Source organism: Eretmochelys imbricata, chromosome 2 (genome assembly GCF_965152235.1).
Source record: "Eretmochelys imbricata isolate rEreImb1 chromosome 2, rEreImb1.hap1, whole genome shotgun sequence".
Classification (NCBI taxonomy): Eukaryota; Metazoa; Chordata; order Testudines; family Cheloniidae; genus Eretmochelys; species Eretmochelys imbricata.
The window spans coordinates 11,650,288-12,227,003 of NC_135573.1; the positions used below are offsets into that span (position 1 = coordinate 11,650,288).

A 576,716-nucleotide genomic window follows, 5' to 3' on the forward strand; every position below is an offset into this window, starting at 1 on the left:
TAAACCCCCCAAACCAGAGGTTCTTGAATGGTTTTTTGTAATCGTTATATGTACTTGTGTGGCAGCAGAGGGGGCAAAGAAGGGGGGTGCGATCAAATAAGTTTGAGAACCACTGCCCCAAACTGATTGCGTGTTCTATAATTAGACTTCACCAACCTAGTAACAAGTGTGAACTCCGAAGCACCATAACAGTCTTACCCTGAAGTCATAGACAGTCCCCTTGGGCATTCCAGTCTATCTTGCCACCCAGGCAAGCTGGACTCTGTGTCACTTTACAACAAAAATCACAACAATATTCAAATTACTCCCAGTGTCAAAGGACCAGTCTCTTACCCCAGGTCAGTTGTACTCCGATCTCAAACGAAAGACAAAGATGCAGTAATCTGTCAGCACAGAATGTCTTTTCAGGGCTATCCCATCTCAAGCGGCATGGGGATCTCTGTGCATGTGTTCAGCAATCTTTGCCGTCCAGAGTCCAGACAGCAGAAAGATCCCAGTTGCTCCTTGTCAGGGATTTTTCTCCCCTCACCCCAGAATCCAGGCTGATGGGATGAGTTCTTGCACAGGCCTCCCCTTCCCGGAGGGAGTGACGAACGCAATCAAAAAAGTCTGTGTCCTTGGATGTTACATAATGCCTTGCCTTCCATGATCCATCTTGTGTGCAGGACGAGCACTTTACCTGTATGAATGCTTCTTTTCCTGTTTGGTGAGTTACACAGTTGCAGAGGTTTACAATGCAAACACTCAGTATAACTTCATACCATGGGATACACATATGATAAGCAGGATTACTACATGCAGCATCCTACAAGCATTCCATAAAGTCTACAAATCAAAAACATTCTTATAACACTAATATCTATTTTAACTATACTAATCCACAGGTGAGCCAGACTAGTTTCCAACCATGCATTTGTCAGGCCCAGAGCCTTGGCATGACCTGGCACCTGCTCTGCCAGTGTTACCTGCCCACACTCCAGTCCTCTTTCATTTTCCAAACCAGGGTGAATATTCCTTCTTGTGCTTATTTGCCCAGGAATGCTAGATCATGTTTTATGAGAGTTGAAATCCTTTAAAAATTAGATGCCTCTTTAGTTAGTGAATGATTAATTAGAGCGTTAGCTGCTCTCTTTGGTCTCGCTTGGTGATTAAATACAAAAGTAATGACCAGTAACTCTGGGATTATTACTTAAATATTGTGTGAAATTTGAGGACAGGGACGGGTGCCCATGGGGAATGACATGAATGATTACTGAAGGATCACCTTAATGAATCATAGAATATCAGGGTTGGAAGGGACCTCAGGAGGTCATCTAGTCCATCCCCCTGCTCAAAGCAGGACCAATCCCCAACTAAATCATGAAGACGAGACAGAATCAGTCATGAAGATGACAAAGGGGCTGTTAGTGGGAGGAAGAGTCAGAATGGAGACTACATCAGAGGATGCACAAATTAACTCCAGCTGATACGGATGATGGTTTGAGCTGTAAGACCTTTGTCATCATAAGCATGGGAGTCGATTTCAAAAGAAGAATTAGTCAATGGTCCACTGTAGCTGGAATCCTTTTATCCACATACCCACTCAAGACCAGCTTTAATAGTTCATCCTTGTTAAGGCAATACATGCCTTCTACCTGATTCATGGCAAAACGACCTGGAAACCCACATAGATATTTTACCAGTAATCTGGCCAAAATATAACCAATCTAGCAACATTACAACAATACAATAAGCAAACTGTCTCCTGAGACTGATTCTGTGCTGAGGGCCAGAATCCTGCAATCCTTACTGAGTCAAAACTTCCAGCCAAGTCAGTGAAGTCTGGTGGCTCCTGTCTGACACTTTGAAGGAGACTTCTCCGATCTTCAGCCTTCAGAGCTTCCCTGGGGGTGAGAGGAGCAGATCCTTGGCTGGTGGAAATCTGTGAAGTCAGTGAAGCTGAATCGATTTGCGTCAGCTATGGATGGGGACAACTCGAACATCGCATGCTACGTGAGTCTAGGTCATAGGGAAATTATGTCACAGGCAACAATCAGGCCTTACTGGTATGACATTGCTGCATAGAGATTTAAGGCTAGCAGAAATGAGTGGAGGTCGGTGCTTTCATTACCAATCTTAAACCACGTCAACACTCAGTGTATTAGGAGTTTAAATGGAACGTCAATAACTTAAACAAGTTTAAAACCTGAGGGCATCTCGTCTTCAGCGGTGACCTTTTAAGGCATCATCAAGTGAGACTGAGTTTGGACCCTTCTCGGGGAAATGCAGGTGCTTTCGGTCCTGGTCACTGGGGAGGCTGCCCTTTCCGAGACTCTTTTCCCGTCCCCCAAGCGGACCCCTTCCAAGTGACAGGCCTCTGCCTTCACTTCATTTTGGGGTGGGATCCTGCAATCCAGCCACTCTTCGGCTGGCTCTCCAGGTTCTAGCCCTTGGTTGCCAACTCTATTACCTAGCAGGCCTAAAGGGCTTGGCACCTGCAAGCGTTTCCCTTCAGGAGCCGGTGCACAGTAATGGTCTGCAGTGACACAGAAGCAGCTTCTTCAAAACAAAGTACGGTTTGTAGTGCCCAGAGGTGCACAGCACTCCGAGTATGGATTTCAGATAACAAAGAGACCTACCTGCATAGTCCTACCCACACGCGGCATTCCCCTCTAGCCCTTGGACCTGCTGCCGCTGCATTCTCCTGGGCACCCAGTTTTCAGCTTGCTTGGAGTAGCCTCCTCATTCTGTTAGCCTCTGGGTGTCAGCCTGCAGCAGCTGACAATTTTCCCCCCTTCCCCCGCTCTCTAGAGGGCCTGTCTTTTAACAGATCAGCGTCTTTGATCCCCCTCTTCTCAGCCTTCGCAAACAGCCCCATCACTAGGGATGGAGCTGAGGAGTTCCTCCTTACGGCTACCTACATGGCTACTGTGTTTGAGGGGCTTCTCCTTCTTTAGCCCGTTGTTTCCTGGCGGGTTTCTTGAACAACCCCCTTTTGATCTAACCCTACACATCCATGCGGGGTAGTACCACTGAGGGGCATATGACATTTATAAAAAACAATACAAATATTTACCGGTTCTCCACACTCTAACTGAGACTGTAAGCTCTCTGGGGCCAGACTCTTTTTTCTATGTTTGTCCAGAACCTAGTGACTACGGTGATACAAATAAGTATATAATAATACAGTGCTGCAGGAAGTAATTGGGGTTCACGATATGGTAAGCGGCACTCTTCTCTCTGAGTCACTGCTGAACTCATACTACTTCTTAGGTCTTATATAGCACTTTTCTTCTGTAGATCTCAAAGCACTTTTACATTCTCCCCATTTTACAGGTGGGGGAAACTGAGGCACAGAATGGGGTTGTGACTAGTGGCTTAGCACTGCTGCAGGATGCTGTGCTGCTGGAGATGCTGTCTTTTTAGGATGAACACGTTATAGTGAGGCTATGTTTATAGACCCAGGACACCCTTTGCAACCATCATCAAGCCAGCCAGTGCAGGCATAGTCTCCTGCGAACCGGCTGTTTTAAAAAATGTGTCTGATTTGGTGCTTTCAAAAGGCAAAATGTTTGCTCTGTAGAGGAATCTTTATTAGCCAGCTTGAAATGTCATGCTTGGCAAAGATGGCTTGGCAAAGTAATTAGTTAACATTTGTAAAGTACCTTGAAGATTTAAAAGGCTCTCTAGGTTCTAAGTATTATTAATTTTTATTATCATAAATTTATTATTATCATCCAGAAAAGGAAGACGTTCTCCAATGAAGGCAAGGAGACCACTCCTTCACAATTTCCTTCTTCAGCTAAAATACTGAGACCTCATCTTCAGTTCAGGTGTGATATGCTCAGTGTATCATATGTATGTTATCTTTATTTATTAGTCATTTCTGGTAGCAACCACTATGTGCTAAGTGCTTTCTCGACAGACAAGAAGGGATGGTCCCGATACTAAGGACAGACAGACAAGTAGGGGGGGGTATGGGAGACATTTTTTCCTCTCATTTACTGGGACATGTCTCCACAGTGAGCGAGGGCATGTCTATGCTTCGAGCTGGGGGAGTGCTTCTCAGCTTGAGGCGAGCTGGTGTGTGAATCTACAGCTCACCAGCCTGCAGCGTTTGAAATGGGAACACAGCAAAGTGCGCCATGGAACTTTTAATGCGCAGTAGCAGGGTTCACGCGGCTAGTTAGTGTGCAGCTGGTGAGAGCACTGTAGAGTCGCACCCTGCCTTGGTGCATCGTGTAGATAAGTCCTAAGTCCTTTGTATACAAATCTGCTCCCTTCACTATAGGCAGCACAGCAGATGTGGACCTTCGAGAGGGTCTGCATGTGAATAAGTTCAGGAAGGTCACATCCTGCATAGGGGACAGTGCGGAAGTACGTAGGGGCAGTGTGGATGGAGAGATGACAGACAGGTGGGAGAGGGTGGGAACATTGACTGAGCAGAGAGGGAGGAGGCAATGTACAACTTGGCAAGGGAGGAGAGCAGGGATGGGTTGAGTGAGGAAGAGGTTTACGGGGTGACAGAAAGCTGGAATTTGATGTGATAGTGGATGGGGAGTCAGTGGGTATATGCACAACTACTGGGAAGGAGAGAAAGTCCTGTGGTTAAAGCCTGGTTCAGTGCAACACAGATTCTATTCCTAGGTCTGCTGACTCGCCATGAAATCTCTGGCGAGCCACTGAACTTCTGTAGGCATCATTTCCCCGCACCTGTACAAAGGGGAGAATAGACATTTGTCTAGCTCACCTTGGGTTGGGAGTCCAAGTTCATTAATGTCCGTATGGTGCTTTGACAGCACGGGCTGGGAGATGCTACAGAAGTGCCAAATATTACTGTCATGGATAAGTGTGTGTGGGTGTTTGCGTGTGTTTAATTTGTTAGAGTAAGAAACTAAACAAACTTCCATCTCAGGCCAAGGCAGAAGAGAGGAGAGAACAGGGGAGCCATGACAAGTCCAGCACAGTAAGACTGAAGACTGCAGCACATTACACTGGGTTCCTATGCTCCCAAAGGGGCATTTTGACAGCCAGAGATTGCTTGGGGTTAGGGATGCCTGGGCCATCCCCCAGTGATGCCCACTATGCTGTGGGCTGGAAGTGGGAGGTGATGTAGGAGCTGCATGGTAGATGTTACTGGGGAAGAGGGAGCATGGCTGGGTTTTAATCTGGTTTTCGCTGGGGGAGAGGCACAAAGGGGAATTATCCCATGAGAGGATCAGGGCCTTCCTGTCTTGGAAATGTTTCCACTGGCTTTAATTATAGGTTCACTTAGGGCTTCAGAGCTTTAAAAGAGACTGAGAAAGATCATGGGAGTCCAGGGTTTGTGAGGAGATGGTGCCCACTGTATCTTTCACAAGCTCTCTGGGATCTGGTATTTTCCACCAGGATTGTGGTTCTTCAGCCACATGCTGAGTCCAGCATCATCCTCTTGCCTGACACAAGCTATGCTATCATATAATCCCAGAGAGTCGGTCCCCATCCCAGAATGTCTGTCCGTCTTTGCAAGGAATACCCCAGTAGCATTCCAGCCCTCTTTGCAATGGATGAGACATCAGCACCATATGGAGCACCGGCCATATCCAGCAGGCAGAGCAGGGAGGATTCCCTCTGATCAGGGCTGGGTTCCCCATACTGCCAATGTGCTTCTGGGCAGAGCAGAGAAGCTGTACTTATTTAGATTTATATAGGCATTCAGAGGAGGCACCTATCCAATGCTCTGAGTGCCTTTGCCATATAGTAAAAATACAGATCAGGTGGAAGGGAGCTGACTCTGGGGTGGAAGCAGCACGATCGGCCATCCCAGGCTGCAGGCTGGATGGGGAGCAGAAGGAACAACAAGACTCAAAACACGTCTTACGGAAAAGTAAAAATCAAAATCAATAGCAGCCACTCCTATTCCCACCACCAATATCTCCCCCAGCAGACATCACCTTCCATTATTCACTCTCCCTCCCGAGCTCCTCAGTGAATCCGTGGCTTCTGTCTGACTCCTAACAGGACCCTCCAAGGTTTTCAGACTTGGGGGATTGGGTTCACTTGATGCCAGAGAGTGGAGCCAATTCCTAACAGCACTCACTCCGTGCATCCACGCCGCAGTTAAATAATCTAGCCATACTTCTGCTCCTGCCACGTGGAGATTTACAGCAGAATCCGGGTAAATGGAGGAGAGGGCTATTATCATCAAGCAGCAACCACACAACCACTCTGGGTGGGTTATCACGAGACAGCGAGGCCTGTTCAATTCACCCCGCCACCCGGAGCAGCCAGCTCCTCGGGAAGTACGTAAAAAGCAGGTGCATACCTCTGTGGCTGGAGCAGAGATGGAAGGGGCAGTTACTGCATTTCCAGCACTGAAAGTCAGTCACCCCTGCGAAATTTAATGAAACAAACACAATGAGCAAGCAGAGGTTATAAAAGGAAGAGGAAACTTTAAGCAAAGAGATAAAAGAGGTTACCAAAGAGCAGTGGGGAAGCAGGAGGATGCTGCCTACCTAGCCCTTGGAGATGCTATAACTGAGGTTAAAAAGGTACTCCTAGATTACGAAGCTCAGGCCCAAACAGAAATGGCAGAGGTATGAGGAATTGGGTTATCCCTGAAGGGTTAGAGCTCTGGGCATATCTGGTGCACTGTGGGGAAAAGAGAAAACGTACACAGCTGACAGTTTATTGTTGAAGTATTTAATGAGGTTCATAAACATGAGAGGACCCCGGGGACTGAAAGGGTTCAAGTTCTCTGGCTGTTTGCCCAGCACACAAGCCCCTGTGAGCCATTATAGGAAGGCTTATGACTCAATGCCCAGTCCTGCTTCCACTGAAATCAATGGGCAACATCCTTAAGCTGGTGTAAATCGGAGTAGCTCAGTGTCTATTGGCTGTAGTGGGGAGCTGAGGATCTGCCCCGGTGGCTAAACCTCCCGTCCAATCAGTGAAGCAGGACTGAGTCCAAGGGTGGTGTTTTAAATCAGGCCAGAAACTACTTCTAGAAGCTATTCTCTCCCCAGCAGCCCTGGTGACTCCCATGGGTAAGGATCAGCCCCTGGGTGATTTAAAAAGCTGGGTAAATATAATTTGGATTAGCCTGGAGGAACTGGGGGTTAGCTGAATCAAAATTAATTTCATACCCAATTACAGAGCAGAATCAATCCCTTTGGCAAACTGCCAACCACCACCAACATTAATAATAATAATGAAGAAAAATATTATATTGAGAGGTAAATGCAATAATATTTTAGTAACTTTTTATAGATATTAGGGGCTGATCATGGGTGGTTCTGAGTGCTCAGCTCCCATTGACTTCAGTGAGCCAAGGAGCTCAGCACACTACAGGAAGCACTCAGCACCTTACAGTATTGGACCCTCAATAGGGACGACGCAATTGGTTAATTGGTAGCTGAGCAGATACACTTAGTGCTTTATTAGCAATTGCATCAGTATGAGTTAAAATACTCCAAGCCATGAAGCTGGCATTCTCAAAGTGACCTGCGGGGCCAAGGACCCAACTCGTGCCGGCAATGGGGCACCTGGAGGTTCCCAGACATAATACTTATTGCTGCTGTCACAAATAATTAACGTCATTTAAAGGGTCTTGTGGGCTCTGTGCATAAACCCATTCAATCAATATATTTAAGGGTATTGATCAGTGAGGAGTATTGGAAATAGAGCTGACCAGAATGGTTTGTTTTTCTAAGTGGAGCAGCAAGGGGAGTTAAGAGAAGACTCCCAAGTGGCTGATCAGACTCATGTGCAGATGTCGGGAGCTGTCAAGGTTCCTTCCCCACTCAGAACTCTAGGGTACAGCTATGGGGACCCGCATGAAAGACCCCCTAAGCTTATTTCTACCAGCTTAGATTAAAACTTCCCCAAGGCACAAAGTCTTTGCCCTTGGATTAGGTAAAGCCACCACCAAGTGTTTTAGACAAAGAACAGGGAAAGGACCACTTGGAGTTCCTATTTCCCCCAAATATCCCCCAAGCCCTTACACCCCCTTTCCTGGGGAGGCTTGAGAATAAACAAGATGGGCACAAACCCCTCGGCTTTTTAAGGCCCAAAAAACCCAATCAAATTCTTAAAAATCAGAACTTTATTAGAAGAACAAAAAAAGGATAAGAGAACAACTCAGTAAGACCAGAAAGGAAGATAGTCTTACAGGGAGTCAGATTCAAAACATAGAGAATCCCTCTAGGCAAAACCTTAAGATACAAAAAGACACAAAAACAGGGATACACATTTCCTCCAGCACAGCAAATTTGCAAGCCAAAAACCTAACGCATTTTCTACCTAAATTACTTACTAACTTCAGAGGAGTTGCAGAGCTTGCAACCTTGATCTGTTCCCCGCAAAGGCCTCACACAGACAGACAAAAACCTTCCCTCCCCAAGATACAAAGTATCTTGTCCCCTCATTGGTCATTTTGGGTCAGGTGCCAGTGAGGTTACCTTAGCTTCTTAACCCTTTACAGGTGAAAGGATTTTGCCTCTGGCCAGGAGGGATTTTATAGCACTGTATACAGAAAGGTGGTTACCCTTCCCTTTATATTTATGACAGGAGCTGAGTTCTTTGTTTCTGTAGTAGTGCCCAGAAACCGTAATCAGACCCATGGTGCTGGGCACAGACCGGAAGAGGAGCACTGGTTCCAGCTACAGGGTTCCTTGTGGTTGACGTGATATTGGACCCTGCAGGGCTCTGAGCAATGCAGGGTGTGTTCCAAGCAAATTAGGGCTCAAGCCTGCAGTATGCAGGTCACTGTGGCCCTATCCAGAAAGGCCCTGAAGCACTACAGGCCAGATTTTGAAAGGTACCTAGGCACCTAACAAGATTTTCAAAAGCACGTAAGGTGCCTAAAACACACTGGAGTGTGAGGCACTAATTGCTTTTGAAAATCCCAGCAGACACCTAGATACCCTTAAAAATCTGGCCCCAGGTGCTTAACTTGAAGCAAGTGAGTAGTCCCAGCTGGCGTCAGTGGGACGCCTCATGTGTCTTAAAATTAATCACATGGGGTAAATTTTCAAAAGCAGCTATGTCCCATTTTCAAAAGTGGTTTAGGCACTCAGGAGCCTGAGTCTCATTCAATGTCAAGGGGATTTAGGCTGCTCAGTGCCTCAGTCATATTTGAGTGCGGGACTATTCTATTCGATATAGGTTCTTATACCACGCTCGTCACCAACGTACCCGAACACCTTCCAGCAGTGCACTAAGCAACGGCTGTCACGTGTGTGTTCTCTCCCCCCTGCCCGGGGAGACAAGCACACACAGTGGAGTGTCTGGTTTGGACATGTTGCTATATGTTTGTTAGAAAAGGCAGGTCAAAGAAATGCACCTTGCATTGGGAATGGGAGGTGGTGAGGTTTGTGATGGTCCTTGGTTCCTGGGTAGCGTTCATTCCATAGCCCCCAAGAGCTGTCTCGTGACAGATGAGCTTTACCTTTATTGGAGAAAGCTCCTGGGAGCAGCGTTGTTGATCAGTTTTCATCCCAAAGCTTTATGCTCTTCAGTCACCTGCTTTTTGAAAAAGTTGGCTGCAGTGCTGAATCGGGTCGAGAGTGCTCAATGCATTGCAGGGTCGGACACAAAGGGTACGTCTACACTGCATCCGGGAGCGTGCCTCCCAGTCCAGGTAGACAGACTCACACTAGCTTTGCTCCAGCTAGCCACCCGAGTCTAAGCCCCTGAGTCCAAGCTTCGGTAGCTAGTCCAAGTCACCACTCATGCCACAACATCCACACTGCTAATTTTAGTGGACTAGCTCAAGCAAAGCTGGCACAAGTCTGTCGACCCAGGCTGGGAGGTTCACTCCCAGCTGCAGGGTAGACCTGCTGTTAATGCCAAAGTATCTCTTCCATGTGAAAACCTACAGGAGGAGGAAATAATCCAACACCAACACAACTGTGTGATAAAGGTGTTACAGCTGCTGTCTGGAGGTACGGCTGTAGTTTGTGTGACTACCCAAGCTAACTTTGACCAAGTGGGCTTGCATAACAATAGCCAAGAATCCACAGCAGTGCAGGCTGCGCAAGTCTGCCCAGACCCTGGTAATACTCAAGTGGCTAACCCCTGCTTTTGTGGCTTCACTGCTATAAGGACACAAACTAGCCACATGAAAGCTAGCCTAGGTAGGTCTCTGTGTGCAGCGTAAACATATCCTCAGGTACAGATGGATTTCTCATGAAAGTGGGAGGGGACAGGGCAACTTAACCAATGAACCCCCTGAGAAACAGGATGCTCTGGTGCCTTGTGTGCTAACCTGGGACTCAGGAAACCTGAGTTCAAGTCCCTGCTCTGCCAAACGCTTCCTTCACTTAATCTCTGTGCTTCAGTTCCCTTCTGTAATAGCACTTCTGTATCTCACAGGAGTGTTGTGATGGCATATGCATGGCCTGAAAGCATCTTTGTGACCATCTGGTCTGCACACCTGTATAACACAGGCCATAAACTCCCCCCCCCGCCCCCCAACTAATTCCTGGAGCGTCTCCTTTTAGAAAAATATCCTGTCTTGATTTTAAAATGGTCAGTGATGGAGAATCCACCACCACCTGTGGTAAATTGTTCCAGTGGTTAATTATCTTCACTTTAAAAAGTTTACACGTTATTCTCAGTCTGAATTTGTCTAGCTTCAAGTTCCAGCCATTGGATTGGGTTATACCTTCCTCTGCAAGATGGAAGAGCCTATTATTAAATATTTGTGGAATCACTCAGCTAGTCAGCTAAGTATATAAATGAATAACCGCTACAAGGAAAAACACAAAATGGAGAATAGCAAAATATAAGCAACTCTTTCCCCATCATCACATTTAAATAAGAAAAGAGCTGCTGATCCAGATTCATTAAGACAATTTGACTAAAAGCAAATTACATCCGAAGCATCTAATTAAAACAAAATAAATTAGTTTGCCCTCCCAATTTCCCCTTTCTAAAACTAACACTGCCAGGGCTTCCCTGCATTGGAAAGTTAACAATAGCATTAACCCACTGCATAATACTTCAGAGTTAGAGGGAAACAGGTTGCTGCTTTCTGCTCTTGAAGCTGAGCTTCTCCCAACCCACCAGGTCACTTGTCCTTTTGTAAAGCAGATGCCCTGGCTACTTACTCTCAATGGAGTATACGGGTCCAGCTATAGGGAGTCATCTGCCAAACTACCACACCCAATAGTGACACAACCCCTTACTGCTTTGGGTCACTCCCAAAGCATCACAACATCTATGGGGTTTCACCACAGTGTTTTGTTGCATGTCTGGTGGTTGCTCCCTTGCTGTCCTCTTCCTGCACACTGGTGCAATCGCTCCGTACTGCAGGGGCTTCCCTGGCCTCAGAACAGCCACTCCCCATGCTTGCATCTGCTCTGACTCCTCTCTGAAAGTGAATTGCAAATTGTAAAATTTGCAGTCTGGGCCTGGCCGGTTACATACTGTGCGCTAACCATTCTCCAAGCAGCAACAGTATCATGTGACGTATGTCATCAAGGAACACAGAGCAAATGAAGATCAGCTGACATCAGTGGAGTAGGATCAGACCCACTGTGAATGTTCACAATGAACTCGCCACAAATGCAATCTGCAGGCTAAGAACGGGATTCCTTCTTTCACCACTAACTGTAAAAGTAGCTCCTGCTTGCACCTTTAAAGGCTTGGAGGATAAAGACATGTCTCTCTCCACACAAAGCTTTTCCTTGTTCTGCTATATATGACCCTCTCTCATTTTCTTTCTCTCTTGGCGCATCTATCCAGCAGAATTTTTAAAATGATGAAGATGAGATTCTAGGAAAGCTACGTTGTATTGTGAATAAGATTTAAATAAAAAAGAACAACCGTTAAATTTATGAAAGGGGACTGGGGTTTTAAAATACCATCAAGCTGTAGAACTGGCAATCTGTTTTACAGCCCAGCCAAGTTCCTATAAGCAGTTTTATAACTGTTTCTGCTTGATTGATTTGCCTCTAAGAGAAGGTTAATAAAACCCCAGAAAAGTAGAGTGGAAATTTCAGCAATAAAAGAGGTACCAAATCCTTCATCTCGCCTCTCAACATGGTGACATTTTCTATTAAAGTCGCCAGGGCTGACCTGATTCATTAGCACTAGCCCAGCAGTGGTTGTGATGTCACCAGTAATTCTGCTGGGAGGAAGGCAATAATAAAATCTTTCTGGACATGTGTAGTTCTTATAGAGTGTGAGGGCCAAATACTGGCAATGCGCCTCAGGGCCTTTACTAGACCAGCAGCGTACACCCAAATGCGCTGTCAGATGCATTCAGCTCAACACCAGCCCTGTGCCTATGGGCCAGCTCGGCATGTCGCAGGGTTCCTGCAACTGGTGCGTTCTTTAAGAGCAACATGATTGCTGCTACTGAACCCACCTTATTCTGGACAGCAGCTTCTGGAATTTAGAACCGACTCTTTTCCTGCAAACCATCTCTGTTGTGATCATGGTGCACTTTCCAGAAGGCAAACTGTACTATCTGAGTTTTTATACCATGCTCATCACCATGGTTTGTGAGCACCTACGGGTATATGCTGTTGTATTGGTTTTATTAGGAAAGCATCTAGCGGCTTCAAATAAGAACCGGGCACTATTGTGTTAGGTGCTGTACAGGCTCATATTGAGAGATGATGGCTAGCCCAAAAATCTAACAGTTTGAATGTCTATGAAAAGCAACTGGTGGGAGAAAGGAAGTGGTATTATCCCATTTTGCAGATGGGAAACTGAGGCATGGGGCTGTTAAGTGACTTGAACAAGGACACACAGAAAGCCAGCAGCAAAGCCAAGAATTGAAGCCAGATTTCCTGAGTCCCAGTCCAGTGCCTTAACCACAAGGCTGTCCTTTCAACATGCTTTCAATACTTGTCTCACTTTCCCAGCAAGTGGCTTGTCTATTAGAAGGTTACAGCCTACTACTGCTGCCAGTAAATGGAGCTTCTCTTTTAGCCCAAGCGGCAGAGATCTCTGCTTTGGCACAGAAGGTCCCAGGCTTAAACCCTGCTGATGACCTGGGATAGGAATTGTAAACACAACTGCTACCACAATCTTATTCACCATGGAAGGATGTCACATGTACATCCACATGGCATGCACTGCTGCTCCTCTGCTGCGTTTACACCCTTTGCAGCCCTACACAGTTCACACACAGTTTTGGATTACTCTAGGCTCAACTACACTTAAATCAATCTCGAAACAAATGCATTTTTAACATTTGATTTCTTTTAAAGTATAAAAATAAAATGATTGCAGGTGAGATATAAAAGAGGTAAGTGCTGTGTGCTACACAGCAGGCCAAGAAGTTTAATGGAAGAAAACCTTATTTAGCACTGGGCAGAAATTGTGTGTCTACCATGTTTAAGCCTCAGAATTAACACCTAGCTCTGCTGTTGCTCTCTGACAGGATAAATGGCATGCAGAGCAGTTAAGTGACTTCCCATGTCTTAGCCCTGGTCTACACTATGAGTTTAGGTTTAGCAGCATTAGATCGATTTAACCCTGCACCCATCCACATGACCAAGCCTGTTTTGTCGACTTAAAGGGCTCTTAACATCGATTTCTGTACTCCTCCCCGGTGAGGGGAGTAGTGCTAAAATCGACCTCGCTGGGTCGAATTTGGGGTAGTGTGGATGCAATTCAATGGTATTGGCCTCTGGGAGCTATCCCAGAGTGCTCCATTGTGACCACTCTGGACAGCACTCTCAACTCAGATGCACTGGCCAGGTAGACAGGAAAAGCCCTGGGAACTTTTGAATTTCATTTCCTGTTTGGCCAGGGTGGCAAGCTGATCAGCACAGGTGACCATGGAGTCCCGGAATCGCAAAAGAGCTCCAGCATGGACTGAATGGGAGGTACTGGATCTGATTGCTGTATGGGGAGAAGAATCCATGCAGGCAGAACTCCGTTCCAAAGACGAAATGCCAATATATTTGCCGAAATCTCCAAGGGCATGATGGACAGAGGCTACAACAGGGACACACAGCAGTGCCGCGTGAAAGTTAAGGAGCTGAGGCAAGCCTACCAAAAAACAAAGGATGCAAACGGTTGCTCTGAGTCAGAGCCCCATACATGCTGCTTCTATGATGAGCTGCATGCTATTCTAGGGGGAGCCCCTACCACTTCCCCACCACTGTCCTTGGACACCTGCAAGGGGGGAGTCTCACACAACAGGGATGAGGATTTTGTGGATGAGGAAGATGAAGAGGAGGAGGATAGCGCACAACAGGCAAGCAGAGAAACTGTTCTCCCCCACAGCCAGGAACTGTTCATCACCCTGGAGCCAATACCCTCCCAACCCTCCCAAGGCGGGCTCCCGGACCATGAAGCTGGAGAAGGCACTTCTGATGAGTGTACCTTTGTAAATATAATACAGGGTTTAAAAGCAAGCGTGTTTAATGATTAATGTGCCCTGAAGACTTGGGATGCATTCGCAGCCAGTACAGCTACTGGAAAAGTCTGTTAACGTGTCTGGGGATGGAGCAGAAATCCTGCAGGGACATCTCCATGAAACTCTCTTGGAGGTACTCTCTGTGTTAGCCTCAGGAGAGTGATATCACTCATGGTCACCTGGTTGAAATACGGGAAATTTGTTTAAGGGGACAATCAGAGGTGCCCATTCCTGCTGGGCTGTTTGCCTTTGGCTGAAAAGAAATCATCCCTGCTGTTAGCCACGCGGTGGGGGGAGGCCTGTTCATGCTGAGCTGTTCATGTTTGATTGACAGTGATCTTCCCTAATACTAGCTACACCATGGGTCGGGGGTGGTGGTGAAGCAATCATCCCAGAGAATTGGGTCTGGGGCGGGGGTTTGGGTTGTGCTGCACATTCACCCTAAAACCACAGCCCCTCCTTTTAAATGGCCAACCCAATGGGCTCTGCTTGGTATGGGAAAGGAGGGCGCTGCTGTTTGAAACCGTTCCCACATGTTATGAAGGTTGAAGAAGCTGAAACCCTTTGCCTTACCATGGCTGCCTGCAAGCTGAATTCTCTAGCTCAGCCGAGCATGTGTGATGTCTCACACCAAACCGGCAGGCACTCAATATAAAAGGTAAAATGTGACCTTGTACCAAAAGCACATGTGCTATGTAATGTGAATTGCTTGATTCAGTGTGAAATAGTCCTTCCTTTGTTCTCTAAAATGTATCTTTTTAAATACTACTCTCCCTTTTCTTCCTCCTGCAGCAGAAAATGTTTCTACACTCCCCCTATCATCTCCGTCTCAGAGGCTAGCACAGATTAGAGGGTGAAAAAAATGCACTCGCAATGAAATGTTCTCAGAGCTCATGCAGTCCTCCTGCACTGAAAGTGCTCAGCAGAATGCGTGGAGGTAAACAATGGCAGAGTCCAGGAAAGCATTAAATGAAGGCGATGAGAGGAGGGAGGAGTGCGATGAAAGGAGGCAGGAGTGTGATGAAAGGAGGCAGGATGCAATGCTGAGTCTAGTGGGGGAGCAGACTGACATGCTCAGGCATCTGGTGGAGCTGCAGGAAAGGCAGCAGGAGCACAGACTGCCGCTGCAGCCCCTGTATAACTGCCTGCCCTCCTTCCCAAGTTCCATATCCTCCTCACCCAGACACCCAAGAACGCGGGGGGGAGGGGGTAGGAGGCTACCGGCACCCAGCCACTCCACCCCAGAGGATTGCCTAAGCAACAGAAGGCTGGCATTCAATAAGTTTTGAACTGTAGTGTGGCCTTGTCCTTCCTGCCTCCCCTCATCCACCACCCCGCCTGGTGTTTCCCTCCTCACCCACCCCTCCTGGACTACCTTGCGAGTTTTCCCCCTATTTGTGTGATGAATTAATAAAGAATGCATGATTTTGAAACAATAATTACTTTATTGCCTCTGAAAGGAGTGATCGAAGGGAGGAGGTCAGTTGGCTTAGAGTCAACCGAGGGGGCGGGTTTTCATCAAGGAGAAACAAACAGATCTGTCATACTGTAGCCTGGCCAGTCATGAAACTGGTTTTCAAAGCTGGGTGCCCAGCTGTGCTCTTCTAATCGCCCTGGTGTCTGGCTGTGTATAATTGGCCTCCAGGTTATTTGCCTCAGCCTCCCACCCCACCATAAACGTCTCCCCCTTTCTTTCACAGATATTGTGGAACACACAGCAAGCAGTAATAACAATAGGAATACTGGTTTCGCTGAGGTCTAACCTAGTCAGGAAAGACAGGTTTCAGAGTAACAGCCGTGTAAGTCTGTATTTGCAAAAAGAAAAGGAGTACTTGTGGCACCTTAGAGACTAACCAATTTATTTGAGCATAAGCTTTCGTGAGCTACAGCTCACTTCATCAGATGCAAGCTTATGCTCAAATAAATTGGTTAGTCTCTAAGGTGCCACAAGTACTCCTTTTCTTTTTGCAAATACAGACTTACACGGCTGTTACTCTGAAACCTGTCATTATGTAAGGCACTGCATTTAGCCATATGGAGTGGAAATCTATCAGCTGCATGAAAAAACTTGTACTGATACAGACAGACATCATCTTCCTTTCCAAATGCAAACAGATGGACATTGTACCAAAAGGACTGAAGGTAAGCCACAGTATGCATCCGATGAAGTGAGCTGTAGCTCACGAAAGCTTATGCTCAAATAAATTGGTTAGTCTCTAAGGTGCCACAAGTACTCCTTTTCTTTCTTCTTACAATGTGTATGATAATCAAGGTGAGCCATTTCCAGCACAAATCCAGGGTTTAACAAGAACATCTGAGGAAGCGGGGGGGGGGGGGCGGGAACAAGGGGAAATAGGTTACCTTGCATAATGACTTAGCCACTCCCAGTCTCTATTCAAGCCTAAGTTAATTGTATCCAATTTGCAAATGAATTCCAATTCAACAGTTTCTCACTGGAGTCTGGATTTGAAGTTTTTTTGTTGTAATATAGCAACTTTCATGTCTGTAATTGCGTGACCAGAGAGATTGAAGTGTTCTCCGACTGGTTTATGAATGTTATAATTCTTGACATCTGATTTGTGTCCATTTATTCTTTTACATAGAGACTGTCCAGTTTGACCAATGTACATGGCAGAGGGGCATTGCTGGCACATGATGGCATATATCACATTGGTGGATGTGCAGGTGAACGAGCCTCTGATAGTGGGGCTGATGTTATTAGGCCCTGTGATGGTGTCCCCTGAATAGATATGTGGGCACAGTTGGCAACGGGCTTTGTTGCAAGGATAGGTTCCTGGGTTAGTGGTTCTGTTGTGTGGTATGTGGTTGTTGGTGAGTATTTGCTTCAGGTTGGGGGGCTGTCTGTAGGCAAGGACTGGCCTGTCTCCCAAGATTTATGAGAGTGTTGGGTCATCCTTCAGGATAGGTTGTAGATCCTTAATAATGCGTTGGAGGGGTTTTAGTTGGGGGCTGAAGGTGATGGCTAATGGCGTTCTGTTATTTTCTTTGTTAGGCCTGTCTTGTAGTAGGTGACTTCTGGGAACTCTTCTGGCTCTATCAATCTGTTTCTTCACTTCCGCAGGTGGGTATTGTAGTTGTAAGAATGCTTGATGATCTTGTCGGTGTTTGTCTCTGTCTGAGGGGTTGGAGCAAATGCGGTTGTATCGCAGAGCATGGCTGTAGACGATGGATCGTGTGGTGTGGTCAGGGTGAAAGCTGGAGGCATGCAGGTAGGAATAGCGGTCAGTAGGTTTCCGGTATAGGGTGGTGTTTATGTGACCATCACTTATTAGCACTGTAGTGTCTAGGAAGTGGATCTTTTGTGTGGACTGGTTGAGGCTGAGGTTGATGGTGGGATGGAAATTGTTGAAATCATGGTGGAATTCCTCAAGGGCTTCTTTTCCATGGGTCCAGATGATGAAGATGTCATCAATATAGCGCAAGTAGAGTAGGGGCATTCGGGGACGAGAGCTGAGGAAGCGTTGTTCTAAGTCAGCCATAAAAATGTTGGCATACTGTGGGGCCATGCGGGTACCCATAGCAGTGCCGCTGATTTGAAGGTATACATTGTCCTCAAATGTGAAATAGTTATGGGTGAGGACAAAGTCACAAAGTTCAGCCACCAGGTTAGCCATGACATTATCGGGGATAGTGTTCTTGACGGCTTGTAGTCCATCTTTGTGTGAAATGTTGGTGTAGAGGTCTTCTACATCCATAGTGGCCAGGATGGTGTTATCAGGAAGATCACCGATGGATTGTAGTTTCCTCAGGAAGTCAGTGGTGTCTCGAAGGTAGCTGGGAGTGCTGGTAGCGTAGGGCCTTAGGAGGGAGTCTACATAGCCAGACAATCCTGCTGTCAGGGTGCCAATGCCTGAGATGATGGGGCGCCCAGGATTTCCAGTTTTATGGATCTTGGGTAGTAGATAGAATATCCCAGGTCGAGGTTCCAGGGGTGTGTCTGTGCGGATTTGATCTTGTGCTTTTTCAGGGAGTTTCTTGTGCAAATGCTGTAGTTTCTTTTGGTATGGGATCAGAGGGTAATGACTTGTAGAAAGTGGTGTTGGAGAGCTGCCAAGCAGCCTCTTGTTCATATTCTGACCTATTCATGATGACGACAGCACCTCCCTTGTCAGCCTTTTTGATTATGATGTCAGAGTTGTTTCTGAGGCTGTGGATGGCGTTGTGTTCTGCACGGCTGAGGTTGTGGGGCAAGTGATGCTGCTTTTCCACAATTTCAGCCCATGCATGTCGGTGGAAGCACTCTATGTAGAAGTCCAGTCTGCTGTCTCGACCTTCAGGAGGAGTCCACCTAGAATCCTTCTTTTTGTAGTGTTGGTAGGGAGGTCTCTGTGGATTAGTATGTTGTTCAGAGGTGTGTTGGAAATATTCCTTGAGTCGGAGACGTCGAAAATAGGATTCTAGGTCACCACAGAACTGTATCATGTTCGTGGGGGTGGAGGGACAGAAGGAGAGGCCCCGAGATAGGACAGCTGCTTCTGCTGGGCTAAGAGTATAGTTGGATAGGTTAACAATATTGCTGGGTGGGTTGAGAGAACCATTGCTGTGGCCCCTTGTGGCATGTAGTAGTTTAGAAAGTTTAGTGTCCTTTTTCTTTTGTAGAGAGGCAAAGTGTGTGTTGTAAATGGCTTGTCTAGTTTTAGTAAAGTCCAGCCACGAGGAAGTTTGTGTGGAAGGTTGGTTTTTTAAGAGAGTATCCATTTTTGAGAGCTCATTCTTTATCTTTCCCTGTTTGCTGTAGAGGATGTTGATCAGGTGGTTCCGCAGTTTCTTTGAGAGCGTGTGGCACAAGCCGTCAGCATAGTCTGTGTGGTATGTAGATTGTAAAGGATTTTTTACCTTCAGTCCTTTTGGTACGATGTCCATCTGTTTGCGTTTGGAAACTGCACCAGCGACCCTTTAAATGTCCAAATGCACATTCTACCACCACTCTGCATTTGCTCAGCCTATAGTTGAACTGCTCCTTACTACTGTCCAGGGTGCCTGTGTATGGCTTCATGAGCCATGGCATTAAGGCGTAGGCTGGGTTCCCAGGGATAACTATAGGCATTTTAATATCCCCAATGGTAATTTTCTGGTCTGGGAAGTAAGTTCCTTCCTGCAGCTGCTCAAACAGACCAGAGTTCCTGAAGATGTGAGCATCATGCACCTTTCCTGGCCATCCCACATTGATGCTGCTGAAACGTCCCTTGTGATCCACCAGTGCTTGCAGCACCATTGAAAAGTACCCCTTGCGGTTTACGTACTGGATGCCAAGGTGGTCCGGTCCCAAGATAGGGATATGCATTCCGTCTGTCGCCTCACCACAGTTAGGGAACCCCATTGCATCAAAGCCATCCACTATGACCTGCACATTTCCCAGTCACTACCCTTGATAGCAGCAGCTCAGTGATCGTGTTGGATACTTGGATCACAGCAGCCCCCACAGTAGATCTACCCACTCCAAATTGATTCCTGACTGACCAGTAGCTGTCTGGTGTTGCAAGCTTCCAGAGGGCTATTGCCACTCGCTTGTGAACTGTGAGGGCTGCTTTCATCTTGGTATTCTTGCACTTCAGGGCAGGGGAAAGCAAGTCACAGAGTTCCATGAAAGTGCCCTTACACATGTGAAAGTTCCAGAGCCACTGGGAATCATCCCAGACCTGCAACACTATGTGGTCCCACAAGTCTGTGCTTGTTTCCCGGGCCCAGAATCGGCATTCCATGGCATGAACCTGCCCCATTACCACCATGATGTCCAAATTGCCAGGGCCCGTGCTTTGAGAGAAGTGTGTCCATGTGCTCATCACTATCATGATCACGCTGTCGTTGCCTTCTTGCCTGCTTTTGCAGGTTCTGCACATGCTGCAGGATAATGCGCTCCATGCTTGCCATGCTATGGTGTCTGCAGGAGAGCAGGAGAGCAGAGTTGCAGCAGAAGCGGTGGATTACGACGCATGCCACGAGAATAGATATTTATACAAAATGACGAGAGGACCTGCGAGGTGATTCATGGCACCAGGAGAGCAGAGTTGCAGTAGAAGCTGTGGATGACGATGACGGTTAGCAGTCCTACTGCACCGTCTGCTGACAGCAGTATGGCCTCTGCACAGAAAAATGGCACGAAACAATTGTCTGCTGTTGCTTTTACGGAGGGAGGGGTGACTGACACATGTACCCAAAACCACCTGTGACAATGTTTTTGCCCCATCAGGGACTGGGAGCTCAACCCAGAATTCCAATGGGCAGCGGAGACTGCAGGAACTGTGGGATAGTTACCCACAGTGCAACACTCCGAAAGTCAACGCTAGCCACGGTAGTGAGGACGCACTCCGACGACTTAATGCGCTAAGTGTGGACATATGCAATCGACTGTATAAAATCGATTTCTAAAAATCGACTTCTATAAGATCGACCTAATTTCGTAGTGTAGACATACCTTTAGAGAGAGCCAGTGGCAAACCCAGAAATAGAACCCAAGGGTCTTGGCTCCCACTTCTATGATCAAGCTACTAAGTGGGAGACCAGTTTCCCCTGCCGTGGGACATCCAAACCACAAGGATGTTGTTTGTAAAATGGAAGGAAAGTTTGCCTTTTAAGAAAAAAAGCTCTAAAGCCAGTCAAAAATAGGATCTGATCAATCATTTTGCATGGAATAATCAAACCAACAGATGAACCAAACCAAAATGAGGAGCTGAAAGCAAGATAACATTTTTGTGTGCGATACACAGCATGCCTGTCACTATTATGCCAGATCACCAGTCACTACTGACGAGAGATTTTTCTTCCTGATTCTGAAATAGCAAAGAGCTTGCCTGTGCCAAAACCAAATTAACATGCAATGCTGAATAGTGCAATTAAAGCCAAGTCATCAGCCGTGCAATAGGAGCTGCAATGCCTGAGTCTGAAGGTTGAGGTGGGGTAAAGATACCAGACTAGACAAAACCCAGCCCTAGATTTAGAATGGTAATTGTTCCTTAACACTGAAAAGGTGTCACAAGTGAAGTGAGATCCCTCAACTACCCAGCCATCAGTGTGATGAAAGCAGAGGTCTTGGAGACAGGGTTATCTATTAAACAGCAGTGTGGGGTGGGTTTTTGTTCAGACGTCATCCCTGCAAGGCTGTAGATATTTCTCTTCACCTGTTGGGATGGGGAAACTGAGGCTCAGATCTCATGGTACCTGCCCAAGGCCACAAAGTGAGTCAGTGTCAGAGCTGGGGGAATCAGCACTCAAGAGATCCTGACTCTCAGTCCTGTGCTCAGACCACACTTTGATTATTAATATGACTGTAGCACCTGAATGAGATCACAGGTCCATTGTGCTAGGTGCTGTCCATATTTATAATAAGAGACAGTCCCTGCCTTGCAAATCTAAATAAATCTAACTAGAGAAGACAAAGGGTAGGAGAAAGGAACTATCACCTTCTCCATTTCACACAACAGGAATCCAGGCACAGAAAGAATAAGTGATTTGCTAAAAGTCAGGATTTGAACCCAGATCTCATGAATCTCAGAGCAGTCCCCCCAAAACAAGCTCATGCTTCCAGTTTCATCCCCTGAAATTCATTGCTTGGCGTTTTATTTGCAGCTTTGGCTGGTAATTATTTCCCAATTCTTCCTCTTTTTTTTTAATCCCCTTTCATTTTTTTTCAGTGGTGACTGTCATATTTTTATGGGATTTTTAATGACTTATCTGGCATGACATTAATCACTGAAGATTTAAAGTGACTTGAAATTAGATACTATTGGGGGTAGCCATGTTAGTCTGTATGCACAAAAACAACAACAAGAAGTCCGGTGGCACCTTAAAAACTAACAGATTTATGTGGGCATAAGCTTTCATAGATTCATAGATGTTTAGGTCAGAAAGGACCATTATGATCATCTAGTCTGACCTCCTGCACAACGCAGGCCACAGAATTTCACCCACCACTCCTTTCGTGGGTAAAAACCCACTTCTTCAGATGCATGGAGTGAAAATTACAGATGCAGACATAAATATAGACACATGAAGAGAAGGGAGTTACCTCACAAGTGGAGAACCTGTGTTGACAGGGCCAATTCAATCAGGGTGGATGTAGTCCACTCCCAACAATAGATGAGGAGTATCAATTCCAGGAGAGGCAAAGCTGCTTCTGTAATGAGCCAGCCACTCGCAGTCGCTATTCAAACCCAAATTAATGGTGTTAAATTTGCAAATGAATTTTAGTTCTTCTGTTTCTCTTTGAAGTCTGTTTCTGAAGTTTTTTTATTCAAGTATAGCTACTTTCAAATCTGTTATAGAATGTCCAGGAAGATTGAAGCGTTCTCCTACAGGCTTTTGTATGTTACCATTCCTCATGTCCAATTTGTGTCCATGTATTCTTTTACTTAGGGACTGTCCAGTTTGGCCAATGTACATGGCAGAGGGGCATTGCTGGCACATGATGGCATATATCATATTAGCAGACATGCAGGTGAATGAACCCCTGATGGTGTGGCTGATGTGGTTGGGTCCTCTGATGGTGTCGCTAGAGTAGATATGGGGACAGAGTAGGCAATGAGGTTTGCTACAGGGATTGGTTCCTGGGTTAGTGGTTCTGTTGTGTGGTGTGTGGTTGCTGGTGAGTATTTGCTTCAGGTTGGGGGGCAGTCTGTAAGCGAGGACTGGCCTGTCTCCCAAGGTCTGGGAGAGTGAGGGATCGTTTCCCAGGATCGGTTGTAGATAGTTGATAATGTGCTGGAGAGCTTTTAGCTGGGGGTTGTACGTGATGGTCAGTGGTGTTCTGTTATTTTCCTTGTGGGTCCTGTCCTGTAGTAAGTGATTTCTGGGTACCTGTCTCGCTCTGTCAATCTGTTTCCTCACTTCTCCATGTGGGTATTATAGTTTTAAGAATGCTTGATAAAGATCTTGTAGGTGTTTGTCTCTGTCTGAGGAATTGGAGCAAATTTGGTTGTATTTGAGGCTTAGCTGTAGACAATGAATCGTGCGGTGTCTCCTGGATGAAAGCTGGAGGCAGGTAGGTAAATATAGAGGCCAGTAGGTTTCCGGTATAGGGTGGTGTTTATGTGACCATCACTTATTTGCACCGTAGTGTCCAGGAAGTGGATCTCTTGTGTGGACTGGTCCAGACTCAGGTTGATGGTGGGGTGGAAATTGTTGAAATCCAGGTGGAATTTTTCAAGGGCCTCCTTCCCGTGGGTCCATATGAACTCTGATTCTCCAATTGTGAGGTAACTCCCTTCTCTTCATGTGTCATGAAGGGGGGGGAGGCAAAGGGGGGAAGATTCCTTCAACTTCTTTCCTCCATGCTAATTGTGGATTTATTACTGCTTCGTTTGCTTACAGCTGAATGAAACAAAAACCTTCATTCCAATTTTATGATGCTGCTAATTGGATTGAGTAGGTCATAATGACTTTATTGTATATACATAAATTAATACTTTAAGGCAAATGAATGTAAAACAAAAATGCCTGCAGAATTTAAACACAGAGGGACCAAGGAGCTTCCTATGCCTGTTCTGAAGTGCAGCGTACACATATTCTTAAATGATCATGGCCCAATTCCGCATTCAGGTACACACACAGAAATCCAGTTACAAGTGGTCCTACTGGAACCGAATTAAGGATGGGGTTTTCCAAAGTGCCTAAGGGAATTAGGTGTCTATCATCCATTAAATCCCAATGGGATTTGGACACTTACCTTTACACACCCTGGAAAATTGGAGTTTCAGGCCAATTAGTATATGCTGTAGCGAAGTTGGCACTGCAGCTGCCCAATCTAAAATTGTTAAACAAGGGACTTCAGGCTTTAGTTAAATCCAATCCACCATCTTTCACTAGCTCTCAACTCAGGGTCTGTTTTCTTTAAATTACCATGTAAACCAGATGATGTTGCCTAGCCCCATTCATCACTTAATGTACTAGTTTGCAAGGTGTATTTGATACAATTCCTACCCAAACAAAAACAGCATCTGAAGTACAAGCATCTCTCTCTTTTCCTCACCTCAATATTAATTATCCTCTATTCTCTCTCAGACTTTGTCGACATTAGGACATTTCTTACCTATTTTTCAGCAACAGTTCAACTGCACCAATGCTAAAAACAACAATGTAACCCAGGTGCATGTGTTACCACTGTGTCATCTAATTCTTAACTAAGTAATATGTATTGTCTATCAGATCAGATTAATTTTATACTTAACTAGGGCTGGTGCCTGACTAAAGCAAACACAAACCCCTCATAAATGAGACCTGCTGCATGAGATCTTTGAACCTTATATATAAAAGTGTGGAACAGGTACAGAAACCATCAATGATGAGCGTGATGCAGCTATGTCACGGACACAATGGACCAAATTCTGCTCAGACATAACCTTGTTTTAATCCAGACTAGCTGTCAGTGGAGTTATTCTGGATCAGCACCAATGTAAATGAAAACAAAGTTGGCATTCTCTTTATGCATAATGGGAGGCATTGTCTTAACTTAAACCAAGTAGGCATTCTAGATCAGTAGCTATTTCATTCTGGCCTCGTGAGACATTGAGCTCCTTTTTAAAATGATGATATAGCTTATTTGTCAAAAAAGGAATATACTGCCTGAATATAAATTGAAACATCACGTTAAGTACATTACAAACAGATTAGCTTCATTGAATTTGCAGTAGTAACTTGCTACTGAACTGCTAGGAGAGAAAGTCTGTTGGTGACACTTTCTATTACTCTGGCACTGCAATCCAAATAAGATGTAATATAGTTCGTTGACTTTTTATGTCATTACCTGTACGTTCATAATAAAGCATGAGTTATGACACAGCTGTGGCTATGTACAGTAGTTAAATAGCTGCTTTTATCAGTTTTAATAACCTGCAGCATAGAAAGATGCTGCCTGGATGTTTCTGTAAATCAGTATTTTAACTCAATGTTCTCTATTATATTAATTATCTGCAAGCCAGACGTGATTTCTTACCAGTCTTTCCCCACCTCAGGTGCACACACACACATGATGTAGTTATTGTAGGGTTGCTCATCATGCCTGTTAGGCTGCTGCCGCTATTTTTTTTTTAAAGCACCAGGACATTTATTTAAAAACAAGCATGCACCCCTGCGAGTCCAGATCTAAAAGGTAACTGGGTTCTGCAGCTGACTTCCTATGTGACTTGGGCAAGTCATTTATTCTCTGTGTATCAGTTCCCCCTCTGAAAAAGAGCAAGTGTAATATCGTCTTTTTCCCACCTGTTTGGCTTGTACAGCTCTTTGGGGCAGACCATATATATGCAGATACAGAGGAACCCCAGTCTCAGTGGGAGCTTCTAGGCACTACCATAAACCGTATAGTAATAATAAAAATTGTAGTTTACATTTTTGGCATCTACCAACCTTGGCATGACCCTAAAATTTCAATTACTTGGTTCACTTTTGGAAAAATCCTCTGACACATTGATGCGCCACCATCTGGAGACCAGGAGTCTGGAAGCGGGTTCTGAGCATTACACGCTCCCATGAGAATCTGTTCATTGTGTCTGCCAAGCCAGCAAGCTGTCTGTAGTTTCTACCTGATGCCATGAGCCAACTCTTGATAATTACATACATCAAACGTATCATACTCTTATTTCTGTTAGGGTGTGGTCCAGGCTGGTGGTCTGAGCACAGCCTGGGAGTTAGGCTCTCCTGGATCTTCATTGCAGTTCTCACATTGACTCCCTCTGTAGCTCTAGGTAAGTGACTTGCCCTCTCTTCTTCAGTTTTGGGGATAATGATACTCACCTACCTCATTAGAGGCGTGGAGAGATTCGCATTTGTAAAGTGCTTGGAAGATGAAAAGCACCAAGTTTTATTTCATCTGTTAAGCTTTTCACAAGCCCAGAAAGCTAAATCTCCCTCCAATATTTGCTACACTATAAACATTAGGAAATGCTGTTGGAGGCGGGGGGGGTCAAGTCTCTGTAGAAAAACCACAAGAATCTGAGGATTTAGAGCACACCTTTCAGATAAGGATCTCAAAGCACTTTAGAGCCAGTATTTAATTCTCACAGCCACCCTGCTTGGGAGGTAACAGTTATTATACTCATCTGGACTGAGACACGGAGGTAGATTTATTTTAGGTCAGTGCTCAAGCTTACCAAGGTTGGGCCTGGTCAACATTCTCAGGGCGGGAAGAGCAAGGCCCACTCAAGGTGTTGCAGTTGATTCGGCAGGAGGAACACTTCCCTCCAAGTCAGAACTGAACCAGGAATATGGTCGTGAAACTTGCTTTGCTGTTGGATATGTCAACTGTCAGAGAAGATGGCACAGTCAAGGCTTGACGAGTGGTTGTCATTAAAGAGCCCACGGTGCTTCTTGTAAGAACTGGAGAGTAAGGGGTATTAAACCTGACCTAATCTAATCTGGTAATTTACCATCCAATTTCTGCCAACCTAAATTTCCTTGTGGTTTCTGGTGGAAACAGTGTTCTCCCTAGTTTCCTGTCCTAAGCATGTACAATGTTGCTGTGAGCTGTAAAACAACTGCAATGTTCCATCCCAGAAGTGGATGAACATTGGGGATGGGGGCATGATTCTATTAGATGTAAAGTATGTCTTGTAGCAGGAGCATGTAGATGACAGATTATGACATGAAGCACCTCTGTATTCACACCCCTACACACTGTTATAATAATCTTTGTACAAAATATGCCTCATGAGGCATTATTTGAAAATAAACTCACTGATCATTAATATTCTTGAGTGATGCATGTACATGCTGGGTATTAAGAGTTATGAACATATGCTGGAATTATAACTAAAATGCGTTCAAGCCAGGCATGTCAGCGGGAGTTGTTAAACAGGTCCATACTAAACAAAGGAACGTGTGTTTGCCTCAATTTACATGTACGTAGTAAACAGACCGAACAAGGGGTGGAGGAAAACCTCACACTAACACAGTGTTGCCAACTGTCTAATCGCACAAACCCAAACACCCTTGCCCCGCCCCCTCTCCCCCTTCCCTGAGGCCCTGCCCCACTCACTCCATCTCCCCTCCCTCCACTGCTCGCTCTCCCCCACCCTCACTCACTTTCAGGGAGCTGGGGCAGAGGGTTGGGATGCGGGAGGGAGTGCAGGCCCTGGGAGGGAGTCTGGGTGTGGGAGGGGGCTCAGGGCTGGGGCCGGGGGTTGGGGTGTGGGAGGGAGTGCAGGCCCTGGGAGGGAGTCTGGGTGTGGGAGGGGGCTCAGGGCTGGGGCCGGGGGTTGGGGTGTGGGAGGGAGTGCAGGCCCTGGGAGGGAGTCTGGGTGTGGGAGGGGCTCAGGGCTGGGGCAGAGGGTTGGGATGCGGGAGGGAGTGCAGGCCCTGGGAGGGAGTCTGGGTGTGGGAGGGGGCTCAGGGCTGGGGCCGGGGGTTGGGGTGTGGGAGGGAGTGCAGGCCCTGGGAGGGAGTCTGGGTGTGGGAGGGGCTCAGGGCTGGGGCCGGGGGTTGGGGTGTGGGAGGGAGTGTAGGCCCTGGGAGGGAGTCTGGGTGTGGGAGGGGGCTCAGGGCTGGGGCCGGGGGTTGGGGTGCAGGAAGGGGTTTTGGGGGTGTTGGAGGGAGTGAGGCTTGCGGGCTCCGGCTGGGCAGTGCTTACCTTGGAGCTGCAGAGTCGGTGCTTGGGGCGGGGGCAGCGCTCAAAGACACCCCCTCAGGGACCACAGGGACGTGCCAGCTGCTTCCGGGAGCAGCGCAGAGCCAGGGCAGGCAGGGACCCCGCCCAGAGCGTGGCAGGCAGCTGGGAGTCCTGCACCTATGCCCATCAGGAGAGAGAAGCTTGGTCTGGGGTTTACTTTTCAAATAATCCATCATAAAGGTTTACTGAGCTATAAAAATTGGGGGTGGGGGGGGCCGTGTGAACCTCAAGTGATAAGCAACTGAATCAACTAATTGCATACAATGTCACCGTATTATAAAAGGGCAGAGAGAGAGATCTTTTCTGAAAGCGAATGACGCACTGGAGATTAACATCGTTGTGAAATGTATGCACGAACACTACGTTTGGAATTATGGATACTCACTGATACTGTGTTTTAAAGTGTGTGGCTGAACAAAGGAACAGTTCCCGCCCAGACAGAAGGGGGGCAGCTATTTAAGGGTGTAAATGGGAGTAAATCCACTGAAACGACACCACTTTCAGTGAGATCAGAACCGGGCCCCTACTGTACACTTGCTCTGCCAGCCCAGCATGCATTGGCCCAACGCTGCGGTGAAAACCTCCTGGACAGTCCTGTTGAATTCCATGGAATTGTGACAGCACTGGCATCTTATTCTCAGTGCAGGATCAGGGTCTTTGATACCTCCCTGGTGACCATTTCTAATGCCACCCTGCTGCTGGGAGCACCCTCTCTGAGCGGGTCCCCCAGGCTACCTTCCAATCCTCCTTCCAATCCTTCCTTAAGGCCCTCGGTTTTTTCAATCAGGCTTTCAACACTGACCTCCACTCCACAACTCCTGCCTTGCTTTGGATCCTCCCTGCCCCCAGCTTGGACTCTGAAGGATGGGAGAACTGAAGTTCCTGTTTCGTCCCATCTTTTATAAAAGGGAAGAGCAGAGCAGAACGGTCTCAGAAAGCACCAGACTGCTGAAGTTACAAGGGAGAGTCCTAAAATGCACTCAGAATAGCCTATTACTCTCTCCTCTCCTCGTTGTTTGGATTATTATTCTGTAGCTGTGCAATGTTTATGTCTGTGCTTTTTGTGACTGAGACATTGGAGAAAATGCCCCTGCAGCTGCGTATTTATCATTGCAAAGCATCTCGTGCACTTTGCATGCTATTGCAGCAAGCTGTCTAGCTAACTCTGCGACCTTAACACTGGGTCTTTGGTGGATGGGGCCTTCAGAATGTGTAAGATCAAATAATGTCATCTATCATTTAGATTATGCAGTGTTTTCAGCAGGAAGTTGGCATCCAGCAGCGATTATCCACCTTCAGGGTAGTACGCCACTAAGCACTCTCATTCTGATCATCAATGGAATCTACATTTTCATTAGCACAAGCCTGTAATATATACTGATATAATATATACTTACTCATGAACATCCAGAGGGGGCTATAGCAAAGTCCACTGGTCAGCAGTGAAAAGTAGCTGCTAGTTTCAGGAGGAGTGTAAGATTAAAAAAGTCAAGAGCAACTGGGATTCAGGAAATCTGGATTCAGTTCCTGACTCTGAAACAGACTCCTTATATGACTTTGGCCAAGTCACCTAATCTCTCAGTGCCACAGTCCCCCACCAATAAAATAAAGATGCTAAAGTGTCCTTTTGCCCACCCTTTATCTGTCATGTCTATTTAGATTTGAAGCTCTTCCGGGTAGGTATAGGTAGCTTTTCAGGTATAGCTCAGCCTGTGTAATGAAAAGGGCCTGCTGTTCACATAGAAAATATTAGGTGTTACCTTGTAGGTATGCTCATTGCAGACACCCCCATCTATCTCCTGGAGAAGGCCCACAGTGGCTAAGGACAGTATAAAGCGTGAACACACCTTTTAGCAGACTAGAGCTCCATTGAGTCTTAGGTTTTTCGTTTAGCCCAATGGTGCAGGAGATGGTTCCTACAGCACACAACATGCATTCATTTCCAGCTTTTCAAATATAATGCTGGCAAACCCACTCCGGGCATGACGGGTGCAAGATGCCAGAGGTGCTTGTTACTTGTTCCCACTTAGCGCAGCGTAGGTACCGACAGGAGGCATGAGCTTTCTTGGAGTGGTGTGCTGGGGGCCAGGCGGTACTCAGGGAGGAAGGCAAAGCATGGTTGAGAAGTAGTTAAACCAAAATGAGCTTTCCTGGCTCATGGGGGTAGAATGCATTGCTGTTCAGGAGCCACAAAGGCCAAAGAAGCCCTTGCAATAACAAGTTCGAAAAGCTCTCTGGTTTGTCTCTCCAGCCTGGACATGCAAGAGGCAAACCACTGCCCTTGCAATTCATGAGCTTCATGCTGTATTGAGCCTGGTCTACTGGATTTGTGGGCTAGACGGCAATGGGTGAGGAGACAGTGACAAGAAATATCTGCTTGATTCACCCCTCTTAGGGCACAGAAGGGCAGATTGCACCCATTGTACTAGCTTGGACAGTTGTGTCCGGAGGAGAATTCACCCTCAGGGAAGGGCTGGTGGTGTTTCCTGGCACTGTCCTCCTCTCCCTTTCTTTCTAGCATAAGAATGTGTAGCCTGGCAAGGGGACTGGAGACAGCTCTCATCTGCCACCACTTTCCACATTCAGTTCCTCTTCCTTTTCATTGTTTCCAACTTGCCTGCTTCTGGCTGCCCAGTGTTTGACTGGAGTGGGAATCCACAAGGGAGAAGAGGGCATTTCTAGAGCAAGCTCCTCCCATGTGTGCGGGGTTGTGCTAATGAGAGCTGGATCCCGACAGGTACAGCTTTGGCATGGAAGTCAGACTGGAGAAGGGAGGAGTTGGAGAGATCAAGCTTGATTAAAGCAATTTCTTGTTGTATGCCTACTCTGTGTGTAGATAGTGAAGTTCATCATTTTGTGTGTTCCCTCTATTCATGCTCATTTGTAGTCCGTAACCAAATCTTACAATGAAGTGCCTGGTGCACCCAATGGATACTGGACCATTCTCCAGGCAGTGTGAGTGGGACAGAGGAGTATTTGATCTGGGCCATCCCTAACAGCCACTGAAGTTATAAAGTGGGACGTGATGCTAGAAAGTGGGACGTGAATGGAAACCATTGTTAACACCCGTTCGGCTAAGGTTCGGTAGGAGCCTGAGAGGTGTTGAAGCAAGACGATGGAAGTTGAGGAGGATGAGGCCCTTTATAAATTATTGGTGATTTCTTTATTGTACAAAAGCAGCTGATGAGCTTAAATCTCCCTCATTCTCTTTCCCTCGTCACTGTTTGGATTTTGCTGCCACTTTTGCTACATTTCTATTTTATAATTTGGTCTCATAGTTTTTCTTCTTTCTGAAAACGTAAATCCTAACATTTGTGTACTTCTCTAATGCTTCACCAAGCAGACGTTCTTAGGAGAGCCCTACAAAATCCCCATGGAGCTGGTAGGCTCAGTAGTGCTCTCTCGGGTTGCGTTCTTTGAAGGCTCATATTCCCTTCGTGCCTTTCCCTAGTCCACTTGGTACAAGCCCCAGCAATCCTTATACTGCAGGTAAATGAATGGCTCTGAGAACTAGCAATAGTACATGGCAACATTCGCTTCTGGCCAACTACTTAAAATCAGGTCGGTAGCAACTGATAGTTTCCATCTGATAGTGGTTCAATAGACTACGGAGTTGGTTGTTTTTGGATAACCCCATGACAAAACCGCCATGACAACTACCTCCAATTAGCAGTTACTTGTATGATAGTCTGTTCTGAATTGGAATGAACCTGGAACAATCACTACCCTGTCACTCCTAGAGGGGATTCCCATAGGTGTGGATTCAGGTGTAATGGCATGGCAGGGTGTTGGGATGGCGTTCCTGGGGATGACTGGCCAATAGTTGTCCATTGTTGTACATGTGCTGTGGTAGGGAGTAGACAGAGCTGTCCAAGGGAATTAGACACATCTTCCATCTGCTTTGAAAATCTCACCTGCCAGTCTCTGGGGCACCTTTCACCTCTACTCCAATGAGCATTTTAAAACAAGACATGCATATTCCAAACATTTAGGGTGGGATTTAGGAATCAAAGGAGACTTACTGGGACATATGCTCCTAAGTCACCTAGGTGCTTTTGAAAATCCCACCATAGATGCACCAAGATCCCCCCCCCGAGGTTTTTAACTAGTATGTAATGTAAACTCACAAGCTGCGTTATCCCATCGTTGGTTCTCATTAAACAGAACAATTGCTTAAAAAATCTACGTAGACACATATTTCCCTCTTTTTGGTATTGAAATATCCCGGTCTAGGCTAGTCTTTTCCAAATTATGAGTCAATCTCTCCTCTCGGTTTACTCCAGGGCTGCCCAGCTGAGGCACAACAAACAACAAAGACGAAACACATTGGGGGTGGCGAGGCACAGAATTCTGAATGACCAAATAAATGGATGGCCCATCTTCACTGGGGCTCAAGGGCTTGTCCTGTGCTGTATTAGCTGTGGAAAGGATCCTGGCAAAGCAGTGAGAAAGTCTTATAGCCGAGAGGTGACTCTCTCCATTAAAGAAACACCTCCCATAATGCTGCTTCGAGTTCAGATCTTTATGTCGGCAGCTGCATGCGGGAAATGTTCTTTTCCAGCCTGGGACAGTCATATTTCTTGTTTCACTGGTTTTGGAATAGAGGCACTAGGCTGCTGAGTCTCTTCCATCTACATCTCTCACTGCCTGATTGCATCCACTCTGCTGGGAAATTGGCCCAGTGTCTGCCCTCTGTTCCAAGCCTGGTTCAGATCCTCATTCCAGGGGAGTTGAAGGTACTCAGCACCCCAAGATGGTTCAAATGGTCTGTGGTAACATTGTAAAAGTGTGAGCATGGACTTGCTAATACTCAGGGCCGGCCCACAACATTTTGGCACCTGAGGCAGGGAGATCAAATGGTGCCCTCATGCCCTCTCGCTTGGGCCAAAACTTTGAAACTCCAGGTCCTAGTGATGCCCCTTCCCCACCGTCTGGCACCTGAGGCAGCTGCCTCAGTTTGCCTCATGGTAAGGCCAGCCCTGCTAATACTGGCAATTCTCTCCCATGTGTTCAGTCTTTCATGGAGGCTAACCAGAGTCAGCTGGGTTGATCCGGTATACAATCACCATCCACAGGATAGGGAAGGAAAAGGAGAACTGAGAATGTTAGAAACCACAATTATTTAGGAGTTGGCCTCAGAACTGGGTGGTAGTGTGGTTCTGTGGATTGGGCCCTAGACTACGAGCCCAGAGATCTGGGCTATGCCATTACCTTGCTGTTGTGTCCTTGAGCAAGTCACTGCTTCGCTCTGTGCCTCAGTTTCCCCTTCCACCCTATGTCTTGTCTATTTTGATTCTAAACTCTTTAGGCAGGGATTGTCCCTTCTGTGCTCTGCATGTATCTGATAACACAATGGGACCAGTTTCACTGGGGCCTCTAGGTGCTACTCAGATACAAAGAATCAGAAAGAATTGCTGGAAGCAAATGTAGTGATCTTACATGAGCTAACATATGCACGTGCAAATGCTGTGTTTATCCATACAACAGACTCTGGTGTGTGCAGACTGGGTGACCGCGGGCCTGACCATAGGTTCTGGGTAATCCTACTCACCATTGTATCTGACTCAGTTTGCAAGCACACTAACCTATTCACAAAACCAAATGTGAGCTTTTCAGGAGCACTTTTATAGGCCAGTTGAAACGTGGACGCATACTTGTCCTACATTAGCACCTGGGCAACGATTATATGCAATTATCTGGAATCTGGAGTCAGAGGCCTAATTTCAGAAGCATTGAGGCTGTGAATCCTGTCATCACCAGCATTGTAAACAGATCCAATCTGGCATGCTTCTCATTGAAAAGGCGGCTTTTACCTTCAGTTACCACTCAGAGCTAAACGAAATTTCACAGTTCCCCTGTATGCTCAGGCTCAAGACCGTCTCACACAGCACTCTGTATAGTAACTGATGAGAAATGCTGATGTTTAAGGGTGATGGCTGAGAGCCCTCTATTCATTCACAAGGCTGAGCCCAGGCTCCAGGCTGTAAAAGGGAGGCTCAAGATGTCCTCCCCCACTTCCAAAATCAACCAAACAAAAAGCCCTCCATGAGTGTAAGAAAGTTCCAAGATGGAGGGTTCTCAGAGTAAAGAGCTCTCTGTACAAGAGCAGAGAGGGAAAGCACAGTCCTAGAACCTGCCCCCAGAGATCCCCACAATCATCCACTTATCTCTGCTGGGGTCTCATATTTACATAGTGATGAAGAGCCTGAGAAGACAAGCCAGCACCTGGAGTAATTAGGAGCCTGATGACCGTCTTTCCCTGCTTAGCATCACCCCGGCCCTCCTTCCTCCAAATGGAATTAACTCATTTCTCCTGTTGTCTGGGAGTATTTCCCGTTACTCCTGAGCCCATGTTTGCCCACTCCCTGGAGCAGAGCTGAGCCATCCCAGAAGGATTACCTGTGCCATTCCTGCTGTGACTGACAAAAGCTTTAGTGCATTAGTGCCGGCTCAGGCAGCGGGAGCGGGGGGAAATAAGCAGGCTGAGGAGCTTTGGGGGCATCAGAGGCATTGCAGGGCTGGCAGACAGAAGGGAGTGAACACAGCTACCAATGCAAATGCTGTTGCTGGTTTCAATATGTGTGATGGGGGAGTGAGTTGAAGCAGGATGGGTGCCAGCCTCTTCCCACCAATGATGCGTCGCTTTCTAACTAGGCTGATGTAAAATCCTTCCTGTAGAATGTGCCCTGGTTCCAGGACCCAGCCTTAAAGTGACAGTGACAAGGAGACACCTGCCTTTGCTTTCTCTGGAGCCGCAATGGGGATTACTGTCAGAGCGGTACCTGTTAGGATCTCCACTTAGGGCCAAATCCTGAGAGGGGACTGACTTCTCTGGGAGCTGTGGGCGCCAAGCGCTGGCTGGGATTTGGCCCTCTGTGAGCAAGGAGAGCTGCCACTGGTCATTAGTTGCTCTGTGCTCCTGTGGTTATTACTGATATGGCACTGATAAGTCAAATCAGTGTTCCCCTTCCGCAGGGCACATTCCACCCACAATATCATACAATACCATACCTGCTGGCTCATTACTGGGCACCTGCTAACCCGCAATGCAACATTCAGCCAGCAGAGAATGCCATAAGGAGGCACAGTCTGAGGGGAGAGGGGAACCAGGTGCGGGAGGGTGCTAGCAGCTACGGGAGAGAAGGAGTAGCAGGTTGGAAGCAGCATCCTGGGATCTAGGGCTGCATGAACCGAGATTTAGAGCTTAGGAACTGGGATCTTGTTCCCTTTTGCATGGGTGGGTTGGGCGGCCCCTAGGGGTTGGGCTGGGAACTGTTGTTTTGCTCTTTATGTTGTAATTTGAAGCAATGGTACTGCGGGTATCTGCACCTCTTCTTCCTGGAGGCCCAGGTGAAGGCGCCCTCTCTGTTACTTATCACCTACGAGTGTTCCTGGGAACCCCCGACGGTGCAGCCTATTGAGCCTAGTGCTCCGAGTGCCTATAGCACTGTGTCACTTTGTAGCTGGCACTCCGTGACACCGGCTGTGGGGTGGGTTACAGTATAAATGGCCGGATTTTCAGAAGTCCTGAGGACCCACAGCCCCAGTGAGAACTGCTGGGTGCTGAGCACCTATGAAACTCAGACCACTTTTATGTAGGTGCCAAAACAGGGCTGTAGGAGACAAATTTTAAAAATTGTGACCCGTGTGACTAGAGGTTGTTCCAGTACCAAATGGAAAGAGAGACAAGATAGAGGGAAAGTAACAGAGGCAGAAAAGAGAGGGAACCAAGAAGGGAAGGGAGATAGAGAATGAGGGGAGAGAAAAGAAACCAGGAGAGAATAAAAGGAAGAAAAAAATAAAGGGGGCAGGAGAGAAAAACAGCCTGGGAGCAGAGGGAGTATTCAGGGAAATCAGAAGAAAACACCATTTTCACACTTGTCTTTTTGACATTCAGAATCCACCTGGACCAATTTTCCTAAGTGCCTGTATAAACACTGACCCTAATCCTCCCATTACTTATCCCTGAAAGCCCTCGTTGATCCCCAGTGAAGAGAGGCGCTCTGCCGCAGCACACACTGCAACGGCAGCTCCAACACAGCGAAGTGCATAAATCTCGCTGGCAGCCGGAGACGCAGCTGGGAATGATAAAACAAAGAGCAAAACAGGAACTGCCAGGCCGGCTGGTGAGTATAGGAGCGGCTGGGGTCTTGCTGATGAGTTGGGATTCTTGCCTTAGCGAGATGATGAAATTTCGCCTTTAAAAATGTTGCCTTGAAAGAAGCTGAGAGCAAGACAGGAGGCCCTGGCTGATAAGAGTGATCAGGGCAGAAGGGCCTTCAAAATTAATCCTACCGTACTTGGTAAATGGGGCATTGAACCAGCACTTGCATTACCATCGGAAGGATGATGTAAAGATTTGAAAGTGCAGCATATGCAGTAAAAACAGATTAAAACCTTCCCCAAAAAGCATTGGTTTAAAAGGGAGTTTACCCTGGTGGCTGGAGCAGGAAGAACCTCTGGGAGGAAGTGTCTCCAGTGGCTTAAAAGATGTTCGGGTTGGGCTTTGGTGGTATCCAGGATGTGACAGAGTGCTCTTGTGCTGGCAAAAGGTGCTGGCTTGACAGGCCTGAAGTCCTCTAGCTATCCTGAAAAGGATGGTGATATAGCAGCAAGTGTAGGATTTGCCTGTGCATTCCTCCACCAATGTCCTCACTTAGCGGGACCAACTCTCAGCATACAAAAGTAAATTGATCTCCATGGCCGTTCAGCCTTTGGCATCTGCCAGGAAGGGTGCCAGTTAGTGCCAATCCTTATGGGGAAAGTCTACAGAATTTAACAGGAAATGATCTTGAATTTGTGAACGATGCAATGAGAATTCTCTAATAAACTCATTGTACGTTTTTGGTACCATTTCTTTAGAATCCCACTGGTTTCATTCCTAGTCAGTTCTGTAGGACTTCTCCATAACAGAAACATGCTAGTAACTTTTTCTGATGTGGATATCTGTCCCCTGAGAACCAGCAGCTGTACTTAACCTCCCAGAGGAGAAAACCACCATCACTACCAAAATGGGCCAGGTTAGTGACTTAGATGCAAATAGCTCTGCTGCTATCCCATCCCCCAGACTTTGATTACTGAGAAAAGTCTTAATGGGGACTTTCAGCCTGACTCTTCCTACTGTACTTTAGGAGACCTCAGGGCTAAGAGGACTGCACTGGATGGTTTAATGCGGGGAGGGGGCAGCTGGAGAACGATTGCATCATTTTTCAGCATTTGAAAGAGAAATCAGGAGGAAAAAAGCCAAAAGAAAAGGGCACAGAGAGGGCAGTAGAAGCCAAGAATGCAACGGAATCTGGAGTTCCCTAGCTGCAGTTCCACTGGGCATCAGCTTGGCTCTTCAGAGACCAGTTATGCCTCTTTGGGAAAACCTGTGTTTACTATTTAGGTTTTGTTGGGTCCAGTCACATGGCTTTTTCGCTATGTTGATAGAAAAAGATTAGAATAACACCTTGAAAATGCAGGGAGTTGCATAAGTGCCTGGATTCCCAAGCTGGCACTTTCCCTATATTAGCCAGATGGCCAAATATTGTGCCCCCGTGTGCTGTGAATCGCACGCATCATGCTCTGCCTCAGCAACGATAATAGAGCCGTGCGGATTTCTCATGGTGTGGTGCCGTAGCCAGGGTGCTCTGTACCCTGCTGTGCAGCACAGACTTAATCACAGCCTGGCAAAGCAGCGCCTGATTCTGCACAGTGTGGGGCGGTAGCGTGTGAAGTGTGGCAAGGGCGAGGGGTGACTGTACAGCACTCTGTCCCACAGCAAAGGGCAGCAGTAGTTGCATGGCACACGCAGGGGCAGAATGGTGAGGGCAGGGTGTGTAGTGTTCTACACAATATACCCTTCCAGGGAGAGCCCAGGACCCCTGCTGTATCTCAGTGGCTACCCGGCAGCACATACGTAGTGTACGTGCATAGCATGGCACAGCAGTGACTGCATGAATTATGTAGGGTGACCAGATGTCCCGATTTTATAGGGACAGTCCCAATATTTGGGTTTTTTTTCTTATATAGGCTCCTATTACCCCCCACCTCCTGTCCCGATTTTTCACACTTGCTATCTGGTCACCCTAGAATCATGGTAGCTTTGGAAGCATGCTGCTGGTTTCTCACAAGTTTCTGGGTGTGGCAAAAGACCCTAAAAAACAGTAGTACAGTCTGAAGAGGTGGAGGGTTGATTTTAGCCTGCAGATGGCACTTATATCGATGTCTGTTCACTCTCATTTGAATACCAGAAGGATCTGTACCATGATTGGAGGCCTTGCTAGTTGGCATCTAGATTTGAATACTGCAGCTCAGCTGCTCTTCTTAACCAGCCATCAGAAGTAGAGTCTAGTGGCCTAAAATAACCTAATAAATATTCAGAGACAATAGCTTCATCCCTGCTACTCAAGGTGCTGCTTGTCACATTGAAGTGACCATAGGTCCTCTTGAATGATGCTAGCAGCCTCGCCTGACCCCTTTGCCGTTCCTCCTTCTCCAGTGAAGGAGCTGTTCAAAGTGATCTTTAGTGAAGTGGAACATGATCTTTAGTGAAGGCAACAAGAACCAGCATGTGGCATCAACTGTGCCCATCTAATCACTGCCTCATTTGCCTGAGAGTTGCAGAAACCAAGCCTGATCTGTCAGATAGGGTAGGAAAATGAATAATAGTTGAGATTCGTGTATTAAGCCCATAAGGGAGGTTGGATTATTAAAAGCATCAAAATGGATAAAACTCTCTCGCTCTGGTACATGGCTTCTTGCGATGGAGGGTGCAACTGGGGAGATGGGGCAGGGCGATGGCGAAGAAGATGGGATATGGAGCTAGGACCCATTTCTGCCCCTAACTCAGAGCGTGATGTTGGAAGAGTCGCTTAGGCTGTGATGCAGCAAGGTCAGCGGGACTCTTACCTGCTTATAGGTACAGATGTGCTTCAGTCCCTTGCTGGATCAGAGCCACAGTCACTCTGTGCCTCTGTTTCCCCATCTGTAACAAACCCAACATGAATGGTGGGCAGTACTGTACTTCCACTTGGTATAGGCATCTGCTGTTGAGGAGATGGTCTCACAAACAGAGAACAGGCAGTCACATTGTCCTCCTCCTAGCACAGTCAAACCTATCTGGCACTTATTCGCATGGACCTACACTATCTTGGCTACCCAACCAATTGGGTTGCTCAATGATAGGTATGTTGATGGTACCTACAGCAGCCAGAGAGGATCTGATATTTCACCTCCTCCCCATTTTCAACTCATGATTCAAGAATATGAGACAGAAGCAAATCAGAGTCCTTTCTTTGCCCTCTAACCACCAGCTAAGACAAGTCCCATGGAATAGCTTTAACTTCCTTTACATAAGCATATTACGCTCTGATAGACTTTGCCATGCAGTGTACTCTGATGGCATGAAACAGCAGCACAGGAAATTGGAATGGGTAACATTGTCAGGGGAGAATTAATGAATGTTTCTTGGGACCTGGGTCTATCGGACGGAGATGACCTGATGCACCTTTCAGTCACTGAGAAACCAAAAGTCTGTCCAGGTCAGCTGGGAGGGGAAGAAATTGCCTCCATCACTGGTGGAGTGTGGAAGCTCGGAGGAAAATCTGTCTGGAAACAGAGTGGGAGAAGCAGCGATTTTCAGGTGCTAGGAAGTAAGGTCATTGGATGCTGAGAGCCAGATAGGTCTCTGTGTGATCTTTCTGAGGGGGAGCAAATTTCTGGTAAATCACTGACACTGAATATTATGTTGTTTGACTGGAATGAAAGGAATGGCATTGCATAGACCCGAGAGCCAACCCTGCAAGTGCACACGTGAGTACTTTACTCACATGGGGTGAAATTCACTCCTGTGCTGAGGGTCAGGACAAGGCCCTGGCTCCACTTAAGCCCCATTTTAAGGTCTTACCTGGGACTTAAGAGCTGCATAGGCCTTGTGTTTGCCCTCTGCCACTCACGAGTAGGCTGTCTCAAGTGTACTGGACTATTCACGTCATTGCATGCATGGAGTTACTCACATGTGTAAGTATTTGCCAGACTGGAACCTTAGTTCAACGACTTCTTTCTCCAGGCATGCACACAGCACACCCAGTAAATGGGGGTTGTAAGTGAATGATGAAGACAGACCTCCCATAAAGTCTAAGCAAAACATTATATTGGCCACAGATGGAGTCTCATGATGGGCAAAACCCTGAGGTCCTCTCTTCTCCCCAAAAGCTTGGGGACAGAGGAGAACTCTCTTGAAACTATTTGCAGATAGTGCCCAAGATTTTCACAGGTGCCTAGCAATTTGGGATTAATTTTTTTGGGTTCTGAGCTTGAGCCATCTGAAAGAGCCCTGATTTTCAGGGAGTGCTAAACACCCATCCTCTGAAAACCAGTCCACTTTAAGTTGTCCCCAGTTGGGTACCAAAATATTGAAGAACCCAAAATCACTGGTGGCTTTTGAAAAGCTTGGCTGTGATTCCTGGAGGGAGATGGGCAGTAGCCAGAGGAACCTCGGAGAGAAGAGTCTTTCACCTGGGTAAAGCTCTGAAAGGGATTTTGGCACCCCGAAGCACATGGCTCTGGATGAGGCTACAAGCGTCATAAGAGTGTAGGGTCAGGACCCTGTGTATAATGTGATTAGCTGGGCCTCAGCACCAGCCTTCTCCTTCAAGGCACCACAGAGTTGTGCGCTAAACGCTAAGCAGCTGGAAATGAGCAGGACCCAGCCTGGCTGTATCTGCCAGGAAGAGGAGGAACAAAAGCAGGAGCAGAATTTGGCCCCAACTGTTTCACAGTAAAAATATCTTAATCCTTGTCTACATAGGAGACATTGACTGGCATCTCCATTCTTCTGCTAGACCTAGTCTCGTATAATTTAGCTAATCCAGCACAGAAAGTGATTTTTATTTTGGAATAGTGTGTTCACATAAGGAGCTATTCCAGGTTAGCTATGTTGGTCCCTTTAGCTGTGTGGAAAAGCCCTTAGAAACACACGTTACCTACTAAATCCACAGGGAAAAACCTATGGGTTAAATGCAGGATGAAATTGTGCCTTGTGCTGAGGCCTCGCAGAAGCCGATCCACCATTTGAGTCCCACTTCAGCCCCATTTAGAGAGGGTTAAGTGGGGCATAGGGGTTTTGCTGGCACCTGCATGGTCATGGATTTCACCCAAATGGCCTGATCACAGTCACTGATGCTCACAAGCTACAGTGGGAGTGGGTCTGGCACTGCATGTGGTTGGGGGCTAGACATTTATTGTGTGTGTGTTTTCATTTGCTGATTGGTGTCCTACCTGGATTGCTTAGGAATTCAGTTTGGTTTAGGTTGTTTCTTCCCAGCTGTGTTTTCTCTTGGATGTTTGTGCAGTTTAATAGAGGTACAGATATTGGTGATGTCACCTTTTAAACAGATGCTCATTTGATTAGTCAGGCAGCAGGCTTTGCACCCGTGGTCACTGTTTTTTAGCTGCATGTCACGGAGCATTTGGTGAGCCCTTGGGGTTATTTTTGCACTGGTCTGTTATTCTTTATCAGACTAGGGCACCATTTCTATGAGCCCTGGAGCTCTCAGCAGAGTCCAGGTTACACTTGTCAAATGTAACCTGATGCAGTGGCAACTTAGGGATCAATGTGCCACCTGGGAGCAGATGGGACACCCCGCACCTTTCCATCCCTAGTTTGCCCACCCCAGCATGCCCCTTTTGTGCAGGGTAGGAGGGAGCAGGGTCCCTCTGTGCCATGTGGAATTATCAGCTGCCTGCCTAGGGGAGGTTACTTGCCACTATGCACTGCCTCAGCAAAGCAGGCAGAGTGGGGGCTAAGATTCTGGCAATATCTGCAATATGGGGCTATGTTTAAGGGTTTACTGTAGCTGAGCACATCTTTACTTAATCTTATTTGTCTGACATCAGTGAGAATGGAGCAGCAGGGGGATGCTGTTATACGCTCTCACTGGTCTTTTTAATCATTGGTGGTTTCTTCTGTTTGGGTTAGATTTACTATTGATAGAGTCTGGTTGTTTTAACAGTACAGTAGCTACTGTCAGAGGCTTATTCTGTTCAAATCCAGAGTGTTTCCACTTAGTCACTCTATCCAATCGCTACTTGATGTAACTGCCAAAAAGCTGAATTCAGTAGGTGCTATGTGAGTAACTCTCTCACTGTGTGGTTTGGCCCTGTCTATATATTAAATCGGTTTCATACATAAACAGTTATTACTTTCACATGTATTATATTTTCATGCCATGGATTAATGTATTCTGCCTTCCATTTGGAAGATCTTATGTCATTTTCCAGACTGCATGCACAGGAATCCAGCTATCATCTGAAATGCAGCCACTTCTTGAGTGGAACACAACGGCTGCATAACAGTTCACAACAATGCTAAACAGCTTAGGACAGGACATGAAGAAAAATACTGCTTTGAATTGAAACTACAGGTAGGAATTTAGGTAGGAAGAGGATGGATAGTTCCCTTGATCGGAATAGAGCCAGGACATCATGTTTAACAGATATCCCTATTCTTGCAAAAACATGCTGTAAGATCTTCAGTAAGTGTAAAGCATACTGATGTTCAGTGACTTCCCAAGGCCATGCTGCAAGTCAGTGGCAGGGGAACTGAATTTCCTAACTACCAGCCACATGTTCTGTCAGCTACATCAAGCTCCCTCCCCACAAAGAGGGAAGGGGACAGGGTGGGAGAGATGGTGAGCTTGGGAAAGGAGAGACATCAAACTCTATCATCATCCAGGCCATTCGTGGATAAGTGGATGGGTTTTTTCCTGCCTCCTTGGGTCTTAAGCCCTTAAGAATTCAACAAGAAAGTGGTATGTTTTAAGGGAGAAGTCAGAAAGTTACAGACTCCCAGGTGTGTTTAAATAACTTCTGGCAAAGAAGCTGTATTGGTTCTCCCACTGCTCTCAAAGTGTCAGCAGATTTCCTGTGCTAAGAGTTACTTCTGCTTTAACATCAACACTGCAATAACATTGTCTCATTGCTTGCAGCCGAACAGGAACACGTGAAAAACATATTAACAGAGTGACAGTTTTCAGTGAGCAGTAGCTTCAGAACACGTCCGGAGGGATGGAAAATTATTGGAGCTAAGTGAATGCTCAAGGCTCAACACCACCCTTTAAAAGGAACTGGGTCTGAGTCGCAGGGTAGACTTTGGCTGGTCACCTGGAATAAAGCAGATTGAAATCAGGGAGGCCGACTTCCTGAGGGTTTCTCCAGTGCCCCCTTCAAGGCTCCTGTGCTAACCACCGCCAACCTGGTGCAGGGAGCATTTCTGGGAGAAAGGAAGCCAGCCAGGATGCTGCTATATTCAGTAGATCCCCTGATTGCTAGAACTGTTCCTTGGGACTGCGTGCAATCTAGTGAAAGCGATGTGATGCCAGTGACCACACCACTTCTCAGAGGCCCCAGAGAACGTAAATGTAACTTATTGCCACCTCCACTACATCCCTGTGCTAAGCATAGCTCAGCTAACCAGAGAGTCTGGCCCAAGAGATTACTTTTTCTGCCTCTGTGGAGCTATCTGCTTGGGAGCAGCAACCTTTTGTTCCAATTCCTGAAAATCCTCAATCTCTCCTCAAATTCAGCACTCTCTTTGCAGACAGGGTATGAGAAAACTTGGGCATGATTGCTGGGATCTATTTGAGGCTACGGAGCGAGTTTAAAACAGGAAGACGGAAGGAGTACTGTAGACTGAGCGGCTATCACTGATCTGAGAGCACTGGGTTCTCTTATCTTTGCGAGGGTGAAGAACAAATTAATTTCTAGATGGGAATTTCCACTGTAGCAAGCAGCTACATCTGGCTGGCTTTATAGTGCCAGGTCCTAAACGGAGAAAAACTGGAAATTCTATAGAAGGAAGCTTGATCTTATTAGTCTCTGTAAGTTCTATTTGTGTCACTATCATTTGGGGAATGAATTTTTGTGTGTGTGATGAAGCAGCTGGTAAAAAGAACAGGAGTACCTGTGGCACCTTAGAGACTAACAAATGTATTTGAGCATAAAGCTTTATGCTCAAATAAATTTGTTAGTCTCTAAGGTGCCACAAGTACTCCTGTTCTTTTTGCGGATACAGACTACCATGGCTGCTACTCTGAAGCAGCTGGTAGTTAGAAGGCAAGTCTGCATTTCATTCTTCTGCTTCTACAGATTACGTGTGGCTGTGGGAAACTCTTGCCCACGCTAAGATATACTCTGCAGCATTAGGGTTGGGTTTGAACTTTGCAGTTTGGTCCTTTCTGCATGTGCAGACCTTTACTCCTGCACGGAGTACCACTGAAGTGAAAGGGAACTGCAGGGGCTCCGCACTTCTGAACAAGAAGTCTGTATCTAAAGCTGTGTGCTTAAAGCTAGGCTCCTAAATTTTTATTTGGGGCACATAAATACATGGGCTGATTTTCAAAAGTGCTGAGCTCCCAGCAGCTCTCATTGAAAATCATGTCACTATTTTAGATGCTTAAGTGTGGATTTAGGAGGCTAAACGTAGGCACCCTTGGTCTAAATATGGAATTGGGTCCGTAGTTACATGCTGAAGCTTGAAAACGTTAGCTTACTTGACTTACCCAAGGTCATACAGGGATCAATATAATGCACAGGATTGGGACACGAGAATGTCTGGTACTTAGAGCCATGGTCTCTCTACTAAACAACATCGTGGATGGATAAAGTAACTGGAAAAAGCCTGCCAAGAGTTAAATAACAAAACAGTTACCTTGTTGTGTAACTCTAAGCAGTCATACAGGAGCTTTTGGATGATAGAATCACCATTTTGGTATTCTTGGCAGACCACGTGACTTGCGAAGCATGTGAGTGGGGCAAGGTGCACGGTGTTTCTTATAAATGAAAACCAAGTGAGAAGTGGCAGTGTCTCTCTGAGGCATGTGATGGGGACCTAGCAAAGCAATTAGAACAATGGGGAGGAGAGGAATGATAACGATATTGGAGCCCCTTTCATTCAACGACCTCAATAGCTTTACAAACACCAATTAATTAAGCCCACACTACACCATTCTGAGTTAACTATCGTGAATCCAGATCCTATAATATCACCTGTAAAATGTATTCCGTAACGTATAAAAATTGATTCTAGAATGCAATTGCAGTGTGCACTAAGTGTATCATAACATTTGTGATGCCCTGGTCCCTAGCCAAGTAGGAAGCCACATAAAAAGGGGATAACGATACCCACCTTTGTAAAGTGTCCCATAAACACTCAGTATTATTGGCAAAGATTTCCAAAAGCAACTAGTGATCTTGGGGGCCTCCATGTTTTGATCTCCAACTTGGGAAACTTTGAAAGGGCCTGATTTTCAGAACATCCATATGCTGAAAAATCTGGCCTCATTAACGTGTCTAAATTTGGGCACCCAATATCTGTCTGTCTTCAGTACTGATCTGGCCCCCATCACCATGCTATCTGGACATCTTGCTATCTTCAATGTATTTGTCCTTACAACACCCCTGTGAAAGAGAAGTGCTTTCAGCCCAACTTTACAGAAGGGGAACTGAGGCACCGTGAGGCTAAGTGACTAGGGCACAGTCACATGGGAAATCTGTGGTGGAGTAGCCACTTGAACCCAGGTCCTTCAAGTCATCAGCTAGTGACACCCCCCCACACACACACATTGGGCCATCCTGTCTAAGCACTTTTGAAAATCCTGCTTGCTGTTATTATTATTTAGAAATTGTTTTAACAGACCCACAAGGGAACTTCAGGAAACATCCGCTCATACTTCTCTAGAGCAACATGGGGGGTCTTCTCTTTCAGCATTGGCCAGGGTATACTCATGGTATCTTTCTCAAGGCAAAGACTCCACAGGCCTGGTTCTGAACCTGCTGCACCAGGGTCACTCGGATAACTCCACTGAGGCCAACAGTTCCTTCTGACTTATGCTGGTGTGAGATCAGAGCCTCACTCCCTTTGCACTGTAGAAGGAGTTGTGTAATGTTGTGTAGTATATTCTTTTAGGTCAGGAGTTCTCAAATTTCATTGCACCGCGTTCATAGTAACAAAAATTACTATATGACCCCAGAAGGGGGTCCAAAACTTGAGCCTGCCCAAGCCCCACTGCCCCAGGTGGGGCGGCCAAAGCCCAAACCCCAGCACTCCGGGCGCAGTGTCTGGGTGGGAGAGGCAAAGCCGAAAGTCAAGGGATTCAGCCTCAGGCAGGAGGCCTGTAACCTGAGCCTGCTGCCCAGGGTTGAAGCCTTCAGACTTTGGCTTCAGCTTCAGGCTTCAGCCCTGGGCCCCAGCAAGTCTAAGCCATTCCTGGTGACCCCATTAAAATGGGGTTGCAACCCACTTTGGGGTCCCAACCCACAGTTTGAGAACCGCTGCTTTAGGTGTATTTATGTCCTCAGGTAGGCCTGGCATTTTCCCCATCCCTGTGCTTTTGTGGTCAATTGGTTCTGAACAGGATTATACAGTGTCCTTCCAGCTCTGCTTATCCAGCATCCACTGGGCCCCCAAAACATCATCATGTAAAATGGTTTGAGGTGATGAGTGCCGCTGTGCTGATGGAAGTTTCTGCTGTTCTGATATTTCCCCTAGGATAACTGGCAGGGCTGGTGAATGTAGTGGGATGCTTGGCATTGCTTGCTCCTGTTCTGGGAGTTATTTGGGAGCACTGGCCATATTTATGTTGCATTATCTTCATTCAGAGTGATCAGAGTCACTCACTGTACCTGCATAATTTGCAGTGTGCTCAAGCAACTGCTTTAACCTTTAAAATAAATCATTCCTCTCTCCTGTCCGACATGACAGCCTTTTGCGTGACAGCCCATTGAATGGCTCTCCATGTGCCTCAGGGGCTTAGGGACCGGCACTTCTGGATTTCACAGATCACATGGCGAATCAGGGCATCTTGAAGATGGCTCTGAGTTAATTAAGGATTTAACCTCAGGGCTCTTTGGTCTCTTGGCCCTGCTTTCAACCAGATAAGATGAGGGATTTGATCTGTGAACTTGCGTGCTTCAGTATCCCTGTCACCCTCTTTGAACCGCAAGCTCAACCGTTCCATGCGATGATGGGAAGTAAAGTGACTGAGTTGTGTAACAGCCAACTGCTTATTGCTGCAGATTATCCTGCAGAAATGGGATTTAATACTTTGTTTTATTAAGGAAGGGGTTAGGGTTGTTGATTTTTTTTTTTTTTACAACAGATTATAAATTTGCTCCTAGCCAGCAGAGTGAGTGAACTGCACAAGCACGACTAAGACAAATATAATTCAGTGCTTTTTAAAGGAAGCCCATCGAACGTGATGTACCTAACGTTCCTATGTACATTATAATGCCAGGATCAGGTTAGCCCTTCCTGAGGTCAAACCCAAGAAAGGGAGGAAATCTCCATGAGGATTCACATATGGAGGTACGTAGTGGGGTGGTCTGCCCTCCTCCCTCACATGACAGGGGGGTCTGGCTCCCAAAACAGACAGATTCCCCAAGATTTGCATGGTTTCATGACCCCCTACTGCCCACCCCACTCCTTGGCAATGCAGAACCTTTGGCAGGGACAGGTGCCCCCAAGACCCAGGGTAGGTCTACATTTAAAATGTGGCAGTGATGCAGATTCCACTACACTGATAGGAGTGCTTTTCCCGTACTCCACCTCCCCAAGAGGCAGTAACTATGGTCACGGGAGAAGCTCTCCCGTTGACCAAGCTCTGTCCACGCCGGGGGTTAGGTCAGTATAACTACGTCACTCGGAGGGGGGTGGGGGTGGATGGATTTTTTTTAGTACCTCTCTGGCCAAGGTCCTGTTGGGTGCTGTGGGGGGCCAATGTGTATCCCACTGGCAATGCACTCGGCCTATCATTCCTGCCCCACAATCCCCAGGCAACTGGGGCGGAGGAGGTAGTGCTTTGAAGATGCCGGATTCCATCCCTTTGAGCGGGATGGGGAGGCAAACATGCAGGCAGGGCACCCTGCCCCCCCCCCCATAGCACAGGTCTGAGAGGACCCATTCCTGGCCTACTTGGGCAAGCCCCACAGCTTGTGTGTGGGATCCTAAAAAGCATCTAGTTCCCTGAGGCTCTTTGGAAAATCCCACCCTCTGTATGCGAACTAGCTGTTTAGGCAGAACCTTGCAATGCAGGTAAAGCGATCACCACAGGCATACACGTCTCTGGTACCTGCGCTGGGTAACAAGATCTCCTATGGGGCCTAGATAAAATAGAGGTTAATTATAAAGCATTTGGTGTTTAAAAGCCAGCCTTGCATAGCTCCCCTTCTACTACCGCGCACATCTTTACAGAAGCCACCTTCAATTTAAAGCCATGGAGGAAAGTAGTGAAATTACACAGATGGTTGCCTCTTCTAAACAAAAACATATGTTCTTTTTGGTAAAACACTCTTCTTGTACAGCCCCTTTGATCCTAGGAGCAGGAAGTAATTGCTCTGTACACGGGACTCTCGTTTACTCAAAGGGGAGGTCTGTGCATGGAGCAGCTATCTGTACAAGATTGGGCCTGTTAATTAATTAAGCCTCCGGTTGTATTATACACATTAGAGATGGGTATTCTGAGAGGCTATTAAGTAACATGTGCAGGGTCATGGAGGGTGCAATTGATCTGTGAGCAATGAGCTCAGGCAGGGCTTTAGTGGATTTAGGTGGTGTACAGAATCTGCCCAAGGGAGAATTTCCCCTCTTCCTCCCCCGACTCCAGCCCGTGAGTACAGTAGGGGCTGCTCTAACCCCTCAACCCTACTTCTCTCAAACTAATATAAAAGCAGAGGCAAGGGGAAATAATTTACAGGCTCAGCGGACATTTTATGTGCCATACAAAATGCAGTTTAGTAGCCACTACTTTATTGGCCGCACTTTATATTTGTTTAATGGGAGGACTCTTCTAATTTATAGCCCCTTATAGCACAGCTTGGTTCAGGTTGGGTTTGGTTCCGCTGATTATTTTGAAAGGTTTTGAAGCCATGTGTTGTGTTCGGTTCCTGGAGACACTGAGGTGGAGCGCTCTAGCCATCGTTTATTAAATGATGATCCCACCCGCACATGGCAACTCGGCAAAGAAATGAGCTTTCAAATGATCCTGTGTGTTGTGGGGCATTGATATGTGGCATCTACCCCTGGCTGGGAAATCCAGCTCAGCTCTTCAATCCCTAGGTTTTAACGGTACCTCAAACACTTTTCAACCAAGGTGTTTTTTTAGAATGATCACTGTTGGGTCCCATATCTATTACCCTCCTCACAGCTCATTTGTATTTGAGTGCCCCCTCCCCCATTTGATTTGTGTGTTTGAATTTTAGATGGGAGTTTCACTGATATTTTCATTGTATTGATCTGCTTTTACGGAGAAGTACGCAACCCTAGGTGCTTCGGTGGGAGAAGGATGGGAGATAAAGGGATGTCAGTTAATTAAACAATGTTCTTTTTATTTATCCTAATTAATTCACACTGTTGCCAAGATACTCTAAGTAAATTCCCATGGTTGATGGTGACCTGGAAATAGATGGTGGACAGGCATGAGATATGCACAGTCGGATTTGGTGAGATGAGCTTAGAGAGAATGTGGAATATAATAGCCCATGCTCTTCTGCAATACTACCCTCCAGCCAGCAGAGGGAGAACAAATTAATGTGTTTTATAAATCATTTGTATTACAGTAGGGCCTATAGGCCCCAACTGATGTCAGGGCCTGATTGCGCTAGGTGCTGTACAATCACATAAGAGAGGGAGTTTACAATCTCAATGGAGAACATGGACAAAGGGTAGGAGGGGAAGAGACGCACAGAAAAATGGACTTGCTCAAGGTCACACAGCAGGAGCATTAATTAGCAGCTCCACTGCACACAGCTGGGGGTATGGAACCCAACATTTGTCAAATGCAAAGGGACAAAATTGAGTAAGCAAATGAACCATTATTTCCCAGCTTCTCAGAGCTGAGTACGATGGAAACAAAAGCACACCTGTGGTAAGTCTACTCTGCAGGCCTGGGAGTGATTCGCAGCTCTTTCAGACATACCTGCGCTAGCTTTAATCTAGCTAAAAAACTGGGCAATAGCAGGTACTCTATAGTCTAAGGATATGTGTACACTGCATCTGGGGGTGTGACTTGCAGCTAGCATAGATTTACCCACATTAGCAATACCATAGGTAGCTCACTAAATACAACAGTGAGGATTTTGTTTCCTATCCAAAAGTTAGGCAACAAAAGGTAGGGATAAATGGTGAGTTTTCAGAATGGAGAGAGGTAAATAGTGGTGTCTGGGGTCTGTACTGGGACCAGTCCTATTCAACATATTTGTAAATGATCTGGAAAAAGGGGTAAACAGCGAGGTGTCAAAATTTGAAGATGATACAAAGCTACTTGAGATAGCCAAGTCCAAAGCAGACTGCAAAGAACTACAGAGGGGTCTCACAAAACAGGGTGACTGGGCAACAAAATGGCAGATGAAATTCAATGTTGATAAATGCAAAGTAATGCACATTGGAAAACATAATCCCAAGTATACATACACAATGATGGGGTCTAAATTAGCTGTTACCACTCAAGAAAGAGATCTTAGAGTGATTGTAGATAGTTCTCTGAACTCAATGTGTAGTGGCAGTCAAAAAAACCTAACAGAATGTTGGGAATCATTAAGAAAGGGATAGATAATAAGACAGAAAATATCATATTGCCTCTATATAAATCCATGGTACGCCCACATCTTGAATATTGCATGCAGATGTGGTTGCCCCATGTCAACAAAGATATATTAGAATTGGAAAGTGGCAGAAAAGGGCAACAAAAATGATTAGGGGTGTGGAACAGCTTCCATATGAGGAAGATTAAAGAGATTGGGACTTTTCAGCTTGGAAAAGAGACAAATAAGGGTGGATTGACAGGTCTATAAAATCATGACTGGTGTGGAGAAAGTAAATAGGGAAGTGTTATTTACTCCTTCTCATAACACAAGAACTAGGAGTCACCAAATGAAATTAATAGGCAGCAGGTTTAAAACAAACAAAAGAAAGTATTTCATCACACAACGCACAGTCAACCTGTGAAACTCTTTGCCAGAGGATGTTGTGAAAGCCAAGACTATAACAGGGTTCAAAAAAGAACTGGGTGAATTCATGGAGGATAGGTCCATCAATGGCTATTAGTCAGGATGGGCAGGGATGGTGTCCCTAGCCTCTGTTTGCCAGAAGCTGGGAATGAATGACAGGGGATGGATCACTTGATGATTCCCTGTTCTGTTCACTCCCTTTGATGCACCTGGCATTGGCCACTGTCAGAAGACAGGAAGCTGGGCTAGATGGACCTTTGGTCTGACCCAGTGTGGCCGTTCTTATGGGGATGTAGCAGCACGGGCTTCAGAACAGGCTGCACAAACCCACCTGCACCCCCTGGGAAACTTACTCACTTGTGCAGCCCACACTGAAGCCCACACCACTGTGTCCTCACTTCTCTTGTTAGTGATCTAGCTGTGGTACAGCTAGCGTGGGTACGGCACCTCAAGCTGCAAATAACATCCCCAGCAGAAGTGTAGATGCACACTTAACAGAGCATACCTGCTAGGAACTCTTTCTTACATCACAAAGATCACCATCACAATTATTATGTACTGTCGATCAGTGGATGTGCTAAGTGTGCTCCAGACAGATATGAAAGCATAGTCCCTACCCTGAGAAGCTGACATTGAAGACAGAGACAGAAGAACATAAAAAGGGGGAGAAGAAATAGGCAGAGAGGTTGTTATGTGTTATTGATTTCATTTTTTTCGGCGTCAGCATAAATGAGATGCATTCTTCACAGACAGCACGGTAGAAATGAGTTCAAAGGGAGGAGCTGTCTGGGGCACTGCCCATGTGCTCAGCATGGGCATTCCAAGTGTAGGGGCAGGGTGGAGGAAAGCACAGAGATAGTTCATTGAGCAGCTGAGAGATGGTGGCCATGCCTGGCTGCACTGGCAGGCTTGTAGTTAGGCTCAGTAGAAGTACTGAAGGCATATGGAGACTGACATACCTTCTCCTATGTAGACTGACAAGACATAAGGCACTGAGGGGTGAGGGAAGCTCACACTGCTGCTGGATGTTCTGTGGTTAAGGGGGTTTGGTCTTCAGGGACATCCATCCAGCACTTTCCACAAGCTCTCAAATTTTAATTTAAAAGCGCTAAAGGTAACAACAAATAGAATCCACAACCATGACTTGTTTGCACATTTATTGTTCTTGCAGGCTGGTCCAGTGGCACAACAGCTGAGGTCCAAGCTCAGCTGTACAGTTAGTGAAGTTACTGTCATGAACCTGTGGCCTGAGAAAAACCCTGTCCTACTCTTGCCAGGTGGAAAGAACAGGAGTGAGCTCCGAGCCCCTAGTTTTCATCCTCCTCCTCCCAGCACTGTAGAAATGAAGTCAAGCAAAGGGGAGACAAAACTCCGGGCTGAGATGCTAACAAAAGAGGGGTCTATTTCTCCAAGCCTACTTCATGCAGGTGACGTGAGCAGCCTGGAGAACCTACCCCTGAAAAGGCCGGTGAAGTTGGCCCCTCTGGAGATGCCCCTGGAAGTTAAAGAAGCCCAACTCCAGAAGATTATGAGTATCCAGGCAGAAGCTCAGCTGGCTGCTCAGAAGCTGGTGGGCGCCAGTTCCATTAACAGTGAGCCCCATGTGAAAAGGGTCAAAAATCTGGCCCAGATGGAACTGGAGAACTTGCATAAGATAAAGCTGAGTGAGAGGGCAACTTTAGAGTACAGGGATGGGCCCCTTTCGTCTAAAGGCACCAAGCCTTTGTGCGAGGTCCAAATTATCTTGTCCACAGAGGCAAGCTCCCAGCTGGATAAAAAATCAGCTACCGAAGATGCCCCCGTGACATTCGGTATGCCATTAATCCCCGAAGCTAAGAGCAACACCCTCCAAGCACCTGGCCTGCATGAGGACACACATGTTCCTGATGGTCACAGCCCCAACCCCGACACTGCCCGGCGCCACTTTAGACTGAGGCAGATGAAAGAGCAACAGGAAGAGCTCAGCAAAGCCAAGCCCTTAAAGGCCACGAGACTGAGCGCAGAGGAGGTGAAACAGCAAACTGCAGGTCAACGAACACAAAAAACCCTCAGCGATGCAAGCAAGCTCCTCGAGAACATGGCCAAAAAGCACTGGGGGCGGGGAGCTGGCCAATACGAGACAGACGAAGTTCTCACTGTGAGGAGACCGTCTACACGAAGGATGGCACTAGGGGACATCATTCAGGTGGAAGAAGATTGAACGTCAGGCCCAACTTCTTCCCTGATGCTGCTCCATACTAAGCCCAACTCTGCAAAGCACCAGAACATTAGACACAGGCACACCTGCCCAATAAAGGACATTAGAGCCCGATCTTTCAATAGTCCACCTGCCAAGCTGCTAATGCTACCATCTTATAGAGCAACAATAAGAAATAAAAGTAAAGTTTCATTGGTCTCTGATTCTTCCTCATTGTGCTACAGCGAGCACTGACAACCTAGATCCAGAATTCTTCATGTCTCTTACAATTAACTGTTCGCCCCTGAATTCTTCTAACCTTCTCCTCTTTGCATCGTCTTCATTTCTGATCGCCTGGCAAAAGGACGAATTGGTTAGCCAAGTATTTGCACAGGGCTTGTCATCCCCTAGTTTCAAAGTGCCTTGCAAACAGTGTATAGCTGATCTGACATGCAGCCATTGGTTCGCAGTAACCTCGAGAATAAACTATAATCCATTCCACAGTGAGACTATTGGTGATGGGGATAATGAATTTAATGCAGAAAGGAGGAGAGGAAGCCAGTGGAGGGGTCTGAGGAAGGTAATGATGTGGGTGGATCAGCACAGAGTGGAAGTTGATTTTAGCCTCAAAGCTTTGAATATACTGGGGTGAGGAAGACAAGTGAGTAGTGACTGGGAAATTACTGTTCTATAAGCATCACCAGGAAGTTGAAAAATTGCCCCACATCCTGCAGAACACTCGGCAGTGCCACACTTCCTGTTGGCTCTCCCAGAGACAGGGACCAGTTGCAGAGACCAAGACAAAGCACAGAGCAAGGCTAGGCGACACCAGCAGCACTACTTAAATAAAAAGAAAAGGAGTACTTGTGGCACCTTAGAGACTAACCCATTGATTTGAGCATGCGCTTTCATGAGCTACAGCTCGCTTCATCGGATGCATACTGTGGAAAGTGTAGAAGATCTTTTTATACACACAAAGCATGAAAAAATACCTCCCCCCACCCCACTCTCCTGCTGGTAATAGCTTATCTAAAGTGATCACTCTCCTTACAATGTGTATCCACCATGATTTCAACAATTTCCATCCCACCATCAACCTCAGCCTGGTCCAGTCCACACAAGAGATCCACTTCCTGGACACTACAGTGCTAATAAACGATGGTCACATAAACACCACCCTATACCAGAAACCTACTGACCACTATTCCTACCTACATGCCTCCAGCTTTCACCCAGACCACACCACACGATCCATCGTCTACACCCAAGCTGTGCGATACAACCGCATTTGCTCCAACCCCTCAGACAGAGACAAACACCTACCAGATCTCTATCAAGCATTCTTACAACTGCAATACCCACCTGCTGAAGTGAAGAAACAGATTGATAGAGCCAGAAGAGTTCCCAGAAGTCACCTACTACAGGACAGGCCTAACAAAGAAAATAACAGAATGCCACTAGCCGTCACCTTCAGCCCCCAGCTAAAACCCCTCCAACGCATTATTAAGGATCTACAACTTATCCTGAAAGGCGACCCAACACTCTCACAAATCTTGGGAGACAGGCCAGTCCTTGCCTACAGACAGCCCCCCAACCTGAAGCAAATACTCACCAGCAACCACATACCACACAACAGAACCACTAACCCAGGAACCTATCCTTGCAACAAAGCCCGTTGCCAGCTGTGCACACATATCTATTCAGGGGAGACCATCACAGGGCCTAATAACATCAGCCACACTATCAGCGGCTCGTTCACCTGCACTGTCACCAATGCGATATATGCCATCATGTGCCAGCAATGCCCTTCTGCCATTTACATTGGTCAAACTGGACAGTCTCTACGTACAAGACTAAATGGACACAAATCAGATGTCAAGAATTATAACATTCATAAACCAGTCGGAGAACACTTCAATCTCTCTGGTCACGCAATTACAGACATGAAAGTTGCTATATTACAACAAAAAAACTTCAAATCCAGACTCCAGTGAGAAACTGTTGAATTGGAATTCATTTGCAAATTGGATACAATTAACTTAGGCTTGAATAGAGACTGGGAGTGGCTAAGTCATTATGCAAGGTAACCTATTTTCCCTTGTTTTTTCCTAACCCCCACCCCCCCAGACGTTCTTGTTAAACCCTGGATTTGTGCTGGAAATGGCCCACCTTGATTATCATACACATTGTAAGGAGAGTGGTCACTTTAGATAAGCTGTTACCAGCAGGAGAGTGGGGTGGGAGGAGGTATTTTTTCATGCTTTGTATGTATAAAAAGATCTTCTACACTTTCCACAGTATGCATCCGATGAAGTGAGCTGTAGCTCACGAAAGCTTATGCTCAAATAAATTGGTTAGTCTCTAAGGTGCCACAAGTACTCCTTTTCTTTTTGCGAATACAGACTAACACGGCTGTTATTCTGAAACTACTTAAATAAGTTACCTTAAAACCTGCCTCTATCATCATCACCACCATCTCTACAGATAAACTCATCATGGTAATGGACGAGCGAGAGCCCCCAGCTACACATTCCAGAGGATGGAAATATAATCAGGTTAGGTGTAATTGCAAGGAATTCTAGCATTAAGTACAAAAACAGACACCAGTGGATGATGAGTCCCCCGTTACAATTACTTTGTCTAACTGCAACGAGTGAATTAGAAATGAAGGTGTAGACTGCAGGTGAAATCAGTGGGAATTAACTGCCGATTCTCTCCCTTCTCATAGGCTCATAGATATTAAGGTCAGAAGGGACCATTATGATCTAGTCTGACCTCCTGCACAATGCAGGCCACAGAATCTCTCCCACCCACTCCTGCAATAAACCTCTCACCTATGTCTGAGCTATTGAAGTCCTCAAATCATGGTTTAAAGACTTCAAGGTGCAGAGAATCCTCCAGCAAGTGCCCCATGCCCCATGCTACAGAGAAAGGCGAAAAACCCCCAGGGCCTCTTCCAGTCTGCCCTGGAGGGAAATTCCTTCCCAGCCCCAAATATGGCGATCAACTGAACCCTGAGCATGTGGGCAAGGTTCACCAGCCAGATACCCAGGAAAGAATTCTCTGTAGTCTGTCAGATCTCACTCAATCTAACATCCCATCACAGGCCATTGGGCCTATTTATCATGAATAGTTAAAGATTAATTAATTGCCAAAATCATGTTATCCCATCATACCATCTCCTCCATAAACTTATCGAGTTTAATCTTGAAGCCAGATAGGTCTTTTGCCCCCACTGCTTCCCTTGGAAGGCTGTTCCAGAACTTCACTCCTCTGATAATTAGAAACCTTCGTCTAATTTCAAGTCTAAACTTCCTGATGGCCAGTTTATATCCATTTGTTCTTGTGTCCACATTGATACTGAGCTTAAATAATTCCTCTCCCTCCCTGGTATTTATCCCTCTGATATATTTATAGAGAGCAATCATATCTCCCCTCAACCTTCTTCTGGTTAGGCTGAACAAGCCAAGCTCCTTGAGTCTCCTTTCATAAGACAGGTTTTCCATTCCTTGGATCATACCTGTTCCAGTTTGAATTCATCCTTCTTAAACATGGGAGACCAGAACTGCACACAGTATTCCTGATGAGGTCTCACCAGTGCCTTGTATAACAGTACTAACACCTCCTTATCTCTACTGGAAATACCTCGCCTGATGCATCCCAAGACCGCATTAGCTTTTTTCACGGCCATATCATATTGGCGGCTCATAGTCATCCTGTAGTCAACCAATACTCCAAGCTCCTTCTCCTCCTCCGTTACTTCTCTGGGAACCACTTTGAAAATATACTCTTCAGTGTCTTTTTGTCCTGGGAGAGTCAACAGGAAGTATGGCACTGCCTTGTAAAATTTGCAGATGGTACAAAAATAGGTGGAGGATAAAGAGTGCTGGGGACCGGTCAGTTACCAAGTCAGTTATATTGGCTGACCTAGATCACTTGAAAAAGTGGACTCATTTGAACAACATGCTTTAATACACCAAATTTCAAGGTCACACATCTAGAAACAAAGAATGTAAGTCGATGTATTGAGGTGACGACTCACTGGCACGGCGCCTCCTGCTGGTCATCCTGGGAATCAGCTCTTCCAGCCTGGAGCACCCCCTACAGGCCAGTGTCTCACCTGCCACAGGCCCCCGTGTCCCTCCTAGACCCCGGTGCCCTGCTACATCAGGGCTCTGCCCCCAGCAGTAACCCACAATCTGGGTCTCCCCACCCAGAGGAACCCCCAACCCTCTATCCCCACCTTGCCTCAGTGGCTACTGCCAGTCACCATCTAGCCCCCACTCACTGGGGCAGACTTCAGTCTGTAAGCCACTCATCATTGGCAAGGGGGCGTTGGACCACCTGCCTCTCTCTATTCCTAGGCTACACCTCTGCAGCCCCAATACCTTTCCTGGCCTTTAGCAAGGCCTGCAGCCTGAGGGTTTTTTCAGGCTGGAGCTCCCGAGCTCCTCTCGCCTTCCCCCGACCCTGCTCCACCCTATGTACCCTGCGCAGCTTCCAGGCAGCCAATCCTTCTCTCTCAAAAGCTAGAAAGAGACTCTTACCTGCTCCTGACTCACTGGCCTTTTATAGGGCCAGCTGCCGCCTGATTGGGGCGTGGCCCCAGCTGTGGCTGCCTTTCCAATCAGCCTAGCCTTTTCTCTCCACCCCAGCCCTCTCGAAGGGCTGCTTTTTAACCCCTTCTGAGCCAGAGCGGGGTGACTACCCCGCTACAGTCCACTTAGAAGAGAAGGGACTGTATCCTGGAATGCAGTGGCACTGAGAAGGGCTTAGAGGTCATTGTCAATAACTGCTTGAACATGAGTTGCCGGAGCAGTGCTGTAGCTAAGAAGGTGAACGCAATCCCCAGCTGCATAAGTGGGCGTATCAATTAGGAGTAGGGAGATAGTATTGTCTCTGTTACACCAGAAGTGAGACTATGACTGGAATACTGCATCCAGTTCTGGTGTCCACATTTCATTGCTGACAAACTGAAAAGGTTAGAAAAGAGCTTCAAGAATGATTCAAGATCAGAGAAATATTCCTTATACGTGAAAGAGAAGAAGCTCAATCTATTAATTTATCCAAAAGAAGGTTAAGAGGTGACTTGATCACGGTCTGTAAGTGCCTACGTGGGAAAGAGATTTTTGCTAGGTGATGGCTCTTTAATCTAGCAGAAAGCGACATAATGAGATCCAATGGCTGAAAGCTGAAGTTAGATACATTCAGAGTAGAAATACAGAGCAAATGTTTAACCATGAGGGTAGTTAACTATCGGAACAACTTATCCAGGGGTGTGTTTCTCCCTCACTGGAAGTACTTAAATCAAGAGTGGATACCTTTCTAAAAGATCTACTGTAGCTCAAACAGACGCTTTGGTCTTGATGCAGCGTTTACCAGGTAAGATTCCTTGGCCTGGTTTATGCAAGAAGTGAGACTAGATGAGCATAGTGGTCACTTCTGACTTTAAAATCTATGAATTCCTCTTTTATTTCTTCCAGTCTTTTAAACCTATTCACTGTGGAAATGTGAAGTCGTCCACTTGACTCCTAAGCAAGCAAGGTTACCTAAATAAAATTTCCAGAATTTTAAAATAACATGCACAGAATTTTTATTGTTTTGGCACAGAATTCCCTCAGGAGTAATAACGTGACCAACAGGCAGCCTGGTAAACCTATGCAACTCAATTTAGAAAGCAAATGCAACTTCAAAAGATTTCCTTTTTGAAAAAATAGCCATAAAGCAAAATTAGAGAAAGGGAAGGGAGAACCTGAGCTTGCAACGGTGTACATAATATACAAGGGGCCAAACCCTGCTCTCATTTACATGCTGTAAATCCAATCTAACCCCACTTCTTGGGATTCCCTTCAAGACCTTTTCCACTCAGCTTCTCCAGAACACCTTGTCCAGTTCTGGGAAAACACTTCATCTAGTTCTCTGGGATACAAAGCATTCAGTTGGACTTCGTCACTCAGATTCCTTTATTTGGCATACAGCAAAGCTATGCTGAGCTGATCAAACTCAAGCGTAGGGGGTGGGTATCAGGTGCACCATACATCCAATGTTACACAAACAACACCTTTTTTATATACATTTACACAATACATTGCACTTGGTATTCATTCAATCACACATTTTTGGATGGGTTGTTTACTTTGCAGGAACCAGTTCCTGTACAGCAGACTCTATCTGTGTGCTGTTCATGTGGAACCTGGTCTTTACCTTCCAGGTTTATCTTGTCCATAGTCCCTAGCATTAGGGTGTTGCTGCTTATCTTAGTTAGCACAGACATCCTGACTCCAGCATACCAGTTGTCAAGCCTCTATTTACAACTTGACCTTCCATTCACCTTCCCAATTATGCCCAGTAAAAAATTAGGCAAATTACTCATGTCAAGACAGACCTACACCACTGAAGTCAGTTGAGTTGCTTTGTATTTACATCATGGTGACTGGTATCAGAATTTGACTTGAGTCATGTATTTGGATAGCACTGGGGGGTGGATAGTGGGGAAGGTGATCAGTGGGACTATCTCCACCCATAAATACTAATTCCATGGGATTAACTTTAATGAGATAAAAATTCCAACCACTAAATAATGAGGGGAAATCCCCGAAGGCCGAGATCAAGTTCTTAAGTTGCAGAGGACAAAAAATTACTGTGTAAAAATGGTGCCTTAAAGATTCCTGTCCCAGCATCTGGTTGCCATGGTGTCCAATCTGTGGCATCTGACGACATCACACCCTCTGTTACCCGGGGCTCCTTCAACCCAAAGCTCTTGGTAATTTTTACTCTGTGCGAGGTGGTATCAGGAAATAAATCAAGGGAGACACGGCTGTCTGACGGATAGATGGCTGGCACAAACAGGACAACACAAGAGTGCTTTCACTTAAAGTTAAACTTTACTTAGTCTCAAGCACTTACACACATCCCGCAACAGGTTAGTAAAACACCCCCAACCCTCGATAATTACCAAAGCTGAGTGTGACTCTCGAGTGGCACAGCGGCAGCCCTTCTGCCAGTGGGGAACACAAGATGCATCCAGAGGGAGAGTCCAGTCCTGAAGAGTCCCACCACCTCAAACCTTTCCCCCCTATTTACACATGTCCCTTAAAGAAAACTTGTTAAGCAAGCAGTTCCAATGGTCAAGCAAGAGGCTCCTTCTGATTACTGATTAACCAGGTGTGGGTTTTTCCAGAGTTTGCAGCCTTGAGGCCCCCCAATAGACATTCCTGGGGCACATCCTGCTCTTCTAAAATGCATGTATCAGCCACTTCAACACAATTCTTATCAGTAAGGATGCAAAGTCAAGCTGCCCTTTCTGTGGCACCCAGAAACCCCCGTCCCCTCCTGCCTTGGTTAAACTGAGACTGCTGAATGGCCAATTTACAGCCTGCTGACTTGGCTGCTTTTAGCAATAAGCCATAGTGGTTTCAGGCACTTTACTGGTTTGCCAAAGTCTCCCCGTACACCTCTGAATTCAACAGGTTATTACTATTACTGATTATTTGTATTGCAACAGAAAGCTGAACCCCACTGTGCTAGGCCCTATACATGCATAACCAAAAGATGGTCCCTTTCCCAAAGAGCTTACAAGCTAAGTATAAAACAAAAAACAACAGGTGGTTACAATGAACAGGTGTGGAGAGCACAAGGTAACGTGAGACCTGGATTGTGATCAGTGTGATAGGCAGTAGTTGAAGCTCAGCAGCTGAGTACCGCATGTGAGGCTGGCAGAGTTTCTAATTAAATGCATAGCCCATAAATCCTACATTACCTCTTCTGAGAGCTTTACACTCCACATGCACCAGCAGAGAGCAGCACCTCCCCGGGGTGGGCTAGTCCCGGAAGGCACAAAGGACTTCCCTGGCAGCCAGAACTGTGCGTGGAGCAGCCCCTCTGGATCCAGACCCAGTGGCAAGATGCGGTGGATGAAAGAGGGAGAGACTCCAAGAGCACCAGGCCTCAAGTACCGCCCTGGCCACATAGGGCTGGGGCTGCCTCTGAGGAATTCCTCCAGAGACTTTGATATTGGGTGTTTGTTGACGGGTTCTGATTGGCTGCCTTCTCCCCAGCCCCCCAACCCCCACAGCCTAAGATCTGGGAAACGGGCAGTTTCAGGGGAGGAGGACAGTTGGAGGACAAGATGTGGTGAAGAAATTCAAGTTAGTTACTGGGAATGGGGATCTGGGGAGAAATGGAAACCTAGACTAAGAGGAGGGGAATCCTTATCATTATGTTATGTCCTTTACAGTAGCATCTAAGGACGCAGTCTGGGATCAGAGCACCACTGTGCTTGCATTATACAAACAAACAATGGCAGTCCCTGCCCCAGAGAGTTTGCAGTTGAGAGGTATGACCAGATACAATGGTGAATAAACCAACAAATGGGGTGAAGGATGAAAGCAGAGACCACAGAACTAATAGGTGTGGAGAACTTTTTGTCCACCTGATCCCTGAGCATCCTTCTCTCCTTCCCCTCCCTTCATATGTCTTGTCTTTCCAGATGATACAGTCTTCAGGGCTGGGGTTTTTTAAAGACATCTAAAGGAGTTTTGAAAATCCCAGCCAGGGTCTTTAGTTTCCCATGTGCCTGGTGCCCAGCACAAGTGGGCATTGACTGGGGTCTGTGGGCACTTCTACTAATTAGAATCATAGGACTGAAAGGGACCTCAAGAGGTTATCTAGTCCAGTCCCCTGCACTCATGGCAGGACTAAGTATTATCTAGACCAGGGATTGGCAACCTTTGGCACGCGACCCGTCAAGGAAATCCTCTGGCAGTCCGCGACGGTTTGTTTACCTGCAGCGTCCACAGGTTCAGCCGACTGTAGCTCCCACTGGCCACAGTTCGTCATTCCAGGCCAATGGGGGCTGCGGGAAGTGGTGGCCAGCATATCCCACAGCCCACACTGCTTCCGTCAGCCCCCATTGGCCTGGAATGGTGAACCACGGCCAGTGGGAGCTGCAATTGGCTGAACATGTGGACGCAGCAGGTAAACAAACCGGCCCGGCCCGCCTGCAGATTTCCCTGACGGGCAGCATGCTAAAGGTTGCCGATCCCTGATTTAGACCATTCCTGACAGGTGTTTGTCTAACCTGCTCTTTAAAATCTCCAATGATGGAGATTCCACCACCTTCCTGGGCAATTTATTCCAGTGCTTAACCACCCTGACAGCTAGGAAGTTTTTCCTAATGTCCAACCTAAACCGCCCTTGCTTCAATTTAAGCCCTTGCTTCTTGTCCTATCCTCAGAGGTTAAGAACAACAATTATTCTTCCTCCTCCTTGTAACAACATTTTATGTACTTGAAAACTGTTATCATGCCCCCCCCTCAGTCTTCTCATCTCCAGATTAAACAAACCCAATTTTTTCAATCTTCCCTCATAGGTCATGTTTTCTAGACCTTTAATCATTTTTGTTGCTCTTCTCTGGACTTTCTCCAATTTGTCCACATCTTTCCTGAAATGCAGCACCCAGAACTGGACACAATACTCCAGTTAACTAGTGAATATCTGAAAGCATATCCATTAGAACTAATTCATACACCTATTTCACATGGGACAGAGGGGTAAAGGGCTGGTATTCTAACACAAGACTTCTGGTTTTCATGGTGGAGATACAAGGGATGAGATATTGGCTCCAATCTCTATAGCCCATTCAGCCCAGACACACTAGACATGTGGAAGAGAGGACCGGAAAGGTCAAATAAGCTTGTGATCAGCAACTGTAACACATGGTCATGGAGGGAGGCAGGTTCTTAAGAGACCAGGGCTAGTCCCATGGAGGCTTTGACTATTAGGACCTAGACCATGAAATTTGATAGTGTTTATCAATGGGGAGCCACCTCAGAGAGCAGAGTAGTAGGACCATGAATTTGTGGCGTGACCTGTATTCAGGCCCCTAAGTGCTGATGCAAGCACCTAAAATGGGATGTATTCACCTGCTACTCAAAATGTGACTTTCAAGTCCGTTAAGGCTGCCTTGGCTCAATCACCAATACTGGCAGCAGGTCAGAAGAAAAGCACACTGGGCCATCTCCTCTGCAGAACTCACTCCTCCCTCAACCTTGTCTTCAGAACTGATGCATCTCTCTCCTCCTCCTCAGGCTGAAAGGTGGGACATGAGGTGAGAGAGAGGCCTAGAACAAGACACATTTGTTCTTTCTAGTACAACAGTGTCCCAAATATCTGTGCAAATCCCTAGGGAGACACAGTCTCTGCTCGGACTGTATGGCCCTTCACACAGATAATAGAAAAACAACAGTCTAGAAAAGTGCCCCAGCTGATGTTAGCTACATTTCTCGTAAGTTACATTCCCCATCCCTCCCTGCCTTCCTTTCTCCCCTTTGCCTAGGAGCCTCAGCCAATCTGTCCTGCCATTCTTGCCCAGGCATCCAGCCTGTGCACTTCATGCCATAGACTCACAAACCTGGGGAAAAAAACCAATCAAAACCCAGTGCTTGAACAATGTCCATATTAATAAAAGAAACAACTAGTGGAGAGCAGGGAGCGGAGTGTGATTAATTGTCACTAACTCTGTAATGAACTGATTGGGTTTTCATGGATCTTTCCCCCTTACATTTCATGAAACCTTTTTTTTAATTTAAAAATTCCCCAGCACTATTGTTAGCCTCAGCACAACAGACCTGTGCTAGTCCTTAATAAGCAGCAAGTGATTCTGGCCAGGCTAGATTCACTCGCCAAAAAGGGAAACAATTCTGTATTTGTTTAGTATTTATTAGCATCTTGCTGGTGCACAGAAACCAGGACCCAGTTGTGTTAGGTGCGGTACAGACATATAACAGAACTATCGTCTCTGCCCCAAAGAGCCTGCAATCTACGTGTAAGGCTAAAGAGAAAACAGAGCACAAGGAAACAATGAGACAATACTGGTGAGAATGAAAAACCCTGGTCACAGCACCCCAGCTGCTGTCTAGTTTTTTGTGGGCATCACAGGAGAGAAGAGTTTTAGGGAGGGATCTGAAGGTGGGCAGTGCGGTAGCTTTGTGAATCTTTCTGGGGAGCCCCTCCCATGCATAAGGGGCAGTATGGGAGGAAGCACAAAATACTTGCTGGGAACGCTTTTAAACGAATGATTAAGACTAGCATCCCAGGCAGAATGAAGGCAGGAGTCAACATCTCTGTAGCATGTGCGATGGCAGGTAGGCGGGACAGGTTGTGAAAGGCCTTGCAAGCAAAGATGAGGAGTTTGTGTCTGATGCAGAGGAGCGTCCCTTTACATTTCTTTTCCATATCCAAATTTTCCCCAGTCAGCTTTTCTGATTCCAAGCGACTGTCAGCAGCAGGAACTACAAGTGGGAGTGTCCCAGGTTTGCGTAGGCTGGAAGCAAACTCTGGTCTCAAGCTTAGAAACACTTCGAAGGCCTAGGATGCACTCACAGGGATAATTCACATGGTAAATCAGCCCGTTTGCCCTATTGTCAAGCTGTCATACCTAGTTGATGCTGCACCAGGATTCTGCCAGTGATTATTGAACAAGCCATAATTATTCCAGGCCCATTAGCTAATGGGAGACACCCCTCACCCAAGTGAAGACACTAATCCTCTTCACCTTGAAACAGCTTATCCAGCCCCTTGCTTCTCAGGTACGGCCTAACACACAGTTGCTAAGAATAGGCCAAAAGAAAAAAGCAGTCAGCAGAGCGTGCAGGTTACAAAAGGCAGAGCTGAGCTCCATTACCCACCTTGCCTGGTGATAGGCGGTGGTTCCAGACAAGCGCAGTATAGGGCCAGATACTCAGCTGGGATAAATCAGAGAAGCTTCACTGAGGCCAGCAGAGCTATGATGCTGTACATCAATGTAAATCAATGGGAGTCAGGTGCCTAAATAGAACTGAGGATCTGGGCCAAAGCCCCTCAGGAAAATGAAAAGGGAAATTGCCGGTCACCCATTAACTCTTCTGCACATCTGGAAAAAATCATGATTGTGTTTCTTGGTTCTGGGAGTTTATTTACAGGTAGGGATGTTTGTAAAAAGAGGGGTGTTCTTTGTGTGACAGTGACAGATCCCGCAGACCCCCTCCCCCACCTCAGCCTCATGAAGTGACTGACCCAGTTAAGAGACAGCCTGGGAAATTTTAAAACGAGTTAAAATGCTGTACTGAATAAAAGACTAAAGATGATGTCCACTGCACCTCACCTGCTTTAAAGGTAAAGGATGGTCTGATTACTTTTCCAGACTCTCAGGAAAGCTCCGTGTAGCTCGACAGCTTTTCTCTTTCACCAACAGAAGTTGATCCAATAAAATATATTAGCTCACCCACCGTGTCTGTGTTCATTTCACTGGGAGTTAGGCACTTAAATACCTTTGAGGACCTGGACCGACGTGACTTTTGAAAATTGAACTCAGGCTCCCAAGTCACTGAGGTGCTTCTGAAAATTTTGCCTCTGATCTTTATTTGGCACGCTCTATATTAAAAGATCAGAGCTTAGAATTCCACACCTGCTAACAGATAGGAATATTCCAGAATAAACTCACCCTAACACACAGGCACTGGTTGATTGTGTCCCTGTTAAGCACGATGGATTTTGTCTGACTGTTCTGACATTATTGATCTTACAGCATCACCTAGAGGCCCCAGCTGAGTGCAGGGCTCCATCGTGCTTGGCACTGCAGGTGCATGTAGTAGGGGACAGTGCTGCTGAAGCGCGTACCATTGAAATAGATAGGCACTCAAAGGACAAGAGGTAAACCGAGGCACAGAAAAAGGAAGTGACTTGCTCAAGGTCCTAGAGCAGCAGATCATGAATAGAACCCAGGCATCCTGTCTCCTAGCCCAGTGCCCCGTCCACTAAATCGCATTGCCTTCCTCAGACAATGAATCTATGTGCAGCTTTTAGTGCTGTCTTGCCACTGAGTACAGGCGCGTCCTCTGCCTTCTCAGCATGTGACAATTGTTTAACTGGCTGTTTTAAGGGATCTTTCAACAGCTTTCCCCCTTCTTCAAAGGGGGTATTTGGGGTCGTGGTGAGGGAAAGCAGGGGTGCTGGAACAATTGTTACAGTGGGTGTGCTGATGATGGAAATCATGCATTGGGGTTTGTTATTACTACTTCAAGCCAGGGGGTGTGGCAGCACCCCGAGCTCCAGCACCACAGGGGGAAAGGATGGACTTATCAAACATCGGCAAAGATGTTGACTAAATTCCTATAGCCAAGGTGTGGCCCAGCCTTCCTTGATGGGACTGTTACAGTAGCAGTCCAGCAGATGGCTCACTTCTGTCATGAATAAAACTGGCCTATGAACCGCGCATTCTGCTGGATCTGTACAGGAGCCGACTGGAGGCATATTACACGCACACACACACAGAGTTTATAAAGCATCTTTCACACCCCTCAAGGTTCATTATCAAAATTAAAAACTCAAACAGCCTCACACAAAGCACTGGAAATAAATGAAATAGGAAATAAAGAGTATGAGGGGGGAAAACTCCACAATCTTTAAAAAAAAGAGAGAGAGAGAGAGAGAGAGAGAGCAGGGGTAAGGTGAGAAGGACAGAGAGTAATTTCCAGTATCAGTCTCTTAAAAGGAAAGTGCAAGGAATCCTGCAGTGGTCAAATATCCGGCCATAGGGAAAGTGGTCAAATACCTGGCCATAGGAAAGTCCGGCCATAGGGAAAGTGGCTTCCTAATCCCTTTCAGTTCAGTTTGACCTTGAAGCATGATGGTTTATGTCTCTTTAAAAAATGGTTTAATCCTGTCCAATTAACTACAGATGTTCTCATGATCTATGTTCACAGAATCATAGAAATATAGGGCTGAAGAGGTCATCTCGTCCATCCCCCTGCATTGAGTAGACTATCCCTGACAGGTGTCTAACCTGTTCTTAAAAACCTCCGGTGATGGAGACTCCACAATCTCTCTTGGAAGCCTGTTTCAGTGCTTTGTTATCCTTATAGTTAGAAAGTTTTTTCCTAATATCTAACCTAAATCTCTCTTGCTGCACATTAAGCTGATTATTTCCTGTCCTACCTTCAGTGGACATGGAGAATAATGGGCCGCTGTTCTCTTTATTACAGACCTTAACATATCTGAAGACTGTTATCAGGTCCTCCCTCAGTCTTCTTTTCTCAAGACTAAACATGCCTAGTTTTTTTAACTCTCTCCAATTTGTCCACATATTTCTTAAAGTGTGGTGCCCAGAATGGGACACAGGACTCCAGCTGAGGCCTCACCATCGCCAAATAGACCAGGACAATTACCTCCCGTGTCTGACATGCCACGCTCCTCTTAATACACTCGGAATGACATGAGCATTTTTACAGCTGCATCGCATTGTTGACTCCGATTCAATCCACAATCACTCTTGTGATCCCCTATAACCTCCAGATCTTTTTCGGCAGTACTACCACCTATCTCTCTATTCCCCATTTTGTAGTTGTGCATTTTCCTTCCTCTGTAAGACGTTGCACTTGTCTTTATTAAATGTATTCAATTCTCCAGTTTGTCAAGGTCATTTTGATTTCTAATCTTGTCCTCCAAAGCACTGGCAGCCCCTGCTAGTTTGCAGTCAACTGCAGATTATATAGGCATGTGCTCCACTCCATTATCCAAGTCATTAGTGAAAATATTGAATAGTACAGGACCCAGGACTGACCCCACTAGATATGTTCCCCTCAGTTTGACAGTGAGCTGTTGATATTACTCTTTGAGTATATGTCTAAGCCTATAAACTCTTGGGCTCAGGGCTAGTTTGTGTTAGGTGGTCTGCCCTGTGTCTGTCAGCATAACAGTTCTAACACAGAATAAGAGCTTGTGTGTATGGGTAATTGGACTGGAACAGCTACAGCAAAGCAAGCTATTCTGCTATAGCTATGCTGGAATAACTTCCTGTGTGGACACTCTGTGCCAGAATAAAAATGACTTTAAATGAGTAATTATTCCAGAATAAAGTCACTGTTATTCCAGCCTACGGGGAGTTATTCCAGCATAGCAAGAGAGGAATAGTTTATTCCATTCTAGCTATGCCAGTCAGTTTCCTCATATAGACCAGCCATTGGCATCAGCCTTCATCCCTTGGTGGATGATAATTTCCTGCATGATAAAACTTTACTTGGGGATTAGGCAGATCTGCATGAGTACTTTGAAACATGGCACCTATTAAAAAGAAATTAGAGTCCAGTTCATCAGCGGTGTAACTCCATAGACATCAGCGGATTGTAGTTCCTTTGTTTTGGGACAGGGTTACTTTGGCAAATGGACGGGAAGAGGAGAGGTGGAGAGGCCAAGACAAGTAAGTCCTTTCCGTCCCACGTGTCATGACAATATCTGTATTGGAACAGATGGGGGAAAGCAGCGAGGAATGTGTTGTACATATGGACTGGTGGTATTCATGGAAGTAGGCTCATCAGTGCATGCAAAGCCTCTGTAATTGAAATGGCACTGCAGCTTCCTGATAAGGGTGAGTCAGAGAGCAAACTACCCATGGCAGGGCTTACACTGGTTATTTTGCTGTGTTAGTGAACGGAATCGTGTACCAGGAAGGCTGAAGCAGAGGACTCGTCTTCTTGGGTTGGTCCACCCATGTGCGACTAAAGAATGCAATTTGTGCCCTCCTGGGACCATGCAGAGGGGCACTTGTCCCTTGAGACAGGTGGGATGTTTGCAACTACTGCCCTTCTGGGGTGGGGGACACTGCCTAGGGAGGGCAGCTTTAACCTCCAGCTGTGCCCCCCTAAGTTCTCCAGTAGCACGTACAAGCAGCATGTTCTCCAGGCATCCCCTTCACACTTCCGCCCCAGCCCATGCTGCCCACATCAGGATTACTCCCCCTAGGTATGCCATTAACCCAGAGGTTAAGTCAGGCCAGCCACTGCCACCCTCGCCCCATTCAGAGCCCCAGCACTTTTTCATAGAATCATAGAATACCAGGGTTGGAAGGGACCTCAGAAGGTCATCTAGTCCAATCCCCTGCTCAAAGCAGGACGAACTCCAAATAAATCATCCCAGCCAGGGCTTTGTCAAGCCTGACCTTAAAAACCTCTAAGGAAGGAGATTTCACCACCTCCCTAGGCAACTCATTGCAGTGCTTCACCACCCTCCTTGTGAAAACGTTTTTCCTAATATCCAACCTAAACCTCCCGCACTGCAACTTGAGACCATTACTCCTTGTTCTGTCTTACTCCTTTGTTTCTAGGCCTTCAGACACGTGTCCACACCAGACAGTTGTCTCCAAGATCACTTGAATTAAGATTCGTAAGGGAGGTTTATGTGAAACGCCGTATTGAATCCTCTACTAAACTCAATGGTAAAGTCCCTTCTCACCACCGTAGTGGTGGAACGGGGCCTTAAAACTGCACTAAAGAGGCTGATGAGGATTCTTCCAGTTTATCTGGCTTTATGATAGCCTACCATACCCCTCCTTCAGGAGGGTGTGTGTGTCAGTGTGGAGAGGGGGGCACGGTGGGGGCCAGGTGGGGCATGGCCAGAATGCTCTAGCTGGCACCAGAGCAGAGCTGTGACGGCTCAGCATTGGGGAAGGTGTAACGGTGATATACAGTCACCGTACCCTCTCCCCTTCGTGGCTACTCTGACTGTAACTGATTACTGCGGCCAACACCTGCCACATTTCCTTCATCTGATAAGGGCCCGAGCCTGCAAATGCTCACTGCAGAGGCCAGGTCTTTCCACCATGCATTTCATGGGATGTGCCATGTTTCATAATAAGCACTTGCAGGGTCGGGGCCTTGTTGTATAATTCTGTGAGTAAATCAATCCAGGAGAGCTGGTCAAAAATTGACACTTTTTTCCCAAACACCTCATCATTTCAAAAGAAAAGAACATTTCTACAAGAAAATTTCTGGGGGGAAAGGGCCATTTTTGGAGGAGAAACTTGTTTTTGGCCGCGCAGCAATGATGTTTTTTGCTGTCCTTGTTTGTTATGTACACACCTCAACTGCTTATTGCTTAATATATTAATAATAATATTAATGTTTTCTCCTAGACTTGCTGGTTGCTCCTGATGCCCAAACACTTCAGCTGAGAGTCCAATCAAAATGTCCCTCAGCTATTATGATGAGAAGGTTATACAAGGTTTATTCCCAGCTCCTGTGAAACTAAGAGGCCTTGTGCCATCCTGGAAGCCATTACTCTCTTATTCTCCTGCAGTTTCATTTTTTAACCTTCTCCAGGTGCTCCTAGGTATGTCCTTACTGTGAGTATGTTTTATCCCGCAGTGACCTTCAGTGGGGCTGGCTACAGGACAGCTGCCATCCCTGCTGTGTGCAGAAAGGCTGCCTCTGAGTTATTATGTTCCTGTCTTTTGCCTTGCCCTGTGTTGATGGGTAGGAGGAGAGAAGCAGTCTTTGAAGTAAACTCAGAGCTGTAACTCATGCCCGTTATCTGCGCACACACAGGTATGAAGGCTTGTCATGAGAGCATGTCGCTGAGCAGTTCTCACATTGTACTTCCTGCTGTCCGCTCTGAATCTGTTCCCGTTTGCATTTCAAGCCAGCACCTTCTCCCCGTAGCCCTTAGCTTTGTGGCTGACTACCGGAAAGGTCCCAATGCCACTTGACAATGCACCTTTAGTCCTGTTAGCAAGTGCATGGTTTGGAGCAGAAAAAGCCCATTATTGGCTGGGACAATGTGGGAGTGCTTTAGCTGTGCACTGGGATAATGAGTACTTTTATCTCTCCGTATGGCCTCAGGAGAGAGAAGGGTTTATTTAGTACACATTTCCTTTTGTCAGCAAGCACACAAGCATCTGAATGTGGCCAAAACCCACCCCTGTACTCCTAGGACCATCGCTTTCTCATGGTGTCTCTCAGCCACAAGGGCAGGAATGTGAAGGTTTCCTTCTAGGTCATCTACTGGTGCACATGGAGTTGCTTGCTGCAAGATGTGGTAAAGAACAGCATTATTAGCACCTTGCTCCTCTTCTCTTCCATAAGCCCTCCCAGAATGGGCTGTATTTCTGGTCTCACGCAATTGACTTTCCTCCAAAGCCCAGATGTCCCACAGCACGCTGCTGTTAGAGATGCGAAGAGCAGCACAGCACAGCTCCTTCCCCAGTCAGCCCAAAGGGCAGAAGCTCTTAATTCACCTGATAGAAATGAAGTCCCTGAGGATCCTGGGTTGACCTCATCTCTGCTCTTACAGCCCTTACGTCAGACCAGAGCTGTGCAGAGACTCAGAAAAGATGCAAAACCTCCCAGCGAGAGCAACATGGCAAACAGAACCAGCTTCTAGACTTATAAGGGGTGCCATTTTCATGGACAGGCAACCACACTTTCTTTGAACCTTGGAGACGGCTGCCAGATATGTAGGCCCTGGCGACACTCCAGGTACAATCATACCAGGGAATTTACTTTGCGTATGGCTGCCCCCAACTCAGTTACAAACTTTGCTCCACTTTGCAGAATAGTTTCTGGCCTTCCTCACACATAGATTGCTGCCCCCCCTTGGTCTGTTCAAAATGCCGCCGCTAAACCGATCTTCCTGATCCATCACTCTGACCATGCCACCCCCTTCCAATCCCTTCATTGGCTCCTCACTTTCCACCATGTGACATTCAAGCTTCTCAGACCTGCTTTCAGGGGCCTTCCCAACTCTGCCCTCCCCACATATCAGTTCTTGTCTCAGCATATTGCGTCTCCTGCTCCTTCCATCCAGCAATGATGCCAGCCTGGAACACCTTCTCTCTGTGCCTTCCTGCTCCCTGTCTCCTTATACAGAGGACCCTCCTTAAACCAGTCCTTTAAGCCATTGCCCTTTCCCCCCTTTCCTATCTCCCCTGAGATCCCCTACCCCACCCCTGGTAGGGTAGTTGAGTAACTAATCTCTTTCTCCACAGAGGAATCAAAACAGAACATCATAAAAGAACCCCAACCCTCTCAAAGCAGAGATCCTTACTTCACCTCTGTCTTTCCTCAGTCATCCTCCCTATCAATAACAAACCATGCAACCTTCCTTCTGCCTCCCTCACGGTTTTGCTTTCATTCTTTCCCTGGATTTCTCTTTTGTCATGTCACACAATGGTATATCCACGAGATCACATACACATTTTTCAAATTACGAACAAATCCTTGGATCCAAATGTTGTTTTTGATGTCCGGGGCCTTTTTTCATTTTCCCACATTGTTTTGCAAACAGACATTGACTGAGTGAGTATGCTTGGCATGGGCGCTGCAACATTGTTTTTTCTGTAAGCCGGTGTTTAACTGAAAGCAAAATTATACACGCCTAGTAAATATACCACATATGCGTTGCTTGTATCCATGCTTCTTTAGTCGTAAATAATGTCCCATCTCAAACACATGCTGCTAAAACCTTTCTACCACACCACTTATGCTCTCTACAGTTTACATACACATTCTCTTACATCTGATTTGCTGTTTTCATGCCGATTGCAGGTTCAGTTGCTGTAGTAAACCCTATAGCAGATATGATGTGACACTGCAGTTCTGCATTTAAATGAGGTTTCTTTCAGTCACATGAACAAACACTCAATACAAAGGATAATGTTATAAATCAGTGCAAACTTGAGAAGAGGCCGTTCCAATGGGATTAATTTTGGAATAAGGTACTATGAACAAGGATGGCAGAATTGGGTCCATAATGATTTGGCCGGGACATCAGAGTAGATGCCCTCTGCTCTTACAAAATTTGCTGTGAGGTCTTTAGTTTTCACAAGTGGATGAAACCTTACTCTTACATCTCATTCAAAACATGGTTCTTATTGTGTTTCTCAGTTATGTCAGTATCCTTAACCTTAGCACAGTATTCTCATCTTGAAGTTTCTTGCTATACAAAGATGTTTTCAATCAAAATGACCTTGAGTTTACATAAATAGAAGGACAAACTGAAGACCATATGCAAAAAATAAGATCACCTGGAGAGAGCACACAGTGTGCATCTTGTCTGACAATCTGGCTAAACTCTGAGAACAAAATGGCTGCAGAATTCTGTACAAGGTGAGTGCCTAGACATTTAAAGGTGAAATCTAAATGTAAGGTGCACAAAAAAGCATGACAAATTTTAGCTACGTTCAGCACACCATCCTATTCCATGGAGTGTATGTAATGATGTTCCAGCCCAGCAAGTTATGACATTTTTTAAAAAGAGTAAGAATCTGGAATTTCAGCCGCTTTGCTGTTTTTGTACAGTCAGGCGGCCAGACCATAGAAGTGAGATGCCGCTCTGTCCTGGTAGAGCTGGACAACTCCCAGTTAGATTTTGTAAGCAGCAACCTAAAGATATGAAGCCAGATCCTCAGTTGCTGTAAACCAGCCTAGCTCCATTGAAATCAGGGCAGCTCTTCTGATTTATATACCAGCTGATGATGTGGCCCAGAATATGAGAGGACACAGGTGAGTTTGAAATGCACTACAGCCAGATCCTTCAAACTTGGCATCATGATGAATAAAGTGGAAGAAATGCTGTTAAATGAGTGATACTATTTCCAGCAAATGCCACGGCACAATGCACAGTCTAGCTGAGTCAGTAAGTTGAAGACCTAAACAGAAACCCCAGTATTGAACCGTATCAGTAGCACTAAAATAGCAGCCTGTTCTCAAATGTGCATTGATGTATTACTTGATGCAGTAGCTCAGCACCACACAAGTTAGTTCTTGCAATTGGGGGAAAAATCATTTAATTATAGAACTGCATTGTCACATAATACCAGATATCGCATGTACAGAAACCTTTTATTTATATTACTAGTGCCTAACTCAGTTGTGCATTGCTTTTAGAGCCTCTGATGGAGATTGCCATGTGATAACTTGCAATTACCTTGTACCTTTGACTGTCTCACCTGCACTCTGCCCATTACTGCATCTCTAGCAGGAGTCCTGCTAACATTTGAAACCACTGAGCAGCTTCAGCCACCAATTCTTTTTTAAATCAAGCTGTCGCAAAAATATCTTCTCCTTTTCTCCAAAGTAGAATTTTCTGCTTAAAATTATGCAAAGGAGAAGGATGGGGCAATATTTAACCCTGCAGCAGTGACAAATTTCTGGTGCAATATCCCACAACTTTTCAAACACTGGATTAGATTGTTTATAATGCTGATCTGCATATGTAGGGTCAAAACTTGGATATAATGGAGAGAGGTGCCTTAGAAAAACCATTGATCAGATGATACAGGATGAGATAATTTATTAGGGAAAAAAGACATGCTTAGAATGCAGCTATGTCCTCTGCAGTGCCTGGGAGGTGACTTCAGTGCTTTATAATTATGTTTACAATTGATTTTTATTTAATGAGATTTGGGAATAGCTGGAGATATGAATGCAGGTTTAAAATAGAAGAACTCTGTAGGATGCAGGTAGCTAAATAAAGAACAACCTGTCTCAAGAGCCCGCAGTACATTGTAAAATGCTTAGCATACATCAGTTTTTTAGAGAATATGCTGTTTTGAAAGCAATGGGGCTTATAGAAATATTTGATTTTCATTCAGATTTATAAATGAAAATGGGTGTATGATATTTTGATTTCAACACTGGATTTAGCAACTTCATTTCTAAACCATGAGTGATTTGTGAATCAGGGGAGGGTACTGGCAAATCCTACCATTTATTAATGAAAACCAGCCAATCAACACTAGGGTGAAAAGATTATGATTTACGGATGTTTACATTCCTCTTGGCAGTTTCCTTTTCATTTCTGTACATCGTAATGAATACAGCTGCTCAAAAATTTTCCAACTGAGTAGTGTGGAGCTGTCATTCTAAGACACACCCCTTTTTCTAGGAGCATTGGAATTGCCAGGCTGGATCAGACCTGAGGTCCGTCTAATCCAGTATCCAGTCTCTCACAGTGGTCAGAAGGAGATGTTTCAGAGAAAAGTGTAAGAACCCCACAGCAGGCAGATGTAGGATAATTGGCCACCCACATTAGGTCTCATCCTGACCTCTAATAACTGGAGATTGGCTTAAGTTCTGAAGCCTTAAATTTAATATCCCTCCCACTTCTTTGGGAGCATTAACTATCATAACTTTGAATATTTTTGTAATCTATATAAATAACTGGTTCCTTTTTTAAACTTGTAAATTCCTGCCCTCAGCAACTTCCTGTGGCCATGAGTTCCACCACCTAATTAAATGTTGTGTGAAAAGGTATTTTCTTTGATCAGTTTTGAATTCCTCACCTTTTAATTGAACGAAATGTCCCCTTAGTCTTGTGTTACGAGACAGAGAACAGATGCTCCCAATCGACCTTCTCTAAACCATTTGATATTTTAATATAATAAACGATTTATATCATTTGCTTTGTTCTATTTTCCTACCTTTTCTTTCAGGTAAAATTTGTGTTGCCTTTGTAGAGAACAAAACCCTGAGGTGGCTTCTTTTTGCTGGAAAAAACCTTGTACATGCTAAGTTCAGGAAGTGATTAGAACAGAATGATTAGAATAACCAATCAGAGCAGAGAAGCATTGCATAATCACAGTACAGTTATTGAGAAATAACTGTCCAGTGATTTTGTAACTATCTGCATTCAGATTGACTAATAGTTGTCGATCAAGTAAAGCACTGAGTTTTGCATACTGTATAGTTATTGAGAAGTAACTGTACAGCGATTATGAAAATTGGAGACCTGCAATCAGAGTGCAAGGAATTGCAAAAGTGGGGCAAACCTTTACAGTTATGCATCAGTAACTATATAGTATCTCTGAACTCCAATGGTCTGAGATTAAACCATTTGATTATAAATACCTAAAAAGAGAGAAACTTCAAGTTACCATTTAAATATTCTTAAATCACGTTCAGTTCCCCTAAAGATCTTATATATGTATGAACTTTATACAGAGAGATTTTGACACAGGAAAGATTCATTTTGTGTTGCAAACCACATGGCTCCAAAGTGAGGAATAACTAGCAACACACTGAACTATTAGGCTTGCCAGAAGAGAACCTGTGATAAACTGTTGCTTAAATGCATACAGCTGTGAAAAGTAGATGAGGGAATAGATATTTATGTGAACAATTTGTATTAGAATACAATATGTTAGAGTATATAGGAAGGACATCACTGAGTGTAATACTCAAGTTTAATGCACCACTTGACCTATTCAATTATGATTGATGAAGCTAGAGCAACAGTTGCTGAAGAGAAAAGCTCCCTTTTCTGTTACAAAGCTAACAAATGCTTCAAAAGAAAGTTGAAGTGCTAGAAAGAGAGAAACCCCAGCACTTTCTGCTGGTCCCTTGAAGTTAGGCAAAGTTAAAGTTTAATTAATTGATTGTAAAGCAAATCAGACTGAAGAAGACAAGTGCTATGCTAAGTGTTAGTATTCATATTATTTTATGTTGTTCTGTTATGGGCTTATGTCTGCTGCTTAGGTCTAGAAGTGATTAATCTACTCAGCCTTCTGCTTTTTGTAATATATGACTTTGGACGCTACACAGTACATGAACGGTGACTGAGGGCAGACTGGGAAAAACACCTGCTCAAAATCTGTTGTAAAAGTATATCCTCTGCTTCCGCAGAGAGTACCAGCAACAACTGTGCAACCATTCCACTAGCTGGCCGCAGGATAAGTACACCACTGAAACCTCAGCAAGTACCTTAACTTTCTGCACTGGCTCATAGATGTACTCCCTCCTACCCCCACAAGCTGAAGTGTCAGCCCAGAGTTTTAACTCATGTCTGAAAATTACTATCAACACCGCAAAGAATTTGTAAAAAGCCAAGCTTATTATGAATATTAAATTTAAGCCCCAGTTCAGCAAGGCACAAAAGCACATGCTCGCTGATTAAATGCTTTGCTGAATTGGGACCTTACTCACTGCACTAATGATCCCTGCAGGAGAAGGGATGGGGAATAGCTGTAAAAGATGATGTTCTCCATTAGCAGAGCTTGTTTTCATCCCCATAGGGAATCCAGGTGATAATGAATATATTTTGCCCTTGCTGTGGACTAATAGGTCTTTTTTATCCTAAGCTGTTTATCGTCACATATGGTGGCCCTGAAGCAGTCCAAAAAATGTGTGAGTGCCTTAAGTCAGGAATAACATGTACCTCATCAGTAGTAACACCCTAGATTGAGGGACACAATGAGAGAGGACAAGGTCTGTCACAGGAAGAGTGTTATAAACAAAATGCTAGAGCAGAAGCCTTCCCTGCCCTCTCTAACCCTGATTTCCTTTCCTTAGTTTCATCTGAACTAAGAGTGTCCAGCTAGGTTTTTTCAGCTGATTTGAATAAAATGGTTTAAAACCACACCTCACACTAAACCAGCATAGCTTGGTGAGTTTGCAAAGCCACGATCTCTGCTTTCTAATCTCCGTAGGTGTTAAAAAGAATCAGATGTTCTTAGCTAACTTGTTAGGGGGTTGTGAGAATTAATGACGGATTGATTGTGCCTTTAGGCATTGCCCTAAGGAAGGATTAGTCAGTGTACAGGTGCACTACCCCAGAGGGGGTACTGGCAGGTATTGTGCACAGAGATGACCCCCAGAGCACTCCTGATGCAGTGGAATGGGTGAGTATAATTTGTGGGTGCTGTATTTTGAGTGGCTTTGCCTGTTCTTCGCCCACTTGATCCCTGGAGGTGGAGGTGGGGGAGTATCTGGCACCCATCCCCTGTGCTTCCAAAACCAACTAGAGCTCAGGTCTGAGTAGCCATAACACAGAAAGAAAAGGAGTACTTGTGGCACCTTAGAGACTAACCAATTTATTTGAGCATGAGCTTTCGTGAGCTACAGCTCACTTCATCAGATGCATACCGTGGAAACTGCAGCAGACATTATCTATACACAGAGACCATGAAACAATACCTCCTCCCAATTTGTGCTGGAAATGGCCCAACTTGATGATCACTTTAGACAAGTTATTACCAGCAGGAGAGTGGGGTGGGAGGAGGTATTGTTTCATGGTCTCTGTGTATATATAATGTCTTCTGCAGTTTCCACAATATGCATCTGATGAAGTGAGCTGTAGCTCACGAAAGCTCATGCTCAAATAAATTGGTTAGTCTCTAAGGTGCCACAAGTACTCCTTTTCTTTTTGCGAATACAGACTAACACGGCTGTTACTCTGAAACTTAACACAGAAGGAAGTGTTACATACTTCCCTTTGTGGCTGTGTTAGGACTAGTTATGATCAAGCCTAATATTACTGTCACTTGAACATACACTGACAGGCATGTGATGGTAGGTTACTGTGTGGGGAAAAATAGCACACATTTCTTTTCAGTGCCCTACCTACTAAGGGCCATTGCCACATATATCTTAAGTGGACACATTTAGGTGGCCTTTGGAGTAAAATGTAGGTTTTATTTTTAAAAAAGTCAATAAAACCAAAGGAAATGTTTGCCAGATCTTTTTTTATAAGAAACAATTCCAACAAAAACAGCTATTAAAACAAACCTAATAAATAGTCCCTGATTGGTTTGTAACACAAACATTGCAGCATTTCACCAGTGCATGAGACCCACAGCCAGAAAGTGGCTGGAAACAAAAGTGAAACTGGACAGTTTATTTTCATTGTTGAAGTTTGTGTGGATGTGGTGTTTAGATGTTGCTTGTAATTATTAGAACTGGGAGCCCTGGCTGTTGGGAGTCTGAAAGGACAGGAAGGAGGGGGAGGAGTTGAGAGGCTGGGAGAAAGCTACAGAGAGTGCAGCAGCAGCTTGGTGAAGAGGTTTCTACTTTGAAAATAAAGTCCTGTTGAAGCTTGTTAGTACCTTGCCTGGTTGATACGCCAGGTTGCCTGGTGGATTGCAAAATAAAGGATTTTAGAAATAAATAATTCGAATAAACCGAAGTGGGGTTAGTAACCTGAAGGAAGCATGGCTCTGAACCTGAGAGCGTCCCTTTAAAAAGAAACCAGACATGACTTAGATGGATTTTTGCCATCCACAACTGTGTTGACTTTAAGGGAGCTAGGCCAGCTGAAGAGCTATTCCATTAAGACAGAAGTAACTTAGTATGCACGTAGGCCCTGATCCTGCACCGTAGAAGTCAATGGGAGTTTTGCTGTTGTTTCAATGGGAGCAGGATGAAGCCCAGTGGATTCGGTGGACTAGACTGTGACCGGTAAGCACCTACTCATGTGAGCAGCCCCTTTCAACTTAATGGGACTGCTGTGCTCGTGCTCACCTATTGACAGTCTGCTCGCTGTGGGCCAGATTTTGTCACCTTTCCCTTCACCAAGTGGCATCATATTTGAGAGCAGGCCAATGAAAATCAACGGGACCCCTTCCAGAGAAGGTGCCACTGAACAGGAGCGAGGGGACAGAATGGGTGAGTCAGAAGTCAGCACTGTAAAACTGGCCCTGTCCTCATCGCTATTGTCAGAGCGCCGCACGAGCAGCAGACATTTCCTGGGTGTCTGAGTGTGGCCGTTAGGTCTGTCCAGGAATGAAGAGCAGAGGCATGTGGCGGTGGGTGCAGGATGGACAGACGGCTCCAGCAAACAGGCCAGGGCTGAAATTCTACCAAAAATATCCCTGCCAAGGGCTTTTTATTTAGACACTGAGCTCAGGGAGGGTGGGAAAGAGGAGGCCAGCTGTTCTCAAAGCCCAAATGGGCATTTCTTTCCCAAAGCCACTAGGGATGTGCCCCCCACTCTTTGGCCCCCCTCGTCATCTTCCTGCAAGGGGAAAGGGGTGCTGGTTCTTCGATGTCCCCCAAGGGACATTCCAGCTGCTCCCAGGCTGATCTTTCCCTTCGCTTCTCCCTCTCCCCCTGCAGACAGTTATTTCAGATGCGGCCATAAAGAGACCAAAATACTTGGCAAAGTTAGGCTATAATTGGCCCAGGAGCTGTCAGCCTCTTGCTTTTTTTCCTCTCTCCTGGGCTGCTTTAAAAGTCTCTGAAACTCAATCCCCAGAGCCGCCTCCTCAACCCCTTTCCTTAAACCAGCCCCACTCCTCCTCCTGCTCCCCCTTTGCCCGCTCCTAAACCTGCCCCTGGCCCCCTCCTCCTGCTGCTCCCCCTTCCCTAAACCTACCCCAACCCCCTCCTTCTGCTCTGCCCCTGCTCCCCTCCCCTCCCCTAAACCTGCCCCAGTCCCTTCTTCCTCCCCTAAACCTGCCCCTACCCTCTCCTCCTGCTCTGCTCCTGCTCCCCTCCCTGAAACCTGCCCCTAGCCCCCTCTTCCTGCTGCTTCTCCTCCCATTCCCCCTGCCCTAAACCTGCCTCTAGCCCCTTCCTCTTGCTGCTTCTCCTCCCCGTAACCTGCCCCTAACACCTTCTCCTCTCAGCCATCTGACCCTACCCCCTGCTCCCAGGTCTCTCTCTTTGCCTCCAGCCCTTAACCCCCTCCTCATATTCCTCCCCCTCCCTATCTCCCTTTTGCCCCCTGCTTTAAATCAGTCCCAGCTCCATCTCCCCTTTTAACCCCAAACCAACCCATCACCCTTTTCTGTCAGCCTCCTCCTGCTCTGCAGCTCCACTCCTCTGTCTCCACACCCTGTCCCCTCCTCTCTCTCTCCCCTCAGCACACCCCATTATAAACCCTCTCCCCTCCTCCCTCGTGCACACACTCAAATCAGCCCCTCACCCCTTCTCTCAGCCCCTCCCTCCCCAAACCAGACCCTAGTCACCTTCCTCTCTGCTTCCTCCACCCCATCCTCCTTAAACCACTCTCTGTCCCCCTCTCCTCCTGAAGCTTCATCCCCTCCCCTCCTATCCAAGAGAGCTCCCTTCCTTTCACCACACCCCCTACCCCTCTTCCCTCCCTCAACCCCTCCCACGCCCCCCCTTTCCCAGATCCCAGTTCATTACACTTTCCAGCTCTCTCCCTCAGAGACTAGTCTAACCTCGAGCATTGTCCCTACTCAGGGCTGCTTCTCTTGTAGTCAGATCATCTCTCCCTGGAGTTGGACTCCTTCATATTCCCTCAGTCCCTTCTAGCTATATTTACTTGTCTTTTTTCTCTGCGTGTTTGTGTCATTTTTCTCCATTTCTGTGTCGGCTGCTGGGATGTAGGCTATAGAGAGTGGGATTTTTCCTCCCCTGCAGGACCCTGCTGAGTTTTGGTGGTGCTTTTTTTTTTCCCCCTTCCAACCTGGGGAACAAGTGCCAGTCTCCACTTTGGCTGACAACTCTGAAAAGTACTTTTCAGCCGAGTGTTGAATGTGGCTCGGGAATTGGGCGACAGTTGGCAGCGTTTCTGGTGCTTTTTTGCTACAGGTAAGAGGAATTTTTGTAATCCTAACAGCCATGCACTATAAATACCTGAAGACAACACTGGTTTATTCGTTTGGATCCATTTTTATTTTGCGCACTGTGGGCGAAACTAGTGCAGAAGTTTTTGTAGACATGTAGCAACAGGATCTGGAGTTAATGATACACGAAAAACCGAGAGGAATTGGATTAAATTGTACATAACCCACGTTTTTTATTTTAGTCTGCAAAATTTTAACTGCGCCTGCACGCTGTGCTGATGTTTCTGTGAACTTATTACAATACTGAACTTGTGAGAGCCAGGTGCTATGTAACTCCTAGATTCCTGGCTGATTGTCACAAGATAGATGCAGAGACTTAGAAACTGGTAATGTCACCATTACGAAAAGTCAAAGGTTTAAAGCTGACATGAGCTTTTCGGATCTCACAGAAGCATTCCTTTATAGCCATCATTTTTCAAGTTGATTCTGCAGGTCACACTCAGATCAGTATTTTGATTTATCTAGCCCTTTCCTGTACATATATTTTCTACAAAACCACGTGGGACCTTATTTAGTTCTGGGTAACCTTTCCTCCACCTCATATTTATTACAAAGCCACTTTGACCCAATTTCTAACTGTAGATTTTTTCCCCTCTAAACATAGAGCTCTTGCCTAATTCAGCAGTTCTTTTTACATTTTTTATAGCATTTTATATATCTGATGTTCTTAGAGCGGTGGTTGACTCTTTGACAGCTGACACTCTGCATCCCTGAGTGTGTACTTAGTGCGGTGTGTGTGCATGTGATTCTGACCTTAAAATAACACATTCCATCTGCTCTACATGGACATTGAGGGGCAGCTTCTGAGAAGCCGGCACCTGCAAAATCTGTGCGTGCAGCTGTAAGCTTAATTGATCCATGATCACCGCCCTTGCATGTGCACCTCTGATCGTTTGCCATCGCAAATAGAAGCTATGCATCTGACTAGCCATTTTTGAGTGTAAATGCCAGATTTGACCATGTAGTCATGATAACGGCATGCATGAATTAGACATGCAAATGTACACACCATGCATGTGGGTGCACCCTCCCCCCCCCCCCCGCCCCCCCGGCCCCAAACCCATACATCTGGTCTTGAAGATCCTATGACACCTTTTATTTTTTTGGAAGAAGAGGAGTTTTTCCTCAGTATTGTTTGCCAAGATTTCAACTCCTGTCACTGTCATTCATGTTTTCCAGTTTACTGTTGCCTTATACATATGTGGAGGATGCAGTTTAGTGGTGGTGTGTGCCTGGTTTGCAGAGGGCTTAGGGATCTTTTGGGTGAAGTGTATCGTATTCATGACAATATTTGCTATTGTGCACATCGTTATTAGGATTGACAACTTGTTACTATTTAAAAACTGGACGCGCCAGCAGGAGTGTCGGAACGTCCCCTGCCCTGCCTCGCCTCTCCCCCTGAGGCCCCTCCTCTATTCACTCCTCTTCTCTCCTGCCCCTGTTGCTCACTGTTTTTCCCCGCTCCTCCCCACCTCCATCTGCCCAGATCAGGAGTGACTCACCTGGACACCTGGGGCTGGGAGCTGCAGCCGCCCATCTCAGGTAGGAGGCAGCCCTGGCTGAGTAGAAGCTGGTGCGGGGGATGATCCAGCATCTCCCCCACCCACAATAACCAGACTTTGGGTGTCCGGTCAGTAGATCTGAGTGGACACTCTCAGGTCCCCTTTTCCACTGGACTTTCCAGTCAAAAATCAGGCACCTGACCACCCTAATCGTTACAAAATGCACAGAGTATTATTACAGAGCAATGGTTGGGAGCACGTGTTGCAGACTCATGGGACTACTTGTACGCATAAGTAGAGCTCGGCATGAGTAAAGGCAATTAGAAAGACGTTTACTGCCTTGAGGATGATGAACTGGGATATTTACTCTCAGAATATCTTCAAATATGCTGCTGTTATCATTGGGCTCGACTGTTCCAGTAGATATGGCTCATGCTATGGGGCAGTGTGGAGTTTCTGTACTGGGATTCCGCCCAGTGGAAACCAAGGCATAGAGACGTTCAGAGCCACATTCTGATCTTCATTACACCAGCGAAAGCCTGGAGAGTCTCCATTGACTTGCATAAGAACGGTCATATTGGGTCAGACCAATGATCCGTCAAGCCCAGTATCCTGTTCCTGACAGTGGCCAGCGCCAGGGGCACTGTGTGACCAGACTTCAGTGGAATTGCTCTGGATTTAACTGAGGCTAGAATCTGGTACTGCAGGACTTGCCTAAAGTCACTCAGCAGATCAATGGGCAGAGTCAGGATTGGAAGCCAGGCCTTCTGATTTCAGTCCCCAAGCTCTAACTAGTAGACAGTGATACCTCAGTTGATCAGTTTGGGCCCAAGTCTTGCTCACTTGATCAGTGGAGGTAATCTCCTTGATTTGAATGAGACCATTCGCATGAGTGAGATGAGGAAGCTTTGGCTAGGGGCCAGTTCTTCCACCCTTTACTGATATGGCACAACCCATGGAGTAAAATACTACTCAGTATTAGAATTAGGTCTGGGGGCTGGCTGCAGGCTCTTCCTGGAGAAATAAAAATCTTTGGGTGGATTTTCTGAGCTCTAAGACCCATGTGTATGAGAGAGAATCTGTATGTGCATACACTGAATCCTTGCCTGACTCCCGTTGCTGACATTGCAAATATTTTATGGCAAACATTTCTCTTACATGCCAGAGCTAGCTCTTGATGGAGACTACGATACTTCAAAAGATATTCCTTTGCCTCCAATGCACGCTAGAACTCTCATTAAAATATGTTTCTTGCAAAATGCTTTGTAATTATGTCTGCTTCAAAGAAAATGTCAATTTGTCATTTTATGGCTTTTTCTTTTGAGACCGATTTTTTTTTTAAATCATCATTGAATGCTTGCAGTTTTCACTCTTAAACTTTCCCCCTTCCCATCGTTGGTGGCAGAGCTTTACAGAAAACCCCACCTATTAGACTGACGGTGCCCCCAAAGCACCACTTGGTATCTGTTTCTTGTTTGTCCCTGTACTATGCCACCTCAACTATCTGAAGCAGGGTAAAATCCCCCAACCTCTCTTGATTACACTGAAAAGTCCCTTGATTGTCCAAAATTGTTCCGTGTTCCTATTACTTTTGAACAGTCATAGGTCCTTGATCCTTCCCACCTTCCATGTGTGGAACTCCCACTGAAGTTAAGACATCAGAGTTTCCCAGTAAAGGTTGTACTTTAATACATTGCCCCCATCCCAGACCTGGTTACATGTCCCGCAGTCCTCATTTAGGCCAAGCTGCGACTAAGCAATGAGTAGGACTGTATCATTTGGTCCTTGCTATATAGCAGCGTGGTAAGGGAACCAAAATGTGCAGAAATCATTGAATTGTGGCTGAGTACTTGTGAAAAGGTGTTTGAAATTCCTACAGCACATTTGGAAGTAGCAGAGGAGTGGTACTGGAGCAAGGACACCAGTAGCGAGCTCATAATAATCCTGAAACAGGCTCCCTCTTGACTTTAACTTGCTCTCTCCTTTACTACACAGAGACTGCATCTGATGTATCTTTAACGGGCCCATTCCCGCTCCCACTGAAATTAATAGGGGAGTTTGCAATTTACTTCAATGGAAATAGCATCTTGCATCACACTCCAAAAGTTTGCATATGCAAACCTGATCAAAGATGTTTATGTCCCAGCTCACTTAGCTGAGCCATGATATTTTCCATTTGGAAGGGCTCATTTTTTCCCCCATTTTTGCTTTGGGTAGGTTTTCAGCCGTTAAGGTTCCCTTCAAGCTTTGGGTTTGAACAAACCCCCAAACTCAGAACACATCTTGGCCAGCGCCACTCAGTCTTACCTGGCTTTCGATCAAAACGAGCATCTTTTGTATCTTTTTGTCCCCTGAAGTTGTAAGTTCGGACCAGATCTTTTGAAAACTGGCCCAGGTTTCAGGTTGGTAACGTACCAAAAAAACCCCAGACAAATATCATCCACTTTCAGGTTTCATTGCAAAAGCTCCACAAGTTGTTACGTATTTATTTATTTGAAGTTCAGTCATTAATAATCACGAATGATAACTTGTATCAAGGGGCATCAGCAGCCAATTGCAGGTGGCTGTAACTTTACATGCTATCAGTTGAGGGATGATCTGTGCCTGAGTACTGGAATTGAAGGAAGGACTGGAAATCAAGAGACCTTAACTCTAAACCTAGCTCTGACACAGAGGTGCTGCTAACCTTGGACAAGTCACTTATCCTCTGTGTACTCTCCGGTTCCCCATCTCCAAAGCAGGGATAATGGAATTTACCTACTTTACTGGACCTGATTTTCAGGAAGTGCTGAATATCTTCCCTCTGAAATCTTGATTCCCTCTTGCTGTGGATCTTGGAATCAGCCGTTGGCTGGGAAAGCCCTGGCAATATGGCTTTATTGGAGTTGTTTTACCAGGGGGAGCAGGGCTCCAGAGACCCACAGCTGGTATGGACACACAGGGAATCTTTGGGAAGGCCCTGAGCCCACGCAGACTAGGGGATCGGTAGGATTTGGAGCACAGACCCTCCCTTGTGTCCCAAATGCTCTGTAATGGAAGAGAATACAATGGAAACTCCATGACAGTAGCCAAGCAAGGCTTCCTCCGCTCTCCATGGGTGTTACTATGTGGGGGAACGCTCAGGCCAGTATTAATGTGTTTACTCCATTTATGAAGGAAATTGGACAGACAGCATAGACTAGTGGTGAGAAAAGGGGGTTCTCAACCTTTTCTATGCCACAAATCCTCTTTTTCCACATCAGGTCCCCATCCCTTCTAGTTGGGGTCTAGCTGGGAAACCCCTTCCCAGGTAGCCATATGAGACGGGTAGGGTGGCCATGACCCGGGTGTCATAACCCCTCCTTTTCCCCTGTTGAGACCCCCCTGAGTTAGAGCATGGGTCTGGGAGCTAGGTCCTGCTGAGTTCTAGTGACAACTCTGCTACGGATTTAGGTCCTGACTCAGCAGTGATTTAAGAATGAGCTTAAGTCCTATTAAAGATAGCAAAGCACTTAAGCATGTGCACTGAATAGGAGTGATTTGCTGAATCAGGGCCTTAATGTATGGCTGTGGGAAAGGCACTTAATTTCTTTGCTTGTTTCCTAATCAGTAACACGGGGATTATAATATTTACTTTCCAACTTCCCAGGGTGCTATGAGGACTAGCTAGCTAATGTTTGCACAGCACTCTAAAAATGTCAAGCGATACAAGTACTATTTATTATTACCTTGGCTGGTGAGGGAGTGGTATCATAGACCAGAGCTCTAATTTGGAGTGGAATAAAAAATAACTCCCCATGGTAATAAGCAACTATGGCCAGACAGGTTACACAACAGATACAGAACTTCCTGGCAGAATCAGGAAAGGTAACTTAAGGCAGTATTGCATGTAGGAAAATAATGTTTCCTTGTGTTTCTAGAAACAATGTGATAACTATAGAATTGACCCTTTGCCTACTGAAGTCAATGGGAGCTTTGCCATTCATTTTAGTGGGTGCAGAAATAGACCCTTGATGAACACAGGGATTGCCATCACCGGGTCTTTCATGGCCAAGTATCCTCCCTCTCTGTATACAATGGCCAAGGCCCGATGCCTTGGAAGAATGAATCTCTGCATTCCACTAATGCACCTATCCATTTGTGCTACACTGTGTCTGATGCAGGGAGGAGAATTACTGCCTGATCCTTGCCCATCAGTTAGTTTGAAATTGCTTCTGAAATACATCTTAAATGGTTCTAGGGTGATGGTTTCCAATCTCTTCCATCCCAGAACTCCCCTTTCACCCAGCCAGGAGCTAGCTAGAACCCCTGCCATTTAGCAATACAGGAAAGGCGGGCTGGTCCTCACCCCTGATATCTGTTCTGAGTCCCAGTTTGAGAACCCGTGTTCTATAGCAACAGCAACCCAGCCCCTTCCTGGGAATCCTATTTAAAGCTCGGAATGGGCTGAGTTGGACAAAGCTGGCCATAAACCATACAAACCACTGGGGTGGGTCAGTGGCTGGCAAGGGGTCAATTATAATTTACACAAGCTCTCTGTGCCCTGAAATGGGGTTAGGAATGAATGAAAATCTGTCCTTGGCAAGTGAGAGACATAATGCTTTGAGAGCACTTTCAGGCCGGGTTACCATGTTGGATGGATTTCCCCAACACAATAATGTTTGTTTTGTTAGTGCTAATATCTCAGAGTTTATCTGTATATGCAAACATTGGGATAACCTGGGAGAACAATCTGTTTACTCTGGCATCGATATGGTTCATTACAAATATATCCTTGGCTTGCTCTAGTGGTGAAGTATTGCCTGAGTTTGGTTTAAGTGCCTGAATTTGATTGTTGTAATGCACTGAATGTTCGCTCTTAATGATTTTAGTATGAGGTGTCAAAACAACAATATTATTCTGTAACTTGGCATGCCAGTCTAGGGAACTTTTAGCTCTATTGACATTTAGCACATTTTTGGACTCATGCTTTTTTTAATCTATCTTCAGCCAAAACTTTATTGTTCTGTTTTTATTGTTCCTTACTCAGGTTTGCAGTTGCTATTTGCTTTAAGCCTGTCAAATTACAGAGCCGCTGATAGGAATTAAGGTATTTCCTCCCAAAACAGCAAGGATTACGCTGATTGAGATAAAAAGAAAGCAGTTGGCATGTCAGTGGAAATTCCCTTCTCCACAGAGGGAAGTTTATCCCTGGGGATGCCTTAGAAATTCCTGTTGCTTCTCAGTTCTGACTAACGCTGCTATTTAACCCCTGTTTTGGAGAAAAGCGTTTATAATTGTGAATGTCGCAATTGTATCAAGTGATGAAGCCACACAGTGTGTGTCCTGACAGTTACCACAGCATGAGAAACAAAAAAAAATCCACCCCACCTCTCATCTCAAAGTGCTTAATGTAGCCAGGAATCACATCACTCCTTTATGAGGTGGTGTGCAGCATCTGTTTAATACTTCACAGCCGTAAGACCCAATGGTTCCGGGTAGCAAATGAAACAGAATCTCTCTGAATCAAATGAAACGGCAAGGGAAGACTTTAAGTAGGCACAGTTTTTTTCAACCCACATTACGGCTTGACAGTGGCGTCGACACTCTTGCCTTAGGAAAATATACCATGAGAGCTTTGAGCCCCATAGATCTAGACAACGCCTTCGGCCACATACTGCCTCCTAACTGCAGATTAGGGCATTGTTTCAGTCACAATTCAGAGAAGAGGGCCACGTAGGAATGATCAGTGACACTTCCTGAAGCACCTGGAGTTTCCCTGGCCGTGTCCCATTCTAGCACTAATCAAGCTCCACGCTGCTGAACTTGTAAGATCCGCAGGACAGGACCACATCCTGGGATGGTATGGGTGCAAAAAAGGGCCTTCGTGACCTACTCTGTCAGAGATATTGCCAGGCATGGTATATTCTTAGCTTCATCTTATCGCAGCAAAAAGAAAAACATACCCCCTTTAACAGATGGATTGAGGACATTTGTTTGAGCCTCATAACTCACCTAGTACGGTACTTGAGTTGTTTTAGACTAATTTTCTGCTCACCCCCTCCCCATCTTGCTGCTTAATTGTAGTGCCACCTGACGTGTATTTCTGAGAGCTGTTTTTATGTTTTCTGCGGGCTCTTCTTAATTACATGGGTAAGTACTTTTCTATGATTGATTCTTGAAATTAAAACAGCTTCACCACTGGGCCTTCTTATTCTTCTGCATTTCCCTCCCTTGGGTTCCTTATGGAGTCTGATGCTTTACTTTGTCACTTCAGTTATTTGCTCTTTTCAAAGTTCTTTTTCCTTCTATATCCTTTTCAGTTGATTGCTTTATCTGTCTTTTTTGACTGCCGCCTCCCACACTCCTCCTTGACAGTAGGTTCCTCTGGTGGGTTTTTTTCCCCCTCCTTTATTTATTATTTGTGTTGCGATAGCATCTAAAGGCCTGCACCCCATTGCACTAGGCGCCGTACAAATATAAAACAAAGAGGCCCTGCCCCAAAAAGCTTGCAGTGTAAGTATCAGACTAGAGACACAGGGTGGGGGGTAAAACAGTCACCTTGTGCTCCCCGCATCTAACAATGAGTCGATTCCAATCCACATGATAAGCAGTGTTGACAGCTTACCAGCTGTCTAACCGTTTCACTTCCATCCCTAGCTTTTGCTCTCAGTTGCTCAGTGGCCATCTAGAGGCCGCTTTTTAGGTGATAATAATCAAGTAGGTGTCCCCCTCCCCCCCCCCCCCCCCGGCTAGCATAGGAGTCCACAGGAAGAACTCAGAGTCTTTCTGGGCTTTCAGGAGATTGTCTTCTCTAGAGGAGGAGTTTGGCGGGGAGTCCCAGTTTTGTGGGTCTGGAGGATCCACAGGGAAGGGCACCACAGATATGCAGAGGCAGGAGCCATCCTGCATTGATAGACGCTGGTCCCTCTCCATAGCTGTGCTAACCTCTCCTCCTCTCTAGCAACATGGCTCTATTAGGACCCATGTTGTCCTTGGTCCAGTCCCTTTGAAGCTGCCCAGTAGCAGCTGCTGAGGGGATCTCCAGAGGAGTTAATGGTGCTGCAGGAAGTAGCATTAACTCTCTCTCAGAGATGAGTGCTGCGTAGAGGACAGTATCAGGGAGATCAGGTGGTCCTTCATCCACCTTGCCTTGCTTTGGCCCACTCTTTAAGGCCTGTGGAGGGAAGATGTCGTGGAGCACCAGCAGTGGGGTTTAACACGGCTTGTGGGAGTTCTGCTTTATTGTATTGCAATAGCAGCTACAGGCCTGGGCCCCATTGTGTGTGTGTGTGTGTTGTCCTGTCAGCACAGCATTAGAAACACAAAAAATCCAGGTGGATGACTAGACCAGTAATAGCGACTTATATGTACACAGAACCTTTCATCCCGAAAGGTCACAAAGTGCTTTACAAACTTTGAAATGAACTACAGAATTTACTCCACTAAGAGCTGAAACACCGTCACTCTGTGGTGGAACACAGCAGCTGTTTAACAGCACGTAGCAACTCCACACAAGCAGTTAGGAGAGAAAGTGAAGAATCTTGTATCCACTGAAACTGCCTGTCAATTTGGGTAGGCAGGATGGTCCAAATTCATCCAAGGTGTAAGCCTGCCCACTGAAGTCAAGAACGTTTCACTAGGAATGAAATTGGCCCAGTGAAATTATAGTTGGAATTTGGCTGGTGCTTTTAGTGAAAAACAAATGAATCTGAATTTCCATTCCCACTATCACCCTGTTTGAGATGAAATAACATTTAATCGTGATCCGCCCCCCCCCCCAATTGTTCTGTAGAGTGTGGATTTGCTGCTGTCAGTCATGAGTTGTTTATAAGAAATGGTCTTTGGCTCTTTGAACTCTTTAATTTAAATAGAAGCATACTGAGTATTCTTTCCTTGCTCCAAGTTATTAGGAATCTCACCATTTCATAGGTATGGCCTTCTTCGTTGTTAACTGGCTCTCATTGTTTAACCACCTTGTGGCTGAGCAGTTGATAAACAGTGTGAATCAATTCACTGTTCTTCTGCACGTCGTAGTATTGGATGTTAGGTGGGGGACTTTTCATCCTTTCCATTCTTATGTGGAGAATTTAAGGAGGAAGAAGTCTAATAATCCCTTTTGAATGCCTTATGTATGTGTACCCATGAACTTTGTGAAATACTCTCCATTGATTGGAAACTCTTCAGAGACAGGGGTCACGTCTGTCACGGTGAGAGAGGAAGCTTGCCTTTTGGTTAAGGAACAGGACTGGGACTCAGGAGGCCTGGGTTTATTTCCTGGTTTTACCACAGATTCTCAAAGTGACTTCAAGCATGTCACCTAATCTCTCTGTGCCTCATTTTCCCATCTGTGCAACGGGAGTGTCATAGAATGGGCTGTCCCTTTAAGGACAGGCTGGATACCGACCCTTCCTGATGTACGTTGTGGCCCTTTAAGGACCTGATCCTAGTTCAATGCAGAACAGGGGAATGCTGGGAGATGTCTCCTGAAGGGTCTTGAGTATATGATCAGAGGTCTATAAGAGGCGAGCTGTGTGCTCATTCACAGGAAGAAGCTGAAAGGAGCAGGGTGGCTGTGGTGGTAGTTTCATGGGACTGATCCAGGGAGAGATCAGAACTGGAATGTGGCTTTTCTCTCAGACAAGTCCAGGGAAGCCCCTTGGCCTAACACAGCTGTAAGAAAGACCAGGGTTGAAACAAAATCTGGAGTGTAATTCTCCACAGTTCTCTGTTCCCAGGTTGGAGGACCTGGGAACAGAGCTTGTGAGGGACTTAGCTTGGAAGGGCCCAGAGAGGCTGGTGTAGGCCTAGCTTGACATAAGTAACTTTCCTTAGTTCATAGTGGGCACAATTGGGAAGGTGAGTGTTAGGTTAAGTTGTAAACAGGGGCTTGACAACCAGTATGCTGGAGTCATGTCTGTACTAATGAAGATAAGCAGCAACACCCTGATACTAGGGACTGTGGACAAGTTGAACCTGCAAAAAGAAAAGGAGTACTTGTGGCACCTTAGAGACTAACCAATTTATTTGAGCACAAGCTTTCATGAGCTACAGCTCACTTCATCGGATGAATGCAGTGGATGAAGTGAGCTATAGCTCACAAAAGCTTATGCTCAAATAAATTGGTTAGTCTCTAAGGTGCCACTAGTACTCCTTTTCTTTTTTGCGGATACAGACTAACACGGCTGCTACTCTGAAACCTGTCAAGTGAAACCTGGAAGGTAAAGACCAGGTTCCATGTGAACAGCACATGGATAGTGCCTGCTGTGCTGGGATTGGTTCCTGCAAAGTAATCAAGCCAATCCAAAAATGTGTGATTTAATGTATAGCAAATGCAATGTAACATGTAAATGTATCTAAAGGAAGAAATTGTCTGTGTAACTCTGGATGTGTGGTACACCTTATACCCACTCCCTATGCTTGAATCTGATCAACTCAGCTTAGCTTTGCTGTACGCCAGATAAAGGAACCTGGGTGACAAAATCCAGAACTGAACTGAGTGTTTTGGATCCCAGACAACCGGATGAAGTGTTCTCCCAGAACTGGGCAAGGTGTTCTGGATAAGCTGAGTGGAAAAGGTCTCGGAGGGAGTCCCAACAGCTGGACTACAAAAGAGCCCTGGGGAGGACTGTTGTACTGAGGAAACGGGAGTGATTTTTTTTGGAAAAGAGCTGGATAAACAGAAACGTAGGACTGTCAGGGGGCCTGAAGTAGAGGATGTGGTGTCCCTTCTCAGAGGAGGAATTGCTCAGAAGGACAGTTGGACCAAAGGAAAGGCTACAGGATCCCAGGAGGGTTGAAACTGACTTTTGTTTTACTCTAGAAAAGCTGGGTTTTGAGGCTCTTGACCAGAGGGTCAAAAGTACCCTACAAGCCCCTGGAAGACCATTGGATGTAGGGAAAATGAGGCAGGAGACCCACCTCCATGCCAGAGAGCGGCAAGCTGCTGCTACCACAGATGTATTCTTGTCCTGCAGCAGCTCATGTGTGTTCTGCAATTCTGACCTATCGGTCAGAGAAGTTTTTGCTCACTTGATTGACTTGCTGTCTGACTGGCTTAGCTGTCCTGAGATGGTGTCCAACCTGACTTGCAGTCTGGTAACTTTCTCAGCTTTTTCCCTTCAAAGTCTTTCTTCCTTCATGAATTCAACCCTCAGCTAGTGCAACTGGGCCTCAAATTCCTTCCATTTGTGCATGGAGTCCCTCCTGCTCTGTCGAAGTATCTCCACCTCAATGGCCAGCTCAGCATGTGCACTCTCCGATGCCTGCTTGGCCTTCTCAAGTTTTGCTCCCTCTGCTCTGCCAGCTCCTCCACCGCACAGACACTCTCACTTTCAGGATCTTCCTCATTGTCCAGTTCCTGCAGGTAAATGCTCACCTGGCCAGCAGTTTGCACACCTGTCTGAAAATGTCATCATGGCTCTTGTTGCCAGGGTTAACTGGCCCTCCAGGTCCCACAAAGACATACATCTCCCAGTATTGCCTTGTTCTGTGCTGACTGGATGGCTGGAACTTGGTGTAGTGAGGGACTCTATCCAGCCCTGCCTTTAAAGGGACAGCCCAATAATACTTCCTTTCTCCTACCCTTTGCCTGTGTTGGCTATCAGGTGCAAACTGCCCTTTGTGTCATGGAGAGTTTCCAGTTTGCATGGACTGAGCCAAGAACAGAATCCAGAGCTCCTCAGTCCCAGGCCAGAATGACTGAGGAGGAAGCAGCAGTACCAACTGTCTCCTTTGAGTTATTCTGATGTCTCTTCCTGATCTGTGATGGCAGGATATCTCTTGCACTGGCTCGGTATGTCCACTTGTCTCCCTAGGGCACACTGCTGGGATTACATGGCCTCCCATGCTAACAACTGCCAGACAACATTCCCTTCTTCCGGAACATCTTACAACTGCTGACTACCAGGTTTGTTCTGGTGTTTTAAAAAAAATAGTTAAGCAGCCCCCCTTCAGTCCTAGGGGCTGTGTAAACTTGTCTGGTACTGGCAGATGGTGCTTTAGTTCACCGTTTATCACAAAGGACAAGTTTGTAGCTGTTTTTGTCAAGTCTTAATAAATCATGAAGGAATCAGTATGGGTTTCTGCTTTATGGCAACAAATGACCTTGGTATGTACCATCAGAGGGAAAATAATACATTACAGGCTGAAACATTCAAGTTTGTGGGCCTAGAGTTAGGCCCCTGGAGGGGAAATTTTCAAACTTAGCTTTCAGTGGGGGTTGGGCACCAGACTCTCATTTGTGCCTCTGAAAATCCACCTCCTCCATCCATAATTAGTCATCCAAATAATTGGTTTGATACTCAAAGAGGAGTGAGCATGCACGGCTTCCATTGACTTGAAGGAGATGGTGCCCACCACCTCTGAAAATCAGGATTCATATTTAGGTGCTTACACGAGGATCAAAGTTTAAACATTTTTGAGTCCCTGTCCATTGTAGTGTGTTTGAAAACCATACAATATTTTGGGGTAGTTTTGTTTGCTATCTCCATTTTTACAGATGGAGAAACTTGGCTACACAGAAATCAGTTGACTTCCTTAAGGTTACAGAGGAAATCTGCGTGGCTGAGTGAAACACTGCTCCCAGATTTGCTGACTCGCGGCTTTGTGCTTCAAACACAAAGCTATCCTTCTTCTGATGCTATGTGAGGCTTGCGCTGAGCCTTTGAGTTTCAGGGAAAAGCTTCACACCTTGTTGAATTTAAATGTACCCGTTCTTGGAATGGGTGAGTACACCAATGAAAAGGTTTCTTGGAAATGTGGCTTAATGGCAGTGGAGGAGAAGGGAAAACATGGACAGGAACATTCACACATTTTCTGGGTGTAAACTGTTCTATGTTATATAGGGAGCTACCTTTGTATTAGAACAAGGCCCATTTACAGTAGGCTTCAGTACCAGTAGGACAAATGTCAACTATCTCTACTGTATGCTCTAGGTATGTACTGTGACTCTATGGTTTTAACAGGGTCAGCCTCCCTCTAACCTCATATCTGTGGCTCATTGAGCACCAAAACTGTTCTTAGTGCTCTACGGGACAAAGAGGAAGGCAGGGCTCCAAATAATGTTGAGCAGTATTATGGCCTTCTAACTGAGCGCCAGATTCTGCTGCCACCCTTACTCATGTTGACCGGTCCCTTCATCTGCAAGTAGTCCCATTGCGATATCTTGCAGATGAAGGGACTACTCACTCAACATGCCTAAGGGTGGAAGAATCAGCTGTTAACTTGTGAAATACCGCGCTCCTCGGCTGTAGTAATTGTTTTGGGTCCCTTCCAAATTACAGGAGGGATTTTTTTTTTTTCTTTTTCACAAGCACTTTGTCTTGGCCTAACTCTGCTCCCATTGTAGTAAATGAAACTAAATGAGTTTTACCTCTGACTTCAGTGGGAGCAGTTAACCCAGTGCTAAGAGCTTTTGAAAGTCCCATCTTAAACCCTTTATACACTTATTCTGGGGAATTAAAAAGCCATGCATTCATTCAGAAAAGATGAGCCAGAATATTGCTGGTAATGAATATTATTGCTGATGCATGGGTCAAGATGTGATCCAGGTCATTGAACAGAAGCTGTTGTCTTCTGAATGCTGATCAGAGACTTATGTGAAATGAGTCTTGGTGGGTCTCTAATGAATAGGTGCCCATTGCTCAAACCACCCCCTTCAACCAGAGCTCATTAACATACTTTCTAATGCTCTCTGGAGATCAAAGGCAAGATAGTGCCTTTGGGCAATGCCCTGAACAATTTGTGTAGTGTAAACTGCACTGCCCCAAGGACAGCTGGAGAGGCACTTCTGTTAATCACAATTCCTCCTGTGTTCCTCTCTTGGTTTGTATGTAGGTGGTGGTAGGGAAACTATTGGAGGCCTTGAAAGGGTGCTGTTTACTTCCCTGTGCTCCTGCTCTTGGACAACTGAGTGGAGGAGGATAGAGACAAATCTCTGCCTCTCCTGCCCATTTGCTTGCAGGCCTGTATTCAGTGGTCATAGGCTGGGCTTTGCACTAGAGCTGGACCCAAGGTTCAGGCAGGTCTGCTTGGCTGAGTGGGGTTTTTGACCAGGGGAGCCAACTCTCCCCTCATTCCCCTGCTTGGCTGAGTAAAGCAAGCGCACAGTCAGGCCCTACATGTGTATGGGGACTAAACTATTCTTTCCACCTTAAGGTGTCCTCTCCTCACCGGGCGGCACCACATCAGTGGGGTATTGTGGGGAAGCTTGCCGAGTTGCTGCATGCCTTTGGTTAAAGAGAAGACTTCAGTTTAGTTACATGAATCTGGCACCAACAAATTCATGGTGAAGTCTTCAGAGACTTTCTTGAGAACTCTTCATCTTCAGGTGCAGGAGGACAGGTCTAGTTCAGCTCCAAGGGCCTGCACTGCTTTACTCCAGTTCTGCATTGGTGACACTCCATCGATGTCTTTGATATACATGGTACAGATTTGGAGCAGCACAGTGGAGTGGGATCAAGCCCCAAGATACTATTCTACCGTAGATTTCCTTTACGGCTAAGTAGTTGAGTTCCGCCATTTGGAATTTGATGAAACTTAAATATGTTGAACTAGAGTACTTTGCCTGTCCTTGCATGATCCTTTCAATAACTCCTGTTTGTCTGAAGGTATTTCATTGTCTCTGCTACTTCAATTCTTGAATGGTTGCCAGTGAAATAAAGTCTCGTTTGTGTAATTCTTTGGCTGAGTGTTATAAAGTTGAGACTTTTATACACTGTAACGTAGGGAATAATCTGATGCCTCTAGAACACAGTTAGGAGCAAGATGACAACTTGTGAATATTTTCCAGATATAGTAATGGTTTAATATATGTAATGTTGAACAGCAACACCATGGAATGGAATGGAACAATTTATCAACACTCTGCACAGAAAACCTTAAATATGGCAGCATTGTGGTGATGTCCTAGCTAAGATATACTAATGTTGAGCTTTATTTGCTATCATTTAAAACCTCTTTCCTTTTAATGCCTTCAGTTTATAGGAACTTCATCTGAAAACATGTAGATGTATATTCAGAGGTGGCTCATCAGACGCATTTGAATGCTTAGTGAAAACAATGGATTAGCCTTTATAAAAGTCTCCCGGAGCAAAGATTCTAGAGACAACGTCTGTGTGGTGGTTTAAAAGTTTGCCTGGAATGGCTACGGTCTATTTAAATAGCGAAGAATGCCTGAGTGAAGTTATGCAAATCATTCCAAATGAGTAAATGAATCAATCTTAAACAGAGGAGGTAACTGATGTTTAACACTACTACAGCAATTATAGGTAGGATGGAGTTCACTGTTATTAGCAGTAGCAAAGGAAAGACTATGCTGAAATACATGTGAAAACTGGAATGTACTCTGCCAAACCTCTGTTCTCCTGTGGACTTCAGAAATAGAAGAGCTAGATAAGGAAGAGATTTATAGCCCTTGAAAGAGCTTTTTTAGAATTCTTGACTTGAGATTTGCTCTTATATTTTTGCTTCATGTGAGCACAACCATCATGTGACCAACCTTCCATGGAGGGGAGAGACAATGGGAGAAGTTTGTGCTAGACAATCAGGAAGTGCTTAGCATGTCATATTTTCAGACTAGTTTAGTGTCTGTCTGTGCTGTTCCTAGAGACAGGAGCTTTGGAAGGATGAGTTAAACTCTCAACCCTTTCTCCTGCTCAAGCTACTGTGGTTCAAAAATATAAGTATAGGGAACCAGAAACCCCATTATTTAAGCTGAGAAGGCTGTGCCAGCACTAGAGAACCTATAGGTCTTAGCAGTTTTTAGCATCAAGCCAAGCCATTGCACTATAGGCCACCCATTCTAGAGATAAGACCATCCCAATGAAAGCTAAGGTTGAAACAAGATATGCTAGGTCTAGGGGCAGCTCCAGCTTTTCCCCATCCCAAGATGTTTTCAAAGTATGAAGTGGAGTAAAGCGGTAGGCAACGTGAGTAAAGGTGGCAGAATTGGATTATTTTTCATGCCTCTAGACAAACTTTTGCTGTGTGAGCGATAATGATTTTCAGGCTCTCTAAATAAGAATTGGTCCTATTGTGATCCCTTGATTTTTTTGGGACTTTATATAGCTTTAGTTGTAACAACATTAATTTTCCTTAGACGTTAAAGACTTGCGTGAAGGATGCAAGTCATTATGCTGCTGTGGCATATTCAAAGTGGATGTGAAAGACCCCAGCAATCCGCATGCAGCACATGCCATGTGGAAATGAAACGGCATAAACGGAAAGGACAAGTCTATTGCACATGAAGGACTAAAAACCTCCACTAAACTAGGGATACATAAATAATGAAGAAAAATGTACTTTCGTAAGGATCTTTTTAAAATGTTTTCCAGTGAAAGTACAGTGAATGCCAATTGCTATGGAGACCAGCAGTGCTTTGTAAGGAACTTCTCTGGAGGTACTTACTGTGCATTTGTGTACAAATGAATGAACTGCTCTTCTCAGTCTGAGAACTCATCATCACCTGGTGTTTGAATTCTCTTACGAACCGCTGCTCGGAAGGCAGAAGCAATGTTTTGAGTGGACTGATGAAGTAACTGAAGGATAGGTGACTTGCTACCCTTAAATGAAAGTTTCTTGTTCTTGGGGCAGGTGCTAATGGGGTCTCTGCTTGATATTCCTATTAGAAACGCACTTTTAATGAGCTGTAACTGAGAAAAGTGACGCAATAATAGAATTGGGGGTTCCATGTTTGTCTTTTGGTAAATTAAGAGGCCTTTTCCTCCTAAATCCTAGCCCTGCCACTCACTCTGGGCTCTGAAAGCCATGCTGTGCTGCAGATCAAGGCATAACAAGATCCAGAGACTGAAAGCTGAAGTTAAATAAATTCAGGCTAGAGCTGAGGTGCGAATTTGACAGGGTAAACTAACCACTGGAATACCTTATTAGGGATGTGGTGAAGTCTTCATCCCTTGAAGTCTTCAAACCAAGACTGGATGCCTTTTGGGGTGGAGGGAGTAGTGCTCTATCTTAACTGCAAGATCTGGGCTTGATGCAGGAGTTACTAAATGAAATACTTTGACCTGTACTAGACAGGAGGTGGGACTATATCATAATGGTCCTTACTGCCCTTAACATCTGTGAATTGGAGTTCTTTCCTTCTCATGCACGACCACTAGCAATAATAATTCCACAGGCCAATGTAGGCTTTCCGTTACACCTGTGCAACCCACTTGCTCTTCCATGGGTATACACTGGAAGAACCTGACAAGAACTTTGTCAAACAATTCTGCTGCACTAGAAGGAATAGAATGCAGCTCAAACTCCTTGCTCCTTTGGCTCTGCAGGGATAAAAACATAAGAACTACCATACTGTGTTAGGGTAAAGGTCCATCTAGCCCAGCATCCTGTCTTCTGACAGTGGCCAATGCCAGGTGCCCCAGAGGGAGTGAACGGAACAGATAATCATCAAGTGGTCCATTCCTCTTAGCACAAATCCCTGTCGCTCATTCCCACCCTCTGGCAAACAGAGGCTAGGGACACCATCCTGGCTAATAGCCATTGATGGACCTATCCTTCATGAATTTATCTAGTTCTTTTTTTAACCCTGTTATAGTCTTGGCCTTCACAACATCCTCTGGCAAACAGTTCCACAGGTGGACTGTGTGTTGTGTGGAAAAAATACTTCCTTTTGTTTGTTTTTAAATGTGCTGCCTATTAATTTCATTTGGTCGCCCCTAGTTATTGTGTTATGAGAAGGAGTAAATAACACTTCCTTATTTATTTTCTCATTTTATAGACCTCTATCATATCCCCTTTAGTAATCTCTTTTTTCAAACTGAAAAGTCCCAGTCTTATTAATCTCTCCTCGTACGGCAGCCATTCCATAACCCTAATCATTTTTGTTGCCTTTTTCTGAACCGTTTCCAATTCTAATATATCTTTTTTGAGATGGGGCGACCATATCTGCACGCAGTATTCAAGATGTGGGCATACTATGGATTTATATAGAGGCAGTATGATCTATTGTGTCTTATTATCTATCCCTTTTTTATGATTCCCAACATAGTTGGCTTTTTGGACTGCCACTGGACATTGAGTGGATGTTTTCAGAGAACTATCCACAATGACTCCAAGATCTCTTTCTGGAGTGGTAACAGCTAATTTAGACCCCATCGTTTCATATGTATAGCTGGGATTAGGTTTTCCAATGTGCATTATTTTGCATTTATCAACATTGAATTTCATCTGCCATTTTGTTGCCCAGTCACTTAGCCTTTATTATATTCTGCTATAATGCAAGAAACCTACAAGCCTGTGTCCTGTAAGACATTAGTTTAAGCATAAGTGTAATCAAGTACAGTAGGCCAGTGACCTTTGGCATAGATAAATTGCCTGTCCATGAGATTTTGGGGAACTGAAAATAGCTTGTTTAATGACAGGAGTTGACATGTAATGTTAAAAGGCAACCACAGTAACATGGAAATGATAACCGCAAATCTGTCTGAGAAAGAGGTGATGGTTATGATAATGAGTTAAATGCCATTAATATGTTAATCTATAGGATAAGTGCACCCCAATATTATGAGGGTGAGGAAGTTAGGTTTGGACACGGAGGAAGGCTGACCGCTAGCATGAATATTCATTCTGGTGCTCAGGCTCTATAACAGGGCAAACCACCATGTTGAAGGATGGTTAGCTTTCCATCCTTTAACCTTTCAGCTCTATGGTTATCTACCATCAATTGTGGGCATTGAGGAACCTGGACCATCAGACTCCTCTGGCATGCCAGGGAGTCCTTTGTCGCTTACCACCAGGTCCTTGAGGAAAGGTGTAAGTATGCAAATCTAAGAGCATATGCAAAGAACGATACCACAGATATCCTAAATACTGTACTATTCCTATCTGTTCATGTGGTTTGGTGCTTTTCTGGCTTTATTACTGACTCCAAGAAAAATCTCTGAGGCTTTGCTTTGCTCTCAGTGAGTGTCTTTGCCATATACCCTGAGGTTCCTTACGAGATATTGAACTCATTAGTTTTAGTTCTGTGTAGCCTGATTCTGGGACAAGAGCCTTCTTACCCTCAGCTCATTAATCAAATCCATTGGCAATTAATACAAGTATTAACCATTAGAAGGAGCTGGCAACAGACCGTAGCTGTGCCTACACTGGATTATTTGTTCATGTCTGGCTCTGGGTGTCTAACTCTATTCTCCTCACTCTAACCTCTGCCCCTCAAGTGTTGAACTTGGCCAGTGCTGCTTCTGTCAATGTTCTGACCAGCTAATGCGTATTGTCCCTGGCTTGTGAGGGAGTGGGGGCAGTTTCGTGTCTGACATCTAGCATCAAACACTGCAATGTCTTGAAAGTGGGCCTGTCCTCCGAGACTGTCTCAACGTCCTCTCTAAAGCCCAGAAGGGAAATGGTGACATATGATGTTTACAAATTCTAAAAGAGGCAGATGCTGTTGACCTACATGTGTTGACTTCTAGATCTCTTCTCCAGGCTCAACAGTTCCTTCCCAAAGCCCTCTTTTTATTAAAGCCTCTCCCAGCTGAGGCATCTTCTCCTTCTCCTTGCTGGCATTTCCTGCCAGGACTTCTGCCTGGTTGTGGCACAGAGCTCCTCCCAGGTCCTACCTCCTCTTCTGCCTGGCTGTGGACAGAGCTCCATTGTGCCTCCCTCTTCTGGGACATGCCGCTTCCATCACATGACCTTGGCATCTGAATCAGCGCCAGGTCAGAGGCTTGAAACAGGGCACTGGGACATATGTATGTGGCCAAAGCCCAGTACTCCTGTTAGTGGGAGACACAGCTATGCTTTGCCAGTGTGTTAATCTTGTATCATGCTTGGAATGAATCAGGGCTCCAAGTTTTTGGGTACTTACCTGTACTGAAACCCCTTCTCCACTATGTTCAGCCACCACTACTGCTAATCCCAGTATCTGGCTCTTAAAAACCAAAATTCAGTGGGATGAGTGGACAGCTGCAAGCATCAGGCATGTTTTCTCTTCAGGCCAGCGCAGTGCTGTGGGATTCTGCAAGGAGCAATTAAAAGAATTTACAAGGCATGATGGAATGAGAGTATTAAAATGACCAGGGCTCATTGTCATCCCTCCCTTTGTTTGCACAGCTCCTTATAGTCCTTCAATTGTTTAATGATGCTCTCTCATGCTGGGACCTTTTTTTGTCTACAGATGCCACTGCTTCTAAGCACTGTATCATGAATGAAAAGAAGGAGGGGGATTGGGGGGGGAAGAGAAAGGAGCTGACAAAAAATATAGCAGGATGGTTCAGATTCCTTCCAGTGAATGTCAGGACTGTTGATTTGTCTCTATCTCTCCACCTGCCAGAGGCACACGGGGCTGGAGCAGGACGTGATGGATAGAATGAGTCTCTGTTGACCCTGCCCTCGCTGGTGAGCTATGGGGGTCCAGGCTTCCCACTGCTGTCAGTGGGAACACGTCAGCCATTAATACCCTTTGTCGAGGACTGTGTGGTGTAAGAGTTCAAAGTGGGCTCCAGGCTTTAGGAAAAGGAAACTGAGATCTCTCTCTCTCTCTCTCTCTCTCTCTCTAGCTTCCTGAGGCGTCTCTGTGCAGTGCTGCTTTCTGGAGAGCACTTCCTTTGGTCTCTCTCCATCCTTCTGTGGGAGAGGCCCAGGAGTCCTGCTTTAGTCTGCAACACTGAGAGCAATTATTGTAAAAATGAGTGAGGTTTGCAGGCTCCTGCCTGGCTACATCATCATCTTCATTTGCTGCTTCCAGACACCTTTTTTTTTTTTTTTTTTTTTATTTTAACTGGACTCCTTTTATCTTTTCTCTACCACTGCCTCTGTTTTTCTTCTTATTCACTGCTTTGAAGGCAGCAAGAGAGAAAGGCACAGGCTCTGCTTTGCTACAGGGCCCTGGCTGCCAATATTAGCTGTTCGTGAAGCTGTAACTCTAGGTTGCATTCCCAATTTCAGGGGAGTGAGCAAGTTCCCCCCCCCCGCCTCAGCCTGCTAGTGACATTACAAGAGTTTTGGATGAACAGAGGAACTTTGTTGACTCTGTATGTGTTCCCCACACCACACTTCCTCTTTCTGTTTACTGATGGAGTGAGCTGACTAAACCCCTTGTGGCAACAGGTGGCTTTCATTTACAGTGTCTGCTGTGGGATAGATTGTGCCTTTATCCATAGCCCTGAGTAAGGGATACCTGTGCGGTTTTAACATCAACAGATCCTGGTTGCCCGTGGGCGGGATTGAACCAGGGACCTCCGGAGCTTAGTGCATGAGCCTCTACTGCATGAGCTAAAAGCCTGCTGGCTGTTAGCTAAGGCTGTAGAGCAGACTCATTTCACTCACACTCACTCACTCACTGTCTGCGTGCACCACTAGATGGGACAGAACACCACACCCAGGAGGTGTGTGGGTTACACTGTGCTACTCCAGGAAGCATCCTCAAGTCACAATTCCCTTGCTGACTCCCTTTGCTCTGGAGAGGGAGTCAGTTGGTGCTGGTCTGTACCAGAGTCTAATTACAACCCCTTGACACTGGCTCAGCTGTGCTGGCCAGTGTGCCGGGGGATATACCTCTAAGCCTCCACCAGCTGAATGTCTCTCTGCTCCAGAGTGGGAGTAAGCAGACATGCTTATCCTCCTATGCCTGGATCCAAGGTCCTGGTAGCCCAAGCAGACTTGTGAGGGGTGGATGGGTCTGGCATCCGTTTGTGGGGGCATAATCCAAATCACAGTCTAGCCTTATAAACCATCCTGAACTAAAAGAGCAGTTAGGAACTCAGTAATGGATCCCTTAATCAGACTGGTGAGTGATTATACTGGTGCAAAGAGTCCTACAGAAACTCTTGCTCGCATTGGGGAGGAGATACTCAGGCAAGGGGACACACTGGAGTCTGGGATCCACCACCTGTCCCTTTTATTTGGAAAACAGGCAGCCTATTTCAAAACAGTATTTAGGCTGTAACCCCATCCATATCCCACTCCCAGACTCTGGCTATGTTCACCTTCTATATAAAGGCATGACATATGGGCCCTTTTATTGACATACTCCTGTACTGTACTAGAAGAGAAAAGATTAGGTTTCCTTGGAGGAGCTGGAATAACTTCCCTGTGGATATAAAAAGCATGAAATGGGCCCTGTGGGGGTAGGCTTTGCCATAATGAACTGCTTATAGTCAATAAGCCTTTTCCTAGTAGCTTACCTGGACTGGAACACCTCAGGCCCTGCTTGGCAGAAAACAGGGGTCTTGTAGCTTTCCCCACGCCGGTTCTGCATGTCTCCAGGAATCAGCTCCAGTGAAGCAGAACAGCGGGCTCTCAACTAAAGAATTTGTTTTCCTTGGCCACATGTCTCCTTCCCCAATATACTGTAACAAATCCATCCGCTGCACACGTACAAAACAGATGTTAATACCTGAGACATATTGTATCACGGACAGAGCCCAGTATAGGTTACTCGAAAATCATTAGTCCCTACCATCTGAGCTATCAGAGTTCTGTTTAGACTTCACTTAGGGCCTGATTCTGGTCTCACTTACATGACTGTTAATCAGGACTGAATCCACTGCAGTAAGCAAAGGGTATCAAACTAGTGTAAGATCTGAATTCAGGCCTTTCCCCTGAGGAGGCCAGCTGGCAAGGCCCCCTGGCAGTCTATTAGCCAAAACTTTCCAGTGGCCTGGCACCAAATACAAATGTGATCTGTCACTTTTGAGACCTGTAAATGCGTTTAACTTTGGCCCAGAGAAAACAGACAAGTATGTTGGTGGGTGTAGCAGGGGAATTGCTGTTTCGGAGATGTTGTCATGCTCCTATACATTTTTTAAAAAGAGGTGTGTGTGTGTGTGTGTGTGTGGAAGGGCGATTTGGACAGAGTTTTTTGGCTATTAACTATTTAATGATTTTATGCAGTAACGCCTAGCGGGCTCAAGCACGGACAGGCCCCAATGTGCAAAGGGCTTCAGAAAACATGTAAATTTCAGCCCCTGCCCCAGAGAGTTTACAATCTACAAGACTTAACAAGTGAATGAGACACAAAAAGGGGTTCAGGTGTAGGAGAGGATAGGGTAAAAGTTTTAGCACAGACTAGTGTTCTGTGTGGCTCTCAGCCGAGCAGTAGCTGTAATCCGTTCATAAGGTGAATACTGTGTAAGAATAAAATAAAAAATCTTGAGCTATTTTCCCATTGTGAATCATTGAGCACATATGCTCGGGGCATTCCATCTAGGTTTTAGCCTGTAGACTGTGTGTGTCTGCAGCAGGCAAAAATACCTTGTAAAGTCCACAACTGGTACTTAGTAGAGTATTTTAGAACTGCTACAATTTGGCAGGAGACCAGTAATAGCTCGTTTTAGACAGTCTGCCGTGGACACATCTACAAAAGAGATCCTTCTGACAGATACGTGGTCTCAGCATTAGGCCAGGGAGCAGGGAATTGCTGAATTCTGAATCTGACCATTTCTATCAGTTTGATCTGTGGGTGGGTGTAGATCTATTACGTGCACAAAAGTACAGTAGCAGAATATTATTAAAGTTGCAAAGTGAAGCATTCAAAAGTTAGAAAAGGCCAAAATAAAGGTTGCCTGTGTACGTTCATTTGGCCTTTTTGCTTCATATAGCACATGCACGTCCTTAATTACAACGTTATATGCTATTTTCACCCCCCACCGAAGTCCTGCCTCATTCAGTGCACAGGAAGGACAGTGCTCCCTTTAACCATCAGTTATTCAATATTTTGTTTTATTGTCCTGGTTCAATGTGTGGCCTTGGCCTTATTCATTTACTGTAAACTATTCAAAACCTGCCCTGAAGACAGAATTATGAATTTCCTCATGGATTTTTTTATGGTGCTCATCCGAATACTTCAAATCCCTGTGAGGCGAGGGTGTGGCATTATCCCCATTTTACAGCTGGGAGACTGAAGCACAGAGACATTAAGGTCAAAAGTATCCATTAATTTTAGGTGCCCAATCTGAGACACCTAAGACCTTATTTTTCAAAGGGCTAGGCATTATATAGCCCTTTTAAGCACAGCACCCACTGACATCTGCCACAGCTGTAAGTACTCAGCACTTCTGCAGATCAGCCCCAGGGTAGCAAGTTGGGTACCCAGGAAATGAGGAACTTACAATTAGTGACCGCTTGTGAGAAGTTGGTTTCAGTGACTTGCCCAGCATCACATAGGAACTCTTTGCCAGAGGCAGAGAGAGAATCATATTCTCCAGGGCAGCATTCAACTGCATTGACCAGGAGACTGTCCTTTCTCTTCCTGCAGTCTTCTGCCTCATTTCCTACGCACCTTCCAACTTCTGCAACTAATGAGGCAGGGGTCAAACAAACAGCCTTCATTGCACAGCCCTCATTCATCCCCAGAGCAGGTCCAGCTGGTCACACACACACAAGCTGTGAGGGGATGGAGCATTCACAGCCTGGTCAGCACTAGGAGGAATTAAAGGCTCTTGTGCTGAATGAGGATGGAATCTTTGGCGATTTCAGCTGTTAAAATCTAGCAAGTGTCAACTGAGCATATGCAATGTGATTTTCCAGAAACTTATCATTTGGGCAGATTTTCTCAGGGATGGCAAATCTCAGGTCGCTGCTCCAAAGCAGGAAAGTACCACAGCTATTCAAAGAAAAGGTCACCAGAATTTCTTAACGTGGGCAAAACAACATATTTTTTCCTAGATCCTCAAACAGCTGGACTGTTTTGGCTGAAATTTCTGACCCCACACACACCCCCACAAAAAATCCCAGACTGAGGCAGATACATGGCATGGAAAATGTCAGTCTAAATGGTTAAAGTTTGGCAAAGTTATAAATCTCTGAAAACAGGATCTAATAATGTGAAGTGTCAGACAACTTTAATAATAGGCCGTGTTGCCAACCCCACCAGTAAAATGTATATGTAAAAGGGTGAGGAGGGGTATTGAATGGTACTTCACAAGGGATTAATTAGATTACTAGATATTGTTATTATTATTTTATTATTAAACTCATGTGGGTGTCCTGAAGTTGTGTAACAAAGACCCACCACAGGTGAGTTTTTTGTAAATGCATCATACACACAGAATGTAATGATAATAAAATACAAGAAGAGAGCTAATAGCAGGGGTGTGTAATCTGATGAGACAGTGGCTTTGTCCATCTTGGCTAACACTTACATTCCCAGGTTTAGATGGACTGTACCCCAGATTAATTCCATGCCCTCTTTAACACATCTGCAGTAGCCATAGCACTTCACACCACTGTCTGTGTCTGTCAGCATCCAGTTCACGTATCGCCCTCCACACCATTCTTACAACTCCAAGGATCAGTGGCTTTCTGGCTGTGGGACTCTGAAATCTATCAATGCTTCTTCTAATCCATCTGGATTAGACCTGATTAAACTGGGATTTAGGCTCTTGAATCACTTAGGCCCTTCTGAAAATTTTATCCAAGGTCTTGTAGAGAGACAAGGTCTTGTAGAGAGAGGCCTGAGCATATCCCTGGGGGCCTTTAGACAGCAAAGATGGACATTTTCAGGATCGTGAAGTGACTGGGATACTGGTGTTGTTGTTTGCGGATGTAAGTGAAATGCTGGTGCTCCTTTGTATATTAGAATTAGCCGGGAGTAAGTAGTTCTTCTTACTATTGTTTATATTACCGTAGCACCCAGAGGCCCCAGGCGTGATCAGGGCACCGTTATGCTAGGGGATACCTGCTTCCTGCTCTAAAGGCTTTATAATCTAATTTGAGACAGGAAACAACCATTAAATATAATAAACGAGAAAGGGAGGACGGACTGGAGAAAGTGTTCAGATAGGGCAGTGGTGAACTCATTGATAGTTCTGAGTCGTTTGAAGGTCACTCCCCTCCCCATTTCTCCTTTATAAATAAATTTATAATAAATCTCTCATTTATAAATAAATGAAGTCAGTGTCTGTGGCTGTCACTCGTGCCAGCCCTCACTGCTTGGCTGACTTCTTGTAGGCATCACAGCAGGAGTTTGGTCTTGAGGATGCATTTGGAAGGGATCAGTCATTATGGGCCCATCTTTACTCTAGTACAGACTTTCTGAAGTTCTGCAATGCATGGAGCTTCTCATACAACCCACACCAAAGTCCATAGGAGTCTTTTCATTGACTATTGTGGGCTACGGATCAGGCCTGTAATGCCTTAGATATGCCTTAGATGCTATCAGAAGAATCTTTTAGAAAGCTTCAAACAAAGGTATGTGGAAATGCAGACTGATAAAAATTCTCTCCTCCACCTCTCTTTTATTGGTCCACTTCCTGCTCATCAGCAATAATTTAGATAATTAAATTGCCTAGTTGAGTAGTCTGAAGACACACACACAGCAAGCCGGCTATACTGAGATGCAGAATTTATTAACGTGCTGTATTATTTTTCTGAAGTGCTATATAATTAGACACCATGCTTCTACCTCAGGCTAACCTCTTCTTTAGAGCTGATGGATACTGAAGACATTCATCAGGGTGACAATGAAAAGTCATGTAATGAATGCAGAGTACTTGGGACATTAAATTTACATGGCCCGTTGTCACATTTAGTGGCCCAGGAGTAACGGGATGAAATTAAGCAATGAATAAAAAACTGGACTCAGCAGGAAGAGGAATGTTCCGATTTATGTGATCTGTTCTATTGTCCCATTCCAGCAAACGTGCAAGGATCTTGCCTGAGTGATACAACTGTGTCCATAACTAGGCACGTTCCTTACATTTCACACTGAATAATTGATCTTTGCAGCATCAGTGTGTGAGCTGTGTATGTTTGCCGCTATCAGGTGGAAATAGTCTTCAGAGAAGCAGTGGAAATCCCATCACTCAAATAATTGAAACTGGTCAAAGTACTAGAAAATATCTGGTAGGGAATAATGGAATAGATGGCCTAATAGGTCTTTTTCCATCTCTAACTTCTGCACTGTATCTGATATTTCTTAAAGTTTGCCGTAAAAGCAGAAGTCTGAAGGCCCCGAATTAAACTGTTTTGAATTTAAGTACCTTCTACTCCAGGGATCAGCAACCTTTGGCACGCGGCATGCCAGGGTAAGCCCCCTGGTGGGCCAGGCTGGTTTATTTACCTGCCGCATCCACAGGTTAGGCTGATCGCATTGAACGAATTCAGAGAATCACATGGCAGATGCTGTCATCTCTCTCACCTCTGGAACATGAGAGACAACCCACAGTGTGACTACAGACACAGAGATGGATGAAGCTTCTGTGGGGCCCTGGGCCAGAGCAAGTGGGGGGCCCCTCCCCACCCCTTCCACCTGCAGTGCCCCCCTCTGCTGGGGAAATGGGTTGGGGTGCAGGGGCTTACTCTGCCCAGCACTCCAGCAGGAGAGCCAGGCAGGCGGAGCAGGACAAGCCCCCATGTCCTGACCCTACTTCCTGGCAGGATCACTGGGCAGGTGGAGTGGGCCAAGACCCCGCACTCCCACCCCGCTCCCTAGCAGGAGCTCTGGGCAGGCGGGTGGAGCGGGTTGGGGTGTGAGGGCACCCACTTTTCTGGGGGCCCTGGGCATGGGCCCCATTAGGCCAGTGGCTAATCGGCCACTGTATAGACACCAATCAAACTATGGACTATATTGTAAATCAGTGCCCAGTTCTATCGTTTACCAATAGCATCTAAGACTTGCACTAATAAACTTCTGGAGCTACCTACCCACTGGCTCACTAATGTGGACATGGTTATTTGAACGTTGCTAATCATTTTTCTTTGCCATACAGAAGAGGAGGAAGAAGACGCTCGTGCTCCTGGATCTCTCCAAAACGAAAACTTTCCCATCTCTGTCATGCACCTCTTTATCCCTCTGTCTAGGAAGGGCCTGAGAGAGAAGAAAAAAAAAAGATTTTCCACTGTAACCTCAGAGTTGGCAAATTCTGACTTTAGTAAACTAAAATGGGAATGACTTCCACAGTAGAAGACCCCTCACTGAAAATACCTTGCCTCCAGCTTTGCTATATTAGTATATGTGGAAGTGTAACTTTATTGAGATAAGTAATCCTATTGACTTCAGTGTGACAGACCACTCAAGATAAAGTATCACACCTGGGTAAAAGTTTGCAGAATCAGGACCTCAGTTAATTCCTCCATATATAAAACAGACAATAGGACATATTTTTGCACAACTAACCCTCTCTACTCAAATGAGGCCCAGGTTTAGAACAAAAAGGGTTTGGAGCTATGTAAGTATATTGAATAGTCACAGCACCTGCCTAGATTTGGAGCAGGTGTTCAGGTTCAGGTTCACTATTTTCCCCCTTGACATAAAAATTTATTTTGAAATATCTTTTAAGATTCATGAAGTGGCACTTAATTCTTCAAATGTTTAGCAGGGAGGAATCCCCAGATCCCATCCCCCATTTTTGTCTTTAATTTACATAAAACAGAATGCTCCAGCCTGGTCATGTATGATTTTTGGCAGGTATGATGGTCCTCTGGGAGTGAAAGACTCTTACATGCTACATGAGGCACATGACTTACGAGGAGAGGCTGAGGGAACTGGGGTTATTTAGTCTGAAGAAAAGAAGAATGAGGGGGGATTTGATAGCAGCCTTCAACTACCTGAAGGGGGGTTCCAAAGTGGATGGAGCTTGGCTGTTCTCACTGATGGCAGATAACAGAACGAGGAGTAATGGTCTCAAGTTACAGTGGGGGAGGTCTAGGTTGGATATTTAGGAAAAACTATTTCACTAGGAGGGTGGTGAAGCATTGGGAAGGGGTTACCTAGGGAGGAGGTGGAATCTCCATCCTTAGAGGTTTTTAAGGCCCAGCTTGACAAAGCCCTGGCTGGGATGATTTAGTTGGGGTTGGTCCTGCTTTGTGCAGGGGGTTGGACTAGATGACCTGCTCAGGTCCCTTCCAACCCTGATATTCTATGATTCTATGAATATCAGAGTTTTCAAATAAGTTAAAAACTCGGGCTGAAAACTCTCATAGCCATTTTCAATATCATTGGCTCTGATTGGAATTTCAGTCGTGGGGGTTATCTAAAAGTACATTCTGACTACAAGTGTACAAGCTATTTCAATTCAGTTATCACTATGCGCCCTTCTCTAGTGCCAGAGTTTCTGAGCCTCGTGCCATAGTGACACCTGCTGGAAAAATTTGGAACACCAGCACCTATCTGGCCTCAAGGCTGCAACCCACCAAGTTAACTCTTGCATCAATAACATTCACCAGCATAAAGAAAAGGAGTACTTGTGGCACCTTAGAGACTAACCAATTTATTTGAGCAAAAGCTTTCGTGAGCTACAGCTCAGTTCATCGGATGAAGTGAGCTGTAGCTCACGAAAGCTTATGCTCAAATAAATTGGTTAGTCTCTAAGGTGCCACAAATACTCCTTTTCTTTTTGTGAATACAGACTAACATGGCTGCTGCTCTGAAACCATTCACCAGCATGTTTGATTTGGGATCCTTCAGATTCCAGTGGCCAGTTAACCCAAGCAGGTTCTTGAGCATTTACATTTCAGGTGTCTGCTGAGAATGAGCAATTCTATTTTATTGCATTTATTTTCTGATACACTGTCACCTCCAAAATGTTATTTCTAATGAACGTAGGAGGATGTGTGAGAAGCATTGCTTCTCCATGCCCATATGTGATATCCGCTATGGGATATACAGCACCCAATTCTTCCTGCCGTTACACAGCTGTAATGAGAGTTTTATCTGTACAAATGGGCTCTTAGATTTTGCTTCCCCAGCCCATATTATGTCTTCATTTACTTTAGAGGAACATTGATCTATCTTGACAAAGTTTAGACCTGCCAATATTATTTTTAAGTATAGCCTTGGCACCTCTACAATTATTCTGATATGTGTTTTCCATCAAAACAAATGGTTCAAAGAGGAAAATAAATAGCCCAGTACTCAGGATCAATGCTACAATAATAAACCAGCATGCACAGCCCATCACTTCCGTGTCGCAATCTCGCAACAGGCAATCCATGTGCATGTAAGTGATGGAGGAAACACAAATTCAGTGAGGCAACAAGCCTGAGGAGTCTCTGTACACTGATGAGGAAAACGTGGTTTTAGAAGCTTTGAGAGTATCTTTTAAAATGTTTCCTTAGACTGGAAGCAGTTCAGAGTGGTGCTGTCTGCCTGTATTTGGATAGACAACATCAACTGCACTGTGAGCCGTACTGTAAAACAAATAATTATAAGGAGCACAGTTAAAGATTCACCAAATGTGTTTTTGATTAAAAAAACATGGAGCTGGCCCAGTATTAAAAAAACTTTAGCAAATCTTTACCGAATCCGGTTGAATTTCTAGTTTGTATCAAAACCAGGTGAGTTTTCAGTGGTTTCCTCTAAACTAAATCAAAATAAGCCCACTCTTAAACCAAATTAAGATTGTCCCCTACAGTAGTTTTCACTGATTTAATCTAATTGGTGTAAAATAACACTTCTGGACCTGGTCTATACTGACATAGCAATGTCAGTTAGGGGTGTGAAAAATCCACACCCCTGATCGATGTAGCTATGCTGACCTGAGCCCCAGTGTAGACACAGCTATGTTGATGGAAGAATCCTTCTGTTGACATAGCTACCATTGCTCAGGGAGTTGGTATTCCTAGGAAAAAACCCTTCCATTAGTTTAGGCTCCGTCTACGCTCTGGGGTTTTGCTGTCATAGCTACGGTGACATAGCTATGCCAGTATAGTCTCCATAGTGTAGACATACCCTAAGTTAAACTGGTGCAACCATCTCATGTAGATAAGGCCAAAGGTACCTGATGGTGAGGCATTCATATATGAATAGTACTCAATATTATTAGCACACAGCAGTTCTGACTTCTAAGAACTCAAAGTGGTCACTGGTAAGATAGCAACGGGCTGTGTATGATATGCAGTAAACATTATCTCTGACCTGAGTTGTGTGCTTCCTAAGGTGGATACATGAGAGGCTCAAGTCAGGAGTGGTTTCCAGTCTGCTGCATTGATTGTGCTGTTGCTGATGGGCTCATTTAAACTAAAATAATCTAGTAATCTCTCCTTTTCAGACAACTCGGGCTGCTCTGCATTGGCAGGACCCTGAGAAAAGACCTTAGCTTTTGAAAAGTAGGTGAACTCCTTGCCTCTTTGTCTTGGTACAGCCCATGCCTATTCAAGTAAAACGAGAGCCAGAGGAGACGACCCTAAATGTGCAGTTCCCAGAGCTTGTATTGTTGCTTTTGTTTCCTCCAGTCTTGTGCTTCTGTTAGTTAATAAACTCTCTCCAATTTCCTCTTCTTTTTTTTTCTAGGCAAGGGATGGATTCATAGACCGTTTCTCACCACGGCGAAGAGGTGAGCGCGTCTGAGAAGAAGGGAGCTATGCCCCTTACGGGAAGATATCGAGTGCCTTACGTCTTGATTCTTCTTGCACTCCTCTGGGGTGGAGAGAGAATTCAGGCACAAAGAGCAGGTATGTGCTGATGCTCCTGGGACAACCGAGTATTGAAAAGCTACCTAGATTTTTACTTTGCTTGGGGCATTACTCTTGTAGAAGAAGCTAGCAATGTACCCACCCTTACAAATATAGTAAGCAGACCTCACGGAGACGGGGTAGCTTAGTGCTGAAAAAATCTGGACTTAATTAGAATCCTGTAACCACTACAAGACCAGGACGTAGCAGGGTTAGTTCAGACTTTCAGTCTTGCAGGCTAGCCTGAGTTGCATGCAGTTTACACTGTACAGGCGTGATCCAAACCCCATTGAAGTCAGTATCAGTGTTTCCATTGCCTTCAATGGGCTTTGAATCAGATCTTCAGGGTCTTTTAGACGACACTTTAAAAACTCAGATATCCTGGCCTTTTTCACAAGAGACAGGGCCCTCTGGTGTCCTTAGCTAATTTTATTCTAAAATGAGAGGAAACTGTAGCCACCCCTCTGAAACTCAGTAGCAGCTGCTCTCAGTATAGGAGCTACAGATGTAGTTTGTGCAACACTTTGGGGTGAAAGATGCTATATAAATGTAAACTTTTATCATTAAATGAGCAAATAATTAGTAAAAAAAAAAAAAAAAAAGAACAAACGGTCTCTTTTTCTGTTTGCAAACAGGTCATGATGGTGTCAAACTTACTGGTTTGTTGAGCAAAGCATTTCAGTTCAGTATTAATTCTGGGCCTGTAGTTTCTCTGTGAGCTGTTTTGCTTGGAGATAGGTCACATGGAAAGATTCTGTTTGCTGACTGGATGGCCCCTAACCCTTAGAATCATGTTTCCATTGACCATGTTTCCTGGTAATAATCCCCACCATTTCTTTCTGCCAGTAAACAATTTTGTTATAATATTCTGAGAAACAAGGAAAAGATTCTCTATACAGTGGAAAGGAATATGTTTAAAGATCTGGACCAGTATTCACCGAAAACCTTTTTGCAGCATTTGCTTTGCTCTGTCAAGTATATAAACAAAGAATCACTGACCCATCAAGGATTAGCCCTGTTAAACATAGGATTTTCCTGTATTAATTCCTGAATACACCTCAGTAGCTTTACCTCAACAACCTTGTTTTGTGGACAGTCACCCCTGAATGGAGAAGGGATTCCTTCTCTCTGCTCTGTATGGTTTTAAATTACACTTACTGAGATGTGCTAAAAGAAGCAACCTGCATAGACATTGCTGAATATGTTTAAACCTTTTGTGTTCTTCAGTTAGCTCTGCTTAACCCCTTTTTGTCCAGACAGAATAGATTAATGATGCTGGACTTTTCCCGTAGCCTTTAGAGCTGAGGACCAGTTTGGTTGAATTTTACAGTTAAATGACACATAATGTCTATCTATTATGCAGGGAACGGAACAGAACAAAACTCGGCATTCTAACTGAGATATATGCACATAGCTTAATTGGTGTCTCATAGCATAAAACCCACATGTTCCAGCCAGCATGCGCCCTCAAGTCATTTTGTGAGAGGTATATTATGTTTGTCCGCTCACATAACGATTGATTGATTGGCTGTACAGTGTTCCAGGCATGCCTACATAGACTTTGCCTATTGAATGGCTGGGTGTATCAGCTGAACACTGTTGGCAGGGTGGTCATTCATATGGCTCCAGAAATGTGCACGGTGCTTTTACAGAAATGATGTTCCATAAAATGTTCATGGTCAACAGCACCAGAATAGGTTCAGTGGCGTTCATCTGCAAAGGGGTTAACACTTGTGATGGGTGATTCTCACAAATGCTTGTTCATATAAGCACAGGAAATATGGAATCCTGTGACCTGTGTAAACACTCTACCCTCTATCATGCAATCCTGGGAGCTATCTTATTTCCCCTCAAACACCGGTCTTCCTGCCCTTCAATAGGATCCTACCACAAGTCATCTTCATCGGTCCGGGCAACCTCCCAGTAGAGTTTGCTTCTCTGGGACAGCTGAGTGGCATATCTCTCTTCCCCCGCCTCCCCCCTTAGCAGTCCTCCAAAGCTCCCATCACCAATGCAGGAGCACAGAGTGTGTTGCCCAGCTGACCCCTGAAGATGACTGGCTGCTCCCAGAGCTAATTTGTAATCTACGATGATCAGAGCAGGGAATAGAGAGGACTTCTGGAACCCCTGCATGACCACCAGACTGAACTCAAGGAGGGTTTCAGATGCTTTTCATTTTGTTTCAACCACGTCACTCTTCCTTAGGTGACGCACACTAATAAGAGTTGTCAAGGCTGATTCCTCACTCTGGCACTTAGAGTACAGAAGGTGGGGGCCCGCAAGGACTCTAAAAATAAATACTGGCCACTCCAGGCTCGTATTAAACTCCCAAGGTTACAGCTTTTCTCTGACCTTGGATTGGTAGATGCTACCACCAACCAAGTGCAGAACCCCTTTGAGAGCTCAGGAAGGCACACTTGGGAATTCCTTCCTGTGAGGTACCCTCAAGCCCTTTCATGCCCCCTCCCTGAAAGAGCTGAGAAGGGGGGGGGAGAGGAAATCAGTTGTTGCCACCAGCTAATTAAACAACATGTGCACAAACTTCTTAAGACACAAAAATCCAATTCTGTTCTTAAAAAAGGTAAATTTTATAAATTAAAAAAAAGAAAAGACATCTGGGAACTCAGGCTATTGCTAGATTTTTAAAAGAGCAATTACAAGGATTAAGCATAAAGAATACCTTTCTTGAGGTTCAGCTTAAAGGTTACGAGCAAAACAAAAGCACCTGGGGTTAGCACAGAGGAATCCACAAGCCATAAAGAAATAAAAGGGATAAACCTAATAGTGTCTTCCTAGACATTTCCTGATCTACTTACATATCTGGGGTTTTAAATGAGTAGTTTCTAGGTATGATACTGTTGATTTTTTCATACCTGGCCCAAGCTTCTTACAGCATAGCTCTGCCCTGTCCGCCTCTCCCCAGGAGAACAACAACTGACCAACAAAAGGGGAGTCGTTTTTCAATTTTAAAAAGTTCTAGTCTTCCCATTGGCTCTTTTGGTCAGGTGCCCACTCACTTCCCTTTTATCTATTTAACCCTTTACAGGTAGAGCAAGTAGAGAACAGCTACTAAGAGGGATTTTATAACTACTGGCTGGCTGGGTATCCATGAAAGGGAGCTATACCCCCCTCCTGCTTCATATATCACAAGAGTTATGGGAAGGTTTTCTAGCAGGTGCTGGGTTGGCTCTGCTGCATGCATAGTAGCTGCGTGCAGGGCTAGACTATAGTGTCAGTTGGTCTGAAGACAGCTGATACAGCAGCATCTGTGGATCAGCAGGATATAGGAAAACCCTGGCCCCTTAGCTCTGACTCTGCAGCAGGGGGAGAGGTGGCATCGAAGCGGCCATGCCAGCTCTACGGCCCCTACATCCCTCTATTCTGAGGTGTTTTTCCCCATGGCGGGTTATTCTGGTGCTATGGGCCCATTTTGGTGGCAGTGGGTGGCACAAAGCAGTTGCACCTCCCTGGAGGATCTGGGGCCATGACGTTCTCGTTACATTAAAATAAATGACATTTGTATAGCAGCTTTCGTCCTGAAGGATCACTTAGCCCTTTATGAGCTCAGACATACATAGGATTTCATTAATTCATCACTGATAGGGACAGTTCCTACCGAGTGGCACATTCTGATTATACCTTGTGTCGTCTGTCCTTCCCCACCTACTGGCCTTTTTGTGGTTATGTAGCCTATTGGCTTGCTAATGCTCTGGCAAAGCAGGAAAAAGTCCTCAGGCAAAGCAGGAAAAAGTGATAAGCTCTCCTTGAAGGTGGCTGCGAAATATACTACCAGTCTCGCTTCCTGGTGCAAGAAAATGGCAATTAAAACCTGTTGGCCTTTTGGATTACACAGACTTCAGATTATGAATATTTCAACTGAAGACAAGAGGCTGGTTGTGGGGGTAGGGAAACGTTTCCTTTGCAAAGGAACTGTGCTTTGTTGTCAAGGAAGCCATGCTACTAGTCAAGGAATCGTCCCTTAGTCAACATACACTGGCAAACAGAATAAGAATAAAAATAATCTTGTTATAAACTTGTCTCCCCGAGATATTGTGAGGAGGAAAATAGTAGCTTGTAGCTAAGCATAAATAAATTAACACTATCATTTGAGAGGGAACATGGAAGCTTCACTGTTCAAGGTCAAGGTTGGCACTGGCATGGTCAACACAGATCTCTTGATCCGACAATATTTTTCAATGCACTGCATTAGAAGTGGGAATGGAAAAGGGACTGCTAACATTTTTAAAAGAGAAGAGCAGCCTCATATTAATGCAGACAGTGTAGGCAAAAGGATTGTGTGGAGACAGAGCAAGCAAAGAAGGAAAGGAGAGGGTTTGAATTCAAAGTAACAGAGGTGTCCAGATCTACTATAGATCTCCCAAAATTGATGAGGGGGAAATCACAGGGAAGAAAGACTGAAAACTTGTGCTCCCTCTGTGGGACAAAGCGATAGATGCCTCCAGCACAGAGGCAGTACACTGAATAGACATGACTAGAGAGGTTGAGGTATGTGTGATGATCCTCTTTCAGCTTCTCTTAGCAGAATCTTCCATTGCCCCTGCAGGTTGCAAGAATGTCCACTATGACCTTGTCTTCATCTTGGATACCTCTTCCAGTGTGGGTAAAGAAGATTTTGAGAAGGTCCGCCAGTGGGTGTCTAATCTGGTGGAGACCTTTGAGATCGGACTGGACAAAACCCGAGTAGGAGTGGTACGTTACAGTGACAGGCCAGCCACAGAGTTTGACTTGGGAAGGTACCAAACTCGTGAGGCAATCAAAGAAGCTGCAAGGAACATTAAGTATTATGGGGGTAACACAAATACTGGCGATGCCCTCCGGTATATCAACACCTATAGCTTTTCCAAAGAGGCAGGTGGGAGGCCTAGTGACCCAACCAGTCAGAAAGTGGCTATCCTTTTGACTGATGGAAGGAGCCAGGATTATGTCATGGATGCAGCCACTGCGGCACGTAAGGCTGGAATAAGGATCTTTGCTGTGGGAGTGGGTGAGGCCTTAAAGGAGGAATTGGATGAAATTGCTTCGGAGCCTAAATCTGCCCATGTGTTCCACGTCTCTGATTACAATGCCATTGATAAAATACGAGGGAAACTGAGACGACGGCTCTGTGAAAGTAAGTAGAGACATTGTTACTTTAATACACAGAGAATTGTAATAGAGTAATCGTGTGTCTGTGAAAGTCCTATACATATGTTCCCTCATTCTTGTTTGTTTGTAACTTTGGGTCCTAATTCTCTTTCTCTCCCTCCATATTCATCCATTGATCCATTCATCCAATAGTGTCCTGAATTTTTCACTTTTTAAGAAGCCACTTTACTGCTGGTGGCAATCATCGTCTGTTTAATTCTGGGTTGTATGGGCCAAAACAACATTAACCAAGGGTCAACTTCCAGTGGGATCAAATCAGAGAGAAATAATGTATATATATTTCTGGAAATTGAAATTATATATAAAAATTTGTCTGTTTCTCTCATGTAGTGGCTCATTGGAAACTGTTTGTTTGATCTCTTACACTCTGTATCCAATGTATTCTTACATAGAATTGAAGTTTTATCTCATCTGAATTTGGTTGCAGCATCCTATGCAGCCTATGTATATGGGTGGGGTCTGGTTCCTTGCTGTGTTGTCATTAGACAGTATAGTGGAGTAGAGTTAATCCGTCACTAGGCAGCAGCCCTGGAAATAACCATTCTGAAGCCAAATGAGATTTAACCTGAGTAAACACTTTTTGTGAGGGGTGCCCCAACGGCGGCATTGCTGTGCCTGCTATACTTTGCTATGAATGGTATCCCAGCTCTTTAGCTGGAAAAGCAGGCACCAGCCATCCATGGCCCCCATGTAAGGGCTCCCAGCTACTGGATCCACATATACCCGGTTGGCTTTGTGTTCAAGGTATTTAAGGTTGCTATGTGTCCTGGAAATGAAACTCACAATACTGCCCTGCATCATGTGGTCTGAGTTTGCAGGACAGCTGATGAGTCTCTGTGGGGCGCTGTGACATGGTGGATGGTGATGTCATAGAATCATAGAATATCAGGGCTGGAGGGGACCTCAGGAGGTCATCTAGTCCAACCCCCTGCTCAAAGCAGAACCAATCCCCAATTTTTGCCCCAGATCCCTAGATGGCCCCCCTAAGGATTGAACTCACAACCCTGAGTTTAGCAGGCCAATGCTCAAATCACTGAGCTATCCCTCCCTTCTCCCCATGACATTGTGTGCTGATAACACAGCATTGTCGTGGACTGACTCAAACATGGCATAACGTGTTGTGACATTAATTCCTTGTTTGACTTCAGTTTATAAATGTTCATGTGCACCGGCACTAATCTCACCCTCGAATGGAGTTAGGCTGGATGTCTCCTAGATGTAGTGCAGATCAAAGGTGTTGGTTCTCCTTACACCAAAATAAACCTCTGACAGTCTTATTCCTTCAGGGTTCCAAAGAGATGGGAACAATTATCCCCTGCCGTGCTGTATGTAACACTGGATATGCCCAGACAAATTTGCTGCAGCTATACATTTTGATGTACCCAGAGTGGCTTGATGTTGCATTGAAATATGTGCCAATTCCTGTAGAAAAGTTTCTTAAAACAAATGCTTGCAGTGCATATTACCATTTGGTCTGTCTCATCTGATCAAGGAATCATCTGCCCATTTTACCAGGTGGAATGTTATCATTTGATGGCATTCTGATTGCAGATTAGGTCCACAGTACATGTATGTAACACCTGCTTATTTAAAGCCCAGGGAATTATGAAAGGCATATAGCTTTTCATCCTGAGGGCTGTGACTGACACTACTCAGAACTATCTGCTTTCATCTGCAGGCATGACTTGGATGGGGAGAAAGGAAGCATCCTGAAATGTGGATGAAGAGTAGGGGTTTAGGGTTATTAAACATGGGGAACTTCTTGGGGAAGGGATAGATTACTAAATTAGTGGGTTGATTTCTATATAAAACCAATGGGATCCAGACTGCTGGTAATGACAGTTAGGAAGGTTGAAGTGGGGGCTTTGTTAAAACTATGAACTAATGGGAAACATGCAACTGTTAGGGCAGGACACCGGTTGGACAATCAGATCTGCAAAAGACATCAAATGACAAAGTGAAATTAAGACTTCAGGGGTGTGGGATAGAACAGTGACTACCGATTGGGCTGAGGGAAGGATAGTCCGGGTGAAAGGAGCAATACCCGAATTATGCAGCAAAGTTTCAGCAAACACAGGTCCATGCAAACCGGCTCAGCTTGCTACGATGATGTATTGCCTCTTGCTGTGGCTGAACTGTTCTTGCTATTTTTTAACGAATGAAATATTTAGGGTCAGATTAGAGCTAAACCAAAAAAAAAAAAAATCTCCCAGTGGGCAGAGCAATTTGACATTGATAAAACTGGCGAGAGAGGATGTTGAGGTATCACCAAAGGAGGCAGCAAGACAGAGATCAGATAGCTTTCTTAGGGTGAATAATGTAGGGGAAAACTGGTGTTTACAGGGGAAGGGTGTCGGGTCAGAACACATGCGTGGAATGAAAGGGAATGGTGGAGCTGTAATTTCTGCACTGTATTGGCCAACAAAGATGCTTCCAGCCCTAACTCTTAGTATACTATATAAATGTGAGGATCAGCGCAGTGGTGTAAATCTTGAGGTTTGGGGCAGCAGCTGCTCCAGAATAACGTGTCACTTGTCTCTGGTCGCACTGGATTTGCATTTTGAACTTTCATTAATCCTTGCTATAGTAGACTATGAATTTATCATTGTGAGTGAGTCACTGAGCGCATTGATAATACTTCAGGCTTGATCTGACACTATGGAAATAAACAGTGCACACTTGAAAATAATGCATGTGCTCAGCAGACCGTGGGTCAGTGGCTGATATTTTTACCAAACTCTTCCATTTACATTCTGGACTAGAGCCAGCTGACCAACCTAGGCGACAGCTTTGCCTGATGGTAGGAGGAGAGGTATTACTGTACAGATTCCCGGGTTGTTCCATGGGTCTTCATGCTTTCAAAATAGCGTTTACCTGCATATGATTTAGTGACGAGAGCAGGCAGATGTGGAGAATATGAAGATATATTGGCAACATATTGCCCTTGATAGGTGAGTGGCAGGGGGAGTGGAATGCTTTGCAGAGGGAGAATGTAGCTCCCATTGGAAAATCTGGGCTATGTTTGAAGTTGGATTCAAGAAGATTATTGCATGTGTAACCCACACACCTTGTGGGTGTGGTGTTCTGTCCCATCTAGTGGCACCGAGACATCTTAGAGAGAGATTAATGTGTGTCCTCTACAGCCTTCGCTAAGAGCCCCTTAGCTTATGCAATAGAGGCTCATGCATTTAGCTCCAGAGATCCCAGGTTCGATCCCACCCGCCGACAACCTGGGTCTGTCGGGGTTGCCCATGGACAGAGGCTGACTGAGGTTGGGAAATGCTGTTGCTTGACCCTGTAAATGCTCTCAAATGAGATTTAGGACTGCAGCGGGTGGACCATGGAAATGCCCAGACCATGGGGGCTTCTTTCCTAAAGTAGCCAGCACTAGCTACAGCCAAGGGCGCAGAGGGTTGGTGAAGGCCTTCCCCTTTAAGAATCACTCCTAGGCCTCAGGAGAACTTTCTTGCCTTTCAAAAGTTCTTTGCCGTCTGGGGGCACATGTGGTCCAGTTAACACCCATTTTCCTCAAGTACCTGTACCTTTGAAATAGGCATGCTGGTTGCTCGGTTAACTGCTGCTTGCTATGATGTAAACGGCAGTAGTGCAACCTCAGTTGCTCTCATCTCGCTTGCCCTCAGATGCTTGGCTGTGTCTGACTGGAAACAGCCTGCTGAGCCAGCAATTGAGGGGCAGCAAGCTGTATCCTGGTGTGCAGCATAGTTACGGATGCTCCTTCCTTTCCTCCAAGCAGTGTGTCGTGGATTTTGCAACAGGGCAAATTCTCTTCTGCTGGAAAACCTCAACATTGGAAGATTTTCCCCTTCCCTGGGAAGCTACTCACACTGCAATGAAATGGTCAGCTGTGATCCTTCTGAAGTCTTGGGACAGTCAGGATCCGACTGCTGTGAGCCCCGTTTCTCTTCCTTGGTGTTCAAGGAGTAAAGGGGTTGATTCTAATGTTGTTGTTTACACAGTGTAGATGTGGAAGCAACTCCATGGAACGTGTTAGTGACACCTAATCTATCCTGGTGTAAGTGAGGGCAGAATAAAGTTTTGAGCTCTGGCCAGATTTCTGGGATCTTTACAAGGAACACTTTAAAGGCAGCATTCCAACCTACTAGAAAGTGAGTGATTAAATCTCTTGCATTCTCCTTGCCCTTCTATTGGTTTAGTACCCTTATTTATTTTTAAATAGTCACATACAAATAACAGCAACATAAAACACTGACAAATCGCACAAAGTCTTAAAAGAAAAAATGAAGCCCTCAGCTATTACACCACTTCACTCTCAGCACTGCTTCAGCAAGCTCATGTTCTTCTCATTGCAACCAGGGAGCATCTCCTTCTATTCTGTGATTTCTGTCTCACAGCTCATGTAAGAAACCTCGCTAAACAATGTCTAAATTACAAGAAGAGGCAGAAAGAAGATTATACTGATGCCAGATAAAATCAGTCCTAGACACTGGAGAGGAGCATTTGAGATCATCAGAAAATGGATGGGTCTCAGATGCAGGAGAAATTACGTCTTATGAAAAAGCAACGTGCAGCTTAGAGAACAGAAAGGCGAGAAATATGGTGAATGTGAGAGCCACTTCTAAACTGCATAAGACTGAAACAGAGAAATAGAAACCAACAACGCTGGAGGATCTTGTCATGCGCTGGAAGTCATTAGTGGCTTGTTTTTCAAAAGCAGTGCGCACCTGCCACTCTCCTTGATTTTATTGGAGCTGTGGGTGCTCAGCTCTTCTGAATATTAAGCCGTAGGGGCCTGATGCAAAACTCACTAAAATCAATGGGAGTCTTTTCACTGACTCCAATGGGCTTTAGATCAGGCCCTAAAGAAAAGCCACTTATCCGTTGGGTTATATTCTCTTTTTTAGTGTTTACTTGGTAAAGGACAGATGAGGAACAGTCTGCAGTATACGTGTGGCAGGATGAGGATCTGAGCAGCTGGGCTAACACTCAGCAGGAATGCAAGTGAAGCACAGAAAAAACTCTCTGGGGTTTGAGGTTTATTTATAGGCTTTTCTGGTGCAAACAAAATAGATTAGCAGAGAATCTCCCCATGTTCCCTTCAGGCAGCTGAAGAGCCTTTAAATTCCAAAACAATATGTATAGGGCAGATCTTGTGTTTTCTAGCGCTTCATGTGATCTCCTGAGGTCCCTTCCAACCCTGAGATTCTATGATTCTATGTCCTGGCTTCTAAGCAAGCAGCTGGCTCCACGCAGAAAGGAACCCACCCCCTTTTTAACACTCTGGGCCTACTTCTTTTTTTTGCCTTGCCCCCTGGCATAGAGACTTAGACAAAGTGCAAATCCCAATGGTATCGTCCTTCACCCACTATGCACAGGCACATAAGAACGGCCCTACTGGGTCAGACCAAGGGTCCATCGAGCCCCGTATCCTGTCTGCCAACAGTGGCCAGTGCCAGGTGCCCCAGAGGGAATGAACAGAACAGGTAAGCATCAAGTGATCCATCCCCTAGACTGTAGGGAGCCCTTCCTGGTGCACTAAGGGTATGTCTACATGGGAGTAAAAGACAGTTGCAGCTGGCCCAGGTCAGCTGACTTGGGCTCAAGCTGCGGGGCTAAACATTGCTGTGTAAGAGGTCCCAGAGCCTGGGCTCCAGCCTGAGCCTAAATGTCTACACTACAGTTAAACAGCCCCGTAGTCCAAGTCAGCTGACCTGGGCCAGCCGCAGGTGTTTAATTGCAGTGTGGACATACCCTAAAGGACCTGTATGTCTCCTCATTGAGAAGTTGAATAAAGATTTAAGCTACAAAAATAAGCGTTGCAAAATCTGACAAGGCTGGTTCAGTTTCTTTATAGCAGATATGGAGCAAGGCAGCTTCTCCTGGAAGAAGTGAAAAGGAAAAATTAGTCCCCCCCCACCCCCGTTCCACACTGTCCATTCAAATAAAAGAACTGTGAAGTGGTACATGAGAACTGAAGAAGGGAAGGATCAAGATCCTCACTCACTCCTGACTGATCACCCTTCCTCAGTGCTTTGAGGGGAAATAAACCCTCCTGTGGTCCCTGCCAATATATACTAGGGAAAATATCCTTCAGAATCTGGTGACCAGTTGAATCGTATTAAATATGCAAGAGGCTGACTATGTTTAAGTATCCAATTGCCTTTTTATCCTGAGATAACATTGGTGTTGAAGTAGAGGTCATTTATTATCTTGAATCTCAGTAGCATCAATTCATACGGTACCTCTTGAGATAGCAAATTCCTCAGTTTCAGTATCATGTAAGAAGTGGGCTTAGTAATGTCTGGTGTATGCTTTGCCAATGCACCTCAGTCACGAACTGCTTGTACCACTACACTGTAGCGTTGGCCTCTTCCTCGTACAGACTGGCAGTTGAATGGTGCTTTTAGGATTCCAACCAGCATCTAGCAAGGATGATGCTGAGACCTTGAAGTCTGAATCATGGCTGGCTCTAGGCCTTGTCATCCTATGCTAACTGGGAAATGGCATTGAGGTCAGCCTTTCTTTTTATGTTCTCATACCATGCCCAGCGTCTGCGTACCTGAGCACCTATTCACGCAGGGCTTGAATTGAAGTCAACGGTAATCTCTTTAGAGCAGGCCTACAATGAACAGTGACACTATGCTTTACTGTCTCTGACCACATGTTCTGCCTGCATGCTGATACTGATGCTAGCCCTAAAAACAGCATTTAACTCTAGGCCTTTAAAGGCGACGTGTTAGTATATTAACCCAACAAGCCATCTCATCCATCTTATTCTGCAGCAGAGGCTTTAAACTGGTGAGTCGTGACCCTTGCCACGGTGTTAACGAACAGTTGTCTCTGCAAGGTCTCTTGAAGCCTGTCCCCATCAGCTGAAATAGTACTGGTTTTGCAAATAGTTTCATAAACACAATTTAACCATGGAACCACTCTCCAAACTGGGTTAGTAACTCTGCCCTATTTGTATGGTTCCTATAGGGAGAGAAAATCTTGTTAAATGGATACGATATTCAAGACTGCCTGCCTGCTAGGACCGGAACATGGTTTGGAAACCAGCTTGCTTCAGAACCGTTTATTGTTGTGCTGTGAGGATGCAAACCTTGCTACCATTTCTGTGTTTTATTCAGAAGAGGATGAAGTTCTCCCCTGTGCAGGGCCCGTGTTAGGTCTATGCCCTTCCTGAGGCCACCTCTACACTTTGGGTGCTACAGCAGCACAGCTACAGCCCGGCAGCTATGCCATTGCAATCTTGCAGTGTAGAAGCAGACTGGAGTGACGAAAGGAGGTTTCCCTTTGCTGTCGGCACACCGCTTCCCCGAGCAACAATTGACAGGTTGATAGAAGCATTCTTCCATTGATGTAGCTGTGTCTGCACTGGGGGGTTAAGTCGGCATAGCTGCATCGCTCCGGGGTGTGGATATTTCACCCCCCTGAGCACCATAGTGATGTCAACCTCAGTTTTTAAGATCTAAGTCCCTTTTAAACTGTTTTTGAAGCCTTAGGTGGGACTTAGGTGGTGCATAAGCCTTAAACTGGCCCTCTGCACAGAGGAGAATTTCATCCAAGAGTCGTCATGTTGCTTAACTTTGACTTCCACCAATAACCATCTCATTTTTGACCAGGTACTAAAATTCAGTGATACAGAAATCTAGGTGTAATGCAGGCAGACCAGGTGCCAGCTCATGCCAGAGCCCCAGGCCAATTCACTTGTATATTAGTATAGATCAAAGTAATTGTTTAAATATATGAGTGTATTTGGTGTTTAAATTCATGAAAACTAGTGGGATGTTACTTGCGTTGTTTTCATCTATCTGTATCCCGTTATGATGTAGTAGGATACGTTTACATTGGCTATATCCCTGTAACTAAATAACCCATCAAACGAGCCATCAAACCAGAAAGAAGCCATAGAATCATAGAATATCAGGGTTGGAAGGGACCTCAGGAGGTCATCTAGTCCAACCCCCTGCTCAAAAGCAGGACCAATCCCCAATTAAATCAAATTAAATCCTTGTGGAATGAAAATGAAGAACTTTAACAGAAAAGTGCTAATTTTGAAGCAGTGGTCTTTGTGTGTGATGAGCGGAGGTCAAAGATTCAAAATGTATTCATCACTTTCCATCATTAAAGAAAAAGCCCACATGGGTAGTGACTCTGTCAGCTTGTTTTCTGTGGGAAGAAGCTATAAGTATGGATTCAAAGAAAGATCTTGGATCTCTGGACTGTTTGGACTCTTACAGGGAAGGGTACCAGATGCAGAGTGGAGATCTCCGGAGACAATTGGGATACCCTGAAAAGACTTTTGGGAAACCTGCAGTTTTACATCACTGCCACCATTTGGAATTACAAACGTTGACTCACCTGTGCATATATTTTACCCGCTTTTAACCTTTCAATAACTCTAATTTCCTTTTTTTAGCTAATAAATCTTTAGTTAGTTTACTATAGAATTGGCTACCAGCGTTGTTTTTAGTGTAAGATCTAGAGTAGCACTTGATCTGGGGCAAGGGACTGGTCTGTTGGGACTGGAAGCAACATAAATGTGATGTACAAATAGCCATTTTATCACAAAGTCCAGTTTGTCTGGGTGGCAAGATAGACTGGAGAGTATAAGAGAACTGTCTGACTCCAGTGTGAGACTGCTATAGCGATTCAGGTCATCAGATTTGTCACTGGCTTGGTGAAATCTATAGAACATACCAGTACTTTGGGGCATCTGCCCTGTTTTCTGACAGTCTGCCATGAGGTAGGCACAGATAGACCATTTCCCACTTCACAACAACAAGATATTTCACCCTGTGGCAAGTTTGTAAGGATATTAAAGAGCTTTTCTGGAGATATATTCAGACCTTCTTTTGTTCTCGAATGTACTGTACAGACATCATAATTAAAGTACATCACATGCATTGGTCTGCTAAGAATATTCCTTCCTCAGTGTAGAGCACAGCTTGATTTATAAGGATGGGTTATTTTTGTTACTAAATTGTAGGGTTAGTGTTTCAATCTCACCAGGGATTTTATGAGTTACACCCAAAGGCCAAATTCTCTTCTTTTCCAACTGGTGATCTATCTGGAATTTAGAGCAAAAGTATCGGAAAGATGTTGAACATCTAGACAGACTTTATTTTGATAGATCATTAATTGATTGCTTTGGAATGCAAAATGTGGAACTGTAACAATCTCCATTGTAAGGGTATCATTAGGGCATTAATACGAAAGATGAAGGAGAATAGGTATGAGTTCTGCAGAAAGTGCAGAGAACTTGCCACTGTGGGATTCATAGGACCCAAAGATAGATGCTGGTCAGAAATATTGAGAGGATCTTTCTCCGATGATAACCTGCCCTGATGCACCATTCTTTGTCACTTTATGTCCTATACTGTTGCACTGTGTTCTTGTACGATGTCAGACAGGTGCAGACTCTCCAGAGATGGCTGCATTTCAGAAGTGGATCCTGTCATACATATGGTGGAAACTTTTTTTCCCTTGATTTACACCCTGAGTAACAGGTTTCAGAGTTAAATTTATTTAACTTAGTCTATATCTGTAAAAAAAAAGAACAGTACTTGTGGCACCTTAGAGACTAACAAATTTATTAGAACATAAGCTTTCGTGAGCTACAGCTCACTTCATCGGATGCATACAGTGGAAAATATAGTGGGGAGATTTTATATACACAGAGAACATGAAACAATGGGTGTTACCATACACACTGTAAGGAGAGTGATCAGGTAAGGTGAGCTATTACTAGCAGGAGAGCGAGGGGGACGGACCTTTTGTAGTGATAATCAAGGTGGGCCATTTCCAGCAGTTGACAAGAACAGTAGAAGGGGAAATAAACAAGGGGAAATAGTTTTACTGTGTGTAATGACACATCCATTCAGTCAAGTTGTACGGGGAGACTTTGGCAAACCAGTAAAGTGCCTGAAACCACTATGGCTTATTGCTACAAACAGCCAAGTCAGCAGGCTGTAAATTAGCCAAGTCAGCAGGCTTAGCTTAACCAAGGCAGGAGGGGACGGGGGTTTTTGGGTGCCACAGAGAGGGCAGCTTGACCCTGGGTCCTTCCTGATAAGAATTGTGTTGAAGTTGCTGATACATGCATCTTAGAAGAGCAGGATGTGCCCCAGGAATGTCTATTGGGGCCTCAGGGCCGCAAACTCTGGAAAAACCCACACCTGCTTAATCGATAATCAGAAGGAACCTCTCACTTGACCATTGAAACTGCTTACTTACCAAGTTTGCTTTAAGGGACATGTTTCAGAGTAACAGCCGTGTTAGTCTGTATTTGCAAAAAGAAAAGGAGTACTTGTGGCACCTTAGAGACTAACCAATTTATTTGAGCATGAGCTTTCGTGAGCTACAGCTCACGAAAGCTCATGCTCAAATAAATTGGTTAGTCTCTAAGGTGCCACAAGTACTCCTTTTCTTTTTAAGGGACATGTCATTCTATTACTAATGTATAAATAAGGGGAAAAAGTTTGAGGTAGGGGGACTCTTCAGGACCAGACTCTCCCTCTGGATGCATCTTGTGTTCCCCACTGGCAGACGGGCTGCCGCTGTGCCACTCGAGAGCCACACTCAGCTTTGGTAATTATCAAGGGTTGGGGGTGTTTTACTAACCTGTTGCAGACGTGTATATAATTGCTTGAGACGAAGTAAAGTTTAGCTTTAAGCGAAAGCACTCTTGTGTTGTCCTGTTTGTGCCAGCCATCTATCGGCCCCACGGCTGTGTCTCCCCTGATTTATTTCCTGACACCACCTCGCATAGAGTAAAAGTTACCAAGAGCTTTGGGTTGAAAGAACCCCGGGTAACAAAGTGTGAGCTAGGCCATGACTTGATCCGCACACTAAGAAAGTCTTTGAGATTTTTAACGATGTACAGTAAGGCTATGTCTTCATGGCCAAAAAAGGCGGGGGGTTGCCATGAGATAGTGAATGCGTGTAAAATCTTAGTTCACAAAAAGTGCAGGCACTTGCTACCATGATGTAGCTAGACAAGATCAACACTATAAACCCCACCTGGATTTGCCCTTACCTAGTGACATCACAGTAACGAGCTTTGTCTCCACTAGGATTTTACAGTGAGATAAAGGTCTCTTTTCTCACTGTGAAAACACACTTTCTGGCAATGACAATATAGCCTACGTGTAAGCGATTTCAATACTATAATGCAGGCAGCATGGTGCAGTGGACTAAGCCGTGAACTAGAATCCAGGACAGCCTAAATTCTAGTGTTGATTTGCCGTGTCGCCTTGGGGAAAAATCACTTTAATCTCTGTGAGTCGGCTCTGGGTGTTTAAACTGGTGTGGGATCAGAATCAGGTTCTTAGGATTAAAAGAAAAAGGAGGACTTGTGGCACCTTAGAGACTAACCAATTTATTTGAGCATAAGCTTTCATGAGCTACAGCTCACTTCATCGGATGCTGTAGCTCACAAAAGCTTATGCTCAAATAAATTGGTTAGTCTCTAAGGTGCCACAAGTCCTCTTCTTTTTGCGAATACAGACTAACACGGCTGCTACTCTGAAACCTGTTCTTAGGATTGACTCAGACCAGATCTTCCCTCTACTATAAAACACTTGTCAGTCTGTAAATAAAGCCATACTTAGTTTTCACAGGTACTCAATGCCGTAGTTTTATTTACAGTGACAGCTATGGATATCAGCCTGAGTGATTACACGGTACTTTTCCATAACAAAGGCTTACGCACTCTGCATGTATCTATGCTGCACTCATCTCCCAGCTTTTCAAGTTCATCATCTTTGCAGTCGGGGGCGAGGATACCCATTTAGAGGTCTATTGTCAGGTGTACAATATGTTTTGAGCATACGCTTCCACTATTTAACTATTCCTAAATCATGCTGCAGACAAGTCTTCACCTGTGGAAGGAGTGGGTTATACTCCCTTTATCTTCATCTTCCTTCTAAACATCGTGATAAATTGGCTCTTGAAAACGATGCCGGGTGTTACCACCTGCTGCAGTCTGTTGACTCAGTACAGCATAGAAACAATGCTCTAAAGATGAGCCAGCAGCTGAAGTACACTTAAGGGTAGCAGCGAAGGAGACAGAGCTGTTTTAATCAACATTGCTGAAAGACACTTTTGCTGGGAGTTGCCGTTTCTGCCGAGGTGTATAGAATAGAACCTGTATGTGAACAATAGGACAGGCTCAAATTCATTTTTTTTTCCATTATCTTTCAATTTACCTTTTTTTGTCTGTAATGAAGCAATGCTCACAAAACAGATTTAGCTCTGCACTGGGATCAAACTCAGGAGGGTCTTCAGCTCAGACCACAGCTCTGTATCGCTGGCTCTAAAGGAGAAGCTCTGTTAACTTTAATTAGCTTTTTATAAGTGCAGCCTGAGATTCACACTAGGGCTGTGCTTCAAAGCCCAGGGAGGTAAAAAAGAAGGACTCCTATTGACTGCAGGGGCCTGGACTGTAACAGAAATGGGCTTTGATTCAGCAAAGCATTTAAGCACGCTCTTGGCTTTTAAGCCCGTACTAGAGATCATCTCTGTTCATGGACATGCCTAAGTCTCATTAACTTGGGGTAAAGTTTCCAAAGTGCCTCAGGGAATGTCTGCATTGCAACTGGGCCTGCAGGCGCAGCCCTATGGGAGGTAACTTTGATAAAAATAGAAGCATAGCAGCAGTGGGCCAGGCGAGTCATCCCAGGATGTACCAAGAGACCTGGGTGGGACTGTACTTGGGTAACTATCTGTGTTAGTCTCTAAGGTGCCACAAGTACTCCTTTTCTTTTTGCTACGCTGATGTTTGCCATGAGCTTGCTCAGGTGTGCCTGCCATGCGGCAGCCATGCCTTCCAACTACTGTTTGTAGACACTGGCGATGTCGGGGCTCTTGAAAATCTTACCTTCTTTGTTTAAGTGCTGTGTTGAATAAGGTCCGTGAGGCACAAAGGAGAGGACTTGGACCAGGCCTCAAGCTCTTTAGGATGATCCAGATTGGCCTTTGAGTTGACGAGTATTCTTGTCAGCAAGTTAAGGAAGTATGGGCTGGATGAATGCACTATAAGGTGGGTAGAAAGCTGGCTTGATTGTCGGGCTCAACGGGTAGTGATCAATGGCTCCATGTCTAGTTGGCAGCCGGTGTCAAGTGGAGTGCCCCAGGGGTCGGTCCTGGGGCCAGTTTTGTTCAATATCTTCATAAATGATCTGGAGGATGGTGTGGATTGCACTCTCAGCAAATTTGCGGACGATACTAAACTGGGAGGAATGGTAGATACGCTGGAGGGGAGGGATAGGATACAGAAGGACCTAGACAAATTGGAGGATTGGGCCAAAAGAAATCTGATGAGGTTCAATAAGGATAAGTGCAGGGTCCTGCACTTAGGACGGAAGAATCCAATGCACCGCTACAGACTAGGGACCGAATGGCTAGGCAGCAGTTCTGCGGAAAAGGACCTAGGGGTGAGAGTGGACGAGAAGCTGGATATGAGTCAGCAGTGTGCCCTTGTTGCCAAGAAGGCCAATGGCATTTTGGGATGTATAAGTAGGGGCATAGCGAGCAGATCGAGGGACGTGATCGTCCCCCTCTATTCGACATTGGTGAGGCCTCATCTGGAGTACTGTGTCCAGTTTTGGGCCCCACACTACAAGAAGGATGTGGAGAAATTGGAGAGAGTCCAGCGAAGGGCAACAAAAATGATTAGGGGTCTAGAACACATGACTTATGAGGAGAGGCTGAGGGAGCTGGGATTGTTTAGCCTGCAGAAGAGAAGAATGAGGGGGGATTTGATAGCTGCTTTCAACTACCTGAAAGGGGGTTCCAAAGAGGATGGCTCTAGACTGTTCTCAATGTTAGCAGATGACAGAACGAGGAGTAATGGTCTCAAGTTGCAGTGGGGGAGGTTTAGATTGGATATTAGGAAAAACTTTTTCACTAAGAGGGTGGTGAAACACTGGAATGCGTTGCCTAGGGAGGTGGTGGAATCTCCTTCCTTGGAAGTTTTTAAGGTCAGGCTTGACAAAGCCCTGGCTGGGATGATTTAACTGGGAATTGGTCCTGCTTCGAGCAGGGGGTTGGACTAGATGACCTTCAGGGGTCCCTTCCAACCCTGATATTCTATGATTCTATGAGTCTTGAAACTCCGTCCGAGCTCCCACCTTAACCTCAGTTGCCTTCGCGCAACACCCCTAAAATAAATGAAATGAAAATAGCCCGGCGGGTGCCACCACAAATAGGTTTTAAACCAACTTGAAGTTGCCAATCACCCTATTTAAAACTCACTATTTTGTTCTTTTCAGTGTTTTAATGTTACATGTCCTAGTGGTAAAACTTCCGTTATATGTGTACGTATTTATGTTCTTAGACTCATTCAGCAAAATCAATAAAATATCCAATTCTCCCTCAACTCCTAGGCCTGATCCCTGTGGGATAATGAAATACCAATGTTACACAGTAAATTTTAAGAACAGAACTGTACTTGAGGGAGAATTGGATATTCGGAATCAGATCTGTCTTAGATTATAAATAGTCTTGGAATGATTAGATTTTTATCAGTAAAAGTTGGTAAACATCGATTCCACCCATATACACACACAACCTGATGAAAAAATATTTCTATCAATAATTGACATTTGCAAGTAGAAAAAGAAAAATGCTGCTTGAGAACTTAGTAAATATCCTTAAATTAAATGGTGTATATGTTACATGTGATATTAATTTGTGTTTTAATTATTATAATGCTTTAACTTTTTGAATCTCAACCTCTGTCTGACCACCATAATTTCCCACAACTGTGAAAATTTAAAATCAATAAAAAAAATCACATAATGCTTAAAAACAAACATTGATGTTTTCCAGCAATTGGCAGAAATCTGCCAATCCTATTATAGACTCTATTCTTAGGCCCTGATTCAGAAAGCACATGTTTAATTGGACTTAGGCATACAGTTAAAGTTAAGCACATGGTGCTTTCTTGATTTGGTGTCTTAGATTGTAAGACCAAAGTTTTCAAAAATGGGGGTCTAAATTTAGTCTAAGTTCATATTCAGATATGTAAGTAAGTGGCCCAGTTTTCAAACTTGCGAAGCACCCGGCACCTCCAGAACAGGTATAGGAGACTTGCTGGTATGCTCACCACGTTTGAATTAAAAAAAAAAAAAAAAAAAATCAGGCCATTTATTTGGGAGTCTAAAATATGGACTTGGGAACCAATTTTAGGCCTCCATTCTTGAAATTCTTGGCCTCGTGCTCCTTAAGGCAAGAACTGTCTTCCAATATGTTTGGATAGCATCCACCCCCTTGAGGGCCCTGTCAGGGGGTTGAAGTCTGAATCTGGCAGTACGATGCAGTGGTGAGAGTTAGTGGCCATGTCACCTAGTGGGTGGGGGAAGGGGAACGCAGGCCCACCCTGCTCCACTGGGTTCCAACTCAGGGCCCTGTGAATAGCAGCTCAAATATGTGGCCTGGGGTGGGTGCCCTTACAACTGTTACATGGGCTACTTCCGACCCCAGCTTTGGTTCCTCCGTCACTAGTTAGTTCCTGGTTTCCCCCTGGAGTTCTCTAAGTGCACTCTAGAGGGTCTTCCTCTGTCAGTCGGGGCCTCTGTGGAGTGAGTGGTCTGAGGCGGCTTGACAGTAGGGCCTGGAAGACCCAGGGGGAGGCTCCTCCAGCTGGCCCGGGACACCAACCCAGCAAAATAGTAGCTGTGACACACCCGAGGAAGTAGGCCATGATTGGCGACCAGAAGTTGAGGACCATGTCTTGGCCCATAAGCCCCCACATTTTTGGGTCTGGGTTGGTTTCTGCTCCACTGCTGGAGGAGCTCCCCAAACCATTTCCAGTCCCTTCCTAATATTACTGGGTAAGCCAAGGTGGCTGCTAGGCCTATTCTGCAAGACCGCGTGGCGTCCTACCATCAGCTACACTTTTGTTGCCGCAGGGTAGGGTTGCACATCCCCGTGAATGCACTGGAGGTGGGATACTATATCAAACGTGCCCATGGGATGGTTTGACTACACCCAGAGTCTACCAGGCCTGTCGCGTCAGCTCCGTTGACCTGTACCAGCAACGGCATCTTGGCCGCACCCCGCCTGCAAGCTCTGGTGCCTGCTGTCCATGTCTGTTTGTAGCTGCAATCCATAAAGGGGCACTCCTGCCTAAAATGCCCTTCCTGTCCACACTAAAGGCAGCTCCTCTTTGGGGTCATGGTCCAGTGCTGTGGGGCTTTCTGGTGGGTCCTACCCCCTTCCTCAGCAATCTGGTCCCTTCTCCACTCCACCTCTATGTCTGGGTCCCATCTCTAGGTGAGAAGGACTGGAAGAGGGGGAGCCAGTTTAGTCTCCCTCTGAGTATGACCCTTGCTAGAGGTCGGCACCATGGTTCCAGGGGCCCCCATCCTATGTGTCAGTGAAGCTGGACTGTCGGTGACCACTTAATTCTCCATCAAGGAGAATGGGCCCATTTTCATGAGTGTGATGGGCAACCTGGTGGGGACAACATCCCCTGAGGGTCTGGAGGGGAATTAGATGCCCCCTTGGGTGGAAATGTGTCTCCACCTGCTACACCAGGTGTTCTTATTGCACCCGATGCTGCCACTAGTTCCCGGAGTAGCTGTTGCTACAAATGGCCTTGCTGTTTCTCTGGGCTGTGTGCTGTTGCTGGCTCTCCGCTATCAATTTCAGTAATGCTTCTGTGTCCACGCCTTCTCTGAATAGTATAGGGCCAAGAACCAATCCTTGTGGGACACCTTTAGAAACACACTCTGAGTGATGATTCCCTATTTACAATTATATTTTGAGAGCTATTAGCTAGCCTGTTTTTAATTCATTTAATTGCGTGCCATGTTAAATGTTATGTTCTAGTTTCTTAAATAAAATGCCACATGGTACCACATCAAATGCCTTGCAGAAGTCTGACAGTATTACTATTATCCTTAAAACTTCTCATCTGATCAAAAACAGATATCCAGTTAGCTTGACAAAAATCTATTTTTCCATAAACCCACATTGACTGGCATTAATTACATTACCCTCCTTTAATTCTTTGGCAACTGAGTCTTGTATCAGCTGTTCCATAATTTTATTTTTATAGGCTGACAGGCCTATAATTACCTCAGTTGTCCTGGGTACCACTAAGGCATTTATCAACCTGCACCTGGGATTGGACAGTCAAGCTGAATTCTTTCTTTCTCGTGCAATCATCACTATTAATACATTTTCCACAGGCCAAACGATGCCCTCAATTACACATGTGCAATCCTGAGGTTTCAAAATAATGCCTGGGGAACCCCATTCATTGTCTTCCAAATATGCCCTCAACTACACCCGTACAACACATTTTATTGAAGGGAGATTGCACAGGGAGTGATGGCAGAATTCGGCATCACAACTGGAACTCAGTTAATCATTCTACAGATGCTGAGTGAGAAGATCAGAATGCATCTCATGTGGCCGGAGCGACTTCAGTACTAACAGAAGTAAAAATGTATCAGATTATTTAAATTAGATCTGGAAATTATCAAAAGTCAATTAAAAGGGAGTAACGCCAGACTCTCTCTTCAGAGTAGAATGGCTCTTTTGATGCAGGTTTTTGCAAAAGCCTCTGGTGTCAGCCTGGCTCTACTCCCATTAAACCGAATGGGTGTTTTACTATCGACTTTGGTATGAGCAGTGTCAGGCCAGCGCAGACCATTTTGGAAAACACCCTCACTGCCCATGCAGAGCCATACAGATGGCTTAGGTCACAAGAGGAAATGAGTCTGGCAGTCTCGCTCTCATTGGTAGTGGAGCAATGTCCGTGGAACACGGCTACTGGGTAATTTGGCACAATTCTGCACAGCTGGCCGCCTGCTCATAGGAAGGCATGGAATGGCAGTGCAAAAGGTGTTGCAGGTCAGGAATGAGGGTCTTTGTTGGGACACCTGCATAGCATCTCCCAATAGGAGTATGTATTCGCTGCAGTAGTGATTGGCACCTGGGTCTGACTGGGGACCTGGTATAGCCTCGCCTGGGTGTGAGAGGCCCCACTGCAAAATGCTACCTGAATTACTGTGTCCTCACCGGAGTTGAGCTTCCTCAGGTGTGATGCTAGGACTTCTGAGGGCACATCTTGTGTTTCTCTGCGCTGCGGTAAGCTGAAGTGTTCTATGATTCTTTCCCAGGGAATTAGGGGGAGCTTTCTTGTCTGAAAGTGAACCTGAGCTCTAACCCACACCTGGGCCAGCTAGCCCAGTTGACAGCACCACTTAATTAGGGTGAGTTGTTCATGTGTGTGGGTGGAAGAGGTGTTGGAGGTAGGAGCCTGGGCCAACTACGGTGAAGACATACCTAACCTGCCTGGTTCTACCCAGTGCTGTTATCTGCCTACTTTTGCAAGTAACAGATTTGCACAGCAATGTAACAACCATCTCACAGTAAAGACAGAGTGACGCATGTCCACCCCAGGGCCAGACTCTAGTTAGCCAGAACCATGCAAATAATTTATAGTAGTAATTAGAATGGAGGCATCTCTGTTTTCTCGTGCGGTCGTAACAAGCTGTTGGCTTTTGTTTGCAATTAATTAAATAGTTGTCAATTGAAATGGTGGCAAAAATCGCTCTGCCTGTTATGCATCTAATCAGAAGCCTTTCCCCTCGGAATAGTGCTTCACAGTCTAACTCGCTTCCAGCTACCTGTAAACAGCATGATACTATCAGCCAGCCAGCCTCCTAAAAACTGGCTCTTGTGGAGATGCTTGTAAAACAAGATGTACTGAGGTTAGTGGGTAAGCTGAGATTTTTCAGAGACTCTTCAAGCTGCTCTGTCAGATCACATGATCCATCTAGCCCAGCAGATGTGGGTGTCTGATGCGTCACAAAAAAGGCAAAGCCTCCTGCAAAATGCATTGGGCCAATTGTACATTAGTATCATCACAGGATGCGTAGGGAAGTCTTGGTGACATCAGTTGCTGATTCCCCTGAGCTATGTAAAGGATCCTGGACTGAAACAGCAAGTCAGGATTCATGAGCTTTAGCAGAGCTGCATGAGGACCAATTTAAAATTGCTCTGCCTTTGCAGAACTGCATATCTAACAATGTGTCCTTTGGCCATGCTCATTTTCCTGATAGCAAGTGTAACTGCAGATGCTTTGCTTATTTATACACATCAAACTCTCCTTTGGCTCTTGGTATGCTCGTGACCTCATTAATACCCTGTGGTAGTAAGTTCCACAGGTTAATATATTTTAAAGGTATTTCTATCCATTTCACATTTTGTTTGCTTAATACATTGGCAGTCACCACAATCTTAATTATGTAAATGGGCATATAGGAGTCGTCTTAATCCAAGGATTGCTCAAAATCATGAATCTTTATCAACTATAATTAGTAGCTTGTCCCACCCTGGGGTTTCCCTTTATATTGCAATTTTAATGCTTTATGTAGCTTATTATTTAGTTAAAAATACTGTTGGGGTACATACCAGTAACATCTGAACACGATCTATAACCCCTAAATAAGTGGAAGGCTTACTGTACCCTTTCACCACATTCAGTTCTGCAACCTAGTCTTTTAGCTTATTATGTCTCAAGTAATTTGGTTTGGATAGATTTCTTTTGCCAGTTCAGGTGGCCTGTGATAATGGAGATTGTTAGGTTTTTTTCCTTCCATTTTCTGCCCCCCTTGGTGCCATTTTTCGTGGGCATATGACTTCATTATAAAATCTTGCACCAAGCTGAAGCTTCCAAAACCAGCTCTTAGTCTCCCAGGAACAAAACACTTTTCCTTAATAGAATTCTATGGCAGTTGCTGTGGCAACTTGGAAGTTATTAATGCTCTCAATTCAGACTATTACTGAAGGAATAGCAGGGATTTGGATGGTTTATTGGAGCATGGATGAATGACTTAGGATCTGATTCTGTCATCGGTACTCATGCTAATAAGTTCCTTACTACTAATTTAATTTGTGGAGTAAGATACTTCTCTGTGTGAGTAAGAGTATACCGTGAAGCCTCTAAAAACAGGTATGTTAAATCAAAATGGCAAAGGCAAATATTACACCCTGATTCTTCATTGCTTTGCATAGTTTATTTATACCTGTGTAAATGGGTGTGACGCTCAAAGATGAAGTGACTTTCTTAGCATCACACAACAGGCCAGTAGCACACGTGGGACAAGAACCCAGGCCCTGTCCCTGGATCACACTGTTGTGGCAGCTGTGTAATGGCAGCGGAAGTGCAAGCTTCCCTTGGTAGCCTGCCAGTGGACCTCAAGTCTGATTTGAGGGGGCAATTTCTGCTGCCAGTGGGCTATTCAGTTTCCATGCATGGTCTTCTCCCTTGACAACACCAGTAGGGTGGCTGGTGGAGGTGACCATTTTTTTGTGCTGCACTCACCAGATGAGTCCACCTAGGGGGCCATTAAAGCACAGGCCTGCTTTTGGCTCTGGTACAACTCCCTGCCCCCTGGGGAACTCTGGGAGGCTTTGCACCCAATGCCTCCTGGAGCTCCCAGATGCACAGGGAGAATGCATCATGCTGCACCACCTCTTAGGAGGGTACAGCTTGCTCTCCTCCTCTGTGGTGGAGGCCAAAGCCGAGAGATGGTGGAGTTACGGCCTCTGCTTCCTCCCGGCTCCCGTGTTGTAGCTCACACTCCAGACTTCATGAGCAGGGAGTCATCCGGGAGTTACGGGGAACCCAGGAACTAGGACAGGGCTGGCACCTAGGTATATGTGAGAATGCAAGAGCAGCAAAGGCGCCTTGTCCCTTCCCCCATACACATCTTCATTGTTGGGCTCGGTCTAGCCCTTAACGGGCACTCCAAGTTTTGTGCTGCACAAACTACACCGGCGTTGCCGTTCACTTCCCTACCACCCCAGATCGGCCAGGTTAAGGGCCCACTGCTTCCAGTGTCGTACGGCATGTACCAGGTTAAGCTAATTCAGGCAGGAGCAGTGCAGGTTGTAATTGGGCACAGAGGGCCCTTTCATCTTCTGTGTCCTTGTTCTTCCCAAATAGTGTCTCCACCTCCTGCCGCCCCACAAACCGTACTAGAAGTGTGTTTTCCCCACCACTTCACTCCCAGGAGAGGTTATCCTTGGGAGACCGAAGGGTTTATGCCAGTAAACTCTTGGTGAGGTTTTTGCCTGGCTTATTATGAACTTGCAAATAACATGCTGTTGTAGTAGGGACAATTATGCCAAGTAGATCGCAGGCAGGCAGAATACTGACTGGTTACAGCTTCAATTTGCTTAATCCTGGGGAACCAGCCTCTGTTACTGCATGATATGAAATGGGGCAGGACAGTGATACCAAGCAAGTAGAGGAGCTAAGCAAGAAGTGGATAAAAACCCATGGTCTGATCATCCAAGTGTGGTTAGGTGGCATATCTTAACTATGTATTTATGTCATATTCCAGGCCTCCAGTTTACTCCAAAGGCTCCTGATGCGAGTTTAGTCTGTTTGGCAGAAAAAGGCCCATTCAGTGAAAACTCGGTCCCTTTCTTCCTCCCATACTAAACCCAGCTCCCTTTATAGCCGCAGCTAGGGGGATCTTTTTTTAAACTGCTTGTGAATCCCGCTCTGTCTCTATAGTAAAGCTACTGAAACCTAGGGAATGAAGCCACAGTGGTCACCAACCCTGCTATTCATGTTGGGTGGGTCTGTGGTCCTCTAGGGGAGTGAAGCATCCTGATTTCAGAATAGCAAGGGAGGTGGTTTTTAGTAGACCACTAGAAGTTCAGTTTTTCATTTTCAGGGCAAAAGTGTGCTTGTGTCTGTACGTATAAATAACATGTGTATGTATAAATTAATTTAAGCTCTTTTATTCTAAAGGCTCTATAAAATTTTCCTGGTCCTGGCAGGGAACATAGAAAAGTAGCTGAGTTATGAAAAGATATTCCTGTGCCAGGGTGTAAATCCACTGCCTGTTTTTGGGCTAAACCCTGGGGAGGTTATTCTGATGGCAGAATGACACTCGTAGTGAGATTCCCAACATCAAGATTATGCTGGGAGGGACACTCAAGTTTATACCTGCCTGTAACGGGTCGTGCTCACCACCATGGCTCCTCCTGCTGGTTGCTCCAGGAATTAGCTCTGTCCATCAGCAGGGCGCCCTCCTCTTGTGGTGTCTCACTCTCAGTCACTGCTTCTCCACTGTCTCCGCTGTCTGCGGGGACCCGTGTCACTTCCGGATTGCGGCATCCTCTTCAGGGCACGGCCCTCCAGCTGTGCCCCAACTCTCTTGTCTCCCCCTTCTGGGGGAACCAGCAGTCCTTCACCCAGCCTTTCACCACAGTGGCAAACTGTAGCCCCTCACTCAGGGGCAAACTGCAGTCCATTGGCTGGCCACTTCCCTCAGCGGCCAGTGAGGCAAAGCGGGAGGGGGCAGGGGGGAGAGCAGGCCTACCCACTACTCTGGGCCCCGATCCAGGGACCCTATAACTGGCAGCCGCTCATTGACTCTCCTTCCCGTCTGCCGCTAGCTGCTTTCCCTGGGTCACTTCTCCATAGCCCCAGCGCCTACTCGGCCCCTGTATCAAGGCCATAGTCTGGAAGCCAGCCAGGCTGGAGCTCTGCTTGCTACCCTGACCCTGACCAGTACTTCTCTCTACACATAGCCAGTTCTTCTCCCTCAATCTCCAGGGAGAGACTGGGCTCCCCTCTGCCCTGCAGCCCTTCTTATAGGACCCAGCCTGGCCCTGATTGGCTGCTTCTAAGCCTTCCTCTGATTAGCTGGGTTCTGCGCAGCTGCTCCAAGGGATGCTGTTAACCTTTTGCCAGCCAGTAAGGGGCAGCTGCCCAATCACACTGTCACACACTGAGGCAGAGGACTCCTCAGCTGCAGCAAACCGAGATCAGACTATACTTCAGCCCCAAGCGGGTGCCAAGATTTGTGCTTCCAAATTCTTGTACACCCCAAATTTTTGGGTGGCCCAGGAGCGTTGCTTGCACCTATTGGGCAGATGTTAACTTGCCAACATAAATTTGGAGGCTGGACAAAAGTGACAAAAAATGTTGCCTCTTACGGCCATGTCTATACGTACAGCGCTGCTGCGGTTCAGCTGTACCGCACAAGTGTTTGGGTACGAGACTCTCCTAGGAAAACTCCAGGTGCTACAAGGGATGTGTTAAGACTGTCCTGAGTGTGAAGCCATGTAAATGGTTTCCCCTAGGTGTTGCCTGGCTCCCCTCCTTTGGGTCACATGTGAGGGGTTTGTCAATGGCATTCTTGATCAGTAATTAAACCAGGGATGAATATGGCCTAACATGTAAAACTGCTATCATGCTTCTGATCGGGGATGAGTTTGGCCTTCCATTAGAGAGACTCCTCATCTCAGAAGAACAGCACTCCCAGTCCCCCTTTGCACCCCCTGCCCTGCTTCATCCCCCACCCCACTCGGTAGGTTTACATGTGGAGTCAGACTAAAGATTGTGAATTTTATTAATTTTCAGAGAAACATAATTGCCATAACAAACATTGGTTATGGAAATATACTGTTTTTTAAAATGAGATTTCTCTTGTTATGCTGAATTACATTCCATAGGAGCTTTTTACTCACAAAATGAAGATTCTCATCCAGCTATTTCAAATTATTCTGGCCTTGAAACAATATTGCCCAGATAAGACTCCACAGGAATATTAGGGGAATAGAGCCACCATTAGCCCATGCAGTTGTTAAATCCAAGCTTTATGGTCAGGTGACCTTTTCTTCAGGTGACTATTTAATTTGGAGATACCGTTAACTTTGAGCTGGCCTATTAAATATATGCTATGTGAAATGCCAGCCTTGTTAATGACCAGAGGCCCTAAACCACCTGAAATATAAACAAACAAGGCAAATGCGTTAAGTAATATAACCCATTAGCACCCATAAAGCCATATGACAAATATGCAGGTGTCAAAATAGCAATCTAATCTGCTATGTTAAAGTTTCATACACTTCATGGAATTCTGTAATAGACAGAAACCACTCTTCTGCCAAACCAACCCTAAGCACATACACAGTGTCATATGTTCATCTTATTGTCCCCTCGAGCACAGCTAAAGCTGGAAGTGGATGGCTGGAAAAAATCACATAGGAAATAAGTAAGGCTACAATTTAGTCAGGGGTATTTTTAATAAAAGTCACGGACCGGTTATGGGCATGAATTTTGGTTTATTGCCCGTGATCTGTCCATGACTTTAGTCAAGGGTATTTTTAGTATAGGTCATGGATAGGTTACGCGCAATAAAAATTTGTGCCCATGACCTGTCCATGACTTATAGTATAAATACCCTGACTAAATCTTGGGGTGCCTGCTGCTGTGAGGGGCATCAGCTGCAGAGGGTACCCTGGGGTCGCTGCTGTGAGGAGAGGGCACTGCTGGGGCAGGGGACTGGGGCCAGCGGCACCAGCTGCTGGAGGCCACCGGAGCTGGGGGCCCCGGGAACCGCTACCAGGAGCCGCCGGAGCAGCAGCTGCTACAGCTGCCCTGGAGACTGCTGCTCGGGCGGTCCCCGGGGCCAGCTGCATGGGCTGGTGCAGTGGCTGGTGCAAGTGTCCCTGGGCTGTTCCAGTAGGGCTGGCGTGGCTGACTGCAGGGCCACCCGAGTGGCTGGCTGCAAAGCCACTCCAGCAGCAGCTGGTGTGGCTGTTCCCCGAGCCAGCTGCTTGGGCGGTCTTGCGGTCAGCCACACCGGCTGCTGAAGAAGTCACGGAGGTTGCGGAACATCACAATCCGTGACTTCCACGACCTCCATGACAAACACGGAGCCCTAGAAATAAGTCTTCAAGTGTAACGTTTAGCACAGTTAACCATAGAAATAGATTACCAAGGGATGTGGTGGATTCCACGTTACTTGGAGTCTTTACATTGTGGGTGGATGTCTTTCTAAGAGAGATGCTGTCACTCTGCCACAAACTACTGGGCTTGACAGTGTTCACTTAGGCAGAAGGGAAGAATCACTGTCTCTTCTGCAGGAATCGCTGAGTACAGTTCTGTGGCTGGTGTCACCCAGGAGCTCAGACTACGTGGGCATAGTGGTTCCTTCTGGCCTTAAAAATCCATGACTCTGTGAAGCTCGAAAGGAGGCTGGATAGCCATGTCCTGGATGACTTAGACGCAACAAATCCAGCATCTTGGCAGAGGGTTAGACTAGATGACCCTTGTGGTCTCTTCTAACCCTATCGTTCTGTGATCCTATGAATGAAGCGCCTGCTTTGTCTGAGCTTCATCGGCACTCACTGCTTCTTCCTTCTCTTCAGAGGAGGCTGTAGGGAGGTTATTCTGACATCAGAGTGACCCTGGCCATGAGACTCAAAGCACCAAGGCTTTTGTTGGAGGGATGCTCAAGCCTATGCAAGTAACTCCGTCTTTCTGATAAGTGAGGAGGAGGGCACTGGGACACAGCAAATTGATCCCCAGAGCGGGTGGAGGATGGAGAGAAGGAAAAAATGGCAAACATGCTGCTGATTAGAAGGAAAACCATGCTCTAATGGAGAGGATTAAAGACAAATTGAAGATTTTGTTTGTACATAAGGCAGCTGAGTGATTTTCTTGTGCTGTGGTCTGGAAAGCTGCCAAAGTCCCCAGTCAGGTAGGGGCAGGGAAAACACAGATGCAAAGTTAACACTTCACATAAAAAGAGAGTGCCCTACCGGCTCCCTCAGGAATTTGATCCAGATGATCCGTGGACTTGAGTTCACTGTCTCAGATCTGTTAAAAGAAAAGGAGGACTTGTGGCACCTTAGAGACTAACCAATTTATTTGAGCATAAGCTTTCGTGAGCTACAGCTCACTTCATCGGATGCATAAAGTCGAAAATACAGTGAGGAGATTTATATACACACAGACCATGAAAAATGGGTGTTTATCATACACATTGTAAAGAGAGTGATCACTTAAGATGAGCTATTACCAGCAGGAGAGTGGGGTGGGAGGAGAGAAAACCTTTTGAAGTGATAATCAAGGTGGGCCATTTCCAGCACATTTCCAGGAGTTAACAAGAACCCCTCTCCCCCCACCCCACTCTCCTGCTGGTAGTAGCTCATCTTAAGTGATCACTCTCCTTACAATGTGTATGATAAACACCCATTTTTTCATGGTCTTTGTGTATTTAAATCTCCGCACTGTATTTTCCACTTTATGCATCCGATGAAGTGAGCTGTAGTTCACGAAAGCTTATGCTCAAATAAATTGGTTAGTCTCTAAGGTGCCACAAGTCCTCCTTTTCTTTTTGCGAATACAGACTAACACGGCTGCTACTCTGAGATCCGTTAAAGGATCTCCGAGCAAGGTACGGTATAGCATGCATGCATATTACAGTCTAGAACTCAGATACCATAGTGCTTGGCACTCTAGTTAGATAAAGAGCCCAGTGCCTCTCTGAGGAAGGGTCAGGGCCATCTCTCTCCATGTGACCCACCCCTGCCATGAAGGGGGAGTGAGAGAGCCATGCAGGAAGAACTAGTTTTAGAACTGATTGTTATAAGGGAGGTCTGTGCTGCTGTTCTGAGGACATTGTAAGTTCGATCTCCTTTTATGAGGTGATAATAGTGGTTAGGGTGACCAGCTAAACTGCAAGGAAATAAGAGACAACTGTCTGAATAGTATGGGCCAAACCTTATTTTTAAAGGACCCATCCTGCATTATCTTAATCCTAGTACCAAACCACAGACATTCTATCTGATCAAATGCCTCTTAGTAGCCCCTTGTAGGCCAGGGTCATTAGGCACCAAAAAGGGATGTGTCCCTTAAAATACAAGGAGGGTGGTAGGGGATAGGATAGTGTTGCCCTCTCTGGTGTTGCAAAAACCTCAGCTGTACTTTGGAGATCCCAGAGCTGTTGCTTTGAATTGGGGTGACAGTTTGGGTGAATTCTGGCTCCCCCTCGGTGGGTGCACAAGTTGAGAAGAGAGCACAGAAAGCCCTCTTCTTCCAGGACCTGTGCAGTGGGCTGACACAACCCCAGTGTAAATGCTCCCCGAGTGCAGACTTTATTGGGGTTCATGGGAGCTTTAGCAGTGCCAGGCACTCTGATGGGGAAGGGGCTGCCTGGGTGGGTCAGCAGCACACACTGCATCTTGTTTCTGTGTGTAGCTCCTGTATGTGCTCCGCCAACTCATCCAGGAGGCTTTCGGCTTGCATCTCTCCTCCTCAAGCGGGATGCCTCCAGCATCTGTGGCTGGTACTTTGCTCCTCTCCACTTCACTCTAGCGGTGGCTATTCACCCCACAACCTAGCCACTGTCTTGTTCTATGCCGAGGTGTTTTAAGATAGCGAACATTAGGTGTCTGTCACAATCACAGTCAGGCACGTCCGTGGGGAAGGGACCATGACGTAACCTGAGTCTCGTCCACATTCATCCCCACAACCACCAGAATGTGCGAGCAGCATCAGGTCCAGTTTTGGTGGGGGAGTAGGAAATGAGTAGCCCACACAAATGGTAATCTGACCAATGGAAAGCGTTGTTGCCTGGTCACTGGTTCATATCAGACTCAGGACGTTAATGGCAAAGTATTTAGTGTCTGGAGGCTTAGGTGAAAACAGCTTCGTGAGAATCAGTCTTCTTCCTATTCTGGATCCTAGTGGAGGGGGCTCCACATTGCACAGTACAACTTGACAAAATTCGGTCCTCAGTTACACTGTCGTTAATCCCCCTTTAGTCAGTGAGTAACTGTAGCATTTGGCCTACTACCACACTTAGCACCCATTGGCATCTTTCTTGTCGGTCTCAGCAGAAAAGCCCAAGACCTTTTTTGTATTCCAAGTTGAAGAAATACCATCTAGTTTGCCCTGTGTTTGCACACATTCCCCTGACCAATGTGTTTCTCTTTTATCTGGGTTCCCGCACCCCTTTTAGAAAATCCTGTTGCAGGACAAAATAATTCCTGCTGGGCTGCTGGAGGAGTAAACAAGCCTGGTGCAAAAGAAGGCTACGTATACACTGCGCTATAGGGTCTTTATGGAATTCATCTAGGCCCCTATTTCCCAGGACATGTTTTTGTGATAGCTGCTTTCCATGTAAATAGCTTAACTTTTGTGAGGTACAGCACAAACCTGTGTGTGAGTGATGCCTGTGTTCCCTGGTAAGGGTCGCTTCTCCCTTGTGGCAAAGGTTGGTACTTTCTCTTTGTTGTTCAGAGCCCTCAAGTAAGACAGGGGCTAGGGCAAGCCCGGGTTTATTACCAGCGCTCACTGGAGCAGAGAACAGTGAGGTCAGGTCTGTGTGGAAAGCAGACCCCCTGGTTGTCTCAAACATCTCATGCCCTAGATCATAGAGAGGAAACAAATGGGGCAGACGGGGAGGGCGGGGAGAGAAGAAAGAAACAGACAAAGCTCTTTGGGCACTGGTGCTGGGCTGGGAGACTGACTAAATCTGTCATATCCACTCCAGGGGAGACGAGATGGTGGAGGTCTCCAGGGGACCCAGGGCAGTGTGTGGAAATGTTAGTGGTACCAGCAGAATCCTGGTGGTGGGGACTTTGTTTGCTGACAGGATTTGCTGGGCTGAGGGGTCCTGTTTTCACTGCATTGAAATAAAATTTGGCAAAGAGCCAGCTGATCCACACGGATTTATTTATTTTTTTTATTGTATTTGTCTTACAAGGTTCTCGATACAGGCTAATTTTCTGGGAATTCTCTCTCTCTCTCTCTCTCTCATACATATTATTTGCCTTAATTTTCAGAAGCAGCTCTCTCTTTTGTGCCTGCCTATTTGCAATCACAAATAACGGGAGGGACACTTTAGAGTACATAGACACCCAACTGCCTGACGGAAGCCTGCCTGTCGGTAAAACATCTAATTTATCTCAGTCCCACTTCCAGTTATCTGGGGGTAAAAGGACTGGGGAAGGTTTGAGTCACTGTAGTAAACGATGAGGTTATTGGCATCGCACGATGGCTTCTTGAGTAAAGGCCTTGGCACCATTTGCATCTGCAGGGGGGATCAGAGATCTGTGTTTCTTCTTGTGACATGTCTCCCTTCACCCTATCAGGGATCTCAGCCTCTCTCTCTCTCTCTGATGCCTCCTTCCTAGCTGTGTCACCATCAGCTTAACTTTAACGTGGGCGGGGGGGAGATGTTCCGTCCCCTTTTCCTCCAGCGATAGAAACACTCATTGTCTCAGAGGGATACCTCAGGGGGTTGGCTCTTCTTACACTTCTGCTAATAGATTTGGAATTTGTGAAGACCTAGAAGCAAGCGTGTCTCAGTGTGGAAGAGACTAAAAGGGTAAAAGCAGATCTGAGCTGCTAGTATTTAAAGAAGTGGCTCCCACAAACATGCCTCACTAATAAAAACCTGGGGTTAAATCCTGGTCCTATTGAATCCGGTGGCAAAACTCCCATAGACTTCAGTGTGGCTGGAATTTCACCCAAATGTTCTCGAGTGGTTGTGTGCGCACTTCCGGGAGGAAGGGAGTAGGACAGGGGCCATCTATTTGTTCCCAATTAAACAAAAACCACCTTCTCATAACCAAGAAGAGAATAAGCACCCTGGGCAAACAAACATATTGTTTTAAGTGCCACATGCAGAAAACATTGGTTCTTTGTCCCTAAGAAGCATCCTATACAGAGAGTATGGCACAGGGTCAAGGTTGTGCCAGTTGAAAGTGGGTGAGGTGAGGTGAGGTGAATGTCTCGGAGGAGGTTCGGTGGGGGTATTGCCCACCAAGAATTTAAAATGCATGCCCTTCATGCAGTCTGGTTGCTATTCTAAATATTACCAGAGTTCATTGCTGACCTGTCTATCCGGAGGAACTTGCAGTGTCTCCTTCTGGAGATCAGTTTAACTACAGACTCCCATTTCTGCCATTTCTGCTGAATTCAATGAGTGAGGCCACTTAGCAACACATCTTTCCTGTTTTGCGTCACTGGAAGCTTTTATTCAATCACTTTTCTTTTCAAACCATGGGAGAAGTATGCAGCACAAACAAGCTCTGGCAGTCATCCTTCAATACCAGTCATATGGGTGTTGAGCAGGAATGCTTGCTTGGGGCTTTGATTTGATTTATATTTAAACATCGATTGCAAACTTATCCACAACAGGTAACAGATAAAATTATGAATCTCTTACTGAACCCAAATCTCTACTTCTCTACATCCATGGCTTGAGGATTTTCCATTGCAAAGGAAAGAGAAACTACTGAATGAAATGTGTTTTCTCAATATTACCCTCTCCTGTTGATCAAGGTTGACCAGCTAGCAATGTGTCTCTTACTCAATATCCTTTTCAAGACGCCTCTCCAGCTCAGGCTTGGAAAGTTGCATGTTCTGGAAATGATGTCTCCAGGGTAAATACATCCTTGAAAAGCAAATAAAGAAGACTACAAGAACAGTTCACTCCAAAGGAGAAGATTAGAGACAGAACCAAAACAGCATCTATAGCTCCATCCACACCAGGAATCGTCAACCTTTGGCATGCGGCCCATCAGGGAAATCCACTGGCGGTCCGGGATGGTTTGTTTATCTGCAGCATCTGCAGGTTCGGCCGATTGCAGCTCCCACTGGCCGCGTTTCACCGTTCCAGCCCAATGGGGGCTATGGGAAGCGGTGGCCCGCACATCCAGGCCAATGGGGGTTGCAGGAAGCAGTGTGGGCTGAGGGATGTGCTGGCCACGGCTTCCCACAGCCCCCATTGGCCTGGAACGGCAAACTGCAGCGGGTGGGAGCTGCGATCGGCCGAACCTGCGAATGCTGCAGGTAAACAAACCGTCCTGGCCCTCCAACAGATTTTCCTAACGGGCTGTGTGTCAAAGGTTGACGATCCCTGATCTACACCATTGGGGATAAAACCATGTTACTAGATCCACTTAATAGTTCATTCTAACACCATTTGTCTGATTGTCATGGAGAAGCTATATTTTTAATATATATAATATATATTTTAAAAACCCTATCTTTTCTATATATAGTATGTTACCCCTTTCCTCCCCATTCATTATTATTTAAGCATTGATTGTGTGTTCAGTGCTTACAAGACACAAGTAAAGATGACCCCTGCCCTGAGAAGTTCACAGTGTAAAAGACAGGTAAAGAGAAGGAAATATGCTCCAGGAAACCCAGAGGGACAATTTAAACCTAGATTTCATTATGATTCAGTCCCTCTCTGACTAGTTAAGCAATCAGATCAGTTCCTGGGTCAATAAATAAAAGAAGCCTCCATTAACAAAAGAAAAAAAAACAGAGCAAACCCATGGAAAACTAAGGGAAGGGGTAAAATGTAAACATCTTACTAGCATGTTATCTTACAGCGTGAGTTTTAGTACCAACATCTAATCATTTCTGTGCCTATTCAAACTCAGTGACCTAGGGTCATGGCAGCAGGGTCCAACGAGCGTTCAGGGACCGTACTGGCTGATGTAGCAACTTGTCAGCTAGGAAGGTGAAGTCTCGAATAAGCTCTCCTGTAGCAGCATGCACATTTTTTCCCCGAACGGCTTTGCCAAGCCTACACCTGGATGGCAAATTGAAACCGTATGAGTAGGAACCATTTAAAAACAGGGCTCCGTGAGCCTAGTTTTACTTTTGTGGACCTGTCAGCCCAGTCTACCTCAGAAGAACTACTGCATCAGCAACCATGGTCTAGCTTGGTTTACTTGCGCCTGGACAGACAAGGCCGTGTTACAGGTTTAACATGCTGTGTTGTATCCCTCTCAAGGACAGGTGTGTCATGCTCTTCATTTATAGCACAGTTTGGTCCCGAATGCACAAGTATGATCATATCTTGGTATAACAACACGGTGAGGCAGTCCTGTGTTTTAAGAAAGCAGCTTGGTATGGTAACCTTTCTAGTGTAGGTAGACTTTCAAACAGGGGTGCCAGAACAGGGGGACAAGGGGCCAGGCCTCCCTCCCACCTTTAAACATGAGGGGGCTATGCCCTCCCACTTTTTACCAGCCGGAGGGGGGAATGAGGCAGAGAGGAAAGACCAGGGGGTGCAGTCTTGAGGGGAAGAGACTGTGCAAATGCGGGGCCTCGGGGGGGAATGGGTGGTGCGAGGACGGGGGCTCAGGGAGAAGAGGCGGGGCTTCAAAGGGTGCGGCACAGGGGGCAGGTCCACGGTTCAGGCACTTGTGTAAAGTATCTCCAAAGTGACAATGTTTAACTGTTGATAGAAGCTTGTGAACTCTTGCTTTTTGTACCTTGTTCTCTTCAAGAATTTTCATGTTTTATGGTGTTGGTTCTTAACCCCCCCCCACAAAGAACCGTCTTGTCTAAAGCATCACTGTGCACCTCTTATTGCCTCTAACACATGGGACTGAATGAACTGTGATTGTCATGGGACAGGGACGGGGAGAAGGACAGAGTCTGTTTGAGAAATGTTTGCTCTTGGTCAGAAGGACATAGCTTAGCTGGTGGCTCCTTTGATTTATAACCCCCCAACTCATTTGTGTTCTAACGCATTTCCTGCAACAGCAGAGCACAGGGGAAATGTTGAGCACAAAAGCTCCTTCTACTAGGTTTTTTTCTCTCCTGTTGTTACTAAACCCAAAAGCCGGGATTTTCAAAAGCGCCTAAGGGAGATTGGTGCCCAAATCTCACGTTTTCATGGATGTTTAGTTAGTTAAAATTTCAATACCTGCCCCCCCCCTATTTTTTAACTTAAACATTCCCCTGCAGTACATTAAATAATAGAAAACCCAAATGCAGCTTTGTGTTTGTCAAGGCTGATTCTCCACTCTGGCACTTCGAGTGCAGAAGGTGGGGGCCCGCAAGGATTCTAAAAATAAAGACTGGCCACTCCAGGCTTGTATTAAACTCCCAAGGTTACAGCTTTTCTCTGACCTTGGCTTGGTAAATGCTGCCACTGCCCAAATGCAAACCCCTTGGACCCAGGAAGGGGAGTTGGGAATTCCTTCCTGTGGGTACCCTCAAGCCCTTTCACCCCCACATCTGGGGGCAGAGCTGAGAAAGGAAAACAAAGAAATCAGCTGTTGCGACCAGCTAACGAAAAAACATGTTCACAAACCTAAGACACAAAAATCCAAATCCTGTTCTTAAAAAAGGTGAATTTTATTAAAAACAAAAAGAAAGAAAATACATCTGAAAACTCTGGCTATTGCTAGATTTTTAAAAGAGTAATTCCAAAAATTAAGCACCCAAAATAATTTTCTGAGGGTTCAGCTTAAAGGTTACAAGCAACAAAAGCATCTGGGGTTAGCACAGAGGAATCCACAAGCCATAAGAAATAAACAAATAAACCTAATTGCCTCTTTCTACACGTTTTCTGATCTATTTACATATCTGGGTTTCCAAATAAGCAGTTTCTTGGTATGAATTTGATGATTTTCGTACCTGGCCCCAAGCTTCTCAAAGCATAACTTTGCCTTGTTCCCCTCTTCCCTGGAGAACAACAACAGGCCAACAAAGGTGGGGTCTTGTTTCAATTTTTAAAAAGTTTTAGCCCTCCCATTGGCTCTTATTGGTCAGGTGTCCACTCCCTTTCTTTTACTTGGGGACTTTTTAGCCCTTTACAGGTAAAGCAAGTAGAGAACAACTACCAAGAGCGATTTTATAGCTAACTGGCTGGCTGGATGTCCATAAAAGTGAGCTAACCCCCTTCATTTATCACAGTGTTACCTCATCGAACCAGAAAGTGACCAAATTAAAAACAGGTGATTTTCTCCTTTGAAAATCTGAGCCAAAAGAGTTGGGGAGTTGGTTTTGGACAAACTGGTTTGGATAAAATATGAACTGAACCGAATCTTCCTTCAGAACTCATAATTGAAACTCAGTTGAATCCTTTTGATGATGATTTCTAATTCAGTAAAATGCAGCCTCTCTCTGAGCAACCAAATACAAAATTGCTCATGATGTCCATTCCCAGCCTGCCCCATCACCTAGAATAAAGCTGAAAGCCTGTCCCACAATCGCCCATTCAGGGACAGAGCCACTGGGCTTGATTCCACCATCCTTACTCAGAGCCAGTACTACCGTACTCTGTGAAGAGTCCCATTGGGTAAAGATGGCAGAATCCAGCCCATAGAGAGTAAACCAAGACCCTACGGTCAACAAATGGATTCTGTTGGACTGTTTCTTTCAGAGTAGAGTGCCCTGCACTGGGAATAGGTTTAAATCTAGGAGCTGTCTCAGAAAGCGTTGTGATGCCTTGGAGAGGGCAAATCTCAGTTAGTCAGTTCGCATAGAATATCAGAGGTGGAAGGGACCTCAGGAGGTTACCTAGTCCAACCACCTGCTCAAAGCAGGACCAATCCAAACTAAATCATCCCAGCCAGGGCTTTGTCAAGCCGGGCCTTAAAACCTCTAAGGATGGAGATTTCACCACCTCCCTGGGTAACCCATTCCAGTGCTTCACCACCCTCCTAGTGAAATAGTGTTTCCTAATATCCAACCTAAACCTCCCCCATTGCAACTTGAGACCATTTACTACAGAGGGATTGGTAGATCACAGTCAACACCTTGCACATCACCGAGGAATGAGTGGGAAACCTCTAGTGTGACAGGTGTAACAGATTCCCTACTAGAACCAGTTGGAAACATTTTAGTAAAACGTTTTTTGACAGAAAATGCTATTTTTTTTGTCAGAAATCAAGCCATTTTTTTAAATGTTTACATTTTGATGAAAATTCTTGGGGGGGGAGTATATTAAAATGAAAATATTTTCATTTTGGGAAAAATATAATTTTGTTTTGGATTTGTAACTATTTTTGAATTTCAGTTTTGGATCTGGTTTTATGGGTTTTTATTTTTATGTTATGTTTACATTGTTTCATGGCACATCAGTACTACCACATGTAAACGACATTATGGTCTGTTACTAGGGACATGATATAATTGTTTTATCTTCTTTTTAAAATCATCAGGAGCAGATGCCACTTAGCGCTGACTGATCTAGAAGGATTGTTTCAAAGTGTTTCCTGTTTGTGTTGTAATTAAACAGCTTGACACAAACAAGAGACGCTTTCAGCAGAGTACTTCTGGCAGAGTTGTGTATTAAAAAAACGGATCGAGTGAGCCATATTGTTAGGTGGGTGCTGTGCACGTGTTCTCTCCTGGTCAGAGCTGCTAAAATTCCTCAGGTTCAACCCCCAAAAGGAAAGTCCCATTTAATACCCATGTTCTGGTGTGTTAATCTACCATAATTATCAGTTTGCCCTGTAAAGAAAACATCACCACAATTTGTCTTTATTTCAAAGAGACAAGGTCATAATAAAAGGCCTAAAAACAAAAACATTACCTTGACTCAGAGCTTAACTGCATGGCAAAATGTATCAACACTGCTGTGCTGGAATAATTAAACTGCTACAGTTTGACCAATACTTTAAAGGTATGTGGACACCCTTATTCAAAATAACAGCGGCCTTATTTCAGCTTTTTTATGTAAACTAAACCAATAAAGGCTGCTGTTACTCTGAATAAGAATGTCCAAACAGGTTTAATGTTGGCAGTATAATTATGCTGATATAGTAATGATGATAAATTTCCCCCTGTAGAGGAGCCCTCTAGCTCTGTTTTCCCCTTTTAGAGCTATCTGAGCACAAATAGAATTCCTATTCATCAGCTGGAAGCTAAACTGCTTTGTTTCACCTGTTTCTAATTTCGTCACTTTCTTGTTGTATGGAATAACAACGTTATGTTAAAAGAAAAGGAGTACTTGTGGCACCTTAGAGACTAACCAATTTATTTGAGCATAAGCTTTCGTGAGCTACAGCTCACTTCAATAAATTGGTTAGTCTCTAAGGTGCCACAAGTACTCCTTTTCTTTTTGCGGATACAGACTAACACGGCTGCTACTCTGAAACAATACATATACTGTGATCTTCATTAGTGTTTAAGGGCGTTGTCATGGTGCCTAGTGTGGGTCACAGCTGAGAATGCTCAAACCCAGGGCAGACTGTCAGAAAATAGGGCAGTCACTCCAAATGGTGGTATAGTCCATCATTAGATTTCACCAAACCAGTAATAAAAGGGTACTCCCAGATCACTATACTAGTTTACCACAGAGTACAGACTGTCCCCTTCGCATTCTAGCCCCTATTACCACTCAGGCAAACTGAACTTTACGGTGTAAGGCTATTAAAACTAAACACACCACACATTAGGTTCTTCCAAAAGAGCAGTCACTCACCCCAGGTCACTGGAGTCATCAGGATTTCACCAAAAATATTAACTTGGGCTTGAACAGAGACTGGGAATGGCTGGGTCATTACACAAATTGAATCCATTTCCCCATGTTAAGTATCCTTACATCTTCTTGCCAACTGTCTGAAACGGGCCATCTTGATTATCACTACAAAAGTTTTTTTTCTCCTGTTGATAATAGCTCATCTTAATTAATTGGCCTCTTAGAGTTGTTATGGCAACTTCCACCTTTTCATGTTCTCTGTATGTATATATATCTTCTTACTATATGTTCCATTCTATGCATCTGATGAAGTGGGCTGTAGCCCACAAAAGCTTATGCTCAAAATAAATTTGTTAGTCTCTAAGGTGCCACAAGTACGCCTGTTCTTTTTACCAAAAACAATGCTATTAGCCAATCTTTAGTAAACTAACTAAACATTTATTAATCAAGAAAATGAGTTATTAAAAATGTTAAAAGCAGATAATACGTTACTGTTGAATCAGAATATGAATCCAACTGCTAGCCAAAATATCCCATGTCTGCTAATTCTCCATAAGTTTCTCAGAGTCCTTCCATAAACCTTACAGAGTGTACCAGAATGATTTTTTTTTGTGTGGGAGGGGAATCTCAATCCAATGGCTCAAATGCACCCTGTTTTGAGTTCAACAGATCAGAGATGGCAGGATTGTTCCCAATGCTGCCACTTATAGCTGCAAACAGCTCAGTGGGTGTCACTGGCACAGCATGGGTTTTCCCATGACAAAGATAGGTAATGGGCAAACTGTTTGAGAATCTCTGTTAAACCAGTGACCCTTGCTTTGAAGTTAACCTTCTACTTCCCATTCATACACAAATAATCCAGTCAGATTGATTTACATAAGGTAATTGCTGGCCATTCATTATAACAGGGATAGATAATTGAAAACAATACAGGTAATATAATTAGTTTCATGCAGTATATACATCTTTGATCTTAAGGTTGATTGAATACAGGATACAGACAGAAGAAAACAATATCATCTACATTTTCCTTGATCTCTTAGCAACACAAATGAATAAGCTGGTGTCCTCTAGCCCATTTAACATCCCTTTGATATTCACACAAATTGAATTGGTCTGATTACCTTGCAGTGCCTCTTGACATGCCTTTATGCGCGACCTGGCCTGTTAACTTTAACCTGCGATTGGTTTGTTAGCATCAAAGGAGAATCAAGCACAGATATTTCATCCCAGTGTTTGGTTTTTTTTAAGACCAACCCTGGGTGGTACATTATGGTGACCAAATAGCAAGTGTGAGAAATCAGGACACTTTTTTCAGTGGGGTATAGTTGTGTATTTAAGACAAAGCCCCTAATACTGGGATGGTCCCAATATCATTGGGACATCTGGCCACCCTGTGGTACATACATACAGATGATGTGGCTTCACTGGGAATGCTGTACTGTGTGGGCTGTCCCAAGCTAAACAGCGGTGATTCAGTAGTAGGCTTGTTCCCACAGAACCATCAGCTAAGCAGTGTCACAGCCCTTTGGATGAGATATAAAGCTGGGGCTGACTACATGTGGTCGTGAAAAGTTGCGTAGCACTTCTAACAAGCTGAGGTGTGAAGATTAGTCCTAAACAACCTTCAGGGTTAGGTTTCACCTGAACCAGACTTTGCATTGCTTTGGGTGGCTGAACAAATATTTCACACTACTCACTGAATTAGTGTGTCATAGTAGTTAATAGACTTAGTGGTCTGGCCATCAGCTCAGGGTCACTTCCGCTGCTCTTCAATAAAATAGTCTTCAAGAGGACATGTAAGCTTCTCAGGGCAGAGACTCTTTGTTCTGGGTTTGTACCATGCATAGCACTCCGGGATCATGCTCTGTGACTGGGGTACCTAGGCATACAAAGTGATTATATGGTTTCAATATGAAACCAGGTGAAATTCACCAATATTGACTGAGTGTACTGGTTCTGTGGCTGTCCCTCCCCATCAGGCTTGGCGGGAGGTCACTCTCTCTCACTATGTCATACAGTAAGGGGTGGGGGTGAATTAGCAGGCTAGGGGTCTCTGACTCTCTGGGCAGGGCAAAGCAGCACACAATCTATGGCCCGGCCTCCTGGCTGAGGCAGGCAACCATCTACAGCCCTGACCCCAGGGCCGGCCTAGATCAAATGGCACCCAAGGCAAGGAACAACTTTGGGGCCACCCCTCCATTTGTTAAAAAGGTACTCAAAATGGTTTTTTATTGCATTTGTAGCCCATTTAATGACTTTGATGCATGATTTGCATGCCTGATTTATCCCTGTCATAAAGACAATTTTGCACATTAGGATTTGTAAGTCTGTATTTATTCATGCCGTATATATGGCAGGGAGAGGGACGTTTCCTCTAAGTTTATAGAATCTCTTTAATTTTAAGAATAACTGAAATGTACTAACATGAAGAAAATGAACTGTGCACCAACATTGGGTGGATCAGTATTAAACAGTGTTACAGTTGGTGACAGCCTTAGAATGTTAACCCTAGTCCTTTAATTCAAAAGGTCGCTTTTCTCGCCTTTGCCCTCATGCACTGAAGATCAGCATCAGAAAGATCCAAAGACAGGCCCAATGGCATTTTCAAGCGATAAAATAGCAAGCTATGTCAGTCTTTCATTGGCCATCGTCTTTCGAAGATATGTTTTAATGAGCCTGGGCGCCGAAGAGCTGTGCTCACCACTCGCGACTGTGACCCGCAGGGTGAGCAGAATCCTCAAAGCTATTCAGACATTAGGAAAAGTGGAGAGTGCTTCCCATGTTGCAAAATGTGACGGATTTTGTCCCATTCAGCATAGAGGTCTTTATCATTGACATCCGAATATTCCCCATGTTTCAGCATCCGGTGAAGGTCCGTACAATTGTTCAAGAATGTTTTCCTGTCCGCCAGCAGCTAACAAAGGTCATAAAAACCCCACCGATCTATTTGTGGTGTTTCATTTGTCCAAATCTTTCTTCAATGGACACTTGAGTAGTGTTAATGTGTGATCAAAAAATTTCCTCCTGAATTTTTCTTCCAAGATTTCCATCACCTCATCTCTGCCCTGGTAACCGGACTGTCTCTTCTTCTGATGAATATGAGTCTTGAAGACAGGCTCGACTCCTAAGTTTTCCACCATTTCTTTGCCAATAGTGATTGGCATCTTCAAATCCACTGTCTCTGTAGGCCACAATGCAATCAAGGAAGCTTTTTATCAAAGTAGTAGTGCTCATGATGTCCATATGGAATACCTGAAACATTTTACTTCAAACAGTCTATTTTCCCTCTTGTCACTATCAACCAAAACAGCACCCCGAGCCCAGCACCTGCCCCCCCAAGCACTGCATCGCAGGCAGTCCCCTGGGACGCCTGCCCCTAAATCCAGTCCTGCCTGAATCTCTGGGCAGGATAGCGCAATGAGCTTTCTTTGGCTACAGTGTTGGAGCTAGAGCAGACAGCAAACACAATCGGAGGCCCTGTCACACTGTGCTGGGCAGAGCGGGGAGCAGAATCTCGCCCAGCCTCTTGGCTTGGGCAGACCACAAACAAACAAAGCACAGGCCTTCAGGCCTAGGGTGAGTAGGCTGCCACCCCAGAGCTGGGGTCAGAAGCAGGGGAGGTAGTGGGACCCAGGCCCACCATACTCAACCAGGTCACAGCCCAGGACCCTAAGATTGGTGGAGGGTCTTGCCACTGGGTGAGGGGGAATCCCACCAAAACACACTGACTCGCACTCTGGCCACACAATCAGACTAATGTTTGGTTTCCCTGAGCGACTTCCTACCCCTACCTAGGACTCCATTGCTCACGGAGTCTCTCGGGGTACTCATCTGGCAGCAGTCCCAGCAGCTCCTCGGGGTACTTGTCTGGCAGCATCTCTCCCTCAGAGTCCTCCTCCAGGGATGGGGGTTGGCACAGCTTGGTTGCTGGTTCAGGGGCTGGCAGTAAGGCAACGGCATCTGACTCCTTCCCTAAATGAGCTACAGGCTCCACCTCTTAAACTTCCTGTTCCACCCCTCCACTTCCAACTCAAGGCCTGCCTGGCTCCATCCACTAGGGGCAGGAGAGTGTTTCCTCCCCATCAGTTTTTTGAAATTCAGAGCAAAAGTCCAGGAGTGCAAACCCCATATGTATCCAAAGAGAAGGCTTACATGCAAACCAGAACTGATGAGTTTAGCTGAACTCTAGGATTAGGAACTAGAACCTTTTGGGGACACTGCCAGCTTGGCCCGATATACTGCACAGAACTAAAGAAACATTCACAGAGTCCCCTTTCTCATAGTACATGGGGTATATCCACAGGGTGTGGATTCTTCAGGGGCTCGCCCTGCTTTGGCTGTCAAAAGATTTGGTCAAGAACACAGAGGGGATGTTTCCAGGATACAGTGAAATCTGCCAGGCCAGACTGATGTTGAATTGCATGCTTTATGATATATAATCCACAGCTTCTGGAGTTATGTGATTGAGACACTCTCCACTCCATTTACTGGTTTGTTCATTTTTTAAACAAATGAAACTCTCTAGCCCTTATGGCTGTGGAGAAAAGCTTGAAAACATGAACTCTAAAGGTTCAAAAGTCAGAAGACACAAATAGACACCAACATGTATTTTCTAAAATTTCATGATTTTGGGAGGCACAGTTCATAATTTTTGAATGCTTGGAGAGGGCAATACTGCAGCATTTGATGTTCAGCACATTCGATACTGATTCCTTGGAGGCTTTTGCCATCTACCCAAGAGGATATGTTGAATTGGCCACCTGTAGCCTCACTTCCACCCACCCACCCCTCCAACACATTCTTTTATGCGATGTAATTTTTTGTGGCATCACCACCCGTGCTCTCCGCGTGGGCTGAATTTGGACTCCAGTGGCCTTGCACGCACGGCTGAAGCCTTTGGCTCCCGGAGCTGCAGATCTGCCTGGATCTACTTTCAAAGGCAACACATACATGACAAGTCTTTCTGTGAAATTTGTACCCAGATCAGCTACAGTGTGGCCCAGAGTCCTCAGGAGAAGGCAGCTGCACAGTCTCACTCCGCCTGGCTTTGTCACGGTAGCCTGTGGATGCTGGATGGCTGACCTATCCAGCTGAGAATAAATCAATCAAGCCCTTCCAAGTAGAGTGATGTGCCTCAGCTATGCACACAGGTGAGCTGCCGGGGAAGGGTACAGTGTTGTGGCTGCCACCCGCTGGGCCGTGTGCCCAGAGCCAGTGCACTGGGTCATCCAGTGACTATTTCACAGCAGCATGAAGCCACTTAGATGTTGAGTTGGCCGCTCAGGCAACGATTAGCCACTCAGAGAAACCTTGTAGTTCTGAGATTGAACACACTTAACCAGTTACCATCTTCCTTCAATTCTCCAGGGAGAGAAAACCTTCCAGACAGAGGCTTCAGACCCAGCACAGCAATCCCTGGCTGAAAGAGCTCTGCTTCTAATTGCCTTTCTTTAAACCTGCTCTGTTTGCCTCCGAGCTTCCTGCACACAAGCAGTGTGTTCGTATAGAGGCAGACACAAGCAAATTAGCCTGGAAGCACAGAGGCCTTGTGCTGCATTCCCTGCCCCGGTCGTGCTATTTATTCCTGTGGGTTCATGTGCAAATTAATTCTGGACACTGCTCCCTTAAACTGGGCTAATTACACCAACCCTCTCAACAATTCTCAGCAACCGAAAGGGGTTCTAGCTTGTGTGTCGGGATGGGTGGGTACAATATAAAATAAATATGCTCTGGTAGGAGAAGGGAGTGGATCTCTGCCAAGATGGCTTTGGCATTCAGAAGGTTCATTGGTGGGTTTTAATGAAGAAAGGAAGCATGGGCTAGTGGTTAAAGCAGAGGACCGAGTCAGGAGATGTGGGGTGCTGTTTCGTGTTGTGTGTCTGATCTGAGATTGTACTGCTTGGACTGTGAGTCTTCCAGCAAGGGAGAGACCCTGCTGCAAGACAAATGGACCACAAAGCAGGCAGAAAGCAAAATAAATACTGAGGGACTGTTGTAAGACGAGGAGAGAGAAACTTTAATGAACAACTTAACATTTTGGGGGGGGGGGAGCAGCCCAACTATATAGCACTCAGCTCGCTTCTGCTGGGAAGACATTTTTTTTTCCTGTATATGTGTGGGTGGGGGAGTGAATTAAATCACTGTCGGGGGCGTGGGAGACAGAGCAGGGTTTATCGTCTAGAAGAAGCTCCTTACTTACACATACACACAATATTTCCTGGTACTGTGGATCATCCTTTTCCTCTTTCCCTTTTGAATTCAATGCAGTTGTAAGATGATAACTTACAATCATACCATTTATATAACACCTTTAACCCAGGTGGATGCTAAAGCGCTTTATGATCTTTACCTCTGGACAATGTACCTGTCAGACACCAGGATATTGGTCTTCATGCCTAGGGGTTGGAGCAGGAGTCAGACCTATTGTTCGGAGCCCAGGGTCAGAAGTCATGATTTAGAGCAGAGGGCCAGAGCCAGGTAACTTGGAGTAAGGCGACGGCAAGGCTGGCCCAAGGCTGAGCTGAGTCTAAGACCTGCTATACCCTACAGACAGCACAGCGATAAGAAAAAATCCACCCCCCAAGCAACATAGCTATACCAGCCTAACCCTCAGTGTAGACAGTGCTACGTTAGTCTCCCATTGACATAACTACTGCCCCTCGGGGAGGTGGATTAACTCTGCCTAGAGGAGAGCTCTCTGTCAGCGTAGAGTGTCTTCACTAAAGCGCTGATGCACTGTTGTAAGCATAGACCAGCCCTCAGGGCAGGAACAAGCAAGAGCTACCCCAGCCATGAGTGAATGCTTTGAGCAGCCAGCCAATTGCTGCTGCTGGTGCCCGGCTTAAGAGCTGGTCTGCAGACTCTTCCCACCCATCAGGGAGCCCACTACAGGCCAGCTGTGCTCCTTACGTTGCCTGGAGACTGTGCCATAGGCCCAGACCCCTGACATAAGAATCACTTTGCACTTTGCTCAGTTGTAATACAGAGGCTCTGGCTGCACCTACCCACTTCCAGTCACAGTTCCTGGTAATGGTGCTGACAACGTTGTCCCTTCTACTGGCAGCGGAGGGGAGGACAGTACAATTCCTCCCGGAGCTCACAGGCGCTTGTGGGGTGCATTCTCGCTGCACCATCCCCTAGGATAATGTAGGGTGCTGCCCTCTGGGCTTGGGCAGATTTGCTGCCTGGAGGGATGGACAGGATACAACACAAGGACAGGGTCCAGGGTCTACCTCCTCACTGCCTCTTCTCACCCTTTGGAGGGTGGGTGGTGTTCCTGGGAGTGCAAGTGATTGTGTTTGTCAACTGCATGGGGTGTACAAGGGGGGAGATTTATTGTGCCCCCTGCACACCTTCTGTGACCGGGGTCCTAGTGGGGAGCCAGCTGTGGTCACTCAATTAGGGTGAACTGCAAAGAATGGGGCAGAGAATCCCCATAAAGCTGGTGGATATTCCAATTCTTAGATTTATCAAGCCAACATAAACACAGCTTCTTTATTACCTTACTGGTTACTCAGAAGTCCAAACAACACAGTTCCCTTAAAGCGATCCAGCCTCAGGCCTCCATCCAGGTACCCACGTCAAATATGATGAAAATCTCTGTACATTTTATCTCATCATATAAAAGAACAGGTTCTACCAATCCCAAAGGATCGGACACCTTTCAGGTTAATGGATGGTTCAGATCTTACCCAAATACACACTACAGCCAATTCTTAGTAACTAAAATCTAAAGGTTTATTTATAAAAAGAAAGGAGAGAGCTAAAATTGGTTAAAGGAATCAATTACACACAGTAATGGCAAAGTTCTTGGTTCAGGCTTGTAGCAGTGATGGAATAAACTGCTGGCTTAAGTCCAGTCTCTGGAGTACATCCACAGCTGGGATGGGTCGTTCAGTCCATTGTTCAGAGCTTCAGTTTGTATTAAAGTTCCTCCAGAGGTAAGAAGCAGGATTGAAGACCAAATGGAGAAGATGCCGCTGCCTTTTATAGTCTCTTGCCATGTGGCCAGTGCTTCCTTTGTTCCAAACACAAGCTGCCCAGCACATGGCTTGGAAGCCTTAGAGTTCTCCTGCATGCCTTGCTGAGTCACAAGGTGTATCTGCCTTCTCTCAGTGGGTCAGTTGTATGGGCCATCAAGCAGGCTAGGCAGTGCTGATGCCAAACTTTCCAGGGGTGTCACCCAGAAGCATAGCACAAGTTTGAAATACAGAGACACATATCTATAACTCATAATACAAAGGTGATGCAAACATATAAACAAGACTATCATATCTGGCAAATTGTGACATTTCTGCAGATACCTTACATGGCATATCTGGCTGATTACTTTGTGGGCGTTACCCCAGCAGCAAACATTTGAAATCCAGGTATAGAGCCAACACTTACAACTTTAAATACAAAAATGATACATGCATACAGATAGCATAATCTTAACCAGCGAATCACAACCTTTTCATAGACGTCTTACTCGACAACCTTTATACAATGTTTGCTGCAAATATATAACAGTGGTTGCAACAATGATCTATGGGGTCATATTTTAATCAGACAATGTCACACCTTCCTATGCTATTTTATCCAGCTTTTTACCAGACCCATCACCTCAGTATCTGAGCACCATATTCCACACCACTGGAGGGGAAGCAGGGAGATCCCATCTGGGCTATCATTGTTAGCCGTGGTTCTTTTTCCTGCTGGAGTTGGATTCGGATTGTGCACATTGCTCAGTAGCACTACACAGAGAGATTTCAGAAAGAAATGAGAACTGCCTCATCTACTAAAGCTGCAGGGAGGGAATGATCTCAGTGCTACAATACTCTGTCATATCTCCTTCTCCTAGGAATTGTACCGCTCTTGTTTGAAGCAATTGCTGTATTGTTACTCTGTCAGTGCCACCACTATAATTAAAGTGAAAGGTATAAGTGTCTTTTCTATTAATTTGTTTTCAAAGAGGTATTTCACTTGAAGTATCAGCTCATTCTGCGAGGGAACATTGTAGAAAATTAACTTTGCAGGAAATAGATTGTTTGTATATGTGTAATATACAGGGAGAGCAGGGAGGTGGTGGCTTAAGAAGCCTTTTAAAAAGAGGAATAAAAAAAAAGTTTATTTTAGACTGATTATTCAAAATTTAAGGAGAGAAGGTGATAAAGGTAGCACTGCCTACTGAAGACAGTGTGCAGCATCAGCCAGCCAGAGATTTAAACAGGACATGAAATATCAGGCATTGCTGCCCAGCAGCCTCTCTGAATGATCAAGGAGCAGTGCTGATGCGGCCAGGAGAGTTCCTCTGAGAGCCTGGCAGCGTTCCGGACCTCATGAAACCTGTGAAGTTGGGGTTTTTTTAAGTTTTCATTCTCATAAAACTCTTCCCTCTTAATGTACATCTGTGGTTTACAAGGGAACATTAAATAAACAAACAATTTTAACTACCAGCGAGTGAAACCTTGTGCTATGCCAACAATAAACGTACTTATTTGAAACTAATACTTGCTTTGCTTCCAGAACTAACAGGAAATAAAATAAAAACAGGTAGTAGTATCCAGAGCTCATGTTTTGATATATCACAAAACAAACAAAAAACAGTCTTGCCTCTCAAGCATCTTGAGTTTTGATGGAAATCCAGGAGAAACAATTAATGAGTAAGGTCTAAATTTGTCACACTGAGTTTTCCCATCCCTAGGCAAGAGTGGTGGTGGCGGCTGAGATAAAGGAGAGGTAGATCACTGCGGAAGGAAGAACTAAATCTGGGGAAAATGACCAACTGGCCACCATATTTGGGATCGAGAAGAAATATACTCCCAGGTCAGATTGGCAGAGACCCCTGGGCGGTTTGCATCTTCCTCTGCAGCATGGGGCAAGGGTTTCACTTGCAGGTTTAAAGTTGATCTGAAGACATTAAGAAACGGAGAATCCGTCAGTTCCTCTGGTAGATTGTTCCAAAGATTGATCAATCACACTTGCTGTTAAAAATGTGTCCCTTATTTGTAATTTGAATTTGGCTGGCTTCAGTTTCCAGCTATTGGTTCTTGCTTTGCCTTTTGCTGCTAGATTAAAGAGCCCTTGAGCCCCCAGCATTTTATCCCCCTAAAGGAACTGAATGCCCTTCTGGAAGATATATTTTTTTTAGCCAAACAAAAGTTACGTTTTAGTCAAAACACAAGTTATTGAGCTCAATACTGGGGTAACTGGGGGAAATTTAATGGCCTCTCTCCATACAGGAGGTCAAATGATCCCTTTTGGCTTTAAACTGTATGAATCTGAAAAGCCCAGGGAGAGTGCTGCAGAGCAGATGATTTTAGGAAACTGGTTTCCCTTGTAGATTGGCAGCAGGGGTTGGCTGGTTTTGAAACAAGATGCATCTAGACAGGTTTCAGAGTAACAGCCGTGTTAGTCTGTATTCGCAAAAAGAAAAGGAGTACTTGTGGCACCTTAGAGACTAACCAATTTATTTGAGCATGAGCTTTCGTGAGCTACAGCTCACTTCATCGAATGCACACAGTATGCATCCGATGAAGTGAGCTGTAGCTCACGAAAGCTCATGCTCAAATAAATTGGTTAGTCTCTAAGGTGCCACAAGTACTCCTTTTCAAGATGCATCTATTCTTCTGTTCTACAGACTGTTTGGACATTTAAGAGCTAGTTGAAGTTTAGCTTTGGCAACCTAGGAAGGAGGCAGTTTGTTTCAGTACAGATTTTATTTCTTTCTGGCACTTGTCATGCGTATTAGACACTCAACTCTGCAGAGCATTTCCGAGGAGCTGTATAAAGGATTGAGACGTTCATACAAGGTTTGATTTAGTGAAAACACTGTTGCAAGTGGATTTCTTGTTTGTTGATGAAAATGATCACATTTGCCTCAGATCTTGGATAAAGGCTGCAGAATAACAGCTGTTGTCCTGCCTTTCCTCTAATTCCACCTCTGGAAATAGCACTTAAACTTGAATGCCAGCTGGCACGGATTGATGTGCTGCCAGATTGGCGCTCAGTTCTTTTGGACACAAGTGGCCAGGCTGTTAACTTGCAGGCTTAGTTTTTTATAGCTAGGGACTCAGTCAGTATAATAGCTTGTCCATTCCCAGTAATTTAAAGCAGGCTAAACTGTGCGAAAGTACTCACTGCTTTTGTGCCAGCCTGAGTTGTTTTACAGCTGAGAAGTGAAAACTAAACTTTTTTTCTTTGTTGAACATTTGAGCTCTTATCTTGGGTGGAGACAGGTGGGACATGCTGTCATGTACTTCCATACCAAGTGTATTCATCATAAGATCCTTTAATGCTCTGCCAGGTATGGCTAAAGTTAACTTAAATAAGGTATATTGTGCACAGTGCCACCTAGTGGCCGAACCGTGTAATGCAGTTTAGCATTCCATTTCATTTCCCCCTTTCAGTCCTACATTCCTGTCTTTGAAGGTTAGTACAAAGCAGTATGAAAGTGCCGTACTGGTTTTCTAATTACATGACCACGTGCATAACAACTTGGTCATCTGGCTGATCTTTAGTTGTCATGACTGGCTTTGATCAGTGTGGAATCTTTGAGTTATCTTCTTGTTCTGCTCTGTTGATTGTTCTTTTTGAAGGACAAACTGCAGATGCTGACAGATTCTGTTGAACTCTCCACAGTTGGTCTTGATTAAATGTGATCAGAGCACTGCATTTCTTTTGTTCATGATAGCTGAAGTTGTCCATCCTTTTTCTCCATCTGATTGGACATGAACATGGTCATCAGGTTCTATTCTCAACGGTTCTATGAGTGTTGGGTGTTGTAAAAGTGCTTATAAGCTGCTTTAGACTTTTTATCCAATTTGATGTCTGGCCACTTTGGAGACCGAACTACTGTTTCAACTTTGGAAAAGATTCTGAATTGTCTTCCCATCAGGAGTTGTGCTAGACTAGATCCAGTAGCTGCTATTGGCGTTGAGCTGTAACTCAGAAGAGTAAGGAGTGGCTTTTCCGTTTGTAGGATTTCTTTGGTTGTCAGTAAAGCTCTTTCAGCTTCTCCATTTGCTTGTGGGTAATGTAGGCTGCTATAATATGATCAAAGTCTTATTTTATTTGGAATGACTTAAATTCTGCTGCAGTGAATGGGTGATCCATTGTCCATTCCTAGTTGTTCTGGAATACTGAAGTGAGCAAAATTGCACTTTAGTTTCTTGATAACACTGGAACATGTTATGTCTTTCAAGTACATTATTTCGACATACCTGGGAAAACAGACCACTGTGACCAGGTAATGATGTCTTCTGAATTTGCATAAATCTGCACCTAGTCTCTTCCAAAATCTCTCTGATAAGGGTGTTTGTTCACTGTATGGTTCAGCATTCTCTCTTAAGTTGAGTTGTCTTAAAAAATCCACCATCAAATCCTCCATTGAGTTCTTACACCTTTCTCACTAGGCCCATCATGGTTGCCACACTGCAGCTGAGACTGTTGTTGGTCTGTGGTCCTTTGATCACATACACTCTGAAAGCCATAGCTTTTGTCTTTATATGTTTTTTTCTGCCCGTTCAGTTCAGAATATCTTCAGGGCTAGTCAGGTGACTTCAGCATTGGGAGTGGTTAAAGATAATTATATGTCCCTTCTAAGATGACTGTGACATCAGCTCCAGAGTGAATTTTAAAGTCAATAATCTTTTCATGAATATTCAGTTTAACTCTGCAAACAGGCTCTTTATCATCACAAGTGGTAGATCTCAGAAACAATGGCTCTTGATTGTCTGTAATATGAGCCAACTTCCTGACTGCTTTATTGTTGCAGACAGCAGCAAAATGTTCATATTTCAAGCATTTATTATACCATGTGTCTCTTGCTGGACATGCATCATCTACTGGGATATGACTTTTTCCATACCTTGTGCATGTAGCCTGGAATTTGTCCTTCTTACCCTGGGATTCTCTCTTCTTGCCTCGGGGGCTTATGATAATGACATTTAATTGTCATGCTGATTTTCTTTAATGCCTCTAAACTAGTTTCTTGTTTTTCAAGTTTGGCCAGTTGCTCTTGGTTTTGCTGTCTCACCAGCTCAGACTGCTTTGCTATTTGAAAAGCTGTGTGCAGAGTTAGATCTCTTTTCCATTGGAACTGTTGTGCAAGATTTTTATCTGTTACCCCAATAACCAGCCTGTCTCTGATGTTTTCATTTTTTGCATTCCCCAAATCAGTTTTCAGCCAATGTATGCATAGGTCTTATAAAACGTTCAACATTTTCTCCTGGTCCTTGAATTCTCTGGTGAAAAAATGCTGTCATAAACCACATTTCTCTGAGGTATAAAGTATGCATCAGATATAGCCAGAACCCTTTCATAGTCATCTTTGTGACTGTCTCCAGTAAAGTCATAGAGTTTAAAAATATGCTGTGCTTGTTTCCCCATAGCATAAATTAAAGATACCTGCATATCTCCAGTTTATTTGTGGAGCTTGGTAGCAATGTGAAATCTTGCAACATATTGTTTGCAATCTGTCCATTCTGAAGGTTTGTCAATGCTGAAGTTCTCTGAGGCATTGAAGAGTGGCATGTCGATGAGATACTGCCTTCTATGTTATAGAAGCCTACGGAAGAGCTCCTAAGAAGGAAGTCAGCACAGGAAGCAGCCTGGAGTGAAGAATGAAGCTGCTGTTTATGGTGGGAGTTGATAACACTTCACAGTTTAAGACCTTAGGGATGGGACCCATGTGAGAGGTTGGGCATTGGCTTCTCTGTGCCTCAGTGGTGCCACCTTGAGGTAGAATTCTGAGACCCTTGCAACCAGATGGTGGAGGAATATTTATGGCCCCTGAGAGAAAGAGGCAAATGCTAGCTACAACTGGGGAGAAAAGACACAGGGCTGTGGCCTGGAAAGGACTAAGGACTTGGTCGTGCCCTGCAGCAAGTAGTGAAGGTTTGGGCTGGTAGTGTTTTCCTTAAGAGTCTTATTTACCCTGCCGGGGGAGGGCTTTTGAGTTTGAAGGAAAGGGAAAGGAGGCAGGTGTCAGATTTCCTGGCTAGTCTTAACCTGCTTTAGTCACAGCCTGTTGTTTTGGTAACCATCAGTACACGAAGCCCTGCAGGATGTCATTTTGTACTGACAGGTTTCAGAGTAACAGCCGTGTTAGTCTGTATTCGCAAAAAGAAAAGGAGTATTTGTGGCACCTTAGAGACTAACCAATTATTGGTTAGTCTCTAAGGTGCCACAAGTACTCCTTTTCATATTGTACTGAGAATCAGATATACACACAACTAAGAGAGAGAGAGAGAGAAGTGCTGATGAGTATTGTTCCCAAAAGGGAATTTCATGTTGGAAGGTCAGGGAGTCTTGAGTCCAGCAAGTGAAATGTACTGCAGTTTGAGGGAGCACCTTTGCCTATAGGAGAAAAGCCCAGTCCCTTGGGAGGAAGATGACAGTCTTAAGAATAGAATAATTGACCAGTGGATATTAGTTCTGGCCTGTTTGGCTGGAACAGTTATGCACACAATAAAAAGGCTAAGCTTCTATCAAGTAATTTTTTTGCAACAAACAGTTCACCTAACTCTGCTTGCAACCTTCCCAGTTAATTAAAGGCCACAGCATCTCGGAACTATACTGCAAAGAGCACTGTAAACTACAGGAGAGTCTGATATGTTTCCATGGGGATGACCTCTCCTCTGCCTCTCTCTTTCACCTTCTATTTTTCTTCCCTCTTTATTCGTTCGAATCAAGTACAACCGTGGCCCCTTCAGAGGTTGTTCTGAGAGATAAGTCAAGTCAAACGCATGTTATGAAGGGGAGTATTAACTTCACCTCGGCTGGAATCAGAAACCAAACCCAGGAACTTTGCCTCAGAGGAAACCATGATAATTACAAAGTAACTCATTTTTAAACGGTAATAATTACAAAGTACCACACTCCTGGGTTCTGGCAGCCTAAGGGCATCGTTGCAGGTGGGGCACGGTACTGAAACTAGCATTAGCTGCGCACGTGTTCATCCATTAAAGTGCCATTCTACTGTGGAAATAGGACTGCATGGTTCCATGCTGGGGGTGTCTCGTGGATTCTGTATCATATGTGGTCCATTTGTAAGTCAGGAGGTGTCTTACGTTTGGTATGCTTTCCCCAGCTCTCCCTGCCTTCTTCTCCCATCCCAGGAAGAAATAGTTTCTGTCCCTCTGAGCAAGGAAAGGGGGTTTCCACTTCCATTTTCTTTTTAAGAATCAGGCTAAAAATAAACTTTAGGAAGCAGATCTTTAGCTGCTATAAATCCAGTTAGCTCCATTGACAGCTGGGGGTCTGGCCCTATTTCTGTGTATTGGTACAGGCTAAATTTTATTGTTTTTATAGTAGAGGCTAGAGACCTCAAGATCAGGCCCAGATTGTGCTAGGTGCTGTACATACACGGGGTCTGTGCCCCGTGGAGCTTACGATCTCTGTAGACAAGACTGACAAAGTCTACACTTTGTAGTCCATGTCTACACTACCAAGTTTGTTGACCAAAGTAATGTTGACATCCAAAAGTCTACATCATAAAAATCGGAATTTCATGTTCACACTTGCTCCCTCTGTCAGCAGATCACATCCACATTGGGGCACCATCATCGACAGCATGAGCAATGCACTACAGGCAGTGATGAGTTGCCAAAATCTTAATAACTGGTTCCCTCCTCACCCCATGAGGGGGTCGTGGCCCCCCCCCGCCCCCTGTGACCTCTGCTCCATCCACCCCCCTTCCCTGTCCCCTGACTGCCCCCAGAACTGGGCAGGAGGGTCTTGTGGGCCACTATAGTGGGTGCCCACCCTGCCCCACCCCTAAGAGCCAGAGGGACCTGCTGGGGGCCGAGGTGGGGAGTCCTGGCGGTGCTTACCTGGGGCGGCTCCCAGGAAGCATCCGGCAGGTCCCTCTGTCTCCTAGGGGTGGGGGAGCGTAGCTGGGGGGGAGCAGGGGGAGCGGCTGCTCCCCCCATTGATCACATCAAAAGTGGCACCTTAGACACAGACTCTGTGGGTGCTCCGGGGCTGGAGCACCCACAGGGAAAATTTGGTGGGTGCAGAGCCCCCACCGGCAGCTCCCCGCCCAGCGCCCGGCCCCAGCTCACCTCCGCTCCACCTCCGCATCCGCCCCTGAACGCGCCGCCCCGCTCTGCTTCTCCACCCCCCCCTCCGGTTTCCCGCGAATCAGCTGTTTGTGCGGGAAGCCAGGGGAGGCTGAGAAGCAGGTGGCGGCTTGGCGCTCAGGCCCAGGGAGGCGGAGGCAGAGGTGGAGGTGAGCTGGGGCGGGGGGCATGAGGAGGGCCGCCTGCACCGCAGCAGGAAACTGGGGGGGCGCGCAGGGGAACCGCTCCCCGCCCCGGGAAATGTGGGGGTGGGGGCGGAGAAGCAGAGCGGGGCGGAGCGTTCAGGGGAGGAGGCAGAGCGGAGGTGAGGTGAGCTGGGGCCGGACGGGGAGCTGCCGGTGGGGGCTCTGCATCCACCAAATTTTCCCTGTGGGTGTTCCAGCTCCAGGGCACCCATGGAGTCGGCGCCTAAGTCACCACTTTTGGCTGGTTGTTAAATTTAGAAGCCCTTTTAAAACCGGTTGTCCCTCGCGGAACAACCGATTCTAAAAGGGCTTCTAAATTTAACAACCGGCTCCAGCTCACCACTGACTGCGGGTACCTGTCCCACAGTCCAGCTCGACACCGACTGTGGGAAGGTGGAACAGCTTGAGGCGCATCTTGGGACCATGCTAAATGTCCTGTGATGTGTTGCTTTCTGTCCCAGCATTCCATGGGCTTCCAGCTTTCTTTCGCAGCATTTTTGCAACAGCCCTTTTTTGCGGTGCACCCCCACATCTTTGTGAGAAGGAATGGATCCCACAGTGCTCTCCTATGCTCTGCTAAATGTCATGACGACATCGCGGATGGCAGTGCAGTTAATCGTGAAGTTTCTAACAGAGTGCACTGAATGCATCCAATGAAGTGAGCTGTAGCTCACGAAAGCTTAAGTTCAAATAAATTTGTTAGTCTCTAAGGTGCTACAAGTCCTCCTTTTCTTTCTTCTAACAGAGGAAGACTCACAGGTGCCCAGCATTCTGCGTGGTATGGATAGGAGCAACTTTAGATTGCTTTTGGCATTCACAGAGCAGTTGCATAGGGTAGACCATCGCTTTTGGGCTTGGGAAACAAGCACTGAATGGTGGGATCATATCACCATGCAGGTGTGGGATGAAGAGCAGTGGGTACAGAACTTTTGGATGTGGAAAGCCACCTTCCTGGAACTGTTCGTGGTGCTTGCCCCAGACCGGCGGTGCAAGGACAGCATAATGAGAGCTGCCCTCTCAGTAGAGAAGTGTGTGGCAATTGCTGTGTGTAAATTGGCAACTCCAGACTGCTACCGATCGGTCACAAATCAATTTGGAGTGGGGAAGTCGACTGTTGGGGCTTCGTTAATGCAAGTCGGCAGGGCAATAAATCACAATCCTGTTACGAAGAACCGTGACTCTGGGAAATGTGCATGAAATAGTGGACGGCTTTGCAGAGATGGGTTTCCCTAACTGTGGAGGGGCGATAGATGGCACACACATTCCAATTTTGGCATCGGACCTTCTTGCAATGGAGTACATTATTAGGAAGGGGTACTTCTCCATGGTGTACCAGGCACTTGTGGATCACTGGGGGCGTTTCACTGACATCACCATGGGGTGGTCCAGGAAGGAATATGACGCACGCATCTTCAGGAACACCAGCCTGTGCACAAAGCTGCAAGCGGGGACTTTCTTTCCAAACCAGAAGATTACAATGGGGGATGTTGAAATGCCCATAGTGATCTTGGGAGACCCGGCATACCCCTTACAGCCATGGCTCACGAAACCTTACACGGGACACCTGGACAGCAGTAAGGAGCGGTTCCATAACAGGCTGAGTAGGTGCCAGATGACAGTTGAATATTCCTTTGGCAGATTAAAGATGCATTGGCAATACCTTTATGGCAGGTTAGACTTTAATGAGGATAATATTCCCATGGTCATAGCTGTGTGCTGTACATTGCATGTTCTCCATGAAGCTAAGGGAGAAAGGTTTGCTCAGGGATGGAGTGCTGAGGCAGACCGCTTGGCCGCTGATTTTGAGCAGCCTGGGCTATCAGAAGGGCCTAGAGGGGGGCAATTTGAATCAGGGAGGCTTTGAGGTAGCACTTTGACAATCAGCCCCAGTAATGTAGATCTCTGTCAAAGGTGCTTTAATGTTACAGTTCTCCTAGTAGGCAATGGTGACATTTCAGGCCTTATATTTTAGTAAGGAAATTATTAACGTGCCCACGCATGTATTGGTAGCACCATGCTCACCTGGGAAGATGCTTTGAGATCTCTCGACGCTGAGCTAGCAGGAAATGGAATTTCAAAAATTTCCAGGGCTTCTAAGTGGGAGGGGTGGATGATTGTTTACCTGGCTGCAGGGCAGTAGAGTTCAAACTGCTGGCCACAGTGGTCAGGATGGGCATTGTGGGACACTTCCTGGAGGTCAATTAAAGTGATGAAATCAAGCGTGGTGTCTGCATTGGCACTTTGTCGATAAAAACTTAGAGGAAAAAGACGTAAGTCTCTCATTGGGGTGGATGTATTTTGTCGCCAAAACTGGGCGTTTTTCCCAACAAAACTCGCATTGCAGTGTGTACACATTCACTGTCTGGCCCTCAAAAGGCAGTTTATGGCATCAAAACTCGGTAGTGTAGACAAGGTCTATGTAGAAGGATGTCTCCTGTTGTTTGTTTCACCTGTTTGAGGTTCCTTTGTCTCCCCTTTCTGCTTGATGGTTCTGTTTACTGCTTAAATGCAAATTAAAGTAAGCACACATTCCTTTGTTTAGGTCAGACCTGTTTGCCAACATCTGTTTGTGTGGGACTGTGGGGTTTGGAGCATGTGTTAATAACACCATATAGGGGACTCTTATAACTTCACATACAATGTTACCACACATATTTTACCTGGGCAATACTGACCAGCAAACTATGAGTTTTCAAATTATACCTTACAAGGCATACTTTGTACAAAGATTATTACAATAGTGTGTAGGCTCTGAATATGGGGGTGTATTCTGTCACAGCTGACTAGCACTTCGGGACAACTGAAGACCACCTCCCCCATAAATCTGTGTCAGGTTTTACTCCAAGACAAGTCCATGCTGGAAGAAGGCTTTTTAGAAGTTTAGGTGCGTACCTGGATATCTCTATAGTGGAGACATGTTCAGTACAGCCAATAAACTCATTGATACTCGTGTCTTGAGGCTGGCAGCTTCAATTCAAAAAGCCTAGATGATAAGGCCTTCAGTGCCACTTTGTTCAGAGCTAGTAGCTCATTAGTTAAAAAACTAAGGATAGTTACAGGAGAATATATCTCTCCTGATGAAAGACAGCAGTGTAATTAAAGGACTGGGGTTGATTGCATAAGAAGGCAATTAATAAAAGATACAGTGGCCAAATTCTGCTCCCATTTACAGTGGTGTAATCCACTGAAGTAAACTAAATTACCACAGATTTACACTGATGTAACTGGGATCAGACTCTGGCCCCTAAACATGTGTTGTTTAGCTAAATTATGATGAAAGGGTAAAGAGGAATTTTAAGCCAACTGCAAATAGTTGAAAGGTACAAACAGCAAACTCTAATCTGTTACACAGGTGCAACTCTCACTGAAGTTGCTGACAGGTGGATCTGTGGAAATGAAGGCAGGACTGGGCTTCAAGGGGATAAGGAATTATTAAGGTAATAGTAGGGGTGTGTCTCACTAGGAAAGAAGCAACAAAATTGAGCAATGTAAAATTTTGTCTTGATATATGGAACAACGTCCCGGCTTGTAGAATAGTCTGTCAAGGGAAGTACTGTAGTAGAAATGCCATAATTTGGTTCATTTTAAAACTGCTCTGGATAACAGCACATTTTCTAGTATTTTGGTTTTGTGGGGTTTTTTTCTGCTATTTATCAGCATAATTGGGAATGTAAGGAGTCCTTGTGAGATTTCTGGAATTTGCTCTTACAGCTTGGGTTGGAAATGCCACAAGAACAGCCTGTTTTGGAGTTTGGGGGCCTTTTGCTTCTATCCAGAGCCCAAAAGTGCCTGAAACTTTTTTTAAAAAGTGAACTGAAGATTTTGGAACAAAAAAACCAAACCAAAACAGAATGGGTCAAGCTATGATGAAAGGTTCAGGGAGTCCTCTTACCTAGATCAGTCCATCCATCCCTCTTCCCATTAATTGTGTTCCTCTTGTTCCAGAGCAGGATTAATGGAGAAGAACACGTACTGAATAAAAAAGCATTCCAGAAGAGGAACACACAAAGAAGTGTGATTGTCAGTAGCAAATCTACAGTCTTACAATTCTGATCTTGGAGCAGTGCTGCAGTCCCAAGACAGACTTACCGATAAGATGATTATGCTTTGTGGTGATGTTCATTGTACATTAATGATTGCTAAGAGATATCATAGTAGTATGAGGGATTGTTTTCAGTACCTGTTCTAGAGTGTACATTTTGTCCATTTCATAATGGGTTTGGCTTCCTTTAGGGAACAAGTGTACAGTAACCTCTGCCACTGAAATCAATGATGGTGATCATGTTTTTTGTTTGTATCACTCCTAAACTGAGTATACCTTTTTAATGGTCAAACAAAGAAAGACAGGTCCCTTCCTTAACAATTAAATCATTGAAACGGTGCATCGTGTAATGCAGCAGTGGTTAATAATCAGCAAAAGGTGCAGGGAAAGATATATGAGGATGGCATTACAACAGTGGAAGGCCAGGGGATGTGTTTATAGTTGTGCATACATCTGGTGCAGATGAAGCAATAGTATCTGTGTTAAATTCCCACCTGGCTGAACATTAAAGTGTGGAATGAAAAATAGTAGCATGGTTTCTAATGCCCAGTCTGGTGTGCTCATTTTTCATATTCTCGTTAAACAGACTCCTTGAGCTATATGTCCCATTGTTTAGAAGAGTGAAATTAGCTATTGATCTAGGAAAACAAAATATAAATAAAAAGTTACTTTAGATCTATGATAGGAAAGAGGTAGATAGGCAGGTACCTAGATGGATGGACCCAAAGATCAAGTTGACACCAATTTGGAGCTTGAAAAATGCTGGACACCGGTTGGGTATTGACGTGATTTTTACCAAATGCTATTTGGCACTGGGCTTACCTGGGAGTGGTGTTCCAAGTCTTCATTTTGCTCAGCAGTGCTTTGTGGATGAGCAAAATAAAGGAGCATTGGGAAGTAGTTAAAGCCCAAATTTTTGGAGGTGAGGTAGCCAGTGGATATGGTACTGGACTGAGGTTCAGGAGACCTGGGTTCTGGATCTGGTTCTGCCACTGACCTGCTCGATGACCTTGGGCTCGATGACCTTGCTCACGAAAGCTTATGCTCAAATGAATTTGTTAGTCTCTAAGGTGCCACAAGTACTCCTTTTCTTTTAACCATAATAAAGGTTTTACTGACTGGAAGGTGGTTCGAATTTTGGCATCTGTATTTCACATCCCGAGGGGAGTATTTCAGTGGGATAGATAGATACTGCTTATATTTATATAATTTTCCATTGAGTGACCAAGCTTTCATTTATAGTCATTGCTTTTTTATTCTTGTTCTTTGTAGATGTGCTGTGTCCAAATGTCCACGTGGAAGGAGATCGATTTAAACACACCAATGGAGAGACTGATGAAATCCCAGGTAATCCCAGAGACTTCCCTTCTGCAGTGCCTCTGAGAATTTTAATAACATAATAGTGTAGGTCCTATTGAAATGTTCTGACTTTGTCATGGTTTCCTTGCCTCTTGGCATTTCCTTAATGTAACATATATCCAGTGACATATATTTGAAGCAGCAATGCTGGAAGAGACCTATTAGTTGACTCATTTGCTATGGAGTGAGTATAGTTGATTTAGGGCTAGTGACATTACAGCTTTTCTGGGAGTTCTGGTATGTCTTTTCAGCCAGCTGTGGGACTGATTCTGTCACATGTGAGCGTAATTTGTACCCCTTTTATAGCTTATTTGTGGTGTCATGAACTCCTGTAGCTGAAAACTGGCCCATCAGGAGAATTCCTGGAATGTTTCTGTCTGAACCAAGAAGTCTGGTCACAGCTATGGAGGCCACTAGCATGGCCTGAAGTTGGGAGGTGATATGGGGAGAAGGGTACAGGATTTGACAGCCCTGGTAGTCGTTGATGCTCATTTCACCTGAGGATTCCTGTTAGAGAGGTGTCAGCTCTGTCTGTGCTATTTTCAGGCTGCTTGTATCCATAATGGTGGGGTTTCATCTAGCCCTCTGTCAACACAGGGTGACAGCATCCTTCCTGTTCTGTGGACTCCTGTAGAAGGAATTCCCCATTCATCTGTTCTGACATGTATTTTAAATTTGGCAAGGCTCTATTCTGTCACCCGTGCTGGAATTGTCTCTGCAAGTACCCCCACTGATATTAAATTAGACTGTTCACAGTGTAAGCTGCTGCTCATAATAAGCCAGAGGATTAGCACCCATCCCCTATGTAGTATCAGCTGGGTAATCCTTCCCAACACATAGGTGTTGTAAATGGCAGCACATGTCCTCCAGTTTGTATCTGACTGGTACGGTGGGTCACTTGTTTAATAAAACCCACCCTTCCCTTTTATGACTTTTTAGTGTTGAGCATTGAAAAAGTGAAACATCCTTTTGTCAATCACTTTGGGTCCGTTGGAGTAGTTCCCAGGTAAAATGAAGTTAGTTTTCAATGTTAACTTTCATTTTACTCATCTCTCTCTGACTGACAATAAATCAGTATTCCGCATTTCCACTTCACAGATGACAGATGACTTAGTTCTTCCAGCCGTATTGATAGCACAGGACAGTCATTTACTAGGCCAACATTTATCTCTTAAATCTAAAGTTAAAAGGTTGTCAATACTGTATAGTGACTTCACAACCAGATTGTTAAAGTCACGGATTACAGCAACTTCTAGCTTTTTTCTTAATACAAGGTAATTCTTAGAAGTAACTAGATAGCTTTTCATACTCTGAAGCAACAAGGATTCTTTGCTCTTACTGTGATTCAAGGGATGGGACAGTATTGGACTAATAATGTTCCAGCACTGTGCTCGGGGTCACTGTGCTGTTGGAGGTAGATGAGATGTAAGCAGGATGGATAAAAATCAGTGAATTAAAAAATCAAATCTGGTTTTTATTTAAATACATTTTTCCTTTTAAAAAGAAACCTATTTAAAACTAAATTCTGAAATTCTGACACCATAAGTTAAGGCCTAAACTTATTATAATGTATTAAAATAATTTAAATTAAGTAAAAAAAAACATATTCAAGCAGCATATGTTTGCTGCCAAGTTTTAAAGAAAGTCAGATCAGTGAACTGGAGGAAGTCACTGGCTAAGCACCTGGAACCAGAGATTGTTGAAATGCTAAACCAGCTTTTGACAGAAGGGGTCATAGGTGTTGGAACTAGGGGTGCTGGGGGTACTGCCGCACCCCTTGGCTTGAAGTGGTTTTCATTATATCCAGGGTTTACAATTTGGTTCAATGGCTCTCAGCAGCCCCACTATAAAAATTGTTCCAGCACCCCTGGCAGCGGTCTCTTCAGTAGGTGCAGACTGAATATTTTCTTTATTTCAGTTTATTCAACTAGTCCAGTGAAAATACTAGTTCATTTGAAGTTGAGAAACAAATTGGAATGGAAAAGGCAGCAAAATTTGTTTTCCTCTTCCAATCTATGAATAAAACTGAATGTGAGAGGAGATCTACTAGTTCTAAAATCGTGAAGGACATGATGACAATAATCAGATCAGTTCACTAACTGCAGGTAATACTTTCTTTGTTTAATTAATAAATAAACGCAGAACATGTTTTGATAAACTTTTTTCACTTTTGTATCCAACACATTTAAGGTAGTTTTATTTAACTAATACAAACAAATTGAAAATGCTTTTTGTGCATTTTAATTGAATTCCAATTTCCATCCAAAGGCAGCTTGACCCAGATCATGACTAAAAAGATAATCATCTTCTAGTAAATAAGAAATACATTTATCATTTTCTGACATAATAAAAAATGTAAAAATTAACAATCTGAATAAATGTATGTTAAACTATATAACTGCTTAAATAATGTGTGTCCTTCTAGTTACCAGAAAGTAACAATTTGTACCTACCAATGAAACTCAACCTTTCTTTAGGAATATAACGAAAAATTACAAATGCAAAACAAGATTAAAATCTATTTAAATCAAAGTGTCCTGCTTGTGGATTTAAATCAGTCCACCTGGGACATCAGACGAACCTGGTGTCCATATTGGTCATTAAGGATCCCCTAGCAATTTTTTGCAAGATTAGAACGCAAGCTTTAGTGTCTTGCACAAACATCCATGTGAAAAACGACGTCCTGCCTTCCAAAACTATCATGGCAGATTCAGCGGCTGTGGTATTCTTTATTTCCTGTTCTGAACTAGTGTATGGTGTTGCTCTAGGATGCTAAAGAGCTGCTATGTTGTATCCTGTGGGCGGTTGTGTTTCAGTGGGGTACAATGCACCAGATCTCTCACACGTATGAGAGAATGCCAGCTGTAGCATCTCTGCAGAATTCAACTGGGGCAGAATGGCCTAGGGAAAGAGCCTGTTTCTTTGGTAACCAGGGTCCCAAATTGTTTAGGGCTTTGAGGTTAACATTCCATCTGGAAAATTCTTGGGAGCCAGTGGTGATCCTGGTGTAACGTGTGTAAGAAAGCTGCATTCTGAACTAACTTCAGCTTCTGAAGGGTCCCAAAGTGCAGCCCCATACAGAGAGCATTGCAGCAAATCTAACTCTGAGGTGACAAAGGCCCTGTATAACCGTGTTAAAGCGCGACACCTCTGCCTTCCCTTCTGTCTCTGTTTTGTGCATAAGGGGGGTGGGAGTAATGGAATTAAGGAGGAGGAGGGTGGAAACAAATGTGTGTGGGCAATTTTTTTATCATCTTATTATTACACAGTGCACTCTTAGAAAGGACAACACATACAGCTGTTGCACAGAACACCATCAACGGCAGGCCTGAAAAGTAGATCCATGACAATGCATTATGCAGTGACCTCACCACTTTAATGAATTTAAGTGTCTGTGATCCAATAAATTGAGGGGAAGCAGAGTTTTGTCTGAGCACAGGAACAGCAGGTTGTGAAATCCCAACAGGTGAACCTACCCCCAATGGTGGTGGAGTGGGGAACTTGGAAAATAGATCAGGCCAGTTAAGTTTAAAGGATGATAAATTTTTTGCAATAGCATTCAGTGAAGACTGCAGTATAAACAAACAGGATAGGGGGAGGGAAGGTAACCAACAAAGGAAAGTAGTGAGAGACACTTGAGGTGGTAGGCCTCAGCTGTTTAACAGAGCACAGTAACAGCTCATAATACTTGACGATTACTTTACTTTAGTCCAGGAAGTAAAGAATACCAGATGCAATAGAAAATGCAAAGGGAATGTAGGAAAGAGGAATGGGCTCAGATCAGGACACTCGGAAGAACACCTGTTACAGTAAATGTCAAGGGATTTAATGACAGGTTTCAGAGTAGCAGCCGTGTTAGTCTGTATCTGCAAAAAGAAAAGGAGGACTTGTGGTACCTTAGAGGCTATTTATTTGAGCATAAGCTTTCGTGAGCTACAGCTCACTTCATCGGAATGCATCTGATGAAGTGAGCTGTAGCTCACGAAAGCTTATGCTCAAATAAATTTGTTAGTCTCTAAGGTGCCACAAGTCCTCCTTTTCTTTTTAAGGGATTTAATAGCACTTAGTATTTTTTAGGCAACGTATAAACATGAAATAATCCGCACACCATCCCTATGTGGTAGATAAGTAGTAGTCTTATTTTACAGATAGGGAAACTAAGATGAGAGGGCTTATGTGGCTTGTCCGAAGTTGTTAGAGTCAAAAGTGAAATTCTGGAATTCCTAGCTGTCATACTCAGTCCATCTAAATATTGCCTAGCCCTAACCCTGTTTCCTTTGGGCACCTGACAGAATCACAGCCTAGGGTGGCATAGCTCCCTGCCATACACAACAACTTGGTGATGATGTGATGTAATTGATGACATGGCTCTGGCACATTATGATGCATCATCATCATATCACAACGAACTGGCACATGCAACAGATATTACCAAATGAAGTTTTACCAAACTTGGGTCTGGACCATTAAATATATTCTGAGCTAGGCCTGCAGGAGATCGGATCAGCCCAATGAAATCTGAAAGTGAAAGCTGAAGCTAGACACATTCAGACTGGAAATAAGGTACATATTTTTAACAGTGGGGATAATTAACAATTGGAGCAATTTGCCAAGGTTTGTGGTAGCTTTTAAAATCAAGATTGGATTTTTTTATAAACAGATATGATCTAAGTAGCCTTACAGATGTATGGGCGAATTGATTACTGATTATTCTCTTGGACCAGGGGTTCTCAACCTTTTTATTTCTGAGCCCCCCCTTGCCCCCCCTCAACGTGCTATAAAAACTCCACAGTCCACCTGTGCCACAACAACTGTTTTTCTGCATATAAAACCCAGGGCCGGCATTAGTGGGTAGCAAGCAGGGCAGTTGCCTGTGGCCCCACGCCACAGGAGCCCCGCAAAGCGAAGTTGCTTGGACTTCAGCCCCACCATGGTGGGGATTGAGCTTTGGCTTTCTGCCCTGATCCCCAGACAGTTTAGCACTGGCTATGCTTCGTGGACCCCTGAAACCTGCTCGCAGCCCCCAGGGGCCACAGACCCTTGGGTGAGAACCAATGTCTTAGACTGTATTGGTTAAAGATTTAGTTTCCTGAGGGCTACAACATCAGGAATATAATTAGATTTAAGAGACCCTAAGAGCAAATGAGAAACAATTCCAGGTGATTACATTTTCCTTTATTAACAAATTCACTAAGCAGATAAACAGAATCCAACAAATACTAAAAATACAACAGCAGATGGGGTGAGAGCATGAGGTGTTTAAGCCTATGACCGATATCACTCACATCATCTGCTGGGAGACCCCTCTCTCTTCCTTCCAGAGTGTCAGTCATTATTCTCCTCCTCATCATCATCACCCATGGTTGTCATCCTGGCATGTCCCTGGGCATTTCTTCCCCCAGCATGCAGGCCGGGCAACACCTTTTATTCAGAGAAACACTTATGCCTATTAAGACTCATATATATGCATAAAGGTGTCAACCCCTTTCTCCTTACCTGCACTTCCACACCCCATACATTTTGGGGTGCTCCACTTTTCATAGGTTGTGCCCCTTATTCTCATTAGCATCTACATACACATGTCCCCACGGTAATCTGCGTTGACAGCAGAATTTCTCCTGATGTTATGATTGAGTGCCTTGCAGTCTAGAGAGGTATATTGGGGCATATTTTCCCAAACATCACCCATTGGCATATTCTTTACAGTAATCTTGTAACTTTACTGCTGCAAGGTCATTCCTGGGTCACCTACTTATGTCCCCCTCTTTAGGCCCAAAGACTAACATGGCTAAGATGAAATCTTACAGACTTCAGCCTGCAAACTTTGCATTATAGCCTTACTTTGCTTATATAATTCATACACGCTCATCACTTATACAATCTCTCTGGTCACTCAATTTCTGATCTCAAAGTGACTATCCTTCAACAAAAAAACTTCGAAAACAGACTCCAACTGCTGAATTGGAATTAATTTGCAAATTGGATACAATTAACTTAGGCTTGAATAGAGACTGGGAATGGTTGATTCATTATAAAAAGTAACCTATTTCTCCTTGTTTATTCCTTCCCACCCCCCCCACCCCGTTCCTTAGACGTTCTTGTTAAACCCTGGATTTGTGCTGGAAATGGTCCACCTTGATTATCATACACATTGTAAGGAGAGTGATCACTTTACATAAGCTATTACCAGCAGGAGAGTGGGGTGGGGGGAGAGAAAACCTTTTGTAGTGATAAACACCCATTTTTTCATAGTCTGTGTGTATAAAAACATCTTCTGTATTTTCCACAGTATGCATCAGATGAAGTGAGCTGTAGCTCATGAAAGCTTATGCTCAAATAAATTGGTTAGTCTCTAAGGTGCCACAAGTACTCCTTTTCTTTTTGCGAATACAGACTAACACGGCTGTTACTCTGAAACTTATAAAAGCTTGTCAACCTTATACTCATCTGACCCTATCCTGCTTACACCTATCCATCATACATTAATTAATTACACTTATCCACAACAATAAATGCTCAATTAAATTCTTAAAAGAGATAGTTGGCTGCATTTAGTTCACACAGGAATTCTTTTGGTAAAGTTCTGTGATCTGTGTTCTATAAGAGGTCATCAGAGGAGCTCTGCAAAGCAATGAAGCAAATGATGAACAATAAAGCACCAGGTCCTGATGGGATATCAGCTGAAGTACGCAAAGTGGGGGGAGAAACACTAACAAGCTTCATTTCCTGCTCCTCAAAATCTTGCACACAGAGAAATCCCCGCTGACTTACGTAACGCTAACATTGTCACCATTTTCAAAAAGGGAGACAGGGCCGACTTGGCAACTATTGAGGCATTGCCCTCCTCTCCATCTCTTGGAAGATTCTTGCTAGAAACCTACTGAATCACCTGCTCCCTGTTGCAGAGGAATTACTTCCAGAGCCCCAGTGCGGCTTCAGACCATCATGAGACACCACTGACATGATTTTCGCAGCCAGGGAAAAATATGAAGAACAACACTTGGAGCTGTATACGGCCTTTATCGATCTGACCAAAGCCTTCGACTCTGTCAACCATGAGACTCTGTGGAAAATCATGTCAAAGTTTGGCTGCCCAAGCAAATGTATCACCATTGTAAGACTCCTCCATGACCAGATGACTGCCTCCATCCTCTGCAGTGGCTCTGCCTCTGAGCCCTCTGTCATCTGAACTGGCGTAAAACAAGGTTGTGTACCAGCACCCACCCTTTTCTCCATTTTCTTAGCAGCTATGAAAATGTTAACCCAAGACTGCCTCCACAGGGCACTGGCATCCAATATTGGACTGACGGCAACCTCTTCAACCTTTCTCGTCTCCGTGCCTGAACTAAAGTAATATCGGCAAAAATAACCGAACTCCAGTACGCAGATGATTCTGCTGTAGTTGCACACTCAAAGGAGAATCCACAAACAGCCCTTAGTTGCTTTTCTGAAGATTACAAAAGCCTAGGGCTAACTCTGAACATCGGTAAAACAAAAGTTCTTCACCAGCCAGCTCCCAGTCAATCATCAGACCCTGCAAGGAAGATCTACATCAACAAAGAAGAGCTGGAAAATGTAGAACACTTGGCCTATCTTGGCAGCGATCTCTCACAGAGGGCAGACATAGACATTGAGATTCAGCACAGAATTCACTGTGCCAGCCTTGCCTTTGGCAGACTGTCTTGCCGGGTGTTCAACAATCACGACATCAGAACACACACTAGACTTTTATTTTATAAAGCGGTGGTAATCCCAACTCTCCTCTATGGCTGTGAGACTTGGGTGACCGATAGAAAACACCTGAAAAATCTGGAACACCAACACCAGCACTTTCTTCAGAAGATCCTCAACATAAAGTGGGAGGATCGTTGCACTAATGTCAGTGTCCTCCCAGAGGCCAACGTGTTCAGTGTTGAGACCCTGATTATCCAGCACCAGCTGAGGTGGAGCGGGCACTATGTACGCCCGCCTGATGGGCGTACAGCAATTGTTTTGGTAAGCATACAGCTCACCAAAGGAGAAAGGAAACAGGAAGGCCAAAAGAAACGCTTTAAAGACATCCTCAAGATACACATCAAGAGATGTGGCATCGACACCACGCACTGGGAGATAGTAGCCCAGGATAGGGATAACTGGCGAAGACTTGTCAGAGAAGGAAGGTCCACTTTTGAGGAAAATTGCCTTGTCCTGGCCTCAGAAAAATGCCAGAAAAGAAAGGACAGATGACTATCATGCCGCAATCGTGGCCCAACCATGACTTCCAACGTCACCTGCAATGTCTACTAAGGAGGCTGCGGCTCAAGGATCAGACTCCTCAGTTACCAAAGGACCCATGAAAAATAAAACCTGTGAAAGAGATCGTCCTTGACCTTGAGGGATCGCCGCTAATGCTGCCAATGACAAGAGGTCAGGCTAGATGATCAGAATGGCACCTTTTGGCCTAGGAATCTAGGAATCTAAGACGTCTGGACAGTCTACGGAAAAAAAAAATTGGGTTAAATAACAGACCCAAGAATTAGCCACATTTTGGAGGAAACAGTCCTGAATTAAGTGATCATGTGCTGGCCAGCAAGGGAAATCTGCAAGGGAAGACAAGATACATGCATCTCAATACCAAAGATCTCAATGGAATTTTAAGACTGAATTAACCCCAATTCCTGTGTAAATGAAAGCACGCTGTGCTGTAGGGGCATTGCCAAGGAACATCCAGGCTGTCTGCTTTCTGGGTTGTACTCTAGTACTGACCACAGTAGCCTAATTGGAGACTCACTTCCCCACAACTGAAATCTCTGGGCACAAACAAGCCAAACACCACTGTATTGTAATCTCCATGTATTTATAACTCAGTAAAGGCTGTTTGGGCATTGTGCCGCAGAAGCAATACAAGACTGTAAAACCCAGTAGCCTGCAATTATAGACAGAGATGGCTGTGACTGACTGTCAGCGCTTCTCTGGTGTCCAGTGGTCAGCAGCATAGGGTTTGAATTCCAAAGATGCCAGTGACTCACCAGCTAATTATAATATTACTTAAACTATTTATATTTGACATTGAAACATGCCGTGGCAGCAAGGAAGAGGAGCATGCATACCATGGCTCCTTGAGGAGAAAAGCCACCGCCAGCTGATGCAAAGTTGACTGCAGTGCAAAGTTGCTCATCTCATTGTTCAGGGGGTCCTGGTGTGACATCAGTTTTTACCTTCCCTGTGCACTCCGCATTGGAAATTGCCAATATCCTAGTCATCTTAGGCAATCCCCTGGGGAGGCAAGTGGGATACACTAGAATAGCAACAGAGGTCTGTAACAGATCCCTGGCTGCATAGAGTCGATGCACAAACACAATGGTTGGCAGCTACACCGCACACATGTGGCAAGGATATAGCTAGCAATTTGTATAGGCACTGTCCAGTTTGTTTCCCCTTCCCTCTCCCCACCCACTGTTATACCTATAATAGGTCATGGTAGACGGTCTGTCGCACCAGATGTGATCGCTAACCACTTATTTACTAACCCTTAGCTGATCTGAATATTATAGCGCAACACTTTGAATGTGAAGAGCTTTGAACTGATAGGATGGATCTCCACCAGATTTGCCAACATTTGGGGACCTTTTAATATCCTCTCATCTCCTGAAAACCATGCGAGGTAGGGAAATAACGGTCACATTTTACAGATGAGGCAACTGAGGCACATATGCGACATCCCCACAATCGCACAGTGACGCAGGGTGTGTCTGGACTACCGTCATTGGGTGTAATGGCAGCTTGAGCCGACACACCTGAGCGAGCTTTAAATTAGCTAGCTCAGGCCCCGCAACGGTGAAGCTGCAGCACCGCCAACATCAGTGCAGGCTGTGCAGAGGTACCCAGAACGCTGGGCAATTACCATGGCTTCACCGCTCTAGATAAAAGCTGGCTTGCATATGTCATTTCTGAGATGGAGTCGCACCCAGGGACTGGAGTCTAGACATACCCTACGTGCAACTTCCAGGTTCTTACCTTCCCTTCCCCCCATCCCTCGGGTCCAGTTGTGCAAACTTTACTTACATCGATGACTTCAATGGGACTACTCACCTGAGTGAGGGCTTATCAATGTGGGTAAAGCCTATCTAACTGGACCCTTAGCATGCGTCCGTATCATATACAGATAGGCATCAGGAAAGCAAAACTCAAAGACTCTCATAAACAAGGGGAATTAGTATTGCAGTTACTGATGTACTTGCCACATTTGAATTTTAATTGCCCAGGAAGGAACCCCAGTATGTTTAATAATAGTAGCTCAGAGTACATGAACGGAGGTCCTCTGGTAGTGGGAACTGAATCCCAGCTCTGCATGGACTCCAATTCTTTATTCAGACACAAGGAATGCATGAATTATCCAGGGATACTCACACTACATCAGTAGTCAGGTCTGTGTGGATAGTAAAAAAAATCAAAAAACTTTCCTGGAAACCAACTGTATTTGCACACTAACAAACCAAACACATCCATGTCTTCACCTGGCCTTGTCTGGCTGCTGGGCCCATGCAATGAAAAGTGAAAGCAGGTATTCCCAGAGATAAATTAGGTTGGCCAGTGTGAATGGTTTTCATGTGATCTGCTTCATTATATTGTTAAATGACAGGATTACTGCTAACGTAATCCTGATGTGTCCATCATCCTGGTATCTCAGAACCAACAAAACTGTAAAGCAAACATTCTAGTTCAAAAGAGTGTGTTCGCCACCCTTTCTCATATTAGCTTTATCCAAAGCCTATTGAAGTTATTCGGAGTCTTTCCACTAACCTCAGGAGGTTTTGGATCTGATCTGTTATGAAACATAGTACTCCTGGAGCTCTCCATGTAGCAGTGTTTCTCTACACTGCCAGCAATCAGATCCTATGAAGCTAGGCCCCAAAATGGAGCTTTTCTCAAACACCCTCAATAGTCACTTATTGAAAACAAACAATAAAAATACAAAATAAGTCATGCAAGAAAACACTAGAGACTGTGGCTATCGGTGCAGAATTCTTTGATTCCGCACCTTTGTGTTGTCTACCTGCACAGAACTCCACCCAATCTGCTACTCTTCTCTGGCTATATGCATGGGGCTCCCTGTCTCCATTACTCTGCCTGCATGCCCGCCACACCAAAAGGCGAGGTTTTTTCCCAAACTGTCACATTAATATTGCCACACGTGTGTGTGGTATAGCGCCATCTATCCAACTTCCAAGGGAATTCACACCACCACAGATCTAATGGAATCCAAACTAGTTTTTAAACTATAGGAACTAATTAAAATTGGCATCTACTATAAATAGTTCTGGTAAGTTCAACTGGCACAAGCCTGTCTGGCCTACAAGAACATCAAAGGAATAACTAACTCTTGTTTAATCTTGTTTCACTGAAGCAGGAAAGAAGCAGAAAGGAGGTTAGTGGCATCAAGCCAAATGTCCATCATTCAGAAAATGCAGAGTGCCCTCAACGTAGAAAAGTCTTTTGTACGAGGGAAGGAGTTGAATGTCAAAACCAACTTTGAATGTGGCTCAATATACCACTAGCAACTGGCTGAAAACTGAGGGGTAAATGGATAAGAGAGAATGAATAGGTTGAAAGAGATAAATAGAACAATACAATATAGAATGGAGTGTTATGAACATGGGATCAGGTGATGAACTATGGTGCCTTGGAAACAATTTTGTGGTCTTATTTATTTCTTGTTGTTACAGAAAGCTGGCTATTCTATTAAAGCCGTCCTTTCCTCTATATTGTATGATTCTGTGTCTCCATCTCTTCTCCATTACCTGTTTGCTCATGGCTTTGAATCCTCCATTTCTTATACTGTCTCTTCAGTCTCAGCTTCTCACTGTTTTTGCTTTCTCCTTATTTGTCCAGGACCGTTCTCTCCACTTTTATCTGCTGGTGCTACAGATGTGCCTCTCCCTCTCTTTTGCTGATGCTTCAGGCAGATGTTCTAGAAGAACAGGCTTCAATGAATGAGCATCTCCAGTTTAGAGAGAAGGAGATAATCAGGTCATTTTCTGGGCATACATTAGCGATAGGCCTCAACCAAAATTCCTGATTCTCACATTCCCAAATTTGCTGAAGCTGGAATTCAGATCAAAATCCAGACTTTCTAGCTGTAGTTTGGAGGTTGTTCTGCAATGGTAGGACCCCCTAACGTTTCCTATGTGATACAGCAGAAGAACCAGAAAATGCAGTTGACCATAAAGAAAAGGGAAACTGACCCATCCAAATGTACCTTCCAAATGGAAGAAATGGTGCAAAGTAAATCATCAGTGTGAATGGTGGCTCCTGGTGGTACAGATGAAGAATGTTTTAATATTGTTACAAACCTATGGCCATCTAAGTTCCTGCCTCCTTATACCATAGGTGGGGGAGGGGGGCCTTGTACAAAGTATTGGGACTACAGGACAGTAGCCTGCCTGATCCTTATTTCTTACAGTAGGGTGGGATTTTAAAAAGCGCTCAGCATGAGCGTGACTCTCCCACACTGAAGTCATTGGTAAAACTCCTTATGGCTTCAGCTGAAATAGAGTTAGGTCAGCTCGAAGAGCACATGAAAACCATCTGTAGTATATATGGAAGCAAGGGCAAGAGGCAATCAGTTAATAGCAAGAGGCTCTGTTAAACGAATCCTAGTCTATAGTGTACTCCCAAGGCACTTAAATCTTCAGGCTTTTAAGGAATTTAAATGTTAAAAAACTCCTTACAAGTTACTTTTAAATATCAGCAAATTGTTTTAAAAATGATTTATGCAAATTAGCCTTTTAAATGTTTTGCATGAAATGCCCCCCTCCCCCCCCCCACACACATACTCAAAAGATGGCAACCCTAAATGGAGCCTACACTGTTTTGGGAGACAGAGAAGCTGCTGTTGGCTAAAGATCCTGACTCAAACTGCTTAGTGGATTTCTGAAAGTGGAATTAATGATCTCTGTGAAGCTTACGCTGCTGCTGTTTGCTGTCTTTGCTGAAGAGTTGAAATACTCGTGAATAATATAACTTGTGTATGCTGGGTTTTTGTCAGTCCTCTGAATTTGACAAATACTCTAGATATACAAGTTGCTTTTGACTGCCAGAAAGACATGGGGAAACTGAGGTACTGATCGGATAAGCAAATTGTCCATGCTCAACGTAACAGGTCACTTTCTGAACTGGAACAGAATTTAGGGGTTCCTAGTTCCATGCTCAGTCCCCTGGAACACAGTGCCTGAATATAAACTTTTATTAAAAAAATCCCTCCAAATAACTGAAGAAATCTATATTTGCTAATACTTGCATCTTCCTTGGTAGATTAATAGAGGTTCATCAACAGAGAAACATTGCAGTTGAGCAGTTCTAATCCTTCACACTCTGCAAATGAAGGAAGATAGTGACTCTGGGCCATGATTTAGGGAACTGCAGGGCTACATTTGATCCTCAGACCACAGACTGGGCACCTCCGTTGTAAAAGGAAGTGCTCTTGAATATTACAATTAGGACAAAGTGAATGGTGCCCAGTGCCACAGTTTGGCTACTTTCTTCCTGCAATAGCTGAGTAAGACTGTGCTGTCTGCATCCGGAGTAATGGGCTGTTTCCTGTAAAGAGTTATTACTGCAAATAAAGAGACATCGGGCTGATTTGATCAGTAGAGCAGCGCCTAAGAAATTACTTTCCTAGTCAAGTTTGTCATTGTGAAACAGAGCCTTTCTTTCAGGTCATTGTTCTAATGTTATTGGTCTGACCAGGGTACACTGCTTTTCATGAGACTTAATCAGGTTAGATGTTTTCAGTAGCCTCATGTTTTAGTGGCCATAATGAAGTAGGCTCCTGATGATCAAAGAGTATTCTCAATCTCATTAGCTGCCACATTTATAGCATTGCTGATTAAATGGCTCAGAGTCAGAAGCCATCCAGCTAACCACATCTGTGCTGATGGTGGCAAGCCACATTTTAAATCAAACACAGGCAAATTCATCTTCCCTGCTCAAGTCTACCACACTTAATGGTGAACCAGTAGTGTATCCATGCACTATGCTATCCAATGATGGAGTGCGCTTGCCTGTTCTACTCATGAAAAAGGTCAGAAAGCTAAGAGATGTGTCTAAGATCTGTATAATTCTCTTCCAGGACTAGGTTTGTGCCTACTAAGAACAGCCCTATGCTGCATGACTCATTGCTTTCCAGAGGAAGCTCAAGGAAGCCAGGAGACACTTGCTGGCTCTCAAGGGAAGTTTCATACTTCTCCATCCCTTAGCAGTGTACTCAGCACTATGGAGTCAGTTAATCATGGTGCTTTGTAGGGCAGACCAGAGAGTTGTAGCTTGAGCAGAGGTCTGAACCTACAGCCCCAAGTAGTCTCCTCTCTGTCTCTGCACTGGATCTAGCATCAGGAAAGGGATGGATTCTTTCCAGAGTGCTTCCAGACACACAAAGTAAACAATCTGGGGAAGAAATAGAGAAAATATATATTTTTCTTCTTCAGTTAAAAATGATCATAGGTGTTACATGTACATGCAAAATTTTTATTTGAAAATGTGATGGTGTCTCTTTAAGGGGGGTTTATGTAGCAAATGGATGGGTTAGTTAAAAATAAACCCCTTAATACTTGCTATTCCGATCTTAAACTTACCAGTTTATTAGTTGAAAACCATGATGGGAAACCACACAGCGCAGCCTCCTTAAAAAAATCTTCATTATTTTTGAAAGTTATACCCCACAGGATCTTTGCTAATATGCTTTGAAGCATCATAAAAATATAATTTCAAGTACGGTCGTCGTGGAAAATGAACAAAGTATTTTTTACTAAGCGAGATTGATTCTGTTTCACTGTTTGTTCATTTACTCGTCAATTCTCCAAAATAAACGTAATTTGCAATGCACCAATCTTTAATGTGAATTTGTGAGATTCTGCTGTAATTTACCTGCATGCTGTACAATAACAAATTATCATAGTTAACTTTTATTTGCAAAGTAGCTTTAACAAGCTTGCTTATCTGTTTCATTATATTGTTTTATGAGTGTAAGCAGTTCTGATCCTGCTCTCTTTTAGGGATTTCAGCAAGATGAAGTGATTGATTATGACACTTCCTTTGCATCGACTGTAACAGTTTGAAAGCCATAAACAGTCCCTTAAGATAAGGATGTTTGCTTGAGTTGTCAGGGAAAGATTAAAGCATGTTTGGCATCTGAGGCTAATGATGGAAATACTTAGAGGAAGTTTTCATCACCATAACGTGTACCTACATAGCAGAGCTTTTCCTACATAGTTTGAAAAGTCTGGTAGCTGATGCTGAATTGGAATTGTGTAGCAGCTTTGGCAGTGATCCAACTTGCCCCTTCACAAATTAGCTTTTGTGGACAGCTAACAAGCTTCCTTACCAATCAATGCAAGCCATTTCTCACAGACAACACTCGTGCTCCTTCTTCACGTCAGTATGTTTGGTGTAAATGAAAAATATGTGCTGCAGGGTGAAATGAGCTATCAGCGAGTTTGTATGGACAGGTCATGCTGGTTCTATGTTATAGCCAGTAGGGAGCTTTCAAGTCCCTGGTCATCTCTATTTGCTAGAATTTATAGAAGCAATCATGGCTGATGACAGTATGTTAGAAGGTCTGTCAATGGAGTTATCACCCAAGTGATAATGGGATGAAGCCCTAAGGCCCTGGGAGTATCTTAGCTGCCTTATTTAACCTCCTGATTGTCCAGTAGCAGAGCGGACAGAAGGGAAGGCTACTGAGAGCCAGGAAAACTCATGCAAGATGAAAGGATCAGCCACCTTGAAAAGGTGCCCCTCTCCCCAGCAACAGACAACATACTTTAGGTTTATATTTTGCTGTCTTCTGCTACCTATAGCTCTGTCCTGGGCCTGGACTGCACATAGTTTTTGTTCCAATTTAACTACATTGGTTTAAAAACTGATGTAGTTAAATAGGTAGAAACACCTAGTGTAAATTTATCATCATAAGCTGTTCCAATATAAAAGGAGTACTTGTGGCACCTTAGAGACTAACCAATTTATTTGAGCATAAGCTTTCATGAGCTACAGCTCACTTCATCGGATGTGCATCCGATGAAGTGAGCTGTAGCTTATGAAAGCTTATGCTCAAATAAATTAGTTAGTCTCTAAGGTGCCACAAGTCCTCCTTTTCTTTTTGCGAATACAGACTAACACGGCTGTTACTCTGAAACCTGTTCCAATATAAGCACCTCTAAATTGGTATAACTGCATCCATACAAAGGGTTGCATCAATTTATCTGGGTGGGATTGGTTCTAAACTGGTATAACTAAATTGGTACAGAAATCGTGTGGAGACAAGCCCTTGGACTAATTGCTCTTCAATAAAAGGAGAGCTGGCTGTACCTTATTGAAGGCACAGGAACAAACCATCCCAAAGTGCAGAGAGAATAGCAAATACGGCAGGCGACCAGCTTGGCTTAACAGTGAAATCTTTGGTGAGCTTAAACTCAAAAAGGAAGCTTACAAGAAGTGGAAATTTGGACAGGTGACTAGGGAGGAGTACAAAAATATTGCTGGAGCATGCAGGGGTGTACTCAGGAAGGCCAAGGCACAACTGGAGTTGCAGCTAGCAAGGGATGTGAAGGGTAACAAGAAGGGTTTCTACATGTATGTTAGCAACAAGAAGATCAGGGAACGTGTGAGACCCTTACTGAATGGAGGAGGTTGGATTTTAGGAAACATTATTTCACTAGGAGGTTGGTGAAGCACTGGAATGGGTTACCTAGGGAGGTGGTGAAATCTCCATCCTTAGAGGTTTTTAAGGCCCAAAGCCCTGGCTGCGATAATTTAGTTGGTGTTGGTCCTATTTTGAGCAGGGGACTGGACTAGATGACCTCCTGAGGTCTCTTCCAACCCTAATATTCTATGATTCTATGAAAAGGCTGTCCTAGATTTTATCTGGGCTATTAATTTCTCCTCCTTAACTATGTGACTCTCATAGATTAGTTGAATCTCATCTACCTCTAGGCGCTACGGTAATAAAAATAATCATCATAAGTGCATGTAAAATGTCATTTTGATCTCTTTAAGGCACTTTTCAGTTTGATTTTCTCTTCCTATGTGTTTATCACTCTGATTTTGGAGTAATTTGGCAGACTAAATCACTCTGGAATTATGTTCAAGCTTCTCCAAGTCGGAATTGGACCCATTTCTGAAGTGCAGCAACCATGGTTTGACAGAGACACCAGACCACAATTTGAATGCTTGTCCCATTATTCTGCTGTTTGAACGGTAACCTGATCACAGCCTTGTCTTTACTATCTACTTTGGGACAGGGTTTGACCTGGTGGATTTGTTCAGCGTGAAGGAGATTTTTGGAAGGAAAGAAAATGGAATTCAGAGTTCTTATGTACGACTTGGAAGCTTCCCCATCGTGCAGAAAACTGAGTAAGTTTCCTGGTCTTCTTTTCACTTGAGCCTCTGATATCTGTGATTTAGTTCTTTTAAGTTAACCCAGAGTCTTACTGGCTGTCCCAAGGCAGTGCTTCTCTAGGAAATGCATAAAGGAGTTTCTGCTGGCTTTGAGTTGCCCATTCAACTCTGCTGGCAATGCCCTGTCAGAAGCCACCCTGGAGCCTAGGTTCTAACCCCATTAATCACTCCTGTCTAAAATGACCGTTTGGTGGCACTTTCACCGAGGTGTGTATTTGCTAACTGCAGGAGACTGATTCCCCGTGGATGTAGTTATCAGGCAGCTAATACAGTTTCTTAACCTCCTAAAAGAATGAACAGCAGTTAATCCTCTGTCAACATGGATTCAGTACTCAGGCTTTTATAACATGAGGCTGCCAGCTGTGTCACAGTCCATCAAAATGGGCTCTCTTCAACCTGTCATATCAGTTCTGCTAGCATTAGCCTTGAGAAGAATGAGTGCATAATTTCATTGAGTGCCTATGGAACAATGGATTGAATTGTCTTCATTAACTTTTTTCACAGCGATTGTTTTAAATTTAATATTACAAAAATCAATATTAATTATTTTCCTTCTTCTGGATAAGAGTTATTTTTTCTAATCTGTTTTGACTCTTCTCCTTGGCTCATTGTGTATTGGAGATACTCTGGCCATTTACATTTCTTTGATTTCGTAAGTTTGGTCATCTTGGAAGCAACCTGGATTGATCCCCTCCCCGCCCTCTACCTACAAAAAAAATAAAAATAAAAATAAAAAGTGAAAATATGGCTCTAGGAAAAAAGTTTTAAGTCCGTAAATTATGCCAAGTCTCAGGGTAAGTGAATTTAGGAATGGGCGGGGGGTGTGTGAATTCATTGCACTAAATAAACCTTAATCACTATATGAAATGTATATATAATTGCTCTATGTATTATGGGACTAGACTAATCCTGTATGACTCAGGAAAATGAGAAAGGGATCCAGAGTCTTTCACCTATGCTGTGGCTTGTTTGTTTAAATCCTGCCTAAATTTGTCATGGTCCAGATTCAGTAATCACTTAAGTACCTGCTTAGCCTTAAGGGCATGAGTAATCACAGACTTCTTTATCAAAGCACTTAAGCAGGTACGTTAAGTCTGACTTCCATAAGACTTAAGCAAGCGCCTAATTGCTATGCTTAGGGCCCTACCAAATTCATGGTCCATTTTGGTCAATTTCATGGTCATAGGATTTTAAAAGTCATAAATTTCATGATTTCAGCTCTTTAAATCTGAAATTTCATGGTGTTGTAGTTGTAGGGGTCCTGACCCGAAAAGGAGTTGTGAGGGGGGCAAATACAGTACCACAACCCGTCCGCCCCGCCCCCCAATACACAAGATTATTGGAGGGCGGAGGGGAAGGGTTGTGGTACTGCTACCCTTACTTCTGTGCTGCTGCTGGCCAGCTGGAGAAGGTGGCTGCTGGCCGGGAGCCCAGCTCTGAAGGCAGAAGGGCTGCCAGCAGCAGCGCAGAAGTAAGGACAGCGTGGTAGGGTATTGCCACCCTTACTTCTGCGCTGCTGCCTGCAGAGCCGGACCCTCAGTTAGCAGCCGCCACTCTCTGGCCATCCAGCTCTGAAGGCAGCAGCGCAGAAGTAAGGGTGGCCTGGTATGGTATTCTGCACTGATGCTGGTGGGACACTGCCTTCAAGGTGGGCAACAGCCGCCACTCTCCAGCTGCCCCGCTTTGAAGGCAGCACAGAAGTAAGGGTGGCAATACCACGATCCCCCTAACATAACCTTGTGGTCCCCCCTGCAACTCCCTTTTGGGTCAGGACCCCCAATTTGAGAAACGCTGGTCTCCCCCCATGAAATCTGTATAGTAGAGGGTAAAAGCACACAAAAGACAAGATTTAACAGTCCATGACATGTTTTTCATGGCCGAGAATTTGGTAGGGCCCTCGCAGGAGATGGGATAACTCACGACTGGAGATGGGATAACTCATGTGCTTGAAGTGTTTGGATGATTTGTGATCTATAATCTGAAAAGAGTCCATTCAAAGAAGCCCCTAATACAATTAGCAACAACTTGACACCCTGACACTGACTTGCTGAGTGACGGTGGGCAAGCCACTTTGCTTCCGTGCCTCAGTTTCTTCATCTGTAAAATGGGGATAATGATGAGGATGATCCTGTTTTTTAAGGTACTTTGAGATATATGGATGGAAAGGTCTATATGAGAGTGAATGATTAACTCAGGGAGAGTGACAGACATGGAAACAGTTTTCAGAGACTGATCAGGAGGAGAGCAGGAGCTTCCATCGAGTCTGTGTGGAGAACAGAAGTTCCTTGAATCTATTAGAGATGTGGTAAATAATGCTCCAGGGTAGCTGTTCAGAGCCATGAAGAGTGTGATTCAGCTAGAAAGTCACTTCCCTGAATCAGACTTGACGTTGCTCTGCTGGAAAGAATTTGCACATCTCTTTGCCAATCATGTTTAGAATGAGGGGTGCAAATACATCTGCATTGGTTTAACTTGGTCACATCCCCTGTGCAGAGGTTTCCGGTGGTACTGCGAATAGCCTGTGTCCAGGATCCCTTTCTGTTGTAGCTTGTGAAAGCCAGCGGTGAAGCACTTTATAATTAGATGGGAGTTCTCACTTAGGACACCTTAGAAGAAGGTATAGTGCCATCCCTACTGAAATATGCTGAGGTTTGGCTTGTGCTGAAGGAGGTGTCTCTTAACTTTGATTTTCTGTTGAGCTATTGGCCAGTCTTGAACCCCTCCCTGTCTGGGGAACATGTTCTGGAAGTTGGTTGCCAAGCTATTGTGTGGTTACCTGGACAGGGTTAGCTTTCTGTCTTTCTCAGTCTGGTTTCAGACCCCAAGATAAGGCTGAGATACTATAGCATTGGCCACTAACACAAAACCCTAAGGCAGAGAGGACAACATGGGGGCAGTGTGACTGATGTGTGTGATGCATGACCGAGTGATGGATTCAGGGCATCGATATTAGATCTGTCACTTAGCTGTGTTCAGTGGGTATTCATCATGTAGTAATGCTGATCTGGGTGTGAAGACTAGCTAAGGAGGACAGGACTTCCCTGAAGTGAATCCATTCATTATTTTGAGGTAGGTACCAATAAGCTTTGAGGACCCTTCTAGAGGCATCCAGGACTCATTGCAATTTTTGCCATTAGAGCTATTTAGCGAGTATTATTACCCACATACATGTCATTGTCTTATCAAGGCGCAGGGTTCATCTTCTTTCCTCAATAACAAACTATTAAGGAGGGATTTTTAGTCTATAGTGACAGACACCAAAAATTGCCCCAAGGTTAAAAGCAAGAAAACCATTTGTATCTGGGCACTTGCAGGCACAGCATTGCAGTGGCAATCTCTGTGGTGAACTCTGTCTTCGTGCTTTCTTGTTGTTTAGCTGAGATGACAGATTAGCTGGAAGAAAATTAATTAAAGCAGAATAGTGATGAGACTGATAGGCATTTCTTGCTGGGTGAAGAAACTGCTCTAGGCTCTTGCTTGTTCCCTGCCTGCGAGCAACAGTATTCAGGAGCGCCCGTTGATATCAGTGGCAGCTGCTGGGGGCTCAGCAGTGTTGAAAATCATGTCCCTTAATTAGGTATCTAAGTCTTGATTTCAGTGGCTAATAGGCAACACTGGCACCCTGTGCCTGAAATTGTGGCCATCGAATGGCCATTCAATGGCCTGTGTAAAATGAGTTGGTGTTCTGAGGCCAGTTCCCAGTAGCCACTTATCCACATCACAGCTCCAACTACCACATTTCACACGGGTCATCACCCTTGCGGACAATGGGGATAATCCAAAGCCCACTAAAGTTGAAGGAAGCCTTGCCATTGACTTCAACAGGCTTTGGATCAGGGCAAGTTTGCCAGCCATTGACTGGGCGAGGGACTAGCATTACATTCTGAGGCATTTGAAGTGCCTCACTAGCATTGCGACTTGGGGCATTCTTGTATTGCTTCTGCTCATGCTGCATCATTTTCTTTAACATAGCTGCCATCTTGTTCTCCCTAGGACTATCCATATTGAAAGTTTTTTGGCAATTACTAAATTTCCCTTTTTAAACAAATCAAGAAAAGGAAATTTAAAAAGAGCCTGCCAATGTTCACCCTTCTTCTGTATTTTAACCTGCAAGCTCCTGTGGTTTGGAAGGAAAACAAACTCAAGCTCCAGGAGGTTTTAGTATATTCCACTTTTGTCTTCAGCAGCCTAAGATATTGTGGGTTCTAGGAAGATTCCCACAGGAATATCACTCAAGGAAAATGAAATCACATATACCTACATAAAACCAGGAACTGAAATTATGAATAGCACTAAAACAAAGACTCCTTCCTCCAAATAATTAGTAATAGTGTTAATCAATTCATGGCAGCTTCTTATAATTAGATACTAATTAATTAATGTACTGAGTAATCTATTTAAATGGTTTTAGTTTCCATTTGGAAAAAAAAGTTATACATGAGAATTTTGTGCTTGGAAAAGGTGTCAAACTGGTGGCCCTGAAGAGTGAAAACCTCTTCATCTGCAGAAGTAGGGCCCCAATTCAGCAAAGCACTTGTACTTCTATACTTGAGCACTTGCTGAAAGTTAAGCAGGTGCTTAAGTGCCTTGCTGAACTGAGTCCTAGGATGCAGGGTGGGCAAAAGCAGTGCAAACTTTCCTTGGTGCCTCAAACCTAACTTGTATGGACCACCTCTAAGGCTGACAGGATATTTCAGTCTCCATGGCTCATTCAGTAACTGGCCTCTCCGATTAGAACTGCAGTAGTGGCTTTTGTGTTGTGGACAGCTGCTCCCTGAGAATGAGCCTGATAAAGGGGGAAATCATGCCCCGCAGACCCTTGCATAAATCTCCCTGCACCCTATGCTATCTCTGTGGCACTGTCTACCTGGATGCTACAGAAAGCATTCAATGGGCCCTGGGATCTATATGGGGCAGAGGGGTAGGGAGTGGTCAGGGCAGCACATCTTCCTCCTTCCAGCCCTGCAGAGAGTCTGAAGAAAGACAGTTCAACCTGGAGCTACAGTTTTATTATCTTTCTCCCAAAGCACCCTCTGCAGCAAGCTGCTCCTTTTAAGTGGGCTGGTTTTTTTTAACCAAAAATATCCTTTATTTCATATACAAACTGACAAGATCATACTTTGAAAAATAACTTGAAAATTTACATCTGCATTGATGAAACAACTCATCCTAGGAATCCAACTTTCTGTCGTGTTGTCCCCAGACTCTCTTCTTTGTCTAAGATCTTCTGTAGGGAAGTGTGCAATGTTTTGCCTACCCATTTTCCTGTCTCCATCATCTCAAAGATACTCTCTGGATCAAGACTATTGTTCCCCAATTTCTTCATACACGTAAGGGTACCTCTGCTGGTCACAGAAAGGAGCAGGCTGGCCAAAGAGCAAGTTTCTTCCTGATGGGTAGCATCAACCACATGCCTACAACCAATTTTGCTTAATGTGATGGTACAGGGTATGTTATCCACATTAAGTCAAATACAGTCATAAGGGGCATCGGAGAGCTCAATCTCTTTTGATCCTTCTTCATCCTCCAAAACACGCACTTTGGGTTTCCTTGTATTAAAGAGAGCTGCCTTCACTGCAATAGAGATTGCATCAAAGAGGTTGCCACCACATTCCAATAACAAAATCTAGCTGCTGGGGACTTGGAAACTTGGCAATTTGGGGTGGGGGGGACATGTCAGGCCACAGAACCTGCAAGTCAGTCTAGGGTCCCTTCACAGATGGCCCTGGCCTCTTGCTGATTTCCCAAGAGATCAACAGGGTACTGAGTGAGCCCACAGCCTATTCTGCAGGGGAGCAAGCCCCATCTCCCCATCTACAAAGGTTTCTAATGGAGATTTCCTCCCCTAGAGCCTTATTCCACAGGCTTTGTGGCTAGAAGGTGCAATCTGACCCTGGTGATGATCATGTTGTAGATAATAGGGAAGTAGCATGACACCCACCAGCCTCCGTTCAGATAGATGGCTGGATGGCCATCAAATGTGAGTGAATTTTAACCATTGCTGGGCTGGGCTGGAATTGATTCACTGGGCTCAATGACCTAAATATTTAGTGATCTACAAGTCTGGGTTTACAGGTGTTTTCCTTCACGTTTCAGTGTTTTGTTTAATTTTTGTCAGCTAATTTCCAAAATATCTTAAATGTCAGTAATTCTGCACAAGCAAACAACACACCTGTGTTACATTTGGTATCAGGAACAAAAGCTGGCTAACATTTCTCTTTGTGGTGTGAAGGCTGAGGATGGAGGATTTGCTGTTCTCATGGCAAATGGAAGGTGATGAGAAATCGAGGCGGAGCCAGGAAGTCCTTTCGATGTGGGTTCTCATTTTTTGTATGCCAAGGTTGCGATTCACCTGAGCTTGAATTTGGGTTACTTAACTCATAAGCTAACCTGCTGCACTAGGGATTTCTCCCAGCTTGGAGCTTCATAGAGAGCTCTTTTGTGACCAGTTGTGTACTCAGAATTATAAACTCAGTAATCAACAGCAAGCTCCCTGTGGATACCAGGCAACCTGTAAAGCAGGATTTCAGATGCTCTGTAGCATGGATCATGAGCTCATTTCAGCTTCAGGTGAAGGCAGGGAAATAAAACATTTCTGGGGACTGTACTCAAAGTACTTGGATTCCCAAAAACCCAAGTTAGCCACTTGATGGACATCCATGTTTTTAGAAGGGAAATAAATGAAAACTCATCAACAGAGCTCTTGTTATTTATGAGCTATTGCATTTGCAAAAAAGACACAGGGGCAAAGGACTTCAGCTCCAGCTTTTGTCATAACTTCTGAGCAACAGTGGTGTCTTTAGGTTTGCTTTCGGCACAAAGGCTGTGCACACCAGGAACTTACAGCCTGTTCTTCGGAGCCTTAAAAAAATCACCTGAGGTTGCCGGGGGGGGGGGGGGGGGCGCTGGTAACAGGTCATTACAGCTTTCCACCACTTTAAATCCACATGACGCACTGTTCAGCAGCCTCTATGTAATGTGTCAGTGGTCTCAGCCCAGTTCCTAGCACAGAGGCATCCACCGAGCCACACAGGCAGTCCTAGTAGAGAGGTCAAGAACGGACACATCCAGTAGTGTAATCAAAGATAAATGCGGGTAAATGGAATTTTTCCCCTTCTCCTTTGGGGAATGTGGAGTTTAGGTTACGTTCATTTACCCACTTCCCCACCGGATGCTTCCAAGTTTGAGTGAAAGCACTTGGGCCAAACACATCAGCCCAACACTCAAAAACAAGCTAAACTTTAAGCACGTCCCATTCAACAAAGCCTGTGCTTAAGACCTGTTGATTTTAATGGAACTTGCGTCCATACTTATAATGAAGCACGTGCTTAAATGCTTTGCTGAATCAGGGCCTTGGTAGGGGCCAGTCAGGGAGATATTAACACTGCTCCTGCCAATGCTATGCCCGTCCTGTGGGTAAATACGAGGGACATCTTCTCCCCAGGGCTGTCAATGTGATCATTTGCCAACACTAAGTTAACTGAGACAATGTGTTGGTCTGGTTGGCTTTCATTACATGGGTTGGATGGGAATGGGTCTCTCTGCACTAGGACTCAACAGTCAGAGTACCAGAGGATTGAGGGGTGAAAAGCTGTCTCCTGTAACAGAGGCTGAGCTAACTCACTTCCTGCTGTGTTTCCAGGGAGCGGGGGACAGAGGCAGAACAAGAGCTTCAGGCACCAGAAAGTGCCCAGGGCTCAGAGTGAGGAGATGTAGGGTAGGGAGCCCAAGTGGTTGGTAACAAAGGAGGATAGCAGCTCCAGGACCGGGGGGATTGGGGGGATTGGGAAGCTGAGCAGAGAGAGGGGGAGACAACAGCAGGAGAGACAGGAACATCTGCACTGCAAAAAAATAAAATAAAATAAAATAAAATAAAATAAACCCATGGCGGCAAGTCCTAGAGCCCAGGTCAACTGACGTGGGCTTTCAGGGCTTGTATTACAGGACTAAAATATCAGTGTAGACATTCCTGCTTAGCCTGGAGCTTGGGCTCTGAGACCAACCCTCCCTCCCTAGGTTTCAAAGCCCAAGCTCCAGCTATTGGAGAAGGAACATCTACACTGCTATTTTTAGTCCCACAAGCCTTGGGTGACCAGATGTCCTGTTTTTATAGGGACAGTCCCGTTTTTGGGACTTTTTCTTATATAGGCCCCTATTATCCCCCATCCCCTGTCCCATTTTTTCACAGTTGCTATCTGGTCACCCTGCGCAAGCCTGAGTCAGTTGACCTGGGCTCTGAGACTCATTGACTTTTTTTTTTGCAGTGTAGACATACCCAGGGAGGATTGGGGACAAGACAGGAGGGAAGGCAGGAGGGGAATGGTCAGGACAGGACCGGTAGGGGAGCAAAGGGGGCCACTGCTGCTCGTGGAAGAAGAGTCAGGAAGATAGGCAGGCAAGGGGAGTGAATGGAAGCGCAGACGGTAATTGGCAGCATTTCAGGAGCTCAGATGTGGGAGGCACTCCCAATGCCAGGACTCCAAGGATGTGAAGGTTCACGGCCAAGCATCAGCTGGGTTGCACTTCTCTCCTGAAATGAATGAATGGAGACTTTGTGGTTTTTAGCTCATTATTCTGAAAGGTTCGTTAGGGAATGGGGGGTGGGGCGGAGGCCAATTGAATCTGTCAGCGATTTAAAAGGGCCCTGTTTCCCTTTCAGAGAACTCAAACAAAACCCATGTACAAAGCAGACAGTCGTGCCACAGGCAGTTCACACAAATATGTGTCAAAGGTACATGAGGCCTGGCTGTGTGCCCATTGGCAGGACTGATGTGACTGACCTGGCTCTTCCCCACCAGACCTCCTCTGCACTGCTCCTGTGCCTTTTTGTTGCCACTTTCATGCCACTTTTATTCTCCACTGGGGCTCTGGCAGGACAGTGGCAACCCAGGGACCTGCTCTTTTGTGATATGGAATTCCTGTGGGTTCCACAACTTCGGGGGGAGGGGGAAGGGACTCTCGGGCTCTCTTTCTGGCTGTGAGAGAGACAGGATGTTGGCACCAGGAGAATCCATGTCAGTGGGGAAGGGCAGTTGTGTGAGCAGCTTGCAAACAGGAGTTGACTGTGTCTGGCCAGGTCCCAGGTCTCCCTAGGTGAAGGGTATTGTAAGGTGCCCACAGGGAGCCAGAATCTGATGCTCTTTTGCTGGCCATCTGTTCAGAGGCGCTGAGCTCTGGCAGCTCTCACTGGAGCTCCTTCAGGCCACGCAAGCAGCAGGTGTTGCACTGTAAAGGCCACCGGTTAGCTGTGTGGAAATGGAGCTGAGCAGCTGGTAAGACGTGTTAACAGGACATGTAGAAAATGATGAGATGAGCCAGACAGAAATAACTCTGCCTGGGGTCCAAAGTCTTGCCTTTGTGGGAGGTCTGTCACTGCACACAAGGTGCTAGGAGTTGTGGTTGCTACACGGTGACTACAAGGAGTCTTCTTCAATCTGGCTTTTGGGAAAGAATTTGGGGTTCATTGCGGGTGTGTTAGAGCAGAAGCAGCAATAATGGTCTAAACCACAGTACTGTCTGTTCAGATATCTTGAAGGGATTAGCTTCAAATCAGGAAATTCCAAGTGAAAGCTAACGACAGGGGAGTTGGTTTGCATGAAGCATGAATGACTTCGAATCGTTGCTGTAAACTCAACCCGATACTTATTTGAGGTGGCTTTTATTTAAAAAAAAAAAAATTGGCTCTTTTAAAACACCCGCAGCCTGAATTGTCAGCGGGTGGCCTCTAGTATTGAATGCCCAGCTCCCACTCTTCCCTTGTTCCTCTGGGCAAAGTCAGGGATGCTACCCATCTGAATAGCTTTCCTAAGGGCTTTGCCCTTTATTTATTGCTGCTATGGCTTCTGGGTTCTCATTGGTGCCCATGACACATGTGGCGACAAGCTTGACTCAAACAGGTTGATTCTTCGTCCTCTCAAAGATGGGCACCAATCCTACGAGGCAAGCTATGCGCTAGGGATGTAAATAGGGTTTAAAAATAGTAACTGTGTAACCTATTAACATTCTATTGGTTAAACAGTTAACTGCTAGGGCGTTCACATAGGTGGGGAACTAGGGTTTGGGGGGGGGTGCTGCAGCACCCCTAAGTTTTATGCAGGGCTCCACTGTTGGCCTGCACCTGGGGTCCTGGCTGCCGGCCCGCGCCTGGGGTCCCGGCTGCTGGCCCTGTACCCTGGACTCCGCTGCAGCCGGGACACTGGGCGTGGGTGGCAGCAGAGCCCCTGGGCACAGGGCAGCAGCCGGGAGCTGGTCGTGGAGCAGCAGCCGGGACCCCAGGTGCGGGCCGGCAGTGGAGTTCCGGGCGCGGGCTGGCAGTGGAGATCTTGGTGCGGGCCGGCAGCCAGGACCTCAGGCGCAGGGCGGCAGCGGAGTTTAATCGTCAACCAAAACCGATAAGACTGATGCTTATCGGGTAACCAGTTACACTTTTACATCCCTACTACGCACTGAGTAAATTTCTGCTAAATCTGTTTGCAAAGTGTGTTTTGAGAAAGCACAGTTGATTTCACCAGCCAAGAGAACAGTAACGTCTCCTTCAGGGCTGGCACTAAAAGCAGTGCCTGCTTTGTCTGGAATCTGATACACTATGATCTTTTCATGCTGCTCCAGTTGAGTACGTTCACAGGATGTGTCAGACCTGCCTGCCTGCGTTCAGATGTAAAAAGCACCCACTGCAGCAGAGTATCCAAACAGGATGCTTCACTTATCCACTGGGTAAGCTAGGCATCGAGGGGGGGTACCTCATCAGGGAAAACCCAACCTGTTCAGCATGATGTAGAACAGTCTGCAAAATCCCTGGTTTTGGTATTTAAGATGAGGCCTGGGAATGAATCATCTTCTCACCACAGGAATGGGGAAGAGCCCCTCTAGGCTAAAGCTGGCATGCACTGATGGAGGGGAGCAGACACATGTTCCTGTTGTTACTGGTTGCCAGATACAGCAGATTTTGTAGACATCTACATGATGGCTTTGGAAAATCTTGCCAGGACACGCAGGGGCTTCTGTTAGAGTCTTTTGCTCTTTGTTGTTGTCTGTTACATTTCTCTCTCAATTCCTCTTCCCCAGGGGTGTATTCCCACAGGGCCTGCCTGATGAATATGCCTTTGTAGCCACCTTCAAATTCCGGAAGGCTTCCAGGAGAGAAGACTGGTATATTTGGCAGATTATCGACAAGTACGGCATTCCGCAGGTATGGGGCCCTTTCCAGCCTTCGGGAGCAGGCGTGTTTCGCACAAGCTGGTTATGCCGCTTTAACTCCTCACTTCCCCTTCCGAATGGACTGATGAGCATTCCTTTCGACTGACACACTTTCAGTTCGTTCTGCCGAAGAACTTTTGCCTTTAAAATTGGACACGGCCCATGGTTTATATTGGAAAGGAGGTTTGCTCCGGCAGTGGCTGAGGTTAGGAGGAAATGGGCAGAGAAAAGACATTCTCCTAATTTTTAAAAGCACTTTGAGTTTTTCAATAAGTTTATTCAGCTGGTTCTATATAGAAAAATTACTGCTTGCCCCTGAGTAGCAGGGATGGTCTCACGGTTAAAGCTCAGGATTGGGCCTCAGGAGAGGTGGCTTCTCTTCCTGACTCTGCCACAGACTTCCTGGGGACTTTGAGCAGGTTACTTAACATCCCTTTGCCTCAGTTTCCTCCCCTGTGAAATGGGCATAATAATGCTTCCCTACCTGGCATGGGGTTTGTGAAGGGGAATTCATTAATGTTTGTAAAGCACTTGCAGATCTTCAGATAGAAAGTGCTATAGCTGTACAGTCACGGAACCTAGCAAGCGCCCCCTCCTGGCCGCTCACTAAGATGGCTGTGACGGGGAATCCAAGTCTCTGCTGCTCTGGATCTCCAGGGGTTTCAAGCCTCTGGAGCCTCAGCAAGCTCCAGCTCTGGTTCCTTTGTTGGCCTTTGTGGAACATTTCCTGGGCACCAAATAGTCTGTTATCCCTTCTTGGAAATGGGGCTCTTCAGCTCACCTGCCCTAGGCCCCCCAAGACGAGCACTGACCTCCAATATACCCCTGTGACTTAAATACGCCCTGCCCCACAGCTCCATCTCAGAGGTGTGAAGCTTCCGGTTACAGTTTAACTCTCTCAGAGGCACACAGCAGTTGGGAAGCAGTTCACACACACTCTGACACTTTGCATAGAGTCAAATGCGTTTGTTCTTTTATACCTAAACATACAGAGCACAGAAGAGTGTGGATCACACAAAACAATAAACACAACATTGGTCACTTTCGATCTCTCACCCTTCACTTGGGAGTCCTCCAGGGCCACCCATTGTTGTGCCCTGCCTTATGTATACTGTTACATGATGGGTGGTCCATCCCCCATGGAGTCCCTTTCCCAGCTTCTGTGACCTTGCTGTCTCCTGCCTCATGCTTCCTTTCTGGCTTTCCCTATTTCTCCGTGTTTCTTTATTTAAACCCCTCCTGGTGACCTTTTCTCTTTTGTTCTATTCCTGGTAAGTTTCCACTGTTCCTACCTTCCCCCTTCATTCCAAGGCATAAGCTAGAATGGTTCTCCAAGGCTTGAACTGCTTTTTTAGCATAATCTTTGTATAGTTAAAGTTCTGTCATTAGCCTTAAGTATTTCCTTTTGTCCCTGTCTGGTGTGTACTGGCTACAAGACTTTGGTGGATCCACAAACATATAGACACTCATGACACTGCAGTTGTTCATAAGGCAACTTCACAGTATCAACCAGAATTCATAAGTTATACATACATACCCCCATTCATCGTGACTGCAATCTATCATCTGTTGCCATATAGATTTTTTAACACCACACCATGTTGTCTTTTTTGCTTGCAGGGGTTTGGGGTTTTTTTGTTTTGCCTACTGCGTACATTTTACAAAAAGAAAAGGAGTACTTGTGGCACCTTAGAGACTAACCAATTTATTTGAGCATAAGCTTTCGTGAGCTACAGCTCACTTCATTGGATGCATTAAGTGAGATGTAGCTCACGAAAGCTTATGCTCAAATAAATTGGTTAGTCTCTAAGGTGCCACTAGTACTCCTTTTCTTTTTGAGAATACAGATTAACACGGCTGCTACTCTGAAACCTGCGTACATTTTAGTTTGTTGTTACAGAGATACTTGTGATTCCTGAGTGGGCTGCCAGTGCTGATTTATTTAGCAGTGCTACATATTATTATTCCTTTGGATTTGAACTTCCAAAGGATGTGGAGAGATATTCAGGATTCTCAGGCAGCACAGGGGATGGGTCTAGTATAAGAAGCTACTAGCTGGCTAGCTAGATTCTTAAGTTAGCCAGTGAACAAAGGTTAATATCACTATCTTGAAAAAATTTCAGCTGATCCTTGATAAAAGGACATGTTACTTATTGTGAAACCATACTCCCTTCATTCCGAATCCTATATACCAGACAATCAGTCATTTCCTGTTGTTCATAGCTGAAAAATTGACCCCCTGAAGTTTGGAAAGCGAAAAGCAATAGGCACTTTTGAAATTTTTACACAAGTCCCATTTTTGAAATGACTTTGACACTTAGAAGCCTTAAGTCTCATTGAAAGTTAATATGACGTAGGCTCCTAAATGCCTTAATCACTTTTGAAGATGGGACTTGGGCTCCTAGGTTACTTAGGTGCTTTAGAAAATGTTAACCTTTATCTGCTTGCTCCTACATCCATGGCTTAATATGTACAGTACTTGAACCGTCCAATGGAGGAATTATGAGAAACAATATGCTCGTAGCAATGGCCTTGGAAAGAGAGAGAGAGAGATAATTAGTGGGTGAAGTATGAATTTTGCAATGCTGAATGTGATAGGCGTTTACCTAGTACAGATTAAACTGGGCTCTTTCTCTCTGATTTGAAAACTTGATTGAATTTGAGTCCAGTCACTCAGTGCTCCTTCCTTCTTTGTCACTGCTTGGTCATTTTAGTCATAATGGTAGGTAATTTAGGCCATCATCTAATCTCTTTAACTTGCCTTGTCTTTTCTCAATCTCATTTCCTATCCCATCTTCAGGCATGTCCCCCACACCCTGCCTATATCTCTTTCCCTTCCCCTCTGCTATTAGTAACTTTGACTCTGTAAAGCACTTTGGGGTACAGTTTATGTGAAAGGACAAGTGTACGGAGAATGAAGTTGTGTTTGTATCGGCAGCATTCTTTCTGTTGATTCGCAGGTCTCTATCCGCCTGGATGGAGAGAACAAAGCCGTGGAGTACAGTTCCATTGGGCTGACCAAGGACGCAGTACGAGTGGTCTTTCGAAATGCACGAGTCAGTGATTTGTTTGACCGCAGCTGGCATAAGTTCGCACTCAGCATTCAATCCAAGAGCGTCTCCCTCTACATTGACTGCAAACTAGTGCAGACGTTGCCTATTGAAGACAGAGAAAATATTGACATTCAAGGGAAGACCGTGATTGGCAAGCGCCTGTATGACAGTGTACCCATAGACGTAAGTACTGAGTCTGTGGATTCATTCCCAGGGGAATTATATCCGTCTGTGCAAGGTTGATGGGGTTTCTGGTGTCATACTCTCACTGAACCCTTTCTTTATTCACTGTCATTTCCTGAATCTTTGCATTTGATTAACTGTCTGAGGGCTTGTCTACATTACCCACTGGATCGATGGGCAGTGATTGATCCAGTGGGGGTTGATTTATTGCGTCTAGTCTAGATGCAATAAATCGAATGCCAAGTGCTCTCCCGTCGACTCCGGTACTCCACCGGAGCGAGAGACGCAGGCGGAGTTGACGGGGGAGCATCAGCCATCAACTTACCGCAGTGAAGACACCCTGGTAAGTAGATCTAAGTACGTCAACTTCAGCTACATTATTCACGTAGCTGAAGTTGTGTAACTTAGATCGATCCCCACCCCCCCACCTACCCCCAGTGTAGACCAGACCTCAGAATGGCTGACATCTCATCAGATACCAGGGTTTCCATCTTTTAACCTGAGAGTACTGAAGTGTGCAGTACAGGGATACAAACAGGGGGATCCATTTCATTCTTCCGGCCAGTCTGAGCTTGCCATTGCTAAACCCATGTCCGCAATCCTAGGTATCGCTCACCTACAAATATAATCGCCAAATCTACATACTACCAAACAGCATCTGAATGTCTCTTTGCTGACCCAACCTGGCCCTACATGGGGTTTCATGTGGAGTAGTTAGAAGCAGGAAAGACTCATTAAATCACTGAGTCCTCTCCTGCAACATCAGAATACGGTCCTCACCAAACCGAGAATAAATCCAGCATTAAATTAGTACCATGCTTGGTCTTAGAGAAAAGATCAAGATACTTACACTGGGCCTGGTTCTCTTCTTACATGCATGTAAATCAAGGCTAACTCCATTGAAGGTATAAGGGGCCTGTGCAAAGTGAATCCCGTGCGCATGTAACGTGACATAGTAGCATTTTACCCACGAGGGCGGGGGGGAATGACAGTGTGGGTTGAACACAATGAATGCCGTCCTATCCAACTGAAATTGCAGGGGGACTATAGGTAGGCAGAATGTAAATTTCCAGATAGGAATTTGGCCAGGACACAGAGGTTAATATACACCCTTGTATTTTTTTTTTGTAAAAAGCATCACAGGATCTTTAATGAACACGGAGAGTCAGGCTCTCATTAGCATAGTGCCCTGCACAGAATGCTGGGGTGTTGACAGAGACGGATGCGTGTCAGCTATGGAACCCCCAGAACCATTGTGATCTGGCCTTTGTCTGTATTGTTTGCACTCTTTGTATCGAAACACTAGGCACAAGTTGGCATTAATAATTCACAGCCTCTGAAACGTGGCCCTACTGTCTGTCTTTGTTTTTTAGTTTGATCTTCAGCGGATGGTAGTTTACTGTGATTCCCGACATGCTGAGCTGGAAACCTGCTGTGATATTCCCTCTGGACCAGTAAGATGTTGTTTTGTTTTTATATATATACCAAGACACTCTTAGTTTAGATCGATTATTCAAATAAGGGGTTGCAGCAGTGTGAGTTTGATGTTATAAAGGTGTTAGATCAAACCAATAGAATTGGTAACATGACAGTGATGAGTTTACTGGAAAAGAGAAATGTATTAAGCATTAAACCTTTCCATGTCCCTTTCCCCTGTCAAACTGTCGTGGGAAAGAGGAAAATCTGAAGGGTTCAACTGCTGAATGAAGAATAGAAATTGCACTTAAAAGGAGTCAGTGTGTTTCCTATTGCTGCTGTGTGGAAAGAGCGCAGACAGCAACAGTTGCTAATTAGTAGTCTCAGCCCACTTGCCAACGGACAGAGGTCTGCATTACGAAAACACCAGCACAGTGTGGAAGACGCGTGCAGTGCCTCAGTCGCTGCAGTAGCTCCTGTTGGGATAAACAGGTTTGCAGGGTCCAGACTGGTACCTTTCACCAGCAGTTTTAAAACCCCCAAATCCAAAAAAACCCACTTGATTCTTCTGATCCCTAAGTCTTGGGAATTTGACATAGTTAGCAACAGGGTTCAATAAATACCAATTTGGCTGCCATAAAGTGGATCAAAGGCCAACGAGATTTTGAGACGAGAAGACCTGATAATGACATGAGCTGTTTGGTTTTAGTGCCAGGTGACGGTCGTGACTGAAGCACCACCTGCTGAAATAAGACCCACTGTCGGCAGCGAACAAGTGGGCCCCCAACGCACCCTCAACTGTTCCTGTCCTGCTGGAGAAAAGGTGAGTGTGACTCTGTTCTCTTTTGGGAGCCTTTGTTTCTTCTCCCTGGCTAGCCCCTTGGGTTTTGGGAGTAGGATCTAGTAGAGGACCTTGACCGGCAGCGCCAGGCAGGATCACAGACTCCTAGATTGTAAGCTTGTTGGGGAAAAGGACTGTGTTTTAGGGGTTTTGTCAGCACCCGTTCATTGGATCTTGATCCAGATTGTGGCTTCTGGAGATCAACCTAGAAAATGAAGCAGCAATTGTTACCACCCCTTTTAAGTACAGGTTTTGTAAGACATAATAGGAATAGGCTGTTAGGGTAAATGTGAGCCATGCAGAAACAATCCCTTTGCCTTTAGTGGAGTTGAGCCTGTTTAAATCAGCAGTGAATGTGGCCTTTAAGGTGTTAGCACTGCAGCCATACTTTCATTGCTGACTTTTTTCTTTTAGCGTGTCACTGCTCAAACCTTGAGGATGTGTAGCTTCTCGTCCATTGCCCGCTGAAATGGACTCTTCCATTGTGGGGCTCTTTCTATTGTCTCTGGTGTGCCCTTAGTGTGCTGGCATGTAGTGAGAAGAGCAATCTCCAAATAGTTTCCTTGTTCTCTCTTTAGGGTGAGAGGGGCTCAGCTGGCCCTGAAGGTCCTAGAGGTCCAAAGGTCAGTAGTATTTTTCCATTTTGTCTATTTAAAAATACCATATGAGGTGCTGGGTTATTCTCTATGACAGGAAGAGTTTAAGGAACAAAGTCCAATTAACTTGACAAGAGAAGGGTTGGATGTGTTCAAGGTGGGCTATGGGGAATGCAGTAGTTAGTGTGCGTGTCTTGACTATGCTCACCCCCAAGTTTCACTGAAGTGGCTTTATGTAGCTTATAGAAGCACTAACATACAACATTTTTGTTTTTACATTGGCTGTTTCTCAAACGAGTGTTATCCATGAGGCTGACATCACAACTTTGATGGCGAGTCTCCAGTAATTTTGCACTGTCCCCAAGCTAAAAGGCCACATCATTACTGTTCATCATCCACCAGAACTTTACTGAGACGGGGTAGGAGAATGGAGCCCTGTAATCTATTATCCCAGCAAAAGCATTTGAGTCATGGAGTGAAGTTAAATATGGGCTATATTTCTAATTAGGTTTCTTCTTAGAATGCACAGAGTAAACCAAACATTCTTTCCCCCAATGATTCTAAATCCTACTTAGCTGGATGATGCTGACTTCTCATGAAGTGTGAGAGGGAGTTCACTTATGCTGTATGTTAAGGTTAAAATCCCAAAGCCTGGCTTTTTGGAGAGGCTTGCTGTACTGTCAATAGTTAAATGTTTCCGGGATGCCAAAAGAAATACTTTGGGTATATATTTTCTGCTGGGGCAAATGGAGACAGGCTTGTTGACTTTAAGCTGCACCTGTTTAAAATGGCTGAGAATTTGACCTGTTGTTTCCATGGGACTATAAATAGCCCCATTCCTATTTTCATCTGTGACAGCTTAAGTGATGATGGGCTATTCTTCAGAATGACAGAACCATGAGAAATGAGTGTGAGAAGAACACAAAAGGATGGCAATGATAAAACAAAAGAAAGAAAATGTATGTTGTCTCATCCACTGGCACAGCCCTGCAACAGACTCCAGAAACACTAGTGACTATCCCACTTCACTCTCAGTAAAATGGTGTGAACACAGTTCTGTAGATGGAGGATTGAATAGCAAGCCTTATTCACTGATCTACAGCTAGTAATCACCTGGCTTTGATGTTCCATAACCCATGTGCATCCAAGGACCTATAAGGTTTGTGTAATAGTGATCTAATGAGTTGTGCACAGACGCAGGAGTTGGGGACTCTTGACTTTTAATCCAAGCTCTGCTGATGAATCACTGTGTGGGAGAGGGGAGGTTATTTAGCCTCCCTTACCCTTATCTTACCTATCCACTAAATAGAGCTAATTCTTTGTGCCTGCCTCACAGGGATGCTGTGAAGATTAATTAGTAAATGGATGTGAAGCCCTTTATGGCATTTGTGGACCAGTTAATATCTAGGCTAGACTGTTGGTCTTTAGGCAGCCCAAAGGAGAGTATCCCCTCTCCACCAGCCTGTACATGTGTAAGGCCAACAGACCCGGGTCGTTGATGGGCGGGATCGAACCTGGGGCCTCTGGAGCTTAAAGCATGAGCCTCTACCGCATGAGCTAAAAGCCAACTGCCTCTTAGCTAAGGCTGTTAAGCAGACTTATTTAATTCTCTTTCTAAGTGGTCTTGGTGCCATTATCACTAGAAAAGTTTTTTTCTCCTGCTGATAATAGCTCATCTTAATTAATTAGCCACTTACAGTTTGTATGGCAACTTCCTCCTTCTCTGTATGTGTTTCTTCTCACTATATGTTCCATTCTATGCATCCGATGAAGTGGGCTGTAGTCCACGAAAGCTTATGCTCTACTAAATTGGTTAGTATCTAAGGTGCCACAAGTACTCCTTTTCTTTTTGCGAATACAGACTAACACGGCTGCTACTCTGAAACCTGCACTTATTGTGACATTATCTGACTCCTGTGAATATTCCATGGAACTGAGCAAAAATCAGAAAGTGGGGAGGAAGTTTAACCTTCTATTTTTCTTCAATTTAAATCCCATAACCCAGGGCAAACCATGGAACTCGCAAAGATTAGAGAAAGGAAAAGCTCCTTTAGAGGTGATTGTCTCTGCCTCAGCCCACTATGTTGTCAAAGTGAGGGTAATGTACTGTGACACTGCATGTTTTGTTTTGGAAGGAGATGTAGCAATGAAAAAAATTAGAGAAAGAAGCAGAAACAGACTTGGAAGAATCAGCTTGTGTACAGGGCAGACTGAGTTTGGTTGTTAATGTGCTGCAGAATACAATTGTTAACACCATCTTTATTTAATTATTCTTGGATGCAGCATGCTTTTCACACCTATTTTCATAGGATTCTAAGGCCAGCAAGGATGTGGATAAATTGGAGAGAGTCCAGCGAAGGGCAACAAAAATGATTAGGGGTTGAACACATGACTTATGAGGAGAGGCTGAGGGAGCTGGGATTGTTTAGCCTGCAGAAGAGAAGAATGAGGGGGGATTTGATAGCTGCTTTCAACTACCTGAAAGGGGGTTCCAAAGAGGATGGCTCTAGACTGTTCTCAATGGTAGCAGATGACAGAACGAGGAGTAATGGTCTCAAGTTGCAGTGGGGGAGGTTTAGATTGGATATTAGGAAAAACTTTTTCACTAAGAGGGTGGTGAAACACTGGAATGTGTTACCTAGGGAGGTGGTAGAATCTCCTTCCTTAGAAGTTTTTAAGGTCAGGCTTGACAAAGCCCTGGCTGGGATGATTTAACTGGGAATTGGTCCTGCTTCAAGCAGGGGGTTGGACTAGATGACCTTCTGGGGTCCCTTCCAACCCTGATATTCTATGATTCTAAGGAACACTGTGATCATCTAGCCTGACCTCCTGTATAACACAGGCCATAAACTTCCCTGAATTAATTCCTGTTTCCTAGAGCAGATCTTTCAGAAAAATAAAGATCCAATCCGATTTAAAAGTTGTCAGTGTTGGAGAATCCACCACAACCCATGTAAGTTGTTCCAAGGTTTAATTACCCTCCCTGTTAAAAATGTGCACCTTCTTACTGGTCTAATTAAAGAATTAGACTTCATCGCATCTGTCTGGGTTGTCTCCATCAGAGAAAGTATGTGTCCCGACAAGGGGCTCAGTAAGGAACCTGTAGGGAACCTGACTGCAGGAGCTTCAGTGAACTCAGCCAGAGAGGTGGCTCAGCAGGGAAGGGTACTTGGGGACGGAGTAGCCTCATGCTCCCTGGGGGCAGGACCTGAGGGGGTGGGCTGGGGTGAAGAGGGTACTAAGCTCCTGCCTCAGGGGCTGCTGCAAGCCTGCAGGTTTGGGGAACGAACAGGCTGGAAATCGCTTCCCGCCCTCACTCCAGAGCTTAGCTGAGGCGCCGAGAGGCTTCTCCACCATGCCAGCGCTGTGCGGGGCTTTGGCACATTCAGGGTTTGGCTCCCCCTGGCCAGCGCCCCAAGCTGGAGGTCTTGGGCTTCCCCGAGGGCGCCAGCCCAGCCAGAGGCAGTGGGGAAAGGAAGGAGTCTGCTGGCCAGGCTGTTGATGAGCTGAGTGCTCTGACCGGGGGTTGGTTCTCCACACAGAGCTGGGAGCGGGACGTGCCCCACCGGAAGGGATATGGAGAAGCAGCGGGGCTGGGGGTGGGGGGCGCAAAGGGCAAAGCAGGGAGAGGACAGCGAGAGGGGGAACAGGTAAAAGGCTGAAGGGTGGGCAACAGAGGCAACACGTAACCGGCTACCGCCTGGCACCTGCCTGCACCCACCAACCACTGCAGCACAAAGCCAGTGCCTGCCGGAAATGGGACGGGAACGGGGCCCTTCTGGCCAAGAGCCGGCATGCAGCAGGGGCTGCGCTGATGGACCAGCAGGGGGAGTGGCTGGCCCCGTGCACTGGATCTTTGCCCCGACACCAGCCTTGCACACCCACCCCCATCGTTGGCCACTGGACACCCCCCCCCCCCCGACCCATTCACTCCTGGTAGGCAGGTGGCTGGTGAGCAGGGATCCGGCCAGCAGCAGGACCCGCCAGTACTGATGGGGGCGAGACAGAAAATACAGGACAATCTGCCCGTTTTTAAGAAAAAGTCGAGACACAGGCAGGAGGACTTAAATACAGCACTGTCCCTTTAAAAACAGGACGTCTGGTCACCCTATTCCCAGTCCCTCCTGGAGTAGGATGTAGGAGTCCAGCAACCCCTGACTGATGTAAGAGCTTCCAGCAAGAGGAGCCTTGAGGTTGCTTTGAGTTGTGGTAGGGGCTGAACTGGCCCCTGTCCGTGATTGGGGTGTGGAAGATCATTCAAACCCATCTTTGTTTTTACTCCTAAATGACACAGAATTCAGTTCCAGAGCTGGTAGGAATTTTCTGAACAAAAACAAAACAAAAATCTGGATTTTTCACAAATTTTTTTCTTATTTTTCTAGTTTTTATGGATAAAATGGGAAAATGGAAAAAAAAAACCCACATTTTTTCAGTGTATCGCTTTTCTTTTCCTCCTCTTTCTCATTTTCCCCTTTCCCTTTCTTGCTGCCTTTTTCAAAATAGAAAAAGGGGGGCCAGGGAAGAAAACCCCACAACATGGAAAAAAACAAAACCTAAAATTTTCTGAAACCAAAATGTTCACGACAAATTCGGAATAAGTGAAAAATGGTTCCTTTTTGGAACCGACAAAACAGAGATGACTAACATTTTTGAAATTTTTCATTATTTCCCCCCTTTTTTGAACTATTTTAACAACTAAGGGATAGAGCTCTTGGGATCTAATGCAGTCCACATTTCAAAGGCTGGGAATCCTCACTGTATTGAAAAGGAATTGTAAAGGTAAGGCCTTCTGAGGGTGCTCAAGGGAGACATCTTTTTGCCTTGACATTGCCCCTTCGAGGATTCCATGCGTATTTTAAAATCCACGACTGCATATAAATCATACACCAACACCCAAGCTTCCCATGTACTGGAAACAAAGTGATGCATGGGTGGGCTTTCTGATTGCAGCAGCACCTGCTCTGTTGCTAGCTGTTAAGTTGGGGCTTTGAGGAATGTGGGCTTCAGTATTGGGAGACAAATCTTTGATACACTTAAATAACAAAGACACATTTGAAATATTGAATATACAAATGTTAACATGGGGCAACTGTTGAGTTGAATCAATTCTTAGGCACAATCAGCAATGGCCGTGTGCCTTTCGGAAGAGCAATATACGTTACAGTCTTGTGGTGCTCACATCCCTTTCCTCTTCTGCAGGGAGAAAGTGGCAGCCAAGGACTTCCTGGTCTAAAAGGAGAAAAAGGAGACTCGGTAAGTCAGAGCTGTCAGAGGCTGACTGATTTTGTAGTGGAATATTAGCGATGGGAAAATGGTTGTTCTCCTACTGATTGCATGGGGCTTATGGTACTGTGAAAGGAGTTCGGCTTACTGAGAAGTCCCTCGTGGCCAGAGTTCTATTTTCAGCAGACTCCCTCTGTTCTTTGTCTTCATGGCCCCTTAGGTTATATCTGCCCTGCAGTTAGACACCCGTGGCTGGTCTGGGTCAGCTGACTTGGGCTTGCAGGGCTCAGGCTGCAGGACAGTGAAATTGCTGTGTAGATATTTGGGTTGGAGCCCAAGCTCTGGATCCTGACGAGGGGGAAGGGTCCCAGAGCTCGGGCTACTCCAGCCTGAGCCTGAACATCTACAGTGCAGTTCTATAGCCCGGCAGCATGAGCTCAGCTGACACAGGCCAACCATGGGTGTTTAACTGCAGTGCAGACATACCTTTACAGACCCACCACAGCCTTCCTTGTAAGTCCTACCACCCTCCACTTGGGGCTTTTTAATGACCGCAAACAGTCCCACTGATAACGTCCATCACTGCAATCCAAAGGTTCCCACATATCTCTGGCTCTTCTGCCATCTACAAAGAGCTCTTTCCCTGCCATAGCATAAGTGTCTCTCCTTGGAGTTTAGCCTTCTGGCTCTGGCTTCCTTCTCTTGCCAGTGTTTCCAGTGTTCTAAGGGAGAAGGCCCTGTCTATATACTGTCCTCCTCCAGGGAGTTCCTCCCAGTTGGCTGGAAGAGAGGAGAGCCCTGCCCCACCCTATACTACAGGATTTCACATCCCAGTGTCCTAACTACCAAGGACTGCTTCTTCTTGTCCACTACCAGGCCATTTCCTGGGCCGTTGATCCTTCCAGCTCCCTGGAATGGGGTCTTCTGGCCCACTCTGCTCTTCAAGGGTCAGTATTCTTCATGCAGCTTGTGCTCATCCTCCGAGCAGGGATGATATTCACCCTTCTAGTGTCAGTCAGCTGATGCCATTCTCTGTGCGTTTCAATGCTTTGTCACTCAACCCGACAGCTAGTTGGCCTGTTGTTGGCCTTTTAGTTCAAATGTGTGAATTGGATACATTGACTGCGTAGCACATCCAGGAGGGACACTGTGGTGCATTGATATACAAAGGAAAGAGTCGATCTTTGCTGTTTACATTAAGGTGACATTGGGATCTCATTTCAGTCAGTTGCTCCTGATAAAAAATGCCACCCTCTGGCTCATTATTTAATAGAGAAAAAAGTCTGGGTTTTTAACGGCGATCAGGACTAATTAAAGCTGAGAGTGTCTCTGTTTTTGGAAGCTTAATGTCATAAATATTAACTAACATCTTATGTAGAATAAGGGATAAGTGTGGTCTGGTGCTTGAAATGCAGATGCTGGGGTTCAGAAGGTCTAGGTTGTTGTCTGAACTGGGGAAGTCACTTGACCTGTTTGTGCTGTTCTGTTATATAGGTATAATAATATTGATCTATATAATAAGTGCATCTTTAATTAAATAAAAAAGTGTAACCCTGAAGAAGCGTAGGTAATTTCCTAAGCAACCACATGATTTTGTTGTTGCACATCCTATCTTCCTCTCCCACCAGGGTTTATCTCCATCTCGCCTTATGTTTTGTCTGAACTTCGCTCATGATCCTGAAGTTGGACCCACAGGGACAGACCCTTGCACCTCTGTGGGCCAGTTGCAGGACGATGACCTAAGATTATAAACTGTTCCAGAGCAGGATCTCTGTCTTGTGCTTTTCTTCAAGTAAAGGGCCATGCACATATGCACCTGTATAAATAATGAATAATAAAATCTGCACGGGTGTTTTGACAATTAATATTTATAAAGTGCTTTGAGATCTTTGAATAAAAGTTGCAATGTAGCATTATTATATATTAAATTTACCTTCCCTCTCCTTTCTAGGGCAGAGGAGCATATGGCAGAGGACAGAAGGGAGAACAGGTATGGTGATATTGTTAATTATACAACACAGTTAGATCATAGCTCACTCCATGACTTTGTTTAGCTCAAATTCTAATTTTGGAACCCATGGGAGCTTCCAGAGTAAGACCTGCAGGAGGGAGACAATTATGAAGAAAGAAAATTCAGGAGATATACACTGGTTGGATTTTAGTAAAGGAAGTGATATACTTTCTTGCACACACTTCATCAGAAATGTTAAGATTTGTCACTGCTTTGCCCCTGGGGTAGTCTCAGTTCCCGCTGAGCAAAGTGTGTGTAAAATGCAATCACATCAGAATGGTAACACTCACTTGGACAAGTGGGAAGGACTACACAAGGAGCAATGCAATGGAGAATCAGGCTTCGTCTAATGGATCAAAAACTGGCTCAAGAAACATGAACAAAAGGTACTGATAAGTGGCAGTGCATTGATTTTTACAGAGGTATCCGAGTACTGAAGGGACTCACACATAGTCCCATCTTATTGAATATTTTCATTAATCTGAAAGAGGGAGAAAACTGCATGTTCATGTTATTGCAAATATTAATAAGGACAGAGAAATAGAGTCTAGAGCAGTTAAAAATATGGATGCAAAGTAACAAAATGAGATTCACTTGGAAAAATGCTTTATTTTCTACCTGGGAAAATATATTCAGTGGAAATCAGGAATGGCTAATGAAGCATGGTGGGGATAGTGCTTGACAAACTAGACATGGGTTTCTAGGTTATATGGCAGCCAAAACAGTCAATGCAAATTTAGGCTGCATAGGCAAAGCATGACATTATGGAGGAGAGAGATAATAGTCCAACTCTATCCCTGTGTTACAATCATGCTGAGAATATCACACTCAGTTCTCGGCACCAGAATGACACTGACAAACTGGAGAACACAGAGATGAGCAAGAAAAAAAGATTGAGGGCTGAAGGTATCGCCCAATGTGGAAAGATTAAAAGAGCAAAATGTGCCTAGCCTGGCTAAGTGATAATTCTGGGGGGACATGGAGAAACTCTACAAATATTTGATCATTAGTGGAGGAATGGAAATAATTAATTAGGGTGGTACCAGGGGATAATGGGATGAAATGGAGAAGGAAGACATAAAGTGTGCGGACCATGAGATGTTTGATAGAATAAGGAGTAATGGTCTCAAGTTACAGTGGGGGAGGTTTAGGTTGGATATTAGGAAAAACTTTTTCACTAGGAGGGTGGTGAAGCGCTGGAACGGGTTACCTAGGGAGGTGGTAAAATCTCCTTCCTTTGAGGTTTTTAAGGTCAGGCTTGACAAAGCCCTGGCTGGGATGATTTAGTTGGGGATTGGTCCTGCTTTGAGCAGGGGGTTGGACTAGATGACCTCCTGAGGTCCCTTCCAACCCCGATATTCTATGATTCTATGATTCTATGTAATAGTCTGCTGAACTCTCAAAGGAAACAGTGGGCATCACATTGCTTGGACTATTTAAAACTATATTGGACAATACATTAGTAAATGTCCTGTAGGGAAGAATCCTGCACTGGCAGGGAGAGATGGAGTTTATTACCATTTGAACCTTCTTATCTCTACTTTCTCTGATTATAATCTATTGATCATATATATCCGAAACGCACCATTTGACCTTCTTACATTGCAAAGTAAGGTTGCTTACTAAAGAAATGTTACTAAGGCAGCCTATAGACATGGGAAGAATGTAGGGCAAATTTCTGCAGTGATATACATGCAAACTTTCCCACTGACAAGCAGAATTTGGCCTATAATAGACATTCTAGATTCACAATAAGAAAAGGAGGACTAGTGGCACCTTAGAGACTAACCAATTTATTTGAGCATAAGCTTTCATGAGCTACAGCTCACTGCTGTAGCTCATGAAAGCTTGTGCTCAAATAAATTGGTTAGTCTCTAAGATGCCACTAGTCCTCCTTTTCTTTTTGCGAATACAGACTAACACGGCTGCTGCTCTGAAACCTAGATTCACAATTCAGTCTTTAGAAATCAGCCAGTGTTTTTCACGTGGCAAGGGCCACTTGGCCCTGATTAAAACCGTTATATTTAGTATGTTGGTGCTGTAGTAGAAATAAGGTCTGATCCGGTCAAGAAGGATCTGAATGGTAGGAAGTGTCACCGCCCGCCTTTGTCACCCTACTGAGGAATACGGTGAGCATGCAAGTTTTGACTGAAAATCGGATACAACATCTGTGCTGAACTTCTCTGATTAGGTAGCCAAGGGGCATCCTTGATAGCTGCCCACCAACATGTGTGCATAAAGATCCATGCATTTATGGCTAGTTAGCTCTGTGTATTTGGTACGTTCGCCAGCAGAGGCAGTCCGTGGGCCTGCATTTAGTAACAAAGGAGCTGCGTCTTGTATATTTGCCCATAGAGAACATGGGCATGGTCTAGGCATGTTTTGGTACTGTTCTTGGTGGAGGGTGTGTCTCTGCTGAGCAGGGCTGGCATGTTTGACAGCAGGAGGAGAATGTGCTATTGCTGAGCCTGTCCGCTGATTAAGTAGCAGAAGAGCTGACACCTGCCCGGCGTGTCTTTTGAGATCATCAGCACAGAAGGTGTGGATCTGCTGAGTGTGGCTGATGCATGTAGCAGTAGTGGAACGGGGTATGCGTATGTCAGAAGAAGGGGTGCTGGTGTGATTGAAGTAACTGGTACATTTGGCAGCGGAAGTGTCACGTGCCTAACCATGCTAGATATACTTTGTACTCCCAGCAGAAGAGGAAGAGAGCCTGTGTGTGTTTCACTGAAAAGGTTCACTGACCTGGTATACCTGGCATCAGAGGACTCGCACACCTCCTGGCATGTTTTCCCTTTGCCCCCAAAATGGTGGAATAAAACACCTCTCTCTGTCCCTTCATCTCGACCATGACAGCTTTATATTTACCTGTTATCACTCAAGAAGGAGATCTTGAAGTCAATGCGGATACTTCTCTGAAAACATCCACTCAGTGTGCTGGAGCAGCAGTCAAAAAAGCAAACAGAATGCTGGGAATCACTAAGAAAGGGATAGATAATAGGACAGAAAATATCATGTTGCCGCTATATAAATCCATGGTACGTCCGCATCTTGAATACTGCGTGCAGATGTGGTCACCCCATCTCAAAAAAGATATATTGGAATTGGAAAAGGTTCAGAAAAGGACAACAAAAATGATTAGGGCTATGAACGGCTTCCATAGGAGGAGAGATTAATAAGACTGGGACTTTTCATCTTGGAAAAGAGATGGCAAAGTGGAGATATGATTGAGGTTTTATAAAATCATGACTGGTGTAGAGAAAGTAGATAAGGAAGTGTTATTTATTCCTTCTCATAACACAAGAACTAGGGGTCACCAAATGAAATTAATAGGCAGCAGGTTTAAAACAAATAAAAGGAAGTATTTCTTCACACAATGCACAGTCAACCTGTGGAACTCCTTGCCATAGGATGTTGTGAAGGCCAAGACCATAACAGGATTCAAAAAAGGAGTAGATAAATTCATGGAGGATAGGTCCATCAATGGCTATTCGCCAGGATGGGCAAGAATGGTGTCCCCAGCCTCTGTTTGCCAGAAGCTGGGAATCAGCGACAGGGGATGGATCTCTTGATGATTACCTGTTCTGTTCATTCCCTCTGGGGCACCTGGCACTGGCCACTGTCGAAGGACAGGATACTGGGGTGGATGAACCTCTGGTCTGACTCAATAGGGCCACTCTTATGTTCTTACTTGCATTTCTGGGATTGTGGGCCTTTAAACCTGCTGGTGGCGAGCAAATGGAGTAAATGCCAGTGTAACTCTACTGACATCGATCAGGACATGGAGCATCTTTATATTTCAATATAGTACAGCGCCAAGCACATTACTGATGACAAACCAACAAACAACAACCCTGGCTGAAATCCTCCGCTCTTCATTGGAAAGTTTAGGAATAAGAGTTTATTTGATTTAGAAAATGAGAGCATTCATAATGAAAGCTGAAATGGCATCCTTAACTTGCCCTGTTGTGCCTAGGTATTACAGGGATGACTGGTGTGTTGTACCTTCGGGTACTGAAGTAGGTATGTACAAACCAGGAGAGTGAGAGACACAGTGCCCAGGCCTTGTGCCCCAAATATTACATTCTAATCACAAAATTTGAACTTGTACACACAAGCAGTTAACTGCATGTGCAAACAGGTGTGCTTGTATAATCCACTGTTCAGTATGTGTCACACTTCCCACTCTGTGTCTGATTTGCACAGATGAGTCTGTTTCAGCTGCCAGCTATGGGAGTTAGTCCTTTAGTTCAAGCTATAGATATTCATGAAGTCCTAGGTACAAACTTAGGTCACTAGCAAGGTGGATGTTACACTTATCCATAAAAAGAACCTTGTGGCACCTTAGAGACTAACAAATTTATTTGAGTATAAGCTTTCGTGGGCTACAGCCCACTTCATCGGATGCATAGAATGGTAGAATGGAACATATAGTAAGAAGATATATACATACAGTGAAGGTGGAAGTTGCCATACAATCTGTAAGAGGCTAATTAATTAAGATGAGCTATTATCAGCAGGAGAAAAAAACTTCTGTAGTGATAATCAAGATGGCCCATTTAGACAGTTGACAAGGTGTGAGGATACTTAACATGGGGAAATAGATTCAATATGTGTAATGACCCAGCCACTCTCAGTCTCTATTCAAACCCAAGTTAATGGTATCTAGTTTGCATATTAATTCAAGCTCAGCGGTTTCTCATTGGAGTCTGTTTTTGAAGCTTTTCTGTTGCAAAATTGCCACCCTTAAGTCTTTTATTGAGTGGCCAGAGAAGTTGAAGTGTTCTCCTACCGGTTTTTGAATGTTATGATTCCTGATGTCTGATTTGTGTCCATTTATTCTTTTGCATAGAGACTGTCCGGTTTGGCCAATGTACATGGCAGAGGGGCATTGCTGGCACATGATGATATATATCACATTGGTAGATGTGCAGGTGAACAAGCCCCTGATGGCGTGGCTAATGTGATTAGGTCCTATGATGGTGTCACTTGAATAAATATATGGACAGAGTTGGCATCGGGCTTTGTTGCAAGGATAGGTTCCTGGGTTAGTGGTTTTGTTGTGCGGTGTGTGGTTGCTGTGAGTATTTGCTTCAGGTTGGGGGACTGTCTGTAAGTGAGGACTGGCCTGTCTCCCAAGATCTGTGAGAATGAGGGATCATTTTTCAGGATATGTTGTAGATCTTTGATGATGTGCTGGAAATGTTTTAGTTGGGGGCTGAAGGTGACGGCTAGTGGCATTCTGTTGTTTTCTCTGTTGGGCCTGTCCTGTAGTAGGTGACTTCTTGGTACTCTTCTGGCTCTGTCAATCTGTTTCTTCACTTCAGCAGGTGGGTATTGTAGTTGTAAGAATGCTTCATAGAGATCTTGTAGGTGTTTGTCTCTGTCTGAGGGGTTGGAGCAAATGCGGTTGTATCGCAGAGCTTGGTTGTAGACAATGGATCGTGTGGTGTGTCCTGGATGGAAGCTGGAGGCATGTAGGTAAGTATAGTGGTCAGTAGGTTTCCGGTATAGGGTGGTGTTTATGTGACCATCGCTTATTAGCTCCATAGTGTCCAGGAAGTGGATCTCTTGTGTGGACTGGTCCAGGCTGAGGTTGATGGTGGGATGGAAACTGTTGAAATCATGGTGGAATTCCTCAAGGGCTTCTTTTCCATGGGTCCAGATGATGAAGATGTCATCAATGTAGCGCAAGTAGAGTAAGGGTGTTAGGGGACGAGAGCTGAGGAAGCGTTGTTCTAAGTCAGCCATAAAAATGTTGGCATACTGTGGGGCCATGCGGGTACCCATAGCAGTGCCGCTGACATGAAGGTATATATTGTCCGCAAATGTGAAACAGTTGTGGGTGAGGACAAAGTCACAAAGGTCAGCCACCAGGTTTGCCGTGACATTATCGGGGATACTGTTCCTGCTAGGTTGTAGTCCATCTTTGTGTGGAATGTTGGTGTAGAGGGCTTCTACATCCATAGTGGCCAGGATGGTGTTTTCGGGAAGATCACCGATGGATTGTAGTTTCCTCAGGAAGTCAGTGGTGTCTCGAAGGTAGCTGGGAGTGCTGGTAGCGTAGGGCCTGAGGAGGGAGTCTACATAGCCAGACAATCCTGCTGTTAGGGTGCCAATGCCTGAGATGATGGGGCGCCCAGGATTTCCAGGTTTCTGAATCTTGGGTAGCAAATAGAATACCCCTGGTCCATGTGTATGTACTTGGTTGCATGCAGAATTACCTGCTTTGCACACACACATACACAGTATGCAAATGCAATCACCTGTTAACACATGCCCATGCCAATTTTGTGGTCACTACCTAAACGAAATCTTGTATGTTGTGGGAATGCATATTGTACCTCGATTAATATCCTAAGGCATAATAACCATGAGCACTACTTTTGTGCTGTCTGTGATTTGCCCCATCGGTTGTCTGAAAAGCTCCCACCCAAACTGGACATAATCTGCCCCACTCTGAGCTGACAGCAAAGTCTGCCACACAAATCTTCAAGCCCCCACCAGCCCAGGGAGAATCAACGCAAGTGAATAGGAAGATGGGGCAATGACTGTAGAGCATTATCTGGGGTGATTTAAGCAAGACGGGGTTTCAGTGGCTCTAGATCAAAGTCTAGGGAAGTCATGTCTGAGACAGTAGATACTGTACCCTGTGAGGTCTGCAGCCAGGTCTGCATTCCTGGGGGTCAGCCGTCCACATCACAAGGCAGACTGCTCCTTGGATTGCTTTACTTCAAAAGGCTTTGAGGAGTTAAGCACCCTGCATTGCAAAGTGCTGAGCATTTCCTGAGAGGTGCGGAGCCACCCTTAATTCAAACTAAGGGCAATGGGCCCTGAGGGTACTCAGCCCCTTGCAGGATGCAGCCCTCAAAGGACTTCAACAGCATTCCCATCCGTGGGCAGAGTAGAGAAACTGCACCCAGGTCTCCTGCGTGATAGTGCAGAGAAGCAGGCACGCGGTGGGTCTGCACAAGGTCTGTGCATCAGCTAACTCCCATGTCATTTATGTTAACATTCATAAACCAGTCGGAGAACACTTCAATCTCTCTGGTCACGCGATTACAGACATGAAAGTTGCGATATTACAACAGAAAAACTTCAAAACCAGACTCCAGCGAGAGACTGCTGAATTGGAATTCATTTGCAAATTGGATACAATTAACTTAGGCTTGAATAGAGACTGGGAGTGGCTAAGTCATTATGCAAGGTAACCTATTTCCCCTTGTTTTTTCCTACCCCACCCTCCTCAGACGTTCTTGTTAAACCCTGGATTTGTGCTGGAAATGGCCCACCTTGATTATCATACACATTGTAAGGAGAGTGATCACTTTAGATAAGCTATTAACAACAGGAGAGTGGGTTTGTGTGTGTGTGTTGGGGGCGGGGTGAGAAAACCTGGATTTGTGCTGGAAATGGCCCACCTAGATTATCATACACATTGTAAGGAGAGTGATCACTTTAGATAAGCTATTACCAGCAGGAGAGTGGGGTGGGGGAGGGGGGAGAGAACACCTTTTGTAGTGATAAACACCCATTTTTTCACGGTTTGTGTGTATAAAAACATCTTCTGTATTTTCCACAGTATGCCTCCGATGAAGTGAGCTGTAGCTCACGAAAGCTTATGCTCAAATAAATTGCTTAGTCTCAGAGGTATCTAGGGAACTCCAGTGCCTACTGCAAAAAGTTAGCCTCCAAGTGAGCTTAAGCACCTACAGGGTTAGCCAGCAGCTGAGCAGGGCTTTTGTGGATTGCAGTGGTACCTAAAGATGGGACTTAAGTCTGGGGTTTAGGCACCTCAGTACCTTTGTGGGGGTATTAATAGTTCCTTTCTCCTACACTTTGTGTGTCTTTGAGTTAGTAACTGTCTCTCACTATGTGTTTGTAAGGTGCCTTGTATAATGGAACCCCAGTCTCACTTGGGCCCTCTAACTGCTACCATAACACAAATAACAGTAACAATAATTAATAAAAATCCCTTTTAATATATAGATGGCCTTGGTGGAATGAGTCAGTGGACGGGTGGCTTCCTTGTAACCTCCTCACTACTTTTGGGCTCTAAAGTGTGGGGGGAAACACATGAACATTTGGAGACACTTGTTCATCAGTGTTTGAAATGCTACCAATCAGCATTCCTCACTTACAGTGAATGGCTGGGGGAAGCTGACCTCCTTAGAACCTGATTCACAGTAGAAATCAGCAAAGTTCTGAGGATGTTGCAGCTGATGGTTTTCATGACCGGGGCAAGGTGAGATAGGGATGCGTTGTTTTTTATTTCATAAATAAACTTGTTAGAGCAGGGCAACTAGAAATCAAGACTCCTGGGTTCCATTCCTAGCTCTGTTACTGACTTATCTAAGGTTGTTGGATTTAGTTTGCCTGTGCTGTGTGGTGTTCGTGGCCTGTGACATGCAGGAGTTCAGACTAGATGATCTGGTGGTCCCTTCTGGCCTCAAACGCTATGACTGTAAGGTCACCCAGCATTTAATCTTGCTGGGTATGTCCACATGGGGCTAAAAGATCTGCAGCATGACCATAGCTGGCCTGGGTCAACTGAGTGGATGTTCGGACTCGGTCTGAACCAGAGCTCTGGGACCCTGGCCAGAGCTCTGGGACCCTCCACCCTTCCAGGGTCCCAGAGCTTGGGCATCAACCCGAGCCTGAATGTCTACAAGCAATTTTCAGCCCCAGACCCCAAGCACTGTGAGCCCGAGTCATCTGACCCGGACCAGCTGCAGGTGTTTTATCCCTGTGTAAACATACCCTCTAGGTCCTAGGTTTACCACCTGTATAATAATAATCATGTGTCTTTTGATTAGTTAATATTTGTAATCTTCTTCTGGGTCTCAGATAAAAGCTGGTACATCGTGGTTAAGTGTTAGTGGTTTCCGCATGTACTCTCAATCCCTTTGTCCGGTCAGGGCAGTTTCATTCTATGATTCTAGGGTTTTTTTTAAACCCTCTTTCCTGGACTTACAGTGCCTTCTGCATGGCTAGCTGAATAACTGAGGAGCTGCAATTGGGTTGGCTCCTTTCCCCTTAAACAATAATTAAAGGGTTTTAGATAAAATCAGTGGTTTCTGTGACCCAGAATAACAGCTGCAGATTATAACAAACAACTTGAAGCCAGATCACATAATAATAATTTTGCATCCTTACAGCTTAGTTCTCAACACTGCAGGAATTCCAGGGCTTGTACAGATTTTTTTTTTCCCCTTTACACAATCTAAATGAACACTACCTTACATTTTTAGTCCCGATCTCTCACTGCCAGGCCCATCGCTGGTACACAGTGACATCTGCTGGCAGTGACAAACTCTCCACCACCTTTCTTTCGGTCATTTCCTTGCCAGACTCAGCTCCGAGTGTGACAACGAATAGTATCAGAAAGCTTTTGCATCTTTCCATTCCTCTTCTGGTGAGAGTTCTGTGAAAGAGATTCTTGTGACTTAGTCACTGATAACCGGGCCAGGATGCAGAACGCTCTTTAACACAGTATTACGGCTGACAGGAATGGATGAGCTGCTTGTCAAGAGGTGAAAAGAGCCTTCCTAACCAGCTAATCTGCATGTAGAATATAAAATGAGCCTGTTATTCTAGTAAATTACAGCCTCCAGAGGTGCTGCACAAAACAGAGCTTTGTTACCCCCAGGAGACCCCGTAGTCAGTCAAAGGCATCACCCCATCACATGCTACCTGCCATTTTCCCCCTCACTAAAAGCTTTGACACCTGTTCTTGCGGTCAAGTTTCCCCTCTCCTCCTTACCCATTCATAAGATCAGAAGAAGACCAGAGGCACTGTCATATACTCCAGTTGATTGACAAAGTTAGGTAGTCAGGTCCTTCCTTCTCCATATTTCACACCCCTTATGAAAGCTTGCTGCCGGGCTGACCTTCCCCTTTAGAGGCTGAAGATAGCGACTCTGACAGCTAGGGCAGATAGGCAGCTGGGTCATGGAGCCAAGAGACCATGGCCAGAGGAACGGACGTTTGTTCCACACTGTTCTTTTCTCGCCCACTTTGAAGTTTCTCGCACACTTTAATTACCAGTGCTCTGCCCCAGCCACACTAACCCGAGATGCTGTAACTTCAAATGCCAATACTGTCTGGGCTCTCTTACGTCAGCAGAAAGCTGCCACTTCACCTGTCTGAAGCTTCTGGGTAACAAATCGAGACTGGGATACGAAAAGACTCTGCTAGGAAACCATTGCCTTGATTAGAAACATTTTTTATCAGTCCAGCGGAGGAGTGCATGTTATTATGGTCAACTGTTTTTACAGCTCCAGAGGGGCACATAGTAGTTTATAGACCAATGAGACCGGGCCTACCGTGAATAGCTCACAATCTTATGGCAAGATTCTACCCTGGGCAGCCTAAAGGGCACCAGGTCTCAGGGCTGTATTGTGGCAATTCACTGGGACTCTGTGTGGGCACAGGGCTTCACCCCACATGGACGAAAGTGCAGAATCAGGGCCTAAATTCAGAGAGACCTATTAAGTGTGTCCTCTTCCTATGCTGTATGACATATTCCTTTTGGACCTGGTGCAACATACGACAAAAACCTTGGGGTAAAAAAAAGCCAGAAACAGTGTCTCTGGGGAAGCTGGGCTGGGTGAGTTAATAGGTTTCTCTGACAGGGCAAAACATCCACCTGGTACCTGACAAATCATCTGGGAGCTGCAGAGGTACAATCACCACGTGCTATTTATAGGCTGGAGGGTACAAATTAATCAATGTCATGCTAAAGGCGACCGTGTTCTTGTTCTGCTTCAGTGCACACTCACCATCCAGTGCCTGGCAAGCTGTTTGTCTGATGGAAGCTTTGATCCTGAGTGAAGACAGATGAAAGCGGAGAGGATTGTTTTCCCCTAGAGACAAAGAGCACATTACGTAGCACAACTGCTCACTATTTGTCGCATTTCAAAATTTAAGACAAATATCTAATTTTGGTGAAAGGCGGGAGAGGATTAGGGCACAACAGTCACAAAAACATGTTCCTGGTTGTGTGTTTACTTTGTTTTTTTGGTCCTTTTACAAACTCTAATATACAATGTTGTTAACTGGAGTGTGCATCTGCAAGGACAAAGGAGTGGGACAATGCTTCAGCTCGATGAGACTTTATAGGTATGACAAGTTACCCAGGAAAAGGACAGACTCCGCCAGTATCTGTCAGAGGCAGGGGTGACCCATCCAGGATAGGGTCACACTGTCTTTGGAGTTTGGACCCTTGTGTCCATTTGTCCATTATTTCTGAACCGAGGCGGGTTGGTACATAGTACAAGGCCATCTCTACCCTCTCTTATAGCTTTTTCAGCACCGAGGTCCTTGGCAGGAGCCTGTCTGGACCTTACATTCACGTTGATTTAAATAGGATTTGATCAGAGACAAACACACACCGTTATCACTATTTACAAGGCACTGTAGGTACACTTGGGGTTTAAGAAAACACAGGCACAATTAGCCATAGTCTTTGCTGGCCTTCCCCCACTGACTTCATTTGGTCCGATGTGCCCTGAGAGCTGCAGGGAAAGCTGCATCAAAGGAACTTTTGGCACTGCTTCTCTACAAACAAACCCCTTCATGTCCGGCTCACTCTGTGCCAGTAGGTCTCCAAGGCCACGGCACCCGTGGGGGCATTTTTGTGCCCCTGCAGGACACCCTGCCACCGAAATGCCGCCGCCAAGTACGGCCGCCGGAGAACCACCTGCCAAAATGGCACTGAGAAGCGCCCGCCACAGTCTTCTGGGAATAGCAATATGCTATTCCCACAGAAGGGTTGGGGACCACTGCTCTGTGTGGTGGAATGCAGATTTGACTCCACTCTTCTATTGTGGTGTTGTGTTGTGTTCAGAATCATAAAAAAACAGCAGGCCTGTAAATACTTCCAAAGGGGCCCGCACAAACAGCAGTTCTCTCACAGAGCTCTGGCTGGCACTTGTAGAAATGTAGTAATTTTCCTCAACAAAACTTGGAAACGCGGAGTGCTTTGTAAGTCAATCAGTTCTAGCTGATCTTTGGCCTCGGTTTCTGTACGTTCAGCCAAAAATAGGTCTGCAAACAGTATGAATGTGCTGGGTTTTTTTCCTTAACTTTTGAAACTCTTAGAAACTGTGATCAGTCAATCAAACAAATCTTGGAGCTGTTGAATGGAGTTGTTTCAGATACTGTAATGAGCTCAGTCAATGCACACAGAAATACTTAGACCCCAATTTTCTCTCCCACTGCACTGTCTGCTGTGCAAAGGGGTAGAAACTGGTCTCTTCTTCCCAGCAGGGGATATCCTAGATGTGGAAGAGTCACTATCGGGCCTAGAGCTGACAGAGGTGATTTCTATGACACTACCATCATCCTCTTTCAGAATCCCCACTGTAAGGGCTTGTAAGGAGGAATGGTCAAGGCGGGGAAAGGATGGACAGTACGCTGGGGACTGTTACTGGCTTGGAAAACTTTAAAGCAGCTCCTAGGCTTCTCTAAACTCTGCTGGGGCCAGGTCCAGTGCAGAGTTGGCTAGAGAACTGGGAAGCTGTCACCAGCTACCTCATTCGCCTACCCCTACCCGCTATACAAAGTATTGGAAAGGCCATGGGCCAAAATCATTGGCTGTTTTGCCCCACTCTGGTGATGCAGAGATGGATCTGGCCTGTGGATCTGGCCTTCCATCATACTCATAAGGAAGTGCACCAGGGACCTGCTGGAAAATGGTGCAGCACCTCCTCTCCCGAGGTACTCCAGAAGCCCTTGTGTTTCCCTGAGGCTCGGTGCCTCATGAAGCTCCAGCTGGGGGCAGCGTGTTTGCACAGTGGGGCTGGACCTTCTGGGACAATTGAGCTCTGTGTATTTTCCCTGTGCAATGAATGAAACCATTACGGTATCTGGTTACAATATGGTCAGGGTTCTTAGCCAGCCTGTCATCAATTCCCTGTACATTAACAGCCTGATTTATCAGTGAGGCTGAGAGCACCTGTAGCTCCCCCTGAACCCTGAAAATCAGACCCTACGTCTTCTGTATTTATTAAATCAGAATGAAGTGCAGTGCCTGAAGTGGGCTCTTTTTTTGGTTTGGTTTTGTTGTTTTGTTTTGTTTTTTGGACTAATGATCTAAAACAAACTCTTAGTTGAGATGAATTGCTGATCTCTTGTAGAAGCATAAGGTAATGCAACCTTTGATGTGAAATCTGCCAAGATATTAATAGAGTTTTAACCTCATTAAGGTAATACAATTCTGCACCTGTGCTTTCAAGAATGCAGCCATCTGTGTTACCTCTGGTCAGCAGCTTTCGAAAGTGGAGCTGGGTGAAATATCCACCGCAAAAAATCTCAAGCATCTAAATTTACCTGGTTTCAACTTCACAGAACATCCACAAAGTTTAATGAAATTTCTAAAAATGTCGATGAAATGTTGCACGGAAATATTTCCGCAGGTTGGCTGTTTTGTGACAAATTTTTAAAGCCTCATTCACTCCAAAATTCACAGGTTGTTAACTCTGAAAAACAAAAAGCTAGAGGAGGAGGAGGGGAAAGTGCTGGTGTCCTTCCAAAGCTACATGGTCCAATGCAGTGGCTCTCAACCTTTTCAGACAGCTGTACCCCTTTCAGGAGTCTGATTTGTCTTGTGTACCCGCAAGTTTCACTTCACTTAAAAACTACTTGCTTACAAAATCAAACATAAAAATACAAAAGTGTCACAGCACACTATTACTGAAAAATTGCTGACTTTCTCATTTTTACCATATAATTATATAATAAATCAACTGGAATATAAATATTGTACTTACATTTCAGTGTCTAGTCTATAGAGCAGTATAAACAAGTCACTGTCTGTATGAAATTTTAGTTTGTACTGACTTTGCTAGTGCGTTTTATGTAGCCTGTTGTAAAACTAGGCAAATATCTAGATGAGTTGATGTACCCCCTGGAAGACCTCTGTGTACCCTCAGGCATATGTGTATCTCTGGTTGAGAACCACTAGTCTAATGGATTAAACTCATGCTAGGGAACCAGGAGAGAGGAAGAGGTGGCCTTGGCACTAACTAGACTGAGACTCAGGAGACCCGGATTGAATTTCCGTCTTTGCAACAAGTTTCCTCTGGGCCTTGAAAATACTAATAAAAACATGCACAATTTATGAAAAAAATACCGACGTGAATATAGTTCTGGGGAATGTCCTGCAGCCCGCTCTCAGCCGGAAAACGGTTTATAATATGAACCACAGCAGTGCAGAATTCCCCACAGTTCTCATCGAACGAGCCTCAGTCCTGAGCTGGAGAGACCATCTGTAGGGGGGAGACAATAATTCATTTTCCTTTCTTGTTCAGCTCATGGCCTGTAACTGAGAGTGCCAATTAGCAGTGGTGGTTTTGTCATGCAGACTCTTCTCAATTAGACTGTGACCATTATCTTACTGCAAAGAGGACATTGGAGATAGTACAGAAGGACGTTACTTTCAGTTACCGGGCTGCACTAGGGATTGGTGGCATGCATGGTGAATGATCCCTTGCCAATTACAGAATCTTATGAGTGAGACAGGGAAAAGACCTGTTAGCTTGCCCAGTCCATGACAGTGCCAAATCAGGATTGTTCCAAGCCTGTAACTCACCTAGTCTCATTTGAGTCACTTTTGAAGGGCTCCCAATGCCAGTGCAGGAGTCACCTCTACCGATGTTGGAGTGACTCGGTCAGAAATTTGGTTTCATTTTTATTAAAATAAGAGACAACAAAAAGAATATAGAATATGCACTTTCTAACATTTCCCTCATGCCTCCCTCTATAAAATGAATAAGTGAAGGAAAAGTCAAGTGAATTACTGTTTGAATTGGAAGGCAGCAGGGCTAATTACAGTCTAAATGCATGTTTAGGGCTGATTTTTGCCATTACTTTCCTGTTTAGATAGTTCCCATCTTCATTATCATAGGCCACAGCCCAGAGTTTCAAATAAAATATGTGATTATAGGCCACGGCTGTTTTCAAGCTGAAGACATGTTTGTAAACTTGGCAGCTACTTGAGGAGTTGCAAGTGAATGGGATAAAGGCAGATAAACATGACTTGTTAGCTTAAAAAAGCCACTGAGGGATTATTCTTCTATTTCAGTATTCATTGCATCGGCAGTCCAGGATTTGAGACTCACAAATAACTCTAATTCATCCCTTGACTCTTCCCTATACCTGCGAGCCACTTCCCTGCTGTTATTAAATCAGTTTGTTTTAACATACAGATACATTCTGATATAAACTTTATAATGAAACCCCCTTTGCACTAGATGATCCCACTACAAAGCCCCATATAACAAGCTGCATTCAAGTTACGTCTGTAGCACTGTCTTACGCCAGGATGTCAATATACTTCACGTGAAATATTGGAATGATCAGTGTAGACAGCACCTCCACCAATATAGAGTGCTGTATTTTAATCTTAGCGTTAAGTTGTTGTTTTGTATGTTTAGTTGCATCTGACTGGGGGTGTGAGGGGATCTTAGTAGGAAGTTTGTCTCATGCCTGTGTGTGGTGGAGTTGTTACTTGCAATAAACCCTTTGAATTCTGTAAGTGACTGTTACGATACACATAACTTAATCCTAAACAAGAAATGTGTTGTACTTCTAAAGTGTGTTCCTAAGGGGCAGGGTTACCAATTTAACTCCCTTGCCTCCTTTTTGATTGACAGATAAGTCAACCAACTGTCTCTTTTCATTAAGGATTAAATTCATTTCTCTGCTGTGGGCCAGTACATGCGGTATGCCCAGGGGTGAAAGTAAGTTAGAGGACTTACCGGTACGCCGGAGTCCTGAGCAGGGGGCGTGGCCTCAACCGGAAAAGGGGGCGTGGCCTCAATCCCCTGGGCCCTTTCAATCTTGGGAGCCCCAGGCCCTTTATGTAAGGGGACTGTTGCCCCCTTACTAACATTCAGTGGGGGTGTTTTGGTTGGCTAGCTCCCAGTACTAAAAGGGGAAGGGTCTATCGGAAACCAGGACCCTGAGACTGCCAGCCCCCAGGAACAATGGGGAGAGGCCAATGCTCCCAGTCAGCCTGAATGATAGGGCAAGCAGGCTAATCAGGGAGTCAGGAGGCCAGAGAGATCATGTCTTCCGTGTGAACTGGATTTGCCTGGGTCAGACAGAGTGGGGCCGAGCTAAGGAGAAAGCGGGGGCCCAAGCTAAGCTGGGGAGCAGAGCTGTGCCAGATCCAGAGGGACCAGAAATGCCATTGGCCTTCTTGGCAACAAGGGCATGCTGTTGACTCATGTCCAGCTTCTCGTCCACTGTAATCCCTAGGTCCTTTTCTGCCAAACTGCTGCCGAGCCATTCGGTCCCTAGTCTGTAGCGGTGCATGGGATTCTTCCATCCTAAGTGCAGGACTCTGCACTTGTCCTTCTTGAACCCCATCAGATTTCTTTTGGCCCAATCCTCTCATTTGTCTAGGGCCCTCTGTATCCTATCCCTACCCTCCAGCGTATCTGCCTCTCCTCCCAGTTTAGTGTTATCTGCAAACTTGCTGAGGGTGCAATCCACACCATCCTCCAGATCATTTATGAAGATATTGAACAAAACCGGCCCCAGGACCGACCCTTGGGGCACTCCACTTGATACCGGCTGCCAACTAGACATGGAGCCATTGATCACTACCCATTGAGCCCGACAATCTAGCCAGCTTTCTATCCACCTTATAGTCCATTCATCCAGCCCATACTTCTTTAACGTGCTGACAAGACTACTGTGGGAGACTGTGTCAAAAGCTTTGCTAAAGTCAAGGAACAAGACGTCCACTGCTTTCCCCTCATCCACAGAGCCAGTTATCTCACCATAGAAGGCAATTAGATTAGTCAGGCATGACTTGCCCTTGGTGAATCTATGCTGACTACTCCTGATCACTTTCCTCTCCTCTCAGTGCTTCAGAATTGATTCCTTGAGGACCTGCTCCATGATTTTTCCAGGGACTGAGGGGAAGCTGACTGGCCTGTAGTTCTCAGGATTGTCCTTCTTCCCTTTTTTAAAGATGTGCACTACATTAGCCTTTTTCCAGTCGTCCGGGACTTTTCCCGATCGCCATGAGTTTTCAAAGATAATGGCCAATGGCTCTGCAATCACATCCGCCAACTCCTTTAGCACTCTCGATGCAGCGCATCCGGCCCCATGGACTTGTGCTGGTCCAGCTTTTCTAAATAGTCCCAAACCACTTCTTTCTCCACAGAGGGCTGGTCACCTCCTCCCCATGCTGTGCTGCCCAGTGCAGTAGTCTGGGAGCTGACCTTGTTCGTGAAGACAGAGGCAAAAAAAGCATTGAGTACATTAGTTTTTTCCACATCCTCTGTCACTCGGTTGCCTCCCTCATTCAGTAAGGGGCCCACACTTTCCTTGACTTTCTTCTTGTTGCTAACGTACCTGAAGAAACCCTTCTTGTTACTCTTAACATCTCTTGCTAGCTGCAACTCCGGGTGTGATTTGGCCTTCCTGATTTCACTCCTACATGCCCGAGCAATATTTTTATACTCTTCCCTGGTCATTTGTCCAATCTTCCACTTCTTGTAAGCTTCTTTTTTGTTTTTAAGATCAGCAAGGATTTCACTGTTAAGCCAAGCTGGTCGCCTGCCATATTTACTATTCTTTCTACACATCGGGATGGTTTGTCCTTGTAATCTCAATAAGGATTCTTTAAAATACAGCGAGCAATCCACCCTTGTACTTTTGTTAGGGCACCAGCAGCTGCTGATCCAGCCCTTGATTTGGCCAGGTGATTTCCACTGCTCTGAGGGATGGAAAGCAACTGGCCTGGGTTAACAATGAAAGTGGAAATCTACAAGGCTCCAGGCTGTGACCTTGTAATACCAGGCAGGGCTGAGTGGGGCTTCCCCGTTGAAGGCACACTGTTAGACCTGCCTCTGGAGAGGGCGTATTCCTTCACTTCGCTCAGGATAGGAAGGTGAAAGGGGCTGGTAAATGATTGTTCAATCTGGAAGGGCACTCAAATCACACATGCAATCTGTTCTTTCTTAACCTCTAGGCAGACATCCAGGGGGTCATAGGGATCCAAGGTGAAAAAGCTGTGTGCTCCAAGCTGCTCTGCTTGGTACACCGGGGCCACCTTCTATCTTGTTATTCCGATGCTTTCAGTGACATGGCTCAAGCTTTCATCCACTTAGGAGCCAATGTACTGGGTGCTTCCAGGAGGAGGAGGAGGAGGAGGAGGAGGAGGAGCTGGGTGCAAAAATCCTGCATACAGATTGGCTACCACCTGCCAGACTGACACAAAGAGGAAAGAGGACACCTCCATTCATCCATGCTAGTGTTGTCCCATCATGGAAAACAAATAGTGAGGAAAGAGGATTTTGTTTCCTGATTCCTCTACTCTAAAAAGAAAAGGGAAGGAAAGTGGTGGCTGGGAGGGGGGAGTTTTGCTGATAAGGAACTGCTTTCTTACATATGTTGCAAGCAGTTCCTTCCCAGGTATATTCACCTTTCTGAGCAAATGATTGCCTTGAAAATCAAATTTGCTATTTGCTGGTTTTCTGTCTCATTCGGGAACCATTCAAATAGAGCATATTTGACTTAGGGGGAGGGATAGCTTAGTGGTTTGAGCATTGGCCTGCTAAACCCAGGGTTGTGAGTTCAATCCTTGAGGGGACCATTGAGGGATCTGGGGCAAAAATTGGGGATTGGTCCTGCTTTGAGCAGGGGGTTGGACTAGATGATCTCCTGAGGTCCCTTCCAACCCAGATATTCTATGATTCTATGACCTGTTCTCCCCCCACCCCCGCATTAAAAATTCCAAACTAAGTGTTCTCTGTGAAGGTTCAGTTCGCACAAAATCTGATAATGAAAGTAATGACTTTAATTTATGTATATGCAATAGATACTTTGCAAAGCCAGCTATTATTAACCCTGAGAAGTGAAATATATGCCTTTAAATAAATCAGGGCCAGATTCTGTCTCTCTGTCTCACAGGGATTAGTGCCTTTCTCCACAAATATATCTTTTGAAGTCAATGGTTCCACTCATGGAGTAAATGATTACAAATGTGAGTAAGGATGACAGAATCTAGCTCTTGATTTATTGGGATTGTGTGGTGTTTGTATCAGTATATCTCTATGTGTGTACATATGTGCAAATGCAACCTTCTCAGGTAATATACGCAGAGGCAACCTTAATTCTGGCATCTTGGGACTTCTGAGTGCTTGACTTTGCAACCTTAATGTTCTTTTAATGTGTTTTTTTTCTATGCGATTTCCTAGGTTTTTAAACAAGCAAACTGAAAAACAAACACACAAAAACCAAAAAAAACCCAGAAAGTCCATCACATGCAACCACATTGTCTCCCACATGGTTTATCAGCCAGGTCAAACCTTTTAGATCCACAGCACAGACTTCAGACATTTGAGCTTCCAGAGTAACTGTTAGCAGCAGAAAGTTGTCATCTCCTATGTGGGCAAGCCAGTAGAAGGATATGAGGTCCACATTTTACCCGTTGGATTCCTAGCACTGGCTGACAGCAAAGGAGTGTTGAGACTCAGCTCTGGTCTGCATGAGAAAATATCGCAGAATAGCAATTGCGGAATAACAGCTCTTGAATTAGCTCCCCATTGTCGACACTCCTATTCTGCACTGAGTGCCTTGTCCTGTTTCGTTTCATTTACTTTGGCAGTGGACTCCATCTGGGCAATTAGTGCAGAATAGCTATTGTGCTTTAAATTATCACCCTAGCCTATCCCACAATAACAGCCCATGTAGACAAGCCCTCAAGAATCTTATGTTGTGTTCCAGGTTCTGTGTGTAACCCACACACCTTCTGGGTGTGGTGTTCTGTCCCATCTAGTGGCACTGAGACCACTTAGAGAGAGAGAAAGAGATTAATGAGTCTGCTCTACAGCCTTGGCTAGCAGCCAGTTGGCTTTTAGCTCATGCGGTAGAGGCTCATGCATTAAGCTCCAGAGATCCCCAGTTTGATCCCGACGGCCCGGGTCTGTCGGTGTTACAGATGCTCTCATTGTTACAGATCTTTCTGTCCCTAACCACTCCAATCTGTCCTTGCCCCAGTCCAGATTCCTCCCTCCACCCGCCTCTCTCAGGTCTTTGTCCCAGTCTCCCCACTTGCTGCCCTCTATAGGCCCAGCTCTTCACTGATCTGCAACCCCGTCAGACTGTTTCACCTACATGCAAGGGGAGCATTGAGCGCACAGGAGATACAGTCCCACAGCTCTCAGTTCTGGTACCCAGGACCATGGTGGCCTTGGAGCAGTAATTTCGGGGAAAGTCTTGCTCAGCCCATGCAAACCTGGGTTGAAACACGTTGTATTCAAATGAAATCTTTGGAGAAATTAGCAGCCGAACTCTCCTGTGTACTGAGCATGTGCAGACTGAGATGTTTGGGGGCGTATGAGTTGGCCAAAGGGGAGGGATTTTTACAGGAGTATCAAAAGGTGACATCCATCCCCATGAAATCTCAAAACCCTGCTCCAGTGCATGGAGTCACTAGAACATCTCAGCAAAGCAGGGGTGAGAATGTTTTTCACATGGGTTGTCAAGGTTCCTCCCCCACTCTGAACTCTAGGGTACAGATGTGGGGAGCTGCATGAAAACCTCCTAAGCTTAGAATCTTTACCAGCTTCGGTCAAAACTTCCCCAAGGTACAAAATATTCCACCCGTCGTCCTTGGATTGGCTGCTACCACCACCAAACTAATACTGGTTACTGGGGAAGAGCTGTTTGGAAACGTCTTTCCCCCCAAAATACTTCCCAAAACCTTGCACCCCACTTCCTGGACAAGGTTTGGTAAAAAGCCTCACCAATTTGCCTAGGTGACTACAGACCCAGACCCTTGGATCTTAAGAACAATGAACAATCCTCCCAACACTTGCACCCCCCCCCTTTCCTGGGAAATGTTGGATAAAAAGCCTCACCAATTTGCATAGGTGACCACAGACCCAAACCCTTGGATCTGAGAACAATGAAAAAGCATTCAGTTTTCTTACAAGAAGACTTTTAATAGAAATAGAAGTAAATAGAAGTAAAGAAATCCCCTCTGTAAAATCAGGATAGTAGATACCTTACAGGGTAATTAGATTCAAAACATAGAGACTCCCTCTAGGCAAAACCTTAAGTTACAAAAAAGGTACACAGACAGAAATAACTATTCTATTCAGCACAATTCTTTTCTCAGCCATTTAAAGAAATCATAATCTAACATGTACCTAGCTAGATTACATACTAAAAGTTCTAAGACTCCATTCCTGGTCTATCCCCGGCAAAGACAGCATATAGACAGACAGAGACCCTTTGTTTCTCTCCCTCCTCCCAGCTTTTGAAAGTATCTTGTCTCCTCATTGGTCATTTTGGTCAGGTGCCAGCGAGGTTACCTTTAGCTTCTTAACCCTTTACAGGTGAGAGGAGCTTTCCCCTGGCCAGGAGGGATTTCAAAGGGGTTTACCCTGCCCTTTATATTTATGACATGGGTCAAACGACATATTTGTCCGTAATTGCATTCTTGGAAACAACTGAACCTTTTTGGCTGAAAATTTCCAAAAAAATTCTGCCTGAAGCAGACACCTGGGATCATAGAATCATAGAATATCAGAGTTGGAAGGGACCTCAGGAGGTCATCTAGTCCAACTCCCTGCTCAAAGCAGGACCAGTCCCCAATTTTTGCCCCAGATCCCTAAATGGTCCCCTCAAGGATTGAACTCACAACGCTGGGTTTAGCAGGCCAATGCTCAAACCACTAAGCTATCCCTCCCCCCAAAGGATGGAACAGTTTGGCCTGAATGGTTAAAATTTGTCAAGTTACAAACAACTGAAACAGGGTCGTATAATGGGAAGCTTTGGGCAACTTTAACTAACAGACAGTGCTACCAACGCAACCTATAATACACACACACACTGTCAAACAGCATTGCACTTCATATTGAGTTAGCTTTTTTGTACTGATATTTTAGGGTGAAGAAGGGCCTCAGGGTTTACCTGGATTGAGAGGAGAAAAGGGAAATCTGTTTAAAATAGATGTTGCACCATTATGATTAGACTATCCAGATGTCTTGAGTCCATACAACGAACATGGAAATCTCATGAGAAGAGGTCCTGTTGCCAATGTTTGGTACTGTGGGTTGGCTGGAGATAGCGCGGAGAGGAGCCTTACTCCCATTATTTGTATCTAGGACAGTTGAGCCTGGGTTTGAATCTAGAAATGGGCAAATGTTCAGGGGTTTCCTATTTTGCTTTAACTGGTTCACTTATGCTGAATGAAGAGACTTATGAAGTGCCTGTCACAGCTGTGTGTGATAAAGGCATATAATTTATAAACCAAGAGGGCTCGGATGGGGAAAAAGTCCTCAGGATTTCAGCAAGGATCCCAAAGAAGCTTTGCTGGGAGCATTGGAGAGTTTGTTAGCCGTTCCCCACCAAAGTAAACCTGAACCTGTGCCCTCAGATGCTGCTCTGAAGTTGTTTCATTTTTGGGTTCATGACTGTCCACAACAGTGGTGTCCAGAACGGAAAAGTCATTTAACCACTTATGTTCCCCAAACACTTAGGGAGCCTTCATTTTGCCTGCAATCTGTACAATTGTACTATTAGATGCAACATGGGGCATGTCTCTGCTACACATATTGTAAGGAATCTCAGTCATCTCTACACAAAGCCTCAGAGCAAATCCTAGTGATTGTCTGTGTTGCTATATATCCATTACTTGGGTCTTCCTTCTCATCTCCCCTTTGTGGTATATGTTGCATCCTCATCGGCTTGTAAAGCTCGTCACATACATTGTAAGCTGTGACCTGCCTTCAGAGTTTCCTCTGACACACCAATCACGCATGGGCCCTGCTAATACTGGTGTGACATGTAGTGTGTTTTATCTGTGGAATTAACCCCAGTTTGAGGGTGTTCTGGACCTGGAATTTCATGACTATGGAGCACTGGGATCCTACACGGTGCCAATCCTATGAATTGCTAGTTTGGAAAGACCGAATCCTTCCTGCTTTAATTGGCTTGCCTTTTCCAGCTGCTGCTGTTGATGACTTAAATTACTTGCTTTAAAAAAACATCGGTAGTGGGTCCAAAGTCAGGATTAACATGACCTCTCTTCTGTCTAAAACAAACAACCTTAGGAACAAGATGTGTTCTTGCTGCTGACAGTGGCAACTCCTTATAAGCATGATTATTCCAAGAATTAAACTTCTTGCCAAAGGTAGCATTTGCAATAGGCAAAATATTCAAGTGCCTACATGATTTAGGAGCATACATACCATTTTCAGAAGTAATTTAGGCATTTAAGAGCCTACTACCCTTGAAAAATAGCGGCTTCCATGACCAGCTTACAGTCCCTACCAAGTAATGCACAGCAGGTTAGTTCAGTCTAATAATAGACTAGACTAACTGTTTCCAGTGCCTATTCCTCTTCTTTTCTTCCTCCCTTCCTCCCGGCCTCTAACCCGGAAGTGTGTGTAGCTAGTCAAGCTGGGCCAATACTTCAACATCCCTCATCCCCTACCCTTTGTCTGTTTATGTCGTTATACTGTACATAGAATCATAGAATCACAGAATCTCAGGGTTGGAAGGGACCTCAGGAGGTCATCTAGTCCAATCCCCTGCTCGAAGCAGGACCAATCCCCAACTAAATCATCCCAGCCAGGGCTTTGTCAAGCCTGATCTTAAAAACTTCTGAGGAAGGAGATTCCACCACCGCCCTAGGTAATGCATTCCAATGTTTCACCACCCTCCTAATGAAAAAGTTTTTACATCGTGCAGGGCAAGGATTTGCTCTTCTGTGTTTGCACAGCACCTGGCACAATGGGGCCCTCAGCCTTATATTTGCTATCACTAATAACAATAACAGTGAGAATTACCCACTCCTCAGGTGCATAGGATTTTTCACTTCCATTTTTTTCAAATCTCAATTTCTCGTGGGTATTTCATGAGAGTTGCCTTGTCTAACTTTTCAAGAACTAGGGTTCTTTGTTTGTTCTAGGCTCAGTTTATTATTAATTTTTACTACAGCAATCCCCGGCAGGTTTCTGGGTGCTGCACAAATTGGTAGTAACGGGTGGTCCCTGCCTCAAAGCTATTACCTATGGCCACGACACAACAGAGGGTACAAAATACAATGGAATGGGGATAAAGGGAAGACAAGGGGTGACAGTAATAAGTTGGCAAGGTTACATGTGTTATTATTTCATTGTTTTTATATTGTTTTCTTTTTAAATAAGTTAAATGAGAAAGGGTATTGGTGAGTGGCTAGCAGCTCACTTGCTGACCAGGGAGTGTTAATGTTGGCAGTGGATCCTCTTGAGACTGTAAATAGTAGGTGCTCACGGTGAAGTGATTTTCCTTCTAACTTGTTCTTCCCTTGCTGTATTACTCGTGTCTTTGTGCTTTCAGCCGATGTTAATATTATGCTGATGCTGGTTCTGTTATGTTGCAGGGATCCCCAGGCTCACCTGGCCCTCCTGGGAGGGATGGAGCAAAAGGAGAAACTGTAAGCTTTTTTGTTCCTTCCTTGTAATCCTTTCCTTTCAGTGTGAGCCAGGCAGTGGAAATCAATCTCTATTGAGTGGGACATGCCTCAGGGATTTGTGTGGCCATTTTAGGAGGAACAGAAACAAATGATGGAAGGTTAATGACCTCAGCGTTGTCTCTTACACGTTCGCAAAGACCGTGGACTTTATTGGGATTAAGCATATTGAGTGACTCCAGGGGCAGAGCTGTTACAATTCATTAAGCTGTGAGAGGGGGACACCAGGCAGGTTATGGTTTGGGACTTGCCGCTGCTGGGTTGGTTAAGGACTGCAGGCACAAAACCCAGCCATTTGTTTCACGCTAGGCAAAGGGCTACCAGCCTGTGGAGATGGTGGGAATGGAGGATGACTGGAGAAGGGTAACAGGGAAGCTAATGTTGCATCCCAGTCACAAAAGCAGAGGATTGAACATCTCTTGGTGATGCATATTCTGTTAAAAGCACAGGGATTGGGGAGAGCTGCAGGCTTTGCAGGAGGAAACTCAAGCATGCTAGATAAAATGCCCTTAGTCTGAATGTTGCAGAAGGGGACAAATGTCCAAGCATTTCCCAGCATCCTTTATGGGTGTACTTTTCTCAGCTTGTCACTAATATTTTAGCTCTGCCCTCCAGGCCTCTTAGCTCATACCTGAACCACTTCTATGCTTGAATCATCTGCCCATTTAACCTCTTCTCTTACTTCTCTTTTGCTAATCTGTATTCTTTGCCTGCCTCCCTGTTTGCTGTTCCTGGTGCAGGAACCCATTGGCCATGTAGCCCTGCTCCCTGGTGGTAGTTTAGCTGCGGTTGGGGAGAACCTGGGTAAAGGGTTCCTTTGGGAGGTCAGACATACATGGACTAATAACAGGGAAGGGGTACACAGCAGAATGCTCTCTTGTTTCCCATCCCTGTCATGCTGTGTCTGGAGGTAGCCCAAGTCTGCCACCTGCAGTGTTTTTACTCCTAAAATGGTAGGTCATTAGATCGTCCCCAAGTACCTTGCTGAATCAATGCAACTGTATCATATCATACATGAAACTGATTTGGGGATAGGTTTCAGAGTGGTAGCCATGTTAGTCTGTATCAGCAAAAACAACGAGGAGTCCTTGTGGCACCTTAGAGACGAACACATTTATTTGGGTATAAGCTTTCATGGGCTAAAACCCATTTCATCAGATGCATGAAAAAGACAGTAAGCAGTATATATATACACCATGTGAAAAGATGGGAGTTGCCTTACCAAGTTGCCTTACCAAATGATTGCATTGCCCTCGTTAACACCACAAAAGTAATTTCCCCTCTCTTAATATTCACCCCTTCTTGTCAACTGTTGAGAATAGGCCACTTCCACCTTAATTGAATTGGCCTCTTTAGCACTGACCCCTCCACTTGGTAAGGCAACTCCCATCTTTTCATGTGCTGTATATATATACTGCTTACTGTATTTTTCACTCCATACATCTGATGAAGTGGGGTTTAGCCCACGAAACCTTATGCCCAAATAAATTTGTTAGTTTCTAAGGTGCCACAAGGACTCCTCATTGATTTGAGGATGATATATGGCAACATGGTGTCCTAACATCATAACCTTTTACTGCCCTGATATGATGGGTTAATTGCACTGCCCCAACTGTTAAAGGTCACATTTGTGGTGTAGCTTTTAGAGGCCTGACCAATTGTAAATCCTAGGTGGCATGAGCCCTGGAAATGACATTTTGTTGCTTAGGAAACTGCCTGCAAAGAGCTGATGAATGTCCAGATATTTCAATGTATATTTACTTTGGTCTGGTCCTGTTATGGTTGCTCTTGAGAAAAAGCACACTGTGGACTTCAGGAGCTCCCCATTTTGCCAGAAGCTGGGAATGGGCAACAGGGGATGGATCACTTGATGATTATCTGTTCTGTTCATTCCCTCTGGGGCACCTAGCATTAGCCACTGTCAGAAGACAGGATGCTGGGCTAGATGGACCTTTGGTCTGACCCAGTATGTTCGGATGTTCTTATGTTCACATGACATGTGGAATGCAAGCACTGAAGGCAATGTGGAGCTTTCATCGGTAACACCCATGCATCCTTCAGCGGTGGCTCTTTTTTGTACCTTCCCTAAACATTTCAAAATTGAATACAGGCATTTGAAACCACACAACTAACCATGTGCTCTTTGTTACAGGGAGAATCAGGGCATCCAGGAGCATTTGGACTGCCTGGTCCAGCAGGCCCTAAGGTGAGATTTTTGTTTGTTCTGAGTCAACACTTGTTTTTCCTGTCTTGACGTTGTGTGTACATCTGGATTCTCGGAGTTGATTTGTGATTGTGGTTCTTTACACGCTCACTAGTGAGGGAACAAGCTCCCAGCGTTAGGATAATACACACTGCCTACAAAATATTGTTAAAACATCAGTAAATCCACCCAGGCTCCCAGGGAGGGAGGTGAGTATTGTCATCCCCATGTAACAGGTGGAGAGAGAGCTATTCAGAAAGCATAAGGCCTGAATTGTCCAATATCCACTAATTTTGAGTGCCTCAGTTTGTGCCAATTTGCAGTGACGTGGCAATGTACAACTTACAACAGCATTTACATCACCTCTGGATTTGGTTCAAAGAATGTCTTCAGGAGTCTGGATTCAGTAACACCCAGCTGAACCCTACATTGGGAACAGCCTGGATCTGACAGGCCGTGTTTATGGCCTCTTTCTGTCCTCATTTACACGGATCCAGTTCCTATTGACTTACTCCCTTATAACTGGGGGCAGAACTGGGTCCGTGATTTGCATCAAGTGGAAGAAGTTGCAGCTGTATCTTTATAATGCGGAGACGCAGCCCGCTGACAATACAGGTGTCATTGTGCAACACACCATCTTGATCTAAATGTCATTGCTTGCTGAAGCAGGTAGCCTTTGTGGGTCACATTTCCATATGAAAGATGGGGGGGGGGGCATGAGGCTAAACTATAGAAAACTGTGAACTGCACGTAAATGGTGTAATATGCACAGCAGGTTATTATCTGCCTCAGAAAGGGGCCGGATTGAATTCACAGAGCCCAGTTCTGCTCCCACTGAGGTCAAGAGGAGTTTTGGCTCTAACTTCAGTAGGGGCAGGATCAGGCCCTGTGTCTACAGGTCCTGTCTGGCACAGAATAAGAGGATCCATGAAGCAAACAAGCAGCGTTTGTTTGCACAGGGCCCACTAGACTTGTTAGCCAAGGAGACTTGGGCAGGCCCTTTCCCTAATTGCCTGTCACTTCCGTGGGTGAACGTTTATAAACTGCCACGGTTCCCACAGGGTCTGCTCACAAGCACGCTTGTATTAATCACTTGGTTGAAATGCTTGGCAGCAAACCAGTGAATGCAGGAGCGGCACAGTGGTTACATGCAGCAGCACAGAGGGGCTCATTGTGGAAGTTGCATGACGGAGCGTTCTGCAGAAGATGAATGGCAGCTGTGAATGTAGAGCTTGGCTCGGAGAACAGGGGGAAGCATTTTAATACAGTAGTTTGTAACCTAGGCCCTCTGTTTCCTAGTGACTCTGGGTACACTCATCCTTCAGGGGGAATCAGCGGCAGGTGACATGAATTGAATTTGTCACCCATACATGCTGGCCGGCTACATGGCTCCAATCTATGGCCTAATAAATAAATCCATGTTTTCTGTGCATCCTGAATTGTTATCAATAATGGTACAAAAGCCAGATAAACCGGTGGCTTCTGTGTAATATCTGTGCCATTTCCTCTTCCTGGTGCTAAGCTCATCGTCCTCATTTGGAGTCTGCTCTGCCTAACCAAGCTGTGCATATTCCTTTCCCTAAGGACTCGGTCCTGCAGGGTGCTTAGCGTTTCTGTGAGTTGCTGAGCACCCTCAGCAAACCTTGAGATCACTCAGCAGGTCACAGGATCAAGCCCTTCTAGAAAAAAAGGTGCACAGCTTCATGAAGTGGTGACAGAGAGGAGATATGAAAACTGCAGGTATTTGATAGGCATACACATTATGATTTATTCGTATTACCATAGCACGTAGGAGCAGGAGAGGAATTATTTAGGGGAGTACCAGGAGCACACCTAGGACACTGTATACAAATACTAAACAACAGTTAAAAGTTACATGGCTAGAAGTGGTAGGATGCAGTTGGGAAAGGGAACATTTTGGTTGGATAACTTCACAAATTTCCTGGGTACAGTGTATGAGTCTGAACCATCTCTTAAGAGAGGTAATAGGAACATCATTGTCTGAGTTATTTAACAGTAGACTAGACAAGGCCCTAGAAACTATATTCTTGGGAACAATCCAGCAGTGGCAAAGGGATACAGTAGCGGAGGGATGAGTCCCAGTTGGATGGATAATGTTATACCAGGTGAAAAGCTGTATCCAGAAATTCACCCAAAAGAAAACATTCAAAGCTGGTCTGCATGGGGTGGAGGAAAGCACTGTCACCATATAGGATCAGGGCGGGGGCCAGGCAAGTGTCACAGAAGCGGGACTCAGAACTGCTCCCACTCCAAATGGTGGTGGTCCCTGGGCCGGCCAGTGTAGGTCCAATGCCTCAAGAGGCAGCCGAGAAGAAACGTAACTGAAGAGCAGCCATGGAGTGACTCTGGAGCTGTGCAGGAAACAGTACCTAATAGAGGATGGTTTCAATTCATTCCTGGTTATGGCCCTGGAGTTTCCCTGCTGCCCAATCCTTCTGCCAGCACACTGTTATGCTGCAACTAATGGGACTACTTTGTATGAGCCTGGCAAACCTTCACTCGCTCTTTGCCTGCTTTTCCCCCGAAGTACACTAGTCTCTAGTGTCATTAGATTATGCCAGCCTGGGTGACATCCACAAGTGCAGTGAACTGGGACTTGGAAGATTTTGCATCTGTTCTTGGCTCTACACCAGCCTTTTTAACTGACTGTGGACAAATTACTTTATCTTTAAAGTGTCTCTCCATCTCAAAAAAGATATCTTGGAATTGGAAAAGGTGCAGAGAAGGGCAACACAAATGAGTAGAGGTCTGGAACAGCTTCCATCTGAGGAGAGATTAAGAAGATTGGGACTTTCCATCTTGGAAAAGAGACGACTAAGCGGGTATATGATAGAGGTCTATAAAATCATGAGTGGTGTGGAGAAAGTAGATAAGGAAGTGTTATTTACTCCTTCTCCTAACATAAGAACTAGGGGCCATCAAATGAAATGAATAGGCAGCATGTTTAAAACAAACAAAAAGAAGTACTTCTTCATACAACATACAGTCAACCCGTGGAACTCTGCCAGATGAAATTGTGAAGGCCAAGACTATAACAGGGTTAAAAAAATAACTAGATAAATTCATGGAGGATAGGTCCATCAATGGCTGTTAGCCAGGATGGGCAGGGATGCAAAACCATGCTCTGAAGTGTCCCTAGCCTCTGTTTTCCAGAAGCTGGGAATGGGTGACAGGGGATGGATCACTCAATGATTACCTGTTCTCTTCATTCCGTCCGAAGCACCTGGCATTGGCTACTGTTGGAAGACAGGTTTCAGAGTAGCAGCCATGTTAGTCTGTGTATCCACAAAAAGAAAAGGAGGACTTGTGGCACCTTAGAGGCTAACAAATTTATTTGAGCATAAACTTTCGTGAGCTACAGCTCACTTCATCGGATGCATGTAGCTCACTAAAGCTTATGGTCAAATAAATTGGTTAGTCTCTAAGGTGCCACAAGTCCTCCTTTTCTTTTTGTTGGAAGGCAGGATACTGGGCTAGATGGACCATTGGTCTGACCGACGATGGCCCTTCTTATGTTCTTTCCTTGCCTCAGTTCCCCATCTGTAAAATGGGGATGGCAGCTGTTCTTTTCTCTCTCACACACACTCTTCCTCCCCCCCCGTCTTATTTATTTAGATTGAAGGGGCTGTCTCTTACTGTGTTTATGTACAGTGCTTAGCCCTGGGGCCCTGATCTTGTGGGGGTCCTTTAGGTGGAACTGTAACATGAATAATAACAACAATAAAGCAGTTTGAATATGTCTGTATGTTCAAAAGATGGAAATGCATATAGCGCTATAGGCTGGGAAGCATGGGTGTTCATGTGATGGCTATCATGGGCATGTACCATGAGTAGCTTAAATACATTTTGACAAAGTAATGCCAAGCTTTCACTGTAGAGAAGTGAGCTCTGCCACCCAGCTCTCTCTCAGCTGCCCTGGTTAAATATTAAAACAATCATCTCCTTTCACAGGAACTTTTATTTATTTTAAAGGGCAAACCATCTATGGTGTGGCTTCCTTTGCCTGGATTTTGGGCTCTGCTGTTTTAAGAAGGAATCCCAATTTTGCTGACTGTGCATTAAAATAGAAATTACTAATGGTTTTTAAAAAGCCCCGAACCGTCTACTTACTACATTTATATATAAGCATAGAGCCGATCACTGGGATTGTAAAGGAGGTGGAGTTGATAATCGTAAAGGTCATGTCTCCTATTCCTGCTGAAATGATTGTTTTTTTGTCAGATCACTTATCTTTATTTAGCAGCACCATTGTGGTGACGCTGAGATCTCCGGGTTCTGCTGCAGGCTCTGAGGAGAAGTAACTGGGTCACAGTTGTTCCCATGTTCAATCAGTCTTCATTTATCCCCAGCTAAGTAGGAGAAGCTCACAGACAACCATTCAGGCGCTATATATGCATTTCAGGAAACTCAGTGAGCTGCTAAACTACTTGGCTGGGGGATTTTCCAGTCTCTTGCGTTCGGGTCAATCTTAGGCATTTATTTTTTCTTTTAAGGAAAAAGTGAACAATTGTTGCAGACTTCAGTAACTGCATAGTGAAACTTCCAGGGGCACAGCTAATGCCACTACAGTCTTTTGGTAATAGTACGTCATCCCCAGAGGACTTAATCCCCCTCTGATAACTGAGGATAACAGTAATGAAATCCCCTCAGATATAAGAGCTAGGAATACCAATACAAATCTAATAAAAGCACCTTTTTGTTTTCATAAAAAATGTAAATGAGGTTAACTGCTTGCACAGCTTTAGTGAGGTCTCATGGGGACATTCCTGCTGTATTCCTAGCTCAACTCCTTCAACATTACAAATGTTCTCTCCCATCCAATTTTGTGGGTAAATTTAGTCCTCGTCAGAATGAGGGGCTGGTCTTGCTGGCTCCAGCCAGGTATAGTGCAAACAGGGGCTGTCAAAGCTTCTCCCCCCAAAACCCACCCTCGCCTTGACCTGGAATGCCTCCTGCTATTCCAGTTCACGGCCTCTGATGAATCGGATTCTATGGTGGCTTTGGGATGCGAAGAAATATCCACAGAAGCGGGGGAAGAGACCCCCTGACTGGGGGAGAGAAAGTGAAGAGAAGGGACTCCTGTCCGCCTGAGGCCCCTCAATGTGAGGAGGAAGTTATACACACACTTCTAATATTAGGTTGGATAGTAGGAAACACTATTTCACTAGGAGGGTGGTGAAGCACTGGAATGGGTTACCTAGGGAGGTGGTGGAATCTCCATCCTTAGAGGTTTTTAAGCCCCAGCTTGACAAAGCCTTAGCTGGGATGATTTAGCTGGGGATTGGTCCTGCTTTGAGCAGGGGGTTGGACTAGATGACCTCCTGTGGTCTCTTCCAACCCTCATCTTCTATGATTCTGCATGAGTCCCTGCACCACAGTTTAGCATCTGCATGAGGCCGCATAAATGTGCTTGAGTTTATTTATAAACCTAGTCATAAGTTTGTACCATCGTTTGCCTCCACGGCTAGCACAGTTCCCAACCACAGCATGGCTGTGCTAACAAGTTCATCTTTCTGCGAGTGGTCTCGGGCATGGTTTCAGCTAATATTTTGGCTTTTTCAAAATATAACTCCCCCTATGGGCAAACTGAGCTATAGCCTCGCTCCCCAAAATGGTGACTGGTACTTGCAGAGCAGAGTCCTGTCGTGTAATGTCCCTGCCAGAACCATGCTACTGAATGACGTTTTAACTTGCATGGTTCACATTGTGAGGCAAGCAGGGCCTGCAGCACTACCAAGTTCCTGGTCATCTGTATTTGAATCTGGGTCACCAACGGTGAACATGTAGGTCCCCCTCGTGCCCATGGCTCTATGTGGGCACACCCTGCGTCTCCACAGGCTTCTCGTAGGATCGGGGCCTTCCTGAACTAACCCTTGTTTTGATGGTTTCAATTTGCTGGAAATATCAGCGGCTGGAAATCGACAGCGTAAGCTGAACATGAAGGCTTGTTTTTTTTGAAGCTGAAGCCTTATGAATTAGGAAGGTCCAAAACTGGAGTTAACATAAGGGAAAAGAAAGTCTGTTGAACTAGCAACTGAATCAGTTGGTCCAACAGTGCAATCTCAAAACACTCAGGGCTACATTCACTGATGTGTGTGTCCGTTTTGCGTTGATCTGGTGGGTGGATTCCCCCCAGCAAAGAACACCACCTCCTGCACTGTCCCACTGCAGTCAGGTGTGTTATGGGCACATCATGAGAACTTGCTACGTTGGCTAGCCCCATCTGGCAGATTGCACCAAATAGAAGGCGGGGGGGGGTGCAGAGTCATAACTGGCTCCCTTGCCCCCCCCCCCCGACATAAGTGCACCAAAGAACCTGGTCTTTCATTTATGAACTATGTATTGGAATACACAAAGAGTTTAAAGTGATAACAAGTTTGAATCACATCTGCCACTCTCCAGCCAAACATAAGAACATAAGGTGATGCCATGAGCTTGCTTGCATTGTGTGTGTTTCTCTGAACTCTGGGGCTTGCTTATCACCAAGAACTGGCTTCTACTGTCAAACATACTGCCTTATGGGTGTGTGTCTTGTTCATACTGTTTTCAGAATGACTCCACCTCACCCAGCCAAGAAAGGGGGAAGTACCAAATGCATGTAATTGGCCCAATTAGCAACAACTCTGAAACAGCTTATACAGAAATCTGCATGTGTCGGTTTGTCTTTAAGGGGCAAGTCTGAAAACCAAGTGTTAAAACCACAAAGAGCTTGGTGTGACAACAGTGCTGGTTTCTGAACACTGGGAGCAAAGGAAAAGGTTTGAGCTTCATTGTGGGAGCATAGCTGGGAGATGGAAGAGCACTCGAGGCATTTCGCACTGATCCCCAGAGAAGCCAGCTCAACGTCTCACAGGAAGTGCCTGTTTAATTCCTGACTATGTTATTTATTGCTTTTCTCTTTTGAATTAACCTCTTGTCTTTTTCAATGTTTTATTTCCTCCCCAGGGATCTGAGGGACAACCAGGTCCACCAGGAATTAAAGGCTATGTCGGAGCACCCGTAAGTCATGATTCTCTGGTTACATTTTAGTAGCTAAACAATCCTTGAATCTGGAAACTTCCCCCACATTTCCAATGTATTCTGCACAACTGATTCTTCCATATGACAATCTAGAGATACCTGATTCTCCTCTACGTTCCCACAGTGAAACTTCTGTGACTTCTGGGGAATTACTTCTGACTTATGCCGGATGTATGTAAGATCGGCATTAGGCCTGCAGAGAATAGTCTATAGGAATTACTAGGAAACCTAACATTTTGGATGGGTTGCTTTGAGCTTCTGTGGCACAGTGAGGCGATATTCACACGGCAATGTTATAATGTTGTGTTAGCGTCTTGTGATGCAACGTTAGTACATTGCTTCACAGTTGTATCACAACACAATGCAATGTGACCTCATGACATAATGATGTTTTGAGTAAGCTAGTCTTAGTCTGCAGAAGAGAAGAATGAGGGAGGATTTGATAGCTGCTTTCAACTACCTGAAAGGGGGTTCCAAAGAGGATGGATCTAGACTGTTCTCAGTGGTAGCAGATGACAGAACAAGGAGCAATGGTCTCAAGTTGCAGTGTGGGAGGTCTAGGTTGGATATTAGGAAACACAATTTCACTAGGAGGGTGGTGAAGCACTGGAGTGGGTCATCGAGGGAGGTGGTGGAATCTCCTTCCTTAGAGGCTTTTAAGGCCTGCCTTGACAAAGCCCTGGCTGGGATGATTTAGTTGGGGATTGGTCCTGCTTTGTGCAGGGGGTTGGACTAGATGACCTCCTCAGGTCCCTTGCAACCCTGATAGTCTATGATTCTATGATTCTATTTTGGAACTCTTTGGGGCCCTGTGTATTAGACTTGTAGGACATGCGATTACCCTGTGGAATTTGCATCAATCCCCAGAAAACCGGGACAGGTATCCAATTTGCAACCCAGCCTCCCGGACTCACCTTAGCAATTACGTGGGCACTGTACCGGTGCACCTAAGTGTACTGTGTGGTGTACTGACTTGACTGTTGGTGCAGCAGTGCGTTTCAATGGAATGCCAGGCCGGCTGATGCATTAAAGGGCTGCCTGTACTGGTTGATACATGTTCCTTTATAACTCACCAGATAGAGGCCTGTGTTTTTGGAGAGGGTTGTGAATTTTCTTCCCTGTCAAGTATAATGTTTACCGGACATCTGTGGCGCCTATAGGCCTCCAGGGTCTAAAACCAATGAAAGTCAGAGGAGAATCTGGTTGTTTGCCTAGGCCTGGCTGTGGATCAGTGTGGTATTACTACCCAGCTGTCTGAAAAGCAAAGGGGTATCCACTTACATTGTCTACTGAGTTGCAAGCCGGCGCAGCAGCTCCTGGGCAGATCCCAACAAAGTGTTAAGAGTGCAACAGGCACATTTGAAGAAAGTCAGGAGATCATTTTCCTCCTGCTTCTTGAACCGCCCTTTTACACAAGGAGGACAGCTCCCCCGGGCAGTACATGCAGTGTGGCTCATAATCTGTTGGTAATGACTCCATTTTCATCATCAAGCTGGCATTTGGTGTGCGTGGTTAGAGCAGAGCAGGGCTATAATCGTATGCTCTGATGCCGCAGTGGGCCCCAAGGTACTAGTGCACCAGAGTGGAGTCATCTTTTTTTAACCTCTTCCACTCTGCTTTGAGAAGCGGCCGGGTAGGACTCTGCTTTCTAGAACAGGATACTGCAGAGTTCATTTTTGCTCCTTCTGTTTGTCTCTCTAAGTGAACTCAACTAACAGCATCAGCTGTAGCTAAGATAAAATTAAGAGTTATATGAACCCACGTGCTTCCGGGCACCACATGAGGTAAGGAGGAAACATCTCCACCAGCACACAAAATTAGGTGCATCGTGGTCCCCGAGGTAGATTGTGGATTGTTTTTGAAATCATTCGGCATTGGCCACAAGACATTCGGTGGGATGGTCAGTTTCTCTCTGGTCCGGTAATTCTTAAGACCTAGAAGGCTTTTGTGAGCTCACACCTTGTATAACTCCATGGCAGTGCTGTAAGATAGATTACATTTGAGGTGCCTCGGATCTCATGAATGAAAGGCATTTTGAGGGGACACTCCAGGATGTAGTGATTCTACACTGGGACACTAAAGATGAGCACTGACAATTATACCTCTCTGTACCCCTGCTGATAAGCTGACAAGAAGACATGGATAAGCTTTGAAAGTGAACCCCAGGGAGAACTCAAGTACATTACATCTACCTGACTTTCTCCCAAGCATGTTTGCACATGTTAAACCCCTGGAGAGGCATGGGAAGGGAGGAAAAAAGGGAGAGGGAGAGAGAAAGCAGAGATTATGTTATGGAGTGTCAAGTGTGCAAAGCAAACAGGTGACTTTATCCCAAGAGAAAATAGCAGGTTTTTCCAACTGGGAAGTTTGATCACAAATATACTGTCAGACCTGGACAGGCTTGTCCAGTGTTTGATTTCACTCAAGGATGCCCTGAAATCTTAACAGCATCTAACCTGTCCTCCGGACCAAATAAACCTGGGCATGCAGTTCTCATTAATTTTCAGCTAAGCCAGCTGACCTGTAACGTGGAGATGAGTGAAGTATTAAAATAGGATATTAAAATATTAAATATTTTTATTATTTAATATTAAAGTATTAAAATAAGTATTAAAAGAATTCATTAATATATGAATTCACCAGAGTGTAAAACATTTCACACACAAGCAGTTGCTGATGGGTCACCATCAACTGAGTGTGCGTGTCTTGTTGCCGTAGGGTTTCCCTGTTGTTTGCTCAGTTGCTACAAAAGAAGTAAACTACACCTGCAATACAATGTGGCTGTTCACAGGAAAGGTTAAATCTCTCCCCCCTCCTTCATTTGATCATTTATAGGTTTGTCAGCAATGTTATGTGTGTAAAGTGCTGCCGTCCAGTTATCTGAGACACAGCAAACCCTACTGTTTCCAAGTTAATTGGAAAGCTATGGATTGCACTCTGTGCCCAAATTAGCATCAATGGAATGTCACTCACCCACAAGGCTGAGTTTGGCTGTGTTCGGCTGGGATTATTCAACAGCTGTCAATGCTCAGTGATACCTGCTACTGTACCCACTACACTCTCCTTCACCATGGTGTCTTGCAGAACATCAGTGTGACATCCTTGCTTGTTTACGGGGCAGATCTTTCCAGGAATGTTGTCCTTCACTGCCAGAGGATCAGTGAAAAAGACAGCTCCTTCCCTGAGGAGGAGAATATGGACCATGTTGGATGAAGATTTGTAATTTCCCTTTTGTTTTCATTTTTAGGGTCTGCAGGGAGAAAGAGGAGAAAAGGGAACTCGAGGAGACAAGGTATCACTAGGTCATGTTAGAGCCACAGCCTAGGAAAGGGATGGGTTGTTTTCCCTCTTTGCCTTTTGCTTTTTAAATGAATGTAACATTGGGGAAGGGTGTGAGGCTGATACCTCGAAAGCTGAGGCTGACAGCCCGGCACACAGCTGTGAGCTGGAGCGACTTCTCGTGGGGGTGAAACGGGAGTTCAGAATCCCAGCCCGTTCATTCCCTTGGTCTCTCTGCTAAGAATGGCAACAAAGGTGTCACTTGGAGTGCCAGCTGGGGTGGGTACTCCTGTGATGTGTTCACCTGGGGCACCACCCACCTAATAGATGGTAATGGCCTTTGGAGGCTACTGACCAGAACTGAATCTGGTAACCTAAAGATAAAGGGATCGGCATCCGATTACCAGCTCCCTGAGCCACTCAGCTTCCTATATCCCTTATTTTGTCTCATCACTACAAACACAAGCGTACATGGGTTGCTGGCTTTGCTACATCAGGTAAGGAGTCAGGATTTCCTCTGAGTGTGTGTGTGCACTGGCTGCTCTCCCAGTCCAGAGTTCCAGCCGCACCACTTCCAAGTGCTTTGCTCCAGGCCTTTTGTGTTGGTGAATTTCCTTCTACTTCAAGTCGGGTGCAGGGCCCCCGGCTGAGTCTAGCTGTGGTGAGGTGACCGGCTGAAGAACTCAGACGCTTCTTGAGCCATTGCATTCATCGAGTAGTGTCTTTGTTCCTCTCTGCCACCAGAAATAAATGTAGAACCCACAGTCCTCGACTGCCTCTGAGGCTGCAGACGCAATGCAGCTCAGAAGGGTGGGCTGCTAAGGTCGCTTTGAGCTCTCTTTATCCAGGGTGGGCTGCAGGTCACTGCCCTGGTGTAATTTAAAGCAATCTGTGGCTGCTCCAATACGTAAGTGGCTGTCAGTGGCTCAGTGAAGCAGCTAGAGATTGATGGGGCACAGGGATTCCCTGGCTGGTAACTATCATTATCCCCATTTTATGGATGAGAGGCTAAGTGACTGGTACAGCTGGGATGAGAACTCAGTACCGCTTGGCTCCCACGCCTATGCCCAGACCTCCCTGATCACGGGTGTCTCTGTATTGGAGTGGCATAGCCATTCAATACGGGTGGACATGCGCTGTGATTTGCGCCATGTTTACCAGTCACATTAGACAGCACGGAAGCCATTAAGGCATGGCTGTTCAAGCTAGTGCTGAGGTAAGGAGTTGCCAGTCCATTAGAGATGCGGGGTGCAGAGAGTAGCAAGGCCTGTTAGCTGGGGAGTTTGACCTATGTTTGAGCTCCCTCTACTGATAGCCAGCTGTGGGTGCATTAGTAGAGAGTCATCAGTAAAGCAGAGCATAAATAAATAAATAAATAATAGGGACGGGGTGGGGGTGGGGGGGAGAATAGTTGATGCACTAAAAGTTCAATTTCAGTTGAACTTGTCAAATAAAAAGGAGGGTAAAATTCCCCAGAAGTTGAAACATTCGGTTTAGACATTAATGAAACTAAACGTGTTGACTTTTCATTTGAAACAATGAAAGTTTATTTTGTAATTTAACTAGATTTATCTACACAAAAAAAGGTAAAAAACCCAAACAAAGCCACAACCACCCCAAAATGGTCCCTGAACCAAAAAGACAACAACCAATTGTTGGTCCAGCTCTGGTCATTAGTCTCCAGTCCAGCCTGATTCCCAGTTCTCTCTCTTCCCCAATTGGCCAGTGCTCTGTTCCCAATATCCATGTGGTTGTTTATCATAAAATTTCCATTATTCCCTTTCATGTTTTCTGTACTCATCATTGCAACTGGGCACATGCCCATTATCATTTAATAATCCTCATGCCTTTGCCCCCGGAGTTCAAACCAGAGGAGATGTGTTGTGTCTAGCCATTCCATCAGCCCCTTTTCCTGTGACAGTATTGTCTGGTCTGTGGGGGTGTTTGGCTCCCTTAGGAACATGGATAAATTTCCACATCACTCGGGTAGGGAGGAGGGATGGAGCTGTGAGGGGGCAGGGAACTGATGAACTAGACAGGAATTAAAATGAGAAACAAGTGAATTGTGTTCTGTTTCATTCTGAGGGATTTGCACAATTAAACCTTCTTTCTTTCCCTCCTGGCCTATGCATAAAAGTCAAGATCTCTGCTATAACAATTGTGCATTTACAGTGCATAGATACTGCACTCAGGACATTTATATCCCTTGTTTTAATTTCTACCAGTTGGAACTACTGGGAAAGTAGTGGGCGTTAAGAACCAGGCCAAAGATCTCTCCCTGTCTGCTTTTCCATCTGCAACCGCTTATTGCTTCTGAGAAATCTGAGTCTAAATTTTTGCCATTGTTAAAGCATTAATAAAAATCATTTATGCTTCTCCCAGCCCAAGGAATATAGGATTTGTTATATTAAATTAGAGCATTAGTCTCTATAATGAATATTGGTCCATCAAACCATTATCCTGATGTTTCAGAGGAAGGCAAAATCTCCCACAAGGCTCTTATGTCACTGTACACTGAGAGCACCTTAAATCAAAGCACTGAGACTTTATGGTGCAGTACATAACTTTGAGCCTTATTGATCATGTCTGAACTCGAGGAGAGCCAGCATACAGCAGTCACTAACTCCCAAAGTTCTGTCCCAGCATGCAGCGAGCTCATGTAAAACCTGGGTTGAATTCTCTAAGGACGGTGTCTTTTGTAATGGTAGTCCAAAGTCCTGGTCAGAAATCTGGAGGAGATTTCCCTGGAACATTGATTCCAGCTTGAAACCTGTAGCGATCAGTTTATACACAGAAAAACAAGATTAATAGAACATTTAATTGAGCAGAATATGATTGTCATATAGAGCTGACCAGAAAACTGGGACATTTCAAAATATTTCAGTTGGGAACTTATGATTTAGAAATTCGCCTTTCAATTTTTTCCCATTGGGAAACTGCAGTGTCCCACCACCACTTTCCCAGATTTTTTGCCATTTCCCTACTGAGAAAAAAAAAAGTATAGAGAAGCGGGGAGGAAAAAACCGTAACCCTTAAAAGTGAAATATTTCTTTATTTCAGAAAGTAATATTTCCAATATTTTGTTACTGCTCTCCAAGTAATAGAAATTGGAAATTAGTAACAAAATATTAAAAAATGGGCTTTCGCCCACTTTCTCACTTTTTTTGACCATTTTTCACCTGGCAAGAGTTGGAAGATAGAAGGTAGAAGGTAGAGAGAAACAAAGCTTGATCACCTTGTTTGATCTGTCCTTTAGCCCTTGTATAGATTGCGCGGATCACAACACGTTTTCCATTCTTCTCGTATCCTGGCCTTCCTTCTCCATGTATGGCCATGTCTTTTCACGATAAAATCTTCCCGTCTCTTTGGAGATTGGCTGAGTGGTCGTTTCAGTTCCCGTGGGTACCATTTGGCAACAGATGCAGTCCATCGACCATCAGTGAGCCTCACTATATGCCTGGCCCATCACATTTTACTATGCTTGCTCTTAACAACATCCTGCACTCCACTCTGCTGTCTGATCACTTCACTGGGGACTTGGTCGCGGATTGAAATTCCCAGAATTCTTCTTTCCATCGCCCTCTTCATGACAGACAGTCACTGCTCCTCTGTCTTCGTCAGCGCCCATGTTTTGCTGCCGTACAACATTGCTGGCAGTCTTGTTGAGTTGAAGAGGCTGGCGCGTGTTGCCTTGTTGATTTTTCCTTGGAGGACATCCTTGATAGAATTGAATGCGCACCAACCCACTTTCTTTCTTCGCCATAGTTCACCTTCCTGATTGTGGCGCATGTTAATTTCTTGCTCCAAATAGACATATTGCTCAACTTCTTCTATTTGTTCTCCCTTGATTGTTATTTGGGCTTTTGGCAAGGTATCAGACCGCATCAATTTCATTTTGGAACGGTTAATTTTCAGTCCGACTTTGCTGCTTTTTGTGTTGAGTTCTCGCAGCATTTTCTGTAGTTTGATAGTGTTTTCAGCAATCAACACAATATCGTCCATGAATCCGAGATGGTTTCACTGCTCTCCGTTGATGTTGATTCCACCCTTCCAATTCATCCGCCTCATTACCATTTTGAAGCAGGCTGTGAAGAGTTTCGGTGAAACCGTGTCTCCTTATTTCACCACTTTCTTAACTGGGATGCGAAGGGGAGTATCAAATAAAGTTATATCTGTAGCTCAGTCAGAATTTGCTTCCTGTAATAGTTTGATATAGTTTGTGTCAATGCCCTGCTGTGTAAGAGCTTTCAACACTACATTGATCTCTATGCTGTTGAATGCTTTTTCATAGTCAAGGAAGGCAATACATAAAGGGAATTTGTATTCCCTTGAGCGTTCCAATAGCTGGTTTATAGTGAAAATATGGTCCATTGTGCTGAAATTCCTCCGAAAGCCTCCCTGCTGTCTCGGCAACTGCTCGTCCAGACTCTGAGGAAGTCGGTTTGTTATTATTTTGGTGAACAGCTTGTAGACATGTGAGAGCAGGCATAGTTCTTTAGATCTTGGATGATAGTTCTTTAGGTCTTCATGATCGCCCTTCTTGTACAGCAGAATGGTATTGGACTCTTTTCAGCTAGATGGTATCTTCTGCATTTCCAAGTAATGGCTAAACCTCTGAGCAAGGATTTTTCCAGAGGTCTTGGCCTCCAGCTCTTATCATTTTGATTGTCAGTCCATCTTTACCACAACAAACCACAATTATTGAAATGGAACATTCAGAAGACGTGCCTTTTGTCCTCTGATTGATTTTCATTTGGGAAAAAAAAAGAAGAAAAACCAGCCTTTAACCCCCAATCTGTCATTTTGGAAAATTAAACATTTCACCAACAGTGAGCATTTTCATTTCCGCTGAAAGCCTGTTTTTTGACAAAAACAAAACAAGACAAAAATAATTCGAGTTGGAAAATTTTAAACCAGGTCTAGCGTCATATCATTATTCAGCCCTCTGTGTGTGTGCCCTTCATTCCTCTAGTAATGAATCCATCTTATGAGGTCCTGTGCGGATGTCATAGATACACCGAAAAAGATGCTCGGGAGGGTGCAGTGCTCTGTTGATCAGCACTCTGTAAAGTTGTGAAGTCTCAAACTGTCTACACTGCAGAATACAAAGAGTTTAATTCAGGCAGAGGGGTGTGTGTGTGTGTGGTATGTGTAAAACTGGACTGAGGCAAGCTCATAATTACAATAGATAAAGATTGGGAGGTTCCTCCCTCAGGCTGCTATGTCACATAATGTGCAGAGCAGTGTAATGCCAGCCCTGCAGCTTCTCAGACTGAAACAGCATTTCTGATGCAAGATTTATAGATATTCTTAAAAAATAACCTCCCCATCAATTAACTGATTTGTAAATCCATTTTCAGTTTGCTAAAGCAATCACACACACACACACACACACACACACACACACTCTCTCTCTCCCCCTAACAAATCAGGTACTTAAATCTAATGCTATAAGTACAGATTTACCGATAATAGCTTCGGTCAAACATTTATACAATGAGGTATAAATCACAACTGAGATTCATAAAGCTTTTTTATTATTATAAGCAAAACTCTAAATAATATTTAGTTACAAAGAGCTCCCTCTAGTGATAGAATTTGTTTATGAACAAACTCTGTTATGATTAATCGTAATAATATTAATTCTATTATAGTGGTGCTTAGATCAGGGCCCCATTGGACCAGGTGCTGAATAAACACATAGTAAGAGACAGTCCCAGCTTCAGAGAACTTACAAGCTAAACAGATATAAGACAGACAAAGGGTGGGAGGAGGGAAGTACAATTATTCCCATTTTGCAGATGACAAACTGAGGCACATAGTGATGAAGTCTTGTGGGAAGTCTGTGGGAGAGGCAAGAATTGAATCTCCTGAATCTGGCTGCTGCCTTTGCCACAAGGCCATCCTTTTGAAAGCCTCAGATGAAAAGAGCCATATTACAAATGCAAAGTATTTTTATTGGGCTCAGCCCTGAAACCTTTAATTAGTCCTTACTCAAGTATCCCTGCCATTTCCCTCAGGGTGCATTTTTACTGAATAAGGATTGCAGGACTGGGAACAGTATCATGAAAAACAGCTAAGACAGAAATTTTGGTTCAGAAATGGATTGCGTTGTGTGATAAACTAGACATGTGAAGTTCCTAGTAACAGCACTTGGGAAACAGGAGAGAGGAGTTCTGACTGACTGGCCTTATTCCCCAGTACTGGGCAATGATGCTTCTTCCTATTCATGAAAAAAGGGTGGTAGGAAATCTAAGAATTACAGAAATCAGAAATGGAAAATATATACTAGGTTGTCTGGCAACTATTCAGTTCACCTCCTTGCTATAGACATGCCACCCCTTCTGCAGAAGTGTATTTCCCAGAATACCAGACTTAGATCACTTTTTATGTTCACAGCTCCATGGGTGAGTGGCACGGAAGGATGTGCAGACTGAGATGTCTCTTGCAACAGAGTGATAAACAATTTTAACTAGAAGTTATCTTTTTCTTTCTCTTCTTTTTTCCTAGGGAGAACGAGGTCTTGATGGGTTCCCTGGAAAGCCAGGTGCAGAAGGGAAACAGGTATGGAATGAATATTCGGGAGGGAGACTGTTCTTCAAACTAGGCGTTAATGCACAGTGAATGGGAAGGCGGCTGCTGAAATGGGACTTATCCCAGACAGCTGCCGTATTGTAACTGTAGGAGCAGGAAGGTATCTCTTAAAATCATCAAGATCTTTTTGAGCACCCAGTTCTAGTGGGACTGGGCCCTATGCTAAGCAGCCTTGTTCTACCCTGACCTATGTCTCGTCAACCCAGGAGCGCTGTGCTCCTAGTGTGAGGAGTAGAACGCCATATGATTATTTTTAAAGGATGCGCTTTTTGTGGTAATGCAGTTATGGAGGAAAATATTTTATTGACTTCCAGCGCTAGCTGTCAAGCATTAGAACATTCAAAGGCCAGGAGACGACAGTGTGATCCCTCAAGACCTGCCTTTATAGCCTTAGTACACACAAAGCAGTTTGTGTCCCACATCTAGCCTCCAGGCCCGTCTTCCCACAAGGAAACTAACCATTAATGTCACCCTGTGCTTCAGCAGCTATGTGGAGATACTTACGGATCTGAAACATTTTCCTAGCACTTGAGTCAAAGCTGTCAGCAAATCTTTAGTGCCCTCTTAAAATGGGATTTCAGAAGAGATACTGTGCTCATTTGCACTGGATGTAAGAGAGCTGATACCAAAGGGAATGTGTGCTCTTGCAGAATTAATGATAGGCTCGATGGTGGAACTCAAACGTAAGTTATGTGGCTAATTTTGTACTCACCACGCTGCAGCGTGGTTCCCTTGTTCCTGCATCTGTGTTTATTAAAATTAACCCTCAGGCCGTTTCTTTTTCCATTGCCTCGCACCTTGTGTAGTCATTTCTCCCTGTGCAAAGTGGATATGAAACAGGGCCAAACTGGACAGGATGGAAGGGGTTTACCCTCACCCTGTACACAAGGGGACAGGCAATGGAGAGTCTGTCCATCAAGTCTCCTTTTGGTCTTGCAGTCTGGTCTCCTTGTGCCCTGTGCTGATATATACCGTCTCATGCAATAGTACTCCTCCGAGTTTTTTCACTGTCTCCCAGTTGTGCTAAAGTTCAGTACTCTGCCTGCAGCTAGATCAGTTCCAGAGGTAACACTGGGGCTGTTATGTCAATAGATTTTTGTTTGTGTGTTAATTGTTTTGATTTTGAGCTTTAAGTAACAATGCAAGTTGTGTACAACAAATATGGAAATTCACTAAACGTGCTAGGGGAGAAAAATTGCTACATTTTAATAATTTACAAATCATAGTGGGGTGCCCTGACTGCTGGAGTTACGGTTTTCAAAGAAAGGGAACCATGTTTCACAATAGGGTTACATTTTCTGGTTTTGGTTGTCAGACGTGAGTTTTTTCCATCACCAAAGCTTCCAAACATGGTTAACCAAGATGGTAGCCTTGGAGAGGGTCTTTTTCCTTCCATTGACTGCTAACAGAACATCCAGTTGCTGCTAATTAGATAGGCACTAATTACTTCAAATATTTGTACTAAAATAGCATTTGTGGGTCTGTAACAGGGTACACTCACTGGTAGGGCACCTCCTCCTGGCTGCTCTGGGAATTTGCTCCATCCAGGTTCTGACACCCCCTTCTTGCATTTCACTCTTGTTGTGGCCTCTTTCACTCTCTGGGACTCAGCACGCTCCCTCTATGTGACTTGGCCCTGCGGCCAGGTCTCTGTATGCGTTTCCACTTCCAGGGTAGCAAGTTCTCTCCAGACCAACTGGCCAGCTGCCTTTCCAGGCGGTCCTCTAATCTCAGGCTGTGCCACATTCACAGTGGCAGGTAGGGGAACCTGGGCCTGCCCTCTACTCCAGGTCCCAGCACAGGCACCGTCTGTCCAGTAGCCACCGTCTGCTTACTCCCAGACCTCGTTGTGATTTCCCTGCTCTCCCTCCTACTTCCCGTCTCTTTCTCGGTGTTCTGGCCCACCCATGAGCTCCAGCTCCCAACTCCCAGGGAACGACTGCAGCCTACTTCCCCTGCAGCCTCTTCTGGTCTCCGCTTCCCAGCTTTATACCAGCCCAGCCTACACCAGCCCAACTGAGTTCCATCTTCCTTTATCCAGCCTAATTCTCCCCCCAAGTGCAGCCTACTAGGTTAATTAGCCCCTTCCAAGCTACCTTAACCCCTGCAGGTGAGATGTAGAGTGAACAGCCCTTCACAGGAGCCCAGTGAGATTGGGATTCCCTTATGCAAGGCCCTGTGCATACAGTGAGGGGTAGGGCCTACCCCCCAAAAAGCGTATGGTTTACATAGACAAGACACATAAAGGATGGGAGATGAAACAGAGCCACACAGAGGTGAAGGGACAGGCCTAGATGACCACGCGAGGTCCCTTCCAGTCCTAAGGTTCTATGACATGCCCAAGGTCAGTGACAGAGCTGGGCCTTGAAAATAGTGGGTGCAAATCACTGCAGTGCAAGCAAGCCAACCTCCATGTGCCCAGGAGCTTCATAAAGCATTTTGCCTCTCAAGGTAGTATGCCTCCTGGTGCTCTGTGCTGCCACTGTGGCCATATGCAGTGGGAGGCTGGTGCAGTCAAGCCTGTTTCATCGAATGAGCTTTGGATGTATTTATATTAATGACTGCACAGGGCCCAAAGTTCTGGAGTGGTGCGATGCATAAACTGAAAATGTATCTGATCTGAACATGCATTAATTCGTTAGTGAAACATTCTGTCTCAATGCACTGTTTAGTGTTGCAGAGACAATGCAGACAGAATTTAGAACACTGGAAAGCTGAGAAGATAGACTAGGGAGCTTTCCCCCACTGTGCGGGCATCTGTGCTCTTGACATATTGTCTGCAGGTTAATGCAGGAAACACTATTTCAGTAGGAGGGTGGTGAAGCACTGGAATGGGTTACCTAGGGAGGTGGTGGAATCTCCTTCCTTGGAGGTTTTTAAGGCCCGGCTTGACAAAGCCCTGGCTGGGATGATTTAGTTGGGGATTGGCCCTGCTTTGAACAGGGGGTTGGACGAGATGACCTCCTGAGGTCCCTTCCAACCCTGATATTCTATGATTCTATGAATGACTTCCCTGAATCCCCTACACCTAAACTCTCCAGGTTACTTAGCAATTTGGTTCTGTCAGCCTGTGTTTGTACTTCACTTCCAGTTATGGGGCCATCAGCAGACTTAACCATGGTTGACTTTACTCTTCCCACTGCATGGAATAATATGGTTCCAAGGCCACAGCTCTGTTCTGCTACCCCTTGAGAGCTCAGACCATTACCTCAGTCAGTTTTTAACCTGGGCTATGGTTTTTTTATTTGTATTTAGTTGCTATTTAGCCAGTATCGTTAGAAGAGAGGACACGACGCCTCACTGGGATCCTAATGTACTGTGTCTGCTGTATCCATTAAATTATTTACAGAACTAGTTAAGATTTCTGGCTACACTGGTTGGACTGAGAAATTGCGATGGCATAGTAGGGCAGAAGCTGATCATTAGCTTTTCCTGGGGAGAGATTTCTCTCTGTGATACCTTTGCAGAATTGTTGCATTCTGGGGCTTCTCCACCTGCTTTGGGTCTGGGCTGCCAGCAGAGAGGCAAATCCTTATCTCCATGCATAGGCTGGGCATGTGGGCTGGTCAGGACTAGAATCAGGAAACCCTCCCCTTTTCCCCCAGAGCAGCCTAACTGCGGAAGCAGCTGCTGCTGCCTCATCATGACTACAGCAGCCCCCATGTCTGCAGGGCAGAGGGAAATGGCTTACAAATCCACTGCTCCAGCCTCCCCCTCTTTCCCCTCCCCACAAAGCAGAACAGAAGGAGCCCTTCCTCTTGTACCTGTTCCTGCCAACCTCCTCCTTCCTAGCCCAGTGCAGTAGGGGCCCGCTAATTCCATTAGTTAAACACACTCGTGGTACCTTATCATTGCTCCTGGGCTGCAGGCTGAATTCCCATAGGGGTGAGTATTTTGTCCCAGAAACTGGATGCCAGACAATGCAGATTGATGATCTGCTCCATTCTCCTGTCAGAGGACATTTAACTAAAGTCTTTGTCTGCACAAAGTCACCTCCTTTGGTTTTATTCAGATTAACAGGGCTTTTTTTTTTTTAAGTTTCTCTGTATTGCATTAGTCTTGGCTGAGTCACTAGGACCTTGAGGGGATGTCTACACTGCCCCAAGTCTCAGAGCCCAGGTCAATTGACTCAGGCTCGCAGGGCTCGGACTGCGAGACTAAAAATGGCAGTGTAGACATTCAAGCTCGGGCCAGCTGCGGCTGTGCCTGGGGGTCATTGATTGCAGTGTAGATGTATCCCGAGTCACTAGACAGCTACAGGCCATGCCCTGGCAAAATTAGTCCAGTGCTAAGGGCTTGGTCAAAGGCTCTGTGTCTCCTCTGCATTGCCAACCATACTATGTTGTTGTTCTATTTTCAGGGCATTAAGGGCAGTACAGGCCCACCAGGTGCCAGCGGACTCAAAGGAGAAAAGGTGAGCTGGGGAAAGTGCCCAAGGAACACTTTGAAAGGCAAACTCATTTCATTTTGAATAAACTCTCCTAGAAATTACAGTACTGCTAGTTATTCCCATGGGTCTCAGGTGCATCTAGAATCACTCGGAGAATTGATAGATGGAGCCCTGGGGCTTGATATTGCTCTCTCACTAGGATAGATCCCGAGTAACTCCGCTGAAGTAAACAGAGTTAACACTACTTGAAAATTTGGTGTAAATTCCTGTTCTCCTGGAAGCCAATAGGCCTCAGTGGGAGCATGATCTGATCCCAAGTGAAAACAGAATCAAGTCCATGTATGTATTCCTGGGATTTCCTGGAAATGGTGAGCTCAACAAGTTCTTTGGTTAGCTAAGTTGCTGGGTGAGGCTTTGAGTGGTGGAGGGATGTGTATTTGGGGCAGCATGAATGATGGGAGGTACTGTCTGTGGTTACTACAATAAAAGCTGTGTTATCCAGCACTTTACCAAGTGGAAAGCTCTAGAAACTGGCATTTCAGGGTGTTGGATCCGGGCGGTGCTCACCTCGGGTGGCTCCTTGCAAGCGGCGACATGGCCCTGCTGCTCCTAGGCAGAGGAATGGCCATGGGGGCTCCATGCGTTGGCCCTGTCCCGCCCCAAGCGCTGGCTCTGCAGTACCCGTGGGCCGAGGCAGTGTGCAGAGACGCCTGGCCACGCCTCTGCCTAGGAGCAGCAGAGACATGTTGTTGCTTGCAGAGAGCTGCCCGAGGCGAGCACCGCCTGGATCCACCACCCCAAATCCCTTCCCATGCACCAACCCCCTGCACCGAGTTCCCTCCTTTGCCGAAACTCCCTCCCAGAGCCTGCACCCCAACATGCGCCCAACCCCCAGCCCTGAGACCCCTCCCACACCCCAACCGCCTTTCTCCATTCGTAAGTATATGTTAATGCTATCAAAATTTTGTCCCTAAAAGAAACATTATCTGTCAGAGAAATGTTAGGGAAGATCTCCCAAAGCCTCATAGGGAACAATTTTCCATATAGCTTAGGTACAATATTCAGGTTTCCTTGGGCATGCCCTCCTTTGTTCTGATTCACAGCCTGCATAGTTTTGCTTCCCGAAACAATGCCAAACACTTGTTTGATAGCATAATCTTGTGGTTCACAAGCCCGTCAACAGCAAATCATCCAACCAGTTTAACAAGTGCTGCCGAAAATCATGCTGTTGTTAGCTTGTCGGCGGATCATTTCTGTCCTGCCTTCCTGTGTTAATTGGAATAATTAACATCTTTTCTCTTGACATCCACGGGATGCAGCAGGCATTTGAGCCAAAAGTCGACAGGAACATGAATGCTCCTTCTCTGTTGCTCTGCTAGAGGAAAATTCAGACTGTCGGTGAAGATGTCCTGCTAAGCACAGTGGCCTTTCATTCCTGTTTTTTTCCCCTAGAAGGACGCTCCCTGTTTCCTTGTGCTAGTGTTTCCTATGACTTTACTTTGTAGTACCGATAGTGTCAATTTCTTAAGAGTGAAGATTATTGCTCATGAGAGGTTTTGAACTCTCAGCCTTGGAGACTGCAGACTTTCATCCACAGATCCAGTGAGGCACAGATAACACCAATACAAGCTTCCTCATACTGACCTACCGGGGTCAGATTCTGTGCAGCTTCCCATCTTCTGGAGTCACTTACAGCTTGTGCAGTGCGGGTGTAAAATGACACCAGTTTGCATGTTTTGCACAGATGTAAATGACTTCACAAAGTGCAAGGGAGTGGAGAATCCAGTCCAGTGTGCCTACATCCTGAGCTGGGAGTTAAATTAATGGTAGCAGTGAATACGATGTAGGGGAAAGTATACTTCCCAGATAACAAGGTGATGCAGTGCATGTGTTTCTATTTATGTATTGTGGATCTGATGCTTCTCTTACTTACATTTGTATAAATCAGACCTCAGTCCATTGAATCAGTGCTGTTACCAATGTGAAATGGGTATGAATCAAGCCTCTTCTAGCTCCTTCAACACTGGATTTAAACCACTTGGAAAAGACACAAGAAAGCCTACAATGGAACAGAGTTTAGAGTTTAGAGCATTCACTTTCTGACTCAATCTGTATACTGGAAGACACTTAAAAAAAATGACAAGCAAATGGGAGCTTCCCCTCCTTGATAATTATTCCCTGCTCTCAGATATTTTTAGTGGAAAGTTTTACCTTGTCATTTTAAAACTAGTTATTAGACTTTCCAGGGCAGCCTTGTGACTCCCTGCTTTCAGTCTGTCATGTTTTTGTTGTTTCCTACATTGTCCTCTGGCATTAAAGATAAAAAGGTTTTTTTTCCCCACAAAGTGGCTAAATGATACTCTGCTGAGTATCCAAGAATGCAGATACCAGAATCAAACCACTCTGTTTCCCATTATGTTTCCACTATAATTCCAAAGATACAGGGTGGGTTTTCAAAAGCACCTAAGGGTGTTGCATGCTCTTCTCCTGGTGATTTTTAATTGGAGGGGGGCATCTATCTCCCTCGGCACTTTGGAAAATCCCAGCTATGCTGTAGAGTCTGCATAAAGACATATACAAAATGAATGGAGTACCTCTGAAGCAGAAAGTGTGTAAAAGACGTCATAGGTTTACCAGGGAGTGAAGGGAGCAATTAATGACCATAAGGACACTGCAGAGAAGCTAAATGGTATTTTTGCATTAGCTTGTTCCTGAATGGGTGTTGGGGTGACATCTCTCCAAGGCCTGCTCTTATAACGTCATAAATATGAGGCACTATCAGAGACAGTGGTTTTGGCACAAACTGATAAATTAGAAGGCAGCTAGTCACCAGGACGTGTGGGATCATCGAAGAGTACTGAAAAAACATAAAGCGTGTGTCTGTTCTGTCAAGTGACTGTGTGACAATGCCATTGTTGGCTTCCATGTTTGACTCTGCAAAGATTTGTGTCAAGTGTGCTTCTTTTTACAAGAAAAATGTGTGTGTGTGTGTATATATATATATATATTCTAAATTCCAGCCCTGCTGACTCTGTCTCGGATGTGAGAGTCAAGCTGGGTTCTTTCCATCTGGCATATAAACACCAGTAATAAGGGGTCTACAGGCCAAATTAGGACTTATGGACCCAATTCACAACTGCATTACTCCAGTTTTATGCCGGTATAACTGCATTGAAAGAAACAGTGTTACACTGGGGTAAAACTGGAGTGGTAAATTCACAGCAGTGAATCAGGCCCTTCATGACACCTCTACAAAATGGGGAAACTTTGCATTGATTTGGACTGTATATTCAAATCTCCTCTGTCTGGGAAGGTTCACGGGCACATGCAGAGCATGAAACAGACAGACCATAAGGACAAGAGGCTGCTGTTGAAAAGAAGTTTGGGGGCTTATTTCTATTTCATTGCTTGTCTGTCTTTTCCCTTTCCACGCAGGGTGAAGCAGGGCTTCCAGGATTACCAGGCTCTGCAGTAAGATGTTGCTTTAGCATTGACATGCGATATGAACTATAATGCATGAGAAACAAAAGGAAGGAAGGCAGGGATGGGCTGGGAGGATTTTGTAAATTTAGGGATGGATTTTGTGTGGGATTTTCAAATGGACAGGAAGCTTAAGCCAGTGAAGATTCCCGAGAGCAGGATTTCATGGATTCTAGGATCCCAGTAAGGAGATTAACTGCAATATTTGGGAGACTTTGAATTATGAAGAGGTAGGATTTGAGGAGACCATAAAGGGGAGAACCGAAATACCCAGGAGTCAGGGAGAGCTGGCAGTAATAAACAATTTTCAGAGGAGTGGCTGAGATAGTATCTAATGGAGTTGGTCTTGTAGGGAAGAAGATGGGCCTGGGAGATTAGAAGGCAGACAAGAGTTCAGAGTCAAGTGGAACAGCTCAGTCTCTGACATCAGGGGCCCAGTGTGAGATTTGAGAGAAGAGCTGGAGAAGACAGACTTGGGATGGGCACCGCCCTTCTTGCCATGTAGCAGGGTATCAGCTTTGTGAAAGAAGTCACAGTGGAGGTAGGAGCTGAAGACCACAATGAAAGGGTAGCTGCACTGAAGAGGATAGAGGTTTTGATTTTCCTCTCACTCCAAATTTACACCCGTGAAACTCCAGTGACTTCAATGGAGTAATTTTTCATTTGCTCTGGTGTCACTGATGGGGGAATCAGGGTTTAATATTGGCCACATAGAGGTGTCATCTATAGCTGAATTCAGCAAAGAGATTGCCACAGGGGACATCCTAGAGAAGAGAAGGGATCAAGGACTGAGCTCTGCCGGCGCCCCATAGCTGAGAGGTCTAGTGATTGGAGAGTATTCATGGTCAGTCGCAAAAAAGGGGAGTGATTAAATCAGTAGAATCAGAACATAGTGGAGTGAGATGCACAGGACTCCTGATGGAATGAGCTAGGATTTGAAGTCATGGTCAACAATATCAATATGGCACTGTGACGAGGAAGGACCTGGAGCTAGAGACAGACAAGAGAATACCAACAACCCTAATACATAGAGGTAAATAGGCAACTGCATTACTGTGAAAGGAGTGGAAGCCAGACTGAAAGCTTTCAAGAAGACTGCTTGGGTCAGAGGTTGGGAACTGACCCAAGACTTCGATGAGACATATTAGAGATGCGGCAGTAGCTCTGGCCACAGAGTGAGAGGTGTGTGAGGAAGGAATTTTTGAGCATTAATATGTAGGGCTGTAGACTTAAGGTGTTTAGCAGTGGGAAGTGAATGGTTTCTTGTCCTGAAGCAAGTAGAAAATTATACAAGACCGGAGGAAGGCAGGGTGAAAGGACAAAGAACTGTCATTGACAATTTCACAGGGATGTATTTATTTGTTTAAAATTGTGCACACATCCATTCAAAAGGAGCCTAGGCCAATGATGCCATGTAAAGACACTTGCTGCTTACATGCATTTGGACACCCAGAGGTCTCTAGGTTCTTTGTGCAACATTCCATCCAATAGCACCATGTTGTTACAGCAGAAGCCTAACCTCGCTATTGGAGACTGCAGATAAAACCAGACATAGTTGGCCAAATTCAGAGGTGATGGGTAACGGAGGAGCTGGAGGAAGGTGTACGAAGATGTGAGGACTGTTTGAACTTACACTTTCTTCCAGTCTTCAGCATGTATGTAGGTTACGCCAACTTAAACGTCCTTGAACGTGGATGGAATGGGTATAAGTGGCTCTGTGGGAGCTGACAGAGTAAAAGGGAGCCTGCTTGAGCATAAGGGAATCTAAGGCCCCAATCATGCAAACACGCACATGGTTAATTTGAATTGTGGTGGTAAGTCTCCCACTGACTTCAGTGGGACAACTTGTGTGCTTCAAGTTAAGCACATGATTATGTGTGTACAGGATCGGGCCTAAGTTAGTATAAAGGGATCTAACTTACACGTCATCCCTGAATTTGGCCCATTGTTTATATAGTACCACAGGTGTTTATGGTGCTTTACAGGTAGAAAATAAGACAAGATCCAAGGAGCTCACAAACTCATTTATAAAGATAACACAGGTATTATTGGCAAAGAGTTTTGTGGCACCTTATAGACTAACAGACGTACTGGAGCATAAGCTTTCATGCGTGAATACCCACTTTGTCGGATGCATGTAGTGGAAATTTCCAGAGGCAGGTGTAAATATGCAAGCCAGAATGAGGCTAGGGATAAGGAGGTCAGTTCAATCAGGGAGGATGAGGCTCTCTTCTAGCAGGTGAGGTGTGAACACCAAGGGAGGAGAAACTGCTTGTGTAGTTGGCGAGCCATTCACAGTCTGTTTAATCCCGAGCTGATGGTGTCAAATTTGCAAATGAACTGAAGCTCAGCAGTTTCTCTTTGAAGTCTGGTCCTGAAGATTTTGTGCTGCAGGATGGCTACTTTTAAATCTGCTATTGTGTGTCCAGGGAGGTTGAAGTGTTCTCCTACAGCTTTTTGTACATTGCCGTTCCTAATATCAGATTTGTGTCCATTTATCCTTTTACGTAGGGACTGTCCAGTTTGGCCGATGTACATAGCAGAGGGACATTGCTAGCACATGATGTGCACTGCCATCATGTGCCAGCAATGCCCCTCTGCTATGTACATCGTACACAAGCAGTTTCTCCTCCCTTGGTGTTCACACCTCACCTGCTAGAAGAGGCCCTCATCCTCCCTGATTGAACTAACCTCCTTATCCCTAGCCTGATTCTGGCTTGCATATTTATACCTGCCTCTGGAAATTTCCACTACATTCATCCGACGAAGTGGGTATTCACCCACGAAAGCTTATACTCCAATATGTCTGTTAGTTCAGGGGTCTCCAAACTTTTTGAATCGCGCACCCTCAGGGCCAGCTCTGGGGAAGGAATAAAAAAAGAAGAAGAAGTGCTGCTGGCGTACTGCCAAATACAGAGCAGGGAGAGCCGAGCGGCTGCCGGCGTGCCGCCGAAGACGGAGCGGGGGGAGCCGAGCGGCCGCCGGCGTTCCACCGAAGACGGAGCGGGGAGAGCCGAGCGGCCGCCAGCGTGCCGCCGAAGACGGAGCAGGGAGAGCCGAGCGGCCACCAGCGTGCCGCCGAAGACGGAGCAGGGAGAGCCGAGCGGCCGCCGGCGTGCCACCGAAGACGGAGCGGGGAGAGCCGAGCGGCCGCCAGCGTGCCACGGAAGACGGAGCGGGGAGAGCCGAGCGGCCGCCGGCGTGCCACCGAAGACGGAGCGGGGAGAGCCGAGCGGCCGCCGGCGTTCCACCGAAGACGGAGCGGGGAGAGCCGAGCGGCCGCTGGCATTCCACCGAAGACGGAGCGGGGAGAGCCGAGCGGCCGCCAGCGTGCCGCCGAAGACGGAGCAGGGAGAGCCGAGCGGCCACCAGCGTGCCGCCGAAGACGGAGCAGGGAGAGCCGAGCGGCCGCCGGCGTGCCACCGAAGACGGAGCGGGGAGAGCCGAGCGGCCGCCAGCGTGCCACGGAAGACGGAGCTGGGAGAGCCGAGCGGCCGCCGGCGTGCCACCGAAGACGGAGCGGGGAGAGCCGAGCGGCCGCCGGCGTTCCACCGAAGACGGAGCGGGGAGAGCCGAGCGGCCGCCGGCATTCCACCGAAGACGGAGCGGGGAGAGCCGAGCGGCTGCCGGCGTGCTGCCGAAGACGGAGCGGGGAGAGCCGAGTGGCCGCCGGCGTGCCGCCGAAGACGGAGCGGGGGGAGCCGAGCAGCTGCCGGCGTGCCGCCGAAGACGGAGCGGGGGGAGCTGAGCGGCCGCCGGCGTGCCGCCGAAGACTGAGCAGGGAGAGCCGAGCGGCTGCCAGCATGTGCCGAAGATGGAGCGGGAAGAGCCGAGCGGCTGCTGGCATGTGCCGAAGGCGGAGCGGGGAGAGCCGAGCTGCCACCACTGTGCTGCCGAAGAAGGAGCGGGGAGAACTGAGCTGCCACCAGCATGCCGCTGAAGACGGAGCGGGGAGAGCCGAGCGGCCGCCGGCATGTGCCGAAGACGGAGCGGGGAGAGTCGAGCGGCCGCCGGCGTGCCTCCGAAGAATCAAATGGCCAGGAGCACTGCTGCTGCATTGATAGCGGTGCTCCTCCTGCTGCTCATCCCCGTGGATGGTCTTGCGCACCCCCTGGGGTGCGTGCACCCCTCACTTTGGAGACCCCTGTGTTAGTCTAGGTGCCACAGGACTCTTCGCCGCTTTTACAGATCCAGACTAACACGGCTACCCCTCTGATACTTGACGAGTATTATTGTTCTTGTTATTGTATAGCAACACAAAAGATGCTAACCACAGCACAGAGAACCAAGAGATCAAGCTCTCTACAAAGACAGCACAGCATAGTTCAAGGATATGTGAGGAAGGGAGGCTGTGCTGGAACCGAGTTGAAGTAAGCGGTGAAGGTTAGCAGGCATCATGGGGGAGGGAACAGCTAGTGGGGTTAGATGTGCAAAATAGAGAACTACTGTATGCCTGAAGCTTTCTAGATGTGTCTTCCTCCTGTGCGCTCTGGTTTAATCTCTGGCATCTTAATTCCAGGTACAAACGGAAGGTCTGAAAGGAGAACAAGTAAGAACAGTTCAATATCTCTATTGTACTAAATGTAAGAAGTAATAATAGTCTCTCTCTTTTTTTTTTTAAACAATTGAAGGGGCGCTGTCAGGTAACTCAGCTACCCGCATCAGTTTTTGTTTTCAAAGCATGTTGCAAAGTCTAATGTGACTAGAAATATTTTTATGACATGGAAGTGAAGCTGGCCAGACTACTCCCATGACACCAGATGAGTCTGACAGAGAACATAAACAGGGCAAATGGCGAAGAGTCAGTTCCTCTGTCAAACTTCTTTCTGCTTTCAATACAATAAAAGGTGTGGAAAGGGATTTTAAACAGGGTTTGATTTTTATCTTGATAGTGTCACTGACAATGGAGACACAGACACCGACAGGAAGCCATTTGTTTGTGCCTCTTATTGCAATTTGGTTTTTAAATATGTATTTTGTACTCTAAGGGCCCAGTTTATGGCTAGGCTAGTGCAAAGGGGCCACACAAGGCCCAGGAGAATACCCCTGGTGCAGGAGGCCCTCTATGAGAGCTGACTCTGACATAACCCCCTACTCCCTTCCAAGAGCCCCATTGCATGGGGTGTTCCTGGAGGGACTGGGGATGTGGCCAGGATGGTCCTGTGGCATAAGCATTCCCCTCATAGGTGTCTTGGGTAGCTCAGCCCTGTGCCCCAATTCACGCCCCATGCAGAGGGCCAGCACAAACTCATTCACCGCTTACAGCCCACTTGTACCTTCCACCTAGGACTCAAGTGGAAATTATGGTACATAAGCTTTGTGCCAGCCTTCTGCATAGGGGTGGACGGGGTACAGGGTCTCTGCATTGCATCTCATGTTAGGGAAGAAGGGAGGCTCAAATTGTGCATATGGGTGCCCTACATATGGGTGCCTGAAGGGCTGTTCAAAGAGATGTGGCAAATATATCAGCAACTGCCCTTGAATTCATTATCTCAAAGAGGAAATCAATTACTTGAACACTGACGGGTTTGTTTATTTATTTTCTTAGGGAGCCCCAGGCCCGCGAGGACCACAAGGCCCACCTGGAGTTCCAGGGGTACCAGTAAGTAGTTTCTTTTACTGCAATATTGGTTCATATAGGCTGAAATTCACTCTAGCACAGGGGACCCACCCACAACCTTATGTGCTACTCTGGTCTTGTCTGAAGAGCTTAAGTGGTGTACGTGTCCTTATGTCTTCTGCATTGGCAAGAGGAATTCACCCTTTGCGGAGGAACTGCTCAAAGCCAGGTACCACTTAATCCCTGAGGGTGGTGCAGAGGACTTGGGCTGGCCGTCTGCACAGGGGTGAGCTTCACCTATGGGGTCCCATCTTGCAAGGTGCTGACTGCTTTCAACACCTGTTGATTTCCTGGGAAGCTGTTGGCACTCAGCACCTCTCAGGGTGGTTCCCAAACAGGAACCTTGTGTTAACTCCTAGACAGCAATGTCATGAACCTCAGATTAAGATTGCTACAGAAAGGAGCGAAATTGCCAGAAAAACCTCCAGGCCAAGAACATTACAAATGATTAATAATTGTTGGAGGGGTTGGGGGGGAGAATTTTTCTATGGAAATCTAGACATCTGAACATTCTCTCCATTTGGCTTAATTGTAGCCTCTTTTCCTTAGCTGTCTCTTATGATCTAGTTGTAGAAGCCAGCGCTTATCACACCCTGATTGTTACTTCATTTTCACACAGTCTGTTTGTTCCCACTCCTGAAGCTGCAAACTGTCCTGTCTTGCTGTGACTATTGCATCATGCTTTGGAAAGTTGTCGACATTATGAAGATGTATTACTAAGTAAGCGAGGCAAAGCTGATTTAAAATATATACCTAAGTATGGTTTTGGGCTCCCCTTATTTAATCAGCACATTGACTCACCTTCTCTCTGCTGTTCTATCGTCCTAAGCGTTCACGAAAGAACATGCTTGTCAGATAAAAGGCAGCCAGATACAGACGCTCCACAGCAATAGTGCAGAACTGAGTGAAATTGCCTATACTCGTCAGTATTTTGTCTTAGGTAGTACATTCTCTATAAATGGTTTCTCTTTGAAAGGGTCCAGCCGGTTTGGAAGGCAAGGCCGGAGTTCCTGGTTTACAAGGTCAAAGGGTGAGTTGACATTTTTATTTCATAACTGTCTCAGATGTTCAGCAGGATGGCTGCTTTGTTTAAATAGGCCCTGGACACCTGCTCTATTTGCACAGGCTTTGTACTGATTTAACTGTTTCAATGAAGGGTATAATTTCCCTGTCGAAATAGTGAAATCACTACAGCCCATAGTGTGGATGCAGCAATATCAGTATAAAGGTGTCACGCTAGATTGCGATTCCTACAGAGGACAGCTCACTTACTTACCAGATCAGCCGTCGCGGTCACCAATGGGGTCAGATGTCGGCTGGGTGTGTGTTCATTCAGTGTGCTGTCCCAGCTCTGTGCAGGTAGCGGAGATAGCAGACCTCAGTTAAACTCTCCAATAACTCCACAGCTCGGTTTGTAGCGAAGGCACGCGGCCAGGTTTATTGCCAATGAATCATGGCAGTAGCACCTGGCAGACTCTACGAGGCTACTAAGACACATATGCTCGTGACAATGGATGTAGCTTAGACAGTGGCAGGACCTTCCATTGCTCCCTAGGCTGGCCAAAGACACTCCCTCTGAGATACATCTTTATACCCTCATACAAACAAGTTACACGTTGCCTCTGACATAGTTAGTTACTGCCCTTGACGTCACTAGTTATCACCCATCATCTTGTACATGTTGGTTCGATCAAAACATCTCTATTACGTACTGTCATGCTGACTTTATCTTTCAGGAGGGGTCAGTGTGTTCCTGTTATCCTTGGGGAATGTTTTTGTACCATCCTTGATATCGGGATGTTTTGATACCATTTGATATCAGGATGTGTTTGCGTGAGCACTCTGTGACTAGCATTTCCTAGAAATGTGTATTTATGCAATATTAGCCCTGTTCTTGCCAGATTCTGTCTCATACCAGGCCTCTGATACCAGCGCTTATGTCTCAGGCTCTCTTTCTACTACAACTGGTATAGCTTATTTCCCAATAGCTATAGAGCTAGAAGGCTTCTCTATACTCGTAAAACTTCGCCAACACTAGTGGGGTACAAGTTAATCTGCATTGGTCTACTTAAAAGGTACAATTTTAGTACCCTGTAGTAGAAAAGGTCTGAGACACAGTGCTATTAAAGACTGTCAGGAATGTGCAAATAACACCCCAGATTTTGGAGAAAGAAGGAGGGTTGACAGAATATAACAAATTTCCAAGAGGCTTGCCCTTTGTTGGCTGATGCACATGGCTGATCATTATTTTCAGGTTGCCAGTGACCTAAGCCGCAGTTACAAAACGAATTGGCAGTTTTTTGTTCTCATGCCTCCGTCCTTCTCTCACGCACCCACTTGCTTTGTATCTGTGTCTGCTGCGCTCACGCACGCTGAGTGCTATTAACTCCCACCCCTAGTCACTTTGAATCATAGAATCATAGAATATCAGGGTTGGAAGGGACCTCAGGAGGTCATCTAGTCCAACCCCCTGCTCAAAGCAGGACCAATCCCCAATTAAATCATCCCAGCCAGGGCTTTGTCAAGCCTGACCTTAAAAACTTCTAAGGAAGGAGATTCTACCACCTCCCTAGGTAACGCATTCCAGTGTTTCACCACCCTCCTAGTGAAAAAGCTTTTCCTAATATCCAACCTAAACCTCCCCCACTGCAACTTGAGACCATTACTCCTTGTCCTGTCATCTTCTACCACTGAGAATAGTCTAGATCCATCTTCTTTGGAACCACCTCTCAGGTAGTTGAAAGCAGCCATCAAATCCCCCCTCATTCTTCTCTTCCACAGACTAAACAATCCCAGTTCCCTCAGACTCTCCTTATAAGTCATGTGTTCCAGACCCCTAATAATTTTTGTTGCCCTTCGCTGGACTCTCTCCAATTTATCCACATCCTTCTTGTAGTGTGGGGCCCAAAACTGGACACAGTACTCCAGATGAGGCCTCACCAATGTCGAATAGAGAGGAATGATCACGTCCCTCGATCTGCTGGCTATGCCCCTACTTATACATCCCAAAATGCCATTGGCCTCCTTGGCAACAAGGGCACACTGTTGACTCATATGCAGCTTCTCGTCCACTGTCACCCCTAGGTCCTTTTCTGCAGAACTGCTGCCTAGCCATTCGGTCCCTAGTCTGTAGCGGTGCATTGGATTCTTCCGTCCTAAGTGCAGGACCCTGCACTTATCCTTGTTGAACCTCATCAGATTTCTTTTGGCCCAATCCTCCAATTTATCTAGGTCCCTCTGTATCCTATCCCTACCTGCCACCGTATCTACCACTCCTCCTAGTTTAGTATCATCCGCAAATTTGCTGAGAGTGCAATCCACACCATCCTCCAGATCACTTATGAAGATATTGAACAAAACCGGCCCCAGGACCGAGCCTTGGGGCACTCCACTTGATACCGGCTGCCATCTAGACATGGAGCCATTGATCACTACCCGTTGAGCCCGACAATCTAGCCAACTTTCTACCCACCTTATAGTGCATTCATCCAGCCCATACTTCTTTAACTTGCTGACAAGAATACTGTGGGAGACCGTGTCAAAAGCTTTGGACTCAGTGCAAGTAGTCAGCAGGAGAAAGAGTGGAAGAATCAGATCCTCAATAATCTACAACAAACCAGTAACAACTGTGCTCACATTGGTAACTCAACACTGTGAAAATCTGAGTGGGTTTATCTAACAGCGAGGGGCTGTTAGAATTGCACTTTGTACACTAGCTTGTGGAGTGGGACCAACATGCACAGGAGAATATCCCATGAAAGGAACTAGGCAGAGGACTTGCTGAGGGCTCCAAGGGGCATTCAGAATGGTCACTTCCCCCGAGTGGAACAGCTCTCCACTGCCCTCAAAGGCTCCATTCAGTCCAACAGGCACAGAATGGTGGAGGAACCTTGAGTTGACCTACAGATCAAAAAACTGTAACCACGTATTTGCCACCATAGGCCTGGTAGGGCATGAGAGAAAAGGCAGTGAGAGAGTGGCTGCAGAAAGGTGGATCTCTGGCACATAGCAGTGTGCTGGAAGTAACCATATACATTTGCACTCCAGATAATTTATTATATGTCCATGGTTCACAGTGGTCAAAATAACTCAGACTTTATTTCTCACCAGCATGTGTCCTTTGAAGGAATGTTGTTGGGTCAAACATGGCCAATATGGGGAGGTTTTGTAATAACAAGCTTTCCGAAAGCTGAGGCCAATAGAAATGTATCCAGGAATTTAATAGTCCAGTGGAAACTTTAGGATCAAATAGATATTCCCATACAGTGTTTGTGCCTTTGTTTGGAAGTGACATAGGAGCACAAGTCACATTGAATGTTTGGACCTATTGCTCTTCTAAGAAAACGTGGTGTTTAGTTGTGTACATTGCCTTCCATGGAAGCATCTAGGTACACAGTGTGTATTCACAGGGCGTGTGTGTGTGCATGTGTGTGAGTGTAACCTCAGAACTTACAAGAATGGAATCCAAGCTTGATCCCATTGATATCAACAGAATAGTGGCCCAGGTTAGAGAGTAGGGAGAGCTACCACCTACATATGTAAATTGAATCTTCCAAGAAATGTCGTCAACGCAGACATCATTTTGGTTGAGTAATGCTAAATTAATCAGATCAGATCTGCTTTGGATAGTTAGTCCCCTGTGTTTAAGTCTTTATTTCCTGTTAGTCTACCTTAAAATAAAATGCTCACAAAGTGCTAGCTCATCATTTTCCAGAGGCTTCACCAAGTGCTGGGTGAGATTCCTTTTGGTGCAGATGACAGGTTTCAGAGTAACAGCCATGTTAGTCTGTATTCGCAAAAAGAAAAGGAGTACTTGTGGCACCTTAGAGACTAACCAATTTATTTGAGCATAAGCTTTCGTGAGCTACAGCTCACTTCATCGGATGCATACTGTGGAAAGTGTAGACGATCTTTTTATATACACACAAAGCATGAAAAAATACCGCCTCCCACCCCACTCTCCCGATGGTCACATAAACACCACCCTATACTGGAAACTTACTGACTGCTATTCCTACCTACATGCCTCCAGCTTTCACCCTGACCACACCACACGATCCATCGTCTACAGCCAAGCTCTACGATACAACCGCATTTGCTCCAACCCCTCAGACAGAGACAAACACCTACAAGATCTCTATCAAGCATTCTTACAACTACAATACCCACCTGCGGAAGTGAAGAAACAGATTGATAGAGCCAGAAGAGTTCTCAGAAGTCACCTACTACAGGACAAGCCTAACAAAGAAAATAACAGAACGCCACTAGCCGTCACCTTCAGCCCCAAACTAAAACCCCTCCAACGCATTATTAAGAATCTACAACCTATCCTGAAGGATGACCCAACACTCTCACAAATCTTGGGAGACAGGCCAGTCCTTCCCTACAGACAGCCCCCCAACCTGAAACAAATACTCATCAGCAACCACATACCACACAACAGAACCACTAACCCAGGAACCTTTCCTTGCAACAAAGCCCGTTACCAACTGTGCCCACATATCTATTCAGGGGACACCATCACAGGGCCTAATAACATCAGCCACACTATCAGAGGCTTGTTCACCTGCACAGCCACCAATGTGATATATGCCATCATGTGCCAGCAATGCCCCTCTACCATGTACATTGGTCAAACTGGACAGTCTCTATGTAAAAGAATAAATGGACACAAATCAGATGTCAAGAATTATAACATTCATAAACCAGTCGGAGAACACTTCAATCTCTCTGGTCACGCGATTACAGACATGAAAGTTGCTATATTACAACAAAAAAACTTCAAATCCAAACTCCAGCGAGAAACTGTTGAATTGGAATTCATTTGCAAATTTGATACAATTAACTTAGTCTTGAATAGAGACTGGGAGTGGCTAAGTCATTATGCAAGATAACCTATTTCCCCTTGTTTTTTCCTACCCACTCCCCCACCCCCCGACGTTCTTGTTAAACCCTGGATTTGTGCTGGAAATGGCCCACCTTGATTATCATAAACACTGTAAGGAGAGTGGTCACTTTAGATAAGCTATTACCAGCAGGAGGGTGGGTTTGTGTGTGGGAGGGGGCGGGGGGTGAGAAAACCTGGATTTGTGCTGGAAATGGCCCAACTTGATTATCATACACATTGTAAGGAGAGTGATCACTTTAGATAAGCTATTACCAGCAGGAGAGTGGGGTGGGAGGAGGTATTTTTTCATGCTTTGTGTGTATATAAAAAGATCTTCTACACTTTCCACAGTATGCATCCGATGAAGTGAGCTGTAGCTCACGAAAGCTTATGCTCAAATAAATTGGTTAGTCTCTAAGGTGCCACAAGTACTCCTTTCCTCTTGGTGTAGAGTTCTCTTCACGGTTGCAGTGACCCAGAGCCCTACCTTGAATTATTTACACACTGTTTAAACATGACATCAGAGCAGATATGATCGATCACATCACACGGAAACTTTGAACTCGCCTCCCCTTGATTTAGCCCAGTGATGCGAGGAGCATCTTATGAGACAGCAGAGTCCAAGGCTGGAAGTGAAGCACACTTTGCAGATGGTCGCTCCAGTCTCTGAGCTGCTGCTGCACGGTTTGATTAGCCAACCTTGCACTGCAGTGGTTTCCAACCTTTTTATGCCCAAGATCACTTTTTGAATCTAAGGGCAACTCAGGATTGACCCCGCCCCTTCCCCGAAGCCCCATCCCTTCCCCAAAGCCCTGCCCTGCTCACCCCATCCCGCCTCTCTCCCTCGCTCGCTATCCCCCACCCTCACTCACTTTCACTGGGCTGGGACAGGGGATTGGGGTTCGGGAGTGGGTGCGGGCTCTGGGATGTGGCCGAGGGGTTCACAGTGTGAGAGAGGGGTCAGGGCTGGAACAGGGGGTTGGGGTGCAGGAGAGGATACAGGATGCTGGCTCTGGGAGAGGGGTCAGGGCTGGGGCAGAGGGTTGGGGTGCCGAAAGAGGTATGGGGTGGTGGCTCTGGGAGGGGGGTCAGGGCTGGGGCTTGAGGTGCAGGAGGGGGCTCAGGGTGCAGAAGAGGGCAGGGGGTGCTGGCTCTGGCAGGGGGCTCAGGGCTGAGGGTTGGGGTGCAGGAGGGGGTATAGGGTGCTGGCTCCGGGAGGGGGTTCAGGGATGAGGCGTGGGGTGTGGCCTCCCATTGGGCAGCACTTACCTCCAGTGGCTCCTGGTCGGCAGTGGGTGCAGCGAGGCTAAAGCAGGCTCCCTGCCTACCCGCCCCCACACCGCTCCCGGAAGGGGCCAACGCGTCTCTGCGGCCGCTGGGGTGGGGAGGGTGGGTGGCCAGTGGGAACTGCAGGGGCAGTGCTTGCAGGCAGGAGCAGTGCGCGCGGAGGGAAACCCCTTTCCCCCCGCCCCCGGGGCCACGGGGCTGCACTGGCCGCTTATGGGAGCAGTGTGTGTGTGGGGGGGGGGTGTGTAGCTTTAGGCAGCCACACTGCGTTGCCACCGGAGATCGCGATCGACTGGGAGATCCTCTAGGATCAACCGGTCGGTGACCACGGCTTGCACTGGAATCATAGGGACTTGGTGATGTCTTCATACACGAGGACAGCACTGGAGGTTCATTTTGCCGAGACATCTGCCGCCTGAGTCAGCAGCAAAGCTGTTTAAAAAACACACATTCGAGCGACCTATGATCTAAGAAAAAAGATACAGGGGAGAGAACATCTCTCTGCAGCAGGCTTTGCTGCACCCCTCCCGCTGAGCAACATGTCACAGAATCGAACGACATAAGCTTGACTGAAGAGTCATCCCATGGAAATGATAACACATACACTGGAACAGGTTAATCCCTTCATAGAAAAGGGCACTTGTGTTAGCTCTCATTTCCTCCGGTGCTTAGAGAACAGTACCTTTGTTATCTCTTTAGCAACTAACTGTCTTCTGCTTTATTTATGAGACAAGATGTTCCACATCGTCCCTGTTTTTGAAGCCTGCATGGAAACACTGCTTCTCTAATCCGATTAACAGACAGTATCAGTTGAGTGAAGGACCATGATCTGTCAGGTCTGTGGTGCAACATAAAATGCTTATGCTAATGAGCAATTGAGGAGAGCTGTCAGTGGATGCATACTGCGTTTGAATGTTTCCCTACCTGCTTTGTTGTGCCTAGCTATGAAACATCTTAGGGGAGGAAGTTTTGTCAGTCGCTAAGAAACTTAGCTGGGTAGAATTTTTGAATTAAAAACATTGCCATCCAAGAAAATGTGTGAATATCTGAGGTGTGCAAAACCCTGAACATGGGGTCTGTAATGACATCCAGCAGATGTGGAAGCCGTAGTAGACAAGCAGAGGCCACTGTCACACCGCCAGTGTGATCCAAAGAGGGGTTTGAGCTGCTTCTAAGCTAGCAGATAGACCTGTGGTGGCACAAGTTCTCCTCCCTTCTGCATGTACACACAAACAAGCAGGCTCCGTAGAAGCAGCGTGATCTGGTGAATAGGACACTGGATTGGGAGTCAGGACAACTGGGGCCTATACCTGGCTCTGCCACTGATCTGTGGTGTAACCTTGGGCAAGTCACTTTACCTCTGCGTGCCATAGTTTCATAGTTGGAAGGGACCTCAGAAGGTCATCTAGTCCAACCCCCTGTTCATCTGGGGTACAGCCAGTGTCCTCTAGAACGGTCCAGAGTGAATGTCTCAGCTGAGCACAGGGCTCTGTCTATAGGGAATTTCTGTCAGCAGTGCTGCATATTGAAGGGAAAAACCGAGACAAATTCTTCCAGCTCCAGGAGTGGAGGAGAGTGAGAATACAATGATGACAGCAGTGAAGTGAAGCTTCCAAAAGTCCTGAGAATAGCAGAGAGAAAAAACTATGGGTGACGTCCTGTGCCTGATTTCAACAGGGACAGGATTTCAGCCCATGTCCGGGATCTGGTACTCCACTAGCCCTTGCACTTTGTGTTGCTATGTACACTTGTGCAGAGTGGGTGAAAAAGAGTAACCCTCTGGGGCCAAAATCCCAGCTGGTTTAAATCAGGGAGGCTTCAAGGCAAAGGAGCAGCACCAGTTTACACCAGCTGAGGATTTGGCCCCTGATGTGATAGTGATTTGCTCCTATTTTGCACTCCCTCTTAAAGGTATTAATGGGTAACAAGCTGTAAGGCAGGGGAGAACTGAGCCCCAGTCTGTATGTGAAGATTCATAGGGATTTGTACAGTTTCTGTGGAGTGCTCTGATATCAGGGTGGCTGTGGGTCTGATAAAATCATTGGTAGTATTTAATATTTATATTGAAGTATAGCCCAGATGCCCCAGTCAGGATCAGGGCCCCATAGTGCTAGGCGCTGTACAGACACACCGAAAGGGACAGTCCCTGCCCTGATGAGTATACAGTCTAAGAAGACAGACCCATCCACAAGAACTCTAGGCTGGCCTGCAGTGCTTTTGTTAGCCAAAATGTAACTGGCATGGAATCTAGCAGGGATACATATGTGTTTTTTAAATAATGTGTTGGAGCATTTCATGTCTCATAGCTGTAATATGCTGTAAGGGTTAGAGCCTGGGCAGTGAAAGAACACAGTTGATGTTATCTGGAGGTATTAGAGGTAAGGTGCTGCAATTTCATGGGGAAAAGATGACCTGTCATTGGCTGAGTACCACCGCTGGCTGCTGTAGCAGAAGACTATACCTTGCCTATCCCTTGACTTCAGCAAGGCTTTTGATACGGTCTTCCACAGTATTCTTGCCATAAAGTTAACAAAGTATGGATTGGATGAATGGACTATTAGGTGGATAGAAAGCTGGCTAGATTGTCGGGCTCAATGGGTAGTGATCAATGATGTCTAGTTGGCAGCCGGTATCAAGCGGAGTGCCCCAGGGGTCGGTCCAGGGCAATGTTCCCTCAAATTTTTGACAGGCCGTGTGCACAAAAAATTTCTTCTGTGCAAATTTTTGACAGGCCATGTGCACAAAAAATTTCTTCTGTGCAAATTATGCTTCTGTGCAAATTATGCTTCTGTGCAAATTTTTGTGCATGCAGTGTTTCACCGTGTGCACGGGGTTTAGGGGTCTGTGTGCGTGTGCACACACGCACAGCTTAGAGGGAACAGTGGTCCTGGGGCCAGTTTTGTTCAACATCTTCATTAATGATCTGGATGATGGGATGGATTGCACCCTTAGGAAGTTCACGGATGACACTAAGCTGGGGAGAGAGGTAGAAAAGGACCTGGGGATTACAGTGAATGAGAAGCTGGGTATGAGTCAACAGTGTGCCCTTGTTTCCAAGAAGGGTAATGATATATTGGACTGCATTAGTAGGAGCATTGCCAGGAGATTGAGGGAAGTAATCATTCCCCTCTATTCAGCACTGGTGAGGCCACATCTGGAATATTGTGTCCAGTTTTGGGCCCCCCCACTACAGAAAGGATATGGACAAATTGGAGAGAGTCCAGCGGAGGGCAACAAAAATGATTAGGGTGCTGGGACACATGACTTATGAGGAGAGGTTGAGGGAACTGGGCTTATTTAGTCTGCAGAAGAGAAGAGTGAGGGGGGATTTCATAGCAGCCTTCAACTACCTGAAGGGGGGTTCCAAAGAGGATGGAGCTTGGCTGTTCTCAGTGGTGGAAGGTGACAGAACAAGGAGCAATGGTCTCAAGTTGCAGTGGGAGAGGTCTAGGTTGGATATTAGGAAAAACTGTTTCACTAGGAGGGTGGTGAAGCACTGGAATGCGTTACCAAGGGAGGTGGTGGAATCTCTATCTGTAGAGGTTTTTAAGGCCCGGCTTGACAAAGCCCTGGCTGGGATAATTTAATTGGGGTTGGTTCTGCTTTGAGCAGGGGGTTGGACTAGATGACCGGCTGAGGTCCCTTCCAACCCTCATCTTCCATGATTCTATGACATGGTGTAATATATTTCATAGAGACTGGGAATAAAAAGGAGATAGAAAAAGCTGCAGATCTGAGGTTGCTGCTCTTATTGATAGAGCAGAACGAGTAGTTTAGTATACCTCCTTCCACTGGTTATTGGTCTGATTAAGAGTTATGGGCCATTAGTTACACAGACATCATTTTCCTTGTTACAGAGAAGATTGTAATTTCTTAACATAGGGCCTGATGCTGCACATCTTTACACAGGGGAGTTAGGATTACTCACATGAGGAAGGGTTTGCAGTAATGCATCCCTAGATTATGAGGTCCATGGGGGCAGCCACAGTGTCTTCCATTTGTCTGTAGAGCAAACATGAACTACAGATCAACGAACAACCTCTCCACCAGAAACAGGTATTTCAGACTTGTTCAGTTAACACCAGTGATCCCCAAACAGTGAGCCTGTTTAAGAACTAATAGTTTTTCTGTCATTCACCTTCATGAAGGTTGCCTCTTAAATCCTGAGGTTGGAGAACCTTGGCTTTTCAAAGTGGGGGGGTTTTGCTTTGACTTAACTTGTGTCATAGTAAGGACCAGCATCGAGCCAGGGAGCCTGGGGGAAGAGGGAGAAGCAGCTTCTCCCCTCCCCAGAACACAGGGCCTGAAATTCGGTTTGTTCTTAACCAGGCCATGCTACAGTATGTGTGTAGGTGTGGGGAGGGGGGAAGGGGGTTACTCCTTACTCCCTCCGCATCGCACACTGTGAACCTATGTAAGGGTGAGCTTTCTTGGCCCAGTTCTTTGATGATAACATCCTCTGTGGTTGTACCTCTATTTTCAGCACTCTCACACTTCACGCTTAGAATCATAGAATATCAGGGTTGGAAGGGACCTCAGCAGGTCATCTAGTCCAACCCCCTGCTCAAAGCAGGACTCAGGCTTCTCTGAGTTTAGCCCCTCATTAGTGGCTAAGTTTAGCATTGGCTTCTGCAAGCAGTGTGTTGGCCTGTGCGGACCCCTGAGCAGCACCTACAGGAAGTTATTCTAACAATGCAAGCCAGTGACTGCCAGTTAATAGACCCTGAGGGAAAGTTTTTCCTGAACTTTTGTTCTGTAGCGTTAAAAGGCAGGGAGCGGGATTTCGAGTGAAAAACCCTGCTGGTTCCTTTTGTTTAGCCTTCACTGGCTTTAAGAAAATATAGATTTTTACAGATTGGCTTAACCAGAACCTGTTCTATATAGTGGTGGGGGTATGGATGGGACATGGCGGGTTCAAAATACAAACGCAGGTGGGTTAACTGAGAAAGGGTGCTGGATGATTTGCTCACAGTCATGTAGTGATTAGCCACACTAGGAATCACAGAAATGTAGGGCTGGAAATAATCCTAGACCATCCCTGGCAGGTGTTTGTCCAATCTGTTGTTAAAATCCTCCAATGACGGGGATTCCACAACCTCCCTTGGAAGCCTCTTCCAGTGCTTTGCTATCCTGATAGTTAGAAAGTTTTCCTAAATCTCCCCTGCTGCAGATTAAGCCCATTACTTCTTGTCCTACCTTCAGTGAACATGTTGAACAATTGATGACAGTCCTCTTTATAACAGCCCTTACCATATTGGAAGACTGTTATCAGGTTCCCCCCTCAGTCTTTTTTCCCCAAGGCAAACTTGCCCAGTTTTGTTTAACCTGTCCTCATAGGTCAGATTTTCTAAACCTTTTATCATTTTTTATTGCTCATCTCTGGACTCTGTCTGAGTTATTCACATCTTTACTAAAATGCAGTACCCAGAACTGGACACAGTGCTCCAGCTAAGGGCTCAGAATTGCCAAGTAGAGTTGGACAATTACATCCCATGTCTTACATATGACACTCCTGTTACTACACCCCAGAATGACATTAGCCTTTTTTGCAGCTGCATCACTTTCTTCACTCATATTCAGTTTATGATCAACTAAACCCCTAGATACTTTTTCAGCAGTTGTTCCCTATTTTGTAGTTGTGCATTTGATTTTTCCTTCCTAAGTGAAGTACTTTGTACTAGTCTTTATTGAATTTCATCTTGTTGATTTCAGACCAATTCTTCAATTTGTCAAGTCCTTTTGAATTCTCTTCCTGTCCTCCAAAGTGCTTGCAACCCCTCCCATCTTGGTGTCAACTGCAAATTTTATAAGCCTTCTCTCCACTCCATTGTCCAAGTCATTAATGAAAATATTGAATAGTACCAGACCCAGAACTGACCCATGGAGGACTTCACTAGATACCCCCTCCCAGTCTGACATGAAACCATTGATAACTATTCTCTGAGTACGGTCTTTCAACCAGTGTTGCACCTACCTTTTAGTAATTTCGTCTAGGCTTTGTTTCCCTAGTTTGCTTATGAGAATGTCATGTGGGACTGTGTCAAAAGCCTTATTAAAATCTTTATTATTACATCTTCTGCTTCCTCCCTTATCCAGTTGGCCAGTAACCCTGTCAAAGAAGGAAATTAGGTTGATTTGACATAATTTGTTCTTGCCCAAACCATACTGGCTATTCCTTATAGCCCTGTAAGCCTGAGAACAGAACCCAGGAGTTCTGACTGCCAGAATTCTCTTCTAATCAATACCAACACCTCTTCTAGCGTGACAGTTCTTCTGTGCTCCACAGCTCCTAATGAAGTCTTCAGCAGGTGTGTGTGTATCGGAGGGTTGGGGATAGTAGCATGATCCTGTTCCTTTTCCCTGTTTCTTTTGCCAGTGTGCATTTTCTCAGCCTGTAAGCCAATGAACTAGTGCACCAGCCTCGGCACCAAAGAATACCCTCCGGCCACGAGATTTTGATCTTTTTTCTCCAGGGATTCAGTTTTATTTCTGCAAATAAAACTGTTTAACACTAGTTCAGTATCTCAGTCATGTCCTTTCCCCTGACCTGGGTGTCAAGCTGTCTGGAGTGGCTTATGAGCAAGAATAGCAACCTCAAAGCAAACTGTTAAGATGCTTGGGGCACCAACCCCAAGTTGGTTGTGAGTTCTATACTTAATGGAAAAATTGGAAAGAGTCCAGCGAAGGGCAACAAAAATGATTAGGGGACTGGAACACATGAGTTATGAGGAGAGGCTGAGGGAACTGGGATTGTTTAGTCTACAGAAGAGAAGAATGAGTGGGGATTTGATAGCTGCTTTTAACTACCTGAAAGGTGGATCCAAAGAAGATGGATCTAGACTATTCTCAGTGATAGCAGATGACAGGACAAGGAGTAATGGTCTCAAGTTGCAGTGGGGGAGGTTTAGGTTGGATATTAGGAAAAAATTTTTCATTAGGAGGGTGGTGAAACACTGGAATGCGTTACCTAGGGAGGTGGTGGAATCCCCTTCCTTAAAAGTTTTTAAGGTCAGGCTTGACAAAGCCCTGGCTGGGATGATTTAGTTGGGATTGGTCCTGCTCTGGGCAGGGGGTTGGACTAGATGGCCTCCAGAGGTCCCTTCCAACTCTGTTATTCTATGATTCTATGATTAATTTCACCAACCAAGTAATAAGTATAAACTCCTCAGGTACTATACAGACTTAACGTGGAGGCACAGACAGTCCCTTTGGGTATTCCAATCTATGTTGCCACCCAGGCAAGCTTGACTCTGACAGATGGTCCATTACACCAAAAATCACAACAATATTCAGGTTACTCTCAGTTCCAAAGCATCAGTCACTTACTCCAGGTCAGTTACTCACCAAAGATCTCTCACCTAGATAATGTTTGTAGTCAATCCTGTAACAAAGTAACTAAAGGCTTATTAACTAGGAAAAAGAAATGTGAGTTATTTACAAGGTTAAAGCAGGTAACATATACAGAGAAAAGAGTTATACACACACATACACAAATAAGTTGAGATCTTAAATTCCAAATGATAATAGAAACTTCTTTAATAAGCAAACTTTATGTGTCTTTTAGGGCTAACCCAAGCTAAACAGTTGGGGGGACTCTTTGCTTGTGCTTAGAAATCCTTAGAGTTGGGGACTTTTTGCTTGTGCTTCTTGCTCAGAGTTCAAGCAGCATAGGAACACTAAGTTCTCCTTAACAGGCATTTTTATTCCCTTCCTCCAGCATTCAAGCTGTGATGGGACAAAGGCTTTGGCACATACCCTCTTCAGAGGTGTGGGGGAAGTAGTCACCAAAGTCTTTTTTCCACAGTGGCCCATTTGGATTCAACAGTCCTTCCTGAAAGGCCTGAGATAACAACTCTTGTGGTGAACGAGTATTTCACACTTGGTAATGCTTCTCCCCTGGCTGAAGGGGATTTACAGCCTTAGCAAACGTTTTGATAGTTACAGAGAAAACATTTAAACATTACCTTATACCACGGGATACAGATATTAGAAGTAGGATTAATATGTGCAGCTCCTTATAAGCATTCCATAAAGTCTAAACACCAGACACATTCGTATAACACTAATATCTATGTTAACTACACTAACCCACAGGTGAGCCGGACTCATTTCCAGGTATGCATATGTCAGCGTACAGTGTGGCCTGGGGCCTTGGCATGAGCTTGCACCTGCTGTGCCGTTGTTTTCGGCAGGAGCCTGTCAACTCCCTGCAGCTTTTATACTCCTTTCTAGCCTGCTCCCTGCAGGAATTACATTCCACAGGCCATCTACGTGGAAGTCGCATGTGAACTGGGTTCTTTTTCCTGACCCAGGGACTCCTGCAGCAGTGTCCCTACTCCTTACTGCTCTCTTTAGCAACTAGGCTACTTTGCTGACTCTTATGAGGCCAAATAAGTGATCTTCAAGCTATCATCTGCCCTCACAACATCAGCTAGGAGGCCACTGGTTAGTTACAGGTCAGGGCAAAGCCCAGCTCCCCCTAAAAGGCCAACCCCCATGTGACATAGCTATTTGCAACTGGTCATCTTGGAAGCCAGAATTATCCCGTACAACCTTGTACCTGTTCTCCCAGCACCTCCTTTGAAGCATCACCACAAAGGATTCTGGAGGATATGTGATGTAGAGTCTTTGAATGTCTGAACGGGGTGAGGAGGGTCCCCCTTTGGAAAAGAGCAGGAACTCCTGCTTTGTAGCTGCAAGGAAAAAATAAGCATTGGTTGTTATTGGCATTAGGACATGGGGGCACTCTTGGCTGATAGAGGGATGGGACAGAGTTAGTGTCGCTATTGTTTGTTGTTCTGCTGAACTCTTCTGTGGGGCAAGGTTCTGATGGGCCTTTAGGCAGGTGTCTGAGAGGGGCTGATGTGCAAGGAGCTTGCCCCATCCCTCTACAGCCCAAGCAAAGGGCCCACCGGAAGAGATGGATTTCATGGATTTTTTTAAGGCCAGAGGGTCCATTGTGATCATCTACTCTGACCTCTGGCCAGAGAACCCCACCCAGTGATTCCTGCATTGAGCCCCACAACTTCTGATGGAGCTAGAACAGATCAATTAGGAAAAAAATCCGATCTTGATTTAAAGACTTCAAGGGGTGGAGAATCCACCACACCCCTTGGTATGTTATTCTGGTGGCTCCCAATGGAAATGCAGTCTCTGCACATCACTGGGATGCATGTTGCCCCAGGAAGTGTTGGGAAGGGAAAGGGTGTGGGAGACTATGGCCTGCCCCCCAATCCTATGGAGCAAGACCAGTGCAGAGAGGAGGGTGTACTGCATTCCACCAAAGGGTGAAGAAGCAAGAGTGCTCCCTCAATACACCAGGGAGCGGTGGCGGCACTGGGCTCTGCTGAAGTCAGTGGAGTTGCACCAGAGATGAATGTGGCACATTTCAGAAATCAGCCATCCTGCACACACACACTCACCAGTGATCCCAGAGCCCCCAGTTAGGAAAGTATGCACGTGAGCTTTTAGTTTAATGGTAATGGTGTACCTATGTACAAAGGGCCTGTGGTGGGGCGGCTGCCCCAAACCGGCAGGAGAAGGGTTAAGGTGGCCTTGGAGAGGCTGCACAGAACCCTGCCAATCAGGAAAGGGCTCATTGGGAGAGCCAATCAAGAGAAGTCTTGCTGGAGCAGCCCATATATAAAGGACTGCTCAGCAGAGCAAGGGGCAGTCTCCTCCTGGAGGGTAAAAGGGAAGGACTGTCTGCTGAGGAGCACTGGCGGTACTGCAGTGCTGGGTGGGGTAGCGGAGCAATAGGAGAGGCTGCCCATGGCCAGACTGAGGCTCTGAAGCAAGGGCAGGGAAGATGCTAGGGCTACAGAGAAAGTGGCCCAGGAAAAGTAGGCAGCGGGAATAGGAGAAGGGGCAGTAAGCGGCTGACAGCTATAGGGTCCCTGGGCCGGGACCCAGAGTAGCGGGTGGGCCTGGGTCCCTCCCTTTACTCCTAGTTGCCATGAGGAGAGTGGCCTAAATCCAGACTGCATTTGGCTCCTGAAGCCCGGTGCTAGACTAGAGACTGCAGTTGGCCACTGAGGCAAGTGGAGGGACTGAGGACTGCCTGTCCCCCAAAAGTGGGGAGACAGTGGACTGGGGCACAGCCAGAGGGCCATGTCCCGAAGAGGATGCTGCAGTCCAGGAGCAACACGGGTCCAGATGGTGGAAGAAATGGAAGTAACAGCAAGTGAGGCACTGCTAGGTGGTCCCGGAGAGCTAGTTCCCAGTATGACCAGCAAGAGGTGCCACAGCAGTGAGACTGCTCTGTTATATGGCCCTTTACTGGGCATCTATTCAGGGATTTCACTAACCTTGTTGCCCAGGGACAGGGCCTTAGCAGCCCCACAGTGGAGCTGCGTTGAGTATTAGCTAATGTGGCAGATCAGCTGTTAGCATTTACAAGGACTTGTCTGACAGCCATCTTTAGTGAGAGGCAGTGAAGGATCTTTTAATGGTGTATGGAAATTGCACAGAATCTCCTCCCACATCTGCTGAAATACTAACCTACAGCCTCTCATCAGTGAATACTCTGATCCACTCTAGGGGCTAGTAAATAATAATTGAAACCTAGACCAAGCAACACTGTTGTGTTTGATTCATCAGCCAGGAATTTCTGACTATCTCTGTGTTACAGGCAGTCAAGGTCTAGGTTTCTACACTGACATCCTCATAACCAGACTGCACAGTGGGAACAGTGAAAGTTTGACATTCTCATCTGTCCCTCATCTTTGAACTGTAGATCTCACTGCAATTGCCTTAGACTACATGCAATTATGAGAGTCTGAATTTACTTTAGTTTGTTCATATATGGGTTGTGGAATTTAATATGAGAGAAACCGTTTGGAAAGATAAAAGCCGTCTTCCCCTTTGCCCGTTGCTGGAGCTCCAACTTGAAGGTGCTGAAATATTTGGATAAGTTGGAAATAGGACAGGTCTGTCCTTGCTAAGTGTCCCACGCAGTTTAATAGACTCAGAAAGTACAGACAGTCTGCACTTCAGAAAAGCATGCAGACCTTCGGGTAATCAGACCTAAGGACATAAGGTTCTGAGGATTATTTATCGCTATCTGGAATCCAAGGGTCAAATTCTCTTCTCACAGAGATCAGTGTAACTCCACTTACCTCACTGAAATTGCAATAGGAAACCAAGAGGCGAATTTAATTAACCTTGAGACAGTAAATCCCATTTAGAAATGAGAGGACAGCTTCCTACATGCATGTCCAGTGTGATCTACTGTATTTTAGTTTTCAGAGTAACAGCCGTGTTAGTCTGTATTCGCAAAAAGAAAAGGAGTACTTGTGGCACCTTAGAGACTAACCAATTTATTTGAGCATAAGCTTTCGTGAGCTACAGCTCACTTCATCGGATGCATACTGGGGAAAATACAGAAGATGCTTTTATACATACAAACCATGAAAAAATGGGTGTTTACCACGACAAAAGGTTTTCTCTCCCCCCACCCCACTCTACTGCTGGTAATAGCTTATCTAAAGTGATCACTCTCCTTTCAATGTATATGATAATCAAGGTGGGCCATTTCCAGCACAAATCCAGGGTTTAACAAGAACGTCTGAGGAACGGCAGGGGGGTAGGAAAAAACAAGGGGAAATAGGTTATCTTGCATAATGACTTAGCTACTCCCTGTCTCTATTCAAGCCTAAGTTAATTGTATCCAATTTGCAAATGAATTCCAATTCAGCAGTCTCTCGCTGGAGTCTGGTTTTGAAGTTTCTCTGTTGTAATATCGCAACTTTCATGTCTGTAATCGCGTGACCAGAGAGATTGAAGTGTTCTCTGACTGGTTTATGAATGTTATAATTCTTGACATCTGATTTGTGTCCATTTATTCTTTTACGTAGAGACTGTCCAGTTTGACCAATGTACATGGCAGAGGGGCATTGCTGGCACATGATGGCCTATATCACATTGGTGGCTGTGCAGGTGAACGAGCCTCTGATAGTGTGGCTGATGTTATTAGGCCCTGTGATGGTGTCCCCTGAATAGATATGTGTGCACAGCTGGCAACGGGCTTTGTTGCAAGGATAGGTTCCTGGGTTAGTGGTTCTGTTGTGTGGTAGGTGGTTGCTGGTGAGTATTTGCTTCAGGTTGGGGGGCTGTCTGTAGGCAAGGACTGGCCTGTCTTCCAAGATTTGTGAGAGTGTTGGATCATCCTTCAGGATAGGTTGTAGATCCTTAATAATACGTTGGAGGGGTTTTAGTTGGGGACTGAAGGTGACGGCTAGTGGCATTCTGTTATTTTCTTTGTTATGCCTGTCCTGTAGTAGGTGACTTCTGGGTACTCTTCTGGCTCTATCAATCTGTTTCTTCACTTCCGCAGATGGGTATTGTAGTTGTAAGAATGCTTGATAGAGATCTTGTAGGTGTTTGTCTCTGTCTGAGGGGTTGGAGCAAATGCGGTTGTATCGCAGAGCTTGGCTGTAGACAATGGATTGTGTGGTGTGGTCAGGGTGAAAGCTGGAGGCATGTAGGTAGGAATAGCGATCAGTAGGTTTCCGGTATAGGGTGGTGTTTATGTGACCATCGTGTATTAGCACTGTAGTGTCCAGGAAGTGGATCTCTTGTGTGGAGTTGACCAGGCTGCGGTTGATGGTGGGATGGAAATTGTTGAAATCATGGTGGAATTCCTCAAGGCTTCTTTTCCATGAGTCCAGATGATGAAGATGTCATCAATATAGCGCAAGTAGAGTAGGGGCGTTAGGGGACGAGAGCTGAGGAAGTGTTGTTCTATGTCAGCAATAAAAATGTTGGCATACTGTGGGGCCATGCGGGTACCCATAGCAGTGCCGCTGATTTGAAGGTATACATTGTCCCCAAATGTAAAATAGTTATGGGTAAGGACAAAGTCACAAAGTTCAGCCACCAGGTTAGCCGTGACATTATCGGGGATAGTGTTCTTGACGGCTTGTAGTCCATCTTTGTGTGAAATGTTGGTGTAGAGGGCTTCTACATCCATAATGGCCAGGATGGTGTTATCAGGAAGGTCACCGATGGATTGTAGTTTCCTCAGGAAGTCAGTGGTGTCTCGAAGGTAGCTGGGAGTGCTGGCAGCGTAAGGCCTGAGGAGGGAGTCTACATAGCCAGACATTCCTGCTGTCAGGGTGCCAATGCCTGAGATGATGGGGCGCCCAGGATTTCCAGGTTTATGGATCTTGGGTAGTAGATAGAATATCCCAGGTCGAGGTTCCAGGGTGTGTCTGTGTGGATTTGATCTTGTGCTTTTTCAGGGAGTTTCTTGAGCAAATGCTGTAGTTTCTTTTGGTAACTCTCAGTGGGATCAGAGGGTGATGGCTTGTAGAAAATGGTGCTGGAGAGCTGTTGAGCAGCCTCTTGTTCATATTCCGACCTATTCATGATGACGACAGCACCTCCTTTGTCAGCCTTTTTGATTATGATGTCAGAGTTGTTTCTGAGGCTGTGGATGGCGTTGTGTTCTGCATGGCTGAGGTTGTGGGGCAAGTGATGCTGCTTTTCCACAATTTCAGCCCGTGCACGTCGGCGGAAGCACTCTGTGTAGAAGTCCAGTCTGCTGTCTCGACCTTCAGGAGGAGTCCACCTAGAATTCTTCTTTTTGTAGTGTTGGTAGGGAGGTCTCTGTGGATTAGTATGTTGTTCGGAGGTGTGTTGGAAATATTCCTTGAGTCGGAGACATCGAAAATAGGATTCTAGGTCACCACAGAACTGTATCATGTTCGTGGGGGTGGAAGGGCAGAAGGAGAGGCCCCGAGATAGGACAGATTCTTCTGCTGGGCTAAGAGTATAGTTGGATAGGTTAACAATATTGCTGGGTGGGTTGAGGGAACCATTGCTGTGGCCCCTTGTGGCATGTAGTAGTTTAGAAAGTTTAGTGTCCTTTTTCTTTTGTAGAGAAGCAAAGTGTGTGTTGTAAATGGCTTGTCTAGTTTTAGTAAAGTCCAGCCACGAGGAAGTTTGTGTGGAAGGTTGGTTTTTTAAGAGAGTATCCATTTTTGAGAGCTCATTCTTTATCTTTCCCTGTTTGATGTAGAGGATGTTGATCAGGTTGTTCCGCAGTTTCTTTGAGAGCGTGTGGCACAAGCTGTCAGCATAGTCTGTGTGGTATGTAGATTGTAATGGATTTTTTACCTTCAGTCCTTTTGGTACGATGTCCATCTGTTTGCATTTGGAAAGGAAGATGATGTCTGTCTGTATCTGTACAAGTTTTTTCATGCAGTTGATAGATTTCCACTCCATACGGCTAAATGCAGTGCCTTGCATAATGACAGGGTTCAGAGTAACAGCCGTGTTAGTCTGTATTTGCAAAAAGAAAAGGAGTACTTGTGGCACCTTGGAGACTAACCAATTTATTTGAGCATAAGCTTTCATGAGCTACAGCTCACTTCTTCGGCTGCATACTGTTTTTCGACCTCACATTCTGAAGACTTTGTCAGGGCCAATGGAAAAGAATGGAGCAATTAAGCATAAATCATAAACAACAAGGAAATAGAATTTTGTTTCTTTAAAATGGTACTTTTTAAACTTATGTCCGGGTCCATGAGTGGGGCTCCTAGGCACTATGGAATACACGTAACTACTAATAAGAATAAAGTGAGGTCTCCCAGTCTCTGCATTGCAGCGTCTGTGGCAAGTGTGAATTTAAATAAAGCATGAAGTAATATGATCACTGAATTGAAAGCGCTCAAGGAAAGGAAGAGGCTAAGCTTTCATGGGATCTGGCAATTATCACAGACAGAATGGTGCAGGCAAACAGGCTGGACATAATACTTGTAGAAAGGAAGACAAATAAGACCATTTGGGTTGATATTGCCATACTAGCAGTCAGAAATATAAAAAAGAAGCAAGAAGAGAAGATGGCGAAGTGTGAAGAAGTCAGCCACAAAATGGATCGATTTTGGAAAACTAGAATAAAGAATATCCCAACGATTATTGGAGCACTTGAAGCAATCCCTAAGGGTATTAATGAGCAGCTCAAGAATACATTAGGACCGGGGTTCGCAAACTTCATTGCACTGCAAACCCCTTCCGACAACAAAAATTACTATACAACCCCGGGTCGGGGGAAGGGGGCAAAGTCTGAGCCCACCTGGGCAGGGAGGGGGGCAATGACAAAGCCCAAGTTCCACTGCCCCGTGCAGGTGGGCCAAAGGTGAAGCCCAAGGGCTTCAGCCCTAGGCAGGGGTCCTGTAACCTGAACCCCATCACCCCGGACTGAATCCCTCAGGCCCCAGCAAGTCTAATGCCAGCCCTGGCGAACTCATTAAAATAGAGTCATGACCCACTTTGGTGTCCTGACCCACAGTTTGAGAACCACTGCATTAGGAGCACAAGATATCATGATTAGCGACCTCCAGAAGACAGTGCTCATAGACACCTTGAGAATGTAAAGGAAATTCAAAGGAGAACAAGTGCATTTGAGGACCTGAAATGCAGGAATATTGTGGAGAGTTTAACTAAACTCCTGAGTACCCAAACCTATGGAGCAGCTTCATGATCAGGATTTATTGGTGACTCATGGGGATAAATTTTAGATAGTAGTTTTCCTCTTTTTATGCATAATGATCTTGTTTGTTGTGAAGCCTTTTTGTTTATCAACAAAATATCCCGGTTACTGCTGCTAATAATGTCATTATTTTCCTTGCTCATGTTGTATCATGCAGAAGATAACCTATTAGAAGAACCATACACACACAGTTGATGAATTCCTTGTCTGAATAGAGATTATTGATAGGAATGTTACTACAGAATTATTTTGTTATAAATTGTGAAGCTCAGTATTGGATTCTGTCAAGTTTCAGACATGTAACGTGTTCTTATGGATTCTATGAGACATCCTCTCTAACCTTAATTTAGCAGTCTTTTTCCAGCGGGCTTTACTGAAGCACACATGACCACCTCTGTTGGATCTTCATCTCAGGAGTCACAGCAACACGAAGAGTTCTGTATATCCTGTGTGGTTCTTCACAAATGGATTGTGGTGCTGTGAGTTGTAGTAGATCTAATATAAAACAATAATTATTGTTAGAAAGTTGGTCTTTTATTGGACCAACTTCTGTTGGTGAGAGAGAGAAGCTTTTGAGCTTACACAGAGCTCTTCTTCAGGTCTCAATACCTTCCTCAGAGTTGAAAAAGAGCTCTGTATAAGCTCAAAAGCTTGTTTCTCTCACCAACAGAAGCTGGTCCAATAAAAGGTATTCCCTTACCCACCTTGTCTCTCTAATATCCCGGGACTGACTACAGCAACACTGCATACAATAATTATTATAATTTAATATTTACATTACAGTATAGCCCCCAGACCCCAATTAGAATCAGGGCCCATTGTGCTAGGAGCATATTCTGGACACAACAAAGGTGCTAAGGTTTAGAGTTGTATTCTAGCTAGCATACCTGGAGGTTGGAAACCTGATCTGGGATGTGATACGATGCACACATTGCTTATGTTGTCTTGTAACATACCATTGCCCAGAGGTACCCTGAGTTGTGAGGGCCAGTCCAGTGAGTGTTGAGAGGAAGAGAAAAGTGCAGGAAGGAACCATGTATATGCTATGGGTGGACTTCTCTAATAGCAGCTCTTCCTCAGTGATTTTGCTTCAGACTATAGTAATGCTGTTTCCGTTGAACCCTAACTTTCAGTATCAGGTTTAGTGCATTAGACTTCCTCCAACACAGCTGGTAAAAGCAAGCTTGGATTTCCACCCAGACCATTGAGCTAACCCAATAATTAACACAGTGTTCATCCACATGTTGAACTGATATGGGTCAAATGAGTCTCTCAGGCTTTAACCCTTAGAATGCTGAGGACAGCTGTATTCTTAGCTCAGTAGTCTAAATGAGGGGAGGGAGGGGGAGGGAACCAGACTATCCTTTCCCTTCCCCTTATTGGTTCTTCCCTCTTGCACCAGAGGAAAATCTTCACAACTCCCTAAGCCCACCTAGTCCCCATCCCTCCCGATCATAGCTTAATGTGGATAAACTGTATCAGCTGACTACCCATTTCTCTGTACAGTCTTTTATGTCCTCCTGTTGTGAACCACCTGAACCCTGCTGATTCCAGGTGGAGGGAGTAATCTGTAACTAGCAGCAGAGGGAAATGGGTCCTGTCAGGAAGGCAGAGCTGGGAGCAAGGGGATTTGAACAGCAACTTAGGGTCAGGCTGCAGCACACTTGGAAAGACCCGTCCCAAGCGGTTGTACTTCCCAGTGGCCAGAATCCTTCATTCATCTCTGTCCCAGAATCCCCATCAGTAGCTCCACAAACTGGCTGGTCCCCACTGTATTGTATGTTACACTCAGATCAGAGCACTGTTTTAAATTGGAGCATTTTATTAAAACTTTTGTCAGAATCAAACAAAAGCCCCACTGCTGGAGAGTCTTCTAGGAGCACCGGTCTCTACTTTGACTTCACCTTGCTCCCCTGAGCTGTATCCCATTCCAAACAGTAAAAGTACAGGCCATAGGAAAATATAGCAAAGGCATTCCATTCAGTTCTTTGCCCAAATAACAGTCTACATTTCTGCTACAGTATATATCTTAATTTATGAGTGCTACATATACCCCGGAGCCAAACCCATCTCTGGTTTAAGACAATGGCTACTCTAAAACTGAACCTGGCTATTTGGAATTAGCCAGGTGTCCTAAGGCTTAAGCTTTGTTGTACAGTGAGTTGGAAAATAGCCTTATGCTACAATATCTGTTAGAATTCTCCCCCTACCAATCCATAGCCCAACATTTCCCCATGCTTCCCTAATCCCCTTTCCTGAGCGTAATTGCTTACTTGATTAGCTTGTGCTTTTTGTGGGTGCTTGGACTACGCAAATGACAGTATCTCTCCTTGAAAAGGCAAGTGAAACAAACAGGACAGGAATAGAAATGAGGCGAATGAACAAAAAGAGCAATAATGTGATTGATCATTTAGATTAAATCAAGAGTAAAACTGTAATTGCCAGCAAGGTAAATATATTCATTCTCAATAAAACACATATTTTTAACTGTGCTATTATTCAAGTTGCTGATCAAGGAAAATAACATACCCTCTTACATAGTCAAAGGATACACACTGATATACACTTAGCTGAGTCTTGCTATGAACAGAGCATAATTGGTGGTTATGTCTGTTGTATTAATAGGCGATGTGACATTTCGTTGAGCTTTCCTCTCACAGGTATAATTTCTCCTGGTGAGTGTCTTCATTGCCTTCCAGCCGGGCTGTTACATTGCAGAGCAGCTCTGTTGTTGTTTGATTTTTGACTAAACTGTGAATGGCCAAATCTTTCCCCCACAATGGGGGAAACCAGTCTCCCTGCCTTTCTGCCTCTATAATTATATGTTGCTTTAAGGGAGGTCTCATTTTGAAAGGCACAAAGTACATGAGGGAAGGACAGGCTCCTTTCGCACCACTGGTAACAGCCACAAATTAGCCTACCCTATCAGCCGTATGGATATAGAACATATATTTATATATTCCTATACATTTTATATATATTCCTATATATTTATAATTGCCAGGCAAGCATCTACTTATTCCCCACCCACCCACCCCCTGAGCCAGGCTTGGGGAGGAGTGGAGCTGCAGCACTTCAGTGGAGGCTTCCTGAGTCATTTTGCTTGCATATGAGTGGGAATGCTCAGCAGCCTTTAAAGCTCTGAAATCCACCTCTCTGCAGAAGACCAGTACAAGGTCTATGCACCACTAAAGCCTTATCTGAAGGTTTAAGTGAGACTTAAGTGGTGCACTGGGTTTGTGCTGGCCCAAAGCACAGTGGTGAGTTTCACCTTTAGGTGAGATCTGCATTGCAGCTGGATGGAGTAATTCCCAGATTGGGTAGGTATACACATAGACTCTTAGTCTTTAAGACCAGAAGGCAACAATCATGATCATCTGGTCTGATATCCTGCACATTGCAGGCCACGGAACCTTGCCCACTCACTCTTGTAATAGACCCCTAACCTCTGGCTGAGTTCCTTACTCCTTGGGGAATTCTGTGCCAAAATATTAAAAATTCTGCACCAAAAAATTTAAAATTCTGCGTATTTTATTTATCAAAATAACACAATGTAATCATGCCAGTTTCAATTATTTTGCTAATTCATTTCAAAATACCTGTCAGCAAGTATGTTTGTAACAATACAGACAACAACAGCAACAAAATTCAGGAAATGTTTTTTTGACAAATAGATTTCTTATAGGCAAATTAATACAGAACTTTGAGTAATAATTCATTTAAACTACAATACAGAACCATATTCCCACACCCCTCAGAAGCAGTGCAAAGGCATAGGGGAGTCAGGGGTAAGGGAGGAGCTGAGGGAGAGAGAAGTAATTGCTGAAAAGGGAGCCTGGGAGTGAACCTGGAAAATTGTTGGGTGTGGGTGGGAGAAGTATGGAACAAGGTTTTTTTTGGGGTGGGAGAAGATTGTTAGGTAGTTGGGGAGCCTTCCCCATGCAGACTCTGACTGACCCCTAGCCTCTTCCATTCAGTCAGGCATATCCGTCCCTGTCCCAATGTGTCCCTGCATCCACATGTGTCCCTGAACTCCCACTCAGCCAACCCTCCTACCTTGATGTGTCCCTGCACTCCCACTCAGCCACTCCTCCCCACTGCCCCCATGTGGCCCTGCAACCCCCACTCCCATTCAGCCCTCAGCTCAATGCTGTCATCCCTCTATCTCCTGTGCCCCTGCCCCAGTGTGTCGCCCTCACTAGCCCTTCTAAATCCCAGTCTGTGACCCCGCCAGCAGCCCCATGTGCCGTGCTCTGCCTGACTCGCCCACATCCTGTATCTCTTCACCTGGCCCCACAGACAGGGCACTGGTTAGGAAGGCAGCCACTGCCCCCTCTCTCTCTGTGACTGCACCATTGGGGATATTTGCCCTTATCAGTCACAGATTGGCTACATGCCATTATAGGCAGTCTCATATCATCTCCTCCGTAAACTTACCAAGATCAGTCTTGAAGCCAGTTAGGTTTTTTGCCCCCACTGCTCCCCTTGGAAGGCTGTTCCAGAACTTCACTTCTCTGATGGTTAGAAATCTTTGTCTAATTACAAGCCTAAACTTGTTGATGGCCAGTTTATAGCCTTTTGTTCTTCTGTCCACATTGGCGCTTAACTTAAATAACTCCTCTCCCTCCCTGCTATTTATCCCTCTGATGTATTGATAGAAAGCAATCAGATCACCCCTCAGCGTTCGTTTGCTTAGGCTAAACAAACCAAGCTTCTTGAGTCTCCTCTCATAAGGTAGGTTCTCCATTCCTCAGATCATCCTACTATCCTTTCTCTGCACCTGTTCCAGTTTGAATTCATCTTTGTTAAACATGGGACACTAGAATTGCACACAGTATTCCAGATGAGGTCTCACCAGTGCCTTGTGTAATGATAATAACGCTTCCTTTTCTCTATTGCAAATACCTCACTTGATGCATCCTAGGATTGAATTAGCCTTTTTCACAATCTCATTGCATTGGTGGCTCATAGTCATCCTATGATCAACCAATACACCCAGGTCTTTCTCTTCCTCTGTTGCTTCTAACTGATTAAGTCCCCAGTTTATAGCAAAAGTTCTTGTTATTAGTCTCTGTATGCCTGATATTGCACTTGGCACTATTAAATTTCATCCCATTGTTATTACTCCAGTTTTCAAAGTTATCCAGATCCTCTTAATATGATATTCTGGTCCTTGTCGGTATTGGCAATACCACCCAACTTTGTACTATCTGCAAATTTTATTAGCACACTCCCACTTGTTGTGCCAAGATCATTAATGAAAATGTTAGGTAAGACTGGTCCTAACACCGATCCCTGAGGAACTCCACTAGAAATGAACGGTAAGGCTGGAGGGACACCTTTCAGTATGACCCATTGTAGTCTCCCCTTTAACTAGTTCCTTATCTGCTTTTCAACTCTCATATTAATCCCCATCTTCTGCAATGTAACTAATATTTTCCCATTTGGGACTGTATCAAATGCCTTACTGAAATCCAGGTAGATTAGATCTACTGCATTCCCTTTGTCTAAAAAATCAGTTTCTTCTCAAAGAAGGATCAGGTTGGTCTGGCATGATCTACCTTTTGTAAAATCATGTTGTATTTTATCCCAATTACCACTGACCTCTATGTCCTTATTTACTTTCTCTTTCACAATTTGTTCCAAGACCTTACATACAGTTGAGGACAAACTAATGGGCCTTTAGTTTCCTGCATCACTTCTTTTCCCTTTCTTAGAAATAGGTACTCTATTGGCAGTTCTCCAGTCATAGGGTACAACCCCTGAGTTTATGGATTCATTCGAAATTCTTGCTGTTGGGCTTGCAATTTCATGTGCCAGTTCCTTTAACATTCTTGGATAGAGATTATCTGGGCCCCCTGATTTGGTTCCATTGAGCTGTTTGAGTTTGACTTCCATCTTGGGTGTGGTAATTTCTAATTCCATATTCTCATTTCCATCAGCTACCATGCCACTGCCTCTAAGGTCTTCATTGCCCTTATTAAAAACTGAAGCAAAGTATTTGTTTAGGTACTGGGTCATGCCTAGATTATCATCAGAGTTTAGCAGTCCCACATCTTTCCTTGTTTTCTTTTTATTTATAAGGCTATAGAACCTTTTACTATTAGTTTTAATTTCCTTTACAAGGCCCAGCTCTGCTTGGTTTTTTGCAGTTCTCACTTTTCCCCTACACTTTCTGACTTCCAAGAGGTAGCTTTCATTGCTGATCCATCCCATCTTCCATTTCTTGTCTGCATTTTTTCCCTTCATTGTTCCCTGCACCTCTAAGGTGAGAGAGCAGACAGCTCGCACACAACTCCATGCAAAACAGTGGGAAGAGGGGAAATTTTGGCTCAGAACCAACTGTATCAATACAATGTGTTTGTTTAAACAGATCTTAGCCTTTCACAGGTCAACTTTCTATTTAACTGTGGGGTCACTGGAGTGCTATTGTTTTTCTAATCGGAATCTTTGATATTAAGCACTTGCATTCATAGATAAAGTGTTTGGCTTTTTGTTTGGTTGTTTTTTTGCTGAATGTATGAACTCTTCAGTAATTGGAAAAAAAACCTATGGTAGAAACAGGGTGAGGTAGAGGCCCCAGAAGTGAGTCCATCTCCCAAGGCTGATTATAATCAGGACTGGTTTTAGTATCTAATTGGCTTTTCCATAACAGTCTTGGCTACAGCCATTGCTCCCCCGTCAGTTTCTTCATCCCCGTAGAAGGAACTGATCAAATTCCCAAACTTAGTAGCTGGCTCTGAGGTGGAGAAAAGGCCATGATGCTTAGTACATAAGATTGCCCTCCTCTTATGTGCACTAGGGGGTATGGGGAGGTAGATATGGGGAGGTGGGTGCCTAGCCAACAATCATTAACCTTTTCCACTACTGTGCAGATGAACTGGTTGAACATGACCATAAACCAGGCTTTCCTGTCTTCGCATTATGGGGCTGAGTTTTAATTCAAGGGAATTTAATCTGCTTACAGACAGACCTCTACCATAGCACCGGTGTCCTAGTACTCCAGCTCTGTTGTGGCTTTGCCCTGTTTTCCAGAGCAGATCTCAATTTGGCAGTGCAATTTTAGCATAGTTTAGAATTTTACAGACTCAGGGGAGTCATTGGGAGCTGTGTGCACAAACTCTGGGCAGAATCTGGCCTGTGAATTCTAACTGTTCACACTTCTTTGCTGGTCCATGTGTGTTTGAAAGAGAGATTCTGGACTAAGTCAGAAGCCGTCTCTGCTGCTGGTTTGTAATGTCTGATTTTCTCTTGACTGCGCAGGGCAAGAAGGGTGAAGCTGGGCTCCCAGGACTCGATGGCTTGCCTGGACCTCGGGTGAGTGACGGTTATGCTTTCTTCCTTAGAAACACAATGGCAATAAAACCAGACGTGATAGAGTTTTGGTAAAAAGGGACACAACTGTATGAATAACATTTGTTCTAAGAAGCCCTCAGTCAGACAGCTGTGCTGCATGCAATGAGTGACACTGATTCTCCTTTTCTTTACACCAGTTTTACAGTGGTGTAACTCCAGGAGCATGAATGGAGTTATTCCTGATTTACACCAGTCTGAGTGAGGAGAGCCAGGCCCAGTGTCTCGCATTCACTTTAATTATCCTTAACACTCTCTCACGAGGTACCTGAACTGTGTATCTACCAGAGCATTCTCTGGACATCACTTTTACATCACTCTTCCCAGGGTGGGAGCCTCTCGGTTTACAGTACTTGGGGCAGCATCTCAGCTAATTACTGGCTGTGCAAATTGATCATTGCAGAAAGACACCCTGTCAATGCAGCATGGGAAGGGGCTGTTTAACCTTGCTTTGTTATTGGTCAGGTGGCACATCCCCGGGAGGTCTTTGGGGTTCACTTTTCCTTGAGAGGAGGAAGGGGAGGAGGATGGATAAAGAAGAGAGAGACAGAACTTCCTTTAACAGGATGTGTTTGCAGTTCAGTGTTCTCCAGAGCAAGGGAGAGTCCCACTCTTGGGTCTGTACTCTCATAGACCATTGTTCTAAGGATACTGGGCCAGATTCTGACTGCTGCAGGTGTCAGAGGAGTTGCATGAGCAGTACATTAAGGCAGAATTTGGCCCCATTGACTCTAGGATGGGGTGTTATATGCCCTGCATGGGAACCACATTGATGCTTGGTGCCTCCAACTCTCATTTCCTTTCCAGCTGCTTTTGTAAGCAATGCTAGATGATCAAAGGGGGCAGTGATTCGCAACTGTTTACATACAGTGACCCCATCTAGCAACAGAAAAATGCTTTGGGAATTGTCACAGCATGAGTGGCTCCTTTAAGGGGCGATGGGGCCAACTCCACCTATGCCCTAATTAATTACCTGCTTCCCGCCTTGAGGAGATGGGACTAAAGGAGTCAGCGGACATGTTAAAGGACACCTAGTCCTTATGTAAGTGCTGAGAGAGATCAGTCTGGGGGAGGAACCACAGGGGCTGCCTCCTTTGGGAGGCCCTGAACCAGGCTCTATAGGAGAACAGTACTCCAGGGAAACCAGCCTAGGTGCTGAGTGTCAATACAGAGCAGACTGGGACAGAAGAGGTCCAGGACTAGCTAAAGTCACCTGAGCTGTGTATGAGCTTTAGTGATGGATTTCATTTGGGGACTTCAAGGATTGTTTTGAATTATTTCTGTTATTAAACCGGCCCTGGCAGGGGTATTAGCAGCAAGAAAGCCTGTGTGGAGTTTTATTAAAGAGTCCTGAAGAGGAGGGAATCTGAGCCAGGGTACTGCAGAGCTCCTGCTGGCCATGAGGAAGCTCTCAGGAGGTGGCTGCCCTGTTACAACATCCATTCTCTTCTCACCATGAGGAAAGGGAGGATGGTCACAAACCCTCTCGACCCATTTGTGACCACACACCCCAGTTAAGTACCCAGGAGAGAATATAACAATACATTCACCCCCTTTTTAATAATTCATTATCAGTCTTAAGATTGGAGATTTTAGCTCTACAATCAGTTAAACTTTCAAACACAGAAGAGTCTAGATTCTACAGTGATGGGTGATATATACGGTGAATAAGACATGGTTAGCTGTTGGTTGTTTTTGCTTTGCTGATACTTATTTTATTTCCCCTGGCAAGTACTGCTCTTGTTACTAGGAGACATCAGCGAGAAATGGATTCTCTAGCGGATGTTCTGTATTAAGGTGTTAAGATGACTGTGAAAGCCATCACAGACAAAATCCGATGGTTTGCTAAATTGGTTCAGGTGAAGCCCATTACATCCAATTTAGAACTCTGCCATTTAGGTTCTGCTTTTTGCAATGTCTGTGCTTTTCGGGACTCATTTCATTCTGCAGCATCTGGTTAACCAGTTGTTCAGCAGCTGCCTGGAATGCGAATGTATTAATGTATTTTCAAACACATTTTAAAGGTTTCTTTGCAACCCTGGATGACATTAAAACTTCCTGTTGAGTGTTATGGACATTATGAACAACCCAATTTTTAAAAAAAAAATACAGTTCCAGATATCTGCCTCTGAATTAATCAATAATTAACGATTACACAATGAACATAATTCTACTTTAACTGAAGCTCTGCAGTGTTTTTTATATACTTTCATGACGCTATTTCAATGTTAATGATGAAAAAGGTTGCTGATTTAGCATTAAGCAGCTTTTTCCTTGGCATTAGCAAAACAAAGCTTGCAAATTTTATGTTAATCAGAAAGAGAGAGAACTCCAGTGCCATCAAGGGATTTTTAAATTGACTGACCATTTGCTGTTCCTCCAGGTATATTAACTTTAAGAATAAAGGAAATTATGCATGTTCTTGTAACAGCACCCTGAGCTGTGCATGTGACGGCAGACTGTCAGATACATTGGATAAAAAGAGCTTCAAATCTGGTCATAATAAAAGCACCTTCCACCTTATAGCACTTTTTAATATCAGGTTTTTATGGGAATTTTTTTTAGCATTGCTACTTTATTGTCTTTTAAGTAAATATTCAGGGAATATTCAAGAGGAAAAGAGAATGTCTCAGACGAGGTCCTTAAAGAACAGTCTCAGGTTCTGCCTTCTGCTCTAAATTCTACACAAAATTCGACTATGTCTACACTACCGCAGTAAGTCGACCTAAGTTACGCTACTCCAGCTATGTGAATTATGTAACTGGAGTCGACGTAGCTTAGGTCAACTTACTGTGGTGTCTACACCACGCTGAGTCGACGGAAGACACTCCCCCATCGACTTACTTTACTCTTCTCATTTGGGGTGGAGTACCGGGATCGACCAGAGGGCGATGTGCAGTTGATTTGGCGGGTCTTCACTAGACCCGCTAAATCGACCCCCAGTGCATCGGTTGCCAGAGCTTCGATATAGTAGTATAGACCCCGTTGGAGTTGGGGTAGAGCACAGTACAGACACAATAATGGGATAACAGCACATTTTCACACGTGCTGCAGGACATGAGTGGGTTGAACTGGAGTGTGTGTCTTTATCTAGGGGCACTGAATGAGAATGATTTGTGTCTAGGAGGAGACGGGGTGCACTGAATGAAAGTTAAATTCACTTGGGGCAGCAGAATACCTCGCAGCAGTTCTTGTTCTCCCTGCCCGTCTCTGATGGCTGTCCAGGAGGAAGGGAAAGATCCTGTGACACATTGAGAAAAGACTATGGGATGACACCAGTGCCTGTGATAACATCCTTCCCTCCACAAAATACATGGCACTTCTCAGCTTGTGTGAAGAGCTGGTCGAAAAATAGGATAGCGCTTTTGTGACAACAATGCCCCTCTTTTTCCATCAACATTTCAACCAAAAAGCTTGTTAATTCTGAGAATGTGGAATTTTTTTCAGCCAGACCCGGTTGTGTATGAGCTGCTATTGTGTGCATGTCTGCTACATCTGTCTTATCTATTTAAGCAAAATTAATATTTGTATTTCAGCAAGCACTAGCAATGGTATAAGAGCTTGTGTAGACTAGCACAGACTACCAGTAGGAGAAGAGCTAACGTAGATAAACCGAGGCAGTTTTTCTCCCTGCTCTGAGTAGATTTGTTTGGCACCGTGATAAAAACACCTGAACCCATCTACACTAGTAGCTTAACACCAGTGCAATCAGCTGCATTACTGACAGTTGCTGGAATCTGGGTACAGATCTGGGTTCGGAATCTGGGTACAGAACTGGGTACTGACAGTTGTTGGAATCTGGAATCTAGTGTAGACTCCCACTTAGGTCCAAAGCACTCCTGATTTCTGTTTGCCTTTTTAAAGAGACCTTGAGTATAAACCCTGGAATGTGCTGAGTTCTTAAAGTCCTATTTACCAGGTAAGACTTTAGTAAGGGGTTGTGTAAAAATCAGAGATGTGCCTGAACTGCAAAGCTCACATCTGAATCCAAACTCTCTCAAAGGTGCTTGAAGTGGGGGGATTGGCATAGGACCATCTTTGATAAGAACTGAAACAGGGAAAGGGAGAAAAAATAAATCTGGAGCCTGTTAGTTTACTAATAGCATTGAAGCCAAAAAACCCTGATGAATGTTTTATGTTGTTTTCATTTGTTGCACTGACTGAATAAAAACCAATAAAAACAACAAAAAGAAGAAATTAAGCTTGTTCATCAATAAACATAAGAAATCCCAGGCTGTGCCTTATGCTAAGATACAAAATTAAGCAAACACAGTCTTTTGCTGAAAAGAAGATCGTCTCAGTGAGAAACTGCAATGTACAAAGCCTCTGCATTCTTATGGCCTCCGGAGGTTATCAGTAATTTTTGTTCAGAAACGTTGGTGCTCCAGTTATCATGCCACTTGGCTTAATAACTAGAGACCTGGTCCATTATGAATGATGCAGCAAGCACTTAAAATGATTAAAAAGCCATGCAAGTTAAATGTACACGACTACTGGCCCTTAGGGCCTTGATTTTCAGTGTTGCCAACAGTCATTTTCTATATCCTTTTACTATTCTCTTGGTTTACAAAACAGGATTTGAGCAGAGAATACAATTTAGTATTGTAATGCAGCATTCCACAAAAGTCCAGCACTGCAAATGTTAGTGTAAGGAGGTGTGAGCAGCAGGCTAGAAGAGAGGTGAAGAACAGGTGGAAGGACCCCAAAGGGGTGGCTGTTCATATGTCAGCTGGTTGTAGCAAGCATAGTAGAAAAGGGGAGTTTTGAGGTGCATTGTGAAAAGGATTGGGGATCTTGGTACAACAACAGTGAGGGCCAGACAGAGGAGAGAATGGGAGACTGAGGCCAAGTCTACACTACAGATCTATATTGATATAACTATGTTGCTCAGGGGGGTGAAAAATCCACCGGGGCGCTGGAACAATTTTGATAGTGGGGGTGCTGAGAGCCATTGAACCAAACTGTAAACCCTGTATCTGATGGAAACCACTTCAAGCCAAGGGGTGCGGCAGTACCCCCAGCACTTCTAGTTCCAGCACCTATGAAATCCGCACCCCTGAACGACGCAGTTATATTAATATAGAGCTGTAGAGTAGACTTGTGTAGACTTACCGACCTAACCCTGCATGAAGATTTCACTGTGTTGGTGGGAGAGCTTTTCCCTCTCAACATAACTACCACCTCTCAGGAAGGTGGATTAACTACAGTGACAGGAGAAGCTCTCCCATCGGGGTAGGTAGCACCTTCGGTAGGTTCTGCAGCTGTGGTGCTGTATGTGAAGTCAAGCCCTGAGATGAGGCTGCCAGATGGAACTAGTGCAGATATAACAAGAGATGAAATTTCAGAGGTTAAATGGCTGTGAATGGCCCTGGAGATGAGTAAGGACAAATATAGAAGTCGGAGCTGAAAAAGGCCTATTCGCATTAGTGCCATGTATTTTATTAGCATTATATCAGCAGCCAAATAATTCTGCCTAGCCTCAATGCTTGTCTCACTCATAAACTGATGAGTTGCCTAAAAAACATGCACTACAATCTTTGTTATATGGATTAAGTGTTATATGGATCAAAGGAATGGAGAACCTATCTTATGAGAGGAGACTAACAGAGCTTGGCTTGTTTGCTTAAACAAATGAAGGCTGATGGTAGATATGATTGCCCTCTATAAGTACATCAGAGGAATAAACACCAGGGAGGGAGAGGAGTTATTTAAGTTACGAGCCAATGGTGGCACAAGAACAAATGGATATAAACTTGCCACCAGTATGTTTAGGCTAGAAATTAGATGGTTTCTAACCATCAGAGGAGTAGCCCAGTGGGGCAAAAAAACCCTAATTTTTTTAAAGACTGAGCTTGATGAGTTTATGGATGGGCTGGTATGAAGAGAGTGCCTACAATGACAAATATCAGCAACGGCCAGAGATGGGACACTAGAAGGGGAGGGCTCTGAGTTACTACAGAGAATTCTTTTCCAGTGTCTGGCTGGTGGGCAGAGGTGAAAGTAAGCCGGTATGGTCTGGTACAGCGTACCAGACCTGTCCGGCTTCCCCGGTGGTGATTTAAAGGGCCCGGGGCTCCGGCTGCTGTGGGGAGGCCCTTTAAAGCGCCACCAGAGCTCAAGCAGCAGGGCTCGTGTGGTGCTTTAAAGGGCCCGGGGCTCCCCGCAGCGGTCGAAGCCCCTGGCCCTTTAAATCCCTGCCAGAGCCCAGCTTGAGGGGGGATTTAAAGGGCCCAGTGCACCTGCCACTGTGGGGAGCCCCAGGCCCTTTAAATCACCGCCGGAGAGCGGCGGCAGGGCTCCGGCCGCTGCGGGGAGCCCAGTGCCCTTTAAAGCGCCACCCAAGCCCCGCTGCTCAAGCCCCGGGGTAGCAGCGGCATGGCTCCCGCGGTGATTTAAAGAGCCCGGAGCTCCACAGCGGCCGGAGTCCTGGGTCCTTTAATTTGCCCCTGAGCCCTAGGGCTCTCAGCTGCCTCTGCAGCTGCTAGCTCTGGGGTGATATGAAGGCCCTGGGGCTCCCAGCCACAGCCAGCACCCTGGAGCCTTTAAATCTTGATTTAAGGGCACACCCTCTTCCGGTTGAGGCCACGCCCCCTCAGGACTCCAGCATACCTGTAAATCCTTTAAGTTACTTTCACCCCTGCTGGTGGGTCTCACCCACATGCTCAGGGTCTAAATGATGCACCATATTTAAGGTTGGGAAGGAATTTTCACTTAGGTCAGATTGGCAGAGACACTGGATTTTTTTGCCTTCCTCTGCAGTGTGGGGCACGGGATACTTGCTGGTTAGGACTAGAGTAAATGGTGGATTCTCTGCAACTGAAAGTCCTTTACATCAAGATTTGAGAACTTCAGTAACTCAGCCAGAAGTTATGGACCTATTACAGGAGTGGATGGATGAGGTTCAGTAGCCTGCAATGTGCAGGAGGTCAGACTAGATGATCATGATGGCGTATTCTCTTGATTTACAAGAATCTATGAGCTGCCTAAATAAACATGCGTTGCCATCTTTGTTGTACGGATTAAGTATTTGTCTAAGCATTTCTAATGGTACAAGTGGCTTTGGACAGCAGCATGCAATATGTGAGCTACATCTGTGCAGCTTCATTTTCAATGGCAGTTCTCTGGAGGAGTCGTCATATCCTCATATGCACCTGAATGGTGCACCCATTGACCTCTTCCCCAATCCTTTACAGAACAGTGAGCTCAGGCCAAAGTACCTAGTGCTCTGTTTGCATTCACAGACCTTCCTATGGGGAAGGAGAACCTCATATTGTGGTTAATGAGACTGTGAGAAGTAACCCATGAACATTCAGAATAAATTTCCCTTTCTCTGACAACCTTTGAAACAAGACAGATCATAAAAGGAGGACGCATCCCCCATCATCTCATCTCTGGTACCCAACTGGGAAGTCACAAGGCAAACCATCCTTCTGATTATGGACAATGTCAGGTTTCAAAAGCCTTCAGACACCTGAATTAAATTCTTAAGCATGGAGAAGAGTCCCTATGTTAATTTCCGTAGAAAGAGAGCTGGTTGAAATTCTTTAACCAAAACATTTTCCCATTGAAGAATGGGAGTACTTGTGGCACCTTAGAGACTAACCAATTTATCTGAGCATAAGCTTTCGTGAGCTACAGCTCACTTCATCGGATGCATTCAGTGGAAAATACAGTGGGGAGATTTATATACATAGAGAGCATGAAACAATGGGTGTTACCATACACACTGTAATGAGAGTGATCACTTAAGGTGAGCGATTACCAGCAGGAGAGCGGGGGGGGGGAGGGGCAAACCTTTTGTAGTGATAATCAAGGTCGGCCATTTCCAGCAGTTGACAAAAACATCTGAGGAACAGTGTGTGTGTGTGTGTGGGGGGGGGAATAAACAAGGGAAATAGTTTTACTTTCTGTAATGACCCATCCACTCCCAATCTCTATTCAAGCCTAAGTTAATTGTATCCAGTTTGCAAATTAATTCCAATTCAGCAGTCTCTCGTTGGAGTCTGTTTTTGAAGTTTTTTTGTTGAAGAATTGCAACTTCTAGGTCTGTAATCAAGTGACCAAAGACATTGAAGTGTTCTCCAACTGGTTTTCGAACGTTATAATTCTTGACGTCTGTTTTGTGTCCATTTATTCTTTTATGTAGAGACTGTGCAGTTTGACCAATGTACATGGCAGAGGGGCATTGCTGGCACATGATGGCATATATCATATTGGTAGATGTGCAGGTGAACGAGCCTCTGATAGTGTGGCTGATGTGATTAGGCCCTATGATGGTGTCCCCTGAATAGATATGTGGACACAGTTGGCATCAGGCTTTGTTGCAAGGATAGGTTCCTGGGTTAGTGGTTCTGTTGTGTGGTATGTGGTTGCTGGTGAGTATTTGCTTCAGGTTGGGGGGCTGTCTGTAGGCTAGGACTGGCCTGTCTCCCAAGATCTGTGAGAGTGATGGGTCGTCCTTCAGGATAGGTCGTAGATCCTTGATGATGCGTTGGAGAGGTTTCAGTTTGGGGCTGAAGGTGATGGCTAGTGGCGTTCTGTTATTTTCTTTGTTGGGCCTGTCCTGTAGTAGGTGACTTCTGGGTACTCTTCTGGCTCTATCAATCTGTTTCTTCACTTCAGCAGGTGGGTATTGTAGGTCTAAGAATGCTTGATAGAGATCTTGTAGGTGTTTGCCTCTGTCTGAGGGATTGGAGCAAATGCGGTTGTATCGTAGAGCTTGGCTGTAGACAATGGATCGTGTGGTGTGGTCAGGGTGAAAGCTGGAGGCATGTAGGTAGGAATAGCGGTCAGTAGATTTCCGGTATAGGGTGGTATTTATGTGATCATCGCTTATTAGCACTGTAGCATCCAGGAAGTGGATCTCTTGTGTGGACTGGTCCAGGCTGAGGTTGATGGTGGGATGGAAATTGTTGAAATCATGGTGGAATTCCTCAAGGGCTTCTTTTCCATGAGTCCAGATGATGAAGATATCATCAATGTAGTGCAAGTAGAGTAGGGGCCTTATGGGACAAGAGCTGAGGAAGCGTTGTTCTAAGTCAGCCATAAAAATGTTGGCATACTGTGGGGCCATGCGGGTACCCATAGCAGTGCTGCTGATTTGAAGGTATACATTGTCCCCAAATGTGAAATAGTTATGGGTGAAGACAAAGTCACAAAGTTCAGCTGCCAAGTTTGCCGTGACATTATCGGGGATAGTGTTCTTGACGGCTTGTAGTCCATCTTTGTGTGGAATGTTGGTGTAGAGGGCTTCTACATCCATAATGGCCAGGATGGTGTTTTCAGGAAGATCACCGATGGATTGTAGTTTCCTCAGGAAGTCAGTTGTGTCTCGAAGATAGCTGGGAGTGCTGGTAGTGTAGGGACTAAGGAGGGAGTCTACGTAGCCAGACAATCCTGCTGTCAGTGTGCCAATGCCTGAGATGATGGGGCATCCAGGAATTCCAGGTTTATGGATCTTGGCTAGCAGATAGAATACCCCAGGTCGGGGTTCCAGGGGTGTGTCTGTGCGGATTTGATCTTGTGCTTTTTCAGGGAGTTTCTTGAGCAAATGCTGTAGTTTCTTTTGGTAACCCTCAGTGGGATCAGAGGGTAATGGCTTGTAGAAAGTGGTGTTGGAGAGCTGCCTAGCAGCCTCTTGTTCATATTCCGACCTATTCATGATGACAACAGCACCTCCTTTGTCAGCCTTTTTGATTATGATGTCAGAGTTGTTTCTGAGGCTGTGGATGGCGTTGTGTTCTGCACGGCTGAGGTTATGGGGGAAGTGATGCTGCTTTTCCACAATTTCAGCCTGTGCACATCGGCTGACGCACTCTATGTAGAAGTCCAGTCTGTTGTTTCAACCTTCAGGAGGAGTCCACCCAGAATACTTCTTTTTGTAGTCTTGGTAGGAAGGTCTCTGTGAGTTAGTATGTTGTTCGGAGGTGTGTTGGAAATATTCCTTGAGTCAGAGACGTCAAAAATAGGATTCTAGGTCATCACAGAACTGTATCATGTTTATGGGGGTGGAGGGGCAGAAGGAGAGGCCCCGAGATAGGACAGATTTTTCTGCTGGGCTAAGGGTATAGCTGGATAGATTAACAATATTGCTGGGTGGATTAAGGGAACCACTGTTGTGGCCCCTTGTGGCATGTAGTAGTTTAGATAGTTTAGTGTCCTTTTTCTTTTGTAGAGAAGCAAAGTGTGTGTTGTAAATGGCTTGAGCTGTTGCCAACTGCTGGAAATGGCCCACCTTGATTATCACTACAAAAGGTTCCCCCCAATCCCTGCTGGTAATAGCTCACCTTAAGTGATCACTCTCATTACAGTGTGTATGGTAACACCCATTGTTTCATGTTCTCTGTGTATATAAATCTCCCCACTGTATTTTCCACTGAATGCATCCGATGAAGTGAGCTGTAGCACACAAAAGCTTATGCTCAAATAAATTGGCTAGTCTCTATGGTGCCACAAGTACTCCTTTTTTTTTTTGGCGAATACAGACTAACATGGCTTCTACTCTGAAACCTGCCATTGAAGAATGTGGTTGTCTCAAAAAAATTTTATTTCCATTGGGAAAGTCTGAACAAAATATTTCAGCTTGAATCAACATTTGGAAAAAAAAAATGTTTCAAAATGCCAGTTCAAAATTTTAAACAATATTCAGAAATGTTAAAACATTTTCATTTGATCAAAAATGTAGAAATTTTTCATTCAGTGTTTCAGAACTGATTTTTTTCAGAACTTTTCGTTGTTCTGTGATTGTTTTTGATATTTTGACGTTAGGTGCATGAGGAACGCTCACAAGAGCCTTAACCACTGTTAAGGTTTGTGTGCACAGTTCCTGTGCAAGGGTAACTGGATGGGAATGCTTCACTTTTTTATAGCCTCTTTCATGGGATGGTCTCCTCTCACTTTAAAAACATGAATTCAGCCTCTCAAAATTCCTGTGAGGCAGGCTTCATCGTCATTTAACAAACGGGGAAACTGAGGCACAGAGCATGGCAGTAAATTGCTTAAGTCCACACAAGAAGTCACACTCGCAAAACTGGGAATAGAACCCAGTTCTCCTGGCTTTGTTCTATGCTCTACTAGATTGCTCTGCCTCCCCTTATCTCTTGATACTATGTAAAGAAAAAGTTATATCAACATAAATTGCTGCATAAAGGAAATCTCATTCCACCATAATAAAGAGATGTGGGTGGCGGTTGTATCCAGATTCAAAGAGGATCGAACTTCCCACATCAGTTACATTAAAAAAAACAGAAATATCTCTCTTGCCTTTTAATGCTGAGGCTGGTCAGCCAGGGTATAATTTGTTCTACCTCCCACAAGCTGTAAAGTGTTTTGCAGCTAAGTGACACTCGGAAAGGTGTGAAATGGTTTGGACCTTTGGAAAAAAAGAAATCAAACAAAATCAAAGCGAAAGACCCTTATAACTCAGTGTCCTCCCCTCTCCCAGATCAGAATTTAAAAGGGACAGCACGGGGAACTGGCTTTTGGAAAGTGGGTTTTGTTCTGTACAATTGAATGATCACTAAAAGTGGTCATCAGTAAAACCAATTTCTACTTTAATCTTGATTATCAGCAACAAGAGGAAAAGATATATAGAAGACATATGGCATGATCTTATTGGCTTGGGTAAAATATTAGGGGTAAAATATAGCTGATGTATTATAATTATTTGTGGCGGTGCCCACTATGGGGTAGGTCCTTTTCACAGATTCAAGAACAGTCTCTGCTTCAGAGTGCTCGGGTTCTAAGAACAGGCAGAAGTCAGGGGAAGGGGAACAACCATAGGCAATTTGTATACAAGTCAAATCGATTTGCTATAAGCATCACGGCAGAAAAGACTTTAAGGGGGACAAGGACAGGACAGATTTCTGCAGGTTCTGTGTGTGTGACCATGGCACTTTCTATCTATTGGCTCTGATCAGTTAGGGCAACCAAGCCGGCATGCCCCTGGTGGCAATAAATCTGCCAGGAGCAGGAGGTGTAGTGGTATATGACTCCTTTGCTCTAGAGCTGGCAGCGTTGCCCAGAAAGCTGGCTGCAGGGGCTGTCCAGAAGGTGTTCTCATTCAGTGAATCTCCCAGGGAGCCCTGGCAATACAAATTAAAGCTTCCTTCCCCATGAGGAGGCCTCCGCCAGCGTAGTTGTCCCACCAGGGTGCAGTTTTGTAGATTGCACATGCCTGCACCTATGTAGGTGAATCAGTCTTGTGTTTGTGCATAATCAGCCTGCTTTAGGATGTGTCATGATGGTTGTGATAGAAAAAGTTTGCAATTGAATTATTAATAGTACCAATAAGCATGCTTAGAATGTGAAACTCATTGCTACATGGTGTTGTTGAGGCCAAGAACTTGGCAAGATTCAGAGGGGGATTAGATGTTTATGTGGATAGCAAGAATATCCAAAGTAGCCATAGTAAATAAATAATAATAATAATTAATAAAGACCTTGGGAATGGATATAATACCTTGTGCTTCAGGTTTCAGTCAGGCTCTGACTATTAGGGGTTAGGATGAAACTCCCCCGTGGGCAGATATTCCACATCTGCCTTCTGTGGGATTTCTTTCACCATCTTCTGTAGCATCTGGTGCAGGCTACTGTCTTAGACATGGTACAGGACTAGACAGCCCATGAGTCTAATCCAGTCTGGCAGCTCCTATGTTTCCCACTATTTAAATACCTGGTAGAGTTTGTTTTTCATAGAAATCAGAACTAATTTATATTTAGTTCAGAGTGAGCAGAAGCTCAAAGCCACTGAGTAAAAACCTCCTGCCTCTGCACCTCACAAGACTCCCTTCTTTAACACCTCCTTGCATTCCTGTCTCTGAGCCTTCGTCCACACAGTGCCATGTCGAGGGCTCTCTGCCTTGCTTGCTTGCCACTGCCATCCCCTCTCTTTGTTCAAATTCCTCCATAAAATGCATCTCTTCTGACAGGCCTTTCAAAAACACTATATATGAATAATTTTAATTGTGCCCAGCCAAGCAAACTGCAGGTCAGGCTGGTTTCAGCATTCCAATCATCTCAGGCCAGTCCATCACTGACCTCTTCCTCTCTCCTGTCTGCTCACAATGGGCCTAATCCTCCTGTTTCCATGTGTCATTGACTTCTGCAGGAATGGGATCAATACCTTTGTCTCTGCCTCCAACTCCAAGCTTCCTGCCTTCTTTAATACCAGTCCCTTCACTTCCCATGTTCTAAGTGTCCTTCCACAGTCATCACTGATTGTCTCAACAGTACCTGTTGCTTTATCTCTTTCACTGGGATGATTTACACTGTTCCTTCTTGGCCTTGATTCTCTCACTAGCATAGCTAGGTGCAAGTCGTCCTGGCCGTGGCCTCTTCCTGACTAGCACAGTCCAGTTTGAGGGGAGCGCTTTCTGGCTGCAGAGACCCGCAGTGCAGGGGAGTCTGTTGGAGCCATGTGCAATTACAACTTTCCTGAGCAGGACTTCTTGCTTAACCTTAGATCATGCCAACAGATGTCGGTATTGCCTAGAGACTCTGCTCCTGGTCTCCCATATGATTGTCAAGTTCTGCATGCACCTCAGGCTCGCTCTGAATAATAATAATGTTATGGTGGTGATGGCCTCATATCTATGCTAGCCTGAGTTGCTGTATAAGATACAGAACTGCAGCAAGGTCAGTGAGTCTCAACTGATCCCATTCCTGATTACTTTGCCCCCTCTACTGGTAAGATGCTGACAATTTTTCAACTCCCTTTTCTTCCATGTATTCTAAAGTTGTAATTTCATATGCCTGCTACCTTATCTGAAAGGCCGAGTCACCACCAGTGCCTCATCCTTCATTCTCGCTGCTGCCGTCTCCTCTTTTTCCCTCTCTCACCTCTTCCTTCAAAAAGAACAAGTATAACCTTGGTCCGTGACCTGTGATATTGAATAGTAACACTGCTAGGATTTGTTGGCCAAAGTGCTGACTAGTCATTTTTGTTCTTCGGTCTGTCTCCAGTTCCATTTAATTCTTTATACAGGGCACTTCCAAAATATACGCCTCAGCACTCTCTACAAAACCCTGCTGGAAAACTGAAAGTAAATAGAGCTGTGGTGCTAACCAGAGACAGGCAGGCTACGTTTGACTTCCCAGTCACTTTTCTTGCCTTTCTTCCCACTTTATTTGTTTAGGCCCCAATCCACCAAAGCTTTTTAACACATGCTTAACTTTAAGCACATGAGCAATCCCATCCTAGGTCTTCAGTGCGTGCTGAAGGGACCCAGTACTGCAATTTTGGGGTATATACACCTTTGACCCCCTCCCTGGTTTGCTCATGGGATGCCCCGTCAGGTCTCAGCCCTCTAGCCGTTACCTCTCTCTCCGAGCAGAGACCCACATCCCTTTCCCTCCTGAGCAGGGGCCTCCCCACCTCTGAAAATCACGCTACTTCTTTAGGTGCCTAATTACGGAAGTTGGTGTCTAACTTTAGGCATCTGAGTTTGACAGTGTTGGCCAGCATTCTTACCAGCTCAAGCGTATTTAAGTTAAGAGCCAGCATTGGCACAAGAACAAATGGATATCATCTGGCGACCAACAAGTTGAGGCTTGAAATTAGACTAAAGTTTCTAACCATCAGAGGAGTGACGTTCTGGGACAGCTTTCCGAGGGGAGCAGTGAAAGCAAGAGACCCTAACTTGTTTCAAGAGGCGCTTGATACCTAACAGAGTACTAGCAACAATGCTCTGTTTACTGATGCCGCCGCAGGCTCAGCTGTGAGCAAAGGAATACTTTCTGTTGGCAGATTATGAGCACCTGGGTGGTAATTACTGGGCTAATGATGTAATTGGGAGGATATAAATAGAAGGAATAGGAAGCTGAGAGGGAGAGCTCAAAAGGTGAGCTGTGAGGGTACAGGGAAAGCTCAGGTTAGAAGATGCCACTGTTCTGTTCTGGTCTGTGTGTAAAAGTGCAGAGGAATAGGACACATGTGGTGAAAGGAAAGCGACCTGGGTGTGTTTAGGACTGTGAGGTGACAGAAACAGGCCAGATAGTGTGGCACACCACCTCGCTGAGGGAATGCCCTGTGATAATAAGTTAATGGGGGATGGTCTGATGAGGTTGCTTTCAATGGCATATGGCCCTCCGCGACTGCTGTTAGCGAATATCCCCAAAGGCTGATGTTGGGACACTAGCTGGGGCAGGCTCTGAGTTACTACAGAGAATTCTTTCCCAGGTGTCTGGTTGGTGGGTCTCAGCCACATGCTCAGGGTCTAACTGATTGCCATATTTGGGGTCAGGAAGGAGTTTTCCCCCAGGTCAGATTGGCAGAGACCCTGGGGTTTTTTGCCTTCCTCTGCAGTGTAGGGCACGGGTCACTTGTTGGTTTGGACTAGAGTAAATGGTAGATTCTCTGTAACTGAAAGTCTTTACATCAAGATTTGAAGCCTTCAGTAACTCAGCTGGAGGTTAGGGGTGTATTACAGGAGTGGGTGGGTGAGGTTCAGTGGCCTGCAATGTGCAGGTGGCCAGACTACATGATTATAATGTTGCCTTCAGCCTATGAGCCTGTGAGCAAATCTCATTGCTACAGTGAGGGTTATAATGTCGGAAATATTTTCCCAAGGGAAGTGGTGTAATGCCTATTACCTGAGCCAGTTAAAACCAGACTGGCCAAAGCACTTGCTGCTATACTGCAGGCAATCGAGCGTGGGCACAGTTGAAAAGATAGGGCATTTCCATCTCCAACTTGTTTAACACACTGAGACCACTTTGTACACCATTTTTGTGTTGACAATTTACTACTCAAATGACAGGGCCAATGGGCAAAACTGCAGGTGTGGAGTTTTTGTTTTAAAATATTGGACCTATTGTATCAGGTCTAGTCATTTGAAGGCATATAGGTAGAATCACATTTTTAAAAAATCCAACTAACCCTGTCTCATTCATTATTTATTTCAGAAATCTGGTGTTGGAGGTAAACTACTTGCTCCTTAGTTTCTCTTTGAAACAACCTTAATCGGGATTAAATTAGGTTTACTGTGGCTAGAATGTTTCACTGGACAGACTCTGCCTTGCGAGATAGCCTTGATTGCCTGAGCCTCACTCATTTCTTGCATCAGGGACAGGTCTGGAGTTCACCTTGCAGGGAGAGTAGTTAGTGGCTTAAGAGGCTGCCTGTGCAAAGCTGGTGATTCTGTTCTGCTCATGAGTACAGGCTCTCAGGGAGCTCACTTCTGGCATCTGTCCTCTTTTTATGGAGGCTACTCAAATAAGGGTCGGTGTTGCGTGTGATTAGAATCAGCTATAGGGAGCAGAACACCCTGTGCCCAGCGGAAGATTGCTCCTTTCACACTCTAGATGAGATGTCACTGGGTTTGTTAAAATATTTTTCTTTCTTTCTTTCCTTGCAGGGTCCAATCGGGCCTCCTGGTGTTGCTGGCCCTCCTGGTGCTCCAGTAAGGAAACATGCTTACGTTTTTCTTTGTTTGGTTGTAAAGGGTCAGAAATGGCATTCTGAAGTAACTAAGGCTCAGGCCCGCTTCCGTAGACTTCAGTGGGAGCTTTGCCCTTGGCTTCAGTGGGAGTCAGATCAGCCCTTTGGCTAGGACATATTCATGCTCGCGCTTCCTCATTCTGAAGCACTGGTTGACTTCATGTGATGGCTCCTCTGCACTTACTCCTGGCGAAGGTCTGTGCAACTGCACGTGCACAGAAGCATGCCCCCCTGAAGAGTCTCGTTGCTTCCCGACAGAAAAATGGGTTCTGTGGGGAATCAAAGAGCAGCTGCATCAGTGCTCACTCACCTCTCCCCGGCAGCATGGGCCCATCTGTTCGGGCACCCAAAGCAGCCGGGGGAGAGGTAAGTCAAGGGTGGGGTGGGGGGGAGAGGAGACCGGGGATGCCATGGTCACCCGGGGACGTCAGTCCCAGCTGCGTGATGAGGGGAGGGAAGAGAAGGAGGATGAGGGATCAGTTCCCCCTTGCCCTCCCCTGCACAGAGCAGCCAGGGCTGGGTCAGATCAACCCCTAGAAACCTTCCCCAGGTGCAGGAAGCTCTGCACAATGGGGCACGGGGGGATTGGCCGGGGAGTCTGGGTGCAGGGAGTGAGTCTTGGCAGGAGGGGTTCGGTGCGGGGGGGGGAGGGGGGAGAATCCAAATGCACAGGGGTTGGGCAGATGGGGAGCAGCTCCCTGTACAGTGACCCTTTCCCGACCTCCTGGGCCCATCACTCCTCAGCCACGGGAGGGAGGAGTCACTGTAAAGGGAGCAGCTCCCCGTCCTCCCAACCCCTGTGCATCTGGACTCCTCTCCTCACAAACCCCCCTCTAAGCCTCACCTGCGTCTGCATCTGGAACCCCTCCATTGAACCCCCCCAGCAGCGGGAACCCCTCGTACCCAGAACCCACCACCAAACCTCACCCTGACAAGCCTCACGCCCTGCATGAGGAGCCCCTGCCCCCAAACCTCCACCCCCCTGAGCCTCACCACCTGCATCAGGAGCCCCCTACACTTACACCCCCACTCCACTGAGCCCCAATGAGCTGCACCCTGACCCCCACCCCACCAAGCCCCACTCCCCCAGCACACTCCCCCACACTGAATCCCCCACACCTAGACGACCCCCCACCCCGCTAAGCCCTAACCACCTTCACCTGGACTCTCCTGCAGAGTCCCATTCCCCCTGCACCCAGAACCCCCAACAAGCTCCTGTGTATCCAGATCCCACCCCCAGGACCTCCAAACACGCTGCCCACACCCAGATTGCGCCAAACAGAACCTTGGTACTCTTGAGGAAATTCTGCATCAAAAAATTAAAAATTTTAAAATTCTGCAAAATTCTGCATACTTTTATTTTGTCAAAATAACACAGTAACAATATAATCACACCATTTTCAATTATTTTGGTATTTTATTTCAAAATACTTGTCAGCAAATAGTTGTATTTTGACAAATAAAATTATACAGAATTTTGCAGAATTTTAAAATATTGTGCGCAGACTTTTTTTATTTGGGGGGGGGGGGGCTGAATCCCCTCAGGCATATATACACCCACTTTTACAACTACTCCTAGTTCCCAAAGTAGAAACAGGCCTTTGTGAGGGGGCAAGTTGTACTGATCTATCTGAGCGGAAGTCGGTAAACTGTAGTAGCGGAATGTCACTGCATTGCAAAGGCCTGAATGCTAACAGTTCCCTACTGTGATTTTGTTTCTAGGGATTGCCTGGAGAAATTGGTGTTTCTGGTAAAACTGGACTGCCAGGACCAGCTGTAAGTTCTGAATTGCTGCTTTTATTTCCATCTTCTATGACTGTGCATGTCTAACTCACACCCTCTTTCTAGTAGCTTATCCACATAAAAGGTTAATGAGTCTGGTACAGTTGGACACTTCCTTATCATGCACTAGAGACTTATGCTTTTAGCAAGAGAAATCCTGGATTCAAACACCTCTGCTGGCTGAAGCAAGAATCTGTCATACACGTACTTTGGGATTTCAGTACCAGAATACATTCAGGCAATCCTTTTTTTTATTACTCCCCCCAAATTATTGCAACGTGCAGTTCTTTAAAACCACAAGCTTTCCAAATCAGGCATGTGAATTGAAGCAAAATCTCCATCTTAGAACAGCAAAGCAATTTCCTTTGGGTGTTTAATGCCAGAGCAGATAAACTAGGATATAATTGGCTTTAATAGGCACTCCCACAATCTGTGAGGTTCTTCAGTGGCTGTGTTAAGACAAGATTCTTTCCTACCTTTCTAATACATTAGACAATCATTGTCATGATGATTCTGCTAACTGGTGCTTTCACATCGATTTGATAGATTGTATGGTTAATAAATTGCTGACACTTAAAGAAGGAGACAGACTATTTTATCCTTGGAGGCAGAAGAGAGTGGGAACCGATGAGTAAAGATACCATCTCCAAACTTATTTAAGAACCAATTTATTTATAGTCTCTAAGGTGCTTGCTGTTCTTTTTCCTGCAGCAACAGTGACATCCAGTGGCCATTTACCAAGACTGGTTTATTGGATAGGAGATGCCTCATTGGCCTAGAGAACACAGGATGTTTCCCTGTGATTCAGATGGAAAATAGAACAGAAATGTAAAAACTCAGCAAAGAAACAATGGGGCTGATTCTGCTTGTTCTTAAAACCAGCATAAAAGAGAGCACAATGAGGTCATATGTATCTCCTAGCAGCTGGATGCTAAAAGAGTCCTGATTTAAAATGGTCTGAACGTAAGTGGTCTCCCACAGCTGATAATTTTCTCTTGTTTAGGGATCACCTGGCAAGGATGGATTAAATGGTCTTCCTGGACTTCCAGGCCAAAAGGCAAGTGGCACAGGATATCTCAACTTAACACTACTCACCGACTGATCTTACTCTGTGGACAGAGTGCCAAACTCCTCCATGCTAGATTCTCATCCATTCCACTTCAGTGAGCCAGCAGGTGCAGCTTCAGGGCAAATCAGCTGAAGCTCCTGTATTGAATTTGGCACAGGGTGTATTCAGCCGCTGTGATGGGTTCCCCAGGGTGCAACCTGGAACTGGGGTACCGCTGAGCCCTCTGGCATACCAACCTATGCTCCATCTCACTGTGATGCTGTGACAAGCCGTCAGCCTCTCCAAGTATTGCACTTACACAGCCATCCACAGGCAGGGACACACCCAGCTGAGTTACATGAATGCTTCTCCATAGCCACTCATGAACTAACAATAGAGAGGCTCCAGCCAAAACCCACAGCTCCCCAGCCTAGGACCCCAGGGTTGTACCATCCTGCCCTGGTCAGAAGCCTGACCAGTGTAAGTTTATTACCCAGTCCACCCCACCCTCAAAGTGGAGAGGGTATGCACCCGCTTTTATACACTGAACAGATTTCCCAAGCACTTCAGCCAAAAGGCACTGTTTAAGGTAAAATATAACACAGATGTATTAATTACAGAAAGATAGATTTTAAGTGATTATAAGTAGTAAGCATATAGATCAAAGTTGGTTGCCTTAAAAATAAAAGTAAAATCACAATCTGAGTTCTATAAACTAGACAGGATTTGAATCAAGTAATGTCTTACCCTGATGGTATAGTTCCTTCATACACAAGCTGGGATTTGCCTTTCCAGCCTGGGACCACCTCCCCAGTTCAGTCTTTGTTCTCCAGACTTTTTTTCAAGTGTTGGGTTTTGGTGGGAGAAAGGCCAAGTGATGATGTCACTTCCCTTTTTATAGTTTCTTACAGCTTGCTGGAAAGATCCTTGGCTATGACATGAGTCAAGCAGTCTCCATTGTCTACATGCTATCTCTGAGAAATCTTTATAGTATACAGCTCCTAGGATAGTCGTTGTGAGTGTGGACTCCTTTAACAGGCCATCAGCATGTCTGGCTCCTCCATTGTTGCACCTGAAAGGCTGGTTTTGGGTGTTCCGAAGCTCACAACATACTTCAGTAACACACACATAGCAAAACATAGCAAATGTGGCAGGCGACCAGCTTGGCTTAACAGAGAAATCTTCGGTGAGCTTAACACAAAAATGAAGCTTACAAGAAGTGGAAACTTGAACAGATGACTAGGGAGGAGTATAAAAATATTGCTTGAGCATGCAGAGGTGTAATGAGGAAGGCCGAAACACAATTGGAGTTGCAGCTAGCAAGGGATGTGAAAAGTAACAAGAAGGGTTTCTACAGGTATGTTAGCAACAAGAAGAAGGTCAGGGAAAGTGTGAGACCCTTACTGAATGGGAGAGGCAACATAGTGACAGATGATGCAGGAAAAGCTGAAGTACTCAATGTTTTTTTTGCCTTGGTGTTAACAGACAAGGGCAGCTCCCAGACTGCTGCACTGGGCAGCATAGTATGCAGATGAGGTAAGCAGCCATCAGTGGTGAAGGAACAGGTTAAGGACTATTTAGAAAAGCTGGACATGCACAAGTCCATGGGGCCGGATCCAATGCACCCAAGGGTGCTGAGGGAGTTGGCTGATGTGACTGCAGAGCCGTTGGCCATTATCTTTGAAAACTTGTGGTGATCAGAGGAGGTCCCAGATGATTGGAAAAAAGCAAATGTAATGCCCATCTTTAAAAAAGGGAAGAAGGAGAATCGGGGAACTACAGACCGGTCAGCCTCACCTCAGTCCCTGGAAAAATCAGGGAGCAGGTCCTCAAGGAATCCATTTTGAAGCACTTGGAGGAGAGGAAGGTAATCAGGAACAGTCAACATGGATTCACCAAGGGCAAGTCATGCCTGACCAGCCTGATTGCCTTCTATGATGAGATAACTGGCTCTGTGGATATGGGGAAAGCAGTGAATGTGATATACCTTGACTTAAGCAAAGCTTTTGACACGGTCTCCCACAGTATTCTTGCCAGCAAGTTAAAGAAGTATGGATTGGATGAATGGACTATAAGGTGGATATAAAGCTAGCTAGATCTTTGGGATCAAAAGCTCAATGTCTAGTTGGCAGCCAGTATCAAGCAGAGTGCCCCAAGGGTCGGTCCTAGGGCCGTTTTTGTTCAACATCTTCATTAATGATCTGGACGACGGGATGGACTGCATCCTCACAAGTTTGTGGATGACGCTAAATTGGGGGGAGAGGTAGATATGCTGCAGGGTAGGGATAGGGTTCAGAGTGACCTAGACAAATTGGAGGATTGGGCCAAAAGAAATCTGATGAGATTCAAGAAGGACAAGTGCAGAGTGCGAAAATGACCTGGATATTACAGTGGACGAGAAGCTGGATATGAGTCAACAGGGTGCCCTTGTTACCAACTGGGCTGTATTAGTAAGAGCATTGCCAGAAGATCAAGGGAAGTGATTATTCTCCTCTATGCAGCACTGGTGAGGCCACATCTCGAGTATTGCATCCATTTTTGGGCACCCCACTACAGAAAGGGTGTGGACAAATTGAAGAGAGTCCAGCGGAGGGCAACAAACATGATTAGGGGTCTGGAACACATGACTTCTGAGGAGAGGCTGAGGGAACTGGGGTTATTTAGTCTGCAGAAGAGAAGAATGAGGGGGGATTTCATTGCAGCCTTCAACTACCTGATGGGGGATTCCAAAGAGGATGGAGCTCGGCTGTTCTCAGTGGTGGCAGATGACAGAACAAGGAGTAATGGTCTCAAGTTGCAGTGGGGGAGGTCTAGGTTGGATATTAGGAAAAACTATTTCACTAGGAGGGTGGTGAAGCACTGGAATGGGTTACCTGGGGAGGAGGTGGAATCTCCATCCTTAGAGGTTTTTAAGGCCCGGCTTGACAAAGCCCTGGCTGGGATGGTTTAGTTGGGGTTGGTCCTGCTTTGAGCAGGGGTTTGGACTAGATGACCTCCTGAGGTCTCTTCCAACCCTCATCTTCTACAATTCTATGAAAATGTCATAACTTCCCATACAATGAGAGTACATATGATCCAACCGGATATTAATATTCAACAGATCAAGCCTTGTAAAATGATACAAGCCATACTTTGTACAAAACATATCGTAATTATATGACAGTGGTGAATATGGGGGTTTCAGGGTGCTGCTTTGAAGCACAGAGTGCCACAGTCCCATGAACAGCAGGAGAGAGAGTGACTTTCTCATCACCTCTCCTTAATCCAAATTTGCCTCCTTCTACTGTTTGCTGGCAAAGAGGCTGATGCAGAACTGCTAGGTACAGTTAAAAATCTTGCCAGAGGCCACAGGGGGATTGTATCTCAGTACCAGTGTCATGCCCGAGTCCAGTTCAGACTCTCTTCTCAGGGCACAATTATTCAGACACCCAAAGCCCACGAGTAACACCCAGCAAATGCGGGCTGAAGTCCCCACAGGTTTTGCCCTTGCCTGTCCCAGCCACTGGAAAGAGAACACACCCTTCCTTTAACTCTCCTGCTGGATCACGTGACAGCCAGGCAGCTTTGAACCGTGTCCTGGTTGTGGTATCCTCTCACGGGGATTAAGTGCAACAGGAACAAAATACAATAAATACTGCTCAGAATGATAGGTTTAAAAACCAGCATCCTTCCCTACATGGCAATCCAGGCGGAGAAGAGGTGTGTGTCCTGCCTTGATGGGAGAAGTGTTCTCACTTGAGTCACCATCAGTCCTTACTGGAGCATTAAGGAAAAGGGCTCTGTGATGGCTCTAAGCAGCTCTCCTTCTCCACTGGAGTTAGGTGGCAGCATCATGAATGGTGAAGCCAGGAGCAAACTTGGACTGCTGGTGGCAGTTCCTACACCTCTTGTGCCTGCAGCTGCCAGCCTGTGATAAAGGATTAGAAAACCTGCTTTACAGTGATAGACTCAAGGAGCTCCATCTATTCAGCTGAACACAGAGAAGGTTAAGGGACAACTTAGTCACAGTCTATAAGTACATTCATGGGGAACAAACATTTAATAACACGCTCTTCAGTCTAGCAGGAAAAGGTATAACACAGTCCAGTGGCTGGAAGCTGAAGCTAGACAAATTCAGGCAGGAAGTAAGGAACACAGTTGCCAACTTTCATGCGGTAAATAAGCACCCCGACTTTCACAATAAGCCCACAATCAAGCTAATCCCATTTCAAAACAAGGCCAAAACAAGCCAATCCCTAAGAACTCCAATGCTCTATGTGCCTAGATCCTCCCGGCATGCAGTCTGGGACTGCGGTGGGCCCGCTGTGCACCCCTGACTCTTTCCCCGCCTTGCCCCTGCTTGCCGGGAGCCGATCAAAAAGAAGCAACAAGCCAAACAAACAACAACCTACAAGCAATTTTTTTTTCGCAGGTTTGGCATGTCCGGTAAGGAGTGAATTTTTGACGATGAACTACTCTTGCACAACGGCTTGAGGTTGTTCACAGAAGGAATTTGGCCCCATGTTATTCCAGAATGGAATCTAATGACCTTTGGGGTTTTGTATACACATTTGTCAAGAGTGGACTAGGCATCTCAGGAAACAAACAAAGCGTGTGTACACACACCCACACACGGAATTACTGGAGATCTGAACCCCCCGGCTCCCTGCTCAGACAGTTGTCTGCACATTTACTGCACCCCTGGAGAGTTGTTCTGTTAATGTCCATTTGTGTTCCTTTCAGGGAGAACAAGGAGAGAGGGGAGAGGAAGGTTTTCCTGGGAAAGCTGGTCCCAAGGTAAGGAATTCCAATTCACAGAGCTCTCTGTAAGCATGAATTGAATCTGCCAGAGCCCGATTTTGATTTCATTTATATCAGTGTAAGCAGGTGTAGCCCTGCTGACGTTGATGGCCTTACATTTGTGTAACACTGGTGTAAGGGAAAGGAGAAGAAGGTCCCTGTCCCTCTGTGCACAGTTAATTCTGCCACAAGGTGCCATCGTACATAGACATGGACCCAACTAGGACTCAGGATCTGACACTGACGTTTTAGGAGGTTGGCTCGGGTGTATTGGATCCTGCTGCTCCCTGTGGGCCATGTAGGGGGACCCATTTCTAGATCTGGGTTGGAGAGGGAGGAAGGAACTCCTGTGAAACATCTGATTTGATGTATGGTGATATGGGGTGTAACATCTTGATTATCAGGCAGTGTTAAGGGGCATTGGTTCCCTGTAATACTAAAGCTGTGCTTTTGTCTTTCCAGGGTGAGAGGGGAGATCATGGTCCACCTGGTCTAGCTGGTGAGAAGGTGAGCAGGCAAAATTGTCTTAGCAGTGCATAGGAACCAGACCTGGGACTAAATCGTTCCATCAGCAACTAGATAAAATGACATTGGTTTGACTCTGACTGAAGACTGAATTAGCCGTGTTTGGAATGATCCAATTTATGGTCAGCTAGAATGTGGAGGAAGCTCTGATTAAATGGGGATAAAGCCCAACTGCCTGGGCATCCCTGACAGTCTGGTCTCATGCATGGTGGACAGCAAAGAGAAGGAAAGCAGAGAGGCCTAGGCAGATGCACCTGTTCTCCTGAGCACACAGCATCAGTCCAGAGTGCTGGTGGGACTTCTGAGAGGCAGAGGCCTCCTTGTAACCATACAATGCAGTGGGGAGAGTTGTCACTGTCTCTCCAGATGCTACAGCTATGAGTTGTACTTGCCAGGGAAAGTGCCCCACATGACAGGTCTCTTGTGGAACAGAGGTAGCAAAGTTGTCGAGCTCCCTGTATCCTGTGGCTTCTGGCTGCCCCTCGTAGAAGCTGAGCTCAGCGGGGAACCTGTGAATCTCTAGGGCTGTCCTTGAGCATAAGCCATGGATTGGGGCTGAGGCAGAAACATCCAACTGGGATGTTTGTATGGTTACCCCCATACCAGCTTTCCAAATACAGTAAACAAACATCAACAAAGGAAGATTCATGAGGAAAGTCCCTGCTTCCACTGCTGCTCACACCCAGTGTAAAGAGGGAGTCACCCCAGAGAAGCAGATGGGGTTATACTGACCTGACACAGGTGGGAGAGAGAGGAGAATCGGGCATGTGACTGTAAATAGGGATTGGGATGAAACAGAAACTGGCCTGGTTTAATGTGGACGTGTTTATTCGGAATCCAAAGTGCTCAGGTTCAGTGCATGCTGTCATTGTATTGACAGGTTTTAATATATTTGATGTTCTTTTTCTCAGACTCCATGCACAGGAACAAGTCCCTCTCTACAATCACAGTGAATGTCATGCTGACACAATGCCAGCAGTAAACTCATGCTTAGCATGAACTCTGGTTCAGCGAGAGCGGGGGGGGGGGGCAAGTTCAGGATCTTATGGAGAGGCCCTCAGTGATCTGCAGGTGCTCATCCAGGATCTCACATAGCAGTCCTCAGTGGGCTGCAGGTGCTGTTCCAGTGCCTTATGGATCAACTCTCAATAAACTGAATGTGCCCACTCAGGTTCTTATGGAACAACCTTCAAAGGTCTTCTTGGAGATCTTGCAGTGCTTTCTGGATTCTCCTTCTCTCCACCTCTCAGTGAGCAGCCCCAGGAGTGGCACCCATCCTCACGTCTCCCCTCACTAGTGAAGAGCTCCCCATGTCAGGGGGCCTTCCTGAGCCATTACTGCAGCACCCCACCAGCCTGTTGGCAGCCCCCCACCGCTCCAGCAGACATGCAGTGTCTCTCTACCGAGCTCATGCATGGTGGGTGTGCCTGTGTCCATGTTTGTTCTGCTGTGGGGCTCAGTACTATATACTGTAAGAAGCTTGAGAAATAATAACTTCTGACATCCTGCCATGCATACATGTCCTCTCCACCTGGCAGTAGACTTACTGACTGGCACCAGCAACAGACTTTACTGTCACGCTCAAGTGCTCAGGGAGCTGGCCGCAGAGGGATCCAGGCTCAGATCCTCCAATCTCTCATCAGATTCCCCTGCAGCTGGATATTTCTGTGTCCAAGTGTGGCATTAGCAGCAGCAGCAGCCAGAACAAGGGAGCCTGGTGAGAGACAGAGGCGGTGGACTCCAAACTGCAGCAGCTCCCCGTGGTGGGAAGTCTGCCTGGAGGTGGGGGCTTGGAGCAGCCCAGCGGAGCCCCAGATGTAGGCAGGACAGGATCCAGCTAGCCAGAGGATGTGCTGATTCAGTACATCTCCCAGGGGGGCCTGGAAGGAATTTAATGCTGTCAGAAATCTTGGGGTGGTGGGGCCATGGTACTCAACACCTGCCCTCCTGCCCCGTGCAGGATGACTGTCCTCCAGTGCAAAGCATCAGGGGATTAAAAAAAAGATTAAAAGAGCTCAATATCATAGAAGATTAGGTTTGGAAGAGACCTCAGGATGCCATGTAGTCCAACCCCCTGCTCAAAGCAGGACCAACCCCAACTAAATCATCCCAGCAAGGGCTTTGTCAAGCCAGGTCTTAAAAACTCCTAAGGATGGAGATTCCACCACCTCCCCAGGTAACCCATTCCAGTGCTTCACCATCTTCCTAGTGAAATAGTTTTTCCTAATATCCAACCTAGACCTCCCCCGCTGCAACTTGAGACCATTGCTCCTTGTTCTGTCATCTGCCACTACTGAGAACAACCTAGCTCCATCCTCTTTGGAACCCCCCTTCAGGTAGTTGAAGGCTGCTATCAAATCCTCCCTCACTCTTCATTTCTGCAGACTAAATAAGACAAGTTCCTTCAGCCTCTCCTCATAAATCATGTGCCCCAGCCCCCTAGTCATTTTCATTGCCCTCTGCTAGACTCTCTCCAATTTGTCCACATCCCTTCTGTAGTGGGGAGCCCAAAACTAGATGCAAGGTGTGGCCTCATCAGTGCTGAATAGATGGGAATAATCACTTCCATCGATCTTGTGGCAATGCTCCTACTATTGCAGCCCAATATGCCGTTAGCCTTCTTGGTAACAAGGGCACACTGTTGACACATGTCCAGCTTCTTGTCCACTGTAATCCCCAGGTCCTTTTCTGCAGAGCTGCCACTTAGCCAGTCGGTCCCCAGCCTGTAGCTATTATTCAGCTCAGGGTCAACCAGGAGGGGATGTGATAACGGACTGCAGGCACCTGATGGCTGTAAACACTAAGGAGTGTGAATTATTTTGTGTGACACATGAGATTAGGGGTGACATCTGGAAGAATATCAGGAAAAACTCTCTGATAGGATGACTTCTACAGGCTTGGCCCAACTCTCATTGAAGTTAATGGGATTATTTTTGAAAAGTTATGGAAGACAGGAGAGAGAAAAGGGCATATATAGTGCCAATCTATAAAAAGGGAAATAAGGACAACTGTGGGAATTACAGACCAGTCATCTTAACTTCTGTACCCGGAAAGATAATGGAGCAAATAATAAAGCAATCAATTTGCAAACACCTAGAAGATAATACATAAGAATGGCCATACTGGGTCAGACCAAAGGTCCATCCAGTCCAGTATCCTGTCTGCCGACAGTGGCCAATGCCAGGTGCCCCAGAGGGAGTGAACCTAACAGATAATGATCAAGTGATCTCTTTCCTGCCATCCATCTCCATCCTCTGACAAACAGAGGCTAGGGACACCATTCCTTACCCATCCTGGCTAATAGTCATTAATGGACTTAACCACCATGAATTTATCTACGTCTCTTTTAAACCCTGTTATAGTCCTAGTCGTCACAACCTGTTCAGGCAAGGAGTTCCATAGGTTGACTGTGCACTGTGTGAAGAAGAACTTTCTTTTATTTGTTTTAAACCTGCTGCCCATTAATTTCATTTGGTGGCCCCTAGTTCTTATATTATGGGAACAAGTAAATAACTTTTCCTTATTCACTTTCTCCACACCACTCATGATTTTATATACCTCTTATCCTATTCCCCCTTAGTCTCCTCTTTTCCAAAATGTAAAGTCCTGGTCTCTTTAATCTCTCCTCATATGGGACCTATTCCAAACCCCTCATCATTTTAGTTGCCCTTTTCTGAACGTTTTCTAATGCTAGTATATCTTTTTTAGATGAGGAGACCACATCTGTACTCAGTATTCAAGATGTGGGCGTACCATGGATTTATATAAGGGCAATAAGATATTCTTCGTCTTATTCTCTATCCCTTTTTTAATGATTCCTAACATCCTGTTTGCTTTTTTGACTGCCGCTGCACACTGCGTGGACATCTTCAGAGAACTATCCACGATGACTCCAAGATCTCTTTCCTGATTAGTTGTAGCTAAATTAACACCCATCATATTATATGTGTAGTTGGGGTTATTTTTTCCCATGTGCATTACTTTACATATATCCATATTAAATTTCATTTGCCATTTTGTTGCCCAATCGCTTAGTTTTGTGAGATCTTTTTGAAGTTCTTCACAGTCTGCTTTGGTCTTAACTATCTTGAGCAGTTTAGTATCATCTGCAAACTTTGCCGCCTCACTGTTTATCCCTTTCTCCAGATCATTTATGAATAAGTTGAATAGGATTGGTCCTAGGACTGACCCTTGGGGAACACCACTAGCTATCCCTCTTCATTCTGAAAATTTACCATTTATTCCTACCCTTTGTTCCCTGTCTTTTAATCAGTTCTCAATCCATGAAAGGATTATCCTCTTATCCCATGACAACTTAATTTACATAAGAGCCTTTGGTGAGGTGATAAGTAACAGTCAGCATGGATTTGTCAAGAACAAATCATGTCAAACCAACCTGATAAGTTTCTTTGACAGAGTAACAAGCCTTGTGGATGGGGGGAAGTGATAGACATGGTATATGTTGACTTTAGTAAAGCTTTTGATACTGTCTTGCATGACTTTCTCATAAACAAAGTAGGGAAATATAACCTAGATGGAGCTACTATAAGGTGGGTGCAAAACTGGTTGGAAAACTGTTCCCAGACAGTAGTTATCAGTGGTTCAAAGTCATGCTGGAAGGGCATAACAAGTGGGGTCCTGCAGGGATCAGTTCTGGATCCGGTTCTGTTCAATATCTTCATCAATGATTTAGATAATGGCATAGAGAATACACTTATAAAGTTTGTGGATGATACCAAGCTGGGAGGGGTTGCAAGTGCTTTGGACGATAGGATTAAAATTCAAAATTATCTGGACAAACTGGAGAAAGGGTCTGAAGTAAATAGGATGAAATTCAATAAGGACAAATGCAACATATTCCACTTAGGAAGCAACAATCAGTTGCACACATATAAAAATGGGAAATGACTGCCTAGGAAGGAGTACTGCAGAAAGGGATCTGGGGGTCATAGTGGATCACAAGCTAAATATGAGTGAACAGTGTAACACTATTGCAAAAAAGCAAACATCATTCTGGGATGTATTAGCAGGAGTGTTGTAAGCAAGACACGAGAAGTAATTCTTCCGCTCTACTCTGCGCTGGTTATGCCTCAGTTTGTGTATTGTGTCCAGTTCTGGGCACCACATTTCAGGAAAGATGTGGACAAATTGGAGAAAGTCCAGAGAAGAGCAACAAAAATGATTAAAGGTCTAGAAAACATGACCTGTGAGGGAAGATTGAAAAAATTGGGTTTGTTTAGTCTGGAGAAGAGAAGACTGAGAGGGGACATAGCAGTTTTCAAGTACATAAAAGGTTGTTATAAGGAGGAGGGAAAAAATTGCTCTCTTTAATATCTGAGGCTGGACAAGAAGCAATAGGCTTAAATTGCAGCAAGGGTGGTTTAGGTTGGACATTAGGAAAAACTTCCTAACTGTCAGGGTGGTTAAGCACTGGAATAAATTGCCTAGGGAGGTTGTGGAATCTCCGTAATTGGGGATTTTTAAGAGCAGGTTAGACAAACACTTGTCACGGATGGTCTAGATCAGGGGTTCTCAAACTTCTTCTCTGAGGCCCCCCTCGACATGTTATAAGAACTCCACGGCCCAGCAGGGGCATAGCGGGACTCAGGGCAGGGGCCTTGGGTAAGGTTGCTAATCCCACAAAACTGAACACCCTAGCCCCGCCCCTTTCCAGAGGCCATGTCCCCTGCTCACTACATTCCCGCTCCCTTGGTGGCTTGGTCTCCCCGACCCGAACTCACTTTCCCTGAGCTGGGGCAGAGGCTTGGGGTGTGAGAGGGGGTGAGGGCTCTAACTGAGGGTGCAGGCACTGGGGTGGGGCCAGAAATGAGGGGTTCAGGGTGAAGGAGGGGGCTCCGGGGTGGGGCAAGGGGTTGGAGTGTGGGAGGGGTGAGGGCTCCAGCTGGGAGTGCAGGCTCTGGGGTGGGGCTGGGGATGAGGGGTTCAGGGTGTGGGAGGGGGCTGCGGGTTGAGGCAGGGGGTTGGGATGCAGGGGGGGTGAGGGCTCTGTCTGGAGGTGAGGGTTCTGGGGTGGGGCTGGGGATGAGGGGTTTGTGGTGCAGGAAGAGGCTCCAGGTTTGGGGGGGCTCAAGGCTGGGGCAGGGGGTTGGGGCTCGGGATTGGCGCACGGGCTTACCTCCGGCACCTCCTGGTCAGTGGCGCAGCCGGGGGCAAAGGCAGGCTTCCTGCCTGTCCTGGCACTGCGGACTGCGTTGAGCCCCAGAAGCGGCCAGCAGCAGGTCCGGCTCCTAGGTGGAGGCACGGCAGGCAGCTCTGTGCGCTGCTCTTGCCCACAGGCACTGCCCCCACAGCTCCCATTGGCTGTGGTTCCCGGTCAATGGGAGTGCAAAGCTGGTGCTCAGGGTGAGGGCAGCACGTGGGGGCCAAGTGGCCCCGTGCCTAGGAGCTGGACCTTCTGGCCACTTCCAGGGCGCAGTGCGAAGCCAGGACAGGTAGGGACTAGCCTGCCTTAGCTCCGCAGCACTGCCGACCAGACTCTTAGTGGTCCAGTCAGCGGTGATGACCGAAGCCACTGGGGTCACTTTTCGACCGGGTGTTCTGGTACAAAACCAGACACCTGGTCACCCTAGCCCTGGGCATAGGCATAGTTTGACTTCTATTTTGGGGGGGCAGGGGCCAGGGGGGCTCGAGCCACCTCCGGAAGGCGGGATCCAGGGAGGAATTGCCACCTCCACCCCCAACTCACTTTAGCAGGCCACCCAGCCTGTCTGGGTTGCAGGGGTGGGGTGCAACCAAACTTTATAACTCATAGGTGGGAGCGTAGCACAGAAAGTTTGAAAACAGCTCTTAGGGTGCAGGGAGCGGGTATCTAGGGGCTGTGTGCAGACAGGGGGGTAGCACAGGGTTCAGGGAGAGGGGTACTAGTGGCTGTGTGCTGGCAGGGGTAGCTCAGGGTGCAGGGGGTGGCTAGGGGCTGTATGCTGGCAGGGGGTAGCTCAGGGTGCAGGGAGAGATGTATTAGGGGCTATGTGCTGGGAGGACTCCCTTGTTCCCCGAGGGGTCTACCAGCCATGGAGCCAGATCTCCCCATCTGGGAGGCTCTTACCGGCTGCCTCTGCGGGAGCAAAGGGGGCTGAGAGCTGAGGAGCAGCTTCAACCCAGGGCGCCAGCAGGAGAGGAGGGAAAGCTGTGGACACCTGCTCCATGGCACCAGCCAGAGCCGCAGCTGCCCCGCACTGCCTGGTGTAACAGCAAAAACAGCAGCTGGCACATTTCCCCACCAATACAGTTACCTACTGAGCCTGCTCAGTACAACCTAGATAGGAAATTCTTCTGCCAAGGAGCTGTTTGTTCCACTAGACTGGCTCTGGCTTCCCTCCTCCGACCTGGGCAGGGAGAGGAGATGGAGGGGAGGTGTGGAGCTATGCTGCCCCCGGGACTCTCCTGCTCTTGCGCTGTAGTTTGGGAGGAGCGGGGGCAATGCCCTCCATGTCCCCAACTCTGCCCATGGGCTTCGGGCTTCTGCCTCACAGGGAGCATCAGGGTTCGGGGATTCAGCCCAGCCACCTGGCTTCAGCCCCCCAGGGGGGCACCAGAGATCCCCAGGGGGTCTTCAGCTGTGGGACCCCTTGAAAGGGCTCGCAGACCCCCAGGAGACCACAGACCCCCGGTTGAGAACTGCTGGTCTAGATAATACTTAGTCCTGCCATGAGTGCATGGGACTGGACTAATTTCATAGTAGCAGCTGTGTTAGTCTGTATCCACAAAAAGAAAAGGAGGACTTGTGGCACTTTAGAGACTAACAAATTTATTTGAGCATAAACTTTCATGAGCTACAGTTCACTTCATCGGTGCTCAAATATATTTGTTAGTCTCTAAGGTGCCACAAGTCCTCCTTTTCTTTTTCGGACTGGACTAGATGACCTCTTGAGGTCCCTTCAAGACCTATGATTCTATGATTGTTTTCCCTATTACTCTAATGGGAATTAGATTGTGCTTGATGAGACTGTGGAACAGTCTCCCACTGGAGGACATGGAAATTTGGTGCAGGTCATTGAATTCTAGCCTGAGCCATGGCTGGGAACTGACTTTAGGGGACAATCTGGTACTGACTGGGGTGGGCAAGAGGGACCAGGTGGCCTAATGGGTCTCTTACATGTCTGCCTCCTCTGACCCTCTGACTCTGTGGTTGAGAAAGAGACAGAGGGAAGGGCGCTATGGGGGAGACAAACCCAGGGAAAGGACGGGTCAGACACAGACAGTCCCATGCACCTGCTGCCCCAGCCCAAATCCTGCTTCTCAGTACAAGGGGATCTAGCATGTTTCTACCACCGTTTCCTCCCTGATTAACTGATTATTTATTATTCATCTTATGTTGTTATTCCCCCAAATTGAACAAAAATCCAGACAGCCGAGTTTGCTGGACAGGCTATACATGTCCCCCAGGTGTCATAGACTACTCTTTCTCTCTTTCAGGGTGAAGCAGGCCTTCCTGGTCCCCAGGGGTTACCCGGGAAGAGGGGAGAGAAGGGAGATCAGGTGAGTGACTTGGAGATGTTGCTTAGTTTGACTGGGCCTGTTGGAAGTTCTTCCCACCTGGTAGGATCTATGTGATGATGAGCTGAACAGCCCCCAGAAAGCAAACTAGCGCCCCCCCCCCATTAACACAGAGATGGCCAGTGAGCTCTCCTTGCCACAAGCTAGGGGCCAACAGGTCAATGTATATGCAGGAATTAGACGAACACAAAAGGTCATGGCTGATTTCATAATGCTCTAGAGGTAGTAGGAGCAGTGCACTATGAAGAGGAAATGCGGTAGAATTTTCAAAAGCACCGAAGTGATTGAGGAACACGTCCCACTAAAAATCAATGGGATTTGTGCTCCTAAATCAAGTCGGTGCTTTAAAAATACAGCCCATAGTCTTTATAGATGGTTATGTGTATGCATATAGGGCCTGAGCCAATCTCCAATGAAATCAATGGGAATCTTTCCATTGGCTTCATTGGGTGTTGGATTCCATACATGTATGCATTGCTATGTGTATTTTATATATTAATCTAGCCCTGTTTCAAACAGTTAACTATGCCAGACTACATTAGTGTGCACTAGGGAATGTTTAGTGTGAGCCAGCAGGGTCCACACGGGCCAGTTAGTGTGCAACGCGCTAGTGACCCTAGAATTTACACCCCTCTGATAGTGTCACTCTCTGTTGTTGGTCACCCTACTGTCTCCCCTGTTCCCAACAGAAAAATAACAAATGATGTTTTCTGCAGGTGTTTCAAGCAACAACACTTTTAATTGCAAGTTGGGTTAGGGTTCTCATTTTCTTTTCCGTAAACTAAAGTGTAAACTGTCAGCTTTGGAAAATAGTGTTACTTTTTGTGAATTACTCTCAAGATGTTACCGTTTGATATAACTGTTCGTGCTGCATCTGGGGAGACCGGCAAGATCAAACAACAGTATTAAATATTATAGTGGCGTGGTAATGGTGCAGTAGCTATGGTTGACTCAGGTAAAATCCGAGTGTTTTGTTTGTTCCTAGGGTGAAAAAGGAGGAGCTGGACTCACTGGACTCAAAGGCGAAAGCGGTGAAAAGGTGAGTCACAGAAGGTAGCAGACACCTAAACAAGAAAAGAAGAAGGAGAACAAAGGCTGGAGAGTACAGCATGGTACAACAGAAACAGTGTTAACTACAGAGTCAATGAAGCAATGGAAATGGCTAGTAGCTTGGACAGAATTCTTATGAGGAGAGAATGACACAATAGGGCTGTTAGAGAGACAAGGTGGGTGAGGAAATATCTATTATTGGGCCAAATTCTGTTGGTGAGAGAGACAAGCTTTCAAGCCACACACAGCTCTTCCTCAGGTCTGGGAAAGGTACTCCGAGTGTCACCGCTAAATACAAGGTGGAACAGATTGTTTAGCATAAGAAGTTAGCACATATTGTAAGGGATCATTCAAGGTAGAGTGGCCCATTACTGCCTCTGCAGTCATAGGGCAAAAAGAGAGGGTTTCTGGGTTACAGATTATTGTAATAAGCCATAAATGCAGTGTCTCTGGTCAGTCCATGATTTCTAGTGTCTAGCAGAGTAATGAACTTAAGCTCCCAGGTCTAAAAATCATGGACTGACCAGAGACACTGGATTTATGGCTTGTTAAAACAATCTACAACCCACTAAACCCCTTTTTTGGTCCTATGACTGCAGAGATGTTAGCGGGCTACTCTACTGTGAATGGGCCCATACAATATGTTTTAACTACTTATGCTCAACAATCTGTTCCACCTTGCATTGTTGCTGTGACACTGGGAGTACCTTTCCCAGACCAGAAGATGAGCTCTGTGCCGCCCCAAATCTTGTCTCTCTCACCACCAGAAGTTGGTCCAATAAAAGATATTATCTCACCCACCTTGTCTCTCTACTATCCTGGGACCGACATGACTACAACTACGCTACATGTTTAGGGCTATTCAGTTGAGCAACCAGACAAAAGGAGTGGATGAAACAAAGTAGTGTGTGGGCCACAGACGTTCAGCGGGGGCACTCCTATTTGTACTCTGGTAATTCAAAGAAAGGGGAGATATTTGAGGAAACTGAAAGGCGACAAGTTGAAAACTGATACAAGGAAATTTTTTTCAACGCAGCACACAGACTGTGGAACTCATTGACACAAGATATTGAGCCCAAGAGCTTAGTAGGATTCAAAAAGACTCGGACATTATACTGATGGTAATTTTAGATAACGAGAATATCCAGAGTTACAGTAGACAAGGCGTATTTTATAAAAGCAGATTAAAAGAGCTGGGCTCGTTTAACCTAGCAAAATGAAGGCTGAGGAGGAATATGATTGCTCTCTATAAATACAAAAGGGGATAAACATCAGGGGGGTGACGAACTGTTTAAGCTAAAGGACAGTATTAGCACAAGCACAAATAGGTATAATCTGGCCATGAGCAAACTCAGGCTGGAAATTAGATGCAAGTTTCTAACTGTCAGAGGAGTGAGGTTCTGGAACAGCCTCCCAATAGGAGTTGTGTGTGTGTGTTGGGGAGTGGGGTGAGGGAACAGCTTACTTAGTTTTAAGAGAGAGGATACATGTATGAGTGGGATTCAATGATAGGGTTGCTTGTGATGGTGGGTTTAGGGTGTGGCAGCCCTGGGGGTCCCTTCTGGTTCAGGTCTGATGGTCCCTAAATCTCATGCTTCAGGTCTTCAGCCAGTCACCTGCAGGAGTCAGGAAGGGATTGTTTCCTCCCAGTGTATTTGGATTTGGGTTTTTTTGGTCTTCCTCTGAAGCATCAGAGGTGGCTGCAGCTAGAAATGAGACACTGGATGGGGCGGCCTGGTGCATTCTTTCTCTCAGGTGTATGCCTGGCTGGTTTTTACTTACATGCTCAGGGTCTAACTGGTTGCCATACATGGGGTCAGGAATGCATTTTCCCTCAGATTAGATGGGCAGTGACCTTGCGAGTTTTTCAGCTTTCTCTGCAGTATGTGGGTGCAGGTTGTTTGCCAGGATCATCTGGGTATCTCACTTACTCAATTCCCTGCCACTGGGGGGCCTCGGGCACTGGTGCACCTGGGTTTTGGTTTTGGTCCTGATGTACTTATTTTAAGCTCATTACGGATAATGAGCAAGATACATCGGAATGATCTATGTTAATTTATTAATAATATGTGAGCAGGTCATGGGAAATGTTTAGTATAAGACTTTTGGAATGTGTAGTGTGGCTAGGTGGTTATTGTTAATAGTTGGCTGCTGAGAAACTAGCAGGAAGGTAATAAAAATGGATCCAGATAAGATGCGGTGATTAGGTCAGGAGGTGATGGAACAAGACCTGAGTTGTTAGTTGTGAAGTTGGTACAGTGCAGGCTCCAGCTAAAGTTACTCAGCTGTTTTCTCAAGCTGGGATCAAGCAGATAAGAGGGACTGAATGGATTAAAAAGTGACTCTCTCTAGACAGTGGTGGTGGAGTTGTCAGGAAGCAACTCAGAGGAGCAGACTGACACAGAGACAGGCCACGCAGGCTGGGTCTGAAGCAGTGAGGCCTTCCTAAGCTGTCAGGGAAATGGTAAGGCCTTGTCTACTATAATTCTGGATGTTCTGGTTATCTGTAATTATCATCGTCATAATGTCCGAGTCTTTTTGAATCCTACTAAGCTTTTGGCCTCAATAATATCTTCTGGCAATGAGTTCTACAGGTTAATTGTGTGCTGCATTAAAAATTTCCTTGTACCAGGTAGGACAGACAGGTGTGTAGGCCTTTTATGGCTTTAAAATCCTTTTCTTTGTGCATACTACCTTCCCACTATAAAGATTAAACAAATTAATATAGATCAACCCCACATCTTTACAGGGAGTCTTTCCATAGATTTCAGGGCTTTGGATCTGTCCCTATGTATGCTCGGCCTTGTGGGAAACTAAAATTCCTAGGTGGCACTGCAGTGGCTTTACAGAATCCAAATCATTTGGGTTTTGGCTAAATACAAAAAATGTTTTTAGAAAGTTCGGATTTTCTATGAAAATTGGAAATTTTCCACAAAAAGGAGACTTTTTCTCAAAAAATTGCGTTTAGTCGAAACCCCAATTTTTCATTGAAATACAGTTCGGGCAGAACTTTTTTGTGCACCCCTACTCTTCAAGTGTGAATTATTGTTAATATTGCTACCAGTCTCACAACCAGACCTCAAAACACAGTGGATAGGCACTACCGGAGCCCTGTGGGACAAAAGGGGCAGCCAAGCAGACATCTTTCATATGTCAAACTGCACAACACTAAGAGGGGAAATTTTGGCCACGGACAATGGGGTAAAATCCATCTGTCAGCAAAAGAGCCATGGGATGTATAACATCCACTCTAAGCTGCCAGGACCTCCTTTGACTAGGTCTCTTCTAGTACAGCCATGTCTCACAGCTGTACATATTGGAGAATTGTAGTTGTGCTGTGTTTTAGTTTGCTGCCCTCCTATTCCTTAAATAATCCTCCTCTCCCTTACTTCTTTAGGGTGACATGGGTCCTGCTGGTCCCCCCGGTCTACCTGGAACAGTAAGTAAAGCTGCATCCCGTGCACTAATGCAGAGTTGATGTACAGAGGAATAGGTTGCAGTTTCATCTTCCACACAGACCTCCCAAGCTCAGGGCCTTACAAGTTACCCATTCCTTTGCAGAAACACCAGGAACTATTTACTTAGCCCTGGTATAACTCCATTAACTTCAGTGTAGCTATCTCATGGATGCAATTGGTCCAATAGTTCTTAAGAGATTGGTATATGTGTATCCTGTCACTGCTCCTCTCTGCATGCATGCTCCCGCATACAGTAGCATCAGTTTGACAGTGTCTGCATCTCTTCCTTTCGGTGGTATGTATAGCAGGTGTAGCGGTTGGGGCAAGTGTGTGTGTTTGTGCCCACACAAGGGTGGAGAAGGGGAGTAAATGTGTTTACACGCTGCAAGTTTATTGCATGGATCCTACAGGATCCTTTTAGACCAAGCAAGGTGTCCCAGTCCAGGATTTCCTGGTGACTTCCCAAAGAAACCAGTTTATTTTCAGAATGGATCCTGTGGGAAACTGAGCAGATCTTGCAGGGAGCATTCCCCCTGAGTCTCATTAGCCGACACACCGTGCCCATGGAAATAGCAGGGGGAATCCTAGACTGGATTACACTGCCTCACCAGCCTGGATTTAGGGCAGTGCTTATGGCTTGGAGAGAATTCAAATCCAGTGCCCTTCCAGCCCTCCAAGACCTCTGAGAGAGAGGCTCCAGCAGATACAACACCATCTTGTGTTGCTGGCCCAGAAGACCCGCATACACTAGGAGCCCATTGTGGAACAATGGAATTCGTTTGGTTTCAGCATTGGGTCCAACGAACCACCAAATTAGACCATGTCCACCTCACGGACCCCTCCTAGCAATAGGAAAGCACCAAGGAACTTCCATTTACCTCTTTTAAAATGTGGGAACATGAGTATACTCTGAAATGCAAGTTGACTAAAGGCCATGAAACCAAAGTCCATGGACTATAACTATAACCCTCATCATCCGCTCCAGCAAAACCTGACCAATCATCCTGCGCTGAGTGTTAACAATGCTCCTGCCCCAACAATGGTAGAGATAGTACCAGAGTTATAGGCCCTCCAGGGAAAATGTCTGAGATTTGCATATAGTGTCTGTTAGCAAGAGCTGATTGCAGCTGCCCTGCTGGCGTATGGACAGACAGCCTCTCAGATAGCTAAGACCCAAGCCATATAGACCTTCCTAGGTCTGTAGCAAAACCTTGAACAGGAAGGTAGTACAGGCTGCAGAACCCTGGTGTGATGCACTCCCTATGGTGAAACCAAGCAAGCAAGCAGGCTTCCTCGTTCTGTATCAATGGCAGCTTCCAAGTGACTGTCGGGGTAGCCCATATACATCGCAGAGAGATAATTCAGTCACAAAGGCCTGGTCCTGGTCAACAGCTGAGGGAAATGGTCCCAAATGCATCAGCATGTGCATAGGAATGAAGAAGGCTCTTCTGAGTGCTGACATCTTTTGGGGAATCTGTAAGGAGGAGAAGTGTAGCCATCCTTAGAGATCCCAGGGTGGACGATAATGGACCACGCTCAACCATTGCGCAAGAAAAGCACAGCTCCTATCAGTTTCAATGGAAGTTGCCCTTGCTTACACTAGCCCCAAATTTGGTCCAAAGGGAAAAGTTTAATGAGACTAGAGATGGTATCAAGTGTAAAATTCAGATCCAGATTTCAAAGCTGTTTGAAGCTGGGATTTTGCTTGCGCTCATTATTACTATAGAGCTCCTGTGAAAACTTGGGATTCATATTTCAAATACCCCAACAAAGTTCAGGCATGTTTTGGATCTTTTCTTTCCAAAGAACACTGTATTAGATGAAAGGACCTGCCAACTGAGAGGGAGGGAATCTGTACTGACAGAGAGAATGAAGTCCACAAATGATTAACCTTCTAGGAAAATCACTTTGAGTGGCTTCTTTTGCGAATGTGTTTCTACTAACTTTGTTTCATTTTTTTGGTTTTCTTTCCAGACAGCCCTGTTTACCCCACACCCTCCAATTCCTGTAAGTAATGTATCTAATAAAGACAGCCTCTAATTTATCACCATTTATCGTTGATAGATAAAAAAACACCGTGGAATTTTACATGTAATTTAAATACTTTGTACAAAAGAGTTCAACCCAAACTTGAGTCTGGCTCCAGGCAACAACAGCACTATGCCCAGTCACCATAAAAATGCAGGCGTTGTCCTAGCAACAGCAGCATCCCGACTAACTTTAGTTGGGATGCAGCTGCATTCTGTACCATCCCTGCAAGATGGTGAGTGCTCTCCGATTACACAAGGTCTTAGTATTCTGCTGTGGTCCTGTGTCACCCCTACTTTGCACAGATGTAGATAACTGCATAAGTTGCAATCCAGCAGAGAATTAAGTGCTTAGAGTTTAAGTGACTTGCTCCAGTGTGTCAGTGGCAGAGATTTCTGGGTCTAGTTTCCAGATCTATAAAATGACAGCAATGGCATTTACCATAAGAGAAATCTGCAAATATAATTCCAGGTTTCCAGATATCCATAGCAGAGAGAGGGAGGGAAGTAGGTAGAGTTAGCTTCACTTTGTAGGTTCACTGACTAAGGCTTAGAAAAGTCATTATGTGTTGGCACAGGGGTGTAACCCAGTGGTGAGTTGGTGCTACACAACCTCCTTTCTGGATTGGCATGTGAGTTGTTACTGTTACCCAGGGCTCTTTCAACCCAAAGCTCTTGGTAACTTTTACTCTGTGCAAGGTGGTGTCAGGAAATAAATCAGGGGAGACACGGCCGTCCGACCGATAGATGGCTGGCACAAACAGGACAACACAAGAGTGCTTTCACTTAAAGCTGAACTTTACTTAGTCTCAAGCACTTACACACGTCCACAAAAGGTTACTAAAACACCCCCAACCCTTGATAATTACCAGAGCTGAGTGTGGCTCTTGAGTGACACAGCGGCAAGCTTCCGGTGGCCAAATCTTCCGTATATGTCTGTGTGGAGTTTCCTGGGGCCAGGCCCCTCGGACCTCCAGTGGGAGCAGAAGGTGATGGTCAATGGGGAGACATTCTTGGGGTGGCCAAAGGGCATGGGCTGCATAAACCTTCCCACATGCGGCCTGCGAGTGCTGTCGACCACCCCTGACCTAAGGGAGGGCGTGAAACTGGAAGGGCCTGGTGTAACTCCTACCAAGGAATGGGAGAGATGCTGGGGCATCCATGGGAACGTTGGTGGCTTCGAACTTCCCCAGGTTACCGGCTAAAGTGACCCCGCTCAGTTCGATCTCGAAGGGGGAAGAGATGTGACGAAGTGGGACTGTTCTTAATGTTTCCTCTGAATAGTGTGGTGGGGACTGCAAGATGTATCCAGAGAGAGAGTCCAAAAAGAGTCCAACTATCTCAGACTTTCCCCCCTTATTTATACATTAGACATGTCACTAAAGAAAACTTGTTACAAGCAGTTTCAATAGTCCAGCAAAAGGTTCCTTCTGATTATTGATTAACCAGTGTGGGTTTTTCCAGAGTTTGTAGCCTTGAGGCCCCCAATAGACATTCCTGGGCCACATCCTGCTCTTCTAAAATGCATGTATCAGTCACTTCAACACAATTCTTATCACGAAGGATGTGCGGGGGTCAAGCTGCCCTCTCTGTGGCACCCAAAGACCCCCCCCCACCCCTCCTGCCTTGATTAAGCTAAGCCTGCTGACTTGGCTAATTTACAGCCTGCTGACTTGGCTGCTTTTAGCAATAAGCCATAGTGGTTTCAGGCACTTTACTGGTTTGCCAAAGTCTCCCTGTATATTACAGCCCTTACCTACAAAACTTTAGCTTAAGCTCATGCTTTTACCTCTGGAGGTCCCTGGTTCAAACCCTGGTGTGTTGGCCAAGAGGACGGCCATCACTGGGGCACTGTGTGTGCTCTAAAGGCATAAGTTTCAGGAGGAAGTTAGAAGTTGCCAGGCATCCTTCAGGATACTTCCTGCTGCCTCTCTCACAGTGATGAGGAACCAGTTCAGGGAATAGTAGATCTCAGCAGCAGCAGTCCTTTGTTTACTTATACATTGTTCCCTGTTAGTTAGATACATTTACCTAAAAGCTGCTCAGTTATCGTGAAATACCATGACTAGTTCAAGTGGTTTTGGGTCTGTATCTAACCATAATGGACTGAGTTATGCCTTTAGGACCCAGCCCCCTGTCTGGGAGCTGTGCAGAACTACATTCATGGAGGAGCAGCTCTGGAGGGAATTCCTGACAGAAGGTGCAATGTGCACCCAATCAATGCCCGGTCTCCTCTTTCTCTCTTTGAGATGTCTTGCATTCTGGGGGTGCTGGAGATGTGACTCTGATCATGTCCTGCATAAACCAGGAGGGTAGCAGGCCTCCCTGCAGTCTGCCCCACCCTCTTGCACACTCACAGAGTTGTGGGGCACAAGCTGACCCACTCTGTGTCTTGCCCCCTTTTTTCAGTGGGGCGGAAGTTAAAAAAATGTAAAAGAAAACAGTGACAGGCAGTTGCTCAGGGGGCTGGCAATAGGGGCTGCTAGTTCCAATCCAGTCGCTAGTTGCAATCCAGTCGCTAGTTGCAATCCAGTCCAGCTGTTGGTCATAACCATCTCATTTCTGTACATTGAGCTGTGTGAAATGAGAGGGTGGATTAAGATCAATTGCCAGGGACAGGGGTTCATGTAACATGTAGCACTATCTTGCAGCACTGACAGTCTCACCAGATTGGCCATGTGTTCAACTAATTTGGAGGAACCCTGTAGGACTGAGGCAGGGTAATTTGCCCTGCTTGTATTCTACCTGTTTTTTGGCTATTGTATGATTTTAGGGACAGATTTTTTAAGGGTATATAGATGCCTAATTCCCAATACCTTTAAAAATCTGGCCCCAAGCCTGGAGGCTGATCAGTATGGCACTAACGTTCAACTGAAATGTAAACACAGAAACAAAAAGGAGGAAAAAAGACTATTAAATGAGCTGCCTCTTTAGACTACTGAGTGATTATTTCCTCTTGCAGCCTTGGTTTCCATGGGAATACCTGTTTATATTTACAGTTATTAAGAGCATCCATCTGTTTGATCTTGTTAAAGTGTGTCTACACTTTGGGTATTTTCATCACTCAAGGATTTCAAAAAGTGTACTAGTTTGAAATGTAATTATACTAGTACACCCAAAGCACAACTGCAATATTTGGTTGATGTAAATTTATTAAACCAGTTTGTGCTGCACTGTTGTTTTTCTGTAGGCCATTAGATGGCAACAGAGACTGTTTGAATAGGATTTGTGTTAACTTGAGTTAAATTATTTATTGCAAACAATATTTATTGCAAGTTCAGACTTTTTTTTGGTTGGCAAATTCTTTGCAAGCAACCTTTGAATTTTACAAATCTGTTGCTAGCAGAAATGATTTGGAAAGCAGATCTTGTGAACCATGAAGAACTATATGAACTTTTTGTTTTGACTAGACCTGGTGTCTGATTGGAAACCTAAGTCACATGCTTCTTCTCCTTGACTGAAAGATTGTATACAATGATGTAACAAAAGAAAAAGTTTGAATGCTCTTGCCTGAATACATATGTTCACATACAAATTTGGAATTTCATATATGGCCTGGTCTTGCACCATTAGAATCATCAGTGGGAGCAGGATCACACCCATAGAGATGGCTAAGGGGAGATATGATTGAGGTCTACACAATCATGACTGGTGTAGAGAGGGTAGATAAGGAAGTATTGTTTACTACTTCTCATAACACAAGAACTAGGGGTCACCAAGTGAAATTAATAGGCAGCAGATTTAAAACAAATAAAAGGAAGTATTTCTTCACACAACGCACAGTCAACCTGTGGAACTCCTTGCCAGAGGATGTTGTGAAGGCCAAGACCATAACAGAGTTCAAAAAACAACTAGATACATTCATGGAGGATAGGTCAAAAAAAAGAACTAGATACATTCGTGGAGGATAGCCAGGGTGGTCAGGGATGGTGTCCCTAGCCTCTGTTTGCCAGAAGCTGGAAGTAAGCGACAGGGGATGGATCACTTGATGATTACCTGTTCTGTTCATTCCCTCTGGGGCACCTGGCACTGGCCACTGTCGGAAGACAGGATACTGGGGTAGCTGGACCCTTGATCTGACCCAGAAGGGCCACTCTTATGTTCTTATAGAGGACAGCCATTTCTCCAGTAACTCTATGCCATTCTCTTAAATGCATCCAAATAGTATGAATGCATCCATACTGACTGGCTTTTCAGAATTCAAAGTAAAGGTGAATTCCTGCTGCATGGTATTCCATCAGCATGAACATGCGGGGATGTTATAAAGAGGAAGGACAGCAGTAAATTAATCCCAGTGGTCGGTAACACCAGCATACAAAATAATGTGCTGATGTTGCAGCAGGGAGGGGAAACTCTCTGAACACAAGAAGTTAATGGGACACACGACCAAGAGTGGCTGTGGAATCCACCTCACTGGTGATATCCAAGGCTAGCCCATGTACACCCATCTTTTAGAGATGGGATAGGAATAATGACATTAGTCTTATCATCTTCCAGGCAGATGGAGTAGATCATTGATCAACCGTTACTGTTGATGTTTAAGTTCAGACTATCTGGACAATAAATGTACACCAGAGAGAATATTCTTTCCCCTAAATTTACCAAGTTGTAATATTATTTTATGATGGCAGATTATATGTAAACATTATCTATGAGGGAGAGTAACCATCTTTTTAGTTGAAAATATATTTGGGATAGGCTTAGAAGACAAGCGCTTTTTCACAGCTAATATACTGAGCTATAGCCACTAACAACACCCCCACCCCCCAAAAAAAATCTCTCTTCTGGGATGGAAGGAATGTGATTGTTCATATATTCAACATGAGTCCTCTAGCTCTAGATACCAAGCATGAGTGGCAATGGTAGCAGTTTAGTTGAAGAAGATTCTTTCTCTTATTCATTTGGCCTTGTTCCAAAGCGTATTTCATTCACTGGAGGGTCTTAATCTCAGTGGCCACAGAATCTGGCCCTTTATAAAGTTGGAGTCCATGGCCATATTCTGATAACCCTAATGGGATGTCCTCTTTTCTGCTTTCAGGTAAAAGGGTGGGTTCTAACTTCAATTTAGCTCATAGTCACTTCATATGAAAAATCCATTCAGCTTTCTGTGCGGAATAAGAGATCCTTAACATCAGCTCTCTGTATGGAAAGTGGTTGAATGCCTCTGTCAAAGAACAAAGCTGTCTGACTTTTTTCAGCTGAGCCGACGAGATAACTTTAATTTATTGTTCACTCTTTATCCTCTATTGCTTTGCGACAGGGAGAAACTGGGGCAAAGGGAGAGAAAGGAGATCGAGGAAACAGCGGGGAACCCGTAAGTGCACGACAGTATTCCTTCAGAAATGGCTTTGAGCCTATCCCTGCCCACCAGCTAATAGAACATGGGTGGGTGTCATAGTCCCTTTGGGAGGGGCCCCTAATGTTGTAGTAGTAGTGACCTGGTGATAAGCAGAGGACTGGTGAGGAGTTTTAGATAGGGTTTTGCTGACGTGTTTATATATACATATAAACACACACACACACATATATATATATACAGTTCATTTTAATAAAGTTCTTTCGGATGATTTTGCCCTACAAAATTACACAGAGAGTTAGTCTATGGAACTGCAAGTTTTTGTTATTGTGACCCATTGTTCTTCTGCAGCAGTGATTGGGTATGCCCAAGAGGAATGGGCATCTTCTCCATCATGTCTGAAATGAACCTGAGCTGTTGCTGGCCCTGGACATATAAAATCCTTCCCTTCCCCAGAGTGGGAAAAATGAGCCAAACCAACATGTGCCAAGGAGAATAAATGAGTTGTTTCCCACCTCCCTTTCCTTTGCAGGGACTGCATGGTGTCCCAGGTGAAATGGGGCTGCCAGGACCTCCAGGACCACAGGTAAGCAACATCGACTACCCTCCCTGGAATGACCAGATAGGTAAGGGATGCTGACTGGATGTAGATCACTCCACACATTCCCTCCCCCTGGATGCTGATGGTCTGATTCCCCTCTCACATTGCTGTAACTCCTTTCACCTCTGTGGCATTAGGTATCTGTGATTAACCCCAGTGCAAAGGAGGAGAGAGTTGAACCCTAAGTGTGACATGCTATCTCTACACTGTTCTGCAAGCAGGAGCTCTAAGACAGCTCTGCCAAGGCATGTCTGCCAAGAGCTGAGGGTACTGTGTTTCTGCTGCCCTACTGGGCTAACAAATCAGGGATTGTGATTACAGTGCATTAGCAAGGGATTCCAGGGCAGTGTTCAGATTCAAGACAATTTCTGAATTCTCCTTGGTTTACGTGAAATGGGTACATAGTTTTAGTCCAATTGCCACTGAAAAATTGTCCGGACGGCAAAAAACACTATTGCAAGTGAACTCTGACCATCGCTCCTGTTGACCATCTCATCAGAAAGGGCAAAGAGTGAATGGGCACAGAGGTACCCCTCTCTCCCCCAGACAGGGTCCCTCCAGCTTAGGACTGAAGTATGTTTGCAGGGCAGCATGAGAGAAGATCACAGTGCTTGTGCTATGCCTGTCCTGCGGATAGAAAATGGCTGTCGTTCAGACTGCCAGTGTTGGACTGTCTTAAACGTTGCCATGAACTTAACAAAAAAAAGGAGGAAGAAGAAGAAAGGGGTTGAGGGCAGTGGCAGGCTCAGCAATGCCAAGAAAACAGGAGCTATAATACCACTGAATTCTCTGCTGATGAAAGTCCACCATGGGACAATGCAAGTCCCATGTAAACCATCAAAGTAGACTTTTATGGCTCATGGGGCCAATGAAGGCCCTTTGCACAGGTATTCATCCTTAGTGCACTATTATTGTTCATATAGTTACACCCTGCAAGTCAGGGGTGAAATTCCCCCTGTGGAGAGGGACCATTACAGCTTAGTTAGGATGTAGGTGGTGCATATGCTGGGGATGGCCCTATATGTGGGCATAAATTTCACCCTCTCTGAGAATACCCACAAGTACCATCATCTAGTGCTGAATAGCAGCCTCCATTTAAGTAAGTCCCTTTTCTTTCTGGCCAGGGTGCGAAGGGACAGGAAGGAGCCAGAGGAGAGCCAGGAGCCCGTGGAGAGACTGTGAGTAATTGCTTCACTTAGGGCAGATCTCGCAATGGGAACACGCCTGAAGGGCTTCAGAAGTAGCTGCTTGACAGACTAATAATCTCAGGCAGATCCTGTGCAGCGTACGCTCTGATCTGCAGCTAGGACAAGAGCTGCTGCTCTGGGTGAACAGAAATTCAAAACCATTCAGCTGCACCCAACGGATTGCTGCTCCGATCAGTTCAATGGATGCGGTTCCAGACTGCCCATCTTGGGTTCGTGATGTCTGATTCTTAGATGAAACCCCCTCCTTTCCAGGCAAGGCACTGGTTGTGCTCATTAATGCACTGGGATGGCATTCAGGCACAGGCTAACATCTGGCGCTGACAGCTCATATCTCATCAAGAGCCACCACTCATTGTTGTTCTTGGTTACCTTTACACTCCTCCTCCTGCCTGATCAATTCAGGATTGTTTTAATAAAGAAGACTCATTACCAGAAACCCACCCCACCCACTTGTGTGTGTGGGGGGGGGGGGATGTTCTATGAGGCTGATCTGATCTGGCTTCTGCATACTAGAGAATAGAAATGACTCAGATCCCAACTTACCCCCAAATGGGCAATTTCTTACTCCTTTCTCAAGCACAGGTCAGTAGGAGAGGAAGTGCTGAATAGAGTGCAAGGAATTAGACGAATGGTTTGGGGGAGCCTTAGATCTGGTGAAGGCCAGATATGAGAAAATGTCCTTGCATTGAGAATCACTGTCCTGTCAACCCAGTTATGGCCTGTTGCTACCATGACTTCTCTTCCGTTGAAGTCCATCAGGCTACTCCTAGGCCTTTTTTACGCTCGTGGTAGTGTATAGGGGAGGTGTAGCTAGATGCCGCAGTGGAAAGCAAGCTGCGTCCACACGACGGCATGTAGCTGCTCACAGCGGTGAAAGGCTCTGGCAGTGGGGAGGCAGCGAAGATCTGCTGGAGTCTTTCCCAGTTGCCTCCCTGTGCCAGAGCTTTTCCCCACAGCTGGAGACTTTCCCTGCGGTGGGGAAAAGCTCAAGCAGTGAGGAACGGCCTGAGTCTCTCCCCACTGCCTCCCCCTGCTAGAGCCTTTCCCCGCGGCAGGAAAGGGCTCGAGCTGTGAGACAACACACCGCTAAAAACAGAAGTGTAGATGGGGAAGGCACTGCATGGGTGTGTAGAGCGCTGTGGAGGGTACATGCCCTTAAGTTCTGGTGTCTCTTTACTTTACTGACAAGTACCTCATCTGCACTGCTGTTTGTACCCACGCTGGGGGGTGGGGTACTCGACATCACTATAAGTGTAGACATAGCCTCAGTAATAGTAATAATAATGCTGCCTAATACCCAGTCGCAATGTTGTATAATACCTAGCCCTTTTACAGCATTTTTCATCCATAGATCTCAAAGGAGGTTGTATCATTAAGAGCCTGACCCAAAGCCCACTGAAGGCAATGTGAGTCTTCCCATTGACTTCCTTAGCCTGTGGATCAGGCCCTGTAACTGGTTGCAGGATTGGGTCATTAATTGACAAATGAATGTAAGAAAGTTAGAAGTGCATCTGACTGTTCCTTGTGAATAGAAGCCTTCGTGTTCTTGCCCTACCAGTTCAGAATATTCACAAGCTCACTTAATATACAAAAAGGCAGGGAAAGGGTAGAAAAGTCTGAGAAGACTATTTTGTTGTCCTGGATCCTATATTTTTGTGATAAATCAACATCATTTAATCTGATCTGATAATATATATTTTATTCTCAGTGCTATATTTTTTTCCAAGCTGATGGAGCATCTGATCTGGATTTAGGATTTATCATGGTGACAGACAATTTTGAAATTCCCAAGGGATGTCTTAATCTGTTTTGTACTGTTGAATCCTTATTCAGATTGTAAGATCTTTGAGGCAAGTGTTCTCTTTTACTATATGCTTCTACAGCACCTAGCAAAATGTGAACTCCGATCTCATTTAAAACTTCTAGCTCCTACGGTAATATAAATAAGAAACGATATTTTTAAAATTTTGTTTTCTTCAAACAGGGTGCTCCTGGACCTGTTGGGCCCCCAGGTCTACAAGGCTTGCCAGGAAACGTGGTATGTATTCATCAATAGATTTATTCCCCGTCTCTGCCCTGCCACATTTCTCTTACTCGCTTTCTTTGGTTTCCATTTCCCAGGGTCTACTGCTGTTGTTTGTTACAGGTGATTTCATTACAGCCTGTTACTCTCTTTGAGAGACTCAGTAGACATGGACATCTTGGGAGTGGTATATTCAACAGGACAATCTCATTGTCAACCGCTGCTTCCTGGTCAGGCCTAGTGGTTGGAGCAGAGGTCAAAGCTGGATGTCAGGTTGGGACTGGGCCAAGGGTACAGCTGGAACTGAGCCAGGGACAGGCCAGGATCAGAACCCAGATCAGAGTCCCTAGTCAAGCCTGAATCAGAACTGTAGCCACAGTCCAGGTGCATGCCGGGGGTTCAAGCTGGGTAGTCAGAGTCCAGGGACGAGCAAAGTCAGTACTGTAAAAATGTAAAAACAGGGATGGAAGTGAGAGTCACAGGTTGAAAAGCAGGGATCCAGAGGGGGACACCAAGCAAAGAACCCTGGACAGTGCCCACTGCTCCTTGAAGGCATCCAGGGAGCCAGTGGACATGGTCCAGAGGAACTCTACCTGGAGACATGGCTTAAGGGAGGATCAGAAATAGGCCCCACAGTTGTAGAGCATCGAGTTTCCCCCTCCTGGTATGGAGGATGGCCACTTTGGCCAGTGCCAGGAGGAGGTGGACAAGAAGGTCTTGTGACTTCCTGGGGCACAGATGGGGTGTGCATAGATCAGGATGTGTGGGGAAAAGTGCAGCCAGAACTTAGGGAGAAGGTTTTTGAGGAGCCAGAAGAGGGGCTACAACCTGGTGCATTCAATGTAGATGTGTGCCAGGGTCTCCCTCTCGCTGCAGAAGGGGCATGTGTCGGGGGAGGTGGTGAACCACACCAAGTACATGCCCATGCTCTCAATTCTGTGAAGAAGCCACCAACTAATATCCCAGGTGGGCCATGGGACTAGGGTGGAATACGGACTGGCCCACCGGGGTTCCTCGCCCACCACGGGTGGTAGGAGGTCCCACCACTTGGTGTCAGAGCAGGACACAAGCATGAGGAAATGAAGGGTGTGGAGCACAAGCGCATGGAGCTGTTTTCTAGGCACAGTCCGTAGGCGAACCAGCTTTCATGTCGTGCAGCCTGTTCCGGTGGTGTGTAGGGGCTGGCTGAGGAGGCTCACCGGGCAGGGGCCTGATGGCAAGGTCCAGAGGGCCAGGGGTGATGCGTGGGTGGGAAGCAGCCTCCCAAAGGACCTGTTCAAAGAAAGTGAGAGAGGCAGGTGCTAAGGCTGCCCTCACCTTCTGGACCCTCTCAAAGAAAGTGAGAGAGGCAGGTGCTAAGGCTGCCCTCACTATACGCCAGGGGATGTGAGGGGTGGAGAACCCCATGTGCCAGTAGAGCACTGGGGATCCACCCAGTGTGTCTATTCGTAGTCCAGGAGGTCTCTGATCCTGGTGGTACCAGCCAGGACCAACCTCTGCTGCACTGAGGGAGACTCCACCACCCACACACCAAGATGGAGGTTGTGTAGCAGGGGCTCCACGAGGAGGTCCCCCGCCTCAGCCACCACTGCAGACCTGGTTGCCGAGACTAGCTTCCCGGCCCTGGTAAAAAACTGGCAGCTCGGAACAGTCTCACAGGAGACTCCTCAGATGGAGGTAGAAGAGCTGCCAGTCATATCGGAGCCCTCAGAGGTGGCAGAGGAAGGTGTGCATCAGCTCACTCCATGCCAGACTACCAGCACCATAGAGGAGTCTCTGCAGGGCCTGGAGGTGGAAGTCATGGACCTGACTGCAGAGACAGAGCAGGACCTGCCGAGCCTCCTCCAGGGGGAGGTTCGGGACTCCCACAGAGACCCAGTGCAGCCCTGGACAGAAGAACGCCAAAATTTTCTTCTGGAGGCAGGTCAGGGTACCCAGGGGCAGGCTCAGGATGTGGAGCCAGTGCCAGAGCATGGACAGGACCAGCTGGTTAAGCACCAGTTCCCTCCCGCACAGGGAAAGGCACTGGAGCAGTCCTGTCCATTCCTCAGCTACCCATCATGCTAATTCTCCAGTGGGGAGGGATCAGTGGCAAAATGTTAGACACCCAGATAGAGTAGCTGGCCCGTTCTCCCTCGGATAGGCTGGAGCACAGGAGGAAGGGAGCTCTCCTGCCACCTGTCCCCGACTACCAGGACAGAGCTCTTGATTCAGTTGACCCAGGTGGAGGAGGCCGCTGAATAAATGGCTTGGCAGGCCTCCACCCACACTAGGTCACCCAGGTCCTGGACCACAAGGAGCACGTCATTGGCATATGCCAACGGGACCCCAGCTGCTGTTGGAAGGGAGCAGAGTGAGCAGCTCTAGTTTGGCTGCGGGTTTGCCTCACACTCACCAGCACTGTACCAACAAGGATGCACCAAACTCTGATTTGTGTCCTCACTGAACTGCCCAATGTTGGGTTTGCCACCAGCTCTCCCAAGAGAAAAAAATTTCTTTCCCTTTGTTGTTGAAACTAGGATCAGTTCAAAGATTTAAGGATTGAAACACTTAGATCCCATTTTCACTAGAATACCATGTAATCACTTCTGGTCCAATGTGCAACCTTTACTCAAACAAGTAGGGACATTGAAGTTAGGTTTGCACGATTGAGTCTTTCATGTTTGCATATAAGTCTTTGGCTAGATTCTGCTCTCACTTCCACCAATGTAAATCTGGAATAATTCCGTTGGAGTATCTCGTATTACTCCAGTTTTACACCTTTGTGAATTGAATAAGGGTTTGAACTTTTAAGTGCAACATGCACGGGGCATTAGCTGTGCAAATGAGAGCAATAGGAGAGCAGTGTGATGTGATAGGTGCTAATAGACAATCCAGGTTACTGCCTACTAGTTATCTCTGCCATTTCTAATTAAATTGGGGTCTATTAACATAATGAAGATACTTTACATATTCAGGAGCTTGTCTAAAGGAAGCTGAAGTGGGAAAAATAATATTCGTGTTGATACTGTCGTCTAACTTGCAATCAGAACAACAGATACAAGCCAACAGAATGAGCTATATGATGCTGGAATAACTCCAAATAATTACACTGCTCAGTGATGAACTCAAACAGAGACCTTCCCTGGCCTTACTGGTGGGGTTTAGTTCATTCCACAACCTTCTGAATGCATCTGTCTTGAAAGACCCAACTCACAAGCCTTGTCCTTGGTTCATCTTAGGAGAAAGGAAAGTTATGTTGTTTGGTTTGGAGGTTAATCACCTATGGGTCTAAACTATAAAGAATCAAAGAAGTTTGGTATCATCCTATCTGCCTATAATTTAAAGGGAAGGAAAACTGAAATGCAAGGGTAAAATTAACATTGAGTTAATCCCAGGAGTGTGTTGAATTGCCCCATTATACTGACTACGGGGAGCATCAGACAAAAATAAACCTGATGAGACTTTTGGTTGTAATGAGGCTTTCTAGTATCTCTGCTCTCTACAGTTATGCTTTCTGAGTTATTTTCAGCAAACCAGGAAGTGCCAGGAGGATTTTACAGAGGGAGGAAAATGTATTTTGGTTGCGGGAGGAGTGGCGAACAAAACTGGGACTAACTCAATTTTCACTTTAGCTTTGCAGTTCATTCTTACATTGAAAATAACCATTTCAGGCAGCTGATACAGATCTCTTCTAGTTCATTGTTCTCAGGATTACAGGTTGTCTGTACTGGGAAAGGGGAGTGACATAAACCAAGATGTATAAAACTGCATTTCCTTTAGAATCAAATACCACCTGAAATAACGGTTTTAAACAGTAGCGTTCTTTTTCTCCAAAGGGTGTCCCTGGAGACGCTGGCCAGCCCGGAAAGGATGGAGAAAAGGGTGAAAAGGTACAGCAGTTCTTTCATGTCTGTCCGATAAATGTGTATCTGAACTTTCAGCACTCTGAACTGTGACCAAGATTAATAGATTTTAAAGCCAGACAGGATGATTAGCTCATCTAGTATGTAACACAGGCCATAGAATTGCATTTGGTTCTCCCTGTATAAACTACCTAGGAGTACTAACAGGACAGGAGCTCTTGAAGTGAAAAGGCCATCTTAGCTTTTCTGTTAGATACAGTGATGTCATTGGCTTGAAAACACATCCGCCTGGTGATTGTGCCATGATTGTGGGGGATTCTATTCTGTTTGTTTCTCTCTTGGTAAGTATGTTTAAATCTGTAAATCCCCAGCTGTAAGCAAAACCTTCTGGCGCCGGTTAGGCAAGCTGAGGCTTCTGCTTTCATACCAAGCTGTTTTAATTGTATAGTTCCCTTATCCTCCCAGCCCACCCTCACCTCCATTTGTCTGTCTCATCTGACTGTTATGTCCTGCCTGACACCTGGACTGTAAACTCTCTGGGGCCGGGACTGTCTCCTTTATCACTTGCCTGTACCAAGCCTAACACAATGGAGCCCTGATCCTGGATTGAGGCTCCATAACAGAAATAATTAAAAGTAACATCTACCTTAACTGCACACAATAGAAGGATAACAATGCAAAATATAGACAAGTCCCACTATATCAACCCCTCCCACCAAATCACAATCCATGTGCCCAGTGTTCACCAGATGCCTCGATCTACTTAAAACCCAAATGTTCCCTGAATTAAATGTGCCTTCTAGTATGTTTCCAAAGTTAGCAGGGTGGAGTCACGATGGAATAGCGAAGAAAAAGGTGTTCTAGAATTAAGAACCCCTCACTGATGGAAGAGGGAGGAAAGAGTGTTCTAGAATTGAAGACCCCTCACAAGGAACACCCTGCCACCCTTCCTTTCTCCCCACCTGTTAAAGCAGAGGGCTAGTAACTCAAGCTCTTCTGCTGAGTGTAACGGCATCAATATTACACAGATTGGAGGAGTCTTTAACATAGCCAAGCCCCAAACCATTTAGGGCTAAAGTTTTCTTTTAAAGGAGAGCATTTGAGATAAAGGCCAAGATACATCATCACATTCTTATAGTATAATAAAACAGGGCTTCTTATGACCCTGAGGAATGTTCTGCCTGTAAAATTAAAGACAAAAGCCCTGCACATTTTTATCCTTATGGGATATCTGGTCCAGAAATGGGCCTTTGCTCTCAATTCAGATGCATCATCATAATATCTTCTACAGGGTGACCCAGGAAAGGAAGGAAAACCAGGTCTACCTGGGCCCTCGGGTGAGGCTGGCCCTGCTGGAATACCTGGCTTACCAGGGAAGGGTAAAGATGGAGAACGGGTAAGTCCTCTTGCCACACTGTGCACCCAACTAGAATCAGCAGAAGCAGTGTATGAAATATAACTGCATAATATTGCAGTGCAGCATTATATTATTATCCACTGGCAGCAGGCCACCATTTGAGTGGATGTGGCTGCCAACATCAGCACCTACAGCAAGCTTGCTTCCTTCCAACGCTGCGCCATCATGTATTCTGTCCATATCTGCCCACGCGCCAACCTCACGGGGGGGAGGGGGGCGGGGGGGGGCAGTCGCTCTCTCTCTTTCTCTCTCTCTGGCCTAATTACTATTTCAGTAGCTATCCACAGGGGAACAGCTTCAACAGGAGAGATTGAGTGAGCCCCACAACTGAATACCCCATAGCTCAGTGGTTAGAGCACTCTCCTGAGCGGTGAGAGACCCCCCAGTTCAAGTCCTGTCTCCCTCTCCAGCAGAAGAGGGTATTGAAGCCGGGTCTCCCATATTCCAGGTGAGTGCTCTAACTGCTAGGCTAGAAGTTATAAGGGGGGCTCCTCTACCACTTGCCATTTTCAGTGCAGTGAGGCAGGCACCAGGCACCTAGCTCGGTCCCACAAGATACACCTTTGGTGCCGAACCCACCTGACTCCTAATGGTGGATTGCCATTTGTGGATCGCTAAGCAGAGATGGACACATCCCAGAAGCCTGGGTATAGGTACCTATCTCTGAGAGTGGGGCGGAGCTTAGCACACACCCCTCTGGTTGGAATCTCCCATTAGGCAGCTCCCCACCTAGTGTGCTGGCTTTTGTGGATCGCATTCTTAGGTGTCTATCTTTCCCCATTCATTGTATGTGGAGCCTAGGCTCCTAACTCAGGCTTTGAGGATCAGGCTTTGTTCCTGTGATTTTCTAGATGCCTAAAAGTTAGACGCTCAGTGTTGCAACTGCTAAGTTCCTTCGTGGATCCCACCCACAGCCACTAGAAATACTAGTTAGATGTAAAAATCATTTTTTGTTTATTTTGCAAAGGTCAAGCTTCTGCTTGGCAAGGATTGACTATTTTTCTCTTTTGGTTATGGCTCTTTAGGGTGAAAGAGGCCTCCCAGGCTTACCAGGACCCTTCGGACACAAGGTAAGCATTTACCTCTGTCCCATTGAGGACTACTTCTCAAAAACCAGGACAAGTTTGCACATTGTTACTGGAGCTAGTGGAAAATGTAATTGAAAATATGGTCCATTTTTCACTGGAAAATATTTTTGATGAGACATTTACTAAAAATCTTTTCCTGATTTTTAATGGAAAAAGTTTGCAACAGAAACTTTATTTATTTTCTGTGTAATGCCTCTCTGTATACATGCAAATATTAGGATATGAAATAACTTGTTCACTTTCCACATACATCATTTTATATCTCTCTATATAAAGCTATAACTAAGATTGTGGGCCAAATCCAGCCATGCTTACTGAGACAAAACTCACACCAACTTCCCTGGCAACCTGAAATCCATACAATCAGAGAGTCATTGCACTTACAGGGTGATCTGCACTTTAGATCCCTTTGCAGTACCTGGGGTGTACCCCTCAGATGACAGGTATTGTTTCCTTCACCACCTCTCTGCTGTTCAGCTGCTCTTGGGGTGGATCCTTGGGTTACAGCTCTCACCCACTCCCTGCCGTTTCCCAACTATGTTAACACAATGGGCCCAGCTGTATTCGCCCAGGAAACTTCCCTCTGGCAGCCTCTGAACAGAGGCTGATTAAAGTGACTGAAAACAGCTTCAGAATGAACATTATTTATTCACCCAAAGGTAAATGGTAAGCAGAGAAAAGAGTTAAAACAACAGAAGTTTGTCTACATCTGGTCTTGCCTAAACGTTATCCTTTCAAGTTCCACTTAGCCCAGGTACTTCGGTCTCTGGGTGGGAGAGACAGACTACCTTGCATTCTTCGGTTGTCTCAGTGTCTGTCTGTGAGCATCTTACCAGAGTAGCAGCTGCTGGCAACTCCCACTTCCCCTCTCCCTCAAGAAAAAAGTTTTAAACTGTTTATGCTCCTTTTGATCTCTAGGCTCTGTCTTTGGCAAAGCAGTTGTGTCATTTAGGCTGGCATCTGGGAAGACCATCTCCCCGGTTAATGACCCAACCATTGTCCCCTTGAAGTTGTTTACCCAGAACTCTCTTATCCCTGCTCACTGTTTTTTATGTCTTGCTCTTCCTATTAGCCCTTTTTAATTCTACAGCTTTGTGGTCAGACAGAATGCAAATAATATCAAGCTGAGGTACATATGATCATAAAAATAATACAGATGTCTCCCCCATTCTCCACAGACATTTTCAAAGAGGTGGACATGGAAAGAGAACAAAATCTATTGTCCCTGAAACAAACTGCAGTTATGTAGCCAAATTAGCATTTTGTGGTTTTCACCTGTTGCGCTGTTTTTGAAAATATGGTCTTGAGACTAAATATTAAATTTCAGAATTACCACACCACCTTTACTAAACACATCCGGTTTTGCTGCAGGTCTACAAGAAATTAACAATATTCTTCTGGGATGAGCTGGGTCATGTTTAGAGCCTAGGACAGATTCTTCAGAGATTCTCTATTTGGATTGATCAAGTCATGATCAAGAGCTAAGGAGGAAACAGGATCTTCCTTTAATAATGAAATAGATTTAAGAATAGGAAACTATTTTAAGCAGGAATATAGCTGTATAAAGAATTGATCCAGCCATGTCTTATATTCCTGGATAAATCTACCTATCTCTGCCTCATGCTGATTCTGTTCTGCTACATTCTTCACTGACATGGCTAAATTATATTCTCTTTTCCGTTTTTTTTCTTTTACAGTTCAGAATGTACAAGCAGTAATGCAAAGAGAACTATTATTACAAAAACAAGGGAGAAAGAAACATATTAAAACCACCAAATGAAATTAAACCTATTATTCGATATAAAATAAAGATGTTAGGAAACTTACTGTGCAGGGAAAAACGGCACGCATCTTTTTTGCAGCAAAGCTGTGTTCTTGAACAAAGTACCTCTGGCATGAGGCTATAGTTCCCATCTGCAGTGAAGTCTGTTATAACGTCTTCCTCACTGCAACATGTAAAACTGAGCAATGTGATTGCATACCAAGCACCAGAGCAGGATATTTTCTGCTTCTTTCTTAACCCTCCCTTCCCAATCAATGTTCATTAAAACATTGTCAAACAACTGTCCAGACTTTTTCCAGTATATATTATTGACAATTTAATTTTTAACAATGAGGTCTTTTAGATTGTGGAATAGTCTCTAAAAGGATAGGGTTGAAAGTCTATCTCTGAGTCATCTAAAACTGCACTGGAAAAAGCACTTAACAATGTACCATAGGGAACAGCCCTGCAGCGATAATGGAATGGGCAAGTTTAATCTTTGACTCAGAGTTCTTTTCCAACTCTAACGTCTATGATCTTCTGCATAAATACCCTATAGTTGACTGTATGTGCAATCTACTATAGGAAAGTAGGTGGTTGCTCACAAGTATGATGTTTTCCTGTGCCTCACAGAATACATGTTATCCTACAGGTAATTGGAGTTCCTAGTATAAAACCACTCAAAAGCAGCAGTATTATACACCCTATTGTCCCAACAAAGATGTGAGGTTCTCACCTGGTCTCTGTCTATCAAGTCAACCGAGTTAGCAAACGAAGGATCTTGATGGAAATTGGATGCTGTATGCTAGCTGACCCACATACTGGGGAAACCAAAATAATTATGGGCCCTGTGCTCCCACTCTGTTGTGTGGTGTGGCATGGAGCTGAACCATGCATATGCTCAGAAAACTGGGCTGACAACTTTGTAAAGAGGAAAAGTAGTTTCAGGATATGACAAGTTGTCAGTGGATTTTTCCCAGTATAATGAATCAATGACTGTTCCATGTCCCTATGCTATCATAGATTGAGACAGCTCCCATGCAATGTATTAATAATTACTGTGGAGGTTCCGTGTAGGATGTGCAGGAAATATTGGTGATATTTTCTGAGCTGTAAATTAGTGTTAGACATTGGTCACCTTTCTCAAACATATAGAATCTTGCTGGCCTGTAACCCTTTCATCTCTTGCTGTTTCAGGGAGATAGGGGAGTTCCTGGTCTTCCTGGCCAGCCAGGAGACAGAGGTGCACCAGGGGTTGGAGTAGCTGGACCTCCTGTAAGTACTAAGCAGACCTCACTCACTTGTGACAAGACCAGGACACGCCCACTGCCAGCTGCTAGGATGAGCATTGAGCTGTGGGGTGAATGCCCTTACTGTTCTCGAAGTGGTTAATATCAGTTTCTGCTGCTCCTGAAATTATCTGTGTGGTTTTGACACATTGGCGCTGCGTGACACCAGAGCTCTGTCATTACACACTGAACACAGTGTCTTTTGGGATGTGTGCATTTCTGTTGCACAACATGTCTCGCTAACTATTTAGCTACCGTACAGATTATCATTTAACACCAATAGACCACAAGTGAAATTTCCACTGGGAGAGTGAAGCCCTTCTGACCTCATATTTCCCCAGCTCGCATGTTGAGTCCGGATAAGATACAAAAACCAAAAACATTTTTTTCAATAAATACCATTATTTTCCTTCTTTATTAAGTTTTAGAAAATTGAAGCAAATGATTAAGCATTCTGATTAGCGAGTCTATGCTGTTGTCAGACATCTTAATAAACAGAAAGATACAAAAGTATTTTAAAATCCAATTTTCAAGAGATCCACATTCCTTTTAAAACTTCTTGTTTGTAGTATTTTGACTATTTAAGTGTATACTATACTTTTCAATTGAGATTTATTTGAATCATGTGCAATTATGCCCCTTTGTGCCCACAGCTCTGTCTGCTGCCTTCACCTTTGGAATTTTCTCCCCTTTGATAGACTACAAAGTACATCTTTTGGACTATGTTCTAGACAATTTGTTTTGTTTTTTTTTATGGCACTGGGGTCTGATCCTGCCAGGTAGTGAGTGTGCTGATCCCTGATAATATCAATGAGATGTGAGGACACTCCTCATCTTTCAGATGCTGCTCAGAATCTTGCAAATTCAGGCCCCAGGTGTGTAAGTGTGTAAACAGACTTCATTCTTGGTCACACCCATTAGAAGGTAGCAAACATCCTAAAATCCTTTGTAACCATCCGTGCATCCCCACATACTGTGTCTTTGGAGTGGGGACTACTACCCTGTCAATACTTGCCAACGATACCCCGCAGTGGTATCTAGATTTTGCACTTTCTCCTTATACCTGGAACAGAAAATAAGTCTGCTATGGTAAGCTATATCGCTGTGTAGTAACTGATGATAAATGCTGACTGATGATAAATGCTGACTGTATAGTTTGCATTTCGCATGCTGGGGACTTCTTGTTTTAGAGAAGATTAGGCAAAAGGTCAATCATGTAATACCCAGTCTCGCTCGTAAAAACATAATGAGATCTGCAGCATGGCCTCTGCTTTACCCAAGGGGCACACGCTATTCAGGATGTGCCAGGATTTTAGCTAGTATGTTGGTGAGGCTTAGTGATTTGCTGCAGCTCTGGCACATATGAAATCCTGTTGCTTGATTTCTAAATGACAGCTTGTTTTTCCTTTGGTAAGCTGAAAGCCTCTCAGGCATGAGTGCTCATACTTTAAATCTGATTATGATTACACCAGGCTAATTAATTTCAATTGCATGAATGAGAATTTTAAAATTAATTTATCAATTAAGAAAATGCATTAGCTTTTGTGAAGCCCGGTGTGCCATTACTGTTTTTTATTTATTAGTTACTGGGAGGGCACAACATAAATCATGATTTCACAGAGAGCATGGAAATCATGAAAACCCCCCCAAACCATGATCCTTTAAATATTTTTTTTAAAGGATGCTGGCAACAAAGTCTTTAATACACAACATTACTTTAGCTAGTCAATATCAAGGATGCAGTGAATTTTACAAGTAAATGTCCTCAGTTTCAAGGACAGAATGAATATTCCTTGTATAATTCATTTCATCTTTGAAATTGACTAAATTTACTTATAAAATTAATTCCTTGCAAACTCCATGCAGTTGTAATACTTTTGCCATCATGAATTTGTCGTGAATTCCTCCCCACCCTGCAAAAAACTATGATTTACACAGGGCCCCAGTTACTGGGCTCAAACCAGGGGTACCTGGATGAAATTCTATGGCCTATGTTTTGCAGGACACCAGATTAGATGATCTAATGGTTCCTTCTGGCCTCAATAGCTGTTAATATGAATGACGAGACTAAGAGTATCAGAATCTGGCCCAACTGTGTACATCATTCACCTTACTTCAGGGCATTGTTTTTTCCTAAGTCAGAAAGAGTTATGCTGCTTGCTCACAACAAAGACAAGTATGATATTGCCATCGACCAGTCTGTTATCATGGACATGCATATAGATATGGAACATGCTTCCGTGTTGCCCTTTTGCTCAAAGTGATGATGTGAGACTAGTTCCAGAACCGCCGTGACTTTTATTTCCCTTTCTGCTTCCAGAAAAAAAATGCTGACTTTTCATCTGTCTCTCTCTCTCTCTCTCAGGGGATTGGTTTTTCTTAATCATAAATATCGTGGTGGTAGATTCCTCTCTGCTATCACTCCATTAATTCTGATCTCAGCTACACTGGTAGCTTGTCAGTCTGGAGTATTGATGTTGCTGGAGTTGAGATTTGCACCGGTGTAAGAGATCGGAGTCTGGCCTGTCGCGTGTGTGCATCCTACCCGAGCTGCCAGGGAGAGAGGGAGACAGCGCTGCATGGGAGAAATGGGGGTGAACTCTCGCTCATGATGATATTTCCTCATGGAAGTTTCCTTAGTTGTTTCTATGTGCTTGATGTTGGTTACTGTAAGGGGACTTCTCTCTCTCTCTCTCTCTCCCTCTCCATGGGTACAAGGGGGTTGCAGTTTGGTGGATTAAACAGCTTGTAAATCTGCATCCTTGCAGCCCGAAATGAGCAGCTGCTGTGAACCCACTGGGCTCTGTGCCTTGGGCTCATTTATACTTTTATATACCCTGGGGTTACTCGCTGCCTGGAAGACTGTTGGACACAGCACTCTGTGTGTTCTTGTTTTCTTTAAACTCTTCTTCCTTCATTTACTTTCTTTGTTGCTAGCTTCATCTGTTTCAGGGTGACCTCCTGCCAAGCTGATTCTGTTCCTTTTCCTGACCGCTCCTCCTATGCTTTCCATTAAGTCTAAACTCCTGTTGCTCTCTAATCACTCACATAGGATGTTAAATTCAGGCTCTGCTGGCCTTTTCATCTATGTGTTGTTGCTGTTTGTTTGCAGGGCCCTGTGGGACCAGCAGGAGACAAAGGGCCATTGGTACAGTATGTCTTGCTAACTACACCCAGCTTTTACAGAGGGGCAGCGCCATGTAGTCAAATGTCGCATTGTTTATTGATGATTTTGTTAAGGCGTGTTTATATTTTCCATTTGCCTGATAATGATGGAAAGATACAGCTAAATGATTTAGGCCAGCATTTCCCAAACTGGGCTCCGTGAGGGTACTCCAGGGGGTCCACGGGCCACGCTGATCAACTCCTCCCCCTCCCTCTCTCCCTCCCTCAACATCTCTGCCACCCTCCCAGCAACCCCAGCACACTGGGGAACAGCTGCTCAGAGGTGTGCAGGAGGTGCTGGGAGGGAGGGGTAGGAGCAGGGACGGGGCATGCTCGGGGGAGGGGGCGGAATCATGTCCCCAGTCGCCAACCCTGCTGATCAACTCCTCCCCCTCCCTCCCAGTGCCTCCTGCACCACGGAGAACAGCTGGGAGGGAGGGGGAGGAGTGGGGATGGGCCGCGCCCAGGGGAGGGGCTGGGAAGAGGAGGGGCAGGGGTGGGGCCTTGGGGGAAGGGGGGAAGTGGGGGCGCGGCCTGGGGCTGAGTGGGGGGCATGGGGAGCACTGAACATTTTAAAATCAAAATGGGGGTCCTCGGGTTGCTAAAGTTTGAGAAATGCAGATTTAGGCCATGATCCAGCAAAGCACTTAAGCACCTGCTTAACTTTGGGACTACCCACATGCTTTAAGTTAAGCATGTGTGTAAGTGCTTTGCTGGACTTTTGGCAGAAAATAACAATATTAATAAAATTCTATCTTAAACTGACTTCTGCTGACACAGGTATAAATGTAGCAAGTGGAGTTAATCCTGATTCATAGTGCTACAGGGAGATCAGAATCTTGCCCCTCGTGCTCATCATTTAGCGCAGGGGACAGGGAGACAGGACGTCTGGGTTCTGTTCTCCTCTCTGCAGCATGGCCTTGGGCGAGTCAGTTACCCTCTGCCTAACCGTGCACACCCGTGAAAGTGCTATAACGCCAACCCCACCATGGGGCTTAAGTTATGAGGCTTAATTTATGGATAGCTGCAAAGTTTCTTGAGTTCCTTCAATGGAAGATACTGTATTAGCACCAAGTGTGATTAAGTCTTTCTGGGAAGTCAGTTTGGGTGTTGCTAGTTAAATGGGTTCTGGAACCTGATGGGCTGGGAGTTCCATTTCTGCAGCAGACAGGAATCTGGCCACTGCTAAATAGGTGGAGGGGGTACAAACATGCTGCCAACATTTCTGATCAGGTTTATTTCTTCTCATTTTACCAGGGCCCTCGAGGTTTACCAGGTGTTCCAGGCCCACAGGGGCCAACTGGGCAGGATGTAAGTAAAGAAAGCGAGAGTTTAAGTGTTCATTGTCATTAAAAAGGCTACCCACAGTCAATATATCACCTTAAAAAAACCCCCTGTCTTTATCAGTCCAGGAGCTGGTTTTTTAGGGTGGGCCAATGAGATCATTAATAGCGATGGAACAAAATTAACCAAAGAAAAATTTAGGTCAAACATCTGGTAGAATGACCTAAAAGACCTATTAGACTGAAGAATAATGGGAAGTGGGGGAAGAGCCTGTTAGAATGACACTGGAGAAGGCATACTGTTGGGGGAAAATCCTTCACTGGCCAGGGAAGCCTCAAGATAGCAAGTCACTTTCTTGGGTTTATGATTTCTCTGATTCTCTGACACTTTAATGAAAACAGGACTCTTGGACCAAGGGTCCCTGATGGCTTTTTGTTGCACTGCCCTGCGAAAGAGATGATGTTTTACCTCTTCCCAGAGTGTGAGTCACAGAAAGCATGCTCTGCGGGGTGAGAAACATGGGGAGGTCTTCACATGTCTTCTGGGGGAAGCTGATCCCTGCCCTTGGCTCGTGGACACTTGCTGTGTCACAAACACTCCTCCGGGGAAGGAGGAGGAAGCTCTTTGCTGATCAGCAAGTGCTGAGCTCTAGGAACCAGTCCTTGGTGGAAGGGGGAAAGGGGCACTGGATATGCTTAAAGGGGGTGACACTGCATCATCACTGGCTGACATAATATTGGGACATGAAGAGCTGGCACCTTCATGTAACTCTCCTTCTCTACACGGTGTAGGGTGACCAGACGTCCCGATATTATCGGGACAGTCCCAATTTTAAGACATTTGTCCCGCGTCCTGACTACACATTGGTCGGGATGCCCTTTGTCCCGATAGTGGGGACTGCTCACCATGAGTTACTGCGCGCACCAAAGTCCTGGGGCTGGCAGCGCTTCCTGGGGCAGCTCCCAGCGTCCATCCACCAGCAGGAGCCTGCAATGCGGGTGGCCCCAGGCACAGAGGTGGAGGGGGTCTCCGCGTGCTGCACCGGCTCCCTACTGCCCAATCAGAGCTTGCAGGCACTGGCAGCGGGCAGAGAGCCCTCGGCCCCCACACCCCACCCAACCCGACCTGACCCAACCTGACCCAACCCTACGAGCCAGAGGGCCCTGCTGGACGCTTCCCGGGAGCCACCCCAGGTAAGCACCGCCGGGACTCCCCACCTCGCCCTCCCCCGCAGGTCCCTCTGGCTCTTAGGGTTGGGGCAGGGAGGCAAGGGGCTCTGTGCGCGTTGCCAACGCCTGCAAGCCCCATCGCTCCGGCAGTTCCCATTGGCGCTTTTCCCAGCCAATGGGAGTCATGGAGCTCACGCTCGTGGCGAGTGCAGCACGTGGAGCGTCTGGAGACCCCCCTCACCGCTCTGACCCTAGGAGCCAGAGACCTCCCAGCAGGGCAACTGAGCGCGGCCAGGGAAGGGGGCAGGGTGTGGTGGAGTGAGTGTCAGGGTGGGGGGTGCTGGGCTGTGAGGGTGTGGAGGGCTCTGGGCAGTGGGGGAGGTTTGTGTGTTTTGGGGTGCTAGGCAGTGGGGGACTGTTGGGGGTGCTGGGCAGTGGGGGAGATCTGTGTGTGTCAGGGCACTGGGCAGTGGGGGTCTGTGTGGGGCACTGTTTAGTTGTGGTAGTGGGGCTGTGGGGAAGGGCACTGGGAGGGAGGGAGGGAGGGAGGAGAAATCGGTGTATTGGGAAACTAGCGAGTGGGGGGTTCTGTGTGGGGTCTTGGGCAGCTGTGGTGGGGCTGTGGGCGGGGGGACGCTGGGCAGGGGTGGTGGTGTGCACAGCAGTGTGCATTTGTGGAGGATATGTGAGGGGGGCCGGGGGGGCTCTGGGCACAGTGGGTTCAGGGGGTGCAGGGCATAGTGGATCCGGGGGGTGCTGGGCAGGCGAGCTGTGTGGAGCAGCATGGGCCCACCCCCGACAGGAAGGGGCAAGCTGGTAGCATGCCGGGCGGACCAGTGTACCCCATTGCCCCTGGCCGGCCCCACCCTTCCCGCTGCTCACCTCCTCAACTGAAGGGGTGGGAGGGGGTGCACAGGTGGGTCCCGGCAGTGCTTACCTGGGGCGGCTCCTGGGAAGAGGCCGGCAGGTCCCCGAGGTGAGTGTCAGCTGGGCTGAGTCCAGCAGGGTGTGTGCAGACTGGTCCACCTAGCCCATGGCAGAGCCAAGGAAAGAGGCACCTGCCTCTGCACATACTGATTCTCCCCAGGGCAGGCCGGGGCTGCGCACTGCTAAGCTGCTGCCCAGCTCACTTACCCACGTTGGCAAGCAGGGATTGCACCGGGCGGCGGACATCTGCTCGATGTGCAGTCGGGACGCCAGTTGTCCTGATATTCAGGTGACATTTTAAATTTGGGAGTGAAATAGAAAATTAGTCGATTGGGAATGTCCCATTAAACCCGACTGTGACCTGTTATCTACAGGCAATTATGGTTTTTCAGGTTGTTTTCAGGTGTAACGCTGAAGCTGGGACTGGGGGCCTCCCCTCTGTGACTGCGGCTGGGGCTGGAGCCAGAGCTAGAATTGGGGCCCTTCGCACCCCTGCCTGTAACTGGGTTTGACTTTGCAACCAGGATCCTGAGCCCCTGTCCGGTGGCTTCAGCCTGGGGCTGGAGCTGGAGCCCTGTGCCCCTGGCCTCGTGGCTTCTGCTGGGGGCTGGAGCTGGGGCCATGAGTCCTTGAGTCCTTGCCCCGTGGCTTGTGGTTTGGGCTGCAGCAGGGGCCGTACACCCCTCTTGCAGCTTCCTAGGGCTGTGCGCCCCCTCTCATGGCTCCGGTCGGGGCTGTGCACCCGTGGCTCCCCCCTACCTGCTCACCCAATATGTCCTGATATTTCACTCTTGCGATCTGGTCACTCTAACATGGTGTTGTGACATTGTAGGACCCCAAATCAATCCCAGGATCTCTAGATCCATAAACATATATGCCATGGCTTCAGAAAATTGAAGGGCTGATGTAACAATCATTGGGTGTAGCTCCATTGAAGTTCCCTGGTAGGCCCAAAGAGACGTCCTGTGACTCTGAATGGATCTCTTCTCTCTTCCTCCTGGGGATTTGGAGAGGAACATCTCATTTTCTTCCTGCACACTTGGGTTTCTCTAGGTGTGGTCCCGCTCTCCTCACTCCACCATGGGAAAGAGGGAATGAATTCTCTCCTACTTTCCCTTACTTCTGGGGGACCCAGAGATTCTCTCAGTGCTGGTACTCTCCTGTGGAGTGCGCCTAGCTCTCTGGGAGCACTGACCACCCCTGCAGCCATCACCCTGCTCCCCCTGGGAGAGAGAAAGCTAGCCTTGCCTAAAGGAGGGAAGTAAAGTTAACTGAAAGGTAAAGCACCTTAGTCTTCCAGGAGTATCTACAGTCTTTTAATCGCAGGATTTTTGCCTGTCTCAAGGAAGCAAAGTGTAAGAAGCAACGTGCCGTCTTGCCAGCATCTCCCGAGTTCCCCAAAGAGTAATTATAAGACAAGTTTCTCCTTCACACACGTCTCAGTCAATGAAGTTGCAGTTCCTTGGGAACCGCAGCTGTTCCCCACTGAAATTCATTACCACGGTTTCATATTCATAAGCCTGAGCAAGACAAGAGGCCTCAGAAGGGCCCTTCTTTGGACACCAGTGTTAATGCAGACACAGGAAAAGAGCAACTGAAATTTCTTCTGATTTCTTCCACCCCAGCTGAGGCCAGATGTCTCTCGTGGGGCGATCGCCGATACAGTCTGATGTCACTCCAGAACATACACAGCAGTGGAGACCAGGAGTGTGCAATGGAAAAGGACAGGACCTTGCCACAGGACGCAGTGGTGCCTCACAGAGCAGCCCTGACCGAACTGGGGATGGCAGGAAGCATTGTGCTGCAAGGCACCCAGAGCGAGCGTGCCCACGGGGCCACGCTCTAGGAGAGTGCTGTGTGCCTTCCCCTCTGCAGCCCACCAGCTCTGCTGACGGATGGTGAGGGACCAGGCCCCTCCATGCCCTGCCTCTCCTCAGAGAACTTGCTTTCCATGCTCAAGTTGGAAAATGTCCATCTCAGATCTGTGCTTGCTGAGAGAACAGTCATGTTGCCAGATTTCACACAGCCAAATGTCCCGGGTCTGCAATTGCCTGAAATGAACCAGCCTACATTTCTGTGGAACACTTCTCCACACAAATGTAGGCCTGACTGATAAGTAAGGGGGTGGGGGGGCAGTGGCAGGCACCCCAAGGGTGAGGATCTCAAATGCTGCCAGATTCTGGCCCTTCTGGAGGCACTTCCTGCATATCCCTTTCCATGTTATAGAACTTCTTCCTTTCCCTTCCAGGCCCAGACCTCAGGTATTTGACATATTAGTGGTGCCTTGCCAATTGTCCATCTCAATCTATCTCTATCACACACCCTTCTCTGAAAACTCATATCAAACTGCTCCAACAAACGATGACTCAACGGTGCTGCAACCAACTGCCAGGGCCCAATCTTGCAGTTTCAGATGCAGGATCGGGGGCCTTAGTTTTAAATGTTCCAGTTGGGCTCAGTCTTGAGTGCTTCATTCATCTCTCCTTGAAACTGCTGCAGCTCGACCAAGTATTACCTGTGCCTTAAGTGACCATGAAAACATGATGACCCAGATTTGCCCAGGGGGTAACTCAAGTGAAATTAAGAGTGACACCAGAGTATGGTAGGATGGGTAGTGAGAGTGAGTGAGTCAGAGATGGAGGTGGATGGAGAGAGGTAGATTCTAAATGTTACCAACATTGAGATACATTAGTATCTTGTAGTATCTTGTAGAAGTGTGTGTGATTGTCCCAACACTGGCAGGGTTGTGTGACAGTATGCACAAATGAGCAGTGTCCTGGGATGGCGTGAGTATGTGTGTCTGAGGACTGGGAATAGAATAAAGGTCTTATTGTGTTAATCTAATAGATTTTTCTTTCCCTTGTCCATAGGGTTTACCTGGAAACCCTGGGGACAGAGGACCTCCTGGAAAGCCAGTAGGTCATTTCACTTTTAGATTAAATGCCAAACAATTCTGCTCGTCTCCCTTTTATATCAGTACCTCCATATACCCCATCCTTCACAGTGACAGTTAAATGTCACTTGCTTACTGTTCTAATTGGAAGAACAGCTACAAGAACTAAGAGCGAAGAGTGATTATGGTAGCAGCATCTGTGGTAGGTTTGGCTCAATGTAAAAATAATTGAATATGTTATATGTAAATGAAAGCAAAAGCTCATTACAACATTCTCTTAGTATTTGCATATAAAAACTAATGCCAGAATCTGTATCTTCTACACATGCACTGCCCAGTCCCTCTCTGTATTCTGGAATAAACGTAGAATGCCATTGACAAAGACATATTTGACTCAATGAGCACCAGAGAGTACAAAGAAAATCAGTACCATACCACAGGGAATTTTCATGCAAATTTACCTTCAGTGTCTCATTTTATAAAACTACTTTTTAAATTTGTATTAAACAACAGATTTCTCTTTCCACAGGGTGCCTCCTCCCTGCTTTCTCCTGAGGACATAAATCTCTTAGTCAAGGTACAGGCTGAAATTGCCTTTGTAATGAGATTGTTTTTTGCTTTTAACTTGATGACTGATGCTGCGTTACAGAGATGTGTCTGAACTGTCAGTGCCAGATGTGCATCTGAATATTCTAAACAGCCAGATTTGCAAGCAATTTGCAGTTCGTAGTCACATTGTCAGCTGGTGCCACTGGGGACATGTTAGAGCGCAAAGGGGGCATGGCCAGAGTTAGATACACTCCAGTAATCTCCACCAGTGTAATGACCTACAAAGGGCCCTTACAAGCTGGTGTAAGTTAGAGCAGCCCCGAGGTTGCTGCTCTAACTTTTAGTGGGGCCTGAACTGTCCCTCTGAAGCGCTGGCATCAAATATTTTCAAGCATAATTCCCTAAAGATAGGCTTTAAACGCCACTGAAAGCATCTAAATCGGGGAAGGGATAGCTCAGTGGTTTGAGCACTGGCCTGCTAAACCCAGGGTTGTGAGCTGAGGGGGCCATTTAGGGATCGGGGGCAAAAATTGGGGATTGGTCCTGCTTTGAGCAGGGGATTGGACTAGATGACTTCCTGAGGTCCCTTCCAACCCTGATATTCTATGAAATAAAGGGGCCCAATTTTTAAAAATGCTGGGCACCTATGTCTCCTGCTTAAGTCAGTTTGAGCTGTAGGTGCTCAGTGCCTTTTGAAAATCAGTCTACGTTTGCATGAGGTATCTAACTGGGGATGTAGGTGCCTACCATTAAGCACCCACATTTGAAAATGTTGGTTTGTACGTTGGCTTTTGCTGTCCATGAAGATGATTTCATGGGAAATGATTCAGTATTTGACACTGAGCAGCTGCTAAATCTTTGCTGATGGCCATGGGCACAGTAGAGAGATTTTTAAGCAGTCTAGGGACCTGGCAAGAAATCTTTACCTATTGATTAAGAGGCACTGAGAAATGAACTGCTAACTGGCCTCCTTCTTAGAGCTGAAAAGAGCAGCCCTCTCGAGTTACTACCTTGAGATGAAACCTTGTATTCACACAGCATCTCTTCTCAAAAGACCCCAAATATCTTTACAGAGAGTGCACTGTATGAAGATGTTTTGTATTACGGTAACCCCTGGAGACCCCAGCTGAGCTCAGAGCCCCATTGTTCTAGGGGCCATACACACACAAAGTAGGAAGCAGACCCTGGTCTAAAGTGCCTATATTCTAAGTCAGACAGACACCCAAGCAATAGCAGGGAAAAGAGAGTCAACGTGCATTGCCCAGGTCATACAACAGATCCCTGGCACAGCTGGGGATAGAACCTAGCCCTCCTGGCCTATCCACTGGACTGCACTGCCTCTCTGTATACTGGGCTCACTTCACCCACCACTGAAACAAGGCCGACCCTCAGGCAGAAATGCTTGGAATTCTGTATGCTTGCTGGGTGTTTTTTGAAATAAAGAATAATGTAGTGAGCTGACACTTCAAAGGACAGTTGAGGGAGACAGAGCGTAATTCCCCATGATGAATTTGGCCAGGGCACTGTAGCACACATCTGCTTTTGCAACAAATGCCAAGAGATCTTTCATGACCACAAGTGGGCAGCGCTTCACTTCTCTGTTATTCCACAGTGCCTGCCACCACTCTGCTGAACATAGGCTCAGTACTGACTATCCTGCTTTCTCTAGGGGTGGGAAGACTATCGCACGAACTCTCCCCCAAAATTAAGGACCATCAAAAACCTCACCACATTCCGCTAAAAGTGCAAGGCACCTTTCTTTAACCTGCCTTCTCTAACATAAACACATAGCAACAGGTTTATATGTTAAAAACTCCACACTGCATGAGAGAGCAAACAACACGTGACAGATGTGTAGTCATATCACTCAATGCACTACTGGAAGGCGCTCAGATACTATGGTGACCAGCGTGGTATAAGAACCTATAGAGAACAGAATAGGAGCCGCTCCCAACTCCCTGCAGCTCCTGGGTTTTCCCTGGACAGCTGCCCTCCAAGCACTGACCCAGCCAAGCTTTGGAGGCTGGATAAGACACTGTTTGGAATCTGTAAGTGAAGAAGAAACAATAGTTTGTGTGTGTTCCTGCTTCACGTTTCTCCTCTCTCTCTCCCCATCAGAATAGGCCTTTCCCCCCATTCTGTGAGCCTGACTTTGATAGTGAGTTATGAACTACTCAGGTGCCACAACAGTTCTGTGGCCTACCCCTGATTTGAGTGGAGCACAGACCGAGTGGGTACGCCCACAGCACCGCCTTGCTAAAGTCACACCGAGCGACTGTGGGACTGGAAGGGAGCCTCAGTCTCATCCCTAATGCTCTTCTCAGTGTTACCTTGTCTCTTTTAGGATGTGTGTAACGACTGCCCACCTGGCCCCCCGGGGCTCCCTGGAGTGCCAGGCTTCAAGGGGGATAGAGGTGCCCAAGGACCTCCGGGTAGAGATGGCCTGAATGGGAAAATGGTAAGAGAACTGCAATAAGGTTCGTGCTTCAGGATCACTTTGATAACTGTTTTTAGCCTTATTTTAATATGCCTGTATTTATAGTCACAGTAAGAGCAATGCACTACGTGCTTCATAGACAGGTCTGAAGCCCAGCTCCTGTTACAGCCCCTTTTCCCTGCTCTGGTAGCCTGAAGGAGCTTAGGAGGAGGAGGGGACAGATGGAAGGGTGATGGGGCTGGGGGAGTGGATGGAGAACTCCACCCTCCAACAATTTAGGAATCTGCTTTATGTTGGGGCTTGCTCCTGCCCTGAGAGCAGCCTAGAATACAGGAGCCAGCCATCCCTCTTGCCCTGCACCTCCTATACATCCAACGGGAGAGCCTGCTAAAACCAGAGAGGATGTTTCAGCCAGGCGCCTGCAGACAAAGAGAAGAGGCTACACACAAAGGAAGAGAAGACGATGAGAAACAACCAAACCAGGGGGGCTGAGCAGAGGAGAGGAGTACAGTTCTAGTAGCTCAGGGACAGCTGGATGGATTTTCTGTTTGTCAGGAGACAGCCTGTGGGAAGGGGCGAGGGAGTGATTTTTAAGGAGGGGCTTGAAAAGGGGGAGGGTGGGGGCCTGTAAATACATGATACTCGCTGAGAATAAGGGTTGCAGAACTGGATCCCTAATATGTAGGGATCTAAATGGGGAACAATCGTGGGACTCCACTCTAAATCCACACATGCCATGTCCAATACCCCATAAGAACCTGCATCTCTAACCATCCCTGTGCCCTGATTCTCAGGTCCTTCTCCCGTCCTCCCTCCAAGGCCTACGTGGCTCCCTCTCCCTCTCCCTCAGTTTGCATATTATACATAAATTGGCATAGAAGTCAGTGGAGTTACTGATAGCCTTTGTGCGTCCATTGTGCTTCTGCACATCTCGTGTCATTTCAGATCTTCCGTTTACAGAGTGCCTCTCACCCCAAAGCACTTAAAACGTGTGGGAGTCACTCCTCCTGGCCATTGAAGGGCTGCTGTATTGGAGAGGAACACAGGAATAGTGTAAGACAGGACGTGAGAGGTGCTATATCCAGCTTTAGCTGGGGAGGCAGAATGTGTTTCCCTCCAATTCAGCCGAGAAACCACTTATTTTTGTAGAAAGCGGCCTGGGTTGTTTAATTGCCACAAGCAGCCGTGACTGTGGTTGTATATTTTAGCCAAAACAAAGCACTTCTGGCAGCACAGAGCCCCTTGGCACTGTGCTGGGGCATTGGTTCTGTACAAATGCAGAGGATAGCGTCCCATTGACTGAATCCCTGTACCACTCTCTGCATCCCACCGACTTTTTTTTTTTTTGGAAGTCTCCCATCCCAGGACTGACCAGGGTTAGCACCAGTATGCATATGTACTACATTTGCTACCTGAGTATGAGTATGTCTCCCTCTAGTCGCTGGCGTGTCTTTTGAATAAGAGCCAGCTTTTGAATAAGAAGACATTTTGGTGTTCATGGGTCCCTCTGTTGCTGTATATATGTAATAAGGAGCTTGTCACACAGGCTCAGAGCATCCAGGAAAGCTGGACTGAGTCCTAACTGTGTTAGGCTGCAGAATTGAAAGTTTATCCTTGCAACTACTGGTTCTGCACATGATGGGTGGCTGATCACTTACTGTGTTTTTCTGATTTTGTAAGTAATTAGTGTGATTGAGTGCTCTTTCCTCTTTATTGTAGGGCGATCCTGGACCCTGGGGTCTCCCAGGACCTCCAGGGGTGGATGGTCCAAAGGTCAGTAATTCTCCTCAATTAACATCACCTGGATCGACTCCAGTCTTATGTAGAGCAAAGGCTGAATCAGAATGCAGAGGGGGAGAACTTATGTGGGACTTGAGTGGGAGACAGGCCCTGTGCTACCTTTCTGAATTTCATCCCTGAATCACACAGCTTCCCCATGGACAGCCCAGCAGTGTAACATAGTATCTAGCACCCCCGTCTCTCTGTTTGCAAAGACCAGTTAGGTTTTGATCCTCCACACAGAATTTGGTCTCAATGGGAGCGTTGTGCAGGCAAAGACTGCAGGATGGGTGCCTTACTATCAATTTGGATCCGCTCACCTGAGGCAGGAGGGAGAGCCCCAGCCCTGGAAATCCTGCACCTTCCTTTCTGCTTGAAAAATTCCTTGCTTGAATGGTTTTGATGTAATGAATGGTTTGGTATGCTGGGGCTACACTGACAATGCACTGAACTGTCAGTCTCCTTTAAATGGCCACAGTTTGTAGCACCCAGTATTACTTGGAAACACGTTGAAAGAAGGGCTTATCCTTTTTGCTATTTACCACGTCTCAACCTCATATTCAAGGGTTATTGACAAACACCGAGCAATGCCTGAAGGATTCTAGTAATTTAACATTTAGCGCTCTGGCCTTGTGTAACCTCCATGATCAGTTTGCTCAGAAAGTCAGTGCTTAGTTACGGTTGGAACATTTACAATGGCCTAATGTGAAACAAACCAAAACAAATCAATTGCAATAGAGATAAGGAGTTTCCCCCTAGACTTACCTGCCTTCCAGCACTTGGTTCCAGTCTCAAGCAGTGTCTGCTATTTTAATTTCTTTTTATTTGCAGTTATTACAATGAACAAGGAGTTATACTGATTCAGAAAACTGATTTTACTTCTTGCCATGAAAAGTACAGAAAGGGCAATAAAGGACCAAAAGCAAAAGTGCAGGCGGTTAAGATGGGAGAACATTCTGAGAGAAAACTCAGAAAACCACTAGTAACCCAAATAGATGTATGTGTTATAGGTAATTGCTGTGAACACTCAGCAGTCTGAGAAATAACCATTCTCTGCTGTTCAGTCATGCAGTGTGAGGGAAGAGTGGAGTGGGAAGACTCAGCATTTGACTAAAATGGTATAAGATTTGAATTGTCCGTATGAACATGAACAACCTTAAATTTAATAGGTGGTCAATATCCCAGTTTGCATTCAGTTCATATATGCACATACCCACAGTCTGCAGGTGCTCAAATAAAATAACAGACAGAGAGTAACTCCATAAGATAGCCAGCTAGTCTGTTGGGACTCCTTCCAAAATGCATGGTAGGGCTTCCCCAGGATTTAAAGTCCAGAGTGTGCTGCTCTTCTGAAAGCCTAGCATGGTACACTCTGGGGTAGAAACACCAAGAACTCCCCAGAGTATAGATCAGTGGAACTGCAGGTCCTTTCTCAGTCAGTCCCTTCCTGCTCCTCTCAATGGCATACATCCAGACATATTTTAAACAGCAGACTGGTTTCCCCCACTTGCCTAACCGTTGTTATATATGAACAATGCTGTGTGTTGGGGACATTGTAAATTCTACACCCAGCAATTTAGTCATAAGCTGGGATGTTGGTAAAGTCATATTTTGGGCTCCACAATCTGAGTAGTTTCCATACAATGTTTTGTTAAATTTTTCTGGGGTGTGGGCAAATAAATGTGGGTTAGGTGGACCGTGAGACCCCAATTCAACAAAGCACTTAAGCAAGTGCTTATCTTTAAGCACATATGTAAGTCCCATTGGAGTCAATGAGACTTAAATGCATGCTTAAAGTTAAGCATACGCTAAAGTGCTTTGCTGAAGTGGAGCCTACAGCTGGGAATGTCATAAACCTTAGTGGCTCTCAATGGCTTTGTTTGTTATCAGGGCACTAAAGGAGACCGTGGGACATCTGGGGATACTGGACCAAAAGGAGGACAGGTAAAAGAGTGTGCTTCCCAAGTCATGCAACTGGAATATGCGTATAGGATATAACCGTGACTCCCTCCTTGGAGACATCTACCCTGGCCTCACTGGGGAGAGAGGCAAAGATCCTCAGCACCCCTAACTCCCAGAGGGGCGGGGGTAAGAAGACTTGGGCTGGGACCGTCCTCATCAGGATGCCCTCCATTTAAAACCCCTCCTCCCTGCCACCATCATCATTTTCTGTGGAGTGTCTGTAGGCTGCCATGTGGCCTTTATTCCCACCACCATCACCACCACCTCTGGTATCTCCAGGAGGCGTCCAGTTGGCTGCTTCGCCCCTTGTTGGTTTTTAAGGGCTGAGCATTTGGCCTCCTTCCCTGGCTAGTGCACAGGTGAGACATGGGGGGTGGGCAGCCTTTTCAGAATTGGGATGCGGAAGGCTCCACCATGTTCTGCTGCTAGACTGTTGCGGTTCTCTCTCATCTGGCACCTGAAAAACCCCAGGCTGTTCATGCTATGAGGGAGTCCCTAGCTACCCAAACTGCTTATCCAAAGAGGTAAGCAACAGGTAAGCAGTTAAGGAGAGGCCGCTGTCTTGTCTGAAGGAGAAACTTGGGGATTTTCCAAAGGAACAGGGATCCCGCAGGAACAGAGGGGAATTACACAAATGGTGGCCAAAATCAAGCCCAGGTTTGCCATAGGTTTCATGAACCTTATTCTGAAAGTGGGCCAGGTTTTTGGTCCAGTAACGAAGCCCCAAAATCCGGTAAGTTTCAAGTTAAACATTTTGCCCAGCTCTCATTTTGCACACCCTTCTGCCTTGGCCTTTCGGTCTTCCTCTCCCGGCCCCTCTACGCATAGAACAGCAGATGCCTTAGGGAAAGTACATCCGCAACATAACTGTGCTTCTTTCTCGACTGACTGCTAACACTGCGAGAATTGCTCAGTGAATATTTCCTTTGCATACAAAATATGCAACTCATGCCAAGCCTGCTGTTACGTTTCTTGACGAGTTATTCAGTCTCCAAAGCCTATGTATATTAAAGACCTTAGCTACAGCGTAAAAGTGCGTGCTTTGCAAGCCTAGGCTTCAGTTTGTAATCCCAGGATAGCTTATTTCCTGAGGACCAACCCTTCTGTGTGTTCACTCGTTTCACTGTTATATCACAGCTTCCTTATGACTGCCATTTATTGACCTAACATCTGGGGGAGGTAACTGAAGAGTGAAGAATGATTTAGTTGGGGTTTAGGTCCTGCTTTGAGCAGGGGGTTGAACTAGATGACCTCCTGAGGTCCCTTCCAGCCCTGATTGTCTATGATTCTATGACTCTAAGAAGGGATTGAGACTAATCTAATAGTTGTCTTGTGATTCTGCAGGGTCACCCTGGAATGCCTGGCTTCTTGGGACCTCCTGGAAACCCAGGCCCCGCTGTAAGTTTTCCTCCTCCTTTCCCCCCCCGCCCCATATTGAGAAGTGGATCATCATGCTGCATATGTGTGTGTCTCACTAATAAGTGTAGCTGCAGACTACATATGCCACCTCCACCCATGTCTGTGCCATGTCTTTTAAGTTTCCCAGTGGGTTCGTAATAGACCCTGGAGCATTAAAGAGACCCACACTCCTGACACTTGCTACTTAACGCATCTTGCAGCCATTGCTTTGCCTCACGTGCATAAATTTATGCTCAACTTCGGTTGCTTCCTTTATAGGAAAGGCAATGGGCATGGCATTTTTTTCACTGAGCCCACACGGTAAAAAATATGAGTGCTTCCCATGTAGTAGATGAGGCTGACAGTTGGCTTTAGAAATAGCAAAGGTCAAAAGGGAAAACGTTTGGCTCGTTGACGCGTTAAATGCCACACAAGGATCTTAGACAAGGGTTTCTCAAGTTTTCTCAAGTTGTGGACTTCTTCAGATGGGATTGTTCCCCCGGCTATCGCCCGTCACCCTTTCCGGTTCCCCATTCTCCACATTAGCAACGGTGCTTCTTTACATGACAAAAGCATATTAGGATGGTGTTAAAGAGACATGGCTAAAATCGCTTTGCTTGAGTGCATTGTGTGCAGCCACTTACGTCTCTCAAGAATTCTCCCTGATTGTAGGACTCTGACAAGCCACCCTGGCTTAACCTGGCCAGATCCCTTTGCAGTTTGACCCTAGCCCTCCTAACTGTTTGCAACCCCCCTCTAATCCCCGTGTCAGCAGCAATCTGACCATGGCAGAATTTATATTGCACCATTGCTTTGCCATTGTGACATCAGCACCACCAGAAAGGGCTCGGTGGGTCCGGCCCGGAATCATAGAACTGTTGGGTTGGGATGGTAGCTGGAGTGGGTGCAATCAATCCTGTCAATAGGCAAACATTCATTTGCTTGCCTATTGACAGGATTGATTTACAACCTCTAAACCAGGCTATCTAGTCTCTTTGCTTATTCAAGTTATGATTAGGGCCCTACCAATTTCACGGCCGAGAAAAACATGTCACAGACCGTGAAATAACCCCTGCCCCGTGAAATCTGATGTCCTCTTGTTCCTAGGAGCATCCCAGCAAAGGGGGCTCCTAGCTCTGGCTGGGCTGGGGACCGACAGGACTTGTCCGTCTCCTGCACAGCTGCTCTGGGGGAGGGGTGAGACCAGACCCACCTCCGGGTGCCTCCCGCTGCCACAGCATGCTCTGGGGCTGGGCAGCAGCCCCAGAGGTTCCTGCAGCTGGAGGAGGCTTGTGGATTTGGATCCGATCTTCCCATTGCTGCTGGGAGCGCCCCAGCAGGGGGCTCCTCGCTGCTAGTCCGGGCAGGGCTGGGACTTGTTCTTTCCCTGCAGGGCTGCTCTTGTGTATCTCTCTCAGCTGCAGATAGCTCCACACCCCCTCTGAAGGCAGCACAGAAGTGAGGGTGGCAATCCCATGACCCCCGTACCACCGGTTTGCGACCTCCCCCCACAATCCCCTCTTGGATCAGGATGCCCACGGTTACAAAACCATGAAATTTCAGATTTAAACATCTTGAAAACATGAAATTTACCAGTTTTCAAATCCTTTGGCCGTGAAATTGACCATAAATACCGTGAATTTGGTAGGGCCATAGGTATGATGATTCCATAGCCCACCTGAGCAGCTTGCCTTGTTGCCAAAGACTTTATAATTCATAAAGTTTCTCATAATATTTAACCTACATTTTTCTTGCTGCAACCTATGCCCATGGTGTCTTGTTCTGTCCACGTTGACTAATGATTGCAAGATTTGCCTTCTGCAGTGTGTGCTCTGAGATATTTCTCCCAGCAGTTCTATTCTTCTCGGAGTTCATTTGGGCACAATAGTTCTTCTAATTACTGTATATTTTCTGGAATGGCAAACAATCTAAAATGTCTGACAATGTATGGCTTGGGAGGCCAATTACGTACAGAGGTTGGTGACTGCTTTTCTGTGATGAATTAATGTGAATGAATGAAAGAAAACGGTAGTGTTGCCAGCTGTGATACTGACTGTGTTGACAGGGATACACTATGAACAAGCAATTCATATTCTTTCTGCTTTGTTTTATTTAGGGACCAGATGGCAAACCAGGACCTGCAGGACCCCCAGGAATGCCAGGGGATATAGTAAGCCATGGGCCACGGTGTTAGCTTCTTTAAAGTGAGGCTGAACTGATGCAAACATGATGATTTCCCCAAGCCCCTCAAGTGCTATCTAAAATGCTATTCATGTTGAATAGGCCATGCTGGAAACTCTTTGTTTCCTTTACTTCTGTGCAATCCAACCTTTCCAGAATTAGAATTCCTGATACAGCTGTGATGTGATGGGAAAACCCTTCAGTGAGCAGGTGGCTTCCCCACTCTTCTCCAAACTCAGTCCACATAAGTTATAGCAGGATAAATCTACTCCCTTCCCGGGGTTTGGTTGTAATCACCAAAGGAACTTAAAATGAAACCGCATGAATCCAGTCCAAGCTTTCTACTCAGGCTTGTCATCTCCTAAGGTTACTCTCAGACCTGCTCAGCCCACACACTAGGTCTGTATTTCAAGAGAGAATCTACTGCCTCTCTCAAATCCATACAGGTAGTGACCCACATGCAACAGTGAATCAGCAAAACACACTTAATATTTCCGAGCAGGATCATCACCCGCTGACACAGTGCTGGGTAATAAGGGTGAAGTGCAAGTGAATCCACAAGGCCTGCTAGGGATTTCGTTATTGCTATCGGTTGTACAAGGAAAGTGCTCAGATACTGAGGTGATGGGTGGCAATAAAATACCCTAGAGAGAGAATCTGATCTGGTTCTGATTGATCTTAACTTTTGAATCTGGTTGATCTTCATTGCAAAGTGAAACAGAAGATTCCTTGTTATGAATCAATGTCTCTCTTGTTTCCGAGAGGAGGCATCTTGGAGTAACACAGGCTGCTGAGTCAGAATAATGCAGTTGTGTGTAATTATGATGCATTTCTGGAACTGGATTGCTCAGGGTTTGCTAATGAGCCTGTCACCCCTTAGCCATTTCTTCAACTCTAGCTTTCATCAGTAGTGACCAAGAATTGCTCATCTGATGGCTGTTGTGAGATGAGTTAGCAGTCTTAGCGGAGAGGCCAAGGACAGAGCTTTTCTTTCAGCCGTAACAGGTAGTCAAGGTTGAAGCAGTGTGTGACAGCCTGTGTGCTGAACAATCCCATGGATAAACAGAGGATTTCATTCACAGGGACAGTCAGCTAAACACCTTTCATAACCACCAATTTAATATATACAGACTATAACACGTGCATTGACTGGCTTTTATATTAATGTCAATAGCACAATGCTGGGCAGAGACTTACTATGTTGTTATCCGCTTCTTCCCAATTTACACTTTTGAGACCAAATTCAGCCTTCTCCTAAGTGGCTGCAATTCCCACTGAAGTCCGTGAGGGTTGCATCTGTTTATCTTAGAGGCTGAATTTGGCCTCTTGTGTCAATAACTGTGAATATAGCAAAGCAAAGTTTGGTCCCTAAGGGAATGGAAGTTTGAATGCGTTAGAGACATGTAGTTCATTTCCCCTCCCAACTCCAGGTTTGCAAAGTGTTCTTCCTTGTGAAGCAGCATCTGAAAAGCTTATCTGAACATTGCCACATCAATGGTCTCTTTACAGGGTAAAGATGGCCCAGCAGGTCCCCCAGGCCCACCAGGACTGCCTGGCCTTCAGGTAAGGGACAATTGCTTGCTATTTCTCATTCAATATGTTACACTTCCTGTAAGCATGTGGACACAGCAAGTGACATTTCTGAGCTGTCTTGGAGTGGATGTGAGATTTATATTGTCAAGTTAACTCCAGATTCACTGGGCTCCATACAGTGTGAGTTCTGGGTCGGGCACCTTCCAGCCAAGTGATAGTTTCCAAAATGGATTCATCTGTTCCTCTTGCCTGACTCTTATTTCCCTGGCAGAGATCTTCCCGTAGAGGGCACAATGTGAGATAATGCCTCCAAGCCTGTGGGCACAGATAATTGTGTCTGCAGTTCATACTGCTACAAGGGATGGGATTTTGTTATGTTCTAGTATCCAGAATGTCATGACCCCCTTTGTATTGGCTCAAGAACAATTGTAGGCTCAGTTTAATATCTGAAACCCCATTCATCTGGCAACGGTGTTGATCTAGTGAGTCTTATCTATCTCTAATGTCTATGGGCCAGATCTTCTTCTGGTGTAAATCAGCATAGTTCATTGAGTAGTCAGTGGAGTGATGCTGATTTACGCCACCTGAGTATCTGGCCTTACGTCCCTATCTTTAAGCAGCGTTAGGGATGCTGATAAGGTGAAGCATCATGCATCTGACTCCTCTGTACTTCCCATTCTGGAAGAAGTCTGTGGTGTTGGCAGAGTGTGGGAGTAGAGACCGCGGAGGCTGGACAGAGCTGTTGTTTGTAAATAGCTGTTGTTTGTGTGGAAGTGAGAAGGGGGCATCACATGATGCACTGTGACCAAGCAGAGCAGTCATCACAAGCTTCACACTCACAAAGACGTACCCATCTTCTGTATAGCCCCCCGGACTCCCTAATGGATGTTTCATTTACAGGGCATTGACGGCAAGGATGGCAAGCCTGGATCTCCCGGGGAACCGGTAAGGATTCGCGTTGTAAACATCATCATTTCAAGCCGCTAGAGTCAGGCTTTCAGAGCCCATAACTGGCTATTGCTTTTGGACTCAGGAGAGTCTGTTTACATGCATCAAGTTCCCACTGGACTGCCTTGAGCAATCTGTTAATGTGCAAATCTTAGCACCTTGAAAGGAGACCTGGCCCTTTACTCTGAGGGTATGTGTACACTGTAAGCTGGGGGCGTGATCTTCAGATCGAGGACACATAGCCAAGCTGCCATGCTAAGAATAGCTAAAAATACGACAAGTAGCTGCAGTGTCATGAGCTGCAGGAGGGGCGAGCATGGCTGCAGTGTCATGAGCTGCAGGAGGGGTGAGCATGGCTGCAGTGTCATGAGCTGCGGGAGGGGCGAGCATGGCTGCAGTGTCATGAGCTGCGGGAGGGGCGAGCATGGCTGCAGTGTCATGAGCTGCGGGAGGGGCGAGCATGGCTGCAGTGTCATGAGCTGCGGGAGGGGCGAGCATGGCTGCAGTGTCATGAGCTGCAGGAGGGGCGAGCATGGCTGCAGTGTCATGAGCTGCAGGAGGGGCGAGCATGGCTGCAGTGTCATGAGCTGCGGGAGGGGCGAGCATGGCTGCAGTGTCATGAGCTGCAGGAGGGGCGAGCATGGCTGCAGTGTCATGAGCTGCGGGAGGGGCGAGCATGGCTGCAGTGTCATGAGCTGCGGGAGGGGCGAGCATGGCTGCAGTGTCATGAGCTGCGGGAGGGGCGAGCATGGCTGCAGTGTCATGAGCTGCGGGAGGGGCGAGCATGGCTGCAGTGTCATGAGCTGCGGGAGGGGCGAGCATGGCTGCAGTGTCATGAGCTGCGGGAGGGGCGAGCATGGCTGCAGTGTCATGAGCTGCGGGAGGGGCGAGCATGGCTGCAGTGTCATGAGCTGCGGGAGGGGCGAGCATGGCTGCAGTGTCATGAGCTGCGGGAGGGGCGAGCATGGCTGCAGTGTCATGAGCTGCAGGAGGGGCGAGCATGGCTGCAGTGTCATGAGCTGCGGGAGGGGCGAGCATGGCTGCAGTGTCATGAGCTGCAGGAGGGGCGAGCATGGCTGCAGTGTCATGAGCTGCGGGAGGGGCGAGCATGGCTGCAGTGTCATGAGCTGCAGGAGGGGCGAGCATGGCTGCAGTGTCATGAGCTGCAGGAGGGGCGAGCATGGCTGCAGTGTCATGAGCTGCAGGAGGGGCGAGCATGGCTGCAGTGTCATGAGCTGCGGGAGGGGCGAGCATGGCTGCAGTGTCATGAGCTGCGGGAGGGGCGAGCATGGCTGCAGTGTCATGAGCTGCGGGAGGGGCGAGCATGGCTGCAGTGTCATGAGCTGCGGGAGGGGCGAGCATGGCTGCAGTGTCATGAGCTGCGGGAGGGGCGAGCATGGCTGCAGTGTCATGAGCTGCGGGAGGGGCGAGCATGGCTGCAGTGTCATGAGCTGCAGGAGGGGCGAGCATGGCTGCAGTGTCATGAGCTGCAGGAGGGGCGAGCATGGCTGCAGTGTCATGAGCTGCAGGAGGGGCGAGCATGGCTGCAGTGTCATGAGCTGCGGGAGGGGCGAGCATGGTTGCAGTGTCATGAGCTGCGGGAGGGGCGAGCATGGCTGCAGTGTCATGAGCTGCAGGAGGGGCGAGCATGGCTGCAGTGTCATGAGCTGCGGGAGGGGCGAGCATGGCTGCAGTGTCATGAGCTGCGGGAGGGGCGAGCATGGCTGCAGTGTCATGAGCTGCGGGAGGGGCGAGCATGGCTGCAGTGTCATGAGCTGCGGGAGGGGCGAGCATGGCTGCAGTGTCATGAGCTGCGGGAGGGGCGAGCATGGCTGCAGTGTCATGAGCTGCGGGAGGGGCGAGCATGGCTGCAGTGTCATGAGCTGCGGGAGGGGCGAGCATGGCTGCAGTGTCATGAGCTGCGGGAGGGGCGAGCATGGCTGCAGTGTCATGAGCTGCGGGAGGGGCGAGCATGGCTGCAGTGTCATGAGCTGCGGGAGGGGCGAGCATGGCTGCAGTGTCATGAGCTGCGGGAGGGGCGAGCATGGCTGCAGTGTCATGAGCTGCGGGAGGGGCGAGCATGGCTGCAGTGTCATGAGCTGCGGGAGGGGCGAGCATGGCTGCAGTGTCATGAGCTGCGGGAGGGGCGAGCATGGCTGCAGTGTCATGAGCTGCGGGAGGGGCGAGCATGGCTGCAGTGTCATGAGCTGCGGGAGGGGCGAGCATGGCTGCAGTGTCATGAGCTGCGGGAGGGGCGAGCATGGCTGCAGTGTCATGAGCTGCGGGAGGGGCGAGCATGGCTGCAGTGTCATGAGCTGCGGGAGGGGCGAGCATGGCTGCAGTGTCATGAGCTGCGGGAGGGGCGAGCATGGCTGCAGTGTCATGAGCTGCGGGAGGGGCGAGCATGGCTGCAGTGTCATGAGCTGCAGGAGGGGCGAGCATGGCTGCAGTGTCATGAGCTGCAGGAGGGGCGAGCATGGCTGCAGTGTCATGAGCTGCGGGAGGGGCGAGCATGGCTGCAGTGTCATGAGCTGCGGGAGGGGCGAGCATGGCTGCAGTGTCATGAGCTGCAGGAGGGGCGAGCATGGCTGCAGTGTCATGAGCTGCGGGAGGGGCGAGCATGGCTGCCGTGTCATGAGCTGCGGGAGGGGCGAGCACGGCTGCAGTGTCATGAGCTGCGGGAGGGGCGAGCATGGCTGCAGTGTCATGAGCTGCGGGAGGGGCGAGCATGGCTGCAGTGTCATGAGCTGCGGGAGGGGCGAGCATGGCTGCAGTGTCATGAGCTGCGGGAGGGGCGAGCATGGCTGCAGTGTCATGAGCTGCAGGAGGGGCAGCTGCCCTGGGTACGCACCTCGGGCTCAGCAGGTACGTAATCAGGGTGGCTAGCCACTCATGCTGCTGCAGGCCCACTCCATGGGTAGCGCATTAGCTCAATCAGAGCTAAGAGGGGCATGTCTCCTGGAGCTCGGCCTCACACCTGCAGCTCAAAGTGTCGCCATCTCTGTAGTGCTCCTGTAAATTCTAGAGAGACCCAGGTCTGTCGTGTCATACTCAACCTAGTGAGCCAGTTTTTGCAGCTTGTGGGGCAGGGAAGGGAGTAGGAAATGCACCCTGAAATGCACTTGCTGGGTTGCAGAGTGACAATTCTCCTCCCTTCTTGGATAGGCAGTTTTGTGTTTGATTTCCCCCATTGTTCTTAACTTGTACGCACAGGGAGGAAAAGGACCTGAGCTGGAATTTTCCAGCCAAAGGGCTAGATTAATAAAGTGGACAGGAAATAGCATTCCCCTAGCGTATGCATATTACTCTGAGAATGCGCTTCCAGAATCTGTTGCCCCCATCCTCTTCCTGTGATTTGCCAGAATGTGGCAAGCTCTTTCCTTCGCGGGACACGGACAAATACTCAGTGTTAAGGTATTGTGTGGACTGAGCCACTTTTCAGAGTCAGATGCACACAATTGTGCATAAACAATTGCATGCGCCCAGTTTCTCTGCGTAAATACCCCTTTTAAATGTATGCATCAGATAAGCATGCAACTGCTTGCACCTAGTTTTGAAAATCTGGTCCAGACAGGTACACCTGGCAACAGGCGTGGGCACATCTTAAACTTCCAAAGCCCACATGTCTCGAAGCAAGAGTGGATTTACAGGTGGGTGGAGGGTGCCTGGGTTCCGAATGTCCTGTGTGTGCACTCTGATGCAGGTTTTGGGGGAGCATCCCCATTGCATTCACGTGTGAAGACTCGTCCCTAGAACCCTCATTACAACTAATGGGAAAGTGCAGAATCCCTTTTTGGATGATGATGAGGCATATGCTGGCAATGACAGAACAATATCACAATCTGAATGTGCTTGTTTCCATTAGGGCAAACCAGGAGAACCTGGGCTCCCAGGCCAAGAGGGGGCCAGAGGATTACCGGTAGGTACTACACCAGATGGTTTAATCCAGAAACTGTCTTATCCTTTACACTGGAAAATCTTTGGGTGGGGATGGCCTTTGCCTGTGTGTGTGTGCATAACACTTAGCACAAAAGACATGCCCTAGCTGAGACATCTAGGCAGTTCCACAGCATAAAGGATAAAAAATAATCCAAGAAATCAAACAGGGCATTTCTGGATCTTTTGCCCCCAGAATTCCCTGGACCAGATTATGCAGGTCCTTTGCCTGGAGGTCACTATATAAGAAGCCGTCTGCCCTCCTGGTGCCCCACACACCAGGGCTGCTCACTGATGCAGGCTCTGCGCTCCAGTCATGCATCCTGGGGATGGGGAGAGGGGAGGCTAGGGCCTCACCCTTTCCCCTACACATTGTGGGCCAGGCACACCAGGAAGAGCAGCTGCACCACCATAGACTCCCCTGTATATTGTGCTGCTAAGGAGCGGGATGGTGCCTCCCCGGGATACAATTCCACGCTGACCAGGCAGTTAATCTAACGCAAAACTGGCGAGGTTTTAAGGGCAGCCACTGTGCATGCACCATTCAGCCAAGGCCTTCCCAAAGGTCCACGCATCTGGCTGTTGTTAATGTCACTCTCTTCTGCAGGGCTTCAAGGGGCACAGAGGAGATGCAGGCCCCCCAGGCGCCAGGGTAAGTAGCATGCACCCCTCTGTGTGTGCTGTAGGAGGAGATGGGTCAGTCAGCCGTAAAGGGGCTTCCCAAAACGATAAGAGAAGATTTTTACAGGCCTTTTTAGCGTTGTGTTCATGAGTTGCTGTGACCTTGTAGGGCTGGGCATTCTGCCTGCCTTGCAGTGGGTGGCAGAGCACAGGGTGGACGCAGCTGGGGGGGGGGGGGGGCAGTGGCATTACTGGTAGCCTCCTTTTCTGGACTCCCAGCTAACATTAGTGCTGGGGTATTGAGCGGTCACTGATGGGCTAGTGCAGCACATCTCATGCCCCCTCCATGAGGTCCCTTTGCATGTCAGTTTCACAGCACATCTCCCTGTGCACTGCCAGGAAAGCCACAGGACATAGTTCACAAGTGCAGGCCAGGGGACCAGGAACTGTACTGTGCAGGCTGTACCAGTATCAAATCTCACCCCACCGAGCGTTAGAAACACAGGATGAATTCAAAGATGAAGAGAATGGGCATGAATAATAGAGCTTTTTGGCTCACTCGCCTCCGGATCAGAAGGTCCTAAATTCAAGTCCCACACCAAGATCCGGCCTCATTCTCAGCTCTGATGTTGCAGGGATCCCCGCTATGACAGGTGTCGTCCTGCAGATGAGATGAAAACTGAGCTTTCTTCTGCCTAACTCTGGCTCTTCAGGAAAATAAATGATGGTCCAGTGGCACATTGCAGGAGGACTGGCAGAGAGTCCCAGTGACCTAGCTCCTCCTCTCTTCCTCCCTAAAGCAGTTTCTCCATGAAGAGTGCATAACATGCCTTCACGGTCACTGCACTCTCAATAGCTAAGGTATTACTGGAAAGGGCTGCACTACCTCGCATTTGAAAGGTGCTGAAGTGAGCTGTAGCTCACGAAAGCTTATGCTCAAATAAATTGGTTAGTCTCTAAGGTGCCACAAGTACTCCTTTTCTTTTTGCGAATACAGACTAACACGGCTGCTACTCTGAAACCTTTTTTTAAGCAGCACATCAGGTTTTAACCACATTGCTCCCATTGGCTTTAAAGCAAGAGGCATGACATGTCTCACCCCATAGAGACTGCAAGCCTCAATCCAGCACGTCAGAATCCCTACACTGTCCAGAGACGCGTTACTAGCCAGAGTATCTATAATGTGTCCAATGCACTGAATTCGTCATGACTTCCTTTGCTCTGTGTTCTAGGGAGAGCCAGGCGTGACCGGTCCCGCCGGTCGCGAGGGCCCGCCGGGGAAGGATGTAAGTGTACTCTTGGATCAGCAAGCAAACCTCTGTCCGCACAGGGACAGAGAGCAAAGCTTGTTAGGAGAGGAACTTGAGGGCCTTTGGCCTTGCTCATCCTGCTGACACTTAAATGTTAGCTGTGTCTTTGGAACATTAGAGGGAACTGCATTGTTTCAATCCTGAATTGTACAGCAGATCCGATGGCATGCTTATTCCCACCGAGCAGTACTTTACTGCCTAGTTCCCCATGGCCTGATTCTGTCACACCTTCTCATCCTGAGCAGCATCTTACTCCACAAACAGCCCTCCTGGAATCAGTGAGATTGCCTGCGGAGTAAGGTACTACTCAAAGGGAATCAGGGCAGCAGAATCAGGTCTTAGCATATCCTTAGTGCAGTAACAGAGCAAAACCCTAGTGAGCATCCTGTGGGTACTGTATGATCCTGGAGAGGCCACTGAGGGATGGACCAGATGACCGATCATGCCATCTCCGTGGGTCACTGAGAAATGGTTTTGACTGCTGAATTGTGGAGTTTGTCCTACAAGATAGAGAATGAAAAGGTCTGGCAGAGCAGGAATTGGAGCTGTGTCAAGGCGCAGGGCAAGTCCCAGAGAAACACCTTACCTGCCCCATCTTCAAAATAACAACATGCCAATAAGCCAGTATAGTCAGAATCTAAGCTTGGCCGGCAAATACCCAGGTTAATGGACTTGACCTACAGACACACTTTTTGAAATCCAGCATGCCGGTCTTCACTCCAGCAGAGCCAGAACCTCTTCACAGAACTTTTCTGTGTGTCATTTTCTTCCCAGCTGAGGAGCAGTAGGAGTTAAGCCAGAGCTGTGTGTTATTTTCAGATGATGCTCTCATTGCCTTTGCTTCGGTGTTTTTCACTCAGTGCAACAATTTCTCTTTTCTTCCAGGGTGATGCAGGCCCCCCAGGACCTCAAGGGCCTCGAGGACTCAGAGGGCAGCCAGTGAGTTTCCATTCCAGACAAGCGACCTTTGAAGGATGGACTCTTGGTGGTAGGGGTGTCACAGAATCCAGTTATGGTTTGGAACCAGAATCCTACAGAAGACACAGGTGGCATTTGGCCAGAATGTTTTACTTACTTCAGGAAAGGAGAAGCTGAGTGATGTTGCAAGGACAGGTGGTGACCAGTAGTGTCTAGGAGCAGGTGACTCTGTAGAAGCAGAATGGTATAGTGGTTTCTGCTATGAGCTGGGTATCAGGCGCTTCTGATAGACTTGTCTCTGACACTTAACTTCCTAGGTAACCCTAGGTGACAATCCTCAAAAGTGGTGTCAATTTTGGGTGCCACCTTCTTTTGAGTGCCCAACTTGAGCCTGATTGTGATACTTGTGAACAAGCTGTTTATTTCCTGTGGAAACAAATACATTTTGGAGAGAAGATGTCGTGTCATTATCGAAAACATGCAGAAAGTCAATTTTTAATAGGATTTCAGTGGAGAAAAGCCATGAGGATGAAATGTCAGGAAGTGTCATTTGGGATGGTTGATACATCGCTCCTATTGCTTTATTGTATTTTTAAAAATCAACTTTTTCCAAACATGAATACAAACCAGACTGTCCAGACCTGAGCCCATCCCTAAAGGAATGCAGAAACAGCTGTTTCTTTCCTCCATGGGAAAGCAGGTTACTGAAACAGAGATTCTGAGACCTGGGCTATAATCAGAACAAAAGCTGACACAAGGCAGCAATGCCAGGAATTGGAAGGCCGGGGCTTTAGCAGCAGGGAGCCAAGGGGTTTAGGTGAGGCTACAGTAACATATGCAGAGCTCTTGTGTCTGCTTTGTAATTTATCCTGTCAGTCCATGCATGCCCTATAGTGCTGGCATCACGCACTAATGTGTCTTGGCCCCGGCACTTGCAATAAGTAAAAAGGCTCCAGGAGAGAAATCATAAAAAATAAAATTAGCATAGGTCCTAGATGAGCCAAATACCTTCTGAGAGGCTACGGATGGGTCTGTGAGAGGTGGGAGGGAGCCTTTTGTCCTTCATATACTCTGCAGTACAAATAATCGAAAGTACTCCATGGGAAACACATTCTGAGTATTACAAGTAACAGCGCCACTTTGCATGGGCTATTTTAATTCAACAGGAAGTATCCCTGGTTAATTAAACGTGAAGTTAAACAAAGCCCTGGCTGGGATGATTTAGTTGGGGATTGGTCCTGCTTTGATCAGGGGGTGGGACTAGATGACCTCCTGAGGTCCTTTCCAACCCTGTGATTCTATGATTCTATGATTTGATGATTCCTGCATACGGCGGTAGGAGCGGATGAGTATTAGTCTTTATCAGCTCTTTTGAATTGCAAACTGCCTGATTCTCCATACATGCAAATGCTGGTGCCCTCTAGTCTCCCTGTGGTGGGACCTTCCATCTTTAGTGGATGGTGTCAGAGACTGGGATGTGGGCAGTCGTTCCCATTGGTTGGAGCCAGAGTCAGCTTTAGTGATAGGAGCTGGAGTCAGTGCCAGAGTAAGAAGCCAGGAATCGGTGTCAAGGACCAGGACTGGGCTACCTGGAGTGAAGCAAGGCTGGAGCCAAGGAAGGAGCAGGGCTGGAGCAAGGCTGGGAACAAGCAGGAGCTAATACAGCCATGGACAAATGCTTTGAGCATCTGTGTGCATTGAGCAGCCGCTGACCTGCTGCTATGGCTGGGCTTATGAGACAGTTTGATGATTCTTCCCACCAGTCAGGCAATGTAGCCAATCAGGCAGCCTGCTTCAGGCCAGCAACGCTCATTAGGTTGCCCAGAACCTGGCTTTGCTGCAGGCCCTGATTCCTGGCAGATGGTACAGATGAGCTTCAAAGATCAGCTGTATGCTGGGTGTTGAGGACTTTGACCAGTCGCTAGGTATTGCACAGTATAAAACCCCCAGATGGATGGTTGTAACATCTGACACTCTGAAGACCTCTGGCTCATGGGATCTCCCCTTCATTTCCTGCTTGATGAATTATTCAGAAAGGATTCCCATTTCTTGGCAGCTACCAGTGTAAATATCCCCTAGTGAGAACTAAAGCAATGCAGTTGTTTCCTTGTTGGGAGCTCCATCTTCCTTGGGAGTTGGCATGAAATCTCAGCGTGCCTGGATTTTAGATAGGGGCCCAGATCTCCAGGTCTGGATGAGCTCTGAGCTGCCTTTCCATTCTCCCAATTCTGGAGTCAGTCAGGAACTGAAACAGCCCTGAGCTTAACCTAGAGCAGTTTAAGGGCTGCTCTAAATTACATTGGCTAGATTGGCTTCCCAAGGATCACTTATCTGGCTGAGGATCACTGGGGTGTATCGCGTTTTGGATGTGCCCCCTCCTATGCCTAGGCCTGAATGAGGTGCAGTAAAGCCCAGCCCAGCAATCTAGCTTTACAGTACTCAAGGATTCCCCCTGCAGGAGGGGACTGCCCTGCTGTCCATTTCAGGGCAGCTCTGTGTTCCCTCAGTGTCACCAGAAGTGGGGTTGGGGGGCCAGGATGTTACCCACTCTCTCAAATACTTCCCAGAGAGGAGGAGAAGCCCTTTTTTTCTCCAGTGGGATGGTGTTTCTGTTACGGGGGATATGAGACCAGGGTGCTGATTAGGGCTAGTTGGGAATTTTTTGATGAAACATTTTTTCACTGAAAGATGCTGATTAGTCAATGAAATGCAGATTTCATTTGTCAAAATGCCTGACTCTGAAAAAGGTTTAGGAAGAAAACATTTTTCGGTTGTTGAAACATCCTGTTTTGAGATTGTTGAACCAAAAAGTTTTGGGGGGGTTTTATTTGAAACTTTTCATTTCAAAATGTAATTAAATTTACACTAAAAAAAGAAATCAGCTTAAAAGTGAAACAAAATATGTCGATTGACCCTAACCAATTTTGGAGGGCAGTTTTTGGTTTGCAACAATTTTTGGTGCTTGAATTTTTTTGTAAGAGGAGAGGCCAAACCCTTATCTCTGAAGTTACATTCTGCTCCCTCTGGAACTTCTCTTTGATGGATGTGAAATACTGGGAGAAGATTTTCTTACTCTCCATCCTGAACTAACTCATGTGCCATTTTGCTGCATGCTGTTGAACGGCGGCTGCATTTTCGTCCAGAGGTGGCTGCTTTTCAGCGGTGGCCCAAGTGATCTCTGAGTGGAGAATGTAGGGAGAATGTCAGAGCTGCATATTTACACGTTGATCCCAGAGGAGAACTGTGCTTGTTGTTTGTAAAGTCTGAGCACCAGGGATCCTAGGATGAGAGATATCATATAAGTATTCCTCATCCGTACTATTCAAGCTTTGAGCAGGGGGTTGGATTAGATGACCTCCTGAGGTCCCTTCCAACCCTGATATTCTATGATAAGGTGGCAACATAAGATTGACAGGCACTCACATCCCTCTCTGTGATTACTACCTGTTATCACCAATGAATGATTTGTACTCTCTTTTTAACCATTTATTAGGCTTTAGCTACTAGACATGTATTATTGCCTATTACCAAATTCTATCCTAATCAGGCTAAGGGTTACGTCTAGCCACCTGACCAGAGTTATCTCATGTGCCCATCACCATAGTATCGGGGCACCACACTAGAGGCTGGGTGCCAGTGTCCTGGAGGCAGTGGGGAAGACCTTTCTGGGAAAGATCCTGCACTCTCTGGGAAAAATGTATAGCCACAAAGAAGCTCTGAGTTGTATCCTTTTTTATTCCAAATCTGCTCTTTTCCCCCTCAATCCAGGGCAAGAATGGCTCACCCGGCGTCCCAGGGGAAGCTGGTCTTGCAGGTAACCCAGTAAGTACCACAGCCATGGACACCCACAGCGAGCCAGAGATGTTGAGACAGTTATGGGGGTAATTTCTAACTCAGCACGGAGAGAAGAGTTACATGTCGCATCCTTAAAAATGTATTAAAACCTGCCCAGTGGACGGCCTCTCAGAGGGGCCATGTGCAGCCCCACAGAGTGTAACATGGAGGCTGAAGGGCCCGGAGGAGCTGGCAGTAGCCTCTGCAGAGAGGGAGGAGTAGCATTAAAGCAACTCACCCGAGGCGTTCTGGAAATCAGCAGGCAACAATTTAAAGCAAGGTCACAGAAGGGGACGGACCTCGCAGGTGCCACTTTGAATGTGAGACTAGCCTGCGAGCGTTGAGGTGCAAGAACGCCACTGAGGAGGCTTTTCTTTGTTCTGTTCCCCAAAGTTGCTCTGGGGCTCAGCAGTTAGTTATAGTAAACCACTGCGCTCAGTCCCTGTCATGAAGTGCAGGCCAGTTCCCCGTATGGTCACTGCGGCTCCTCTATCCAAACAGTATGACTCACTAGGGTTTCAGGTTCAGACAAAAGCCAAGGGTGTAACCAGTAGGAGTCAGGACCTCCCCCTCAGTTCAGTGATGTTTCCTTTGTCTTTCAAGCATTGTAGCTTCCATGAGTAGAGATGAGGGGAGAGACATAATTTGTGGTGTGTGTGTTCTCTATTCTTATACCATTCTCCCCTCTTTGAGGATTATCTCCAGCTGGGATTCAGCTGTTTCCATTGACAATATGTAAAGTTCTCACTCACACTCCTCTTCCTGACAAAGAATGGCTGTTCAACTAGGTGATAGTCCCCTAACTTTGTCAATACCTGGCTGGGGTGCCTGTGTGTCTTTTGTATCTGAAGAACTGGTTTGGGACTGTCTTTCTAAACTTAGTAATGCCATACAGTAGAATCTTAACTTTACAGACATTGTTACCACACATATTTTACCATGACAATAATGTTCAGCAGATTATGAGTTTTCAAATGATACCTCACAAGACATACTTTGTACAAAGTTTATCATGGTCTTGTAAAAAGGGTGAACATAGTACAGACTGTCACAAGGTCCATCAATGGCTATTAGCAAAGATGGTCAGGGATGCAACCCCATGTTCTGGATATCCCTAAACCTCTGAATGCCAGAAGTTGGGACTGGATGATTCAATAACTGCCCTGTTATAAGGCATAGTTTATTTCCAGTTCTCCAGGAACTCAGACTAATGTCCTTAGCAGTACACTGTACAGTGACAAAACTAGAGTTTCGGGACTTGGTTTTAAGAAGAAACAGGAGGGGAAGATGAGGTAAATGAAGGCTTTTCAGAAAAGGCGATGGGGGAAGGAGCTGCTGGTGTTTATGTTTCATTTTGTTTTCTAAGGGTCCAAAAGGAAACAAAGGAGAAAATGGCAGCCCGGGACTTCCTGGCTTCATTGGGCCCCGAGGCCCTCCAGTAAGTATCTGTTTGGTGATGCAAAGCAGTTGTTATTCACCCACTGCGCGGTTTTGACTCTTGAACCTGGAGGAAGGAAAGACAAAATGTCCCTTTGTCAAGAACACATGTGAGAGCCTTGTGTATCCAGATAATTCCCAAATATCACTCTCTCTATTCCAAGGGGCCCAGTGTATTATTTCCAAAGAGAACTATATTCTTTTCCATAGCTTACAGAAGGAGAAGAATCTCATTTGTAGCAAGGACACCTATCATAAGGCCCTGTAGATGGATGTGGCATTCATGAAGGGGCGGTTCGAATGTTTTGCACAGCGTGAGTTTGGGGTAGTCGCATTACTCACTAGAGCATTCTCCATGGGCCATGGGTATTACAGAAGAGTACATCAAGAATGTGTTAGGGTGATTAACAATATTCAGACTAATTCTTATATTCCTTTACCTAAGGCTAAAGTCCCTAGTTACCTTGAGACCGGCTGACTAAGGCTCAGCAATAGAGGTACATTGCAACTCATCCTTAAAAATATCTCCCAAAGTTATCTAACACCTGTTCTAGCAATAAAAATATCACAACCTTAAAATCCAGTGTCTTGGGCCCTTCCAGGTCTATAGGCAAATGTCTGATCCCATTGAGAAGCTGGGAATCTCCCTTTCCCAGTTAGTTAATGTTTTTGTTTCCAACCCTGCAGTGACACAAGGTAACAGACTTTAATGACACTAGTGCAGGACTGAATCTTCCCTAGCCTGAGACTTAAGCTGGAGTCATTTTTTAGTGGAAAGTAAGAGAAGGAAGAAACATTTTCCCTTGCAAGTTTGCATTATATTGTTTAAAAAAATAAATAAAGTGGCTGTTAAAAGCTGCTATGGAGTTCGGGAATGTTGGAATAAGTCCCAGGTTTGGTTTGGTTGGCGGGTGATGTGACCCTCGGCATGTGATCAGTTGCACTGTTATGTAAGAAATATACCACATGCCTGTGCAACTGATTACGTGTGCTTCCAATTCATCAGTGGTATATCAATTACACACACACCACACACAAACACACTACAAATATAATCTGGGGCCGGGGGGGGGTGGGGTTCAAGGGTTGGTTGTAGGTCTACACATAATCTGACCTATGGATGTTACAGACAAGTACTTTTCCAGTTCCATTCGGTGTGAGAGAATGTGCTCAGAATTTAGCAATGGCCGGTGTTATGCTGGTGTTGCCTTTTCAATCCTGTGCATCAGTGCTGCAGTAGCAGATCCCACAGAGAATGCTGAAATAGAGAAATGATCATGCTTTTTTTATTCTAATATGGTATATACAGAAGAGAAGAGAGTGGTAAATGGAGAGTGCTTTATTGAAAACTAACCGAGAATTCAGGAAACTAGCGCAAGAAAACATATGAGAGGCTGTTGAAACATTCAGAATCAAAGTGAACTGTGTGGCACCGAAAGCCAGAAACCCCTGTTAACAGTACATCCATCTCAATGCTTGCCCTGTAGGAATGACTGACTGTTCCTCTACACTTAGGAACGTTCACATAGTATGCAGTATATTTGGAGGTACACTTTGGCCATAGGAACTCTCTTTTGTTAGTATTGACTCATCTCAGTCCTGACTCACCAACCTGAAACATGACACTTGGCGACAGTATCAGAAATCCAAGGATAAATGATCGACAACATTTTCTGCTTGACTCAACATTATCTATTCCAAATAGTGCAAGTGAAACCACCTCACTTCTGAGATAAGAATCAGGACTGGGAGTTTGTGTCTGACTTCAGACTGCTCACATTGTTGTGATATTGTCAGTGTTGTGTGTTATGTACTTTCTTTATGTCTCTTAGGGAGACTCGGGAGAGAAGGGGCCCCCAGGAAAAGAGGTGAGTTCCGTTCCCAGCTGGTTCAGAGCATGGATGGTGTCTAGGTTCAATGGTAGTCTCAGGCATGCTTACTGGGGTTGCATTATTTTGTTCTTGAGTTACTGGTTTGAAAACATTAAATAAATCTAGAGCACCCAGGGAATTGTGGCGTATACAGGACTTCATTTTCCTGAGGGCCTGGGAGGCATCACAAGGGGAAGCATCCTGTCATTAACTCCGTCCATGAATAGCTCTTGCATACTCATGTCTATTATTTCATTTCAGGGCGCTGCCGGGAAACCAGGCAACCATGGACCCAAAGGAGACAGGGTGTGTTGAGAAGTGTTATTAGCATTACTTTACTGAACTAAAATAATAAAAAAAAAATGGATGGTTGTGGCCCAAGTGCAGCCTATTGGCTAAGTGCAGCCCACAGAGGTCTACAGTGCTGCCCCGGGCCACCCCACCGTTAGTCCTTTTACATCAGTAACACTTTGTAACGTACCCGAGGCTTCACTCAGTATATTTGCCTATGTCTGTGGTCCGAGGTGCTCCACTATGCTCAGTAACCACGCTGTGTTTCATTAGGCTGGGGAAGAAGGGACATGTTCTTCTCTGTATTGATATGCTGGTTTTGTTTCATAGGGAGATCCTGGCATCAAAGGTGACAAAGGCCCAGAGGGAGAGAAAGGCCTGCCTGGGGATCCTGGCATACCTGGCCATAAAGGCCACACTGGATTGATGGGTCCCCAAGGACCACCAGGAGACAGTGGGCAAGCTGGACCTCCAGGGCCCCCAGGACAGCCAGGCTTCCCTGGGCCCAGGGTAAGAGTGGCAGCCGTGTGCTTCCAAAGAGTCTTATAGAAACACTCCCTTGATGACATGAGAACAGCCCGACATTATTGCCTAGCTGCCTGTGAGGTGCCTCAGTTTATCCTGTAATGCTATCAACACGTGCTTCCGATGTTATGTACACATGCAATGCATGTACGGCATGATTACCTGACGCTGCTCTGAATCCACTGCACTCAAAGAAGAGATGCTGCATCTCCTGGGTGGGGATGTCTCCCACTAAACAATTTTTGAATTAAATGGCTGTCATCAACCGTAGAATTTTGCAGTTGAGGCATGAAACTGAGATCTTGGACAACTGAGGTCATTAAAATTCCCATGGTATTTTTTGCAAAAATAGAGGGAGTTAATTCAGGGGGTGTTGGCAAATGTCAGTTGGGAAAGCAAATTTTGCTGGCCTAAAGCTCCTGCCGTGAGATGGATATGATCTCCTTCACTTCCTATACTAAAATGCTGCATAGCATCGCTGTGTGGTGTTAACAGGTGCCCTGTTCCACCCCAGAGGTGGATGCATTATATTGGCAAGTGGAGTGATTAGTTTCTGGTAAAAGCTCTTTAGGATCCTTCAGGTTGAAATTTGGTGTATAAATATAAGATATTGTCAGACAGGAAAATGCACATGGAACTCTGGTCCACCAGCTTTTATTTAAACAATGAGTTCAGTAGGATTAACAGAGTAGATATTTACACTAAGTAAGATAAAAATAAATGAAGAATATCAAACCTCATGCATCAGCACTCCTTCGTAGGATCCCAGAGCTCGGGCTCTAGCCCAAGCCTGAACATCCACACTGCAATCTTACAGCCCCATAGCCTGTGAACCTGAGTCACTTGACATGGGCCAGCCATGGATGTTTAATTGCATTGTAGACATATCCCGATGTGTCTAGAGTCAGGAAGAAACTCCCTACATAAGCATGTTACATCCTAATTGCCCACACAGGACTTTACACCTTCCTCTGGTGGTGGCCAGTCTCAGAGCGAGGTATGTATGCGGGCCTACCAATTTACCCTAACTGTGAGCTCAACTGTAAGGAGTGGAAGTTCATGAGCTGTCAGAATAACTTATAAAAACGGATGGAAAAAGGTGTGAAAGTCCAAACCAAAAGGCCTAGTGATCTAACTCAAGGACTATGTTAAGATCATGCCTGGTAAACAAGAACAGAGTAAGATTGAAAATCAGTGAACCAAAATTGGTATGTGGAATATTAGACCTAATTAATGGGCAAAATAATGAGGGGATATGGGCTATTCTGCCCATCACTCCTGTTTTGGGTTCTTAAAGAACGGCTTTTGGAGAAAAATTAGCTACTAGAATGAACTTCACCATTGTGGCTGCCAACCCGCTCCCCCCACTATCTTCTGGAACCCCAGACCAGACCACCTTCATCCAAATCCTGAAAGATGTCCTGACCAAACCAGGCCAGAGAGAGGGACCCAGAGGACAGCTTTGGCTAAATCTCAAATATAACTTGTGATGTGAGACTTCATCTCACGCCCTAATGTGTGCTTTTTCTTCCCTAACTTATTTTTTCTCTTTCCTACCTCTCGCTGCCTTTTCCTTCTGTCTAATAAGAGTCTGGCCTAGCTGGCCAAGATGATATTGTTTGCAGCACTGCTGTAAGCCCCGTCACCAGAAAGAGGCAGCTAAAGCAATGTCCTAAACAGCCTGATGCAGGTACAAATTTTTCGGGTCTTGGCATGGCTGAGAAGACCATGTGCTGTGCCTGTGTTTCTTTCTAGAAGTGAGATTGCAAGTGAAAGTCAACATCTGCTAAAGGGAACAAGGGATGTTGTTAAAATGAAAGCCTGACTTAATTCTTTACATTTCAAATGCTGAAACTGTTTTTCCTTCTTCTTCTGTATCTTTAATAAAAGGTGAAAAGGATTTTAAATGGTGTATTTACCATGGTAATAAGCAGGCTTGAGGTGTCTGTATATCAAGCCACAAACCTTGTTTAACGCTGTTTAATATTGAACAGTGTCTGGGTTATGGTAACACCTTTGGCCCATATATTCCATCTAAATACAACAGAGGATACTGGACTACAGGGACCCTCGATATATTCCTGGATATATCATTGGAACCAGCTCATCAAAATTCATGAGATCATATTATATTTGAATAAATTGTTCTGTGTAACAAAAAGAACACTCTACTAATCTAAAGTGCCTGTGGGCACCGTATTTAGAAGGGTGACGACAAATATTTGATGAACTAAATGTTTTGAGAAATTAATTCTGCCTCGAGGCTTTTACCTCATAAGTACTGAAAGTGATAGAGTCCCTCACGTAAAGAACGGGTAAATTTTAGAGAAAGCACATTGTTGCCCAGCCACATGGAAGACACATGATGAAATATAGTAATGAGTTATGAATAATTAAAGCAATTAAAAGCAATGAATTTTAAAAAAAAGCCCTAAGAAAACAATCTGCAATTCCTTTTCAGGGCTTAGGAAGTGATCTCTACATTTTGAAAAATATTTTCTGAATCCATCAGCATGAGTCATTCTAAAAGTATGGTGATTACAATGAGGTCATTTCTATTGATACGGATGGACAAAGTCTTTACATTATGCTAAACCTGCGGCTGGAGATAGGCAGCAAAGGGACCAAATAGTCCATATTTGGGCAAGCATGTTTTTATTAAAAAATTGTAATAACATGAAATATTTTAATTTAAAAAAATGTTTAATGGGTGCTACAATCAATAATGAAGAATAAGAACTGGGGTTTCAGAAGCTTTTTATAAAACTGATGTACAGCACAGATTGTACAATGTTGTGCCCTGAAATGCACCCACTTCTGGTGCAATGCAACAGCCGTTGAACAGCACACTTCACCAGCACAAAAGAGCTGGGGACAGGAAGTGAAAAAGACTGCTGCTGCTGTGGGGAATTTAGGCAGGTAGTACATAGTTACTCACGCTGTACAATTTAGAAATCGCTTTCAAGTTTCATCTGGCCAGAAATCAAAAAGGCGTGGAAGCCAGGAAGAAACTGTGACTTGCTTTCTGGGTGGAGTTTCATGTGAACATTCTAACTAGTTCCATTCCACGTGTGGCCAGGATGCTAAACTATCATTCCGTGTTAATGTTTATAACACACAAATCTAGATACTGGGTTTGATTGCCCCCTTGGGTGCGGGAGGGTCGCACACGGCACACACCTTTGGGGCAGCTCCTTCTCCAGGAAGAGTCCCATTTAGGAAGGTGGCAGTATTTTCACGATGGTCTTCCTGTGGGACCCACTAGGGGAAGGCAGTTTTAATCTCCACCTGATGCTCCTGGTGGTGGACGTTGTCCTGGAGATGCACTGAACCAAGAAATGCAGTCCTGGGCTTCCCAGCAGGGTGGGAATTATAGGCAGGTTGTGCCACTGTGAGCTTCCCTTCCTGCAGGCAGATTCTTCAGCACGGGCCACTCAAGCCCACTGTTGCTTCTCCAATAACCCCCAGGTGAAGGGTGCTGTTTGCCGTTCTTGCTGTGACTATCACCACGCTCTCACTCTTCTCCCTAGGGGGACTCTCCATCACTGGAGACCCTGAGAAGACTCATCCAAGAGGAGTTAGGAAAGCAGCTAGATGGTAAGTGTCGGTACCTGGCAAGCCACAGAAACGTCGGAGGTTCCAGAAGATGCTTTGTACAGCCGACAAGCATGTGATTTGTGTCCCCACCTTTCCCAGCTGTTAAAGGGCAACTTTGAGATGGGAGCAACTTGGGAAAAGGAGACGTGGGAAGTGAAATGGCCTTGACCGGCGTTCTTCTAGTTGCTGTTATTGAAGGTGCTCATGTTAGTAAAAGGTCTTTCTCCCTCACAGCCCATGTTCTCCTTCTGTCCCATTGGGCACAAAGCCTGTGCTTACCACATCACAGCCCGTTGCCAGGGAAATTACCATGATGTCACAAACCCAGCATTGTGACTTCACTGCGGGATCATGTGGGGAGAGAAGGTGGGTCGGGAGGGAACAGCAAAATTATTTTGGGGGCCAATTCCTGGAAGAAAGCACAGAGGCTGTGTGAAAAGGCTGTGGGCTCAGACTAATGTGCCGGCGGCATCCAGAACACAACTGGATGGGAGAAGAAACAGCAGATGCAGCCTGCTGCTTCATGCAGTGTATATGAACTGAGGGCAGAACTATGGCCCATGCCGTGGCCACTCCCCCATCCTGCCCACAAACCTCCACCATGCTCCAGCACGGAGGGTCGCTGCAAAGCTTGGCTCCATGCCTCACAATGGAATGAAGAGTCCCATTGCATGGACTCTCTCCTGTCTGCCCTCCCCACAAACCCTGGAGCAGGGGGAACAGGGCATTTTTTTTCTGCATTTTGCTCCGTTCAGTGCCGGTGGGCAGGATTTGCCTCCATGTTAGTTAATGGTCACAGTGAAAGGAAAAGATTCCGTTAATCTTGTACATGCTTTAACACTTCTAGTGGTTTAAAAGACTTCCCTGGTGTGAAAGTCCCTTCTGTTCGGGATCAGCTAATGGAAGCCTGAGCTCCAACCTGCCCTTCCCTCCTGTGAGAGCTTTTTGTCAGGAGTTTAGTATGTTTGGGGGGCTCCTGAGGCCTGGACTCTGGCAGCTGCCATCCCAGTGTGTGCTGGGAAAACAGGAGAAAGTGCTGACACTGGGAAATGGCACAGTCACACTTCTGTTTGCTCAGCCCTTTAGTCAAGGCCAAGGTAGCCTGTGTCGGTCGTGGCTGCCCCAGAAAGAAAAGAAATCCCCTTTCCCTAGAATGAACCCTGTAACCTGCCTTATCTCACATTCCGTGATAGGACACTAGTAACGGGCTCTTCCTTTCAGTGGGGAAATGATCACAGTGCTACTAATGCCGGCCAGGTAACAATGCAGCTGAAGGAAAAGAAATCACCAGTCCTAGAAGGCAGTAGGACAAGGAGCCATGCGGTGGGGGAGAGGAAGGAAAAGTCTGAGAGAGAGATTCAGAAAAAGTTCTTAACTGCAGGAGCAACAGAATAGTAGGTTAAACTGGTCTAGGGAGTCGGGGAGGCACTGTCATGGCTGGTGCTGAAGAACTGTGTGGGGAAGGCAGGGTGAGTAGTGTGTTAAGCGCTAAGAGTTGGGCTGAGAAAACGCGATCTTTTGTTGGCTCTATTGCCTGTGATCCCTTGGCTCTCTGTCTTGCAGAGCAGTGACTTTTTAACCTAACAAAACCACCTCTGTCTGTCCTCAGCAAAACTAGCCTACCTCATGGCTCAGATGCAGCCAGCACACGTTAAAGCACCTCAAGGCAGGCCAGGGCCTCCAGGGCCTCCCGGTAAGGAAGGGCTCCCAGGAAGACCTGGCCCTCCAGGAGAGCCTGGCCGACCTGGACAGACAGGGTCTGAAGGGCCATCAGGACCAGTGGGTCCAAAAGGTGAGTGAATCATAGAGCATATCGGGGGAGCCTGAATGCTAAGAAGTACCTGTTCCAAACCCTGTGTGCCCTGTTGTTGTGTGCTCTGAACCCCTGGGGGTTCCCAATGTTCAGTATGTTCACTGCAGCAGGGGCACATGGAGCAGCGAGAGCTGCTTTGTTCTGCTGATTTTAAAAACAGACTTCTTCATTTTCAGTATCCGCAGGGGACTCTTTTTATCAACTTTTTTTGCTTCATTTCACTAACTATGATTCTCAGAAATGTTCGGTGTAAAGTATGTCTTGAGTATTTGGACAGAGCCATCCCTCATTTCAGCATCCCAGCCTGGTGTCGCGCTATTGCTTTGGGATGACTCTGCATTGCTCAGAACAACGAAACAGCAGCAGGTCAAGGTGCCTCCGGGAATTTTTTCTGCACAGTTGCTACCTGGGCACTGCATGTTACAACGCCGAGGATTTACATTCCAGCTTGTCCTGCGCTAACTCTCCGCATAACCATGCCCTTAGGTTAGACAAACAATGGCTGGAGCCTGCCAGGGTCCTGCTGGACCCCACTCTGAATCATAGAATCATAGAATATCAGGGTTGGAAGGGACCTCAGGAGGTCATCTAGTCCAACCCCCTGCTCAAAGCAGGACCAATCCCCAACTAAATCATCCCAGCCAGGGCTTCGTCAAGCCTGACCTTAAAGACTTCTAAGGAAGGAGATTCTACCACCTCCCTAGGTAACGCATTCCAGTGTTTCACCACCCTCCTAGCGAAAAAAGTTGTTCCTAATATCCAACCTAAACCTCCCCCACTGCAACTTGAGACCATTACTCCTCGTTCTGTCATCAGCTACCTCTGAGAACAGTCTAGAGCCATCCTCTCTGGAACCACCTCTCAGGTAGTTGAAAGCAGCTATCAAATCCCTCCCTCATTCTTCTCTTCCACAGACTAAACAATCCCAGTTCCCTCAGCCTCTCCTCATAACTCATGTGTTCCAGTCCCCTAATCATTTTTGTTGCCCTTCGCTGGACTCTTTCCAATTTTTCCACATCCTCTGACCCTCATCCCACCAAACACTTAGGAGCATGAGTAACGTTAACCTTCGGAGTAGTCTCACCGCTGTCAGTGGGACAATCCCCATGCTTAAAATGAGGTGTTTTCCTAAGTGCTTTGCTGGAGCAGGGCCTGAGCGTTTAGCAAATTGCAGAATCAGAACCTGCATGCATAGCCTGGGATGTAAACGTCATGTTATTGTGACATGACCAGTTTGCACCACAGGCTGCACTTTTGTAAAAGTGGCCACCCCCTTAGGGCTCTGTGGTGCCGTTTAGGTCCAATGCACAGAGGAAGGAGACCATTGGCATGGTTCAGCCTGCTTGTCCATTGCAGCTGGCCTGCTTTACAGCCCTGCTAGATGATGAGCTGGGGGCCAGTGCCCTTCCTTTCCACCTCTCTGCCACACTTCATCTCAGGCAACAGGGCCCCCCCAGAGCACGTGTCAGGAGCAGACCCTCGCCTGCCCAAGGAGAGGAGTGATGAATGTGGCTGACCTTTGCACAGGGCCTTCAAAGAATGCGGCAGAGGCTCCTGGAGCTCTCCGGCCACTCAAGGGCCAGTCACAGTCTGAGCTGGGTAGGCGCTTATCCCAGCAGATATCATATATTAGCTAGGAACTGGGGAGCGAATGTACTCCCACAGCAGCAGCATTCTGCACGGTGTCTCTAAAAGTAATATTTATTTGTATTACAGTGGGGCCTCATGGCTCCAGTCAGGATTGGGGCCCCCTTGTGGCATCTTTTGCTTGTGCAGTTGACACTAACCCATTTCGGTTTTATCCTGCAGGTGAAAGAGGTGTGAAGGGTGAGAGGGGAGATCCTGGTGTTGGTCAGAGGGGTGAAATTGGTCCTCCAGGAATTCCAGGTGGGTTATTTGTTAATACTGCCAGAATCATTGTGCCTCCTGGAATAGGCTAATTGCCAGCACTCCCAAACTTGGTGACACCAGGAGTGGCGTTGGGAACATGCCAGAAGCCGGAGGGCCACGCCTCCTTTGCAGATACTTGTATTGATCCTTTTCTAGCTGAACCAAACCCCCAGATCCAAGCAGCCTCAGACATTGGGAAAGCCCCCAGCCAAACACTGTGGCTTGAGCACACAACCGTGACACTGTCATTGCTGATAGATAAACAGCATTTGCGAGTCGTAATACCAGTCATTGATCAGACCTTCTCATCACGCTGCGGCTGCAAGGAGGAGGCAGCATGGTCTCTGTTTTATGACTCCATGTGCCCCATTTGGCAGCCAGGTCCCACATTGTGCTCCCTGTGTTACAGCAGCTGTGTCCTGAGGTGTGTCTGCTTCTGGTACTGCCAGGTGCGGAAATGTTCAGGGAGGGAAGTGAGCATGTTACCCGGGGTTCTTTCAACCCAAAGCTCTTGGTAACTTTTACTCTGTGCGAGGTGGTGTCAGGAAATAAATCAGGGGAGACACAGCCGTGGGGCCGATAGATGGCTGGCACAAACAGGACAACACAAGAGTGCTTTCGCTTAAAGCTAAACTTTATTTAGTCTCAAGCACTTACACACGTCCGCAAGAGGTTCGTAAAACACCCCAACCCTTAATAATTACCAAAGCTGAGTGTGGCTCTCGAGTGGCACAGCGGCAGCCCGTCTGCCGCTGGGAAAGACAAGATGCATCCAGAGGGAGAGTCCAGTCCTGAAGAGTCCCACCACCTCAAACTTTTCCCCCTTATTTATACATTAGTAATCGAATGACCTGTCCCTTAAAGCAAACTTGGTAAGTAAGCAGTTTCAAGCGAGAGGTTCCTTCTGATTATCGATTAACCAGGTGTGGGTTTTTCCAGTGTTTGCAGCCTTGAGGCCCCAATAGACATTCCTGGGGCACATCCTGCTCTTCTAAGATGCATGTATCAGCAACTTCAACACAATTCTTATCAGGAAGGATGCGGGGTCAAGCTGCCCTTTCCGTGGCACCCAACCCCCCCCCTCCTGCCTTGGTTAAGCTAAGCCTGCTGACTTGGCTAATTTACAGCCTGCTGACTTGGCTGCTTTTAGTAATAAGCCGTAGTGGTTTCAGGCACTTTACTGGTTTGCCAAAGTCTCCCCGTACAGGCATTGCTACGAGTGACGCGGGGAAGTGCCCAGACTGGGCATTGCCTGGAGAGATGGGGCTGAGCCAAACACCTCCACACTCGGCAGAAGATCACCTCCAGATCCCAGCGTGGCTGTCAGGCCCCGCTCGTGTGCTGTGGCCTTGCTGAGTCATCCCCTGGGAATAATGGTCCTTTGTTTTCATTCCAGGCCTCCCAGGGGAACCTGGCTATGGCAAAGATGGGATGCCAGGAGCACCAGGCCCACAAGGGGAAGCTGGGGTGCCAGGCCTCATGGGCCCACAGGGACCTCCAGGAGCCAGTGGACAGTGTGATCCTTCTCAGTGTGCTTACTATGCAAGTCTGGCCACCCGGCCTGGTAATATCAAAGGGCCCTAGGCAGCCCTGGGGACTCTCTCCGGACTGGTTTCTGAAACTTGAATTCAACATGCCTACCAGGAGCTCTTGGATTGTTTCCTAGTTGCGTTTCTTTGTGGGAGGCCTTTGAGATGATCAAAGCCAACGAATGCTGCCGGTCGGTCAGATTATTATTAATTATTATTTTTTTGTTGATGTGAGAAATGAGTTTGGTTTTGTTCTCTCTAACATCAGGGCATATTAAAAAAAATTAAAAATAAGTTTTTACATATAATATCAATACCTAGCATAGCCATTGTGGTTTATACAGAACCCATGTGAGTGCCAAAAGCTCTGTTCAGCTGAGTAAGTTCTTTTCCAGACTTCTAATATGACAATGTCAGTGCACTGTGACTGTGAGCAACAAGCCTTCAGGAGGGGCAAGCTGCTGAAACACACTGGGGGGGAAATGCCATGGGGAGGCTGACGAAGAGCTAGTCTCCAATGCATTCATCTCACAAGGGACAATCAGTTACAGACAACAAGCGCTGGATTTCCCAGAACAGCTGTACTAAATGTAATGTTCTCCTTGCCCATAAAGAACACAAACGTTAATCATAAATAGCCACTTGATAGGCTTTTCTGGGCATGAGCAAGGCTTTGAAAACAAGGCAAGGGAGAGCTGATGATATGAAGAGAGATTCTGTTTCCAGTATAATTGCTTTCCCCATGCCCCGTACATGTTCTTTCGTTCCACTCCAAAAGGCAAAGATTTTATTCCTGGTAACTGGGGTCTGTGCTCATACTGTCAAGGAGATGCCTCTACGAACAGCCAGCAAGTTCGTGCTCCTTGACTTCTTGAGCTGGTAGAGTTCTATTCCTGCTCTGCAGTGAGGGCATGGACAACGTCCATTAAAGTTAACATAGTGATCCTCCAGGTATTGGCTGGTATTATGGTTTGTAGAAGGTTGGACTAGGTGATTATCTTGGTCCCTTCTGGCCAGAAAATATAGTATAGAATCATAGAATATTAGGGTTGGAAGAGACCTCAGGAGGTCATCTAGTCCAATCCCCTGCTCAAAGCAGGACCAACACCAACTAAATCATCCTGGCCTAGTGGTTCTCAAAGCCAGTCTGCCGCTTGTTCAGGGAAAGTCCCTGGCACGCCGGACCGGTTTGTTCACCTGCCGCGTCCTCAGCTTCACCCAATCGCAGCTCCCACTGGCTGCGGTTCACTGCTCCAAGCCAATGGGGGCTGTGGGAAGGGCGGCCAGCACGTCCCTTGGCCCGCGCCACTTTCTGCAGTCCCCATTGGCCTAGAGCGGCGAACCGCGGCCAGTGGGAGCCATGATTGGCCGAACCTGCAGACGTGGCAGGTAAACAAACCGGTCCGGCCCGCCAGGGGCTTTCCCTAAACAAGCGGCGGACCGGCTTTGAGAACCACTGTCCTAGCCAAGGCTTTGTCAAGCTGGGCCTTAAAAACCTCTAAGGATGGAGATTCCACCACCTCCCTAGGTAACCCAGAATGATCTGCAGGCCACCATTTCTGGTGATCCACAGAGACATGGGCAAAGCAGGGTAGCCTTTTGGAAGGGGAAGTAGACTGGAGTGCTGTCTTCAGTAGAAGTCAATAACACCTGCCCCCCAAATCTCGCTACTAAAACAGTGGGGTCACCTGACTGCAGAAATCGATGTACATATAGAGAGAGAGAGTAAAGAACTGGGTGGGCCAGGCTGGGTTTTGAGAAGATAGTCACTTCTACAATAGATCCTTCCTCATTCTAAACCCCTGCACACACAGACACACACGGGACAGATTTTCAAATGCGATCAGCATCAGCTGGGCCAGATTTTTGGAAAAAAATCAGCTCTTGTGAAGGCACTTGAATGAAGTTCCCAGATTTTCAAGGGTGCTCAGCACACAGCCACTCACATTGTTCTCAATGAGGGTGAGGCATTCTCCAGTGCCCTCAACGGTTGCTAGTGAGTGCTGAGCTCTTCTGAAAATCGGGGGAGGTTTTTTTGATGCCTAAATGGAGGAGGTCTCTTGAAAAATCCATCCCTAGAGCACACATTCACCTAACTGCATGTGCTTACAAGTTATTTAAACTGAACAGACGTGAGAAGCTGGGGGCATGGAGCCATCACAGACATATAACCAGCGTGCACTGTACAGACATAACGATTTTGACACATTGGATCCCTTCATTAAACATGAAACAAAAATAACAGATTAGTACCATGGTAAAAACCTTTCCTCTGTAGACTGCAAGTGTGTCACCCTGTGCAAATAACCAGTGGGTGTCCTTTTGCTTTATAAAGACTAGTAAAAATGAAAGTATTGTGCAGCGAAGGGTTTGTTGCTTATAAGTAAATCAAGAGAGCATATTTATTGATGCACTTTTTCACTGGCCAGCCCTCTGTAGTTCAGTCATTTATTGTCTATATTTCAACATCAAACAGGCATGTTGGTCACAGTATTTAACAGCACCATGCTGGCCAGGCCAGGCTAGGATACAATTCACCTACTCCAGTGGGAACGCTTCACACCCAAGAAAGCACTTGGTAGCACAAGACATCATTTCCAAAAGACATCATGGCATCAGCAGATCAACATCACAGAAGTCAGGCATGTTAACTGGGCCATGCTAATGTGACATTTCACTGCTGTCACTACTGTAACTCATCAGACTCTCTGTAAATCATGTCTAGTGATGTACATACCCACATGCTGTATATGGCTGACAACCAGTCAGCACTGGTTTTCACATAGTCAGGATCCTGTGCACTGGGTTAATGGGAAATGTATAAAAAGGTTCTTGTTTAACAAGATTCAGGCCATTTTCTCTCCATGGGACTATGCAGTGGAATCTAATTTTGAGGGCAGTTGGAGCTTGGGAAGAGTGACTGCTTGAGCTGGGATGAGATTTTTTACTTTTCTCATGGCCTCTTGATCTTGGAAATTTGCCTGCACATTTGCCAAGAGGCTGCTGTTCTTAAAATGAGAGGCACATCTGCATCTTTCATGGCAATTAGAAGAATTGGGTGGCCCATGCACAGACCTGAAATGAGCAATTGCCCTCTGCAAAGAGCACTTAAGTAAAAAAAATAAAGCATGCACCCAAATCCCTTGCTACCTGGGCCTTACCTAGCCATCAGATTTTAAGCTAGATTCCTATTGATTTCACTCAGAGCCCCGTACACCTAGCAATGCAGAGGAGCAGTTCTTTTGGCTTCTTTCCTGTTCCTATCACCACTTGCTGCAGCTCCAAAAACTCCCTTACATACATTGCTCAGTTTCAACTGTCTACTAGCTCTGTGTAAGCTTGAAAGCTTCTCTCTCTCACCAACAGAAGTTGGTCCAATAAAAGATACATTACCTCACCCACCTTGTCTTGCTGGGACAGACATGCTTCCAGCAACCCTGCATTCGAGTACTCTATCATTTAAATATAGTTTGCCGTCATCATGGTGTCAGTCCACACTAGAGAGTGACTAAAACCTGGCCTCAATTCCAAAATGACGGGGTGGCTTTCATGAAAAGGGAAAACATGTAAAATATCAGTGGTTGCTTCCTATGTGGGGACATCTCATTAATTCTGCTGGGGGACAAGGGAAAGGGTACATAGCATTAATGGCACCCTGTGAACTAGTGCCTCACTTCTTAGTAAAACCAGCCTTTTCTCCCCCTCCAGGAATAAAGCTTGTGATTTAGAAATGATGAAAGCCAGTCGAGACGGTTGGCCAAGTTGGGTCACCAGAGAGATCTAGCCCTCCCTCCCTAAGTCCATGGACACAACCTCAGTTCCTGGGAGCTATGGCCAGATGCTGTGGAGAGAAAAGCCTGCATAGAGAAGGCAAGAGTTCCAGCCTAAACTCTTTCGGCTAAATCCTGGCTCCTTTGAAGTCCATGAGAGTTTTGCAATTAGCTTCAGTGAGGTCGGGATTTTGCCCTTAGTGGCTGTTAGTTAAAAGGGCTCTTGCAAGCAACCTGTTTCTCTCCTTTAAAGGCAGTCTGCCCTCAAACTGCTAGACTCGTTCTAAGAGCGGCTGTTTCCTATTCCAGCAGCATGCCAAAAACGGCTGCTCTGAAACAAATGCGACTTAGCATAAGCCCGGCCGAGTCCATGCGCTATGAGAGCAGACTTCGTGCACAGCTTGATTTGGAAGGAAGAGCAGTTTGAGTCTGGTGATAAAGCCATGGTCATTGCTTGAAGGATTGGACGGGGACATATGTATCCAGACATGGCTCTGTGGGCATCAGTGTCCAAGGAGAAGATGAGGTTGGTGCCCCAGCCAAATTGCTACCTTCCTCCCCACCTTCCCCTGGGTTGTTTCCTAATTATTTCTGTTCCATCAGCTTCAGTGAGCACCTTTAGCTCCCACCCAGGCCTTAGGACCCTTGACAGTGCCAGTGCCCCAGAGAAGGCCCCGCAGCAGCTGTAGTAAGGATTCTGGCAAATCCAAGGCCAAAAACTGCCCATTGCACATCTAAGGAAGAACAGGGACACTGTATTGAAGTGATGGGGCTCAGGTCCAACCTGCGCTGAGTGACCGGAGGCACCCCAGTATCACTCCAGTGTCCCTTTAGCTAGGGGGCCCCAGGTGGTTGCCTGTTTGGCCTGTGGCTGAAGGTGCCCTGCTGGAAGACACCTAGGGGGAGTCCTAAAAGGGAAGCTCTGCCAGCATCTGGTTTTCAGATCCGTGGAATTTGGCTTATAAACCTTGACTGTGTCCTAATAAGCATCCATGCACTGGCCATTAAGGCACTGAAGAGTGAAAGGGGAGCCCCTGCGGGTTCCTTTCTCATTCTGGTCCCCTGCTCCCATCCTAAGCTGGCTTTGTGGCCGCTCGGTTCCATTCCCAGAGCTTTCTGTCAAGCCGACTTCCTTCTTGCTGGTCACTGAAAGCCATTTACACAGCTCAGGAAGCAGCTCAGCCTGTCTCCAGTAGCCCAAGTACCAGAAAAGTATCATAGACAGGGAGCTTTGGCCCAGGACTGGAGCTAGAAGACCTGGGTCTGCCACAGACGCACAAAGGGCCTGATCCAGTGCCCAGGGAGGTCAACGGGGGCCTGTCTGTTGACATCAGTCGCCATAGGAGCAGGCCTAGGTTGAAAATGGCTACTTAAAAGTAGGCCCCTAAAGCTTCATTGGGGCACCTAAATAATAGATTTCCTGAGGTGCTGCCTGGCCCTAGTGCCCCTAGGGAGAGCGCTTAGGCCCCAGTTCTGCTAAAACCTATGCCTGTGGTTTTCTTGAAGTCCATCAGGCCACTCACGGTGCTTAAAGTTAAGCAAGTGCGTAGGGGTTGGCAGGATCAGCCACTAGTTTAGGTGCCGAACGTTAGGTACCCAGCTCTGACATTTCTTGCCTTAACTTCTTGGCGCCTCTACCTCTAAACTGGGACTGGTGGTACGCTCCTCAGTAAAGCGTGCTGAGATCTAGGCACGCTGCGCTCCAGCCATGTGCCAGGCTCTTACACCGTCTGCCCAGCAGGCTGGTGTTTATACTCAGGAGCGCCCCCCGCCCATGCAGTCCTGCATTACAAAAGAGAGGCCGGAGGGCTATGCTGTTTAAATAGCACTGGGGACACACACGGCATTTTATTTATATGTTAAAGGGGATGCTAAGCGGATGTGCATTTTATGGCATCAGTGCTTTTTGAAATTGTGTATAAATTATTGCGATCGTAATAAACGGGCTATTATTCCAAACTTTTTTTTTTTTTTTTTGCCTATCAAATGGAAACCTCAGCATCGCCTGGGGGAAATAAATGTGTGTGTGTTAAATTATTTAAAGGATTTTTTTTTTCTGGGTTAAGCTGTTCAGCCTGAATTAGTTTTTCACTGATGCTTTAGTTGTTGTTCAATTATTTTTCCTTCCTGACGTTTGCGAATGGTTCCTTTCAATTCAGTCTCATGGTGCTATTTTACTGATCTTATTTTTCCCCCCTTGTTGTTAATGTGGGATTATTAAACTATTTAAAGTGGACCAGCTGCTCTGCTTGTTCTTTTGGAAATGTGTGTGTTCAAAAACCAAACAAGCCCTTTGAGAGGAGTAAACTCAATTATTTTGGGTTTTCCAATGCGACAGTGTCTAACTCGGATCCACATGCTGAGCACAAGACCAGATGGGAGGTGCCCCTGACTCTAAGACCATCGGCCTCGGTAGACAGGAAGGATGGTGCAGTGGGCAAAGTGCTAGCCTGGGACTCAGAAGACTTGGATTAAATTTTCTGTGCTACCACAGGCTTCCTCTGGCACGTCACTTGGTCTCTGTGCTTCAGTTCTCATTGGGATGATCAATACGCTGAAGATTATATCTTCTTTGGGAAGATAACTGATTTTTTAGACAAAGGAAATGCAGTCGATCTTATTTATCTGGATTTCAGTAAGTCATTTGATACAGTTCCACATGGGAAATATTAGTTAAATTGCAGAAGATGGGGATTAATATGGGAATTGAAAGGTGAATAAGGAACTCATTAAAGGGGAGACTACAATGGGTGATACTGAAAGGTGAACTATCAGGCTGGAGAGAGGTTTGTAGTGCAGTGCCTCAGGGATCAGTCTTGGGACCAATATTATTTAATATTTTTATTACTGACCTTCGCACAAAAAAAATGGGCATGTGCTAATACAATTTGCGGATGACACAAAGTCAGGAGGTATTGTCAATACGGAGGAGGACCGGAATATCATACAAGAAGATCTGGATGATAAACGGGAATAATAGCAATGGCAGGAAATGTAATAGTGCAAAGTGCCAGGTCCTGCATTTAGTGACTAAGAACAAGAATTTTTACTATAAGCTGAGGTCAGTTGCAAGCAACAGAGGAGGAGAAAGACCTGGGTGTATTGGTTGATCAGAGAATGAAGATGAGCCGCCAATGTGGTGCAACCGTGAAAAAGGCCAATGCAGTTTGGATACATCAGGCCAGGTATTTCCAGTAGAGATAGGGAGTGTTAGTACCATTATACAAGGCACTGGTGAGACCGCATGTGGAATACTCTGTGCAGTTCTGGTCTCTCATGTTTAAGAAAGATGAATTCAAACTAGAACAGATTCAGAGAAGGGCTGCTAGGATGAGCACCAGGAATGGAGAATCTACCTTATGAGAGGAGACTCAAAGATCTTGGCTTGTTTAGCCTAACCAAAAGAAGGCTGAGTGGAGAAAAGACTGCTCTTTATAAATAATCAGAGTGATAAATACGTGGGAGGGGGAGGAGTTATTTAAGTTAAGCACCAATGTGGCCACAAGAAGAAATAGATACAAACTGTCCATCGACAAGTTTAGGCTTGAAATTAGATGAAGATTTCTAGCCACTGGAGGAGAGAAGATCTGGAACAGCCTTGCAAGGGGAGCAGTGGGGGTAAAAAACTTAATTGGCTTCAAGACTGAGCTTGATACGTTTATGGAGGTGATGGTATGACGAGACAGCCCATAATGGCATGTAGCCATCTCTGACTGCTAGCAGCAAGTATATCCAATGGCCAGTGATGGGACACTAGCTGGGGAGAGCTCTGAGTTACTACAGTGAATTCTTTCTCAGGTGTCTGGCTGATGGGTCTCACCCACGTGCTCAGGGTCTAACTGATTGCCATATTTGGAGTCAGGAACGACTTTTCCCTTGGGTCAGATTGGCAGAAACCCTGGGGGTGTTTTTTTTTGCCTTCCTCTGCAGCATGGGGCCTGAGTCACTTGAAGGTTTAGATTAGTGTAAATGGTGGGGGTCTCTGTAACTTGAAGTCTTTAAATTATGATTTGAGGACTTCAGTAACTCAGCCAGAGGTTAGGGGTTTATTACAGGTGTGGGTGGGCAAGGTTCTCTGGCCTGCAATGTGCAGGAGGTCAGACTAGATGATCACAATGGTCCCTTCTGGCCTTATAGTCCATGCGTCTCTGAGGTATTCAGATGTGAAGGTAATAGAGAAAGCCATATAAGTACCTAAGATAAATAGGGATCAGGTCATGACATGCCTAGTGGAGCCATACTGCCCCCTATAGTCAGGTTTGTTCTGACCAGAGATGCTGAAACAACTCCCTAACTTGGAGCATAACTTCAGTTATACAGTGACACCCAGCATTAGTACCAACTGCAAATCATTCACAGATCTTCTCATCTGATTTAAAATGTGGTTCTGCTCTAAAAGGGACTCAGTGAAAATGGTGTTTTCTTAAGAGATCTGCTATGTGTGTGTTTTCAGAGGTGCTTAGGATGAAATTCACTTCTTTGTAGAGAGCCATGTCAGACAAAAATATTCTTGCCAGCAAGTTAAAAAAGTATGGATTGGACGAATGGACTATAAGGTGGATAGAAAGATGGCTAAATCGTCAGGCTCAACAGGTATTGATCAATGGCTCGATGTCTGCTTGGCAGCCAATAGCAAGTGGAGTGCCCCAGGGGTCAGTCCTGGGGCCAGTTTTGTTCAACAGCTTCATTAATGATCTGGATGATGGGATGGATTGCACCCTCAGCAAGTTCACAGATGACACTACGCTGAGGTGACAGGTAAATACTCTAGAGGGTAGGGATAGGGTCCAGAGTGACCTAGACAAATTGGAGGGTTGGGCCAAAAGAAGTCTGATGAGGTTCAACAAGGACAAGTGCAGAGTCCCGCACTTAGGAAGGAAGAATCCCATGCACCGCTACAGACTAGGGACCGACCGGCTAAGCAGCAGTTCTGCAGAAAAGGACCTGAGGATTACAGTGCACGAGAAGCTGGCTATGAGTCAACAGTGTGCCCTTGCTGCAAAGAAGACTAACGGCATATTGGGCTGCAATAGTAGGAGCACTGCCAGCAGATCGAGCAAAGTGATTATTCCCTTCTATTCGGCACTGGTGTGGCCACATTTGGAGTATTGCGTCCAGTTTTGGGCCCCCCACTACAGAAAGGATGTGGACAAACTGGAGAGAGTCCAGCGGAGGGCAACCAAAATGATTAGGGGGCTGGGACACAAGATTAAAGAGGAGAGGCTGAAGGAACTGGGCTTATTTAGTCTGCAGAAGAGAAGAGTGAGGGGGGATTTGATCGTAGCCTTCAACTACCTGAAGGGGGGTTCCAAAGAGGATGGAGCTCGGCTATTCTCAGTGGTGTCAGATGACAGAACAAGGAGCAATGGTCTCAAGTTGCAGTGGGGGAAGTCTAGGTTGGATATTAGAAAAAAAACTATTTCACTAGGAGGGTGGTGAAGCACTGGAATGGGTTACCTAGAGAGGTAGTGGTTTTTAAGGCCCCGGCTTGACAAAGACTTGGGGCCACCATGAGGGTGGAGCCCTGGCTGGGATGATTTAGTGGGGGTCGGTCCTGCTTTGAGCAGGGGGTTGGACTAGAGGACCTTCTGAGGTCTCTTCCAACTCAAATCTTCTATGATTCTATGAAAAGAGGGTTTAATTGGGACATAAGACGCTGCACTGGCTCCCTGCACAGGAGAGTGCATTTCACCCTTTAGAGACTGAAACACATTTTTAGTGCTCTTAGCCCTGCAGAACCGACACGGCTAAGAATGACAGAGCTGCATCCCATCTTTGGGCATCACCCATGGAATTGTTTGCCAAAAGAGTTGCCTCTGTGCAAGCCCTCATTACACTTGGGCTCACGAAAGCTGTGTGGGGAGCACACAATGACAATCTGACAAAAGTGCATGGGAACAAGAAGGGTGCAAGATTCCTAAGGAGCACTTAATCAGCCTGAAGGCTGATTTACTCCTTCTCATAACACAAGAACTAGGGGTCACCAAATGAAATTAATAGGCAGCAGGTTTAAAACAAACAAAGGGAAGTATTTTTTCACACAAGGCACAGTCAACCTCTGGAACTCCTTGCCAGAGGATGTAGTGAAGGCAAAGACTATAACAGGGTTCAAAAAAGAACTAGATATATTCATGGAGGATAGGTCCATCAATGGCTATCAGCCAGGATGGGCAGGGATGGTGTCCCTAGCCTCTGTTTGCCAGAAGCAGGGAATGGGCCACAGGAGATGGATCGCTTGATGATTACTTGTTCTGTTCATTCCATCTGGGGCACCTGGCATTGGTCACTCTTGGAAGACAGGGTACTGGGCTAGATGGACCTCTGTTCTGACCTACTATGGCCGTTCTTATGAAGGCGAAGCATGGTCTGCAGGTGACAGTAGACCCCTAAAGGCAGATGGGGCCTTCCACCTTGATTTCAAATGGGAACAGGTACAAAGAAGGCTACTAGGGTGATCAGGGGAATGGAAAGCCTATCTTTTGAGAGGTTTCAGAGTAACAGCCATGTTAGTCTGTATTCGCAAAAAGAAAAGGAGTACTTGTGGCACCTTAGAGACTAACCAATTTATCTGAGCATGAGCTTTTGTGAGCTACAGCTCACTTCATCGGATGCATACTGTGGAAAGGAGGGTAACAGCGTTTGGCTTGCTTAGCTTTGCGAAATGAAGGCCAAAGGAATGTATATAAATACATCAGCGGAGTAAACAGCAGGGAAGCAGAAGAGCTTTCTAAGCTAAAAAACAAAATTGGCAGAAGAGCAAATGGGCATACACTAGTCACGAAGAAATTTAAGCTGGAACTTAGAAGGTTTCTAACCATCAGACAAGTGAAGCACAGAACAGCCTCCAATAGGAGTAGTGGGGGCAATTTAATTAGTTTCAAGATGGATTTTGAGACGTTTATGAACAGGATTATAGGATGGGGTGGCCTGTGATAGCAAGGGACTGGACTCAATGATTCAGGAAGTCCCTGCCAGGCCTCTGCCCAATGTTCCTAAAACACAGACCTTGCAAGTGAGAGCCCAAAGTCAATCTCTTGGTTAGGATGGGTGATTAGGACAGGTGTCTGAAGATGAACTCTGCCCAGACATACAAACCAAAAAATTGGATCGTTGCTGCTTAGACTATCTGTGAAATACCAACAGAAGGAACCAGATTCTGAGACACAGACCCATCTAAGCGTAGAGAAGGCTACACAGCGACCGTATTGTGATATATATTATTACACAAGCACTGCATTTTTGGAAATGTCCTTTTTTCTGAACATCATACTGCCGGGTGGCTTTGGGCTGAGTGAAATGGCTCCCATTGTAATGCCCGCTTCATTGCTTTGTGGTAAAAGCTGGCTACTATTTACTTTGAGTCTCATTTGTACAGATAGTTGTGAGAGATGGCATTTCCAGTTTGGAAGTTTCACTTACAAATAAGAATCTCCCTTCGGGTCTTTTTGCTTCAGGTATATGTTATGTTTCCAAGTTATTGTGCCCCTCCCCGTCCCAACTATGTTCTCTATTAGACTTTCCCAAATCTGTTTGAATTTGCTCCAGACAAAAGCTCTGCTGTTCCTTCAAAAGACAGTGCTGTGGGGATTATGTTAAATGGGAACAATCAGAAATTGGTGTCTATTTTCCTTGTACCCACCTACTGTGTCATCCTCTTACCTTTGACATCACAAACGTGGACCGTTGGGCCCACCCCTAACAATCCAGATGCTTTGCATTTCCATAGACACTTCCACCCCCAGGTCTCAGAGCACTGTACAGACATTAATGAATGCCACTTCCAAAACAATTGTGCGGAGGGCAACTATTATCGTTCCTCTTACAGACGGGGAAAGTGCGGTGGCAGGCAGCTCAGGGCCAGATCCAGAGCCTAGTGAAGTCAGTGAAAATCTTATTAACTTCAGTGGGCTTTGGGTCAGGACCTAGGTTTGTCTCAGAGCATCTGCCTAGTAAAACATACAGCTAGAAGTGATGACAGTGAGAGCGGCTAGGGGGTGTAGATCTAGGGTTTCAATTTTGCTTTCTAAAATGAGACACAAGTTTTCCCATGGCTCCCTGAGTTAGATGAACAGCACAAACTCCGAGGAGGCAGTGCCCCTTTTGTGGGCGTGGCTATGTGCACACTGCCAGAAGACGTGATCAAAGGGCAGAAATCCAGCTGACCAGGAAGACGTGTTTACTTAATGGATGTCGCTGAGCAACCTGAACATTCAGTATTTGTGTTGTTAACTTGCCTGGTGGAGAAGAAAGAGCAGTGGAGGCGGAGGCCAGGCTGATAAAGAATCACAGTGGTTGTCTCTGGAGAATGTAACACTCCAGAAAGGATCTTATTTCTCTCTGTGCCCCCAGATCCGCTTGTGGTGGAAGAATGAAATCAGCTCGCATCTTTGCTTCTCTCAATCCCTGCACTGACACGCAGTGGAAGTATCTCACAGAGCACGACCCTAAGTTTGAAGGGCAGCGGAAACTCAAAATAGAAGGCAAGGAGCTGGTGTCGGTGCCTCTGAGGGTCTTTGGCTTGGAAGGCCTCCAAGTCCTGGAGATGAGCCCGGAAAGAGAGAGCTGCCTGAGGTACAGGATGGAGGTAATTCCCCAAGAAATCAGCCACCTGAGGAGCCTAACCCTTCTTTACATGGACTCCAACAACTTGAAGGAGATCCCTGCTGAGATTGGCACCTTGAGCAACTTAGAGAGACTCACCCTCAGTAACAACAGCCTGACCTCCCTGCCACCAGAAATCGGTGGCCTGGAAAAGCTACACAGCCTGCATCTGGCCAACAACAACTTCACGGAACTGCCCGCCCAGCTCTGCCAGCTCAGACACCTCGCTTTTTTGGATGTCAGCGATAATCAAATAAGTACCCTTCCTCCCGACATTCAGCATCTACAGAAGCTGGAGACGTTGCTGCTGCTGTTCAACTCTCTTGAGCAGCTGCCAGGGAATGTGTGTCTTTTAAGAAACTTGCTCACCCTGTGGTTGGGCTACAACCACCTAAGGGCCCTTCCTGAAAATTTTGGTGAGCTGGTCAACTTGGACTGGGGATATAATTACTGTTCGTGTAATTTTGAGGGGAATCCGCTGGTACGTCCACCCCCGGAAGTGTGTAGCAGAGGCCCCGGAGAGATCAGGGAGTACTTTGCTTCACCCTATAGGGCGTTAGAGGAATAGATGCTAGGGGTTATTTGCCACGAAACTGCTGTGAGGGATTTACAGCATATAAACAGAATCAACATGCAAAATGGGTTTGATATGGAAAAGGTCTCTGTGTAGCTTGATACTGCATCTCTGTTTTAGGGTATGGTAATCTTTATACCCCAATTAAGTATACACACTCCTAAAATTATTTCAGGGGTTGATGAGCTCTCTGTGGTTTGCTGTTGCGTAGATGTCTCTGGAAATGTTATTGCCAAAAGTCCCGCTTGGAGAAACGAATTACATCTAATTCTAAGGACATGGTGTCAGACACACGTGGGATGGTATGTAAATAATAACAGTAACATGCACTGGTTAGTTGCTTGCGTACAGTGAGGATATAGGTAGAAATGGGCAGAAGAGCCTTTGTTCAGATCTGGACCTGGATTAGATTTAGACTGAGCTTTAGGGTAGGGTTTAAGGCCAAATCAAGCCTTGGATTTGGTTTAGGTGCTACCAAAATCTTGCAAGATTTCAACTCCATCCTATAAAAATGAGGAGTCCAGTGGCACCTTAAAAACTACCAGATTTATTGAGGCATAAGCATTCGTGGGTAAAAAACCCACTTCTTCAGATGCATGGCGTGAAAATTACAGATACAGTCTATAAATATATAGACCCACGAAGAGGAGGGAGAACCAGTGCCGACAGAGCCAATTCAGTCAGGGTGGATGTGGTGCACTCCCAATAATTGATGAGGAGGTGTCAATACCAAGAGAGGGAAAATTGCTTTTGTAGTGAGCCAGCCACTCCCGGTCCCTATTCAAGCCCAAATTAATGGTGTTAAGTTTGCAAATGAATTGTAGCTCTGCAGTTTCTCTTTGAAGTCTGTTTTTGAAGTTTTTTTGTTGAAGGGTGGCTACTTTTAGATCTGTTATTGAATGTCCAGGGAGACTGAAGTCTTCTCCTACTGGCTTTTGTACATTACCATTTATGATGTCTGATTTGTGTCCATTTATCCATCCTATCTTGATTTGGCCTTTTCCAGTGTGGGATCCAATGTGTAACCAGAATCACAGGGATGAGATCTGAATATTCAAATCCCATCCCCACCCAGAAATTTGAAGGGGTTTGTGTTTGAGGTACCACTTGTGGCCCATCTCTGATTCCACATGTTAGTACGTAAAGACACCTAAATTTACATGAACAGCCTCTGTGCATAGTAAAATTATGCCTGTGACACAGCAAAGGCCAGGTAATTAAGACTGGCCTTCTCTCATCTTCTTGCATCTACCAATGAACACACAAGGCATCACAACTTTCCATAAATATTGGACACAAAGTTAGAAGCCTAAATACCTTTGTGGATCTGGGCCTAAGTTATTTAGATGCACCAGGCCCTATGACCTTCAATGGGACATGTGCCTGTAATTCATTTACCTGCTTTAGAAAATCCCACTTTAAATTAACAACCTAGGCTTTGACCCCGCAATCACTAGTTCTCGGACAGACTGCAGTGTTCACAGAGCGTCTCAATGAAGTCAGTGGGTCTCTGTGCAAGTGCAGCAGCCTGCAGGGGTGTCCCCAGAAATTTTTCTCCTGATACACACATGTACCATGTGAGTCGGGGAGATGCCAGGCATCACCACCAGTCCCTGTGGAGCCATCCTCTCTGCAGCTGCTGGCCCAGCATTTCACCAGCCGAGTCTGTGCCACGCTCAGACTCCACTTGATGGGAGAATGAGCCCACCCCACACTGACCCCGCAGTGGTGGTTCCTGCCCTGCGAGGCTGAGTTCAGCACCCCATTCTGGCTGCTGTGATCTGGCATACAGGGTCGCAGCGGTGTTCAGGTTTGGCCCATCTGCTCCTATATCAATGGAGACGGAGTGGTGAACAGGCCAGACTTGACGGTCCAAACCTGAGTGGTGCTGTGATCCCTATGCACCAGCTTGCAATGCCACCTGGTTTGCTGGCCTTCTCAAACAGAGGGCTAAGGCAAACTGCCCATTTTGCTCCATCCTCCGGGCAGCCCCAATGCCAGTGGTCCTCACCCTGTGTAATGTGCTTCCGGCTGTGTGCACCACAAGCAGCCTGCCACACACTGTCAATTCCAGGATGTCCTCCGGGGTGTCCGCCATAAGCAGGGACATTCACAGACCCTGTGTATCACTCAAAAAGAAAAGGAGGTGGATTTAGAGCATCCGGCGCTGTCAGAAGGATTTTGCCTCAACCAAACCTGGGGAAGTGTTCAGATGTTTTAAACTAGAAACACCTTAAGCGTCACTGATCCAGAAATGTCATATACTTTAAAAACTTACTGCATCTCCCTTGTAGCTGTATTGCTGACTCTCCAAGTCCTCCATGCTTTTTCCTAAATTTTGTTCCAACCTTTCTTCAGTTTTATCAGTATTTCATGTTTTCCCTTAGTCTAGTTCCTCTATCATTCTTTTTTTATCTTTGATTCTTTTCTTCCCAAACCCTCTTGCTTTCTTCAGGATGTTGATTTCCTTTTCTGAGCTTTCCTTTCTCGCCTCCCTCTTGAACTTGTCACCTGGCCAAGGCCCAACTGTGAGAGCAATGCATGGCAGGTGAAAGGCGGAGCCAGTCCTGCTGGGATTTGAACCTGTGGGCCCAAGAAGCATAGATACAGTATTTAAAACAGGGATGCTTGGACGTTAAGCCTCAGCTTGATGATTCTGCTCTCTCTATAGCAGAGAAGGAGCGTGTGATAATTTGAGTTAATGCTGAAATTCCTTCTGGATGCTAAAGAGACAATTTCTGACATTCTTAGTGCGAGCTGACTGTTGTTCTTCACTGACACTGAATCTGTCCCTAGTCCCTGCCAGGCAATACTTCATCTGGCCCTTTCACACTGATGCTATGTTAACATGATTCAGTGTAGCAGCCTGTCAGCACTACATGGTAGCCTGTCTATTAGTGTGCATCATGATATATAAATGCTAATAATAGAATCATAGAATATCAGGGCTGGAAGGGACCTCAGGAGGTCATCTAGTCCAACCCCCTGCTCAAAGCAGGACCAATCCCCAACTAAATCATCCCAGCTAGGGCTTCTAAGATCCCTTAGAAGCCCTTCTGCACTGGTCCTTGGAAAGTGATTATACCAATGACTTTCCAATGGCCCATCACATTATTAGGACTTGGCCAAGCTTACTTTATTTCTTTTGCTAATTTCTGGCACCATTAAATTCAAGTTTTGCCATTGGCTGCAATGGAAGTAGGTTCACAGCATTAGGGCTCACAAAAGGTTCCTGCTTGATAGATCGAGAAACCAAAGAGAAAGGGAGTCAGTTTTCAAATCCATTCAGCTCTCTCTCTCTCTGTCTGTCCTGCACCTGTAAACTCAGATGACAATCCTGGGACCCAATTATCCCATCAGCGCCATGCATGGAACTTCACTGAAGTCAATGGCAGTTGTGTGCGTACGGCTGGCAGGGAGAACATGATGTGCCTTGAGTACAGAAACTTGATTGCTCCTAACAAACAGGTCCAGTAGCATTACTGTAGGTCTTCAGCCTTTAGGGGCCAGGAGAAATTTTGGGAGATCAATCCAAGGGGAGACAAGTCAACTCTTTGAGCTGAGCTGCTATGAGCAAGTGAACTATGCTGTCCAGAAGGGCAGGAAAATCGCTACTTACAAAATGCTTCCTCCCCTCTAGCCTGTTTGCAAAGGGCTCTGGGGAATCTCACTTCCAAAAGTTGGAAGACACAGAACTTGATCTATAACATAATTATGTCAGTGTCTATCTAAATGGCGAAGTTGCACAGAGCAATCATTAGCTCACGGTGCTGTCATTAAGAAGATATTAAAATCTAATCCCAAAGTGCTCGTCCTGTATTTGTTTTGTGATATGAATTGTTGCTCAGCTCATTTTCTTTGCCTGTGCTCATTAAAACATCTAGTCTCAATATCAGAGAACAGCACACTGGCAGTGCATGGGCCCCTGATGGAAAGACTGAGACATCTTCCATGGTGTGGCGGGGACATTTTGAAAGCTGACAAAGCATAAATGGGAGTTGCGTATGTACTCCCTCCCCTCCCCACTGTGCTTCAGATGGACCTTTGTCTGGGAGAGCAAATCTCTCAATGAAGTATAAAGGATTTTAATTGAAATTGCTGCACAATAACCACATAAATAAACATAGAAGCTAGAGATAGAAGGCATATTTTAAGTCAGGGTAATTAACCATTAGAATAGCTCACCTAGGGATGTGGTGAGTCGCTGTTGCTTGGTCTTTCTGTCAGCCAGAAGTTCTGGGTGAAATTCCCTGGTCTGCACGACACAGCAGGTCAGACAAGATGCTCATAATAAACTCACAGACCTTAAGGTCAGAAGGAACCATAGTGATCATCTAGTCTGGCCTCCTGCACATTGCAGGCCAAATGCCCCTTCTGGCCTTGCAAGTTATGAATCTAGACTATTTAGCTAAGGGTTTTCTATGGTGCCTGTCACTGCTGTAACTAAATGCCAGACAAAACAATGGATGTATCAAGAATTCAAAGAGCTGCCCTCCCCAGGTACCTATTCCTTACAGGTGTCAAGATATGAGAAGTTTTCCAAAGGTACAAATAGTAGTTACATGCCCAATTCCCTTTGATTGTCAATGGGTGTTGAGAGCCTACCTGCTCTCTGAGCCTTTGCAAAATCTTCCTCATAGTTCATATATCAAAGATAACTACGGCCCTACCAAATTCACAGCCATGGAAAAACAGACCGTGAAATCTGGTCTCCCCTCATGAAATCTGGTCTTTTGTGTGCTTTTACCCTATACTATACTGATTTCACAAGGGAGACCAGCATTTCTCATACTGGGGGTCCTGACCCAAAAGGGAGCTGCAGGGGGTTCATAGTATTGCCACCCTTACTTCTGCGTTGCCTTCAGAGCTGGGCGGCTGGAGAGCGGTGGCTGGTGGCCGGGCGCCCAGCTCTGAAGGCAGCACCTCACCAGCAGCAGCACAGACGTAAGAGTGGCAACACCTTACCAGGCCACCCTCACTTCTGCGCTGCTGCTGGCGGCGGCTCTGCCTTCAGAGCTGGGCTCCCGGCCAGCAGCCGCCGCTCTCCAGCCGCCCAGCTCGGAAGGCGGCACGGCCGCCAGCAGCAGCGCGGAAGTCAGGGTAGCAGCACTGCACCCCCCCTTCAATAACCTTGTGACCCCCCACCCCCCCAGCTCCTTTTTGGTTCAGGACCCCGACAATTACAACACTGTGAAATTTCAGATTTAAATAGCTAAGATCATGAAATTTATGATTTTTAAAATCCTCGGACTGTGAAATTGACCAAAACAGACTGTGAATTTGGTAGGGCCCGAAAGGTAACAAATAGTCCACAAGAATGAGAAATGTGGGCTTGCACTGATGCTGGGGAGACAAGGAACACTGCAAGTAGCGGTCTGAGCACAACGGGAAAGGAGTCTGTGTGTCCACAATGTTAAGAAATCCGGGTACCTCTGCAAGTCTAGTCGGGTAAGTTATGAGCCAGGTAGTGTGAGAATAACTCAGGGCTTGTCTACACAGGATGTTACTGAGCACCACACCAGGTGTTAATCTACAGCACACCAGCTTGCCACGCAGTAACCTCCTGTGTAGACAGAATACTGGACGGACCGGAGGGCGGCTTGATGTACTGCTGCGTAGTGAGTGCGGTGTAGATTCTCACCCTTCTCACAGTAACTTGCCTTGTAGACAAGCCTGCCGCATGTGATGTGGTTTGTTAGTGTGTGTGTGTGGGGGGGATGTTGTGTTTGGGGTGTTTATGTATCGGCTTTTCTTGTATGTGTGTATGTTGTGTGTTAGTTTATACAGTGTATGTTAGTTTATGTGACGTGACGTGTGCTTGTGCAGTGTGTGTGTGTGTGATGGTTTGTTTCGCAGGTGTGGTCGTCCAGGTGGGTGTGTCTTTGGAGTGGGTTATTCAGTTCAGGTGGGTGTTGGTTTGTGTTGTGTGGGGATATTGTAGGTGCAAGTCACATGGTCTGTGCATTTAATTACAGCTGTCTGTATGTGATCAATGTGCTGGCAGCATCAGTAGGTTGCAGCCCAAGAAGGATCCCTGAACCTGGAAATCAGAGTGTGCTAGGAACAAAGGGATGAACCATGGAACAAATGCCACCTCATTTTCCACACGACATTACAGTGCGAGTCTAACTAGCATGTATAATAAAGAGCACCATAAGCCACAGGAAGGGATGGAAATCTCCACTGAGTGCTTTGCTGGCCACAGGCCACAGGCTAAGCGATAGTCAGTAAACAGTGCTTAAATAAACAGAATGCTTCATGGTGAGGATTTCAAGTGTATGTTAAAGGTCCCCAGGGTTGGCAAGAGGCTTTTTTGCTGCCTTAGGCAAACAGGGAAATACGTTTTCCTCCCCACCTCCATACAAACAAACCTTCCTGGTACATTTCAGGCAGCAAGAAAATGCAGAGGGGGAAAACACGCTGAGTCAAAATAAAAGCCCAGATGGAGTAAGTGAAAGTCTCTGTGCTAGCCAGGCACTGCTAAACCGACTGTGTGTTTGGAGCCTTAAACCCCTCCTTTGGTCTTTCTGGCCCTCATGGCTGCATAGGATCCCATTTAGTAAGCGATCCTGGATGTAGGTAAGTCTTGGACCTTTGCAAAGCTATTCTGTTTAGCGAGACCTGGGTGGGCTGGGAGGTTTACACTGTCGCCAGCTGTTGCCAGTTTGAGCTGGAGCTGCTAGGAGTCACCCAAAATGATTAGCCTCTGAGAGACAGGTTTGAACTGGGTGAATGAACAGTGTGAGCACAAGTCTGGGAGCTGGGAAATCCTGAGACCTCAGCCTGGCTCCAACAGTGACTGTGTGGCCTTGGACAACCCAGTTAAACTCTCAGCCTCACTTTCCCCCATGTGTTAAATTTGATCGTTCGCACTTAATTACGCCCTCCCAGACGTGCTGTGAGACCTTCACACACAGTCAGATGCGAAGGGCTAAGTACCAAATGAAGGTCTTGTAAATGTCCCTGTCACAATGGACACTTGCTGCTGATCTTAGCAGTAGGCTCAGGGCTGCTTGGTGACAAAGGCTGAGCTCTCCTCTTGCCCGCAGCAGTGGTCCCAACAGAGCAGAAGCAAAGAAAACTTGCCCTCCCACTGCCTGGCCTGTATCTGTTTTGCAGATGGAGACACTTCACTCTTCCGTGCAGGGCTGGGTTGCCACCTGTCCATGTTTCCCTAGGATTGTCCCTTTTTTTGAGATAGCTGTGCCAGGAAATTTGTAAAGGTGCTCAGTGCACGCTGCCAACTGTCCTGTGCTCAGGATCATCTAGGATGTCCTGGTGTTTTTGCACCTCAAAGATGGTGACCCTAGAACAGGGGAACTGATGTGTCCCTTACATTGGGGTCTTTACCCCTGGTCACAACTGCGGAAGCAGAGCTAGATCTGTCAATCCCTGGTAGGAAGGGTGTGGCCCAGGCTCTGGAAAAAACAGCCAGTGTTTATCCTACCTCCCCAGCTACTGCGGCCCTTTCCCAGACTCTTCTTGCTGCAGAGCAGAAACTGAAACAGCCCAGCTGCAGAAGGGATGCGCTTATTCCTGTCGCTCGGACTCTAAGCTTTCCTAGCCTGCTTGCTAGCTTTCGGGGGGCTGTGCAGAAAACTGGCTGGGACCCTGTCTGCTGACGCCCATGTAACTGGCTGCAGGTCTCTCAGGGAAAACCACAGAGAAAACCAACGGATCTGTGCGCCGTCCTACTAAGAGAAGGGGCCTTTTCAGGTGAGCAGAGATATGTGTGTTCTCTGAGGCGGTTAATCCAACCCTTTTCAGCAGCACTACCCTTGACGGTTACGGCATTGTCCTTTGCATCTGTTTTCATAGCGTGAGATATGACAGAGGCAGAAAACTAGTAGCTGCTCAAGGCCAACCATCTGCCTGGGGGGAGGTGTTTGCTACTGTATACTTTGCTCACACATATTGCTGTTGGACTTCAGCTGCTCCTGGATGGCCAGGTAGCAAGAGCAGCCAATTCTTGTTTCTGGTCCGGTGCTAGTGACCCTTCCTTTTCAGAGGCAGACCCTGTCTTGTTACCTGTGTCTTTATGACTTCCAGACTAGATTGCTGTCGTTTGCTCTATGTGGGACTAGGCCCAAAGACCACTGAGAAAGTTAATTGACACAGAATATACCTACCTGTTTATTAAGCGGTATTTCTTTGCAGAGAGCATGTTACACTTGTACACTGTTGTCTGCACTTGCTTCAAGTTTGTTTCTCTTTTAAGGTTATTGTTTTTATTATTAATATTTAAATGTTTTTTTTTGCATAAAGGCCGTAACCAGGTTGGGCCCCCATTGTGGTAGGTGCTGTACAAATATATAAGGTGTTTGGTTTGAGACCTGATCCTGATGAGAAACTGAAAGTGGAAACAAAAGTGACATGGGAAGGGGGGTGTGCCCTGCCAAGGTCCACAGTATGGTCCAACATTCCCTCCACCTTAAAACAAACAACGCCTCCCAGCACTGTTTTCTGTCAGAAATGGTAAAATCCCCCCTTTTACCAAATTTCCAAAATTGTATGAAAAATCTTTGCTTTCATATGCAAAACCCAAACTGACAATTGTGTTTGGCACTTATTAGAGGCTGCTGCGTTTTGCATGTAGGCACGTGCATGTCTCTGTCTGTCTCTCTCTCTCTGGGTACACACTCAGATCTACACAAACTCGCACATCTAGCTCTAGAGATGAGCAGTGTGTCAAGAGATGGACACTGATGTTGCAAACACATACCGGCATGTTTAACTTTATGCACGCGAATAATGGGGCTGGTCACGTGTGTGAAGTTAAGCTGGTGTGTAAGTGGTCACAGGCCTAGGGCCATTGTTATCAAGATACGGGGAAGAGGGACTGGATTGCACTGGGGATTAGTAAAGAGCTTCCACCTTTTACCTCCAGGTGACTGTAGAGAAAGCGAGGGGGGACCAGACAAGATGCTGTAGTTGTTCACTAGCTCTTTGCTATTTAATAGTTGTCTTGTGGCCGAGGCAAACAGAGTTTGTTGCTCTCAGCTGAGTTTCCAGGGGACAACTGTCCACATCACGTTACAACTCTGTATTATCAGCCTGGCTGGCAGCCCCAGCAGGGACGCCTAGGACTGAATAAGCCCGGAGATGATTCCCTGCAGGTCCACGTTGGCAGGGCCGATGTGCCTGGTCTCAGAGGAGAAGCCCTCCGTCAATCTGGCACCTTTCCACATGCATTCCGTTCAAATGCAGAATGAGAAGGTGGGTGGAAAAGCAGAAGGAGCTCAGGGAAAGCTGAGCTACGTGGCCTGCGCTGGGACCCTGCTCTGTGCCTGCGGCATACTCAGTCCCCTGGTGGTCCTTCCACTGACGTCAAGGAGAGCTCTGCCTGCAGCATGTGTAGGCGAGATCTGAGAGCCGGGCTGTAGCCTTCGCAGGAATTCCTGTGCAATCGCCGTCCTTCCGAACGGTGCTACGGTGTAACTAGCATGTCGTTAGGAGAAAGCGATAGGCACCAGGAACATAGCCCTGTCTCCACTGCAGCCTGGGTAGCTCGAAGGTTTTCTTGATAGACTCTAGGGCCCTACCAAATTCACGGTCCGTGCTGGTCGATTTCATGGTCATAGAATTGTAAAAATAGTAAAGTTCATGATTTCAGATACGTGCATCTGAAATTTCAAGGTGTTGTAACTGTGGGGGTCCCGGCCCAAAAGGGGGCTTTGGGGGTTGCAAAGTTATTGCAGGGAGGTTGCATTATTGCCACTCTTACTTCTGCGCTGCTGCTGGGGGCGGCTCTGCTGTCAGAGCTGGGCAGCTGGAACGTGGCAGCTGCTGGCCGGGAGCCCAGCTCTGGAGGCAGAGCCACCCCCAGTGGCTAGTGCAGAAGTAAGGGTGGCCTGGGATGGTATCGCCACCCCAGTAGCATAGCTGGGGGGCAGCGGGGGGAGCGGCTGCTCCCCCACTGAGCACAAGTGGCGCCTTTTTAATTTTTTTGGTGCCTTTTTTTAATTTTTACTCACCCGGCGGCGCTCCGGGTCTTCGCTGGCGGGTCCGGCACTTCGGCGGCGGGGGCCTTCACCCACTCCGGGTCCTCGGCCGCATTTCGGCAGCGAGGGCCTTCAGTGCTGCCGAGGATCAGGAGCGCCCTTTTGGGTTGGGATCCCCAGTTTGAGAAATGCTGGTCTCCCTCGTGAAATCTCTATAGTACAGGGTAAAAGTACACAAAAGACCAATATTCATGGGGGGACACCAGATTTCACAGTCTGTGACATGTTTTTCATGACCGTGAATTTGGTAGGGCCCTATTTATAGATCAGCTATTAAACGCCTGCGGCAGGCAGGTACCAGTCTAGGCCACGCATTTAGGAACCTGGGTGAGTGATAAAAAGTGCTAAATCCCCAACAAAGCCTGGTTGCAAAGATGAATAATCTCAACTGGTGACCCTTGGCTCTTCATTGTAATCCCATAGCCCAGCCAATTCTAAATTGTGCCTTTGAACACAAAAGCCAAACGAGGCGAGGAATTGTGGCACGTGAGCACTTCAGCGGCACTGAATAGATGCCATTTGTGCAACCTGCCATGCTGGCATCCGCAGCAGGAGCAGAAGCGCATGGGGAGGAGAGATGAAGGCTTTCTTTAGCCACTTCGAGTCTTAGAGCACTGCAAAGATGCTGGCTAGACATCGCAGTACACTTGGGGAACACTAGCCGAAGACTTCTGGCTGCTGCTGTGTGTGAATGTGCAGGCTCCTGAGTCCTCTCCTACCCAGCTCATTCTTGTAGGGGCAGACGCAACATGGTCCCGAGTGTTCACGTAGGGTTTTCCCTGAAGTGGGTCAGAAAACAAGTTCCAGTAATTTTTTTTCGTCAAAATGACACCTTTTCCCCAGTTAAAATACATAAGAGTGCAATTCAGTGCAAATTTCTGACCCATTCAAGCTAAAGAAAATTGGCTTTGAATTTCAAAGTCTGCGTGGGAACAAACCCAGTCTGTTAAATTTTGCCCCAAAGCAAAACCCGAGGATGCAAAATTGTCAGGAATGAAACTACAGAGATGTGAACACCAGATCCTTGGTGTAGATGGGAATAGTGCCACTGAGTTCAAAACAACTCCTCCAATGTACAGCAGCTGCCCTTTAGTATGGCATTTGGAAGGGAAATGTTCAGAATTCTCACACAGCTCTACTTGCAACACACCTGAGAGATATTGTTGCCTTCTTTTACATATGGTGAAACTGAGACAGAGAGGTTAAGTGACTACCCCAAGATTATGGAGGGAGTCAGTGTCAGGCTCACAAGGGCACGCAGGACTAGAGCCACACTACAAGAAGGATGTGAAAAAATTGGAAAGCGTCTAGCAGAGGGCAACAGAAATGATTAGGGGACTGGAACACATGACTTATGAGGAGAGGCTGAGGGAACTGGGATTGTTTAGTCTGCGGAAGAGAAGAATGAGGGGGGATTTGATAGCTGCTTTCAACTACCTGAAAGGGGGTTCCAAAGAGGATGGATCTAGACTGTTCTCAGTGGTAGCTGATGACAGAACGAGGAGTAATGGTCTCAAGTTGAAGTGGGAGAGGTTTAGGATAGATATTAGGAAAAACTTTTTCACTCGGAGGGTGGGTGGTGAAGCACTGGAATGGGTTACCTCGGGAGGTGGTGGAATCTCCTTCCTTAGAGGTTTTTAAGGTCAGGCTTGACAAAGCCCTGGCTGGGATGATTTAGTTGGTTTTGGTCCTACTTTGAGCAGGGGGTTGGACTAGATGACCTCCTGAAGTCCCTTCCAACCCTGATATTCTACGATTCTGTGAGTCTAATGGTTTCTGCCCAGCGTGCTTTCAATGTAAGTATGGACTACAGACAGATGGATATAGACCGAAGACAGACAAGGCAGTACAAGGAAACAATGAGATAATGTTGATCAACATGATAGACAGAGCAAGAATACATGTTTCGGGGCCTGTTTCTCCTTTAGCTCACTCCAAAGTAAATAGAGGGGAGCTCAGCGGAACTATGCTGGAAGCGGGAGGAGAACTGGATCTTTTAATCTCTTTCTAGCAACCAAAACAAACAGATTATCATAGAAATAAAGAGCAGCAGTGGAGAACAGGAATCCCTCTCCCATGGAAGTCAGTGAAAATAGAGGGAAAGATGTAAGAGAAGAAAAGAGAAGATGTGTGTGGTGCTGTGTGAGGCAAAAGAAAAGTGTGTTATTCTAGGGACGATGGTAGAGTTGCCTAGAATTAGCATTGCCTGACACTTCCCATTATTACTCCCTGTGGGTGAATTTTGGAGAAGGTTTCAGCCAAACAGTTCAGCCATTTCTGAAAGCGAGTGTAGGAAAAAATACATTGTGTTGCCAAGCAGAAAAAACCTTTTCTTTGAGAAGCCCTTGCACCTGCCCTGCTTTGAGGCAGTAACTCGACATTTGGCAGAGTCTCCCCCTGCTACTCCTATCGGCATAGGGGAGTCCCTCAGGAGCACAGAGCTAGTGTAGTTAGTGCCTACACCACCCTCCCCTACAAGCCCCAGTGCAGGGAGGAATGCGCTGAGCTCCATTTACCCTCGGCTACTGGGTGGCCCCTCCAGGCTGTTGTAACCTCCCTTGGCGGTAGACAGAGAATGTGGGAGCCTTACCTGGTTTCCTTAGTCCCCTGCTGCATCAGTAGGTGAGAAATCCTACCCCATTGACTGGAGGAGTTACTCCTGATTTACAACAGCTGGAGAAAGACTAGAATCAGCCTCGCTGTGTGTAATCTTCTCTTCTCATCCAGCAACTGTAAACAGAGCCTGAAGACGCTAACTGGGTAGCAAGCTCTCTGAGTGGAGGTGGTTGCATTATTTTTGTTAGACAGAAAACAACATCATCCCATTCTGGGGAGACGTGTATCCTCGTTGCTGGAAAAATGGCTTTTCTGTTCAATTGATATTCGGGGCCATTACTCAGTTCTGGGAACTAATTGCTTTTATTAACCAAACAAGCCACAGAACTAACAGAGCTGTTAACTCTAGAAAAGGGGCAACTGCACAAGTAGACTACTTCTACTAATCATGGTGTAAATTGTCTTGGTGTAATGGAGCTCTCATGATTTATACCAGCTTCACAATCTGCTACAACTTTACATTCCTATGGCTCCTCTCAGTTTAAGACAAGGGTAGTCAATAGGCGGACAGTGGGCCAAATCCTGCCTGCCAGATGCTTTTCAACGGACCATGAAATCTTTTTATTTACTAATTATTATCGTTATTGTTACTGCAGTGTGAAAAATGTTTCTCTGGAGTCTGGATCTTGACTATACCTTTGACCAAGAAATTTGGACTTTGACAAAAAAGAATCGACTACCCCTGGTTTAAGACCTTAAAGAGTTCAAAGTATTATTTAATTAAGTCTCAGACCATCTCTGGGAGCACAGGTATTTGTTTTGTACACTCATCTCTAATAATCATTAGTTATTGTTTTTGTGGTAGCAACTACAACGTACAGACAAGAAGATGTTGCCTCTGCCCTGAGGAGCTGCAATCTAAGGACAGAAAGACGGACACACAGACATAGGCTGGAGGGCAGCAGTAGTACATACAAGTGGTCAAGGTGGTGGTTAGCCACAGCTTGGCAAAGTAAGGGGAAGGTGTAGGTTAACTGTACCTGTCAATTGAAGTCAGATGGATTTCCTGTAGGCATCTGTATGAGCATTGCCATGCAACTTGGTAAACGGTGACACAGAGCTATTCAGTGATTGGCCCAGTGTCTTCTATCACTTCACAGGCAGCGTTAGGAATGGAATCCTGGAACACCGACTCCTCTTCCCTGGCTCTAGGGCGAAGTGTATTTAGACAGCAGTCAGTGGGCATGTCTACTTAGCGGTTTGGAGCGAGACTCCCAACCTGGATCCATAGACTTGGGCTAGCAGAGCTTGTGCTAGTGCTCTAAAAAGACCCGTATAGACAGTGCTTTGATGTTGCTGTTTGGGCTGGTGGTCGGGCCCTGAAACCTAGAGCCTGATCTCCAGGCTGAGCTGCAACGTCAGTGTTACCACGAACCCCGCTAGCCCAAATCTGTCGACCTGGGCAGGGAGGCTCTCCCCAAAATGCTGTGTAGACATACCCGGTGTGTTCCTCTTGCTCTGGGGAGCTCTGGAAGGTACGGTGCTCTCCTGGGGCAGAGATGGTCATCTTTCTACTGCCAGTTACTATGGGCTATGTGCTATGAACACAGACTAGCTCAAAATCTTTAGCCTCTGAGAAGGCTGTCAACAACGGGCATCCATTTTGACTGGAGTTGTAGTAGTGCCTAGGAGAAAGCCAAACTGTTGCTTCTCCTAAATCAGCGTGGGGACAGCTGTATGGGCATTGTAACATACATGGGGAACAAATATTTAATAATGGGCTCTTCAGTCTAGCAGAGAAAGGTCTAACATGATCCAGTGGCTGGAAGTTGAAGCTAGACAAATTCAGACTGGCAATAAGGTAAATTTTAAACAGTGAGAGTAATTAACCATTGGAACAATTTATTAAGGATTCTGGTGGATTCTCCATCACTGACAATTTTAAAATCAAGGTGGGATGTTTTTCTAAAACACATGCTCTAGGAATTATTTTGGGGAAGCTCTGTGGCCATTGTGATAGAGGAGGTCAGGCTAGCTGATCACAATGGTCCCTTCTGACCTTGGAAACTGTGAAAACAAGAGGGTCCCTGATGGCCTATTAACTAACTGTGCCGAGTAGGCTCAGGCCTCCATTGGCAAGACTGCTCCCCTGCACCCTCATAGCATGCTCAGCCACCCCTGTGGATGTCCCCTTTCTGCTCCCTTTGGTATGGTTTGCTTGCCCAGAGATGCTTGCAGGGACATAGGGCTGCTTTTGCACCTGTCCTTTGGGCAGGATGCTGCAAGGAAGAAAGGCATCCACACCATGCCTAGGCCTAGTCTAGTAGAGCTGCATATTGGCTGTCCCTGCTTTGTTCTCTTGTACACAGTGGCTGCCTGCTCTCTCTCTCTGAGAATGATGTACAGAAGCCAGGAAGCAAATCAATGAAGGCAATTTGTTTTCACCTTCACAGTTCTGGTCTTTGACTCCTGGTTTTGCATCGTTACATTTTTTTTTCAACTGCACTGTAACAAATCTCTATTATTGAGTGTTTTTATGTATACAAAATGTCAGCTCCAAATAGAGCTATGACATGCAAGGGGCCATTCCTTTATAGTGAAATTGTTGGTGAGATATCAAAGCAGTATGTCAACAAATGCCATGCGTGGATATAGACTCCTGGAGCCTTCGGGCAATTTTCTGCCCTGCAGGCTGGCTTCCTTTGCATAACAAGTGGGTTCTGGTAGAAGTGAAAGACTAACACATTCTTCCTGTAGAACAGGCGGAACGTTATGGCTCTAAGACTATTCAGGAGCAGAGAAATAGCCTGATAGGAGCAGCAGGGGAAGCCTGAAGCAGCCCTGTAGATTATGGCATGGAGGAGTCTCTCAGGAGCATAGAGCTAGTGTAGTTGGCTCCTACACCACCCTCCCTTACAAGCCCCATGGAAAGTAAAGGTGCTGTGTAAAACAAGTTGATCTCCTCATTCTCTCAGGGCATGGCTACACTTGCAGATGTAGAGCGCTTTGAGTTAAACCAGCCTTCGTAGAGCGCAGTAGGGAAAGCGTGACAGTCTGTCCACACTGACAGCTTCAAGCACACTGGCATGGCCACATTTGTGGCACTTGCAGCGGCACTGGGCGTGGTGCATTATGGCAGCTGTCCCAGCATGCAAGTGACTGCAACGTGCTTTTCAAATGGGGGTGCGGGTGTGGTGGAGTGTGACAGGGAGTGTGTTGTGTGTATGTGGGGGGAGAGAGAGTGGGGTTTTGGGGGGCTGAGAGCATGTCAGCATGCCGTCTTGTAAGTTCAGACAGCAGCAGACCCCCCCATCCCCCCTACCTCTCTCTCTCACACACAGCATTCCACACTAATGGTTGCTTTGTCTTGGAGCAGATAAGAAGCCGGCTGTCAGCAACGGAGCTTTTGAAAAGGCATTTCTGCATTCCTGCAGCGATTCAAAAACAATGACAAGGGTGGCCACTTGACTGAAGGGGATTATGGGATGTTTCCGAAGGCTGATCAGAGCGCAGTAAAGCAACACCTCGTTCACACTGGCGCCACAGCGCTCCAGTGTGGGGCGCAGCAAACGTTATTCTACTCGCTGAGGTGGAGTACGAGCAGCGCTGTAGCCGCGGAGTCAGAGCACTCTACATGCCTTGCCAGTGTGGACGGGTAGTGAGCTAGTGCGCCCGGGGCTCCTTTATTGTGCTGTAACTCGCAAGTGTAGCCAAGCCCTCAGCGATTTTAGTGACGTTAAAATCAATTTGCAGGTGTTTGGCAACATTTCATACCTGAGGCCTCAGTGTAGAGCTCTTGAGGGATTCTCTTAAGGTACCATAATTAGGATATAATTAGAATAAATTCTTAGAGGGAACATGTGCTGTTCTGTCTCAGAACACTGAGATCTCTCCCCCACTGGTAGTGTTTAACTCCATTGATCAATCAAGATTCCAAGGATTGTTCTTTTATTACTGTTCCTGACTAGCTAATTATTTGGGAGAGGCTTAGACGCACCCTGATGTCTTTCATGAAAGGAGTAGGTTTTGAGGCAAAGGAAACCTGAGAAAGCTAGGGGCAGCAGTCTTCCATTTTCCTGCCATTGACACTGACATTCAGAGCAACACCATGCTCACCACCTTAAGAGCATCTGAGTGGGCATGATCCAGCAGGTCTTCTCTGTACAGAGCTTTCCATTGACCTCACAGGGAGTTCGTGCACAGAGAGCAGGCAGGCTGAGGTCCGGGTGATCTCCTTTGCCCAGCCTTTCCTATGTGATGGACGTGTGCAAGCAGGGGATGGTAAAGAGCTTGCGACTGGCGATGATAGAAGTTAAAGTGGAAGAGAACCTCTAGGTCACCATTCTCTTCCCCTCATGGGTTCTCCCCCATGCTTCCCCCTACCTGTTTGTCATCTCTGGTGCTGTTATTATAACCCACCCGTTCCTGTCTGTGTCCAATTCACAGAAAACACAAGCCCATTACAGTCCCAGCTACAGAGCTTGTCTCTTCAGCTCATGCTGTTGAGACTGCACACGTGTAACTGTTGAGGTTCCTGGTTCAGTCCAAGATGGCAGCCTTTGCGCTATTTCCCCTTTCCTCACCCTGGGCACACTCTGTCCCTGTCGTGGGGCAGTTGCCCCACACTGGCAGGAGAAGGGTTAAGGCAGCCTTGGAGAGGCTGCACAGAACCCTGCCAATCAGGAAAGGGCTCACTGGAAGAGCCAATGAAGAGAAGGCTTGCTGGAGCAGCCCATATATAAAGGGCTGCTCAGCAGAGCAAGGGGGCAGTCTCCTCCTGGAGGGTAAAGGGGGAGTGCTGTCTGCTGAGCAGCACTGGAGATACTGCCCTGCTGGGCAGGGTAGCGGAGCAATAGGGGAGCTCCTGGCTGACAATGGCCAGACTGAGGTCCTGAAGCAAGGGCAGGGAAGGTGCTAGGGCTACGGGGGGAGTGGCCAGGGAAAGTAGGCAGAGGAAATAGGAGGAGGGGCAATAAGTGGCTGACAGCTATAGGGTCCCTGGGCTGGGACCCAGAGTAGCGGCCGAGCCTGGGTCTCCCCCGACCTTCCTTTACTCCTACTTGCCAATGACGAGAGTGGCCTAAATCCAGACTGCAGTTTGCCCCTGAAGATAGGGGCTAGACTCGAGACTGCAGTTGGCCACTGAGGCAAGTGGAGGGACTGAGGACTGCCTGTCCCCTGAAATGGGGGAGACAGTGAGCTGGGGCACAGCCAGAGGGCCGTGTCCTGAAGAGGATGCCATGGTCTGGGAGTGACGTGGGTCCAGATGGTGGAGGAAGTGAAAGGAACAGTGAGTGAGACGCTGCTAGTAAAAGGTGCCCTGGTGGTCCAAGAGAGCTAATTCCCAGCATGACCAGCAGGAGGTACTGCGGCGGTGGGTCTGCACCGCTACAGTCCGCATGTACTGTTCCCCCAACACTGTTCTGACAACTAACTACATTATGGAAAATCCCTTTGAACTTTCTACCCCAACAGCTTCCATCATCTCTCTTGCTGCCTGCTAGAAGATTTAATTGTTTTCAAAGATTTCCTTTGTTATCTAAGTTTTTTCTTCCTTTTAAGACTAAGGCCATTACTTTCTGGAATTCATCCTCGCCCTATTGGTCTAGAATAACTATTCTTCCCTTTACCTTATTCCCACTCAAAAACAGCCACAGCATTTTCATATTCCACCCACCCTACCTCTTCTTCCCTTCATTTAAACTAGGTAAACTGAGTTCCTTTAGTGTCTCTTTCTACAACATATGTCCCAGCCATCTTATCCCTTTGCTGGGCTGCTTTGTAGTTCAACTATTTTAAAACGACAGTGCCTTCATTGTTAGGATTTGAATCGAGAGCCTGGCAAAATGTGGGATGATAGAAGCCATTAGAAGGGATAGATCAAATCTTCCCCCTGACAGGGGGAGCCAGGAGCAGGTACTCTAGGTTCACCCTATTCTTCAAAGTGGGAGCTACTTGAATCTCCTGAGAGGACATTATAGTGTGGCCCCATTGCATTCTCTAGCATGTGGTTCTGTACCACATGATAAATACGGAGTAGATGCAGAGCGGAATTTATTAGCATTCCATTAGTTGCACCAAGCAGATTTCTGGGACAGTGATAACACGTTATGGGGATGATGATAGGTGTGGAATGGAAATAAAGTAAAGGAAAGGAAAGAGACGGAACCAAACTGAAACCTCTGAATAGTGCCACCATTTCAATTGTTCAGGATCCGCACATAGATTGGAATTTTTAATGAATAATACATGCACTAATACAACATAGGGCCATTGTCTGTTCTCCTTTACACCCCAGTACCAATCTGGAATCACCCCACTGATTTTAAGAGATTGATACAGGTGTATGTGAGATCAGAATCAAGACCATTATATTGTAATCTGCATTTGGATTGCTTTGCAAACTGAGTACAAGCTAAAGCGTGGAAAGATCATTTCACCCACCAGTGAAATGCAACCACAGTTGGGGTGATTGGTTCGACTTGCACACAACACTTAAGGCAGAAAGTGGAGAATAATCGATCCTATGACAAATACACGGAGAACTTTAATAAGCAGAATATGAATGACCTCATCTGAATTCAACTGCAGTGCCACGGCCCACACCTGTACTCTGTCAGTGGGATCGCCAGGTCACAGTCTGATGTGTCATCCCCACAGACAACAACTCAGCAGCGCAATGCCTCCTAGTGAATCAGTGGAACAAGAACAAACTACTGACTCCTAATATCACTCCTTGCAGCATTTATGGGCGCATGGCGGTCCCCTAGTCAAGTGCTGACCAGGCCCAATCATACACTAGTGCAATCTAATGAGATCACAGCCTGCGGCAGTAAATACAGAGTAGCTCCTACTAATGTTTCTTTTTCATCTCCCTTCGATTTTTATGTCCCTGGCTGCTCTTGGGACGTAATGTGACAGATGAGAGCCTCTTGAGCATCAAAGGGAAGGAGAATTAGCTGATGGAGTGGTGAAAAGTTAATGAGGCAGGTGCTGCATTTGCCAGCTGGATGCTCTGAGCTTTCACTGGCTCAGCAAGTGGCTTCTTGAATTCTTCTTTGCACACAGGACCTGACTCCTCTTTCTTAGCACTGGTATAAACCCAGTGTCAGTCCATTGACTGACCCCTGATTTACAGTGGCACGACAGAAGAGCCAAGCTCATGAGGTAGATCACGTTCTCAGCGTAATGGAGTTCTTGCCAGCTGTCTCCTTCCTTTCTTAGGACATGTCCCAGTAAATCCCTCCTCTCTCCTCCCAGGCCTACTGACGGGAGGGGGGGCAATTGCCTAGGGGCCTGGGCGATTTAAAAGAGGCCAGAGGCCCCCGTCCGCTGCCGCAGCAGAGCTAAAACAGGCTTCCTGCCCACTCTCACTCCACGCCACTCCCCGAAGCAGCCGGAACTGCCCCAGGGGGAGGAGGAGGAACTGTGGCCAGTGGGAGCTATAGGGGTGGTGGCAGTGGCAGGCGGAGAACTCCTGGGCCCTCCTGCCTAGGAGCTGCTGCCAGAGGAGTCACTTTTGGGAGCCGCCTGAGGTAACCGCCGACCCCCTGCCCCTCTCCTGCACCCAATCCCCTACCCCAGCCTAGAACCCCCACCCAAACTCCCTCCCAGAGTCTGACCCCGCACCCTCTCCCGCACCCAAACTCCCTCCCAGAGCACACACCTCCCTCCCGCACCTCAACCCGCTGCCTCAGCCTGGTGAAACTGAGTGAAGAAGAGTGAGTGACAGAGGGAGGGTGGATGGAGTGAGCATGGGTGGTGTGAGGGGCTTATTCCTTCACCCGCTTACTTCCTTGGTCTTTCTCGCATGAACAGAGAGCAACAATACCCGAAGTCCAAAGGTGCAAACAATTCGATGTTTATTGGGGTGAACTTCCAGCAAGCATGATTCCAGTTTCCTTCCTTAGTGTCCCCCTTCCCAGCTCTGACACCACAGAGCTTTACCTGTGTCCCTGTTCCCATTTCCCCCCTTTGCAAAACATGATTCCAATTCCCCACCCCCATTCCCTGTTCCCATTCCCCCCCCCACACACATACTTCCTGATTGACTGCAGACTATATAGTAAAACTTGAGTTCTGCTTAGCTATACCTTAACCAATCATTTTACTGAAATTTAACTAACCAATCCTAACATATTGTAACATGATTATTTAACCAGTTATATCCCACCACCTTAATTAGTTTACACCCAGCAAAATTAATTATACAGCAGACAGAAACAATCACAGAACCAGACAGAGACCATGCAAATAAACAATAGCAAAGTGGGATCTAGAATGACAAAGCAATACAGAAGTGAGGATTTCACAACTACATCTATGAAGACATAAGGGTTTCCCAGCTGTGTCTATTGATAAGTGAGTTCTTACCAGGCAGAAAACTATCAACCTAAATTTCCTTTTACATCTTCTAGGTTCTTCCCTTTCTCTGGAGGTGATAGGAATACAATCCTGTCCTGATAATGCCTAACAGCCCAATAGCACCTTCTTTCAATGTGGCTAGTTTGGAGTGTGAGGATGTGACCAGTCGCTTCCCAGCTTATGGCTGCCTCTGCTGCTTAGCCAAAGATCTTAGCCTAAGCAAAGGGCCTCAGACTGTCACAGTAAGAGAAGGCCGTTACACCGGCAGACAGTGATTTTGATTCTTTCTTTTATACCTCTAGAACTAGCTAAGTGATAAGAATACACCTACATTCTTAGAGTATAGGCCTTTACAGACAGGCCTGAATATCTATATCCTAACAGGCAGGGCCTTGGAGAAGGGGCAGAACATGGGCGTGGCCTCAGGGAAGGGGAGGGGCTAGAGTTTTGGGGTTTGTGCAATTACACAGTTAGCAGCCCTCCCGGGCAGGCATGTGGAAGCCCTGGCCGGGCCAGAAGGGAGCGCGCCCAGCAGCGCAGCCGGCAGCTTGCTTCGCACCAACCAGCGCAGATGCAGCACCATCCAAATGCCCACTTTGCAACGGGGTAAATGATTGTACGCAGTTGAGGGCAGTGAAGGGTTGGGCCTAAGGTGACTGAATGGGGGAGAAAGCTAGATAAGAGCAGAAAGACAAGCACTGAAGCTCCACGGAGGAAATGTCTTGGCACAGGGGAGACAGTACCGCCAGAGAGAGAGCGAGGGAGGTGTACTAGTGCACAGTGGTTGTCAAGGTTCCTTTCCCACTCTGAACTGTAGGGTACAGATGTGGGGACCTGCATGAAAACCTCCTAAGCTTACTTTTACCAGCTTAGGTTAAAACTTACCCAAGGTACAAACTATTTTACCCTTTGCCTTTGGACATTCACTGCCACCACCAAATGTTTAACCGGGTTACTGGGAAAGAGATGTTTGGAAATGTCTTTCCCCCCAAAATCCTCCCAACCCTTGCACCCCACTTCCTGGGGAAGGTTTGGTAAAAATCCTCACCAATTTGCATAGTTGACCACAGACCCAAACCCTTGGATCTTAAGAACAATGAAAAAGCATTCAGTTTCTGAAAAGAAGAATTTTAATAGAAGTAAAAAGAATCAGCTCTGTAAAATCAGGATGGTAAATACCTTACAGGGTAATTAGATTCAAAACATAGAGAATCCCTCTAGGCAAAACCTTAAGTTACAAAAAGACACAAAGACAGGAATATCCATTCCTTTCAGCACATCTTATTTCCTCAGCCATTTAAAGAAATCATAATCTAACGCATATCTAGCTAGATTACTTACTAAGTTCTAAGACTCCATTCCTGTTCTGTCCCCGGCAAAAGCATCACCCAGACAGACCAAGACCCTTTGTTTTCTCCCTCCCACCAGCTTTTGAAAGTATCTTCTCTCCTCATTGGTCATTTTGGTCAGGTGCCAGCGAGGTTATCCTAGCTTCTTAACCCTTTATAAGTGAAAGGGTTTTTCCTCTGGCCAGGAGGGATTTTAAAGGTGTTTACCCTTCCCTTTATATTTATGACAGTGGTAAAGGCTGCAATGTGATCAAGGAGGTTATTAAGGAAGAACAGGTAATAGTGGATTGTCCAGGGAAATTGTTGCTGTGCTCTGTGCTCTGATCAGAACAAAGCTCAGACTGAAATCACTCAAGGGTACCCACTTCATTAAAAAGACAGCACAGTGTTGCTTCACTTATAGCTGCGGGAAGCAACGGCCAGCTCATGCCATTTCCCGCAGCTCCCATTGGCCAGGAACGGCGAACCGCGGTCACTGGTTGCTGCGGGAGGTTGTGCCTGCAGATGATCAATGTAAACAAACTGTCTCACTGCCTGCCAGAGGATTACCCTGATGGTCCACAGGTTGCCCACCACTGCTATAGAGTGAAACCCTCCGTCTCCATCTCTGGGACATGTAGAGCACATCAGCTGCCATGCAAGAACTTTCTCTCTCTCTCTCTCTCTCTTATATATAATCACCAGAGTGCCTCTTCCCTGTACGTTGAGGGACCTTGGCTTGGAAAGAGAACTAGTCTCTCAGCTTGTTTATTCTTTGCTAAAGCAGCCAACAAAGGTGCTGATTAGGCCCAGTTGTGTGGGAACTGGACTGAGACCATCAAATCATTACACGTGGGCTACTGAGCAGCCTTCAGTGGTGATTAATTTAGTTTATTAGTGACCTGGGCCATATTTGAACTGTGACCTAGGCCTTCTGTTCATTTATATCTCAATTGGATGCACTGAAGCGAGGAAAACGATCAGTGTGCTCTCTGCACACATCACTTGTTCAAATCTTTCATTTGTTTCTGTCGAGGAAGCACTAGAAAACAAAGCTATCAGCCGACAAACAAACAAAAGTGCTAGAGCTGGCATTCTGGCCAGCTGTAAATATAAGACTTATGAGGCCACAACTTGTATTTTCCTCTGGAGTCATTTCCTTCCATCTTGGAGAACAGTCACTCAGAATGTTTACCTTTTTATTTTTATTGATTTGTACAACACAGTGGTTCCCAAACTTGTTCCACCGCTTGTGCAGGAAAAGCCCCTGTCAGGCCAGGCCGATTTGTTTACCTGCCGCGTCTGCAGGTTTGGCTGATCGCGGCTCTCAGTGGCCGCAGTTCGCTGCTCCAGGCCAATGGGAGCTGCTGGAAGCGGTGCGGGCCAAGGGATGTACTGGCTGCCACTTCCAGCAGCTGCCATTGGCCTGGAGCAGCGAACCATGGCCGTTGGGAGCCGCGATCGGCTGAACCTGCGGACGCAGCAGGTAAACAAACCGGCCGGCCCACCAGGGGCTTTTCCTGCGCAAGCAGCAGAACAAGTTTGGGAACCACTGATATAAAATTATAAAGACATAACAAAAAAGAAAAGGCAGGAGTAACTACTGAAGCAATTCACGAAACACATTATAAAGTAAGTGTATGACAAATGCATTGTAAAATAAATGCACAATGAAGTAAATGAATTCAAAATTCATTCATGGAACCTGCATAGAAATGAACTAAAGCAAAAGTAAAATAAAGAAATGGTCATTTTCCAGCAACATGATAGGTGTATTCTAGTCTAGATAGCTCACATTTCAGGGGGGGGAAAAAGCAATTGGGAAAGAAATTAATATATATTTCATGAAGTGTAGGCCTTGATTCTGGAAAGCACATATTTTAGTGATTAAGTGCCTCATTGACTTCAGTAGGAGTTAAGCATGTGCTAAAAGTTTAAGTCATAGAATCATAGAATTGTAGGACTGGAAGGGACCTTGAGAGGTCTGGTCCAGTGCCCTGCACTCATGGCAAGACTAAGTATTATCTAGACCATCCCTGATAGGTGTTTGTCTAACCTGCTCTTAAAAATTTCCAATGGAGATCCCACCACCTCCCGAGGCAATTTATTCCAGTGCTCAACCACCCTCACAGTTAGGAAGTTTTTCCTAATGTCCAACCTAAACCACCTTTACTGCAATTTAAGCCCATTGCTTCTTGTCCTGTCCTCAGAGGTTAATGAGAACAATTTTTCTTTCTCCTCCTTGTAATAACCTTTTATGTACTTGAAAACTGTAATCATGTCCCCCCCTAAGTCTTCTCTTCTCCAGACTAAACAAACCCATTTTTTCAATCTTCCCTCATAGGTTAGGTTTTCTAGACCTTTAGTCATTTTTGTTGCTCTTCTCTGGACTTTTTGGACAATTTGTCCACATCTTTCCTGACATGTGGCACCCAGAATTGGACACAATACTCCAGTTGAGGTCTAATCGGCACAGAGTAGAGCGGAAGAATTACTTCTCGTGTCTTGCTTATAATGCTCCTGCTAATACATCCCAGAATGATGTTTGTTTGTTTGCTTGCTTGCAACACTGTTACACTGTTAACTCCTATTTAGCTTGTTCAGGACTGTCCTTACCCATACGCCAAGTACGCAGCTGCATAGGGCACCAGGAAATTTAGGGCACCAAATTTCCCGGTACCCTGCACAGCTGCGTGCTGCTCCAGCCCCTTCTCCATCCCAGCCCTGCCTCTTCCTGCCCCTGCTCCATCCCTTCCCAAAGCCCCCGCCTGTGTTCCACCCTGCCCCGCCTCTTCCCACCCCTGAGGAATGCAGCAGGGCCGGGCCTGCATTCACCGGTGGCGGAAAGTGCAGCAACCCAGCCACACCACTAGTGAGTGCTGGAGGGTGGTTCCCCACTGTCCCCCAAGCCAGGCCCCCACTTTCCCACTGAGGCCTGCCCCCGCCACAGGGGGGCTGCATAGGGACCCAGAATAGCTAGGGACGGCCTTGAGCTTGTGATCCACTGTGACCCCCCTGATCCCTTCCCACAGTATGTCTTCCTAGGCAGTCATTTCCCATGTTGTATGTGTGCAACTGAGTGTTCCTTCCCAAGTGGAGTACTTTGCATTTGTCCTTATTGAGTTTCATCCTATTTACTGCAGACCATTTCTCCAGTTTGTCCAGATCATTTTGAATTTTAATCCTATCCTCCAAAGCACATGCAGCCTCTCCCAGCTTGGTATTCTCTGCAAACTTGATAAGTCCTTCTGTGTTTTTTTCTGAATAGGGGGCTCAGATAACCATCCCAGATGTGGAAGTTTGTAAAAGAGTGTGAACCTCTACTCTGCTCTGTATATTCTGTTCAGATACTGTACATAGTCCAGACTTACCCCATTTCTAGGGCTTGGCTTTATTTATCATCATCATAAAATGTGCATAGTCTATTGAAGAACATTTTTTCAGAGATTCCAAGGGCAGAAGGAACCATTATGATCATCGAGTTTGACCTTCTCTGTAACACAGGCCATAGGACTTTTCCCTAAAATAATTCCTAGAGCACATCTTTTAGAATAAGATCCAATCTCTATTTTTAAATAGTCAGTGATGAAGAATCCACCACAATCCTTGGTAAATTGTTCCAGCAGTTAATTAGTAACTGTTAAAAATGTATGCCTTATTTCCGGTCTGAATTTGTCCACCTTCAAGTTCCAGCCTTTGGATCATGTTATACCTCTCTCAGCTAAATTGAAGAGCCCATTATCTGTGAAATCTATGAATGCGAGTGTAGTTCGGGTGCCTCATTTGCCTATTCTCCATTATAGGCTGGTGTCCCTATTCATACTATATCCCCCATGATGCACCATGTCCTCACCTTATCTTGAGGGGAGACAGCTGCATCATGGGAGGCCCTATGGTGCATGATGGGAGATGTAGTCTAGCTGAGGAGCACAGCCCATACACTAGAATGGGGAAATTGAACCACAACAGTGATGAGGTATTCCAGTGGCATAGCCAAATCAAACTATTTTGGCATATATATTTCATTTGGAAGTCATTTGATTTTTCAATGAAAAATTGAAAATTTCCATGGAAATCAGGTACCTTTTATGAAAAAATATAGTCAAAAACCCAATTTTCAGTCATTGGATAATGGAAAATTTTCAAGGAACCCTTGTGGGTTCCCCACCTTTGTAAGCTGGGGCCAATAAATTATCTACTTTCACAGGAGTGTGTTGAGAAATAATTATTTAAAAAAAATACTTTCAGATCCTCCCATGAAAGGCACTCTAGGAGCGCAAGAGTTGTTGTTTGCAGTCTGAATGTTCTGGACTGGGATTTGGTGTAGCCCAATATTAGAAGATCTAAAAATCTATGGAAGTAAACAGCACTAGGACTAAGATTGAAAGGAAAAGTGACTGCTAATCATTGGAGTAATTTGAAAGTAATCAATGGGATTATGAAAAGGATCCAAAAATGTATACATATCCTGTTAATGATGCTTAAAAGTAGAGATATACGAGTCTGAATCTACAAAGAGTACTAATGGTATTTTGACCAGCATGTAATAAATTCTAGAGCTATTTCATATTAATACATAAAATGCTGTAGTCCATGCTAGAAATCTCTATGGTCTGAATTCACATTTATTCCTCTGTACGTGAAAGAAGCAGCTCTGAGATTTCAGTCTGGTAATTTGGTAAGTGCCTGAACAAGATTGCAAAATAGTAAGTGAACGGGGACAGCAGAATTCCACTGTGTTGAGGACAGTGCTGTACGGGAGATAAATGCCATCTCTAATATGCTTAGAGGGGAAGTGAATGGGTTTACTTAGCTGACCAGGTCTAAATCAACATTATCTGTGTTTAACTTCAAATCCTCCTTGTTCTCACACTTCATCAGGACACAGGGACAGAGCTATGATCACACTAGAAATGGGCCAGGAAATACTCAACCTGCCTAATATCAATGATATTGATTTGGAGCCTTCTACAACCCTCACAGCAGTTCCAGAGACTTGCAAAAACCGAGCCTGCTCCAAAGCCCATTGAGGTCTGTGAAAGTCTCCTATTGACTTCACTGGGCTTTGGATCACATCCTGTGGGCTTGATGGTGAGCAGGTATGGAGACCGGCTAGAGCAACACTTAAACCCTGAGTTGCGGGAGCTGGAGTAAGAGAACAGGGAAGAGGCAAAAACACAGCATATCACCTGCCCGGCCGTAATCAGCAGTCAGAGTTTGCTGTCATCACAGGAGAGGTGAATCTTGAAGGCAGATAAGGTAGTGGTATGTGGATTATATTGGGAAGCAGGGTGGGAGGGAGCACAGAGGTGGCTAAGGGAGAAGCTGACTATGCGGGGGTGACTGTCAAGGTTCCTCCCCCACTCTGAACTCTAGGGTACAGATGTGGGGACCTGCATGAAAAACCTCCTAAGCTTATCTTTACCAGCTTAGGTCAAAACTTCCCCAAGGTACAAAATATTCCACCTGTTGTCCTTGGACTGGCCGCTACCACCACCAAACTAATACTGGTTACTGGGGAAGAGCTGTTTGGACGTGTCCTTCCCCCCAAAATACTTCCCAAAACCTTGCACCCCACTTCCTGGACAAGGTTTGGTAAAAAGCCTCACCAATTTGCCTAGGTGACTACAGACCCAGACCCTTGGATCTTAAGAACAATGAACAATCCTCCCAACACTTGCAACCCCCGCCCCCTTTCCTGGGAAATGTTGGATAAAAAGCCTCACCAATTTGCATAGGTGACCACAGACCCAAACCCTTGGATCTGAGAACAATGAAAAAGCATTCAGTTTCTTACAAGAAGACTTTTAATAAAAATAGAAGTAAACAGAAATGAAGAAATCCCCCCTGTAAAATCAGGATGGTAGATATCTTACAGGGTAATTAGATTCAAAAACATAGAGAACCCCTCTAGGCAAAACCTTAAGTTACAAAAAAGATACACAGACAGAAATAGTTATTCTATTCAGCACAATTCTTTTCTCAGCCATTTAAAGAAATCATAATCTAACACATACCTAGCTAGATTACTTACTAAAAGTTCTAAGACTCCATTCCTGGTCTATCCCCAACAAAGACCAGCATATAGACAGACCCACAGACCCTTTGTTTCTCTCCCTCCTCCCAGCTTTTGAAAGTATCTTGTCTCCTCATTGGTCATTTTGGTCAGGTGCCAGCGAGGTTACCTTTAGCTTCTTAACCCTTTACAGGTGAGAGGAGCTTTCCCCTGGCCAGGAGAGATTTCAAAGGGGTTTACCCTTCCCTTTATATTTATGACAGTGACAAAGACTGGGAATTTTGGAGCAGGCAACATTGCGATAGATTATTGCATCAGTGAGGTAGGGTGGGGCTCAGTTATGGAGGGAATTAAAGGTAAAAGCAAGTGGCTTGTGTCTGACATGGAGGTGAAGGAGGAGGCAGAGGAGGGACTCAAAGGAGATTTTGGTTAGAGCAACAGGCTGGGAAGATGATCTTAGCAATAGCATTTTGAGTGGCCTTGATGGGAGCAAGGCTACAGTTAGGGTGGAAAGGAAGGAGACTTGGGTGAGAGTTTTAGTTATGTGGACAGAGACAAAGGAGGTCAGACTAAATGACTAATGGTCCCTTCTGGCTAATGTAACTGCAGCAGAAATTTAGAGTGTGGTTAAGTGGAGAATGTAATTGGCCAGGTGAATTTCCTCAGCACATGGGAATTAATGCCCCTATTATTGCAAAAAGAGCAATGGGATCTTTACTCTCTTACAGAGAAGCCAGCCCCTCCAGCACTGCCTGCTCTTCAGTAACGTAATCTTAATGAGCAGGCTAAATGCCGTAGCAGCTGGCACTTTGTAGCATGTAATAGCAAGAGTGGGGAGGGAAGCTTCTAATCAGCTAGGAAAAGAACTAGATTGTCAGTTCCAAGAAAAAACCCAGTATGGACATAACAGAGCAATGCAAAAAAGACAGTCGCCACCTGTAAGCAATCAATAAAATCCCAAGCATCAAAATCAGCAGAGAAATATAGATCACGTGTCCATTTGGGACAGCACTCAGGAGTTGCGATTCCTGTAAAGGCAGAAGAAACCTATGCTTCTCTAAACCATACCTGGACTACTTGGTGTATGCAGCCTCGTCTGAGATTACAGGTACATACTCAGGTGGCTAGCCCAAGCCCAAGCTACACTGCTAATTTTAGCACGCTAGCTTGAGCAGGGCTAGTGTGCATACATCTACCCAAACTGGGAATTATACTACCCAGCTGTTGTGTAGGTGTAACTTTAGATCCTCTGGAAATACAGGGTCAAACCAGCTCTGGGTCCCTTGCCAGGCCGATAATATCTAGCGGCGTGCATTTTATTGTGAGTGGGTCTTTCATATGGGACATTTAAAAAGGGTGCCCAGTTTGCGCAGCGTGGAGGTTAAAGTTTTGACAGCACATTTACAAGAGCAGACGTTTGGCCAAATGGCCATGCCCAAAATGATCCTTCTCCCCCACCCTGTGGGGTAATGTGCTGTGTGCAGCCCTGCACTGTAATGGTGGGGCTATCTAGAAAGAGAGTTACGCATTGCTTTATTATCCATTCAGATCAAAGCCCACTGTCTACATGAAAGACACAGCTATCGAACTCACACCATCAGAGCTAACCCATCAAACCTACTGGATGACTTAACGACTTCAAACAATCTCTGAGGTTGCTTGTGATGGGGCGCTGCCCTCGAGCACACCCCCTTCGTGGCCCCTCATGGTCCTGTCAGTGAGCTGCCCTCAGCACCTGTGCAGTTCTTTCCAGCAGTTACCCAGACCAGATTACTTTAAACAAAATACCCGCTTCCTGGGCGTCTGGTTTATTAACTCTGTTTTAAAAAAACAAAGTACAAACCACTTCTGTTAGGCTATGTCTACACTACCACTTATGCCGGTATAATATATGCCGCTCAGGGGTGTGAATAAGCCACCTCCTGAGCAATTTAAGTTACACCGACCTAAGTGCCAGTGTGGACAGCACTATGTTAGCAGGAGAGCTTCTCCCACCAACATATCTGCTGCTTCTTGTTGGCGGTGGATTAATTAAATCGCCAGGAGAGCTCTCTCCTGTCAGCTTAGAGCAGCTACACTAGAGAATTTAGTGGCACAGTGGCAAGCTCTGTGGCATAGCCACAGCCTTAGTCTCTTCAGTTCACGCCCGCTCTGGGTCCATGTGAAAGTCCTGGTACATTTCCTTTCCTCTGTTCAGGAAGCTGCAGAGCTGGCTTGTCCTTTGGAGTGTGTCTCTCTCTTGCCTAAATTAGGAGCCCTCAGCTTTCTTCCTTGATCTAGGTTGTACTTTCAATGGTGACTTTAGTTTCTCTTGCTAAATATCAAGTGGGAAACCAAAGTTCCTGATGCCAGAGTACTTGACGGGGCAATTCTGCTTTTTCTTATCACTATTCTCAAGCACAGATGTCTCTGTTGGTTTGGTTATCTGCACCGGATGGACGATGGATGCACTCCAAAGGATCTCCTGTATGGATGTGGATGCTGCAAGGTCACTAGGCTGATCAAGCTCAAGTTCAGGGCCATTTGCAAGAGGGACTCTTGAAGTCTTTCAACATTGACACCACAAGCTGGGAAGATGCAGCGAGGCACAAGCTACATGGGCGGGTTCTGCTGCATCAGGGAGCTAGAGAGGTGCTTGGAAGAGAGGAGAGCAAAGAGGAAAACACAGCAGGCCACAAGCACTGGTGGTGCGTCAGTGTCATCCTTTGGCCCTGTGCCTTACGCCTGCATCATAGAATCATAGAATATCAAGGTTGGAAGGGACCTCAGGAGGTCATCTAGTCCAACCCCCTGCTTGAAGCAGGACCAATCCCCAATTTTTGACCCAGATCCCTCAATGGCTCCCTCAAGGATTGAACTCACAACCCTGGGTTTAGCAGGCCAATGCTCAAACCACTGAGCTATCCCTCCCATCTGCATGGCTAAGACTGTCGCTCAAGAATTGGGCTTTTTTAGCCACTCGTGATGCTGCAGCATGGTACATGGTAACTGAACTGCCTGGGCACTTACACCGTCATCTTTTGAGGGGACAGTTCCATTGCATTGCATTTACTCTGTGAGGGAGGAGGCAAGATGCATGCTGATCGCCCTCCCAGAGCTCATCCCAACTGGCTGGGAGGGAGGGGAGCCTTGCCCTGCCCACTCTCAGGAATAAGGCCCTCTAGCTGCAGCTGCTCTGTCCCTGACAGCCTAAGGAGCAAAGCTAGGCTGCATCAACTAGACAGGCTGAGGGAATTCCCCCACCCCCACCCTCCCATCCCCGTTTGGCTGAAGAAGCTAGCAGGCTTGCTCTTAAGCCCCGCAGCAGCGGTGGTATAAAACCAGAGTGAGGAGGTTTTGCGATGGAGTCTCCTGTGACTGTGGGGCCTATTTCCGATCCTCGGTCCGTTCACATGTCCGGGCAGAGTTCCTCCGGGTGGCATCCACTGACTCCCTCGACGCCTTTGAGGAGCAGTGGGCGCTGTCCGGGGTTCTCTGCTCGGTGTCCCCGTCCGGTTCCCTTCGTTTGATCGCACTCCCGTCCCTGTTATTTCAGTAGTTGTCCCCCGGATTCATTTGGTATCCAGGTCCTGCGGATCCCCGTCTTAGGCTGTGGGGGGCTTAGGCTTCGCCCGCCCACTGCCTGGATCCCAGTAGGAGCAGCAGTAGTTTGCCGGCTGTTCGAGGCATTTGCCCAGGGCTGTCATAATGCCTACCTTGCGCCCAGCCCTTTGCCTGCCTCACTCCAGGCAGCCCGGTTCTGACACACTGCTCCGACTCCTGACTTCGGCTCTGGCCTCTGGTTCTGGGTCTGACCCTGGGCTCTGACTCCTGGTTTCTGACTCTGGTTGTGGCCCTTGGCTCTGACATCTGGCTACCAACTCCGACATCTAGGCACTATGCCCTTGTCCTGGTACCTAACACCTACTCTGCAAGACTCCTGGTCCTGGGCCCTTAAAGAAACAAGAACAGGTTTTCCCCCTTAACACTGCCTGTTCCTGGATCTGCTTCATCTCTATCCATATCTCTTATTTTCTAGGTCCTAGTATACATAAGACTTCCCAAAATCTTAGAGCCATGTCATGGAACACGGGTGGGCTGACCCCTGACACCTACTTCCCTTAACTGGGCAGAATGCCCTGTCACATTGCTCTTTGATAGCAACTGGAGAAATGTATCCATTGAAAGGGTGTTTTTATTATTTAAAAGAAAACTGTACAATTCAGTGCAGTAACATGGGTTCATATTTTTAATGGCGACCTAACTGGATGAGATTATTTCCTATGAGGAAATGAAACTCTTTATTCTACCTGAGGGATTGTGTTCAAAAGCCTCATTGATTTCCTAGTTCACAGATGTCCAAATCACACTTGCTGCTCCTTGACACCCTCTGCAAAGAAGCTAAAATACTGAAGGGGCTAGGAACATAAACTGTTTGTTCCCTTAGATCTTTCCAGGTTAAGGGTGGGGCCCACAAGTAGAGCAGTGTAATGGGTGCTGACTGAGTTGCCTATGATGTATCTGTTTGGAGGATAGACAGCGTGGATCTCAAGGGACTGAGTTCAAGGCAAAAGGTGGTGCAGTAAGTTCACTTAAATTTGTTTTCAAAGGACTATTGATCTGAATGCTAAAATAATTAGCTCTAGCAGTTACTGGAGGATATTGAAAAATACCTTTACATTAGCATCCTCAGATGAAACACAATACATCCGATGAAGTGAACTGTAGCTCACGAAAGCTTATGCTCAAATAAATTTGTTAGTCTCTAAGGTGCCACAAGTCCTCCTTTTCTTTTTACAGTTGGGATGGGAACCCTTTCTCCTGTTTTAGAGAACTGATCAAGTAAAAGACAATATTGATAGGTAAGATCCCATGGGAACCAAGTCTAAGGGGGAAAGGAGTTCAGGAGAGTTGTCAGTTTTTTTTTAAGAGACATGACTAAGGGCACAAAAAAAACTATCCCACTGCACAGGAAAGATAGGAAGTGTGGTAAGAGATCATCCTGGCTTGACCAGGAGATCTTCAATTATCTGAAATTCAAAAAAGAGTACTACAAAAAGTGGAAACTGGGTCAAATTACGAAGGATGAATATATATTAAAAAACAACACAAGCATGTAGGGACAAAATTAGAAAGGTCAAGGCACTAAGTGAGATTAAACTAGCTAGGGACATAAAAGGTAACAAGAAAACATTTTACAAATACATGAGAAGCGAGAGGGAGACCAAGGACAGGGTATACATGTTACTTAATGAGGAGAGAAAGACAGTAACAAAACACTTCAGCCATTGCTGCATTAACTGCCTTTTTTCTCTCAGTTTTCACCAAAAATGTTAGCAATGATTGTATGACAAACATAGTGAACATCAGTGTACAGGGGTAAGATCTAAGGCTCAGATAGGGAAAGACCAAGTTAAGAATTGCCTAAACGAGTTAGATGTCTTCAAATTGGCAGGGCCTGATGAAACACATCCTAGAATATTTAATGAACTGGCTGAAGAGATCTTTAAACCATTAGCAATTATCTCTGAGAACTTGTGGTGGGTGGGAGAGATCTTAGAGGACTGGAAAAGGGCAAATATAGTACCTATCGATAAAAAGGGGCATAAGGACAACCCAGGGAATTATAGACCTATCAGCTTTACTTTGGTACCCGGAAAGAAAATGGAGCAAACAATCAAAGAATCAGTTTGCAAGCACCTAGAAGAAAATAAGGTGATAAATAACAGTCAACATGGATTTGTAAGGAACAGATCATGTCAAACCAACCTAATATCCTTTGAGAGGGTAACAAGCCTTGTGTATAGGGGAGAAGCAGTAGATGTGATATATCTTGATTTTAGTACTGATACTGTCTCACATGACCTTCTCATAAACAAACTAGAGAAATATCCTTTACATCAGGTTTCAGAGTAACAGCCGTGTTAGTCTGTATTCGCAAAAAGAAAAGGAGTACTTGTGGCACCTTAGAGACTAACCAATTTATTTGAGCATAAGCTTTCGTGAGCTACAGCTCACTTGAAGTGAGCTGTAGCTCATGAAAACTTATGCTCAAATAAATTGGTTAGTCTCTAAGGTGCCACAAGTACTTCTATCCTTTACATCAGTGGTTCCAAAACTTGGTTCGTGGCTTGTTCGGGGTAAGTCCTTGGAGGGCCGCAAGATGCTTTGCTTACCTGAGCGTCCGCAGGTGCGGCCGCTCGCTGCTCCCAGTGGCTGCGGTTTGCTGCTCCCGGCCAATGGGAGCTGCGGGAAGCGGTGGCCCGGACTGTGCTTACAGCATTATGCACCCCAATGGTTTAAATTTTTTAATAAAGTGCTCTTATCCAAAGCGCCTTACAGTAGTTAGCTAATGGTACAAACAGTATTTGGAAAGATCATTTAGTGGTCTGCCGAGACCCTCAGCTATTTTCAAGTGGTTTGTGGAAAAATGTTAGACTACAAAAAGAATCAAGGTACCTCACTTTATTTTCATTTACTTCCTATTACTTATAGGAGGAGGATGAAGAAAAAAAGAATGAAAAATGGGGGTGGGCTGAGATCAGAGAGAATGGTCTTTTTCTTGGCTGGGTCCCAAGGAGGGGCCCCAAAAATGAAGCTGAGCACAGGGCCCCACTAACTCTAAATCCGCCACTGCCTGCGAGGTATTTAGGTATGTAACTCTCATTGATTGGTCTCAAATGAGGGATCTTGTTTGTTGAGCTCTTTCTCTGAGAATGTCACCCATCCTCTGTTGGCTGCCTTTTCACAGCTGCTACTGCTAGGCCTGCCGGTATGGTTCAGTTCTTCCCTGGCCACTTCCCTCACTTTGTCACCAAAAGGCAGGTGTCAGGATGAGCATTGCCTGCCATTCCCTAGGGGTGACTCCCCCACCCTGTCAGCTTCAGTAGGCCTTGGCGGAGCAGGGAGGTAGAATCTATACCTCCTTGCCCCCTTTGGGATGAACTAAGCCCATTGTACACCTAGGTACACTGTGATGGATACAATAGAAACAGTGTGAGCTCTGTGGGGCAGGGCCTGTCTTCTTTGTTACTTATGTATGCAGCTCCTAGCACACTGGGGCCCTGGTCCTTGATTCGAGTTCTGAGGTACTACCGCAATAGAAATAATAATAGACTGGTCAGTTTTCTTATACGGAGCTTTGTATGTAGAAAAACAATGCACAGCCATTTGAAATGATCAATGAGAAGTTTCTTGAAATGAGCTGCAATTGTTGCTTTTTTTTTTTTTTTAAAGTAACACAGAAATTCACTAACTGTCCCCAGAACTAGGCCTAAAATGTGGGAGTTGATGAATAACCAGTGTGAAATATTAGTTCATTAATCTGATGATAAATGGTGCTCATCATCCGTAGGGAAGGCATAAGTACTCAAGGAGTATATGTACACTGACAGCCAACACTTACACAGCTTGGTGCAGTATTTCAGAATTGCACTGGACAGTAGCTGTATAACTCCCATAACAGTCAGTGGGATCACACCTGAGGTCCATCTAGTTCAGTAAGCTCTCTCCAACAAGGGCCAGCACTAGATACTTCAGAGGAAGATGTAAGAATCCCGCAGGAGGCAGATTTAGAATAATCTGCACCTCACATTAGGTCTGCTCCTTGTCTTTAATAGTCAGAGATTGTCTTAAACCCTGAAGCATGAGGTTCAATATCCCTTCCAAAATGTTTGTTAGCATTGACTATTTTAAATTAAAATGTTTAATTATCGTTAATTATAATAACTCTGGATAGTCCTATAAAAGTTCAGTCCCTTTTTAATTCCTGCTAAGTTGTTGCCTCCATGACATCCTGTGGCAGTGAGTTCTGCAGTTTAATTAAACGTGGTGTGAAAAAAAAAGTACTTCCTTTTATCACTTTTGAGTGTCCCACCTTTTAATGTCACTGAATGTCCCCTGGTTCTTGTGTAATGAGAATGGAGAACAGAAGTTCCTGGTTGACCTTCTCCAGACCATTTATTGTATTATATCCTTTGATCATGTACTCTCTTATTTTTTTCTTTCTAAGATAACAATCCCAGCCTTTCTCCGTAAGAGAGTTTGGAACTGCACCCATTGTTTACCTCTGAAAATGTACCTCCTGTGCTCATAAGGTGTCCTCATAAAGCACAACTCAATTTAGAATATGCAGCAATGGGTTACTGGTTTTTTAATCCTGCTGATCCCAGGACTACCTACCTATTTCTGACTTTCCTGGGCCACCTAGTGGAATGGTCTAGGTACTAAACACTGAAATGACCTAGATCCGGGGCATCTTTTCAACCTTGGAGATGTGGTGAATGCTTATATAGACTTCTGGCTAAAAAGAAATAAATGTCATCAGATTGTGTGCCTTTATTCTAAATCTTTCCAGCTTCTAATTTTGCAGTGTAAGTAAATATGCTGCAGGAGGGATAGAGGGGGAACATACAGCATAAGGCAGGCTAAAGTGTCAAAGATAGTGAGCAAATAACATTGCAGATAAACCAATATGTGACCGAATTAAAACACAAATTACAGCACAGTAGCTTTGGTGGCATCCTAATCAAATTCCAGCTCTGCCTAAATTTCCCCTATAGCTTCACTTGGAAAAGCTATTCCTCATTGCCCCTCCAAAAATGTCCTGTGGAGTTGTGCTTTAAGGGCTGCCATGTACGAACCTGAGGTGGCTGCATTTTGGTGGTGGGTGAACCAAAACAGTATAATGATCATACTTTGCCCTTCTCTGGCACATGCCATTTGAAGCCAGCATCAGAGGCTTTTAAAATTTCTTCTGGATTAAATATCCCAACCTGTCTCAGAGGTAGTTATTGATGTGCTGCCAACATAAGAAGAGCTGGTTCCCACATTTCCTCCCCCTAAGCTTGTCTCTAAAACCTCTACCCTGTATAAGCAGGGACAAGGGATCTGTTCACTTATTTGCTTGCCTAACGGTGAGGTGATGCCACTCAGTAAATGCATGTACTGGCTATATTTCTACTTTGGCTCTGCAAAGTGCACGGACTGGTCCCAACCCTGTAACTCCCTGCATTTGTAAGAACCACGTCTTTGGGGCATCACCAGGATCCAGGATCTTGAACTCCGCAACACAGAGTTTTATTAATTGAGTTAAGGAAGTGAGTCCTTTAGCTAGTAGCAATTTTCGGCTGCTATCCTCTATGTAGACCAGCCAGAAGGTTATACAACACATTCCCTCGCCCCGTGTGCTTCGTACACATAATGGATTCCCACAGTTTCATGCATGGAGGACTTGCAGAATCAGATCCAGTTTACTGATACCACAGCAGAATATTTAATTTGGGTTTGAAATGGAGGATGGTGCCCCTGGAATGTTATTGGAGCCCCTGGAATATCCTCCACTGAGGTGATCTTCATCAGAGGTGAAGAAAGAGCCAAATGACCTGCTTTGTGGCAAAACTGTAGCAAGCAGCTACTAATCCCCCTTCCCTGCAGTCCACTCTGGAAGTTAGGGAAGGATGATGTTACACGTGAAGAAACTGAGGCAGTGCCTTATCCCAGAGCCACCCAATGAGTGAGAATGGAACCCGGGAATCCTGACTCCCAGTCTTGAAAGTAAAACCATAAACAATCTGTGCATTTTAGTATTGCTTAGCTTTTTTTTTTTTTAAATAGAAGAGGTACTTAAAATTTTGCTGTACTTGGAAACAGTTGTAGGAACAGATGTGTTTGTAGCTGTGCCTAGAGAAACTGTTAAGGATACAAAATTTAGGGAGGAAAACCCTGAGCTGTCTTCACAGTTCAGAATTGGGGGCCAAACTGAATGAAAGTACAAGTGGCTGATTTCGACATGGACTGCTGCATAAATATATGCATAAAGGACAAGAGCATGCATCAGGAGAAAGTCACATTGTCCTGGAAAGGAGCAGTGAGAGGATCGATGTTTTCATATCACCTCGTTAACACAGGCAGGTCCGTGCCAGGTGCTATCTTATTTCAGGGACGGAGAGAGAACTGCTGTCATGGTGAGTCTATTTTTGTTTCTGCCTGGATATAAATAGGAGGTTTATGAGCTTTATTAGAAAATACTGCTGCTGGTAGATATTAGCACATCTCCCTGCCTTGGGAAGGGCTCGTAACAACCCTGCATTCAGGCTTTGTGTACAACACACAAGGCATAAGTGGCTTTTATTACAACATTTGGTTCGAGATCAAAGGGAGAGCACATGAAACAGAACAGAAGAGCCGTAACACAGACGTGACAGGCCCGGTTTTCAGAGCCACCAAGCGTCCACAGCTCCCACTGATTTTAACTGGAGCTCTGTCCTGTGCTCAGCTTCTCTGAACATGAGGTCTGAAATACAGACACACAGCAAAATGGCTTTGGCCGTCCTAAAGAAAATAATATTGGACTCGAAAGCACTGCCCCACCCCAGCGCTAACCCAGACTTGTCTACTGTCATAACCAGAGCTGTGAGATAGTTTTATATATATATATATATATATATATATATTGCTCTGTGTGTGTGTGTGTGTGTGTGTGTAGGGCCTTATCCTTGCCCTCAATTAGCATAACCCAACTCTTGGGTGGAGTGTCTGCTGCAACTGTTCTCCTTTTTGCATTTTCTTTCAAAGCCATCTGTCGCAGAACGATGAACAGAGCTGGTAAATTTTAAACACCAAATGAAAAAAGGGAATGAGGAAAGAAAACAAGGCTCAATGGGCAGAGAGGGAACAAATGCTATCTCAGATGAGAAAGGAGGGGAGTCGGGAGAAAGAGGGCAGGAAATTAAAACAAACAAATGGTATCTTTTAGGGCTGCTGTTTGAGGAACAGGCTTTTCAGGTTTCCTGGTTGCATATCACACCTGGATATGAATTTATTATTGAGCAAATATGTGGAGATTTCCTTTGGGAAAATTCAATGTTCCGCTGATAAAGAACTGGCAATAAATTCCAGCTTCTATAGGGTACCAATATCAGATTTCAAAAGGGAGCTCCAAAGCAGCTGAAATATTGTACGGGGTGTAATCCCATTACCGGTGTTGTCATCTCCATTGTGATTGCGTTATAGCCTCACAAACGGAATCGTTTAGTTATCTGACCCACATCTAGGTAACAGTTACGGTGTGTGCTGATAAAATACGTGGAATCAGCAATGTAAGGCACTCAGAGAGAAATTACCTCCCACCTGCTTTATGGGAAAATTGGGCTGTTAGTCTCTCTGAACTCTCCCTGGGGATCGTAGTGCATTAGTATCCAAAAAGATGCACGATGCATTAGTGTCTGTGTTGAAAGATATTTCACAGACAGAGTGCGATGGTTCATCTGCTGATTTTCATGCCAATGCCCAGCATGGCTTTGCAGCTCAGGGACCCGTACAGGGCCCTCCTATAAGGTATGTACTTACGCATACGTAGAGACACACAATGTAACCCAGTGGTGATGTAGTTGTTTTTTCAATAGGAGACTCCACTCCAAGTTGAAGGTAACTGTATCTTGAATGGCAATAACCACACCTTATCCTGGGTAAAACAGCAGAGCTGTCAATGGTTCCCATGGGAACTTATTCCACAGTCTTGAAGTTAGGGAGCTCTCCCTGGTAGTCAGCCTAAATTTTCCTTTCCTCAAGTAGTGTCTTCCTCAAGTTATAGCCCCTTGGACCATCTGAAACAATTCCTCTCTCCTTTTCTTCTGTTTACATCACACTTAGGGACACTGGAGATGCCATACTGGTGATCCGTCTTGTCTAGCATCCAGTCTAACAGTGCCCACTAGTACCAGATACAACAGTGCAAGGTACAAGAAAGTTTGTACAAGTCAGCTTTGGAATAACCTGAGTACAGGGAAAGTTTCCTCCTGACCGTCACTGGCTAAAAATTGGTTTATGCCCTGAAGCATAATGCTTTATATCCCTTCCAAAACTGTACCAACCTAATTCTCCACTCCCTTATATCAGTTCTAGATGGCAGCTTTACTGAACTCAGTCGTGTTCTGCTAATGTAATGGAGTTGAGAATTGGGTGCTTGTATTTTTTTTTAATCCTCACTATTAGAACTGTAAATTCTCGTTATTCAGTCCTTTTCTGAATCCTGCTAAGCCCTTGGCCTCAGTGATGCTCTCATGTGTAAGCATCTGCATCATTTGGTCCTGTGCAAGTTTGCAACTCAATCTACAGTGCATCACCTACTTTCAACAATTCACAGCACAACAACTTGTATCCTAAATTGCCTTAAGTGTGTGTAACAGCTTGTCAGTTACTCAAATTATTAAGGAGGTAAGACTGTATTGTAAGGGACTAGCAGTGGAAAGACTAACAAGACCGATGCCTTTGTAGGGGCATTGTAGGGCATTTGTAGGGCCTTTGTAAGGGTATTATTTGTGACCTTTGATGGGAGCTCCGTTGTTGAGACGATGAGGCCAGGCTGTATTTTGGCAGTTTTGATCTTGCTCTGCTCCTCTCAGTGCCTTCTTTGAAGATCAAACCTTCCTAGTGGTTGTGGTTAGATGTTTGGCTGCGTTTGTGTGTCCTCCCTTTGCACTGCCCCAGCTCTGCTCAGACAGCTGGCACACAGATCTCCAGCAAACTGCTCAATGACCACAAGTTCCATTAAGGTATGAAGGCGCCAGGCCAGGTTTATTGTTGACAAAGCAGGGTAATAGCACCTGGCAGACCCTACGACATGTATGCCTGTAACAATGGACCAGCTCAGTGAATGGCGGGACTTTCCATTCCCCCCTCAGCTGGACAAAAATACATCTTTATACCCTAATATAAACAAGTTACATACTGCCCTCTGACATAGTTAGTTACTGCCCCCTGACATGGCTAGTTATTATCCATCACTTTGTACATGTTGGTTCAATCAAAACATCTCAATTACATACTGTCATGCTGACTTTATCTTTTAGGAGGGGTCAGTGTGTTCCTATTATCCTTGGGGAATGTTTTTGTACCATCCTTGATATCAGGATGTTCTGGTACCACTTGATATTGGGATATGTTTGCGTAAGTACTCTGTGCTTAGCACTTCTTAGGAACGCACATTTTTGCAATATCGGCCCTTTTCTTGCCAGATTCTGTGAGCAGGACCTGCCTCGTACCAGGACTCTAATACAAGGGCTTATGTTTCAGGCTCACTTCCTACTACAGTGGTTGTTTTCTAATGTCCTAACCCTCTCCTGCTGATAATTATTCACAAATCCATTTAGTGCTGCTCTCTCTAGTTTGTTTAATTAGGAACTCCTCAGATGTGATAAAAGATTGTATTAAAGTTTGTTAAATCCCAGGCTGATTTATTTGTTGGGGAAGTTAATTCTCCCATGTTCACTTAATAAGGAATCTTTTAATATCCCACTCCACCTTTGTTCTCAGTGATGCTAGTGAGATCTGGAGATAAAGTTTACAGGGAATACCAGTAAACCTGTACATGAGTGGCTCTTTCCTCTGCTCTTTTGAAGTCACTCCAGGCTTTGATTCTGATCGCACATAAGCCAGTCTAAATCAGGAGTAACTCCACTGAAGTTAGTGGAATTACTCCAGTGGGAGGTCAGAATGAGGCCCGCTTTCTTTAAAGGAGTGAATCTAATTTAAGGGCTTGATATTCTGTTACACTAAGTTTATACCAGTCCATTGGGTGAAATCCTGGCCCCACTGAAGTCAATGCCAATATTCTCATTGAGTTCAGTGAGGCCAGACTATCACCCATTGAGGCCACTCTTGACTTACACCAGTTTGAGAGCGGACTAAGTCTCTGTGCAGCATTGTTGATGAGAATGCCATCTTTTCTTATTTCCAGTGGAGCATTGTATTTTCCAGCAACATTTCACACAGGGTTTATATTTTGTGGTTTATGGGATTTGTACTCTTGATTTTTGCCTGTGTACACTGTATACTGTTGAGATGACTTGGAACTTGCTCATATTTCAGCCGGGCCATGCCTTAATTTTGCAAAGGCCAAAATTTTTGGTCTGAAAGTTTTTGCAATGGAAAAATGGGTTTTAAACCAAAAAGACAAATGTTGTGATTTTTTTTCTTATGTTGGTTGACGTTTTTATGATTAAAAACACCTTTTCTCTTCTTTTTTGTTTGTTTAAAAGGAGGGGGGAAAGTATAAAAGTGCAAGAGTGATTCCCCTCCACCCATTGAACTTCACTAACTTTCAAATAATTTCAGACAAATTTATGACAAATGACATATAGAAATTTATCTTTGGAAAACTGATACATTTCAGAACCCATTGCGGGGGGGGGGGGGGGCGGGGTTTGCCACAAAAAGCACCATGTTTTGACCAGTGCTATAGCATAGGTCTTCAGAGTGTAAAGCCAGTGTGTTTTCATGGAGAGTGACCGAGGGTTCTGCAGAATTTGCAAACCCCTCCTACGTGATTCTGCAGGAAGGGACAGTATTTGAGGGTGATTGTCAGGTATTGTTTATTCACAGGACCTCATTATCCACTGCCACGTGTAGTCATTTAGGCCTTGATTCTCATTTGCATTGAGGCTCCTTTACAGCTGTCCAACATCGTAGATGGGCCTTAAAATGGATGCACATTACTTTAAGGCCCCTTTTCACTGTCAGGGGCCTTCGTGTAAATTAGATGTGTAAATGTTCCTTAACTGTTGCCAAACCCTAACTCCTTCTTTCTGTATCCCCTCCCCCTACTTGCATCACCAACCTACCTGTCAATCTTCCCTCTTATGTAGTTCAGTGAGACCCAACCCAGTTAATTCCATGCCTCCCACTTTGTTCATCCTCAGGCTGTCACTAAGCCTCCTGTCCCACTCTCAATCCTATCTGTCAGTCTCCCTCAAAAGGTTATCTGATGCTGATATCAGGGGGTTATAAACCAACTGCAAGGATGTGGTGCTTTCTTCTCTCTGAGGAGGAGTCCATGTGGCATTGACAAATGGCCTCAAATACTGACAGTATCTGTTCGGGAAGACATGGGTTAGAAGGAAAGAGGATCAGCTGACATGTTCCCCTTTTTTACATGTGATCTCCACAGGAAATAAGTGTGTTTAAAAGCCTGTTTCACACTGACGTCCTGAAAGGAGTGTTTGTCCCAGTGACATCTGCAGCGGAGATTATAAAGGGGGGGGGGAGTTAAAAATGAGTTAAGTCAGAATGTCTCCAGCTGGTTATAAATTGCAGGAGAGAATTCTCATGATAATTTCTTCATGTCTCCAGGAGCCAGTCAACCCCAGGGCTGTGTGAGGTCACTTCTCTCCGGGATCTCAAGATGGGTTATTTAGTACGATATGCGTTCCACTTTCCGTTACTCAAGGTGTAAAATCCTTTCCACTCCCCATTGCCCTACTGAGACTCAGAAGGCTGAATTTTGGAGCCTTCTTTCCCTCTATAAAAACAATGAGAAGTCCAGTGGCATCTTGAAGACTAACAGGTTTATTTGGGCATAAGCTTTTGTGGGTAAAAAACTCACTTCTTCAGATCTGCAGACCCAGCTGGAGAAGTAGGTTTTTTACCCACGAAAGCTTATGCCCAAATAAACCTGTTAGTCTTTAAGGTGCCACCGGACTCCTTGTTGTTTTTGTGGATACAGACTAACATGGCTTCCCCCTGATACTTTCCCTCTGTGTGTTTCTCTCTGTATGTCAGATGGCTCTCCCTTCCCCACAGGCAGTGATTGCAGCATAGATTTATCTTTTAAAGATTTAATCCAGCCCTTTTTTTTCTGGCCAGATTGATAATCCCATCTGCCATAGCAAATTTCAATAAAGTGCTTGACCCAAGGCTGTGGAAGCAGGAGAGAAGGAAGATGCAACACTGCTTAACAGACATGAGGGGGCATTAAAGTGCAGTGTATCACTCATGGTACTCTCTATCAACTCTAAGGAGAAAGGGGGCAGATTCTGTGACCATTTACACTGGTGTAAACCCAGAGTATTGACTTGAATGGGGTTCTTCTGGGTTGACACATGAGAGCAGAAACTGGTCCCATCTTGTCTTGAGGTAACTCCCAGTGCTTGGTCGCCTGCAGGATATAATAGCCTATAGCTTTACAGTGTCCACTGGGTATTGGACTTGTCCAGACTGTTGCTGATTGCTCACAAAGTAATACATCAAAGTGGGAGACTTCAGAACTGGGGTCATTTACAATAATTCGTTATTGTTCCTATTGGGCTAAATCCTGACGTCCTCAGTCCTTTTCCAGGCAAGGCTCCCATTGAAGTTCTGCCTGACAAGGGAACAATCAGGAGTTTTATGATTCATCCCATTGTGTGCCATCAAAGTGCCCCCTACTGCATAAACACAGAGGGGGAAACAGTCCCTGCTCCATGGAGTTTACACTTTACATCAGATACAGGCCCCATGTTGTTTATAATGAGGCATGCGTATCACAGCTTGGGGTTACACGGTGCTTTATAGAAAAGAGATAGAAGCTTTCCTGTTCCTGCTCCACAAAGTTTGCAATCAGACTGGGGGGAAAAGGACCCACACAAGTATTCCATGTCCCCTGCTCTGTGTGGGGTTGGGGTAAGGCAGTCTTTCTGGATTGCCCAGTGGGCTTTGCTGATGGAGACGCTCCATAATTTTGCTGTAGTTCACTCTATAGCGAAGCATGGGCAGCAAAAATACTAAGCTTCCCCCTGGAAAGATGATTGCCTCGCCTCCATGAGGAGGTTGAAAACAACATGGCAGTGCCCCCATTGAACCACTGATGACCAATGTGATTCCTGCATTTTGATTGATCTGATTCCCAAAGATAATGGAATTTTGCTGATTGACACCAGTTAAGGACCTGGCCCCATAAACTACCATAGAGTTACTCTGGATTTAAACCGGTATAAGCCTCATCCAAAGTATCTGAACTTCAAGGGTCTGCAGATGTGAGTTAAGAGTCTCCCAAGAATTTGACAAAGTGCACTCAAGAGGTTTTTGGGATTTGCTGCCAAGGAGCTCCCACAAAACAGTCTCCCAGAGACATATATGCTTGCAGATGTGTGTGGACTTTCAAATCTTAAATTCCTCAGGATCAGCTTTTTGACAGTATTTTGTCATTTCCTCTTCCAATCCCTGATGAAGTGAGTGGAACTATGTCAATTTACACCCAATGAGGTTGTTGCTCACTGGGCTCCATATTATGTTAAATAGGCCTGATTGTCTTCTCGCGTACAGCAGTGTATATTAGAAGTGGCTCTATTAAAGCCAATGAGGTGAGAGGAGAATCGGGCACTGTGTCTTCCCTTCCTCACTCGCATATTATAAGGTACACTTCGTAATACTGCCAAATCCTGTAGGGTGGCGATGCATAGATCATTTCTGGGAAGAGATGAAAACTTTCAGCTGGAGAGCTAAGCCACCAGGCTTGCTCTGGGTCCATGCTGCCAAATTTTCAAAAGTGGCCATGTATTTGCATGCCTTCATTTTTGAGTGGCCAACTCGCGCCATCTTGGGTCTGATTTTCAAAGATGGTGAACACCTGCAGCTCCCATTGGCTTCAATGAAAGCTCTGCAGGTTGGTGTCGAGTGCTGGACAAGGCTATGTCCCTACTTTTTCCCAGTCCCTAAAAGTTAATGCCCATGCAAATGGTAGCAGGGAGATAAACGTTTCTTGCCAACCCTGGTCTGGGCTGCATGGCTGTGTAGGCGGGAATCAGGAGCTCCTTGCACTTTGACCCCTTTCGACCTGTACATGGGTGGTTGAAATTGTGTTCAGATTTTATTTTGGAGACTGGTTGCATTCCAAATGTTTAGAGCAATCTTCAGCGGGAGTTGCAGGTGCTCAGTACCTCTAAAAACCTCTTAGCTGGGAGAGAAGCCAGGCTGTCATAAATGACTATTAATTGCTTTAACCAATTTCCTCTAGAGCAGTTAGCAAAGCCACTATAAATCTTCTTTGGAAATATCAAGGCATGCTCTTAGGAAATATGATCATGATGAAGCAGATTGGGGCTTTTAAAAAATGACAGCAAAGCAACTTATTGTGGCTTTTCACTTGGCTGTTTCTGGTTTTCTCTAAATGCAACACATTAGCCAAATTGCATGCAGTCTGTTCTCATAATAAGAAGGGGAGGGGAGGAACGGCAGAAGGATCTCAAGACCAGTTGGAATATTTTTCCTGATTTCTGTAAAATGCTCTGTAGGTTTGTTCAAAAACCCTCTCCACACCTGTTCATCCCTGCAATGCTAGTTAACATGTTTATTTCTGAAAGGTAGATTCTCCAGTAGTGCATTTACAGGGATTTACGACCCTGGAGTCTACAATGAACGCAGCTCTAAAATTCATCTACAGGAAGAGTAGAATACAATATGTGCCCTTATCTGAAAAGCTCTGCGATTCTGTTCCCTGTTTTCTCCCATTGCTTCTCTTTCCATAGCCACAGACAACAGCAACAAATAATCAAATAGGGAAAAACTCTGTGGTCATTCATTTCACCAGAGGATCTCCATCCTCTTTGTAAAGAGCAATTAATTAGGTCTCATATCCCTGTTTTGCATATGGTGAAACTGAAAGAGACAGGTTAAGTGACTTGGCTAATTAGCGTCTGTGCACAAGTCATTTTGACAGATATGCATACACTATCTACGTTTACCTTGCAAGTTTTCCTTCCCACTCCTTCCTTTTGGAAAGTTTTCAGAGTAGCAGCCGTGTTAGTCTGCATTTGCAAAAAGAAAAGGAGGACTTGTGGCACCTTAGAGACTAACCAATTTATTTGAGCATAAGCTTTCGTGAGCTACAGCTCACTTCATCGGATGCATAAAGTGGAAAATGTAGTGAGGATGTTTTATACACACAGACCATGAAAAAATGGGTGTTTATCACTATTACCAGCAGGAGAGTGGGGTGGAGGGAGAGAAAACCTTTTGAAGTGATAAACACCCATTTTTTCATGCTCTGTGTGTATAAAACATCCTCACTGCATTTTCCATTTTATGCATCCGATGAAGTGAGCTGTAGCTCACGAAAGCTTATGCTCAAATAAATTGGTTAGTCTCTAAGGTGCCACAAGTACTCCTTTTCTTTTTCCTTTTGGAAAATCATCTGCCATCCAGCTTGCAGTGGTCAGGTCCCATTTTAGGGATCAACAGGAGGAAGGAAGGAAAGGGGTCAATTAAAAAAATGAGGGGGATGCTTGTCAGTTTTTGGTGCAAATCAGACTGCTGAACATTTCCAAAAAATGTAGTAAACAGTAACTTTTCATCCTATCTCCACTATGAGGAAGGTAAGCTCTCTCATCACCACTGTATAAGTTGGGAAACTGAGGCACAGAGGTTCTGACCAGGACAACAGAAGGATTCTCTGTATCTCTGTCTAAGGTACTTATACATCTCTCATCACTGCAGTATTTGAGTATCTCACAGTCCATTATTAGTGTATGTGCCCTCACTCCACCCTGGTGCTGCAGGGCAGCGCTGTTATCCCAATTTTATAGATGGGGCATTGAGGTCTAGGGTGGATTAAGTGACTTGGCCATGGTCACACAAGATATCTGTGGCTGAACTGGGAATTGAAACCAGATCTCTTGAGTGCCCTGTCCACTAGTCTAACCTTCAAACAAGGCTGCAAAAGAGCTACCTGGAAACTTTGAGTGTCCCCATAGTGGCTGAGAAGCCTGTTGACTGTTGCATCACTGCATTTCCTTCACAACCAAAGGAAACATAATTATTAGTAATATGAGTTAGCAGGGAGGAGACTTTCAAACCTGACCTAAGGATTTAACCATGCAGCATCCAAGCAAATGAATGGGGCTCGTGGCTAAATCCCCTAGTCAGCTTAAAAAATCTCCATCTATTTCATTAGCCAGTTGTTTGAAAGGTGAGTATGGTGCATGCATGTATAACCGTAGTCCCTCCCTTTTGTTTTTGTTCCGTTGTCTCCATCTTTATGGACAGTTCCATCATGGAGAGGGGTGAGGGGGCCAGTGGAGAACTGCACCCCACCAGGGCAGGACGATGGCTATGTCTCCTCTGCACCCCTTTTGGGATGCCATAGGCCCCCAGCCCAGGGGCACTAGAAGAGAGCATTTCCCTCTACTCAGCAGAGCACAGGGACTCTAACTGTGCACAGTCTCTGCACTGAGATCCCGTGTCTTCTCAGACCCTCCTGTCTATCTGTGCCTGTGTCCAAAGGCCAGGCATGCCCTGGCTTTTAATGTCTGATATTGGGGCCGTTCCCAAGGAGTGATTCCAAACCAAAAGCTACTCCAACTTCTCTCGCAGCTCTGTAAACACAACTGCTACTCCACGCTTAGAGAGTTTCCTGGCAACATACGTCTCACACTTTTGTCTCGGGGTTAGACCAGAAAGCAGGAGCTGGGTTTTCTGCATCATGGTCCTGTCCCTGCAATTTACCCATTGTGTGATTCTGAGCGAGTCACTTAAATAGTCTGTCATTGTGAAACCCCAACCTGCCTACCCCACAGGGGTGTTCTGATGATTAATTAATACTTGCAAAGTGCTTTGCCATACTGGGAAGAAAGGTGCATAGAATGCAAAGCATAATTATTAGAAATACGAATTAAGCCTCACACAATCCAGGAGAAGTAGATATCCTAGAGCAGTGGTTCTCAACCAAGGGTATGTGTGCCCCTGGGGGGCACACAGAAATCTTCCAAGGGATACATCTACTCATCTAGATATTTACATCATTTTAATACAACAAGCTACATAAAAAGCACTAGTGAAGTCAGTGCAAACTAAAATTTCATACGACTTGTTTATACTGCTCTCTATATACAGTGAAATACAAGTACAATAGTTGTATTCCAGTTGATTTATTTTATAATTATATGGTAAAAATGTGAAAGTAAACAATTTTTCAGTAATAGTGTGCTGTGACACTTTTGTATTTTTATGGCATTTTGTAAGCATGTAGTTTTTAAGTGAGGTGAAACTTGGGGTACATAAGACGAATCAAACTCCTGCTAGGGGGACCGTAGTCTTGAAAGGCTTATAATTTCGAAAGGCTTATAGAGTCAAAAAGAGGTCCTGGCTCACCACGCCACTGGATCTCCCTGTTGCCTGTCCCCCATCCTCCTCCACTTCTACTTCCTCGTCCAGCATATCCTCATCCGGGTTCCCTACAGTGGCCAGTGACTCCAGCCCCCGTCCCCCCTCCCCCCGAAGTATCCATGCAGCTCTTGGCGGTGGAAGAGGATGGTGTGCAGCTCCTTGTAGAAGCAACACATTTGCAGCTCTGCCTCAGTGTAGCTATTTGCCTCCCTTGCCTTCTGGTATGCCTGCCTCAGCTCCTGGATTTTTACATGGCAGTGAAGCATGTCCCTGTGAGACCCCTTCCCCACTATGCCCCGAGCAATCTAGCTGTAGATGTCAACGTTCCTCCAGCTGGAGTGGAGCCGGGACTCTACAGTCTCCTCTCCCCACAGACCCAGGAGATCCACCACCTCCCATGCATGGAGCCGGCACGCTTGGTTGGGAGCACGCAGAGCAAACAGGAAGAACAATTTCAAACTTCCCAGGGCTTTAAAGGGGGAGGGGCGTTCACCTGTATGACTGGCTGCAGGGCAGTGGAGTTGAAAATGGTGACCAGCGTGGTCACGGTGGGCATTGTGGGACACCTCCTGGAGGCCACTTAGGGCAACATCAGCGACACAGCGTCACTCTAACTACGTCGCAAAAAGCTCCATGCCACTTGCCTCGGTGGTTTTATGAGGTCCGTGTTGCAGGCAAGTTAAAGCACCGGGAGGCGCATTGCGGTGTGTACACCTCCATAGTTAGATTGGTGTAAGCTGTCTTATGTTGACTTAACTTTTTAATGCAGGCATGCCCTTAGCAAGGTGGTATGTTCTCAGTGAAAGCAGGTCTGGCCAGCCCGTTAAGAGAAAGGGTCTGTTTCCAGCAAACTCTGTGAGCATCTATTGTTCTTTGATATAACTCCCTGTCTTCCTTTACATTATAATCCCTGAAATAGAGTTCCCCCTTCTTGGCCCAGAGCCAAAATCCTTCCCACAGATGAAAAAGCACAAATTTGAACAATAGGAGCAGAATCATTTCTTGCAGCCATCTGCCTCTGAGATGTGAATGGAAACGGGGGGGGGTTATGCTGCATATGCACTGCCTGGGAGACTTAACAAATCCCGCTGTGATACAGCCTGGCATCTGAAGCCATGACTGTCAGCGGTTCCTCTGCGACACTGCATATCAAAGAGAGGGAGAACAAAAGACATACAAAGCCAAATGGAGAAACTAACTGGAATTTCAGTTTAAATATTCTGTTTCAGCTCCAGGTTCAAATTCGATTCTGCTTGATTCCCACAGCCACTGCTGGCTTCCGGAGGCTTGGAGAGGGGGGATGATCCAGCGGCTAGTGCAGTAGGCTGGTACTCTTGAATGCTGGGTTCCCAAGCTCTGTCACTAGGCTTCTTGCATGAGTTTTGGCAAGTCACTTAAAGTATGTTTACACCAGAAAAAAAACCCAACAACCCCATGGCCGTGAATCTTAGAGCCCGGGGCCGGCTTGTGCCATGGGGCTAAAAATAGCAGTGTAGACATTCTCACTTGGGCTGGAGTCTGGGCAAGGGGTGGGTCTCAGAGCCCAGGCTCCAGCCTGAGTGGGAATGTCTCCACTGGTCTTTTTAGACCCATAGTGCAAGCCTCAGTCAGTTGACCCAGGCTCTGACACTCGGTGCTTCTTTTCTATTTTTGCTGTTTCAATGTACCCATAGTCTCTCAGTGCTTCAGTTCCTCATCCCAAAATGGGAATAATAGCACTTCTCTGACTCATAGGGTGTTCATGGAGCCAGTATAAGTACCTTGGATATATTCCATTATTGCCTTTTTCTAGGATGGAGCCCAATAACTATAATAATAATTATTTTATATTTGCACAGTCTCTTTCATTAAAGGATCTCAAAGCACTTTACAAATACTCATTGTATTATCCTTGTATTTAGTGATACTAGAACTAGACCAAAACGTTTAGGGGAAAGGGTGGGGGGAATGATCAAAGCTGAATTTTTTTACTTGAAATTTCATTTTCCTGAAAGAACCAAACCCACAATATCTTTCTATAAAAGAAACTTCTGGGTTTTGCTTTTTGAAAATGGAACATGTTTCCTGGAAACCTTTTCTTAACTAAAAATGGATTTCTGTGAACACCGGAAATATTTACATAGGAAATGTCTAAGAAAACAAAAACAAACAAAAATTCTCAGGAAAAATCATGAACATTTTTTGATGAGCTCTCGCAAGCACCATGTTTAGCAGGTAGCCTTCTTCATTGCAGTGGGATTACTCAGAGCAAGTACAACATGGATAAGGGTGGCAGAAAAAGCCCCTTGGTGATTAAGATGAGGTGGTAAATTTTCTACCCATGTTATTGATGGACATTTGATTCTGGGAACAAAAAGGTGATGAGCCTACCTCTGATCCACTGAAGTCTAAGGGAGTTTTGTCCTTGATTACAAAGACAGAATTGGGCTTCATTGTCAAAATTATCAAACTTCGATGCCTATGATTGAAAATGCCTTGCTGATGTGTCCAAAAACCGCAGCGAGAATTTAAATGATGGAGAATTTGTCATACACTTCGTGTAGCTGTTCCCAGGGTTAGTTATCCTTACTGTTAAGAATCTGTCTCTTACTTCCAATGTGAAGTCTGAAGTTTTGATCGAGATATGACCTAGCTCAATGACAGGTGACTCCACTGCAGAGATTACTAAAGTGAGATTCTCTGGCTTGTGTCATGCAAGAGTTCAAACTAGTGGTTCCTTCTATCCTTAATGTCTATGTGCTCAACAACGTAGTGGCGTTTGAACAGCATTTAGGAGGCAACATACAGGTGGTGCTTTATACGGCGAAAGGCGGGTGGGTTTTAATTTTTTTAAACGGGAGGCCTGCTGTACCCCAAGACTTTTTTCATCCTGTTGCACGATGAGCATAATTATGGGGTTCTGGATGTGAAAAAAATGTTCAGTGTGAAACATGTACGGTGTACAGCCATGACCACCCTTGCAGGTATTGTCGCTGCCTATCCTTGAGTGCGATGTGCTCAGACATTGTGGGCATGCAGCTGACATGTCCTAGCTGTAGACTGTGTTGGCTCTCCAAAGAGAGTTCAGACAGACACATTGACTGTGCATCAAAAAAACAAGTTGAATGCCTGTCTAAAACTGTATGTGATCAGTGATCAGTGTCACTCTTACGTGGACAAGGGGCACAGGTGTAAAGGGAGGCATTGTAAGCAGTGTCAGGATTTGATTGCCGGTAATGTAGACAGCCACCTGTGATTTATGGATAGCATGAGAAATGCCCGAATCATCGGAAAAGTATATTTTTTACGAATTTGAATGCACGCAAGAGACGGGATTGCATGTGCCCAATTACATTTTTGCTATGTCCCTAAAGCCAGGAAAATCCTGGGAATTTAAGGGCGGTGAGTGTCTTTTTACCTTTGTTCAGACCTTTACTGGCAAAGAGTTCTGGGACTACACACAGTTCCTAGCACACAATTCCAAAGCTTATGATGCGTAGTTAGTCGTTAAACAGTTACTGAAGGAAAAGATGTGCATAGAACTGATCACTCAGGGTAGTAAATTAATGTGTGTGGAAGTTAAGGCCCTGGGCATTCATTTTATATACTCTTTAAGCTTCTTGCCCATGAAGCTTAGCAAGCACCCACAGGCGATGGGGTTTGAAGGGTGCAAAGGGATTTTTTTTTTTTACGTGGGGCCTATGCCGGGGTTGGAGCACTATGGTTGTAGACAGCATGATGCCCAGGGAGAAAGCAGAATTTCTTGGCTGGTATCAGGACAACAGATATGAGATGTTTGACTTGCAGAAAGAGCTTGTGTATTATTGTCAGCGGGATGTCAGAATTCTGAGACAGGCTTGTATCCTGTACAGAGAAGAGATCATGAAAATTATAGAGACAGGAGATATTGTAGAGAGAGGCCCTGGTAAATTCACAGAGGTAAAATTGTGTATAGATCCTTTCCGATACATAACACTGGCATCTGTCTGCATGGCTATGTACAGGTTTATGTTTTTGCAGCCTAACACAATAGCTCTTCTCCTTCCAGACAACTATCACAGGCAGCAAAAGAGATATTCAACCCCCTCTAGTCAGTGGCTGCTGTATACCGCTCACAAAGAAAATACACAGATATGGCATGCTTTATGGGGTGCAGAATTACAGCTAGGCCCCTACTTTCTAGACGGTTACACGGTCGTTGATGGGGTATGCACAGCCTTTGAGTTTCATGGGTGTTTTTTCCACAGCTGTGTCACTTGTTGTGAAAAAGCACAGAACCCTATCATAGAATCATAGAATATCAAGGTTGGAAGGAACCTCAGGAGGTCATCTAGTCCAACCCCATGCTCAAAGCATGACCAGTCCCCAATTTTTGCCCCAGATCCCTAAATGGCCCCCTCAAGGATTGAACTCACAACCCTGGGTTTAGCAGGCCAATGCTCAAACGTCTTCATAGCCTGTTTCACCACCGCTTATGCCCGCTTAGAACTATACAATCTGCTAGACAGGCTGCAAGAGCAATGCTTGTACCATGACACTGACTCGGTGATATTTGTGAAAAGGGAGGGTGGCTGGAACCCTCCTCTGGGGGATTATTTAGGGGACATCACAAGTGAGATTCTACCAGATCAACACATCACCGAGTTTGTGTCAGCCAGCCCAAAAACGTGGGTACAAGCTGTCTGGAGGAAAGGCCTGTATGAAAGTCAAAGGGATTACCCTGAATGTAGCACATTGTGAAAAGATCAGCTTTGATGGTTTGAAAGATCTAGTCCTGGATATAGCGTGGTGTTGGGAGAGAACACCCCCCACCCCCAAAGAGAGGTGCAGCAGCCCTCTATCGCAAGGAACAAAAATCAGTGACAAAAAGACAAAGACACTTAAGAAAATGCAGAAAGTCATTTACAACAAGAGGGTCCTTGGACAAGGGTTTTAAACCCTGCCCTATGGCTTTTGAAAATGGATATGAGGTGGAAACACCCTTTTCTGTAATTCTCGCAGGGCCTAGCAACTGCGGGAAAAGTTATTTTATAAAAAATATGTTGGATAATGCCCAACAAACGTTGTCTGTTATGCCTGAGAACACTGTGTGATGTTACAGTTGCTGGCAATCTCTGTATAAAGAACTGCTCGGTAAATATCTCTTTATTGATTCTTGCGTAGGGGCTGCCCGATGTGTTTGATGATGACCATTTGTTTCCTACCAATAAATATGATTATCATAGATGATCTGATGAACTCTGCTTGTGAAAGCGATGAAATCAAGAAAATCTTTACCAAGTAACAGGTTTCAGAGTAGCAGCCGTGTTAGTCTGTATTCGCAAAAAGAAAAGGAGTACTTGTGGCACCTTAGAGACTCACCAATTTATGCATCCGATGAAGTGAGCTGTAGCTCATGAAAGCTTATGCTCAAATAAATTGGTTAGTCTCTAAGGTGCCACAAGTACTCCTTTTCTTTTTACCGAGTAAGTGCATCATAGGAACCTGAGCATTATGTACATAGTTCAGAAGTATTTTGTCAGGGGAAAAAAGAGTTGCGTGTTTATCCTAAACACAAAGTACATGGTTCTTTTAAAAAATCCCAGGGATAAATTACAAATCACTATGCTCGCTCAGCAAATGTAGCCCAGCAAAGCGCAGTTCTTTCTAGAAGTTTTTGAGGATGCTACCAAGAGACATTATGGCTACCTGATCGGGGATTTAAATACTTCTACACCAGAAGTTTATAGACTAAGAAACAGTCTCTTCCCTCCAGACTGGCTGGCAGTTTATATGAAAAGAACAACAGCCGGGTATAAAAAGATAAATTACGGGCAGGAGGTGCTTTTTAACAGCTGGGATTGCTGACTGAAAACATGTCTAGCTGTGTGAAGAGAAACCTGGTCCTTTTAAAATTACTTAGCAAATCGTCCCCACAGCAAAGGAAGGCTATACTGTGTTTGGCCTCTGACGATTTAGTAGCGGCCATCTCAGAAATAGCACTCAACACCTTAAAAGGAAATGCACCTTTGACACAGAATCAAGTGCACGTGCTGAAAAAGAGACACACACTTATAAAAACTTTGTGCAATAAAAGGGTTTCACTTAAAAGAAAGAAGCATCTGGTGAAGCAGTCTGAGGCGTTTATCGGACCTCTGTTAAGTTTTGCTCTCTCTCTAATAACGGGGCTTTTGACGAATCGATAATGGAGTACGCAGGAAAAATGTACCTGGTGCCCAGCCACCAGTTACAGCAATTAAGGGCTCCCCCTCTGGCAGAGGACAATATCAGAATGACCAGAAACCGCTTACGGGATGCTGAAATGAAGTCTGTTCGTCAAATGACTAATTTAGCCGAATACGAAAAAGCTAAACTTTATAGCGTTGTGCTTCAAAGATACCTAACGTACGTGAAGCACAGCAATGCGGATAAAGGGAAAATAAGTCTGTTTCTATTGGAACAGGAACAGAGTGTGACTGCCAAAGCCCCAGAAACACCAAAGACCTCAGACTCTGTTGCTCAGGGGGTGTGTCATAAATATAAAGGGAAGAGTAAACCCCTTTGAAATCCCTCCTGGCCAGGGGAAAGCTCCTCTCACCTGTAAAGGGTTAAGAAGCTAAAGGTAACCTCGCTGGCACCTGACCAAAATGACCAATGAGGAGACAAGATACTTTCAAAAGCTGGGAGGAGGGAGAGAAACAAAGGGTCTGTGGGTCTGTCTATATGCTGGTCTTTGTTGGGGATAGACCAGGAATGGAGTCTTAGAACTTTTAGTAAGTAATCTAGCTAGGTATGTGTTAGATTATGATTTCTTTAAATGGCTGAGAAAAGAATTGTGCTGAATAGAATAACTATTTCTGTCTGTGTATCTTTTTTGTAACTTAAGGTTTTGCCTAGAGGGGTTCTCTATGTTTTGAATCTAATTACCCTGCAAGATATCTACCATCCTGATTTTACAGGGGGATTTCTTTATTTCTATTTACTTCTATTTTTATTAAAAGTCTTCTTGTAAGAAAACTGAATGCTTTTTCATTGTTCTCAGATCCAAGGATTTGGGTCTGTGGTCACCTATGCAAATTGGTGAGGCTTTTTATCCAACATTTCCCAGGAAAGGGGGGGTGCAAGTGTTGGGAGGATTGTTCATTGTTCTTAAGATCCAAGGGTCTGGGTCTGTAGTCACCTAGGCAAATTGGTGAGGCTTTTTACCAACCCTTGTCCAGGAAGTGGGGTGCAAGGTTTTGGGAAGTATTTTGGGGGGAAGGACGCGTCCAAACAGCTCTTCCCCAGTAACCAGTATTAGTTTGGTGGTGGTAGCGGCCAATCCAAGGACCATGGGTGGAATATTTTGTACCTTGGGGAAGTTTTGACCTAAGCTGGTAAAGATAAGCTTAGGAGGTTTTTCATGCAGGTCCCCACATCTGTACCCTAGAGTTCAGAGTGGGGGAGGAACCTTGACAGGGTGTTGGATAACGTGAATAAGCGTTATGAGAAAAATGCATTAGTATTGCTAAATAAGCTGAGCCCAGATAAAAATATCTCTTCATGGAATGATAAAGGGGCTTTTGTGTACAAAGGCTCGATGGTTAATGGTTCTAACTTGCTCGATTTAGTCAGGGCCATCACCCAGTCGCGCTCTGTTCCTAGCTGTGGCAGAAATGAATGTACCATCTTCTGTCATGGGCAACGCGGCCAACAAAGATTTTTTGGAACGCCTGAAGGCCTCGACCACCGACACCAGGATTGATTGAGAAACACTGCTTTTTTAATTGTTTTTTTTGCTGTCTAAAAAACAAAAATTGGCTGAAAGACCCGAATGGCTGTTTTTAATGTTTTTCATGTTCTAAAAAAAATAAAAATAAAAATAAAACTGGTAATGTTTTACTTTAAATAAAACATTTCTAAACTTTTCCAAAAAAATTAATATCTACATGTACTTTTTTCTGAATTGGTCATTGTTTTGTTTTTTTGGGTTTTTTAAGAGAACAAAACCCCACCAATCATCAATTGTCTTTAAAGCCCTCACCTGGGGTTCTTTATTGGGTAACATGGCTATGAAAATTGTTGCAAAATACACACATCTGGGTTTGTTGAAACATGTTTGGAGCGAGGCTAGGCATGCCCGAGAATTTACATTTTATATTTTTTTACAAAATTCATCACCGTCTGGTCGTTTTGCACTAAGTCATTAGAATACAATTTAAAACTCTGGTCAAAAGATAAACCATTGCTACGGTGATGTAAGAAAAACACGCAGTGAAAGCTGCAGGCGACGGAGCAAGGATCTTGTAATTGTCTAGTGTGAAACGCAATGTCGGTGGCGTTTTTGTTTTAAAATTTCATAATGCTTCTAGGAAACAACACACTGTTTGGGGGATGCCTGTATGAGTCAATAAACTCTCCACCTGGTTACGCTCTGCCAGATACAAGGTGAGCCACTGTTCATCCCAGTTGGTTGTGCGGATGCATGTTGACCACCAAACATAGGGGTCTCTGAGACAGCTTGCCGCCAAGCAGCCAATCGCAGGGGAACACATCTAAGAAATTTTCTTTTGTGCAAGGGTCTGCTGATAAGACACATGGGAGCTGCACGATATCCATATTCGCATGTAGTCAAACAGAACGTTTCTCCTCTGATTTATCTCTATGATGTTGTCAAAAACCCCATACATGATCATGTTGACAGTGACCATCAAAGCCTTCTCAAAAAGCATTTCTGCTCTCAGGTTCCCAGTTTTAATCAGGGAATAGTGATCGGTGCATTCCTGGTCAGCAGACAGGTCAAAGGCAAACAAGGTGTAACCCTGTGCAAAATCCTCACGGTCGATTAACAGAGAACGATCTTTCATGAGTTCACTAGCCATCTGTACCAGATGCATGTATTCTCTCATGCAGCGTCTGGCCTCAAAGCCTGGTTGCAGGGGCTTGGTTGGTATCTGTTCACCATCCACATACAAGGCCACAAAATTAATCTCGTACTGTTTAAAATGAAAGGGGGTTTTAGCATAACTTCCACTAAAGGCATCATTATCCACAAACCCTAGGACAAGCGTTTTGGGTAACTGTCCCAAGAACAGGTTCTCCTGGTTATTGACCCTGCTGCCCACAGGGGTGCTAAACACTTTCATTCCCACACGGTCCACGGGGTATTTAGCATTAGCAGTAAGCAGGGCCTCCACATGCCCCAGATGGATGGCTGGGGCCACCCGTACTTTCTTCACAAAAAGGGACGCTGATACAATGTGCAGTTGAACGCCTTCGGCTGCACTGCCCGTTAAACAGAAGACGTCTTTACTGCGCATCAGTTTAATTTTCACATCCACTCAGTTCAACAAATGTTTTTCTGGAAAAACCATGTCGCTGTGTAGATGACCCAACAGCTCTGCCATCCTGCTCAGGTCCGTCAGCTTTGCCCACCTCACAGACCCTAGATTCCCGGCATCCAGCTCCATTTCTTAGTGTTGTCCAGGCATGTCTTTGCAAAACAGGCTGGCGGAAAATTGAGTGGCCAGGGTGCCGTCGCTGTAATTGATCACCGATGACATAAAGGCCCTGTAAGGGTAACAGCTGTTGCTTTGGCTTACAAGGTGGTCTCCCAGCGTGACGTCGCACTGACTGAAAATAGAGGCCACGGGGTAACTCCCCAGGCCCACCTCGGCGTCTCTGGCAAGTTCCGTTTCACCTCCTTTTCCAATCTTGCAACAACGGTACAGCAGCGTGTTGTTTAAATCCATAGAACCGAGGCTATTCCCTGCGACAAAAAGGTCATTGTGGGCAGCCTTTGTAACAACTGATAGATATGGCACCTTAATGTAGATGCTTTTCTCGATGCTGGTCTGCGTAGGGGCTATTTGGAACAAACCTAGTTTGGATTTGGTGCACGCTTCAGACCCACAGTGAACAAAAGCCACGTTGCTTAAAATATATCTTTTACCAGGTAGAGAGCACCTCCTTTCATGCAGGCTTCTCCTGGGACTTTCGCTTATGTCCGGCCCTGCGTGTCAAAGCCCTTCTATTAAAGGGTTTCGGGGGACCTGGGCATCGCAGCTATGACGCATTTCTCTTTCACTTCCTCCTTCTAATGTACTTCAGCCCCGATCCTTCCTTTGCAGCTGAATGCCCCACCTTCTCCGGAACCGTTTTGAGCTATGTTTTGAGCGGCAGTTTTTACATGGGGTTTACTAATCTCTAGCCCCCTCCTCAAAAGCAGTACAGCTTTCTGAAAGAGGCTACAGAATATTACGCCCACACCAGCCCCGTACATCACGGGGGCCCCATGATATCCAGGAAGGGCATCTCCATCCTGGGCTTTGTAATAGTTGCTGTAAATGGTGGGGTCTCCATAATTTTTTAGGGTCACCATAGCACTTTGGTTTTTGAAAACCTCGCTCTTTCTGGGGACGCAGGTGCAGCTTGACGATCACCTTGCCAAAGCGAAATGAGACGTTTCTGTTCTGATCTGTCTTTATTTCAACGATGATGGCGTCGATGTGGCATTTACTGATAGGTACGTAATGAGGTTTATCACAGGTGATGGTGACAAATTCATTGTTCCTTCCTCGTACGGGGACACAGCATAACAGGGGAACCGAAAAGTCCCCCACAAACTGGTGTTCTATGATATCCGTGCATAGATACCAGGAGTTGAAACCCCCTGTGATGTCTGCCGAGAAGGGGATTTTTTGGATGTTGCGCTTGGGGCCCAAACCCAGAATGTTAGCTAGCTCCCTGCCGGCAGAAAACATATAAGTAAAATCAGCGGATTTAAGTCTAACTTTTCTACCCACAGGGGCATAGATCATGACCGCCTCAGGCTGTCCGGGATGATGAGCCACGGTACTGTTCATATGATCCAGTAATTCGGGTATGGATGAGTAATAACCTCATTGTAGGATGAAACGCCATGCCATAGCTCCAAAGGTGATTTTGAAAGGGGTGTCTTCATTGATAGTGTTCCAGCTGTGTGGGTATTGTATTTCCACTAACCCTACCTCCAAGGCACCCAGGAGATCCAAGGGCTTAATTTGCCATATTGTAAAGTTTGAGCTGGTGTTTTGAGGAAAAACCCCAGACCTGGCGTTGGTGGGCAAAGTGATGTAAAACCCGCCACCGCTCATTTCTCTCCCTCTCTCTCTCTTTGCAGGAGGAATCATTTTTGTTCGTGTCTAAATGTCACAGAGTTGAGAAACTTCTACCCACCTGTTAAAATTATTGTCCCACCCCAACCATTTCACCAATAGCTGCTTTTTTTCTCCCTTTTCCTTTCTCCGCTAGAACTTTTTCAGTCCTATAAATCCTGTCTCGTTTGGGGTTTACTTTTTGTAATTCTTCAGGATAAAAAGATCCAGTAAGTGTCTCACCCTCATAATCTTTTAATCGGTATACAGGGCTCTGGCCCCTGGTTAAGGCTTCATCCACTATGCATATCGCATCGGTAAACATTTGTCCATAACCCTTTTCAAAAGCTCCTTTGGCTTTAGATAGTCTCACATGGTCACCTTTTCTAAAAGGGGCAACAACCGGTTTTGTTGTAAAACCGTCTCCATAAACTGTTTTCCATACCTTCAGAGGGTTAACATCAGCGGGGCTGGTATGTATAGTTCTGTGAAAGCTCTGGTTGTAACTCTTTATAAAGTCAGGTAACACATCGATGTAGCAAAAGGTGTTATGGGCTGTAAAATATCTCCACATTCTAGTTTTTAAAGTTCTGTTAAATCGCTCCACAACCCCTGCTTTGACTTCATTATTAGAAACAAAATGGTGGACTCCATGCCACTTTAACAATCTGCTGAAAGGTTTGTTTAAAAATTCTTTCCCCCGATCGTTTTGTAATTTTTGAGGCACGCGACCATTGCGCATCCACATCTGAAACAATGGCTTTGTTTCTTTTAAAATGTATTCGAACTGGTTTCTGTAAAGCGTAAGCATCCTGGTCTGAAAGCCAAGCTGTTAACTGTCTTCTAGTTAAAGTTTTACTTTGCTTTTTGGCTGCTTGAAAGAGAGGGTTCACCCCACCAAAGCTCCCAACTTCCTCAGGGGTGTAATATATTTTCTTTAACAGAGCTGTCTGCTTGTACCATCTTTTACTAACATGAGTATGGAGGGGGCAGAGTCATATTGACAAATTTAAACAAGTTTTATTGATCACCTAGTTTAACACCCCCTTTTCCAGCAGCCTCTGAAAATGGACGCCATGGCCCCTACCATTAGGGAGTCTGAGCTGGTTCATTCTTCCATTTTGTCCTTTTCTGGATTTTCCTCTTCAGATCTGTGTCTCAGACGTGAGCAAAAACAGCTGATGCATGATAGATTTATTCCCATAGGGCTACCGATGTGTACATTTTCAAAGGCCTCTAGAAAGGCATCGTCGAGCAGTTGAGATATTTTAAGAAGAGAAACACTGTCAGCCCCACTGCTTGTTTTTAGATTTTTCGCAAAATCTAAAACCGGGTCGGTTCCTAACCCCATTACACCCCATCCTCGACCGTCACTTCTTAATCGTTCATTTACTTGAGCGACATCTTTTCCATTCATCTTGTCCACCAGTGACTCCCATGAGCCGTGGTCACCTTCCTCCATGGGGTGGACAACGAGAGCCCATCACACTCGTTGGGCTGCCTCATAAGTGCTTGGGTTTCAGGATCGGGTTCCAGCGTATCCATCAACAGCTGGCCAAAGGGCTCCCCATGGCCGCTCCCTCGTCCTCCTTGGAACTGTCGCTGATGTAGTGCTTCCTCCACGGGTAGTCGAAGGCCCTAGGAACTAAAACAAAGTCCGAAGTTCTCACAGGGTTGGTGGAGGAGTCAATGTTTCCTCTCAGTGTTTCCACAGTTTCCAAAACATGCATTCTTGGAACGAAATGTCCTCTTCTGTGCGGCGCTGGAATTTCCAGGGGTGGTGCTGCACTCTGATTTGTAGAGGGTGGGGGGAGTTCTTAGAGGGTCATATGACCCTCTTCTGGGCAGGTCATCCCGCCCTGGAACTCCACCTGATTGCTCAAATCCATGGTTAGGGAGGTCCTCTGTGGCTGAAACCCATCCTGATTGGTAGAGGGTGTAGGAGGAATTCTTAGAGGGGTCACATGACCCACTTCTGGAGGGATCACCCTGCCCTGGAACATTCCCTGATTGGTCATATATCCTCTCAGGTGGTCCTATGGGGGTGAAACACATCCTGATTGGTAGAGGGCAGTGGGAGGAGTTCTTAGAGGAGTCACGAGACCCTTTGCTTCCAGTCTTGTGTCCGTCATGACCCCGGAAGCAATACTCCCAGGGGCAGGTCTTAGGGTGACAGATGGGCGGGGCCTGAGAAGTCAGGGAAGGGGCTACGTTTGATTGATGGTAGGTCCCTTATACTACTGTTCCTGAAGTGAGATTCTCTGGCTTTTGTCATGCAGGAGTTCAGACTACTGGTTCCTTCTATCTTTAATGTCTGTGGAATCACATAGCAAGTCTGTGGCAGAGCCAGGGAACAGAACCAAGGAGTCCTGGCTCCCAGTCCCCTCTGCTAACCACAGAATTGACACTCCCTCCTCAGTCTTTCAGCCAGTAAAGGTGATTACCATGCCAAACTGGTTGCTAGTAACTTCAGGTTTAAGTTTAGCTGTGAACTGACTTTTATACCAATTGAAATTACTTCTTCAGCTCAAAAAGAAAAGGAGGACTTGTGGCACCTTAGAGACTAGCAAATTTATTTGAGCATAAGCTTTCGTGAGCTACAGCTCACTTCATCGGTTGCATGCCACAAGTACTCCTTTTCTTTTTGTGGATACAGACTAACACGGCTGCTACTCTGAAACCTTTCTTTAGCTCAACAGATTTCAGGATTGCTGACCTGTTTTTTTTTTTTTACTGATGCAAAAATAAAACACAGTGAATGGAATCACCTTACTCATCAAAGCACAGTGAACTGTAAAAAGCAAGCTTGAGAATTTATGGGTTTGAGTTTGGCGTCTGATGGCTGAAGACCAAAACAGATGTGATTGCAATGCTAATGACAATTCAGCTTTTGAGGGGAATCCGCTAAGTCAGGGGATGGTACCTAAGATACAGAGCTCTTTGTCGCTAGGTTCAAAAGTCATTCCAGGGGTCTGATCCTGCAAACCATTGATGTCTCCTATGACTCCCGTTGCCTTCAAGGGAAACGGAGGGTAATTTCTTGCTCAGAATGTAGTCCTGATCACCTCACAGGATTGGGTCTCAGCTCAGTAGTGGATGAACCTTTGATCTGGAGGAAGTGAAGTCACTGACTCATTCCTTTTTGTAGTAGTAGGACTGCTAGAACCAGGTTGAAATGTCTTTGAGATCAGTGGGGAGTAGCTCACGCTCTCGCCATCTGTACTGCAGTGAAGCCTGTCAGCAAAGGAAGGACTTCACACCAAGGTTTGTAAATGACTAGTAACTCTGGATGCCCAGCTTGAGACTCCTTAAAGTGGCCTAATTTTCAGAAAGTGCTGAGCACAACCGCCCTCTGAAAATTGGGTCTCAAGTTGGGCCTAGAAAAATGGAGGCACCCATATCCACTGGTCATTTATTTAAAATATTAGCCTCAGTCTGCAGGAGTTCATATACTTTGGAGAAGTAGCACTAGAATTGACTTAGGGTGAAATTCACCACCGCGCAATGGGGCTTACATAGGACAAAAGCCTCATCTCACTTCTCTGAACAGGGGGGATTTTCACCCTGAAACAAGAACAAAGAAGAGCACTATACACAGTGGGCCTCTGCCCTGTTCCCTCTATTTTAATTTATTTTTGGCCGGTTGGCATTCCTGACTGGTGCTTATTCTGCCAGGATCTGGTGACACAAAAAATAACCACCACTCTGAAGGCAAACACCAAAGGGGCCTTTGATTTATTTTCAATAACTGCCTTGATTTTTTTCCCCTCAAGATTTATTTTGTAGTAGAGATGACATTGTTGTCCTGTGTCACTGATGTTCTTCTCTTCCATTGACATGGTCTATTAATTAGAGAAAGAAGATGAATTAAAAGCTAGGTGGTGATCTATAAATCTTGATGAAGCAAGAAAATTTTTCCTTGTCACATAGATTTTATCACAGTCGTTTCAGTTTAAAAAAAATATTTTGCTACCCAGTTTTCACTACTATAGGGTTTTGTTTGTTTTGAAAAGCTACAGTTAATTTTAAGCCAGCACAGACCCATGGCTTGTATTCAGATACGTGGGCTTTGGGGGCACTTGTCCATCCTGATAGAGGCTTCTGGGAGCTATTGTGTATTTCTTCTTGCTGTTGTTTTATTTATAGGTATTTTGATGAGAGCAGTTGCTTTTCAGGGATACCTCGAATACCTTTGTTATAGACCTCAAAATCCAGGGAGAACAATGACTGAACTGATCCCAATGTGAAGCAGAGGTTGTACCTTTAAGCTGCTTTGGGAGCCAGTTGTGCTTTTGAGGTGCAGTCTAGTGTTTACCATTCAGAGCTCCTTGGGGCACAGGGGGAGCATGCCCGCTGTTTAAACCCCTCTGTGGGATTTGGCATAAACTCCACCTTCATACCTATCCCATTCCCAAAGTCTGCTATGCTGTTGCGGTAGGTCCATAGTCTCACCACTTCTTGCTGCCTTCGGGGATGTTTGGAGGGAGTAGTCCCTGAGTGCAAGGACTGCAACTGCACCCGGCTCTTACACAGAACATGCAAAGGGTGTGTGTGCAGGGGATGCTCCTTTCCTGCCATTCCACTGCATAAGGGCCAGGCACTATCTGGACCTAACCGGGCTATTAGCTATTGGTAACACAGCCCATCCAAACAACTATGTTACAATAATATGGAGGTTGCAGAGTGAAGAACTCCAAAGGAAAGAATTGACTATGGTAAAATTGCCCAACTAGTCTTATGCTACGCCATGCCCTGTTAGGGGGCTTATTCCTTCACCCACTTACTTCCCTGGTCCTTCTCGCATGAACAGAGAGCAACAATACCCGAAGTCCAAAGGTGCAAACAATTCGATGTTTATTGGGGTGAACTTCCAGCAAGCATGATTCCAGTTTCCTTCCTTAGTGTCCTCCTTCCCAGCTCTGACACCACAGAGCTTTAGACCTGTGTCCCTGTTCCCATTCCTACCCTTAGCCAAACATGATTCCAACTTCCTTACTCCCATTCCCTGTTCCCATTTTCCCCTTTAGCAAAACATGATTCCAATTTTCTTACCCCCATTCCCTGCTCCCATTTCCTTCACCCACATGCCCATGCCCACCCCCACCCACACCCAGTCACTTCCTCATTGACTACAGATTATATAGTAAAACTTGAGTTCTGCTTAGCTATACCTTAACCAATCATTTTCCTGAAATTTAACTAACCAATCCTAACATATTGTAACATGATTATGTAACCAATTATATCCCACCACCTTAATTAGTTTACACCCAGCAAAATTAATTATACAGCAGACAGGAACAATCACAGAACCAGACAGAGATTATACAGACAAACAATAGCAAAGCGGGAACTACAATGACAAGACAACACAGAAGTGAGGATTTCACATCCCAGCTATTGATAAGTGAGTTCTTGCCAGACAGGATGCTATCAAACTAAGTTTCCTTTTACATTTTCTAGGCACTTCCCTTTCTCTGGAGGTGATAGGAATACAATCCTGTCCTGATAGTGCCTAACAGCCCAATAGCACCTTATTTCAATGTGACTAGTTTGGGATGTGAGGATGTGACCATTCGCTTCCTAGCTTATGGCTGCCTCTGCTGCTTAGCCAAAGGCCTGAGCCTAAGCACAGGGCCACAAACTGTCACAGTAAGAGAAGGCCCTTACACTGGCAGACAGTGGTTTTGATTCTTTCTTTTATACCTCTGGAACTAGCCAAGTGATAAGAATACACCTAAATTCTTAAAGTACAGGCCTTTGCAGACAGGCCTGAATATCTATATCCTAAGATGCCCTGGGTGAGTTGTTGGCAGTGGAGATCAAGCCAGGGATCTCTGCATCTTAACTCATGAGCCGCTAGTACCTGGGCAAAAAAGACCTGTTCCTCCTAGCGAAACTTATAGCAGGCTTATCACCCATTGTGTCCCAGCCACCACCAGAGGGGGACAGAGAGACACTGCAAGCTGGTGTGGCTTATACTGTTGTGTGTATTATCCACCATGCCCTTCATTTACATAATCACATGCTAATTTTATTTGCAGGACCCATCTCATTCAGGGACTGATCCAAAGCCCACAGAAGTCCATGGGAGTCTTTCCATTGACTTCAGTGGGCTTTGGAGTGGGCCTTTAGTCTTCGGGATTAGTGCTCAATGAAGAGGAGGGTTGTTCAGTGCTCCATCCTGTCTACCATTAGGCGGAATGTGCTCTCAGTTACATCCCTGGGACTGGGTTGCCACACAATACCTTTCTTCCTCCCCCAGCCTCAGTTGTTATTCCAGAGTGTGGACTAGAATAGCAACTACAGTCTGGCTGCACCGACTGGATGGGGAACTGGGTTGTGAGGATCTTTTAATTGTAGATCCATGGCTCCTTCCCGGTCCCCATTCCTAGACCACCCTGGCTCATCCCCAAAGTGGCCTATGCAAGGCTGGCAGGGAGATCATTTCTGTAGAGTGCAAGGGATGCAGTATCACCCCCGGGTTCCAGATGCTGCAGGTCAGTTTAGGCCCATGGTGACACTTGTGCAGCCCCAGTCTATTCCATGGCCGTGCATGGGTGTGACCAATAGGCAGAATGTTTGCCAAGTTCCACGGATGCTTGGCTGGAATAGAATCCATCTCTCTCTTGGCTGTGCTGTCTCCGCCAGGTTAGCAGGAGTGAAAAACGCAGGAAGAATATGTCACTCCCTGAACTCGGCAGGCCTGCCTCTGGCGACGCACAGAGAGCAGGGCCAGTGACTAAGAAGGTGCCACTTTCAATAGCTGGTTTTCAGAGCAGACCTAGACTTTCAAATATTGTTGTGCCAGGTCTATTTCTTGACACTATCACTCTCTGATCTCTTAGGAAATATGCCCTAGCTGAGCTCACGGTCTAGCACCAGAAAACCAGGAACTAGCAGGATTTCCCAGAAGAATGGGCTAAAATCAGTCCTTGGAAAAGCAATTGACTTGTGAGATTTGGACTGCATTGGGACTGGGGTACCCTGCAGCTCTCCAGTGGAGCTGTGCTAACATGAGATAGCTACTCCCCTTTCAGGTCGGGGGCGGGATGTAGGGATGAGGTAATACAGCTACAGTCTGCATTATAATTCTGTCTTTTTTTGTGCGGGTTAAATATGGGGGGTGAGGAGAAATAAACGTTACCTTGGCCCAAGCCTACTTTCCCATGGTCCTCACCCTGGGCAAAAGTGTCATGAAGGCAACTGACCTCCCCAGTTCCATGCAGGAAGGTTTACACTTAAGGAGGCCCTAGCCCTAATAATCAGATGCTGTTTTCATCACCAATGGCTGGGTAGGTCCAACTGCTGTCAGTTTTGTGGGAGCTAGGCTCCCAGCCTTTTTGATAGAGGGGAAACTGAGGCACAGAGAGGCTAAATGACTTGTGCAAAGTCACACAGGAAGTCTGGGGTAGAACAGGGACTTGAACCCAGGTTTCAGGTCAGTACTGGACCATCCTTCCTCTCCTCTGAGCCCCTCCTACTGGCCAGATAATCCAACCCTTGGTAATTTATGGGCTGCTCAGAAGGCACTGCCTGGAGGATGAGAAGTGCCATTCTCCTACTGCTTGTGGTCTGAGTTCCCACAAACAAGCCTGTAGTTTAATGCTCACTGATAGCTTTCAAGCAAACAAGGGTAATTTAACCTTAACCTAATCTTATTAAAAACCCCACATGCACTTGCCCCCCAGGTGTTTACAGAGATATTAGAAGAAGGGCCAAAGTCTGTGCTCAGTTATGCTGGTGTCAATCGGAAATAAGCACTTACGTTAATTAGCAGAATTTGCCCTCTGGGATTAGAGCTATAAAAACATGTCTCCATGGGCTTCATTAACAAGATAGGACAGACTGGGAAGCGGGAGACTTGCATGGTAGAAGAGCTGAGCTTGGCCTGCAGGCTGCATTGGGGCCATTGTGCCATACAGAATGGAAGCAAGGTTTTGTGAACTTCCAAGCTTTTTTTAAACTTTGGCTATTTTGATGGAGCGAGCTCTGTCTGACCGTACGTGAAGCAGTGAACAAGTTCTGCTCGGACCCCAGAGGTTTGGCAGGAGCCTAGTGGAACATTAAAGCTTTGGATGTATCTGCTGATTGACTGTTTTAACATCACCCCTCTCCAGCAACACAGAAGGGGCTGGCTGATCCACCCTGATGTTCAGGGCGTTCGTCAGAAGTGTATACTTGCAGCTGTCTCAAAACAGACTGTACAATGACAGCAGGCTTTTGTTCAAAGGGGACATCCAACCCCATTACAGGCAACCTCAGCGCAGCGGGACATGGTATCTGTGCTTGCCGTGAGGTGATTACCTAGCTGCTGAATTGAGGACTGAGCTAACTCATTGAAGTGAGGGATGCTTTTCAAATTTTGTGTGTTTAAATTGTGGAAAAGAGAATAATAATAATAATAATCAAACCTGGCTCTTATGTAGGGCTTTTCATCCACTGATTTTAAAGTGCTTTACAAGGGTTAGTATCATTATTCCCATTTTACAGGTGGGGAAACTGAAGCACAGAAGCAGGTGACTGTCTATGGTCACCCAGTAAAGTAATGGTAGAGCAGGAAATTGAACACAGGTCTTCTGAATCCCCATCCAGTGCTCTAACCACTAGGCCACACTACCTAAGCAGACATCTTCATAAGGGAAAATGTGGTGCCAGGCAGACTTGACTGCTTTATTGGATAATATTGCAGAATTATTAGCAGGAAGGAATGCAAAAGGTATAATAGTTCTGCACTCTAGGAAAGGGTAATGCAAATCATAGCACACAGGGCAAAGTGTGGGACAGCCAGAGATGAGGCATTCTCAGCTAAAGGGATCAGGCTGCAGAATGAACAGACTTCTAGAAGACAGTAATTCTGAATCCTCCCACCTTTCGGTCCTGCTTCACGGCCTTTTTGGTAAAGCCTCATGTAATGGGATGCACTCACCAGAGTGGCGTCTCCTGCTGGCTGTCTCCAGGACTAGCCTCTTCTCAGCTGGCATACACTCTTCTGCTGGATTGATGCCTTTTCTGCCTCCTTAGTCTGGGAACCACAGCTTCCTTTTCATAACTCAGTCTTCTGGCTGTGTCACCATCTGTGTTTTCCCCCTTCTGGGGGTGCATGGGGATGTATCACAATCCAATCCATCCACTTCCCAAGTGGTGAGTTGGGGAGAACCCAGGCCTGCACACTACTCTGGGTCCCGGCCCAAGGACCCTGTAGATAGCAGCATAATGCTGTCTCTCCTTAACTTCTCCACCAGGCCTGCTTCAATTCCCTGGACAACATCCCCACAGCCTCAGCACCTTCTTCACTCTCTTCTCGGAGCCTCCAGTCAGCATGTCCGAGCAGCCAGCCAGGAGCTCCTGCTTGCTTCCCTGGTCCCCACCAGCAACTGCTCTGTCCAAGGTGCTACCTTCTCTTGGGCTCCTGCAGCAACTGGCTGTCTAGTGCCCTACAGCTCCTTTTAAGTAAGCACGCCGAGCCCTGATTGGCTGCTCCATACAGCCTCTCACCAACTGGCTGCTCCCCGCACAGCCTCCCAAGGCTGTTTTTAACCTCTTCCTTTCTGTTGTGGGCTGAACACCCAATCACTCTTCCCCACCTCAGTGAGAACACCAAACCCCACCCCACCCCCATCCCTTCTCATAAGCCGTAAATGGAGGAGAGCCAAAGGCTCAAGAGACCTTTTGATGGACCAATCTAATGAACCTAGGAGGTGCACAGATAATATGTTGATGAGCACCAGTGCAAATTCCTAAAAGAGACAAAAAAATTGATAAAAGTTCCCAGGAAATCTAAATTGGAATGGGCTTAGTTGTGAGTGTGGACACAGAGCTCATCGGCCTTCAGGATTTATGCGCCACTGCTGCTACTACCAACAGGGACTGAAGACTGGCAGAAAAATTGCAAACAATGGGTAATTAATTATAGAGTCCAAGGCCAGAAGGGACCACTGTGATCATTGAGTCTGACCTCCTGCAGAACAGAGAATTTCCCTCCGTGGTAGAGCTGTTCTGAAATTTTTTATCAGACGTTTTCCATCAGAAAATGCCACGTTGATAAAACCAGATTTTTCTTTGGTGAAATTGTATCAGCTGTGAAGGAAGAGTGGCCCTGCAGGGAGAGAGAGGGGCTCAGACTGTATGAGTAGACTTGGGCAGGCACTGGGAGGAGAGGCTGAGAAGCTTGAACCTGAAGCACCGGGGGGAAAGCCAGTAAAGGGATTCAAAGCCCAAAAGGATGGGCAAGGGCAATCTTTCCCAGCAGCATTTTGAAGTCAGCGAAGGGGAGTGAGGGGAGAACCCAGGCCATCAGAGATGAGGAGGTGGCAATAAGGTTGGTGTTTACAAATTTTTGGCTGTCCCTGTGTGTGAGATGGAGAATGGCTATTTTAGAGCTGCTGCAGAGGAAGAACTCAGAGGATTTGGTGATGCTCTGGGTGTGACAGACAGGGGAGAGAGAGAAATAAACACCTCACTGAGGCTGTGAGGCCAAGGAAGAGGGAGGAGTGGGGTTCATAGATTTTTAAGGCCGAAAGGGACCCTTGTGATCAGCTAGCCTGACTTCCTGCAATAATACAAGCCACTGAACCTCAACCAGTCATTCCTGCATCAAGTCCATCATTTCTGTCTGAGCGGTAACGTATATATGAGAAAGAAGTATTGGTTCACGGAGAAGGAAGAGTTTGGCAGCACAGGGAAGAGCCTGATGTTACAGTGTTATTTCTGGCATAGCCATTTACATGCATACACAATGCTGCCAATTCAGCATGGCAGCGCTTTAAGCTCACCCTACACAGGCGTAAATTCCTCCACCAGGTGCCAGAGAGCGGAGAACCAGTCCTACGGGGTTCAGCTGGCATTATGTTGTGTTTGAGTCAGACACAGGATATCCAGAGTGAGGTGGCAGAGATGTGAGATTGCCCAGAGGGTAGGGAGATTGATTTGGGGAGTCATTTGGAAGATGGGAACAGATGCTGTGTGAGCAGAGGCCACCAGGGAAAATATGCAGATGGAGGGGAATGTGCTGAAGACAGAAATCCCTGAGGGACCCCAAACAGGGAAAGGAGCCATTAATAAAAGGAGAAATGCGGGAGGAGAACCCAGGTTACAGCGCAAGAATGAGAGAATTCAGGAGAAATGAGTGAGGAAGAAGCATGCAGATGTCTTAACCACCTTGATCTTAGAAAAAAGGTTCTTTGTCTTGGACTAAAAAGGGGATTGATGACATTGTAAGGACAGCTTTGGTGGTGTCCACGGGAAGCGGAGAAAACTAGACTGCAGGGGACCTAAGATAGGATATTAAGGCAGAGGGAATAGGTTACATGGTCACCTAGTTTGAAGGCAAAAGGTAGAGGTAGATGGCACGGTAGGTGCAGCAGGAACTGGGATCAAAGATTTCATTGTGTGTGGGTTTGGGGATATAGGATATGTCTGATGAGTGAGGGAAAGAAGCCAAGTATGAAAGAGAATGAGGCTGAAAATGAGATAGCCAAGGAAGCCAGGAGTCTTACAGAGCTCAAGAGGGCAGGCCAAAGAGGTAGAGGCCAGGATCAGGTGACATAGCTCTCAGGCAGCAGCACCAAATGGAAGTAAAATGAGCTTCTCTCTAACAGCTCCAGGTCCTTTCATGTCAGCCACGTTAACAGCAGCATATGTGGATTTAATAAGTGTGGCGTTTTCCTCCCTCTGGCTCACTAGTATACGTTAAAGTGAGGGTGAGCTATTTTAGAGGAACCTTGCTGATGTGAAAAGAAAAGGAGTACTTGTGGCACCTTAGAGACTAACCAATTTATTTGAGCATGAGCTTTCGTGAGCTACAGCTCACTTCATCAGATGCATACCGTGGAAACTGCAGCAGACTTTATATATACACAGAGAATATGAAACAATACCTCCTCCCACCCCACTGTCCTGCTGGTAATAGCTTATCTAAAGTAATCTTCAGGTTAGGCCATTTCCAGCACAAATCCAGGTTTTCTCACCCTCCACCCCCCCACACAAATTCACTCTCCTGCTGGTGATAGCCCATCCAAAGTGACAACTCTTTACACAATGTGCATGATAATCAAGTTAGGCCATTTCCTGCACAAATCCAGGTTCTCTCACTCCCTCACCCCCCTCCAAAAACTGCTGATGTGGAACACGTGGTAAGTTACCTGTGGGAGGTGGGGGCCAGTCATGGAGAGGGGCCCGCTGTGTCCCAAAGACATTCAGAACCAGCACGGGGTTGAGGCGCTCTCATTGTTTCCATGCTGGACACAAGGCCGGAGCTCTGTTGTCCGTGGGTGTTGAAGTCTCCAGTTTTCAGGAGTCTGGAGGATTCTGCAGTAGTCCAGCTAGCTCCTGGTTGGAGCCTTTGTGGTGGATCTGTTTCTTTTCTTTTCCCAAAGGAGCTGGACTCACTGGATCTCAGTATCTGTACTCAGCGTGTTTCTCAGGGAAGCTCTGAAAGGGCAGAGCCAGGAAAGGACTGAGTCATAGTAATAGAGCTGGTTGGACATTTTTTTCCACCCACAACATATTTTGGAGAATATGAACATTATTTGTTTTCTTAATTTTGGGAGTTTTCATCTTTTTTACTTTTATTTTATTTGCAATTGGTGAAAAGAATTTTTAAAATTCAGTTTCAAGCTGAAAAAATTTTTTGATGAAAACTTGTGAGGAAAATGGATCATTTTGGTGAAATTTCCCACTGTGTCACAAGAATGTGCCACAGGAGATTTTGACCAGCTTTCCATAAGCAGATGAGTTAATGTGTGGTGGGAGGCCACCTTGGGGTATGCAGGTCAGTGAGGGCAAAGGTGCCTGTAGGTGGTGGCTGGGACTTGTCTGAGTCCTTCCTAGGGGTTGTGATGTCACTTACCTGTGATGAGCTGCTTATGTCACAAATCCCTGCAGGATAGTTCTGTGGATTTCAGAACAGGCTGTCAGGGAAAGGTCAGGCAGAGCTGTCTGGGCTTTCCTCTAAAAGGGGGCATTTGCTGATGCCTGGACTCTACCTGGTTACACAGTTTGAGGTGTGATGGCACGTCGGAGCATGTGCAGTTGAATGGGAAGTTGGTAACAGAAGTACTGCAGGGATTCAATACAGATGCTGAGCCCAAGGGTCACCGCTAAGGTAGGGTGGTAGCGTGCAGTGGGGATTATCATGTGACGGAGAGGTGATGTTGAACGCTTGCCAGTGGGGAAAGCTGGAAGTGCCAGTCCTGGTGCACAGTGGTGGATGAAGATTTGACAGGGTACATGTTTAATCCAAACAAAAGACTCCCCAGGTGTGAAAGCCTCTAGCTCATTGCATATCTGGTGCTACCTCATGTTTCTCACTCTCTAGGGTGACCCCAGCACTTCCCGGCAGTGTAATCAAACTTTGAGCATCTGGGGCCTATGTCCCAGCCCAGAGCCCAAATCCATGGATCTGCTTTACTCCACCCTTGGGTACAAGTGACTGAGAACACCCAGGATTCATTCTCAGGATGAGGCTTTGCAGGGTCTATTTCACGAGGTTCCCACAGTGACTGGCCATAATGGCTTCATTGTCAATAACTTCCTGGGTGCTCTTTTGTGTCGGTTGTAGCTATTACTGGCTGGACTGATCTTGGCTCTGGGGCAAATGTGCTGACTGCTGTGATTTTCAGTAGGAGAGAACAGTATGCCCTGAAATGCAGTCATTGGATTCTTAATCACAGAAGCCAGGCTGTGCTGTCTCTGCTCACGGAGATTTCTTGTTTCCTCTCTCTTCCAACCTTGGAATTAAACAGAAATATCTCACTTGCTAAGTGGTCACCAACCTTTCCTTGCAGCTTAGCAAGAACAGAGCAGATTAAAAAGTCCAGATTGAAAGAGAGTTAATTGGGGAGAGGCAGCTTTCATTAAAATGTAACTGTTTGGATGTCATTGTTCATTAACAACGTGTGTAGCACCTCTAAGGAGAATGCTGAACAAGCAGTAATACAAATATCAAACGACCATCACAACACCAATGATGGCACATGCATTGGTATGACCCCAAGAACAAATGGCTATCGCAATACCGACCTCATCCTAGGAAGGTGGGAAATTCTGCCATTCATGCAGAGTGGTGTTGCAGTGAGGTTATTATTGCTTGTATTTGTATCAAGGGTCCAAGACAAGTATGTCACCAATAAGACTGTGCCCGCCCTATAGAGTTTACAGTCTAGGTGTCAGACAGGTAGAATGCAACAGGTGGAGAAAACAAAATGAGATGGGCGTGGATGGGAAGATGACTCTGATTTTACAGTGATAAAATAAATACTGCCAGTTTATAGCAAAATCTTGACCCCCAGGGAAGTGATACAGCTCTTCATCCAGTTGCCACCAGCTGAAGGGGGTTTCATGTTATTCTGCGACTGCACTTAAAGTCTCTTTTTCTCTCTCCATATTCATCTCTGACCTCCGAGGCTGGAATATGCTTTCTGTTTGTGGGTTTTTAATAAGAACGTCCATACTGGGTCAGACCTATGGTTCTTCTAGCCCAGTAGCCTGTTTTCCGACCATGGCCAGTGCCCGGTACTTCAGAGAAAAGGACAACAGTCAAGTGATCCATCCCCTGTCATCCACTCCCAGCTTGCAGTTCGAGGCTTAGGACACCAGAGCATGGGGTTGTTCCCCTGACCATCTTGGCTAACTCTCATGTAGCATCTACGTGCTTCTGTAGTATCTGGCTGTTATTTCCCGCATTCACTCATTGGAGCTGGTACAGCTTAGACTACAAACCCACAGGGCCCGATACTTCTACTTTACCTACCTACCCATTTGTGACCTGTGCAGGAATTAGGCATGAAAGCTGCATTGATGGTGCATTCAGGAACACCAGGGCTGCAGGTATCCCACGCAGCTCAGACGTTTTCCCTGAGTAAGTGGTGGGCTGAGGCCTTACTGGGTAAGCAGCCACCGTTGCTATGTAGCCAAGTAGTGAATTGGACCCAAAGCCTGATTCCTCCCAGTCTTAAGTCAACGTCAGGATCCCAGGAGTAAATCCGGGCCCTTAGGTGGCATCCGTGGCTGCTGCACCATGGTGATGCACTGTATTACTCCAGACCCTCGCTAGAACGCGCATCTATATCGCGTGAATTCGCATATAACGCGGTTGCGGCCATGGATCCCAAATTTAATTACTTTAATTGCAGTTCATTTTAACGCATTCCCCGCGTTAATGCGGTACTGCACATGGATCACAAATCCCGCGTACTAGCGAGGGTTCGGTGTACTATCCCCGACCAATAGCCTTAGTGCTAAAGGCTTACAGACCTGCACCAGCCACGCCCCAGCCCTCTGACTGGATGGATAGACAGCACTGTCGTTGGGTATCTGGTCTATATAAAGACGCCAACAGGAAGAGGAAGCTGTCTGAGCAACAGACCATTGCCTGGTGGTTGCTGCCTAGACTGCCTTGCCCTGTTGCCTCGCCTGACCTTGCTTCCCTAACCCACTGACCCAGCCCCTGGGATTGAATCTTCCAGCCACTGACCCCTGCAAGAACTCTGGCTGTTCCCCTGGACTGCCTGTGACCTCCTGGCTACCTGACTGCCTGAACACACTTGACTACTGCTCTGAGTTTCCCCTTGCCCACCTTAGCCACTGGGCATCACAGTCATGAGTGTTACCTTGTAGCGGTTCTGATACTCAACCAAGAAGAGATCCAAAATCCACCCCTTGTCGACTGTTAGGGAGCTTATTCCTTCACTCTCCCACTTCCCTGGTCCTTCTCACATGAACAGAGAGCAACAATACCCGAAGTCCGAAGGTGCAAACAATTCGATGTTTATTGGGGTGAACTTCCAGCAAGCTTAAATACAAGTTCCTTTTCCTTATTTCCGAATCCCAACTTACTTCCTGTTTGCCCCTAATTTATATAGTAATATTCTTAGCTATACCTTAACCAATCATTCTACTAAAATTTAACTAACCAATCCTAACATATTATAACATGATTATGTAACCAATTATATCCCACCACCTTAATTAGTTTACACCCAGCAAAATTAATTATACAGCAGACAGGAACAATCACAGAACCAGACAGAGATTATACAGACAAACAATAGCAAAGTGGGAACTATAATGGCAAGACAATACAGAAGTGAGGATTTCACATCCCAGTATTGATAAGTGAGTTCTTGCCAGACAGGATGCTATCAAACTAAGTTTTCTTTTACGTTTTCTAGGCACTTCCCTTTCTCTGGAGCTGATAGGCACTATCAGGACAGGATTGTATTCCTAACAGCCCAATAGCACCTTCTTTCCATGTGACTACTTTGGAATGTGAGGATGTGACCGGTCGCTTCCCAGCTTATGGCTGCCTCTGTCGCTTAGCCAAAGGCCTTAGCCTAAGAACAGGGCCCCAGACTGTCACAGTAAGAGAAGGACCTTACATTGGCAGACAGTGATTTTGATTCTTTCTTTTATACCTCTAACTAGCCAAGTGATAAGAATACACCTAAATTCTTAAAGTACAGGCCTTTACAGACAGGCCTGAATATCTATATCCTAACATCGGCTTCCAAGAAGGATGCTTGGTGGAGGGTGGAAGGTGGAGGGCGGAAAGAAAGAAGTCCCGTGTATTGGGAAGAAACTCCCAACCCAGGAGCCAGTCAGCTCAGGAACAACATTAGAAAGCTAGTGGGACCAAACAACGGCTGCATTTTAACACAGTTTGATAGAGTAGAGCAGTGGTTTTAAACCTTTTTTCATTTGCGGACCCGTACAAATTTTCGAATGGAGGAGCGGACCCCTTTGGAAATCTTAGACATAATCTATGGATCTTCAGGGCTCCGCGGACCACAGGTTGACAACCACTGGAGTAGATGATTCTGCACATTCCTATTAATCCTAGAGTGGTACGGGGCTGAGGGGGAGGGATGGACAATCTACGGAAATTGCTGTGGCTTGTAACTGTGGGAATGAGGATGGTATCGGTGATTGTGACCCTCTGGGCAATGAGACATGCAGCAGGTGTGATGGTGATAGCAGAAGATTTGGCACTGATGGTGCTGTGATATCCTGCAAAGCTTGCACAAACACTAATGCTGCCTAGTGAAAGGGCCCAATGACCATCCCCTTCCTACTCAAACAGGAACAGTCCCATGGCTGATTCTATACAGTGTGATTAAGACACTGACAGCAACCTGATAAATGGCTGGATTCTGCCCCCTCATGCATGCTGGATAGTTCCGTGCCCTGTGAGAACCCCCATTGATTGCAGTGAGACCCTTTTGAATCTGGCTTGGTGTAACTACCCTGGGCCCCACTCTCAGCTGGGGAGAATCAGCCTAGCTCCTTTGACTTCCCTGGAGTGAAAGTGGTTTACACCAGCTGAGGATCTGGCCTCATACATTCATTGCTGAGCTGTGCCCTCCGTACATCTTTGTGGAAATTGCTTCCTTTGCCCTTTACTCTGCCTTAAAAGGCAGCTCGGCCACGTCCATGTGTTTTGATGTATTCCACTCTGTATCTGGTTAGCCCACCAAGGGCCTTCAGCAGCAACCCCTTCCAATGCAGAGATGTAAGCACTCACGGCTAACCAGTTTGTCTGATGCTTTCCCGTTGAGTATAGAGACCTTAACCATTCCATCAAAATTAACCCGAGTGCCTCACTGAGCCCTGGCCATGATTGTACTAATATTATCCACACACCCAGACACTTCAAAGCCATCTGTAGTAGAAAGATATAAGCCCTTGTATTAAAGGCCTGGTATGAGGCAGGACCTGCTTACAGAATTTGGCAAGAACAGGGCTGATATTGCAAAAATGCACATTCCTAAGAAGTGCTAAGCACAGAGTACTCACCAAATACATCCTAATATTAAGTGGTGCCAGAACATCCTGATATTAAGAATGGTACAAAAACATTCCCCAATTATAACAGAAACACACTGACCCCCTCCTAAAAGATAAGGGTAGGATGACAGTACGTAACTTGTTTATATTAGGGTATAAAATGTATTTTTAAAAAAGTATCTTTGGCCAGGGTAGGGGGGCAGTGCAAGGTCCTGCCACTGACTGAGCTGCGTCCATTGCCACAGTCTGCCAGGTGCTATTACCATGCTTCGTCAACAGTAAACCTGGCTGGGTTCCTTCATACTTTAACAGACCTTGTGGTTATTCGGACATTCACTCGAGGTCTGCTGTGCCGGCTATCTGTGGAAAGCTGGGGCAGCACACAGGGAAAATACACACATGCAGCCAGACATCTGACCACACCATCTTTTATTTATTCCACTTTTTCCTAGTCCCTTCATGTCAGAGGTTGAACTGTTTTATTGGGGCATCATGGGGAGAGCTTGTGGTGCTGCTGCCCTGTCCCTACTGAGTAGATCAATGGAGATCTTGAGCTTGTAGTGCACTCTATACGGCTGCTTTTATGAGCACTAAATGATATCCTGTGCCCAGCTTTCTATATTATTTCTGCTGCATGCTAACCCTCTGCCCCAATCACACTTTTCATTGTGTTGTCTGTGGGACATCAGCAGCACATGGATTTCACAGACTGTTGGAACTCTTGGTGGCTGGGGCTAATATTAGCTTGTGGGGAGCTTTGTTCCGTCTCTGCTACCTTGCTCCCTTTGCTGCTCTGGGCCTGTTTTCAGGTTGTCTCTTCTGTGCAGTAGAATCCATCAGGGTCAAGTGCCTTTGTTTACAGCACACACAAGCTATGGAGCTCTCTGTTGACAGCTATTAAGACTGCTGGGTCCTCTGAGTCTTTTAACTGCAAAGTGAAAAGTTTCTGATTTTCACAAGCTTACAGTGGTGAGTCTGGAGCCATTGTCTTATTTCTGCAAGTCATTAGAGAGACTCTAAGCTTTGCCTTCTCAAAGGCATTTTCAACTGTGATTCTTTCTTCTCCATGTGAAATGCATGCACTTTCCTCAAATGGGTTGCCTTAGCTGTCTATTGCAGATTACTTGTTATCATGACCATGTAGTCTGACCTCGGGTATAACACAAGGCAAAGAACCTCACCCAGTAACTTCTGCACCATTTCCATAACTTCTGTTTGAGCTGTAGCATATATTTTTAGAAAGGCATCCAGTCTTGACTTAAAGATTGCAAGGGATGGAGAACCTACTATGTGCCTCGGTAGGTTGTTCCAATGCTTAATTCCCCCCACTGTTAGAAAAAAATGTTGATTTTTTTCTAGTGTGAATTGGCTTAGCTTCCGTTTCTAACCATTCAGATCCAACAATTAGATCTCATTATCCCCTTTTCCGTTAGATTAGGGTTGTGAAATGCACAGAAATAAATATTAAGAGCAATTGATGGAAGAGATGAGACTGGCACTCATGGTCTCTGGTACATGGGAGGAGCTTCTAATCATGGTCTCCTGGTTCTTAGCTTAACATACCTTCTCCTAGGCTCAGGGGGACCTATTTTGGAGCTATTACAGGGGCTATTTTATGGGGGAAGAGATCTTTGTTTGTGCTTTCTTGCCCTCCAGACTGTTGAAAAATCAAGATTTTGCATGTCCTTGAGCTCATGGTGATGGGACAGTCTCTTGAATGTAGGGACTGGCCAGCAAAATTTGGGACAGGTGATAAAACTAGGGTGGAGATGGTTACTCCTGGAGTTGAGAGATAAGGGGCTTGAACAGATAAGAAGCCAAGAAAGGGAGATGGGGCAAGCACAGGAGTGGCCAGGCTTGATTTTGTATGTTTGAGCTTAGTGCTTGTATAAAACTGCTTCGAAGGGAAGGTGGTTGGAGGCTTTGACTAAATTGGTGTCTGTCTGAAGTTAGCCAGAATCTTCAAACCAGGGGACTGATCTGTGTTCAGAACTGAACCTTTAGTGACCTAACTTTCTTTGTTTTGTTGATCTGGCCCTGGCACAAGCATTCCCAAGGGTGGTTTCGAACATACCTATGCGAAAAGTATCACTTTCTGTTAATTCTGATAAAATCCAGCTACATTTTTTGGGAACCCCATTTGTTCTCATCCCTGTCAAATTTAGTAGGATTGTTTCATCAGGGCAGCATGGTAAAATAACAATGCAGTAAAAAGCCACTTTAAAAACATTTTCAATTCTGATGCTTCTAAAATAGCACTATTTTGTTCTAAATTGTTGAATTTAACTGAGTATTGAGTCATGTTTTGGGATAGTTTTGTGTGTGTCCCCCCCGCAGTGGTATTTTGGTTTCGGTCTGCATCCCTTGGTAACAGTGTTGCTTCTTTGAAATGGGAGATACACTGAAAGAAAGGTTGGTGGCAGTATGTCTCCAAAAGCTCCTGTCACCGTGCAAGCATCTTTGGAAGAATATTTTTTCCTCCTTTCTGGAAACTACTCTGTAAAGGATACAAGTGAATAATCTAGGGGGGAAAAGACCACCTTATCATTGGGGAATGAGTGAGTATTTAGGGCCCGACCCTGCTAAGAGCTATGCATTCTGGCCCCCAGTCTAGCAAGGTAGTTAAGCACATGCTTAATTTTAAACCTGTGTGGAGTCCCATTGATATGTACTTGCTTATGTGCTTTGCTGGACTGGGGTCAGAGTGGTCCATGTCTTGCAGCATTGGGCCCTTAAACACTAGCAGTAGGAATTGCCGTACTGGATCAGACAGACCAGTGTATCCATCTAATCCAGTATGCCCTCTGACAGTGGCCAGTCCCAGATTGCTCAAAGGAAGGTGCAGGGAACCCTGCAGTGGATGATTCTGGAATAATTCACCCATAAGGAAATGTTCTTCCCACCCCTTGTCATTTAATATTTCCCTAATGGCTGAAGCATGGAGATTTAAACTCCTTCTGTTTTTTTTTTTAAATCCCAGCTTGTGTAGATATGCTTCTTATCCAGATACATTTCTCATCCTTTTCTGAATTCTATAGAGATCTTAGCCCTCCATATCATCCTGTGGCAATGAGTTTCACTGGTTAATTTTTTGTTTAAAAATTATTTCCTTTAATGCTCATGAACTAGCTGCCTTTCAATTTTACTCTGAGATAGTGAAGAGGAGCCACCTGATTTAATCTTCTCTGTACCATTGGTTAGTTTATATATCTCTAGGATATCCCTGCTTTATTTGCCTGCTTTCCAAACTAACCAATCCCACTTTTTCAGTCTGTCTTCATATGGAGGTTTTTCCCGACCTCCAGTCATTTTTGTTGCCCATTTCTGAAGCCTTCCTAATTCTGCTGGATCTGTTTACAGATTGGTTGATCAGAGCTGTACACAGCATCCCACGTGAGGGCCTGCCACTGGTTTATATGGTGGAATAATATATTTTCAGTCTTCTCTATCCCATTCCTTATACAATTTAAAACCCTGCTGGATTTTTTTTTTCACTCCCACTTTTCGTCAGAGAAATGTTTCTGCTGAGCTGTCCACAATGACAGCCAGATCTTTTCCCTGAATGCTTAGTTCAGAATGCAGCACTGAGTATGAGTGATGCCAATTATTCCTCCCATTATGCACTACCTTGCATTCATCATCACTGGCTTTTCATTGAGTGTGATTAATTATGTGCCGAGCAGTCATTTGTGCTTGGAGGTACACGCACTGCATCCGATCGCAGTCCTGGTGCGGCAGAAAGACCACTGCTACAGACAAGGGGCAGAGTCAGAACTGGCTTCCTTATTGGAAACCTTAATAGGCTAAGGTCAAGAACGAGCAGTGTGGAAAAGCATGCGGAGCTGCTGCCTATGCTGTGGTACTTGTGTGGATAAATAAAAGCCTTTAAGGCTGTAGGTGCATTAATCCAACACCTGTAGAGTGAGGGCTCCCTGCTAAATGGGTGGCAAATGACCTATTCCACAATATCTGTAGCATTAGTTAAAGAGCTGCTGTATTTCATTCATAAAAAGGATACATTCTTCTCAAAACCATGGGCCTGTTTGTAGCCGGGCTTATATGGTCATAGGGGAAGCTAGACCCCCACCCTGCTCAGCCTCCCCTTCAAATACAGAGGGGACCCCAGAAGCATCTGCCTTCCACTGCAGGTACAGAGGGGTAAGCAGAAGCTGCATGCCTAGTACTCCCCTCCCCCACTCATGCCAGGCGGGCAGAGTGCTGGGAGAATGGATGGAGCTCTGTTCTTGTCCTTCCAGCACGTTGGCCAATGCAGCTAAGCTAACAAGAAGGACGGGTGTGATGTGCTGCTGATATGGGACCATAATAATAGGAGATCACAGCCCCCTGGGAGCAGGGAAGGAATTACACTAGATTTTTTGAGGGGGTGGGGTACAGCTCTGCGCCACTTCTTACACAGCTCTGGTTGTGCGGGTACAGTCTAGCCAGTGTGTCCCAAAATACAGCCCTTGGAACTGAAAATATTGTACTGTGAAAACTAGCTGCTGCTGGACAATTCTAGTCTGCGTCACATTTGCTTTAACCGGTGTACCTCATTGCAGTGAAAGCGTTCATGAACTTGCTCAGTCCTGTAGAACGGGCCCCAAACAGTTACATGCGGTAAAACGCAACGCGCACCTCGACCCATTGCGTGTTCATTACACAGGGTCTGGAACCTCATGGAAACTCCAGAGAGGTTTTAAAAAGTTTTGTTCAGGTTTAAGTAGTTGCTTCAGTTGTAATCGCCCAGCAACAATACTTTGGCCTTTCACTAGCTTTTAAGATAGTGTCTGGCACACGGGATCCAGTGGGTAAAATTCAAAGTCAAAACTAGCCATACGTGCTGGTCTCGCCCCCTTTGTTCTTTCTCTATCTCTTCCCAGCCTTTCCAATCCCTGTGTAATTGTACCATTCCACAATTGTACCATTTTTTTCAGACTGTGTATGTGGTTGGTGTGTTTTTTGTTTTGTTTGTTTTTTGCTACTTTTGTTGATGAAAATCTCTGAGAAGGTGTGGGTCAAGAAAAACGACTGACAATACAAAATGTAATGTATTCAAACTCGTTAAAAATAAACCAGGTTGCAGCTGGTACTTAAGTGATGCTTCCAAAATTCACTGGAGATCTACAGGGAATTTTCCTTGCTACACTGAATGCCAAAATGTACCCAACAGTAACAGTGGGTTTATGTGTTGTTAAAGATGGAAATACAGTGCCTTCCCTTTCTCCCCACCCCCGTCTGTTATTCCCCTCCCCATGTATGTGATAATGAAGAAAATCCCTTAGTAACTAATGGCTAAGGATAGTGATACTGCATAGAGGAAAACCTCGCTGAGTGCAAAAACAAGTCGTTAGTTTCAGCATTCTAGCCTTGGCACTGAGCCAACCAACCAGTGTTTCTTTCCCACCTCTCAAATGCTTAATACAAAACAACACACCAAACCATCCAGGGAATCTAGGTGTATAATGTCATAAAAATAAATATTGTTTTTCTCCCCATTTGTTTCAGCCAAGATGGATTTAATAGAGCCAGCATCCTCGTATGTGGGAGGGCGTTTGTGTGGGTTAGTGTTTGAGTGTTTAAGACTCTTTAATCAGGTATATGTGACAGCAGGCTCTGGATTCTGCTCAGTTTCAGCAACAGGAAGGACTGTGTCAAGCGCCACTTTATGAACTGTATATGCAAGATCCTGAGCCTCCTCAAGTCCCATAGAAATTGATGGCACCTAGGGCCTTGCAGGAGCTGGTCCTTATGAAACATTAACCACTAAAATAGCCTGTGGTTATTGGGATCCAGCTTTCACCCTGCAGTCAGATCTACCCCTCCACAAACCTGCATGGCTTTCTCCTCGACCCAGCAGGGTTTCTGGTATCACAGCAAGCCCTAGCTGAGCTGGGGCAAGCCTGGCCCGAGGCACGGAGAGTGGGGATGGTGGGGCTCTGGCAGAGTGCTGCAGGGGTTCATAGAATCATAGAAGATTAGGGTTGGAAGAGACCTCAGGAGGTCATCTAGTCCAACCCCCTGCTCAAAGCAGGACTAACCCCAACTAAATCGTCACACCCAGGGCTTTGTCAAGCTGGGCCTTAAAAACCTCTAGGGCTGGAGATTCCACCTCCCTAGGTAACCCAGTGCTTCACTATCCTCCTAGTTAAATAGTGTTTCCTAATATCCAACCTAGACCACCCCCACTGCAACTTGAGACCATTATTCCTTGTTCTGTCATCTGCCACCACTGAGAACAGTCTAGATCAATCCTCTTTGGAACCCCCCTTCAGGTAGTTGAAAGCAGCTATCAAATCCCCCCTCATTCTTCTCTTCTGCAGACTAAATAATCCCAGTTCCCTCAGCTTCTCCTCATAAGTCATATGCCCCAGCACCCTAATTATTTTTGTTGCCCTCCGCTGGACTCTCTCCAATTTGTCCACATCCTTTCTGTAGTGGGGGGCCAAAAACTGGATGCAGAACTCCAGATGTGGCCTCACCAGTGCTGAATAGAGGGGAATAATCACTTCCCTCGATCTTCTGGCAATGCTTCTACTAATGCAGCCCAATATGCCGTTTTCCTTCTTGGCAACAAGGGCACACAGTTGACGTATCCAGCTTATCATCCACTGTAATCCCCAGGTCCTTTTCTGCAGAACTGCCACTTAGCCAGTCGGTACCCAGCCTGGAACAATGCATGGGATTCTTCTGTCCTAAGTGCAGGATCTTCACTTGTCCTTGTTGAATCTCATCAGATTTATTTTGGCCCAATCCTCCAATTTGTCTGTACTGTGCTAGATACTGGCTGCCAACTAGACATTGAGCTGTTGATCACTACCCGTTGAGCCTGACGAGCTAGCAAACTTGCTATCCACCTTATAGTCCATTCATCCATCCCATACTTCTTTAACTTGCTGGCAAGAATACTGTGGGAGACCATGTCAAAAGCTTTGATAAAGTCAAGGAATAACATGTCCACTGCTTTCCCCTCATCCACAGAGCCAGTTATCTCATCATAAAAGGCAATTAGATTAGTCAGGCATGACTTGCCCTTGGTGAATCCATGTTGACTGTTCCTGATCATAGAATCATACAATCATAGAATCATAGAATCATAGAATCATAGAATATCAGGGTTGGAAGAGACCCCTGAAGGTCATCTAGTCCAACCCCCTGCTCGAAGCAGGACCAATTCCCAGTTAAATCATCCCAGCCAGGGCTTTGTCAAGCCTGACCTTAAAAACTTCCAAGGAAGGAGATTCCACCACCTCCCTAGGCAACGCATTCCAGTGTTTCACCACCCTCTTAGTGAAAAAGTTTTTCCTAATATCCAATCTAAACCTCCCCCACTGCAACTTGAAGCCATTACTCCTCGTTCTGTCATCTGCTACCATTGAGAACAGTCTAGAGCCATCCTCTTTGGAACCCCCTTTCAGGTAGTTGAAAGCAGCTATCAAATCCCCCCTCATTCTTCTCTTCTGCAGGCTAAACAATCCCAGCTCCCTCAGCCTCTCCTCATAAGTCATGTGTTCTAGACCCCTAATCATTTTTGTTGCCCTTCGCTGGACTCTCTCCAATTTATCCACATCCTTCTTGTAGTGTGGGGCCCAAAACTGGACACAGTACTCCAGATGAGGCCTCACCAATGTCGAATAGAGGGGGACGATCACGTCCCTCGATCTGCTCGCTATGCCCCTACGTATACATCCCAAAATGCCATTGGCCTTCTTGGCAACAAGGGCACACTGCTGACTCATATCCAGCTTCTCGTCCACTGTCACCCCTAGGTCCTTTTCCGCAGAACTGCTGCCTAGCCATTCGGTCCCTAGTCTGTAGCGGTGCATTGGATTCTTCCGTCCTAAGTGCAGGACCCTGCACTTATCCTTATTGAACCTCATCAGATTTCTTTTGGCCCAATCCTCCAATTTGTCTAGGTCCTTCTGTATCCTATCCCTCCCCTCCAGCGTATCTACCACTCCTCCCAGTTTAGTATCGTCCGCAAATTTGCTGAGAGTGCAATCCACACCATCCTCCAGATCATTTATGAAGATATTGAACAAAACCGGCCCCAGGACCGACCCCTGGGGCACTCCACTTGACACCGGCTGCCAATTAGACATGGAGCCATTGATCACTACCCGTTGAGCCCGACAATCTAGCCAGCTTTCTACCCACCCTATAGTGCATTCATCCAGCCCATACTTCCTTAACTTGCTGACAAGAATACTGTGGGAGACCGTGTCAAAAGCTTTGCTAAAGTCAAGAAACAATACATCCACTGCTTTCCCTTCATCCACAGAACCAGTAATCTCATGATAAAAGGCGATTAGATTAGTCAGGCATGACCTTCCCTTGGTGAATCCATGCTGGCTGTTCCTGATCACTTTCCTTTCATGCAAGTACTTCAAGATTGATTCTTTGAGGACCTGCTCCATGATTTTTCCAGGGACTGAGGTGAGGCTGACTGGCCTGTAGTTCCCAGGATCCTCCTTCTTCCCTTTTTTAAAGATTGGCACTACATTAGCCTTTTTCCAGTCATCCGGGACTTCCCCGGTTCGCCACGAGTTTTCAAAGATAATGGCCAATGGCTCTGCAATCACAGCCGCCAATTCCTTCAGCACTCTCGGATGCAACTCGTCCGGCCCCATGGACTTGTGCACGTCCAGCTTTTCTAAATAGTCCCTAACCACCTCTATCTCCACAGAGGGCTGGCCATCTCTTCCCCATTTTGTGATGCCCAGCGTAGCAGTCTGGGAGCTGTCCTTGTTAGTGAAAACAGAGGCAAAAAAAGCATTGAGTACATTAGCTTTTTCCACATCCTCTGTCACTAGGTTGCCTCCCTCATTCAGTAAGGGTCCCACACTTTCCTTGGCTTTCTTCTTGTTGCCAACATACCTGAAGAAACCCTTCTTGTTACTCTTGACATCTCTCGCTAGCTGCAGCTCCAGGTGTGATTTGGCCCTCCTGATTTCATTCCTACATGCCCGAGCAATATTTTTATACTCTTCCCTGGTCATATGTCCAACCTTCCACTTCTTGTAAGCTTCTTTTTTATGTTTAAGATCCGCTAGGATTTCACCGTTAAGCCAAGCCGGACGCCTGCCATATTTACTATTCTTTCGACTCATCGGGATGGTTTGTCCCTGTAACCTCAACAGGGATTCCTGATCACCTTCCTCTCCTGCAAGTGCTTCATAATGGATTCCTTGAGGACCTGCTCCATGATTTTTCCAGGGACTGAAGTGAGGCTGACTGGTCTGTAGTTCCCTGGATTCTCCTTCTTCCCTTTTTTAAAGATGGGCACTGTATTTGCCTTTTCCCAGTTGTTCAGGTTGTCCATGCTGACACTGAGGTTTTCTCTTAAATGTTTATGCCACTCCATGTCAGATCCCTCCTGGGTGAGGGGTGAGTGCTGCCAGGTGTGCTAAGGCCAGTATTTCCCAAAAGAGCTCCACTCCCATTTAGGCACCCATACAAGTAGGCAGGCTTTCAGAAGGGCTCAGAGCATGTTGGGTGCTGACCTCAATGGAACTGCTTGGTGCTGAGCACATGGGAAGATCCAGCCATAGTTTTGTGTGCAGAGTACTTGGAAATCTGTCCCCGAGTGCATTGTTGACATGCCCTCCACTCCCAATGAGCTCGTGAACAATGAAAGCAACTTAATTCCTTGGGCCCAAGTAAAGCATGACACAGGCTATCTGGCACAAAGAAGGCAGTCCTTCCTTTCCAGGAGAATGCAAACTTCTGGTGGCATTTTCTGCCCAAGAGAACAAAAGCAAGGCTGCCTTTAGTGCATCATTCTCTAGGACTGAATGGAAAGCAGACTGTGTTGTTGTCACTAAGAGTCTCCTCCTATTTTCTTCCTCTTCTCCTGCTTCCTTGAAGATCTCAGGTGTCCACTCTGTGACCCACCAATGCTTTCTTGGCTGGCCCAGGAATGATGGGGCCAAGTTCAAAGCTCGAATGTGCATCTCCTATGTCAGTCGCCAGGCCAGTGCTGTGCTTTGTGTTTTAGGTGAAGAATTGAAGTGAAGTGAAGACCCACAATGGGGAATGAGGGATGGTTCTTGGTGTATTCAGAGCCTGTACATAAAGACTTCTTCTGTGGGTGAAGAATTGAAAGTGCTCAACCCAATTCTGTCCCTGTTTGACTTACATTATTCCAGAGTGAATGGTAATGAATATTGACTGAAAGTCAACGTCAGTCTTGAAGCATTGAGCAATGCTGCAGCTGGAGAGCACAGTGTGGAACAGTGTGTTCTCTAAGGAGATTTCCTTTTAGTGGTCTCTCTGGAATTGTTGTTTTGGGGACAATCAGAAAGCAAGAGATTCATTTCACATGTATTAAGTAATGTTGTTTCCATCATCTTCTAAGGCTGCAAAATAACATTAGCTATGTCTTTAGACCAAAGAACAATGGCTGTTGTCAGTGATCTTCACTGAGTTGACTGATTAGAGCCATCCCTGGCCTCTCCTCCAGTCACCACCTGACCTAAAGGAAACTAGCCAGGCCGCCATTTTCCATGGCCACTTCTCTTCCCGCCCCTCAACATGGGACAACACCTGTTAGGAGAAGTCTTGTGTGGAGTGGACTATGGAAACACCCATGTCCAGTAAAGAGCTGGGATCTTTATTGGCCCACAGCTGAGCAGAATTTACAGTATTAGTGCCAGTTTTTTTCAGTACAAAGTTATTTATTTGAAAGAATCACAGAGAGGCAGCAAAAGGTTATACAATGCTTCTTCCAAATAAGCCTCAATTCCCCAAGCATAAACCCTCAGTAACTATGTTGGCCCTACACAGTATCTTGATTGGCAAACAAAGCAAGTATAGCTACCAGTCCTAGATGAAGGACTCTTTCTTTTCTTCTTCTCAAGCACTTGGTCTGTCAAGTGGCCCCCAGGGCAAGGTGTTAGCTATCCTGAAACCATCTGATTCAAGTGTCCATCAACAGTCCCTCAAAGCAGGGTGTTGGCTACCCTGGGGCCTTCTGTCTTACAGCACATCTTTACATGTTAATTGGGAGGAGCGTACGATATTCCTCAATACTTATACACTTTCTCAAAGGAGTCACAAGTCCTGAAATAAGAAAAGGAGGACTTGTGGCACCTTAGAGACTAACCAATTTATTTGAGCATAAGCTTTCGTGAGCTACAGCTCACTTCAATAAATTGGTTAGTCTCTAAGGTGCCACAAGTCCTCCTTTTCTTTTTGCGAAGACAGACTAACACGGCTGTTACTCTGAAGTCCAGAAATGTTCAGATAATTTCTTGCATCTTTCTGTAGCTTCTGTTTCTGACACCTATTTATTTTTCAGTGAGGCATCTACTACTGGAATTTGTTTGCGAGGATCCCCTGTGGAGAGCAATTTTCCTTGCCTTCTCCAGTGTTTCTGTTTCACTGATGTTTGTGTTCCCATTGGGATTCAAGACCCAGACTTTAGCTATTAATCTCTGTTAATTTATTGTCTATAAACCCAGGGCACACTAGTGGTGATACCTCAGGCCCCATTAGCAAGTTACCAGGAACCTGGTCCCTGTATCTAATTTCCCTGTATTTGCATAAATGTTTAAAACCATAATACAACACATGGCCGTAACTTTTGCTTGCACTCTTATCTGCTTATGGGGGAGATGAGCAGCTGCTTGAGTTCATCAGCAATAAAATCCTGTGGTTAATGGTTTTGTCCTACCCTGTGCTTTAAAGTTTAGGGTGGTGGTCTGCCAGCGTTTAGCCCTCATGCTCTTTCTCTGTGGTATGGGCCATGCGTGGTGTGGACACCGTTCTATGAACTGTGGTTTTATCCATTTATCATGTGGATGTCTGAGCCAAAAATTGGGGCAGGAGGAATGGGGTTTTCAAATTCAGAAGAAAACTATATTTTCTTTTGGTGGACTTCTGTCATGAGAAATATATTTCTCAACGATTAGACTTGTGTTATCTAGAAATCTTTCCATACTGGTTGTTTGATTGGGATGGCATATATCACAGGCTGTGAAAAGGAAGACTTTTCCTAGGGAAGACTGTCTTCATAGACTGTCACATAGCCATTCATGATAGCGCTGCCCATCCTTTCCCATTGATGATAGCGACACTCTTCTGAGTACAGGGCTGAGAGCCAGGAACTCTTCACTTATAATGCCAACCTTGATATGTTGCTCTTTGGCAAATCTTAAGATTCCCACACACACCCTTCGGGGCTGAGCTGAACTGGGCAGAGAATGGAACAGACTTTCACAAAAAAGTGTGGCTTTGTTTTTTGAAATTTAATATTTTGAACATTTTTTTGACCAGATCTGGAGTTCAGAGTGCTGAGGACTTTAACCTCAGTCACTGCACTGCACACCAAGAGGCGCTTGGAGTTCCCTGGTGAAGGTGGGGATAGAACTCAGAGCCTACTGCTGAGAAGGCTAGTGCCTCTCCCACATGGTTTAAATGAGAATCACTGTTAGCAGTATAGGGCCTATGAAATACCATATGAAACTTTTGAATTGATCTGATAAATGACAGTGGTACCAACACACACATTACCTCTTCGTTGCCCTAGACGATCTGATTATACTCTGAACAAGGCATATTTTGATGTTTAACCTTGACTCTTCCCCCCTCAATAATGGAGATTAAAAATACAAATATTTAACCCTTCATATCTCAAAGTAAAGAAGTTTGTTAGTTTTTTTTTAAAAATAACCCTCCTTCATTCACACGATTTACTGCTGTTGCAACAATTTGGTTCTGGGACAAAACACAAACAAACGATCCAGAGAAGCTAGGAAGGTATCAGTAATAGTTAAATGTATTCAGTTGCAGGTGGCAGATCTGATTCCTTTGCTCCTTTTCTCTCTCTTCCTGTATGTCTAAGCAGCAGCTCTCATGAGTTTGGACAAGCCTGCCAAGTCTAGTTAGCTCTTCAGGTCGGATGCTCTTTGTTCTTTCATCAGCAGCTATGCCAGGAAATAGCCAATGATCACAAGGTTCTCAAATTCATGCAGGATTTCAGGAGTGTTCGTTAAACAATGGTCTGACTCTGTAGCTGGGTACCCAATGTTTTAATTGAAGTCAGTGGGAGCTGACTATAAATAGTCCCTCTTAAGGCTTAAAGAGGACGCTGTCAAATTAGACATCACACTGTTTTCTAAAATTATCACACCAAAGACAATGGGAGGGTGGGGAGAGGAATCGGTTATTTTTTTTCTCTACGTAAAATCATAGAACGATAGGGTTGAAAGGGACCGCAAGTGTCAGCTAGTCTAACCTTCTGCCAAGATGCAGGGTTAGTTGTGACTAAACCATGCAAGACAGATGGTTATCCAGCCTCCTTTTGTGTGCTGTCCGTTTCATCAATTCCTCTCGTTTTTGTGGGTCTTTCACAGCATGGGAGGAAACAATTAAAAAAAAACCTAGGAAAATATGTTTATAAAAGCACTAACATTGGCAGAAGGCCCAAGGGCAGGTGTAGAAGCTGAAACTACTTTGACTCTTTTTTTTAAAACCGACTGACTAAATTCCAAATGAGAGACACGGTGGGTGAGGGTAATATCTTTTATTGGACCAACTTCTGTTGGTAAAGGAGACAAGCTTTTGAGCTGCATGGAGCTCTACTTCACGCCTGGGAACACTGCCTGCATGTGAGTACCAAGCGCCGGACAGACTGTTACAAAGCACGGGCCAAACTCCAAATTGGTTGTGAGTTCTGCACTTAGATTTCACCAACCAGTTATCAAGTGTAAACTGCTCAGGCACTGTACCAGCCTAAACCTGGGGCCACAGACAGTCCTCTTTGGTACTCCCAGTGGGGTACCTGTCTCTCCATCCAGGTGAGCATGCTACCTTTGTGATACCCGGTCCCTTACAGCAAGAATCACACACTATTCAGGTTACTCCCAGTTTAAAAGGACCAGTCACTTACCCCAGGTCAATTAAAGCTTGTAGCCAAAGGCAATGCTTGTAGCCAATCCTATAATAAACCACATACAGTTTTCCTGATAGGAAAAGAGAACGAGAGAGTTATTTACAAGGTTAAAACAGGTAAACGTATATACACAAATGAGTTATAATCTTAAGTTTCAAACAATAATAGAAGTTTCTATAATCAAGCTCTATGCTGTGATGCCTACAAATAACTTGACAATGGGTATGCTTCTGGTTTGCTGTCTGTCTATTACCAGTTTTGTCTCATTGTTTCCTGGTGCTTCCCCCTCTGTCTTTATCCATCTGTTGTCTCTTGTCTTATACTTGGATTCTAAGGTCTTTGGGGCAGGGATCGGCTTTTTGTTCTATGTTTGTGAAGCCCCCAGCACAATGGCATGCTTGTCCATGATTAGGGTCCTTGGGGTTACAATAATACAAATTAATAATAATAAAATAGTAAACATTGTAGGTTTTACTCCTTGATTCAGCCGAGCAGGTAGGAATGTGCTAAAATCCATCCTGATTCAGCAGAGGACTTAATCATGTCAGCGGGACTTAAACATGTACTTAACTTTAAGTGCATGCCTAAGTGCTTTGCTAAATAGGAATACTCTTGCAATTGAAGAAAAAATCCACCTAAATGGAGTTGAGAAGTGGTCATACCTGGCAGTGCAAATGAATGAAGTGAAAGTGAATTTGCAGTTTTTATTCTAGCTAATATTTTTAATAGTTCTCTTGCCAGCCTCCATATTTGTCCAGTTCTAGGAACACCTGGGGAGTACTGGAAGTAGTCTTCCCTCCGCTTAGCATGGTAAATCCTTTCCCCAGAACGGGAGGAAAACATTTTTGTATCTTGATTGAATCCTTACCTATTTTTTCCATAAATCACATTGCTTTTTAGCTGCTGCAATACAGAAATAAATCATATAACTTGTAGCATATATTAAATCTACATACCAGGCTAAGTATATGTCTGCACTGAAACTCAGACTTTAATATTGTACCCTGAGAACACATGGCTCAATTTCAGGTCTTAGTTAAAAGCTCATAGATAAGCAAACCCAATCTGAAGTTGTGCCTGAGTCATTCTGAGTAAATTCCCATGGGGAGGGTCAGTCTATCTTTGATGTGTGTTTTCCCTTAGGAAAGCAATAACGACCATTGAAAACTCAAGTCTCCAATTAGCTTACCTAATGCTGGACTTTATATAGATTGTACATATACTTTGTGCTGGGCAAGGGGGATGATGCTGTGATACTGAATAATTCAAACTCAGCCCTTGGTCAATAAGTATTTACTGAAGTCGGGACCATCTTTTTTGTTCTGTGTTTGTACAGCACATAGATCCTAATCCATGATTAGAGCTCCTAGGTCCTATGGTAATCAAAATAATTAATAATGTATTGCCATCGACTGGAACAGCACGAAGTAAAGGGAAGCCAGGAATATGTTGTTCTTACAAAGACCATTTCTGGACTGAAAAGTGTTTTGAAATTAATCCACATGGCATCCGTAACTTTATTCTTGCCCATTAACTTTTCCCTATCTCCTCGTTCAAGAGCAACACCAGCCAACAAATAAACAGAGCGTGCAACAACACTTTCCCTCTTTGATTGCTAAGAAGATGGCAGAATCATTACAGCAACTGTTTCCAACGTTTAAGTCCTGACAAATAATTTAATAAATAGTAAAAGTTACAGTGAACGGCAGTTAGGCATGGGAGAGCTACTTCTGATGGAACACAAGACTTTGGGGTTTTTTTTCCTATTGATCTTGAACAGAACCATTGTCATTCGCTGGTCATGAACATTCCTAAAGTCAAAGATTTGTTTAATACAAATATTAGCAAACAGTGCATTTCAGGTTTCATAGAGTTTATGGACAGAAAGGGACAATTAGATCATCTAGTCTGACATCACAGGCCATGAAATTTCATTAAGCCCAATAACTTGGGTTAGACTGAAACATTTCAGTCTGGAAACTAAACTTTTGTATGCAGAAAACAGGAGAGACTCAGGCACCACCCTTGCCTGAGGTGTCTGCGGCGACAGGGAATTAATTAGATGAGGTATGCCCAGATGATCTTAGCAATTGATCTGTATTCCGTGCTGCAGAGGAAGTCAAAAAAATCCCTCCAGTATGAAAATTCCTTCCTGTCCTCAAATCTGACCATCAGTTGGACCCTGAGCATGTGGGTTCTCTGTACTGCTTCGGAGCTGTGGTCCGCTCCACACTTTCGGTAACTGAGATAATTTATAGTAGTCAAGAAAAGTTGGGTGATCCAACCAGGGAACAGAAACCATATCATGTGACCTAGGGAACCAGTTACAGAGCTCCAATATTGAATTCCAAATAACTGACAGAGTACACACTATGGAATGTTCGCAAACAACTCATAGCATTAAACCCTCCTGTAGATCAGATCCTCAACTGATGTAAATTGGTATATCTACATTGAGTTCAGTGGAGCTATGCCTGTTTATACCAGCAGAACACTTTCCTTGTTGCTCTAAGACTGTTGAATAATGAACAAATTTGCCAACCTCTTAATGTGCTCTTGGACAACTTGTGAACAGCGGGTGGGGAAAGAGGCTAAAATTGTTGAATAGCTCACTGAATACCTGGACCAGTTCTACTTATGTAAATCAACTGGTCCCCCTACCCTGGCAAGGTCCTTTATTACAAAAGGATAACAGTCCAAACAGGGCATTTCTTCAGATTAAGGAGGAGAAACTTTAAACAAGGGAAAGAGAAACACTGTACTATGTCTAACATTAATGGGCCAGCATGACGGTCCTACAGTAAACAACATATTACACCTCTGTCTGCTGCAGAAGAAACTATTCCATAAGCAGAAGCCTATAGGAGTAGCAGTACATGGCCTATGTCTGCAGCACAGCGCCCCCTAGCCTCACGCTAGGGCACTACTTCTGTGTCACGTCAAAGGGAAATGTGCCACTCATTGAAACGTCCTCATCAAAGCCTCCTCATCAATTCCTGCAGCCCCGAGGTGGTCTCCCATCTGACTACTGTCCCTCCTTGCTTACCTTGTCTGAGGTTTAAGATCATAGCCCATGGTTGTATGCCTGCAAGGAACACTCCTTGCTATACATTTAATACGCAACATGCAGCTCTATGTTCTAAGTTAAATAGTTCAATGGATATATATTATTTAGTAGGTGGGACTTATTGAATTCACTAAAGACAGAGTTTAACAGCCATCTGTATAAATGGGTTTAATTATATAACTCCCTTGCTTCATTATAGATTCATTTGTGTTTTAATGCATTCATTATTTGATTAAACTGCAAACGAAGTGTTTTCCCTTCTCAGGAACTCCTAGCACTGACCTCTTTTCTTCTAGATAATGTATGAATGTACAGTCGGTCCTGAGTGGCTGATGCATATACAATTCAGAGCAATGCAAGACCCACTCAGATGCTACAGACACAGGCCAGTGTAAAATGTTGGAACTCCACTCTCAGCATTGTTTCTCATTAAGATTTTAGAGGTACATGTATTTTCATATAGCCTTTTTATTAAAGGCTGAGAGTATGGTCTTGCAGATCTTTAATTATTATTTGCATATTTTTATCTCTTCTTATTGATATTTGTATTGTAGAAGCCTGAACAGACACATAGTAATAACACCTAGTTCTAATATAGCACTTTGCAAAGGAGGTCAGTATCATTTCCAAGATGGGGAAACCGAGGCACAGAGCCTTGAAGGGACTTATCAAAGGTCGCCTAGCAGGCCAGAGCAGGGAATAGAACCCAGGTCTCCTCAGCCCAGTCTAGTGATCTGTCCAATAGGCAACACTGCCACCTTCTAGTCTTCAGATCAAAACTCTTACACTCTAAGTAGACAAGACAGAAAAAAGGTATGGGAAACAGGCATTATTATCCCCATTTTATAGACTGGGGCTTTAGGCATGGAGAGATTATAAGATTTGCCCCAAAATCATCTACAAAGTCTATGGCAGAGCCAGCAACTCAGGCCACGTCTCTTGATGCCAGTCCAATGCCTTAATCACAAGACTCGTCTTCATTTCAGCTCTACCAGTTGGTTTGTCATGTGATCTTATTTAATTGATGTAATCTCTCTACATCTTGCCTTATCCCTGGTAAACCAGGGATACTATGACGTGTCTTCTGCACAGGGGTTAAGTAACTTTGATATCCTCCAAAGAAACTGTGCTGTAGAGATTAAAAGTATTAACCATGAGGAGAGATGGCCTGAAATCAGAGCTTCGCAAATGAGTAGGCTTGGCACAATTTGATTTTTTTTAAAAATAATGTTGACAGATAATTTCAATGTTTGTTTTCAAGATTTTTTTCATATTTATTGTTGTGTCCACACCTGCACGAAATTGTGGATTATAAGCATTTTTTATTTTGATCTTTTACATTTTTGACAGTTGAGACAATTATTTAATGACAGTAGATACTGGGATTCAAACAATTTGAAGCTTTAAAAAACCATAAGAACAGAAATTGTCAAGGTCACATGTCAAATTACACAATAAATATTAATAATTTATCAAAATTTAATCAGTGACTCATACCTGTTTTTTACTATTCATTCACTAGTCAATTTGTAACAAGCCTAATTCAAACATCTAAATTGCTGGATTTTGACTGAGTTCTCAGAAAAGTAAGAAAAATGCTGTTTATCTGTAAATTTTGATTTATTATCAAAGGAAATATTTTTTCATTGGTTTGTCTGCAGACAGTGAAATCTTGTTTACCAACATCTGCCAATAAAATCGAATCCTTCCAAGCCTACGTATGAGCCCCTTCAAAGGTGAGCAAAGGCCATACTATGTTGTTTTTCTTCTGGAGGCAGCAATTAATTCACTTGGGTGCTAAAGTGACTTGTTCCAAGTGGTTCTTTCTCCCCATCCCTCCCTGCTCTATCTGGGCAGAGAAGACATTCCCCACTATCCAAACGAGGGGTAAGGTACAGTCCTTTTGCATCTTGCTGTCAGTGGCCGGGACATGGGTAATCACACCTCGTTGGTTGAGCAGGAGGCAAGCCAAGTGGTTAGAGCAGGATTCAGGCCTCAGGGTTGGCACAGGAGTTGATAGCCACAAATGAGAGACAAGGGTTAGAGCCTAAGTCAGGAATCGATGCCAAGAGCCAGAAGCTGGGAATCAGAGTAGATGTGTAGAAAGCTGGCTAGATTGTCGGGCTCAACGGGTAGTGATCGATGGCTCCATGTCTAGTTGGCAGCCGGTGTCAAGTGGAGTGCCCCAGGGGTCGGTCCTGGGGCCGGTTTTGTTCAATATCTTCATAAATGATCTGGAGGATGGTGTGGATTGCACTCTCAGCAAATTTGCGGATGATACTAAACTGGGAGGAGTGGTAGATACACTGGAGGGGAGGGATAGGATACAGAAGGACCTAGACAAATTGGAGGATTGGGCCAAAAGAAATCTGATGAGGTTCAATAAGGATAAGTGCAGGGTCCTGCACTTAGGATGGAAGAATCCAATGCACCGCTACAGACTAGGGACCGAATGGCTAGGCAGCAGTTCTGCAGAAAAGGACCTAGGGGTGACAGTGGACGAGAAGCTGGATATGAGTCAGCAGTGTGCCCTTGTTGCCAAGAAGGCCAATGGCATTTTGGGATGTATAAGTTGGGGCATAGCGAGCAGATCGAGGGACGTGATCGTTCCCCTCTATTCGACATTGGTGAGGCCTCATCTGGAGTACTGTGTCCAGTTTTGGGCCCCACACTACAAGAAGGATGTGGATAAATTGGAGAGAGTCCAGCGAAGGGCAACAAAAATGATTAGGGGTCTAGAACACATGACTTATGAGGAGAGGCTGAGGGAGCTGGGATTGTTTAGCCTGCAGAAGAGAAGAATGAGGGGGGATTTGATAGCTGCTTTCAACTACCTGAAAGGGGGTTCCAAAGAGGATGGCTCTAGACTGTTCTCAATGGTAGCAGATGACAGAACGAGGAGTAATGGTCTCAAGTTGCAGTGGGGGAGGTTTAGATTGGATATTAGGAAAAACTTTTTCACTAAGAGGGTGGTGAAACACTGGAATGCGTTACCTAGGGAGGTGGTAGAATCTCCTTCCTTAGAGGTTTTTAAGGTCAGGCTTGACAAAGCCCTGGCTGGGATGATTTAACTGGGAATTGGTCCTGCTTCGAGCAGGGGGTTGGACTAGATGACCTTCAGGGGTCCCTTCCAACCCTGATATTCTATGATTCTATGATTCTATGATTCAGAGCTTAGAGGTCAGAGCCAGATTCAGAGGCCAGATGCCAGAAGTGAAGAATAGGAAGGAGATGATCTGGAAGATGACCATTAATGATCTGGAGGATGGTGTGGACTGCACCCTTAGCAAGTTTGCAGATGACCCTAAACTGGTAGGAGTGGTAGATATACTGGAGGGTAGGGATAGGATGCAGAAGAACCTAGACAAATTAGAGGATTGGGCCAAAGAAATCTGATGAGGTTCAACAAGGACAAGTGCAGAGTCCTGCACTTAGGACGGAAGAATCCCAGGCACTGCTACAGACTAAGGACCGAGTGGCTAGGCAGCAGTTCTGCATAAAAGGACGTAGGGGTTACAGTGGATGAGAAGATGAAAATGAGCCAACAGTGTTCCCTTGTTGCCAAGAAGGTTAACTGCATTTTGGGCTGTATAAGCAGGAGCATTGCCAGCAGATTGAGGGACGTGATCATTCCCCTCTAATAGACATTGGCGAGGCCTCAACTGAAGTACTATGTCCAGTTTTGGGCCCTACACTACAAGAAGGATGTGGAAAAATTAGAGGGAGTCCAGCGGAGGGCAACAAAATGATTAGGGGGCTGGAGCACATGACTTATGAGGAGAGGCTGAGGGATTGTTTAGTCTGCAGAAGAGAAGAATGAGGGGGGATTTGATAGCTGCTTTCAACTACCTGAAAGGAGGTTCCAAAGAGGATGGATCTAGACTGTTCTCAGTGGTAGCAGATGACACAACAAGGAGTAATGGTCTCAAGTTTCAGTGAGGGAGGTTTAGGTTGGATATTAAGAAAAATTTTTTCACTAGGAGGGCGGTGAAGCACTGGAATGAGTTACCTAGGGAGGTGGTGGAATCTCCTTCCTCAGAGGTTTTTAAGGTCAGGCTTGACAAAGCCCTGGCTGGATGATTTAGTTGGGGATTGGTCCTGCTTTGAGCAAGGGATTGAACTAGATGACCTCTTGAGGTCCCTTCCAACCCTGATATTCTATAAGGAGCTGAGGCAGGGGCCAGGCTGGGTCCAAGCATATGCAGGAACTATTGCAGCCAAGGGTAAATGCTTTAAGCAGCCACCAAACTGCTCCTGCATTGGGGTTTCAGAGCCAGGCTGCTTACTATTCCAGCCAATCAAGTGGTGTGGCCTATTAGACTGTCTATGGCAGGCCAGCTGCGCTCACTGGGTGCTCAGAGACAGGCTCTCCAGGTCCTGCTTCCAGACTGGCTCTGCTGCAGTTCCTGATTCCTGACACTTATAATAGGACCCTGCCTATAGCGAAGTTTGTTTGTAAAAACAAGCAAACAAAACACTCAGAAAAACAAAGGTCCATCCCTGATGAGCTCACAATCTGATGTTAGATGTGATATCATTCACTTGACATCACATCTAATGTCAAGGGGGAAGAAGGAAGCAGGCTACACTGATAATAGACTTATAGATTCATAGACATTAAGGTCAGAAGGGACCATTATGATCATCTAGTCTGACCTCCTGCACAATGCAGGCCACAGAATCTCACCCACCCACTCCTGCAATAAACCTTTTACCTATGTCTGAGCTATTGAAGTCTTCAAAGCATGGTTTAAAGACTTCAAGGTGCAGAGAATCCTCCAGCAAGTGACCCATGCTACAGAGGAAGATGAAAAACCCCCAGAGCCTCTTCCAATCTGCCCTGGAGGAAAATTCCTTCCCGACCCCAAATATGGTGATCAGCTGAACCCTGAGCATGTGGGCAAGATTCACCAGCCAGATATCCAGGAAAGAATTCTCTGTAGTAACTCAGATCCCACCCCATCTAACATCCCATCACAGGCCATTGGGCCTATTTACCATGAATATTTAAAGATCAATTAATTACCCAAAATCATGTTATCCCATCATACCATCTCCTTCATAAACTTATAGATTTTAATCTTGAAGCCAGATATGTCTTTTGCCCCCATTGCTTCCCTTGGAAGGCTATTCCAGAACTTCACTCCTTTGATGGTTAGAAACCTTCATCTAATTTCAAGTCTAAACTTCCCAATGGCCAGTTTATATCCATTTGTTCTTGTGTCCACATTGGTACTGAGCTTAAATAATTCCTATCCCTCTGATATATTTATAGAGAGCAATCATATCTCCCGTCAACCTTCTTTTGGTTAGGCTAAACAAGCCAAGCTCCTTGAGTCTCCTTTCATAAGTCAGGTTTTCCATTCCTTGGATCATCCTAGTAGTCCTTCTCTGTACCTGTTCCAGTTTGAATTCATCCTTCTTAAACATGGGAGACCAGAACTGCACACAGTATTCCAGATGAGGTTTCACCAGTGCCTTGTATAACGGTACTAACACCTGCTTATCTCTACTGGAAATACCTCTCCTGATGCATCCCAAGACCGCGTTAGCTTTTTTCACAGCCATATCACATTGGCTGCTCATAGTCATCGTGTGGTCAACCAATACTCCAAGGTCCCTCTCTTCCTCCGTTACTTCTAATTGATGTGTCCCCAGCTTATAACTAAAATTCTTGTTATTAATCCCTGAATGCATGACTTTACACTTCTCACTATTAAATTTCATCCTATTACTATTACTCCAGTTTACAACGTCATCCAGATCTTCCTGTATGATATCCCGGTCTCTCTCTAAATTGGCAATACCTCCCAACTTTGTATCATCCGCAAACTTTATTAGCGCTCACCCACTTTTTGTGCCGAGGTCATGAAAAGATTAAATAAGATTGGTCCCAAAACCGATCCCTGAGGAACTCCACTGGTAACCTCCCTCCAGCCTGACAGTTCACCTTTCAGTATGACCCGCTGTAGTCTCCCTTTTAACCAATTCCTTATCCACCTTTCAATTTTCCTATTGATCCCCATCTTATCCAATTTAACTAATAATTACCCATGTGGTATGGTATCAAACACCTTACTGAAATCGAGGTAAATTAGATCCACTGCGTTTCCTTTGTCTAAAAAATCTGTTACTTTCTCGAAGAAGGAGATCAGGTTGGTTTGGCACGATCTACCTTTTGTAAAATCGTGTTGTATTTTGTCCCAATTACCATTGACCTCAATGTCCTTAACTACTTTCTCCTTCAAAAATTTTTTCAAGACCTTGCATACTACAGATGTCAAACTATCAGGCCTATAGTTACCCGGATCACTTTTTTTTCCCTTTCTTAAAAATAGGAACTATGCTAGCAATTCTCCAGTCATACGGTACAACTCCTGAGTTTACAGATTCATTAAAAATTCTTGCTAATGGGCTTGCAATTTCATGTGCCAATTCCTTTAATATTCTTGGATGAAGATTATCTGGGCCCCCCAATTTAGTCCCATTAAGCTGTTCGAGTTTCGCTTCTACCTCAGATGTGGTAATATCTACCTCCATATCCTCATTCCCATTTGTCATGCTACCATTATCCCTAAGATCCTCATTAGCCTTATTAAAGACTGAGGCAAAGTATTTGTTTAGATATTGGGCCATGCCTAGATTATCCTTAACCTCCACTCCATCCTCAGTACAGAGGGCCAGCACAAGGTCTAGACATCAGTAAGTCCCACATAATCCTTCAACATAGGGGGATGCTTGTCTGGCATATTATGATTGCATACTCCATGTCCAGGCTGGGAATGCGTGCAATATATATACAGGATTGCTTCATAATCAAGAGTTTTTTTGTTTTTTGGGGTTTTTTTTTCAGAACTTTCTGTGGGTCCTCAGCAGGTTTTCTAATAATATTTACCCCGAACGATCACTTGAGTTATCCTGTGTTTCTAGATCTTCAATGTTGCTAGTAGTGGCAGAGAAATGAAACCTCTTGATACTGCAAGTCACTGATTTATGCACCATTACGGTTGCAGACCAGTTGGCTTGGGGAGTAGTGTATGCTACAGAGACTTTTGCCGTCAGCTCAGAGCCCACCCACTGTAGTAATAGGCACAGAAGAGAACTGTGGTTCAAGGGGATGTTTTGATTTTGTCTGGTTCATTGCTTATTATGTATATAGCCTCCCTGGTGTATATTATTCCTCCCAAGCTGTGAGAAACGTTTAAGAAATAGTTGTCCATGTTGCAATAGGCTGGAAACTAATATTACTATTTATCTATTGGTATTACCATAACACCTAGGAGTCCTTGTCACAGACCTAGACCCAGTTGTGCTAGGCACTGTACAGACATAGAACAAAAAGTCTCTGCCATGAAGGGCTTACAGTCTAATGGACAAGACAGACACAGGGTGGGGGAAGGGGGATGACAATTAAGATATATCAGTGAAAAGGTAAATCAGTGAAGATCTCTGAGTCTGAAAAGTGAGTTTCATTTCCATGCAGTTTCATGCTTTCATTTTCAGGGGGCCATAAAGAGAAACATAGATTATATTTAATTTTTTTTTATTGCCATAGCTATTTTAGGCAAAACAACTACTGATTTCTGGTACTGCAGAACCGTGGAGAAATAATTAGTGGGAAATGTTTTAGTTAAAAATCTGAATCATGAGCATTAAAGTCAATGGTTTGTAACAAATCTTCGCTCCGGTGTTCAGGGCATGCAGATTCTGAGACAGGCGCACTGTAATGCCTGAGAGCGAGTCTGGGTGTATGGGGAGGAGGCAAGACAGGAAAGTGTATAAAGAAAAGGGGTGAAATTTAGGTTGAAATAGCAGGAGAAACTTGCTAAAGTTGATTTCTGCAGTATGAGTCTAGGATAGTCTCCCAAAGGAAGTGATGAAAGACTCACTTCTTGAGATGCTTTAACATGTCCAGTCACTAATATAATGAAATTAGTGGGCAAAATCTCAAGTTGGCAGGTTCATGCACAACTCAGCAGGTCTTTTCGATCTCAGGCTTCTGTGATTCTGTGAAATGAGTAGAACTGATAAAAACACAAATAAGAACATAAGAATGGCCATACTGGGTCAGACCAAAGGTCCATCCAGCCCAGCATCCTGTCTGCTGACAGTGGCCAATGCCAGGTGCCCCAGAGGGAGTGAACCTAACAGGTAATGATCAAGTGATCTCTCTCCTGCCATCCATCTCCACCCTCTGACAAACAGAGGCTAGGGACACCATTCCTTACCCATCCCGGCTAATAGCCATTAATGGACTTAACCTGAATTTATCTAGTTCTCTTTTAAACCATGTTATAGTCCTAGCCTTCACAACCTCATCAGGCAAGGAGTTCCACAGGTTGCCTGTGTGCTGTGTGAAAAACTTCCTTTTATTTGTTTTAAACCTGCTGCCCATTAATTTCATTTGGTGGCCCCCTAGTTCTTATATTATGGGAACAAGTAAATAACTTTTTCTTATTCACTTTCTCCAGAGCACTCATGATTTTATATACCTCTGTCATATCCCCCCCCACCCCCTTAGTCTCCTCTTTTCCATTGAACATTTTGAAATTTTCAGAGTTTTGTTCGACTGGGTGTTAAGTGTGCCGATATCTTTGCTTTCGTGGAAATTATTGTAATCTTGCTTTCATTTCTGAAAATCAAATTTTATAAAATGAAATTTCCATTTTGAAATTTTTTAAATGTTGAATAAAGAAAAGTTTTGATTTTTGAACAAGCATGTACCTAATCTGAGCAATCAAAACTAGCAATGGAAAAGAAAAAATAACAGTCCCCAGACTAAACAAAATGGCATAAATTCCAATTTTTAAAAATGTCCACATTTAATGGAAAAAAAGGTATTGGATTAAAAATGTTGACCAGTTCTAGAAACGAATAATACCCACGATGAAAGACTACAACATGTTTGTACATGACTTCAAATTCTTGTTGTTTTGAGCCTCATCATTACAGATTACATTCTTTATGGGCCAAATTCTGAGGTTTTAGTTCAGTTTTTGTTCAATCTGAACTCTCATGGATTTCAGTGGGAGTTTGCCTGAGTGAGAGCTAAGTAAGGTTATTGGGATTTGGCCCTAAGAGAACAAGAATTCCATTTGCTTTGCAGTAATTCCTTCACTATTACATGAAGAAGATGTGTAGGATGCTTCATCTTAGATGCTTCCAGATACAGCTGACTTTGAAATGATCCCACCACCACATGAGATCATTATTGATGTCCGCAGAGCATATCCCTTCTGGGGACTATGGTTATTTACTTAACTTTCCAGGAGAGTAACTAGAACTGATTTAGACCCTATGGCAACACAATCCAGTCTGGGATTTTACTTGAGATGCTCACAGGGAATTCATCGCAAAGGAGTGAGCGGGTTAATGGAGCCTTCTGTCTGTGTGATACTAGTTCAGACTTTGCTAGCCATCGCTTCTCAAGTGTGGCAGCTGTGGCCAACTTCTAAAAGTAGCTCTGTTCCAAAAGTCTAAACAGTCTCTAACATCTCCTTTGCAGCTGCCTAAAAAACATTGGTGGACGTGGTCAGTTTACATTGGGCATTAGTGCCTCTGTTTTAACTGCGTGCATATATGCATGCAAGGGAGGGAGGGTTCTTTAGTAGTTAGACCAGGTGGAGCTAGGCATTAAATTCCTGTATTGTTACCAGTGGCTTTTGGGAGACCGAGATCAAGGCCATCAGCTGTTAGTATCCATCAGTCTATCTGTGGCACTTATCTTTCCCCCAGTACCTGAGCATCTCATAGTCTTCAATGAATTTATTCTCACAACATCCCTGTGAAGCAGGGAAGTGCTGCTATCCTCCTGTTGCAAATGAGGAAGTAGGGCACAGAGATCATTTAACCATGGTCACACAGGAAGCCTCTGGAATGCAGCTCTCCTGAGTCCCAGCCTTGCACCCTGACCGCAGGACCACCCTGCCTCTTAATGCCCAGCTGTTACATAGCACTTGCATCTTTAGATCACCAAATGACTTACTAAGGAGGTCAGTAATCATTATCCCCATTTTACAGATTGGGAAGTGGGGCACAGAAAGCTGACGTGATTTGTCCAAGATCACCTACTAGACTAATAGCAGTGCTGAGACTTGAACCCAGGTCTGCTGAATACCAGTATGCTATTTGTAGCTCTTGGTTTGAGATACTTCACCTTTCTGGATTCTGGATGCTCTCACTCTTCTCTGAGTCAATGTCATGCCAAGTCCAGCAGAAAAATCCAGGCATGAGTCATTAGTCCTATATAAAGCAGTGATGCGACAGATTGCATTGGGTGAGACATATTGCTAGAACATCTCTAACCTGTAGCCTAAGGGGATTCGTTCAGTGTATCCCAAATCTGTCATCTTCTTTTTTTTTTTCCCCCCAAGCATGAATTGTACAATAGATTCCAACTCACGGTTAAGAATATTTAATGTAACTAGAGTTAGTTGGGGAAAGAGGATTTTTCCTGCCCAAACTTTCAGATGAAATTTTGAATAGAATTTCTTTTTTGTAGGAGGGTGGTGCGTTTTCAAAAAAAGAACAAATCTGTTTTAAGTTGAAAAATATCTGTTTTCTGTTGTGGGGGGGGGGGAGGCATTAACAAAAGCCTGAAAAATTTAAACAAAAATGGAAAATTGTCCATGAAAATTTCCATTTAATCAAAGACTTTTTCCATCAAAATATATTTTGATGGCAAATTTTTGAATTCTAATTGGAACTCTACACTTTATGGATGGTGAGCTCACAACAGGTACCTGACAGGCAGCAGATGGTTCTTGTATTAAACACTCGGTATAGTGGTGGCACTAGACTATTTCCTACTCCCTTCTGTTCCTCATTTCTCTATTTTTCTATGGAGAGGGTAGAAAACGTGCCATGTCATGGCACACATTGTGATCAGCCTTTTGACCGTATTAAGTTCTGGGCTTAGGTTCTCTCAAGATAAACTTACCAAGTTTACCTGTATGCAAAGCTTCATCATCCAAGAGGTCATCTTGTCTGTGTTCTTCCAAAAATTCCATTAAGATGTCAAAACAATTATAGGGCTACATTCTGTATGTCAACGACAATGCAGCTGTCAGCTAAAGATGTCAACTTCTTTAATAAACAACCTCGTAAGCAATATGACGAGTGTTTAAAACACAGCTATAGACTCTCTGAAGAGTTGAAATGATGCATCCAGTCTTCTTCTACCAGTGTCTCTTTCTGTTCTAGCATGACAGTGTTCAGAGAGACGCTTCAGTTCCCAGAACCCTGTGAAGTTTAGGTAGATGGCCAGTTTTTCAAAAGCATTATGTATTCAGCAGGTCCTACTGTGGCAGAGATGGCAAGATTTTCAGAAGAGCTCAGCACCCAAAATGCTGAGATGTTTTAAACATCTGGCCACTTATTTTGGTTCCTAAATGTGAAGTCAGTCTCTTGACACAGAAGTGGCCATTCTTGGCTGGTGTCTGAACTTCTGCTGGCTTTGAGAAGGAAACAAACCCCCTACATGGCTGCCATTAGATTTCTTTGTAGCCTCCAGACTGTGGACCATATGAAGAAGATTATGCACATTTGATTTACTGCAGGAATGAATGGGGCAGGACTCCACTGGATCCATTTGTTCCTATCTTGCAAAGCTCCCCATTATTAGATCCCTATGATGTAGAGTTTGGCAACACTATCTTCCCCTCCTCCTCTTTATATGAGATCTCTGCCAAAGAGAGTAGGACGCCAAGGACTCCAGGACCAACAACTTGTGATGGCACCCAGTGCTGTCTTTCTGCACTTTTGCAGGCTCCACCATCAGCACTAGGATGTCCCAAAGCCAGAAAGAAATCAAGAGAATGATGAAGCACAGCACAGGTGGCTCACACTTAATCCAGGTCAGACAGAAGTGACATTAGCAAGTACCCAGCTAGAAGCACTGTGGACCTGGCTAATACTCCTGGTCTCACCAGTGACTGAGGATATCAGACCAGTGGGTTGCCAGGTGTCCAGTTTTCAACTGAACCCCTGGTCAAAAATGGACCCTCCCCAGCCCAGTGAAAATGAGCGAGTGAATAAGGGTGGGGAGCAAATGAGGGAAGAGGGGCGGGGCAAGGGTGTTTGGTTTTGTTCAGTCAGAAAGTTGGCAACCCATCAAGTTAGACTGAAGCCTCACAGTCATGCTGGACTCTTCCAACCTAAGCCTTTGAAATTCTCCTTGACTAGGGTGGAGTATAACTATTGGAATAACTCTCTCCAGAAAGTTCGGGGAGCAGGAGACAGACACTTCATGCAGCACTATGAGATGCCTCCCTCGGCCCCAGTAACCAGCAAAAAAGTTACTCCAGCGTTTTTCTCCACACAACCCTTCATAAAGGCACTCGCTTCGCCTTTTGCCAATGGTGCAGGCCTTGGCTGGCTCCTATGCTGTGCTCCAGAATGACAGTGGTAAAAGTCTACAGTCTGCCCTCCCCTTCCATTACCCAGGCTCCCTTCTGACCATATTAGCATGCATACCATGAGTCCTGGGTGTACAGAGAGGAGAAAACACTGCTTGGTCTCTTCATGCTTCTTCATAATGTTGTTCTGTGTGTTTAGATCCCTTGGATAAAATTGCTTTAAGCTGTTGGGGGGGACACCAGAAATTCCTTTGCTTGTAAACACAGCGTATTCGATATAGAATCAGAGCCCAGTTCATGATGCCATTTGTACAGAGTTATCCTTCAGAACTGAACCACACCCTATGGAGGGAGGAATGGGGAGAGGATAGGGCACAAAATGAGGTGGGAGGGGCTATAAGCAGTCAGCTGGAGACTGACGGAAAGAGACTTTGGCTCAGAGACATGTGTTTTAGCTCCCCCAGTAGAGGCTCACAGGGTAAGCTCCAGAGGTCCCAAGTTTGATCCCGCTCATGGCTGAGCAAGATCTGTCAGCGTTCCATGTGCGCATGCCGCACCTCTTTACCCTGCAGGACCCTGCGTGGCAGCTCACTGCATAAAAGATACACGTTGTCCTCCCCAGGAATGACATGGGGGAACTTCTGTGAGGCGAGCCTTAACATTTGCCTCTTCATCAGGGAGTGCTGTAGGCCAATGTGTGTGGTCAGCAACTACCATCCTTGGTAAGTGTGTTTAAAAGCGTGGGCAGCAGCTGAAGCTTCACCTGGGGAGGGAAGCTTCCTGTCCCACCTCTTCTGACAGCGGCCCTGCCCACACTCCACCCCTCCTCCACCCCAGGCTCTGCTCCCACCCCCACTTGGGCCCCTCACCACATCCCTCCTCTCCTTCCTCCTCCCTCACGAGGCCCCCACCGCTCGCCACGTCCCTCCTCTCCTCCCCTTCCCCCTCCCCCCCGAGGCTGCCACTGCCTGCCATGTTCCTCCTTTCCTCCATCCCCTGCGAGGTCCCCATCGCCTACAGGGACACGGTAAGCGTCAGGTGGCGGGGGTCTCATAGAGGGGGTGAAGGAGGGACAGGGCGAGCGGTGGGGACCTCTGGAGAGAGGGGGTGGAGTGGAGGAGAGGAAGAACTCAGCCAGGCAGTGGGGGCCTCGGGAAGGGGTGAAGCAGGGGTGGGAAGAAGCAGAGGACAGGCAGGGCCACCATGGCTCAGGCATCTGGCTGCAGCGGCTGCATCAGGAGAGGCTTAGCCTTCCCTGGCCTATTATACCTGCAGCCTCTGGTTAAAAGGACATTGTGCCCTGAATGAAGCTTTAAGAGCTGAGTCAGTCAGGGAGCTCAGGAGTTTACAGTGCATGGTGCTGCTGAAATCATAGCTTTCTCTATTTGTGCATGAGCTTCTCAAGTTGGATTTTAGTTCCTACAAAGGGCCAGATCCTGCAGTCCTGATTTAGCCAGAATCCCAGGCTCAGCAGGTGCAAGCTCAAACGCACTGGATATTTAAGGCGTCTCTTCTTGGAAGAGACACAGGATCGGTGGTGATCGTGTTGGCTTTATCGTACTCTGCCCACAGCCATTGTAGTCCCCCATAGCCTCCCTGCTCATTCAGCCTTTTGCCTTTCTGTTGAGAGACTCAATACAAGTATCAGTTATTGTCACTGACTGATGCTGCGTCACATCCAATACTAACTGTGCTGGGGCAAGCAACTCCTTTCACACAGGCTACCAAGGAGATGAAAATGACTTTGGGTCACAGCCAACCTTTGAAGCAGTGACCTATAAATTCAAAGCCCTGTATCCCATTATGAATCCCCTAAGCCATCCAGTTCCCTTGTGCACCATCACTTGCTTTACATGTGTAGTAATTTCTTTGTTCTCATATTCTGTTCAGTAAATAAGCTATAAAATGAGCATCAGATACCTGCCTGCATATACAGTCACTGTGTTGTGTTTCTATATTGAGGGTGTATCTTTCTTTGAACTGTCACAGACCAAAGAGAACACAGTAGCTTGCCTGACCCACCGTTGAGTAGTTCCTTAGGGTACAGTCTCACTGCTAGAGGTGCAATGCATGCAAGTTCCATAACTGCTCATAGGTCTGGCACATGAAGTAAGGACCTGACTCCTCCTTGCATCAGCTCTGCAATGTTTTTTCCCAGTGGATCACTTCACATTTTTCTGATGGATTTTTCCACCCACCGAGAAGACAGCCAACAATAGTGGCTTTAACGTTGTGCAGAAACATTCTTTGACTCAGCCAGTCTCCGGAGAGTTAGAGGCCAGACACTAAAACCTGGAATCAAATGTGGCCTCTGCCTCTTGTTCACGGATGTACACAGTCAAGTTCAAAAACTTTGTTACATTTCAAGTGGTTTTGGCTTCATTGGTTGCTTTGTATTGCAGTATAATACCAAACCCCACCTCTCCCGCTGAACAGTGAATTTTCTCTACCTCTCCATCCCAATCATCCAAGGGGATTTTGTAAATCCTAGTTCCTACTCTGCAAATCACAAACAAAGTTAAAGAAGTCCTCAAACACAAGGCTCCCCTGAAACGAACAAGCATCCGTTGTGTACTGCCATCATACAAGGCTGTTAGAATCTCGTCCCCAGGGGCCAATTCTCCCCCGAGCTGCGCAGTGTGTACTTACTAAAACACACAGTAATTATGCCATAATTGCTGCACGACAGCTGTGGCAAGGGAATTGGGGGGCTGGCACTTGTTTCATTCATTGAGAGGGAGGAAGGGCAGAAACAATGTCAGGAAATATTAAGAATTGGGGATACTTATCTCTGAAACCCCATCAAAGTGGATTAATTTAGTTTGCTACAGTTCCAGTAATATCCAGTTAGATTATCTCTTCTGAAGACCTAGTTTGGTTAGAAAGCTCCAACTTGTCTTCAGTTCTTGCCCATCTTAGGTTGTGGTCTAACTTCAACTGACTTGCCTGGAAACTGGAGTCCTGCTTTATTGTCTCTTAGCTCCACCCTCTTTTGATTTCAGCCAATCGGTCCCCGTGAACTGACCAGGCTGTCTTTTCCTCAGTTTTTTTTTTTTAAACTTTGTTGATTTTTTTGTTTTTGTGTTTTTTTTAAACCATTTATAAACTTTCCCGCTTGGCCTTGCCTGACCAGAAGGAAGTGAGGAGCAACCAGCACCAGTCACTCAAGGGAAAGAGAAGAGACTACAAAAGAGGAAAGAAACAAAACAGACTCATCTTACAGTGTCCCCATTTACATCCTTGAGAAGCTGCCTTGCCACATTCCTCTCACCATATGGTGCTATGCAGGTCTATACATCAGCAGCTCCCCAAAGCCCACTTAAACAGGAGATAAAATATGCAGTGTTGCTGTAGCCGTGTTGGTCCCAGGATATTAGAGAAACAAGGAGGGTGAGGTAATATCTTTTATTGGACCAACTTCTGTTGGTGAGAGAGACAAGCTTTCCAGCTTACACAGAAACTGGAAAGGTGGAACAGATTGTTTAGCATAAGCAGTTAACACATTTCAAGGGACCATGCAAGGTGAAGTGGCTCGTTAATACTGCTTCACTCGGGGGGGGGAAAGGAAGGAGAGGGGGTAAGCAACTGGGAGGAGTTGTTGTGATAAACCATAATTCCAGTGTCTCTATTCAGTCCATGATTTTTTGTTTCTAGCCAAGTTATGAATGTAAGCTGCCAGGCTTGTCTTTTGAAAGTATTGTGTAGGTCAGCTGTGGAGTGATCACTTTGTGAAAAGTGTTCACTCACAGGTGATGGGGTTTCTTATCGTTTCTTCTGTGCAAGTTCACTCAAATGTAGTGATTGTCTGGTTTCACCCACAAAGTTGTTGGGGCATTTAGTGCACTGGATGAGGTACACCACATGTTGTGATTGGCATGTGTAGGACCCATGGATCTTGAAAGGTGTGTTGTGGGGGATGTTAATCATTATAGCCGTGGAGATATGTCTTCAGGTTTTGCCTCTGTTGTTCTGGCAGGGTCTGGTGCCACTGTGATTTGGTGTGTCCTAGTCTGTGGGGAGCTTGCTTCTGATGATGAGCTTGGAGAGGTTGTTTGAAGGCCAGAAGAGTGGGTTCAGGAAAGATTTCTTTCAGGATGGGTCCCCATTGAGTATGAGTTGTAATTGTTTGATATGGGTTCTAATGTGGGGTGGTAGGTGACACCTATGGGTGTGCAGTGGGAAGGGATTTTATTTCTGTATTGAAGCAGGTTCTTGCAGGGCATTTGGGTAGCTCATTCCATCTACATTTCTGGTGGAGTGTCCTTGTGTGGTGAAAGCGGTTTTGTGTGTGTGTTAAGGTGTGTATCCCTGGACTTTCTCCTTGGACCATGTTCTGTGGTATCTGAGTGCCTGATTGTAGATAATTGATTCCTTGGTCTGTTTGAGGAGGTTACTGGATCTATGAAAGTACGTGTGGTGATCTGTGGGTTTCTTGTATGTTATTGTCTATAGGGGTCCATTGCTGAAGCTGATCATGGTATCCAGGAAGTTGATGCTGGTGTGGGAGTATCCCAGAGAGAATTTAATGGACAGATGGTGGTTGTTGGCCTTGTCTCAGGAGATAAAATAGGGTGAGCTTGAAAGTTTGTCTCTTTCACAAACAGAAGTTGATCCAATAAAAGATATTAGCTCACCCACCTTGTCTCTCTAATATCCCAGGACCAACACGGTTATGACACTGCAAATAGCAACAGAAGATAAAATAGTGTCCACTAGCACGTCCTCCAATGAGAATAACCTGCTGTATTAACTTCCCCAGCTTGAATGTTCCCCGCTTGAATGATTTTTGGACTTACCTATAATATATGATTTGGCTTTTGGCATGTGCATTTTGTTTTACTGGAGAAACTATCTATATCGCTTTGTAGGTAATTTATAATAATATAAGAGAGAGGTATTCTCTAGTGGTTAAAGCAGAGGAGTGGGCATCAGGATTCCTAAAGGTCACAATATATGAAACCAGTCCTCAAATATGAGGTATATGTATTTTTTTTAAGTTACATCTACATGTAAAGAGTCTTCCACACTCCTTGAATTCCAGCTTTGTGTTTGTTTAACATCCTATGGTTAACACTCCCAGACAACTAATGGCTGAATAATATATATATGTCAAGCAGACATATAATTACATTAGATTTACTGGTGGTTTTCTGTCATGTTCTTGCCTTTAACATAATCTCCCCTGGTGACACAGGCAAATCAGTAACCTCACCGTGCCTCAGTTTACTCAGCTGTAAATTAATATAATCCAAGTTGCTTGCTCTGTAAGGGTGTGTTACGAGGTTTAATGCAGTATTGTTTCCAAAGTATGTTTGAAGTCTTTATTTACAAACCTCGACTTGAGGACAAAGTAATATAATTATAACATCCCAACTTGTAATTTGCATTGTCAAACATACAAATAAAAGTTAAGAACCAGTGGGAGAAAAGCTTAAAGAAACAAGCCCACTTGACTGTTTAGTGACTTAATCTGTATTATAGGTGGAGCTGGTAGTGACACTTATTAAGGTTGCCCAACCCTTACCATTATAAGACCCTGTATTCAGTTTCTTATAACTCTGCCAAACTGTAATCATTTGGGCTAAAATGTTCTGTGCCAGGTGCCTGCCTTGGGCTGACTTGGGGGAGGGGAAATTTCAGCCAAAATGATTCAGCTGTTTCCAAGAATGCAAACAGGGGAAAAATAAGTCTGTGGCCTTAAAAAAGGCTGCTAACCTTTTCTTTGAAAGCTGTAGAGCCTTCGTGCTGTGGAGCAGCGACTTGAAATTTGGCAGGGGAGTTGCCTTCGTTTCAGAGATGTGCCTTCTGCTGTTCTCCATGAAAATCTGTCCAAATTGGGCCAAGTTATAAGCCACTGAAAAATGACCTTTCACATGCTCAGTAGGGACTTTTAAGATTTTAGCTGCTAAATTTCCCAAAGATTTCATCCACATGCTCCAAACTGGGGCTGAGAAGAACTTTCCCTGCAGTTGCAGTTCTGAGCTATCGATGTCCCAGTCTGAGAACCTGAAATGAGAGCAGGGAGCCTGTATCTCCTGTGTTCTCAGTGACCCCAGGCAGTGTGGAGGAGGAAGGTTGCCTGATTCAAATGCAGGGGGCACAAGAGCTGGACCTGCTGGGACCAGAGGGGTCAGGCGGGGGGAGTAGATTGGGACAAAGAGCCATAGGAAGTGAGGAGACTGGGTTTGGAGGCTGGAGGGGTGGGGAGAGGGAAAGTAGGAGTGCGAGCTGGAGGGAGTCTGGAAATGGCTGGGCAAAGAGACTGGTACTGAGAACCACTGAGATGCGGGGTAGGCGATAAGTGGAGAGGGGAGACAGATCTGATTTCATTGGAAGTTAGGTGTCTAGGCACTCTTCAGAATCTTACTAAACCTCACCTTTACGTACCTAAGTACCTTTAAAGATCTGGCTAAATGGCTGTGTCACTTCCGGAAATGCAATTTTTAGCTGTCCTAGTCACTTAGACACAGATCCGCAAAGATATTTAGGTGCCTAACTCCCATTGCTGTCAATGCTGAGCAGAGCAATGCCTGGACACTTTTACAAATCCGTGCCTCAGTTTCCCATTTGCAAAATGGGGATTAAACCTCTTTATCTCATGACGTGTTGTGACAATAAATTCGAGAAGCATTCAGCTACTGTCGTGAAGAGTGATGTATTAAAGCCAGGAGGAAATGGAGAATTCTCTCTCCAGAGCAGGGTTTGCGTAGTGTGCACTACATAAGGCATTGGGCCTCACGCTGAACAATGAGGAGAAAACAAAATATGAAATTAGCTGCTCATTAAGTGAGCATCATCCACCCTGTACAGTGAATGAGGCAGGGGTCCAGTGGGGTAAAAAGGATGCAATCATGTATTTAAAGACTATCATAATATGTATACACAGTGGGGGCCGAATTAAGGTTCCTACCTTTTAAGGACTTGATTTTGTTATCAGTGATTAATAATGTTCATTTAGCTTATTTTTTGTGGGTAATATTATATGTAGTTTGACAAATTAATAATAATAATTAATAATATATAAAGCAATGAATTATTGTTTTTTCTGGCACTCTTCACTTTTGTTTTTACCCTCCAATTGGCAAGGCTGTCAAATGCTTTTAAACAGCCACTTTTACCACAGTGGCCTAAAATAAGTGAATCAGCTATATTTTCTTCAGTCATGCTGAACACACATTCACCTTTGCTGAGAAACCATGTAATCTCATTGCTGTGACCCCTGCCTGTCCTCCCATACCCACTGTTTAATTGCCTCTTGGTTGCATCATGTACAAAATTAGATTGGGGGCAGAGACTGTTTCTCTACATAAAAGTTGCCTACTTGCACTCTATAAGGTGCTGTAATATACTTCCATAGCAATTAATAATCATGTATTCTAAAAGGGTTTCTGCCACTTTATCTGTGGCCACAGCATAGTATTATGAATTATTCATTTATTAATTACATTTTATTATTTGTATTGCAATAGCAACTAGAGAACCCAACGGGGATCGAGGCCCCATAGTACAAAGGGTTGCACAGGCAGGTAGGCCCAGATTCTCAATGGTATATGAGCCACTATCTTCATTGAAATCAATGGCAGTTAGGTGCCTAAATACCTTTGAGGATCGGGGCCATAGTGAGAGTCAGTCTGTTCTCTTCAGAGCTTATAATTTACATGGACAAAGGGTGGGTGAAAAGATTATCCCCACTTTACAGATAGGGAACAGAGGCATAGGGAGAGAGGCCCAGATCCTCAAAGATATATGAGCTGCTAACTTCCATTGAAATCAATGGCAGTTAGGTGCCTAAATGCCTGTGAGGATCTGGGCCAATGTGTGCCAAGTCATGCAGGTGCTCTGTGGCAGAACCAGGAACTAAACTCAGTTTCCCACTCTTCCAAGAGAGAGGCATGTGTTTCTTTGCTTGTTAACTATCCTGAGTGCAGCTGATTTGATCTACGATGTTTATATTTTATCCTGCTCTTAAAGTAGTTTCCCAACCTTCTGTAATATTCTATTTCTTCGATTTTGAACACAATCGCTTTCAAGGAGTAGTCTTCCTCTTGGAAAGGCAATGACTTGCAACAACAATGTTAATTCCATCACTGAATTGCAACTGTTTTACCTTTGCATATATTTAATGCAAAAGAAAAATGCAATGTTAAGGATGCACAATTAAGCATGCCAAAGTCAGTCAAGGTTGAACATGCAGCCTTAACTCTGGTGTCAGGCAAGTATGTTCTGCTGTGAGACGACCTTTAATTACAGGATCAAATACTGTTTCTCTAATAATGTTCTATCATTACACAGGTTTTTTTGTGCACAAACATAAAGAAGCTTGTGCCTGATTCTTCCCTGTTGCACGTTTATACCTGAGCACTGTCAACACCACCACCAAGGTAACTGGGACATTCTGATGTGGTCGCAATGTACACCAGCTCATATTACACAGGGCTAAATGACTGCATGAGGTGCAGGGTCCTGGAGAATCAGTGTCATAGTGGATTTCAGGGGAACTATTCATGTAATTGAAGGAAGTAGAATTTGGCTCAGTATTACAAGCAGGGTCGCAAATTAAAGTGGCCAGATCCTCAGCTGGTTTGAGTGAGCGTACTGCCATTGAAACCAGTGGCGATACCCTGATTTAAACCAGCTCAGGATCTGCCCCTGAGCGATATGTTCAGGAACAAACCTAGCTCTTACTACTCATGTGAGCAGTTCATTAGCCTCAAAGGTGCAGGTTAAGAGACAGCAGTCAGGTTCTAAGCAGTTTGGAACATTGGGGCTGAATGCTCAAAAGGAAGCATTCATGGAAAGTTAGGAGCCTCAACAGAAGATAGGAGCTAATACCTTTTGACTGTATTCACCCTGTTTGCCTAACTAGTGGTCAGTTAATCTCTCTTTTGCAGGATGCCTCCTGACTTAACTAAAAAAATATCCACGTTGAGTGAACTTTTGAAACCCCCCTTTGCTTTGTTGTGCTTAGCTAGCAAGGTTAGCAAACCACAGGAAAATTTTAATTCAGTCTATTTTTTCAAAGCAGGGGAAGGCACTGATTTATCACATTCACACTGAATTTCAGCTTCTAACCATCAACAGTCGTTAACCTGGCCCTGTTCAAATGTGTGCATACCATTTTTTAAAAAAGCATAAACTATGTAACTTCCCCAGCCCCCCCCCCCCCCCATAGCTCAGAGAAATACTTTTTCCTCAAACTTTCCAAAAAATGGCACCTTGAGGAAAGATGGAGTTGAGAAAACTTGAGCTTAAAATGGGTATTTCTTAGAAAGTGAGACATTGTGTAAAACTTGGCTGGGGTAAGACTCCAGAGGATTACATCTGTATGCTCCGTGTGATATTGTACTGTATTTGAAGACAAACACTCCCTAACTTCTGATGTGTAGCAGTCCCACCCCTCTTGCCGTTTGGGTCCTAGTTCTTGCTAATAAGGTCTCCAGTAAGTAGCCCATTCAGCTTAGTTCTCTCCCTCCTTGTCCTGCAGATTTCCAGAGCTGGGCAAACTCCATTCTCTATGCATTAATGTTTTCCCCAAATGTCATTCTAGTCTCTGCTCTGGGGAAGAAAGTGTCTATCCTTTGTCATTGTGACTATGTGAATTTTCCATATAAAATCCATTTTCATTCAAAGGGAAACGAAAAGGTCAACTTCCAACTGTGTTTTTTGCTTGAAAATTGGCCCGTGTTTACCTGGAAAATTGTCCTGTTTTTGCACGAAAACAACAATTTGAAAATTGTCCCTTTTGTGAGTTCGTTACAAAAATGCAGACACCCGATGAGCGAAAGCCTTGCGTCATTTAAGTCAATGGCAAAATTATCATTGACTTCAGTGGGGTCAAGGTTTCGCCCCACCAGTTCTGAGAGGCTTAGCATTCTGTTACAGTATTTCATGCACTTCTGTGGACCACCTGTTTCCTCTCAGCTGTGCCCTCACACAGCAGCCCATCAGCCAGACTCTATGGAATTCTCTCTGTTCTCCTCCCTCACTGCCCCACTAGAAAGGGGTTGGGGATATGTCTTCGGCCCTTTTTTCAAAGTCTCCTTCTCTTCCATCCCCTTCTCCTGCTGCTGCTACTACTGTCCCTTTAACTTGCTTCTAGCACGCTGCTGAGCGACGGGATCACCCAGGCATTGCAATCATGGACCTGATCACAGAGCCAGAGCGCTAGACCCTGCTCCACACTAGTGTCAGCGGCAGCATAATAATCAAAAGAACAGGAGAAAGTGAGTGCTGGAGAAGAGTGGGCATTTATTATTGTTGTTGTTCCTAGCTCCGCCACAGCCTGTGTCTGAAAGAACCCGGAGCTGGAGCAGCTGTTGCACTGAGTGGTGCTGCCGCTGACTTCAGTAACCATAGCAACAGCATCAGCACCATCACCATCCTCCTCCTCCTCACTCATTCTCCTCCTCCTTGGCATCGTCAGTACCGGGAGCAGGAGCAGCAGCAGCAGCCCTGACAGGAGCCAGAGCCCAGCAGTAGGGACTGCAATCAGCCCACTGCCTTTCTGTACCTGCTCCATCGACACCAGCAGCAGTAACCACAACCTTGTTTCCTACGGGGAGCGGGAGGGAGTGTGTTGAGGGAGGACCCCACAAAGACCCAGGTAAGATCAGCTGTGCTGCTTGCAAACTCTCCCCTTGATCAGTGCAGTTTTGTGTATGTGTGCATATTGCTAGTTTATTGGCTCTCTTGTTTCAAAGGCATTTTAATGACATTTCAACCAAGCATGTTTTCCAAAGCATGTTTTGCGATCTTTGCCATACAGACCCTCTCTCCACCTCCCCCCATATGTGAAAAATAATAAATCCCTGTAATATTCCAGTGAGACTGATTAGAAATGGGGTGATCAGGGGACACAATGTGATCCGAGTATGAACGACTCGAGCCGTGTGCTCCAAAATAAAAGTGAAGGGTTGCGATGAAGCAAAGGTCGACATAGCAATAAATAACCCTCTGAAAAAAATAATCCGGACAACAATGCATTTCTCTCTCCTCAGTGCACAGAATAAATTCCTTGGGTCATATTTAGGAGAGATCTGTAAGATATAGATGTGTGTGTATGGGCTGGAGAGGCAACCTCATTGTAATCTGTCACTGAAAGGGTTGTGTCACATGCTTTAAAATAAAAGTAAATAGTTGCAGTAACACTAAGGTCGTCATAGCTATTAACAATCATTTAAAAAAAAATACTTACCAAAATGTTCAGTACTTCCTATCTTAAAAAAAAAAATGTAATGAGTAAAAAATAAGGGAAACTCACTGGATCAATATATAGAAAAACATACATTGGGTGCATTTAAAAAGGGTAAAGATCAGCAATAATGCAAAGACGAGTGTGGAAATTAATCCTCATTGAACACACAAATAAATAAAAATGCCATGCAATGCCCATATGAAAACTTGTATCGTGCTGAGAGAGTGAGTGTTTGTGGAGAGGGTAAAAGTAAGTTGAAGCCAAGTGGTAACTGTATGCTATGTAATGACTGCAGAGAGCTCTTTCCACTTACACGTAACTAATATTTTTTTGCAGCAGTAAGGAGAGATAGAGACGTCAGCAGCTATCTCCTCCCCCCCGCCCACCCTGGTTATCACTGCCTGCCTGGTTGGAAATGTACTTCACTGTAATGACAATCAGCATTTCAATAAAAGCGAGCCAGACATTAGCAAAGTCGTACCCATGAAATGCCAAAATTATAACCCTGCTTCTGGTTCATAATTATGCTCCGGGGGTGATCTAGATGTGAGGTAGCCATGGCTAAACTGCACCTGCCTTCATGTTGAACAATGATAGAGAATGAGCATATGGGTCCCAATCCTGCAAAGCCCACTGAAATCAACAGGAACTGGAGGTGTTCTGCACCCTGCGGGAGGCACTGAACATGTCTCAGAATCATGCCCATTATTTCTCTCTCATATGTAATACACACTACTTACACAAGCTGTGAAGCACGGAATATACACAGATCACCCTGATAGAGAAAGTGCTGTAGAAATTGACAGATAACTACATCCCTGCTCTGGAATTCTATAGGATGGGTTAAAAAACATGTATAGAGATTAACATTCAGAATCCAATTCTGTAGACTTGCAGAGTAATTTCCCTAGCACCATCTCAATATCATTGTTACTAAAATCTATAGGACTTCTCCATAATAGGATGTTTGGCCTTATTAATAAAAGTATTTTAAAATAGCGAGGTATAATTAGAAGGGCTGATTTTTGGTCCTCGTTCTAATTAAATCTGTGTACTGTGAAACCATAGGTCGCTGGATGACGTCCACTAGGATATCCTGGCAAGATCTACGATATATGTTTGGCCACGTTTGATTTCCTTTTTTAAGGCTAGAGACTATAATAATTTTGGGAACCCTCTTTTGCAATGATATGTCTTGGAGAGGATGGGTCAGGGGAAAAAATGCAATAATAGGAACCTGAACTGGATCATGTTTATGGTGGTGATAAATCAGCTGCAGCATTTTAATCAGTTTTATACATGTTGTAGGGATATCAACCACATAATCAAGAGGGAACATTGTAAAGAATGAAGCAGAGTGAATATTTCATCAGTGCAAACAAATGATTAAAGGTCAAGGGGCTTTGAGATTACACACAATGTCCACAAAATATTCTGAATTATTACTTTGCTGCTAGCTGGGGGCGAATGATTTCATAGAAGCCAGCACTGTATATATGCTGACTCCTGATTACTATGGGGCTGCAAAACTTCTGTTAAAAAACAGCTCTAGAAAAGGCAGGAAATCAGTGTGTTTATAGCAAAGCAATGCTCCTATAAAATCAGTGTGAGAGACGGAAAGTGCTGTCAGTTTATGGAGAGTCAGTCCAGTGTTTAGCGTTTGTATCCGTGTAATTGTAAACAGTCAGGGTGTGAGGCACTTAGAGTGTATCCACACAGTGATAAAAAACCTGCGGCTTGTCCGGCTCAGATGACTCGGGCTTGCAGGGCTCGGGCTCTGGACTGTAAAATTGCTGTGTAGATGTTGGGGTGGGGGGGAGTTATCACTGTGTAGATGTACCCCTAGAATAACTGATTTTTAATATTCAGGGCCAGCCAACACTTCCAGCTGACAGTGATTACCCCCCACTTACTCAAACTAGAATCTTAGGAGAGGATTTTCCTTGTATCAGATGGCTTGTTTTATATTACCATTTCATGCTAATGTGGAAGGACATATAGTCTGTCTTACTTTGTACTTGGAAGTTAAGGGTTGGACTCTTGACGACCACCTAGCATTGGTATCTGGCACTGTTCAAGGGGGAAAAAATGCTATTTTGGTACCTAAAGGTATTAACTATCTTTTAAAAATCCAGTTTCTTTTTCATTAGTCCTCCATTGTATCTCAATGGAGCTTAGAACAAAATCAGGTGTTTATGGTAGCTGTCATCAAAGTCAGCTTTTGTCAACAAGTTGCAACAGTAATTTCTGAGACACAGCAGCTAATTTCCTCTTATAAGTGTAGGGGAAACTGCCATGTTCCACATGCCACTGCTTGGTACTATTTGGCAAGTGATTCTTCATTGCTGGTGAACAACGTATCTGATATTGTTGTTTTTTTTTTAAATTCATCTTCATTTTATTTAGAGGCTTTGAAGAAAATTTGTTTTTACTCTAATTTTCCCCTTTATTTTTTCTTGTCTCAGTATTTTAAGTGGCATGTCCTTTTAACTGGGTAAAATCAGGTTTTTAATAAAAAACAGACAAATTAGTTATGGCAAAGGATTGCAAGGTGATCCAGGGTAATATTTTCAGAGATGCTAAGCAGCAGTCTGCTGTGGTCCCTTTGGAATTAAAGGGAGATATGGGGCCTCTGCAACTCAAGGGATCAACCCCTCTAATCCATCTCCCTGTCAGGGAAAGATTGTTCCCTGCTGGATATGCGACAGAACCACACATCCTAAATACAACGTAACCCATGCTAATACAATGTAGATCTTTGTCCCTATGACTGGGTGTACCAGGCCCTTTGAGGACCCCTGCTGGAGGCCTTGTCATCGTACCACACCTTGCTCCCAGGAAGGAGCAGTGAAAGTGGGTCCTCCAGACCTGTCTAGAAAGGCTGCAGGAAGCAGCCAATCAGAGCACATCAGGCTCAGATAAAAGGAACTACAGGGTCTAAGCAGGTCAGTCACTGTCTGAAACCAGAGAGGGAGAGGGAGAGGGACTGTGAAACTCTATAGGTAAAGCATCCTGGGAGAGACCCATTCAAGGAGGTGTAAGCAGGGGAATAATCCCGCTATTGTGGGGAACTTTCCTGGCTTCTGCACTACCCCGGTGAAGTGGGCTAGCGAAAGGATCTGAGTCCTCGCTCCCACTTCCTTTACCCAGTGGCCTCCCTGCCCTTGAGGACTCCCCTTCCACTCTCCTGTCTGGCAGAGTCCTCGTAACCCCAACAAGGCTGGGCCCAGGATTCCTGCGGGGCTTGACCCCCAACCCTGCTGTGGTCACCTAGGACAGGGGATAGGGTGTCCCCACTCTGGGGTACTCTCTCTGCCCTGGGCACTTCTCTGACCATTACATACAATTTAAAGCAAATGCAAGTTACTTAATTGACAATTAATTTTAAAAAGAATAAGGGAAAATGAGAAAGGTTAAATGAAACACATCTCTGCTGGGAACATCACAAACAGTGTCTCTGGAATGTCAGGGCAGTTCACAGTCTGTTCCTTGTAAGTCCCAGGCCTTCTTCTCAGGCCCAGGCTGTGCTGCAGGGATGCTGTGGGTTGGACACTCGCTCTGGTGGTGGCCACAGGCTCTAGGTGGCAGGGCCCTTCTTCCCAGCATTGCTCGTGCCCTGTCAGGGTTACCAATCCCCCTTCAACTCTAGCCTGCAGAGCCTCCTGGCTGAGGCGTCTCCCTGTGTTAGGCCCACTGCCCAGGGTCCCCCCTTGCTCTCCCCAGCTGGTCACAATACCCAGCTCCAGACTGCTCCATCCTCAGCTCCACTCTACTTCAGCACGGCTGCTGCTCTGCCTCCAGCTCCCTGGGCTGCTTCTCTGGCTCTGGTTGCTACAGCTCTGCTCCCAGGACAGGTCTGCTCTGCAGGCTGCTTCTGTGACTCTGCTCCCAGCACTGACCTGCTTTGTGGGCTGTTTTTCTGGCCCCTCTGGCTCTGGTTGCTGCAGCTCTGCTCCCAGGGCAAGGCTGCTCTCTCTGGGCTGTGCCTCTGGCTTTGGGGCTGCAGCTCTGCTCCCAGGACAGGGTCTGCTCCCTCTGGATCTGGCACAGCTCTACTCCCCAGCTCAGCTCGGGCCCCTGCTTTCTCCTTAGCTCGGCCCCACTCTGTCTGACCCAGACAAATCCAGCTCACACGGAGGACAGGACCTCCCTGGCCTCCTGACTCCCTGATTAGCCTGCCCACCCTGTCATTCAGGCTGACCTGGACCATTGGCCTCTCCCCATTATTCCTGGGGGCTGGCAGTCTCAGGGTCCTGATTCCCCATTGACCCTTCCCCCTTTTTAGTACTGGGAGCTAGCAACTAAAACACCCCCACTGAATGTTAGTAAGGGGGCAACAGTCCCCTTACAGAGGGAATAGAGAACCCTGAGGTAAAGGTGAAGAGGAGGGGGCTACATGGGAAGAGCCCCAGGGAATAGCAGCAGCAATGGCGTTAAAGGGAGCAGCATGGGGCTGCCGTTTTTAGGGTCCCCGGGTTGGAATCTGGAGTAGTGAGTTGGCCCGGGTCCCCTGCACTGGCAAAGTGGCCAAAACCCTCAAAAGGGGACAAGTTTTGTTTAGAAGCCTATGTACAGGGCTCAAGGATGGGCCTGAAGAACTTGCAGAGGGCCAACCATTTGTGGAACTTTGTTCCTCTTGCCCCCCATCCCTAAAGGGGACTGAATTTGAAGGCGTGACCTGGCTGAGAGCTGAGATAAAGGCTAGGAATCTCCAGAGAGAAAGCCCTGGGGGCACTGCTCTATACCAGGGCAGGCACAGACCTAAAGCTAGTACAGAGAGGGCTGAGGACAGAGCCCAAAGACAGGGCAGTAGATGTTAACAAGGGCATAGAGACGGGCCCTGTTGGACCTTTTACTCTGGTATCGTTTGTGCGTATTGGCAGTGTGTGACTTGGCTGGAGGGCTCGGCCACTGAAGATGCACCTGAGGAGGTTAACAGCTGGCCGGGGGCAAAGAGCAAGTGCAGGAGGTGCTCATGAGAGGCGAGTGTCTCCTCTCATGGCCCCTTCTCGTGGCTATCTCACTGGAGACTTTGAGGGTCTGTCAGTGTTCACAGCTTCAGCTGTGCAGGTACCAGGTTCGCCCTCCATATGTTGATATAAGTGGGGTTTACGAAAAAACGCCCTCTCTGCCAGACTCTGGGTGTGTTTTTTGCTGTGGATCCACACTTCACAGCCCCTCCCTGTTCTCTGCAACGTGTGAGGTTGTATTTTCTTGTATGTGTACCGGGTGCTTGTGTCCAAGCAGGCAACTAGCCTGACATTATGGTTGAAGTTTCCTGCTTAGTTCCTGTATTCTACTCTGGATCCAACTCCCTCCCTTGCATACTGGCAGTGCTCTAGATTCCTGCTTCTCAAGCTATCTAACGTGGGGGACCGACAATTTTTTTTTCCACTGTGCGCTCAGACCGGCAGCCAAAGGACCACCACTTTGAGTAGCACTGCTCTACATCCTCTCTGGAGGAAGCCGTTCCTGACCTCCAGCAAGACCTTTGTTAACACTGTTCCAGGTGGTAACGTGTTGGGGCTACCAAAGGGCAGTTCCAGTTGCTATGTTGCTCTGAGCCCTGTCTCAAAAGGTCAATTTCATCAACTTGGTGACACGCCTGATCTCAGCCTGCCTAGAGAATGAGTCACAGGTTGCTTTCTTCCAAACCTAAATCCAAGGGATATAATTTTATTCCCTTTCTAATCCTATCATTAGTGCCTGCAATGTTAGTGACTCTGTTGTTCTGCAGTTTTACTTCTCTAGTGGCTGATTGCAGATTGAGCTTCCTAAGGAAGGGCAATATGGAAATTCCAGGTTTCAGAGTAGCAGCCGTGTGAGTCTCTATCCCCAAAAAGAAAAAGAGTACTTGTGGCACCTTAGAGACTAACCAATTTATTTGAGCATAAGCTTTCATGGGCACTTTAGAGACTAACAAATTTATTTGAGCATAAGCTTTCGTGAGCTACAGCTCACTTCATTGGATGATAGGGCACTATACATAATTACCATATTCTGTTTTTTTAAATAGTTTTCTAGTTGTGACACATTACAGTTATTTAATCACTCCTGTAGAAGGTTAGAGGAATGGGATTAGGGTCAGGTGAGCAGCAGTTTGGTGTTTGGTGACTCCTGACTGTCCTTTTTTTGTAACAGTCCTCTGTTTTGTTGTATTCCCAAACATGTTTGGGAATATACACATTGTAAATGCATGACTAAATGTTATTAGTTTTTATTATTAATGACATTGCAAGGGACTGGCTTGTGTGTGTAAAATTTATATAATATACCACTGCTCAGGAATGCATGAATCAGAACTGGTTGTCTCTATGTTATAGATTGCCAACACATAGTAGAGATTCTCCTTTAGGTTAAGCGCTAGGAGCCTGCGCTTCTGTTGCGTGCGGAACTGAACTCTATCCCCACTGTGACCATGAAGTTTTTAAGGAGTCACTGGCCATATTGTTGCACACAAGGTGAAGTTCCTAGGTAGCTGCTGTCTGTTACATTGTGACCTGGTGCTAAGTGTCTCCTATATTCACTCAGCACCTCCTAGGATCAGGCCGTAATTTTATTCCATTTGTTTGGAAAACGTGTACCTGAGCCAAAGCTCCTGTGATATTTCCACTGACTGAGCACATTCTACCTGGAAGAGGACTGGTTTCTGTTGGATATTTCTTTTAAATTAATTGTTGGTATCTAGCACGCAGCAGTGTGTTGAATTTTATGTGTAAGCCAAGGAGCAGGTCTCAGTCTTTCTATTGCCCCCATGGAGTTGCATATTTATCAGGTGTGATACATCCACCAAACAATATTGAGTCCATGTCAATGAGTTGTTGACAGGTACTATTGTAAATTTGTATTTTTGATATGTGAAGGATACAGAAATCAAATATCTTTCTAAGAGTTATTTCTTAAAGAGGAGAGCAAGAGTATCCACATTTAACTTTTCTGAGTCTTTTACAAGCAGGATATTTCCTTAGTACCAAAGAGATCAAGATCTCAGAGGCTCTGATTCTACAAAGAGTATCTGTGTGGGCCCACTGCAGGATTGGGACCCTGACCACAATCCTGTCCTCCCTTACCTTTATCCTCCCTCTGCTTTTTGTTTACATCCACCAGTCATCTCTCATTAGATACTAACATTGTAAACTCTTTGTGGTAGGGACTGGCTTTTTCTTGCAGGTGGATAAAGTGCCTGGCGCACAATGGGGCCTTACTTCTGATCAAAGCTTTATTCTCTACCCCAGTAAATATTGTAATATTACTGAGATCGTACATGAGGAATGATCCCATTGGGTTGACTTGGAGGTTTTCTGGTTTTAATAGTATGGCACTGGGGCCCAGTAAATAATACGAGTTCACAAAGTGGCATTAACTTCATCACAAATGGCTACTGGAAAGTCACAGGATAAATCCCATTCTAAATGCTGTGCCTAGATCCCTGAATTCTGTGCTGTGCCTGATGGGTTTGCCTGTTTTCTTCACATAAAGGGGCCGCATTATTGATTATTTTATTTATTTATTTATTTATTTTGGTGTGTGCATGTAATTTTTTAAGTACGGGATTCCATTATGAGATCTCATTTCAATGAATTATTTCTAGCACAATAGTGAATGGACAAGGGGGAAGATACAAACAGTGGGCCCAAGCTCTCTTGTGCGAGGAGTGGGGGGGGTCATCTGTCTTTCCAGGGCTCCATAGATAGCTGTCCTGTGAGGCTGGGAACAGGAAGAGACTGGGCAGTTTGGCAGAGGGAAGCAGTAGGCTGGGTAGGTCAAAAGGGCCTCATATTGTTCCCCACAATGACCCTGTGGATTTTCCAAAAAAGGAGATACCACCCAGGGTCAGACTACTTTCTACTTTAGAAGGTGCTTCTGTAGTAAGAATCTTAGAATTATAGGGTTAGAAGGGACCACAGGTTTTTTGTTCAGGAGGGGATTCTTGGAGACCCAACTACAGTAGAACCTCAGAGTTACAAACATTTTGGGAATGGAGGTTGTTCGTAACTCTGAACAAAACATTACAGTTGGTCTTTCAAAAGCTTTCAAACTGAACATTTACTTAGTAAAGTTTCAAAGTGATATTATGCAGAAGAAAAATGCTGCCTTCAATTTTTTTTTGTTAGTAGTTTATGTTTAACAGAGCACATAAGAATGGCCATACTGGGTCAGACCAAAGGTCCATCTAGCCCAGTATCCTGTCATCGGACAGTGGCCAGTGCCAGGTGCCCCCGAGGGAATGAACAGAACAGGTAATCATCAAGTGATCCACACCCTGTTGCTTATTCCCAGCTTTTGGCAAACAGAGGCTAGGGACGCCATCCCTGCCCATCCTGGCTAATAGTCATTGATGGACCTATCCTCCATGAACTTATCTAGTGTGGTGGGTTTTTTTTTTTGAACCCTGCTATAGTCTTGGCCTTCACAACATCCTCTGGCAAGGAGTTCCACAGGTTGGCTGTGCATTTTGTGAAGAAATACTTCCTTTTATTTGTTTTAAACCTGCTGCCTATTAACTTCATTTGACAGGTTTGTGTTATGAGAAGTAGTAAACAACACTTTCTTATCTACTTTCTCTACTACACCAGTCATGATTTTATAGAACTCAATCATATCTCCCCTTAGCCGTCTCTTTTCCAAGCTGAAAAGTCCCAGTCTTGTTAACCTCTCCTCATACGGAAGCTGTTCCATACCCTTAATCATTTTTGTTGCAGTACTGTACTGGCTTTTTATTGTTTTGTCTCTGCTGCTCCCTAACTGTGTACTTCTGGTTCCAAATGAGGTGTGTGGTTTACTAGTCAGTTTGTAACTCTGATGTTCTACTGTATTGTGAAGGTTAGGGCCCTCCACACACACACACACAAAAGTTTTGGGGTGGACCTGTTCGATAGCTGCCATTTTGGCTGACATGATCAAACCAGGGACCACCAGTGCTTAAGCAGGGGAAGGAGAGGGGAAGCTGCTACAGCTTTAGCTCAGAGCCAGGCTATGTGGCTGGGGCTGTTGCAGACTTGCATCCTCTGTGGATAAGGCACAGAATGTGATCTGTAATACACACTGACCAGTGGGTTACTTCTGTACTGCTCATTCATTTCTATAGCCCTCTGTTTTACTATGGCATGCGGCCCTCAATTATACCAAGTTATATGGAGTCACATCTGACTTATGCAACTGACTGGAATGGGACTTTAAGTGAGTTAGCTGCGTACCAAATCCTGCTCATCTGGGGCTCTGTGGCAGGTCTGTGGAGGTCTGAAAGCAGTTTGTGGCCCATATTATACTTTGTAAATCTATTGTACAACAAGAAAAACTATAGCATCATTTATTTCCTTTGTGTCTCCATCTCAGCTGAAAACGTCTTTTGTCCCTAGCTCACCATTGTATCCCTTTTCATTTTTCTCTCCCTCTGCAGCTGTGTTGATGCTAGGCTCTGTCAGGGTGCAGTTTGCAGGGTAGATGGTACAAACAAGAACATTTCATAGTTATCTTCATGCATGCTTGGCTTGACCCTGGACAACTGATGTTAATAGGACTCTGGACATTGACTTTAATAGGAGTAGGAGCGAGCCCAGTATTGCAATAGGCTTTTCAAGGAAGATAACCTACAATTTAGGAGCAAAGGAAGATTAAGAAGTGACTCAGCCTGTTTCAGAGAGCCTAATGCAAAGCCCATCAATTCAATGCAGCTATTTCCATAGGCTGCAGTGGGCCTGGGATCCAGCCCAGAAGAAAGTTATGGAGAGAGGTCAAAAACTAAGTAGTGCATTATGAATGCCAGAGTGATATAAGAACAGCCATACTAGCCCAGACCAACAGTCCATCTAGCCTAGTATCCTGTCTTCTGACAGTGGCCGCTACCTGATGCATCAGCGGGAATGAACAGAACAGGGTGATTATGTCTGATCCATTCCCTGTCGTCCAGTCCAGCTTCTGGCAGTTGGAGGTTTAGGGACACCCGGAGCATGGGGTTGTGCCCCTGACCATCTTAGCTAATAACCATTGATGGACCTACCCTCCATGAACTTTTCTAACTTTTTTTAACCTAGTTACACGTTTGGCCATCACAGTGTCCCTTGGCAATGAGTTCAACACGTTGACCTTTAATGATGTGTGGAGAGAAGAGCAGTGAGGACGGATACTGGATGAGTAGGCAGGGGAGATGTAGGATGAAGTGGCTCCAGAGGGGTTATATTTGGAGGTAAGGGACTGGAGGATTGGCGCTAAGGGAATACAATAGTGGTCTCAGTAGCTTTTGGTGTGGTAAATGTTACAAGAAAAACAGGGAATGAATCCTGACTGGATTACAAGTCAAATATTTTTTGTTTTTGGAATAAACCACTGGGAAATGATCAGATTTTACCAGTAGTGCTGTAATGGAGCACTGTCTTGCTTTAGGTGACTCATGGTGGGAGAGAATGACATTAGCACTTTAATAAATGTACAGTGCTGAGTGCATTGTTTCAGCTCGGCTAATAATAACATTCTAAATGAGAGACAAAGTGGGATAAATCACATCATAATTCAGAATGCAGAAATAGTCGCTGCTAGAGGAACTAAAAATATACAACTGTATAACCCTAACACCTACAGCGGCATGCTGGTGGAGGCAGGGTGTGGGCAGGCTGGCTAGGAGGGAGATGCTCACTTGTCCTAGATGTTGGATGTGATTCATACAGCTGGTGTCTTCCTTGGCTACTCAGTAAGTGGCTTCACAGGCGCCCTATGTACTGGGGAGCACTGGGTAAAGGGTAGGGCTCCAATAAACCACACAAACTGCAGTCTGAACTGTGGGGAGGCAGGCAGCTCCTTCTGTGTGCATGCAGTGTCCCAGGGATGTGCCCCAGTGCCAGGCCTGTTACCTATGGTACTGTGCCTAGGGAAGAGGTCTTACTCCTATCATAGAACCATAGGGTTAGAAGGGACCACAAGGATCCCCTAGTCTACACCCCTGCTGAGATGGAGGATTTGTTGTGTCTAAACCATCCAAGGCAGATGGCTGTCCAGCCTCCTTTTGAAAACCTCCCATGGAGGAGCTTCCACAACCTCCCTAGGCAGGTCTGTTCCATTGTCCTACTGTTCTTCCAGTTAGGAAGCTTTTCCTGAGATTTAATCTAAATCTGCTTTGTTGTAGTTTGAACCATTGCCTCTTGTCCTGCACTCTCTGGCAAGGGAACAACTTTTTCCATCTTTTTTTATGACAGCCTTTCAAGTTTTCAAAGACCACTATCATTCCCCCCCCCCCTTACTCTCCTCTTTTTTAAACTGACTATACCCAGTTCCTTCAGCCTTTGCTTATATGGATTGCATTCCATCCTTTTGATCATCTTTTTTGTGCACCTCTGGATCCTTTCCAGTTTCTCTACACCATTCTATAAAGCAATGACCAGAATTGGGCACAATACAGCTCTACTTGGTGCTGGTTAGACCTCAGCTGCAGTACCATCAAGTCCTGTGACTTGCATGTTATGCCTCTGTTAATTGCAACCCAAAATTGCATTTCCTTTTTGCAATAGCATGACATTTTTTCCCCATGCTGTATAAAAGATGGTGGCCACTAGCTGAACTGTTTACAGCCAAGGATCTGGGGTAAGTCTATTCCTTGACCCTGCCCTGCCCCCACCAAACATGTCCCCTCCACCAAACATGTCCCCTCTGTATGCTACTCTTAGTCTGTGGAGGTATGACCATATGGGGCCTGATCTTGCACTTACTGAAGTCACTGGGATCAGCGTTGGGCCCAGGCTGTGCAAGACACAGGTCCTGATTCTCCTGCCTCCCATGCCTACCAATTCAGTTAGATTGGGCTGAGCCTGGTGCAGAAGAGGGAAGAATCAAAGCAAGCACCATGGGCCTATCTGCCCTCTCAGCCAGCATGAGCACCCACAAGGGAAGGCCATTCTGCATCTCATCGCCTGCCTCATGGAAGTGAGCAGAAAGAACTTCCACTGACTTCACTGAGCGCAGAACTTGGCCCTTCAGTGCGGCTTACCTGTGCGCATGTGTCAAGGGGAGTAGTGAGGGCAGAGCACCTGGGACATGTGGGAGACATGAGAGAAGACATGTAGTCAGAGACATCATTGTGAAAAGCCTTAAAGCTGAGGATAAGGAGCTTTAACACGGGGCTATGAAGCCAGCAGAAAGATTCTCCAAGGTGGGTGATGTGTGGCGGGTGGGGGGGGGGGGATGAAGTTGAGCTTAGCAATGACATCTTGGCTAGATCCAAGGCAGAGTGGTCTTTAAGAGCATTCTTTTTACTGAGTGGGGCTTGTTTCCTCTGCAGTGTGTGTGTGTCGCAGAGGCAGGTGTACCTTCTGAGAGGAGACGCTTCTGACTTGTTCTTAGTTGTCCATAGTGGCTGGCTAGGATACTGTTATGACACCTTGAGGTACGCAGGGTTGCCAACTTTCTTATCACACAAGTGAACACCCATGCCCTGCCCCTGCCCCATCCCTTCTCTGAGGTCCTGCACCCACTCCGTCCCCCCTCCCTCCGTCGCTCGCTCTAACCCACCCTCACTCACTTTCACTGGTCTGGGGCAGAGGGTTGGGGTGCGGGAGGGAGGCGAGAGCTCCGGCTGGGGTTGCAGGCTCTGAGGTGGGGCTGGGGATCAGGGGTTTGGGGTGTGGGAGAGGGCTCTGGGCTGGGGCAGGGAGCTAGGGTTCAGGGGGGTATGGGCTGTGGGTGCAGGCTCCAGGTGGGCCAAGAAATGAGGGGTTCAGGGTGTGGGAGTACTCCGGGCTGGAGCAGGAGTTTGGGGTGCAGGGGGATGAGGACTCTGGCTGGGGGTGCAGCCTCTGGGGTAGGGCTGTGGATGAGGGGTTTGGGGTGCAGGAGGGGTCAGGGTGTAGGGGTGTGTGGGGGGGTGAAGGCTCCAGGAGGGTGTTTGGGTGCAGGAGGGGATGCCTGGCTGGGGCAGGGGATTGGGGTGCGGCAGGGGGGCAGCTGAGGGCTCTGGCTGGGGGTGTGGGACTCTGGGGTGGGGCTGGGGATAAGGGGTTTGGGGTGAAGGAGGGGGCTACATATACCAATTAACAGGCAGCATGTTAGCACACTTTAGAAATCATTTCTCCGGAGAGCACATTACTTCAGTGTACAGACAAACCCCTAATCTTACTTTACGCAGTTCAGTCTTGTCCTGTCTTTCTTCATGAGGCTGGTCAAAAGGCTTGTACTGTAAATGCTTTGGTGCCAGGTCAGTCCATCGTATGTGGTTTATACAATGCCTAGCACAGTGGAGCCTGATCTCTCATTGTGGCCTCTACATCCCACTGCAATACAAATAATTGGTCCCAAGTCTATCTTGTGTAATTCAGATTTTGCCTCCCTAAATACACTCTGCAGTTTCTGTTTGGATAGTTCATATTATGCATTTCTGGGGCACAGTTAAAACAGGTGCTGTGTTACATCCCAGAAGTGGCTGCAGTTCAGAGGCAGATGAAGTGGATTCCTTTTATCAATGAGTTCCTGGCCTCATTGAATTAATGGGAAAATTCCTTTTGACTTCAGGGAGGCCAAGGTTTCACCCTATATGTATATTACACATAAAACTCCCCAAAGATAAATGGACATTGTTAAAATTACAAAGTCAAGCACTCAAATTAGGAAATGCCAGAATTCAGATTGCCACGATGAAGCATGCTCAGGGCACCCTGAATCTTCAAAGATTCTAGTTGCTTAAGTCGAAGAAGTCTCTACTAAGCCTGTGCAAACTGAGATCCCCCCCCCAAAGACTTATAACTGGTCCAAATTTTGAAAGATTTTCACAGGGTGACAAAGGGCATGTCTCTGACACGAAGGCCACCCCTGCCAAATTTCAAGTCCCAGTTCCAAAGAATGGCGGCGCTAGGGCACCTCAAAGAGAAGGTTGCCTGATTGATTTTATTATTTTTAATATTGCACAGCAGTATAGTTTTCCTAGTCTTGTCCATGGAAACAGTTTCAGCCAAAATGGTTCCACTATCTACAAGTATTTGACCTGTGCAGACACAAAGCATGAAAAATTTCAGCCATTTGGGAATAGTTGAAATTCGGCAAAGTTAGAAGCAACTAAGAACAGGGTCTTGTATTGGAAGTGTGGGGCAACATTAATAGGTGGTACTACCAGCCCTTCATCTGATCAATGACTTGTTCAGAACCCCTTAATCCATACGAGTATGTAAAATGAACTCAAGGACCAGCCATGCAACGAAGGAGTAGTCCCTGTGTTCATATAGCACTTTGCAATCTTTAGGGATAGACGGTTCCGTATCAATAAAATGTTTAATGAATTAGTAGTATGAGCTGCGAGGGGAATGTCTCAGTCTGGAGGAAGTGTAAATAGTTCCAGTAATGTCAAAGGGAATGACTATAATTGTGTTCACTCGCTGTTCTCCTCTCCTGTTTTGGTATTGATTTTCTTCATGACAAAGGGCTCTTCAGACATGGCCAATGCCACATGTACAATGTGTGCAAGGTGACTTCTTCCACACAAAGCCATTTTCAAAGATTGCAGATAGGCTGTAATAGTTCTCACGCTGTAATGTAGATGTGCAGTGAGCAGAATTTGAAAATCATTACGCATTTTCCGGAAGAGATCAGAGATGACAAATTTTGACACGTGGAAAGAGCAAATACAGAAGCTCTCATTGCATGGAAAAGCCTTGCAGAGAAAATGGTCTCATTTTTTTGAGACCCTGTGTAAGATTAATTTAGGTTTTCTTTTCTTATTCAGATAACTCTTAGTTCTGAATACTAAAAAGATGAGACTGTAAAGACCACATGGAACAAAGAGTTGGTATGGCCTAGATGTTTAACTTGTCAGGAAAAGAGTCAATAAGTTAAATCTGGGACATGCTTAGAGTGTGTGAGTGTAATTTTACTCTCTAGTATGCTATCACTGGCAAGGGAATCCTAGTTCATCCTGACTGCAGGCCTAGAGACAGCAATTTTTCTCAGTCTTAAACCATATACAGTCTAATCTCAATATACGTTCGATGCATAGCTAGATGATACTCCTGGGGAAATTCTGCTCCACTGCACGTGTGCACAATTCAGGTCCCCTGCAGATTTCTTTGCTTCTCCACAGAAAAAAATGACTCTCTAACAGAGAGCAAAGGGAAGCTGCAAGAGCAGCCTTGCAGCACTCCCTAGCTGCACAGGTACATCGTTTCAGGCACTCAGAGCAGCCAGCAGAAAGGTAAATCACTGCAAGGCTGGGGACACCCCAGTCTGTAGCTCCCACCCTGAGCCGGGATCAGCTGCTAGTCCTAGCTGGGCTGGAGGCAGGAGAGGATGGCACTTCCTCTTCCCCTGCATGGAGTGGCTGGGGCTGTGTCAGACCCACCCCCAGAAACCTCCCGCAGCTGCAGGGAGCTCAGCATCCTCCCCTGCTTCCTGTCATCATCACTCCTCAGCTACAGAGGGAGGGGTCACTGTTTGGGGTGCTGCTCCCCGATCTACCCAACCCCTGTGCATCTGGACTTCACATGCCAACCCTCACCCTGTACACCCAGAATCCCCTAGCCCTCCATGCCCTAACACCAACCCATTGACCTTCAACCCCTGCATCTGGAGCCACCTTGCACTCAGATGCCCTGCTCCCAGACCACTCCCCTCTGAGCTCCCTGCACTCAAACCCCCACTTTAATGAGCCCTACCACCCTGAACCCACATACCCAGACCTCCACACAACTGACCCCCCAATTAGTTTCACCCAGACCCCCCTGCTGAGCCCTGACCATTTTCACTTGGAAGCCCCTGCAGAGTCCCATTGTCCCTGCACCTGGAACCCCCACAATGAGGCTCTGTGCATCCAGATTCCCCCCCACACCTTAGACCCCCCCACTGAGCTGCCTGTATCCAGGTTGACCCACACAGTATCCTCTCACCCTACACCTGGACCCCCTCACACTGAGCCCTTCCACACAGGATCCTGCCGGGTTGAGCCTGCCTGCCTGCCTGCCCCACACCTGGTGTGCCTGCCGCAGAGGGGCAGGGCCCCAGGGTATTTCTGAGGGTCTCTCCTTGCCTTGGTTTTTTGCTGAATTTTCAATTTGTGTTGGTCTTAAGGATCTTTTACAGAATGTTATGGTTCTGCTCCCGTCTGCATCGGTTGTATAGGATATGGCTGTTGTTCACTGCTCCCTCTCGTTGTTAGACTCTGTATGTCTGCAGCAACAGCTGCACGTGGGCCAGCCTACATGAGCTAGCTTGAATCCAGCTAACATGGGCAACAAGAACAGTGACAAGAGAGCACTATGGGCTCCAGAGCAGGCTAGCAAGCCAAGTATGTACCCAGGTCCCTGCTGAGCTTGTATGACCACTCTGAAGCCTGCACTGTACTGTCTTCTCTGCTGTTGCTCCCTGTGCTAGCTGGATGAAAGCCTCGCTAGGGCAGGGTAGCCCGTGCACGGCTTTTACTGTATGGACATAGTGTGAGATGCTCATGAATGATGAGCCATTCTGCTGGAGAAGTGTAGCTTGTATTCAGTGGCACTTTAAGCAACATGCGGGCCTTTAGCATTTGCCTTTCAGGTTTCCTATTCAGTCTGGCTATTGGCTTGATGTGACAGCTGGTCCACTGATTCAGTGACCAATTTACGTGTGAGCTTGCCACTCTGCTTGTGGTTCCTGGGCTGATGTTTGTTGGTGCAATTCCACGGGAAGGACGAGGAGGGAAAAGCTCCTTTGTGTTGCTAAATGTAATGCATGTAGTATGAGGGGTGCATGTTAATCGCAAGTGTAGAGGGGAATTCAGTATCACACTTTGTAGAGAAGTGCTGTATCTCGATAGTTTGGATCAATACTTAGATGCTGTGTGCATGGATGTGCTCACGCACTTGTAATAGATTGTCCCCTTTGACTCGAATGGTTAGTTAATATTCAGGGCCTTGCCAGTTTGTTTCCTTCAGAAGAAATTGATTGTGACTGAGGTATTTCATTATAAATAAAACAGGATTGCACCAAAGTCTTGTTTCCCCAAACACAATGAACAAGAAATGAACAAGAGCAAGCAGCTTATATGCTCAGAAATCCATGCCTGTCTTTCCCATGAGTACTGTTCGTAGCCAAAGCTCTGTCTTTTTGCTTCCTCCCCAGGGACATGCTCATGACTGTATCCATGAGATACAAGAAAGCAAGACACCGCAGACATGTTCAGCTGCAGCCAATCCATCCCCTAGTCTGTCTCTTACAGTCAGGCTCTGGGAAAGCCCTTAGCCAACATGGCTTAGCTTCTGATTGGCTTTGCCATGCAGCCATTTGCCTAGAGCAAAAAGAAAAGGAGTATTTGTGGCACCTTAGAGGCTAAGATTTATTTGAGCATAAGCTTTCGTGAGCTACAGCTCACTTCATCAGATGCATGCAGTAGAAAATACAGTGCGGAGATTTTATATACACAGAGAACATGAAACAATAGGTGTTACCATACACACTGTAACAAGAGTGATCAGGTAAGGTGAGCTATTACCAGCAGGAGGACACGTATGCCAAGTGCCTCTGACTCCTGGCAAAACTGATAAGAGTTTTGAGCGCTCAGCACCCGTGAAAACCAGGCCCAAGATGTTGTAAGTTGATCACCTAAAAACTGTGGCACCCTGAATTAATAGAAAATCTGGGCCTACACAACTAGGCCCCAGTCCTGCATTCTTCTCATTCCCAATACTGCTACTGATGTCAGGAGTTTTGGATGCATAAAGAATTGGGTATGCAGGATGCTGGTTTGTTGCATGCATTCCTGCAGGCCATATTTCAAAAGGTCTGCCACTTTTGAAACCCATTGTCCAAAGTTTTTCTTATTTGGAAAAGGACAGGACTTGCTCCTGCAGTATTACGCTGAGAAGGTGCATTAAATTGTTTGCTCTCCCCTCCCCCATAATGCCAGATATAATGCTCGATCCTGTAGGTCCCATAATCACATGAGTAGTACCCCATGAGAAATCACATTGACTTCGGTGGTTGCGGGATCATCCCCTGGGTTATTGGCTTAAAACAAATATTTCAAAATGCCTAAAACCAATATTGCTGCAAGAATTGTTCCCATTTTTACATGCTACAAGTTGGCGGGAGGAGGGGCAGGGGATTAGGAAGGATTCTTCTCCTTAATCATTTTAAACCGTACATCTCAGAATATTTGCTTATCAGTTTTTATCCAATTTCAACAAATCTAGCATGAGACCAAATGCAGTGTTCAATCTATTCAATTATGTGGAAAGGAGGAGTGGGAACAGGGAGGTGGCAGACTTGTCAGATGACACACAATTATGTTTAGTCAAGGTTGGCGGGACCTCACAAAAGTGGGGAAAGAACAATGAATTTCATTGCCAACAAATGCAAGATAATGCACATTGGAAGGAGCAGTTTGAATGACTCATCCCCATTGCGAGGTTCTAAGTAAACTGTCACCACTCCTAGAGTGAAGACCTGCTGTTATGTGGTCAGCTCAATAAAGCGATAGGTGGCTTGTGCTCAAAGCAGAAATAGAATTTAAGGCTGTGTAAGGTCTGTGCTGTGGGATAATACTGAAAATCAAAGTTAGTTGAAAATCTTCCAGTGAAACCATTTTTCTGTTTGATTTTGACAAATCAACAAGGTCAGATATTCTGTGGTAATATGTCAATTTAGATTATTTCATTTTTGGAAAAAAAAAAAGTGTTATGGATAATGAAAGCACTGGTAGTAGTTACCAGCATAGGGGATCAAAATCCTTGAACTTCAGAGCATAAACCAAATACTAAAGTCCTGATGCAAAGCTTGTTCAAATCAATGGAAAAACTCCCATTCAGGCTCAGTAGGCTTTGGATCAAGCCAAAACTTGCCTGATGGGCCAGGCTATTCCATAATTGTCCATTGCAGAACTGCTTGCATCTTCCTTTTGAGACTTCTGGCTGCCAGGATCCTAGACTAGATGGACCATTTGTCTGACACAGAATGGCACCTACTGTGTTCTGTCCCTCAACCTTGAAGTAATCTTTGACTTCTCTCTTTTCCTTGGCCCATGCATCCCTCATCATATGTATTTGTTTGTCTGGGGCCATCTGCTTTATATGACCTGGGATGATGATAGGCTATACTTTAAGTGATGCGCCGTGTGTGTGAGAGAGCATGGTGTGATCCTTGTTTAAAAGGCATCTGAAAAGATTTTTGGTGTTTAGTCTCTTGCAGCTATGTCTTAGAAAAGAAGTGAATTAGCTTATGATGGGACTGGTTCTGTTATGTTCTCTGCATTGTGAATGTGATGGGAATTTCATTTGCCTGAGTGTAGAAAATAACAGTAGCTCAGTATGGAACTTTCTATCCTATTGAAAAGGGAAATCTTTAAGGTAGTACAAAACATTGAATCACAGCACACAGACAAAATGGTAAACAATCCTGGCTGACCTTAGAATGGAGGGCATTCTGGTTCCGAGGAGGACCATGTTATGACTGAGTTTTCTCCATCCTCTTCTGAAATAAGACATCTGACATCATACAAGGCCTGTTGAGGCATTTTTCTCCTATATCTGCCTTATGGAAACTTTCCATAAGCAAGTAATTAGGACCCCATTCTTTTCTGGGACCAAAGATATATCCATCTACTTACTTTGATTGTATTTTAGCCTGAAATTATTTTGCAGGAAAAATTCCCATCATGGCACAGTGGAGTTGGCACCAGCTGTAACTTCACAAGTGCCTATTCCACATCCTGAAAGCTAATTTGCTAAGAAAATGCAGCTGGAAACGATGAGGTGTATTCCAACAGAGCCCGTCCAAATACTTCTCTTTCCTCTTGCCTTAAGCTTAGAAATAGCTCTTTATTTATACTCCCCGCTATCCCCCCTTTGCTTCTGTATCCCCTGAAATTGTTAGATACTGACTAGACCACCTGAAAGATCCTCCAGAATTGTGCAAAAGCTTCTCTCCCTAAAATGGACTCTTCAGAACACTTAGGGCCGGTTCTTACTTTCAGATTGAGATATAGCAAAGTATCTCAGAAATGAGTGACATGTTTCGTTCTAAATTTCTGCACTGCCATTATTCTTCATGCAAATGTATCTAGACATGATCCTCCAAATAGGGAAGGCCCAGAATACAATGGGGTTCAGAGTATCTGGTACTTCCCTGGTGTCATTTGGCACTTGATAGGATTGGTCTCTTGATCTCTAGATTCTTGGACACATGCTGCCCTTTACCTGCTGCTGACTTCCTGCTCTGCTCCTGTCAAGGTTCCTCCCCCACTCTGAACTCTAGGGTACAGATGTGGGGACCTGCATGAAAAACCTCCTAAGCTTATCTTTACCAGCTTAGGTCAAAACTTCCCCAAGGTACAAAGTATTCCACCCGTGGTCCTTGGAATGGCTGCTACCACCACCAAACTAATACTGGTTACTGGGGAAGAGCTGTTTGGACGCGTCTTTCCCCCCAAAATACTTCCCAAAACCCTGCACCCCACTTCCTGGACAAGGTTTGGTAAAAAGCCTCACCAATTTGCCTAGGTGACTACAGACCCAGACCCTTGGATCTTAAGAACAATGAACAATCCTCCCAACACTTGCACCCCCCCTTTCCTGGGAAATGTTGGATAAAAAGCCTCACCAATTTGCATAGGTGACCACAGACCCAAACCCTTGGATCTGAGAACAATGAAAAAGCATTCAGTTTTCTTACAAGAAGACTTTTAATAGAAAATAGAAGTAAATAGAAATAAAGAAATCCCCCCTGTAAAATCAGGATGGTAGATATCTTACAGGGTAATTAGATTAAAAAACATAGAGAACCCCTCTAGGCAAAACCTTAAGTTACAAAAAAGATACACAGACAGAAATAGTTATTCTATTCAGCACAATTCCTTTCTCAGCCATTTAAAGAAATCATAATCTAACACATACCTAGCTAGATTACTTACTAAAAGTTCTAAGACTCCATTCCTGGTCTATCCCTGGCAAAGACCCAGCATACAGACAGACACAGACCCTTTGTTTCTCTCCCTCCTCCCAGCTTTTGAAAGTATCTTGTCTCCTCATTGGTCATTTTGGTCAGGTGCCAGCGAGGTTACCTTTAGCTTCTTAACCCTTTACAGGTGAGAGGAGCTTTCCCCTGGCCAGGAGGGATTTCAAAGGGGTTTACCCTTCCCTTTATATTTATGACAGCTCCCCTTCTCCCTGTCACTCAGTTGGCGTAGCTCCTCCACTAGGCACTGTGGCATTCCGGTTTGCTAAATGCTAACTTTGTGCCTAGTTTGCGCTGTGTACCATGGGGATCTATAGTATATGCTCTTGTGTTGCAAGGGATCTACTTTGCATCGTCTGTTCTGTCCCATTCTTGTCGTCTATCTCCTATATGTGGCAAGTGCAATGTGACCCTAACACTGCTTATAGCCTCATAAACTTGCCCGTTTTTGATGGATGATTGGATCCCAGAAAGTGGGTGGAACTACCACAGGGACAATATTCTTTGTTCAGTATGTTACCAGTAAAACTGCTAGATCTTAAATAGAACTGGGCTTCAAGGCTTGCTGTACTTTGTGAACCTGAGAAAAGGGGTTTGGCCTGATGGGATGTGGGGGGAGACCATCAATTTATTCCCTTCAGTTAATTGGCTTTGCTCCCCAAAGCCAGGTTGCCCTTCCTTCCAACATACAAAAAGTCACTCCTGACCCCCTGCTGCACCTAGTAACCTAATTGGGGGATGGGTAGTCTTCTTCCCATCTGGCTGTCTCCTTTTATGGAATCTGGCCACCCAACAGATCCGAATTTGGGATTTGGTCCTACCTGGGGGCCTCCTCCCAAGCATCTTCTGGATGGAATAGGAAGTAGCCTGACCCCTCTGTATCACAGGGAGGTAGGAAAAGGGAAATGATACCTTTAAATAGAATTAACTAATTAAGGCTGCAACTGCCATGAGAGCAGCTAATAGTCTCTTTGAAGTCTGTGTCAAAGAGGGTGAGTCATAGGTTTCACCAGCTGATTGATTGCAAATGAGTGTGTAGGAGGGGCACAATCCTTGCACTTTGTATTGGGAAGGTATGAATACAGAGTTAGCAGCTGGCACTCGCAGTGAACACAGGTAAGTCTGAATTAAGAGCTCAGCAGTAGTGAGAAGTGGGCAGCTTAGGTGGTGGTTGGTGCAATAAAAACTCAAGCTGAATCTCTCTCGTTTTAAAAAACAATTTAATGATGTAGTGAGGAGACCAGTAGTGGATGAATTAGGTTGCAGAGTGACCCAGTTTACTGCACAGAGTCTAGAATGAGTAAATACTTGCTTTGTGGTCAAGTGTAAACTGCTCCTGGAACACAAATGTTTCAAGTGAAACTGCACTATGTTGGGTGGGTGGGTGGGGGGTGTGTTTTTTTTTTTTTAAGCAAATCCAAAAACTGATTCAAGTTGCAGAGTTTGCATCAGGAATCGGAGTTATCCCAAAGAGCCTAGATTCATTGTCCATTTTGGCCTTGTCTAGAGACCCAAGCTGTGGAAATTCAGATCTGCACATGGATCTGGGTCTAAAGTTTGCTGGGGTTTGATCAGGTTTCCCAGTTAGGACCCATCTCTGCCAAAAATCATGCAGAATTTTTTGTTTTTGTATTGGGTTTGCTCTGAAACTCAGTAGTTTTGAGTTTCCCCTTTTGAGGTTTGAGTTTAATTTGAACACAAACATCAACTGAATCTGATGGTGAGACCAGCTGTGAGCCCACAGGGATTGCAACAGAGAAAATGAGTTTTCTCACTCCAGTGAAGCAAACCCATTGTTTCCACACAGCTGTCCCTGACCTGAACAGGGGCTGTATGCCATGGAACTAGTTGTCAAGGGGATGAAGATGTGGTGTACGCATAGTTGTTTTCAGACCATCTAGGAGAAATGCCATCTGCTTGGCTGACGCATCCTGCAAGGGTTTTGATGGATGAGGATGCTGATCTGTATTAAAAAGGTTGCTGGAAATATTTCTCTCACTCTTCTTTTGAAAGATTGAGGAATGTGTAGCCAAAAGGATTTTCCAGGATTTAATATTTGTGTGCACTAATATTAGGTGAGAGAGTGTGGCCTGGAGGTAAGAGCTAAGGGCTCAGAAGGTCTTGATCTAGGTCACTCACTACATGTGAGCTCAGATGAGTTACTTCCCCTCTCTGAGACTCAGTTTCCCAATTGGTAAAGTGGGGATAATGGTACTTGTCATCTTCACTGGGGGACTGTGAGACATCCTTAATTATTGTGAAGCATTTTGGGATGCTCAGATGGAAGGTGCTGTAGAGCCGCAATCGAGTATCAATAGCATGTTCTGCATTTTATGGGCTGAGCTCTCTATTCCCACTCCTTGTCCTTCAGGATCATTTATCAATGACTCTAAGCACCATGTCCCACTCCTCCAGCTTCTCCTCCCTATTAGTGTGACCATGGCTGATGGACCCTGCTTCATTTTTCACAGGTTTGATGTTAATGCCATGTGTAACTGTTTGGGATTTGTAGTATCTTGTCTTATCCCACAAGGGACCCATTCTTCACAACTCATGCTTGTTACCTTTTCCCTTCTCCAGCATGCATCTTGGATAGTACACATAAGATCCTATATGGGTGAGATTGTAACTATCCCAGAGCAGGTGCACAAAGAGGGCAGAGGACTCCTGACTGCACAAGGCTACAGAGGCTGTCTTCCTCCAAGGAATGCAAGGACTGAGAAAAGCATATAAATGAGTGTTCCCCCCCCCCCTTTTTAATGTAAGTGGAACTTGGGCACCCTGTTGATCTTTGTCTTTAAAATTCTCCCCCTGAGAGTATAAAGACTGTCCTTGTCCCTCATAAGTCCCACTGAAAACTCTTCTAGTACAGATCAGATGCAGTGCTCCTGGAGATCCCCTGGAATAATGCTACCCTCCCCTTCCCTGCCCATGAGGACTGGGTTTTGGAGACACCAGTTAACCTGAAGTGTGTATGGTAGCTGTGTCTTGCTGCGACATTGCTACACTACGTACAAAGCATGATACTTGTAGTATGGCAATGCAAGAGGTGATGGTAGGGCGTTGTGGCACAGGGGCAACGACCGGGGGCCATGGCACAGGGATGATTGAACTTTGTGGGAAAACCTTGGTAAACATATTTTTAAAAGCTCCATTTCTCACTTGGAGACTGAGAGTATCCTGGGCCAAACCACTTGTGTGTCATGCGCTGATCTCACCCCAGGGGATCCAGCTCATTCTCTCATGCCGGCATGTGACTATCCCAGCAGCTTAAAGGCTCTGTAAGGTCTCTGTGCTTCAGACTGAGTCTGAAAACTTGCATGCAGAGCCCAGGATTGGTTTTGTAAAGTGAGTGATTGGGGCTCAGGATTAACTCTTCCATTGCCAAAAGTCAAAGGACAGCCAAAACGCCAGCATCTTCTTTTACTGCTCAGTTTACAAGGTTGTATTTCTTTTTAAAACTGCTATTGCCTTATGAACGGTATATTTTTAGCTGTCTTTGGGTTAGCATTACAGTTGTGCCATGCCTTGAAATATTATTGTATGCAGATTTTAAGTGGGGGACTGAGTCGTAGTTGTAATGTGCACAAAGGGGTAAAAATACCATGTTCTTTCTGATGTCATTATTGAAAGTCATTTTCAGAAGAGAGCTGTGCATTCAGTGACAACTCTTCTAATAATAATTTACACTTGAAATTAACCAAAAATAAAACATTTTAAGTAGAAACGTAATTAGTTTTTGACTGGAAACTTCCTGTGAGGAAATGCAATTCTTCAACCAAACATTTATGAATACAGTTTTTTTTTTAAAAGAAATTTCTAATAAGAAATATATTTTTCAACCATGTCAGATCCTAAATTCTATCGCTACATACAGCACACTAATAACCTCTGGAATTTTGAAACTGAAATATCATTGTTTTGAGGTATGAGTCATCACAAGTCACCTCTTTACCACTTAAGCCTGGTGGATCCCAGGAGCCTGGGAAGAGGGATGGGGTGGGTGAACATATGAGGGAGGGGCACTCATACTGGCTTATATGGAGAAACAAAAGCTGCAGAGGGCATTAAAACTTTAGCAATACACTCAATCAGTAACTGATTGTTTGCAGCCAAGATTAGACCTGGAATCAGTGTTTTGTATCTTAATTAAAACATCGCTATCTTTATTGATAAACTGGGAAAACACGTGCAGACATCTCCTAACAAACGTAATCTCTTGCTTCTTTTGATTAGTAAATGGGGATTAAATTAAAATCAATCCTTCTCCCAAGGTCCATTTGTGCTCGTGCTCTCTATTGAATTATATTGCTGGCCCAATGCCAGGCAGCACTCACCCATTGGGACAATGAAACTTCATCCACAGTAGTGCTCGTTTATGTCTTGCAGTATGTTGCCCATTTATTACAATGGACTCGGGAGACTTTATGCCTTGGTGAGAAATTATTTTTGGATTCAGCTCTCTGTCAAACTATCTTCGGTTTGCTTCTCACATGAGTGGCCTTTGAAGGGGGGAGGGGGAACCAACCTGCGACTGGCAGAAAAGCTATTTGTATCGGGGGCCTGGTGCCAGGAGGAGAATTCATTTGGGAATTGTGAGCCTGATCCAGTTAGAGAATTTCCATGGGGAAATTCAGAGCAATTGGCGGGGCTCAGCGCGTCCTGGGGTTGGGTCTCCTCTGCTTTGCATTTGTGCTTTGGAGATTTGACTCCTGAATGAAGAAGGTGCTTTTAATCTTGCTGATTTACCCTTCATTGCCTCACAGAGGGCTCTGTCCAAAGCCCATGGAAGTCAATAGGGGTATGCCCAAGGACTTGGATTGGACCCTAATTGAACTAAAAATTAGAGTGGAGAAGAATGATGGAACTTTTTGTTTCTGTATTGCAATTTATAAAGTGTGGCTTATTAAAGCTGTGAATAATCATGCTGATGGAAAGTGAAAAGTCTGCATAAAAAGCATCAGTGAAAGACCACTGAGGATCTAGGAAGTGGATGAGCTGGACTGCTCTGTTTAATTTCCTCCCACCTTCTCCATCTGTAGACCTTGCCTTCCTGTCACCAAGCCAGTCAGCAGTATGTAATAACAGTGTTCTGCAGTCCCTTAAGGCTTAAGACTACATTTTTCTCTTCCTTTTGGTGTCCTTTAATAATGTATCGCTTCACACTGTACCCCTTGTTCCTTGACTTGTGTGGTTGTGACTAGGAAGCTATCTTCTAACACACGACATCTTTGGTGGCTTTTGGAGTAATGCAGATGTCTCATGAGGGTAATCAGATCCATTAACTCATAGCACACCTCTATCTGCCAAGGCCCAAATACAGGATGCAGAAATACCTTCCTCCTCTTGGGCACAGCCCTGACTTGGATGGCCTCTAACACCAATCCCTCCTGCCTATGGTGGCCCTGAACCACTGGGGGAATACTCTGCTAACCACATCTGCCAGGTATAAGTCTGCTTGGCACTGCAGGAGTCTGGATGTACCTTAGGGAATATGAAGATGACTTAATGGTCAGTCCTGCATCAAGCACAGCTCAGCCAAACCAGAGAATCTGGCCCCTGATCTATACAGTTTTCACTTGCAGCAAATTCTACCTGTAAGTGAAAATATCTAGACATCCCTGACTGAAAATTGAAAGCTCTGAGCATCCGCTTTCTGTTGCTGCTGAAGGAAGAGGTGAAATGCAGATGCCAGGTCTCATGGGACTCATGATAAACTCCTAATATTTGATGTATCATAAAGCAGAGCCGGCGCTAGGCATAAGCAGCCTAAGCAATTTGCTAGGGCCCTGAGCAGCTCAAACAGGGACCCCTATTTGCTTTTATTACAAGAGCTTCCCTTCAAAAGATTTGCTCTCCCCCCACCCCACTCTTCTGCTGGTAATAGCTCATCTTAAGTGATCACTCTCCTTACAATGTGTATTTTTTCATGTTCTGTGTGTATATAAATCTCCTCACTGTATTTTCCACTTTATGCATCCGATGAAGTGAGCTGTAGCTCACGAAAGCTTATGCTCAAATAAATTGGTTAGTCTCTAAGGTGCCACAAGTACTCCTTTTCTTTTTGCGAATGCAGACTAACACGGCTGCTACTCTGAAACCTGTTTTAGTATTGTGTGTTTGGGGGGGTCCCCAAAATATTCTTGCTTTAGGCCCCCAATGGGCTAGCACTGGCTGTTCTAAAGCCCCAGCTGCTGAAGGCAAGGGGCTCTTGAGAATCTCAGCTCCTGCTTTTTTTTTTTCTTCAATGAATGTTTCTAGTTCCTGTGGCTGTGGAGAAAAGATTGAGAATGTTTCTTACAGGCTCAGAAACCAGAGAAACTGAACTCCAAATCTCGTATTTCTTTTTCTTTTTTTTTAAAAGTTTGCTATTTTTAAGCCAATCTCTGACTTTTGGGGGTAGGGGTGGGGGCAGGGCAGACTCATGATTTTTGAACACTTGTGGTCAGTGCATTGTGACAGTGTGTCTACCGCCACACAGGGTCACTGTGGGCCTGAGAGGCCAAGTAATATACCTGGCCACATTCTGGAGAGTGGGCTAGGCTTAATTAAAGCTGGAGCCCCGCTGGGGAGAAACTGGGTGGTGCTATAAAGAGAGGACGTCCTGGAGCAGGAGTGGGCTGCAGAGAGAGGGGCAAACTCTTCCCTCTCTCTCTTGGTGGCAGAAAGTAGAGAGACCTGAAGGGAATGGAAAGTCTCGTGGAGGGCAAGGAGGAGGCCAGTGGGGGGTGAAGATACCTGAAAGGCACAGCATTGGAGCGAGCTATTGTGGTGGACCCTGACACACAGGCAGGAACTGGGCTTCTTGGGCAGAAGCCTGGGTGGTGCTGATCCTTACAAAGAGCCCGGGAAGGGGCTATTGCAGGAAAGGCTAATAGTAGGAAGGAATCCAAGAAGCAGCATGTCAAGTTTCCTTCCCCACCCTGAACTCTAGGGTACAGATGTGGGGACCTGCATGAAAGACCCCCTGAGCTCATTCTTACCAGCTCAGGTTAAAAACTCCCCCAAGGTACAGACTTTGCCTTGTCCTTGAACAGTATGCTGCCACCACCAAGTGTTTTAAACAAAGAACAGGGAAAGAGCCCACTTGGCGACGTCTTCCCCCAAAAGCTCTACACCCCCTTTCCTGGGGAGGGCTTGATAAGAATCCTCACCAATTTGTACAGGTGAACACAGACCCAAACCTTTGGATCTTAAGAACAATGAAAAATCAATCAGTTTCTTAAAAGAAGAATTTTAATTAAAGAAAAGGTAAAAGAATCACCTCTGTAAAATCAGGATAGTAAATACCTTACAGGGTAATTGGATTCAAAACATAGAGAATCCCTCTAGGTAAAACTGTAAGTTACAAAAAGACACAAACAGGAATGTACATTCCCTCCAGCACAGCTTATTTTACCAGCCATTAAACAAAAGGAAATCTAACGCATTTCTAGCTAGATTACTTACTAACTTTACAGGAGCTGTAAGGCTGCATTCCTGATCTATTCCTGGCAAAAGCATCATACAGACAGTCCAAACCCTTTGTTCCTCCCCCCCATATTTGAAAGAATCTTGTCCCCTCATTGGCCATTTTGGGTCAGGTGCCAGCGGGGTTACCTTAGCGTCTTAACCCTTTACAGGTGAAAGGGTTTTGCCTCTGGCCAGGAGGGATTTTATAGCACTGTATACAGAAAGGTGGTTACCCTTCCCTTTATATTTATGACACAGCAGTATGGTGTCTGATGGGACGGACTGCAGCCTCCCGCCCTAGGTTCCCTGGACTGGAGCCCAATGCAGCAGGAGAGCCTGTATTCCCCTATTAGCTCCTGGGAAGGTGATGTGCCATCTCCTGACATAAGGGGATAAGGGAGATTTAAAGGTCTCTGAGAAGGGTGTGAGGACCATGGGGTTGAGAACCAGGTGTAAGCAGTTGAACTCTGTTACCCTGGAAGGATGGGAATTAAACATGACCGGCCGGGAGGTCCAAGTTGCAGGGACAGAAGGACACAACACAGGGCTGGAGATCAGTAGGGGGTCCTAGACAGAGCTGTTACACCACATGCAGCCACAACGGGCCGTGCCAAAAGTGAGCCTACATGGAGGGGTTCCACTGTGATCTGCAAGCTGCGTCCGGCAGCAGCCATTGCTGTAAAAACCTTGATTGCTCAACAATATTAACTATTAAACAAAATTGGGGGGGGGGGGTTCAAAAATTTTAATTTTAACAGCACAGAGGTTTTGGGGTGGTAAATCCTCATCATATTCACAATGTTTACCCCTTGAGAAAAATAAGCATTAATTGGGCTGGTATGTTTATAAAAATGTTAACTAATGTTTTGGTAAATAAAGCTGATAAAATAACCCCCCCCCCCTCAAAACCACAGCAAGCACAATACAGAAAACATGCATGCATTGTCAATACACCCAGTGTTTATAGTGCATGGTAAGCAGAGAGAGGCACTTACATTAAGTTTCTTGCTTTATCAGACTTAGAAAAATAAGAGACCTTGAATATTTTGAGACTGATTTAACAAAAATCCATGGCTGGCTTCTATGCTGCAGAAGCCTGCACCAAACTGTGGGGATCCTGAATAATTTGGCATCCTCCATTTTCACTTGGGTGTCTGCAGTGTGGAAGTCCAGGTATTTTTCTTGCTGAATCAGGCCCTTTTATATACTTTATAAAAAGTCTCCAAAATGCTATAATGTAGGCTGACTCTTAGCTTCTCTTTACACACAGCCTTATCTGACTGCAGGATATTCCATGTAGTTAGCTTGTGCCTGACAATAAACAGGGATAGGGGACTAAGGAGCCTTCTATCATCTTTTAAAAATGTTCTCTTACATTTCAAAGGAGTTCTCAGGCTTGCACGACTAAGCTCTTTATCTCAGTAGCCTTTTCATTTTAATTTTGAATGACACTTATGGTGTTCTCCACATTAACACAAGCCCTTTTTGTATTAAGCAAGTAAGTGGAGATGGAGACATATAATGGTTTGTTTGTGTGGGTGGGTGGTTTTTTTTCTTTTTTTTTTTTTTTGGTACATTGTCACTTTCAAAAAGTAAAGTGAAAATTTTCAGCAAGCTGAAAAGTCAAAAAAATGTTTAAGGTCAAATGAACCATTTTGTTTTGACAAAATGGTTCGTTTCAATTTCATCCATTTTTACTCCAGTTAAGATCCAGCATATCTTTGCTGGTAGGGAGCTCCTCTGGTGGAGGGGTTGCCAGGACAGGGGATCATACTTGCACATGTGGTGATTGTGTCCAGGAACTAGACAGTTTGGGGAGAAAATTATTAAAGGGATTCATTTTATAAAAAAATGCTAGCTTCCCAGAGATCCCTGCCCTGCTTACTTAATGCTCCAATAAAGGATGTACATTGTAAACAGAACAACAAATTTTTTTTTATTGTTAGCAGCAGACTTTATATTGCACATTATTAGAAAAATGAAAAGGAGTACTTGTGGCACCTTAGAGACTAACCAATTTATTTGAGCATGAGCTTTCGTGAGCTACAGCTCACTTCATCATCAAAATGTGACTTCTCCTGTAAAGTAGTGGTATAGTAAAATGTGGGCTGTCCTGGTAATGGAAAAGCTTTCACACCAAGTATGTACACAAGAAAAGTGCCAAACTGTTGGGAATGGGCCACATCCACCTTGATTGCATTCGCCTAATTAGCACTACAAAGGTAACTTCTCTCTGTTGCTCTTCACCCCTTCTTGTCAACTGAAAATAGGCCACTTCCATCTTAATTGAATTGGCCTCGTTAGCACTGACCCCCCACTTGGTAAGGCAACTCTATCTTTTCATGTGCTGTAATAGATATACTGCTTACTGTATTTTTCACTCCATGCATCTGATGAAGTGGGTTTTAGCCCATGAAAGCTTATGCCCAAATAAATGTGTTAGTCTCTAAGGTGCCACAAGGACTCCTCGTTGTTTTTGCTGATACAGGCTAACACGGCTGCTGCTCTAAAAAGAGGATGAGCATTTAGAAATTTGGCCACCCTTTTTTTAGCAAAATCAGCAGAGGAGGATGCTTTCTAGGCAGCAAGTGCAAATCTTAAGCCAAATTCTTTGAATAGTATCTGATCCTTAATAAGTAATGTGTGGTGTAGTATGTTAATGTTTTATTGTAACGTTGCCTTACGTTTAAACAAAAAAAATTAAAGGAAACTTTGATATAAAAATTTCAAACCAAAAAATCAAATAGTTTCATTTCCAAAATGTCAAAACACAACAATTTTTCCAGATTTGTTTTTAAGTGAAGAATTTGGCAAAAATCACATGAATTCTTGAAACGTTTTGGTGTTGCTGCATCTGAATTTTTCACTGGGAAAGGCTTTGGTTGAAAACTTTTGCCCAGCTCTGCAAATCAGTTCCTTTATTTGTGACTTTGCCTCCACTTAACAGCACACAAACCAGAACTTGCTCCTAGAGCTCCCTATTCGCATGGACACAGCAAAGCAAGGACCTTCAAGAGTCATCCCTCCTGTGCTATAGCTGCAGCCAACGCCCTTGGATTGTGATCTGCGCAATAACATTGCAAACGCTTTTTACAAGCCTACTCATTTCATTTAGGGATGCTCCAGTATTTTAGTTGCCATAAAGTAAAATACAAAAAGGGCTCTCTCAATGTTCATGAAAGGAAACCAAGCTCTTTTCTAATTTTTAATCTAAACTAAGAACATTAATTTTTGAGGGCCAACCTTGGAGCTGTGCCAGTTCACTGTTCAACATGAAGCATAGAATAACTCCAAGCCTACCTTCAGCTAAGTACAAACTGCCTCCGGGAAAAAGTCACAGCTCACTCAGGTTATGGTCCTTGACTGGAGAAGCTTTGGAGTTCTATATGGATGATTATAAAGCTGCTGCTGTTGATGTATGTGTTGCTTTTGCTTGTTTTGTTGTAGGAATTCACATGGAGCAACTAATGTGTTCAAAGCCACATGGTATTTCTCCTGTGTCCTTTACTAGTTGAGTCTCTCTCTCATGTGATCAAGGATGTCAGACCAGGTAGAGGCCAATTTCACTTGGTTTCTTGGTTACAGAGGCAGCATTTTAGCTGACCTTCCTGATCTGACTGCAAATAAACTAATCAAGAAAAATAAACTTTTCTTAACTTACTATGGGCCATGGTGGATTCTCCAATCCCTGGCAAAAGATAGGCTCTAATTCAAACAGGAATTAATTCAGTGAAGTCCTGTGTTGTGCAGGAGGTCAGTCTAGCTGATTACCATGAGCCCTTCTGGCTTTAAACTATAAATCCTGGCTCCTTTATAGGAGTTACACTGGGCACTACTTGTCAGGGTATGTTTTACTCTATCTAATTCCTCCATTTCTGGGGGACTCTCTCTCATTACTTATTATTTATTGTATATCGTGGGCCTCAATCACTCTCTTTGTGATTGGCAAGGACATCACTGTTGTCACTAGGGTGTAATGCTTGTAATCTGAGTTTAGGGCATTCTTGGTGACAGATGATTGGGTGGAAGTCCCAATGAGCCTGGGTCTTAGCACACTTAGGGCACGTTGCAAGAGCTGTCTCTTGCTGTAGGCCATCTGCTCCCCATAACACCGGCACAGAATAAGCTTGTGACCTCTGGCCAATGAATTGCCATAATCCTCCCTCTTGTGGCCGGAGCTAAGATGAGGGAGGGTGGTGATTTAAGACCCTTTTAAGGGGAGAATTCAGCGTGGTTGGTATTTGCATATACAGATTACTGTGTGCCAAAGTGTTGGACATGTTAGAAATGCCGGAAGTGTGTATCATTCCCAGGTAACTAAAGGTCTCATGGATGGGATTTGGATTTAACTGATGAAGCCCTAGATGGCTTGGGTCCTATATACTTCAGAGATTGCTTGTCCCTTTGGGTAGCACGTGGTCAGCTGAGATGCTCAAAACTAAGTACAATGAGAGGGGCCTGCAGGAAGGATGTTTTCCTTTCGAATCTGCTTCCCACCAGTGGTTTTCTAGTTCTCAACAGAACTTTCAGGTCACGCTGCAAATATACACTTCCTGGTGAAATCCTGGCTCCATCGATATCTGTGGCACAAATCCCATTGACTCCAACAGGGCCAGGATTTCTCTCTCACACCTTGCTCCAGGCTTCTGTGTGGGGGAAAGTTTGTCTTCTCAGGTGTATTCTCAATAGTTGCTACAAGCATGTTCTCCAGAGCTGGAGAGTTAATATTCTCTGTTGCAAATGCAGATGTGAAACTTGATCTTTCAGGTATCTTTCACTATCTGTAAGCAAGAATTCCTTCCTTAATAGTAATAAGTAGCACTTACAGCTCTTCTTCAAAGCACCATACAGGTATTAGGTAATTATGATTAACTGATGTGAAAGATCCTGCTGGTTCTCTTCTTTTCCAGTCTCCAATGAATGAGGAGAATCTTACTCGTTATGGGTCAGATCACATGTCTGAGGCTCTCTTGGGGTACTCAGGACTGAGGGTTGCCTTCTTACCCCCTACCTCCAGCACGAGAGAGATACTTGCTGGTGTTTGGCTGGGTGTCACCTCCCTCACAACACCAGCCTGTGAGCCACCCAAACAATGCTCAGGGCAATGCTAGCGCTTGCTTTGCAGCGTCACAGGGTATAGGTTCACCCCTGTCCCTTAGCCCCTTCGAAGAGTTCCCCGTGATATCCAGGCCCTGTGACTGCTACTCGGAAATACCAGGTTTGCTGTTCCCCAGGGGACAGTGTCACACCAGCTTGTTTGGCTCTACTGAGGTACTATCTACTGGATAGGTATATGCCAATTTTCAGGTGGTTTCCGATAAGAACAGATGCATATAGATATTTTGGGGAAAGGGAAAATCATATTTCAGGGGTGGGTTTTTTGTTTTCCTTTTCAATAAAATGTGGACTAACTCAAATTAGACTGCTAACCAAATTTGTCCCTTTTACACGTGAGATCATTTCCTCATGAAGGGGTAAAAAAAAAATAAAAGAAAAAAACCCCACACATGCGTTTTTACAACAAGAAATGAAAATACAGTAATTGAGGGAATTAACATACTGTAGTGCCTGACACAAATGTTTTTCTATTTATAAGACTAAATATATTTGACTCTAAGAATCTTGAGAGCTAAATGCTGAGAATGATGGCCCCCTTAGTGCCAAAGCTGTACAAGGAAGCAAGAGGAACTGCTGCTAGCTGAAGGCAAAGAACTGTAAATGACATGGGAATTGTTCAGTACATAACAAAACTCCACTTTCTGTATGCCACTTACAAAATCTGCATTTTAAAAATGCAGGCATAGATCATGTTTAAACAGTTATCATATTTAGGACTTTTTAGAGCTTCCACAGATCACTTAGCTTTTGTGTGGGTGGGAGGGGTTGTTTGTGTTCTTTAGCTTTGCTGGGAATTGCAGAGGATTTCTATGCTAGTGCAATGAAAAGGCAGTTCTCATACTAATTGCTTTCTATACACTCCTTGGTGTATATGGCTCTGCGTTGAAATGAAATGCCAAAGGGCCTGGAGGTCTAGTAAGTAACAGCTACATCCTGAAAGATGTTTCTGAGCACTTCTGGAAAGATGCTGAGTCCCTTATTGACTTCAGCGGCGGTGGAGGGCACCCAGCACCTTGCAGGACTGAGCCATAAGTTATTAGCCAGCCTAGGTAAACTCCGTAGTGTGGACAGAGAGTGCTCATCTGAATGATTTCCTTTATTCCCTTGCAGACAAATCCTGGTCCCTTGTGCAAAGCCCATGAAAGTTTTTACCCCTCTCCACCCATGCAGCAAAGCATAAATGCCTCTTAAGCTAGGAAGCGATACTCAGACTGTGGCTTTCAAGCCACAAGTGGCTCTTCAGTGTGTCTTCTGCAGCTCTTTGTAGCACATGATATTAAACCAATCAGTGTTTTAATAATTAAATCAGGATGTGATTAATCACTTGTAGTGGATAAAATACTTGATCCGTCATTTTTGCTGTGAGAATAATAGATACAGAACTAAATATTTCCCCTGTCGTACTGTTTAAATAGGACTCTGTAGTACTATAGTAAATGAAACAATGAATTTGCGTGACTGTGGCTCTTCTGGGTAATGTCACATGCAGGGCCCCTAGGAGCTGATTTTCAGAGAACACCCAAAACTCCAGTGGAAGTCCATGGGGGACCTGTGCTGCTCAGCACTTCTGAAAATTAGATTCTCATTGAGTGCACACCACCCTTGCACTTCAGTCAATGCAAGGTTCATGCATCAAATATGAGAGGAAATTAACAAGGCATGGTCTTCACATGCACCATGTATTAAGCCATAATAACTGACCCTTCTGTGTCTATTATTCATTCATGATTTTGTTGTACTGTTGCCGATACGGGGATTGCAGGGTCGCTCAGTTTACCTTGCCTGGAGCCTTCCTTCCTTGGTCAGTGGAACTGCAGGCAGTGCATTGTATTTTAGGATTTTGCACAGCCCTAAAGCAGGGGGACACAGACTGCTGGATAGGAGAGGATGGAGGAATCATAGAATCATAGAATATCAGGGTTGGAAGGGACCCCAGAAGGTCATCTAGTCCAACCCCCTGCTCGAAGCAGGACCAATTCCCAGTTAAATCATCCCAGCCAGGGCTTTGTCAAGCCTGACCTTAAAAACCTCTAAGGAAGGAGATTCTACCACCTCCCTAGGTAACGCATTCCAGTGTTTCACCACCCTCTTAGTGAAAAAGTTTTTCCTAATATCCAATCTAAACCTCCCCCACTGCAACTTGAGACCATTACTCCTCGTTCTGTCATCTGCTACCATTGAGAACAGTCTAGAGCCATCCTCTTTGGAACCCCCTTTCAGGTAGTTGAAAGCAAACTATCAAATACCCCCTCATTCTTCTCTTCTGCAGACTAAACAATCCCAGCTCCCTCAGCCTCTCCTCATAAGTCATGTGTTCCAGACCCCTAATCATTTTTGTTGCCCTTTGCTGGACTCTCTCCAATTTATCCACATCCTTCTTGTAGTGTGGGGCCCAAAACTGGACACAGTACTCCAGATGAGGTCTCACCAATGTCGAATAGAGGGGAACGATCACGTCCCTCGATCTGCTCGCTATGCCCCTACTTATACATCCCAAAATGCCATTGGCCTTCTTGGCAACAAAGGCACACTGCTGACTCATATCCAGCTTCTCATCCACTGTCACCCCTAGGTCCTTTTCCGCAGAACTGCTGCCTAGCCATTCGGTCCCTAGTCTGTAGCGGTGCATTGGATTCTTCCGTCCTAAGTGCAGGACCCTGCACTTATCCTTATTGAACTCATCAGATTTCTTTTGGCCCAATCCTCCAATTTGTCTAGGTCCTTCTGTATCCTATCCCTCCCCTCCAGTGTATCTACCACTCCTCCCAGTTTAGTATCATCCGCAAATTTGCTGAGAGTGCAATCTACACCATCCTCCAGATCATTTATGAAGATATTGAACAAAATATCAAAATATCAAAATAATAAAGGAGGATGTGGTGCTTTGGTCGGATCTTTTGTGATATCA

At 45.6% G+C, this 576,716-nt stretch overlaps 1 protein-coding gene and 1 pseudogene across 1 annotated transcript; one reads left to right on the plus strand and one right to left on the minus strand.

The window, feature by feature from the left end:
* The first annotated feature begins 112,955 nt into the window (after positions 1-112,955).
* On the plus strand, positions 112,956-409,059 carry COL22A1 (collagen type XXII alpha 1 chain). Its single transcript, XM_077811037.1, has 64 exons — positions 112,956-113,046; positions 117,611-118,177; positions 175,778-175,852; positions 193,141-193,252; positions 204,362-204,485; positions 207,454-207,729; positions 209,103-209,183; positions 209,855-209,968; positions 210,565-210,609; positions 215,782-215,835; positions 217,757-217,795; positions 242,211-242,264; positions 244,453-244,506; positions 251,470-251,523; positions 254,792-254,836; positions 261,334-261,387; positions 265,787-265,831; positions 268,054-268,062; positions 269,243-269,278; positions 273,807-273,836; positions 274,836-274,889; positions 275,884-275,937; positions 304,838-304,891; positions 321,283-321,327; positions 323,088-323,141; positions 324,151-324,204; positions 328,918-328,971; positions 329,437-329,481; positions 337,936-337,998; positions 339,002-339,055; positions 342,464-342,505; positions 344,499-344,531; positions 349,812-349,865; positions 350,380-350,433; positions 351,573-351,626; positions 353,641-353,694; positions 357,498-357,551; positions 358,816-358,920; positions 359,967-360,011; positions 362,989-363,066; positions 366,193-366,228; positions 367,503-367,556; positions 372,496-372,540; positions 373,048-373,095; positions 375,412-375,525; positions 377,224-377,277; positions 379,174-379,227; positions 380,590-380,643; positions 382,760-382,813; positions 384,334-384,387; positions 385,258-385,302; positions 389,171-389,224; positions 389,849-389,893; positions 391,095-391,148; positions 392,058-392,111; positions 395,859-395,912; positions 397,291-397,362; positions 399,194-399,229; positions 399,494-399,538; positions 399,854-400,033; positions 403,579-403,645; positions 405,255-405,437; positions 407,268-407,345; positions 408,745-409,059. Exons 1-64 carry the CDS (start codon positions 112,956-112,958, stop codon positions 408,930-408,932), a joined length of 4,785 nt encoding a protein of 1,594 aa, XP_077667163.1. The 3' UTR covers positions 408,933-409,059.
* On the minus strand, positions 198,450-199,204 carry LOC144260991 (exosome complex component RRP42-like; annotated as a pseudogene).
* Positions 409,060-576,716: the final 167,657 nt, after the last annotated feature.

Coding starts and splice junctions, on each gene's coding strand:
- COL22A1 (XM_077811037.1), top strand. CDS start 112,956: ATGCCCCTTACGGGAAGATATCGAGTGCCTTACGTCTTGATTCTTCTT. Junction 210,610..215,781: donor AAGGTCCTAGAGGTCCAAAG/GTCAGTAGTATT, acceptor CCTCTTCTGCAG/GGAGAAAGTGGCAGCCAAGG. Junction 389,894..391,094: donor CAGGCCCCCCAGGCGCCAGG/GTAAGTAGCATG, acceptor TCTGTGTTCTAG/GGAGAGCCAGGCGTGACCGG.